Consider the following 576,716-nt stretch of genomic DNA (forward strand, 5'->3'; position numbering starts at 1 on the left):
GCTTGAAGACGCACTCCATAACCAAAGAGGACAGAAGCAGCAACTACAGCAACATATCGCTTATCCAACAGAAGACATGCATTGCGGAGCAATAGTCAAACATAAGCTCATAAGTTACAGTCAATTTCCAGACTAAACTCAGTTTAACAGAGCATGCTGCATGCTTTTTGGTTTTGTAGCGCAGAGTACCTGGCTAACTGCAGGAAGCGGTTAGCTGCACAGCTAATGTAGCCATTGCAAGGCTAACGCACCGATTTTAAAACACGGCAAAACGACTTAACAGTTATACACTTACTTGTTCGGTGTTTGTGGCTGATGCGGCAGGGATGCTTGGTACGGACCCAGGCTTCAGTGACAGTTGATGTGCAAAACCTGCCCTGTACTGTCCCAAGTTGTGGAAACATTCATCAGGAAAATGCTTCTGATAAATATACACCGTCTTAGGTAGACTCGACGGTGTATTATTGGATAAATAAAATTAAGCCACTGCGTCTTCAGGGGCTCTCCCGTCGGCAGTAAAAACAGACTCCTTTCTGTGTTGTCACATCCATGTACAGCGCAATTTCCATGTTTCGCTCGCTTAGGTGGTGCTATGTTGTTGTGTCCTCTATGGTCTCTTCGCTACAAAATTGAAGTGACGTATCTATGGTGGCAACTTTTGAGCTGGGCGGGCAATCCATACAGTGGGTGGGAATCCAGAGGGGGGGGCGTGGGGATCATCTCCCTTGCTGACGTAATAAAGGGAAGAGCCTATCAACACGCCATTCTCAAATGTTGACAAAGGGTGGGCATAGTTTGGTTTACACATTATGACATTTCTAGCCACTGGGGTGACTTAAGAAGGTCAGAGGAACTCATTTTAACGTTAAAAAACCTCAGAAAGTGAAAATTTCATGCCATGAGACCTTTAATAAAAATCATGCACAAATTGAACAAAAAATATTTAGTATATCATATATTAAAGACCATTTGTAATGCACCGTTTCTGTAAAGCCTGTAATTTAGTGTTTTATGAAACATGATCATTTCTGCATATGAAATGTAAGACTTTTATTCTATATTTAACTGATCAAGTTTATATCATTGACTTGGATATTTAAAATTAAAGCAAATTTGAAAAGATTAATAATTCAATATATTTAGTATTATTGCTATCATAAGATTAGATCTAAGTGACATCTGGTTAAACTAATTTTATATATATAAATTATTATTTGTTCAAACATTTTTCTGAAGCACTGCCAAAGATGATGTACATTTTACTACCCTCTGCTGTGGAAAAATACAAGATGTTTTCAGTTTCAGTATGAGTGTCACTGTAACAAATGTTCAGTTCAATGTAGACTTTAATTATAGTGGCAGATGCAACAACAAAAAAGGGGCAACAGAGAAGAAACAGTCTCCAGTTAATTTCAAATTGTGGTCATGAGGGGATGCACATGGTCAGCAACAATACTCACAGACTGGGGCATTCGATCGATCGGCATTAACGAGCCCAAAGTGTGCCAAGAAAATATTCCCCACATCATGACACCACCTCCACCAGCCTGTACTGTTAACTCAGTGCTTTTGGATCTATGGATTGAAACTGTTGGCACCAAATTCTGAGCCTACCATCTGTCTGCCTCATCAGAAATCGAGATTCATCAGACCAGGCTACATTTTTTCCAGTCTTCAGCTGTCCATTTTTGGTGAGCCTGTGCCCATTGCAGCCTCAGCTTTCTGTTCACAGCTGATAGAAGTGGAACCCGATGTGGGCTTCTGATGTTATCACCCATATAATGTAAGATTTGATCGTCCCAAGGCACTGTGGGAGCACCAGATGGCAGTTGGTGCCACAATATGAAGGGCTAAGCTTTATAACTAGATACAAAACATACAGACTTGCAGTATGTGGCAGCAGGGGTGTGGTCGAGTGCCAGTTTGTGAATGGAGGGTGGGGCCAGGGAAGGTGAGTGGCAAAGTGATCACACCTGTGTCTTATTATTGATGGGTGTGTGTGTCTCGCAGTGACAGCTGAGGGTTTATACAGTGGGAGGACACAGAGAGGAAGAGAACTTCATCCTCCTCACAAATTATATATATTTTAATTAATCTGACGCTTTTCCAGGTACTCTGAAAAACAATTCTTTAAGTTGAGTTAGCGCATTCTGCTGCTGCATCATTTTGTTCTGCTCATCTGGCAGTGAAAGCCATACAGTTTGCTGATTTTCTGGCAAAATAACCTTCATAAACCGTCTGTTTTCTTCCAGACCTGCAACATTGTCATACATTTTCTTTATACGTTGCCCAATATCTCTTTTTGACTCGTACTCCTGTTTCAGCTTGAGAATCATCTCTCTATTTTTCAGATCATCTTTGTCTACGGTTTTTAGATAATTTTTGTCTAAGGTTTTTAGATCATTTTCATAACCCTTAATATAACTCTCAAAGGTGCTGAGGCTTTTCTGCATTTCATGTTGCTCTTTTCTGATCGCTGCAACCTTCGCCTCTCTTTCACTCTGCATTTTTCCAATCATCTCACTTGTATTTTTGTTTCCTTCCACAATCTTCTCTATCTTCTCCAGCAGCTCTGAGACCTGAGAACCATTTTCCCTCTCCATAATGTTAAGACAGTGAGACCTTTTCCCACATTTCTCTACAAGTCTGTGAAATGCCCAGTTTCCTGTTTGGATACACTCCTCAATGTTACTCTTCTGAAGTTCATCATGAACAATGAAGAGGATCATGATGTTTCCCCACAATCTGTTCCCAAAAATATCTTTCAGCTCCGATATTGTCTCTTCCTGTTCTTTATGAACTCCTGTGTCTTCCAAATGCTTTGCAGGTATGACCAGGAGAAAGACGAGGGGTCCTGAAGCAGACAGATGGACACAGTGTTCCACGTTCTGTCTCAGCTCCTCCAAAGAGAGTTCAGAAGAGAACCAGTCAGGCATGTCCACCACAATCACCCTCCTCCCAGCCACTTCCCCCTGTGTGCTCTCACTCTGCTGGGTGGATAGAGATGCAGCATCAGCCTGGTTCCTCTCCTCTCTGCCCAGGATGATGTTCAATGCTGCAGTCTTGTCAGATCCAGTCCTCCCCAACAGCACCAGCCTCAGTTCAGTTGCAAGAATTAACTCAGAAAAATCTACAACAAAGCAAGAAATGTCATTTCTATTTTTGTGATGAATTCTGACTTTCAGTCAGAGGGGAATGTTCACTGGAGATAGGAATCAAGAAAAAAAATACCCCTGATATCTGAGTTTAAACAAATGGCAAACAAAGTTCCTTCATTCCATCGTCATATTCTTATCAAAACTGAAAGTGAACGCAAGTGGCTTCAATGGACATTTCCCCAGAGGCTGTGCTGTCCACCGAAAACAGTTTGCTTTAAAATGTATGAACAGTGTTGTATTGCACTGAGATGAATATTTAATATTGTGATTCATTAAAGTATTGAATTTCAGCTTGAGTGATGAATAATATTGACTATAACTGTTTACATGAGGAAACATTTCAATTACCACATTTTAATGAAATTTTAACAGAGGATGAGCTTTCCGTGTAGTCTTAAAAAGATCACCTGTGGATCCCTCATGTGTGTGTGTGTGTGGCAATAAAACACCTTCCAATAAAATTACTAGTCTGACCACTGTACCTGCATTCAGAAGTGACTCCATTTTCTTTTCAACTTCTTCCTTTTCAAATGTTTCCAGTCGTGTAATCTCTGTGTCAAATTTTTCTGTTGGTAAAAAAGCATGCACATTCTGAAAACTTTTAAATCCAGCTCATGCATTGAGATTGAATGAGTTTTCATGAAATGCCTAAACTATACAATATAGAATGCATCTTGTAATGTATAGAATTTAGTGCTCTATAAACATGACTTCTAAGGCTGCATTATTCTGTCCATGTTCATTAATGACCTTCTGCTCATTTTATCGTCCATGCTTTTGCTTTCTGCATTTGGTTGATATCACTAAATTGAACAATTAGGTCACAGAATACACTTGGCTTAAAGAGAATTATTTGATTGGTTATCTCAGCAGCACACCTCACCACATCTCCTGAAAATATATTCATCCAAACCCAACCCCTTTTGACAAACATGTGGTCTAAGCCACATAATCCCCTGTACCAAGTGTCACAAAAATACCAAGAATACACAACATTGTAGACTTGTGCCTTATTTGTGCATGTGTGCTATGGTCATGAAAGCAGATCACCAGTAAAACAACTTACCAAGTTCAAACACTTACCAGAAGCACGTTCATGTTCAGGGATCTTCTGATTGGCCTGACTTTCCCCTGGGTCACATGGCTGTTGACATAGTAGTTATTTTTAATGAATGTTCTATAATAATGCATCATTTTTTATATATATATATATATATATATACACACACACACACACACACTAGAGCCCTGCACTCCCGCGGGACTCGCCGCAAAGCAGTGCAGCGCGGGACAAATTTTGAAAGCTCATTGCGGGCGCGACCGAAAGTGCACATATGCGCATGCAGGCAGGATGTGGCGCGGGCGGGAGCGGTGATAAGCTGCAGTCCCGCTAACTAAAAACGTGCTCGAAAAAATTTTTATAAATTATTAATTTATGTCTATCATACATAATTTGAGCTGGATATTTTATTTAGCATTAATAAAAACATTTTAAAATGTCTAAATTTGCAGAGAGATTTTCATTACCAGAGAAATAACATCTTAAATTTAATATTGATCACCTAAGGGGACATTTTTTGATCACTCGCAGCTCACACCCAGCTAGCAAGATAACCATGAGTGAAATGATTAATGACTTGCGTTAGTCTACAACTTTAGTCAGAGAGACAGGTTACACAGTGACGGTAGGCTTTTGACTCAATGCTATCCCAGAAATCCTTCCTGTAATATGCAAATTTGGCTGTCCAATCAGAGGTGGCCAAATTAGCATATTACAGGAAGGATTTCTGGGATAGCATTGAGTCAAGCCTACCGTCACTGTGTAACATGTCTCTCTGATTAAAGTTGTAGACTAACTCAAATAGTAAATCATTTCGCTTCTCTTATTAGCTCTGCTTTGCAATAAAAAAAAAAAAAAAACATTGATACAATGCAAGTCCATTCACTTTTTTATGCTGATCAGAGAATTACAATGGTTTCTCATATGATAAAAATGTGTGATTTGCGATTAAATATTTTAATCATTTGATAGCACTAATTATTATTATTAGAGACAGTACATGCTGAATTCCGAAACAAGATAAATAATAACGTGAGCTGTAGATATTTATGCTGAAATCCACTCAAAGTAGGGGGCGGGGCACTATCACGCTGTGTCAAGACAAGAATTTTCCTGAGAAATAACGCGAACGTCTGCATCATGCGGGATTTGCGGGCGGGAGCGGGACAAAATATGGCGGGCGGGCGGGCGGGAGTGGGACTGAAAATCATAATTTTTTTGTGGGCGCAGGCGGGAGCGGGACTAAAAATCATAATTCTTTGCAGGCGGGAGTGGGACTGCACAATGCGGGCGCAGGAGGGAGCGGGACTGAAAAATCTGACCCGCGCAGACCTCTAACACACACACACTACAAGTATTTTTAAATAAAAGCACATTCTGTTTCAATAAATATACTACATGGCCAAAAATATGCAGACACCTGACCACACCCATATGTGGTTCTTTGCCAGACTATTGTTGGAAGCACACAATTGCACAGATTATTTGTGCTGTTTGTTCCTTGTCTGTTCCAGCATGACAGTGCCCCTGTGCACAAAGCAATCTCCATGAAGACATGGTTTGCAAAGTTTGGAGTGGAAGACCTCAAGTGGCCTGCACAGCCCTGACCTCAACCTCACTAAACACCTTTGAGATGAACTGGAACACTGACTGCACCCCAGGCCTCCTCACCCAACATCAGTGCCTGACCTCACTAATGCTCTTCTAGCTGAATGAGCACAAATCCCACACTCCAAAACCTAGTGGAAAGCCTTCCTAGAACAGTGGAGGTTACCATAATGGCACAGGGTGACGAAATCTGGAATGGAATGGGGTATCGGAGTACAAAAATCACAGATATACTTAGAAATAAAAACATAAAATCTCACAGAAACAAATGATTTTGCCTCAAAGAAATCTAGTAAATAAGCTGATTGGACCACGTATTTTGATTGCTAATTGACTGAGTTCACTAAAATCTGTTCTACAGTACTTTTCTGAAAGGAAAAAAAAGGAGCAAGAAACAACTGTCAACACAGAGGAGGACAGGAGAAAAAGTAATAAATTGTGATAGTGTTTTGTTATTCTTAGTAACCTGTATGTTTGCATACTCACCTGAGAGGAAGGTCCTTGTTCATTACCCCTGATTTTACGGCCCCATTCTAAAAAGCAAAATCAAGTCTCATAACTGTTTTACATTCATCATAACGTTAATTTTTGAAAAATAATTCCAGTTAATATTATATATACATATAGATATATAAATGTTACCTTTGAAGTTGATGGCTGCTTTTTGCACCTAATAAAACAAAACAAGTTAAAACTGATATATCCATTGAAATATTCAGTGAACAACACAGATACAGGAATTACTAGAATCCTGAAATTCAGATTTGATTTGAACATGTTCATACAATGCGAGCTCATCAGTCAAGCACAGTGGACGTGGTGTCATGGCTTGGGCTTGCATGGCTATTTCTGAAATGGGCTCAGTAATCTATTAATGATGTAACTCATGATGGTGGTCTACAGAAATATTTTGTCTGCCAATTTATTTGATTTAGAAATGCATCCAATCTAATTGGGAGGAACTTCATCATGCAGCAAGTCAGAGACCCAAAACACACTGCCAACACAACAAAGGACTTCATCAGGGGGAAAGTGGAAGGTTGAAAATTCATATCCTGGAACAATTTCGTTTTTTTTTATATATATATGAAAGTATGTCCCTTTACACACTCATCCAGAAGGGTAATTTTACACAAGGCCATCTGTCTACAGCAGAAACAAAATAAAATAACAAAACGCGTCTGGAAAAATCCCAAGGGAGTCTGGAGCCAGATTCGTGACGTCACCTGCGGAACTGCCAGCAGGCTCCGAGAGCTTGCACGGTTTCAGTGCACAGCCTGTGTAAACCAAGTTTAGTAGCTAGCGATTTTGCATTGAAATATGGAATTGTCACCTTCAGCTTCAGCTTCTAAACCCATGGATTCATGTATCAATGATCATCTATCTATTGTTACATAAATCATATTTTTTCTAATTACAATTATGTATTTACATATTTCTTCATTTAGAAGAGTACTGGCTACTGTAGGAGAAAGATTTCATAAGCTACACACATGGAATCGGCTAAGCAGGGTTGTAGATACATTTAATGTGTTTGACAGGTCCCAAGATCTCAAGCCCTGACACGCAGATCCCTTGATACATGTGAAGTAAAATGTAAAGAAAATGTGACCTTGGGTGCTGTGTGAGACGACTGCCTCTCCAGTAGCTCTGTAGTTTTTAGCTCTTTAAACCTCTTTTTTTTCCACCTTTTAACTTTTCTGCTCTTCTTACGAAGACATAGTGTGCTTTTCTTCATATCCCATGGATATTTTTAACTTTAACACGTAACCAGGAGCCAGTTTTCTCGCTTATTCGAGAGAGGAGCTGCTGGCCCTGAAAACAATGGGACGAGCCAGGATACGACACCCCATCCCGGCCAAGTTGAGGAGGAAACTCAGGGGCTGCAAAGCCGGGGCTATGCTAAAGGCTAGGCTAGCGGACAACCGGCAGCGCTACAAACCATCCATTCCCTCTGGTATCATGGGGAATGTGAACTCGCTGCCGAATAAGGTTGATGAGCTATCCGCGCTGAACAACCAGCGGATTTACCGGGAGAGCAGATTATTAATTTTATGGAGACATGGCTAACACACCTTGTACCGGATGCTAGCGTGGACTTGTGGGGATTCACTGCTGTGAGAGCCGACAGGGACACTAAAGCATGTGGGAAAGGCAAAGATGGGGGACTCATCATTAACGTGAACAACCGCTGGTGTAACCCGGGACATTTCTCTGTAAAGACAGTCTTATGTTGCCCAGACTTGTCGCTGCTAGCATCACCATCTGTGTTTACATCCCTCCGAGGGCAGACACAGTCGCTGCATGTGAGGGGATTCACTCTGTCACAGCAAGGCTGCAGACACAGCACCCTGAGGCATTTATCATCATTTCTGGGGACTTTAAACACGCTACTTTATACTCTACTTTGGCTGCTTTTTACCAGGCTGTGGACTGTAGGTTTTTAATTTCCCTGAGGGAACCCTCCCAAAGGGATCACTAAAGTTCTACCTAATCTAATCCAAGTAAGTGTATTATCGCCCAGCGCTTTTGTGTTGTTTACCTTTGTGTGTGTCAATAAATAACATTATCCGTGTACCACACAAACACAGGAATGCCTAATTTAGAGTATAGTCTCTCTTATTTCCTACCCTGGCAACAGTCAACTTGTGAATCGCCGATTTTCTTGTTTTTTTTTCTCGGCTCTGCTTTGGTCCTCGGCTTCCAGGAGCCTCGCACGAAGCGCTCCCATTTCTCTCTCATTGTCCGGTCTTTTGGGAAACGATGAGTGCTAATCCCATCAAGATTGGTGTTGCTACACCCTCCTACAATACATCTGTTAACCATTTTAATAATTACGTGATAACGTTGAAGAAATTTGCAGAAAACCACCAGGTCGTTTTCTCATAAACAAACCAGCGCTGACGTAGGATTCAGAAGGAGGCGTCCCGCACGTGACGTCACGAAAATCAATGTTTGCCGGGAAATCCAAATGCCAAGTTTTTTCAGAGGCGGACCAATTCGCCTCTAATGGATTGATTTCAACTGAATTTTTCTGGTATTGCGCAAGGTAAAAAAATTGCACAAAATGCAAAATGTGACAGATATTTGACCAAAGTTTAATATAAAATAGGAGAATTACATTGATCTTGCTCCTGAATTTACCCGTGATATGCACTTTAAAGAGGCTTAAAGCTCTTCCCCCCTCCCCCCACTGGGCAGGTCAGACCACAACCTGATTTACCTCTCTCTCTGCTATGTGCCTCTGGTGAAGAGACTGCCCACCACATCAAAGATAGTGAGGAGATGGACAGACGAGGCCAGTGAGACACTGCAGGGATGCTTTGAGGTGACAGACTGGCAGACACTGTATGAGCCCCACAGAGACGACATTGATGGGCTCACAGAGTGCATCACGGGATACATCAACTTCTGTGTGGACACCATTGTCCCAGCTAGGACTGTCAGCTGTTACCTCAACAACAAGCCATGGGTAACGAAGGACATCAAAGCCCTCTTAAATGAGAAGAAGAGGGCTTTCAGAGCGGGCAACCAGGAGGAGGTACGAGAAGTACAGCATGAACTGAGAGCAATGATCAGGGAGGCCAAGGAAAAGTACAGGAGGAAATTGGAGTGGAAACTCCAACAGAACAATATGAGAGAGGTGTGGAGTGGAATAAAGACCATCACTGGTTACAAGCCAACCAACAGTGAAGAAGTGGATGGCAATGTGGAAAGGGCGAATGAGCTGAACCTTTACTTCAACAGATTTGATGGCGTGGCCCCAACCCACCACCACCACTCTTCTGCGGGATGGCTACAACCACACACTTCACATTCTCTCCCCTCCCCTGCCTCTTCTTGCCCAACCTCATCCCCATTTCATGACCTCGCTCACACCTCCTCAACAGACCCCCTGGCTGAGCACCCCCCCCAAGAATCACCTTCATCCCTCCCCCACACCGATCATCAGCGAGGAGCAAGTGAGAAGACAGCTGAAGAGACTCCATGCAGGAAAATCAGCAGGCCCGGATGGTGTTAGCCCCAGGGTCCTGAAGACCTGTGCCCTCCAGCTAAGTGGAGTACTTCAGCATGTCTTCAACATGAGCCTGGGTCTTCAGAGGGTCCCCGTGCTGTGGAAGACATAATGCCTCGTCCCTGTACCGAACAAGCCACGTCCCAGTGACCTCAAAGACTACAGGCCCGTGGCATTGATGTCACACATCATGAAGACCCTTGAGAGACTCATCCTGGAGCAGATCCGGTCGGCATTGCTGGGTGAGAAGTTGACAGCGATGCAGGTGGATGTCCCCCTGGTGTCCTGGTTTGTGAATTATTTGACTGGCAGACCACAGTACATGCACTTGCAGTGCTGTGTGTCAGACAGAGTGATCAGCAACACCGGGGCTCCGCAAGGGACTGTCCTTTCTCCTTTTCTTTTCACTCTCTGCACCACTGATTTCAATGACTGCATGGAGACCTGCCACCTCCAGAAATTTTCTGATGACTCTGCAGTGGTTGGACATATTACTGGTGGTGATGACAGCGAGTACAGGACAGTGGTGGACAACTTTGTCATGTGGAGCAGGAAGAACCACCTACAGTTCAACATGACGAAGACGAAAGAACTGGTGGTCGATCTGAAGAGAATCAGGGCTCCAGTGAACCCTGTTAACATCCAAGGGGTCAGTGTGGATGTGGTGAAGGAATATAAGTACCTGGGGGTGTACTTGGATAATAAAGTGGACTGGTCCAAAAACATGGACACGGTATACAAAAAGGGCCAGAGCCGTCTCTATTTTCTGAGACGGCTGAGGTCCTTCAACATCTACCAAATGATGCTGTGGATGTTCTATGAGTCTGTGGTGGCCAGTGCCATCCTGTACGCTGTCGTCTGCTGGGGCAGCGGCTTGAAGGTGAAGGACACTAACAGACTCAGTAAGATCATCAGGAAAGCCGGCCATGTTGTAGGCATGGAACTGGACTCTCTGACAGTGGTGTGGGAGAAGAGGCCACTGTCCAAAATAAAAACGATCTTAGACGGTCCTTCCCACCCTCTACATGAGGAGCTGATCAGCCACAGGAGCACGTTCAGTAAACGGCTGATTCTTTCACGCTGTACAACTGAGAGATGCGGGAAATCATTCCTACCTGCTGCAGTCGAGCTGTACAATGCAACTGTATAACTGTGGTACACTGTCTTACCATGTATACTGTATCCTTAACTCAAGTGCAATATATGTATACAGGAATCATTGTATATACAATCCCGATTCCAAAAAAGTTGGGACAAAGTACAAATTGTAAATAAAAACGGAATGCAATAATTTACAAATCTCAAAAACTGATACTGTACTCACAATAGAACATAAACAACATATCAAATGTCGAAAGTGAGACATTTTGAAATTTCATGACAGCAACACATCTCAAAAAAGTTGGGACAGTGGCAATAAGAGGCTGGAAAAGTTAAAGGTACAAAAAAGGAACAGCTGGAGGACCAAATTGCAACTCATTAGGTCAATTGGCAATAGGTCATTAACATGGCTGGGTATAAAAAGAGCATCTTGGAGTGGCAGCGGCTCTCAGAAGTAAAGATGGGAAGAGGATCACCAATCCCCCTAATTCTGCGCCGACAAATAGTGGAGCAATATCAGAAAGGAGTTCGACAGTGTAAAATTGCAAAGAGTTTGAACATATCATCATCTACAGTGCATAATATCATCAAAAGATTCAGAGAATCTGGAAGAATCTCTGTGTGTAAGGGTCAAGGCCGGAAAACCATACTGGGTGCCCATGATGTTCGGGCCCTTAAACGGCACTGCATCACATACAGGCATGCTTCTGTATTGGAAATCACAAAATGGGCTCAGGAATATTTCCAGAGAACATTATCTGTGAACACAATTCACCGTGCCATCCGCCGTTGCCAGCTAAAACTCTATAGTTCAAAGAAGAAGCCGTATCTAAACATGATCCAGAAGCGCAGACGTCTTCTCTGGGCCAAGGCTCATTTAAAATGGACTGTGGCAAAGTGGAAAACTGTTCTATGGTCAGACGAATCAAAATTTGAAGTTCTCTATGGAAATCAGGGACGCCGTGTCATTCGGACTAAAGAGGAGAAGGACGACCCAAGTTGTTATCAGCGCTCAGTTCAGAAGCCTGCATCTCTGATGGTATGGGGTTGCATTAGTGCATGTGGCATGGGCAGCTTACACATCTGGAAAGACACCATCAATGCTGAAAGGTATATGCAGGTTCTAGAGCAACATATGCTCCCATCCAGACGACGTCTCTTTCAGGGAAGACCTTGCATTTTCCAACATGACAATGCCAAACCACATACTGCATCAATTACAGCATCGTGGCTGCGTAGAAGAAGGGTCCGGGTACTGAACTGGCCAGCCTGCAGTCCAGATCTTTCACCCATAGAAAACATTTGGCGCATCATAAAATGGAAGATACGACAAAAAAGACCTAAGACAGTTGAGCAACTAGAATCCTACATTAGACAAGAATGGTTTAACATTCCTATCCCTAAGCTTGAGCAACTTGTCTCCTCAGTCCCCAGACGTTTACAGACTGTTGTAAAGAGAAAAGGGGATGTCTCACAGTGGTAAACATGGCCTTGTCCCAACTTTTTTGAGATGTGTTGTTGTCATGAAATTTAAAATCACCTAATTTTTCTCTTTAAATGATACATTTTCTCAGTTTAAACATTTGATATGTCATCTATGTTCTATTCTGAATGAAATATGGAATTTTGAAACTTCCACATCATTGCATTCCGTTTTTATTTACAATTTGTACTTTGTCCCAACTTTTTTGGAAACGGGGTTGTAAAATCACTTCATTTTGCTTTTACTTCAGTTATTGAACTTATTTAAACTTATTTTATTTTATTTATTCTTTTTTCAGACGATTTTATATTCTATTTTTAGACATGTTTATTTCTTCTCTGATTCAGGAGCTTGGTAGCAAATTTGAATTTCCCTCTAGGGATTAATAAAGTAATTCTGATTCTTCATGGGAATTCAAAGATATAAAGACAGAGTAAAGATTCATTAAAATGCTTTGATGAAAAGAGAAATTAAATACCAGTGGTACTGTCTGCATTTTAATGAACTCAAAGACACCATCATTTTGACTGCACTGCAGTAATCCCTGATCTTCATGGAACAGACAGTCGAAGGTGATTATATTCTTTGTGTTTACAGCTCTGCTGCTGTCTGGTGCAATATACTCAACCTCACTCAACACCTTTGGGATGAACTGGAACACTGACTGCACCCCAGGCCTCCTCACCCAACATCAGTGCCTGACCTCACTAATGCTCTTCTAGCTGAATGAGCACAAATCCCACACTCCAAAACCTAGTGGAAAGCCTTCCTAGAACAGTGGAGGTTACCATAATGGCACAGGGTGACTAAATCTGGAATGGAATGGGGTATCGGAGTACAAAAATCACAGATATACTTAGAAATAAAAACATAAAATCTCACAGAAACAAATGATTTTGCCTAAAAGGAGTCTAGTAAATAAGCTGATTGGACCACGTATTTTGATTGCTAATTGACTGAGCTCACTAAAATCTGTTCTACAGTACTTTTCTGAAAGGAAAAAAAGGAGCAAGAAACAACTGTCAACACAGAGGAGGCAGGAGAAAAAGTAATAAATTGTGATAGTGTTTTGTTATTCTTAGTAACCTGTATGTTTGCATACTCACCTGAGAGGAAGGTCCTTGTTCATTACCCCTGATTTTAGGTTTCCATTCTAAAAAGCAAAATCAAGTCTCGTAACTGTTTTACATTCATCATAACCTTAATTTTTGAAAAAATAATTCCAGTTAATATTATATATATACATATAGATATATAAATGTTACCTTTCAAGAGCATTAATGGTTTTTGCATCTAATAAAACAAAACAAGTTAAAACAGATATATCCATTGAAATATTCAGTGAACAATACAAATACAGGAATTACTAGAATCCTGAAGTTCAGATTTGATTTGAACATGTAGATACAATGCGAGCTCATCAGTCAAGCACAGTGGACGTGGTGTCATGGCTTGGGCTTGCATGGCTACTTCTGAAATGGGCTCAGATATCTACTAATGATGTAACTCATGATAGAAGTCTACAGAAATATTTTTTCTGCCAATTTATTTGATTTAGAAATGCATCCAATCTAACTGGGAGGAACTTCATCATGCAGCAAGTCAGAGACCCAAAACACACTGCCAACACAACAAAGGACTTCATCAGGGGAAAAATGGAAGGTTTAAGACTGGACTGTTTAAGGCCCTGTCCACACGGCAACGGATTCGGGTGAATCTGATAAAATTGTTTATCGTTTCGGCCTGGTGTCCACACGGCACCGGCGTTTTGGGTGCCCCAAAATGAAATCTTTTGAGAACGGGTTCCAGAGTGGAAAGATCTGGCAACGGCGCCGTTCCGAAGCCGTCTGGATGAGTAGAACGGATTTGTTTACGATGACGTCACAACCACATGACTGTGAGGGCTTCACGCTGGGCATAGACATATAAACATAGACGCCGCCTTCCGCGTAGAATCATACGTCATCCTCGCCGCCATATTGGAGGAGGCAAAGCGGAGAATAAAGATGCCTCATTCATGTGCTGTGTTTAACTGTACCAATAGGTTTACTGTCCAAACAAGATCACATGGGATTACCTTTCACAGGTGAGACTGGAAAAATACTTTTCATTGTATTTGGTCATTATAACGTAATTTTACGAACAGATTTTTCTGACTTTGTGGCTAATATGAAGTCTCGCGCATAATAGCCACTCGGTGAAACCTGTCTCCAAACAATTTATAATTTATAAATAAATTTATAATTTATTTCATAGCCCACCCAACCAATTTCACCACCAGCTGTCAGATGGTGATGGCATACTCAAAAATAGAAGAGATTGGAAGCATGTCAGACTGTGAAGCAATCACATGGAGCAATCCCATTGTAATATGGTTTAATTGAGGTTTTTTTCCATATAGCACTGTATATTGCAAAAATTGTTATTGGAGACATCTTATAGCCTATCTGCACGGCATTTAATGAAAGTAATGCGGAGACAGCACGGCACGGCTTCAGCAGCGTAAGCACAGCACATTATTCTACACGATCCCCGCTGAGCTCCAAAACATGCCTTGATGTGTAGATATCGTTAGTAGCCTACGATAGTAGCAGCAGAATAAAAAAAAAAAAAGTGTTGAGGAAATTTAGGTCACACCTCCCACGGAATATTGACGGGTATTTCGCCCACTATTTATAACCATCACATTAAAAGTTATATATGTTGTTTTGATGCCTGTTTGTTTCCCAAATATATACGTGTGTGTCTTAATGGGTGAATAAAAGGCATTGAGTTAAACATTATTGTAGAAAGGGGCTTTATGAAGTTCAGTCCATTTACTTGCATTGGTTTACGGGGAAGATTTGCCACATCCAATATGGCGGACACTCTGACGTATCCCAGCAACGGGCCACCAGGCTCAATGCGGCGTCTATGTTTATATGTCTATGACGCCGGGTAGAAGAAGGGGTTTATGCGCATGCGCCGTACTTCTTCTATTGTTCTGGTGTCTCCGATGGGATCGTCTTACAGCGCACGTAGAGGTGTGGCATGTGTATTGCATCGTTTTCAGCAAGCATTGCGTTGCCATATGTGCCTGATATTTTACTGATCCGTTGCCCATGTGGACGCGATATTTAAAAAAAAAATCTCGTTGCCGTTGTCGTGTGGATGTAGCCTAAGACAATCACCAGATGGTAACCCTGTTGAGCATGCATGTTACCTCCTGAAGAGCCAAACTAGTCATGGTTAATCACAACACAGGACAAAGGGCTGGCCATTCAGCTGTAGTAGTACTAACAGGAATTTTGGAGTGGGCTATCCCTCCCTTTTCCTTCACAGCATGAGCAAATAGAGTTAACAGATCTGAAGTTATTTCCTCTATCGCCTAAGCCCCTAGCCTTCCCTTTGAATTCCTTCCTTTATCGTCTGCCTCACTGCCTGTGTTTACCCACACCCGTTTTATTCACCCTATTTAAGCTCTGCGTTTTCCGTCCCCAGTTGCTGAGCAGTATGTTGTTGTATGGTTACTGTTACGCTGTTGCATTTGCACTGTAAGCAGTTTTTGGTGATGTTAAGTTACAATTGTACATTATACGATTATGATTATATACAGTATAAATGCTAATAAGATGTCACATTGCTTCATGAATAATTCTAGGTGTAAATATCACTTCACTGTAAATCACTGTAAAAAAAAAATGTTTTTGCATGCATTCATTTTTAGTACTGTGTCTTTTTTAAAGAATAAACATCACCCCTTATTCATGGGAATTCAAGGTATAAAGACAAAGTAAAGATTCATTAAAATGCTTTGATTCAAAGATTAATTAAATACCGGTGGTTTTGTCTGCATTTTAATGGACTCAAAGACATCATCATTTTTCTTGCACTGCAGTAATCCCTGATCTTCATGGAACAGACAGTCGAAGGTGATTATATTCTCTGTGTTTACAGCTCTGCTGCTGTCTGGTGCAGCATACTCTGGATCAAACGTGTGATGGAGCACCACCAGAACAGCAGGTTTTGTAGCTTTGGGGGAGAGAAAAAAAAACATGCAAATATTATTTTATACACACACACACACACACACACACACACACATTACATACACTAAAATGAGTTTGAACAACAAATAATTTTGAAAAGATGGTCGACTACCTGAAGTATCATGAAGCTTTTTCACGGCTGCTTCAATGTCAGTTCCAGCTTGTGAAACGACAGGGCAGAAAGCCAGAATGAAATCACACGCACTCACTGTCTCCACCTTCTCCAGCCAGTTTGCTTCATTTTTGAGCCGAGTTACGAAGTGTTCATCAGACTTCAATGTCTTTCCAGTTAGAAGAATGAAGTACTTCTTCCCTAACGATACTCTTGTGGTCATCTTTCCTGTGAATAAAGACAAATAATCTCTTAGCATGTCCACTTTAAATCATGAAACATGGATTAACTGAAAGCATATGTTGTAAAATACAAAACAAAAAATGTATTTGGCCATTATTTCTGAAGCGTCAACATCATGGATCATGACGTATGATTTAAATAAGTCAGTAATTTATACCAATATTGTCTGCAAATTATATACAATCTCTGAAGAATCAAGCAGCTTTTGTTTTGAACTTCTGCCAGACATCTATTGTTCTTGTAAGTTTTCTTCAACCATACTTTGTTTTATTGTATTTTCAGAAGTTACACTCGACCGTATGTCTTCTGTTGCAGCATGCTTTGACTCGACTGTCACATATAAAATCATGAATCATCAACCATGTCCTTTCATTTTTAACCAATTAACTCCTATAAAATGTATCTACCATAAGGAAAAACACTGGGGGAGATCTCATCTCATCTCATTATCTCTAGCCGCTTTATCCTGTTCTACAGGGTCGCAGGCAAGCTGGAGCCTATCCCAGTTGACTACGGGCGAAAGGCGGGGTACACCCTGGACAAGTCGCCAGGTCATCACAGGGCTGACACATAGACACAGACAACCATTCACACCTACGGTCAATTTAGAGTCACCAGTTAACCTAACCTGCATGTCTTTGGACTGTGGGGGAAACCGGAGCACCCGGAGGAAACCCACGCGGACACGGGGAGAACATGCAAACTCCGCACAGAAAGGCCCTCGCCGGCCACGGGGCTCGAACCCGGACCTTCTTGCTGTGAGGCGACAGTGCTAACCACTACACCACCGTGCCGCCCCACTGGGGGAGATAAAGTCAATTTAACTTGACAGTAATTAAGTAATTTGTGAAGATATGCAGTAGAAGAAGAAACCTTTATTTGTCACATGCACACTTCAAGCACAGCGAAATTCATCCTCTGCATTTAACCCATCTGAAGCAGTGGGCAGCCACAGTACAGTGCCCGGGGAGCAGTCAGGGGTTAGGTACCTTGCTCAAGGGCACTTCAGCCCAAGGCCGCCCCACATTAACCTAACCTAACTGCATGTCTTTGGTCTGTGGGGGAAACCGGAGCACCTGGAGGAAACCCACGCAGACAACATGCAAACTCCACACAGAAAGGCCCTCACCGGCCACTGGGTTTGAACCTGGAACCTTCTTGCTGTGAGGTGACCATGCTAACCACTACACCACCATGCCGCCAAGTCTTAGGCACATGTAAAGAAATGCTGTAGACCAAAAATGCCTTAAAATAATGAAATGAACTGTTTCAAAATAAAAAAAATACTATAAACAGTAAGCAGTAAGACATAACAAATGAAACAGAGTCAATATTTGGTGTGAGATGACACTTTGCTTTAAAAAAAATAGTAGTCTCAGGTCCAGTTAGTACAGTTTTATAAGGAAATGAGCTGTAGGTTTTACTGAGCATCTTGCAGAACCAGCCACAGTTCTTCTGGACACTTTGGCACACACACTGCATGGCTTCTTTGCCATTCAGTAGCAAAAATGGTTTACAATTGTACTGCACATAGCCACTAGAGGGGCTCACACACTCCTCTTTTGTGTCACTTTTGAATACAATGACTGTTTAAAGTGTATGTAATGCCCTATTGTAATGCTTTAAAATGAATACATCATTAGTAATGACCAAAATGAATTAAAAAAGCAGGGAGAAATGATATTAATTATTTGTTATTTTACTGTCAAGCACAAACCTATCAATAAATCGCGGCTTCCGGGTCCCGGAAAAAGGCAGCCTTGCCTCAGGGATAATCTCGCATGACATCGTGCATGCAGATGCGCAGCTTGTGAACAGGCAAGGCAGGCAACTGCTTGGGGCCCCCTGGCCCAGGGGCCCCCCAAGAGTCGGGGCCCGAGGGCTTATTTTGTTTTTTATTGTTCTTTACCATTGTATTTTCACATTTGAAATTTAAAAAACTTTGGTTTCATACATTTTTCGTTGGTGTCAGATTATTTATAGCAGATTGGTGATGAACACTGGTCAGAAGGGCCCCCTGGAAATTTTTGATTGGGGCCACGACAGACTCTAGAATTGCCTCTGTGTGCATGGGTCATTTCCGTTTATCTGACTCCATGCTTGTTTACGCACTGAAATCAGATATTGTTGATGGAATTTTACAAAAATAACAATGGGAAAGTACTGAGTTGTGTTTGGATGTTCAAATCCATATACAACAGGACATTCAGTTCATGAATTTCCGAGAAACGACACTAATCTAAAGCGATAGCAGGTGAGGTTTGTGCAAACAAAGCAGGCAGATTTCATGTCGCCTACTAATAATAAATCTGAGCCATTAAGTGTTCATCACCACCACATGGGAATTATTGGAGCAAAAAAGAAACCCATTGATTTAATAAATGACATTTGATCTGACATTTGGACAGTTCGTTGATTCCTCTATTATCGCCCACTTCATATTTTCTTTCAGTAATTACACTGAATAAGTATACATTTTAAAGATTATATTTCTGCATTTATTGAGGTACATGTAAATATTTTCTCGATATTTTGCAGTGGCCAGCTTAGAATAAAAATCCACAAACCAATCTGTGTTTCCAATTCTCTCTGGCTGGTGGTGCACTATTGGCGGTGAGTGGGACTGTCGTGAACTGGCAGTTTCTCGTCTTGGGAGCTCGAAAAGATAACCATTTACTCCAGAATATCCTTGATAATCTTCTGCCCCTTCATCCGACATATAAGAATCCCCATCACTATCAGAATTGTTTCTAAAACATGACTCTGTATTGGGACTGGTCTAACTACTGCTGTGCATGGGAACGAAATTGATACCTGGATTGTTACACGTGTGACATCACGCACCCCTTCGGGATCTTCTGGTTTCGTCTCAGCAGATTCCGTGAAAATTGGCTGATCTTATTGATTTTCCATCAATTTATGGCCTTTTGGATCAGCTATGGTTCGAAAACACATGGTCAGTCAACATAATGATTGTTGCTTTGTACAAAAGTGGGGTTTAGGGACTTTAAATTCACTATAAAGCCAGTATGGCTCCATGCCCTTCTGTGCTATAGAAGTTGAAACCAAAATTCCTTCACCATGTTGACAGGTTTGGAGGCAGTTCTTGCACAGCAGGGACTTTCCTCAGCTCTCTGGAACCAGTCTGTGCCAGCAGAGGTGCAGGAATCCCTGTTATGTCAACCCATATGACTGACTCGACCACATTCTGTTTTTATATCTGCCTCTGAATGAAAAAGGTTCCTCCCGCTGACATTCAGAACAAGGCGTAATTGTATAAAAGTCAAACACATCCAAAAGCTACTTTAAGCCACCTTTTCCTTTTTAACTTCTCACTGAAAATTTTTAATGAGAATAGGAATGAATTGTGACAACAAAAGAGTACACACGTCTCTTAAAAACACTGAGCCGAATAATAAAGTCATTAATTCATGGTTTTACAACTTTTAGTTATTCTTTTTAATATATAGCCTATTCGGTAGTTATTTGCATAGATAGTTTCTGTCAAGCACTCAGGTTCCAGGATCCAGACGGTGATCTGGATCAACACCAAAATTTAATGGATTGTTACTTGTCCCCAGTCACACCTCTGGAAAAAATTTCAGAGCAATCCGTTCATAACTTTTTCCGTAATGTTGCTAACAGACAAACCAACCAACAAACAAACAAACGCTACCGAAAACATAACCTCCTTGGCAGAGGTAACTAGTAATAACATTAGTAGAATGGTATCCCAAACATTTTAGACAAACTTGTAAAACCTCATGTGCAGATTAGCTAATTCATTGACGTTTTACACACATGCACAAATTTTGAGTATATACAGCTACGTAAGAAGCACCTACCTCAACTGTTCTTCAGAGTGACTGTGTAAAACCACATGAAACTTTCACTTTCACTTTGAATAAATTAATGATTCTTCACTTTTAACTCCCTCACTGCGAGACTTGTGGAACAACCGTCTATTCTAAGGCAGGGGTGTGTCAAAACAGGTGGCACCGCCCCACCCCTCAAAATACAGTGGTGCTTGAAAGTTTGTGAACCCTTTAGAACTGTCTATATTTCTGCATAAATATAAATATAACCTAAAACTTTATCAGATTTTCACACAAGTCCTAAAAGTAGATAAAGAGAACCCAGTTAAACAAATGAGACAAAAATATTGTACTTGGTCATTTATTTATTGAGGAAAATGATCCAATATTACATATCTATGAGTGGCAAAAGTATGTGAACCTTTGCTTTCAGTATCTGGTGTGACCCCCTTGTGCAACAATAACTGCAACTAAAGATTTCCGGTAACTGTTGATCAGTCCTGCACACCGGTTTGGAGGAATTTTAGCCCATTCCTCCGTACAGAACAGCTTCAACTCTGGGATGTTGGTGGGTTTCCTCACATGAACTACTCGCTTCAGGTCCTTCCACAACATTTCGATTGGATTAAGGTCTTTCAAGCACCACTGTATGACTGTCTGCAGGGCTGTATAATATAACATACCGTATATTGCACGTGCTACAAAAAAATTGGTCTGTGTGAGGAGTGAATTTACCTCATGAGCACACGTGCGATACAGTTTTGCATGTGAGTACGCAAGTGACAGAACTCCTTGTTTGGGTGAAGTGAGGATTTGTGTGTTTGTATGCCACAATTCCCATTTCCTCAGTGAGCTGAGCTAGCAGTGTTGGGCAGTAGCTTTGCTACAAGTAACGGCGTCACTAGTGTAACTACATTTTTCAGTAGTGTGGTGGTAACGTCATTGTTTTCTGAATCAAATAGCTTTCAGTACCACTTATTCTGAGCTAACTTATCCAGGTTTATCACTTAACTATGTACTTGGAATACCCAGGTCTGATGTAGTAAACTACTTTTGCTATGTTGGTGTAGCTTAGCTTGCTACATTTCTTGACTTTTTTTTCCCCCTTTCATTACCTCATATATTTGAGGTAACATTGTGACTCTGCATTGAACTCGGAGAGTTTTGAGTTGCAGGGATGTAATTTGTTGTTAACATTCGCAAATAGATCTGTGAAACAAAAGGCAAATAATATCTTTTCTCTGTTATTGTTTTTGTATTCTCGTTTCTTTCCTGTAAAATGAAAACATTAGGGGTATAACTCCAAGCACTAACTAGAATGATTGTTATCTGTCCAGAAAAATGACATGTCATCTAACCTTGCTCTATCTTGCAGTTGCACCCACTAGGCAGGCTTTCCTTTTCCTTCCGTTGGCTTTTAGCTGATGAGCAAGCCAAGTCTGCCATGTTTGCCCATGCCAACTTGTTTTGGTTAAAAGTAATTTGGTTCAAACACCCTACAGTGGTCACGTGATATCGTTGCTCACTTGCTTTGGTAATCTCTGGAATTGTAAAATGCTGGACAAGGTATGTGCAGCAGCGAAACTTCTTGAAACTCCAACAGTAATAGAAATAGAACATTTTGCCCAAATTCAACTTTGCAGTCAGCACCTTTAACCAAGCTCCTTATGGACATCTAGACAATCCATCGATCCATCCATTATCTGTAGCCGCTTATCCTGTTCTACAGGGTCGCAGGCAAGCTGAAGCCTATCCCAGCTGACTATGGGCGAGAGGCGGGGTACACCCTGGACAAGTCACCAGGTCATCGTAGGGCTGACACAGAGACAAACAACCATTCACACCTACGGTCAATTTAGAGCCACCAATTAGCATAACCTGCATGCCTTTGGACTGTGGGGGAAACCCACGTGGACAACATGCAAACTCCACACAGAAAGGCCCTCGCCAGCTGCTGGGCTCAAACCCAGGACCTTCTTGCTGTGAGACAACATTGCTAACCACTACACCACCATGCCGCCCGGCCGAGACAAGCTTTCAAGCTAATTAAATTCGATGTTTGTTTGTTTGTTTGTTTTTTAACAATGAGATTTTGCCTGACCTTGAAGTTTCAAATGATATTGTATTGCAGTTAAATGATATTGTAACACAAACAGGCGGCACGGTGGTGTAGTGGTTAGCGCTGTCGCCTCACAGCAAGAAGGTCCTGGGTTCGAGCCCCGGGGCCGGCGAGGGCCTTTCTGTGCGGAGTTTGCATGTTCTCCCCGTGTCCGCGTGGGTTTCCTCTGGGTGCTCCGGTTTCCCCCACAGTCCAAAGACATGCAGGTTAGGTTAACTGGTGACTCTAAATTGACCGTAGGTGTGAATGTGAGTGTGAATGGTTGTCTGTGTCTATGTGTCAGCCCTGTGATGACCTGGCGACTTGTCCAGGGTGTACCCCGCCTTTCGCCTGTAGCCAGCTGGGATAGGCTCCAGCTTGCCTGCAACCCTGTAGAAGGATAAAGCGGCTAGAGATAATGAGATGAATGAGATGAGTAACACAAACAGGAAGTGTATAATCCTGAAAAATGTACCTTCCTGTACCACCTGTACAGGAAGGTACAGAGCAGGCTGTACTTCCTGAGGAGGCTGCTGTCCTGCAGGAAACTCCTGTGGATGTTCTATCAGTCCGTGGTTGCCAGTGTCCTGTTTTACACCGTGGTGTGCTGGGGGGGGCAGCACATCCAAGAAGGACATATCCAGGCTGGACAAACTGATCAGGCGGGCCGGCTCTGTGGTTGGCATGAAGCTGGACTCTCTGGTGATGGTGGCAGAGAAGAGGACTATGGATAAACTACTGAACATCATGGACAATGCCAATCACCCTCTGCACACCGTCATCAGCAACCAGAGGAGCCTGTTCAGTGACAGAATGCTCCTTCCCAAGTGCAGGACTAACAGACTTAAAAACTTCTTTGTCCCTCACGCCATCAGACTGTACAACTCCTCTCTGGGGGGGAGGAAGGGTAACGGGAGGACAGAGGATGGGAAGGAGCAGTAGCCTAGCCTGACAAAAGGCAATACTGGACAATGTGCAATACCTCTCCTGCTGGACTTTTTTCATATCTTTTTTCAATATATTTGTATATGTAAATATTTAATTTATCTAGAAGTTTTCTAAATACTTAATTTATCTAGAAGTTCTCTCTAGGCTTTACCTACCAGTTACACCCGACAGTGCTTGTTCATTGAACTATCTTTCTAACTGTCTAGACGATGTCAGATGCTGGATGGCAAGGAACTTCCTACAACTAAATGAGAACAAAACTAATGTCATTATATTTGGCCCTCCTAGCTCTGTCTCTAGCCTAACCAATGTGCTTGGTCCTCTGTCTGCAAATTTTCACAATGAAGTTAGAAATCTTGGTGGGTTCTTGGACACCTCTTTGAATTTTAACAAACAAGTCAGTAGTGTTGTGAAAGGTAGCTTTTATCAGCTTAGAACCATAGCCAAATTAAAGCCATTTTTATCTCATAAGGACCTGGAAACTGTTATTCATGCTTTTATCACTTCCTGGCTGGACTACTGCAACTCTCTATACATGGGGTTGACCCATTCCACCCTGGCTAGACTACAAATGGTTCAGAATGCAGCTGTCAGACTTTTAACTGGTACAAAAAAAAGACATCACATCGCTCCTGTCTTAGCTGAGCTGCATGGCTACCTGTGAAATACAGAACTGATTTTAAAATTTTACTATTTGTTTTTAAAGCCCTCAATGGATTAGCTCCACAATACATTACGGACTTGCTAATTCCATATTCTGCTCCCAGGTCACTGAGGTCATCATCACAACATCTTCTCACAGTCCCCAATACACGCATTAAAACCAAAGGCAACCAGCGCCACGGCGGTATAGTGGTTAGCACGGTCACCTCACAGCAAGACGGTTCTGGGTTTGAACCCAGCAGCCGGCGAGGGCCTTTCTGTGTGGAGTTTGCATGTTCTCCCCGTGTCTTGCGTGGGTTTCCTCCAGGTGCTCTGGTTTCCCCCATGCAGTTAGGTTAACGTGGGGCGGCCTTGGGCTGAAGTGCCCTTGAGCAAGGTACCTAACCCCTGACTGCTCCCTGGGCGCTGTGTGTGGCTGCCCACTGCTCTGGGTGTGTGTGTGTTCACTGCTTCAGATGGGTTAAATGCAGAGGATGAATTTCACTGTGCTTGAAGTGTGCATGTGGCAAATAAAGGTTTCTTCTTCTTTTCTGTTGCTGCCCCCAAGCTCTGGAATAATCTCCTGTCCCATATTAAGTCCTTGACAATTTTAAATCAAATTTAAAGACCCATCTTTTTTCTCTTGCTTTTAGTTCAGGTTGAGGTTTTTGTCAAGTCTACTCTTAATTTATTTTTTTTAATAGTCATGATTGTACTACTGCCCTGTGATGACCTGGCGACTTGTCCAGGGTGTACCCCGCCTTTTGCCCGTAGTCAGCTGGGATAGGCTCCAGATTGCCTGCGACCCTGTAGAAGGATAAAGCGGCTAGAGATAATGAGATGAGAGATTGTACTACTTTGATTTTATTTTTATCATCTTATACTTAATTTGTTTTCCTTTATCCATGTATACCTCTAAGGTAATTTTTCATCTGCCTCATTATGGAAAGCACTTTGGGTCAATTTCTCATCTCATTATCTCACTTTATCCTGTTCTACAGGGTCGCAGGCAATCTGGAGCCTATCCCAGCTGACTACGGGCGAAAGGCGGGGTACACCCTGGACAAGTCGCCAGGTCATCACAGGGCTGACACATACGTAGACACTAGGGCTGCAAAATTAATCGAACTTAATCGAAAATCGTGATTTTGGCTGCCACGATTAAATTAAATGAAAATCGCAATTTAATTCCATTTAAAATGCGAGCTCTGCTGTATATCTGATCAAGCACTTTTTGACCAATACTCCGCCAAACCATTAGGGGGCGAACCGACGCATGTAAGGTTTCATTACTCCGCCTAAATAAGCAAGCAAGCCAAGTGCAGTGTTGCCAGATTGTTCGGTTTTAAGTGCATTTTGGCGGGTTTTGAACATATTTTGGGCTGGAAAACATCAGCAGCATCTGGCAACACTGGCCCAGATATCCACAAGGGTACGCGTTTCTTCCTCGGCCAACGTTTAACCCTACTCATTTTTTGTACTCTGTAGTCTAGCCTACCACTGGTCTGAATGACTGAATGACTGTTGTAAGGTTCCCTTGACAACCGAAACAGTGTTTGCACTTTGCAGTGGAGTGTCAAGACTCTGTTTCCCATAATGCTCGACAAACGACGGAAGCTCCTGAGGTACAAAAAAGCAAAACTGTCGCATTAGGTCCGGTCTGCTTTCACACCTCCAAAAGGTCCGCACCAGGGTTCCTTTGGTCCGGACCGAGTCCGACCTTGCAGCTCGGTCTCGGTCCGCTTGTTTGGTCCGGACCAGAGTTCGGTGGTTTGTATTCAGACCAACCCAAAAGGTCCGGACCAAGGGAAATTTGGTTCGTTTGGTCCGGACCAAACAACGTAGGTGTGAATACGCCCTAAATTGACCGTAGGTGTGAATGTGAGTGTGAATGGTTGTCTGTGTCTACTAGGGCTGCACGATTATGGAAAAAATGATAATCACGATTATCTTGATCAAAATTGTAATCACGATTATTTATCACGATTGTTCTTGATGATAGGGAAATCACTTAAATTTTATTCACTATATTCAAACAAACAATATGAACAGCTTTCAGTGAAGAATGAAATTTAAAAGAGAAATTCTGATTTCCAAATGACAAATAAATGAAATTTTATCCAAGAAATTACCAAAGGATGAAGGAACTGAAAACTCAATTGCAACAATTACATAGCATTATACTGAGGCCTACAAGTTTTTAGCTAGAAAGACCAGCCTATCAACATGCTCTGGCTTTAAACATGAGCGAAGGCAGGTCACAACATTGCCTCCAGTGCTAAATAGTCTGTTGTTCCGACATAGTTAGCTTTTCTCTCTCACCTCAATCTGCTACTCTCTTTCTACTATCACCCCTTGAAGAAGATACCGCCGCACTGAAGATACTGCGCACTTGTTTCTCACCAAAGGAGCCTTCCTAGACATTTCAACTAAAGAGAAAGCACGTCTAAACTGTGTCCATATCTTGAGTGAGTGTCTCACAATGGGGTTAGTGCAGAATGTTGATATAGGCTCTGTGATAGGTATCTTGGATCAGGCTAATGCATGCAGGGAAACTTGTTTGCAAGACGCTCTCTCAAGCTGCAACCACTTAGGGCCATTTTCATGTTCGGGGCAGTGAAGCCAAAATAGTATATTTTTAATGTTAGCAGACCAGTAATAATACTGAAAGTTGGGCAGGGAAAGCCCACCATGTAGTTTGTGTCGTTGCATAACTTCTTTACGTATACGCGGGTTTTTCCCATTCCAAATGAAACTACATAAAAGTTTGTCTACATTTATGAAGAAAGACTTAGTTAAGAAGACAGGGATACACTGAAAACCAAACAGGAACCTGGGCATGATATGCATTTTGATGACATTTATTCTCCCCCCAATGGACAGAGGGATAAGATTCCAGCGATCCAAGTCATTCTTCAAGCATTTTAGAAGTGGAGGGAAATTGGCTTCATATACCGTAGATCTTTAAATCTACGGGTTATCCAAATACCCAAATACTTAATTTTTTGTGTGCATATTTTAAAAGGTAGAGGTTGGCTTGTAGTCAGCTGACAAGAGGGGTCAACAGGCATAAGCTCACTTTTCTGCACATTAACCTTATATCCTATCTTACCAAAGCTACTTAACAGCTCCAGCAATTTTGGTAGACTTGCCTCAGGATCAGCCATATATATATTTGCATGTCGTCGGCATATAGTGAGACTTTATGTTCAGCCCCCCCTCATTATACCTTTAATTTCAATACTATTGCCAATGGCTCTATAGTTAAGGCGAATAGAAGGGGGGACAGGGGGCATCCCTGTCTCATGCCGCGTTGTAAATTGAAAAAAGGGCAATTCCATGTAAATGTCAACCTCACCATGCAAAAATAAAGCAACATGTAATACATCAAAACCACTCCCAGAGATATCACCTAGGCCTGTATTTTACAGATGTGAATAAGTTGAACCAATTTGTAACCAACCTAATATGTCACTGTCAGTCTTTCTTTCTTATAATGTAAAACCCAAGCTAAAATCAACTTTGATCATGTACAATTCTATATTATTGCCACAAGCCACAGAAATGTATGCTAAAATCCACAAAACAGCAAAACAATAGCCATCCTAAATATTATTTAAGAACTTTGATAGTTTTAGCTGATATTTAGAGAGTTTTTCAAAGGGTTATGGTGGTTAAATTGCTGATTTTCTAAACATATGCCATGTCTATTTCAGACGCGTCACATCCATAACGGAATTTCGTCACATCCATAACGCTGACTTTTCCTTCCGAAACTCTGCATGAAATACAAAATATTCTAAACAAAGATTTTTTAATATTCACCTTGGACCCCTCTATCAAATGGATATCTCCATTTCGACATTAGGTTTACAATTTCACAGAGTTTGATAAAAATGTACAGTCACCCAAGAAAAGTGATACTTTTTCTGTCACATCCATAACGCATCTTTTATTGGCATTTTCTGGCATGCCCTAGATGTACTATGGGAATTGTTCTTGTTCTATCACTTCTCCAGTATGGTACAGCCTTAAAATATGCAACACCTGTTTAAATACTGGGAGACAATAAAACATGCACTGGGTCATTTGTTGCCATTTTGAGTTCAAGTGTCACGTCCATAACGCTGGAATTGCTCAAAAGCCAAAAGATTATTATTAGTTTGAACAGCTGCCATAGGCAAAGAGTACAAGGTCTCTATCCAGTGTATAAATTTGTCCAAAACCGAAGCGTTTCAAAGTGTAGAAAAGGTAATCCCACTCCACCCGATCAAAGGCTTTTTCGGCATCCAGAGAGATCAATACCTCAGTGCCTTTGGGTGGAGTGGGATCATAAAGGACACTGAGCAATCTACGTATGTTAGAACATAACTGCCTATTTTTAATTAACCCTGTTTGGTCCTCTGATATCAATAATGGAAGTACTTTTTCCAACCATAAAGCTAACATCTTAGCAAGTATTTTACTATCAACTTTTAGTAGAGAAATTGGCCGATATGAGCCACATTCTAAAGGATCTTTTTCCTTTTTGAGGATAAGAGATATAACAGCCTGATGCATGGTTGGGAGTAATGATCCAGCCATGAAAGACTCTTGAAATACAGGAAGTAGAAGGGGGCTAGTTCTTTGGCAAACTTTTTAAAGAATTCGCTGGGGAACCCATCAGGTCCCGGGCATTTGCTATTTTGCATGGATGTCACTGCAGAAAAGAATTCTTCTTCTGTAAATGCCTGTTCAAGTTCAGATGCCATTTGTTTCTTGACTAAAGGGATATTTAATGAACTAAAAAAAAAAGACCTGAACAAGTTGTCATCTCTTTGTGATTCTGAAGTGTATAACAGAGTAAAATCTATGAAATGTTTGGTTAATTTGTGAGTGGTTGATATGTTTAGTGCCTGAGTCATCATTTATTTCGGCTATGCACTGGGCTGCGTAGTGTATGGCAGAGTAATTATAAATGGAATATAATATTCATATGCTGTTTTTCTTAGCATATAACTGCATGAAAATAAGCATCATCAACTTGCCTTGACGAGCGTCTCTGGAATTAGAATGAGAAGTATCAGTGAATTTATATACAAGTAGTATGTATATAAGTACATGGAACTTAACATAAATGTTGATTCATTCCAACTTGGATGTATTGCTAGGTATTCATTAAGTGAATAAATATCCATTAATCAAGCAGTTACATTTTGGCTGGTAAAACAAGATGTGAAATAGGTCCTCTAAAGCTCATAAGGGTGGGATAGGCAAGGGACATGCACACAAAAGTTTCCAGTGTTGTTTTAATGTCCAGTAAAATGTACATATAATTAATTTAATTTACATTTACAGTCAGCATATTGAGAAACTCACCCACGAATTAATGTTAACTTACTGCTACTAAAGTAATGTAAGGCAGACATCGGTTCAAGGCAGACACGTCACCTTGGTCTTTGGGAAACAGTGATCAACATTCTTCCCCATTTTCTGACAGATACACTGTAAAAAAAAAATCTGTTGTTTTTACAAAAAAAATCTGGCAGCTGGTTGCCAGAATCATTCAGTATAAAATACAGTGAACATGTAAACAGTTTTACTGACCAAACAGTAATTACAACAGTGTTAAATAAACAGATTGTCCCATAACTTTGTACAATTTTTGGGGGGGCTTTTTCCACCTTCATTGGATAGGACAGTGTAGAGATAGGAAATGAGCAGGAGAGAGATCAGGAAATTACCTCGGGTCAGAATCAAACCCAGCTCCCCGGATTTATGGTATGGCGTCTTATCCAACTGAGCCATGCCCAAATATATGCATGCTTGTTAAATATAGCTAGCTATTCATTTGTCTGGATCTAATAAATTACAGACATTAAATGTTATTTTTACACTGCTAAAATGTAAAAAATAAAAATGTATGTTGTTGTGAAGGATACAACTTTTCTCTGTACAAAATAAAAAATGTGTGTTTTCCACAACAAAATACAATATTTTTGAAATTTTTTATTTAAAAATTTACAATAATTTTCGGTTCGACATTATACAACATCATACTGGTAAATAAATACAATATCACTGTATTTGCTTTACAGAATTTTTATGTCGTGATTTCACAGAATTTTACTGTTGGTTTTACTGACTAACAGTGTACGACAGACAGTTATGATGGAACGTACCATGTGCTCTGCTGCTTACTTCATGTTCACGTATTAGACATTTACACCTTGTTTTCCTGGCTGAGTTGTGCCACTGCTTTAATTCTTTTACCATGTAAACACACACCCTTTTAAAAAAACAAATTGAATCTGCACGAATCACACAAATGACTTATGGTAAATTCAAAACGGCGATTTTCGCCGAAAGGTGACAAGTTTGCATCCCTGACACACACACAGGGAGAGAGAACCAACTGTAAGGTTACTAACATAACTATGATAAAGACTGCAAACAGAGCATACAAAACCTCTCGTTTAATCCACATTTAATATTAACACCACGAATCAGGCCAACAAGCTAACTAACACTGTCACCTGTGACTTTACTTAAAATGTTAGCTAGTTAACCCTTTGATGCAAAACATATGCACACCCCTTCTTATGCACAACATGGGTCAAAAATGACCCGCATTCATTTTCCAGGTTTTTCTTTGCTCTACCTTTTGAAATCAATTTATTTTATGATTGAATATTCCAAGTATTCTTTAAATACCTTGTTTTTAATTACCACAAATCATTAATTTCCCCTCCTAGAACTGCCACCTTATTGTGGTGGAGGGGTTTGTGTGCTTGAATGATCCTAGGAGCTATGTTGTCGGGGGCATTACGCCCCTGTCAGGGTCTCCCAAGGCAGACAGGTCCTAGGTGACAGGCCAGACCAAGAGCAGTTCACCAAAACCCTTATGGAGAATCAACCGAGGACCGTGACATCACCCGGTATGGCGCAGCCAGGGCCCCACCCTGGAGCCAGGCCCGGGGTTGGGGCTCGTATGAGAGCACTTGGTGGCCAGGCCTTTGCCCATGGGGCCCGGCCGGGCTCAGCCTGAAGAGGTGACGTGGGCCCGACCTCCTGTGGGTTCACCACCCACAGAGGTAGCCGTAGGGGGCTGGTGCAGTGTGGATTGGGCAGCAGTCAAAGGCAGGGGCCTCGATGACCTGATCCCTGGACACAGCAGCTAGCTGTTGGGACATGGAATGTCACTTCGCTGGGGGGGGAAAGAGAGGTTGAGAAGTACCGGCTAGAGATAGTCGGGCTCACCTCTACACACAGCTTGGGCTCCGGAACCCAGCTCCTCGAGAGGGGCTGGACTCTCCACTTCTCTGGAGTTGCCCATGGTGAGCAGCGGCAGGCTGGTGTGGGTTTGCTTATAGCTCCCCAGCTCAGCCGCCATGTGTTGGAGTTTACCCCAGTGAACGAGAGGGTCGCCTCTCTGCGCCTTCGGATTGGGGAGAGGGCTCTTGCTGTTGTTGCTTGTGCCTATGGGCTGAATAGCAGTATAGAGTATCTGGCCTTCTTGGAGTCCCTGCGAGAGGTACTGAGGGGTGCTCAGACTGGGGACTCCACTGTGCTACTGGGGGACTTCAATGCTCACGTGGGCGACGACAGTGACACCTGGAGGGGCATGGTTGGGAGGAACGGCATCCCCGATCTGAACCCAAGTGGTGTTTTGTTATTGGACTTCTGTGCTAATCACGGTTTGTCCATAACGAACACCATGTTCGAGCATAGGGGTGTCTATAAGTGCACGTGGCACCAGGACACCTTAGGTCAGAGGTCGATGATCGACTTTGTTGTCATTTCATCTGATCTCTGGCCCCATGTCTTGGACACTCGGGTGAAGAGAGGGGCTGAGCTGTCAACTGATCACCACCTGGTAGTAAGTTGGATCCGCTGGCGGAGGAGGAAGCCAGACAGACCTGGCAGGCCCAAACGTATGGTGAGGGTCTGCTGGGAACGTCTGGCCGAGCACTCTGTCGGGAGGGGGGGTCTTTAACTCCCACATCCCGGAAAGCTTTTCCCAGCTTCTGAGGGAGGCAGGGGACATTGAGTCTGAGTGGACCATGTTCTCTACTTCCATTGTGGATGCAGCTGTTCGGAGCTGTGGCCGCAAGGTCTCCGGTGCCTGTCGTGGCGGCAATCCCCGAACCCGGTGGTGGACACCAGAAGTAAGGGATGCCGTCAAGCTGAAGAAGGAGTCCTATCGGGCCATGTTGACCTCCTGGACTCCTGAGGCAGCTGACGGGTATTGGCAGGCCAGGCGTGCTGCTGCTCGGGCAGATGTGGAGGCAAAAACTCGGAACTGGGAGGAGTTCGGGGAGGCCATGGACTATCGGTCAGCCTCGAAGAAATTCTGGCAAACCATCTGGCGCCTCAGGAGGGGGAAGCAGTACTCTGCCAACACTGTTTACAGTGCGGGTGGGGAGCTGTTGACCTTGACTGGGGACACTGTCGAGCGGTGGAAGGAATACTTTGAGGATCTCCTCAATCCCACCGTCATGTCTTCCAATGAGGAGACTGAGGCTGATGACTCAGAGGTGGACTCGTCCATCACCCAAGCCAAAGTCACTGAGGTGGTTTGCAAGCTCCTCAGTGGCAAGGCACCGGGGATGGATGAGATCCGCCCTGAGTATCTCAAGTCTCTGGATGTTGTGGGGCTGTCTTGGCTGACACGCCTCTGCAGCATCGTGTGGCGGTTGGGGACAGTGCCTCTGGAGTGGCAGACTGGGGTGGTGGTCCCTCTTTTTAAGAAAGGGGACCGGACAGTGTGCTCCAATTATAGGGGAATCACACTTCTCAGCCTCCCAGGGAAGGTTTACTCCAGGGTACTGGAGAGGAGAATTCGACCAATAGTCGAACTTCGGATCCAGGAGGAACAATGCGGTTTTCGTCCTGGTCGCGGAACACTGGACCAGCTCTATACCCTTCATAGGGTGCTCAAGGGTTCATGGGAGTTTGCCCAACCAGTCCACATGTGCTTTGTGGATCTGGAGAAGGCATTCGACCGTGTCCCTCGTGGTATTCTGTGGGGGGTGCTTCGGGAGTATGGGGTTTGGGGCTCTTTGCTAACGGCTGTCCAGTCCCTGTACGAACGGAGCAGGAGTCTGGTTTGCATTGCCGGCAGTAAGTCAGACCTGTTCCCAGTGCATGTTGGACTCCGGCAGGGCTGCCCTTTGTCATTGGTTCTGTTCATAATTTTTATGGACAGAATTTCTAGGCGCAGCCAGGGGCCGGAAGGAATCCTGTTAGGGAACCACAAGATTTCATCTCTGCTTTTTGTGGATGATGTTGTCCTGTTGGCGTCTTCAAACCAGGACCTTCAGCATGCAGTGGGGCGGTTTGCAGTCGAGTGTGAAGCAGCTGGGATGAGAATCAGCACCTCCAAGTCCGAGGCCATGGTTCTCGACCGGAAAAGGGTGGCTTGCCCTCTCCAGGTTGGTGGAGAAGTCCTGCCTCAGGTGGAGGAGTTTAAGTATCTCGGGATCTTGTTCACGAGTGAAGGAAGGAGGGAGTGTGAGATCGACAGGCGGATCGGTGCAGCCTCCGCAGTAATGCGGTCGCTTTACTGGTCCGTCATGGTGAAGGAGCTGAGCCAAAAGGCGAAGCTCTCAATTTACCGGTCAATTTATGTTCCGACTCTCACCTATGGTCATGAGCTTTGGGTAATGACCGAAAGAACAAGATCGCGGATACAAGCGGCCGAAATGAGTTTCCTTCGCAGGGCGCTGCCTTAGAGATAGGGTGAGAAGCACAGTCGCACAACAGAGTGCTGTTGGAGAGGATGAAGGAGGTAGTGGATACCAAGCTCCGGGACAAACAGGCAGGATTTCGCAGCAACAGATCCTGTATGGACCAGATTGCCAGCCTGCGCATCATCGTGGAGCAGTCCCTGGAGTGGAATTCCCCCCTCTACATCAACTTCATAGACTTTGAGAAGGCATTTGACAGCGTGGACAGAGAGATGCTGTGGAAGCTACTGCAGCATTATGGAGTCCCCAGGAAGCTGATCTCACTCATCCAGTGCACGTACCAAGGCATGACCTGCAGAATGGCACATGCAGGTCAACTGTCAGCAAGTTTTGAGGTTCGAACCGGAGTACAACAGGGGTGCCTACTTTCTCCGCTCCTTTTCCTCCTGGTCATTGACTGGATCATGAGGACCACAACAACAGGCAGGAACAACGGAATACAGTGGACACTCTGGTCGCAGCTGGATGACCTGGACTTTGCTGACGACCTGGTGCTCCTGTCGCACAACCACAGACAGATGCAGGACAAGACCATGCGCCTAGCAGAAACATCAGCAGGGACAGGGCTCAAGATCAACAGCAGGAAAACCGAGTTGATGAAGATCAACACGACAGCCAATACACCAGTCACTGTTGATGGGGAGCCAGTCAAGGAGACAGAGTCGTTTGTCTACCTGGGGAGCGTGGTGGACAGGCAGGGAGGCACGGACCGTGACGTGACTGCCAGGACTGGAAAGGCAAAAGCAGCCTTCATTATGTTGAAGAACATCTGGGCATCAAAGGTGATCAGCAAGGCCACAAAGATGCGCATCTTCAACTCCAACGTCAAGTCAGTACTACTCTATGGCTCTGAGATGTGGAGGATGACCAAGGCGACACAACAGAAGATCCAGACCTTCATCAACACATGTCTGAGGCGCATCTTCAACATCAGGTGGCCAGAGAAAATCACGAATGAGGAGCTGTGGCAGAGAGCGGGTCAGGAGGCAGTTTCCAGACAGATGCTGAGGAGGAAGTGGGGCTGGATTGGACACACCCTCAGGAAGCCAGCATCCAGCATCACACGCCAAGCCTTAACCTGGAACCCGCAAGAGAAGAGGAAGAGGGGCCGGCCCAGGAACAGCTGGAGGCACGACACTGATGCAGAACTGCAGAGGATGGGAACCAACTAGACAGGCACGGGAAGGACAGCCCAGAGTCAAGTCAGATGGCGAAGCATCGTTGATGGCCTATGCTCCCCAGCGGGCAATGGGCTTAAGTAGTAAGTACAGTAAGAAATAATTTGTCCCCTAAGATAGGCCTTCATAGATTCCCATATACGGTAGGTGAGGATGGCATACCTGGTGTTGTATTACGTTCCACAAATGCTGATATATCAGATGAAATAAAATGAACAAAACATTCATCACCAAGCCATAGATTATTTAAGCGCCATGGACGGTAAGTGGCTTGTGATGTCGGCATGTCTAATCTCATCAATAATGGGGCGTGATCAGATATTACAATTGTATGATATTCACACTTACGAACAATAGGAAGAAGACGGTTATCAACAAAAAGGTAGTCTATTCATGAATATGTCTTATGGACATGGGGGGGGGGAAAGGAATAACATCTAGAAGTGGGGTTCTGAAACCGCCGAGACACCATACATTTGGAGAAATAGCTCAGTGGTTTGGACTGCTTTAGTCTGAGGTACAGTATCACTCTAGGTGAGCTACGGTCTAGAGTGGAAAAAGTACAGTTCAGATTCCCTGCCAAAATTAAATAATGAGAGTTTATATCTGGTAAGCGGGCAAAAAATTTTGAAAAGAAAGTCTCATCATCCCACTTGGGCGCATGTATGTTAGCTAGGATGACTGGAGTTTCATACAATCTACCTGTAACTATAATATACCTCCCAGAGCTGTCTGCTTCTACCTTTGACATTACAAATGGGACATTTTTGTTGATTAGAATGGCTGTGCCCCTTGATTTATTATTAAAGCGGGAGTGATATAGTTGGTCTATCCAGTTCCCCCTCAATCTGGATTAGTCACATGTGTTTCTTGATGAAAAGCTATTCCTACATTAAGTTGGCTGAGGCGTGAAAGCACTTTCTTGCGTTTAACAGAGTGATTCAAAGATTTGATGTTCCAGCTAACAAAATTAACTGGGCAACCTGTATCTCCTCTCAACTGTGTATTAACCATGTTCCATCATGTGCATGATCATTGATGAATCCATACTAAAAAAAGTAAAGCAAAAATGTGTCCTCCAAAAAACAAACAAAGACGAACGTATGGTACGATTATATCCCTCCCCCTGTCACCTGGAACAAGGTGAACACTAAACCCCTTACAGCTGTATCCGCACGTGGGCTTGTTATGGGAACTCCTTTTCTAGCAGGGTGCTCTGCCAAACAATGTAACAAAAATAAAAAGCACTTCTTTCAATGAGCAATCAAACAAACATAAAAAAGGGCCATTGTCCATACAAGTAACTTTAAATTGTAACCCAGATCTATCTAAAAAAAAAAGGGAAAGAAAGGTGGCGTAATATAACTTAAATATCGAGAAGGTCAACAAAAGTTGAAGGCCATTAGCCTACCTATTAGTCTAAAGATTTGTTAGTGGCTATGCTACTTTCATTTGCACTCATCATTAACTCAGCAATGAGACGAGAACAGGTATAATGTCAGTCATTAGACGTGGGTCTCTCACCTTCGACGATGTTCGATTTCACGTAGGCCATCGCTTGACTTGGATCCACAAAGTCTCTCTCAGTTCCATTGTAGGTGATGCGAAGCTTGGCAGGGTGTATTACTCCATAACAAACATCCGCACGACCCTTCGGCAAGTATTTAACATCGTTAAATGCAGATCTTGCTCACTCCACGAAGAGAGAATCTGGAAAAAACTGTACCTTTGCTAATTGACAGTTCACTGACTTCTGTTCCACAATCAGACCCTCTAGGATTTCACGATGTTGCAATTTGCAACTTCAACGCAAATTCAACCAATCCCCGCAAATTCAGGGAGGTGTTGCAATTATATCCAATCACCGCAACTTTCCCGCAAATTTGACCAATCGTTGGCGTCATCTTGAGGTGATGTCGACAAACTACCTTCCGCCTTACTTCCGTGTATACGTTCAAGAGGAGCAGCATGTGCTCAGTGTTGCCAGATTGGGTGGTTTTAAATGCATTTTGGCGGGTTTTGAACATATTTTGGGCTGGAAAATGTCAGCAGTATCTGGCAACACTGCATGTGCGAGTCAGTGTTTATATAGGCTTAAATTCTGTTACTGAAAGTGTGTTATGTTTACAGTGAAGGACTGTGTGCACTTTACATAATTTTTTACTTAATACAAGAAATTAATGGATGCCAACATTTTTGCCAAAATGGTATTTTATTTTCCATTGTTTAGGCAGCTTCAGCATCATACTGTGAGATTCTGTTCAAATTGTTTTTTTCTTCTATGAAGCCTGAGTCATTTATTTTATTAGTTTATAATTATTGTTTAATTTAGTCTTCAGGAGAGACTGCCTGTACACAGTACTAGTATTAATAGTTTTTTTTTCTTACATGAAAGCTGAGGCATTTATCTCATCTCATTATCTCTAGCCGCTTTATCCTTCTACAGCTGACTACGGGCGAAAGGCGGGGTACACCCTGGACAAGTCGCCAGGTCATCACAGGGCTGACACAGACAACCATTCACACTCACATTCACGGTCAATTTAGAGTCACCAGTTAACCTAACCTGCATGTCTTTGGACTGTGGGGGAAACCGGAGCACCTGGAGGAAACCCACGCGGACACGGGGAGAACATGCAAACTTCACACAGAAAGGCCCACGCCGGCCCCGGGGCTCGAACCCAGGACCTTCTTGCTGTGAGGTGACAGCGCTAACCACTACACCACCATGCCGCCTGAGGCATTTATATTATATTTTAAGGTAACTTCATGTTGTGCTGTAGTCTGGTTAACACCAGACCATATCACAAGTGAAATATGGTCTGGAATCCGCCTATTGAATTTCTCGTAGGGGAGGTGTGGTTTACGATTGTTAATGGCCGTTTATTGGACATTGCGAATGTCTATCATGGCAGTTGTACCCGGTGACGTAGTTAGAGCGACGAAGAAGACGAAGAGGCGAAAGACTGTAACGCCAAATGCTGTTCTTTTTTTAAAACAAACTTTCGCTCTAAACTATTCAGAACAGTGTCTAAAGCTTGATCGAAAGTTTGGTTCGTATCGCTCACCGCCATGTTAAATGTGATCCGTAAACAGTCCCAAATACACTACAAGCTTCCGTTTGTCGAGTAGTACGCGTCACCGTCTTTCCACCCCTCCCCACTCTCTGATTGGCTCCCTAACTCAGGAGAGCCTTTAGACCATAGTTTCCATGCTGTCTTTTCAGATCGGAACGATTGTGCAAAGCAGCATGGCATTTCCCAGGCTAGTTGTGCTGTGAGGTTCTATGCACTTTAACTTTTGAACCAACAGGTGCATTTGGATAAGTAAAGCCTATTTTTCTGCATTTTTGTAGTCCTGGTAATCTTTTATATTGGTAAAGTTGTTTATAGGACCATTTCTCAGTGTCTTTGTTTTTTTAATCAATAGTTTTTCAGTAATAACTTAATATTTAACATATCACTCAAATTTAATCACCAAAAGAGAAAATCGCAACAATTTCTCGCAACTTTCACTTCCTCCCGCAAAGTAATCGCAACAAAAACCTCTCATTTCATTATCTGTAGCCGCTTTATCCTGTTCTACAGGGTCGCAGGCAAGCTGGAGCCTATCCCAGCTGACTACAGGTGAAAGGCGGGGTACACCCTGGACAAGTCGCCAGGTCATCACAAGGCTGACACATAGACACAGACAACCATTCACACTCACATTCACACCTACGGTCAATTTAGAGTCACCAGTTAACCTAACCTGCATGTCTTTGGACTGTGGGGGAAACCGGAGCACCCGGAGGAAACCCACGCGGACACGGGGAGAACATGCAAACTCCGCACAGAAAGGCCCTCGCCAGCCACGGGGCTCGAACCCGGACCTTCTTGAGGTTAGCGCTGTCACCTCACAGCTACACCACCGTGCCAGTGCACAACAAAAACCTAAAAAACACTGCAACTGTCATCGCAATTTTTTGGAAAAAGCCCCGCAACATCGGACATTTTAGCCCGCAACAATCATAAAAAAGGCCCGTGGAATCCTGGGGGGACTGTTCAATACTTTTCTGGGGGGGAAAAAAAAGACCAACAAACTGTCAACACAGATTCAGAGAGAGGAGGACAGGAGACAAAGTAATGAATTGTGACAATGTTTTGTTATTCTAAGTAACCTGTGTGTTTTCATCCTGAAGTTCAGATTTGATTTGAACATGTACATACAATGCGAGCTCATCAGTCAAGCACAGTGGACATGGTGTCATGGCTTGGGCTTGCATGGCTACTTTTGAAATGGGCTCAGTTTTCTACTAATGATGTAACTCATGATGGTGGTCTACAGAAGTCTACAGAAACATTCTGGCTGCCCATTTATTTGATTTAGAAATGCATCCAATCTAATTGGGAGGAACTTCATCATGCAGCAAGTCAGAGACCCAAAACACACTGCCAACACAACAAAGGACTTCATCAGGGGAAAAGTGGAAGGTTTAAGACTGGATAAAAAATACTCAGACACTGGCTTTACTGATCCTCAGACTGATATTGAGACTGGTCAACACTTAACCCATCCTGCCATGGATGTATGCTTATGCAGCCAGAGAACCAACATCATCTGCAATATGTACCCAGTGAACACTGTTTAAATCACTTATGGGACACGTCCCTCTGTTCGGAACTCCTACTTCCTGTTTGGATTTGGACTATTGGACTTAAATCTCAATTCTGAGGCATCCCACCCCCATTCTGGCCAGGCCACAAATTGCAAACACCCAGGCTCGTCTGTAACTGTTAAACAGAGGAAAATCCCTAAGGCATACCTTGAAACTATACGAGAATATAAAGAAGCTGACTGCATGACACAACTCTGATCAAATTCTGGAACTGAAGCCATGCACAACAGTTCTGAAAGCACCACAATGTGACCGAGGCCTGAGCCCACATCTCCACATGCACGTTGTTGAATTCCTTCCTTTATCGTCTGCCTCACTTCCTGTGTTTACCCACACCCATTTTATTCACCCTATTTAAGCTCTGCGTTTTCCCTCCTTAGTTGCTGAGCAGTATGTTGTTGTATGGTTACTGTTATGCTGTTGCATTTGCACTGGGAGTAGTTTTTTGGTGATATTAAGGCACGATCATACATTATATACTATTATGATTATATATAAATGCTAATAGGGATTTAATAGGAATAATAGGAACATGCTGGAGGGACTATGTCTCTCGGCTGGCCTGGGAACGCCTCGGTGTTCTTCCCGAGGAGCTGGCCAAGGTGTCTGGGGAAAGGGAAGTTTGGGCTTCCATGCTTAGACTGCTGCCTCCGCGACCCGGTCCTGGATAAGCGGAAGAAGACGAGACGAGACGATAAATGCTAATAAGATGTCACATTGCTTCATGAATAGTTCTAGGTGTAAATATCACTTCACTGTAAATCACTGTTTTTACATGCATTCATTTTTAGTACTGTGTCTTTTATTAAAGAATAAACATCACCCCTTATTCATGGGAATTCAAGGTATAAAGACACAGTAAAGATTCATTAAAATGCTTTGATTAAAAGATTAATTAAATACCAGTGGTTCTGTCTGCATTTCAATGTGTTTAAAGACGTCATCATTTTTCTTGCACTGCAGTAATCCCTGATCTTCATGGAACAGACAGTCGAAGGTGATTATATTCTTTGTGTTTACAGCTCTGCTGCTGTTTGGTGCAACATACTCTGGATCAAACGTCTGATGAAGCACCACCAGAACAGCAGGCTTTGTGGCTTTGGGGGAAAAAAACCATGCATTTTATATACACACACACACACACACACACTTGCACATTGCATGTAATGAAATGAGTTTAAACAACAAATAATTTTGAAAAGATGGTCGACTACCTGAAGTATCATGAAGCTTTTTCACGGCTGCTTCAATGTCAGTTCCAGCTCGTGAAACGACAGGGCAGAAAGCCAGAATGAAATCACACGCACTCACTGTTTCCACCTTCTCCAGCCAGTTTGCTTCATTTTTGAGCCGAGTTACAAAGTGTTCATCAGACTTTAATGTTTCTCCAGTTAAAAGAATGAAGTACTTCTTCCCTAACTGTACATTTGTGTTCATCTTTCCTTTGAATAAAGACAAAAAGTCTCTTAGCATTTCCACTTTAAATAATAAAGTGGGTTTTTAAAAATAGTTTTTTTTAAAAAGGGTTTTTAAAAATAGTTAATTTAGCCTAAGAAGTAGGATAATTTCTCTAACCATAAAGGAACATTTAATCCTTCAGTTTATCGCAAACATTCAAATTCAAAATTACCAAATTTGGAGATACATGGTTTCCCTGGAAAGGACGCATATGAAAAATTATAATCTTAAAAGGAAATAGTAACTACAGCTATCAGACAAATGTAATGGGATAAAAAGTACAATATTTGCCCCTTTAACAGAGTGGAACAGAAGTACAAAGCAGCATAAAATGTAAACACTCAAGTAAGTGCAAGCACCATGAATTTGTACTTAAACACATCATGTACTTGGTTACATTCCACCACTGTCCAAGAGAACAGCGTTGGGATGGGGTAGAACAGGAGATTCAAAAGAGTCACAGCATGAAAGTCTACCTGCAAATCTGCAGTAATTGCATGATGCAATCGTGTCAACACGGACCAGAATCTCAAAGGAATGTTTCCAACATTTTGTGGAATCCATATCATGAAGAATTGAGCCTGTTTGGGGAGCAAAGGGAGGCTCTACCCAGTATTATTATCATCATGTTCGTACTGAAGTGCTAGGTGCACACTCCTAAGGGTGTGGCAAAAGATTCCAAATGGCACAACATGCTCCAAGCTCGATTGAGTTGCCTACTCTGGAGTAGCCTAGATGTTAAACTTGAGATATATATATAAAATTTGGAAAAAAATATTTAAATGAAGTTCATGCAAAATAAATAAATTCAAATGTGTGCTTTTTACCCTGGCCTAGTGGTTAGCGTGTCTGCCTCTCAATTGGGAGATTGCGAGTTCTACTCATGGTCGGGTCATGCCAAAGACCATCATAAAAATGGTACCTATTGCTGTCTGGCAAGGCACACTGCAATACAGATGTGAGTGGGGAAGTCAAACTCTTGTGGTTATCAGAGGACTATAACCCTAGCTGTATAGGCAAGAGGCCAAGGGCTATCGAAACGGAGATTGGCACTGCACCCATACACCTTAAATATTCAGTGAGTTTTAAAATTCAGATTTGTTTAAATTCAAATCTGTGTCACTTTGGTTCACTGAGGTTAGTTAATTAATATTAAAGTTATAAACTCCCCGCTGAAGGTATGTCATACGGTAGCATTTTACAGCAGAATAACACATGACTTTTGTACAGAACTGTCAAAAGCTTTGGGTGAGTGTTGAAAAGCATGTGTGCATTCATGAGTTTCGAATATCATGTCCTAAACTGCTAATCACATCTTCATCCACACCCCTTTATTTATCATTAAATAACTCCTACAAAACACATCATAAGTAAAAAAAGAAAAAAAATTGTGGGGCCATATCAAAATAAACTGAGGTTACAACAATATTCCTGAATATAATGTGTGGAGATGAGGCTTAAAATGGAAGTTTGGGTTCTTTGCCATTCAGTAACAAAAATAGTTAGTTCAGAATTGTACTCCAGCCAGCCACTATAGGGCCTCAGAGACTCTTTTGTTTCACGAATAAACGAGTTTAAAGGGGGGAAAAGGAAAATTATTTTTAAACCACCTGCTGGAGGTGAAAAAGCCTTCAATCTTGAATATGATAGAAAGAATATAAAGATTGGTTTAAAAAGATATATAAAAGAAATATCTAATTGAACATCGGAAATCTGATAAAAGTCGAATTATCTACATAGGAGTGAATTTTTGCTAAATTCAGGTTCATGTTATGATTACAGCTTATACTTACGAAATACACTCTCCTTTTCAACCACAGTGTGTTCAGTTGTAACAGTGATTGCATCACTTTCGACTGCGTAGTCAAGTTTCCCGACTGCTCCACATTTTATTTCATAAGCAGTGCCTTGCTGAAGATCTGTCAGTGTAACTTCATCATCTTGATGGACAGTGCAAGATTTCCAGTTTGTTTCTTCTTTCGTTTTGTACAATACTTTCCTCTCCAGTGTAGCAGAACATGAGGGGCTCAACTTTACTGTTATGCTGTTATCTGTGACACCTTTGGTGTTTGGACATGTTGGCTTTGATGGAGGAACAAAACAGATCGGTTCATTACATTCATTTTCATACACGGGAATGCAGGAACCTGGATACTCTGACATCAGAGGCACACTTTGAACAATAAATTTGGTGGATTGGCTCTTATTTGAGGTGATCAAGTTCTTAAAAGTTCTCAAATTATTCTTCATGCACCTGCACTCATCAGAAGTCCACATTTTTTCCTGAAAATCTACATGAAGTGGATTTTCACTTATCCTTTTCATCTTTGAGGGGTTCAGGTAGATGTCTTGTTTGGTCATGAGGCAATCTGGGTGCTGAAGACAGGTAAAAGCATAAGAAACCAAATTCTCCACATTCAGGTCCAGTAGATATTTGTCTCCGTCTTCATCCACTTTTGTTCCAAGTTCATGGAGCTGTGTTAGCAGTGCTTTTACTTGGTTGGATTTTTTTTCCTTCACTGTTATCCACTGCTGAAGATCCCTGCTATTAAAAGGAGATTTCTCATGGGCTTCTAGAAGTTCATGCATGGCACTTATATCTGATTGACCACCACGGATTTCTGGCAGGAGGAACCCTAGTTTTGTCATGAAATCTCGCTTGTACTCAACGCAAAAATGATGAAAATCTTGAAATTGATTGTGAAATGTGCTGAATGATTTTGCCACTATGTCTTGCAGCAAGTCACCACATTTCATCTCTGTGACATTCAAATCCTCGATTACTGACTCCATAGCTCGAATAAGATCTCTAGTGATCATTTTTTGAAGTTTGGCTGCCCTTTAGTCCAGCTTGACCAGAGGATAAAGCCACACCTTCACTGGAACTGCATGTTCTCCATTCTGTCCAAGCATATTTGGAAGATCAGTGTAAACCTTTACAGCTTCTTCAAAAGTTGTTGGATTAGAGGGCAACATGAAATCGCCATAAAATGTACAATTCAGTTTTTTCACTGCATCTTTCTCTTTGTCATTCAGGTTTAGTGCTACCTGTGAACCTGCATAAGAAAGCATCTTCAGTTTATCAACAGCAATATTTACTTCTCCCTCGATGCTGTTTTTGTGCTCAGATAAATTCACCTCTCTATCAAAGACAAAGTAGGCATCCGCTCCGTATAGCACTGCTGTAACCACATGTGTTGCAACATCATGATTAAATACATAATGGTGATCCATTCTTCCTTGTGCTAGGTGGTTCATAGTCAGATGCTCAAACTTGGTGTTTGTTCTGTAGTGCAGCGTCAACCTCTCTTGTATAAATGACCTTTTATTGTCATTGAAATATCGGGCTGCACCATTTACTGTGACAAGATCTCCCAAAAGACTCAGTTTCAGTTCACCATCAACTTTTAGGTGTTTTGCCTTTTCTTGAATTGTGTCTGAAGTTGTAACTGTGAACTCTGTATTAATATGAGGACGAGCAACTGTATTGTCCTGCAGCTGCTCTCGATCCCAAAGCGTGATTCCTGCCAATGATGACAAAGAATAATAATAATAGTTTAGTTCATTGAAACAAATATCTTTCTGGGGCAGAAAAATCCAAAACAAAAAAAGTATGTAATTAAAATGGAAAAAGTTAGTGGTTAAATAGAATATCTAGAGTTAGAAGTGTTGCTCGCTTGTTACTACTAGCTATTACAACAGTAGTCTGTTAACTTTAAAGCTAATCACAGCTCAGGTGCTCAAATCATCAATTACTTACAGTTATTTTTGGATATCCTGTTACACAGATCATACGGTGTCATACAGTGGCATTATATTAAACAGACCAGTATTCAGTAAAAGAGCTGAATCACAATGAGTTACAAATTGTTTTACCTGGTACGATTGCATCTTTTCTGCAGTCATACAGCATTCCCAGTTGAAATGGTCTCCCCAGAGCTGCTATTTCTATTGTACCTTCTCCCACAGTAGTCATGTTGTAAGGGGCTGTTGTAAGCAGTCAGCCTTAAAAATGACACATTTGTAAGAAATGCAGGTGTGGAACAAGATAATGCAAAAAACACTGTGTGTGTGTTCAGACAGGTGATTCTCATTTGTCTTATTACTGCCAGTCTATTTATGTGTCTTTCTTAGGAAGAGAGAGAGAGGGAGAGAGAAAGAGAGAAATTGTTTGTACATTTATTATTAATATGTGGGGACATGCAGGGATTGGGTTGTATGTTTGTGTCAAGTAATTATCTCATCTCATCTCATTATCTCTAGCCGCTTTATCCTTCTACAGGGTCGCAGGCAAGCTGGAGCCTATCCCAGCTGACTACGGGCGAAAGGCGGGGTACACCCTGGACAAGTCGCCAGGTCATCACAGGGCTGACACATAGACACAGACAACCATTCACACTCACATTCACACCTACGGTCAATTTAGAGTCACCAGTTAACCTAACCTGCATGTCTTTGGACTGTGGGGGAAACCGGAGCACCCGGAGGAAACCCACGCGGACACGGGGAGAACATGCAAACTCCACACAGAAAGGCCCTCGCCGGCCCCGGGGCTCGAACCCAGGACCTTCTTGCTGTGAGGCGACAGCGCTATCAAGTAATTATGAGATTGTAAAAAATACATAGAATACAAAGGGCTTTTTGGTGGACACTTAAACGCCAGAACAGAAGTGTTGTTTCTAAGACTGACCAATTGACATAAATAGTCCAAGTTTGAGTTTGATAGTAAGTGATTACTATCAAACTCAAACTTGGACTATTTATGTTTGTCTGAGACATGGTTACAACAATCAACCCCTGTCAATGTTTCCTCTGTACCCGGATATCAGTGTTTCAGATGAGACCGAGGAGGGGGGGTTATGATTTATGTCAAAGACGGCATTAAATGTGAACGTATTACGTTCGATGCAGCAGATACATTAGAGCACGTTGCCATAAAAGTTGTATTATGTCAACAAATGTCATTCATTTTAATTGCATTTTATAGACCACCATCAGCAAGTGATTCTTTTTATAATGACCTTGCTAATATGTTTAAAACAATGTAATCAAAACAAAGAGATTATTCTCATGGGTGATTTTAATCTAAACTGGGAAGACAAAGGGAAAAGGAAAAACTAAAAGCTATTACAGATAAATACAACCTGCAGCAATTGATTAAAGGACCAACAAGGATAACAAAAACCTCAAGCACAATGTTGGATCTTGTCTTCTCCAATAAACCAGAGAGGATAACAAAAAGTTACAATCTCCTCACTGGGCTGTCTGATCACAATCTAACATTAGTAGCAAGAAAATTAACTAAAAATAGATTTCAGAACACACCACATCACACAGAAATCATGGCGCACATACCTAAAACTAAACAACTTGCATATGAGAGTGAGATAAACAGCCTGGACTGGGAGAATGTTCTGTCCACAGAGGACTTGGATCTTGGCTGTGACTTGTTTACAGCAAAATTGAAATTTGTTAGAGAGAAGTTTACTGTGGAGTCCAAGAGAAAACGGAGAAAGAGAGTAACCCTCCCCTGGTTTAGTGATACCCTGTGGCAAATGATGAAACATAGAGATCTAGCCTTAAAAAAGCCATTAAATCTAAAACAGATACAGATATTTTAATTTATAAAGGTTTGAGGAATAAAGTGGTTAATGAAATGAGATTAGCAAAGTCACATTTTTATGTAATAAATGAGGCTAAAGGAAATAGTAAAGAAATTTGGAAAAATATCAATAACCTCGGGGCGGCACAGTGATGTAGTGGTTAGCACTGTCGCCTCACAGCAAGAAGGTCCGGGTTCGAGCCCCGTGGCTGGCGAGGGCCTTTCTGTGTGGAGTTTGCATGTTGTGTCCGTGTGGGTTTCCTCCGGGTGCTCCGGTTTCCCCCAAAGTCCAAAGACATGCAGGTTAGGTTAACTGGTGACTCTAAATTGACTGTAGGTGTGAATGGTTGTCTGTGTCTATGTGTCAGCCCTGTGATGACCTGGTGACTTGTCCAGGGTGTACCCCGCCTTTTGCCCGTAGTCAGCTGGGATAGGCTCCAGCTTGCCTGCGACCCTGTAGAACAGGATAAAGCGGCTAGAGATAATGAGATGAGATGAGATGAGATCAATAACCTCATAGGGCAAGAAGGACATCACACAGAAGACATACAGCTCAACTCTCAGGGCAAGATAATAAAAGATAATGTTTCCATTGCAAACATGTTTAATTCATTTTTTGTTGAGTCTGTCTATGAGTTAGGCAATCGTTTTAAGATAAATGACATTAAGCCTATAGTAGGCCTACACACTGAAAATGACCAGGGCTTTAGTTTGAACGTCATTGATGAAGCACATATTAAAAAGATTATTGGTTCCTTAAAAAGTTCTAAAAGTAAAGATGCTTTTCATACAGATAGCATGCTCATTAAGAAACATCTGAACACTCTAACGCTCCCAATCACACATTTAATCAATCTCTCTATAACACAAAGTCGCTTTCCTGATAGCTGGAAGCATGCAGTAATTACACCCATTTTCAAGTCTGGAGATTGCTATGAACCAAATAATTATAGGCCGATAAGTTTACTACCAGTACTCTCAAAGGTTGCAGAGAAGGTAGTTTTAGAGCAGCTAACAACACACCTAAATACCTGCAACCCTGGTCTAAACAATATGCAATTTGGTTTCAGAGAGAACTACTCTACCGAAACAGCTGTTTTACATTTTACTGAAAAAATCAGAGCACAGCTCAAAAAAGGTGGAATTGTTGGTGCTGTATTCTTAGACTTACGTAAAGCCTTTGATACTGTTAATCATAATGTTCTCATTTCCAAGCTTTCTTATTTTAATTTTTCAACACAAACATTGATATGGCTTTCCTCATATGTTTCAAACAGGGTGCAGCATACTCTAGTTACGTAAGAAATACAATGGGTGTGCCCCAAGGATCTGTGTTGGGACCTCTTCTTTTTAGTTTATACATCAATGACCTTCCACAACACTGTAAAGGAGTTGATGTACAACTGTATGCAGATGACACAGTCTTGTATGTACATGGTAAAAATGCTTTGGTAGCAGCGGAGAAATTAACCAATGCTATACAAGGTGTGGCTGAGTGGCTTGAGCAGTCCTGTTTTACTCTGTACATCAGTAAGACAAAGGGCATGCTCTTCTGTAAAACTAAGGGGCAGACTCCAACTGCCAACATTAAAATTAGACATGAATCCATTGACATAGTTACCGAATTCAAATATCTTGGTGTTACACTGGACTCTAATCTCAACTTCAAAAAGCATATTAAAAAATGACAAAAACAATTAAATATAATTTGGCAAATTTTAGACATATAAGATCGTCGCTTCCTATGGATGTAGCCAAAACATTTATGCATGCTCTAATTTTTTCACATATTTCATACTGTATCACCTGTTGGGGCAGGCCAATGAATCTACTATTAGACCGCTACAATCACTATATAAACAAGCTATAAAAATTCTTGATAAAAAACCACTTCAGCACCACCATTGCAATAGTCTAGAGAAACATCATTTATTAAGTTTTGAAAATTTTAGACTTTTTTCAAGCTTGTGTCTAGTGTATAAGATCCTACATGGTCTGGCCCCAGCTTGTCTATTGAAGTTTGTCTGTTATCGTCCTGCTAGTTCCATACGATCCTCCAGAATAGCCTCTGTCCATGATTGTAACATACCTTTCTATCGCACAACTTTTGGACAGTCTTCTTTTTCTTTTAAAGCCACTACACAGTGGAATGCACTATCAGGGGATTTAAAAAACTGTCTCTCCATCAGGAGTTTCAAATCACAACTGAAATGTTTCCTAAAAAACAGTCAAAACTGTAATCACTGATTCATGGTGTAGGGGGTTTGGACACTCATGTGAGTGATTTGTTTACTGTATGAGTGGAATTTGCTATTTGGGTGAGGTAGGGGGTCTGGATATTTATTTTGTATGTTTTTATGTATTGTTGTTTTTATGTCTTGCCTGGGACTGCAGATGTAAATTAGCCTGAGGCTAACTCTGGTACGATGCATTAAATGGCAACATTTATGTTTTAATTGTACATGGTCCCTTATAAAATAAACTGAAACTGAACATCTTTCCAGAAGTGTCTGATTGGTATACACTCCCAAAACATGTGCACTGTTGTTCCAATTGCCTGATCTAGGCAGTGTGTGCAGTCAGGCTGTGAGACTAGTTTCAATTTTAAATGTTTTCAAGGGGTATTTATTTGATGTTTATGGGTTGATGTGCAAGCTTTTTTTGGAGACACTACTTCTTTTTCCTATACAGTTTTCCCTAATGGTTTGAGACCATTTCTGTTCAGGATCCTTCCCCACATCCTTTCTACTGCACATTCCTTAGAGTTCTGGTGAAACAGAGCATTATAAATGTGTGTCACCTTCCCTCTAGAACCCTGTATTGGTCTGACCCATTTCTCCAAGGGGTGCTTTGGCATCGATTGACTCCAGGGTACCCTACAGTGGTGCTTGAAAGTTTGTGAACCCTTTAGAATTTTCTATATTTCTGCATAAATATGACCTAAAACATCATCAGATTTTCACACAAGTCCTAAAAGTAGATAAAGAGAACCCAGTTAAACAAATGAGACAAAAATATTATACTTGGTCATTTATTTATTGAGGAAAATGATTCAATATTGTATATTTGTGAGTGACAAAAGTATGTGAACCTTTGCTTTCGGTATCTGGTGTGACCCCCTTGTGCAGAAATAACTGCAACTAAACGTTTTCGGTAACTGTTGATCAGTCCTGCACACCGGCTTGGAGGAATTTTAGCCCGTTCCTCCGTACAGAACAGCTTCAACTCTGGGATGCTGGTGGGTTTCCTCACATGAACTGCTCGCTTCAGGTCCTTCCACAACATTTCGATTGGATTAAAGTCAGGACTTTGACTTGGCCATTCCAAAACATTAACTTTATTCTTCTTTAACCATTCTTTGGTAGAACGACTTGTGTGCTTAGGGTCGTTGTCTTGCTGCATGACCCACCTTCTCTTGAGATTCAGTTCATGGACAGATGTCCTGACAGTTTCCTTTATAATTCGCTGATGTAATTCAGAATTCATTGTTCCATCAATGATGGCAAGCTGTCCTGGCAAAACAGGCCCTAACCATGATACTACCACCACCATGTTTCACAGATGGGATAAGGTTCTTATGCTGGAATGCAGTGTTTTCCTTCCTCCAAACATAACGTTTCTCATTTAAACCAAAAAGTTCTATTTTGGTCTCATCTGTCTACAAAACATTTTTCCAATAGCCTTCTAGCTTCTCCATGTGATCTTTAGCAAACTGCAGACGAGCAGCAATGTTCTTTTTGGAGAGCAGTGGCTTTCTCCTTGCAACTCTGCCATGCACACTATTGTTGTTCAGTGTTCTCCTGATGGTGAACTCATAAACATTAACTTTAGCCAATGTGAGAGAGGCCTTCAGTTGCTTAGAAGTTAGCCTGGGGTCCTTTATGACTTCGCCGACTATTACACGCCTTGCTCTTGGAGTGATCTTTGTTGGTCGACCACTCCTGGGGAGGGTAACAATGGTCTTGAATTTCCTCCATTTGTACACAGTCTGTCTGACTGTGGATTAGTGGAGTCCAAACTCTTTAGAGATGGTTTTGTAACCTTTTCCAGCCTGATGAGCATCAGCAACGCTTTTTCTGAGGTCCTCAGAAATCTCCTTTGTTCGTGCCATGATGCACTTCCACAAACATGTGTTGTGAAGATCAGACTTTGATAGATCCCTGTTCTTTAAATAAAACAGGGTGCCCACTCACACCCGATTGTCATCCCATTGATTGAAAACACCTGACTCTAATTTCACCTTCAAATTAACTGCTAATCCTAGAGGTTCACATACTTTTGCCACTCACAGATATGTAATATTGGATCATTTTCCTCAATAAATAAATGACCAAGTACAATATTTTTGTCTCATTTGTTTAACTAGGTTCTCTTTATCTACTTATAGGACTTGTGTGAAAATCTGATGTTTTAGGTCATATTTATGCAGAAATGGTTAGGGTTCTGCTGGGATTCAAACCTGGTTCGCTGGTGTGATAATCCAGCAAACCCCCACTAGGCCACCAGGGGGATGACTCAAATGCAGAGGCGTGAGGCATAAGTAGAAAAGGTATCAAAAAGTTTATTTACAATATATACAGTCCAAAAAGAAATAATCCAAAACGCTCAGAAGATGAAGGGAAAAATAAGAAATATCCAAAAGTACAAAAGTCAAAACAAAAGCCAAAAAAACAGAAGAGAAAAGGCAAAAATACCAACGCTCAGAAGATCCAAAAACAGTAAATACTAGGTCCAAAAAGTCCAGAAAGAAAAGTGCAAAACCAAAAAGACAAAGGCAAGGAACACGGTACAGAGGAAACTGGAGCTAAACATAACAGCACAAAGACTCCGTGACAAGACGACTGAACTCAGGGGTATAAATACACAAACTAATTAAGGACAGGGTGGGGCAGGAAACAGGCAATAAGACAAAAACAAAACACAGAACACAGTGGTGACCTCTAGAGGCCAAAACAAACATGATCAGAAAAGGAAATAACAGCGGCTTCTAGAGGCCAAAACAGTCCCAGTCCTAACAGGACCCCCCCCCAGGAGCGTCTCCTGACGTTCCCAGGACGATCAGGATGGGCCAAATGGAAGTCCCGACAAAGTTCTTTGTCTAGTATGTCCCGAGCTGGGACCCAGCAGCGCTCCTCAGGGCCATAGCCCTCCCAGTCCACAAGATATTGGAGACCCCCGCGCAGCGCTCGAAACTAACAGTGTCCCGATGTCCCGGGGACTATAAAAAATGTCATCGGGACACAAAATTATCATATCTGGGACAATCCCGGGGCAATGGAAAAAAATAGATCTAGAAAAAAAGTTCTACATTAATATTATTTACAAAGCTGTAACACATACGTAGACATTGACCTAATTTGTCAATTTTAAAATGTTAACAGCGAAAAATACATAGTAGCTACACTTTCGATGCACCTGTCCTGCATCCGTAGGCTACAGAGCAGCGCATTCTGTTCTAGAATCTTCGGCCGGTGTCCGCATTATATGGACTTGGAATGGAATTGCTACCGCACACGCTGCGCCGACTCTTGCCAGAACAAAAATGCTGAAGTGGTTGAAGCGGACCGACCGCGGGGAAGAAACTGAAAGCCCAGACATAACGTCTCCGGGACCTTCAGGATCCAAAGTGTCATCGCCTGGTCTGCAGGCAACGCTAGCAACTGAATGAACTTAATGAACACTGTTAGACACGTTATAAAATACAACAGGAATGATGTGGATGATATTGACGGAAGATACCGTTCAACAGAATAAGTGAGTTTTCTTGGTGTCTTTCTAGTTCAGAAAGTTTAGTCAGTCAGCAGCACAACTAGGCTCGGATCTGGCACTATGCTGATGTTCCACCCACGTTTCGGCAGCGAAAGTTCATAAAATGGATAACGGAAAGTTCATAAAATGGATAACGGAAAGTTCATAAAAATGGGAAAGTTCATAAAAATGGATAACGGTAATGGATAGTGGAAAGTTCATAAAAATGGATAACGGTAATGGATAACGGAAAGTTCATAAAAATGGATAACGGTCTCATCTCATCTCATTATCTGTCGCTGCTTTATCCTGTTCTACAGGGTCGCAGGCAAGCTGGAGCCTATCCCAGCTGACTACAGGCAAAAGGCGGGGTACACCCTGGACAAGTCGCCAGGTCATCACAGGGCTATGGATAACGGTAATGGTGAAAATTATAAGTTGGCCTTATAAGTGCCAACAGATATTCAACGTATAAGTAGATGAAATGAACATAAAAGGGGTCTTATTTTCAACTAAAGTGTACTGCAGATGTAGGGAGTTGAAACATTTTATGAATGAGCTAGTTGGCCCCTTTAAATAAACGGGTATCTATTCATACAGTGAGATCGCCAAAGTTTAATAAACTGAAAATGCAATAACTGTAATTTTGAAGTAGATGATGTATAGGACATGTGTCACTTGTGTCTTGTGACTTATTGTAAAAATGATATAAAGGGTTCAAAATCGCATAGTTACAAATATAATAGTAACTTCATATGATAATATTAACCACTGGTTATTTCAGAGAGGAAAAAAATGGGGACACTATTGCTTCCATTCGGGACAATACAACACAGAATTCGGGACCACTGGGGGACACAAAGAAAAAAAGTTAATTTCGAGCCCTGCCCCCGCGAACCCGCAGGCGGCGCACGGTGAAAACAGTCTGACTCTGGAAGATGCGGGGGGGGGGGGGGGGGGGGGGTTCCTGGGGCAGGGGCATATGTGGACGTCAGTACGGGCCGCAACAGGGAAACATGGAATGTGGGGTTAATCCTTAGCGTACGTGGTAACTGGAGCCGGTAGGAGACAGGGTTAACTCTGCGTACAACCTTGAAGGGGCCAATGTAGCGAGGAGCAAGCTTGCGATTCTCCACCTGCAGTGGAAGGTCCTTGGTGGACAGCCAAACCCGCTGCCCAGGGCGGAAAGCGTGGGCAGGTCTCCTATGGTGGTTGGCCTGAGTCTGGTTGGTACTGGAGGTCTGGATGAGTGTCCTCCTGACCTTGCTCCAGGTCTTGCGACACCGTCTCATGTATTGGTTGACCGAGGGCACCCCAGCGTCCTCCTCCTGGTCCGGGAACAGAGGTGGCTGGAACCCGAATTGGCACTGGAACAGCGACAGCTTGGTGGCCGATGACTGCAGGGTGTTGTGGGCATACTCAGCCCATGGCAGCCAGGTGCTCCACGATGTTGGGTTATCCATAGCCAAGCCTCGCAGGGTGGTTTCCAGGTCTTGGTTGAGCCTCTCCGTCTGGCCATTGGACTGGGGGTGGAACCCAGAGGAGAGGCTGGCAGTGGCCCTGATGAGCTTGCAGAAGCCGTACCACACTCGGGAGGAGAACTGGGGCCCCCGGTCAGAGACGATGTCCTGTGGAAGACCAAAGACTCAGAAGACGTGATTAAATAGCAATTTAGCAGTGTCAAGGGCAGAAGGGAGTTTGCACAGTGGGACTTCAAGAGGCGCAGTCGGGACATGGATGCTTTGGGCGAAGTGGATATCCATAAAGTTTCCAGCTGCCCCTGAGTCTAACAAGGCTTGACAAGAGTGGACGGACTCACCCCAGGAAATGGAGACCGGGATGTAGATTCCTTGGCCAGGGAGGCCGGGAGAGAGGGTAGGCCCCGTCACAACCCTCCCTCGGCTGGATGGGGCGGTCCTTTTCCCGAGAGCTCGAGACATGATGCTCGGAAGTGACCAGGCTTGCCACAGTAGATGCAGCACTTGTCCCTCCTTCTGCGCTCCTTCTTGGCTGCGGAGAGACGAGTACGGCCAACCTGCATGGTCTCTGGACAGACACTGGAGGAGGTGGATGGACTCCAGGTTGAGGCAGGGAGGCCGGGGAGGCTCAGGACTTGGCAGCGCTCTCTAATCCTATTGTCCAGATGAATGGCATGAGAAATCAGTGTTTTGAGGTCACTTGGGCATCCAATAGAGGCCAGACCATCTTTGATGAGGTCAGACAAACCATGGTGAAAGGCCGAAACCAGGGCAGTCTCGTTCCATCCACTTACTGCTGCGAGGGTCCGGAACGAGATGGCGTAGTCTGCAATGCTTCCCTCCTGTCGGACAGACATGAGCTTCCTGGCTGCATCTTTACTGATGTCTGCCTGATCGAAGACCCGAAGCATCTCCTCCGTAAATAGCTTGAAGTCAGAACACTCGGGTCCCTGTCTTTGCCAGATGGCCGTTGCCCAAGCCTTACCAGCTAACAAGGTTATCACAAAGGCAATCATGCTGCGATCCGTAGTGTAGGTGGTAGGGAAAGGTGAGCTCAAAGGTGAGTTGGCACTGGGTAAGGAACTCCCGGCACTCACCGTGCTTGCCGTCATACCTCTGTGGTGCAGGAAGGCTGAGTTCGCAAGGTGAAGGAGACAGTGTGGCAGGAGGCACTGGAGCAGGATCAGGAGATGCAGGCAGAGGTGTCAGCTGTGCCAGGGTTTTCCCAATTTGCTGAAGCAGTACCTCGTGGCGAGCAAGGGCCTCACGTTGGCTGGTCCATGAGCGTCCATGGTCGCTCCGAAGCATGTCAAAGCTGCCATAATTCCCTGAAGGTTGGCCGGGAAGACAGTTGAACCAGTCATGACGGAGTCTTTCTGTTAGGGTTTTGCTGGGATTCGAACCTGGTTCGCTGGTGTGATAATCCAGCAAACCCCCACTAGGCCACCAGGGGGATGACTCAAATGCAGAGGCGTGAGGCAGAAGTATAAAAGGTATCAAAAAGTTTATTTACAATATATACAGTCCAAAAAGAAATAATCCAAAACGCTCAGAAGATGAAGGGAAAAATAAGAAATATCCAAAAGTACAAAAGTCAAAACAAAAGCCAAAAAACCAGAAAAGAAAAGCCAAAAATACCAACGCTCAGAAGATCCAAAAAACAGTAAATACTAGGTCCAAAAAGTCCAAAAAGCAAAGCAAAGTGCAAAACCAAAAAGACAAAGGCAAGGAACACAGTCCAGAGGAAACTGGAGCTAAACATAACAGCACAAAGACTCCATGACAAGAGGACTGAACTCAGGGGTATAAATACACAAACTAATTAAGGACAGGGAAGGGCAGGAAACAGGCAATAAGACAAAAACAAAACACAGAACACAGTGATGACCTCTAGAGGCCAAAACAAACATGACCAGAAAAGGAAATAACAGCGGCCTCTAGAGGCCAAAACAGTCCCAGTCCTAACAGAAATATAGAAAATTCTAAAGGGTTCACAAACTTTCAAGCACCACTGTATATGCTTTCATTGCAGATCTCAGCCACAGATAGAGGATGTAGGAGGTACCTGACAGATCATATTCTTGAAACACACACAGTACAGTATCATCAATCAAATCACTGAAAATAGAGATTATTTTATGAGCCCACAGGGGAAATACAAAACTGAAAGTGATAACTATTCCATAATGGAGCGTTTTTGTGAAATACACTCGTTACACATAGTATTTTTTCAGTTTTTTCCACAAACATCAACAGAGTTAACTATGATATTTCCATAATGAAGCTGGATATTTCTTTGTCCTATGCCTGTATAGGGTGAGTGACAATTTTTTGATTTGTCTGTACTGAACAAAGTTGAACTGACAAAGTATGAGTGATCTAGAAATGTAAGTCCTCTGCCTCACGGATTGGGGAGTGACAGTCAGTCACTGACACAGAGAGAGCTGTTCAGAGATGTTTCTCAGTTTCCTGAAAGACAACCATGAGTACATATCCACTTTCAAGAGTGTCTTGTAAGGATATGATTGGAAAATGTAATTTCAGGAAGCTGAGTTTTCTGGATGTGATAGGGTAACTTCAAGGGGTGATGGAAAATTACTGATCAGGATTGCCTTATGAAAAACAGAGAGCAGATGAATGAGCAAAGAGAAGTGTGGCAATGGGGGCGTGGCTGAGCGCCAGTTTGTAAATGGAGAATGAGGCTGGGGAAGGTGAGTGGCAAAACAATCACATCTGTGTCAAATTAATGGTGCATGTGTGTGCATCTTGCAATGACAGACAGCTGGGGGCTTATATGGAGGGAGCTTCCCTGCATGCCATGTTTGTGTGTGTGTGTGTGTGTGTGTGTGTGTGTAAGAAAAGCAGCACTTAAAGCTGAAAAGCATGAATAAAATTTTCCCTGCAAGTAACCCACCTGTCCCAGTGCTTCAGTGTTCCACCACCCACAATGTGACAATAAGTTTCAAGGATTTAACTGAAAGAAGGTTACAAGCATGCCAAACAAATATCTCTGCCAATTAGTCGTCTCATCTGTGTGGTTTTACATGTACCACCTCTCTTAGCCAGCATAGAACGAGGGTTATGTATATAACCGTGGTTCTATGAGTTTCGGATGACCGCCAGAGGCGGTGCTTTCAGCACATGGATATCCATCACACGAACGTGCAGGTCGAGTAATAGTAACAACAAAGTCACGTGTGACCTGGGTGACGTCACCCCGTGACCCCAGCACAAAAGACCGGTGAACCCAGGAAGTGACCTCTTGGCAAATCTTCTCGTGTACACTCCGAGTGACTGCCAAGCTCTGGCGGTCATCCGAAACTCATAGAACCGCGGTTATATACATAACCCTCGTTCTATTTCATTTCTCCTGACCGCCAGAGGCGGTGCTTTCAGCACATGGATGTCTAATACCAACCAGGTCATGAGGAGTGCCTACCCGTACTCAGTGCTGCTGCGACGGGCCTGGAATGATGGCCGTCGGCACAGGATTATGTGGGACGACATTAAGACGGTAAAACCTGGTGAAGGTGCAGCTGGACACCCAGGAAGCTGCGCTGCATAAGTCTGAAAGGGGTACGCCCTTCAGTGATGCCCATGAGGCCGCCACGCCCCGTGCAGAGTGCGCCCTGACAGCCGGAGGAATCAGGGAGCCACTGTGCCTGTAGGCATGTAATATGGCCTCGACTATCCACTTGGATAGCCTCTGTTTAGAGAGCGCCAGACCCATCCTCGGCCCTGTGTGGCACAGAAACAGAGCGTCACTCCTACGGAAGCCCTCCGTATGGGACACGTACACCCTGAGGGCGCGAACTTGGCACAAAAGTTCCAACCTCTCACCATGGCCCGCCTCGAACGCTGCAAGGCTAAGGGGCTGGTTGACGAAGGTAGCAGAGAGGGTCTTCAGGAGGAAAGAGGGGTTAGGCCACAGAGTGACCCCACTGTCGCCGGAGTGCCACTGCAGGCACTCCCCACTGACTGACAGCGCGTGTAATTCCCCGATGCGCCTCGTCGATGTAATGGCCAGAAGAAAAGCAGTCTTCAGGGAGAGCCATGAAATGTCTGCCGTGAGCAGGGGCTCAAACGGTGTGTCAACTTTGGAAACCACACTCGGCCCGGCCACCGAGGGTCGACAAGCAGCAGCCTGTGGTGGTCCATCGCAACCCTGTGTAGGGTTGGCATGATCAGCGGCAGAGGGGGGGAAGGCATACAGCAGTTGCCTCGGCCAAGCATGCGCCAGCGCGTCCTGGCCCAGGGAGCTGGGGCCGTGGAGGCTGAACCACAGAGGGCAGTGTGTCGACTCCTGGCAGGCAAAGAGATCCACCTCTGCCCTGCCAAAACGTTCCCAGATGGCGAGAACCACCGCTGGGTTGAGTCTCCATTCCCTGGGATCGGGGTCCTGGCGGGACAGCAGATCTGCTGCCCTGTTGGCAGTGCCTGGCAAGTACATGGCACGCAGGCTCAAGAGATGTCGATGGGCCCACCGCAGAAGTTGGCCGGCCACTTCCAAGCACTGGAGGGACTTGGTACCTCCCTGGTGGTTGATGTAGTACACTACCGTAGCGTTGTCCGTCCGCACCAGAATGTGTCTGCCGGCCAGGCCTGGGAGGAAGTGCTGTAGGCCGAGGAACACAGCCCGTAGCTCCAGCATGTTGATGTGCTGCTGTCGCTGCCCTGGACTCCAGCAGCCTCTGATGGTCCGGCATTGCCAGACTGCACCCCAACCTCCCAGGGAAGCATCCGTGGTGATGACCTCCCTTCGGGAGGGGATAGCCACCAGCGGAACACCCTGCAGAAGGTAAGCCCTCCTCCTCCATGGACGGAGGAGCCTGCAAAAAGTATCCGTCACCTTCACAAGCCTGTGCCCGTGCAGCGCCGGGTGGAGGTGGAGACCGTTGAGCCACCTCTGAAGCGGACGTAAGTCCAGGAGCCCCAGCAGGACCAGAGAGGAGGCTGCCGTAAGCATGCCCAGCAGGCGCTGAAAGGTCTTCAGGGTGAGTGACCTGCCCCGTCCGAAGTGGTCAAGCAGCAGGCGGATGTTGTGGATCCTGGTCTGGGAGGGGGTTGCCATCAACGACCTCGAATCCAGGTGCATGCCCACGAAAATCGTCTCCTGGCTGGGCACCAGCGAGCTCTTCTTGTAATTCACCCTGAGCCCCAGCTCTGCGACATGTGAGAGCACAGTCACGATGTCGGTGTGGGCCTGAGCTGCTGACCCTGAACAAACGAGCCAGTTGTCCAGGTAAGGCAGGACACGCAAACCCCATGCCTGAAGTGCTGCCAATGCCGCTGCCACACACCTGGTGAACACATGGGGTGCCAGCGATATCCCAAAGGGCAGAACATTGAACTCGAAAGCCTGGCCCTCGAAGGCAAACCGCAGGAACTGCCTGTGGTGTGGCGCAATGGGAACATGGAAGTAGGCGTCTTTCAGGTCGACGGTGGCAAACCAGTCGCCCGCCTGGATGTGGTGTAAGACATCCACTGTACGCAGCATGCGGAATCTCATGGTCTTCAAGTGGGAGTTGAGGGACCTCAGGTCGAGGATCGGGCGGATACCACCGTCCTTCTTCGGAACCAGAAAATACCTGGAGTAGAACCCACCTTGCTGTCTCTGCCTGTTGATGGGAGAGATTGCTCCTTTCTCCAGGAGGGTGGCGATTTCCTGCCGGAGGACGAGGGACTTCCCCGGATGGCTCACGGTGGTGTGTTTGACCCCATGAAAACGCAGCGGTCGGCGGCAGAACTGGATGTGGTAACCCTCGGTGAGGGTCACCAGCACCCAGGGGTCTGGGGTCAATGCTCTCCAGCATTGGAGCTGTTCGCTGGAAAAGCGGCCGACCGCCGGCGCGCTGATGTCAGCGCCGCCCAGACCGCCCCCGTCGGTCACCAGGGGGGCGACGAGGAGCGGACTGGGTGTAGGGGGCAGCACCGCGGGTCCGGGAGGTGGTGGGGCGACGAAAGTCATCAACCCGTCTAGTCTCCTGGCGGGTGCGTGGCCGAGATGGAGTTGGTGTGGGCCCCCTGAAGGACTGGGCAGCATTGCCATGGTGGTAGACCTGGCAGAGGCCAGCGAACTGCTGTCACGCCTGGACGACCTGGGCACTCCGGTCCAGGGCTTGTTGAGCGGCCTCGCCAAACAGCTCCCCGGGGACAACAGGGAGAGAGCGCAGCACACGCCGGTTGGGCTCGGCCAGAGGGGACTGCGCCAGCCATATCTGCCGGCGGGTGAGGGTGAGATACGACATCAGCCGGCCCAGTTCCCGCGACGAGTAGGCAAAGGCCTGGAGAGCCGCGTCGCACAGCTCCCGTGATGCCGCACTCGTCCCCTCCAGCGTCTGGGCGAGGGCCAGCAGCAGGTGGGACATGGAATTGTCGATACGACCCATTCGTGCCGCCGTGTCGTATCCCCGCACGATGAGGTCGTCGGTCACACGGCATTGAGTGCGGGGGCATCGGGCGTCAGGCCGCAGAGCCTCGTTGGGCGAAAGGACGAGGGCAGCCACAGAGGGCTCCATGTTGGGCATCTGCTGGAGGCCGTAGGTGGGGGCATCCTGCATTGCTGCCAGGGCCCTGCAGTCACTAGGGAGGTGGGAAAGGCGTCTGGGGTCCGCCCAACACCTCTGTAACTCCTCGATGTATGGGGCCGAGGGCAGAACAGACAACGAGGAAGGCTGTGTGGAGCCTCTGAAAAAAGCGCTCTGATGCTGGGCCACCGGGGGCGTGTCCAACCCCAGACGGGCCAATGCAGCCCTCAGCGTTGGATGGATGGATGAGCGTCCGCCTTCCGACGCTGCCACGGTGCCATGGCTGGTGGCCTGGGAACCAGCCGGAGAGGTGGAGTCGTGACCATCAGACCCACCGCAGTCAAAGCTCTCCGACGCCTGGATCGACAGCTCATCCAGGCCGCGTGCATCAACGGCCGGTGGCAGAAGCAGTGGTGATGGCGAATGGTCAGGCTGCCAGGCAGATGGGGTGGCTGCGGGAACACTGCTGCCCTGTGGCGGAGGCTGGAGATTCGCCAGCAGGGCTTTCATCTCCTCCAGCTCGGCAGACATCACCTCCACCTTCCGAGCCAAATCGCCTGAGCGCTTCTTTTTTGCCTTGGAAGTGGAGATGCGTGGGGGAGCCCCACGGCGCTTGCTGGGCCCCGCTGCTGCAGCCGGCACCATGTCCTGTCCCCCTGAGGCCCGGGGGATGTCAGACGGAGAATCCATCAGCTGGCAGAAGGGAACTTAAAAAATAGGGTGAGAACACCCCAATAATTAGTAAGTAAAACAATCAGGCAGCAACGAAAAACGACCGGGCGAACACACCCGTGGTCGGAGAAAAAAAATGGTGCGAGGGCCTAAGCGGGAGCACCCGGACCTCGCGAGCTGCGAGCCTACTGCCGCGGGTTTAAAAGACAGCCGCAACTAAACAGTCACTCACTAGCGTGAGAAGAGATCATACACCGCTAAACACACAAGACAGCCAGCCTGTGAACAGGCCGGAGGCAAGGCTACACAAAAATAGGCGCCGTGCGCCACAGAACTGATAACAAAACAGCGGCGAGAAACACCGCTTTAATTCAAATGAAATGAAAACCACTTACCTGAACGAAAACAAGCCGGCCTCCAGCGGTGAGGACACCGCCTCGGAGGGCTAGTCAGCTAACTCCACCGAGTGAGAGCACTCAGCAAACGGAGTAACAAAACAATACGAATACAACGACAAGAGAAAAAAGGAATTGATGGACTTAACGCAGTTTCTTGAGGATGCGTAAGCACAGCCTCAACCCCACGGGTAACGAAACTAACACGGCGCTTTGTCCAAAATCCAAATTCCAATCCAACTCGCAACCTGCAAAACGCGAGAAGATGCAAGCGGTCACTTAATGGGTTCACCGGTCTTTTGTGCCGGGGTCACGGGGTGACGTCACCCAGGTCACACGTGACTTTGTTGTTACTATTACTCGACCTGCACGTTCGTGTGATGGATATCCATGTGCTGAAAGCACCGCCTCTGGCGGTCAGGAGAAACGAAATAGAACTTGTGAATCATAGTGTCTTCATAGCTGCAATAGTCTAATTTGGAAAGCAGTGGTAAAAACTGAGCTTTGGAACCACAAGGCCTCATGTCAGCTTACAGTAACAACAGAAAATATCAAAAGGCAAGATATTCATTTCAATGGTTTAGATTCTGTCTTGCATAGAGACTTGGAGAGAGCCCCATCTCTTGATGATCAGTATCAATGCGCTGTCGAAGCGCACAGAAGTTGTTAGTATGCCTGTCATTATAGTGCGGACTTTCCATAGCATAGAAAATCGCTACGTTTCAATTTGTGTAACTGAACTTGTTTCATGTCACTGGTCATATAAACCTATGTAAACAGGAAAAACACGGAAGAGTTTGGTCGCATCTAACTACAGCCCCAAAAAATACCATTGGCCATGCTGAGCCTAGCTACATTGCTAACAGGAGTGACAGCGCGTCTGACTGACTGGGAGGTCGCGCAAAGCTCGGAGAGGTACGGAGCAGCTCGTCTCAATTCAGATAAGAGCATATTTCATTATGGAAGTACGGTGGACTGTTCCTTTAAGGCAGAGGGAAATAGTTCCTTATTATGACTGCTGAGGGCGGCACAGTGGTGTAGTGGTTAGCGCTGTTGCCTCACAGCAAGAAGGTCTGGGTTCGAGCCCCGTGGCCGACGAGGGCCTTTCTGTGCAGAGTTTGCATATTCTCCCCGTGTCCGCATGGGTTTCCTCCGGGTGCTCCGGTTTCCCCCACAGTCCAAAGACATGCAGGTTAGGTTAACTGGTGACTCTAAATTGACCATAGGTGTGAATGTGAGTGTGAATGGTTGTCTGTGTCTATGTGCCAGCCCTGTGATGACCTGGAGACTTGTCCAGGGTGTACCCCGCCTTTCGCCCATAGTCAGCTGGGATAGGCTCCAGCTTGCCTATGACCTTGTAGAACAAGGATAAAGCAGCTAGAGATAATGAATGAACCCTTTATTATCACTGTTACCATTGAAATTGACCATCAACTTGTCCTTACAGAGGGGGAACAGGACAGGAAGACAGGGATAAAAGAAAAAGAAACACAGTAGTAACATGAGGAAAGATGAGGAAAAAAGAACACCCCCCCACTATGCTCCTATCAGGAGTAGTGTGGGAGCATTTAAAAACCTCCGCACAAGCACACAATAACACAAGTACACTTTAAAACATGGGACTTGAGGGGGGGAAGGAGGGGGCAATCAGGGGTGGGGGGGGGAAGGGAGGAGGTAGAGGTAACCCAGCGCAAGCAAGCAGCCGTCCACTCCTGCAGCCATGCAAGCGGCGCTGGTCACGCACCCGCTTGTCACACTGGGGGTGAAAAACGGCGACCGCGGAAAATTGGGGAAGGAATGCGAGAGTGTCTCCCAGCAGTGACCTTCTGGGGGAAATGCCGCCCCAGCAATGGCCTTGATCAAGGCCGGTGCTGTTCAGGGAGCCGAATGTCGATAAGATAGAGATTGGTCTTTCGAACAGACACAGTCTTTACATGTCCACACCACTCGTCCATATCTGTCCATTTTGCCCATTCTGTTCAATTCAATTCCATTTGGTCTCCGAAATACGTATTCCTTGCAGAGCTGAAAGCTGCTCCGAGATAACAACCATTTTGTGGTTAAAGTTCTGAATGTCCACAGTCCGAGTGCCAACAGCTTTGCCCACCACTCCAATCATATCGGACAGCTTTGTGGGGCTTTGAACAGCTGTCACCGTTGTCTGATTTCCTCGATATACCAGGGCAATGCCTAATCCAATCCGCAAAAGTCCTGTAATCATGGTTCCGAATAGGTAGATATCTTCAATGTCCTCCACAGACGTTCCGGCAGGACAGGTGGGTTCCCCCGAACCCAGAAACTGTCTCAATTTCGTTAGGAGACCAGTTTATCAAATCCATGCTTTTTTAGTTTAGAAATTAAATGCGGAGAGAGTCTCTCTCTCTCAAAAAAAAAGTATAGGCAGACGAGACGAAACAAAGAGCACAAGCAGGAAAAAAAGGAGAGGAGAGCAGAGCAGAGAATGTGACCGCCTTCCGTGAGAGCGGGGGGAATTAATGTCTGAACTTCCTCAACACGGTCAGGGTTGGACATGTTCATTTGGTTGCTACTCACATGGTGTCATTTTTTCCTGATAGTCAAGTTAGAAAATAACAGAAATAAATTTGTCTCCAGGTTGTTTTGGGAAAATATATACATCACATTTGAAGACAGATTTATTCAAGTGTTCTATTATGTGTTCTTCAAACATGCAGAGTCATGCACAGCCTCTTCAGGACCCACCTGCGACAAGGGTGGGATTCAAACCCACACATGCAGAGCACAATGGATTAGCAGTCCATCAGCCCACTATGTGTATATGTGTATGTATGTTTGTGTTTTTAAACAGAAAAAAAATCACACTTACAGCGATTTTTGTCCAAACTGTGCGAGAATACAGGAATTTGTCGCTTTCGTTTTCAGTCTCAACCACGTCACTATTTTTTTAACCCTCTCACTGCCAGACAGGGCCGTCGACAGGGGGGGACAACCGGGTATTTTGTCCCGGGCCCAGGCATGAGGGGGGGCCCTGAACTGGTCCCTCATGAAGATGCCATTAATCATTCTGTTTCATTTCAAAATGTGTTGATTTGGGGGAGAAAAATGTGCTATATTTGCATTCAATGAATGATTTCTGGTTCTTTTGCCTTTATTGTCTTCGAAAATAGATTCAAGAACCCACCTACCACCCCTAATGCAGAAATGGTTTGGTCTTTGATTAAGGCGCCAAATAACACGGTACTATTCCATCATAACGCTTCGACAATAAGCGTGCGAGCCCGTTTGCCAACATGCACAAGTCAGGAGCAAAGAAAAGAAAAGAGAAAAAGAGATGAAGAAGCCAAGAGCCTCAGGGGCTCACTGCATAGCACTGGCGGCTCGTTAATAGGGGCGATTTGGGCGACGCACTCCCAAACAGGGAGGGAGATTTTTTTTTTATCTACTCCTACTACCAACAGTAATGTCATTGTCCAATCAGGCTAAGGTCGCGCCTGGTGTAGCCACGCCCTTTTGGGGCGATTTCTGTCAGGTTCAGATTTGCCCCAAAATCTCCCATTGACACTAATGGTACGTACGTTTTTTTCGAAAATCCTGCTCCCAATGCATTTTCTATTAGGTTTTATGTGCTCACACAAGCAGCGTGCTTACGTCATACGCCTGTTGCGCCGCGCAAGTGTTGCCAGATTGGTTTTTAGTGCATTTTGGCGGGTTTTGAACATAATTTTGGGCTGGAAAACGCAACTTGCGCGGGAAATGTGTGAACATTCTATGAAGATGGCGGCGAGTGTTGAGTGCAACAATACGATAGCGTCTCTGAAAGAAGTTCCCTTTAGTCGTCGTACCAATGAGGAGAAAACGGCAATCAAACAGCGAGGACCTCCTAGACCGAATTTAAACATCAAGCAAGTGTCTACGAAGGGGGAGAAGACCTACTCAAGAGGTTTTAACAAGAACTGGTACCACCGGAAAACTTGGCTAGCTGGCTGTGATGTAGTCAATGCTCTTTTTTGCTACCCTTGCGTTCTCTTCCACCCTGGAAGTAGCACAGCAGACGGTACAGTGATATCTGATATTTGAATTTACTAGGCAAAAGTTGTTTGTGTGTGTGTGTGTTACCAATGGCAGTTTAACATTGCCATGTTTTTGTTTTACCAATGGCAGTTTAACATTGCCATGCTTGGAATATTTCAGTAGCCTCAAGTTCTCTCTGACTTTGTGTAAATTAAGCATATTTTCAGTTTTTATATATTGTACAGTATTGCCGCTTTTCCACTACAAACGCGGCTGAGCCGTGCCGTGCCGAGTCGAGCTGAGTCGAGCTGAGCGGGGCTGTTGGAGTTGCATTTCGACTACAACCGCGCTGAACCGTGCTGGCTGGAAGTGGGTGGACACATTGGGTGGAGTTAGCGAAAGTGGGTGGACGTCACGTGATGTCGTTAAGCAGCGCAAACAGTGACATCAGTGACAGTGGCGGAACAAGTCAGAGCCGGGCCGGGGGCAGGGCAAATGACCGGGCCCTTTATTAAAGCTTATCATAACATCATTTTAGGCTACAAAATGTCCGCAACTGCGGTGTTTACCAATTTCCACACTACCGGGTGCAACTATGTTATTTAGTACATCAAGTCCTTCAAACGAACATGTAACTCAGAAACAAAAAACATTAGGATACTGTACATGGCTCATAATAAAACATCAATAGCCTATACTGCGCACATTATTTGAAGGGCATACGAATGAGCGCTCAGAGGTTGCAACGGTGACAGGAAGAGTCAGAAATAAAAGGAGGGCGGTGCAAACCTCACTGAATGCACTGTGTTTACCAATTTCAACACTACGGGGTGCAACTATGTTATTTTGTACATTAAGTCCTTCAAACGAACATGTAACTCAGAAACAAAAAAACATTAGGCGACATACTGTACATGGCTCATAATAAAACATCAATAGCCTACTGCGCGCATTATTTGAAGGGCATACGACGAGCCTTGCGCTCCGCGAACTCGTCCACGATGCTCTGTATGTCACTGATTCAGTGATCTTTTAAGCGGTAGTCTCACGACCCGAATAGTAAACAATAAACATGGAGGACATGGAGTCGTTAGTGTTGCTGGTCTTGGTGCTGTGGCTTGTTGTCACCGACAACGCGGACAGATACTGGCAAGAGCGTATAGATGAGGCGAGGCGCATAAGGCTTCAGAAATTCTCGTAATTCGTAATTCTCCTTCTTCCGGGTTTGCGGTGTTTACAGATCCCAGCGCGCTCGCGGGGCGTGTGGGCATGTGAGGACACTCCTCCTCACCAATCAGTGCACAGGGGAGTGTCTGCTCACGCCCCCAACCTCACTCGGCACGGTTTGGCTCGCTTCAGCCCTACTCCAAAACGGTGCGAGTTTTAGGGGCTAAGCAGGGCTGAAACGAGCTGAGTCGTGCTGGTTTTTGGTAGTCGAAACGCGAGCCGTGTCGGGCTGAAGTGAGCTGAAGCGAGCTGAAGTGAGCTGAAAAAGGGTAGTGGAAAAGGGCCATTAGTTACAACCAGATGGTAAATGCGAGACTAAACTGTAGTGATGTGTGAGTCAGGGTTTCTTCTATCTGCATAATACATTTATTAGCCTATTGTCTCCCAGCCTAATAAACCAGCGTCTGGTTCGAGGCTACTGAACAAAATGACGAATTGTTCCAAAGGGTGTTCTTTTCTGTTAAATAAAGACATGCATGCATTCATCATTTCTTAAAGGTGAACTTTAACAAAATAGGATCAGGTTGAGGTCCATAGTGTATTTTTTAGTCTGGTGGTTGGCTGCCCTGTGTAGAAAAAGGATGGAGTCCACAGTAGTGTTGTAGTACTCAAGACCGATCTTAAGACCACTTTTTGAAGGTCTCAGTCTCATCTCAGAATCGACTGCATTTTTGGTCTTGTCTCGGTCTCCGATATAGAGGACTGGGGATTTTATTTCAAGACCACAACTGTTGGGATTTCACTAAATTGCCTGTGTATTGTCTGATTTCTTAGTTAACATTGTTACTATGATGGGATGTAAATTGTCCTGCTTCAAATGACACCAATAATGTGACTCATTATCATTGCTAATATGACATTTTTCTTCCTTTTAACAGCTGTCACCCCACCCCACTTTCACACTCACTGGTTTGGTCCTGGTCTTGACTCGGTCTCAATATACTTTGGCCTTGCCCATAACTTGGTCTCGGTTTAGATAGTCTTGAATACAACACGGTTCCAGGATTTAGCCCATTTTGATGCGCTTTGAGCACATGAAAACTTGTAAGCAGAGGTGGAAAGTAACGAGTTACATTACTCGTGTTACTGTACTTGAGTAGCTTTTTTGTGTACTTATACTTTTTCAAGTAATTTTTAAAGAGTGTACTTTTACTTTTACTTAAGTATGTTTTCTTTTAAGTAGTGTACTTCGGTACATTTTACATCACAACCGTTACTGAGTAAAAAATAAATAAATAAATAAATAAATAAAGGCTAAAACGGAGAAGGGGAAATGCATGGGCGTCGCCACCATTGAATGTGAAGGGGACATGTCCCCCTCACATTTCATAATTCTTCGTTTGGACCCCCCCCCCCCCCCCACACACACACACACATTTGACATAAAATATTAGTTCACCCAGCGCCGTTTCTATTGCTTCGTGAAAGAATCCATTCCACTTGATCGATAAGAGAAAACACAGACCACTGATAATCCACTCCGGGGTTTCCGGGCGCTTCCTACAACAACTCACCGCACGCAAGTGAAGTGAATCTCAGCGTGAGCACAGAAATGTTGGTGCAGCTGCTGGAAAGTGGAGGAGGTGACGTCAGCCCCATTGCAACCTCACAATGTCTAGCTTTTGCTAAAACCTTATTCTTTTGTTATCTGCCCTCAAAATTAACCCTAGGACACGTTAAATTAATATTCAACTAAACAGTGAAATAAGCTTAGCCTAATGGGGTATTCTTGATTGATGATGAATTGTTTGCAGTATTTGCTCCCAGACACAATGGACATAAGGACATTCTTTACAAAGAAGCGGAAAGTCAGTCAAAATTTCCCCACAGGACAGGGTTTTTTTGTCCCAATGGAAATGTTAGTGCAGTTAGCTGGCTAGTCAATGTTAGGAGATGTATCAGCTAGCTTAACGTTAGCTATCATTTCATTCAAACCCAGTAGGCTTACTGCCTTACTGTAATGCCAAGAATGAGGTCAAGTCTGCTCTGATGATATTTATTGATTCCTTGTTTTGTCTGGTCTTTGGCAGTTTTCTGGAAAGTAAGATGGGAAATCAGTGTATGGGGAAGGAATAGTAGAGAGGAAAGCAATGGAGAGAGATGGATGTTATTCCAGGTGGATTGTGAAGGAAAGGGGGATAAAAGTTATGAAGTGGTAGAAATTGTGGTGGCACCAATATAAGAAGGAGTTTTATCTATAAATCTATTTGTTATACTAATCTGTAAATGCTACTGTAGTACCACCATTGCATGTAGGTTGACAAAACTGCACTTGTTCATTGTGTGAAGTTCTCTTTTATGTGTCGTTGCTTGACACAGTGTGATTTTGCGTTATGAAGACTGCATGATGCCATGCCATTTTTGTTATGAGTATTGCTAAATCGGAAAAAAGTAAAACGCACCCACTAAAGTCACTGTTGGTGGTGAACAAAATTGCACCTGTTCATTGTGTGAAGTTATTTTTTATGTGTCACCATTGCTTGACACAGTGTGATTTTGTGTTATGAAGTTTGCATGATGCCATGTCATGCCTGTTCATTGTGTGAGATTATGAATATTCTTATTTTTAAACATACAGTTGAGTGTCACTATTGCTTGGCCCAGTGGCATGTTGTGTTACATCTAAAACTAAATAGAAAACACAAAATAAAAAGTAAAATGCACCCATTAAGTCATTGTTGGTGATAAATTGTGTCACATTCATCTCATTATCTTAGGCGTAGCGGTGGGTTTAAAAACAGGCTGATGAATATATGGACTAGTTGAATGAGGACTTATTGTTGAAAATTAATTAAAATTTTTCTGGCGGAGGACCCCCCGCCAGTGTGTCCCCCCCACATTAAAAATGCTTCTGACGCCCCTGGGGAAATGCATTCTAGAAATGAATCACGGGAAGGACAGTTGTCGCGCGCGCGAGTCTCACACAGACGATGGCGGACATGCACCGGCGCTTTAAGGGGGGGGCTTCGGGGGGCTCAAACCCCTGGGCCACAGCCAATCAGGGGCCTTGTAATATTAATAAAATAATAAACTGTCGGAATCGTGGGCCTACATTAATGTACGGATAGAAATAAGGTTAGAAATAAATGAGCGCACAGTAGCCTGCTGTAAGAGACATGGTGGATGTGGTTCGCGAAACGAACACCCACAACTATACCAGAATAAAATGTAACAAAATGTAACGTCACGCACGAAAGCGCGCCAAAGACTGCAGACTACTGAGACACAAATTTCGAGACTTTGAAAGATGAAGCGTTCACATGTTAGCGGGGCGCATAAAAGGAAAAAAAGAGAGAGATGCAGGTAATGATAGAATCGTTGCCTAAAGTCACAGACTTTTTTAAGGTAAGGATCACCAATCTGTTCAGAATATCAGCTACTTATCAGTTATCAGCCTACCAGCAGCTAGGCTATGTGCAGCTAGGCTAGATATGCTATGATCTGTCCAACAGTAAAATAAATCAGTTGTGATTTGAATACGTGTCGTGTGATTTGAGTTATAATCCTGTTAGTATAATAGCATATTTCGATGGGGATAATAAAATGTCTAAAACGGCATCTACTGAAGAAATTGATGAAAAGATTGTAGCCTATAATTTTCACAGTTCGGGCAGCAGACAGTGTAAGCATACTGAGGGGAATAGCAATACAAAGCCAGCGCATATCCACATTTCTCGCTAGCTGTGTTGGGTGTGTTGTTAACCCGTGTGGATTTAAGTGAAATACTTGAGAAGTTCTGTGGTCAAGACAACGTTTTAAGGTAAGGACGCTTGATTATTAATGTTTGCCTGCCGTGGCTTGTTGTTGACGAAAGGCCCACACGATTTTGCCTTATGCAGCTACTGCTAGCGTCATGCTTTGAACTAGGTTAAGCTCATTTGCGCTAAAGGATGGGTTTATTGAAGGACTTTGATGTAGCTAATTTCTTTTTAAAAAATCGTATGCTCAAAACAGTATGCCCGCGTTCATCATGTTTAACTTTTTTCTTGATGGAGTGCGTGAAATATTGTTGCAAGTGGTATTTCGATGCAGTCATGTCAAAAAGGCAGTTGAATGCACGGTCTTATTCAAGGAGAAGGAAGACTTGCATGATGCTTGAACATAGATCGGTAAAATAGACCCTAGTAGGACTTGGTTTCATGTATTTCGGTCTGTAGAGTTGAGTTTGGCCGCTGTCCATGGTGTTTACGTTTCATGTGGCCGCCGAGCCAAGTACCTTCATCATCATCATCATGTTCCCCTGTCAAAAGTTAAACTCTCTAGGGGTGCTTCTGCTGTAGCAGTTGCAGCAGTTGCTCAAAGTTTGATTTGTCCATCATCATATGTCTTATCTGTTGGGTATCTATGCCCAGCAGATTTTCCCATTTCGTCCATTTGTAACCATTTTTGTCAAACAGGAGCTGCTTTTGCACTTGGTTATTGCCCATCCGGCAAACGTGAGCAATATATTTTAGTTGTTGTACGTAGCAGGATAGTTTTATATCCTGGGTTCCTGTCAGTTTCCGGAGGTCAGCATTGGACATCTTGTAGCTCCAGTCTACTGTATATCTTCATTTGTAGTGTTCTTTTGGTCAGGGGCATTCTTTCGTTTATATCCACCTTTAATCATTTTCCTTAGGAAGCCGTGCCACACTACCTCAATTTTGTGAATTTCACTGGATGATAGTTGCCATGCCTGTGTGCTGTACAGGAGACGAGATCGAACGCATGCCACTAGGAACTTTATACGGGTTTTTAGTAGTATTCGGTGGTCGGTTGGAACGTGTTTCAGTTCATTCCATTTCATGAATGCAGCACTTATCCTAGCATGCAGGAAGTGTGAGGATTCATCACAGTTGCTGACATTATAACCAAGATATTTAAAGGTGCAGACGTTTTTAATATTAGTGCCGCCAAGGGAAATGATACTTGGTTTACATTTGATATCCTCATTGACGTTAAAAGCCATTGTTTCTGTTTTGACATATGATATTTGTAAACCAAAGCGGGTGTAGGTCTTATCATACAACTGAAGAATATTCTGAAGCTCCTCGATGGATCCAGCGAGTATGGCCTGATCATCTGCGTATAGAATCTCTGTTATGCAACCCTCTCCTGATGCTCGTGCTTTCGTACGCATTTCTCTTGTGGATACCTCATTTGGAATGCAATATCTGAACTTGAAGCCTGTATCTGGGTACAGTTTTGATATCTCATGCTGTGCAATCCTGACAACAAAGTCCATATAGATATTAAAAACTGATGGTGATTCTAGGGCACCTTGTCTTGCAGTGAATGTTTGTTTTCATGCCGCCGAGCTATTTTTATGTATTTTATTTTTTAAAAGGACTTGTCTGTAGGTGTGTGTGTTTTATGTTTACAACACATAGGTCTACATTAGCGCACGCGCGCTTGTGTGGTTATCTCTGGCCATGCCCCTGCGTGAAAGTTACGCAGTATCACTGTCCTGTCCGTGGTAATAATCAGAACTGGCTCTGTAATAATAATGCGTGCGTTCTTCTCTCTCTCTGTGGTCGGATGTGTTGAGCGATGTGAGCGTGGGCCTTGCGCAGCTACGCTGAGCCAAACGTAACCTATCGTAGGCTTCTAGGCTAATTACGCGCTTACACTGTAAATGCTTGACACGTATTGCAAATAAAATAAGAGTGTTTTCCTGGCCAACGGTAAGGGTAGGGTTGACAGGTAGCCTATGAGGGGCCTAGCCCCTGGGCCACGGGTGTTGATAAAGCGCCCCTGCGGACATGGAGGAGACCGAGGAACCTGTGGTGGACGACCCTGCAGAAAACGCAATTTCTTCCAGTAATGAAGTGCACCCCTGGCCCTACATATGTGATCACTTCAGCTTCGTAGAGAAAAGGGGTGACAGTTTCATTATGCAATGCAGATTGTGTGCCCAAGAAGACAACCATTGCGGCATACAAAAAGTCGACGTCTAATCTGCGCAAGCATGTTGAGGTAAGTATTGTCATTGGCATCATAATCACGGGCGCAGATAGAGGGTGGGACGGGTGGGATTCGTCCCACCCAGATTTAAATTCACCACGTTCGGTCCCCCCCACTTATAGGGAGGAAAAAACGTCTATGCTGTCTTTCTTTGCATAAGGCAAACCTCACGGAAAAATCAAAAGACTAATTACCATTCGGTTTATTGAGGTGCACAGCAGTGTATACATAGTTGCAACAACTCACATAAAACAAAACAAAGACTGATATTCGGTTGGTTGAGCTGCGCAGACTGCACAGGTTTCGAGCTCGAGCTTGGTTGCTATGGTTACCCACAACAAGTTTGACAGGCATATCGGGGTTGGGGTTGGTTTGCTGGCAGCTTTGTCCCCCCCAGTTTGTCCCCCCCAGTTCAAAAAACGTATCTGCGCCCCGATCATAATGTTTCCTTTCCATAGTAAAACCAACAATAGGCTGGTTATATTCCAAAAATAGTGGATGGCATTGCTAATGTTGAAGTAGCAACCTGTTGGTACTGTAACATAACGGTAACTAGTCTGTTATTTGGTTGGCTAATCATGCAAGCAAGTTAGCTCGCCAACCTGACGTGATCAGTCCTCCTACCATTCTACATCCAACAGGCCAGAAAGGAATACTAAGCAAAACAAATAATGTTTGAATTTAATTGTTCAATAACACAGTGCACACAGGCAAGCTACGAGATTTCGGTGCAACATTTCACTTTCATATTTCGTGTACAATGCTTTGTGTGTGGTCAGGGCGATGTAAACGATATGACTGTGTGTATTGACCTTTTTTGTCTCAGTTTTAATGCAGCATTATCCTAAGCATTCAATTTGATACACTTCCTTTAAATAAAACATCTGGGTTGAGATGTACATATATCCTTGTTTCCTCTTCTTTTTCATTTTTGCACAACACAATGGAGGCAGAAAACATCCATTGTTAAAAGTAACGTTTTACTTTTACTCAAAGTACATTTTAAATGATCTACTTTTTACTTTTACTTGAGTAGATTTTTTGTCTGGTAACTTTACTTGTACTTAAGTAAAATTTCATCAGAGTAACAGTACTTGAGTATAATATTTTAGTACTCTTTCCACCTCTGCTTGTAAGTAAGCTCTTTATTCTGATATTTAACACATTTAATAACATCTGTACATGTAGGCACAGTGAAATGTTCATACAGAGTATAAGAAAGAGTAGTAGAATACCAGCAAGATATTCCAAATCCTAACAACATAATCTGCACAGTTGGGAACATGTAGAAATCAGACGAACTCCATGGAAGGAGTAAGATCAGGGTTGACAGAGTTAATAGTTTTTTTTCATGTGAGAAATGGGGACAATTGCGATGTTTTAACATATTGATCAACCACAGTACACCATTCTAAGTTAAATCATTACTTGACCTGGGACAAAATGGTCAGATTTTTTTCTAACCCTTTTTACTCATCTTTACAAGGGGTGCCAATAATTGTGGAGGACACTGTATATGATGAAGAAAGTTGAGACTAGGAAACTAAAAAAACAATCAGAAGCTGTGTATACACACAACCGAACAATTTGTCAAGACACTAATCATAAAGAAATAGTAACTGGTTAAAGAGTTCCGGACTGAGTGGTTAATGTTCTGTATTACGTCAATGCACCCAAGGGCAAAAAAAAAAAAAAAAATTGGGCCGAGGTTCTGTTTGCCACAAAAGTGTTAAAGATAATTCAGAGTTAGGACCCAATTCATGCCAATAAATCACACAACTGTGAAAGGTCTTTGAATGTGACTGGAACAACACTGTAAGAAAAATCACTTTATTTTAGAGTTTGCTTGTCAGTTAGTTGTTAACTAATCCAGATGGTGGGAAAATAACAGTGAAGCTGATTCACTGATTCAGGAAGTAGCTGAATGTATTGCTGGTAAATGAGTAACTGTTACAGTATGGTGAATACTTCCATCTTTCATTTAAAGTCTTTATATATTGATAAAATAAAGCTACTTTCATGCACTATCCAACAGAAATCTTTTTGCACCAGAGTGTGTTGAGCAAAAATGTGCATAAAATTAACCAACACTATTCTAAGGCAAATTAACAAGATTTGATGTGAGATTATGTGTGATATCTAAAGGTGGTCCAGCAAAATATTGTGTGACCTTTTTTTTTGGGGGGGGGGCAGTCTGGGTAAATATATACATTTCCATATTACACTTCTAAACCTTCAGGGGCTCCTAAACTTATTACAATGGACGCAGAGGGGAAAAAAAAAAAAACTTGCTGAGAAGGGAAAGTACAGCACACATACAGTTAGGTCCATAAATATTTGGACAGAGACATTTTTCTAATTTTGGTTCTGTACATCACCACAATGAATTGTGAACAAAACAATTCAGATGCAGTTGAAGTTCAGACTTTCAGCTTTAATTCAGTGGGTTGAACAAAATGATTGCATAAAAAAAATGTGAGGAACTAAAGCATTTTTTTAAAACACAATCCCTTCATTTCAGGGGCTCAAAAGTAATTGGACAAATTAAATAATCGTAAATAAAATGTTCATTTCTAATACTTGGTTGAAAACCCTTTGTTGGCAATGACTGCCTGAAGTCTTGAACTCATGGACATCACCAGACGCTGTGTTTCCTCCTTTTTAATGCTCTGCCAGGCCTTTACTGCAGCGGTTTTCAGTTGCTGTTTGTTTGTGGGCCTTTCTGTCTGAAGTTTAGTCTTTAACAAGTGAAATGCATGCTCAATTGGGTTGAGATCAGGTGACTGACTTGGCCATTCAAGAATATTCCACTTCTTTGCTTTAATAAACTCCTGGGTTGCTTTGGCTTTATGTTTTGGGTCATTGTCCATCTGTATTATGAAACGCCGACCAATCAGTTTGGCTGGATTTGAGCACACAGTATGTCTCTGAATACCTCAGAATTCATCCGGCTGCTTCTGTCCTGTGTCACATCAATAAACACTAGTGACCCAGTGCCACTGGCAGCCATGCATGTCCAAGCCATCACACTGCCTCCGCTGTGTTTTACAGATGATGTGGTATGCTTTCCATGCCTTCACCATACTTTTTTCTTGCCATCATTCTGGTAGAGGCTGATCTTGGTTTCATCTGTCCAAAGAATGTTCTTCCAGAACTGTGCTGGCTTTTTTAGCAAAGTCCAATCTAGCCTTTTTATTCTTGAGGCTTATGAGTGGCTTGCACCGTGCAGTGAAACCTCTGTATTTACTTTCATGCAGTCTTCTCTTTATGGTAGATTTGGATATTGATACGCCTACCTCCTGAAGAGCGTTGTTCACTTAGTTGGCTGTTGTGAAGGGGTTTCTCTTCACCATGGAAATTATTCTGTGATCATCCACCACTGTTGTCTTCTGTGGGCGTCCAGGTCTTTTTGCATTGATGAGTTCACCAGTGCTTTCTTTCTTTCTCAGGATGTACCAAACTGTAGATTTTGCCACTCCTAATATTGTAGCAATTTCTCGGATAGGTTTTTTCTGTTTTTGCAGCTTAAGGATGGCTTGTTTCACCTGCATGGGGAGCTCCTTTGACCGCATGTTTTCTTCACAGCAAAATCTTCCAAATGCAAGCACCACACCTCAAATCAACTCCAGGCCTTTTATCTGCTTAATTGATAATGACATAACGAAGGAATTGCCCACACCTGCCCATGAAATAGCCTTTGAGTCAATTGTCCAATTACTTTTGGTCCCTTTAAAAACAGGGTGGCACAGGTTAAGGAGCTAAAACTCCTAAACCCTTCATCCAATTTTAATGTGGATACCCTCAAATGAAAGTTGAAAGTCTGGTCTTTATGTCCATGTCCATTATATAACTAACTTGAATATGTTTCAGTAAACAGGTAAAAATACAAAATTTGTGTCAGTGCCCAAATATATATGGACCTAACTGTACACGCATACACAGTGCTGATACAAACACCTTTTCGCAGTCTTGACTGTGAAGACTCTCAGTTATCCAGGTCATGGTAAACCATAGGTGCTAAAAGAAGGCAACTGGACTTGCTTGAAATTCTTGAAGACGTTTCACCTCTCACCCGAAAGGCTTCTTCAGTTCTGTCTGACTAGTGGGGAGTTCCAGGTATTTATCCTCTAGTGGATCAAAAATCAACCCTACGAAGAGTCGTTAAGGTCACCTGGGTTGCTGAGTCATCCTGTAGGTGTAGGTCACTGGGGGCTAGGTGTGAACAGTGTTAGCAGCCCAGAGAGTCATTAGGGTGATCTGTGGGTCGTCGGTTCTCTCCGTCATCCTGTGAGGATGATACAAGAGGATAAATACCTGGAACTCCCCTCTAGTCAGACAGAACTGAAGAAGCCTTTCGGATGAGAGGCGAAACATGTTCAAGAATTTCAAGCAAGTCCAGTTGCCTTCTTTTAGCACTGACAGTTTTCACAGTCTTAAAAAAAATGTGCTAACCAGAAAATGTTGTACTCTTTCCTTTTGAACTTCTGCAATGACTTGTTTTTGTAAAACACACCATGTGTCTTAAATTTAGTTCAGTTCCAGAATTAAAATAATTTTACAGCTTTATGGAAGTACATTTAAACAGATCACACCGCACTCACGATGAAAAGGTGCAAAACAAAACCAAAAGACTGTTAAAACAAGAAAAAATGTCTGCACACTTAGATCCTTTTATTCATTTAATTGCCAAGCTTTCGGTCAGAGACCTTCCTCAGGGCACAAACAGATGGAGCATACAACAAACTAATCAATTAAGATTCATTAAGGTGCTCAGTCACACCTGCACAGATGAGTTGTAGTCCAAGTGTGGGAGTTGTAGTTTTTCTGTTCTTCCTGGTTTCATATTTCCTCTACCCAAGGTAACTGGCATTAAATTGACCCCAAATGCACCAATAAAATTACCCACCACAAAAACATACATCTTTTTACATACAAACTTGAGTACACACACACACATATAAGCAAGTGTAAGTTCAAGATAACTGCATAAACATCAGCAAGAACTTCATAAACTGCAGTTTCAAGACTTAACAAATGGTATACCTCCAATTAGGGCTGCTCGATATTGGAAAAAATCAATATCACGATTTTTTCAGTAAATATCGATATCGCGATTTTTAAAACGATATTTATACACCTTTTTTTTAAAGCCCCGATCATCAACACCCGAGGCACCGGGCCACATTTTTATAGTACAGGCCTCATAGGCTACCTGTCAACCCTTCCCGTTGTACCCTGAAACGCCTTTTACTTAAACTATTTACTGTGCAAGCGCGTACTTTGCATAGGTCCTATAGCCTGCACAAGGCTCACGTTCTCCTCACTCAACATTTCCGATCACAGAGGATGGAGCCAGCGCTGGTATTACCAGTGATTACTGCGTAACGTCCACACTGGCTCGTAGCCAGCCAAGGATAAAATCTCTCTCTCACACACACTACAACGTAAGCTTGTGTGTTGTTAAGACACCAACATTAAACATGCACACACACGGACTGGCCATTGGGAGTAGCGGGAGTTTTCCCGGTGGTTCAGCGTGGGCCGGCGGAGAAAAAAAAAAAAAAAAAACAGTTGCGCGCTGGCCTTTAATATGATAAGCAATGTTAACAGTTTCTTATTATCTTATATATCATATTAAAGGCCAGCGCGCAACTGTAATAAGCAATGTTAACTGTTTCTTTAAGAAACTGTTAACATTGCTTATCATATTAAAGGCCAGCGCGCAACTGTTTTGTTTTTTTCTCCGCCGGCCCACACTGAACCACCGGGAAAACTCCCGCTACTCCCGATGGCCAGTCCGTGTGTGAACACGCACAATATAGAGACAAGTCCTTAAGAATTAACATACATGAAAATAGCTCAGCGGCATGTAAACATTCCCTGAAAGTGTAGGTGGAACTGCGGCTAGATGCTATGTGAAATGGCACAAGGCAAACACCATGCTTCGCTCAGTCAACAGACAAAATCCACGAACCCAGTAGTCCTCCTACTACTGTGGGTTAGTGTTCTGTAGCCAAAAACACCCTACGCACAGTCATTCCAAAACATCCCCACTAGTTGCAGGTTATGTCTCAAATACAGATATGCGTTGTGGATTAAGCGATCTATTTTCAAGCATCAGGCTTCTCTTCCTTCATCTTCCAAATGTGGACTCCACTATCTTTTTGGCATGTCAGCATTGAAATACCATTTGCAGAGATATTTCACTCGCCATTAGGAAAAGTAAAAGCAACACATGATTAGGGCTACATGATTAGCAGGGGGACACCGTTTTAAGCGCACGGAATTTTAAAAACAATGTAATTACATCTGAGTCCGTCTACATCGCGCAATAAACCCGTCCTTAGCAGAACCTACTTCAAAGCATGATGCTAGCTGCAGATGCACAAGTCAAAATCAAATGAACCCAAGTAAACATGCCGCGGCGGGCAACATTAATAACCAAATTGCCTTACCTTAAAACGCTGCCTTGACCACAGGACGACTCGCAATTATTCCACTTAAATCCACACGGTTTAACACATCTAACACAGCTAGCAAGCTGGATATGTGCTAATATTGTTGTGCTTGTTTTCTTCCGTAGATGCCATTTTTACATTACCCAGTCCCACATCCAAAAATATGACGTAAATATATGTTAATTGTATTATTATAACTATTAGCAAGCAAATCAAACAACATATTAAGAAATCAATATATCAAATCACCCGACACGTATGAAAACAGAAGAACTGATTTTTTACTGTTGCGGAGATATCGCGGGAGTAGAATGGATGACGTATACAAGGCTACGGTGTGCCTTAGGGGACAGAAGGGTTGTTTTACCTTACAAATGACAAAAAATCGTTTCATATCGATATTATGAATTTTGATATCGTTTGACACCAATATCGATATCGTGATAAAAATACGATATATTGCACAGCTCTACCTCCAATCATAACATAACACTCATGTCAAAGTCTACATTTAACCCTTTGGGTTGTAGGGCATCTAATGTATGGATCCAAAACAATTCCCTTTGACATAGCACTTTATCAATGTTCCCACCCCTTAACAATTTAACTTGCTCAATTCCCTGAAACCGTAGGGAAGAAACAGGGTGGGCACACTCTACAAAGTGACAAGCCACAGGGTAATTAAGATCAGCCCATCTAATCGAACTCTTATGTTCGCTGATCCTTTGTTTTAAGCTACGTGTAGTTTTTCCCACATAGACCTTATCACAGGGACATCTTAACAAATAAACAACATTCTTTATATTGCATGTAATAAAACCCTTCACATTGTAACTTTTACCAGACCTGGGGTGTTTAAAAGTATGAGTCTTATATGTACTGTTACATTGGGAACAGTTGACACAGGGGTAGTTACCATCCCTCAGGGGTGCTAAGAGTGTTTGAGCAGGAGCAGATCTTATACATGCTTTGACAAGCTTATTCCTGAGGTTGGGACCCCGTCTGGAGACAAACAACGGGGGGTCCTTAAATTTACCCTGGAGTGAAGGATCGTCACATATTAAATGCCAATATTTCATGACTGTGTTTTTAATTATGTAGGATTTAGGAGTAAAAGTAGTAATGCAAGAAACTGAAAACTTTTTATCTTTTTTAACACTTTTTTTCAGAAGATATGGCCTTGGCGTGGACAGGGCAATGCTGTATGCCTCCTCAACAGTCTTCATGGAATAACCCCTAGCCAAAAATCTTTGTTTTATTTCTAATGCATTCTCCTTATATTCTTCAGTGGAGTGACAGATCCGTCGGAGTCTGTAGAACTGACTCTTGGGCAGTCCGTTTTTTAGGGCACTAGGATGTGAGCTGCTTGCCAACAGGAAAGAGTTGCGGTCCGTTTCCTTTCGGTAGAGGGTTGTGGTCAGTTTCCCATCTTCTAGTCTGATCCACATATCTAAAAAATGCACCCGTTTAGAGTCAGACTCCACAGTGAATTTCAGGTCAGGGCTCATTTTGTTCAAGTGTGTGGTAAATTCATTCAGCTCATTTTGAGACCCTTTAAAAACACAAAGAACATCATCTAAATATCTAATGTTACTGTAAAACGGATTTCTGTCCTCATTGAAAAACTGTTGTTCAAAAAATCCCACATACAAATTAGCATAGCTGGGGGCAAAATTACTCCCCATACTTGTGCCTTTAACTTGGAGGTAATACTCTCCCTGGTGGAAGGAAAAGAAATTTAGTCTGAGGATAGATGATGCCAGATCACAGATGAAGGTATTTGGGGGGTTCTCATCCTCCGAGCGGGTCTGCAGATAATATTCAAGTGCTATAATACCTCGTTCGTGAGAAATGTTCGTGTAGAGACTTCCTACATCAAAGGTGGCAAGGATGGTAGCAGTAGGGAGATCTTGAAGTTCAGATATTTTATTTATGACATCAGTAGAATCTTGTACATAAGCAGGTAGCTTTTGTACAAAGGGTTTGATAAAATAATCCACAAAGTTCGATAATGGCTCAAGTAGGGACTCAATACTGGCAACTATGGGTCTGCCCTTAGGTTTAATTAGGCTTTTATGAATTTTAGGAAGCATATAAAATGCTGGGGTGACCGGATATTGTTTATTTAGATAATTAAATTCATCTTTGGTTATCCAGTGTTGTTCCAATGCTTGAGTAATCAGCTCAACAATTATGTTTTTAAAGTCCATAGTGGGGTCAGTCTCAAGCTTCCTATAGAATGTTTCATCATTCAGTTGACGGTATGCCTCAGTTATATAGTCAGTGCTGTTCTGGATGACTATAGCCCCACCTTTATCGGCTGGTTTTATTATAATTTCAGGGTCTTTTGCAAGCTCCTGAATGGCATGTCGTTCATCTTGACTCAGATTTTGCTGATGTGAGTAAGGTGCATTCTGTAACTTCTCAAGAATCTCCTGTTCAACAACCCTACAGAATGCATCAATCGAGGGATGGTTTACATGGGGCACAAAGGTACTTTTAGGCTTAAACTTAGCTTTGTTTACATTTTGATTTTCATTTCCAGTCCCAAACATATATCTTAATTTAATTCTCCTGAAAAAATAAAACATGTCAGTCTTAATTTCAAAAGAGTTTGTATGGTTGGTGGGAACAAAGCTCAACCCCTTACTCAGGGCTGACAGATGTTGTGGGGTGAGTACCTTGTCAGACAGGTTCACAACCGGACTCTGGCCTGTTGGCGTGTCACTGTCCCCATTGCTCCTCTGTTTCCTCTGTCCCCTCCTCGTCCCCTTCTGTTTCCTTGCGGCTTCTTTCCGTTGTCCCTTTGATTGTTTTTTGGAGGCTGACATGTTTGGGAGTGATGGGAACTATGGTAGGAGTCGGAGTCACTCGGGAAGTCACTTTCAGAAGTATCTTCACACTTACTTAGATCACACTTAGATCTTAGGTAGACTCGACAGCGTATTATTGGAGTAAATAAAATTAAGCCACTGCGTCTTCAGGGGCTCTCCCGTCGGCAGTAAAAACAGACTTCTTTCTGTGTTGTCACATCCATGTACAGCGCAATTTCCATGTTTCGCTCGCTTAGGTGGTGCTATGTTGTTGTGTCCTCTATGGTCTCCTCACTACAAAATTGAAGTGACGTATCTATGGTGGCAACTTTTGAGCTGGGTGGGCAATCCATACAGTGGGTGGGAATCCAGAGGGGGGGCGTGGGGATCATCTCCCTTGCTGACGTAGTAAAGGGAAGAGCCTATCAACGCGCCATTTTGACGCGCCATTCTCAAATGTTGACAAATGTTGGGCATAGTTTGGTTTACACATTATGACATTTCTAGCCACTGGGGTGACTTAAGAAGGTCAGAGGAACTCATTTTCACGTTACAAAACCTCAGAAAGTGAAAATTTCATGCCATGGGACCTTTAATAAAAATCATGCACAAATTGAACAAAAAATATTTAGTATATCATATATTAAAGACCATTTGTAATGCACCGTTTCTGTAAAGCCTGTAATTTAGTGTTTTATGAAACATGATCATTTCTGCATATGAAATGTAAGACTTTTATTCTATATTTAACCGATCAAGTTTATATCATTGACTTGGATATTTAAAATTAAAGCAAATTTGAAAAGATTAATAATTCAATATATTTAGTATTATTGCTATCATAAGATTAGATCTAAGTGCCATCTGGTTAAACTAATTTTATATATATAAATTATTATTTGTTCAAACATTTTTCTGAAGCACTGCCAAAGATGATGTACATTTTACTACCCTCTGCTGTGGAAAAATACAAGATGTTTTCAGTTTCAGTATGAGTGTCACTGTAACAAATGTTCAGTTCAATGTAGACTTTAATTATAGTGGCAGATGCAACAACAAAAAAGGGGCAACAGAGAAGAAACAGCCTCCAGTTAATTTCAAATTGTGGTCATGAGGGGATGCACATGGTCAGCAACAATACTCACAGACTGGGGCATTCGATCGATCGGCATTAACGAGCCCAAAGTGTGCCAAGAAAATATTCCCCACATCATGACACCACCTCCACCAGCCTGTACTGTTAACTCAGTGATTTGGATCTATGGATTGAAACTGTTGGCACCAAATTCTGAGCCTACCATCTGTCTGCCTCAAGGCAAGGCAAGGCAAGTTTATTTATATAGCACATTTCATACACAATGGCAGTTCAATGTGCTTTACAGAAGTAAAAACAAAAACAGTAAACAATAGAGAAATAAAATTACATAAAATAATTTTATCTTTATTCTAAAATAATTAATTAAAAGAATTAAAAGAAAATAAGAATTAAACAATAGTAGAAATAAAATATTAAAATGCCAAAAAGAAAAAGAAAAAGGAGAAAAAGAAAGAAAGGAAAAAAAAAGAAACTAGCAGAATAAAATAGAATAAAGTTAAAGTAAATTTAAAACATGCAGAGAAAGTAAAGATTATAAAAAATGTAAAAATATTAATTATTTAACAGAAAGCATCTGAAAACAGCTTGGTCTTTAACCTAGATTTAAAGCTAGAAATCGAGATTCATCAGACCAGGCTACATTTTTTCCAGTCTTCAGCTGTCCATTTTTGGTGAGCCTGTGCCCATTGCAGCCTCAGCTTTCTGTTCACAGCTGATAGAAGTGGAACTCGATGTGGGCTTCTGATGTTATCACCCACATAGTGTAAGATTTGATCGTCCCAAGGCACTATGGGAGCGCCAGATGGCAGTTGGTGCCACAAGATGAAGGGCTAAGCTTTATAACTAGATACAAAACCTACAGACTTACAGTATGTGGCAGCAGGGGTGTGGTCGAGTGCCAGTTTGTGAATGGAGGGTGAGGCCAGGGAAGGTGAGTGGCAAAGTTATCACACCTGTGTCTTATTATTGATGGGTGTGTGTGTGTCTCGCAGTGACAGCTGAGGGTTAATACAGTGGGAGGACACAGAAAGGAAGAGAACTTCATCCTCCTCACAAATTATATATATTTTAATTAATCCTACGCTTTTCTAGGTACTTTGAAAACCAATTCTTTAAGTTGAGTTAGCTCATTCTGCACTTGAATCATTTTGTTCTGCTCATCTGGCAGTGAAAGCCATACAGTTTGCTGGTTTTCTGGCAAAATAACCTTCATAAATCGTCTGTTTTCTTCCAGATCTGCAACATTGCCATACATTTTCTTTATACGTTGCCCAATATCTATTCTTAACTCGTGCTCCTGTTTCAGCTTGCGAACCACATCTCTATTTTTCAGATCGCTTTTGTCTAAGGTTTTTAGATCATTTTCATAATCCTTAATATAACTCTCAAAGGTGTTCAGGCTTTTTTGCATTTCATGTTGCTCTTTTCTGATCGCTGCAACCTTCGCCTCTCTTTCACTCTGCATTTTTCCAATCATCTGACAAATCTCACTTGTATTTTTGTTTCCTTCCACAATCTTCTCTATCTTCTCCAGCAGCTCTGAGATCTGAGAACCATTTTCCCTCTCCATAATGTTAAGACAGTGAGACCTTTTCCCACATTTCTCTACAAGTCTGTGAAATCCCCAGTTTCCTGTTTGGATACACTCCTCAATGTTGTTCTTCTGAAGTTCATCACGAACAGTGAAGAGGATCATGACGTTTCCCCACAATCTGTTCCCAAAAATATATTTCAGCTTCGATATTGTCTCTTCCTGTTCATGAACTTCTGTGTCTTCCAAATGCTTTACAGGTATGACCAGAAGAAAGACAAGGGGTCCTGAAACAGACAGATGGACACAGTGTTCCACATTCTGTCTCAGCTCCTCCAAAGAGAGTTCAGAAGAGAACCAGTCAGGCGTGTCCACCACAATCACCCTCCTCCCAGCCACTTCCCCCTGTGTGCTCTCACTCTGCTGGGTGGATAGAGATGCAGCAGCCTGGTTCCTCTCCTCTCTGCCCAGGATGATGTTCAATGCTGCAGTCTTGTCAGATCCAGTCCTCCCCAACAACACCAGCCTCAGTTCAGTTGCAAGAATTAACTCAGAAAAACCTACAACAAAGCAAGAAATGTCATTTCTATTTTTGTGATGAATTCTGACTTTCAGTCAGAGGGGAATGTTCACTGGAGATAGGAATCAAGAAAAAAAAAATACCCCTGATATCGGAGTTTAAACAAATGGCAAACAAAGTTCTTTCATTCCATCGTCATATTCTTATCAAAACTGAAAGTGAACGCAAGTGGCTTCAATGGACATTTCCCCAGAGGCTGTGCTGTCCACCGAAAACAGTTTGCTTTAAAATGTATGAACAGTGTTGTATTGCACCGAGATGAATATTTGATATTGTGATTCATTAAAGTATTGAATTTCAGCTTGAGTGATGAATAATATTGACTATAACTGTTTACATGAGGAAACATTTCAATTACCAAATTTTAATGAAATTTTAGCAGAGGATGAGCTTTCCATGTAGTCTAAAAATATCACCTGTGGATCCCTCATGTGTGTGTGTTAGCAATAAAACACCTTCCAATAAAATTACTAGTCTGACTACTTACCTGCCTTCAGAAGTGACTCCATTTTCTTTTCAAGTTCTTCCTTTGCAAATGTTTCCAATTGTGTAATTGCTGTGTCAAGTTTTTCTGTTGGTAAAAAAGCATGCATATTCTGAAAACTTTTAAATCCAGCTCATGCACTGAGACTGAATGAATCAGTTTTCATGAAATGCCTAAACTGTACAATATAGAATGCATCTTGTAATGTATAGAATTTAGTGCTCTATAAACATGACTTCTAAGGCTGTATTATTCTGTCTATGTTCATTAATGACCTTCTGCTCATTTTATAGTCCATGCTTTTGCTCTCTGCATTTGGTTGATATCACTACATTGAACCACTTGTATGTTTTTGAGTGATTTGGTATTTTGGACTGCTGGTGTTGAAAATAAAAATGCACCACTTGTATTCACATCTGTGCATTTAAATTATATTATCATATGATATCAACATAAAATCTATGAAAATACATTCCCTATAAGTTGTATCGGCAAGCTGGCTATCATTACAAGGCACAACCTATTTCAGTACAATTAGGTCACAGAATACACTTGGCTTAAAGAGAATTATTTGATTGGTTATCTCAGCAGCACACCTCACCACACCTCCTGAAAATATATTCATCCAAACCCAACCCCTTTTGACAAACATGTGGTCTAAGCCACATAATCCCCTGTACCAAGTGTCACAAAAATACCAAGAATGCACAACATTGTAGACTTGTGCCTTATTTGTGCATGTGTGCTATGGTCATGAAAGCAGATCACCAGTAAAACAACTTACCAAGTTCAAACACTTACCAGAAGCAGGTTCGTATTCAGGTATCTTCTGATTGGCCTGACTTTCCCCTGGGTCACATGGCTGTTGACATCGTAATCATTTTTAATCAATGTTCCATAATAATGCATCATTTTATATATAAAAACACATTCTATTTCAATCAATATACTACATGGTCAAAAATATGCAGACACCTGACCACCCATACGCTATGTGGTTCTTCACCAAACTGTTGTGGAAAGCACACAATTGCACAGATTATTTGTTCTGTTTGTTCTTTGTCTATTTTAGCATGACAGTGCCCCTGTGCACAAAGCAATCTCCATGAAGACACGGTTTGCAAAGATTGGAGTGGAAGACGTCAAGTGGCCTGCACAGCCCTGACCTCAACCTCACGAAACACCTTTGGGATGAACTGGAACACTGACTGCACCCCAGGCCTCCTCACCCAACATCAGTGCCTGACCTCACTAATGCTCTTCTAGCTGAATCCCACAAATCCCACACTCCAAAACCTAGTGGAAAACCTTCCTAGAACAGTGGAGGTTACCATAATGGCAAATGGTGACTAAATTGGGAACGGAATGGGGTGTTGGAGTAAAAAAATAAACAAATAAAACCCACAGCTATACTTTGAAATAAAAACATAAAATCTCACAGAAACAAATAATTTTGCCTTAAACAAATCTATGGACATAAGTATACTGGACCACGTATTTTGATTGCTAATTGACTGAGTTCACTGACTTCTGTTCTACAGTACTTTTCTGGGGAAAAAAAAAAAGACCAACAAACAACTGTCAACACAGATTCAGAGAGAGGAGGACAGGAGACAAAGTAAGGAATTGTGACAATGTTTTGTTATTCTAAGTAACCTGTGTGTTTTCATACTCACCTGGGAGGAAGGTCCTTGCTCATTACTACTGTCACTTCTGGATAATCCTAAAAAGCAAAATCAAGTCTATTAACTCTTTTCCATTCATCATAACCTTAATTTTTGAAAAAAAAATTATATTTGTTATTATATATACACATATTGATATATAAATGTTACCTTTCAAGAACATTAATTCTTTTTGCACCTAATAAAACAAAACAAGTTAAAACAGATATATCCACTGAAATATTCAGTGAACAACATAGATACAGGAATTACTGGAATCCTGAAGTTCAGATTTGATTTGAACATGTTCATACAATGCGAGCTCATCAGTCAAGCACAGTGGACGTGGTGTCATGGCTTGGGCTTGCATGGCTACTTCTGAAATGGGCTCAGTTTTCTACTAATGATGTAACTCATGATGGTGGTCTACAGAAGTCTACAGAAACATTCTGGCTGCCCATTTATTTGATTTAGAAATGCATCCAATCTAATTGGGAGGAACTTCATCATGCAGCAAGTCAGAGACCCAAAACACACTGCCAACACAACAAAGGACTTCATCAGGGGAAAAGTGGAAGGTTTAAGACTGGATAAAAAATACTCAGACACTGGCTTTACTGATCCTCAGACTGATATTGAGACTGGTCAGCACTTAACCCATCCTGCCATGGATGTATGCTTATGCAGCCAGAGAACCAACATCATCTGCAATATGTACCCAGTGAACACTGTTTAAATCACTTATGGGACACATCCCTCTACTCGGAACTCCTACTTCCTGTTTGGATTTGGACTATTGGACTTAAATCTCAATTCTGAGGCATCCCACCCCCATTCTGGCCAGGCCACAAATTGCAAACACCCAGGCTCGTCTGTAACTGTTAAACAGAGGAAAATCCCTAAGGCATACCTTGAAACTATACGAGAATATAAAGAAGCTGACTGCATGACAAAACTCTGATCAAATTCTGGAACTGACGCCATGCACAACAATTCTGAAAGCACCACAATGTGACTGAGGCCTGAGCCCACATCTCCACACGCACGTTGTTGAATTCCTTCCTTTATTGTCTGCCTCACTTCCTGTGTTTACCCACACCCGTTTTATTCACCCTATTTAAGCTCTGCGTTTTCCCTCCTTAGTTGCTGAGCAGTATGTTGTTGTATGGTTACTGTTACGCTGTTGCATTTGCACTGTGGGTAGTTTTTGGTGATGTTAAGGTACGATCGGACATTATATACTATTATGATTATATATAAATGCTAATAAGATGTCACATTGCTTCATGAATAGTTCTAGGTGTAAATATCACTTCACTGTAAATCACTGTTTTTACATGCATTCATTTTTAGTACTGTGTCTTTTTTTAAAGAATAAACATCACCCCTTATTCATGGGAATTCAAGGTATAAAGACACAGTAAAGATTCATTAAAATGCTTTGATTCAAAGATTAATTAAATACCGGTGGTTTTGTCTGCATTTTAATGTACTCAAAGACATCATCATTTTTCTTGCACTGCAGTAATCCCTGAGCTTCATGGAACAGACAGTCGAAGGTGATTATATTCTTTGTGTTTACAGCTCTGCTGCTGTCTGGTGCAACATACTCTGGATCAAACATCTGATGGAGCACCACCAGAACAGCAGGTTTTGTGGCTTTGGGGGAGAGAAAAAAAAACATGCAAATATTATTTTACACACACACACACACACACACACACACACACACACACACACTAAAATGAGTTTAAACAGCAAATAATTTTGAAAAGATGGTCGACTACCTGAAGTATCATGAAGCTTTTTCACGGCTGCTTCAATGTCAGTTCCAGCTTGTGAAACGACAGGGCAGAAAGCCAGAATGAAATCACACGCACTCACTGTCTCCACCTTCTCCAGCCAGTTTGCTTCATTTTTGAGCCGAGTTACGAAGTGTTCATCAGACTTCAATGTCTTTTCAGTTAGAAGAATGAAGTACTTCTTCCCTAACGATACTGTTGTGGTCATCTTTCCTTTGAATAAAGACAAATAATCTCTTAGCATTTCCACTTTAAATAATAAAGTGCGTTTTTAAAAGTAGTTTTTTTTTTAAAGAGGGTTTTAAAAATAGTTAATTTAGCCCAAGTAGTAGGATGATTTCTCTAACCATAAAGGAACATTTAATCCTTCAGTTTATCGCAAACATTCAAATTCAAAATCACCAATCACACATGGCTTCCCTGGAAAGGAAGCGTATAAAAATTGTAATCTTAAAAGGAAATAGTAACTACAGCTGTCAGACAAACGTAATGGGGTTTTTAAAAAGTACAATATTTGCCCCTTTGACAGAGTGGAGCAGAAGTACAAAGTGGCATAAAATGTAAACACTCAAGTAAAGTGCAAGCAGATCCAGTCCTCCAGCAACATCAGCCTCAGTTTAGTTGCAAGAATTAACTCAAAAATCTACAACAAAGCAAGAAATGTCATTTCTATTTTTGTGATGAATTCTGACTTTCAGTCAGAGGAGAATTTTCACTGGAGATAGGAATCAAGAAAAAAAATATCCCTGATATCTGAGTTTAAACAAATGGCAAACAAATTTCTTTCATTCCATCATCATATTCTTATCAAAACCGAAAGTGAACACAAGTGGCTTCAATGGACATTTCCCCAGAGGCTGTGCTGTCCACCGAAAACAGTTTGCTTTAAAATGTATGAACAGTGTTATATTGCACCAAGATGAATATTTGATATTGTGATTCATTAAAGTATTGTATTTCAGCTTGCGTGATCTATAATATAGACTATAACTGTTTACATGAGGAAATATTTCAATTACCACATTTTAATCAAATTTTAGCAGAGGATGAGCTTTCCATGTAGTTTTAAAAATATCACCTGTGGATCCCTCATGTGTCAATAAAACACCTTCCAATAAAATTACTAGTCTGACCACTTACCTGCATTCAGAAGTGACTCCATTTTATTTTCAACTTCTTCCTTTTCAAATGTTTCCAATTGTGTAATCGCTGTGTCAAGTTTTTCTGTTGGTAAAAAAGCATGCACATTCAGAAAACTTTTAAATCCAGCTCATGCACTGAGATTGAATGAATCAGTTTTCATGAAATGCCTAAACTGTACAATATAGAATGCATCTTGTAATGTATAGAATTTAGTGCTCTATAAACATGACTTCTAAGGCTGTATTATTCTGTCCATGTTCATTAATGACCTTCTGCTCATTTTATCGTCCATGCTTTTGCTCTCTGCATTTGGTTGATATCACTACATTGAACCACTTGTATGTTTTTAAGTGATTTGGTATTTTGGACTGCTGGTGTTGAAAATAAAAACGCACCACTTGTATTCACATCTGTGCGTTTAATTTATATTATCATATGATATCAACATAAAATCTATGAAAAGACATTTCCTATAAGTTGTATCAGCAAGCTGGCTATCATTACAAGGCACAACCTATTTCAGTACAATTAGGTCACAGAATACACTTGGCTTAAAGAGAATTATTTGACTGGTTATCTCAGCAGCACACCTCACCACACCTCCTGAAAATATATTCATCCAAACCCAACCCTTTTTGACAAACATGCGGTCTAAGCCACATAATCCCCTGTACCAAGTGTCACAAAAATACCAAGAATACACAACATTGTAGACTTGTGCCTTATTTGTGCATGTGTGCTATGGTCATGAACAGGGCCGTCGACAGGGGGGGACAACCGGGTATTTTGTCCCGGGCCCAGGCATGAGGGGGGGCCCAGAACTGGTCCCTCATGAAGATGCCATTAATCATTCTGTTTCATTTCAAAATGTGTTGATTTGGGGGAGAAAAGTGTGCTATATTTGCATTCAATGAATGATTTCTGGTTCTTTTGCCTTTATTGTCTTCGAAAATAGATTCAAGAACCCACCTACCACCCCTAATGCAGAAATGGTTTGGTCTTTGATTAAGGCGCCAAATAACACGGCACTATTCCATCATAACGCTTCGACAATAAACGTGCGAGCCCGTTTGCCAACATGCACAAGTCAGGAGAAAAGAAAAGAAAAGAGAAAAAGAGATGAAGAAGCCAAGAGCCTCAGGGGCTCACTGCATAGATATTTTAGAAAAGATTCAGATGATGCAGCTGAGCCAGGTAAGACACAGATAACTTTTTTCCAGCCCCGTAATGTAACCCCAGCACGCGCGACGCGCCATTCATAATTATAAAGTAGGGGATAGCAGGGTACACTGAGTGAACACTGAAATGCACAGGGCATTGAATTATTTCATAAACATATCGGTTTAATAACACTGTGTTGCATATATCTCAATGAAGCAAAGAATAGCACATTGGCCCGCAATCATATCCAAATGTTTTAGGCACGCTTGCTGAGCTGGACTCCGGTTAGCTGAAAGCCCGTGGAACGCTGCCTCTTGTTAATTAAACCTTATTTTGTTGGAAATCATCCCGTGTAGATACGACGGCATGTGAAATTGCCAGCTAGATAGAGTTTAATGGAACGAATGGGCTATAAATGGGGTGTTTTGAGGTTAGTCTGCTGCAAAACATTAAACTTTCGCTTAGACTGGATACTCTTCAAACAATTCCCTTGCTCAAGTGAAAAATGATAGGCCTGTATGAAAAGCGCAATTAATGAAAGTAGCCTAATAAGCCCTAAATGAATAAAACAACCTCTGTTTTATTGTTGTTGCTTACACGTTAAGATTTTGAAATCTTCTCGGTCCAGTTCTATATCCAGGGAACGTTGTAATCCTTTTGGTTTATCCGTAATAAACGTGTCAGCCCCCAGGTCAGATAGGCTAATGTTACGTGGTTGGGAGGGTGTCAATTTTTTTTGTAACATTCTAAATCGAGTACGGAAAGGACGTTTATGAAAAACAAGACAAAAAAATACACTGAAAAACTCACTGTACACATCACTAGTGGTGATGCTTCTATGTTCAGATGTTGGGAAAGCCATAACTCCGTTCTCATTGAGGCCCAGTTCCATCCCGTAAACAATCATTTTGGTTTATCAAATACCTGCGCTCAAACATGTCACAGGAGAGGCTCAATGGGCTGGCTATGCTCTCTATAGAGCGCGAACTTGCAAAGAAGCTGGACTTCAATGACCTTATTGACGACTTTGCCACAGCAAAAGTCCGGCGCATTGCATTTCGCACCTGAATAGTTGCAGACTAAGGAAATGTTCAAACTGTAAATATGTTGAAATGTTGAAATAAAATGGTTGACTGTTATAATGGGCTTGGAATACCTGTTATTTAAGGGTTGGAGTGAATGGAGACTGTGAAAAGAGGGGTTGGGTGTGGGTGGTTGCTGTGTGGCGATGTGCGTGCGCGCATATGTGTGTATGTGTGTGTGTGGGGGGGCACTCAGATTATTTTGTCCCGGGCCCAGCCAAAGCTGTCAACGGCCCTGGTCATGAAAGCAGATCACCAGTAAAACAACTTACCAAGTTCAAACACTTACCAGAAGCATGTCCATGTTCAGGTATCTTCTGATTGGCCTGACTTTCCCCTGGGTCACATGGCTGTTGACATAGTAGTTATTTTTAATGAATGTTCTATAATAATGCATCATTTTATATATATATAAACACACACACACACACACACTACAAGTATTTTTAAATAAAAGCACATTCTGTTTCAATAAATATAATACATGGCCAAAAATATGCAGACACCTGAACACACCCATATGTGGTTCTTTGCCAGACTATTGTTGGAAGCACACAATTGCACAGATTATTTGTGCTGTTTCTTCCTTGTCTGTTCCAACATGACAGTGCCCCTGTGCACAAAGCAATCTCCATGAAGACATGGTTTGCAAAGTTTGGAGTGGAAGACCTCAAGTGGCCTGCACAGCCCTGACCTCAACCTAACTAAACACCTTGGGGATGAACTGGAACACTGACTGCACCCCAGGCCTCCTCACCCAACATCAGTGCCTGACCTCACTAATGCTCTTCTAGCTGAATGAGCACAAATCCCACACTCCAAAACCTAGTGGAAAGCCTTCCTAGAACAGTGGAGGTTACCATAATGGCACAGGGTGACGAAATCTGGAATGGATTGGGGTATCGGAGTACAAAAATCACAGATATACTTAGAAATAAAAACATAAAATCTCACAGAAACAAATGATTTTGCCTAAAAGAAATCTAGTAAATAATATGATTGGACCACGTATTTTGATTGCTAATTGACTGAGTTCACTAAAATCTGTTCTACAGTACTTTTCTGAAAGGAAAAAAAAGGAGCAAGAAACAACTGTCAACACAGAGGAGGACAGGAGAAAAAGTAATAAATTGTGATAGTGTTTTGTTATTCTTAGTAACCTGTATGTTTGCATACTCACCTGAGAGGAAGGTCCTTGTTCATTACCCCTGATTTTACGGCACCATTCTAAAAAGCAAAATCAAGTCTCGTAACTGTTTTACATTCATCATAACCTTAATTTTTGAAAAATAATTCCAGTTAATATTATATATACATATAGATATATAAATGTTACCTTTGAAGTTGATGGCTGCTTGTTGCATCTAATAAAACAAAACAAGTTAAAACTGATATATCCATTGAAATATTCAGTGAACAACACAGATACAGGAATTACTAGAATCCTGAAGTTCAGATTTGATTTGAACATGTACATACAATGCGAGCTCATCAGTCAAGCACAGTGGACGTGGTGTCATGGCTTGGGCTTGCATGGCTATTTCTGAAATGGGCTCAGTTATCTATTAATGATGTAACTCATGATAGAAGTCTACAGAAATATTTTGTCTGCCAATTTATTTGATTTAGAAATGCATCCAATCTAATTGGGAGGAACTTCATCATGCAGCAAGTCAGAGACCCAAAACACACTGCCAACACAACAAAGGACTTCATCAGGGGGAAAGTGGAAGGTTGAAAATGCATATCCTGGACCAATTTCATTTTTTTTTTTATATGAAAGTATGTCCCTTTACACACTCATCCAGAAGGGTAATTTTACACAAGGCCATCTGTCTACAGCAGAAACAAAATAAAATAACAAAATGCGTCTGGAAAAATCCCAAGGGAGTCTGGAGCCAGATTCGTGACGTCACCTGCGGAACTGCCAGCAGGCTCCGAGAGCTTGCACGGTTTCAGTGCACAGCCTGTGTAAACCAAGTTTAGCAGCTAGTGATTTTGCATTGAAATATGGAATTGTCACCTTCAGCTTCAGCTTCTAAACCCATGGATTCATGTATCAATGATCATCTATCTATTGTTACATAATCATATTTTTTCTAATTACTATTATGTATTGATATATTTCTTCATTTAGAAGAGTACTGGCTACTGTAGGAGAAAGATTTCATAAACTACACACATGGAATCGGCTAAGCAGGGTTGTAGATACATTTAATGTGTTTGACAGGTCCCAAGATCTCAAGCCCTGACACGCAGATCCCTTGATACATGTGAAGTAAAATGTAAAGAAAATGTGACCTTGGGTGCTGTGTGAGACGACTGCCTCTCCAGTAGCTCTGTAGTTTTTAGCTCTTTAAACCTCTTTTTTTCCACCTTTTTACTTTTCTGCTCTTCTTACGAAGACATAGTGTGCTTTTCTTCATATCCCATGGATATTTTTAACTTTAACACGTAACCAGGAGCCAGTTTTCTTGCTTATTCGAGAGAGGAGCTGCTGGCCCTGAAAACAATGGGATGAGCCAGGATACGACACCCCATCCCGGCCAAGCTGAGGAGGAAACTCAGGGGCTGGAAAGCCGGGGCTAAGCTAAAGGCTAGGCTAGCGGACAACCGGCAGCACTACAAACCATCCATTCCCTCCGGTACCATGGGGAATGTGAACTCGCTGCCGAATAAGGTTGATGAGCTATCCACGCTGAACAACCAGCAGATTTACCGGGAGAGCAGATTATTAATTTTACGGAGACATGGCTAACACACCTTGTACCGGATGCTAGCATGGACCTGCGGGGATTCACTGCTGTGAGAGCTGACAGAGACACTAAAGCATGCGGGAAAGGCAAAGATGGGGGACTCATCATTAACGTGAACAACCGCTGGTGTAACCCGGGACATTTCTCTGTAAAGACAGTCTTATGTTGCCCAGACTTGGAGCTGCTAGCATCACCATCTGTGTTTACATCACTCCGAGGGCAGACACAGTCGCTGCATGTGAGGGGATTCACTCTGTCACAGCAAGGCTGCAGACAAAGCACCCTGAAGCATTTATCATCATTTCTGGGGACTTTAAACACGCTACTTTAGACTTTACTTTGGCTGCTTTTTACCAGGCTGTGGACTGTAGGTTTTTAATTTCCCTGAGGGAACCCCTGAGGGAACCCTCCCAAAGGGATCACTAAAGTTCTACCTAATCTAATCCAAGTAAGTGTATTATCACCCAGCGCTTTCGTGTTGTTTACCTTTGTGTGTGTCAATAAATAACATTATCCGTGTACCACACAAACACAGGAATGCCTAATTTAGAGTATAGTCTCTCTTATTTCCTACCCTGGCAACAGTCAACTTGTGAATCGCCGATTTTCTTGTTTTTTTTCTCGCCTCTGCTTTGGTCCTCGGCTTCCAGGAGCCTCGCACGAAGCGCTCCCATTTCTCTCTCATTGTCCGGTCTTTTGGGAAACGATGAGTGCTAATCCCATCAAGATTGGTGTTGCTACACCCTCCAACGATACATCTGTTAACCATTTTAATAATTATGTGATAACGTTGAAGAAATTTGCAGAAAACCACCAGGTCGTTTTCTCATAAACAAACCAGCGCTGACGTAGGATTCAGAAGGAGGCATCCCGCACGTGACGTCACGAAAATCAATGTTTGCCGGGAAATCCAAATGCCAAGTTTTTTCAGAGGCGGACCAATTCGCCTCAAATGGATTGATTTCAACTGAATTTTTCTGGTATTGCGCAAGGTAAAAAAATTGCACAAAATGCAAAATGTGACAGATATTTGACCAAAGTTTAATATAAAATAGGAGAATTACATTGATCTTGCTCCTGAATTTACCCGTGATATGCACTTTAAAGATGCTTAAAGCTCTTCCCCCCCTCCCCCCACTGGGCAGGTCAGACCATAACCTGATTTACCTCTCCCTCTGCTATGTGCCTCTGGTGAAGAGACTGCCCACCACATCAAAGATAGTGAGGAGATGGACAGACGAGGCCAGTGAGACACTGCAGGGATGCTTTGAGGTGACAGACTGGCAGACACTGTATGAGCCCCACGGAGACGACATTGATGGGCTCACAGAGTGCATCACGGGATACATCAACTTCTGTGTGGACACCATTGTCCCAGCTAGGACTGTCAGCTGTTACCCCAACAACAAGCCATGGGTAACGAAGGACATCAAAGCCCTCTTAAATGAGAAGAAGAGGGCTTTCAGAGCGGGCAACAAGGAGGAGGTACGAGAAGTACAGCATGAACTGAGAGCAATGATCAGGGAGGCCAAGGAAAAGTACATGAGGAAATTGGAGTGGAAACTCCAACAGAACAACATGAGAGAGGTGTGGAGTGGAATAAAGACCATCACTGGTTACAAGCCAACCAACAGTGAAGAAGTGGATGGCAATGTGGAAAGGGCGAATGAGCTGAACCTTTACTTCAACAGATTTGATGGCGTGGCCCCAACCCACCACCACCACTCTTCTGTGGGATGGCTACAACCACACACTTCACATTCTCTCCCCTCCCCTGCCTCTTCTTGCCCAACCTCATCCCCATTTCATGACCTCGCTCACACCTCCTCAACAGACCCCCTGGCTGAGCACCCCCCCCAAGAATCACCTTCATCCCTCCCCCACACCGAACATCAGCAAGGAGCAAGTGAGAAGACAGCTGAAGAGACTCCATGCAGGAAAATCAGCAGGCCCGGATGGTGTTAGCCCCAGGGTCCTGAAGACCTGTGCCCTCCAGCTAAGTGGAGTACTTCAGCATGTCTTCAACATGAGCCTGGGTCTTCAGAGGGTCCCCGTGCTGTGGAAGATATCATGCCTCGTCCCTGTACTGAACAAGCCACGTCCCAGTGACCTCAGACTACAGGCCCGTGGCATTGATGTCACACATCATGAAGACCCTTGAGAGACTCATCCTGGAGCAGATCCGGCCAGCTTTGCTGGGTGAGAAGTTGACAGCGATGCAGGTGGATGTCCCCCTGGTGTCCTGGTTTGTGAATTATTTGACTGGCAGACCACAGTACATGCGCTTGCAGTGCTGTGTGTCAGACAGAGTGATCAGCAACACCGGGGCGCCGCAAGGGACTGTCCTTTCTCCTTTTCTTTTCACTTTCTACACCACTGATTTCAATGACTGCATGGAGACCTGCCACCTCCAGAAATTTTCTGATGACTCTGCAGTGGTTGGACATATTACTGGTGGTGATGACAGCGAGTACAGGACGGTGGTGGACAACTTTGTCATGTGGAGCAGGAAGAACCACCTACAGCTCAACATGACGAAGACGAAAGAACTGGTGGTCGATCTGAAGAGAATCAGGGCTCCAGTGAACCCTGTTAACATCCAAGGGGTCAGTGTGGATGTGGTGAAGGAATATAAGTACCTGGGGGTGTACTTGGATAATAAAGTGGACTGGTCCAAAAACATGGACACGGTATACAAAAAGGGCCAGAGCCGTCTCTATTTTCTGAGACGGCTGAGGTCCTTCAACATCTACCAAACGATGCTGTGGATGTTCTATGAGTCTGTGGTGGCCAGTGCCATCCTGTACGCTGTCGTCTGCTGGGGCAGCGGCTTGAAGGTGAAGGACACTAACAGACTCAATAAGATCATCAGGAAAGCCGGCCATGTTGTAGGCATGGAACTGGACTCTCTGACAGTGGTGTTGGAGAAAAGGCCACTGTCCAAAATAAAAACGATCTTAGACTGTCCTTCCCACCCTCTACATGAGGAGCTGATCAGCCACAGGAGCACATTCAGTAAACGGCTGATTCTTTCACGCTGTACAACTGAGAGATGCGGGAAATCATTCCTACCTACTGCAGTCGAGCTGTACAATGCCACTGTATAACTGTGGTACACTGTCTTACCATGTATACTGTATCCTTAACTCAGGTGCAATACATGTATACAGGAATCATTGTATATACAACCCCGATTCCAAAAAAGTTGGGACAAAGTACAAATTGTAAATAAAAACGGAATGCAATAATTTACAAATCTCAAAAACTGATATTGTATTCACAATAGAACATAGACAACATATCAAATGTCGAAAGTGAGACATTTTGAAATTTCATGCCAAATATTGGCTCATTTGAAATTTCATGACAGCAACACATCTCAAAAAAGTTGGGACAGGGGCAATAAGCGGCTGGAAAAGTTAAAGGTACAAAAAAGGAACAGCTGGAGGACCAAATTGCAACTCATTAGGTCAATTGGCAATAGGTCATTAACATGACTGGGTATAAAAAGAGCATCTTGGATTGGCAGCAGCGCTCAGAAGTAAAGATGGGAAGACGATCACCAATCCCCCTAATTCTGCGCTGACAAATAGTGGAGCAATATCAGAAAGGAGTTCGACAGTGTAAAATTGCAGAGAGTTTGAACATATCATCTACAGTGCATAATATCATCAAAAGATTCAGAGAATCTGGAAGAATCTCTGTGTGTAAGGGTCAAGGCTGGAAAACCATACTGGGTGCCCGTGATCTTCGGGCCCTTAGACGGCACTGCATCACATACAGGCATGCTTCTGTATTGGAAATCACAAAATGGGCTCAGGAATATTTCCGGAGAACATTATCTGTGAACACAATTCACCGTGCCATCCGCCGTTGCCAGCTAAAACTCTATAGTTCAAAGAAGAAGCCGTATCTAAACATGATCCAGAAGCGCAGACGTCTTCTCTGGGCCAAGGCTCATTTAAAATGGACTGTGGCAAAGTGGAAAACTGTTCTGTGGTCAGACGAATCAAAATTTGAAGTTCTCTATGGAAATCAGGGACGCCGTGTCATTCGGACTAAAGAGGAGAAGGACGACCCGAGTTGTTATCAGCGCTCAGTTCAGAAGCCTGCATCTCTGATGGTATGGGGTTGCATTAGTGCGTGTGGCATGGGCAGCTTACACATCTGGAAAGACACCATCAATGCTGAAAGGTATATCCAGGTTCTAGAGCAACATATGCTCCCATCCAGACGACGTCTCTTTCAGGGAAGACCTTGCATTTTCCAACATGACAATGCCAAACCACATACTGCATCAATTACAGCATCGTGGCTGCGTAGAAGAAGGGTCCGGGTACTGAACTGGCCAGCCTGCAGTCCAGATCTTTCACCCATAGAAAACATTTGGCGCATCATGAAACGGAAGATATGACAAAAAAGACCTAAGACAGTTGAGCAACTAGAATCCTACATTAGACAAGAATGGGTTAACATTCCTATCCCTAAACTTGAGCAACTTGTCTCCTCAGTCCCCAGATGTTTACAGACTGTTGTAAAGAGAAAAGGGGGTGTCTCACAGTGGTAAAAATGGCCTTGTCCCAACTTTTTTGAGATGTGTTGTTGTTATGAAATTTAAAATCACCTAATTTTTCTCTTTAAATGATACATTTTCTCAGTTTAAACATTTGATATGTCATCTATGTTCTATTCTGAATAAAATATGGAATTTTGAAACTTCCACATCATTGCATTCCGTTTTTATTTACAATTTGTACTTTGTCCCAACTTTTTTGGAAACAGGGTTGTAAAATCACTTCATTTTGCTTTTACTTCAGTTATTGAACTTATTTAAACTTATTTTATTTTATTTATTCTTTTTTCAGATGATTTTATCTTCTATGTTTAGACATGTTTATTTCTTCTCTGATTCAAGAGCTTGGTAGCAAATTTGAATTTCCCTCTAGGGATTAATAAAGTAATGCTCATTCTTCATGGGAATTCAAAGTTATAAAGACAGAGTAAAGATTCATTAAAATGCTTTGATGAAAAGAGAAATTAAATACCAGTGGTACTGTCTGCATTTTAATGAACTCAAAGACACCATCATTTTGACTGCACTGCAGTAATCCCTGGTCTTCATGGAACAGACAGTCGAAGGTGATTATATTCTTTGTGTTTACAGCTCTGCTGCTGTCTGGTGCAACATACTCAACCTCACTCAACACCTTTGGGATGAACTGGAACACTGACTGCACCCCAGGCCTCCTCACCCAACATCAGTGCCTGACCTCACTAATGCTCTTCTAGCTGAATGAGCACAAATCCCACACTCCAAAACCTAGTGGAAAGCCTTCCTAGAACAGTGGAGGTTACCATAATGGCACAGGGTGACTACATCCGGAATGGAATGGGGTATCGGAGTACAAAAATCACAGATATACTTAGAAATAAAAACATAAAATCTCACAGAAACAAATGATTTTGCCTAAAAGGAATCTAGTAAATAAGCTGATTGGACCACGTATTTTGATTGCTAATTGACTGAGTTCACTAAAATCTGTTCTACAGTACTTTTCTGAAAGGAAAAAAAAAGGAGCAAGAAACAACTGTCAACACAGAGGAGGACAGGAGAAAAAGTAATAAATTGTGATAGTGTTTTGTTATTCTTAGTAACCTGTATGTTTGCATACTCACCTGAGAGGAAGGTCCTTGTTCATTATCCCTGATTTTACCGCCCCATTCTAAAAAGCAAAATCAAGTCTCGTAACTGTTTTACATTCATCATAACCTTAATTTTTGAAAAAATAATTCCAGTTAATATTATATATACATATAGATATATAAATGTTACCTTTCAAGAGCATTAATGGTTTTTGCATCTAATAAAACAAAAGTTAAAACAGATATATCCATTGAAATATTCAGTGAACAACACAGATACAGGAATTACTAGAATCCTGAAGTTCAGATTTGATTTGAACATGTACATACAATGCGAGCTCATCAGTCAAGCACAGTGGACGTGGTGTCATGGCTTGGGCTTGCATGGCTACTTCTGAAATGGGCTCAGATATCTACTAATGATGTAACTCATGATAGAAGTCTACAGAAATATTTTGTCTGCCAATTTATTTGATTTAGAAATGCATCCAATCTAACTGGGAGGAACTTCATCATGCAGCAAGTCAGAGACCCAAAACACACTGCCAACACAACAAAGGACTTCATCAGGGGGAAAGTGGAAGGTTTAAGACTGGACTGTTTAAGGCCCTGTCCACACGGCAACGGATTCGGGTGAATCTGATAAAATTGTTTATCGTTTCGGCCTGGCGTCCACAGAGCACCGGCGTTTTGGTGCCCCAAAATGAAATCTTTTGAGAACAGGTTCCAGAGTGGAAAGATCTGGCAACGGCGCCGTTGCGAAGTCGTCTGGATGAGTAGAACGGATTTGTTTACTATGACGTCACAACCACATGACTGTGAGTGCTTCACGCTGGGCATAGACATATAAACATAGACGCTGCATTCCGCGTAGAATCATACGTCATCCTCGCCGTCATATTGGATGAGGCAAAGCGGAGAATAAAGATGCCTCATTCATGTGCTGTGTTTAACTGTACCAACAGGTTTACAGTCCAAACAAGATCACATGGGATTACCTTTCACAGGTGAGACTGGAAAAATACTTTTCATTGTATTTGGTCATTATAACGTAATTTTACGAACAGATTTTTCTGAATTTGTGGCTAATATGAAGTCTCGCGCATAATAGCTGCTCGGTGAAACCTGTCTCCAAACAATTTATAATTTATAAATAAATTTATAATTTATTTCATAGCCCACCCAACCAATTTCACCACCAGCTGTCAGATGGTGATGGCACACTCAAAAATAGAAGAGATTGGAAGCATGTCAGACTGTGAAGCAATCACATGGAGCAATCCCATTGTAATATGGTTTAATTTAGTTTTTTTCCATATAGCACTGTATATTGCAAAAATTGTTATTGGAGACATCTTGTAGCCTATCAGCATGGCATTTAATGAAAGTAATGCGGAGACAGCACGGCACGGCTTCAGCAGCGTAAGCACAGCACATTATTCTACACGATCCCCGCTGAGCTCCAAAACATGCCTTGATGTGTAGATATCGTTAGTAGCCTACGATAGTAGCAGCAGAATAAAAAAAAAAACAAGTGTTGAGGAAATTTAGGTCACACCTCCCACGGAATATTGACGGGTATTTCGCCCACTATTTATAACCATCACATTAAAAGTTATATATGTTGTTTTGATGCCTGTTTGTTTCCCAAATATATACGTGTGTGTCTTAATGGGTGAATAAAAGGCATTGAGTTAAACATTATTGTAGAAAGGGGCTTTATGAAGTTCAGTCCATTTACTTGCATTGGTTTACGGGGAAGATTTGCCACATCCAATATGGCGGACACTCTGACGTATCCCAGCAACGGGCCACCAGGCTCAATGCGGCGTCTATGTTTATATGTCTATGATGCCGGGTAGAAGAAGGGGTTTATGCGCATGCGCCGTACTTCTATTGTTCTGGTGTCTCCGATGGGACCGTCTTACAGCGCACGTAGAGGTGTGGCATGTGTATTGCATCGTTTTCAGCAAGCGTTGCCATATGTACCTGATATTTTACTGATCCGTTGCCCATGTGGACGTGATATTTAAAAAAAAAAATCTCGTTGCCGTTGTCGTGTGGATGTAGCCTAAGACAATCACCAGATGGTAACCCTGTTGAGCATGCATGTTACCTCCTGAAGAGCCAAACTAGTCATGGTTAATCACAACACAGGACAAAGGGCTGGCCATTCAGCTGTACTAGTACTAACAGGAATTTTGGAGTGGGCTATCCCTCCCTTTTCCTTCACAGCATGAGCAAATAGAGTTAACAGATCTGAAGTTATTTCCTCTATCGCCTAAGCCCCTAGCCTTGCCTTTGAATTCCTTCCTTTATCGTCTGCCTCACTTCCTGTGTTTACCCACACCCGTTTTATTCACCCTATTTAAGCTTTGCGTTTTCCCTCCCCAGTTGCTGAGCAGTATGTTGTTGTATGGTTACTGTTACGCTGTTGCATTTGCACTGTAAGTAGTTTTTGGTGATGTTAAGTTACAATTGTACATTATACGATTATGATTATATACAGTATAAATGCTAATAAGATGTCACATTGCTTCATGAATAGTTCTAGGTGTAAATATCACTTCACTGTAAATCACTGTTTTTACATGCATTCATTTTTAGTACTGTCTTTTATTAAAGAATAAACATCACCCCTTATTCATGGGAATTCAAGGTATAAAGACACAGTAAAGATTCATTAAAATGCTTTGATTAAAAGATTAATTAAATACCTGTGGTTTTGTCTGCATTTTAATGGACTCAAAGACATCATAATTTTTCTTGCACTGCAGTAATCCCTGATCTTCATGGAACAGACAGTCGAAGGTGATTATATTCTTTGTGTTTACAGCTCTGCTGCTGTCTGGTGCAACATACTCTGGATCAAACGTGTGATGGAGCACCACCAGAACAGCAGGTTTTGTAGCTTTGGGGGAGAGAAAAAAAAAACATGCAAATATTATTTTATACACACACACACACACACACACACACACACACACACACACACACATTACATACACTAAAATGAGTTTGAACAAATAATAATTTTGAAAAGATGGTCGACTACCTGAAGTATCATGAAGCTTTTTCACGGCTGCTTCAATGTCAGTTCCAGCTTGTGAAACGACAGGGCAGAAAGCCAGAATGAAATCACACGCACTCACTGTCTCCACCTTCTCCAGCCAGTTTGCTTCATTTTTGAGCCGAGTTACGAAGTGTTCATCAGACTTCAATGTCTTTCCAGTTAGAAGAATGAAGTACTTCTTCCCTAACGATACTCTTGTGGTCATCTTTCCTGTGAATAAAGACAAATAATCTCTTAGCATGTCCACTTTAAATCATGAAACATGGATTAACTGAAAGCATATGCTGTAAAATACAAAACAAAAAATGTATTTGGCCATTATTTCTGAAGCGTCAACATCATGGATCATGACGTATGATTTAAATAAGTCAGTAATTTTTACCGATATTGTCTGCAAATTATATACAATCTCTGAAGAATCAAGCAGCTTTTGTTTTGAACTTCTGCCAGACATCTATTGTTCTTGTAAGTTTTCTTCAACCATACTTTGTTTTATTGTATTTTCAGAAGTTACACTCGACCGTATGTCTTCTGTTGCAGCATGCTTTGACTCGACTGTCAACCATGTCCTTTCATTTTTAACCAATTAACTCCTATAAAATGTATCTACCATAAGGAAAAACACTGGGGGAGATCTCATCTCATCTCATCTCATTATCTCTAGCCGCTTTATCCTGTTCTACAGGGTCGCAGGCAAGCTGGAGCCTATCCCAGCTGACTACAGGGGAGAGGCGGGGTACACCCTGGACAAGTCGCCAGGTCATCACAGGGCTGACACATAGACACAGACAACCATTCACACCTATGGTCAATTTAGAGTCACCAGTTAACCTAACCTGCATGTCTTTGGACTGTGGGGGAAACCGGAGCACCTAGAGGAAACCCACGTGGACACGGGGAGAACATGCAAACTCCGCACAGAAAGGCCCTCGCCGGCCACGGGGCATGAACCCGGACCTTCTTGCTGTGAGGCAACAGTGCTAACCACTACACCACCGTGCCGCCCCACTGGGGGAGATAAAGTCAATTTAACTTGACAGTAATGAAGTAATTTGTGAAGATATGCAGTAGAAGAAGAAACCTTTATTTGTCACATGCACACTTCAAGCACAGTGAAATTCATCCTCTGCATTTAACCAATCTGAAGCAGTGGGCAGCCACAGTACAGCGCCCGGGGAGCAGTCAGGGGTTAGGTACCTTGCTCAAGGGCACTTCAGCCCAAGGCCGCCCCACATTAACCTAACCTAACTGCATGTCTTTGGACTGTGGGGGAAACCGGAGCACCTGGAGGAAACCCACACAGACAACATGCAAACTCCACACAGAAAGGCCCTCGCCGGCCACTGGGTTTGAACCTGCAACCTTCTTGCTGTGAGGTGACCATGCTAATCACTACACCACCATGCCGCCAAGTCTTAGGCACATGTAAAGAAATGCTGTAGACCAAAAATGCCTTAAAATAATGAAATTAACTGTTTCAAAATAAAAAAAATACTATAAACAGTAAGCAGTAAGACATAACAAATGAAACAGAGTCAATATTTGGTGTGAGATGACACTTTGCTTTAAAAAAAAATAGTAGTCTCAGGTCCAGTTAGTGCAGTTTTATAAGGAAATGAGCTGTAGGTTTTACTGAGCATCTTGCAGAACCAGCCACAGTTCTTCTGGACACTTTGTCACACACACTGCATGGCTTCTTTGCCATTCAGTAGCAAAAATGGTTTACAATTGTACTGCACACAGCCACTAGAGGGGCTCACACACTCCTCTTTTGTGTCACTTTTGAATACAATGACTGTTTAAAGTGTATGTAATGCCCTATTGTAATGCTTTAAAATGAATACATCATTAGTAATGACCAAAATGAATTAAAAAAGCAGGGAGAAATGATATTAATTATTTGTTATTTTACTGTCAAGCACAAACCTATCAATAAATCGCGGCTTCCGGGTCCCGGAAAAAGGCAGCCTTGCCTCAGGGATAATCTCACATGACATCGTGCATGCAGATGCGCAGCTTGTGAACAGGCAAGGCAGGCAACTGCTTGGGGCCCCCTGGCCCAGGGGCCCCCCGAGAGTCGGGGCCCGAGGGCTTATTTTGTTTTTTATTGTTCTTTACCATTGTATTTTCACATTTGGAATTTAAAAAACTTTGGTTTCATACATTTTTCGTTGGTGTCAGATTATTTATAGCAGATTGGTGATGAACACTGGTCAGAAGGGCCCCCTGGAAATTTTTGCTTGGGGCCACGACAGACTCTAGAATCGCCTCTGTGTGCATGGGTCATTTCCGTTTATCTGACTCCATGCTTGTTTACGCACTGAAATCGGATATTGTTGATGGAATTTTACAAAAATAACAATGGGAAAGTACTGAGTTGTGTTTGGATGTTCAAATCCATATACAACAGGACATTCAGTTCATGAATTTCCGAGAAACGACACTAATCTAAAGCGATAGCAGGTGAGGTTTGTGCAAACAAAGCAGGCAGATTTTATGTCGCCTACTAATAATAAATCTGAGCCATTAAGTGTTCATCACCACCACATGGGAATTATTGGAGCAAAAAAGAAACCCATTGATTTAATAAATGACATTTGATCTGAAATTTGGACAGTTCGGGGCAGCACGGTGGTGTAGTGGTTAGCGCTGTCGCCTCACAGCAAGAAGGTCCTGGGTTCTAGCCCCGTGGCCGGCGAGGGCCTTTCTGTGTGGAGTTTGCATGTTCTCCCCGTGTCCGTGTGGGTTTCGTCCGGGTGCTCCAGTTTCCCCCACAGTCCAAAGACATGCAGGTTAGGTTAACTGGTGACTCTAAATTGACCGTAGGTGTGAATGTGAGTGTGAATGGTTGTCTGTGTCTATGTGTCAGCCCTGTGATGACCTGGCGACTTGTCCAGGGTGTACCCCGCCTTTCGCCCGTAGTCAGCTGGGATAGGCTCCAGCTTGCCTGCGACCCTGTAGAAGGATAAAGCGGCTAGAGATAATGAGATGAGATGAGATATATATATATATATATATATATATATAAAATACTAGAAAAGCACTCGGAGAGAGCGCAGACCTCCGCCAAGAATCCTTTAAAAATTCCGGGATCCAGACGGTGATCTGGATCACCACCAAAATTTAATGGATTGTTACTTGTGCCCAGTCACACCTCTGGAAAAAATTTCAGAGCAATCCATTCATAACTTTTTCCATAATGTTGCTAACAGACAAACCAACAAACAAACAAACCAACGCTACCGAAAACATAACCTCCTTGGCGGAAGTAACTAGTTAGTAGGATGGTATCCCAAACATTTTAGACAAACTTGTAAAACCTCATGTGCAGATTAGCTAATTCATTGACGTTTTACACACACGCACAAATTTTGAGTATATACAGCTACGCAAGAAGCACCTACCTCAACTGTTCTTCAGAGTGACTGTGTAAAACCACATGAAACTTTCACTTTCGCTTTGAATAAATTAATGATTCTTCACTTTTAACTCCCTCACTGCGAGACTTGTGGAACAACCGTTTATTCTAAGGCAGGGGTGTGTCAAAACGGGTGGCACTGCCCCACCCCTCAAAATACAGTGGTGCTTGAAAGTTTGTGAACCCTTTAGAATTGTCTATATTTCTGCATAAATATAACCTAAAACTTTATCAGATTTTCACACAAGTCCTAAAAGTAGATAAAGAGAACCCAGTTAAACAAATGAGACAAAAATATTATACTTGGTCATTTATTTATTGAGGAAAATGATCCAATATTACATATCTATGAGTGGCAAAAGTATGTGAACCTTTGCTTTCAGTATCTGGTGTGACCCCCTTGTGCAGCAATAACTGCAACTAAACATTTCCGGTAACTGTTGATCAGTCCTGCACACCGGCTTGGAGGAATTTTAGCCCATTCCTCCGTACAGAACAGCTTCAACTCTGGGATGTTGGTGGGTTTCCTCACATGAACTGCTCGCTTCAGGTCCTTCCACAACATTTTGATTGGATTAAGGTCTTTCAAGCACCACTGTATGACTGTCTACAGGGCTGTATAATATAACATACCGTATATTGCACGTGCTACAAAAAAATTGGTCTGTGTGAGGAGTGAATTTACCTCATGAGCACACGTGCGATACAGTTTTGCACGTGAGTACGCAAGTGACAGAACTGCTTGTTTGGGTGAAGTGAGGATGTGTGTGTTTGTATGCCACAATTCCCATTTCCTCAGTGAGCTGAGCTAGCAGTGTTGGGCAGTAGCTTTAGTAACGGCGTCACTAGTGTAACTACATTTTTCAGTAGTGTGGTGGTAACGTCATTGTTTTCTGAATCAAATAGCTTTCAGTACCACTTATTCTGAGCTAACTTATCCAGGTTTATCACTTAACTATGTACTTGGAATACCCAGGTCTGATGTAGTAAACTACTTTTGCTATGTTGGTGTAGCTTAGCTTGCTACATTTCTTGACTTTTTTTTCCCCCTTTCATTACCTCATATATATGAGGTAACATTGTGACTCTGCATTGAACTCGGAGAGTTTTGAGTTGCAGGGATGTAATTTGTTGTTAACATTCGCAAATAGATCCGTGAAACAAAAGGCAAATAATATCTTTTCTCTGTTACTGTTTTTGTGTTCTCGTTTCTTTCCTGTAAAATGAAAACATTAGGGGTATAACTCCAAGCACTAACTAGAATGATTGTTATCTGTCCAGAAAAATGACATGTCATCTAACCTTGCTCTATCTTGCAGTTGCACCCACTAGGCAGGCTTTCCTTTTCCTTCCGTTGGCTTTTAGCTGATGAGAGAGCCAAGTCTGCCATGTTTGCCCATGCCAACTTGTTTTGGTTAAAAGTAATTTGGTTCAAACACCCTACAGTGGTCACATGATATCGTTGCTCACTTGCTTTGGTAATCTCTGGAATTGTAAAATGCTGGACAAGGTATGTGCAGCAGCGAATCTTCTTGAAACTCCAACAGTAATAGAAATAGAACATTTTGCCCAAAATTCAACTTTGCAGTCAGCACCTTTAACCAAGCTCCTTATGGATGTCTAGACAATCCATCTATCCATCCATTATCTGTAGCCGCTTATCCTGTTCTACAGGGTCGCAGGCAAGCTGAAGCCTATCCCAGCTGACTACAGGCGAGAGGCAGGGTACACCCTGGACAAGTCGCTAGGTCATCGCAGGGCTGACACAGAGACAAACAACCATTCACACCTACGGTCAATTTAGAGCCACCAATTAGCATAACCTGCATGCCTTTGGACTGTGGGGAAAACCCACGTGGACAACATGCAAACTCCACACAGAAAGGCCCTCGCCAGCTGCTGGGCTCAAACCCAGGACCTTCTTGCTGTGAGGCAACATTGCTAACCACTACACCACCATGCCGCCCGGTCGAGACAAGCTTTCAAGCTAATTATATTAGTTGTTTGTTTGTTTTTTTTAACAATGAGATTTTGCCTGACCTCGAAGTTTCAAATGATATTGTACTGCAGTTAAATGATATTGTAACACAAACAGGAAGTGTATAATCCTGAAAAATGTAACTTCCTGTACCACCTGTACAGGAAGGTACAGAGCAGGCTGTACTTCCTGAGGAGGCTGCTGTCCTGCAGGAAACTCCTGTGGATGTTCTATCAGTCCATGGTTGCCAGTGTCCTGTTTTACACCGTGGTGTGCTGGGGGGACAGCACATCCAAGAAGGACCCATCCAGGCTGGACAAACTGATCAGGTGGGCCGGCTCTGTGGTTGGCATGAAGCTGGACTCTCTGGTGATGGTGGCAGAGAAGGGGATGTTCTCCCCGTGTCTTGCGTGGGTTTCCTCCAGGTGCTCTGGTTTCCCCCATGCAGTTAGGTTAACGTGGGGCAGCCTTGGGCTGAAGTGCCCTTGAGCAAGGTACCTAACCCCTGACTGCTCCCTGGGCGCTGTGTGTGGCTGCCCACTGCTCTGGGTGTGTGTGTGTTCACTGCTTTAGATGGGTTAAATGCAGAGGATGAATTTCACTGTGCTTGAAGTGTGTATGTGGCAAATAAAGGTTTCTTCTTTTCTGTTGCTGCCCCCAAGCTCTGGAATAATCTCCTGTCCCATATTAAGTCCTTGACAATTTTAAATCAAATTTAAAGACCCATCTTTTTTCTCTTGCTTTTAGTTCAGGTTGAGGTTTTTGTCAAGTCTACTCTTAATTTATTTTTTTAATAGTCATGATTGTACTACTGGCGGCACGGTGGTGTAGTGGTTAGCGCTGTCGCCTCACAGCAAGAAGGTCCTGGGTTCGAACCCTGGGTCCGACGAGGGCCTTTCTGTGTGGAGTTTGCATGTTCTCCCCGTGTCCGCGTGGGTTTCCTCCGGGTGCTCCGGTTTCCCCCACAGTCCAAAGACATGCAGGTTAGGTTAACTGGTGACTCTAAATTGACCGTGAGTGTGAATGGTTGTCTGTGTCTATGTGTCAGCCCTGTGATGACCTGGCGACTTGTCCAGGGTGTACCCCGCCTTTCGCCCGTAGTCAGCTGGGATAGGCTCCAGCTTGCCTGCGACCCTGTAGAAGGATAAAGCGGCTAGAGATAATGAGATGAGATGAGATTGTACTACTTTGATTTTATTTTTATCATCTTATACTTAATTTGTTTTCCTTTATCCATGTATACCTCTAAGGTAATTTTTCATCTGCCTCATTATGGAAAGCACTTTGGGTCAACTTCTCATCTCATTATCTCACTTTATCCTGTTCTACAGGGTCGCAGGCAAGCTGGAGCCTATCCCAGCTGACTATGGGCGAAAGGCGGGGTACACCCTGGACAAGTCGCCAGGTCATCACAGGGCTGACACATACGTAGACACTAGGGCTGCACAATTAATCAAATTTAATCGAAAATCGCGATTTTGGCTGCCACGATTAAATTAAATGAAAATCGCGATTTATTTCCATTTAAAATGCGAGCTCTGCTGTATATCTGATCAAGCACTTTTTGACCAATACTCCGCCAAACCATTAGGGGGCGAACCGACGCATGTAAGGTTTCATTACTCCGCCTAAATAAGCAAGCAAGCCAAGTGCAGTGTTGCCAGATTGTTCGGTTTTAAGTGCATTTTGGCGGGTTTTGAACATATTTTGGGCTGGAAAACGTCAGCAGCATCTGGCAACACTGACTGTTTCTCACCAAACGAGCCTTCCTAGACATTTCAACTGAAGAGAAAGCACGTCTAAACTGTGTCCATATCTTGAGTGAGTGTCTCACAATGGGGTTAGTGCAGAATGTTGATATAGGCTCTGTGATAGGTATCTTGGAACAGGCTAATGCATGCAGGGAAACTTGTTTGCAAGACGCTCTCTCAAGCTGCAACCACTTAGGGCCGTTTTCATGTTCGGGGCAGTGAAGCCAAAATAGTATATTTTTAATGTTAGCAGACCAGTAATAATACTGAAAGTTGGGCAGGGAAAGCCCACCATGTAGTTTGTGTCGTTGCATAACTTCTTTACGTATACGCGGGTTTTTCCCATTCCAAATGAAACTACATAAAAGTTTGTCTACATTTATGAAGAAAGACTTAGTTAAGAAGACAGGGATACACTGAAAACCAAACAGGAACCTGGGCATGATATGCATTTTGATGACATTTATTCTCCCCCCAGAGGGATAAGATTCCAGCGATCCAAGTCATTCTTCAAGCATTTTAGAAGTGGAGGGAAATTGGCTTCATATACCGTAGATCTTTAAATCTACGGGTTATCCAAATACCCAAATACTTAATTTTTTGTGTGCATATTTTAAAAGGTAGAGGTTGGCTTGTAGTCAGCTGACAAGAGGGGTCAACAGGCATAAGCTCACTTTTCTGCACATTAAGCTTATATCCTATCTTACCAAAGCTACTTAACAGCTCCAGCAATTTTGGTAGACTTGCCTCAGGATCAGCCATATATATATTAGCATGTCGTCGGCATATAGTGAGACTTTATGTTCAGCCCCCCCTCATTATACCTTTAATTTCAATACTATTGCCAATGGCTCTATAGTTAAGGCGAATAGATGGAGGGACAGGGGGCATCCCTGTCTCGTGCCGCGTTGTAAATTGAAAAAAGCCAAAAGATTATTATTAGTTCGAACAGCTGCCATAGGCAAAGAGTACAAGGTCTCTATCCAGTGTATAAATTTGTCCAAAACCGAAGCGTTTCAAAGTGTAGAAAAGGTAATCCCACTCCACCCGATCAAAGGCTTTTTCGGCATCCAGAGAGATCAATACCTCAGTGCCTTTGGGTGGAGTGGGATCATAAAGGACACTGAGCAATCTACGTATGTTAGAACATAACTGCCTATTTTTAATTAACCCTGTTTGGTCCTCTGATATCAATAATGGAAGTACTTTTTCCACCCGTAAAGCTAACATCTTAGCAAGTATTTTACTATCAACATTTAGTAGAGAAATTGGCTGATATGAGCCACATTCTAAAGGATCTTTTTCCTTTTAGAGGATAAGAGATATAACAGCCTGATGCATGGTTGGGAGTAATGATCCAGCCATGAAAGACTCTTGAAATACAGGAAGTAGAAGGGGGGCTAGTTCTTTGGCAAACTTTTTAAAGAATTCGCTGGGGAACCCATCAGGTCCCGGGCATTTGCTATTTTGCATGGATGTCACTGCAGAAAAGAATTCTTCTTCTGTAAATGCCTGTTCAAGTTCAGATGCCATTTGTTTCTTGACTAAAGGGATATTTAATGAACTAAAAAAAAAAAGACCTGAACAAGTTGTCATCTCTTTGTGATTCTGAAGTGTATAACAGAGTAAAATCTATGAAATGTTTGGTTAATTTGTGAGTGGTTGATATGTTTAGTGTCTGAGTCATCATTTATTTTGGCTATGCACTGGGCTGCGTAGTGTATGGCAGAGTAATTATAAATGGGATATAATATTCATATGCTGTTTTTCTTAGCATATAACTGCATGAAAATAAGCATCATCAACTTGCCTTGACGAACGTCTCTGGAATTAGAATGAGAAGTATCAGTGAATTTATATACAAGTAGTATGTATATAAGTACATGGAACTTAACATAAATGTTGATTCATTCCAACTTGGATGTATTGCTAGGTATTCATTAAGTGAATAAATATCCATTAATCAAGCAGTTACATTTTGGCTGGTAAAACAAGATGTGAAATAGGTCCTCTAAAGCTCATAAGGGTGGGATAGGCAGGGGACATGCACACAAAAGTTTCCAGTGTTGTTTTAATGTCCAGTAAAATGTACATTTAATTAATTTAATTTACATTTACAGTCAGCATATTGAGAAACTCACCCACGAATTAATGTTAACTTACTGCTACTAAAGTAATGTAAGGCAGACATCGGTTCAAGGCAGACACGTCACCTTGGTCTTTGGGAAACAGTGATCAACATTCTTCCCCATTTTCTGACAGATACACTGTAAAAAAAAAAAATCTGTTGTTTTTACAAAAAAAACCTGGCAGCTGGTTGCCAGAATCATTCAGTATAAAATACAGTGAACATGTAAACAGTTTTACTGACCAAACAGTAATTACAACAGTGTTAAATAAACAGATTGTCCCATAACTTTGTACAATTTTTGGGGGGCTTTTTCCACCTTCATTGGATAGGACAGTGTAGAGATAGGAAATGAGCGGGAGAGAGATCGGGAAATTACCTCGGGTCAGAATCAAACCCGGCTCCCCGGATTTATGGTATGGCGCCTTATCCAACTGAGCCACGCCCAAATATATGTATGCTTATTAAATATAGCTAGCTATTCATTTGTCTGGATCTAATAAATTACAGACATTAAATGTTATTTTTACACTGCTAAAATGTAAAAAATAAAAATGTATGTTGTTGTGAAGGATACAACTTTTCTCTGTACAAAATAAAAAATGTGTTTTCCACAACAAAATACAATATTTTTGAAATTTTTTATTTTAAAATTTACAATAATTTTCGGTTCGACATTATACAACATCATACTGGTAAATAAATACAATATCACTGTATTTTGCTTTACAGAATTTTTATGTCGTGATTTCACAGAATTTTACTGTTGGTTTTACTGACTAACAGTGTACGACAGACAGTTATGATGGAACGTACCATGTGCTCTGCTGCTTACTTCATGTTCACGTATTAGACATTTACACCTTGTTTTCCTGGCTGAGTTGTGCCACTGCTTTAATTCTTTTACCATGTAAACACACACCCTTTTCAAAAAACTAATTGAATCTGCACGAATCACACAAATGACTTATGGTAAATTCAAAACGGCGATTTTCGCCGAAAGGTGACAAGTTTGCATCCCTGACACACACACGGAGAGAGAGAACCAACTGTAAGGTTACTAACATAACTATGATAAAGACTGCAAACAGAGCATACAAAACCTCTCGTTTAATCCACATTTAATATTAACACCACGAATCAGGCCAACAAGCTAACTAACACTGTCACCTGTGACTTTACTTAAAACGTTAGCTAGTTAACCCTTTGATGCAAAACATATGCACACCCCTTCTTATGCACAACATGGGTCAAAAATGACCCGCATTCATTTTCCAGGTTTTTCTTTGCTCTACCTTTTGAAATCAATTTATTTTATGATTGAATATTCCAAGTATTCTTTAAATACCTTGTTTTTAATTACCACAAATCATTAATTTCCCCTCCTAGAACTGCCACCTTATTGTGGTGGAGGGATTTGTGTGCTTGAATGATCCTAGGAGCTATGTTGTCGGGGGCATTACGCCCCTGTCAGGGTCTCCCAAGGCAGACAGGTCCTAGGTGACAGGCCAGACCAAGAGCAGTTCACCAAAACCCTTATGGAGAATCAACCGAGGACCGTGACGTCACCCGGTATGGTGCAGCCGGGGCCCCACCCTGGAGCCAGGCCCGGGGTTGGGGCTCGTATGAGAGCACTTGGTGGCCAGGCCTTTGCCCATGGGGCCCGGCCGGGCTCAGCCTGAAGAGGTGATGTGAGCCCGACCTCCTGTGGGTTCACCACCCACAGAGGTAGCCGTAGGGGGCTGGTGCAGTGTGGATTGGGCAGCAGTCAAAGGCAGGGGCCTCGATGACCTGATCCCTGGACACAGCGGCTAGCTGTTGGGACATGGAATGTCACTTCACTGGGGGGGGAAGAGAGGTTGAGAAGTACCGGCTAGAGATAGTCGGGCTCACTTCTACACACAGCTTGGGCTCCGGAACCCAGCTCCTCGAGAGGGGCTGGACTCTCCACTTCTCTGGAGTCGCCCATGGTGAGCAGCGGCAGGCTGGTGTGGGTTTGCTTATAGCTCCCCAGCTCAGCCGCCATGTGTTGGAGTTTACCCCAGTGAACGAGTGTCGCCTCTCTGCGCCTTCGGATTGGGGAAAGGGCTCTTGCTGTTGTTGCTTGTGCCTATGGGCTGAATAGCAGTATAGAGTATCCAGCCTTCTTGGAGTCCCTGCGAGAGGTACTGAGGGGTGCTCAGACTGGGGACTCCACTGTGCTACTGGGGGACTTCAATGCTCACGTGGGCGACGACAGTGACACCTGGAGGGGCATGGTTGGGAGGAACAGCATCCCCGATCTGAACCCAAGTGGTGTTTTGTTATTGGACTTCTGTGCTAATCACGGTTTGTCCATAACGAACACCATGTTCGAGCATAGGGGTGTCCATAAGTGCACGTGGCACCAGGACACCTTAGGTCGGAGGTCGATGATAGACTTTGTTGTCATTTCATCTGATCTCTGGCCCCATGTCTTGGACACTCGGGTGAAGAGAGGGGCTGAGCTGTCAACTGATCACCACCTGGTAGTGAGTTGGATCCGCTGGCGGAGGAGGAAGCCAGACAGACCTGGCAGGCCCAAACGTATGGTGAGGGTCTGCTGGGAACGTCTGGCCGAGCACTCTGTCGGGAGGGGGGGTCTTTAACTCCCACATCCCGGAAAGCTTTTCCCAGCTTCCGAGGGAGGCAGGGGACATTGAGTCTGAGTGGACCATGTTCTCTATTTCCATTGTGGACGCAGCTGTTCGGAGCTGTGGCCGCAAGGTCTCCGGTGCCTGTCGTGGCGGCAATCCCCGAACCCGGTGGTGGACACCAGAAGTAAGGGATGCCGTCAAGCTGAAGAAGGAGTCCTATCGGGCCATGTTGACCTCCTGGACTCCTGAGGCAGCTGACGGGTATTGGCAGGCCAGGCGTGCTGCAGCTCGGGCAGTTGTGGAGGCAAAAACTCGGAACTGGGAGGAGTTCGGGGAGGCCATGGAGAAGGACTATCGGTCAGCCTCGAAGAAATTCTGGCAAACCGTCTGGCGCCTCAGGAGGGGGAAGCAGTACTCTGCAAACACTGTTTACAGTGCGGGTGGGGAGCTGTTGACCTTGACTGGGGACATTGTCGGGCGGTGGAAGGAATACTTTGAGGATCTCCTCAATCCCACCGTCATGTCTTCCAATGAGGAGACTGAGGCTGATGACTCAGAGGTGGACTCGTCCATCACCCAAGCCAAAGTCACTGAGGTGGTTTGCAAGCTCCTCGGTGGCAAGGCACCGGGGATGGATGAGACCCACCCTGAGTATCTCAAGTCTCTGGATGTTGTGGGGCTGTCTTGGCTGACAAGCCTCTGCAGCATCGTGTGGCGGTTGGGGACAGTGCCTCTGGAGTGGCAGACTGGGGTGGTGGTCCCTCTTTTTAAGAAAGGGGACCGGAGAGTGTGCTCCAATTATAGGGGAATCACACTTAGCCTCCCAGGGAAGGTTTACTCTAGGGTACTGGAGAGGAGAATTTGACCAAAAGTCGAACTTCGGATCCAGGAGGAACAATGTGGTTTTCATCCTGGTCGCGGAACACTGGACCAGCTCTATACCCTTCATAGGGTGCTCAAGGGTTCATGGGAGTTTGCCCAACCAGTCCACATGTGCTTTGTGGATCTGGAGAAGGCATTCGACCGTGTCCCTCGTGGTATTCTGTGGGGGGTGCTTCGGGGGTATGGGGTTTGGGGCTCTTTGCTAAGGGCTGTCCAGTCCCTGTATGAACGGAGCAGGAGTCTGGTTTGCATTGCCGGCAGTAAGTCAGACCTGTTCCCAGTGCATATTGGACTCCGGCAGGGCTGCCCTTTGTCATTGGTTCTGTTCATAATTTTTATGGACAGAATTTCTAGGTGCAGCCAGGGGCTGGAAGGAATCCTGTTAGGGAACCACAGGATTTCATCTCTGCTTTTTGCTGAGGATGTTGTCTTGTTGGCTTCTTCAAACCAGGACCTTCAGCATGCAGTGGGGCGGTTTGCAGTCGAGTGTGAAGCAGCTGGGATGAGAATCAGCACCTCCAAGTCCGAGGCCATGGTTCTCGACCGGAAAAGGGTGGCTTGCCCTCTCCAGGTTGGTGGAGAAGTCCTGCCTCAGGTGGAGGAGTTTAAGTATCTCGGGATCTTGTTCATGAGTGAAGGAAGGAGGGAGCGTGAGATCGACAGGCGGATCGGTGCAGCCTCCACAGTGATGCGGTCGCTTTACCGGTCCATCATGGTGAAGGAGCTGAGCCAAAAGGCGAAGCTCTCAATTTACCGGTCAATCTATGTTCCGACTCTCACCTATGGTCATGAGCTTTGGGTAATGACCGAAAGAACAAGATCGCGGATACAAGCGGCCGAAATGAGTTTCCTTCGCAGGGCGCTCCCTTAGAGATAGGGTGAGAAGCACAGTCGCACCACAGAGTGCTGTTGGAGAGGATGAAGGAGGTACTGGATACCAAGCTCCGGGACGAACAGGCAGGATTTCGCAGCAACAGATCCTGTATGGACCAGATCGCCAGCCTGCGCATCATCGTGGAGCAGTCCCTGGAGTGGAATTCCCCCCTCTACATCAACTTCATAGACTTTGAGAAGGCATTCGACAGTGTGGACAGAGAGATGCTGTGGAAGCTACTGCAGCATTATGGAGTCCCCAGGAAGCTGATCTCACTCATCCAGTGCACGTACCAAGGCATGACCTGCAGAGTGGCACATGCAGGTCAACTGTCAGCAAGTTTTGAGGTTCGAACCGGAGTACAACAGGGGTGCCTACTTTCTCCACTCCCTTTCCTCCTGGTCATTGACTGGATCATGAGGACCACAACAGCAGGCAGGAACAACGGAATACAGTGGACACTCTGGTCGCAGCTGGATGACCTGGACTTTGCTGATGACCTGGCGCTCCTGTCGCACAACCACAGACAGATGCAGGACAAGACCATGCGCCTAGCAGAAACATCAGCAGGGACAGGGCTCAAGATCAACAGCAGGAAAACCGAGTTGATGAAGATCAACACGACAGCCAATACACCAGTCACTGTTGATGGGGAACCAGTCAAGGAGACAGAGTCGTTTGTCTACCTGGGGAGCGTGGTGGACAGGCAGGGAGGCACGGACTGTGACATGACTGCCAGGACTGGAAAGGCAAAAGCAGCCTTCATTATGTTGAAGAACATCTGGGCATCAAAGGTGATCAGCAAGGCCACAAAGATGCGCATCTTCAACTCCAACGTCAAGTCAGTACTACTCTATGGCTCTGAGACGTGGAGGATGACCAAGGCGACACAACAGAAGATCCAGACCTTCATCAACACATGTCTGAGGCGCATCTTCAACATCAGGTGGCCAGAGAAAATCACGAATGAGGAGCTGTGGCAGAGAGCGGGTCAGGAGGCAGTTTCCAGCCAGATGCTGAGGAGGAAGTGGGGCTGGATTGGACACACCCTCAGGAAGCCAGCATCCAGCATCACACGCCAAGCCTTAACCTGGAACCCGCAAGAGAAGAGGAAGAGGGGCCGGCCCAGGAACAGCTGGAGGCACGACACTGATGCAGAACTGCAGAGGATGGGAACCAACTGGACAGGCGCGGGAAGGACAGCCCAGAGTCGAGTCAGATGGCGAAGCATCGTTGATGGCCTATGCTCCCCAGCGGGCAATGGGCTTAAGTAGTAAGTACAGTAAGAAATAATTTGTCCCCTAAGATATGCCTTCATAGATTCCCATATACGGTAGGTGAGGATGGCATGCCTGGTGTTGTATTACGTTCCACAAATGCTGATATATCAGATGAAATAAAATGAACAAAACATTCATCACCAAGCCATAGATTATTTAAGCGCCATGGGCGGTAAGTGGCTTGTGATGTCGGCATGTCTAATCTCATCAATAATGGGGCGTGATCAGATATTACAATTGTATGACATTCACACTTACTAACAATAGGAAGAAGACGGTTATCAACAAAAAGGTAGTCTATTCGTGAATATGTCTTATGGACATGGGGGGAAAAAAGGAATAACATCTAGAAGTGGGGTTCTGAAACCGCCGAGACACCGTACATTTGGAGAAATAGCTCAGTGGTTTGGACTGCTTTAGTCTGAGGTACTGTATCACTCTAGGTGAGCTACGGTCTAGAGTGGAAAAAGTACAGTTCAGATTCCCTGCCAAAATTAAATAATGAGAGTTTATATCTGGTAAGCGGGCAAAAAATTTTGAAAAGAAAGTCTCATCATCCCAGTTGGGTGCATGTATGTTAGCTAGGATGACTGGAGTTTCATACAATCTACCTGTAACTATAATATACCTCCCAGAGCTGTCTGCTTCTACCTTTGACATTACAAATGGGACATTTTTGTTGATTAGAATGGCTGTGCCCCTTGATTTATTATTAAAGCGGGAGTGATATAGTTGGTCTATCCAGTTCCCCCTCAATCTGGATTGGTCACATGTGTTTCTTGATGAAAAGCTATTCCTACATTAAGTTGGCTGAGGCGTGAAAGCACTTTCTTGCATTTAACAGAGTGATTCAAAGATTTGACGTTCCAGCTAACAAAATTAACTGGGCAACCTGTATCTCCTCTCAACTGTGTATTAACCATGTTCCATCATGTGCATGATCATTGATGAATCCATACTAAAATAAGTAAAGCAAAAATGTGTCCTCCAAAAAACAAAGAAAGACGAACGTATGGTACGATTATATCCCTCCCCCTGTCACCTGGAACAAGGTGAACACTAAACCCCTTACAGCTGTATCCGCACGTGGGCTTGTTATGGGAACTCCTTTTCTAGCAGGGTGCTCTGCCAAATAATGTAACAAAAATAAAAAGTGCTTCTTTCAATGAGCAATCAAACAAACATAAAAAAGGGCCATTGTCCATACAAGTAACTTTAAATTGTAACCCAGATCTATCTAAAAAAAAAAAAGGGAAAGAAAGGTGGCGTAATATAACTTAAATATCGAGAAGGTCAACAAAAGTTGAAGGCCATTAGCCTACCTATTAGTCTAAAGATTTGTTAGTGGCTATGCTACTTTCATTTGCACTCATCATTAACTCAGCAATGAGACGAGAACAGGTATAATGTCAGTCATTAGACGTGGGTCTCTCACCTTCGACGATGTTCGATTTCACGTAGGCCATCGCTTGACTTGGATCCACAAAGTCTCTCTCAGTTCCATTTTAGGTGATGCGAAGCTTAGCGGGGTGTATTACTCCATAACAAACATCCGCACGACCCTTCGGCAAGTATTTAACATCATTAAATGCAGATCTTGCTCACTCCACGAAGAGAGAATCCGGAAAAAACTGTACCTTTGCTAATTGACAGTTCACTGACTTCTGTTCCACAATCAGACCCTCCAGGATTTCACGATGTTGCAATTTGCAACTTCAACGCAAATTCAACCAATCCCCGCAAATTCAGGGAGGTGTTGCAATTATATCCAATCACCCCAACTTTCCCGCAAATTTGACCAATCGTTGGCGTCGTCTTGAGGTGATGTCGACAAACTACCTTCCGCCTTACTTCCGTGTATACGTTCAAGAGGAGCAGCATGTGCTCAGTGTTGCCAGATTGGGCAGTTTTAAATGCATTTTGGCGGGTTTTGAACATATTTTGGGCTGGAAAACGTCAGCAGTATCTGGCAACACTGCATGTGCGAGTCAGTGTTTATATAGGCTTAAATTCTGTTACTGAAAGTGTGTTATGTTTACAGTGAAGGACTGTGTGCACTTTACATAATTTTTTACTTAATACAAGAAATTAATGGATGCCAACATTTTTGCCAAAATGGTATTTTATTTTCCATTGTTTAGGCAGCTTCAGCATCATACTGTGAGATTCTGTTCAAATTGTTTTTTTCTTCTATGAAGCCTGAGTCATTTATTTTATTAGTTTATAATTATTGTTTAATTTAGTCTTCAGGAGAGACTGCCTGTACACAGTACTAGTATTAATAGTTTTTTTTCTTACATGAAAGCTGAGGCATTTATATTATATTTTAAGGTAACTTCATGTTATGCTGTAGTCTGGTTAACACCAGACCATATCACAAGTGAAATATGGTCTGGAATCCGCCTACTGAATTTCTCGTAGGGGAGGTGTGGTTTACGATTGTTAATGGCCGTTTATTGGACATTGCGAATGTCTATCATTTGGCGTATACGTAGCCCATGGCCAATCATGGCAGTTGTACCCGGTGACGTAGTTAGAGCGACGAAGAAGACGAAGAGGCAAAAGACTGTAACGCCAAATGCTGTTCTTTTTTTTAAAACAAACTTTCGCTCTAAACTATTCAGAACAGTGTCTAAAGCTTGATCGAAAGTTTGGTTCGTATCGCTCGCCGCCATGTTAAATGTGATCCGTAAACAGTCCCAAATAAACTACAAGCTTCCATTTGTCGAGTAGTACGCGTCACCGTCTTTCCACCCCTCCCCACTCTCTGATTGGCTCCCTAACTCAGGAGAGCCTTTAGACCATAGTTTCCATGCTGTCTTTTCAGATTGGAACAATTGTGCAAAGCAGCATGGCATTTCCCAGGCTAGTTGTGCTGTGAGGTTCTATGCACTTTAACTTTTGAACCAACAGGTGCATTTGGATAAGTAAAGCCTATTTTTCTGCATTTTTGTAGTCCTGGTAATCTTTTATATTGGTAAAGTTGTTTATAGGACCATTTTTCAGTGTCTTTGTTTTTTTAATCAATAGTTTTTCAGTAATAACTTAATATTTAACATATCACTCAATTTTAATCACGAAAAGAGAAAATCGCAACAATTTCTCGCAACTTTCACTTCCTCCCGCAAAGTAATCGCAACAAAAACCTCTCATTTCATTATCTGTAGCCGCTTTATCCTGTTCTACAGGGTCGCAGGCAAGCTGGAGCCTATCCCAGCTGACTACAGGTGAAAGGCGGGGTACACCCTGGACAAGTCGCCAGGTCATCACAAGGCTGACACATAGACACAGACAACCATTCACACTCACATTCACACCTACGGTCAATTTAGAGTCACCAGTTAACCTAACCTGCATGTCTTTGGACTGTGGGGGAAACCGGAGCACCCGGAGGAAACCCACGCAGACACGGGGAGAACATGCAAACTCCGCACACAAAGGCCCTCGCCGGCCACGGGGCTCGAACCCGGACCTTCTTGAGGTTAGCGCTGTCACCTCACAGCTACACCACCGTGCTAGCGCACAACAAAAACCTAAAAAACACTGCAACTGTCATCGCAATTTTTTGGAAAAACCCCCGCAACATCGGACATTTTAGCCTGCAACAATCATAAAAAAGGCCCGTGGAATCCTGGGGGGACTGTTCAATACTTTTCTGGGGGGGGAAAAAAAGACCAACAAACAACTGTCAACACAGATTCAGAGAGAGGAGGACAGGAGACAAAGTAATGAATTGTGACAATGTTTTGTTATTCTAAGTAACCTGTGTGTTTTCATCCTGAAGTTCAGATTTGATTTGAACATGTACATACAATGTGAGCTCATCAGTCAAGCACAGTGGACGTGGTGTCATGGCTTGGGCTTGCATGGCTACTTTTGAAATGGGCTCAGTTTTCTACTAATGATGTAACTCATGATGGTGGTCTACAGAAGTCTACAGAAACATTCTGGCTGCCCATTTATTTGATTTAGAAATGCATCCAATCTAATTGGGAGGAACTTCATCATGCAGCAAGTCAGAGACCCAAAACACACTGCCAACACAACAAAGGACTTCATCAGGGGAAAAGTGGAAGGTTTAAGACTGGATAAAAAATACTCAGACACTGGCTTTACTGATCCTCAGACTGATATTGAGACTGGTCAACACTTAACCCATCCTGCCATGGATGTATGCTTATGCAGCCAGAGAACCAACATCATCTGCAATATGTACCCAGTGAACACTGTTTAAATCACTTATGGGACACGTCCCTCTGCTCGGAACTCCTACTTCCTGTTTGGATTTGGACTATTGGACTTAATTCTGAGGCATCCCACCCCCATTCTGGCCAGGCCACAAATTGCAAACACCCAGGCTCGTCTGTAACTGTTAAACAGAGGAAAATCCCTAAGGCATACCTTGAAACTATACGAGAATATAAAGAAGCTGACTGCATGACAAAACTCTGATCAAATTCTGGAACTGAAGCCATGCACAACAGTTCTGAAAGCACCACAATGTGACCGAGGCCTGAGCCCACATCTCCACACGCACGTTGTTGAATTCTTTCTTTTATCGTCTGCCTCACTTCCTGTGTTTACCCACACCCATTTTATTCACCCTATTTAAGCTCTGCGTTTTCCCTCCTTAGTTGCTGAGCAGTATGTTGTTGTATGGTTACTGTTATGCTGTTGGATTTGCACTGTGAGTAGTTTTTTGGTGATATTAAGGCACGATCATACATTATATACTATTATGATTATATATAAATGCTAATAGGGATTTAATAGGAATAATAGGAACATGCTGGAGGGACTATGTCTCTCGGCTGGCCTGGGAACGCCTCGGTGTTCTTCCCGAGGAGCTGGCCGAGGTGTCTGGGGAAAGGGAAGTTTGGGCTTCCATGCTTAGACTGCTGCCTCCGCGACCCGGTCCCGGATAAGCGGAAGAAGACGAGACGAGACGATAAATGCTAATAAGATGTCACATTGCTTCATGAATAGTTCTAGGTGTAAATATCACTTCACTGTAAATCACTGTTTTTACATGCATTCATTTTTAGTACTGTGTCTTTTATTAAAGAATAAACATCACCCCTTATTCATGGGAATTCAAGGTATAAAGACACAGTAAAGATTCATTAAAATGCTTTGATTAAAAGATTAATTAAATACCTGTGGTTTTGTCTGCATTTCAATGTGTTTAAAGACGTCATCATTTTTCTTGCACTGCAGTAATCCCTGATCTTCATGGAACAGACAGTCGAAGGTGATTATATTCTTTGTGTTTACAGCTCTGCTGCTGTCTGGTGCAACATACTCTGGATCAAATGTCTGATGGAGCACCACCAGAACAGCAGGTTTTGTGGCTTTGGGGAAAAAAAAAAACCATGCATTTTATATACACACACACACACACACACACTTGCACATTGCATGTAATGAAATGAGTTTAAACAACAAATAATTTTGAAAAAATGGTTGACTACCTGAAGTATCATGAAGCTTTTTCACGGCTGCTTCAATGTCAGTTCCAGCTCGTGAAACGACAGGGCAGAAAGCCAGAATGAAATCACACGCACTCACTGTTTCCACCTTCTCCAGCCAGTTTGCTTCATTTTTGAGCTGAGTTACGAAGTGTTCATCAGACTTCAATGTTTCTCCAGTTAAAAGAATGAAGTACTTCTTCCCTAACTGTACATTTGTGTTCATCTTTCCTTTGAATAAAGACAAAAAGTCTCTTAGCATTTCCACTGTAAATAATAAAGTGGGTTTTTAAAAATAGTTTTTTTTAAAAAAGGGTTTTTAAAAATAGTTAATTTAGCCTAAGAAGTAGGATAATTTCTCTAACCGTAAAGGAACATTTAATCCTTCAGTTTATCGCAAACATTCAAATTCAAAATCACCAAATTTGGAGATACATGGTTTCCCTGGAAAGGACGCATATGAAAAATTATAATCTTAAAAGGAAATAGTAACTACAGCTATCAGACAAATGTAATGGGATAAAAAGTACAGTATTTGCCCCTTTAACAGAGTGGAACAGAAGTACAAAGCAGCATAAAATGTAAACACTCAAGTAAGTGCAAGCACCATGAATTTGTACTTAAACACATCATGTACTTGGTTACATTCCACCACTGTCCAAGAGAACAGCGTTGGGATACGGTAGAACAGGAGATTCAAAAGAGTCACAGCATGAAAGTCTACCTGCAAATCTGCAGTAATTGCATGATGCAATCGTGTCAACACGGACCAGAATCTCAAAGGAATGTTTCCAACATTTTGTGGAATCCACACCATGAAGAATTGAGCCTGTTTGGGGAGCAAAGGGAGGCTCTACCCAGTATTATTATCATGTTCGTACTGAAGTGCTAGGTGCACACTCCTAAGGGTGTGGCAAAAGATTCCAAATGGCACAACATGCTCCAGGCTCGATTGAGTTGCCTACTCTGGAGTAGCCTAGATGTTAAACTTGAGATATATATATATATATAAAATTTGGAAAAAAAATATTTAAACGAAGTTCATGCAAAATAAATAAATACAGATGTGTGCTTTTTACCCTGGCCTAGTGGTTAGCGTGTCTGCCTCTCAATTGGGAGATTGCGAGTTCTACTCATGGTCGGGTCATGCCAAAGACCATCATAAAAATGGTATCTATTGCTGTCTGGCAAGGCACACTGCAATACAGATTTGAGTGGGGAAGTCAAACTCTTGTGGTTATCAGAGGACTATAACCCTAGCTGTATAGGCAAGAGGCCAAGGGCTATCGAAACGGAGATTGGCACTGCACCCATACACCTTAAATATTCAGTGAGTTTTAAAATTCAGATTTGTTTAAATTCAAATCTGTGTCACTTTGAGTGTTCACTGAGGTTACTTAATTAATATTAAAGTTATAAACTCCCCGCTGAAGGTATGTCATATGGTAGCATTTCACAGCAGAATAACACATGACTTTTGTACAGAACTGTCAAAAGCTTTGGTTGAGTGTTGAAAAGCATGTGTGCATTCATGAGTTTCGAATATCATGTCCTAAACTGCTAATCACATCTTCATCCACACCCCTTTATTTATCATTAAATAACTCCTACAAAACACATCATAAGTAAAAAAAGAAAAAAAATTGTGGGGCCATATCAAAATAAACTGAGGTTACAACAATATTCCTGAATATAATGTGTGGAGATGAGGCTTAAAATGGAAGTTTGGGTTCTTTGCCATTCAGTAACAAAAATAGTTAGTTCAGAATTGTACTCCAGCCAGCCACTATAGGGCCTCAGAGACTCTTTTGTTTCACGAGTAAACGAGTTTAAAGGGGGGAAAAGGAAAATTATTTTTAAACCACCTGCTGGAGGTGAAAAAGCCTTCAATCTTGAATATGATAGAAAGAATATAAAGATTGGTTTAAAAAGATATATAAAAGAAATATCTAATTGAACATCAGAAATCTGATAAAAGTCGAATTATCTACATAGGAGTGAATTTTTGCTAAATTCAGGTTCATGTTATGATTACAGCTTATACTTACGAAATACACTCTCCTTTTCAACCACAGTGTGTTCAGTTGTAACAGTGATTGCATTACTTTCGACTGCGTAGTCAAGTTTTCCGACTGCTCCACATTTTATTTCATAAGCAGTGCCTTGCTGAAGATCTGTCAGTGTAACTTCATCATCTTGATGGACAGTGCAAGTTTTCCAGTTTGTTTCTTCTTTCGTTTTGTACAATACTTTCCTCTCCAGTGTAGCAGAACATGAGGGGCTCAACTTTACTGTTATGCTGTTATCTGTGACACCTTTGGTGTTTGGACATGTTGGCTTTGATGGAGGAACAAAACAGATCGGTTCATTACATTCATTTTCATACACGAGAATGCAGGAACCTGGATACTCTGACATCGGAGGCACACTTTGAACAATAAATTTGGTGGATTGGCTCTTATTTGAGGTGATCAAGTTCTTAAAAGTTCTCAAATTATTCTTCATGCACCTGCACTCATCAGAGGTTGACATTTTTTCCTGAAAATCTACATGAAGTGGATTTTCACCGATCCTTTTCATCTTTGAGGGGTTCAGGTAGAGGTCTTGTTTGGTCATGAGGCAATCTGGGTGCTGAAGACAGGTAAAAGCATAAGAAACTATATTGTCCACCTTCAGGTCCAGCAAATATTTGTCTGTGTCATCATTCACTTCTGCTCCAAGGTCAAGGAGCTGCGTTAGCAGGAATTTTACTCGGTTGGATTGTTTTTCCTTCACTGTAATCCACTGCTGAAGATCCCTGCTATTAAAAGGAGATTTCTCATGGGCTTCTAGAAGTTCATGCATGGCACTTATATCTGATTGACCACCACGGATTTCTGGCAGGAGGAACCCTAGTTTTGTCATGAAATCTCGCTTGTACTCAATGCAAAAATGATGAAAATCTTGAAATTGATTGTGAAATGTGCTGAATGATTTTGCCACTATGTCTTGCAACAAGTCACCACATTTCATCTCTGTGACATTCAAATCCTCTATTACTGACTCCATAGCTCGAATAAGATCTCTAGTGATCATTTTTTGAAGTTTGGCTGCCCTTGAGTCCAGCTTGACCAGAGGATAAAGCCACACCTTTACTGGAACTGCATGTTCTCCATTCTGTCCAAGCATATTTGGAAGATCAGTGTAAACCTTTACAGCTTCTTCAAAAGTTGTTGGATTAGAGGGCAACATGAAATCACCATAAAATGTACAATTCAGTTTTTTCACTGCATCTTTCTCTTTGTCATTCAGGTTTAGTGCTACCTGTGAACCTGCAGAACAAAGCATCTTCAGTTTATCAACAGCAATATTTACTTCTCCCTTGATGCTGTTTTTGTGCTCAGATAAATTCACCTCTCTATCAAAGACAAAGTAGGCATCTGCTCCGTATAGCACTGCTGTAACCACGTGTGTTGCGACATCATGATCAAATACATAATGGTGATCCATTCTTCCTTGTGCTAGGTGGTTCATAGTCAGATGCTCAAACCTGGTGTTTGTTCTGTAGTGCAGCGTCAACCTCTCTTGTATAAATGACTTTTTATTGTCATTGAAATATCGGGCTGCACCACTTACTGAGACAAGGCCTCCCATAAGACTCAGTTTCAGTTCACCATCAACTTTTAGGTGCTCTGCCTTTTCTTGAATTGTGTCTGAAGTTGTAACTGTGAACTCTGTATTAATATGAGGACGAGCAACTGTATTGTTCTGCAGCTGCTCTCGATCCCAAAGCGTGATTCCTGCCAGTGATGACAAATAATAATAATAATAATAATAATAATAATAATAATAGTTTAGTTCATTGAAACAAATATGTTTCTGGGGCAGAAAAATCCAAAACAAAAAAAGTATGTAATTAAAATGGAAAAAGTTAGTGTTTAAGTAGCTATAGTTACTTAAACACTCACTTTTTCCATTTTAATTACATTCCATTTTAATTACATACTTTACATATACTACATACTAGTAGTAACAAGCGAGCAACACTTCTAACCATAGATGTTAGTTAACTATAGTTAACTAACATCTAGGGTTAGAAGTGTTAACTAACATCTAGGGTTAGAAGTGTTGCTCGCTTGTTACTACTAGCTATTACAACAGTAGCCTGTTAACTTTAAAGCTAATCACAGCTCAGGTGCTCAAATCATCAGTTACTTACAGTTATTTTTGGATATCCTGTTACACAGATCATACGGTGTCATACAGTGACATTATATTAAACAGACCAGTATTCAGTAAAAGAGCTGAATCACGAGTTACAAATTGTTATACCTGGTACAATTGCATCTTTTCTGCAGTCATACAGCATTCCCAGTTGAAATGGTCTCCCCAGAGCTGCTATTTCTATTGTATCTTCTCCCACAGTAGTCATGTTGTAAGGGGCTGTTGTAAGCAGTCAGCCTTAAAAATGACACATTTGTAAGAAATGCAGGTGTGGAACAAGATAATGCAAAAAACACAGGTGTTCAGACAGGTGATTCTCACTTGTCTTATTACTGCCAGTCTATTTATGTATTTATGTGTCTTTCTTAGGAAGAGAGAGAGAAATTGTTTGTACATTTATTATTAATATGTGGGGACATGCAGGGATTGGGTTGTATGTTTGTGTCAAGTAATTATGAGATTGTAAAAAATACATAGAATACAAAAGGCTTTTTGGTGGACACTTAAACACCAGAAGTGTTGTTTGTAAGACTGACCAATTGACTCACTTACTATCAAACTCAAACTTGGACTATTTATGTTTGTCTGAGACATGGTTACAACAATCAACCCCTGTCAATGTTTTCTCTGTACCCAGATATCAGTGTTTCCGACAAGACTGAGTTGGGGGGAGGGGGGGTTATGATTTATGTCAAAGACGGCATTAAATGTGAACGTATTACGTTCGATGCAGCAGATACATTAGCGCACGTTACCATAAAAGTTGCATTATGTCAACAAATGTCATTCATTTTAATTGCATTTTATAGACCACCATCAGCAAGTGATTCTTTTTATAATGACCTTGCTAATATGTTAAAACAATGTAATCAAAACAAAGAGATTATTCTCATGGGTGATTTTAATCTAAACTGGGAAGACAAAGGGAAAAGGAAAAATACTAAAAGCTATTACAGATAAATACAACCTGCAGCAATTGATTAAAGGACCAACAAGGATAACAAAAAGCTCAAGCACAATGTTGGATCTTGTCTTCTCCAATAAACCAGAGAGGATAACAAAAAGTTACAATCTCCTCACTGGGCTGTCTGATCACAATCTAACATTAGTAGCAAGAAAATTAACTAAAAATAGATTTCAGAACACACCACATCACACAGAAATCATGGCGCACATACCTAAAACTAAACAACTTGCATATGAGAGTGAGATAAACAGCCTGGACTGGGAGAATGTTCTGTCCACAGAGGACTTGGATCTTGGCTGTGACTTGTTTACAGCAAAATTGAAATCTGTTAGAGCAGGGGTTTTCAAATTCATTGAATGCGAGCTTCCCCTTGGAGTAGGTCAAGACAACCGAGCCCCCCTAACCCCCCCCCCCAACCCAAACCTAAATATTCCCCACACAGGTGTGTTTCAATAATAACTGATAGGCCAATACATGTTTTTTCTTCTTTTGTTTAATGTATCAAATTGTTTTTCTTGTAACAAAGTAGGCCTACATCCATTTAAAAAAAACATTCCTAAAATTAATTCATAAAATATGATAATAAAATAATGTGATATAATAAAATATATTAATACATGAATTAAACAGATGCCAATGTAAAATTGAACTCACGTCAACAACAGGAAAAAAACATGAAAACCTGAATTTAACAGACGTCAACTTAATAATGTCATCGGAAAGAACATATTCCGAGATTTAGGCTACTTGTGCACATTGAAAACCTCTTATTATTTTAACAACTAGGCATAGCTTATGTGTTGTTGATAGCCTATTTCTGTTTCTCGCCTATGCGTGTAAGAACATTGTCAATGCGAGCAATGAGGGCGCGCCTTCGATGCGCACAGATGTTCGATGCGGGGTTGTGCAGAAGACAGAAAAAGTCGCAAGTCATCCTGCACTTGTAGCCTTGAGCGGTATTTGTTTTTGATCAGGGTGAGCGCGGAAAACCCACATTCACATAGGTAAGTGGAGGTGAAGGGGATCAGGACTCTCGTGGCTTTGGCGGACACATGGGGAAACTCACTCTCGACACTCAACCAGAAACGCGTAATCGGCATTTCCACCAGTCTCTGCTTTAAGTACAAGTTTGAGCTCAGCTCGACAAGAGCCTCCTCCTCTTGAAGGCTCAGTGCATCGCGGGCTGTGGCTGGGAAAGAAAAAGGATTTCTGATCCACTGGTTTCCCAGTGGCTCCTCTCCAAAGTACTCGGCAAACTGATCACGCAGCCCGTTCAGATGTGCGGTGATGACCAGTTGGACAGAGCTAGGCGGCAGCGCTGTCTTCTCCAGCACATCCTCCAAGGTTGGGAACATTTCCATTGAGCCCCTTGCAACACGAGCACACCACGCATCCAGCTTCCTCCTGAATCCAGTCACTTGATCGTGTGCAGTGAAGACATGACCCTCTTTGCCCTGGAGAGAGGTATTGAGGGAGTTGATCTTATCGAAAATGTCGGCCAGATAGGCCAACATAGCGAGCCAGTTCATATCTGCCAGGTGTTTAGCGAGAGGAGAGTTTATCTCAGTGAGAAAGAGGAGGACTTCATCTTGCAACTCACAGAGCCTGGTGAGGACTTTGCCCCGAGAGAGCCACCTCACCTCGGAATGCAGGAGCAGCTGCTTGAAGCGAGTGCCCATTTCGTCGCACAAGATGGAAAACAGGCGTGCGTTTAAGGCACGCGATTTAATTGTGTTTACAACTTTCACTGCCTCATCCAGAACGACACACAATTCTTTAGGCATCGTTTTTGCTGCTAATGCCTGGCGATGGATGATGCAGTGATTCCAGACAGCGGCAGGGGCAACGGTCTGCACTTGTTTCACAAGACCGCTGTGACGGCCGGTCATGGCTCTTGCCCCATCCGTGCATATGCCATAACATCGGCTCCACTCAAGTCCCTCGTTCTGGTAAAACTCATTCAAGGCCTTGAAAATTTCATCTGCTGTTGTGCGGGCAGGGAGGGGAATGCAAAACAAAAAATCCTCATGCACCCTTTGCTCATTGATAAACCGGACATAAACCATCAATTGAGCGCAGTGTGCGACGTCAGTGGACTCGTCCAGTTGAATGGCGTGGATGGGGCTTTGACGAACACAGTTTACGACTTGCTCTTTGACATCGTAAGCCATGTCGGATATTCGTCGCTGAATGGTGTTGTCAGACATGGGTATGGTGTCGAGTTTAGCGGCAGCTGCTTCTCCCAGCATCACTGAACACATTTCTCTTGCTGCAGGGAGCAAAAATGTCTCTCCATCACTATGAGGCTTGCCTGCCTTCGCTATTCGGAGAGCTGCACGATAAGATGCTTCCGTTGCCTTGATGTTCATGGTGCCAAACGAGCGCATAACTGCTTTTTGCGACCGCAATTCATCAAGTTTCCTCTCAAAAAACTCGAGTGGCTTGTTGACTAAATTTGTGTGTTTTGTTTCCATATGACGCCGCAGTTTGCATGGGCGCATACTGTCATTTGCTAGCATCTCGTTGCACACCACACATTGTGGCAGAGGTGTGCTCTCAGAACCTGCCCATCTAAAACCTAATTTTAAATAATCAGGATCATATTTCCTACGTTTTTTAGCTCCGGACTCCTCCGCCTCTGCTGATTTCTGTTGTGGTGGAAGAAGAAAACGATGCATTTTTCATACACACACGAAGAACTAGCCCACTGGAGATGCTTACAGAATGTGATCGTTATACCGTAAGTCCTCCAATAGTAGTCACGGCGACTATTAACAAAAATCGTTTGGACCAGGCTACAAATAGGGGCAGACTATAATATGAAGGAGTATAAGTTTAAATACAATAACAAATACAATAGGTTTTTATTTGCTGAAAATTGTTTTAGACCAGGCTACTAAAAGAGGCAGGCTACTATTAGGGGCCAGGCTATAAATTTGAGGGATTGCGGTATTTCTGCTAGTGTTTCTCCGCGCCTCCCCAGTGACTCTTTGGCGCCCCCCAGGGGAGGCGCGCCTCACCTTTTGAAAACCACTGTGTTAGAGAGAAGTTTACTGTGGAGTCCAAGAGAAAACGGAGAAAGAGAGTAACCCTCCCCTGGTTTAGTGATACCCTGTGGCAAATGATGAAACATAGAGATCTAGCCTTAAAAAAGCCATTAAATCTAAAAGAGATACAGATATTTTAATTTATAAAGGTTTGAGGAATAAAGTGGTTAATGAAATGAGATTAGCAAAGTCACATTTTTATGTAATAAATGAGGCTAAAGGAAATAGTAAAGAAATTTGGAAAAATATCAATAACCTCGGGGTGGCACAGTGGTGTAGTGGTTAGCACTGTCGCCTCACAGCAAGAAGGTCCGGGTTTGAGCCCCGTGGCTGGCGAGGGCCTTTCTGTGTGGAGTTTGCATGTTGTGTCCGTGTGGGTTTCCTCCGGGTGCTCCGGTTTCCCCCACAGTCCAAAGATATGCAGGTTAGGTTAACTGGTGACTCTAAATTGACCGTAGGTGTGAATGTGAGTGTGAATGGTTGTCTGTGTCTCTGTGTCAGCCCTGTGATGACCTGCCGACTTGTCCAGGGTGTACCCCGCCTTTCGCCCGTAGTCAGCTGGGATAGGCTCCAGCTTGCCTGCAACCCTGTAGAACAGGATAAAGTGGCTAGAGATAATGAGATGAGATGAGATCAATAACCTCATAGGGCAAGAAGGACATCACACAGAAGACATACAGCTCAAATCTCAGGGTAAGATAATAAAAGATAATGTTTCCATTGCAAACATGTTTAATTCATTTTTTGTTGAGTCTGTCTATGAGTTAGGCAATCGTTTTAAGAAAAATGACATTAAGCCTATAGTAGGCCTACGCACTGAAAATGACCAGGGCTTTAGTTTGAACGTCATTGATGAAGCACATATTAAAAAGATTATTGGTTCCTTAAAAAGTTCTAAAAGTAAAGATGCTTTTCATATGGATAGCATGCTCATTAAGAAACATCTGAACACTCTAATGCTCCCAATCACACATTTAATCAATCTCTCTATAACACAAAGTCGCTTTCCTGATAGCTGGAAGCACGCAGTAATTACACCCATTTTCAAGTCTGGAGATTGCTATGAACCAAATAATTATAGGCCGATAAGTTTACTACCAGTACTCTCAAAGGTTGCAGAGAAGGTAGTTTTAGAGCAGCTAACAACACACCTAAATACCTGCAACCCTGGTCTAAACAATATGCAATTTGGTTTCAGAGAGAACTACTCTACCAAAACAGCTGTTTTACATTTTACTGAAAAAATCAGAGCACAGCTCGAAAAAGGTGGAATTGTTGGTGCTGTATTCTTAGACTTACGTAAAGCCTTTGATACTGTTAATCATAATGTTCTCATTTCCAAGCTTTCTTATTTTAAGTTTTCAACACAAACATTGATATGGCTTTCCTCATATGTTTCAAATAGGGTGCAGCATACTCTAGTTATGTAAGAAATACAATGGGTGTGCCCCAAGGATCTGTGTTGGGACCTCTTCTTTTTAGTTTATACATCAATGACCTTCCACAACACTGTAAAGGAGTTGATGTACAACTGTATGCAGATGACACAGTCTTGTATGTACATGGTAAAAATGCTTTGGTAGCAGCGGAGAAATTAACCAATGCTATGCAAGGTGTGGCTGAGTGGCTTGAGCAGTCCTGTCTTACTCTGAACATCAGTAAGACAAAGGGCATGCTCTTCTGTAAAACTAAGGGGCAGACTCCAACTGCCAACATTAAAATTAGACATGAATCCATTGACATAGTTACCGAATTCAAATATCTTGGTGTTACACTGGACTCTAATCTCAACTTCAAAAAGCATATTAAAAAATGACAAAAACAATTAAATATAATTTGGCAAATTTTAGACATCTAAGATCGTCGCTTCCTATGGATGTAGCCAAAACATTTATGCATGCTCTAATTTTTTCACATATTTCATACTGTATCACCTATTGGGGGCAGGCCAATGAATCTACTATTAGACTGCTACAATCACTATATAAACAAGCTATAAAAATTCTTGATAAAAAACCACTTCAGCACCACCATTGCAATATTCTAGAGAAACATCATTTATTAAGTTTTGAAAATTTTAGACTTTTTTCAAGCTTGTGTCTAGTGTATAAGATCCTACATGGTCTGGCCCCAGCTTGTCTATTGGAGTTTGTCTGTTATCGTCCTGCTAGTTCCATACGATCCTCCAGAATAGCCTCTGTCCATGATTGTAACATACCTTTCTATCGCACAACTTTTGGACAGTCTTCTTTTCCTTTTAAAGCCACTACACAGTGGAATGCACTATCAGGGGATTTAAAAAACTGTCTCTCCATCAGGAGTTTCAAATCACAACTGAAATGTTTCCTAAAAAACAGTCAAAACTGTAATCACTGATTCATGGTGTAGGGGGTTTGGACACTCATGTGAGTGATTTGTTTACTGTATGAGTGGAATTTGCTATTTGGGTGAGGTAGGGGGTCTGGATATTTATTTTGTATGTTTTTATGTATTGTTGCTTTTATGTCTTGCCTGGGACTGCAGATGTAAATTAGCCTGAGGCTAACTCTGGTACGATGCATTAAATGGCAACATTTATGTTTTAATTGTACATGGTCCCTTATAAAATAAACTGAAACTGAAGATCTTTCCAGAAGTGTCTGATTGGTATACACTCCCAAAACATGTGCACTGTTGTTCCAATTGCCTGATCTAGGCAGCGTGTGCAGTCAGGCTGTGAGACTAGTTTCAATTTTAAATGTTTTCAAGGGGTATTTATTTGATGTTTATGGGTTGATGTGCAAGATTTTTTTGGAGACACTACTTCATTTTCCTATACAGTTTTCCCAAATGGTTTGAGACCATTTCTGTTCAGGATCCTTCCCCACATCCTTTCTACTGCACATTCCTTAGAGTTCTGGTGAAACAGAGCATTATAAATGTGTGTCACCTTCCCTCTAGAACCCTGTATTGGTCTGACCCATTTCTCCAAGGGGTGCTTTGGCATCGATTGACTCCAGGGTACCCTACAGTGGTGCTTGAAAGTTTGTGAACCCTTTAGAATTTTCTATATTTCTGCATAAATATGACCTAAAACATCATCAGATTTTCACACAAGTCCTAAAAGTAGATAAAGAGAACCCAGTTAAACAAATGAGACAAAAATATTATACTTGGTCTTTTATTTATTGAGGAAAATGATTCAATATTGTATATTTGTGAGTGGCAAAAGTATGTGAACCTTTGCTTTCGGTATATGGTGTGACCCCCTTGTGCAGAAATAACTGCAACTAAACGTTTTCGGTAACTGTTGATCAGTCCTGCACACCGGCTTGGAGGAATTTTAGCCCGTTCCTCCGTACAGAACAGCTTCAACTCTGGGATGTTGGTGGGTTTCCTCACATGAACTGCTCGCTTCAGGTCCTTCAACAACATTTCGATTGGATTAAAGTCAGGACTTTGACTTGGCCATTCCAAAACATTAACTTTATTCTTCTTTAACCATTCTTTGGTAGAACGACTTGTGTGCTTAGGGTCATTGTCTTGCTGCATGACCCACCTTCTCTTGAGATTCAGTTCATGGACAGATGTCCTGACATTTTCCTTTATAATTCACTGATGTAATTCAGAATTCATTGTTCCATCAATGATGGCAAGCTGTCCTGGCAAAACAGGCCCTAACCATGATACTACCACCACCATGTTTCACAGATGGGATAAGGTTCTTATGCTGGAATGCAGTGTTTTCCTTTCTCCAAACATAACGTTTCTCATTTAAACCAAAAAGTTCTATTTTGGTCTCATCTGTCTACAAAACATTTTTCCAATAGCCTCCTGGCTTCTCCATGTGATCATTAGCAAACTGCAGACGAGCAGCAATGTTCTTTTTGGAGAGCAGTAGCTTTCTCCTTGCAACTCTGCCATACACACTATTGTTGTTCAGTGTTCTCCTGATGGTGAACTCATAAACATTAGCCAATGTGAGAGAGGCCTTCAGTTGCTTAGAAGTTACCCTGGGGTCCTTTATGACCCCGCCGACTATTACACGCCTTGATCTTGGAGTGATCTTTGTTGGTCGACCACTCCTGGGGAGGGTAACAATGGTCTTGAATTTCCTCCATTTGTACACAATCTGTCTGACTGTGGATTAGTGGAGTCCAAACTCTTTAGAGATGGTTTTGTAACCTTTTCCAGCCTGATGAGCATCAACAACACTTTTTCTGAGGTCCTCAGAAATCTCCTTTGTTCGTGCCATGATGCACTTCCACAAACATGTGTTGTGAAGATCAGACTTTGATAGATCCCTGTTCTTTAAATAAAACAGGGTGCCCACTCACACCCGATTGTCATCCCATTGATTGAAAACACCTGACTCTAATTTCACCTTCAAATTAACTGCTAATCCTAGTGGTTCACATACTTTTGCCACTCACAGATATGTAATATTGGATCATTTTCCTCAATAAATAAATGACCAAGTATAATATTTTTGTCTCATTTGTTTAACTAGGTTCTTTTTATCTACTTATAGGACTTGTGTGAAAATCTGATGTTTTAGGTCATATTTATGCAGAAATTGTTAGGGTTCTGCTGGGATTCAAACCTAGTTCGCTGGTGTGATAATCCAGCAAACCCCCACTAGGCCGATGACGCAAATGCAGAGGCGTGAGTAGAAAAGGTATCAAAAAAGTTTATTTACAATATATACAGTCCAAAAAGAAATAATCCAAAACCCTCCCATGCGGAGAGGCCAACCTGCATGGGCTCTGGACAGTCACTGGAGGAGGTGGATGGACTCCAGGTTGAGGCAGGGAGGCCGGGGAGGCTCAGGACTTGGCGGTGCTCTCTAATCCTGTTGTCCAGAAGAATGGCATGAGAAATCAGTGTTTCGAGGTCACTTGGGCATCTGATAGAGGCCAGACCATCTTTGATGAGGTCAGACAAGCCATGGTGAAAGGTCGAAACCAGGGCAGTCTCGTTCCATCCACTTACTGCTGCGAGGGTCCGGAACAAGATGGCGTAGTCTGCACCGCTTCCCTCCTGTCGGACAGACATGAGCTTCCTGGCTGCATCTTTACTAATGTCTGCCTGATCGAAGACCCGAAGCATCTCCTCCGTAAATAGCTTGAAGTCAGAACACTCGGGTCCCTGCCTTTGCCAGATGGCCGTTGCCCAAGCCTTACCAGCTAACAAGGTTATCACAAAGGCAATCTTGCGGCGAGCCGTAATGTAGGTGGTAGGCTGGAGCTCAAAGGTGAGTTGGCACTGGGTAAGGAACTCCCGGCACTCACTGTGCTTGCCGTCATACCGCTGTGGTGCAGGAAGGCTGGGTTCTCGAGGTGAAGGAGACAGCGTGGCGGGAGGCACTGGAGCGGGAGCAGGATCAGGAGATGCAGGCAGAGGTGTCAGCTGTGCCAGGGTTTTCCCAATTTGCTGAAGCAGTACCTCGTGGCGAGCAAGGGCCTCACGTTGGCTGGTGAGCGTTCGTCCATGAGCGTCCATGGTCGCTCCAAAGCATGTCAAAGCTGCCATAATTCCCTGAAGGTTGGCCAGGTAGACAGTTGAAGCAGCCTCTGCTGAGTCAGTCATGACAGAGTCTTTCTATTAGGGTTTTGCTGGGATTCGAACCTGGTTTGCTGGTGTGATAATCCAGCAAACCCCCACTAGGCCACCAGGGGGATGACTCAAATGCAGAGGCGTGAGGCGGAAGTAGAAAAGGTATCAAAGTTTATTTACAATATATTAGAGCTGTGCAATATATCGTATTTTTATCACGATATCGATATTGGTGTCAAACGATATCAAAATTCATAATATCGATATGAAACGATTTTTTGTCATTTGTAAGGTAAAACAACCCTTCTGTCCCCTAAGGCACACCGTAGCCTTGTATACGTCATCCATTCTACTCCCGCGATATCTCCACAACAGTAAAAAATCAGTTCTTCTGTTTTCATACGTGTCGGGTGATTTGATATATTGATTTCTTATGTTGTTTGATTTGCTTGCTAATAGTTATAATAATACAATTAACATATATTTACGTCATATTTTTGGATGTGGGACTGGGTAATGTAAAAATGGCATCTATGGAAGAAAACAAGCACAACAATATTAGCACATATCCAGCTTGCTAGCTGTGTTAGATGTGTTAAACCGTGTGGATTTAAGTGGAATAATTGCGAGTCATCCTGTGGTCAAGGCAGCGTTTTAAGGTAAGGCAATTTGGTTATTAATGTTGCCCGCCGCGGCATGTTTACTTGGGTTCATTTGATTTTGACTTGTGCATCTGCAGCTAGCATCATGCTTTGAAGTAGGTTCTGCTAAGGACGGGTTTATTGCGCGATGTAGACGGACTCAGATGTAATTACATTGTTTTTAAAATTCCGTGCACTTAATACGGTGTCCCCCTGCTAATCATGTAGCTCTAATCATGTGTTGCTTTTACTTTTCCTAATGGCGAGTGAAATATCTCTGCAAATGGTATTTCAATGCTGACATGCCAAAAAGATAGCGGAGTCCACATTTGGAAGATGAAGGAAGAGAAGCCTGATGCTTGAAAATAGATCGCTTAATCCACAACGCATATCTATATTTGAGACATGACCTGCAACCAGTGGGGATGTTTTGGAATGACTGTGCATAGGGTGTTTTTGGCCACAGAACACTAACCCACAGTAGTAGGAGGACTACTGGGTTCGTGGATTTTGTCTGTTGACTGAGCGAAGCATGGTGTTTGCCTTGTGCCATTTCACGTAGCATCTAGCCGCAGTGCCACCTACACTTTCAGGGAATGTTTACATGCCGCTGAGCTATTTTCATGTATGTTAATTCTTAAGGACTTGTCTCTATATTGTGCGTGTTCACACACGGACTGGCCATCGGGAGTAGCGGGAGTTTTCCCGGTGGTTCAGTGTGGGCCGGCGGAGAAAAAAACAAAACAGTTGCGCGCTGGCCTTTAATATGATAAGGAATGTTAACAGTTTCTTAAAGAAACAGTTAACATTGCTTATTACAGTTGCGCGCTGGCCTTTAATATGATAAGCAATGTTAACAGTTTCTTAAAGAAACTGTTAACATTGCTTATCATATTAAAGGCCAGCGCGCAACTGTTTTTTTTTTTTTTTCTCCGCCGGCCCACGCTGAACCACCGGGAAAACTCCCACTACTCCCGATGGCCAGTCCGTGTGTGTGCGTGTTTAATGTTGGTGTCTTAACAACACACAAGCTTACGTTGTAGTGTGTGTGTGTGTGAGAGAGAGATTTTATCCTTGGCTGGCTACGAGCCAGTGTGGACGTTACGCAGTAATCACTGGTAATACCAGCGCTGGCTCCATCCTCTGTGATCGGAAATGTTGAGTGAGGAGAACGTGAGCCTTGTGCAGGCTATAGGACCTATGCAAAGTACGCGCTTGCACAGTAAATAGTTTAAGTAAAAGGCGTTTCAGGGTACAACGGGAAGGGTTGACAGGTAGCCTATGAGGCCTGTACTATAAAAATGTGGCCCGGTGCCTCGGGTGTTGATGATCGGGACTTTAAAAAAAAAGGTGTATAAATATCGTTTTAAAAATCGCGATATCGATATTTACTGAAAAAATCGTGATATTGATTTTTTCCAATATCGAGCAGCCCTACAATATATACAGTCCAAAAAGAAATAATCCAAAACGCTCAGAAGATGAAGGGAAAAATAAGAAATATCCAAAAGTACAAAAGTCAAAACAAAAGCCAAAAAAACAGAAAAGAAAAGGCAAAAATACCAATGCTCAGAAGATCCAAAAAACAGTAAATACTAGGTCCAAAAAGTCCAAAAAGAAAAGCAAAGTGCAAAACCAAAAAGACAAAGGCAAGGAACATGGTACAGCGGAAACTGGAGCTAAACATAACAGCAGAAAGACTCCATGACAAGAGGACTGAACTCAGGGGTATAAATACACAAACTAATTAAGGACAGGGCGGGGCAGGAAACAGGCAATAAGACAAAAACAAAACACAGAACGCAGTGGTGACCTCTAGAGGCCAAAACAAACATGACCAGAAAAGGAAATAACAGCGGCCTCTAGAGGCCAAAACAGTCCCAGTCCTAACAGAAATATAGAAAATTCTAAAGGGTTCACAAACTTTCAAGCACCACTGTATATGCTTTCATTGCAGATCTCAGCCACAGATAGAGGATGTAGGAGGTACCTGACAGATCATATTCTTGAAACACCCACAGTACAGTATCATCAATCAAATCACTGAAAATAGAGATTATTTTATGAGCCCACAGGGGAAGTACAAAACTGAAAGTGATAACTATTCCATAATGGAGTGTTTTTGTGAAATACACTCGTTACACATAGTATTTTTTCAGTTTTTTCCCCAAACATCAACAGAGTTAACTATGATATTTCCATAATGAAGCTGGATATTTCTTTGTCCTATGCCTGTATAGGGTGAGTGACAATTTTTTGATTTGTCTGTACTGAACAAAGTTGAACTGACAAAGTATGAGTGATCTAGAAATGTAAATCCTCTGCCTCACGGATTGGGGAGTGACAGTCACTGACTCAGAGAGAGCTGTTCAGAGATGTTTCTCAGTTTCCTGAAAGACAACCATGAGTACATATCCACTTTCAAGAGTGTCTTGTAAGGATATGATTGGAAAATGTAATTTCAGGAAGCTGAGTTTTCTGGATGTGATAGGGTAGCTTCAAGGGGTGATGGAAAATTACTGATCAGGATTGCCTTATGAAAAACAGAGAGCAGATGAATGAGCAAAGAGAAGTGTGGCAATGGGGGCGTGGCTGAGCGCCAGTTTGTAAATGGAGAATGAGGCTGGGGAAGGTGAGTGGCAAAACAATCGCATCTGTGTCAAATTAATGGTGCATGTGTGTGCATCTTGCAGTGACAGACAGCTGGGGGCTTATATTGAGGGAGCTTCCCTGTATGCCATGTGTGTGTGTGTGTGTGTGTGTGTAAGAAAAGCAGCACTTAAAGCTGAAAAGCATGAATAAAATTTTCCCTGCAAGTAACCCACCTGTCCCAGTGCTTCAGTGTTCCACCACCCACAATGTGACAATAAGTTTCAAGGATTTAACTGAAACAAGGTTACAAGCATGCCAAACAAATATCTCTGCCAATTAGTCGTCTCATCTGTGTGGTTTTACATGTACCACCTCTCTTAGCCAGCATAGAACGAGGGTTATGTATATAACCGTGGTTCTATGAGTTTCGGATGACCGCCAGAGGCGGTGCTTTCAGCACATGGATATCCATCACACGAACGTGCAGGTCGAGTAATAGTAACAACAAAGTCACGTGTGACCTGGGTGACGTCACCCCGTGACCCCAGCACAAAAGACCGGTGAACCCAGGAAGTGACCTCTTGGCAAATCTTCTCGTGTACACTCCGAGTGACTGCCAAGCTCTGGCGGTCATCCGAAACTCATAGAACCGCGGTTATATACATAACCCTCATTCTATTTCGTTTCTCCTGACCGCCAGAGGCGGTGCTTTCAGCACATGGATGACTAATACCAACCAGGTCATGAGGAGTGCCTACCCGTACTCAGTGCTGCTGCGACGGGCCTGGAATGACGGCCGTCGGCACAGGATTATGTGGGACGACATTAAGACGGTAAAACCTGGTGAAGGTGCAGCTGGACGCCCAGGAGGCTGCGCTGCATAAGTCGGAAAGGGGTACGCCCTTCAGTGATGCCCATGAGGCCGCCATGCCCCGTGCAGAGTGCGCCCTGACAGCCGGAGGAATCGGGGGGCCACTGTGCCTGTAGGCATGTAATATGGCCTCGACTATCCACTTGGATAGCCTCTGTTTAGAGAGCGCCAGACCCCTCCTCGGCCCTGTGTGGCACAGAAACAGGGCGTCACTCCTACGGAAGCCCTCCGTACGGGACACATACACCCTGAGGGCGCGAACTTGGCACAAAAGTTCCGACCTCTCACCATGGCCCTCCTCGAACGCCGCAAGGCTAAGGGGCTGGTTGACGAAGGTAGCAGAGAGGGTCTTCGGGAGGAAAGAGGGGTTAGGCCACAGAGTGACCCCACTGTCGCCGGAGTGCCACTGCAGGCACTCCCCACTGACTGACAGCGCGTGTAATTCCACGACGCGCCTCGTCGATGTAATGGCCAGAAGAAAAGCAGTCTTCAGGAAGAGCCATGAAATGTCTGCCGTGAGCAGGGGCTCAAATGGTGCATCACAGAGAACCTGCAGCACCAAGTGAAGATCCCATGTGGGTACCCGGCTCCATCGGGGGGGTCTCAACTGGAGAGCACCCTTCAAGAAACGTGCCACCAAGGGGTGGGACCCCACGGTCCTTCCCCCAACTCTGGCATGCTGAGCAGAGATGGCAGCTGCATAGACCTTGATGGTGGAAGGAGTAAGACCCTTGTCAAACAGAGACTGGAGAACCAGTAGAATGGTCGGCAGGGGGCAGCATGTAGGCTCCTCCCCCCGAGTCAAGCACCAGTTGGAGAAAAGCCTCCATCTGTTGGCGTAGAGGGCATTGGTGGAGGGTGCCCGAGAGCTTGCAATGGTGTTGACCACTGCCGGCTCACAAAGACCTAGCAGGGGTCCGTCCCTTCAGTGGCCACACCCAGAGCTGCAGACGGGCTGGATCCGGGTGCCAGATCTGCCCTCCCAGCTGTGATAGCAGGTCCATCCTCACTGGCAGGCACCAGGGGTCACCGTTCAGAAGTTGCAGCAACTTTGGAAACCACACTCGGCCCGGCCACCGAGGGGCGACAAGCAGCAGCCCGTGGTGGTCCATCACAACCCTGTGTAGGGTTGGCACGATCAGCGGCAGAGGGGGGGAAGGCATACAGCAGTTGCCTCGGCCAAGCATGCGCCAGCGCGTCCTGGCCCAGGGAGCTGGGGCCGTGGAGGCTGAACCACAGAGGGCAGTGTGTCGACTCCTGGCAGGCAAAGAGATCCACCTCTGCCCTGCCAAAACGTTCCCAGATGGCGAGAACCACCGCAGGGTTGAGTCTCCATTCCCCGGGATCGGGGTCCTGGCAGGACAGCAGATCTGCTGCCCTGTTGGCAGTGCCTGGCAAGTACATGGCACGCAGGCTCAAGAGATGTCGATGGGCCCACCGCAGAAGTTGGCCGGCCACTTCCAAGCACTGGAGGGACTTGGTGCCTCCCTGGTGGTTGATGTAGTACACTACCGTAGTGTTGTCCGTCCGCACCAGAACGTGTCTGCCGGCCAGGCCTGGGAGGAAGTGCTGTAGGCCGAGGAACACAGCCCGTAGCTCCAGCACGTTGATGTGCTGCTGTCGCTGCCCTGGACTCCAGCAGCCTCTGATGGTCTGGCATTGCCAGACTGCACCCCAACCTCCCAGGGAAGCATCCGTGGTGATGACCTCCCTTCGGGAGGGGATAGCCGCCAGCGGAACACCCTGCAGAAGGTAAGCCCTCCTCCTACATGGACGGAGGAGCCTGCAAAAAGTATCCGTCACCTTCACAAGCCTGTGCCCGTGCAGCGCCGGGTGGAGGTGGAGACCGTTGAGCCACCTCTGAAGCGGACGTAAGTCCAGGAGCCCCAGCGGGACCAGAGAGGAGGCTGCCGTAAGCATGCCCAGCAGGCGCTGAAAGGTCTTCAGGGCGAGTGACCTGCCCCGTCCGAAGCGGTCAAGCAGCAGGCGGATGTTGTGGATCCTGGTCTGGGAGGGGGTTGCCATCAATGACCTCGAATCCAGGTGCATGCCCACGGAAATCGTCTCCTGGCTGGGCACCAGCGAGCTTTTCTTGTAATTCACCCTGAGCCCCAGCTCTGCGACATGTGAGATCACAGTCGCGATGTCGGTGTGGGCCTGAGCTGCTGACCCTGAACAGACGAGCCAGTCGTCCAGGTAAGGCAGGACACGCAAACCCCGTGCCTGAAGTGGTGCCAATGCCGCTGCCACACACCTGGTGAACACACGGGGTGCCAGCGATATCCCAAAGGGCAGAACATTGAACTCGAAAGCCTGGCCCTCGAAGGCAAACCGCAGGAACTGCCTGTGGTGTGGCGCAATGGGAACATGGAAGTAGGCGTCTTTCAGGTCGATGGTGGCAAACCAGTCGTCCGACTGGATGTGGTGTAAGACATCCACTGTACGCAGCATGCGGAATCTCATGGTCTTCAAGTGGGAGTTGAGGGACCTCAGGTCGAGGATCAGGCGGATACCACCGTCCTTCTTCGGAACCAGAAAATACCTGGAGTAGAACCCACCTTGTTGTCTCTGCCTGTCAACGGGAGAGATTGCTCCTTTCTCCAGGAGGGTGGCGATTTCCTGCCGGAGGACGAGGGACTTCCCCGGATGGCTCACAGTGGTGTGTTTGACCCCATGAAAATGCAGCAGTCGGCGGCAGAACTGGATGCGGTAACCCTCGGTGAGGGTCACCAGCACCCAGGGGTCTGGGGTCAACGCTCTCCAGCGTTGGAGCTGTTCGCTGGAAAAGTGGCCGACCGCCGGCGCGCTGATGTCAGCGCCGCCCAGACCGCCCCCGTCGGTCACCAGGGGGGCGACGAGGAGCGGACTGGATGTAGGGGGCAGCGCCGCGGGTCCGGGAGGTGGTGGGGCGATGAAAGTCATCAACCCGTCTGGTCTCCTGGCGGGTGCGTGGCCGAGACGGAGTCGGTGTGGGCCCCCTGAAGGACTGGGCAGCATTGCCGTGGTGGTAGACCTGGCAGAGGCCAGCGAACTGCTGTCGCGCCTGGACGACCTGGGCACTCCGGTCCAGGGCTTGTTGAGCAGCCTCGCCAAACAGCTCCCCGGGGACAACAGGGAGAGAGCGCAGCACATGCCGGTCGGGCTCGGCCAGAGGGGACTGCGCCAGCCATATCTGCCGGCGGGCGAGGGTGAGATATGACATCAGCCGGCCCAGTTCCCGCGACGAGTAGGCAAAGGCCTGGAGAGCCGCGTCGCACAGCTCCCATGATGCCGCACTCGTCCCCTCCAGCATCTGGGCGAGGGCCAGCAGCAGGTGGGACATGGAATTGTCGATATGACCCATTCGTGCCGCCGTGTCGTATCCCCACACGATGAGGTCGTCGGTCACACAGCATTGAGTGCGGGGGCATCGGGCGTCAGGCCGCAGAGCCTCGTCGGGCGAAAGGACGAGGGCAGCCACGGAGGGCTCCATGTTGGGCATCTGCTGGAGGCCGTAGGTGGGGGCGTCCTGCATTGCTGCCAGGGCCCTGCAGTCACTAGGGAGGTGGGAAAGGCGTCTGGGGTCCGCCCAACACCTCTGTAACTCCTCGATGTATGGGGCCAAGGGCAGAACAGACAACGAGGAAGGCTGTGTGGAGCCTCTGAAAAAAGCGCTCTGATGCTGGGCCACCGGGGGCGTGTCCAACCCCAGACGGGCCAATGCAGCCCTCAGTGTTGGCTGGATGGATGAGCGTCCGCCTTCCGACGCTGCCACGGTGCCATGGCTGGTGGCCTGGGAACCGTCAGACCCACCGCAGTCAAAGCTCTCCGACGCCTGGATCGACAGCTCATCCAGGCCGCGTGCATCAACGCGTGGTGGCAGAAGCGGTGGTGATGGCAAACGGTCGGGCTGCCAGGCAGATGGGGTGGCTGCGGGCACACTGCTGCCCTGTGGCGGAGGCTGGAGATTCGCCAGCAGGGCCTTCATCTCCTCCAGCTCGGCGGACATCACCTCCACCTTCTGAGCCAAATCGCCCGAGCGCTTCTTTTTCGCCTTGGAAGTGGAGATGCGTGGGGGATCCCCACGGCGCTTGCTGGGCCCCGCTGCTGCAGCCGGCACCATGTCCTGTCCCCCTGAGGCCCGGGGGATGTCAGACGGAGAATCCATCGGCTGGCAGAAGGGAACTTAAAAAACCACACGAGCCGCGAGCCTACTGCCGCGGGTTTAAAAGACAGCCGCAACTAAACAGTCACTCACTAGCGTGAGAAGAGATCATACACCGCTAAACACACAAGACAGCCAGCCCGTGAACAGGCCGGAGGCAAGGCTACACAAAAATAGGCGCCGTGCGCCACAGAACTGATAACAAAACAGCGGCGAGAAACACCGCTTTAATTCAAATGAAATGAAAACCACTTACCTGAACGAAAACAAGCCAGCCTCCAGCGGCGAGGACACCACCTCGGAGGGCTAGTCAGCTAACTCCACCGAGTGAGAGCACTCAGCTAACGGAGTAACAAAACAATACGAATACAATGACAAGAGAAAAAAGGAATTGATGGACTTAACGTAGTTTCTTGGAGGATGCGTAAGCACAGCCCCAACCCCACGGGTAACGAAACTAACACAGCGCTTTGTCCAAAATCCAAATTCCAATCCAACTCGCAACCTGCAAAACACGAGAAGATGCAAGAGGTCACTTCCTGGGTTCACCGGTCTTTTGTGCCGGGGTCACGGGGTGACGTCACCCAGGTCACACGTGACTTTGTTGTTACTATTACTCGACCTGCACGTTTGTGTGATGGATATCCATGTGCTGAAAGCACCGCCTCTGGCGGTCAGGAGAAACGAAATAGAACTTGTGAATCATAGTGTCTTCATAGCTGCAATAGTCTAATTTGGAAAGCAGTGGTAAAAATTGAGCTTTGGAACCACAAGGCCTCATGTCAGCTTACAGTAACAACAGAAAATATCAAAAGGCAAGAGATTCATTTCAATGGTTTAGATTCTGTCTTGCATAGAGACTTGGAGAGAGCCCCATCTCTTCAGATCATTAACTATTTCCTTTTGACACCATAAAAAGTTTTCATGAACTATTTTATAAGCCTATAGATTGGGGAATATCTGTGTGTTTGTGTGAAACTGACATTTTTGAGGAACTGGAAAATGAACAAACCACTTGAATCATTTAACTGCTGACATCCATCCATCCATTATCTGTAGCCACTTATCCTATTCTACAGGGTCGCAAGCAAGCTGGAGCCTATCCCAGCTGACTATGGTCGAGAGGCGGGGTACACCCATGGACAAGTCACCAGGGTATCGCAGGGCCAACACAGAGACAAACAACCATTCACACTCACACCTACGGTCAATTTAGAGCCACCATTTATCCTAACCTGCATGTCTTTGGACTGTGGGGGAAACCGGAGCACCCGGAGGAAACCCACACAGACACGGGGAGAACATACAAACTCCACACAGAAGGCCCTTGCCGGCCGCTGGGCTCAAACCCAGGACTTTCTTGCTGTGAAGTGACAGTGCTAACCACTACACCACCGTGCCACCTAACTGCTGATATTTTCTTTTCAAATGTGTCTCCACCCTGTTTTACCCAGGCCCATGCGCTGTTCAATTTCTGGCCTTGCTACTAGCACCCACCAAGATCAAGATACTTGTATCTTGGAGGATAAAACCAGAAAACCATGTGTGTGTGTGTGTGTGTGTGTGTGTGTGTTGCAAGTTTGAGGCATCTGTTTTTGTTTTTTTTCTTCGTTCCTGTATTTATAGTGCATTGTTGGCCACCATTGGAAACAGCCAATATACAGGATTGTTGAACAGGTTGTGAAAGGAACAGTCCACCATACTTCCATAATGAAATATGCTCTTATCTGAATTGAGACGAGCTGCTCCGTACCTCTCCGAGCTTTGCGCGACCTCCCAGTCAGTCAGACGCGCTGTCACTCCTGTTTACTCCTGTTAGCAATGTAGCTAGGCTCAGCATGGCCAATGGTATTTTTTGGGGCTGTAGTTAGATGCGACCAAACTCTTCCGCGTTTTTCCTGTTTACATAGGTTTATATGACCAGTGACATGAAACAAGTTCAGTTACACAAATTGAAACTTAGCGATTTTCTATGCTATGGAAAGTCCGCACTATAATGACAGGCATACTAACAACTTCTGCGTGCTTCGACAGCGCATATGCTGTCGAAGCGTGCAGAAGTTGTTAGTATGCCTGTCATTATAGTGCGGACTTTCCATAGCATAGAAAATCGCTAAGTTTCAATTTGTGTAACTGAACTTGTTTCATGTCACTGGTCATATAAACCTATGTAAACAGGAAAAACGCGGAAGAGTTTGGTCGCATCTAACTACAGCCCCAAAAAATACCATTGGCCATGCTGAGCCTAGCTACATTGCTAATAGGAGTGACAGCGCGTCTGACTGACTGGGAGGTCGTGCAAAGCTCGGAGAGGTACGGAGCAGCTCGTCTCAATTCAGATAAGAGCATATTTCATTATGGAAGTACGGTGGACTGTTCCTTTAAGGCAGAGGGAAATAGTTCCTTATTATGACTGCTGAGGGCGGCACAGTGGTGTAGTGGTTAGCGCTGTTGCCTCACAGCAAGAAGGTCTGGGTTCGAGCCCCGTGGCCGACGAGGGCCTTTCTGTGCAGAGTTTGCATATTCTCCCCGTGTCCGCATGGGTTTCCTCCGGGTGCTCCGGTTTCCCCCACAGTCCAAAGACATGCAGGTTAGGTTAACTGGTGACTCTAAATTGACCGTAGGTGTGAATGTGAGTGTGAATGGTTGTCTGTGTCTATGTGCCAGCCCTGTGATGACCTGGAGACTTGTCCAGGGTGTACCCCGCCTTTCGCCCATAGTCAGCTGGGATAGGCTCCAGCTTGCCTATGACCCTGTAGAACAAGGATAAAGCGGCTAGAGATAATGAATAAACCCTTTATTATCACTGTTACGATTGAAATTGACCATCAACCTGTCCTTACAGAGGGGGAACAGGACAGGAAGACAGGGATAAAAGAAAAAGAAACACAGTAGTAACATGAGGAAAGATGAGGAAAAAAGAACACCCCCCACTATGCTCCTATCAGGAGTAGTGTGGGAGCATTTAAAAACCTCTGCACAAGCACACAATAACACAAGTACACTTTAAAACATGGGACTTGAGGGGGGGAAGGAGGGGGCAATCAGGGGTGGGGGGGGAAGGGAGGAGGTAGAGGTAACCCAGCGCAAGCAAGCAGCCGTCCACTCCTGCAGCCATGCAAGCGGCGCTGGTCACGCACCCGCTTGTCACACTGGGGGTGAAAAACGGCGACCGCGGAAAATTGGGGAAGGAATGCGAGAGTGTCTCCCAGCAGTGACCTTCTGGGGGAAATGCCGCCCCAGAAATGGCCTTGATCAAGGCCGGTGCTGTTCAGGGAGCCGAATGTTGATAAGATAGAGATTGGTCTTTCGAACAGACACAGTCTTTACACGTCCACACCACTCGTCCATATCTGTCCATTTTGTCCATTCTGTTCAATTCAATTCCATTTGGTCTCCGAAATACGTATTCCTTGCAAAGCTGAAAGCTGCTCCGAGACAACAACCATTTTGTGGTTAAAGTTCTGAATGTCCACAGTCCGAGTGCCAACAGCTTTGCCCACTACTCCAATCATATCAGACAGCTTTGTGGGGCTTTGAACAGCTGTCACCATTGTCTGATTTCCTCAATATACCAGGGCAATGCCTAATCCAATCCGCAAAAGTCCTGTAATCATGGTTCCGAATAGGTAGATATCTTCAATGTCCTCCACAGACGTTCCGGCAGGACAGATGGGTTCCCCCAAACCCAGAAACTGTCTCAATTTCGTTAGGAGACCAGTTTATCAAATCCATGCTTTTTTAGTTTAGAAATTAAATGCGGAGAGAGTCTCTCTCTCTCAAAAAAAAAAGTATAGGCAGACGAGACGAAACAAAGAGCACAAGCAGGAAAAAAAGGAGAGGAGAGCAGAGCAGAGAATGTGACCGCCTTCCATGAGAGCGGGGGGAAGTAATCTCTGAACTTCCTCAACACGGTCAGGGTTGGACATGTTCATTTGGTTGCTACTCACATGGTGTCATTTTTTCCTGATAGTCAAGTTAGAAAATAACAGAAATAAATTTGTCTCCAGGTTGTTTTGGGAAAATATATACATCAAATTTGAAGACAGATTTATTCAAGTGTTCTATTATGTGTTCTTCAAACATGCAGAGTCATGCACAGCCTCTTCAGGACCCACCTGCGACAAGTGTGGGATTCAAACCCACACATGCAGAGCACAATGGATTAGCAGTCCATCGGCCCACTATGTGTATATATGTATGTATGTTTGTGTTTTTAAGCAGAAAAAAAAAATCACACTTACAGCGATTTTTGTCCAAACTGTGCGAGAATACAGGAATTTGTCGCTTTTGTTTTCAGTCTCAACCACGTCACTATTTTTTTAACCCTCTCACTGCCAGACAGGGCCGTCGACGGGGGGGACAACCGGGTATTTTGTCCCGGGCCCAGGCATGAGGGGGGGCCCTGAACTGGTCCCTCATGAAGATGCCATTAATCATTCTGTTTCATTTCAAAATGTGTTGATTTGGGGGAGAAAAATGTGCTATATTTGCATTCAATGAATGATTTCTGGTTCTTTTGCCTTTATTGACTTCGAAAATAGATTCAAGAACCCACCTACCACCCCTAATGCAGAAATGGTTTGGTCTTTGATTAAGGCGCCAAATAACACGGTAGTATTCCATCATAACACTTCGACAATAAGCGTGCGAGCCCGTTTGCCAACATGCACAAGTCAGGAGCAAAGAAAAGAAAAGAGAAAAAGAGATGAAGAAGCCAAGAGCCTCAGGGGCTCACTGCATAGCACTGGCGGCTCGTTAATAGGGGCGATTTGGGTGACGCACTCCCAAACAGGGAGGGAGATTTTTTTTTATCTAATCCTACTACCAACAGTAATGTCATTGTCCAATCAGGCTAAGGTCGCGCCTGGTGTAGCCACGCCCTTTTGGGGTGATTTCTGTCAGGTTCAGATTTGCCCCAAAATCTCCCATTGACACTAATGGTACGTACGTTTTTTTTTTTCGAAAATCCTGCTCCCAATGCATTTTCTATTAGGTTTTATGTGCTCACACAAGCAGCGTGCTTACGTCATACGCCTGTTGCGCCGCGCAAGTGTTGCCAGATTGGTTTTTAGTGCATTTTGGCGGGTTTTGAACATAATTTTGGGCTGGAAAACGCAACTTGCGCGGGAAATGTGTGAACATTCTATGAAGATGGCGGCGAGTGTTGAGTGCAACAATACGATAGCGTGTCTGAAAGAAGTTCCCTTTAGTCGTCGTACCAATGAGGAGAAAACGGCAATCAAACAGCAAGGACCTCCTAGACCGAATTTAAACATCAAGCAAGTGTCTACGAAGGGGGAGAAGACCTACTCAAGAGGTTTTAACAAGAACTGGTACCACCGGAAAACTTGGCTAGCTGGCTGTGATGTAGTCAATGCTCTTTTTTGCTACCCTTGCGTTCTCTTCCACCCTGGAAGTAGCACAGCAGACGGTACAGTGATATCTGATATTTGAATTTACTAGGCAAAAGTTGTTTTTTTTTGTGTGTGTGTGTGTGTGTGTGTGTGTTACCAATGGCAGTTTAACATTGCCATGTTTTTGTTTTACCAATGGCAGTTTAACATTGCCATGCTTGGAATATTTCAGTAGCCTCAAGTTCTCTCTGACTTGGTGTAAATTAAGCATATTTTCAGTTTTTATATATTGTACAGTATGTGTTCATTGGAGCCAGCAGCACCTTACCTTTTTTTCCAACTTGTTAAGCCAAGTTGCACTGACTACAAAACCTTGTGTAACCTTGTGTGTGTATATAGCTAAATAACTAAAGCCTTTTGTGTTCATCGGCATGCTTGTAATACTTTAAATTTCCTCTTAAGGCATGGCTTTCTGGAGGAATTCTTGGGGAAAAAAACTGCAGAATTTATTTAGAATTATTTGTTGTTAAAATGGTGCAATTCCATATAAAAAAAAACCACATAATTAAGCTGCACATGTTTGATGATTATGCTTTTCTTCATCTTTTTCAAAACTTAAATAAACACTTGTTTTGGATTTATATCCTGCCACTTTAATTGCATTCTTTAGAATTGAAGAAATTAGAATATGTTTATAATTAAGAATTTGTGTCTACTTATTATAGAATACTGGAATAATATGAGAAAATAAATGAGTAATGTAATATTAATTGATTGTGATGCCAGATGTTTTGCTTTGAAGGCTTCACAATGAATCTTCCTTAGTTTTAGCTTGGCAAGCTAGACTAAGGCCCAATCCCAATTCTAATTTCTACCCCTACCCCTCCCCCTTCCCCTCCCCCTTCCCCTCCGCCTTCCCCTTGGCCCTTCCCCTTGAAACTGAGCTACAAGGGATAGGGCTTGAAATTCAACCCTTACGTATTGGGATAGCCCTTCAACGATCGCATACGTCATCACGTACCTCCGTCAGCGTTTACGTTAGCAAAACGCGACCAAATGCGTCATTGGCTGCGACCAGCCGCTACAGTCAGAGCCAGAACAGAAATCTCTGCTGGCAGGGTGTGATTTGTTAACTAACACCACTGAATGGGATATCTTTGGCGCTTCGTGCACCACATCCGACAGAATGAGGTGTCAGAACACTCATGTAAACAATAAAAGCGAGAATAACAGAACAAAACGTACGCAGTCAAGCAACCGAAAACAATACTCACTCCCAAAGCTTTTTAGCAGCAGCTTGGATTTCAGAAATCGCTGCTCATTCTCAGCTCGAAAGCGAATCAAGCGGCGTGTTTCCTCTGGATAACAACTTAAAACACGTAAATAATGGAGAAAATACATTTATGACAATCTTTCGCCGCGGGAACCGCCATCTTTCTGAAATCCGCATGAAATCTCGCTGAAATCCGCATGGCATTGTGGGAAATCACTCAAACCCCTTCGTTCGGAGTCAGCTCCAGGAAAATCTCCGTTTGGAGGGGTACAGAAGCCCTACCCCTTCCCCTCCCCCTCCGCGTTAACTGGGATTGGGATACCCCTACCCCTTCACGTGAACGCGCAAAATGGAGGGGAAGGGCCAAGGGGTTGGTCCAAGGGGTGAAATGGGATTCGGCCTAAATGTGAATATTTGCCACTCGTAGGCAAAAATATTTTTGGCCACTAGGCGAGTGGGTCTAGTTTACTAGGCTACCTTAGTTTGCCACCTTTAACTTTAACCTTTAACGGGGCCGAGAGGTTGCGCGGGAGCGAAGCTTCGCGAGAGCGGGCAGAGAGGTTGCGCGGGAGCGAAGCTGCGCGGGAGCAGGCCGAGAGGTAGCGCGGGAACGGGCCGCGTAATAATAACAAACGCAATGCCCCCGAAGAAAGCTCCTACGGTCGAGGAGATAGATGATATTAAAAAATCCCTCGACTTTCTGGGTGAAGAAATCTCTGCTGTCAGGATGCAGCAGAAGACCATCCTGGACCTGGTAGAAGAGGTCAAAGCGCTGAGGCTGCAGAACACGGAGAAGGCAAAGAGGATCGCCATTCTCGAGAACCGAGTGGAGGAGCTGGAGCAGTACACCCGGATGAATGACATCATTGTGACCGGACTGCAGATTCAGCCCCACTCATATGCTGGAGCAGTGGCGAGAAGAGATGGAGAGGAACTGAACGAGGAGGATGCTAACTCTGTGGAGAAACAGTTGTTAGCATTCCTGCACTCCAAGGGAATTGAGGTAAAAAGCAATAACATTGAAGCATGTCACCCTCTCCCACGGAGAAGCAACACTGGCAAACCAGCTGTAATAATGCGATTTGCCAACAGAAAGCATAAGATGCAATTGTTAAAACAAGGGAAGAAACTGAAAGGCTCAGATGTTTTTTTAAATGAGCACTTAACAAAAAAAAAAATGCAGACATTGCAAAAAAGGCGAGACTACTAAGGAAACAGGGGAAAATCCAAAACACTTGGACACAAAACTGCAAGATTTTCATAAAGCTGAAGGGATCTCCAGAAGAGGCCAAGATCTTGGTCATCTGAGATATTGGGGAACTGGACAAATTCTGAGGGAGCCAAATAAAGCAATTTACAATCATGACACAAGGACTGGACACTGGACACAAGAACTGGACACTTTCCATTATACTGAGCACAAAATACAAGATATGGAAAATAATATTGATCCGGAAAATAATCTTTTCAGCAACATCAATATCAGCTGCCGGTATTACACTGAATATCAATACAATGCAAAGATTAGAGACGGAAATAAGATATCAATTATTCATTTCAATATCAGAAGTATGTATGCCAATTTCCATAAAATGAAGGAATATCTCAGTCAGTTCAAGACTCCATTCAGTATAATAGCCATATCAGAAACTTGGATCAACGATGAGATGGGAGTAGATTTTGAGCTGAACGGGTATGAATTAAATTATATCAATAGAAAGAACAAAAGAGGAGGGGGAGTGGCAATATATGTTGATAATAGTTTGGAATATAAAATTAATAATAAAATGACGGTAGCTGTTGATGATTGGATGGAGTGTATTACAATAGAAATATGCTGTGAAAAAATGAAAAATATAATAGTGAGCTATATATACAGATGTCCTGGATCAAGCATAGAAGTTTTTTATAGATTGGATGGAAAGTATGTTTATAAAATCAACTCAGAAGGTCATGTACATCTGTGGTGATTTTAACATCGACCTCTTAAATCATAAGAAACACAAAATGACAGAAGAGTTCATTAATTCAATGTTCAGTATGGGACTGTATCCATCTATTACCAGACCAAGCAGGATCACTTCTCACAGCACCACTTTAATAGATAATATATTTACTAATATCCTGGAAAATAATATAGAGAGTGGACTACTATTAACAGACATCAGTGACCACCTACCTATTTTTAATGTATATTACTGTAATTATAGCAAGAAAAAGGATACTAAAAATGATAAATATATAAGAGTGAAAACTGAAGAAACCATGATTGCACTAAAAAATGACTTAATAATACAGGACTGGAATGTAGTTTATAAAGAAAAAGATGCTGATAAAGCATATGAGGAATTTTTAATAATATTCAGTGAACTATATAATAAAAATTGTCCTATAAAGAAATACAGTAATATACATAAATATACAAATAGTCCGTGGGTCACCAAGGGGCTACAAAATGCCTGCAAAAAGAAAAATATATTATACAGACAATTCTTAAAGCATCGAACTATAGAGGCAGAGGAAAAATATAAAAAATATAAAAATAAATTAACTAATATTATGAGGATATGTAAGAAAGACTATTATAATAAATTAGTGGAGAAAAATAAAAACAATATTAAAGGTATATGGACTGTATTAAATGGTATTGTGAGAAATGGATCCAAAACTACAAATTACCCGGAGTACTACACTGAAAATGACAAGACCATAAATAATATGAAGGATGTGGTGAATGGTTTTAACCAATTCTTTGTAAATGTGGGACCAGATTTAGCGGCAAAAATAAAGGAACCTGAGACAACACAATGTGGGAACATAGAAGATATGGGGGACAGAAATCCAAGTACAATTTTTCTAACTGCAACTGATGAGGAAGAAATTATCCAAATTGTAAGAAAATGTAAAAACAAAACTTCTGCAGACTGGAATGATATAGACATGTTAACAGTAAAGACCGTTATTGAGGGAATTGTGAAACCACTCACCCACATCTGCAATTTATCTTTTCAATCAGGTACATTTCCAGACAAAATGAAAATTGCAAAAGTGATACCATTGTTTAAAACTGGAGATAGACACCATTTCACAAACTACAGGCCTGTTTCTTTACTCCCCCAATTTTCCAAAATACTCGAAAAACTTTTTTCAGATAGATTGGACAAATTCATTGAAAAACACAACCTCCTTACACAGTCAATATGGATTCAGAACGGACAGATCAACATCGATGGCACTAATGGAACTAATAGAGGAAATCACAAAATGTATAGATAATAAAAAAATAGCAATTGGAGTATTTGTGGACCTAAAAAAAGCATTCGATACTATTGATCATAATATATTATTAAGTAAACTAGAAAAGTGTGGTGTTAGGGGAGTTGGGTGGAGTTGGCTGTCGAGCTATCTAAGAAACAGGCAACAGTTTGTGCAGATAGGTGACCATAAATCTGATTTCATGAATATTAAATGCGGGGTACCACAGGGGTCAATATTAGGTCCGAAATTATTCATAATATACATCAATGACATTTGTACAATTTCGAAAGAACTGAAATTTGTTTTGTTTGCAGATGACACCAATATTTTTTGTTCCGGTGAGAATTTGCAGCAGACTTTAGAGATAATCACAACTGAAATAAATAAACTAAAACTATGGTTTGACAAAAATAAATTATCATTAAATCTAAGCAAAACAAATATTATGTTGTTTGGGAGACATAAAATAGGTTGTAATGTAGAATTGATAATAGACAATATTAAGATAGAAATGGTACAGGAAATTAAATTTCTTGGTGTGAATTTGGATCCTAAAGTCTGCTGGAAACCTCATGTAGGATATGTACGAGCAAAACTGGCAAAGTGCTTGGCAATTCTGTGGAAAACAAAATATATTCTTGATTGTAAATCTTTGCATACTCTATATTACTCATTATTTTTGCCATATCTGACTTATTGTGTCGAAGTCTGGGGAAACACCTACAAAACCACTCTGCAGCCGATATGTACAATACAGAAAAGAGCAATAAGGACAATAAACAAAACAGGATACAGAGATCACACAAACCCACTATTCATAAAATCACACATGTTGAAATTTATGGATCTGGTCAAATTCAGAACAGCACAAATAATGTACAAAGCAAGAAATAATCTATTGCCGAAAAATATACAAGGAATGTTTAGTGAGAGAGAGGGGGGATATAATCTAAGGGGAGACCTAAATTTTAAAAAACCAAAAGTTCGAACAAATATGAAAAGCATGTGCGTATCGAGCTGTGGGGTGACTTTATGGAACAGACTGGAGACAGAAACAAAACAAAGTGCAAATATAAATCTGTTTAAAAAAAGGTACAAAAAAATATTTTTAAACAAGTATATTACAGAGGAAGTATGTTAATGGAGGATGATGAGGGATAAATAGAATAGGGTTGATTGTTATATTAGAACTAGCTTAGTATATGGTATATAATTATTTATGGGGATAGATATCTTCATATTTACTGGGATAAGTATCTCATCTCATTATCTCTAGCCGCTTTATCCTGTTCTACAGGGCCGCAGGCAAGCTGGAGCCTATCCCAGCTGACTACGGGTGAAAGGCGGGGTACACCCTGGACAAGTCGCCAGGTCATCACAGGGCTGACACATAGACACAGACAACCATTCACACTCCCATTCACACCTACGGTCAATTTAGAGTCACCAGTTAACCTAACCTGCATGTCTTTGGACTGTGGGGGAAACCGGAGCACCCGGAGGAAACCCACGCGGACACGGGGAGAACATGCAAACTCCGCACAGAAAGGCCCTCGCCGACCCCGGGGCTCGAACCCAGGACCTTCTTGCTGTGAGGCGACAGCGCTAACCACTACACCACCGTGCCGCCTTGGGATAAGTATGTAGTAGATATTTTTTTTGTAATTATATATTTATATAGATATTTATGAAGTGTATGTGTTTGTATGTATATGTGTGTATATATATATATATATATATATATATATATATATATATGTATGTGTGTATGTATGTAAATGTGTATATGTGTGTATGTGTATGTATATATATATGTATGTATATATATGTATATATGTGTGTATATATATATATATATATATATATATATATATATATATATATATATGTATATATGTATATATATATGTATGTATATGTGTATTTATGTATATGGATATGGTATGTAGTATATATTTATTTTTGTAATTATAAATTTATATGGATAATCATGAAGTGTATATATGGTATATATTTTTATAGGTGTATTAATGTAGTTTGGATTTCGGGGTAGTTAAAAAGGGGTGGGAAATTAAAAAAAAAGTATTGTACTTCTTCCCACTCCTTTTTCGAACAATGTGCGGGGTATTGTAATGTATTAGCTCTTTATGTTATTTTATTTATTCTTTTTTTGTCACTTTTTTCATTTTCTTTCTTTTGTATGTACAAATAGTTACATACATTTTTATACATGTTCGAAATAAATAAATTCATTCATTCATTCAACTTGTTCAGTGTTGCCACCTAGTGGAGAGAAGAGATATTGTCTATATTGATATCTGAATTTACCAGGCAAAAACAAGTTCGGCCAATTGATTTGCTACCTAGGTCAATTTACTTCAGTCCTGTGGACATTTACGGTCCGTGTAGACATAACGGGGGAAAATTGCCCCCCCCCCCCCCCGAAAAAAAATTCAGGAGCCGCCACTGCAGGAGAGGCTCAATGGGCTGGCTATGCTCTCTATAGAGCGCGAACTTGCAAAGAGGCTGGACTTCAATGACCTTATTGACGACTTTGCCACAGCAAAAGTCTGGCGCATTGCATTTCGCACCTGAATAGTTGCAGACTAAGGAAATGTTCAAACTGTAAATATGTTGAAATGTTGAAATAAAATGGTTGACTGTTATAATGGGCTTGGAATACCTGTTATTTAAGGGTTGGAGTGAATGGAGACTGTGAAAAGAGGGGTTGGGTGTGGGTGGTTGCTGTGTGGCGATGTGCGTGCGCGCGTATGTGTGTGTGTGTGTGGGGGGGGCACTCAGATTATTTTGGGGGGGCCCACTCAGATTATTTTGTCCCGGGCCCAGCCAAAGCTGTCAACGGCCCTGCTGCCAGACATCAAGATGTCTTTAAAGGTTCTGCCCTGTACGTGAGTATACCGCCACCTACTGTCTACAGTGGGTACTGCAGCTTCAGTGAGTTCTTCAGTTCAGTTCAGTTCAGTTCAGTTCAGTTCCATTTCTGTGGAGTGAAGACGCAGAAGACGGAAGCTCTTTTTTATTTTGTTGTACCTCAGAAATACACCGCTGTAGGTTGTAAAGCAATGTTTTACTGACATTTTACACTGTAATCACGAAAATGACAAGTTTTGTTCGTGTAAACACTTTATTGTTTATTTGGAGTTAGCTAAACTGAGATTAGCCTGTGTCTGAGCTCAGCTGCTGGAAAACCAATAGAAACAAACCACAACACACTGATGTGTTTGTAGTAAGCTTTATTTTTGTATCGCATTTCAGTTTTACTGTAAAAAACGAGGAAAACAATTTGTTGTCAGTAAGCTATATTTTTACAATGCATATTGGTTGAATAATGAAACCCAACATTATGAAGGAGTAATAGGAGGTGTGTAAGTACCAACATGTAGACCACAGTGATGTCTATAGCTAGTTTTTAGTCACGTGACTTCTACTGTTCTTGGACACCATTTTGGAGGCAGAGTTTGCATAATCTCATAGACTATTATAATAATCATAATCACATCATACTTGTTTCCAAACATGTTCCTGCAATGTATTTATATGCAGAATGGTAGAGACTTGTTGTGACACCTCAGAAAGTGTTTCAAAACAGAGATACGATGATGGAAATATGAGTTATACGAGTTCGTATATCAGTTGAAGACAGTATTAGTTACAACCAGATGGTAAATGCGAGACTAAACTGTAGTGATGTGTGAGTCAGGGTTTCTTCTATCTGCATAATACATTTATTAGCTTATTGTCTCCCAGCCTAATAAACCAGCGTCTGGTTCGAGGCTACTGAACAAAATGACGAATTGTTCCAAAGGGTGTTCTTTTCTGTTAAATAAAGACATGCATGTATTCATCATTTCTTAAAGGTGAACTTTAACAAAATAGGATCCTACAGGTTGAGGTCCATAGTTTATTTTTTAGTCTGGTGGTTGGCTGCCCTGTGTAGAAAAAGGATGGAGTCCACAGTAGTGTTGTAGTACTCAAGACCGATCTTAAGACCACTTTTTGAAGGTCTCAGTCTCATCTCAGAATCGACTGCATTTTTGATCTTGTCTCGGTCTCCGATATAGAGGACTGGGGATTTTATTTCAAGACCACAACTGTTGGGATTTCACTAAATTGCCTGTGTATTGTCTGATTTCTTAGTTAACATTGTTACTATGATGGGATGTAAATTGTCCTGCTTCAAATGACACCAATAATGTGACTCATTATCATTGCTAATATGAAATTTTTCTTCCTTTTAACAGCTGTCACCCCACCCCACTTTCACACTCACTGGTTTGATCCTGGTCTTGACTCGGTCTCAATATACTTTGGCCTTGCCCATAACTTGGTCTCGGTTTAGATAGTCTTGAATACAACACGGTTCCAGGATTTGGCCCATTTTGATGCACTTTGACCACATGAAAACTTGTAAGCAGAGGTGGAAAGTAACGAATTACATTACTCGCGTTACTGTACTTGAGTAGCTTTTTTGTGTACTTATACTTTTTCAAGTAATTTTTAAAGAGTGTACTTTTACTTTTACTTAAGTATGTTTTCTTTTAGGGGCGCCACGGTGGTGTAGTGGTTAGCACTGTCGCCTCACAGCAAGAAGGTCCTGGGTTCGAGCCCCGGGGCCGGCGAGGGCCTTTCTGTGTGGAGTTTGCATGTTCTCCCCGTGTCCGCGTGGGTTTCCTCCGGGTGCTCCGGTTTCCCCCACAGTCCAAAGACATGCAGGTTAGGTTAACTGGTGACTCTAAATTGACCGTAGGTGTGAATGGGAGTGTGAATGGTTGTCTGTGTCTATGTGTCAGCCCTGTGATGACCTGGCGACTTGTCCAGAGTGTACCCCGCCTTTCGCCCGTAGTCAGTTGGGATAGGCTCCAGCTTGCCTGCGACCCTGTAGAAGGATAAAGCGGCTAGAGATAATGAGATGAGATGTTTTCTTTTAAGTAGTGTACTTCGGTACATTTTACATCACAACCGTTACTGAGTAAAAAATAAATAAATAAAAAAAAAAAAAAGGCTAAAACGGAGAAGGGGAAATGCATGGGCGTCGCCACCATTGAATGTGAAGGGGACATGTCCCCCTCACATTTCATAATTCTTCGTTTGGACCCCCCCACATTTAACATAAAATATTAGTTCACCCAGCGCCGTTTCTATTGCTTCGTGAAAGAATCCATTCCACTTGATCGATAAGAGAAAACACAGAGCACTGAAAATCCACTCCGGGTTTTCCGGGCGTTCCCGACAACAGCTCACCGCGCGCGAGTGAAGTGAATCTCAGCGCGAGCACAGAAATGTTGGTGCAGCTGCTGGAAAGTGGAGGAGGTGACGTCAGCCATATTGCCACCTCACAATGTCTAGCTTTTGCTAAAACCTTATTCTTTTGTTATCTGCCCTCAAAATTAACCCTAGGACACGTTAAATTAATATTCAACTAAACAGTGAAATAAGCTTAGCCTAATGGGGTATTCTTGATTGATGATGAATTGTTTGCAGTATTTGCTCCCAGACACAATGGACACAAGGACATTCTTTACAAAGAAGCAGAAAGTCAGTCAAAATTTCCCCACAGGACAGGGTTTTTTGTCCCAATGGAAATGTTAGTGCAGTTAGCTGGCTAGTCAATGTTAGGAGATGTATCAGCTAGCTTAACGTTAGCTATCATTTCATTCAAACCCAGTAGGCCTGCCTTACTGTAATGCCAAGAATGAGATCAAGTCTGCTCTGATGATATTTATTGATTCCTTGTTTTGTCTGGTCTTTGGCAGTTTTCTGGAAAGTAAGATGGGAAATCAGTGTATGGGGAAGGAATAGTAGAGAGGAAAGCAATGGAGAGAGATGGATGTTATTCCAGGTGGATTGTGAAGGAAAGGGGGATAAAAGTTATGAAGTGGTAGAAATTGTGGTGGCACCAATATAAGAAGGAGTTTTATCTATAAATCTATTTGTTATACTAATCTGTAAATGCTACTGTAGTACCACCATTGCATGTAGGTTGACAAAACTGCACTTGTTCATTGTGTGAAGTTCTCTTTTATGTGTCGTTGCTTGACACAGTGTGATTTTGCGTTATGAAGACTGCATGATGCCATGCCATTTTTGTTATGAGTATCGCTAAATCGGAAAAAAGTAAAATGCACCCACTAAAGTCACTGTTGGTGGTGAACAAAATTGCACCTGTTCATTGTGTGAAGTTATTTTTTATGTGTCACCGTTGCTTGACACAGTGTGATTTTGTGTTATGAAGTTTGCATGATGCCATGTCATGCCTGTTCATTGTGTGAGATTATGAATATTCTTATTTTTAAACATACAGTTGAGTGTCACTATTGCTTGGCCCAGTGGCATGTTGTGTTACATCTAAAACTAAATAGAAAACACAAAATAAAAAGTAAAATGCACCCATTAAGTCATTGTTGGTGATAAATTGTGTCACATTCATCTCATTATCTTAGGCGTAGCGGTGGGTTTAAAAACAGGCTGATGAATATATGGACTAGTTGAATGAGGACTTATTGTTGAAAATTAATTAAAATTTTTCTGGCGGAGGACCCCCCGCCAGTGTGTCCCCCCCACATTAAAAATGCTTCTGACGCCCCTGGGGAAATGCATTCTAGAAATGAATCACGGGAAGGACAGTTGTCGCGCGCGCGAGTCTCACACAGACGATGGCGGACATGCACCGGCGCTTTAAGGGGGGGGGCTTCGGGGGGCTCAAACCCCTGGGCCACAGCCAATCAGGGGCCTTGTAATATTAATAAAATAATAAACTGTCGGAATCGTGGGCCTACATTAATGTACGGATAGAAATAAGGTTAGAAATAAATGAGCGCACAGTAGCCTGCTGTAAGAGACATGGTGGATGTGGTTCGCGAAACAAACACCCACAACTATACCAGAATAAAATGTAACAAAATGTAACGTCACGCACGAAAGCGCGCCAAAGACTGCAGACTACTGAGACACAAATTTAGAGACTTTGAAAGATGAAGCGTTCACATGTTAGCGGGGCGCATAAAAGGAAAAAAAGAGAGAGATGCAGGTAATGATAGAATCGTTGCCTAAAGTCACAGACTTTTTTAAGGTAAGGATCACCAATCTGTTCAGAATATCAGCTACTTATCAGTTATCAGCCTACCAGCAGCTAGGCTATGTGCAGCTAGGCTAGATATGCTATGATCTGTCCAACAGTAAAATAAATCAGTTGTGATTTGAATACGTGTCGTGTGATTTGAGTTATAATCCTGTTAGTATAATAGCATATTTCGATGGGGATAATAAAATGTCTAAAACGGCATCTACTGAAGAAATTGATGAAAAGATTGTAGCCTATAATTTTCACAGTTCGGGCAGCAGACAGTGTAAGCATACTGAGGGGAATAGCAATACAAAGCCAGCGCATATCCACATTTCTCGCTAGCTGTGTTGGGTGTGTTGTTAACCCGTGTGGATTTAAGTGAAATATTTGAGAAGTTCTGTGGTCAAGACAACGTTTTAAGGTAAGGACGCTTGATTATTAATGTTTGCCTGCCGTGGCTTGTTGTTGACGAAAGGCCCACACGATTTTGCCTTATGCAGCTACTGCTAGCGTCATGCTTTGAACTAGGTTAAGCTCATTTGCGCTAAAGGATGGGTTTATTGAAGGACTTTGATGTAGCTAGTTTCTTTTTAAAAAATCGTATGCTCAAAACAGTATGCCCGCGTTCATCATGTTTAACTTTTTTCTTGATGGAGTGCGTGAAATATTGTTGCAAGTGGTATTTCGATGCAGTCATGTCAAAAAGGCAGTTGAATGCACGGTCTTATTCAAGGAGAAGGAAGACTTGCATGATGCTTGAACATAGATCGGTAAAATAGACCCTAGTAGGACTTGGTTTCATGTATTTCGGTCTGTAGAGTTGAGTTTGGCCGCTGTCCATGGTGTTTACGTTTCATGTGGCCGCCGAGCCAAGTACCTTCATCATCATCATCATGTTCCCCTGTCAAAAGTTAAACTCTCTAGGGGTGCTTCTGCTGTAGCAGTTGCAGCAGTTGCTCAAAGTTTGATTTGTCCATCATCATATGTCTTATCTGTTGGGTATCTATGCCCAGCAGATTTTCCCATTTCGTCCATTTGTAACCATTTTTGTCAAACAGGAGCTGCTTTTGCACTTGGTTATTGCCCATCCGGCAAACGTGAGCAATATATTTTAGTTGTTGTACGTAGCAGGATAGTTTTATATCCTGGGTTCCTGTCAGTTTCCGGAGGTCAGCATTGGACATCTTGTAGCTCCAGTCTACTGTATATCTTCATTTGTAGTGTTCTTTTGGTCAGGGGCATTCTTTCGTTTATATCCACCTTTAATCATTTTCCTTAGGAAGCCGTGCCACACTACCTCAATTTTGTGAATTTCACTGGATGATAGTTGCCATGCCTGTGTGCTGTACAGGAGACGAGATCGAACGCATGCCACTAGGAACTTTATACGGGTTTTTAGTAGTATTCGGTGGTCGGTTAGAACGTGTTTCAGTTCATTCCATTTCATGAATGCAGCACTTATCCTAGCATGCAGGAAGTGTGAGGATTCATCACAGTTGCTGACATTATAACCAAGATATTTAAAGGTGCGGACGTTTTTAATATTAGTGCCGCCAAGGGAAATGATACTTGGTTTACATTTGATATCCTCATTGACGTTAAAAGCCATTGTTTCTGTTTTGACATATGATATTTGTAAACCAAAGCGGGTGTAGGTCTTATCATACAACTGAAGAATATTCTGAAGCTCCTCGATGGATCCAGCGAGTATGGCCTGATCATCTGCGTATAGAATCTCTGTTATGCAACCCTCTCCTGATGCTCGTGCTTTCGTACGCATTTCTCTTGTGGATACCTCATTTGGAATGCAATATCTGAACTTGAAGCCTGTATCTGGGTACAGTTTTGATATCTCATGCTGTGCAATCCTGACAACAAAGTCCATATAGATATTAAAAACTGATGGTGATTCTAGGGCACCTTGTCTTGCAGTGAATGTTTGTTTTCATGCCGCCGAGCTATTTTTATGTATTTTATTTTTTAAAAGGACTTGTCTGTAGGTGTGTGTGTTTTATGTTTACAACACATAGGTCTACATTAGCGCACGCGCGCTTGTGTGGTTATCTCTGGCCATGCCCCTGCGTGAAAGTTACGCAGTATCACTGTCCTGTCCGTGGTAATAATCAGAACTGGCTCTGTAATAATAATGCGTGCGTTCTTCTCTCTCTCTGTGGTCGGATGTGTTGAGCGATGTGAGCGTGGGCCTTGCGCAGCTACGCTGAGCCAAACGTAACCTATCGTAGGCTTCTAGGCTAATTACGCGCTTACACTGTAAATGCTTGACACGTATTGCAAATAAAATAAGAGTGTTTTCCTGGCCAACGGTAAGGGTAGGGTTGACAGGTAGCCTATGAGGGGCCTAGCCCCTGGGCCACGGGTGTTGATAAAGCGCCCCTGCGGACATGGAGGAGACCGAGGAACCTGTGGTGGACGACCCTGCAGAAAACGCAATTTCTTCCAGTAATGAAGTGCACCCCTGGCCCTACATATGTGATCACTTCAGCTTCGTAGAGAAAAGGGGTGACAGTTTCATTATGCAATGCAGATTGTGTGCCCAAGAAGACAACCATTGCGGCATACAAAAAGTCGACGTCTAATCTGCGCAAGCATGTTGAGGTAAGTATTGTCATTGGCATCATAATCACGGGCGCAGATAGAGGGTGGGACGGGTGGGATTCGTCCCACCCAGATTTAAATTCACCACGTTCGGTCCCCCCCACTTATAGGGAGGAAAAAACGTCTATGCTGTCTTTCTTTGCATAAGGCAAACCTCACGGAAAAATCAAAAGACTAATTACCATTCGGTTTATTGAGGTGCACAGCAGTGTATACATAGTTGCAACAACTCACATAAAACAAAACAAAGACTGATATTCGGTTGGTTGAGCTGCGCAGACTGCACAGGTTTCGAGCTCGAGCTTGGTTGCTATGGTTACCCACAACAAGTTTGACAGGCATATCGGGGTTGGGGTTGGTTTGCTGGCAGCTTTGTCCCCCCCAGTTTGTCCCCCCCAGTTCAAAAAACATATCTGCGCCCCGATCATAATGTTTCCTTTCCATAGTAAAACCAACAATAGGCTGGTTATATTCCAAAAATAGTGGATGGCATTGCTAATGTTGAAGTAGCAACCTGTTGGTACTGTAACATAAAGGTAACTAGTCTGTTATTTGGTTGGCTAATCATGCAAGCAAGTTAGCTCGCCAACCTGACGTGATCAGTCCTCCTACCATTCTACATCCAACAGGCCAGAAAGGAATACTAAGCAAAACAAATAATGTTTGAATTGAATTGTTCAATAACACACAGTGCACACAGGCAAGCTACGAGATTTCGGTGCAACATTTCACTTTCATATTTCGTGTACAATGCTTTGTGTGTGGTCAGGGCGATGTAAACGACACGACTGTGTGTATTGACCTTTTTTGTCTCAATTTTAATGCAGCATTATCCTAAGCATTCAATTTGATACACTTCCTTTAAATAAAACATCTGGGTTGAGATGTACATATATCCTTGTTTCCTCTTCTTTTTCATTTTTGCACAACACAATGGAGGCAGAAAACATCCATTGTTAAAAGTAACGTTTTACTTTTACTCAAAGTACATTTTAAATGATCTACTTTTTACTTTTACTTGAGTAGATTTTTTGTCTGGTAACTTTACTTGTACTTAAGTAAAATTTCATCAGAGTAACAGTACTTGAGTATAATATTTTAGTACTCTTTCCACCTCTGCTTGTAAGTAAGCTCTTTATTCTGATATTTAACACATTTAATAACATCTGTACATGTAGGTACAGTGAAATGTTCATACAGAGTATAAGAAAGAGTAGTAGAATACCAGCAAGATATTCCAAATCCTAACAACATAATCTGCACAGTTGGGAACATGTAGAAATCAGACGAACTCCATGGAAGGAGTAAGATCAGGGTTGACAGAGTTAATAGTTTTTTTTCATGTGAGAAATGGGGACAATTGCGATGTTTTAACATATTGATCAACCACAGTACACCATTCTAAGTTAAATCATTACTTGACCTGGGACAAAATGGTCAGATTTTTTTCTAACCCTTTTTACTCATCTTTACAAGGGGTGCCAATAATTGTGGAGGACACTGTATATGATGAAGAAAGTTGAGACTAGGAAACTAAAAAAACAATCAGAGGCTGTGTATACACACAACCGAACAATTTGTCAAGACACTAATCATAAAGAAATAGTAACTGGTTAAAGAGTTCCAGACTGAGCGGTTAATGTTCTGTATTACGTCAATGCACCCAAGGGCAAAAAAAAAATAAAAATTGGGCCGAGGTTCTGTTTGCCACAAAAGTGTTAAAGATAATTCAGAGTTAGGACCCAATTCATGCCAATAAATCACACAACTGTGAAAGGTCTTTGAATGTGACTGGAACAACACTGTAAGAAAAATCACTTTATTTTAGAGTTTGCTTGTCAGTTAGTTGTTAACTAATCCAGATGGTGGGAAAATAACAGTGAAGCTGATTCACTGATTCAGGAAGTAGCTGAATGTATTGCTGGTAAATGAGTAACTGTTACAGTATGGTGAATACTTCCATCTTTCATTTAAAGTCTTTATATATTGATAAAATAAAGCTACTTTCATGCACTATCCAACAGAAATCTTTTTGCACCAGAGTGTGTTGAGCAAAAATGTGCATAAAATTAACCAACACTATTCTAAGGCAAATTAACAAGATTTGATATGAGATTATGTGTGATATCTAAAGGTGGTCCAGCAAAATATTGTGTGACCTTTTTTTTTTGGGGGGGGGGGGGCAGTCTGGGTAAATATATACATTTCCATATTACACTTCTAAACCTTCAGGGGCTCCTAAACTTATTACAATGGACGCAGAGGGGAAAAAAAAAAAACTTGCTGAGAAGGGAAAGTACAGCACACATACAGTTAGGTCCATAAATATTTGGACAGAGACATTTTTCTAATTTTGGTTCTGTACATCACCACAATGAATTGTGAACAAAACAATTCAGATGCAGTTGAAGTTCAGACTTTCAGCTTTAATTCAGTGGGTTGAACAAAATGATTGCATAAAAAAATGTGAGGAACTAAAGCATTTTTTTAAAACACAATCCCTTCATTTCAGGGGCTCAAAAGTAATTGGACAAATTAAATAATTGTAAATAAAATGTTCATTTCTAATACTTGGTTGAAAACCCTTTGTTGGCAATGACTGCCTGAAGTCTTGAACTCATGGACATCACCAGACGCTGTGTTTCCTCCTTTTTAATGCTCTGCCAGGCCTTTACTGCAGCGGTTTTCAGTTGCTGTTTGTTTGTGGGCCTTTCTGTCTGAAGTTTAGTCTTTAACAAGTGAAATGCATGCTCAATTGGGTTGAGATCAGGTGACTGACTTTGCCATTCAAGAATATTCCACTTCTTTGCTTTAATAAACTCCTGGGTTGCTTTGGCTTTATGTTTTGGGTCATTGTCCATCTGTATTATGAAACGCCGACCAATCAGTTTGGCTGCATTTGGCTGGATTTGAGCACACAGTATGTCTCTGAATACCTCAGAATTCATCCGGCTGCTTCTGTCCTGTGTCACATCAATAAACACTAGTGACCCAGTGCCACTGGCAGCCATGCATGTCCAAGCCATCACACTGCCTCCGCTGTGTTTTACAGATGATGTGGTATGCTTTCCATGCCTTCACCATACTTTTTTCTTGCCATCATTCTGGTAGAGGCTGATCTTGGTTTCATCTGTCCAAAGAATGTTCTTCCAGAACTGTGCTGGCTTTTTTAGCAAAGTCCAATCTAGCCTTTTTATTCTTGAGGCTTATGAGTGGCTTGCACCGTGCAGTGAAACCTCTGTATTTACTTTCATGCAGTCTTCTCTTTATGGTAGATTTGGATATTGATACGCCTACCTCCTGAAGAGCGTTGTTCACTTGGTTAGCTGTTGTGAAGGGGTTTCTCTTCACCATGGAAATTATTCTGTGATCATCCACCACTGTTGTCTTCTGTGGGCGTCCAGGTCTTTTTGCATTGATGAGTTCACCAGTGCTTTCTTTCTTTCTCAGGATGTACCAAACTGTAGATTTTGCCACTCCTAATATTGTAGCAATTTCTCGGATAGGTTTTTTCTGTTTTTGCAGCTTAAGGATGGCTTGTTTCACCTGCATGGAGAGCTCCTTTGACCGCATGTTTTCTTCACAGCAAAATCTTCCAAATGCAAGCACCACACCTCAAATCAACTCCAGGCCTTTTATCTGCTTAATTGAGAATGACATAACGAAGGAATTGCCCACACCTGCCCATGAAATAGCCTTTGAGTCAATTGTCCAATTACTTTTGGTCCCTTTAAAAACAGGGTGGCACAGGTTAAGGAGCTAAAACTCCTAAACCCTTCATCCAATTTTAATGTGGATACCCTCAAATGAAAGTTGAAAGTCTGGTCTTTATGTCCATGTCCATTATATAACTAACTTGAATATGTTTCAGTAAACAGGTAAAAATACAAAATTTGTGTCAGTGTCCAAATATATATGGACCTAACTGTACACGCATACACAGTGCTGATACAAACACCTTTTCGCAGTCTTGACTGTGAAGACTCTCAGTTATCCAGGTCATGGTAAACCATAGGTGCTAAAAGAAGGCAACTGGACTTGCTTGAAATTCTTGAAGACGTTTCACCTCTCACCCGAAAGGCTTCTTCAGTTCTGTCTGACTAGTGGGGAGTTCCAGGTATTTATCCTCTAGTGGATCAAAAATCAACCCTACGAAGAGTCGTTAAGGTCACCTGGGTTGCTGAGTCATCCTGTAGGTGTAGGTCACTGGGGGCTAGGTGTGAACAGTGTTAGCAGCCCAGAGAGTCATTAGGGTGATCTGTGGGTCGTCGGTTCTCTCCGTCATCCTGTGAGGATGATACAAGAGGATAAATACCTGGAACTCCCCTCTAGTCAGACAGAACTGAAGAAGCCTTTCGGATGAGAGGCGAAACATGTTCAAGAATTTCAAGCAAGTCCAGTTGCCTTCTTTTAGCACTGACAGTTTTCACAGTCTTAAAAAAAATGTGCTAACCAGAAAATGTTGTACTCTTTCCTTTTGAACTTCTGCAATGACTTGTTTTTGTAAAACACACCATGTGTCTTAAATTTAGTTCAGTTCCAGAATTAAAATAATTTTACAGCTTTATGGAAGTACATTTAAACAGATCACACCGCACTCACGATGAAAAGGTGCAAAACAAAACCAAAAGACTGTTAAAACAAGAAAAAATGTCTGCACACTTAGATCCTTTTATTCATTTAATTGCCAAGCTTTCGGTCAGAGACCTTCCTCAGGGCACAAACCGATGGAGCATACAACAAACTAATCAATTAAGATTCATTAAGGTGCTCAGTCACACCTGCACAGATGAGTTGTAGTCCAAGTGTGGGAGTTGTAGTTTTTCTGTTCTTCCTGGTTTCATATTTCCTCTACCCAAGGTAGCTGGCATTAAATTGACCCCAAATGCACCAATAAAATTACCCACCACAAAAACATACATCTTTTTACATACAAACTTGAGTACACACACACACATATAAGCAAGTGTAAGTTCAAGATAACTGCATAAACATCAGCAAGAACTTCATAAACTGCAGTTTCAAGACTTAACAAATGGTATACCTCCAATTAGGGCTGCTCGATACTGGAAAAAATCAATATCACGATTTTTTCAGTAAATATCGATATCGCGATTTTTAAAACGATATTTATACACCTTTTTTTTAAAGCCCCGATCATCAACACCCAAGGCACCGGGCCACATTTTTATAGTACAGGCCTCATAGGCTACCTGTCAGCCCTTACCGTTGTACCCTGAAACGCCTTTTACTTAAACTATTTACTGTGCAAGCGCGTACTTTGCATAGGTCCTATAGCCTGCACAAGGCTCACGTTCTCCTCACTCAACATTTCCGATCACAGAGGATGGAGCCAGCGCTGGTATTACCAGTGATTACTGCGTAACGTCCACACTGGCTCGTAGCCAGTCAAGGATAAAATCTCTCTCTCACACACACTACAACGTAAGCTTGTGTGTTGTTAAGACACCAACATTAAACACGCACACACACGGACTGGCCATTGGGAGTAGCGGGAGTTTTCCCGGTGGTTCAGCGTGGGCCGGCGGAGAAAAAAAAAAAAAAAAACAGTTGCGCGCTGGCCTTTAATATGATAAGCAATGTTAACAGTTTCTTATTATCTTATATATCATATTAAAGGCCAGCGCGCAACTGTAATAAGCAATGTTAACTGTTTCTTTAAGAAACTGTTAACATTGCTTATCATATTAAAGGCCAGCGCGCAACTGTTTTGTTTTTTTCTCCGCCGGCCCACACTGAACCACCGGGAAAACTCCCGCTACTCCCGATGGCCAGTCCGTGTGTGAACATGCACAATATAGAGACAAGTCCTTAAGAATTAACATACATGAAAATAGCTCAGCGGCATGTAAACATTCCCTGAAAGTGTAGGTGGCACTGCGGTAAGATGCTACGTGAAATGGCACAAGGCAAACACCATGCTTCGCTCAGTCAACAGACAAAATCCACGAACCCAGTAGTCCTCCTACTACTGTGGGTTAGTGTTCTGTGGCCAAAAACACCCTATGCACAGTCATTCCAAAACATCCCCACTAGTTGCAGGTTATGTCTCAAATACAGATATGTGTTGTGGATTAAGCGATCTATTTTCAAGCATCAGGCTTCTCTTCCTTCATCTTCCAAATGTGGACTCCGCTATCTTTTTGGCATGTCAGCATTGAAATACCATTTGCAGAGATATTTCACTCGCCATTAGGAAAAGTAAAAGCAACACATGATTAGGGCTACATGATTAGCAGGGGGACACCGTTTTAAGCGCACGGAATTTTAAAAACAATGTAATTACATCTGAGTCCGTCTACATCGCGCAATAAACCCGTCCTTAGCAGAACCTACTTCAAAGCATGATGCTAGCTGCAGATGCACAAGTCAAAATCAAATGAACCCAAGTAAACATGCCGCGGCGGGCAACATTAATAACCAAATTGCCTTACCTTAAAACGCTGCCTTGACCACAGGACGACTCGCAATTATTCCACTTAAATCCACACGGTTTAACACATCTAACACAGCTAGCAAGCTGGATATGTGCTAATATTGTTGTGCTTGTTTTCTTCCGTAGATGCCATTTTTACATTACCCAGTCCCACATCCAAAAATATGACGTAAATATATGTTAATTGTATTATTATAACTATTAGCAAGCAAATCAAACAACATATTAAGAAATCAATATATCAAATCACCCGACACGTATGAAAACAGAAGAACTGATTTTTTACTGTTGCGGAGATATCGCGGGAGTAGAATGGATGACGTATACAAGGCTACGGTGTGCCTTAGGGGACAGAAGGGTTGTTTTACCTTACAAATGACAAAAAATCGTTTCATATCGATATTATGAATTTTGATATCGTTTGACACTAATATCGATATCGTGATAAAAATACGATATATTGCACAGCTCTACCTCCAATCATAACATAACACTCATGTCAAAGTCTACATTTAACCCTTTGGGTTGTAGGGCATCTAATGTATGGATCCAAAACAATTCCCTTTGACATAGCACTTTATCAATGTTCCCACCCCTTAACAATTTAACTTGCTCAATTCCCTGAAACCGTAGGGAAGAAACAGGGTGGGCACACTCTACAAAGTGACAAGCCACAGGGTAATTAAGATTAGCCCATCTAATCGAACTCTTATGTTCGCTGATCCTTTGTTTTAAGCTACGTGTAGTTTTTCCCACATAGACCTTATCACAGGGACATCTTAACAAATAAACAACATTCTTTATATTGCATGTAATAAAACCCTTCACATTGTAACTTTTACCAGACCTGGGGTGTTTAAAAGTATGAGTCTTATATGTACTGTTACATTGGGAACAGTTGCCACAGGGGTAGTTACCATCCCTCAGGGGTGCTAAGAGTGTTTGAGCAGGAGCAGATCTTATACAAGCTTTGACAAGCTTATTCCTGAGGTTGGGACCCTGTCTGGAGACAAACAACGGGGGGTCCTTAAATTTACCCTGGAGTGAAGGATCGTCACATATTAAATGCCAATATTTCATGACTGTGTTTTTAATTATGTAGGATTTAGGAGTAAAAGTAGTAATGCAAGAAACTGAAAACTTTTTATCTTTTTTAACACTTTTTTTCAGAAGATACGGCCTTGGTGTGGACAGGGCAATGCTGTATGCCTCCTCAACAGTCTTCATGGAATAACCCCTAGCCAAAAATCTTTGTTTTATTTCTAATGCATTCTCCTCATATTCTTCAGTGGAGTGACAGATCCGTCTGAGTCTGTAGAACTGACTCTTGGGCAGTCCGTTTTTTAGGGCACTAGGATGTGAGCTGCTTGCCAACAGGAAAGAGTTGCGGTCCGTTTCCTTTCGGTAGAGGGTTGTGGTCAGTTTCCCATCTTCTAGTCTGATCCACATATCTAAAAAATGCACCCGTTTAGAGTCAGACTCCACAGTGAATTTCAGGTCAGGGCTCATTTTGTTCAAGTGTGTGGTAAATTCATTCAGCTCATTTTGAGACCCTTTAAAAACACAAAGAACATCATCTAAATATTTAAAATATCTGATGTTACTGTAAAACGGATTTCTGTCCTCACTGAAAAACTGTTGTTCAAAAAATCCCACATACAAATTAGCATAGCTGGGGGCAAAATTACTCCCCATACTTGTGCCTTTAACTTGGAGGTAATACTCTCCCTGGTGGAAGGAAAAGAAATTTAGTCTGAGGATAGATGATGCCAGATCACAGATGAAGGTATTTGGGGGGTTCTCATCCTCCGAGCGGGTCTGCAGATAATATTCAAGTGCTATAATACCTCGTTCGTGAGAAATGTTCGTGTAGAGACTTTCTACATCAAAGGTGGCAAGGATGGTAGCAGTAGGGAGATCTTGAAGTTCAGATATTTTATTTATGACATCAGTAGAATCTTGTACATAAGCAGGTACGGTAGCTTTTGTACAAAGGGTTTGATAAAATAATCCACAAAGTTCGATAATGGCTCAAGTAGGGACTCAATACTGGCAACAATGGGTATGCCCTTAGGTTTAATTAGGCTTTTATGAATTTTAGGAAGCATATAAAATGCTGGGGTGACCGGATATTGTTTATTTAGATAATTAAATTCATCTTTGGTTATCCAGTGTTGTTCCAATGCTTGAGTAATCAGCTCAACAATTATGTTTTTAAAGTCCATAGTGGGGTCAGTCTCAAGCTTCCTATAGAATGTTTCATCATTCAGTTGACAGTATGCCTCAGTTATATAGTCAGTGCTGTTCTGGATGACTATAGCCCCACCTTTATCGGCTGGTTTTATTATAATTTCAGGGTCTTTTGCAAGCTCCTGAATGGCATGTCGTTCATCTTGACTCAGATTTTGCTGATGTGAGTAAGGTGCATTCTGTAACTTCTCAAGAATCTCCTGTTCAACAACCCTACAGAATGTATCAATCGAGGGATGGTTTACATGGGGCACAAAGGTACTTTTAGGCTTAAACTTAGCTTTGTTTACATTTTGATTTTCATTTCCAGTCCCAAACATATATCTTAATTTAATTCTCCTGAAAAAATAAAACGTCAGTCTTAATTTCAAAAGAGTTTGTATGGTTGGTGGGAACAAAGCTCAACCCCTTACTCAGGGCTGACAGATGTTGTGGGGTGAGTACCTTGTCAGACAGGTTCACAACCGGACTCTGGCCTGTTGGCGTGTCACTGTCCCCATTGCTCCTCTGTTTCCTCTGTCCCCTCCTCGTCCCCTTCTGTTTCCTTGCGGCTTCTTTCCATTGTCCCTTTGATCGTTTTTTGGAGGCTGACATGTTTGGGAGTGATGGGAACTATGGTAGGAGTCGGAGTCACTCGGGAAGTCACTTTCAGAAGTATCTTCACACTTACTTAGATCACACTTAGATATTAGGTAGACTCGACAGCGTATTATTGGAGTAAATAAAATTAAGCCACTGCGTCTTCAGGGGCTCTCCCGTCGGCAGTAAAAACAGACTCCTTTCTGTGTTGTCACATCCATGTACAGCGCAATTTCCATGTTTCGCTCGCTTAGGTGGTGCTATATTGTGTCCTCTATGGTCTCCTCACTACAAAATTGAAGTGACGTATCTATGGTGGCAACTTTTGAGCTGGGCGGGCAATCCATACAGTGGGTGGGAATCCAGAGGGGGGGCGTGGGGATCATCTCCCTTGCTGACGTAGTAAAGGGAAGAGCCTATCAACGCGCCATTTTGACGCGCCATTCTCAAATGTTGACAAATGTTGGGCATAGTTTGGTTTACACATTATGACATTTCTAGCCACTGGGGTGACTTAAGAAGGTCAGAGGAACTCATTTTAATGTTAAAAAACCTCAGAAAGTGAAAATTTCATGCCATGGGACCTTTAATAAAAATCATGCACAAATTGAACAAAAAATATTTAGTATATCATATATTAAAGACCATTTGTAATGCACCGTTTCTGTAAAGCCTGTAATTTAGTGTTTTATGAAACATGATCATTTCTGCATATGAAATGTAAGACTTTTATTCTATATTTAACCGATCAAGTTTATATCATTGACTTGGATATTTAAAATTAAAGCAAATTTGAAAAGATTAATAATTCAATATATTTAGTATTATTGCTATCATAAGATTAGATCTAAGTGACATCTGGTTAAACTAATTATATATATATATATATATATATATATATAAATTATTATTTGTTCAAACATTTTTCTGAAGCACTGCCAAAGATGATGTACATTTTACTACCCATTGCTGTGGAAAAATACAAGATGTTTTCAGTTTCAGTATGAGTGTCACTGTAACAAATGTTCAGTTCAATGTAGACTTTAATTATAGTGGCAGATGCAACAACAAAAAAGGGGCAACAGAGAAGAAACAGCCTCCAGTTAATTTCAAATTGTGGTCATGAGGGGATGCACATGGTCAGCAACAATACTCACACGATCGGCATTAACGAGCCCAAAGTGTGCCAAGAAAATATTCCCCACATCATGACACCACCGCCACCAGCCTGTACTGTTAACTCAGTGCTTTTGGATCTATGGATTGAAACTGTTGGCACCAAATTCTGAGCCTACCATCTGTCTGCCTCAAGGCAAGGCAAGGCAAGTTTATTTATATAGCACATTTCATACACAATGGCAGTTCAATGTGCTTTACAGAAGTAAAAACAAAAACAGTAAACAATAGAGAAATAAAATTACATAAAATAATTTTATCTTTATTCTAAAATTATTAATTAAAAGAATTAAAAGAAAATAATAAGAATTAAACAATAGTAGAAAAAAAAATATTAAAATGCCAAAAAGAAAAAGGAGAAAAAGAAAGAAAGAAAGAAAGAAAGAAAGAAAGAAAGAAAGGGAAAAAAAAGAAACTAGCAGAATAAAATAGAATAAAGTTAAAGTAAATTTAAAACATGCAGAGAAAGTAAAGATTATAAAAAATGTAAAAATATTAATTATTTAACAGAAAGCATCTGAAAACAGCTTGGTCTTTAACCTAGATTTAAAGCTAGAAATCGAGATTCATCAGACCAGGCTACATTTTTTCCAGTCTTCAGCTGTCCATTTTTGGTGAGCCTATGCCCATTGCAGCCTCAGCTTTCTGTTCACAGCTGATAGAAGTGGAACCCGATGTGGGCTTCTGATGTTATCACCCACATAGTGTAAGATTTGATCGTCCCAAGGCACTATGGGAGCGCCAGATGGCAGTTGGTGCCACAAGATGAAGGGCTAAGCTTTATAACTAGATACAAAACCTACAGACTTACAGTATGTGGCAGCAGGGGTGTGGTCGAGTGCCAGTTTGTGAATGGAGGGTGAGGCCAGGGAAGGTGAGTGGCAAAGTTATCAAACCTGTGTTTTATTACTGATGGGTGTGTGTGTGTCTCGCAGTGACAGCTGAGGGTTAATACAGTGGGAGGACACAGAAAGGAAGAGAACTTCATCCTCCTCACAAATTATATATATATTAATCCGACGCTTTTCTAGGTACTCTGAAAACCAATTCTTTAAGTTGAGTTAGCTCATTCTGCAGTTGAATCATTTTGTTCTGCTCATCTGGCAGTGAAAGCCATACAGTTTGCTGGTTTTCTGGCAAAATAACCTTCATAAACCGTCTGTTTTCTTCCAGATCTGCAACATTGCCATACATTTTCTTTATACGTTGCCCAATATCTCTTCTTAACTCGTGCTCCTGTTTCAGCTTGAGAACCACATCTCTATTTTTCAGATCGCTTTTGTCTAAGGTTTTTAGATCATTTTCATAACCCTTAATATAATGCTCAAAGGTGTTCAGGCTTTTTTGCATTTCATGTTGCTCTTTTCTGATCGCTGCAACCTTCGCCTCTCTTTCACTCTGCATTTTTCCAATCCTCTGACAAATCTCACTTGTATTTTTGTTTCCTTCCACAATCTTCTCTATCTTCTCCAGCAGCTCTGAGATCTGAGAACCATTTTCCCTCTCCATAATGTTAAGACAGTGAGACCTTTTCCCACATTTCTCTACAAGTCTGTGAAATGCCCAGTTTCCTGTTTGGATACACTCCTCAATGTTGTTCTTCTGAAGTTCATCACGAACAGTGAAGAGGATCATGATGTTTCCCCACAATCTGTTCCCAAAAATATCTTTCAGCTTCGATATTGTCTCTTCCTGTTCATGAACTTCTGTGTCTTCCAAATGCTTTACAGGTATGACCAGGAGAAAGACAAGGGGTCCTGAAACAGACAGACGGACACAGTGTTCCACATTCTGTCTCAGCTCCTCCAAAGAGAGTTCAGAAGAGAACCAGTCAGGCGTGTCCACCACAATCACCCTCCTCCCAGCCACCTCCCCCTGTGTGCTCTCACTCTGCTGGGTGGATAGAGATGCAGCAGCCTGGTTCTTCTCCTCTCTGCCCAGGATGATGTTCAATGCTGCAGTCTTGTCAGATCCAGTCCTCCCCAACAACACCAGCCTCAGTTCAGTTGCAAGAATTAACTCAGAAAAACCTACAACAAAGCAAGAAATGTCATTTCTATTTTTGTGATGAATTCTGACTTTCAGTCAGAGGGGAATGTTCACTGGAGATAGGAATCAAGAAAACAAAAATACCCCTGATATCGGACTTTAAACAAATGGCAAACAAAGTTCTTTCATTCCATCGTCATATTCTTATCAAAACTGAAAGTGAACGCAAGTGGCTTCAATGGACATTTCCCCAGAGGCTGTGCTGTCCACCGAAAACAGTTTGCTTTAAAATGTATGAACAGTGTTGTATTGCACTGAGATGAATATTTGATATTGTGATTCATTAAAGTATTGAATTTCAGCTTGAGTGATGAATAATATTGACTATAACTGTTTACATGAGGAAACATTTCAATTACCACATTTTAATGAAATTTTAGCAGAGGATGAGCTTTCCATGTAGTCTTAAAAATATCACCTGTGGATCCCTCATGTGTGTGTGTTAGCAATAAAACACCTTCCAATAAAATTACTAGTCTGACCACTTACCTGCCTTCAGAAGTGACTCCATTTTCTTTTCAACTTCTTCCTTTGCAAATGTTTCCAATTGTATAATCGCTGTGTCAAGTTTTTCTGTTGCTAAAAAAGCATGCACATTCTGAAAACTTTTAAATCCAGCTCATGCATTGAGATTGAATGAGTTTTCATGAAATGCCTAAACTGTACAATATAGAATGCATCTTGTAATGTATAGAATTTAGTGCTCTATAAACATGACTTCTAAGGCTGTATTATTCTGTCTATGTTCATTAATGACCTTCTGCTCATTTTCTAGTCCATGCTTTTGCTCTCTGCATTTGGTTGATATCACTACATTGAACCACTTGTATGTTTTTGAGTGATTTGGTATTTTGGACTGCTGGTGTTGAAAATAAAAATGCACCACTTGTATTCACATCTGTGCATTTAAATTATATTATCATATGATGACATAAAATCTATGAAAAGACATTTCCTATAAGTTGTATCGGCAAGCTGGCTATCATTACAAGGCACAACCTATTTCAGTACAATTAGGTCACAGAATACACTTGGCTTAAAGAGAATTATTTGATTGGTTATCTCAGCAGCACACCTCACCACACCTCCTGAAAATATATTCATCCAAACCCAACCCCTTTTGACAAACATGTGGTCTAAGCCACATAATCCCCTGTACCAAGTGTCACAAAAATACCAAGAATACACAACATTGTAGACTTGTGCCTTATTTGTGCATGTGTGCTATGGTCATAAAAGCAGATCACCAGTAAAACAACTTACCAAGTTCAAACACTTACCAGAAGCACGTTCATATTCAGGTATCTTCTGATTGGCCTGACTTTCCCCTGGGTCACATGGCTGTTGACATCGTAATCATTTTTAATGAATGTTCCATAATAATGCATCATTTTATATATAAAAACACATTCTATTTCAATCAATATACTACATGGCCAAAAATATGCAGACACCTGACCACCCATACGCTATGTGGTTCTTCACCAAACTGTTGTGGAAAGCACACAATTGCACAGATTATTTGTTCTGTTTGTTCTTTGTCTATTTCAGCATGACAGTGCCCCTGTGCACAAAGCAATCTCCATGAAGACATGGTTTGCAAAGATTGGAGTGGAAGACCTCAAGTGGCCTGCACAGCCCTGACCTCAACCTCACGAAACACCTTTGGGATGAACTGGAACACTGATTGCACCCCAGGCCTCTTCACCCAACATCAGTGCCTGACCTCACTAATGCTCTTCTAGCTGAATGAGCACAAATCCCACACTCCAAAACCTAGTGGAAAACCTTCCTAGAACAGTGGAGGTTACCATAATGGCAAATGGTGACTAAATTGGGAATGGAATGGGCTGTTGGAGTAAAAAAATAAACAAATAAAACCCACAGCTATACTTTGAAATAAAAACATAAAATCTCACAGAAACAAATAATTTTGCCTTAAACAAATCTATGGACATAAGTATACTGGAGCACGTATTTTGATTGCTAATTGACTGAGTTCACTGACTTCTGTTCTACAGTACTTTTCTGGGGGAAAAAAAAGACCAACAAACAACTGTCAACACAGATTCAGAGAGAGGAGGACAGGAGACAAAGTAAGGAATTGTGACAATGTTTTGTTATTCTAAGTAACCTGTGTGTTTTCATACTCACCTGGGAGGAAGGTCCTTGCTCATTCCTACTGTCACTTCTGGATAATCCTAAAAAGCAAAATCAAGTCTATTAACTCTTTTCCATTCATCATAACCTTAATTTTTGAAAAAAAAATTATATTTGATATTATATATACATATTGATATATAAATGTTACCTTTCAAGAACATTAATGCTTTTTGCACCTAATAAAACAAAAGTTAAAACAGATATATCTATTGAAATATTCAGTGAACAACATAGATACAGGAATTACTAGAATCCTGAAGTTCAGATTTGATTTGAACATGTTCATACAATGCGAGCTCATCAGTCAAGCACAGTGGACGTGGTGTCATGGCTTGGGCTTGCATGGCTACTTCTGAAATGGGCTCAGTTTTCTACTAATGATGTAACTCATGATGGTGGTCTACAGAAGTCTACAGAAACATTCTAGCTGCCCATTTATTTGATTTAGAAATCCATCCAATCTAACTGGGAGGAACTTCATCATGCAGCAAGTCAGAGACCCAAAACACACTGCCAACACAACAAAGGACTTCATCAGGGGAAAAGTGGAAGGTTTAAGACTGGATAAAAAAATACTCAGACACTGGCTTTACTGATCCTCAGACTGATATTGAGACTGGTCAACACTTAACCCATCCTGCCATGGATGTATGCTTATGCAGCCAGAGAATCAACATCATCTGCAATATGTACCCAGTGAACACTGTTTAAATCACTTATGGGACACGTCCCTCTGCTCGGAACTCCTACTTCCTGTTTGGATTTGGACTATTGGACTTAAATCTCAATTCTGAGGCATCCCACCCCCATTCTGGCCAGGCCACAAATTGCAAACACCCAGGCTCGTCTGTAACTGTTAAACAGAGGAAAATCCCTAAGGCATACCTTGAAACTATACGAGAATATAAAGAAGCTGACTGCATGACAAAACTCTGATCAAATTCTGGAACTGACGCCATGCACAACAGTTCTGAAAGCACCATAATGTGACTGAGGCCTGAGCCCACACCTCCACACACACGTTGTTGAATTCCTTCCTTTATCGTCTGCCTCACTTCCTGTGTTTACCCACACCCGTTTTATTCACCCTATTTAAGCTCTGCGTTTTCCCTGCTTAGTTGCTGAGCAGTATGTTGTTGTATGCTTATTGTTACGCTGTTGCATTTGCACTGTGAGTAGTTTTTTGGTGATGTTAAGGTACGATCGTACATTATATACTATTATGATTATATATAAATGCTAATAAGATGTCACATTGCTTCATGAATAGTTCTAGGTGTAAATATCACTTCTGTTTTTACATGCATTCATTTTTAGTACTGTGTCTTTTTTTAAAGAATAAACATCACCCCTTATTCATGGGAATTCAAGGTATAAAGACACAGTAAAGATTCATTAAATACTTTGATTCAAAGATTAATTAAATACCGGTGGTTTTGTCTGCATTTTAATGTACTCAAAGACATCATCATTTTTCTTGCACTGCAGTAATCCCTGATCTTCATGGAACAGACAGTCGAAGGTGATTATATTCTTTGTGTTTACAGCTCTGCTGCTGTCTGGTGCAACATACTCTGGATCAAACGCGTGATGGAGCACCACCAGAACAGCAGGTTTTGTGGCTTTGGGGGAGAGAAAAAAAAACATGCAAATATTATTTTACACACACACACACACACACACACACACACACACACACACACACACATTACATACACTAAAATGAATTTAAACAGCAAATAATTTTGAAAAGATGGTCGACTACCTGAAGTATCACGAAGCTTTTTCACGGCTGCTTCAATGTCAGTTCCAGCTTGTGAAACGACAGGGCAGAAAGCCAGAATGAAGTCACACGCACTCACTGTCTCCACCTTCTCCAGCCAGTTTGCTTCATTTTTGAGCTGAGTTACGAAGTGTTCATCAGACTTCAATGTCTTTCCAGTTAGAAGAATGAAGTACTTCTTCCCTAACGATACTGTTGTGGTCATCTTTCCTTTGAATAAAGACAAATAATCTCTTAGCATTTCCACTTTAAATAATAAAGTGGGTTTTTAAAAGTAGGTTTTTTTAAAGAGAGTTTTTAAAAATAGTTAATTTAGCTCAAGAAGCAGGATAATTTCTCTAACCATAAAGGAACATTTAATCCTTCAGTTTATCGCAAACATTCAAATTCAAAATCACCAATCACACATGGCTTCCCTGGAAAGGAAGCGTATAAAAATTGTAATCTTAAAAGGAAATAGTAACTACATCTGTCAGACAAACGTAATGGGGTTTTTAAAAAGTACAATATTTGCCCCTTTGACAGAGTGGAGCAGAAGTACAAAGCGGCATAAAATGTACTCAAGTAAAGTGCAAGCAGATCCAGTCCTCCAGCAACATCAGCCTCAGTTTAGTTGCAAGAATTAACTCAAAAATCTACAACAAAGCAAGTAATGTCATTTCTATTTTTGTGATGAATTCTGACTTTCAGTCAGAGGAGAATTTTCACTGGAGACAGGACTTAAGAAAAAAATATCCCTGATATCTGAGTTTAAACAAATGGCAAACAAATTTCTTTCATTCCATCATCATATTCTTATCAAAACCGAAAGTGAACGTAAGTGTCTTTGATGGACATTTCCCCAGAGGCTGTGCTGTCCACCGAAAACAGTTTGCTTTAAAATTTATGAACAGTGTTATATTGCACCGAGATGAATATTTGATATTGTGATTCATTAAAAGTATTGTATTTCAGCTCTATAATATAGACTATAACTGTTTACATGAGGAAACATTTCAATTACCACATTTTAATGAAATTTTAGCAGAGGATGAGCTTTCCATGTAGTCTAAAAATATCACCTGTGGATCCCTCATGTGTGTGTGTTAGCGATAAAACACCTTCCAATAAAATTACTAGTCTGACCACTTACCTGCATTCAGAAGTGACTCCATTTTATTTTCAACTTCTTCCTTTTCAAATGTTTCCAATTGTGTAATCTCTGTGTCAAGTTTTTCTGTTGGTAAAAAAGCATGCACATTCTGAAAACTTTTAAATCCAGCTCATGCACTGAGATTGAATGAATCAGTTTTCATGAAATGCCTAAACTGTACAATATAGAATGCATCTTGTAATGTATAGAATTTAGTGCTCTATAAACATGACTTCTAAGGCTGTATTATTCTGTCCATGTTCATTAATGACCTTCTGCTCATTTTATAGTCCATGCTTTTGCTCTCTGCATTTGGTTGACATCACTACATTGAACCCCTTGTATGTTTTTAAGTGATTTGGTATTTTGGACTGCTGGTGTTGAAAATAAAAATGCACCACTTGTATTCACATCTGTGCATTTAAATTATATTATCATATGATATCAACATAAAATCTATGAAAAGACATTTCCTATAAGTTGTATCAGCAAGCTGGCTATCATTACAAGGCACAACCTATTTCAGTACAATTAGGTCACAGAATACACTTGGCTTAAAGAGAATTATTTGACTGGTTATCTCAGCAGCACACCTCACCACACCTCCTGAAAATATATTCATCCAAACCCAACCCCTTTTGACAAACATGCGGTCTAAGCCACATAATCCCCTGTACCAAGTGTCACAAAAAAACCAAGAATACACAACATTGTAGACTCGTGCCTTATTTGTGCATGTGTGCTATGGTCATGAAAGCAGATCACCAGTAAAACAACTTATCAAGTTCAAACACTTACCAGAAGCATGTTCATATTCAGGTATCTTCTGATTGGCCTGACTGTCCCCTGGGTCACATGGCTGTTGACATAGAAGTTATTTTTAATGAATGTTCTATAATAATGCATCATTTTATATATATATATATATATATATATATATATATATATATATAAATAAACACACACACACACACACACACACACTACAAGTATTTTTAAATAAAAGCACATTCTGTTTCAATAAATATACTACATGGCCAAAAATATGCAGACACCTGACCACACCCATATGTGGTTCTTTGCCAGACTATTGTTGGAAGCACACAATTGCACAGATTATTTGTGCTGTTTCTTCCTTGTCTGTTCCAGCATGACAGTGCCCCTGTGCACAAAGCAATCTCCATGAAGACATGGTTTGCAAAGTTTGGAGTGGAAGACCTCAAGTGGCCTCCACAGCCCTGTCCTCAACCTAACTAAACACCTTTGGGATGAACTGGAACACTGACCGCACCCCAGGCCTCCTCACCCAACATCAGTGCCTGACCTCACTAATGCTCTTCTAGCTGAATGAGCACAAATCCCACACTCCAAAACCTAGTGGAAAGCCTTCCTAGAACAGTGGAGGTTACCATAATGGCACAGGGTGACAAAATCTGGAATGGAATGGGGTATCGGAGTACAAAAATCACAGATATACTTAGAAATAAAAACATAAAATCTCACAGAAACAAATGATTTTGCCTCAAAGAAATCTAGTAAATAAGCTGATTGGACCACGTATTTTGATTGCTAATTGACTGAGTTCACTAAAATCTGTTCTACAGTACTTTTCTGAAAGGAAAAAAAAAGGAGCAAGAAATAACTGTCAACACAGAGGAGGACAGGAGAAAAAGTAATAAATTGTGATAGTGTTTTGTTATTCTTAGTAACCTGTATGTTTGCATACTCACCTGAGAGGAAGGTCCTTGTTCATTACCCCTGATTTTACGGCCCCATTCTAAAAAGCAAAATCAAGTCTCGTAACTGTTTTACATTCATCATAACCTTAATTTTTGAAAAATAATTCCAGTTAATATTATATATACAGATATATAAATGTTACCTTTGAAGTTGATGGCTGATTTTTGCATCTAATAAAACAAGTTAAAACTGATATATCCATTGAAATATTCAGTGAACAACAAAGATACAGGAATTACTAGAATCCTGAAGTTCAGATTTGATTTGAACATGTACATACAATGCGAGCTCATCAGTCAAGCACAGTGGACGTGGTGTCATGGCTTGGGCTTGCATGGCTATTTCTGAAATGGGCTCAGTTATCTATTAATGATGTAACTCATGATGGTGGTCTACAGAAATATTTTGTCTGCTAATTTATTTGATTTAGAAATGCATCCAATCTAATTGGAAGGAACTTCATCATGCAGCAAGTCAGAGACCCAAAACACACTGCCAACACAACAAAGGACTTCATCAGGGGGAAAGTGGAAGGTTGAAAATGCATATCCTGGACCAATTTCGTTTTTTTTTTTTATATGAAAGTATGTCCCTTTACACACTCATCCAGAAGGGTAATTTTACACAAGGCCATCTGTCTACAGCAGAAACAAAATAAAATAACAAAATGCGTCTGGAAAAATCCCAAGGGAGTCTGGAGCCAGATTCGTGATGTCACCTGCGGAACTGCCAGCAGGCTCCGAGAGCTTGCACGGTTTCAGTGCACAGCCTGTGTAAACCAATTTAGTAGCTAGCAATTTTGCATTGAAATATGGAATTGTCACCTTCAGCTTCAGCTTCTAAACCCATGGATTCATGTATCAATGATCATCTATCTATTGTTACATAAATCATATTTTTTCTAATTACTATTATGTATTTATATATTTCTTCATTTAGAAGAGTACTGGCTACTGTAGGAGAAAGATTTCATAAGCTACACACATGGAATCGGCCAAGCAGGGTTGTAGATACATTTAATGTGTTTGACAGGTCCCAAGATCTCAAGCCCTGACACGCAGATCCCTTGATACATGTGAAGTAAAATGTAAAGAAAATATGACCTTGGGTGCTGTGTGAGACGACTGCCTCTCCAGTACCTCTGTAGTTTTTAGCTCTTTAAACCTCTTTTTTTCCACCATTTTACTTTTCTGCTCTTCTTACGAAGACATAGTGTGCTTTTCTTCATATCCCATGGATATTTTTAACTTTAACACGTAACCAGGAGCCAGTTTTCTCGCTTATTCGAGAGAGGAGCTGCTGGCCCTGAAAACAATGGGACGAGCCAGGATACGACACCCCATCCCGGCCAAGCTGAGGAGGAAACTCAGGGGCTGCAAAGCCGGGGCTAAGCTAAAGGCTAGGCTAGCGGACAACCGGCAGCGCTACAAACCATCCATTCCCTCTGGTATCATGGGGAATGTGAACTCGCTGCCGAATAAGGTTGATGAGCTATCCGCGCTGAACAACCAGCGGATTTACCGGGAGAGCAGATTATAAATTTTACAGAGACATGGCTAACACACCTTGTACCGGATGCTAGCGTGGACCTGCGGGGATTCACTGCTGTGAGAGCCGACAGAGACACTAAAGCATGCGGGAAAGGCAAAGATGGGGGACTCATCATTAACGTGAACAACCGCTGGTGTAACCCGGGACATTTCTCTGTAAAGACAGTCTTATGTTGCCCAGACTTGGAGCTGCTAGCATCACCATCTGTGTTTACATCCCTCCGAGGGCAGACACAGTCGCTGCATGTGAGGGGATTCACTCTGTCACAGCAAGGCTGCAGACAAAGCACCCTGAGGCATTTATCATCATTTCTGGGGACTTTAAACACGCTACTTTAGACTCTACTTTGGCTGCTTTTTACCAGGCTGTGGACTGTAGGTTTTTAATTTCCCTGAGGGAACCCTCCCAAAGGGATCACTAAAGTTCTACCTAATCTAATCCAAGTAAGTGTATTATCGCCCAGCGCTTTCGTGTTGTTTACCTTTGTGTGTGTCAATAAATAACATTATCCATGTACCACACAAACACAGGAATGCCTAATTTAGAGTACATTCTCTCTTATTTCCTACCCTGGCAACAGTCAACTTGTGAATCGCCGATTTTCTTGTTTTTTTTCTTGGCTCTGCTTTGGTCCTCAGCTTCCAGGAGCCTCGCACGAAGCGCTCCCATTTCTCTCTCATTGTCCGGTCTTTTGGGAAACGATGAGTGCTAATCCCATCAAGATTGGTGTTGCTACACCCTCCTACGATACATCTGTTAACCATTTTAATAATTACGTGATAACATTGAAGAAATTTGCAGAAAACCACCAGGTCGTTTTCTCATAAACAAACCAGCGCTGATGTAGGATTCAGAAGGAGGCGTCCCGCACGTGACGTCACGAAAATCAATGTTTGCCGGGAAATCCAAATGCCAAGTTTTTTCAGAGGCGGACCAATTCGCCTCAAATGGATTGATTTCAACTGAATTTTTCTGGTATTGCGCAAGGTAAAAAAATTGCACAAAATGCAAAATGTGACAGATATTTGACAAAGTTTAATATAAAATAGGAGAATTACATTGATCTTGCTCCTGAATTTACCCGTGATATGCACTTTAAAGAGGCTTAAAGCTCTTCCCCCTCCCCCCACTGGGCAGGTCAGACCACAACCTGATTTACCTCTCCCTCTGCTATGTGCCTCTGGTGAAGAGACTGCCCACCACATCAAAGATAGTGAGGAGATGGACAGACGAGGCCAGTGAGACACTGCAGGGATGCTTCGAGGTGACAGACTGGCAGACACTGTATGAGCCCCACGGAGACGACATTGATGGGCTCACAGAGTGCATCACGGGATACATCAACTTCTGTGTGGACACCATTGTCCCAGCTAGGACTGTCAGCTGTTACCCCAACAACAAGCCATGGGTAACGAAGGACATCAAAGCCCTCTTAAATGAGAAGAAGAGGGCTTTCAGAGCGGGCAACAAGGAGGAGGTACAAGAAGTACAGCATGAACTGAGAGCAATGATCAGGGAGGCCAAGGAAAAGTACAGGAGGAAATTGGAGTGGAAACTCCAACAGAACAACATGAGAGAGGTGTGGAGTGGAATAAAGACCATCACTGGTTACAAGCCAACCAACAGTGAAGAAGTGGATGGCAATGTGGAAAGGGCGAATGAGCTGAACCTTTACTTCAACAGATTTGATGGCGTGGCCCCAACCCACCACCACCACTCTTCTGCGGGATGGCTACAACCACACACTTCACATTCTCTCCCCTCCCCTGCCTCTTCTTGCCCAACCTCATCCCCATTTCATGACCTCTCTCACACCTCCTCAACAGACCCCCTGGCTGAGCACCCCCCCCCAAGAATCACCTTCATCCCTCCCCCACACCGATCATCAGCGAGGAGCAAGTGAGAAGACAGCTGAAGAGACTCCATGCAGGAAAATCAGCAGGCCCGGATGGTGTTAGCCCCAGGGTCCTGAAGACCTGTGCCCTCCAGCTAAGTGGAGTACTTCAGCATGTCTTCAACATGAGCCTGGGTCTTCAGAGGGTCCCCGTGCTGTGGAAGACATAATGCCTCGTCCCTGTACCGAACAAGCCACGTCCCAGTGACCTCAAAGACTACAGGCCCGTGGCATTGATGTCACACATCATGAAGACCCTTGAGAGACTCATCCTGGAGCAGATTTGGCTGGCTTTGCTGGGTGAGAAGTTGACAGCGATGCAGGTGGATGTCCCCCTGGTGTCCTGGTTTGTGAATTATTTGACTGGCAGACCACAGTACATGCGCTTGCAGTGCTGTGTGTCAGACAGAGTGATCAGCAACACTGGGGCTCCGCAAGAGACTGTCCTTTCTCCTTTTCTTTTCACTCTCTACACCACTGATTTCAATGACTGCATGGAGACCTGCCACCTCCAGAAATTTTCTGATGACTCTGCAGTGGTTGGACATATTACTGGTGGTGATGACAGCGAGTACAGGACAGTGGTGGACAACTTTGTCATGTGGAGCAGGAAGAACCACCTACAGCTCAACATGACGAAGACGAAAGAACTGGTGGTCGATCTGAAGAGAATCAGGGCTCCAGTGAACCCTGTTAACATCCAAGGGGTCAGTGTGGATGTGGTGAAGGAATATAAGTACCTGGGGGTGTACTTGGATAATAAAGTGGACTGGTCCAAAAACATGGACACGGTATACAAAAAGGGCCAGAGCCGTCTCTATTTTCTGAGACGGCTGAGGTCCTTCAACATCTACCAAACGATGCTGTGGATGTTCTATGAGTCTGTGGTGGCCAGTGCCATCCTGTACGCTGTCGTCTGCTGGGGCAGCGGCTTGAAGGTGAAGGACACTAACAGACTCAATAAGATCATCAGGAAAGCCGGCCATGTTGAAGGCATGGAACTGGACTCTCTGACAGTGGTGTTGGAGAAAAGGCCACTGTCCAAAATAAAAACGATCTTAGACTGTCCTTCCCACCCTCTACATGAGGAGCTGATCAGCCACAGGAGCACGTTCAGTAAACGGCTGATTCTTTCACGCTGTACAACTGAGAGATGCGGGAAATCATTCCTACCTGCTGCAGTCGAGCTGTACAATGCCACTGTATAACTGTGGTACACTGTCTTACCATGTATACTGTATCCTTAATTCAGGTGCAATATATGTATACAGGAATCATTGTATATACAACCCCGATTCCAAAAAAGTTGGGACAAAGTACAAATTGTAAATAAAAACAGAATGCAATAATTTACAAATCTCAAAAACTGATATTGTATTCACAATAGAACATAGACAACATATCAAATGTCGAAAGGGAGACATTTTGAAATTTCATGCCAAATATTGGCTCATTTGAAATTTCATGACAGCAACACATCTCAAAAAAGTTGGGACAGGGGCAATAAGTGGCTGGAAAAGTTAAAGGTACAAAAAAGAAACAGCTGGAGGACCAAATTGCAACTCATTAGGTCAATTGGCAATAGGTCATTAACATGACTGGGTATAAAAAGAGCATCTTGGATTGGCAGCAGCTCTCAGAAGTAAAGATGGGAAGATGATCACCAATCCCCTTAATTCTGCGCTGACAAATAGTGGAGCAATATCAGAAAGGAGTTCGACAGTGTAAAATTGCAAAGAGTTTGAACATATCATCATCTACAGTGCATAATATCATCAAAAGATTCAGAGAATCTGGAAGAATCTCTGTGTGTAAGGGTCAAGGCCGGAAAACCATAATGGGTGCCTGTGATCTTCGGGCCCTTAGACGGCACTGCATCACATACAGGCATGCTTCTGTATTGGAAATCACAAAATGGGCTCAGGAATATTTCCAGAGAACATTATCTGTGAACACAATTCACCGTGCCATCCGCCATTGCCAGCTAAAACTCTATAGTTCAAAGAAGAAGCCGTATCTAAACATGATCCAGAAGCGCAGACGTCTTCTCTGGGCCAAGGCAAATTTAAAATGGACTGTGGCAAAGTGGAAAACTGTTCTATGGTCAGACGAATCAAAATTTGAAGTTCTCTATGGAAATCAGGGACGCCATGTCATTCGGACTAAAGAGGAGAAGGACGACCCGAGTTGTTATCAGCGCTCAGTTCAGACGCCTGCATCTCTGATGGTATGGGGTTGCATTAGTGCGTGTGGCATGGGCAGCTTACACATCTGGAAAGACACCATCAATGCTGAAAGGTATATCCAGGTTCTAGAGCAACATATGCTCCCATCCAGATGACGTCTCTTTCAGGGAAGACCTTGCATTTTCCAACATGACAATGCCAAACCACATACTGCATCAATTACAGCATCGTGGCTGCGTAGAAGAAGGGTCCGGGCACTGAACTGGCCAGCCTGCAGTCCAGATCTTTCACCCATAGAAAACATTTGGCGCATCATGAAATGGAAGATACGACAAAAAAGACCTAAGACAGTTGAGCAACTAGAATCCTACATTAGACAAGAATGGGTTAACATTCCTATCCCTAAACTTGAGCAACTTGTCTCCTCAGTCCCCAGACGTTTACAGACTGTTGTAAAGAGAAAAGGGGATGTCTCACAGTGGTAAACATGGCCTTGTCCCAACTTTTTTGAGATGTGGTGTTGTCATGAAATTTAAAATCACCTAATTTTTCTCTTTAAATGATACATTTTCTCAGTTTAAACATTTGATATGTCATCTATGTTCTATTCTGAATAAAATATGGAATTTTGAAACTTCCACATCATTGCATTCCGTTTTTATTTACAATTTGTACTTTGTCCCAACTTTTTTTGGAAACGGGGTTGTAAAATCACTTCATTTTGCTTTTACTTAAGTTATTGAACTTATTTAAACTTATTTTATTTTATTTATTCTTTTTTCAGATGATTTTATCTTCTATTTTTAGACATGTTTATTTCTTCTCTGATTCAGGAGCTTGGTAGCAAATTTGAATTTCCCTCAAGGGATTAATAAAGTAATGCTGATTCTTCATGGGAATTCAAAGATATAAAGACAGAGTAAAGATTCATTAAAATGCTTTGATGAAAAGAGAAATTAAATACCAGTGGTACTGTCTGCATTTTAATGAACTCAAAGACACCATCATTTTGACTGCACTGCAGTAATCCCTGGTCTTCATGGAACAGACAGTCGAAGGTGATTATATTCTTTGTGTTTACAGCTCTGCTGCTGTCTGGTTCAACATACTCAACCTCACTCAACACCTTTGGGATGAACTGGAACACTGACTGCACTCCAGGCCTCCTCACCCAACATCAGTGCCTGACCTCACTAATGCTCTTCTAGCTGAATGAGCACAAATCCCACACTCCAAAACCTAGTGGAAAGCCTTCCTAGAACAGTGGAGGTTACCATAATGGCACAGGGTGACTAAATCTGGAATGGAATATCGGAGTACAAAAATCACAGATATACTTAGAAATAAAAACATAAAATCTCACAGAAACAAATGATTTTGCCTAAAAGGAATCTAGTAAATAAGCTGATTGGACCACGTATTTTGATTGCTAATTGACTGAGTTCACTAAAATCTGTTCTACAGTACTTTTCTGAAAGGAAAAAAAAGGAGCAAGAAACAACTGTCAACACAGAGGAGGACAGGAGAAAAAGTAATAAATTGTGATAGTGTTTTGTTATTCTTAGTAACCTGTATGTTTGCATACTCACCTGAGAGGAAGGTCCTTGTTCATTATCCCTGATTTTACGGCCCCATTCTAAAAAGCAAAATCAAGTCTCGTAACTGTTTTACATTCATCATAACCTTAATTTTTGAAAAATAATTGCAGTTAATATTATATATACATATAGATATATAAATGTTACCTTTGAAGTTGATGGCTGCTTTTTGCATCTAATAAAACAAAACAAGTTAAAACTGATATACCCATTGAAATATTCAGTGAACAACACAGATACAGGAATTACTAGAATCCTGAAGTTCAGATTTGATTTGAACATGTACATACAATGCGAGCTCATCAGTCAAGCACAGTGGACGTGGTGTCATGGCTTGGGCTTGCATGGCTATTTCTGAAATGGGCTCAGATATCTTCTAATGATGTAACTCATGATAGAAGTCTACAGAAATATTTTTTCTGCCAATTTATTTGATTTAGAAATGCATCCAATCTAACTGGGAGGAACTTCATCATGCAGCAAGTCAGAGACCCAAAACACACTGCCAACACAACAAAGGACTTCATCAGGGGAAAAGTGGAAGGTTTAAGACTGGATAAAAAAATACTCAGACACTGGCTTTACTGATCCTCAGACTGATATTGAGACTGGTCAACACTTAACCCATCCTGCCATGGATGTATGCTTATGCAGCCAGAGAACCAACATCATCTGCAATATGTACCCAGTGAACACTGTTTAAATCACTTATGGGACACGTCCCTCTGCTCGGAACTCCTACTTCCTGTTTGGATTTGGACTATTGGACTTAAATCTCAATTCTGAGGCATCCCACCCCCATTCTGGCCAGGCCACAAATTGCAAACACCCAGGCTCGTCTGTAACTGTTAAACAGAGGAAAATCCCTAAGGCATACCTTGAAACTATACGAGAATATAAAGAAGCTGACTGCATGACAAAACTCTGATCAAATTCTGGAACTGACGCCATGCACAACAGTTCTGAAAGCACCATAATGTGACTGAGGCCTGAGCCCACACCTCCACACACACGTTGTTGAATTCCTTCCTTTATCGTCTGCCTCACTTCCTGTGTTTACCCACATCCGTTTTATTCACCCTATTTAAGCTCTGCGTTTTCCCTGCTTAGTTGCTGAGCAGTATGTTGTATGCTTATTGTTACGCTGTTGCATTTGCACTGTGAGTAGTTTTTTGGTGATGTTAAGGTACGATCGGACATTATATACTATTATGATTATATATAAATGCTAATAAGATGTCACATTGCTTCATGAATAGTTCTAGGTGTAAATATCACTTCTGTTTTTACATGCATTCATTTTTAGTACTGTGTCTTTTTTTAAAGAATAAACATCACCCCTTATTCATGGGAATTCAAGGTATAAAGACACAGTAAAGATTCATTAAATACTTTGATTCAAAGATTAATTAAATACCGGTGGTTTTGTCTGCATTTTAATGTACTCAAAGACATCATCATTTTTCTTGCACTGCAGTAATCCCTGATCTTCATGGAACAGACAGTCGAAGGTGATTATATTCTTTGTGTTTACAGCTCTGCTGCTGTCTGGTGCAACATACTCTGGATCAAACGCGTGATGGAGCACCACCAGAACAGCAGGTTTTGTGGCTTTGGGGGAGAGAAAAAAAAACATGCAAATATTATTTTACACACACACACACACACACACACACACAACATACACTAAAATGAATTTAAACAGCAAATAATTTTGAAAAGATGGTCGACTACCTGAAGTATCACGAAGCTTTTTCACGGCTGCTTCAATGTCAGTTCCAGCTTGTGAAACGACAGGGCAGAAAGCCAGAATGAAGTCACACGCACTCACTGTCTCCACCTTCTCCAGCCAGTTTGCTTCATTTTTGAGCCGAGTTACGAAGTGTTCATCAGACTTCAATGTCTGTCCAGTTAGAAGAATGAAGTACTTCTTCCCTAACGATACTGTTGTGGTCATCTTTCCTTTGAATAAAGACAAATAATCTCTTAGCATTTCCACTTTAAATAATAAAGTGGGTTTTTAAAAGTAGGTTTTTTTAAAGAGAGTTTTTAAAAATAGTTAATTTAGCTCAAGAAGTAGGATAATTTCTCTAACCATAAAGGAACATTTAATCCTTCAGTTTATCGCAAACATTCAAATTCAAAATCACCAATCACACATGGCTTCCCTGGAAAGGAAGCGTATAAAAATTGTAATCTTAAAAGGAAATAGTAACTACATCTGTCAGACAAACGTAATGGGGTTTTTAAAAAGTACAATATTTGCCCCTTTGACAGAGTGGAGCAGAAGTACAAAGCGGCATAAAATGTACTCAAGTAAAGTGCAAGCAGATCCAGTCCTCCAGCAACATCAGCCTCAGTTTAGTTGCAAGAATTAACTCAAAAATCTACAACAAAGCAAGTAATGTCATTTCTATTTTTGTGATGAATTCTGACTTTCAGTCAGAGGAGAATTTTCACTGGAGACAGGACTTAAGAAAAAAAAATATCCCTGATATCTGAGTTTAAACAAATGGCAAACAAATTTCTTTCATTCCATCATCATATTCTTATCAAAACCGAAAGTGAACGTAAGTGTCTTTGATGGACATTTCCCCAGAGGCTGTGCTGTCCACCGAAAACAGTTTGCTTTAAAATTTATGAACAGTGTTATATTGCACCGAGATGAATATTTGATATTGTGATTCATTAAAGTATTGTATTTCAGCTCTATAATATAGACTATAACTGTTTACATGAGGAAACATTTCAATTACCACATTTTAATGAAATTTTAGCAGAGGATGAGCTTTCCATGTAGTCTAAAAATATCACCTGTGGATCCCTCATGTGTGTGTGTTAGCGATAAAACACCTTCCATTAAAATTACTAGTCTGACCACTTACCTGCATTCAGAAGTGACTCCATTTTATTTTCAACTTCTTCCTTTTCAAATGTTTCCAATTGTGTAATTGCTGTGTCAAGTTTTTCTGTTGGTAAAAAAGCATGCACATTCTGAAAACTTTTAAATCCAGCTCATGCACTGAGATTGAATGAATCAGTTTTCATGAAATGCCTAAACTGTACAATATAGAATGCATCTTGTAATGTATAGAATTTAGTGCTCTATAAACATGACTTCTAAGGCTGTATTATTCTGTCCATGTTCATTAATGACCTTCTGCTCATTTTATAGTCCATGCTTTTGCTCTCTGCATTTGGTTGACATCACTACATTGAACCCCTTGTATGTTTTTAAGTGATTTGGTATTTTGGACTGCTGGTGTTGAAAATAAAAATGCACCACTTGTATTCACATCTGTGCATTTAAATTATATTATCATATGATATCAACATAAAATCTATGAAAAGACATTTCCTATAAGTTGTATCAGCAAGCTGGCTATCATTACAAGGCACAACCTATTTCAGTACAATTAGGTCACAGAATACACTTGGCTTAAAGAGAATTATTTGACTGGTTATCTCAGCAGCACACCTCACCACACCTCCTGAAAATATATTCATCCAAACCCAACCCCTTTTGACAAACATGTGGTCTAAGCCACATAATCCCCTGTACCAAGTGTCACAAAAAAACCAAGAATACACAACATTGTAGACTTGTGCCTTATTTGTGCATGTGTGCTATGGTCATGAAAGCAGATCACCAGTAAAACAACTTACCAAGTTCAAACACTTACCAGAAGCATGTTCATATTCAGGTATCTTCTGATTGGCCTGACTGTCCCCTGGGTCACATGGCTGTTGACATAGAAGTTATTTTTAATGAATGTTCTATAATAATGCATAATTTATATATATATATATATATATATATATATATATATATATATATATATATATATATATATATAAATAAACACACACACACACACACACACACACACACACACACACTACAAGTATTTTTAAATAAAAGCACATTCTGTTTCAATAAATATACTACATGGCCAAAAATATGCAGACACCTGACCACACCCATATGTGGTTCTTTGCCAGACTATTGTTGGAAGCACACAATTGCACAGATTATTTGTGCTGTTTCTTCCTTGTCTCTTCCAGCATGACAGTGCCCCTGTGCACAAAGCAATCTCCATGAAGACATGGTTTGCAAAGTTTGGAGTGGAAGACCTCAAGTGGCCTCCACAGCCCTGTCCTCAACCTCACTCAACACCTTTGGGATGAACTGGAACACTGACCGCACCCCAGGCCTCCTCACCCAACATCAGTGCCTGACCTCACTAATGCTCTTCTAGCTGAATGAGCACAAATCCCACACTCCAAAACCTAGTGGAAAGCCTTCCTAGAACAGTGGAGGTTACCATAATGGCACAGGGTGACAAAATCTGGAATGGAATGGGGTATCGGAGTACAAAAATCACAGATATACTTAGAAATAAAAACATAAAATCTCACAGAAACAAATGATTTTGCCTCAAAGAAATCTAGTAAATAAGCTGATTGGACCACGTATTTTGATTGCTAATTGACTGAGTTCACTAAAATCTGTTCTACAGTACTTTTCTGAAAGGAAAAAAAAAGGAGCAAGAAACAACTGTCAACACAGAGGAGGACAGGAGAAAAAGTAATAAATTGTGATAGGTGTTTTGTTATTCTTAGTAACCTGTATGTTTGCATACTCACCTGAGAGGAAGGTCCTTGTTCATTACCCCTGATTTTACGGCCCCTTTCTAAAAAGCAAAATCAAGTCTCGTAACTGTTTTACATTCATCATAACCTTAATTTTTGAAAAATAATTCCAGTTAATATTATATATACAGATATATAAATGTTACCTTTGAAGTTGATGGCTGATTTTTGCATCTAATAAAACAAAACAAGTTAAAACTGATATATCCATTGAAATATTCAGTGAACAACAAAGATACAGGAATTACTAGAATCCTGAAGTTCAGATTTGATTTGAACATGTACATACAATGCGAGCTCATCAGTCAAGCACAGTGGACGTGGTGTCATGGCTTGGGCTTGCATGGCTATTTCTGAAATGGGCTCAGTTATCTATTAATGATGTAACTCATGATGGTGGTCTACAGAAATATTTTGTCTGCTAATTCATTTGATTTAGAAATGCATCCAATCTAATTGGAAGGAACTTCATCATGCAGCAAGTCAGAGACCCAAAACACACTGCCAACACAACAAAGGACTTCATCAGGGGGAAAGTGGAAGGTTGAAAATGCATATCCTGGACCAATTTCGTTTTTTTTTTTTTATATGAAAGTATGTCCCTTTACACACTCATCCAGAAGGGTAATTTTACACAAGGCCATCTGTCTACAGCAGAAACAAAATAAAATAACAAAATGCGTCTGGAAAAATCCCAAGGGAGTCTGGAGCCAGATTCGTGATGTCACCTGCGGAACTGCCAGCAGGCTCCGAGAGCTTGCACGGTTTCAGTGCACAGCCTGTGTAAACCAATTTAGTAGCTAGCAATTTTGCATTGAAATATGGAATTGTCACCTTCAGCTTCAGCTTCTAAACCCATGGATTCATGTATCAATGATCATCTATCTATTGTTACATAAATCATATTTTTTCTAATTACTATTATGTATTTATATATTTCTTCATTTAGAAGAGTACTGGCTACTGTAGGAGAAAGATTTCATAAGCTACACACATGGAATCGGCCAAGCAGGGTTGTAGATGCATTTAATGTGTTTGACAGGTCCCAAGATCTCAAGCCCTGACACGCAGATCCCTTGATACATGTGAAGTAAAATGTAAAGAAAATGTGACCTTGGGTGCTATGTGAGACGACTGCCTCTCCAGTAGCTCTGTAGTTTTTAGCTCTTTAAACCTCTTTTTTTCCACCATTTTACTTTTCTGCTCTTCTTACGAAGACATACTGTGCTTTTCTTCATATCCCATGGATATTTTTAACTTTAACACGTAACCAGGAGCCAGTTTTCTCGCTTATTCGAGAGAGGAGCTGCTGGCCCTGAAAACAATGGGACGAGCCAGGATACGACACCCCATCCCGGCCAAGCTGAGGAGGAAACTCAGGGGCTGCAAAGCCGGGGCTAAGCTAAAGGCTAGGCTAGCGGACAACCGGCAGCGCTACAAACCATCCATTCCCTCTGGTATCATGGGGAATGTGAACTCGCTGCCGAATAAGGTTGATGAGCTATCCGCGCTGAACAACCAGCGGATTTACCGGGAGAGCAGATTATAAATTTTACGGAGACATGGCTAACACACCTTGTACCGGATGCTAGCGTGGACCTGCGGGGATTCACTGCTGTGAGAGCCGACAGAGACACTAAAGCATGCGGGAAAGGCAAAGATGGGGGACTCATCATTAACGTGAACAACCGCTGGTGTAACCCGGGACATTTCTCTGTAAAGACAGTCTTATGTTGCCCAGACTTGGAGCTGCTAGCATCACCATCTGTGTTTACATCCCTCCGAGGGCAGACACAGTCGCTGCATGTGAGGGGATTCACTCTGTCACAGCAAGGCTGCAGACAAAGCACCCTGAGGCATTTATCATCATTTCTGGGGACTTTAAACACGCTACTTTAGACTCTACTTTGGCTGCTTTTTACCAGGCTGTGGACTGTAGGTTTTTAATTTCCCTGAGGGAACCCTCCCAAAGGGATCACTAAAGTTCTACCTAATCTAATCCAAGTAAGTGTATTATCGCCCAGCGCTTTCGTGTTGTTTACCTTTGTGTGTGTCAATAAATAACATTATCCATGTACCACACAAACACAGGAATGCCTAATTTAGAGTACATTCTCTCTTATTTCCTATCCTGGCAACAGTCAACTTGTGAATCGCCGATTTTCTTGTTTTTTTTCTTGGCTCTGCTTTGGTCCTCAGCTTCCAGGAGCCTCGCACGAAGCGCTCCCATTTCTCTCTCATTGTCCGGTCTTTTGGGAAACGATGAGTGCTAATCCCATCAAGATTGGTGTTGCTACACCCTCCTACGATACATCTGTTAACCATTTTAATAATTACGTGATAACGTTGAAGAAATTTGCAGAAAACCACCAGGTCGTTTTCTCATAAACAAACCAGCGCTGACGTAGGATTCAGAAGGAGGCGTCCCGCACGTGACGTCACGAAAATCAATGTTTGCCGGGAAATCCAAATGCCAAGCTTTTTCAGAGGCGGACCAATTCGCCTCAAATGGATTGATTTCAACTGAATTTTTCTGGTATTGCGCAAGGTAAAAAAATTGCACAAAATGCAAAATGTGACAGATATTTGACCAAAGTTTAATATAAAATAGGAGAATTACATTGATCTTGCTCCTGAATTTACCCGTGATATGCACTTTAAAGAGACTTAAAGCTCTTCCCCCTCCCCCCACTGGGCAGGTCAGACCACAACCTGATTTACCTCTCCCTCTGCTATGTGCCTCTGGTGAAGAGACTGCCCACCACATCAAAGATAGTGAGGAGATGGACAGACGAGGCCAGTGAGACACTGCAGGGATGCTTCGAGGTGACAGACTGGCAGACACTGTATGAGCCCCACGGAGACGACATTGATGGGCTCACAGAGTGCATCACGGGATACATCAACTTCTGTGTGGACACCATTGTCCCAGCTAGGACTGTCAGCTGTTACCCCAACAACAAGCCATGGGTAACGAAGGACATCAAAGCCCTCTTAAATGAGAAGAAGAGGGCTTGCAGAGCGGGCAACAAGGAGGAGGTACGAGAAGTACAGCATGAACTGAGAGCAATGATCAGGGAGGCCAAGGAAAAGTACAGGAGGAAATTGGAGTGGAAACTCCAACAGAACAACATGAGAGAGGTGTGGAGTGGAATAAAGACCATCACTGGTTACAAGCCAACCAACAGTGAAGTGGATGGCAATGTGGAAAGGGCGAATGAGCTGAACCTTTACTTCAACAGATTTGATGGCGTGGCCCCAACCCACCACCACCACTCTTCTGCGGGATGGCTACAACCACACACTTCACATTCTCTCCCCTTCCCTGCCTCGTCTTGCCCAACCTCATCCCCATTTCATGACCTCGCTCACACCTCCTCAACAGACCCCCTGGCTGAGCACCCCCCCCCCCAAGAATCACCTTCATCCCTCCCCCACACCGATCATCAGCGAGGAGCAAGTGAGAAGACAGCTGAAGAGACTCCATGCAGGAAAATCAGCAGGCCCGGATGGTGTTAGCCCCAGGGTCCTGAAGACCTGTGCCCTCCAGCTAAGTGAAGTACTTCAGCATGTCTTCAACATGAGCCTGGGTCTTCAGAGGGTCCCCGTGCTGTGGAAGACATAATGCCTTGTCCCTGTACCGAACAAGCCACGTCCCAGTGACCTCAAAGACTACAGGCCCGTGGCATTGATGTCACACATCATGAAGACCCTTGAGAGACTCATCCTGGAGCAGATCTGGCTGGCTTTGCTGGGTGAGAAGTTGACAGCGATGCAGGTGGATGTCCCCCTGGTGTCCTGGTTTGTGAATTATTTGACTGGCAGACCACAGTACATGCGCTTGCAGTGCTGTGTGTCAGACAGAGTGATCAGCAACACTGGGGCTCCGCAAGAGACTGTCCTTTCTCCTTTTCTTTTCACTCTCTACACCACTGATTTCAATGACTGCATGGAGACCTGCCACCTCCAGAAATTTTCTGATGACTCTGCAGTGGTTGGACATATTACTGGTGGTGATGACAGCGAGTACAGGACAGTGGTGGACAACTTTGTCATGTGGAGCAGGAAGAACCACCTACAGCTCAACATGACGAAGACGAAAGAACTGGTGGTCGATCTGAAGAGAATCAGGGCTCCAGTGAACCCTGTTAACATCCAAGGGGTCAGTGTGGATGTGGTGAAGGAATATAAGTACCTGGGGGTGTACTTGGATAATAAAGTGGACTGGTCCAAAAACATGGACACGGTATACAAAAAGGGCCAGAGCCGTCTCTATTTTCTGAGACGGCTGAGGTCCTTCAACATCTACCAAACGATGCTGTGGATGTTCTATGAGTCTGTGGTGGCCAGTGCCATCCTGTACGCTGTCGTCTGCTGGGGCAGCGGCTTGAAGGTGAAGGACACTAACAGACTCAATAAGATCATCAGGAAAGCCGGCCATGTTGAAGGCATGGAACTGGACTCTCTGACAGTGGTGTTGGAGAAAAGGCCACTGTCCAAAATAAAAACGATCTTAGACTGTCCTTCCCACCCTCTACATGAGGAGCTGATCAGCCACAGGAGCACGTTCAGTAAACGGCTGATTCTTTCACGCTGTACAACTGAGAGATGCGGGAAATCATTCCTACCTGCTGCAGTCGAGCTGTACAATGCCACTGTATAACTGTGGTACACTGTCTTACCATGTATACTGTATCCTTAATTCAGGTGCAATATATGTATACAGGAATCATTGTATATACAACCCCGATTCCAAAAAAGTTGGGACAAAGTACAAATTGTAAATAAAAACAGAATGCAATAATTTACAAATCTCAAAAACTGATATTGTATTCACAATAGAACATAGACAACATATCAAATGTCGAAAGGGAGACATTTTGAAATTTCATGCCAAATATTGGCTCATTTGAAATTTCATGACAGCAACACATCTCAAAAAAGTTGGGACAGGGGCAATAAGTGGCTGGAAAAGTTAAAGGTACAAAAAAGAAACAGCTGGAGGACCAAATTGCAACTCATTAGGTCAATTGGCAATAGGTCATTAACATGACTGGGTATAAAAAGAGCATCTTGGATTGGCAGCAGCTCTCAGAAGTAAAGATGGGAAGATGATCACCAATCCCCTTAATTCTGCGTTGACAAATAGTGGAGCAATATCAGAAAGGAGTTCGACAGTGTAAAATTGCAAAGAGTTTGAACATATCATCATCTACAGTGCATAATATCATCAAAAGATTCAGAGAATCTGGAAGAATCTCTGTGTGTAAGGGTCAAGGCCGGAAAACCATAATGGGTGCCTGTGATCTTCGGGCCCTTAGACGGCACTGCATCACATACAGGCATGCTTCTGTATTGGAAATCACAAAATGGGCTCAGGAATATTTCCAGAGAACATTATCTGTGAACACAATTCACCGTGCCATCCGCCATTGCCAGCTAAAACTCTATAGTTCAAAGAAGAAGCCGTATCTAAACATGATCCAGAAGCGCAGACGTCTTCTCTGGGCCAAGGCAAATTTAAAATGGACTGTGGCAAAGTGGAAAACTGTTCTATGGTCAGACGAATCAAAATTTGAAGTTCTCTATGGAAATCAGGGACGCCATGTCATTCGGACTAAAGAGGAGAAGGACGACCCGAGTTGTTATCAGCGCTCAGTTCAGACGCCTGCATCTCTGATGGTATGGGGTTGCATTAGTGCGTGTGGCATGGGCAGCTTACACATCTGGAAAGACACCATCAATGCTGAAAGGTATATCCAGGTTCTAGAGCAACATATGCTCCCATCCAGATGACGTCTCTTTCAGGGAAGACCTTGCATTTTCCAACATGACAATGCCAAACCACATACTGCATCAATTACAGCATCGTGGCTGCGTAGAAGAAGGGTCCGGGCACTGAACTGGCCAGCCTGCAGTCCAGATCTTTCACCCATAGAAAACATTTGGCGCATCATGAAATGGAAGATACGACAAAAAAGACCTAAGACAGTTGAGCAACTAGAATCCTACATTAGACAAGAATGGGTTAACATTCCTATCCCTAAACTTGAGCAACTTGTCTCCTCAGTCCCCAGACGTTTACAGACTGTTGTAAAGAGAAAAGGGGATGTCTCACAGTGGTAAACATGGCCTTGTCCCAACTTTTTTGAGATGTGTTGTTGTCATGAAATTTAAAATCACCTAATTTTTCTCTTTAAATGATACATTTTCTCAGTTTAAACATTTGATATGTCATCTATGTTCTATTCTGAATAAAATATGGAATTTTGAAACTTCCACATCATTGCATTCCGTTTTTATTTACAATTTGTACTTTGTCCCAACTTTTTTTGGAAACGGGGTTGTAAAATCACTTCATTTTGCTTTTACTTAAGTTATTGAACTTATTTAAACTTATTTTATTTTATTTATTCTTTTTTCAGATGATTTTATCTTCTATTTTTAGACATGTTTATTTCTTCTCTGATTCAGGAGCTTGGTAGCAAATTTGAATTTCCCTCAAGGGATTAATAAAGTAATGCTGATTCTTCATGGGAATTCAAAGATATAAAGACAGAGTAAAGATTCATTAAAATGCTTTGATGAAAAGAGAAATTAAATACCAGTGGTACTGTCTGCATTTTAATGAACTCAAAGACACCATCATTTTGACTGCACTGCAGTAATCCCTGGTCTTCATGGAACAGACAGTCGAAGGTGATTATATTCTTTGTGTTTACAGCTCTGCTGCTGTCTGGTTCAACATACTCAACCTCACTCAACACCTTTGGGATGAACTGGAACACTGACTGCACTCCAGGCCTCCTCACCCAACATCAGTGCCTGACCTCACTAATGCTCTTCTAGCTGAATGAGCACAAATCCCACACTCCAAAACCTAGTGGAAAGCCTTCCTAGAACAGTGGAGGTTACCATAATGGCACAGGGTGACTAAATCTGGAATGGAATATCGGAGTACAAAAATCACAGATATACTTAGAAATAAAAACATAAAATCTCACAGAAACAAATGATTTTGCCTAAAAGGAATCTAGTAAATAAGCTGATTGGACCACGTATTTTGATTGCTAATTGACTGAGTTCACTAAAATCTGTTCTACAGTACTTTTCTGAAAGGAAAAAAAAGGAGCAAGAAACAACTGTCAACAAAGAGGAGGACAGGAGAAAAAGTAATAAATTGTGATAGTGTTTTGTTATTCTTAGTAACCTGTATGTTTGCATACTCACCTGAGAGGAAGGTCCTTGTTCATTATCCCTGATTTTACGGCCCCATTCTAAAAAGCAAAATCAAGTCTCGTAACTGTTTTACATTCATCATAACCTTAATTTTTGAAAAATAATTGCAGTTAATATTATATATACATATAGATATATAAATGTTACCTTTGAAGTTGATGGCTGCTTTTTGCATCTAATGAAACAAAACAAGTTAAAACTGATATATCCATTGAAATATTCAGTGAACAACACAGATACAGGAATTACTAGAATCCTGAAGTTCAGATTTGATTTGAACATGTACATACAATGCGAGCTCATCAGTCAAGCACAGTGGACGTGGTGTCATGGCTTGGGCTTGCATGGCTATTTCTGAAATGGGCTCAGATATCTTCTAATGATGTAACTCATGATAGAAGTCTACAGAAATATTTTTTCTGCCAATTTATTTGATTTAGAAATGCATCCAATCTAACTGGGAGGAACTTCATCATGCAGCAAGTCAGAGATCCAAAACACACTGCCAACACAACAAAGGACTTCATCAGGGGAAAAGTGGAAGGTTTAAGACTGGATAAAAAAATACTCAGACACTGGCTTTACTGATCCTCAGACTGATATTGAGACTGGTCAACACTTAACCCATCCTGCCATGGATGTATGCTTATGCAGCCAGAGAACCAACATCATCTGCAATATGTACCCAGTGAACACTGTTTAAATCACTTATGGGACACGTCCCTCTGCTCGGAACTCCTACTTCCTGTTTGGATTTGGACTATTGGACTTAAATCTCAATTCTGAGGCATCCCACCCCCATTCTGGCCAGGCCACAAATTGCAAACACCCAGGCTCGTCTGTAACTGTTAAACAGAGGAAAATCCCTAAGGCATACCTTGAAACTATACGAGAATATAAAGAAGCTGACTGCATGACAAAACTCTGATCAAATTCTGGAACTGACGCCATGCACAACAGTTCTGAAAGCACCACAATGTGACCAAGGCCTGAGGCCACACCTCCACACGCACGTTGTTGAATTCCTTCCTTTATCGTCTGCCTCACTTTCTCTGTTTACCCACACCCGTTTTATTCACCCTATTTAAGCTCTGCGTTTTCCCTCCTTAGTTGCTGAGCAGTATGTTGTTGTATGGTTACTGTTATACCATTGCATTTGCACTGTGAGTAGTTTTTTGGTGATGTTAAGGTACGATCGTACATTATATACTATTATGATTATATATAAATGCTAATAAGATGTCACATTGCTTCATGAATAGTTCTAGGTGTAAATATCACTTCACTGTAAATCACTGTTTTTATATGCATTCATTTTTAGTACTGTGTCTTTTATTAAAGAATAAACATCATCCCTTATTCATGGGAATTCAAGGTATAAAGACACAGTAAAGATTCATTAAAATGCTTTGATTAAAAGATTAATTAAATACCGGTGGTTTTGTCTGCATTTTAATGTGTTTAAAGATGTCATCATTTTTCTTGCACTGCAGTAATCCCTGATCTTCATGGAAGAGACAGTCGAAGGTGATTATATTCTTTGTGTTTACAGCTCTGCTGCTGTCTGGTATAACATACTCTGGATCAAACGTACGATGGAGCACCACCAGAACAGCAGGTTTTGTGGCTTTGGGGAAAAACAAAAACATGCATTTTATACACACACACACACACACACACTTGCACATTGCATCCAATAAAATGAGTTTAAACAACAAATAATTTTGAAAAGATGGTCGACTACCTGAAGTATCATGAAGCTTTTTCACGGCTGCTTCAATGTCAGTTCCAGCTCGTGAAACGACAGGGCAGAAAGCCAGAATGAAATCACACGCATTCACTGTCTCCACCTTCTCCAGCCAGTTTGCTTCATTTTTGAGCCGAGTTACAAAGTGTTCATCAGACTTCAATGTCTTTCCAGTTAAAAGAATGAAGTACTTCTTCCCTAACTGTACATTTGTGTTCATCTTTCCTTTGAATAAAGACAAATAATCTCTTAGCATTTCCACTTTAAATAATAAAGTGGGTTTTTAAAAATAGGGTTTTTAAAGAGGGTTTTTAAAAATAGTTAATTTAGCCTAAGAAGTAGGATACCTCGTGTGTGTGTGTGTGTGTGTGTGTGTGTGTGTGTGTGTGTGTTAGCAATAAAACACCTTCCAATAAAATTACTAGTCTGACCACTTACCTGCCTTCCGAAGTGACTCCATTTTATTTTCAACTTCTTCCTTTGCAAATGTTTCCAATTGTGTAATTGCTGTGTCAAGTTTTTCTGTTGGTAAAAAAGCATGCACATTCTGAAAACTTTTAAATCCAGCTCATGCATTGAGATTGAATGAATGAGTTTTCATGAAATGCCTAAACTGTACAATATAGAATGCATCTTGTAATGTATAGAATTTAGTGCTCTATAAACATGACTTCTAAGGCTGTATTATTCTGTCCATGTTCATTAATGACCTTCTGCTCATTTTATCGTCCATGCTTTTGCTCTCTGCATTTGGTTGATATCACTACATTGAACCACTTGAATGTTTTTGAGTGATTTGGTATTTTGGACTGCTGGTGTTGAAAATAAAAACGCACCACTTGTATTCACATCTGTGCATTTAAATTATATTATCATATGATATCAACATAAAATCTATGAAAAGACATTTCCTATAAGTTGTATCAGCAAGCTGGCTATCATTACAAGGCACAACCTATTTCAGTACAATTAGGTCACAGAATACACTTGGCTTAAAGAGAATTATTTGATTGGTTATCTCAGCAGCACACCTCACCACACCTCCTGAAAATATATTCATCCAAACCCAACCCCTTTTGACAAACATGTGGTCTAAGCCACATAATCCCCTGTACCAAGTGTCACAAAAATACCAAGAATACACAACATTGTAGACTTGTGCCTTATTTGTGCATGTATGCTATGGTCATGAAAGCAGATCACCAGTAAAACAACTTACCAAGTTCAAACACTTACCAGAAGCACGTTCGTATTCAGGGATCTTCTGACTGGCCTGACTTTCCCCTGGGTCATGTGGCTGTTGACATAGTAGTTATTTTTAATGAATGTTCTATAATAATCTCTGATCAAATTCTGGAACTGATGCCATGCACAACATCTCCACACGCACATTGTTGAATTCCTTCCTTTATCGTCTGCCTCACTTCCTCTGTTTACCCACACCCGTTTTATTCACCCTATTTAAGCTCTGCGTTTTCCCTCCTTAGTTGCTGAGCAGTATGTTGTTGTATGGTTACTGTTATACCATTGCATTTGCACTGTGAGTAGTTTTTTGGTGATGTTAAGGTACGATCGTACATTATATACTATTATGATTATATATAAATGCTAATAAGATGTCACATTGCTTCATGAATAGTTCTAGGTGTAAATATCACTTCACTGTAAATCACTGTTTTTACATGCATTCATTGATTAAAAATTAAATACCCGTGGTTTTGTCTGCATTTCAATGCGTTTAAAGACGTCATCATTTTTCTTGCACTGCAGTAATCCCTGAGCTTCATGGAACAGACAGTCGAAGGTGATTATATTCTTTGTGTTTACAGCTCTGCTGCTGTCTGGTGCAACATACTCTGGATCAAACGTACGATGGAGCACCACCAGAACAGCAGGTTTTGTGGCTTTGGGGAAAAAAAAAACATGCATTTTATACACACACACACTTGCACATTGCATCCAATAAAATGAGTTTAAACTACAAATAATTTTGAAAAGATGGTCGACTACCTGAAGTATCATGAAGCTTTTTCACGGCTGCTTCAATGTCAGTTCCAGCTTGTGAAACGACAGGGCAGAAAGCCAGAATGAAATCACACGCACTCACTGTTTCCACCTTCTCCAGCCAGTTTGCTTCATTTTTGAGCCGAGTTACGAAGTGTTCATCAGACTTCAATGTCTTTCCAGTTAAAAGAATGAAGTATTTCTTCCCTAACTGTACATTTGTGTTCATCTTTCCTTTGAATAAAGACAAAAAGTCTCTTAGCATTTCCACTTTAAATAATAAAGTGGGTTTTTAAAAATAGGTTTTTTTTAAAGAGGGTTTTTAAAAATAGTTAATTTAGCCTAAGTAGTAGGATAATTTCTCTAACCATAAAGGAACATTTAATCCTTCAGTTTTTCGCAAACATTCAAATTCAAAATCACCAAATTTGGAGATACATGGATTCCCTGGAAAGGACGCATATGAAAAATTATAATCTTAAAAGGAAATAGTAACTACAGCTGTCAGACAAACGTAATGGGATAAAAAGTACAATATTTGCCCCTTTGACATGGAGCAGAAGTACAAAGCGGCGTAAAATGTAAACACTCAAGTAAGTGCAAGCACCATGAATTTGTACTTAAACACATCATGTACTTGGTTACATTCCACCACTGTCCGAGAGAACAGTGTTGGGATGGGGTAGAACAGGAGATTCAAAAGAGTCACAGCATGAAAGTCCACCTGCAAATCTGCAGTAATTGCATGATGCAATCGTGTCAACACGGACCAGAATCTCAAAGCAATGTTTCCAACATTTTGTGGAATCCATACCATGAAGAATTGAGCCTGTTTGGGGAGCAAAGGGAGGCTCTACCCAGTATTATTATCATGTTCGTACTGAAGTGCTAGGTGCACACTCCTAAGGGTGTGGCAAAAGATTCCAAATGGCACAACATGCTCCAGGCTCGATTGAGTTGCCTATTCTGGAGTAGCCTAGATGTTAAACTTATATATATATATATATATATATATATATATATATATATATATATATATATATATATATATATATATGTGGAAAAAAATATTTAAATGAAGTTCATGCAAAATAAATAAATACAGATGTGTGCTTTTTACCCTGGCCTAGTGGTTAGCGTGTCTGCCTCTCAATTGGGAGATTGCGAGTTCTACTCATGGTCGGGTCATGCCAAAGACCATCATAAAAATGGTACCTATTGCTGTCTGGCAAGGCACACTGCAATACAGATGTGAGTGGGGAAGTCAAACTCTTGTGGTTATCAGAGGACTATAACCCTAGCTGTATAGGCAAGAGGCCAAGGGCTATCGAAACGGAGATTGGCACTGCACCCATACACCTTAAATATTCAGTGAGTTTTAAAATTCAGATTTGTTTAAATTCAAATCTGTGTCACTTTGAGTGTTCACTGAGGTTACTTAATTAATATTAAAGTTATAAACTCCCCGCTGAAGGTATGTCACAGCATTTCACAGCAGAATAACACATGACTTTTGTACAGAACTGTCAAAAGCTTTGGGTGAGTGTTGAAAAGCATGTGCATTCATGAGTTTCGAATATCATGTCCTAAACTGCTAATCACGTCTTCATCCACACCCCTTTATTTATCATTAAATAACTCCTACAAAACACATTTATCATAAGTAAAAAAATAAAAATAAAAATAAAAATTGGGGGGCCATATCAAAATAAACTGAGGTTACAACAATATTCCTGAATATAATGTGTGGAGATGAGGCTTAAAATGGAAGTTTGGGTTCTTTGCCATTCAGTAACAAAAATAGTTAGTTCAGAATTGTACTCCAGCCAGCCACTATAGGGCCTCAGAGACTCTTTTGTTTCACGAGTAAACGAGTTTAAAGGGGGAAAAGGAAAATTATTTTTAAACCACCTGCTGGAGGTGAAAAAGCCTTCAATCTTGAATATGATAGAAAGAATATAAAGATTGGTTTAAAAAGATATATAAAAGAAATATCTAATTGAACATCAGAAATCTGATGAAAGTCGAATTATCTACATAGGAGTGAATTTTTGCTAAATTCAGGTTCATGTTATGATTACAGCTTATACTTACGAAATACACTCTCCTTTTCAACCACAGTGTGCTCAGTTGTAACAGTGATTGCATCACTTTCGACTGTGTAGTCAAGTTTCCCGACTGCTCCACATTTTATTTCATAAGCAGTGCCTTGTTGAAGATCTGTCAGTGTAACTTCATCATCTTGATTGACAGTGCAAATTTTCCAGTTTGTTTCTTCTTTCGTTTTGTACAATACTTTCCTCTCCAGTGTAGCAGAACATGAGGGGCTCAACTTTACTGTTATGCTGTTATCTGTGACACCTTTGGTGTTTGGACATGTTGGCTTTGATGGAGGAACAAAACAGATCGGTTCATTACATTCATTTTCATACACAAGAATGCAGGAACCTGGATACTCTGACATCGGAGGCACACTTTGAACAATAAATTTGGTGGATTGGCTCTTATTTGAGGTGATCAAGTTCTTAAAAGTTCTCAAATTATTCTTCATGCACCTGCACTCATCAGAGGTTGACATTTTTTCCTGAAAATCTACATGAAGTGGATTTTCACCGATCCTTTTCATCTTTGAGGGGTTCAGGTAGAGGTCTTGTTTGGTCATGAGGCAATCTGGGTGCTGAAGACAGGTAAAAGCATAAGAAACTATATTGTCCACCTTCAGGTCCAGCAAATATTTGTCTGTGTCATCATTCACTTCTGCTCCAAGGTCAAGGAGCTGCGTTAGCAGGAATTTTACTCGGTTGGATTGTTTTTCCTTCACTGTAATCCACTGCTGAAGATCCCTGCTATTAAAAGGAGATTTCTCATGGGCTTCTAGAAGTTCATGCACGGCACTTATATCTGATTGACCACCACGGATTTCTGGCAGGAGGAACCCTAGTTTTGTCATGAAATCTCGCTTGTACTCAATGCAAAAATGATGAAAATCTTGAAATTGATTGTGAAATGTGCTGAATGATTTTGCCACTATGTCTTGCAACAAGTCACCACATTTCATCGCTGTGACATTCAAATCCTCTATTACTGACTCCATAGCTCGAATAAGATCTCTAGTGACCATTTTTTGAAGTTTGGCTGCTCTTGAGTCCAGCTTGACCAGAGGATAAAGCCATACCTTCACTGGAACTGCACGTTCTCCATTCTGTCCAAGCATATTTGGAAGATCAGTGTAAACCTTTACAGCTTCTTCAAAAGTTGTTGGATTAGAGGGCAACATGAAATCGCCATAAAATGTACAATTCAGTTTTTTCACTGCAGCTTTCTCTTTGTCATTCAGGTTTAGTGCTACCTGTAACCCTGCAGAACAAAGCATCTTCAGTTTATCAACAGCAATATTTACTTCTCCCTCGATGCTGTTTTTGTGCTCAGATAAATTCACCTCTCTATCAAAGACAAAGTAGGCATCCGCTCCGTATAGCACTGCTGTAACCACGTGTGTTGCAACATCATGATCAAATACATAATGGTGATCCATTCTTCCTTGTGCTAGGTGGTTCATAGTCAGATGCTCAAACCTGGTGTTTGTTCTGGAGTGCAGCGTCAACCTCTCTTGTATAAATGACTTTTTATTGTCATTGAAATATCGGGCTGCACCACTTACTGAGACAAGGCCTCCCATAAGACTCAGTTTCAGTTCACCATCAACTTTTAGGTGCTCTGCCTTTTCTTGAATTGTGTCTGAAGTTGTAACTGTGAACTCTGTATTAATATGAGGACGAGCAACTGTATTGTTCTGCAGCTGCTCTCGATCCCAAAGCGTGATTCCTGCCAGTGATGACAAAGAATAATAATAATAGTTTAGTTCATTGAAACAAATATCTTTCTGGGGCAGAAAAATCCAAAACATAAAAAGTATGTAATTAAAATGGAAAAAGTTAGTGTTTAAGTAGTTAACTAACATCTAGAGTTAGAAGTGTTGCTCGCTTGTTACTACTACCGTAGCTATTACAACAGTAGCCTGTTAACTTTAAAGCTAATCACAGCTCAGGTGCTCAAATCATCAATTACTTACAGTTATTTTTGGATATCCTGTTACACAGATCATACGGTGTCATACAGTGGCATTATATTAAACAGACCAGTATTCAGTAAAAGAGCTGAATCACAATGAGTTACAAATTGTTTTACCTGGTACGATTGCATCTTTTCTGCAGTCATACAGCATTCCCAGTTGAAATGGTCTCCCCAGAGCTGCTATTTCTATTGTACCTTCTCCCACAGTAGTCATGTTGTAAGGGGCTGTTGTAAGCAGTCAGCCTTAAAAATGACACATTTGTAAGAAATGCAGGTGTGGAACAAGATAATACAAAAAACACTGCGTGTGTGTTCAGACAGGTGATTCTCATTTGTCTTATTACTGCCAGTCTATTTATGTATTTATGTGTCTTTCTTAGGAAGAGAGAGAGAGAAAGAGAGAGAGAAATTGTTTGTACATTTATTATCAATATGTGGGGACATGCAGGGATTGGGTTGTATGTTGGTGTCAAGTAATTATGAGATTGTAAAAAATACATCTTTCCAGAAGAGTCTGATTGGTATACTCTCCCAAAACATGTGCACTGTTGTTCCAATTGCCTGATCTAGGCAGCGTGTGCAGTCAGGCTGTGAGACTAGTTTCAATTTAAAATGTTTTAAAGGGGTATTTATTTGATATTTATGGGTTGATGTGCAAGATTTTCTGGAGACACTACTTCATTTTCCTATACAGTTTTCCCTAATGGTTCGAGACCATTTCTGTTCAGGATCGTTCCCCACATCCTTTCTACTGCACATTCCTTAGAGTTCTGGTGAAATAGAGCATTATAAATGTGTGTCACCTTCCCTCTAGAACCCTGTATTGGTCTGACCCATTTCTGCAAGGGGTGCTTTGACTCCAAGGGGTGGATTGACTCCAGGGTACCCTACAGTGGTGCTTGAAAGTTTGTGAACCCTTTAGAATTTTCTGTATTTCTGCATAAATATGACCTAAAACATCATCAGATTTTCACACAAGTCCTAAAAGTAGATAAAGAGAACCCAGTTAAACAAATGAGACAAAAATATTATACTTGGTCATTTATTTATTGAGGAAAATGATTTAATATTGCATATTTGTGAGTGGCAAAAGTATGTGAACATTTGCTTTCGGTATCTGGTGTGACCCCCTTGTGCAGAAATAACTGCAACTAAAGATTTTCGGTAACTGTTGATCAGTCCTGCACACCGGCTTGGAGGAATTTTAGCCCATTCCTCTGTAGAGAACAACTTCAACTCTGGGATGCTGGTGGGTTTCCTCACATGAACTGCTCGCTTCAGGTCCTTCCACAACATTTCGATTGGATTAAGGTCAGGACTTTGACTTGGCCATTCCAAAACATTAACTTTATTTTTCTTTAACCATTCTTTGGTAGAACGACTTGTGTGCTTAGGGTTGTTGTCTTGCTGCATGACCCACCTTCTCTTGAGATTCAGTTCATGGACAGATGTCCTGACATTTCCCTTTATAATTCGCTGATGTAATTCAGAATTCATTGTTCCCTCAATGATGGCAAGCTGTCCTGGCAAAACAGGCCCTAACCATGATACTACCACCAGCACGTTTCACAGATGGGATAAGGTTCTTATGCTGGAATGCAGTGTTTTCCTTTCTCCAAACATAACGTTTCTCATTTAAACCAAAAAGTTCTATTTTGGTCTCATCTGTCCACAAAACATTTTTCCAATAGCCTTCTGGCTTCTCTATGTGATCTTTAGCAAACTGCAGATGAGCAGCAATGTTCTTTTTGGAGAGCAGTGGCTTTCTCCTTGCAACCCTGCTATACACACTATTGTTGTTCAGTGTTCTCCCGATGGTGAACTCATGAACATTAACATTAACCAATGTGAGAGAGGCCTTCAGTTGCTTAGAAGTTACCCTGAGGTCCTTTGTGACCTCACCGACTATTACACACCTTGCTCTTGGAATGATCTTTGTTGGTCGACCACTCCTGGGGAGGGTAACAATGGTCTTGAATTTCCTCCATTTGTACACAGTCTGTCTGACTGTGGATTAGTGGAGTCCAAACTCTTTAGAGATGGTTTTGTAACCTTTTCCAGCCTGATGAGCATCAACAACGCTTTTTCTGAGGTCCTCAGAAATCTCCTTTGTTCGTGCTATGATACACTTCCTCAAACATGTGTTGTGAAGATCAGACTTTGATAGATCCCTGTTCTTTAAATAAAACAGGGTGCCTACTCACACCCGATTGTCATCCCATTACGTAGTGGATGTTCATTATGTCTAACTATTGCAAATATTTTAAGTTCGTTTCTTAGACAAGTATATTTTTTAAGTTTGTTACCTTGTTAACAGTTTCGGCGAGAATCTCCCGCCTTCTTCAGAAACAGTCACCAGATGTCGAGTGGTGACGTGCCTTATCAGCTGATGTTGCGTGCAGGAGGCGTGAACGTCCCGCCCAATTTGACAGGTAGTCCACGCCTCCTGCTGTCAGGTCGCTCCTCCAGGATGGCAACATCAGCTGATAAGGCACGTCACCACTCGACATCTGGTGACTGTTTCTGAAGAAGGCGGGAGATTCTCGCCGAAACTGTTAACAAGGTAACAAACTTAAAAAAATATACTTGTCTAAGAAACGAACTTAAAATATATGTCATCCCATTGATTGAAAACACCTGACTCTAATTTCACCTTCAAATTAACTGCTAATCCTAGAGGTTCACATACTTTTGCCACTCACAGATATGTAATATTGGATCATTTTCCTCAATAAATAAATGACCAAGTACAATATTTTTGTCTCATTTGTTTAACTGGGTTCTCTTTATCTACTTTTAGGACTTGTGTGAAAATCTGATGATGTTTTAGGTCATATTTATGCAGAAATATAGGAAATTCTAAAGGGTTCACAAACTTTCAAGCACCACTGTATATGCTTTCATTGCAGATCTCAGCCACAGATAGAGGATGTAGGAGGTACCTGACAGATCATATTCTTGAAACACACACAGTACAGTATCATCAATCAAATCACCGAAAATAGAGATTATTTTATGAGCCCACAGGGGAAATACAATTGGTTTCCCACCTAACTGAAAGTGATAACTATTCCATAATGGAGCGCTTTTGTGAAATACACTTGTTACACATAGTATTTTTTCAGTTTTTTTCCCCAAACATCAACAGAGTTAACTATGATATTTCCATAATGAAGCTGGATATTTCTTTGTCCTATGCCTGTATAGGGTGAGTGACAATTTTTTTATTTGTCTGTACTGAACAAAGTTGAACTGACAAAGTATGAGTGATCTAGAAATGTAAGTCCTCTGCCTCACGGATCGGGGAGTGACAGTCACTGACTCAGAGAGAGCTGTTCAGAGATGTTTCTCGGTTTCCTGAAAGACAACCATGAGTACATATCCACTTTCAAGAGCGTTTTGTAAGGATATGATTGGAAAATGTAATTTCAGGAAGCTGAGTTTTCTGGATGTGATAGGGTAGCTTCAAGGGGTGATGGAAAATTACTGATCAGGATTGCCTTATGAAAAACAGAGAGCGGATAAATGAGCAAAGATAAGTGTGGCAATGGGGGCGTGGCTGAGCGCCAGTTTGTAAATGGAGAATGAGGCTGGGGAAGGTGAGTGGCAAAACAATCACATCTGTGTCAAATTAATGGTGCATGTGTGTGTATCTTGCAGTGACAGACAGCTGGGGGCTTACATGGAGGGAGCTTCCCTGCATGCCATGTTTGTGTGTGTGTAAGAAAAACAGCACTTAAAGCTGAAAAGCATGAATAAAATTTTCCCTGCAAGTAACACACCTGTCCCAGTGCTTCAGTGTTCCACCACCCACAAAGATAGTGTGACAATAAGTTTCAAGGATTTAACTGAAAGAAGGTTACAAGCATGCCAAACAAATATCTCTGTCAATTAGTCGTCTCATCTGTGTGGTTTTACATGTACCACCTCTCTTAGCCACCATAGAACTTGTGAATCATAGTGTCTTCATAGCTGCAATCAGGCCCACCGACAGGGGGGGACAAACGGGTATGTTGTCCCGGGCCCAGGAATGGGGGGGGGGCAGAACTGGGCTCTCATGAAGTTGCGATTAAATTATTTTATTTCATTTCAAAATGTGTTGATTTGCAATTTATTATTTGCATTCAATAAATGATTTCTAGGTCTTTTGCCTTTATTGTCTTTGAAAAAGGCGTCAAGAACCCCCTACCACCCCTAATGCAAAAATGGTTTGGTCTGACTCTTTGATTAAGGGGAAAAAAACGACATCGTTCGATCATAGCGCTTCGACAATCAGCGTGCGTGCCATTTGCCAACATGCACAAGTCAGGAGCACAGAAAAGAAAAGAAGAGAGAAAAATAGAGGAAGAAACCAAGAGACTCAGGGGCTCACTGCATAAATATTTAAAAAAAGATTCGGATGATGCAGCAGGTACTAGCAAAGGCAGTGGGGCAGCTGAGCCAGCATACATGTCAACCTATACAGAATGTCCGTATTTTATACGGATTTGATTCAATAAATGTAGTATATGGGCGTACAAATAAAGTTATACGCTGGGTGCGATTTGCTGGGGGGGATGGTGGGGATCATCCCCCCCTCTGGTTTTTATCTCTGCTGAAAAAAAATCCTCGGGGACAACCCCATCAATAAAACAAACAAACCAAAAAAAAAGTTGACATGACAGGCATGTTGTGACACAGTTTTCTATGGTCTACATTGCACTCACTTTCAAAATGACCTGAAGTGGCAGCTTTGATGTTCACGAACGTCCCCAGCAAATAGATACATTGTAGATAATAACAATATCCAGAGTGTGAACGTGGATTTAGCGCCATGAATCACATCCTTATTGATGAGCGCAACAGAATGAATGTATCCACACTGACAGCCTTCTTTTCCTCGCGGTCAATGGGTCAGACGTGCGTTCCTTCCCTGCTGAGAAATTCGCAGAAATGTGGATTAAAGAAGGGCGAAACGCGGCGGATAGCGCACCGACGGGAAAGCAGAAAAGGCCACATGAACTGCGCCATCAGAGCAAACTGTTCATTTAGTATTCATGTATTTTAGTGATTTTCGAGTCACTGTCCATTTAATCCGGAGGGAGAGAAACATCACAGCAACGCGACAAGCAATGCGAACTTTGTTGTGTGTTAGTGTTCGTGTATTTAGTCAGAGAGATAGGAAGATGAATTTACTATCTCTGGTTTAGTGTTTGTTTTCATTTAGTGTTATTCATTTGATATCATCGGATGTTATTGAGCTGTTAGCCTATTGTTACCTTAATTTTGTGACGTTTCATGATTAAAAAAAAAAACCATCCCCCTTCTGGTTTTTTGACAAATCGCACCCTGGTTATACGGATTCTTTAAAAAAAACTTCAATATTTATTTAGAGCTATAATCAATTCCCATGATGATAAAAGAGCGCATAACATTTACAAACGTACTGTACACCACAGACAGCCAGTAAAGAGTCTTATGAAATCGCGCGTTATCTTGTGGTAGCGAGACTTCGTTCCACTTTTGATCATGCGCACACCGCATTGCGAGAATCCCGCCAACCGTGAAGTCATAGACATACTGTACAAACATAGATGCCGCCTTCTGCGTAGAATCATACGTCATCCTCGCCACCATATTGGATGTGGCAAAGTGGAGATTCTTCAACCGTGTCTGGTATAGCGTCTAGACAGTAGCCGAGAATAAAGATGCCTCATTCATGTGCTGCGTTTAACTGTACCAACAGGTTTACCGTCCAAACGAGATCACATGGGATTACCTTTCACAGGTGAGACTGGAAAAATACTTTTCATTGTATTTGGTCATTATAATGTAATTTTACGAACAGATTTTCCTGACTTTGTGGCTAATATGAAGTCTCGCGCATAATAGCCGCTCGGTGAAACCTGTCTCCAAACAACGAAGTATTTCCTTCGTAACTACGCTGATAACACTGTGTTTTTGTCAAACATTGGAGCTTTGTATTCATTCTGAAGGTTTATTGTTATTAATATTGAATAAAAAGTAACTGGGACATATTGTTAATTATCATTCAAATTTTAGGTAAATTATGTTAATTTGCATCTTATACGGATTTTATAAGGGAAATATGGATTTTGGAGGTTGGTTATACAGGTTTGATTGACCAAAGGTTGACATGTATGAGCCAGGTAAGACACAGCCAACTTTTTCCAGCCCCATAAAGTAACCCCAACCAAGGCATGCGCGGCACGCAATTCATGTTACAAACGAGGGGAGAGTGAACACTGAACACCATATCAAACGCACAGGGCATTGAATCATTTCATAACCACAACGGCTTAATAACATTGTGTTTCATATATCTGACTGAAGCTAAGAATATTCACATTAGCCCGCAATCATATCCCGCCGCTTCTCGAGCAGTGTGTTCTTCTCTGCTTTTCACACTGGACAGTATGCACGCACAGTATACTATGTTCGCCCCCAGCCCTGCCCGAAATCCCCCGTCCATCACTGCTCCTTCAAGAGCACCCCAATCGCGTGATTATAGTAGACTATCCACGAGTTTAGGAAGGCATTGTGGGGGCTGTCGCATGCAGGCTTGGGGCGTAACGGAATACATTTAATGGCGTTCGGTTAAAGGATACAAAATAACAGTAACCGCTTATTCCGTTACAGTACAGGGGGGAAAGATTCAGTGAACCAGTTGAATGGCTTTTGAATACCTGTCATTTAAGGGTTGGAGTGAGTAGAGACTGGGATAAGAGAGGTGTGTGTGTGTGTGTGGGTTGGCCAGGGGGGCCCATTCAGAGCATTTTGTCCCGGGCCCAGCCAAAGCTGTTAGCGGCCCTGGCTGCAATAGTCTAATTTGGAAAGCAGTGGTAAAAATTGAGCTTTGGAACCACAAGGCCTCATGTCAGCTTACAGTAACAACAGAAAATATCAAAAGGCAAGATATTCATTTCAATGGTTTAGATTCTGTCTTGCATAGAGACTTGGAGAGAGCCCCATCTCTTCAGATCATTAACCATTTTCCTTTTGACACTATAAAAAGTTTTCATGAACTATTTTATAAGCCTATAGATTGGGAAATATCTGTGTGCCTGTGTGTGAAACTGACATTTTTGAGGAACTGGAAAATGAACAAACCACTTGAATCATTTAACTGCTGACATCCATCCATCCATCCATTATCTGTAGCCGCTTATCCTGTTCTACAGGGTTGCAAGCAAGCTGGAGCCTATCCCAGCTGACTATGGTCGAGAGGCAGGGTACACCCTGGACAAGTCACCAGGGTATCGCAGGGCCGACACAGAGACAAACAACCATTCACACTCATTCACACCTACGGTCAATTTAGAGCCACCAATTATCCTAACCTGCATGTCTTTGGACTGTGGGGGAAACCAGAGCACCCAGAGGAAACCCACACAGACATGGGGAGAACATGCAAACTCCACACAGATAGGCCCTTGCCGGCCACTGGGCTCGAACCCAGGACTTTCTTGCTGTGAAGTGACAGTGCTAACCACTACACCACCATGCCACCTAACTGCTGATATTTTCTTTTCAAATGTGTCTCCACCCTGTTTTACCCAGGCCCACGCGCTGTTCAATTTCTGGCCTTGCTACTAGAACCCACCAAGATCAAGATACTCGTATCTTGTAGGATAAAACCAGAAAACCATGTGTATGTGTTGCATGTTTGAGGCATCTGGTTTTTTTTTCTTCCTTCCTGTATTTATAGCACATTGTTGGCCACCATTGGAAACAGCCAATATACAGGATTGTTGAACAGGTTGTTAAGGCAGAGGGAAATACAGTAGTCCCTTATTATGACTGCTGAGGGTGGCACGGTGGTGTAGTGGTTAGCGCTGTCACTTCACAGCAAGAAGGTTCGGGTTCGAGCCCCGTGGCCAACGAGGGCCTTTCTGTGCAGAGTTTGCATGTTCTCCCCGTGTCCGCGTGGGTTTCCTCCGGGTGCTCCGGTTTCTCCCACAGTCCAAAGACATGCAGGTTAGGTTAACTGGTGACTAAATTGACCGTAGGTGTGAATGTGAGTGTGAATGGTTGTCTGTGTCTATGTGTCAGCCCTGTGATGACCTGGAGACTTGTCCAGGGTGTACCCCGCCTTTCGCCCATAGTCAGCTGGGATAGGCTCCAGCTTGCCTGCGACCCTGTAGGACAGGATAAAGCGGCTAGAGATAATGAATGAACCCTTTATCATCACTGTTACCAGTGAAATTGACCATCAACCTGTCCTTACAGAGGGGGAACAGGACAGGAAGACAGGGATAAAAGAGAAACACAGTAGTAACATGAGGAAAGATGAGGAAAAAAGAACACCCCCCCACACACACTATGCTCCTATCAGGAGTACAGTGTGGGAGCATTTAAAAACCTCCGCACAAGCACACAATAACACAAGTACACTTTAAAACATGGGACTTGAGGAGGGGAGGAGGTAGAGGTAACCCAGCACAAGCAAGCAGCCATCCATTCCTGCAGCCATGCAAGCGGCGCTGGTCACGCACCCACTTGTCACACTGGGGGTGAAAAACAGCGACCGTGGAAAATTGAGGAAGGAATGCGAGAGTGTCTCCCAGCAGTGACCTTCTGGGGGAAATGTTGCCCCAGCAACGGCCTTGATCGAGGCCGGTGCTGTTCAGGGAGCCGAATGTCGATAAGATAGAGATTGTTTGGTCTTTCGAACAGACGCAGTCTTTACACGTCCATATCGTCCATTCTGTTCAATTCAATTCCATTTGGTCTCCGAAATTATGGAATCAATTTTGTGCCAAAATGTTCATACAATACTTTTGAAATATCAAACAAAAATGACAAATCAAAATACAAAAAAAAAGTCAATTTTTTCAGACTGGCAAACAAATTATTCGTGTAATTGTGCAAAATCAGTCTATTACTCTTCAGAAACCTTTTATTTTTGTTCCATGTCAAGGCCTAGGGGACACCTTGGCAATAAAAGAACAATCAAAGAGAAAAAAAGAGCAGCCGCCTGGATGTTAGAAGCCGAGCCAAAAAGAAAACAAAGGAGCCTCTCCTCTGGAACGTCAGCAGGGCACTACTTATAGAAAGGCAACACTCCGCGCCGGTGTTGCCAATTAGATGTTAAGACGACACGCCCACAGCTGCAATACCTGTAGTAAAAACTGAGAACAATTGCAAATAGCCCGCTAGGGCCGTCACCCCCCCCCCCCCCCATAAAAGGGATCCTCCAGGATCACAAACAATGTGGGGACCAAAGAGGATTAACGAACAACGTCAGCAACTGCTCAAATCATTAAAAACATCAACTTGAATACTTAAATCAGTATTCAATAAATTCAATTACACTATTCAATATAACAATTCCAAATCTCATACACACAATTTACCAATACAATTTTTCTAATAATTTATCCCATCCAAATTACCAACCAAAAATGTTGAGTTTACCCAACCTATAAACTGCTGTCCAGAATTCCGGGCCCTGAAAAATAGACAACAGAATAACACATTACTCACACAAACACTAGGGGGCAGGAACACGCAACAGCGCGTCCGCTGTCACGTTAGCCTTGCCCTTGATATGAATAATCTGAAGGTTATAGGGCTGGAGAAATAAACTCCAACGCATTAAACGTGCGTTCGGGTTTTGGAGGGAATTAAGAAAAACAAGTGGGTTATGATCACAAAATACAACAATGGGTGTCGTACTACCTCCAAGGTATACTTCAAATGTTTGCAAAGCCCAAATCAAAGCTAGGGCTTCCTTTTCTATAATCGAGTAATTTAGTTGGTAAGAATTGAACTTCCTCGAAAAATAGCAAACCGGGCGTTCAACGGCATCATCATCTTGCAGTAAGACGGCGCCAGCACCGACCTTACTCGCGTCTACTTGCAGCTTAAACGATCTATTCATTTGAGGAGCTGCAAGAAGAGGCGCAGAAGTGAGGAGAGACTTTGCTTTCTCAAGCGCAGACTGACAGGCAGACGTCCAAACGAATGAGCGACCCTTTTTCAGCAAGGCCGTCAACGGTACCACCACGGAGGAAAAGTTGGAACAAAAACTCGGTAATAACCGATCATGCCAAGGAACCTCATAAGTTCACGCCTATTAGATGGAGGAGGAAAGGCATCTATGGCGAGGACCTTAGCGCGCACCGGACAAACAAAACCCTGACCAACAGCCTTGCCCAAATAAGTCACTGTTGCCCTGGCGAACTCACACTTCGCCAGATTGACAGTGAGATTGGCCTGGGCAAGGTGGGTAAACAACTGACGGAGACGGTCAAGATGTGACTCCCAAGTATCACTAAATATTACCACGTCATCCAAGTAAACTGTACAACCCTCCAAATTCACTACAACTTGATGCATTAATCTTTGAAACGTGGCGGCTGCGTTTCTTAAGCCAAATGGCATCACTTTGTATGAATACAAGCCGCTAGGTGTAATAAACGAGGACACCTCACCGGCGCGCTTAGTCAACGGTATCTGCCAGTACCCTTTCAACAAGTCTATTTTTGTAACAAACTCTGCTGAACCAATTTCATCCACACAATCCTCCATACGAGGAAGTGGGAATGAATCAGGCTTTGTTACAGTATTTAATTTCCGATAATCCGTGCAAAAGCGGTTACCCCCATTCGCTTTCTTAACCAAAATACAAGGACTGGTCCAGCTAGACCACGACTTTTCAGCCAACCCATTGTCCAACAAATACCGCACCTCATTTTCTAAGAGTTGTCGCCTCTCACCCGACACTCTATAGAAATGTTGCCTAACTGGGGCAGCATCCCCAACATCAATATCATGACTGATCCAATTTGTCTGCGACGGTGTATCCTCAAACAACGATGGAAATTCTCTAATTAACGCACTTAACTCCAAAGCCTGATCTGGTGACAAATGACTCAATAACAGAGGTAAATTAGCCAGTGACTCTGAGTTATTGAGTTTACCCAGCAGCACCGCATCGTCAGGTTCACAGACCGCAACCTCCTCCAATGCTGCCACTACCGGAGCAGGTGCGACGGAAGATGTAGGACAAGCGGCGCTGGCCCCATCCAGTGCCGCCACCACTGGACTAAGGGCAGAACTGGAAATGTTTGGGACTTTTAAAACACAATCACGATCATAGTAAGGCTTAAGTAAGTTGACATGACAATTGCGTACGCCTTTTCCGGTCTGGCGTGGATACTATGTAATTGTCATTCCTCTCACATCGCAGAATTTCATAAGGACCAGTGAACCTGGCTTGGAAGGGAGAATGAACTACTGGCAAAAGGACCATCATCTTATCCCCAGTTGTAAACGAACGAACTTTGGTTTTCCGGTCATAGATCCGTTTCATTTTTAACTGTGCCTTTTTTTAACTGCTTCATAGCCAGTGCGCCAGCCTGATACAAACGCCTTCGAAACCCATTGACAACCAGTCAATGACTCGGGTGGCTCACTAGTTACACAGTCATCGAACAGTGTTGACACCTGCCCTCTCACCGCATGTCTGAAAACCAATTCATTAGGGCTAAACCCAGTACTAACCTGTGTCACTTCCCTGACCGCTAAAAGCAGCCAGGGGAGACCATCCTCCCAGTCCCTGCCTAACTCAACGCAGTATGCTCGAAGCATAGACTTGTACGTCTGATTAAATCTTTCAAGCACACCTTGGCTCTGCGGATGTCTAGCAGAGGACTTATTATGCTTTACCTTCAGTACCTGCAATACCTGAGCAAACGTTTTAGACATGAAGTTGGTACCACGGTCTGACTTATTTTGGGCAGTCCAAAAATTGATATAAATTGAGATAAAGCTTTAACTACGGGCTTGACTGTAATAGAACGCAATGGATAGGCGGCAGGGTACCGTGTTACTTGGCACATGACAGTAAGCAAATATATGCAACCAGACTTAGAACGGGGTAACGGACCAACACAGTCTATCACTAAATGTTCAAAAGGTTTAAGCGCAGGTGTAATCGGCCTAAGTGGCACAGGCTTAGGCATTTGGTTTGGTTTTCCAGTTAACTGGCATACGTGACAGGTCTTAACATAAGATACCACATCACGTTTTATACAAGGCCAATAACAATGACGAACAATTCGGTCATACGTCTTTTTGACACCCATATGACCAGCATCATCGTGAGCAGTTGTCAAAACAATTTTACGCAGTGAGCATGGTACCACTACTTGCCACACAGAATCAAGACCGCTACAAGATAGACGTTTTCGCAAAAGTACTCCCTCTTTAATTACGTAGCCGGGGGTAATATCCCCGCTCTCACTGTTGGTTTTATCAAATAAAGGTTGTAATGAAGTATCTGCTGTCTGTGCGTCCATTAACCGCTTACGCGAGATGGAATTGGGCAAGCCAGTTAATAGTGACAACACAGAACTGTCACTAGCTGCCTGAACCGCAGCATGCTCAGCAGCCCGCGTTACAACCAAAACTGGTGACTCACAGGGAATCTGCTCCTCATCGCAAAAAGGCAGTAGATTAGGTTCCCAAGCAACCTCACCTTCTAGAGGCAAACTCTCCGCCCACACCAAAGATTTGGCCAAACCATTGAAACCCCATATAGACCCTTTTCAGTCACGTGACCTTCGTAAACGCGACCGCCATTTTGGACATGTAGTGGACTTCGGCTCGAATCAGTTTGAATGCGAGGAAGCCGACAAACGAAAAACATAAAAGAAAAAGGAGCGAGATGCAGAAAACACCTTCACCATCCAGCGACGTAGGGCATTTACAGGGCGAGCAGAGGGAGAGGTATTTGCAAAAATTGAGCAGGCTTAGAGAACGACGTTTACCTGCTTCCACCAGGATTGTTCACTGACGTACGGAAGTACACGAAGCCCTCGTCTTTACCTGACTTCGGCCCACATGATCTGTATACCTATGTCGTTAAAAACCCATCGCCATACACATACATGCCAACGTCCGAGGTTCCGGAGCGCGCTCCGGCTTGCTCCAGGAGTGCTCCGTCCGAGGTTCCGGAGCGCGCTCCGGCTTGCTCCAGGAGTGCTCCGGCCGAGGTTCCGGAGCGCGCTCCAGCTTGCTCCCCCTCAAATTAAGCAGCGCGGTCTGGCTTGCTCGCCCTCAAATTAAGCAGCGCGCTCCGGCTTGCTCCGGAGCAAGCCGGAGCGCGCTGCTTAATTTGAGGGCGAGCAAGCCAGAGCGAGCTCCGGAACCTCGGCCGGAGCACTCTGGGAGCAAGCCGGAGCGCGCTGTTTAATTTGAGGGCGAGCAAGCCAGAGCGCGCTGCTTAATTCTCGGACGTTGGCTCCGGCAGCTATTTACACTGGATCCGGTGTAAATAGCTGCCGGATCATAATTACAGTAAACTAGTACATGCAGTAAAGGAAAAACTTGAGACTGAAAGGTTTTAACAGTCATCCAAATGACTGAACGTAAACATTGCTACAGTAACATACCAGCTACTATGTTGTTGACATTAGCTAGTCAACAATAGCTACTACAGAAGAACAAAGAGGTTACAATGGGTTATTTTAACCTATTTGGTTACACACTCGCCGCCACAGAATGTTAACAGCAATGTAATGCCTTTTCTGGCTAATTTTATTCGTCTTACCTCCAACAAAGTGGTCACTACACAAGCGTTGGTATGCCGAGGGCTGCCAATCTGTTAATGGCCGCTATCCATCTTCTCCGTCGGGATCTGATAAAATGATAAACCTTGCCTTGTTTGTTGATGGTTACTACATCCAGGTGCACAACAATATAGTGGCATGATGGAAGTCTTGCTGAAAATAAACACTTTCTTTGCTGCCGTTCCTCATTGTTGGCTGTGGTAAACTACTGGTAGTACACGTCCAAAATGGCGGCCGCGTTTGTTGTGACGTCACGTGAAAAGGGTCCATAATGGAAGCGCAGGCCGCACTCCCACCAACACTTCTCTGTTGATTAAACCTGAGGATATATACACTTTATGTAACGGTACAGACACCACATTCATATCAATACCACGTGCATAGACAAATTGGCCAGAATCAGATTTGGACGAAAACGGTAATACCGATTGTAAAATAAAAGACTCAACGGAACCAGTATCCCTTAATATTTTAATCGGCATCTTTTTACCATTAGAAGTTAGTGACACAGAGCCAGATGAAATAAAAGGAGTAAAACTAGATTCGAAATTATTTCCAAGTTTATAACCAAGTGGACCAGACGTAGATACCGCCAGCACAGAAGGATGAACTACATCCCTAGCTGGTTTGCGGCATCTAAATCTGTTTCCATTTTTCCGTTTCAACTTCTCACACTCAAATTTCCAATGCCCCACCCCAAGACAATAGTTACAGGTTCTAGTGGGGTCCACGGTGGTCGAAGGACACCCAGAGCGAGGGTTAACGGGCGAAGTGGCAACTGTATACGGAACTGGGCGACCCCTGTATGTGCGATCACTACGGATTGTTGGCGCGTGCAGAAACTTAGTTTTGTGGATCAGCGCATAATCGTCGGCCAAAACGGCGGCTTCGGACACAGTTGCAACCTGATGTTCGCTTACATAAGTTGCAATGTCTTCGGGAAGACAATTTTTAAATTGTTCAACCAGGATCAGATTGGACAAATCTTCCTGGGATTCAACCTCCGTGGCTGTACACCAACGCTTGAAGTGAATGGACAACTCATCTGCGAATTCCACACAACTTTGACTGGACTGTTTATGCATACCCCGGAATTTTTGGCGATATGCCTCCGGCACCAACTCATACGCTTTCAATACGGCTTTTTTAACACACGAGTAGGTACAGTTATCAGGAGCGCCAAGCGCTAAATAAACCTGCGCTGCTCGACCGCTTAAAGTACATTGCAACAGTAAACAGCGCGTCGCATCCTTCCAATTATACAGATCAGCCACTCGCTCAAAGAGATTGAAAAACGTATCAACGTCGGACTCATCGAATTTAGGCAAAAGCCGAATGTTTTTCGTAATGTCGTAATTACTCACGACAGACTCGATTTTACCCTCTTCAATTAAGCCTAGACGCATACGTTCAAGCGCCAATCTCTCTCGTTCAAGCTCTTGTTTCCCCAGCTCGATATCGTGTTCCAACCTGCCTTTTTCAGCGAGAAACTCTTGCTTCTTCAGATGTTGCTTGCTATTATCAAGCTGGAGCAACAAGAGTTCTTTCTGCTGTTCGAATGTTAGGGCACTGGAAACTAATTCATCAAAGGGAACTGGAGACAAAATTTCTCTTTTCACCAGTTCCTCGTGAACAAGTGTTTTCACCACCGGCTTCCTCCTTTTATCATAACTGCTCAAGGGTACTTCATAGTGCTCAGCTAGGAGGATCAACTGGTCCTTAGTGAAGGCATCAAACGCCTCCCGAGTGGGAGTGGCAACAAAAATGTCCATTTCTGACATGGTCACTAATAACGCCCCAAACAAATTCTACCCAATAATAAAATAAAAAAACTGAGAATCCCCCGGACACCCAAATTACGCCCACCGTTCAAAATTAGACCCATGAGGATACAACCCCATCTATTATAGCTACAAAAGAAGAAAAAAAAATTAACTAACCTACGTAGACCCTAGTCTTCGACAGGTACCGATAGGGGGTTGTTACGCACCTGAAACCAGGAGAACGAGACACTCCAAAACTGCAGCCTCTCGAATCTCCGGACGTGCTCCCGAGACAAATCGCTCTACCTACCTTCCCCGTTCGACCATCACAGGTCAAAACAATAAATGAGACCCCCAGAGGCGTCTCCTATACCTACCAGGGAAGATACTCATAAGCCAAACATGAACAGAAAAAGGGCCTAAATTAACCGATGGTATTACACGAGTGTACAAAAATTAATATACAAAACAAACAAAAAAACAAACCATAACCAAACTAAGTGCAACGCACGCCCTATGCCCCCACAAAAAGCAGACTGTGCGAGCAGTCAGCCACACAAATAAAATAGAATACTCAGTGGCAATTCAGGCATACTGCAAAAAAAAAAACCAATAAAAAAAACCGAAATCAACGAAATTACGGCTGTTTAGGACAAGCCCCCATATTGTCAAGGCCTAGGGGACACCTTGGCAATAAAAGAGGACGGAGACGTGCGCACAATTAATTACATTTATTTAAACAACAATCACAAAGAGAGAAAAAAGAGCAGCCGCCTGGATGTTAGAAGCCGAGCCAAAAAGAAAACAAAGGAGCCTCTCCTCTGGAACGTCAGCAGGGCGCTACTTATGAACCCTTTTCACGTGACGTCACGACAAACGCGGCCGCCATTTTGGACGTGTACTACCAGTAGTTTACCACAGCCAGCACTGAGGAACGGCAGCAAAGAAAGTGTTTATTTTCAGCAAGACTTCCATCATGCCACTATATTGTTGTGCACCTGGATGTAGTAACCATCAACAAACAAGGCAAGGTTTATCATTTTATCGGATCCCGGTAGATGCTGACCGACGGAGAAGATGGATAGCGGCATACCAACGCTTGTGTAGTGACCACTTTGTTGGAGGTAAGACGAAATTAGCCAGAAAAGGCATTACATTGCTGTTAACATTCTGTGGCAGCGAGTGTGTAACCAAATAGGCTAAAATAACCCATTGTAACCTCTTTGTTCTTCTGTAGTAGCTATTAGTTAGCGTTGTGTTCCTTTGCTGTTGGTAGACTGTAGGACAGATCAGAGGCAGTGTCCTACAAACAGCGCTTAATTTGAGGGGGAGCAAGCCGGAGCGCGCTCCGGAACCTCGGGCGTTGGCCCCGGCGGCTATTTACACTGGATCCGGTGATCCGACACCTCTTTTGACTATGTAACAAAAAAATAATAATAATTAAATAAAAAAATGCAAGTTTATTTAGTGTTAATGTCTGATTTTGATATCTGTCTTGTTGGTGATTTCTCTCATGAAACGACATCCACAAAATATCTGCAGATGAACTTAATTTGCAGTGTTATTACAAAACATGCCCAGAAGCGCAGCGCCGCGCCCCCCTCCCCCCCTCTTTTTTTCCGCACCGGAGCCGCTCATCCTCTGCGCTCCGGGACCTCCCACTTTACAAATTAAGCACTGCCTACAAATAAGTGTTCAAAATAAGAGGAACATGTATTTGTCTCTTAAATCCAGGCCGTTCCCTGTAATCTGTCACAACGGTTGGAGAAAGTTGGCAAATAGTGAGTGCACAAACCGTAGAAGGTAAACTGTACACAGCGCCAGGGCAGTGTGATGGTATGTCTACTTTTAGATTGTGTTAGCTTATCAATGAACACACGTCACTCGACGAGTTTCACGTCTTTACGACGGATACTTAAATGTGTGTTAGGTATTATTGTTGCAGTCTAAGCAGTCATTGTAGCAGCTAGATGAGCGAGAACCGAAAGGGTCTGTGCCATAAACCGTTATTTCTGTACGGCGTTGCTAATGTGTCGTTACTGTTGTTATTTCTCCCTCTGCTCGCCCTGTAAATGCCCTACGTCGCTGGATAGCGAAGGTGTTTTCTGCATCTCGCTCCTTTTTCTTGTATGTTCTCCGTTTGTCGCCTTCCTTGCATTCAAACCAATTCGAGCCGAAGTCCGCTACATGTCCAAAATGGTGGTCGCGTTTACGAAGGTCACGTGACTGAAAAGGGTCTATAGAAAGGCAACACTGCGCGCCGGTGCTGCCAATTAGATGTTAAGACGACACGCCCACAGCTGCAATACCTGTAGTAAAAACTGAGAACAATTACAAATAGCCTGCTAGGGCCGTCACACACGTGTCTTCCTCAGTTTTGTTTGATGTAATTTATTTTGGTTGCGATTCCAGTTTTCTCGTTTGCGCTCCCTGACTTTTTGCTTGCAGTTTTGGCACAAACTTCACGTATGGGTGGGCTGTCCAGGAATGCATTCCCATTGACTAACTTGTGTTTGACTGACAGCTACGCTCAGCCATTCCCTACTCGGATTCTGGCGGACTGTTTGACGAGTGACCGATCCATTGACGGTAAACAAGATCGAGTGGACTTCAGTGGCGACTATGATATTGAATTAATTCAACAAAGTGTAAGTGCGGGACAAATGTGTTGTATGTGTTGCAGTAGTACACATTATGCAGGTGCGTTTAATGTTAGCAAGGCAGCTATTATATTGGGTAGTGGAGCTAAATCTAACATTTGACTTGCCACGAAACACCTGCATAATGTGCACTACTGCAACACATACAACACATTTGTCCCGCACTTACACTTTGTTGAATTAATTCAATATCATAGTCACCACTGAAGTCCACTCGATCCTTGTTTACCGTCAATGGATCAGTCACTTGTCAAACAGTCCGCCAGAATCCGAGTAGGGAATGGCTGAGCGTAGCTGTCAGTCAAACACAAGTTACCCAATGGGAATGCATTCCTGGACAGCCCACCCACACATGAAGTTTGTGCCAAAACTGCAAGCAAAAAGTCAGGGAGCGCAAACGAGAAAGCTGGAATCGCAACCAAAATAAATTATGTCAAACAAAACTGAGAAAGACGCGGAACAAAAATAAAAGGTTTCTGAAGAGTAATAGACTGATATTTTGCACGATTACACGAATAATTTTTTTGCCAGTCTAAAAAAATTGACTTTTTTTTTTTTTGTATTTTGATTTGTCGTTTTTGTTTGATATTTCAAAAGTATTGTATGAACATTTTGGCACAAAATTGATTCCATACAAAATATATATTCTTTGCAAAGCTGAAAGCTGCTCTGAACCATTTTGTGGTTAAAGTTCTGAATGTCCACAGTCCGAGTGCCAACAGCTTTGCCCACCACTCCAATCATATCGGGCAGCTTTGTGGGGCTTTGAACAGCTGTTACCATTGTCTGATTTCCTCGATATACCAGGGCAATGCCTAATCCAATCAGCAAAAGTCCTGTAATCATGGTTCCGAATAGGTAGATATGTTCAATGTCCTCCACAGACATTCCGGCAGGACAGGTGGGTTCCCCCGAACCCAGAAACTGTGTCAATTTCGTTAGGAGACCAGTTTATCAAATCCATGCTTTTTTCTCATCTCATTATCTCTAGCCGCTTTATCCTTCTACAGGGTCGCAGGAGCATATCCCAGCTGACTACGGGCGAAAGGCGGGGTACACCCTGGACAAGTCGCCAGGTCATCACAGGGCTGACACATATGCCGCTTTTCCACTACAAATGCGGCTGAGCCGTGCCGTGCCGTGCCGAGTCGAGCTGAGTCGGGCTGAGCGGGGCTGTTGGAGTTGCATTTCGACTACAACCGCGCTGAACCGTGCTGGCTGGAAGTGGGTGGACACATTGGGTGGAGTTAGCGAAAGTGGGTGGACGTCATGTGATGTCGTTAAGCAGCGCAAACAGTGACATCAGTGACAGTGGCGGAACAAGTCAGAGCCGGGCCGGGGGCGGGGCAAATGACCGGACCCTTTATTAAAGCTTATCATAACATCATTTTAGGCTACAAAATGTCCGCAACTGCGGTGTTTACCAATTTCAACACTACCGGGTGCAACTATGTTATTTAGTACATCAAGTCCTTCAAACGAACATGTAACTCAGAAACAAAAAACATTAGGATACTGTACATGGCTCATAATAAAACATCAATAGCCTATACTGCGCACATTATTTGAAGGGCATACGAATGAGCGCTCAGAGGTTGCAACGGTGACAGGAAGAGTCAGAAATAAAAGGAGGGCGGTGCAAACCTCACTGAATGCACTGTGTTTACCAATTTCAACACTCCGGGGTGCAACTATGTTATTTTGTACATTAAGTCCTTCAAACAAACATGTAACTCAGAAACAAAAAAAACATTAGGCGACATACTGTACATAGCTCATAATAAAACATCAATAGCCTACTGCGCGCATTATTTGAAGGGCATACGACGAGCCTTGCGCTCCGCGAACTCGTCCACGATGCTCTGTATGTCACTGATTCAGTGAGCTTTTAAGCGGTAGTCTCACGACCCGAATAGTAAACAATAAACATGGAGGACATGGAGTCGTTAGTGTTGCTGGTCTTGGTGCTGTGGCCTGTTGTCACCGACAACGCCAACAGATACTGGCAAGAGCGTATAGATGAGGCGAGGCGCATAAGGCTTCAGAAATTCTCGTAATTCGTAATTATTCTTCTTCCGGGTTTGCGGTGTTTACAGATCCCAGCGCGCTCGCGGGGCGTGTGAGGACACTCCTCCTCACCAATCAGTGCACAGGGGAGTGTCTGCTCACGCCCCCAACCTCACTCGGCACGGCTTGGCTCGCTTCAGCCCCACTCCAAAACGGTGCGAGTTTTAGGGGCTAAGCAGGGCTGAAGCAAGCTGAGCCGTGCTGGTTTTTGGTAGTCGAAACGCGAGCCGTGTCGGGCTGAAGTGAGCTGAAGTGAGCTGAAAAAGGGTAGTGGAAAAGGGCCAATAGACACAGACAACCATTCACACTCACATTCACACCTACGGTCAATTTAGAGTCACCAGTTAACCTAACCTGCATGTCTTTGGACTGTGGGGGAAACCGGAGCACCCGGAGGAAACCCACGCGGACACGGGGAGAACATGCAAACTCCACACAGAAAGGCCCTCGCCGGCCCCGGGGCTCGAACCCAGGACCTTCTTGCTGTGAGGTGACAGCGCTAACCACTACACCACCGTGCCGCCCCTCCATGCTTTTTTAGTTTAGAAATTCAATGCGGAGAGAGTCTCTCAAAAAAAAAAAAGTATAGGCAGACGAGACGAAACAAAGAGCACAAGCAGGAAGGAGAGGAGAGGAGAGCAGAGAATGCGACCGCCTTCCGTGAGAGCATGGAGGGGAAAAAAAAAAGTAATGTCTGAACTTCCTCAACATGGTCAGGGTTGGACATGTTCATTTGGTTGCTACTCACATGGTGTCATTTTTTTTTCCTGATAGTCAAGTTAGAAAATAACAGAAATAAAATTGTCTCCATGTTGTTTTGGGAAAATATATACATCAAATTTGAAGACAAATTTATTCAAGTGTTCTATTATGTGTTCTTCAAACATGCAGAGTCATGCACAGCCTCTTCAGGACCCACCTGCGACAAGGGTGGGATACAAACCCACACATGCAGAGCACAATGGATTAGCAGTCCATCGGCCCACTATGTGTATATATATGTATGTATGTTTGTGTCTTTAAGCAGAAAAAAAAAAAAAAAATCACACTTACAGCGATTTTTGTCCAAACTGTGCGAGAATACAGGAATTTGTCGCTTTCGTTTTCAGTCTCAACCACGTCACTATTTTTTTTTAACCCTCTCACTGCCAGACATCAAGATGTCTTTAAAGGAACAGTCCACCGTATTTCCATAATGAAATATGCTCTTATCTGAATTGAGACGAGCTGCTCCGTACCTATCCGAGCTTTGCGCGACCTCCCAGTCAGTCAGATGCAGTCAGACGCGCTGTCACTCCTGTTAGCAATGTAGCTAGGCTCAGTATGGCCAACGGTATTTTTGGGAGCTGTAGTTAGATGCGACCAAACTCTTCCGCGTTTTTCCTGTTTACATAGGTTTATATGACCAGTGATATGAAACAAGTTCAGTTACACAAATTGAAACGTAGCGATTTTCTATGCTATGGAAAGTCCGCACTATAATGACAGGTGTACTAACACCTTCTGCGCGCTTCGGCAGCGCATTGATACGGAGCTCAGATATCAATGCACTGTCGAAGCGTGCAGAAGGTGTTAGTATGCCTGTCATTATAGTGCGGACTTTCCGTAGCATAGAAAATCACTACGTTTCAATTTGTGTAAGTGAACTTGTTTCATATCACTGGTCATATAAACCTATGTAAACAGGAAAAACGCGGAAGAGTTTGGTCACATCTAACTACAGCCCCAAAAAATACCGTTGGCCATGCTGAGCCTAGCTACATTGCTAACAGGAGTGACAGCGCGTCTGACTGACTGGGAGGTCGCGCAAAGCTCGGAGAGGTACGGAGCAGCTCGTCTCAATTCAGATAAGAGCATATTTCATTGTGGAAATACGGTGGACTGTTCCTTTAAAGGTTCTGCCCTGTACGTGAGTATACCGCCACCTACTGTCTACAGTGGGTACTGCAGCTTCAGTGAGTTCTTCAGTTCAGTTCAGTTCATTTCCATTTCTGTGGAGTGGAGACGCAGAAGACGGAAGCTCTTTTTTATTTTGTTGTACCTCAGAAATACACCGCTGTAGGTTGTAAAGCAATGTTTTACTGACATTTTACACTGTAATCATGAAAATGACAAGTTTTGTTTGTGTAAACACTTTGTTGTTTATTTGTAGTTAGCTAAACTGAGATTAGCCTGTGTCTGAGCTCAGCTGCTGGAAAACCAATAGAAACAAACCACATCCAAATTGAGCTGCTGTCGGTAATCGAGCTAAGGGTCCCAGCAGGGGTGCCAGAGAAATCCAATCCTACGTGCACACAAGGGAATCGAGCTATTGTGTGAGGTACATTGTGCACCCGAGCCACAGGTGGCGCTACACGCCCCATCGTGTTGGTACGCTTCCAGTTGTTGTCATGAAGAAGAGCTATTCAAGAGTATAAACAAAGTTATCAGTTCCGTGTTCACAAGAAGAGTGTTTGTAGTTTGTGTGTACGAACAGAAGTGTTCCTAATAAAATGGCCACTAAATTGAAGTTGATCTGTAATGGTGAACATATTAACTGTTAACCTGCTAACATGCTAATAACTTACCAACTAATTGGAAATGGGTGCGTACATGCCCAGACACAAGTGTTCCTAATAAAGTGGCGGCTAAGGTGAAGTGTCATGCCGACCAAGGCTGTTGTGTTTCCCGCTTGTGGTCTCGTCACTTCCGGAAGGGGCAGTGCTGAAGTAAGTAGCTCGACTACGTAGCTCGATAGGGTTTACATGCACTAAGTAGCTTGGCTACAATCGCATAATCTAGGTCGTGTAGCTCGATTACGAGAAATCCAGTTCGGTTCAATTTCAGCCTAGCTAAGGTGTTTCCATGCCATTTAGAACTTCGATTTCAGTCGAGCAACGGCAGAAATTCGATTTTCTCTATGTGCATGTAAACGCACTCAGTGATGTGTTTGTAATAAGCTTTATTTTTGTATCACATTTCAGTTTTACTGTAAAAAAAAAAGAGGAAAACAATTTGTTGTCAGCAAGCTATATTTTTACAATGCATATTGGTTGAATAATGAAACCCAACATTATGAAGAAGTAATAGGAGGTGTAAGTACCAACATGTAGATTGATGTCTATAGCTTGTTTTCAGTCACGTGACTTCTACTGTTCTTGGACACCATTTTGGAGGCAGAGTTTGCATAATCTCATAGACTATTATAATAATCATAATCACATCATATTTGTTTCCAAACATGGTCCTGCAATGTATTTATATGCAGAATGGTAGAGACTTGTTGTGACACCTCAGAAAGTGTTTCAAAACAGAGATACGATGATGGAAATATATCAGTTGAAGACAGTATTAGTTACAACCAGATGGTAAATGCGAGACTAAACTGTAGTGATGTGTGAGTCAGGGTTTCTTCTATCTGCATAATACATTTATTAGCCTATTGTCTCCCAGCCTAATAAACCAGCGTCTGGGTCGAGGCTACTGAACAAAATGACGAATTGTTCCAAAGGGTGTTCTTTTCTGTTAAATAAAGACATGCATGCATTCATCATTTCTTAAAGGTGAATTTTAACAAAATAGGATCCTACAGGTTGAGGTCCATAGTGTATTTTTTAGTCTGGTGGTTGGCTGCCCTGTGTAGAAAAAGGATGGAGTCCACAGTAGTGTTGTAGTACTCAAGACCGATCTCAAGACCACTTTTTGAAGGTCTCAGTCTCATCTCAGAATCGACTGCATTTTTGGTCTTGTCTCGGTCTCCAATATAGAGGACTGGGGATTTTATTTCAAGACCAGCCACGACCACAACTGTTGGGATTTCACTAAATTGCCTGTGTACTGTCTGATTTCTTAGTTAACATTGTTACTATGATGAGATGTAAATTGTCCTGCTTCACATGACACCAATAATGTGACTCATTGCTAATATGAAATTTTTCTTCCTGTTAACAGCTGTCACCCCACCCCACTTTCACACTCACTGGTTTGGTCCTGGTCTTGACTCGGTCTCATCTTGCCTTGGTCTTGACTTGATCTCAATATACTTTGGCCTTGCCCATAACATGGTCTCGGTTTAGGTAGTCTTGACTACAACACGGTTCCAGGATTTAGCCCATTTTTATGTACTTTGAGCACATGAAAACTTGTAAGTAAACTCTTTATTCTGATATTTAACACATTTAATAACATCTGTACATGTAGGCACAGTGAAATGTACATACAGAGTATAAGAGAGTAGTAGAATACCAGCAAGATATTCCAAATCCTAACAACATAATCTGCACAGTTGGGAACATGTAGAAATCAGATGAACTCCATGGAAGGAGTAAGATCAGGGTTGACAGAGTTAAGTTTTTTTTCATGTGAGAAATGGGGACAATTGCGATGTTTTAACATATTGATTAACCACAGTACACCATTCTAAGTTAAATCATTACTTGACCTGGGACAAAATGGTCAGATTTTTTTCTAACCCTTTTTACTCATCTTTACAAGGGGTGCCAATAATTGTGGAGGACACTGTACATGATGAAGAAAGTTGAGACTAGGAAACTAAAAAAACAATCAGAGGCTGTGTATACACACAACCGAACAATTTGTCAAGACACTAATCATAAAGAAATAGTAACTGGTTAAAGAGTTCCGGACTGAGCGGTTAATGTTCTGTATTACCTCAATGCACCCAAGGGCAAAAAAAAAAAAATTGGGCCGAGGTTCCGTTTGCCACAAAAGTGTTAAAGATAATTCAGAGTGAGGACCCAATTCATGCCAATAAATCACACAACTGTGAAAGGTCTTTGAATGTGACTGGAACAACACTGTGTAAGAAAAATCACTTTATTTTAGAGTTTGCTTGTCAGTTAGTTGTTAACTAATCCAGATGGTGGGAAAATAACAGTTTAGCTGATTCACTGATTCAGGAAGTAGCTGAATGTATTGCTGGTAAATGAGTCACTGTTACAGTATGGTGAATACTTCCATCTTTCATTTAAAGTCTTTATATATTGATAAAATAAAGCTACTTTCATGCACTATCCAACAGAAATCTTTTTGCACCAGAGTGTGTTGAGCAAAAATGTGCATAAAATTAACCAACACTATTCTAAGGCAAATTAACAAGATTTGATGTGAGATTATGTGTGATATCTAAAGGTGGTCCAGCAAAATATTGTGTGACCTTTTGTTTGGGGGGGGGGGGGGCAGTCTGGGTAAATATATACATTTCCATATTACACTTCTAAACCTTCAGGGGCTCCTAAACTTATTACAATGGACGCAGAGGGGAAAAAAAAAATTGCTGAGAAGGGAAAGTACAGCACACATACAGTTAGGTCCATAAATATTTGGACAGAGACATTTTTCTAATTTTGGTTCTGTACATTACCACAATGAATTGTGAACAAAACAATTCAGATGCAGTTGAAGTTCAGACTTTCAGCTTTAATTCAGTGGGTTGAACAAAATGATTGCATAAAAAAAAAAAAAATGTGAGGAACTAAAGCATTTTTTTAAAACACAATCCCTTCATTCCAGGGGCTCAAAAGTAATTGGACAAATTAAATAATCGTAAATAAAATGTTCATTTCTAATACTTGGTTGAAAACCCTTTGTTGGCAATGACTGCCTGAAGTCTTGAACTCATGGACATCACCAGACGCTGTGTTTCCTCCTTTTTAATGCTCTGCCAGGCCTTTACTGCAGCGGTTTTCAGTTGCTGTTTGTTTGTGGGCCTTTCTGTCTGAAGTTTAGTCTTTAACAAGTGAAATGCATGCTCAATTGGGTTGAGATCAGGTGACTGACTTGGCCATTCAAGAATATTCCACTTCTTTGCTTTAATAAACTCCTGGGTTGCTTTGGCTTTATGTTTTGGGTCATTGTCCATCTGTATTATGAAACGCCGACCAATCAGTTTGGCTGGATTTGAGCACACAGTATGTCTCTGAATACCTCAGAATTCATCCGGCTGCTTCTGTCCTGTGTCACATCATCAATAAACACTAGTGACCCAGTGCCACTGGCAGCCATGCATGCCCAAGCCATCACACTGCCTCCGCCGTGTTTTACAGATGATGTGGTATGCTTTCCATGCCTTCGCCATACTTTTTTCTTGCCATCATTCTGGTAGAGGCTGATCTTGGTTTCATCTGTCCAAAGAATGTTCTTCCAGAACTGTGCTGGCTTTTTTAGCAAAGTCCAATCTAGCCTTTTTATTCTTGAGGCTTATGAGTGGCTTGCACCATGCAGTGAAACCTCTGTATTTACTTTCATGCAGTCTTCTCTTTATGGTAGATTTGGATATTGATACGCCTACCTCCTGAAGAGTGTTGTTCACTTGGTTGGCTGTTGTGAAGGGGTTTCTCTTCACCATGGAAATTATTCTGCGATCATCCACCACTGTTGTCTTCTGTGGGCGTCCAGGTCTTTTTGCATTGATGAGTTCACCAGTGCTTTCTTTCTTTCTCAGGATGTACCAAACTGTAGATTTTGCCACTCCTAATATTGTAGCAATTTCTCGGATAGGTTTTTTCTGTTTTTGCAGCTTAAGGACGGCTTGTTTCACCTGCATGGGGAGCTCCTTTGACCGCATGTTTTCTTCACAGCAAAATCTTCCAAATGCAAGCACCACACCTCAAATCAACTCCAGGCCTTTTATCTGCTTAATTGAGAATGACATAACGAAGGAATTGCCCACACCTGCCCATGAAATAGCCTTTGAGTCAATTGTCCAATTACTTTTAGTCCCTTTAAAAACAGGGTGGCACAGGTTAAGGAGCTAAAACTCCTAAACCCTTCATCCAATTTTAATGTGGATACCCTCAAATGAAAGTTGAAAGTCTGGACTTTATGTCCATGTGCATTATATAACTAACTTGAATACGTTTCAGTAAACAGGTAAAAATACAAAATGTGTGTCAGTGTCCAAATATATATGGACCTAACTGTACACGCATACACACAGTGCTGATACAAACACCTTTTCGCAGTCTTGACTGTGAAGACTCTCAGTTATCCAGGTCATGGTAAACCATAGGTGCTAAAAGAAGGCAACTGGACTTGCTTGAAATTCTTGAAGACGTTTCACCTCTCACCCGAAAGGCTTCTTCAGTTCTGTCTGACTAGTGGGGAGTTCCAGGTATTTATCCTCTAGTGGATCAAAAATCAACCCTACGAAGAGTCGTTAAGGTCACCTGGGTTGCTGAGTCATCCTGTAGGTGTAGGTCACTGGGGGCTAGGTGTGAACAGTGTTAGCAGCCCAGAGAGTCATTAGGGTGATCTGTGGGTCGTCGGTTCTCTCTGTCATCCTGTGAGGATGACACAAGAGGATAAATATCTGGAACTCCCCTCTAGTCAGACAGAACTGAAGAAGCCTTTCGGATGAGAGGCGAAACATGTTCAAGAATTTCAAGCAAGTCCAGTTGCCTTCTTTTAGCACTGACAGTTTTCACAGTCTTAAAAAAAAAATGTGCTAACCAGAAAATGTACTCTTTCCTTTTGAACTTCTGCAATGACTTTTTGTAAAACACACCATGTGTCTTAAATTTAGTTCAGTTTCAGAATTAAAATAATTTTACAGCTTTATGGAAGTACATTTAAACAGATCACACCGCACTCACGATGAAAAGGTGCAAAACAAAACCAAAAGACTGTTAAAACAAGAAAAAATGTCTGCACACTTAGATCCTTTTATTCATTTAATTGCCAAGCTTTCGGTCAGAGACCTTCCTCAGGGCACAAACAGATGGAGCATACAACAAACTAATCAATTAAGATTCATTAAGGTGCTCAGTCACACCTGCACAGATGAGTTGTAGTCCAAGTGTGGGAGTTGTAGTTTTTCTGTTCTTCCTGGTTTCATATTTCCTCTACCCAAGGTAGCTGGCATTAAATTGACCCCAAATGCACCAATAAAATTACCCACCACAAAAGCATACATCTTTTTACATACAAACTTGAGTACACACACACACATATAAGCAAGTGTAAGTTCAAGATAACTGCATAAACATCAGCAAGAACTTCATAAACTGCAGTTTCAAGACTTAACAAATGGTATACCTCCAATCATAACATAACACTCATGTCAAAGTCTACATTTAACCCTTTGGGTTGTAGGGCATCTAATGTATGGATCCAAAACAATTCCCTTTGACATAGCACTTTATCAATGTTCCCACCCCTTAACAATTTAACTTGCTCAATTCCCTGAAACCGTAGGGAAGAAACAGGGTGGGCACACTCTACAAAGTGACAAGCCACAGGGTAATTAAGATCAGCCCATCTAATCGAACTCTTATGTTCGCTGATCCTTTGTTTTAAGCTACGTGTAGTTTTTCCCACATAGACCTTATCACAGGGACATCTTAACAAATAAACAACATTCTTTATATTGCATGTAATAAAACCCTTCACATTGTAACTTTTACCAGACCTGGGGTGTTTAAAAGTATGAGTCTTATATGTACTGTTACATTGGGAACAGTTGCCACAGGGGTAGTTACCATCCCTCAGGGGTGCTAAGAGTGTTTGAGCAGGAGCAGATCTTATACATGCTTTGACAAGCTTATTCCTGAGGTTGGGACCCCGTCTGGAGACAAACAACGGGGGGTCCTTAAATTTACCCTGGAGTGAAGGATCGTCACATATTAAATGCCAATATTTCATGACTGTGTTTTTAATTATGTAGGATTTAGGAGTAAAAGTAGTAATGCAAGAAACTGAAAACTTTTTATCTTTTTTAACACTTTTTTTCAGAAGATATGGCCTTGGCGTGGTCACAGGGCAATGTTGTATGCCTCCTCAACAGTCTTCATGGAATAACCCCTAGCCAAAAATCTTTGTTTCATTTCTAATGCATTCTCCTCATATTCTTCAGTGGAGTGACAGATCCGTCTGAGTCTGTAGAACTGACTCTTGGGCAGTCCATTTTTTAGGGCACTAGGATGTGAGCTGCTTGCCAACAGGAAAGAGTTGCGGTCCATTTCCTTTCGGTAGAGGGTTGTGGTCAGTTTCCCATCTTCAAGTCTGATCCACATATCTAAAAAATGCACCCGTTTAGGGTCAGACTCCACAGTGAATTTCAGGTCAGGGCTCATTTTGTTCAAGTGTGTGGTAAATTCATTCAGCTCATTTTGAGACCCTTTAAAAACACAAAGAACATCATCTAAATATCTAAAATATCTGATGATGTTACTGTAAAACGGATTTCTGTCCTCATTGAAAATAAACTGTTGTTCAAAAAATCCCACATACAAATTAGCATAGCTGGGGGCACAATTACTCCCCATACTTGTGCCTTTAACTTGGAGGTAATACTCTCCCTGGTGTAAGGAAAAGAAATTTAGTCTGAGGATAGATGATGCCAGATCACAGATGAAGGTATTTGGGGGGTTCTCATCCTCTGAGCGGTTCTGCAGATAATATTCAAGTGCTATAATACCTCGTTCGTGAGAAATGTTCGTGTAGAGACGTTCTACATCAAAGGTGGCAAGGATGGTATCAGTAGGGAGATCTTGAAGTTCAGATATTTTATTTATGACATCAGTAGAATCTTGTACATAAGCAGGTACGGTAGCTTTTGTACAAAGGGTTTGATAAAATAATCCACAAAGTTCGATAATGGCTCAAGTAGGGACTCAATACTGGCAACTATGGGTCTGCCCCTCCAGTTAATTTCAAATTGTGGTCATGAGGGGATGCACATGGTCAGCAACAATACTCACAGACTGGGGCATTCGATCGATCGGCATTAACAAGCCCAAAGTGTGCCAAGAAAATATTCCCCACATCATGACACCACCTCCACCAGCCTGTACTGTTAACTCAGTGCTTTTGGATCTATGGATTGAAACTGTTGGCACCAAATTCTGAGCCTACCATCTGTCTGCCTCATCAGAAATCGAGATTCATCAGACCAGGCTACATTTTTTCCAGTCTTCAGCTGTCCATTTTTGGTGAGCCTGTGCCCATTGCAGCCTCAGCTTTCTGTTCACAGCTGATAGAAGTGGAACCCGATGTGGGCTTCTGATGTTATCACCCACATAGTGTAAGATTTGATCGTCCCAAAGCACTATGGGAGCGCCAGATGGCAGTTGGTGCCACAATATGAAGGGCTAAGCTTTATAACTAGATACAAAACCTACAGACTTACAGTATGTAGCAGCAGGGGTGTGGTCGAGCGCCAGTTTGTGAATGGAGGGTGAGGCCAGGGAAGGTGAGTGGCAAAGTTATCACACCTGTGTCTTATTATTGATGGGTGTGTGTGTGTCTCGCAGTGACAGCTGAGGGTTTATACAGTGGGAGGACACAGAAAGGAAGAGAACTTCATCCTCCTCACAAATTATATATATTTTAATTAATCCGACGCTTTTGTAGGTACTCTGAAAACCAGTTCTTTAAGTTGAGTTAGCTCATTCTGCAGTTGAATCATTTTGTTCTGCTCATCTGGCAGTGAAAGCCATACAGTTTGCTGGTTTTCTGGCAAAATAACCTTCATAAACCGTCTGTTTTCTTCCAGAACTGCAACATTCTCATACATTTTCTTTATACGTTGCCCAATATCTCTTCTTAACTCGTACTCCTGTTTCAGCTTGAGAACCACATATCTATTTTTCAGATCGCTTTTGTGTAAGGTTTTTAGATCATCTTCATAATCCGTAATATAATGCTCAAAGGTGTTCAGGCTTTTTTGCATTTCATGTTGCTCTTTTCTGATCGCTGCAACCTTCGCCTCTCTTTCGCTCTGCATTTTTCTAATCATCTGACAAATCTCACTTGTATTTTTGTTTCCTTCCACAATCTTCTCTATCTTCTCCAGCAGCTCTGAGATCTGAGAACCATTTTCCCTCTCCATAATGTTAAGACAGTGAGACCTTTTCCCACATTTCTCTACAAGTCTGTGAAATCCCCAGTTTCCTGTTTGGATACACTCCTCAATGTTGTTCTTCTGAAGTTCATCACGAACAGTGAAGAGGATCATGATGTTTCCCCACAATCTGTTCCCAAAAATATATTTCAGCTTCGATATTGTTTCTTCTTCCTGTTCATGAACTTCTGTGTCTTCCAAATGCTTTACAGGTATGACCAGGAGAAAGACGAGGGGTCCTGAAGCAGACAGATGGACACAGTGTTCCACATTCTGTTTCAGCTCCTCCAAAGAGAGTTCAGAAGAGAACCAGTCAGGCGTGTCCACCACATTCACCCTCCTCCCAGCCACCTCCCCCTGTGTGCTCTCACTCTGCTGGGTGGATAGAGATGCAGCAGCCTGGTTCTTCTCCTCTCTGCCCAGGATGATGTTCAATGCTGCAGTCTTGTCAGATCCAGTCCTCCCCAACAACACCAGCCTCAGTTCAGTTGCAAGAATTAACTCAGAAAAACCTACAACAAAGCAAGAAATGTCATTTCTATTTTTGTGATGAATTCTGACTTTCAGTCAGAGGGGAATGTTCACTGGAGATAGGAATCTCATCTCATCTCATTATCTCTAGCCGCTTTATCCTTCTACAGGGTCGCAGGCAAGCTGGAGCCTATCCCAGCTGACTACGGGCGAAAGGCGGGGTACACCCTGGACAAGTCGCCAGGTCATCACAGGGCTGACACATAGACACAGACAACCATTCACACTCACATTCACACCTACGGTCAATTTAGAGTCACCAGTTAACCTAACCTGCATGTCTTTGGACTGTGGGGGAAACCGGAGCACCCGGAGGAAACCCACGCGGACACGGGGAGAACATGCAAACTCCACACAGAAAGGCCCTTGCCGGCCACGGGGCTCGAACCTGGACCTTCTTGCTGTGAGGCGACAGTGCTAACCACTACACCACCATGCTGCCCGGAGATAGGAATCAAGAAAAAAAATACCCCTGATATCTGAGTTTAAACAAATGGCAAACAAAGTTCTTTCATTCCATCATCATATTCTTATCAAAACTGAAAGTGAACGTAAGTGGCTTCAATGGACATTTCCCCAGAGGCTGTGCTGTCCACCGAAAACAGTTTGCTTTAAAATGTATGAACAGTGTTGTATTGCACTGAGATGAATATTTGATATTGTGATTCATTAAAGTATTGAATTTCAGCTTGAGTGATGAATAATATTGACTATAACTGTTTACATGAGGAAACATTTCAATTACCACATTTTAATGAAATTTTAGCAGAGGATGAGCTTTCCATGTAGTCTTAAAAATATCACCTGTGGATCCCTCATGTGTGTGTGTTAGCAATAAAACACCTTCCGATAAAATTACTAGTCTGACCACTTACCTGCCTTCAGAAGTGACTCCATTTTCTTTTCAACTTCTTCCTTTGCAAATGTTTCCAATTGTGTAATTGCTGTGTCAAGTTTTTCTGTTGGTAAAAAAGCATGCACATTCTGAAAACTTTTAAATCCAGCTCATGCATTGAGATTGAATGAATGAGTTTTCATGAAATGCCTAAACTGTACAATATAGAATGCATCTTGTAATGTATAGAATTTAGTGCTCTATAAACATGACTTCTAAGGCTGTATTATTCTGACTATGTTCATTAATGACCTTCTGCTCATTTTATAGTCCATGCTTTTGCTCTCTGCATTTGGTTGATATCACTACATTGAACCCCTTGTATGTTTTTAAGTGATTTGGTATTTTGGACTGCTGGTGTTGAAAATAAAAACGCACCACTTGTATTCACATCTGTGCATTTAAATTATATTATCATATGATATCAACATAAAATCTATGAAAATACATTCCCTACAAGTTGTATCGGCAAGCTGGCTATCATTACAAGGCACAACCTATTTCAGTACAATTAGGACACAGAATACACTTGGCTAAAAGAGAATTATTTGATTGGTTATCTCAGCAGCACACCTCACCACACCTCCTGAAAATATATTCATCCAAACCCAACCCCTTTTGACAAACATGCGGTCTAAGCCACATAATCCCCTGTACCAAGTGTCACAAAAATACCAAGAATACACAACATTGTAGACTTGTGCCTTATTTGTGCATGTGTGCTATGATCATGAAAGCAGATCACCAGTAAAACAACTTACCAAGTTCAAACACTTACCAGAAGCAAGTTCGTATTCAGGTATCTTCTGATTGGCCTGACTTTCCCCTAGGTCACATGGCTGTTGACATCGTAATCATTTTTAATGAATGTTCCATAATAATGCATCATTTTATATATAAAAACACATTCTATTTCAATCAATATACTACATGGCCAAAAATATGCAGACACCTGACCACCCATACGCTATGTGGTTCTTCACCAAACTGTTGTGGAAAGCACACAATTGCACAGATTATTTGTTCTGTTTGTTCTTTGTCTATTTCAGCATGACAGTGCCCCTGTGCACAAAGCAATCTCCATGAAGACATGGTTTGCAAAGATTGGAGTGGAAGACCTCAAGTGGCCTGCACAGCCCTGACCTCAACCTCACTCAACACCTTTGGGATGAACTGGAACACTGACTGCACCCCAGGCCTCCTCACCCAACATCAGTGCCTGACCTCACTAATGCTCTTCTAGCTGAATCCCACAAATCCCACACTCCCAAACCTAGTGGAAAACCTTCCTAGAACAGTGGAGGTTACCATAATGGCAAATGGTGACTAAATTGGGAACGGAATGGGGTGTTGGAGTAAAAAAATAAACAAATAAAACCCACAGCTATACTTTGAAATAAAAACATAAAATCTCACAGAAACAAATAATTTTGCCTTAAACAAATCTATGGACATAAGTATACTGGACCACGTATTTTGATTGCTAATTGACTGAGTTCACTGACTTCTGTTCTACAGTACTTTTCTGGGGAAAAAAAAAAAGACCAACAAACAACTGTCAACACAGATTCAGAGAGAGGAGGACAGGAGACAAAGTAAGGAATTGTGACAATGTTTTGTTATTCTAAGTAACCTGTGTGTTTTCATACTCACCTGGGAGGAAGGTCCTTGCTCATTACTACTGTCACTTCTGGATAATCCTAAAAAGCAAAATCAAGTCTATTAACTCTTTTCCATTCATCATAACCTTAATTTTTGAAAAAAAAATTATATTTGTTATTATATATACACATATTGATATATAAATGTTACCTTTCAAGAACATTAATTCTTTTTGCACCTAATAAAACAAAACAAGTTAAAACAGATATATCCACTGAAATATTCAGTGAACAACATAGATACAGGAATTACTGGAATCCTGAAGTTCAGATTTGATTTGAACATGTTCATACAATGCGAGCTCATCAGTCAAGCACAGTGGACGTGGTGTCATGGCTTGGGCTTGCATGGCTACTTCTGAAATGGGCTCAGTTTTCTACTAATGATGTAACTCATGATGGTGGTCTACAGAAGTCTACAGAAACATTCTGGCTGCCCATTTATTTGATTTAGAAATGCATCCAATCTAATTGGGAGGAACTTCATCATGCAGCAAGTCAGAGACCCAAAACACACTGCCAACACAACAAAGGACTTCATCAGGGGAAAAGTGGAAGGTTTAAGACTGGATAAAAAATACTCAGACACTGGCTTTACTGATCCTCAGACTGATATTGAGACTGGTCAACACTTAACCCATCCTGCCATGGATGTATGCTTATGCAGCCAGAGAACCAACATCATCTGCAATATGTACCCAGTGAACACTGTTTAAATCACTTATGGGACACATCCCTCTACTCGGAACTCCTACTTCCTGTTTGGATTTGGACTATTGGACTTAAATCTCAATTCTGAGGCATCCCACCCCCATTCTGGCCAGGCCACAAATTGCAAACACCCAGGCTCGTCTGTAACTGTTAAACAGAGGAAAATCCCTAAGGCATACCTTGAAACTATACGAGAATATAAAGAAGCTGACTGCATGACAAAACTCTGATCAAATTCTGGAACTGACGCCATGCACAACAATTCTGAAAGCACCACAATGTGACTGAGGCCTGAGCCCACATCTCCACACGCACGTTGTTGAATTCCTTCCTTTATTGTCTGCCTCACTTCCTGTGTTTACCCACACCCGTTTTATTCACCCTATTTAAGCTCTGCGTTTTCCCTCCTTAGTTGCTGAGCAGTATGTTGTTGTATGGTTACTGTTACGCTGTTGCATTTGCACTGTGGGTAGTTTTTGGTGATGTTAAGGTACGATCGGACATTATATACTATTATGATTATATATAAATGCTAATAAGATGTCACATTGCTTCATGAATAGTTCTAGGTGTAAATATCACTTCACTGTAAATCACTGTTTTTACATGCATTCATTTTTAGTACTGTGTCTTTTTTTAAAGAATAAACATCACCCCTTATTCATGGGAATTCAAGGTATAAAGACACAGTAAAGATTCATTAAAATGCTTTGATTCAAAGATTAATTAAATACCGGTGGTTTTGTCTGCATTTTAATGTACTCAAAGACATCATCATTTTTCTTGCACTGCAGTAATCCCTGAGCTTCATGGAACAGACAGTCGAAGGTGATTATATTCTTTGTGTTTACAGCTCTGCTGCTGTCTGGTGCAACATCGTCTGGATCAAACGTGCGATGGAGCACCACCAGAACAGCAGGTTTTGTGGCTTTGGGGGAGAGAAAAAAAAAACATGCAAATATTATTTTACACACACACACACACACACACACAAATGAGTTTAAACAGCAAATAATTTTGAAAAGATAGTCGACTACCTGAAGTATCATGAAGCTTTTTCACGGCTGCTTCAATGTCAGTTCCAGCTTGTGAAACGGCAGGGCAGAAAGCCAGAATGAAATCACACGCACTCACTGTCTCCACCTTCTCCAGCCAGTTTGCTTCATTTTTGAGCCGAGTTACGAAGTGTTCATCAGACTTCAATGTCTTTTCAGTTAGAAGAATGAAGTACTTCTTCCCTAACGATACTGTTGTGGTCATCTTTCCTTTGAATAAAGACAAATAATCTCTTAGCATTTCCACTTTAAATAATAAAGTGGGTTTTTAAAAGTAGTTTTTTTTTAAAGAGGGTTTTAAAAATAGTTAATTTAGCCCAAGTAGTAGGATAATTTCTCTAACCATAAAGGAACATTTAATCCTTCAGTTTATCGCAAACATTCAAATTCAAAATCACCAATCACACATGGCTTCCCTGGAAAGGAAGCGTATAAAAATTGTAATCTTAAAAGGAAATAGTAACTACAGCTGTCAGACAAACGTAATGGGGTTTTTAAAAAGTACAATATTTGCCCCTTTGACAGAGTGGAGCAGAAGTACAAAGCGGCATAAAATGTAAACACTCAAGTAAAGTGCAAGCCGATCCAGTCCTCCAGCAACATCAGCCTCAGTTTAGTTGCAAGAATTAACTCAAAAATCTACAACAAAGCAAGAAATGTCATTTCTATTTTTGTGATGAATTCTGACTTTCAGTCAGAGGAGAATTTTCACTGGAGATAGGAATCAAGAAAAAAAAATATCCCTGATATCTGAGTCTAAACAAATGGCAAACAAATTTCTTTCATTCCATCATCATATTCTTATCAAAACCGAAAGTGAACACAAGTGGCTTCAATGGACATTTCCCCAGAGGCTGTGCTGTCCACCGAAAACAGTTTGCTTTAAAATGTATGAACAGTGTTATATTGCACCAAGATGAATATTTGATATTGTGATTCATTAAAGTATTGTATTTCAGCTTGCGTGATCTATAATATAGACTATAACTGTTTACATGAGAAAATATTTCAATTACCACATTTTAATCAAATTTTAGCAGAGGATGAGCTTTCCATGTAGTCTTAAAAATATCACCTGTGGATCCCTCATGTGTGTGTGTTAGCAATAAAACACCTTCCAATAAAATTACTAGTCTGACCACTTACCTGCATTCAGAAGTGACTCCATTTTATTTTCAACTTCTTCCTTTTCAAATGTTTCCAATTGTGTAATCTCTGTGTCAAGTTTTTCTGTTGGTAAAAAAGCATGCACATTCTGAAAACGTTTAAATCCAGCTCATGCACTGAGATTGAATGAATCAGTTTTCATGAAATGCCTAAACTGTACAATATAGAATGCATCTTGTAATGTATAGAATTTAGTGCTCTATAAACATGACTTCTAAGGCTGTATTATTCTGTCCATGTTCATTAATGACCTTCTGCTCATTTTATAGTCCATGCTTTTGCTCTCTGCATTTGGTTGACATCACTACATTGAACCACTTGTATGTTTTTAAGTGATTTGGTATTTTGGACTGCTGGTGTTGAAAATAAAAACGCACCACTTGTATTCACATCTGTGCATTTAAATTATATTATCATATGATATCAACATAAAATCTATGAAAAGACATTTCCTATAAGTTGTATCAGCAAGCTGGCTATCATTACAAGGCACAACCTATTTCAGTACAATTAGGTCACAGAATACACTTGGCTTAAAGAGAATTATTTGACTGGTTATCTCAGCAGCACACCTCACCACACCTCCTGAAAATATATTCATCCAAACCCAACCCCTTTTGACAAACATGCGGTCTAAGCCACATAATCCCCTGTACCAAGTGTCACAAAAAAACCAAGAATACACAACATTGTAGACTTGTGCCTTATTTGTGCATGTGTGCTATGGTCATGAAAGCAGATCACCAGTAAAACAACTTACCAAGTTCAAACACTTACCAGAAGCATGTTCATATTCAGGTATCTTCTGATTGGCCTGACTGTCCCCTGGGTCACATGGCTGTTGACATAGAAGTTATTTTTAATGAATGTTCTATAATAATGCATCATTATATATATATATATATATATATATATATATATATATATATATATATATATAAAAACACACACACACTACAAGTATTTTTAAATAAAAGCACATTCTGTTTCAATAAATATACTACATGGCCAAAAATATGCAGACACCTGACCACACCCATATGTGGTTCTTTGCCAGGCTATTGTTGGAAGCACACAATTGCACAGATTATTTGTGTTGTTTCTTCCTTGTCTGTTCCAGCATGACAGTGCCCCTGTGCACAAAGCAATCTCCATGAAGACATGGTTTGCAAAGTTTGGAGTGGAAGACCTCAAGTGGCCTCCACAGCCCTGACCTCAACCTAACTAAACACCTTTGGGATGAACTGGAACACTGACCGCACCCCAGGCCTCCTCACCCAACATCAGTGCCTGACCTCACTAATGCTCTTCTAGCTGAATGAGCACAAATCCCACACTCCAAAACCTAGTGGAAAGCCTTCCTAGAACAGTGGAGGTTACCATAATGGCACAGGGTAACAAAATCTGGAATGGAATGGGGTATCGGAGTACAAAAATCACAGATATACTTAGAAATAAAAACATAAAATCTCACAGAAACAAATGATTTTGCCTCAAAGAAATCTAGTAAATAAGCTGATTGGACCACGTATTTTGATTGCTAATTGACTGAGTTCACTAAAATCTGTTCTACAGTACTTTTCTGAAAGGAAAAAAAAAGGAGCAAGAAATAACTGTCAACACAGAGGAGGACAGGAGAAAAAGTAATAAATTGTGATAGTGTTTTGTTATTCTTAGTAACCTGTATGTTTGCATACTCACCTGAGAGGAAGGTCCTTGTTCATTACCCCTGATTTTACGGCCCCATTCTAAAAAGCAAAATCAAGTCTCGTAACTGTTTTACATTCATCATAACCTTAATTTTTGAAAAATAATTCCAGTTAATATTATATATACAGATATATAAATGTTACCTTTGAAGTTGATGGCTGATTTTTGCATCTAATAAAACAAAACAAGTTAAAACTGATATATCCATTGAAATATTCAGTGAAAAACAAAGATACAGGAATTACTAGAATCCTGAAGTTCAGATTTGATTTGAACATGTTCATACAATGCGAGCTCATCAGTCAAGCACAGTGGACGTGGTGTCATGGCTTGGGCTTGCATGGCTATTTCTGAAATGGGCTCAGTTATCTATTAATGATGTAACTCATGATGGTGGTCTACAGAAATATTTTGTCTGCCAATTTATTTGATTTAGAAATGCATCCAATCTAATTGGAAGGAACTTCATCATGCAGCAAGTCAGAGACCCAAAACACACTGCCAACACAACAAAGGACTTCATCAGGGGGAAAGTGGAAGGTTGAAAATGCATATCCTGGACCAATTTCGTTTTTTTTTTATATGAAAGTATGTCCCTTTACACACTCATCCAGAAGGGTAATTTTACACAAGGCCATCTGTCTACAGCAGAAACAAAATAAAATAACAAAATGCGTCTGGAAAAATCCCAAGGGAGTCTGGAGCCAGATTCGTGATGTCACCTGCGGAACTGCCAGCAGGCTCCGAGAGCTTGCACGGTTTCAGTGCACAGCCTGTGTAAACCAAGTTTAGTAGCTAGCAATTTTGCATTGAAATATGGAATTGTCACCTTCAGCTTCTAAACCCATGGATTCATGTATCAATGATCATCTATCTATTGTTACATAAATCATATTTTTTCTAATTACTATTATGTATTTATATATTTCATTTAGAAGAGTACTGACTACTGTAGGAGAAAGATTTCATAAGCTACACACATGGAATCGGCTAAGCAGGGTTGTAGATACATTTAATGTGTTTGACAGGTCCCAAGATCTCAAGCCCTGACACGCAGATCCCTTGATACATGTGAAGTAAAATGTAAAGAAAATGTGACCTTGGGTGCTGTGTGAGACGACTGCCTCTCCAGTAGCTCTGTAGTTTTTAGCTCTTTAAACCTCTTTTTTTTCCACCTTTTTACTTTTCTGCTCTTCTTACGAAGACATAGTGTGCTTTTCTTCATATCCCATGCATATTTTTAACTTTAACACGTAACCAGGAGCCAGTTTTCTCGCTTATTCGAGAGAGGAGCTGCTGGCCCTGAAAACAATGGGACGAGCCAGGATACGACACCCCATCCCGGCCAAGTTGAGGAGGAAACTCAGGGGCTGCAAAGCCGGGGCTAAGCTAAAGGCTAGGCTAGCGGACAACCGGCAGCGCTACAAACCATCCATTCCCTCCGGTACCATGGGGAATGTGAACTCGCTGCCGAATAAGGTTGATGAGCTATCCACGCTGAACAACCAGCAGATTTACTGGGAGAGCAGATTATTAATTTTACGGAGACATGGCTAACACACCTTGTACCGGATGCTAGCGTGGACCTGCGGGGATTCACTGCTGTGAGAGCTGACAGAGACACTAAAGCATGCGGGAAAGGCAAAGATGGGGGACTCATCATTAACGTGACAAACCGCTGGTGTAACCCGGGACATTTCTCTGTAAAGACAGTCTTATGTTGCCCAGACTTGGAGCTGCTAGCATCACCATCTGTGTTTACATCCCTCCGAGGGCAGACACAGTCGCTGCATGTGAGGGGATTCACTCTGTCACAGCAAGGCTGCAGACAAAGCACCCTGAGGCATTTATCATCATTTCTGGGGACTTTAAACACGTTACTTTATACTCTACTCTGGCTGCTTTTTACCAGGCTGTGGACTGTAGGTTTTTAATTTCCCTGAGGGAACCCCTGAGGGAACCCTCCCAAAGGGATCACTAAAGTTCTACCTAATCTAATCCAAGTAAGTGTATTATCACCCAGCGCTTTCGTGTTGTTTACCTTTGTGTGTGTCAATAAATAACATTATCCGTGTACCATACAAACACAGGAATGCCTAATTTAGAGTATAGTCTCTCTTATTTCCTACCCTGGCAACAGTCAACTTGTGAATCGCCGATTTTCTTGTTTTTTTTCTCGGCTCTGCTGTGGTCCTCGGCTTCCAGGAGCCTCGCACGAAGCGCTCCCATTTCTCTCTCATTGTCCGGTCTTTTGGGAAACGATGAGTGCTAATCCCATCAAGACTGGTGTTGCTACACCCTCCTACGATACATCTGTTAACCATTTTAATAATTACGTGATAACGTTGAAGAAATTTGCAGAAAACCACCAGGTCGTTTTCTCATAAACAAACCAGCGCTGACGTAGGATTCAGAAGGAGGCGTCCCGCACGTGACGTCACGAAAATCAATGTTTGCCGGGAAATCCAAATGCCAAGTTTTTTCAGAGGCGGACCAATTCGCCTCAAATGGATTGATTTCAACTGAATTTTTCTGGTATTGTGCAAGGTAAAAAAATTGCACAAAATGCAAAATGTGACAGATATTTGACCAAAGTTTAATATAAAATAGGAGAATTACATTGATCTTGCTCCTGAATTTACCCGTGATATGCACTTTAAAGAGGCTTAAAGCTCTTCCCCCCTCCCCCCACTGGGCAGGTCAGACCACAACCTGATTTACCTCTCCCTCTGCTATGTGCCTCTGGTGAAGAGACTGCCCACCACATCAAAGATAGTGAGGAGATGGACAGACGAGGCCAGTGAGACACTGCAGGGATGCTTTGAGGTGACAGACTGGCAGACACTGTATGAGCCCCACGGAGACGACATTGATGGGCTCACAGAGTGCATCACGGGATACATCAACTTCTGTGTGGACACCATTGTCCCAGCTAGGACTGTCAGCTGTTACCCCAACAACAAGCCATGGGTAACGAAGGACATCAAAGCCCTCTTAAATGAGAAGAAGAGGGCTTTCAGAGCGGGCAACAAGGAGGAGGTACGAGAAGTACAGCATGAACTGAGAGCAATGATCAGGGAGGCCAAGGAAAAGTACAGGAGGAAATTGGAGTGGAAACTCCAACAGAACAACATGAGAGAGGTGTGGAGTGGAATAAAGACCATCACTGGTTACAAGCCAACCAACAGTGAAGAAGTGGATGGCAATGTGGAAAGGGCGAATGAGCTGAACCTTTACTTCAACAGATTTGATGGCGTGGCCCCAACCCACCACCACCACTCTTCTGCGGGATGGCTACAACCACACACTTCACATTCTCTCCCCTCCCCTGCCTCTTCTTGCCCAACCTCATCCCCATTTCATGACCTCGCTCACACCTCCTCAACAGACCCCCTGGCTGAGCACCCCCCCCCCAAGAATCACCTTCATCCCTCCCCCACACCGATCATCAGCGAGGAGCAAGTGAGAAGACAGCTGAAGAGACTCCATGCAGGAAAATCAGCAGGCCCAGATGGTGTTAGCCCCAGGGTCCTGAAGACCTGTGCCCTCCAGCTAAGTGGAGTACTTCAGCATGTCTTCAACATGAGCCTGGGTCTTCAGAGGGTCCCCGTGCTGTGGAAGACATCATGCCTCGTCCCTGTACCGAACAAGCCACGTCCCAGTGACCTCAAAGACTACAGGCCCGTGGCATTGATGTCACACATCATGAAGACCCTTGAGAGACTCATGCTGGAGCAGATCCGGCCGGCTTTGCTGGGTGAGAAGTTGACAGCGATGCAGGTGGATGTCCCCCTGGTGTCCTGGTTTGAGAATTATTTGACTGGCAGACCACAGTACATGCGCTTGCAGTGCTGTGTGTCAGACAAAGTGATCAGCAACACCGGGGCTCTGCAAGGGACTGTCCTTTCTCCTTTTCTTTTCACTTTCTACACCACTGATTTCAATGACTGCATGGAGACCTGCCACCTCCAGAAATTTTCTGATGACTCTGCAGTGGTTGGACATATTACTGGTGGTGATGACAGCGAGTACAGGACGGTGGTGGACAACTTTGTCATGTGGAGCAGGAAGAACCACCTACAGCTCAACATGACGAAGACGAAAGAACTGGTGGTCGATCTGAAGAGAATCAGGGCTCCAGTGAACCCTGTTAACATCCAAGGGGTCAGTGTGGATGTGGTGAAGGAATATAAGTACCTGGGGGTGTACTTGGATAATAAAGTGGACTGGTCCAAAAACATGGACACGGTATACAAAAAGGGCCAGAGCCGTCTCTATTTTCTGAGACGGCTGAGGTCCTTCAACATCTACCAAACGATGCTGTGGATGTTCTACGAGTCTGTGGTGGCCAGTGCCATCCTGTACGCTGTCATCTGCTGGGGCAGCGGCTTGAAGGTGAAGGACACTAACAGACTCAATAAGATCATCAGGAAAGCCGGCCATGTTGAAGGCATGGAACTGGACTCTCTGACAGTGGTGTTGGAGAAAAGGCCACTGTCCAAAATAAAAATGATCTTAGACTGTCCTTCCCACCCGCTACATGAGGAGCTGATCAGCCACAGGAGCACGTTCTGTAAACGGCTGATTCTTTCACGCTGTACAACTGAGAGATGCGGGAAATCATTCCTACCTGCTGCAGTCGAGCTGTACAATGCCACTGTATAACTGTGGTACACTGTCTTACCATGTATACTGTATCCTTAACTCAGGTGCAATATATGTATACAGGAATCATTGTATATACAACCCCGATTCCAAAAAAGTTGGGACAAAGTACAAATTGTAAATAAAAACAGAATGCAATAATTTACAAATCTCAAAAACTGATATTGTATTCACAATAGAACATAGACAACATATCAAATGTCGAAAGTGAGACATTTTGAAATTTCATGCCAAATATTGGCTCATTTGAAATTTCATGACAGCAACACATCTCAAAAAAGTTGGGACAGGGGCAATAAGCGGCTGGAAAAGTTAAAGGTACAAAAAAGGAACAGCTGGAGGACCAAATTGCAACTCATTAGGTCAATTGGCAATAGGTCATTAACATGACTGGGTATAAAAAGAGCATCTTGGAGTGGCAGCAGCTCTCAGAAGTAAAGATGGGAAGATGATCACCAATCCCCGTAATTCTGCACTGACAAATAGTGGAGCAATATCAGAAAGGAGTTCGACAGTGTAAAATTGCAAAGAGTTTGAACATATCATCATCTACAGTGCATAATATCATCTAAAGATTCAGAGAATCTGGAAGAATCTCTGTGTGTAAGGGTCAAGGCCGGAAAACCATACTGGGTGCCTGTGATCTTCGGGCCCTTAGACGGCACTGCATCACATACAGGCATGCTTCTGTATTGGAAATCACAAAATGGGCTCAGGAATATTTCCAGAGAACATTATATGTGAACACAATTCACCGTGCCATCCGCCGTTGCCAGCTAAAACTCTATAGTTCAAAGAAGAAGCCGTATCTAAACATGATCCAGAAGTGCAGACGTCTTCTCTGGGCCAAGGCTCATTTAAAATGGACTGTGGCAAAGTGGAAAACTGTTCTATGGTCAGACGAATCAAAATTTGAAGTTCTCTATGGAAATCAGGGACGCCATGTCATTCGGACTAAAGAGGAGAAGGACGACTCAAGTTGCTATCAGCGCTCAGTTCAGAAGCCCGCATCTCTGATGGTATGGGGTTGCATTAGTGCGTGTGGCATGGGCAGCTTACACATCTGGAAAGACACCATCAATGCTGAAAGGTATATCCAGGTTCTAGAGCAACATATGCTCCCATCCAGATGACGTCTCTTTCAGGGAAGACCTTGCATTTTCCAACATGACAATGCCAAACCACATACTGCATCAATTACAGCATCGTGGCTGCGTAGAAGAAGGGTCCGGGCACTGAACTGGCCAGCCTGCAGTCCAGATCTTTCACCCATAGAAAACATTTGGCGCATCATGAAACGGAAGACACGACAAAAAAGACCTAAGACAGTTGAGCAACTAGAATCCTACATTAGACAAGAATGGGTTAACATTCCTATCCCTAAACTTGAGCAACTTGTCTCCTCAGTCCCCAGACGTTTACAGACTGTTGTAAAGAGAAAAGGGGATGTCTCACAGTGGTAAACATGGCCTTGTCCCAACTTTTTTGAGATGTGTTGTTGTCATGAAATTTAAAATCACCTAATTTTTCTCTTTAAATGATACATTTTCTCAGTTTAAACATTTGATATGTCATCTATGTTCTATTCTGAATAAAATGTGGAATTTTGAAACTTCCACATCATTGCATTCCGTTTTTATTTACAATTTGTACTTTGTCCCAACTTTTTTGGAAACGGGGTTGTAAAATCACTTCATTTTGCTTTTACTTAAGTTATTGAACTTATTTAAACTTATTTTATTTTATTTATTCTTTTTTCAGATGATTTTATCTTCTATTTTTAGACATGTTTATTTCTTCTCTGATTCAGGAGCTTGGTAGCAAATTTGAATTTCCCTCTAGGGATTAATAAAGTAATGCTGATTCTTCATGGGAATTCAAAGATATAAAGACAGAGTAAAGATTCATTAAAATGCTTTGATGAAAAGAGAAATTAAATACCAGTGGTACTGTCTGCATTTTAATGAACTCAAAGACACCATCATTTTGACTGCACTGCAGTAATCCCTGGTCTTCATGGAACAGACAGTCGAAGGTGATTATATTCTTTGTGTTTACAGCTCTGCTGCTGTCTCGTGCAACATACTCAACCTCACTCAACACCTTTGGGATGAACTGGAACACTGACTGCACCCCAGGCCTCCTCACCCAACATCAGTGCCTGACCTCACTTATGCTCATCTAGCTGAATGAGCACAAATCCCACACTCCAAAACCTAGTGGAAAGCCTTCCTAGAACAGTGGAGGTTACCATAATGGCACAGGGTGACTAAATCTGGAATGGAATGGGGTATCGGAGTACAAAAATCACAGATATACTTAGAAATAAAAACATAAAATCTCACAGAAACAAATGATTTTGCCTAAAAGGAATCTAGTAAATAAGCTGATTGGACCACGTATTTTGATTGCTAATTGACTGAGTTGACGAAAATCTGTTCTACAGTACTTTTCTGAAAGGAAAAAAAAGGAGCAAGAAACAACTGTCAACACAGAGGAGGCAGGAGAAAAAATAATAAATTGTGATAGTGTTTTGTTATTCTTAGTAACCTGTATGTTTGCATACTCACCTGAGAGGAAGGTCCTTGTTCATTACCCCTGATTTTAGGTTTCCATTCTAAAAAGCAAAATCAAGTCTCGTAACTGTTTTACATTCATCATAACCTTAATTTTTGAAAAAATAATTCCAGTTAATATTATATATACATATAGATATATAAATGTTACCTTTCATGAGAATTAATGCTTTTTGCATCTAATAAAACAAAACAAGTTAAAACAGATATATCCATTGAAATATTCAGTGAACAACACAGATACAGGAATTACTAGAATCCTGAAGTTCAGATTTGATTTGAACATGTACATACAATGCGAGCTCATCAGTCAAGCACAGTGGACGTGGTGTCATGGCTTGGGCTTGCATGACTACTTCGGAAATGGGCTCAGATATCTACTAATGATGTAACTCATGATAGAAGTCTACAGAAATATTTTGTCTGCCAATTTATTTGATTTAGAAATGCATCCAATCTAATTGGGAGGAACTTCATCATGCAGCAAGTCAGAGACCCAAAACACACTGCCAACGCAACAAAGGACTTCATCAGGGGAAAAATGGAAGGTTTAAGACTGGACTGTTTAAGGCCCTGTCCACACGGCAATGGATTCGGGTGAATCTGATAAAATTGTTTATCGTTTCAGCCTGGCATCTACACGGCACCGGCGTTTTGGGTGCCCCAAAATGAAATCTTTTGAGAATGGGTTCCGAAGTGGAAAGATCTGGCAACGGCGCCGTTGCGAAGTCGTCTGGATGAGTAGAACGGATTTGTTTACGATGGCGTCACAACCACATGACTGAGAGTGCTTCACGCTGGGCACAGACATATAAACATAGACGCCGCCGTCCGCATAGAATCATACGTCATCCTCGCCGCCATATTGGATGAGGCAAAGCGGAGAATAAAGATGCCTCATTCATGTGCTGTGTTTAACTGTACCAACAGGTTTACCGTCCAAACAAGATCACCTTTCACAGGTGAGACTGGAAAAATACTTTTCATTGTATTTGGTCATTATAACGTAATTTTACGAACAAATTTTTCTGACTTTGTGGCTAATATGAAGTCTCGCGCATAATAGCCACTCGGTGAAACCTGTCTCCAAACAATTTATAATTTATAAATAAATTTATAATTTATTTCATAGCCCACCCAACCAATTTCACCACCAGCTGTCAGATGGTGATGGCACACTCAAAAATAGAAGAGATTGGAAGCATGTCAGACTGTGAAGCAATCACATGGAGCAATCCCATTGTAATATGGTTTAATTGAGTTTTTTTCCATATAGCACTGTATATTGCAAAAATTGTTATTGGAGACATCTTATAGCCTATCTGCACGGCATTTAATGAAAGTAATGCGGAGACAGCACGGCACGGCTTCAGCAGCGTAAGCACAGCACATTATTCTACACGATCCCCGCTGAGCTCCAAAACATGCCTTGATGTGTAGATATCGTTAGTAGCCTACGATAGTAGCAGCAGAATAAAAAAAAAAAAAAGTGTTGAGGAAATTTAGGTCACACCTCCCACGGAATATTGACGGGTATTTCGCACACTATTTATAACCATCACATTAAAAGTTATATATGTTGTTTTGATGCCTGTTTGTTTCCCATATATATACGTGTGTGTCTTAATGGGTGAATAAAAGGCATTGAGTTAAACATTATTGTAGAAAGGGGCGTTATGAAGTTCAGTCCATTTACTTGCATTGGTTTACGGGGAAGATTTGCCACATCCAATATGGCGGACACTCTGACGTATCCCAGCAACGGGCCACCAGGCTCAATGCGGCGTCTATGTTTATATGTCTATGACGCCGGGTAGAAGAAGGGGTTTATGCGCATGCGCCGTACTTCTTCTATTGTTCTGGTGTCTCCGATGGGACCGTCTTACAGCGCACGTAGAGGTGTGGCATGTGTATTGCATCGTTTTCAGCAAGCGTTGCGTTGCCATATGTGCCTGATATTTTACTGATCCGTTGCCCATGTGGACGCGATATTTAAAAAAAAAAATCTCGTTGCCGTTGTCGTGTGGATGTAGCCTAAGACAATCACCAGATGGTAACCCTGTTGAGCATGCATGTTACCTCCTGAAGAGCCAAACTAGTCATGGTTAATCACAACACAGGACAAAGGGCTGGCCATTCAGCTGTAGTAGTACTAACAGGAATTTTGGAGTGGGCTATCCCTCCCATTTCCTTCACAGCATGAGCAAATAGAGTTAACAGATCTGAAGTTATTTCCTCTATCGCCTAAGCCCCTAGCCTTGCCTTTGAATTCCTTCCTTTATCGTCTGCCTCACTGCCTGTGTTTACCCACACCCGTTTTATTCACCCTATTTAAGCTCTGCGTTTTCCCTCCCCAGTTGCTGAGCAGTATGTTGTTGTATGGTTACTGTTACGCTGTTGCATTTGCACTGTAAGCAGTTTTTGGTGATGTTAAGTTACAATTGTACATTATACGATTATGATTATATACAGTATAAATGCTAATAAGATGTCACATTGCTTCATGAATAATTCTAGGTGTAAATATCACTTCACTGTAAATCACTGTTTTTGCATGCATTCATTTTTAGTACTGTCTTTTTTAAAGAATAAACATCACCCCTTATTCATGGGAATTCAAGGTATAAAGACAAAGTAAAGATTCATTAAAATGCTTTGATTCAAAGATTAATTAAATACCGGTGGTTTTGTCTGCATTTTAATGGACTCAAAGACATCATCATTTTTCTTGCACTGCAGTAATCCCTGATCTTCATGGAACAGACAGTCGAAGGTGATTATATTCTCTGTGTTTACAGCTCTGCTGCTGTCTGGTGCAGCATACTCTGGATCAAACGTGTGATGGAGCACCACCAGAACAGCAGGTTTTGTAGCTTTGCGGGAGAGAAAAAAAAAAACATGCAAATATTATTTTATACACACACACACATTACATACACTAAAATGAGTTTGAACAACAAATAATTTTGAAAAGATGGTCGACTACCTGAAGTATCATGAAGCTTTTTCACGGCTGCTTCAATGTCAGTTCCAGCTTGTGAAACGACAGGGCAGAAAGCCAGAATGAAATCACACGCACTCACTGTCTCCACCTTCTCCAGCCAGTTTGCTTCATTTTTGAGCCGAGTTATGAAGTGTTCATCAGACTTCAATGTCTTTCCAGTTAGAAGAATGAAGTACTTCTTCCCTAACGATACTCTTGTGGTCATCTTTCCTGTGAATAAAGACAAATAATCTCTTAGCATGTCCACTTTAAATCATGAAACATGGATTAACTGAAAGCATATGCTGTAAAATACAAAACAAAAAATGTATTTGGCCATTATTTCTGAAGCGTCGACATCATGGATCATGACGTATGATTTAAATAAGTCAGTAATTTATACCGATATTGTCTGCAAATTATATACAATCTCTGAAGAATCAAGCAGCTTTTGTTTTGAACTTCTGCCAGACATCTATTGTTCTTGTAAGTTTTCTTCAACCATACTTTGTTTTACTGTATTTTCAGAAGTTACACTCGACCATATGTCTTCTGTTGCAGCATGCTTTGACTCGACTGTCACATATAAAATCATCAATCGTCAACCATGTCCTTTCATTTTTAACCAATTAACTCCTATAAAATGTATCTACCATAAGGAAAGACACTGGGGGAGATCTCATCTCATCTCATCTCATCTCATCTCATTATCTCTAGCCACTTTATCCTGTTCTACAGGGTCGCAGGCAAGCTGGAGCCTATCCCAGCTGACTACAGGCGGGAGGTGGGGTACACCCTGGACAAGTCGCCAGGTCATCACAGGGCTGACACATAGACACAGACAACCATTCACACCTACGGTCAATTTAGAGTCACCAGTTAACCTAACCTGCATGTCTTTGGACTGTGGGGGAAACCGGAGCACCCAGAGGAAACCCACGCAGACACGGGGAGAACATGCAAACTCCGCACAGAAAGGCCCTCGCCGGCCACGGGGCTCGAACCCGGACCTTCTTGCTGTGAGGCGACAGTGCTAACCACTACACCACCGTGCCGCCCCACTGGGGGAGATAAAGTCAATTTAACTTGACAGTAATGAAGTAATTTGTGAAGATATGCAATAGAAGAAGAAACCTTTCTTTGTCACATGCACACTTCAAGCACAGTGAAATTCATCCTCTGCATTTAACCCATCTGAAGCAGTGGGCAGCCACAGTACAGTGCCCGGGGAGCAGTCAGGGGTTAGGTACCTTGCTCAAGGGCACTTCAGCCCAAGGCCGCCCCACATTAACCTAACCTAACCTAACCTAACCTAACTGCATGTCTTTGGGGGAAACCCACGCAGACAACATGCAAACTCCACACAGAAAGGCCCTCGCCGGCCACTGGGTTTGAACCTGGAACCTTCTTGCTGTGAGGTGGCCATGCTAATCACTACACCACCATGCCGCCAAGTCTTAGGCACATGTAAAGAAATGCTGTAGACCAAAAATGCCTTAAAATAATGAAATGAACTGTTTCAAAATAAAAAAAAAAATACTGTACACAGTAAGCAGTAAGACATAAATGAAACAGAGTCAATATTTGGTGTGAGATGACACTTTGCTTTAAAAAAAATTGTAGTCTCAGGTCCAGTTAGTGCAGTTTTATAAGGAAATGAGCTGTAGGTTTTACTGGGCATCTTGCAGAACCAGCCACAGTTCTTCTGGACACTTTGTCACACACACTGCATGGCTTCTTTGCCATTCAGTAGCAAAAATGGTTTACAATTGTACTGCACACAGCCACTAGAGGGGCTCACACACTCCTCTTTTGTGTCACTTTTGAATACAATGACTGTTTAAAGTGTATGTAATGCCCTGTTGTAATGCTTTAAAATGAATACATCATTAGTAATGACCAAAATGAATTAAAAAAGCAGGGAGAAATGATATTAATTATTTGTTATTTTACTGTCAAGCACAAACCTATCAATAAATCGCGGCTTCCGGGTCCCGGAAAAAGGCAGCCTTGCCTCAGGGATAATCTCACATGACATCGTGCATGCAGATGCGCAGCTTGTGAACAGGCAAGGCAGGCAACTGCTTGGGGCCCCCTGGCCCAGGGGCCCCCTGAGAGTCGGGGCCTGAGGGCTTATTTTGTTTTTTATTGTTCTTTACCATTGTATTTTCACATTTGGAATTTAAAAAACTTTGGTTTCATACATTTTTCTTTGGTGTTAGATTATTTATAGCAGATTGGTGATGAACACTGGTCAGAAGGGTCCCCTGGAAATTTTTGCTTGGGGCCACAACAGACTCTAGAATCGCCTCTGTGTGCATGGGTCATTTCCGTTTATCTGACTCCATGCTTGTTTACGCACTGAAATCGGATATTGTTGATGGAATTTTACAAAAATAACAATGGGAAAGTACTGAGTTGTGTTTGGATGTTCAAATCCATATACAACAGGACATTCAGTTCATGAATTTCCAAGAAACGACACTAATCTAAAGCGATAGCAGGTGAGGTTTGTGCAAACAAAGCAGGCAGATTTCATGTCGCCTACTAATAATAAATCTGAGCCATTAAGTGTTCATCACCACCACATGGGAATTATTGGAGCAAAAAAGAAACCCATTGATTTAATAAATGACATTTGATCTGACATTTGGACAGTTCGTTGATTCCTCTATTATCGCCCACTTCATATTTTCTTTCAGTAATTACACTGAATAAGTATACGTTTTAAAGATTATATTTCTGCATTTATTGAGGTACATGTAAATATTTTCTCGATATTTTGCAGTGGTCAGCTTAGAATAAAAATCCACAAACCAATCTGTGTTTCCAATTCTCTCTGGCTGGTGGTGCACTATCGGCGGTGAGTGGGACTGTCGTGAACTGGCAGTTTCTCGTCTTGGGAGCGCGAAAAGATAACCATTTACTCCAGAATATCCTTGATAATCTTCTGCCCCTTCATCCGACATATAAGAATCCCAATCACTATCAGAATTGTTTCTAAAACATGACTCCGTATTGGGACTGGTCTAACTACTGCTGTGCATGGGAACGAAATTGATACCTGGATTGTTACACGTGTGACATCACGCACCCCTTTGGGATCTTCTGGTTTAGTCTCAGCAGATTCCGTGAAAATTGGCTGATCTTATTGATTTTCCATCAATTTATGGCCTTTTGGATCAGCTATGGTTCGAAAACACATGGTCAATCAACATAACGATTGTTGCTTTGTACAAAAGTGGGGTTTAGGGACTTTAAATTCACTATAAAGCCAGTATGGCTCCATGCCCTTCTGTGCTATAGAAGTTGAAACCAAAATTCCTTCACCATGTTGACAGGTTTGGAGGCAGTTCTTGCACAGCAGGGACTTTCCTCAGCTCTCTGGAACCAGTCTGTGCCAGCAGAGGTGCAGGAATCCCTGTTATGTCAACCCATATGACTGACTCGACCACATTCTGTTTTTATATCTGCCTCTGAATGAAAAAGGTTCCTCCCGCTGACATTCAGAACAAGGCGTAACTGTATAAAAGTCAAACACATCCAAAAGCTACTTTAAGCCACCTTTTCCTTTTTAACTTCTCACTGAAAAATTTTAATGAGAATAGGAATGAATTGTGACAACAAAAGAGTACACACGTCTCTTAAAAACACTGATCCGAGTAATAAAGTCATTAATTCATGGTTTTACAACTTTTAGTTATTCTTTTTAATATATAGCCTATTCGGTAGTTATTTGCATAGATAGTTTCTGTCAAGCACTCAGGTTCCAGGATCCAGACGGTGATCTGGATCACCACCAAAATTTAATGAATTGTTATTTGTCCCCAGTCACACCTCTGGAAAACATTTCAGAGCAATCCGTTCATAACTTTTTCTGTAATGTTGCTAACCGACAAACCAACCAACAAACAAACAAACAAACGCTACCGAAAACATAACCTCCTTGGCAGAGGTAACTAGTAATAACATTAGTAGGATGGTATCCCAAACATTTTAGACAAACTTGTAAAACCTCATGTGCAGATTAGCTAATTCATTGACATTTTACACACACGCACAAATTTTGAGTATATACAGCTACGTAAGAAGCACCTACCTCAACTGTTCTTCAGAGTGAGGCCCACTTTACACGGGGACGGTATAAAACAAAAACGCAAAAGTCCGTTTTTGTTCTCGCTTTTTTCCGCGTCTACACGACCGTTTTCAAGGAGGAAATCTGCGTCTATACGGTGACGCATAAATGTCTCCGCTATGTCTGCACGCATGCGCAACGTCTTCTGTCTTGTCTGATCTGCACCGCTGTTCTGTCAAGTTATCCTACCAAGCCTACTACGCATGCGCGAAATCCAGGAGGGTAGGAAAATTTAACAGTAGTTTTGTCCCACCGATCAGCTGGGCTGATAGAAAATCGGTGAGAATTTCACGCATTTGCCGATTTTTATGTTTTGTGCGTATTGGTCGAGTCTTTGGCCGAGTCAAATAATTTGTAATGACTTATTTTGAATAATAAAACGGTCTGTATGAGAACTTGCTAGGATAACTTTACAGAACACCGGTCCGGCTGAGGTACTGTAGTGCTCGAGGGAGGAGCAGGAGCAAACCGAAACTCTTTTAATCTGCCTTTATTAAGTAACACTCACTCTTGTTTCGGTGAAGAGAAAAGGCAGTGTCCATCTCAGCAAAATAAACCCGTTCGGCTGCTAGTTTTGTTTTCAGTCTCGGGTTTATGGTTTCACGAGCGGCTTGAATAGGCGGCGCGCGCGTGCATGCACACGCGTGTGCGCGTGTAACTTGGTGACACCAAACTGAGGAGCTCCAGCTGGGCGGGTGAGCAGGAAAACACATCTACTGCATTAAAACACAGAGCAGCTTGAAGGTCTGTTGGATCGGGTGTAATCAGACATGCACTTACTTTTTTTTTTGGATAGGACAGTGTAGAGAGACAGGAAATGAGTGGGAGAAAGAGACGGGGAGGGATCGGGAAATGACCTCGGGTCGGAACCGAACCTGGGTCCCCGGATTTTATGGTATGATGCCTTAGCCATCTGAGCCACGACACCCCCACTTACTTTCTTACTTCCCGGGCTGGCATGTACAGTATATGACACATGTATGATGTAAACGCGTACCCGACGTGAGCAGATCCGAGCAGAGTTTCGCGTATTGGGTAGTTTAGACGGATACGCAATGGGGGCCGTTTTTAAACTTATCCACTTTGGAAGGCGTTTTCAATTTTATCCGTTTTTCAGCCTCGGAAACGCCGTCCTCGTGTAAACGAAAGGCACTTCTGATAAAATATTTAGTCGTTTTTACCCGACAGCGTCCTCGTGTAAACGGGCCCTGACTGTGTAAAACCACATGAAACTTTCACTTTCGCTTTGAATAAATTAATGATTCTTCACTTTTAACTCCCTCACTGCGAGACTTGTGGAACAACCATTTATTCTAAGGCAGGGGTGTGTCAAAACGGGTGGCACCGCCCCACCCCTCAAAATACAGTGGTGCTTGAAAGTTTGTGAACCCTTTAGAACTGTCTATATTTCTGCATAAATATAAATATAACCTAAAACTTTATCAGATTTTCATACAAGTCCTAAAAGTAGATTAAGAGAACCCAGTTAAACAAATGAGACAAAAATATTGTACTTGGTCATTTATTTATTGAGGAAAATGATCCAATATTACATATCTATGAGTGGCAAAAGTATGTGAACCTTTGCTTTCAGTATCTGGTGTGACCCCCTTGTGCAACAATAACTGCAACTAAACATTTCCGGTAACTGTTGATCAGTCCTGCACACCGGCTTGGAGGAATTTTAGCCCATTCCTCCGTACAGAACAGCTTCAACTCTGGGATGTTGGTGGGTTTCCTCACATGAACTACTCGCTTCAGGTCCTTCCACAACATTTCGATTGGATTAAGGTCTTTCAAGCACCACTGTATGACTGTCTACAGGGCTGTATAATATAACATACCGTATATTGCACGTGCAACAAAAAAATTGGTCTGTGTGAGGAGTGAATTTACCTTATGAGCACACGTGCGATACAGTTTTGCATGTGAGTATGCAAGTGACAGAACTCCTTGTTTGGGTGAAGTGAGGATTTGTGTGTTTGTATGCCACAATTCCCATTTCCTCAGTGAGCTGAGCTAGCAGTGTTGGGCAGTAGCTTTGCTACAAGTAACGGCGTCACTAGTGTAACTACATTTTTCAGTAGTGTGGTGGTAATGTCATTGTTTTCTGAATCAAATAGCTTTCAGTACCACTTATTCTGAGCTAACTTATCCAGGTTTATCACTTAACTATGTACTTGGAATACCCAGGTCTGATGTAGTAAACTACTTTTGCTATGTTGGTGTAGCTTAGCTTGCTACATTTCTTGACTTTTTTTTCCCCTTTCATTACCTCATATATTTGAGGTAACATTGTGACTCTGCATTGAACTCGGAGAGTTTTGAGTTGCAGGGATGTAATTTGTTGTTAACATTCGTAAATAGATCCGTGAAACAAAAGGCAAATAATATCTTTTCTCTGTTACTGTTTTTGTGTTCTCGTTTCTTTCCTGTAAAATGAAAACATTAGGGGTATAACTCCAAGCACTAACTAGAATGATTGTTATCTGTCCAGAAAAATGACATGTCATCTAACCTTGCTCTATCTTGCAGTTGCACCCACTAGGCAGGCTTTCCTTTTCCTTCCGTTGGCTTTTAGCTGATGAGAGAGCTGAGTCTGCCATGTTTGCCCATGCCAACTTGTTTTGGTTAAAAGTAATTTGGTTCAAACACCCTACAGTGGTCACGTGATATCGTTGCTCACTTGCTTTGGTAATCTCTGGAATTGTAAAATGCTGGACAAGGTATGTGCAGCAGCGAAACTTCTTGAAACTCCAACAGTAATAGAAATAGAACATTTTGCCCAAATTCAACTTTGCAGTCAGCACCTTTAACCAAGCTCCTTATGGACATCTAGACAATCCATCGATCCATCCATTATCTGTAGCCGCTTATCCTGTTCTACAGGGTCGCAGGCAAGCTGAAGCCTATCCCAGCTGACTATGGGCGAGAGGCGGGGTACACCCTGGACAAGTCGCCAGGTCATCGTAGGGCTGACACAGAGACAAACAACCATTCACACCTACGGTCAATTTAGAGCCACCAATTAGCATAACCTGCATGCCTTTGGACTGTGGGGGAAACCCACGTGGACAACATGCAAACTCCACACAGAAAGGCCCTCGCCAGCTGCTGGGCTCAAAACCAGGACCTTCTTGCTGTGAGGCAACATTGCTAACCACTACACCACCATGCCGCCCAGTCGAGACAAGCTTTCAAGCTAATTAAATCCATTGTTTGTTTGTTTGTTTGTTTGTTTTTTAACAATGAGATTTTGCCTGACCTCGAAGTTTCAAATGATATTGTATTGCAGTTAAATGATATTGTAACACAAACAGGAAGTGTATAATCCTGAAAAATGTACCTTCCTGTACCACCTGTACAGGAAGGTACAGAGCAGGCTGTACTTCCTGAGGAGGCTGCTGTCCTGCAGGAAACTCCTGTGAATGTTCTATCAGTCCGTGGTTGCCAGTGTCCTGTTTTACACCGTGGTGTGCTGGGGGGGCAGCACATCCAAGAAGGACACATCCAGGCTGGACAAACTGATCAGGCGGGCCGGCTCTGTGGTTGGCATGAAGCTGGACTCTCTGGTGATGGTGGCAGAGAAGAGGACTATGGATAAACTACTGAACATCATGGACGATGCCAGTCACCCTCTGCACACCATCATCAGCAAACAGAGGAGCCTGTTCAGTGACAGAATGCTCCTTCCCAAGTGCAGGACTAACAGACTTAAAAACTTCTTTGTCCCTCACGCCATCAGACTGTACAACTCCTCTCTGGGGGGGAGGAAGGGTAATGGGAGGACAGAGGATGGGAAGGAGCAGTAGCCTAGCCTGACAAAAGGCAATACTGGACCATGTGCAATACCTCTCCTGCTGGACTTTTTTCATATCTTTTTTCAATATATTTGTATATGTAAATATTTAATTTATCTAGAAGTTTTCTAAATACTTAATTTATCTAGAAGTTCTCTCTAGGATTTACCGACCAGTTACACCCAACAGTGCTTGTTCATTGAACTACCTTTCTAACTGTCTAGACGATGTCAGATGCTGGATGGCGAGGAACTTCCTACAACTAAATGAGAACAAAACTAATGTCATTATATTTGGCCCTCCTAGCTCTGTCTCAAGCCTAACCAATGTGCTTGGTCCTCTGTCTGCAAATTTTCACAATGAAGTTAGAAATCTTGGTGGGTTCTTGGACACCTCTTTGAATTTTAACAAACAAGTCAGTAGTGTTGTGAAAGGTAGCTTTTATCAGCTTAGAACCATAGCCAAATTAAAGCCATTTTTATCTCATAAGGACCCGGAAACTGTTATTCATGCTTTTATCACTTCCTGGCTGGACTACTGCAACTCTCTATACATGGGGTTGACCCATTCCACCCTGGCTAGACTACAAATGGTTCAGAATGCAGCTGTCAGACTTTTAACTGGTACAAAAAAAAGACATCACATCGCTCCTGTCTTAGATGAGCTGCATGGCTACCTGTGAAATACAGAACTGATTTTAAAATTTTACTATTTGTTTTTAAAGCCCTCAATGGATTAGCTCCACAATACATTACTGACTTGCTAATTCCATATTCTGCTCCCAGGTCACTGAGGTCATCATCACAACATCTTCTCACAGTCCCCAATACATGCATTAAAACCAAAGGCAACCAGCGGCACGGCGGTATAGTGGTTAGCACGGTCACCTCACAGCAAGACGGTTCTGGGTTTGAACCCAGCAGCCGGCGAGGGCCTTTCTGTGTGGAGTTTGCATGTTCTCCCCGTGTCTTGCGTGGGTTTCCTCCAGGTGCTCTGGTTTCCCCCATGCAGTTAGGTTAACGTGGGGCGGCCTTGGGCTGAAGTGCCCTTGAGCAAGGTACCTAACCCCTGACTGCTCCCTGGGCGCTGTGTGTGGCTGCCCACTGCTCTGGGTGTGTGTGTGTGTTCACTGCTTCAGATGGGTTAAATGCAGAGGATGAATTTCACTGTGCTTGAAGTGTGCATGTGGCAAATAAAGGTTTCTTCTTCTTTTCTGTTGCTGCCCCCAAGCTCTGGAATAATCTCCTGTCCCATATTAAGTCCTTGACAATTTTAAATCAAATTTAAAGACCCATCTTTTTTCTCTTGCTTTTAGTTCAGGTTGAGGTTTTTGTCAAGTCCACTCTTAATTTATTTTATTTTTTTTAATAATGATGATTGTACTACTTTGATTTTATTTTTATCATCTTATGTTATACTTAATTTGTTTTCCTTTATCCATGTATACCTCTAAGGTAATTTTTCATCTGCCTCATTATGGAAAGCACTTTGGGTCAATTTCTCATCTCATTATCTCACTTTATCCTGTTCTACAGGGTCGCAGGCAAGCTGGAGCCTATCCCAGCTGACTACGGGCGAAAGGCGGGGTACACCCTGGACAAGTCGCCAGGTCATCACAGGGCTGACACATACGTAGACACTAGGGCTGCACAATTAATCGAATTTAATCGAAAATCGCGATTTTGGCTGCCACGATTAAATTAAATGAAAATCACGATTTATTTCCATTTAAAATGCGAGCTCTGCTGTATATCTGATCAAGCACTTTTTGACCAATACTCCGCCAAACCATTAGGGGGCGAACCGACGCATGTAAGGTTTCATTACTCCGCCTAAATAAGCAAGCAAGCCAAGTGCAGTGTTGCCAGATTGTTCGGTTTTAAGTGCATTTTGGCGGGTTTTGAACATAACGTCAGCATGTTGGAAAACGTCAGCAGCATCTGGCAACACTGGCCAAGTGCGCAGTATCTTCAGTGCGGCGGTATCTTCTTCAAGGGGTGATAGCAGAAAGAGAGTAGCAGATTGAGGTGAGAGAGAAAAGCTAACTATGTCGGAACAACAGACTATTTAGCACTGGAGGCAATGTTGTGACCTGCCTTCGCTCATGTTTAAAGCCAGAGCATGTTGATAGGCTGGTCTTTCTAGCTAAAATCTTGTAGGCCTCAGTATAATGCTATGTAATTGTTGCAATTGAGTTTTCAGTTCCTTCATCCTTTGGTAATTTCTTGGATAAAATTTCATTTATTTGTCATTTGGAAATCAGAATTTCTCTTTTAAATTTCATTCTTCACTGAAAGCTGTTCATATTGTTTGTTTGAATATAGTGAATAAAATTTAAGTGATTTCCCTAACATCAAGAACAATCGTGATTAATAATCGTGATTACAATTTTGATCAAGATAATCGTGATTATCATTTTTTCCATAATCGTGCAGCCCTAGTAGACACAGACAACCATTCACACTCACATTCACACCTACGGTCAATTTAGGGCGTATTCACACCTACGTTGTTTGGTCCAGACCAAACGAACCAAATTTCCCTTGGTCCGGACCTTTTGGGTTGGTCTGAATACAAACCACCGAACTCTGGTCCGGACCAAACAAGCAGACCGAGACCGAGCTGCAAGGTCGGACTCGGTCCGGACCAAAGGAACCCTGGTGCGGATCTTTTGGAGGTGTGAAAGCAGACCAGACCTAATGCGACAGTTTTGCTTTTTTGTACCTCAGGAGCTTCCGTCGTTTGTCGAGCATTATGGGAAACAGAGTCTTGACACTCCAACGCAAGGTGCAAACACTGTTTCGGTTGTCAAGGGAACCTTACAACAGTCGTTCAGTCATTCAGACCAGTGGTAGGCTAGACTACAGAGTACAAAAAATGAGTAGGGTCAAACCTGGGCCGAGGAAGAAACGCGTACCCTTGTGGATATCTGGGCAGATGTCCACATATCTGAGCTTTTGGAGAGAACACACAAAAATGCCGACGTGTTTGCTGTATTCAGTGAGAAAATGAAGGAGAAGGGGTTCACGCGCTCCCCAGAACAGCGCTTTGTGCGCGTGTCGTCTCTGACCAATAGCTGAACGACCTCAGGGTGCGTGGCTTTGTTGACAGATTTTGGTCCGCTTACTAAAATGTACAGTGTGAAAGCGAACCGCACCAAAATGAAAAAATAAAAAAAACATTTGGTTCAGACCAAAGCAAGTGAACTATCGAACTGTCCTGGTCTGAATACACCCTTAGAGTCACCAGTTAACCTAACCTGCATGTCTTTGGACTGTGGGGGAAACTGGAGCACCCGGAGGAAACCCACGCGGACATGGGGAGAACATGCAAACTCCGCACAGAAAGGCCCTTGCCGGCCACGGGGCTCGAACCTAGGGGTGGGCGTATCGATCTGAGTATCGATACCAAGGTGAGTATCGGAATCGAATCGATATTAGCGTGATGAGATCGATATTTTCGTCGCAGTTTCTCTTCAATACGTCCAGTAAATTACTCGAATTTACTCACAGAGTTCATGCGAGCATAGTTTCTCTCTAAATCTGTCTGTGTAAACAGCGCACCTCTCTCTCTCTCTCTGCCGCTCACACCTCGCCCCTCCGTGCTTTGTCGGAGAGCGGAGAGTCAGAGCGCTGACTGAGTTTGACACTCAAATCCTGGAATCGCAGCAGCATCGCACAGCTGGCACTGATGCGACTATTGAAATGTGCCGGTACGCGGAAGAGAAGCCAATTCCACGGGATGGAGACCCACTTCGTTGGTGGAAAATGAATGAACCTACATTTCCCTCTCTGAGCAAGATTGCAAAAAAACATCTGGGAGTAATTGCAACATCCGTACCTGCAGAAAGGATTTTCTCTAAGGCTACATCCACATGACAACGGCAACGAGATGTTATTAAAAAAAATATCGCGTCCACATGGGCAACGGATCATTAAAATATCAGGTACATATGGAAACGCAACGCTTGCTGAAAACGATGCAATACACATGCCACACCTCTAGGTGTGCTGTAAGACAGTCCCATCGGAGACACCAGGACAATAGAAGTAAGGACGCATGTGCATAAACTATTATGCATGAGACTTCATATTAGCCACAAAGTCAGGAAAATCTGTTCGTAAAGTTACGTTATAATGACCAAATACAATGAAAAGTATTTTTCCAGTCTCACCTGTGAAAGGTAATCCCATGTGATCTCATTTGGACGGTAAACCTGTTGGTACAGTTAAACGCAGCACATGAATGAGGCATCTTTATTCTCCGCTTTGCCCCATCCAATATGGCGGCAAGGATGACGCATGATTCTACGTGGAAGGCGACGTCTTTAACACTACAAAGACCACAATTTTTCTGCCTACCTAGAAGGACCAGAGAGGGGTCATTTGACCCACACAGCTTGCCTACCTAGAAGGACCAGAGAGGGGTCATTTGACCCACACAGCTTTTGCCGAATACACTAATCACTCATTTTGTTATGGTAATGAGGCTGTTAGGGGCAGTGTGTGAGGTGAGGGGTGAGGGGGTCACACCTTACAATGTGTGTGTAATTGTATGTAAATGTCCGAGCACAAAACTATCAAACGTATTGTTGTGCATGTGGGAGCAAATGATGTTTTCAGAGAACAGCTGTTTGTCCAAGATGATTTCAGAAAACTTTTTTCTGATCTCTATAAGACTGGAATACAATCTTTTATTAGTGGCCCACTCCCAGCGAGAGGAATTTTTGCATTTTCTCGACTCTTCAGTCTTAACACCTGGCTTGGAAAAACTTGTTTTTCATTTGGTATGAGCTTAGAATTACACATAAATCGTCTGCAAATAAATCGTCTGGTGTTCTGAACAAAGTCTTAGTAGACCATTACAGACTTGCAATCTTTTCTCAGCCAGCATTGAAGAAAACAGTTGTTTCTGTGTTGGTAACAGCCAAGACAAACAGGGGCAGACAGCTTCTTCCGAAGGGCTGTCAGCCTCTGAAATCACCACAGGTAAATAGTAACTAATACAGTATACTGTATATAATACATATAATATTATGAATTAAACGTTTTGCTTGGACATGAAACATGATCACTGATTTTCTGAAGCGTTAGGTTCAGTGGAGAGCACAGAGGAGAGGAGAGGAGAGGAGAGGAGCACAGAGGAGAGAGGAGAGAGGAGAGGAGAGGAGCATGGAGGAGAGAGGAGAGGAGAGGAGAGAGAAGAGAAGAGAAGAGAAGAGAAGAGAAGAGAAGAGAAGAAATGAGAGGAGCACAGAGGAGAGAAGAAAATAGAAGAGAAGAGAGACGAAGAGAGGAGAGGAAAGGAAAGGAAAGGATAGGAAAGGAAAGGAAAGGAAAGGAAAGGAAAGGAAAGGAAAGGAAAGGAAAGATGAGGAGAGAAGAGACGAGGAGAGTAGAGGAAAGGAAAAAAGAGGAGAGAAGAGGAGAAGAGAGGAGAGATGAGGAGAGGAGAGCAGAGCAGAGGAAAGGGATGGAGAGGAAAGGAAATGAGAGGACCACAGAGGAGAGGAGAAGAGAGGAGAGGAAAGGAGAGGAGCACAGAGGAGGGTGGTGGAGAGGAGAAGAGAGGAGAGGGGGTATGAGGAGAGGCAAAGAGAGGAGTGGAGCACAGAGCAGGGTGGTGGAGAACTGAGGAGTGGAGAGGACACGGAAGAGAGTCTGGAAGAGAGAAAGGAGTGGTGTGGAGTGGAGTGGAGAGAGAAAGGGGTCCAGGAGTAGAGAAAGAGAAGAGAGAAGAAGAGCAGAGGATAGAGGTGAGAAGTGGAGGGAAACTGAGTAAGTTTGGATTTGAGGAGGGCAGATAAGAGAGGGAGGAGGGCACAGAGGAGAAAGTGAAAGGCAGGAGAGAGTAAAGGAGGGGAGAGGATGCATCACCTGCGCTTTGATGACAGAGACACCCGCAGCGAGCGAGTACAGACTGATAGGTTTGCTGCAATTTCAAACATATGGGGATTGTTTGTCACCAACTGCATCACATCCTACATCCCTGGTCAACACATCACCATTGACGAACAACTTTTCCCGTGCAAGACTCGCTGCTGTTTCCTACAGTACATTGCAACTAAACCAGACAAGTTTGGTATCAAGTTTTGGGTGGCGTGTGACTTGAAAACCAAATACGTCTGCAACATCCTCCCATATCTTGGCAAGGACCCCACTCGGCCTCGTGGGGAGAGAGTGTCTGAGAGTGTAGTCATGAGGCTGATGGAACCATTCTTGGACAAGGGCAGAAATGTTACCACAGACAATTTCTTTACATCACTGTCACTTGCAAAACGACTACTTAGCCGGAATTCAACCATCCTCGGCACAGTCAACAGGATTCGCCAAGAAATTCCACCATCAACTCGACAGATGCACCGCGATGAATTTACCACCCAGGTATTTTCATCCACTGGTGCCACACTGACTGTGTATGCGCCCAAGCGGAAGAAGACAGTATATGTTCTCAGCAGCATGCACAGCACGATTCAGACACAGGAAACCGCCAAAAAGAAGCCAAACACCATCACACTCTACAACACAACAAAGTGCGGCGTCGATATCATGGACCAGATGGTGCGGGAATACACTGTCCGCGCAGGAACAAGGCGCTGGCCAATATCAGTGTTCTACAACATGATAGACATTGCAGCACTGAATGCCCACGTGCTCTATCAATTATGCACTGGGAGAAAGGAAAGACGGGTGGATTTCCTGTTTGAACTGGCAAGAGAGTTGGCTCACTCCCACGTGGGTATGAAAAAGGTCCAAAAGGAGCAATTGCTTCGGCAACAACCCTCCACACCACAATTCGGACAAAGAGCCAAGTGTCAGGCTAAAATCAAATGCAAGGACAATCGTGCAACTGTGCGCTGTGTTGGCTGTTATAAATATACATGTGGGAAATGCAGAAAGGAGCAATGGCTGTGCCAGAATTGTGAGTGACTGCTCAAATGTATTTCACTCATTTGCATTCTTTGTAAATATGCTTTTTTCTTTGTAAATATATTTTTTCTATTTTTGGCACACAAAAATAACAGTTACTTCTGCAAAAACTTTCCACACGAAAACTGGGAAAACAGTTTGTTATGGTAATGAGGCTGTTAGGGGCAGTGTGTGAGGTGAGGGGTGAGGGGGTCACACCTTACAATGTGTGTGTAATTGTATGTAAATGTCCAAGCACAAAACTATCAAACGTATTGTTGTGCATGTGGGAGCAAATGATGTTTTCAGAGAACAGCTGTTTGTCCAAGATGATTTCAGAAAACTTTTTTCTGATCTCTATAAGACTGGAATACAATCTTTTATTAGTGGCCCACTCCCAGCGAGAGGAATTTTTGCATTTTCTCGACTCTTCAGTCTTAACACCTGGCTTGGAAAAACTTCCACACGAAAACTTTCCACACGAAAACTGGGAAAACAGTTGCTTTTTCATTCATTGTAAATATGTTTTGTTTTGATTTTTTTTAACAATAAATGTCAAGAGTTTTGATCCCAAATTCTCGTTCATCCTGATGATTCACTGCATAAAAATCCACCATATGTTTATAAATCCACCATATGGGCACACACACACACACATGCAAAAACACGGCTCAAGCGACTCTGTGACTCAAGTGACTTCTGTGAGCCGCTAACAGCCACATTTCCACAACAAAAGGAGTGTCCACAGGGGGTCCAAAGGGTCAAATGACCCTCTTGTGGGCCTTTTAGGTAAAAAGGGTCAAATGACCCTCTTGTGGGCCTTTTAGGTAAAAAGGGTCAAATGACCCTCTTGTGGGCCTTTTAGGTAAAAAGGTCAATTGACCCCTCCGTGGTCATTCTGGTGTTAATGGTCCGGAATAAATTGAATGCTACACATTGATGGATTTGTTTTTCTACGCCCTTTTTGAGGAATGTATTGTAGGACTTAAACCAACATCTGAAGAGGTGAGATCGCTCCTTTTTTTCCTTATTTTTGCTGGCGGGATTGACTCTGCCCTAAGGGCAGAGTCTCTCACTCTCTCACTTTGCACCATTACACAATAAATATTCACAGTGAAAATATTTTGTAAGCGCGTTTCATGAACCAAGTTATAGGATTTGTTGACAACTCGCATCGAGTTCGTTACACTTCTACCCGGCATGAAGCACTGACAGTCATGTGGTTGTGACGTCATCGTAAACAAATCCGTTCTACTCATCCAGACGACTTCGCAACGGCGCCGTTGCCAGATCTTTCCACTCTGGAACCCGTTCTCAAAAGATTTCGTTTTGGGGCACCCAAAACGCCGGTGCCGTGTGGACGCCAGGCCGAAAAAATAAACAATTTTATCAGATTCACCTGAATCCGTTGCCGTGTGGACAGGGCCTAAGGCGGGACAGTTAATAACTCAGAGAAGAAGTGCAATAAAAGGGAAGAATGTAAACGTTACTGTTCCTGAACAGAGCCAAAAGGGCACCTCAAGGGATTCTTGGAGGGCTTTGTGAGCAAAGAGCCAAAGGTTACGAGCCACTTGTAGTTTACACCTGATTTGCACTACTGACTTTATTTTTCACACATATTTGCGTGCAATGGAAGGTATTTTTTTGTTGTGTTGTTTATATTGTTATATTTATACACTACCGTTCAAAAGTTTGGGGTCACCCAGACAATTTTGTCTTTTCCATGAAAAGTCACACTTTTATTTACCACCAAAAGTTCTAAAATGAATAGAAAATATAGTCAAGACATTTTTCTGGCCATTTTGAGCATTTAATCGACCCCACAAATGTGATGCTCCAGAAACTCAATCTGCTCAAAGGAAGGTCAGTTTTATAGCTTCTCTAAAGAGCTAAACTGTTTTCAGCTGTGCTAACATGATTGTACAAGGGTTTTCTAATCATCCATTAGCCTTCTGAGGCAATGAGCAAACACATTGTACCATTAGAACACTGGAGTGAGAGTTGCTGGAAATGGGCCTCTATACACCTATGGAGATATTGCACCAAAAACCAGACATTTGCAGCTAGAATAGTCATTTACCACATTAGCAATGTATAGAGTGGATTTCTGATTAGTTTAAAGTGATCTTCACTGAAAAGAACAGTGCTTTTTTTTCAAAAATAAGGACATTTCAAAGTGACCCCAAACTTTTGAACGGTAGTGTATATTTATTATTACATTGTTGCTTTTGTTTACTTATTTTGCACTACTGACTTTGTTACTTTATTACTGACTTTATTTTTCACAAATATTTGCGTGCAATGAAAGGTATTTTTTGTGGTGTTGTTGACATTGTTATATTTATATTTTTGTTACATTGTTGCTTTTTTGTTATTTTGCACTAGTAACTTTTTTCTTAAACAATTTTGTGTAGCAGAAGGTGATAAGGGAATTATTTTGTTATTAATATACTGTTACATTGTTTTATATTGTTGTAGTTAGTTAATAAAAAAAAACATTTTTATTTGCCTAAAATCTTTGTCCTGTGTTTTATCATAATCAACTAAAGGCAAAATCACAAAATTATTCAATGATCATAACATTTCAAGTAAAAAGTATCGGCGATACTAGCCCTGTATGGGTATCGATCCGATACCAAGTAAATACCCAAATTCCCAGTATCGCCCACCCGGACCCTCTTGCTGTGAGGCGACAGCGCTAACCACTACACCACCGTGCCGCCCTGGGGCAACTACTGTTGTTTTAAATGTGCTATACAAATAAATGACTTGACTCTTTTTTTCTATTCTCTGTTTATCCTGTAATGATGCTCCTGGAATTTTAATTTCCCTGAGGGAGCCCTCCCAAAGGGATCAATAAAGTTCTATCTAATCTAAATATAATACTGAACAGAAGAGAACAGAAACACTGCATGCCACTGAGCTTGCATCACTGTTTGTTTTCATTGCTGCTCTCCTCCATTTTGTTTTGTGACTTCACGCGTCAGGAACATTTTGTTGGATTGTGTTTGACTCTGTTCGAGTTTGGAAAGTCAGCCTTGTTGGTGGTTTTTATTATATATTATGTTAATTAATATCTTTTACAAAATGGCTTCTTACAACTTAATTGCATAATTTAACTTAATATGTTGTACTGGCGTTATATTTTATTTAAATGAACCGGATCAGAAGTAGTATCTCTGAAATTTCTGTGAATCAGAAAAACACTTACCGGAAGTGGCTGCGCTCGGGACGGGGGAAACACGTCAGAGTCAGAAAGTGAGCCAAAATGATTTTTGAGGCGCAACGAACAGAGCAGTGCTGTGTTTCTGCTTTCTCATGGTGTTTATTCTGTTACTTTACGCCATCAAAGTGCCTCAAGCTGCACAAACGGTCAGCGAGAGGCTCAGCAGGACGGAGCCCATTTCCGGTTTCACTTTGTTTCCTGCACTGAGCCCTATGGAGCACTTGCATGTGACGTCACAGCCGATACAGATTGTGACAGACGCCATCTTGTCGGTCAAACGCCATATTTCCGCCTTCTACTTCTACTTCTGGTTCTACTTCTGCTTTTACTTCTACCTTTTCTTCTGGAAAACCCTACTATATACAATTCTACTACAACGGCTGCGGTTACAAGCTCTCCCTACCTGTGTATGTTTTTTATGTGTATTTTTGCGTGTTGTTCGTCTGTACCGGACTTCAATATCCACTACAACCGTATGGACTTACTGGACATTGGTTTCCAGCAGAAAATGACGGTTTGTAGCGATTTCCATCGCATGCACAACATTCCGGACGAGATAGCGAGACCAGCGGGGTCTCTGTGGATTGTTATCGGAAGCAAAGCGAAGGAGGCGGCGCCAGGAGCGGAAGCAAAAGCGAGGCTGCAGAGCCGGCCTGTTGACTAAGCTCAGAAAACAGCCACTCAAATCTCCACTGCTAAGCCTCTATCTCTCCAACGCCAGATCCATGGTAAACAAGACAGACGATTTGGAATTACAGCTGGAATTACCTTATTCTATTCTATAATCGGCTGGTCAGTGCTATACTCAATACTTAAGTGACTTACCCGTCCAATGAGGATTGTTTTTTTCTTGTTTACAAGATGCCACATCTGAGTCGCTGACAAATCCTGAATTTCTGTAAAGATAACTGTCCATAGATTTATAAGCATGCAGTGCTTCACCACTGAACAGCGAGGGAAAGTTAATGAGGTAATTATACACGTCTGGGTATTCCGCCTCTGGCAGTTCAAAATCCACTGACGCGGTCGTGAAAACTCCATCCGGTAAGCCATAAGGGTCACTAATCTGTAGGTCGTTTATTTTAGACATATATCTAGTTATCTGTTCATTAGAAAAATGAGCCGTGTAGTCCGTCGGTTGAAATTTATCCATTCTGTACACGAGTGCAGCAATATTCAGCTGTTTTTTTTACCGACAAGATGGCGGCTGTGTACTTTCCGGTCACGTGACTGCAAGATCTCTATGGAAGAACCTGGAGAGCTCAGAGCCTGTTCCCCGCTGGAGAGACAAGTGAAGCCATCTGGCCTCCATCTTACCACTCACATCGCGTGGATTCGGTTTATATGTTAAAGCGTCGTATCCGATCAAATTTGCCCTAAGAAAAGTGTTTCTTGACTTTTTTCCCCTTTCATCACTATATATATATGTGTGTGTGTGTGTGTGCGTGCCTCACAGCAAGAAGGTCCTGGGTTCGAGCCCAGCCTTTCTGTGTGGAGTTTGCATGTTCTCCCCGTGTCCACGTGGGTTTCCTCCGGGTGCTCCGGTTTCCCCCACAGTCCAAAAACATGCAGGTTAGGTTAACTGGGGACTCTAAATTGACCGTAGGTGTGAATGTGAGTGTGAATGGTTGTGTGTCTATGTGTCAGCCCTGTGATGACCTGGCGACTTGTCCAGGGTGTACCCCGCCTCTCGCCCGTAGTCAGCTGGGATAAGCCTTGGTCACAACCGGCCATACGTGGTCCTACGGCCGGTCTACGTGCAAAAAACGCAAGAAACGCACGGAGGGCATGCGTGTGACGTGCTGATTTTCGAGCTGTAGACTGGCAGCAGACCAGCCGCAGACCGGCCGCAGAGGTTCTTTGTCATGTCAAACAAATTCTACGGGCGCTTATGTTTTTTCAGGTTGCAAGACAAACTTACGGCCAACGTGTGTCTTTCTCCACGAACAAAAAAAACCGCAGTGATTTGGGAAACACCAAAAATCGCACGGCCAAAAAAATCGTACGTCCGGTTGTGACCTAGGCTATAGGCTCCAGCTTGCCTGCAACCCTGTAGAACAGGATAAGCGGCTACAGATAATGTATGTGTGTGTGTGTATATATATATATATATATATATATATATATATATATATATATATATATATATATATATATATATTAGGGTGCATCAGTTGCCCTCACTTTCATAAAATCTGATGCATTTTTGTTTGGGTGTTCCTTTTCACCAATAAAGACATCCTGTAAAATTTTTTGACCATATTCAAAAGTCTAATGGTGGCACCATGAGGTTAATTTTTTGCCAAAAAACACTTATTTTATGTTTTCGCGTAAGGTTTGAATCACAATGTTGGACTCCATTTATTGATTTCTTGTGACCCAGAGATCATGTTAAGAACCTTTGCAAGGGATTGAGAAGCATTAATGTGATTCATAATACATTTGTATTGTTTAAAAGTAGTTGAACAATGATTCAATGAACAGCTAAAACTCAAACTGTGCTTGATAATATATTTAGAATATATACTACAAATGTGTATCTAAGATATTTGGTATACTCTATAAGGTGCCATAATGTTTCATGAAAAGTGATCAAAATTTTGTCATCAAAGTCATAAAATAGAAGCTTTTTCCATAACTTTGAGCTCCTCGTGCCACCATTACACTTTTGAATTTTGTCAAAATATTTCACCCAGTGTGTTTTCTTACCAAAAGGAACATAAAAACAAAAATGCATCATGATCGGAGGAACTTTTCATTTTAAGGGGGCAACTGATGCACACGCCTGCTGTTTGATGCAGTTCTCTAATCCGCCAATCCCTTGACAGCAGCACATTGCATCAAACCATGCAGATAGAAATCAAGAGCTTCAGTTAATGTTCACAATGTTCAAACATCAGAATGGGAAAAATTGTGATCTCAAAGTGTGACTTTCACTGTGGCATGGGTGTTGGTTTGAGACAGATGGACTGGTTTGAATATTTCAGAAACTGCTGATCTCCTGGGGTTTTCACACACAACAGTTTCTAAAGTTTACGCAAAATGGTACAAAAAACACTGAGTGAGCGACAGTTCTGTGGGTGGAAACAAGCACCTTGTTGATAAGAGAGGGCAGAGGAAATGGAATGGCCAGATTGGTTTGAGCTGCTAGGAAGGATATACTAACTCATATAATCACTCTTTACAACCACGGTAAGCAGAAAAGTATCTCAGCATGGAACAGCAGAAGACCACATTGGGTTCCACTCCTGCAGCCAAGAACAGGAATCTGAGAGTCAAGAACAAGTTCCTATTAAAGTGGCCAGTTGGTGTACATCGTTCAAGTCTGTGAAATACTGTAGTTGTTACGACAGAAATGACAATTATAGAAAAAATATAATCAACAATCATCCAAGCTGCCCAGTCAGAACTGAAGAATCATCAGTGCTGTAGTATAACGTGCATTAGCCACTTATTGTTGTAAGTTTGTGTGGTTTCCAGAATGAGAAGTTAAATTGTTGGCTTTCTCTCCCATAGTGTTTGCTTGGTCATTAAACTGATGAAGTGACATTAAAGAAAGATGAAGTTATACATTTGGAGCATGAGGCTTTCACCATAATTCAGGTCATAACTGCAAATTTACTGGAACATACCAGAGTAAATATTTACAAACAGCTTTCCACAACTTCTGTTTATTTCAACTTATGCAAGAGCCAATCAATATCATACTGTATCACTTGGGTTAGAGCGAGGAAAGTAGGAGATAAATTAGTACACCACTGGACTGGGAGACAGTTTGGAAAAATGGAACTTGTGTGTATATAGATATGCAAGATTTTACAACACAATAGACAAATGAAGGTGCGTGTGTGTGTTCATTCATGCAATCTAACAAGTAGGACAGTGACTCATCTTCATCTTTTATCTTCTGTTTGTACTTTGAGGTGTCACAGGGAGTTGGAGACACCGGTCAAGGGCATGGTGGGCAGCTTCTGTAGCAGACAGGTCATAGGTTCTGAGGGTTTCCCTCACGCCATCAATTCAGCATTTGCAAGGCCGCCCTCAAGCTCAGGTCTCTGAGCTCCTTTTGTTGTAGGCTCTAAAAGCATGATGATGGATTCACATCCTACTGAGACGGCCAAACCATTTGATACGTTGTTGTTGAACGTGATCATGGATTGATCTTGTGCCCACTATTCTCCTTATTTCTTCATTCCTTATTCTATCATGTCTGGTCTTATTGGCTGCTTTGTTTAGACATCTCTGAAAGTGTGTGAGAGTGTGTGACTAATCACAATTGGAAAATCAGGTAGGGCATTCAGGGCTGAGCTGGTAGCATTCTCTACTTTAATAGTCTAATACTTTGATTAGTCATTCTCTACTACATATAACACTGCATTCTATTTGTAGATTATTTAGCATTACACAGGACAAATATTTAACTGGGAAAGGGAAAAGTGTACTGAAATCTTGGGCTACTGTAAAGAGGATTTAGAAGCTTATTTATGCATCAGAAAGGATATAAAATGCCTCCTACTTGAATTCCTCAAGCTGTCTGTCCTCCTCCTCAAGCTGTCTGTCCTTCCCCTCAAGCTGTCTTTGCATTTCCTCAAGCTTTCTGTCCTTCTCCTCAAGCTGTCTTTGCATTTCCTCAAGCTTTCTGTCCTTCTCCTCAAGCTGTCTTTGCATTTCCTCAAGCTTTCTGTCCTTCTCCTCAAGCTGTCTTTGCATTTCCTCAAGCTTTCTGTCCTTCTCCTCAAGCTGACTGTCCTTCTCCTCAAGCTTTCTGTCCTTCTCAAGCTGACTGTCCTTCTCCTCAAGCTTTCTGTCCTTCTCCTTAGGGTATTAGGCAGAAAAAGAAATTTACCAGTCAAAAATAATATTTTATATAATCCTGATAAGCGCCGCAGGTGCGAAGACGAGCGCCGCAGGCGCGAAGTCCCTCTAGGGGGGCATGCCCCCCCAGAAAATTTTTGAAATTTAGACTTCATTTCCTGCATTCTAGGACATTTTCAGGGTGAAATGGCGTGTAATTTTTGATCAGAAATATTGCATATTTTTACTTTGTATTTTTTTCAGTTTCACTCCTGAATGTATCAGATGTATGTATGGTGTTTGATTTGGTAACAAAAGTGAAAAGAAAATAAACAACAATGAATTGTATATAATCTTTTGATCTAGTTACAGTATTTAATAAAAAAAAAAACCCAACAGTATTCTATTTTACCATACCCCAATGAATCCCCCTTGTTAATCAATGTATCACACATACCTTTTCTGTCTTTTTGTGGAAAAACGAATCAGTTTTTGTCACATTCAATTTGGGGCGTTTGTTGGGATTCATCTTGATCCAGAAGAGTGAGTCAGCAAAAAAAAAAATGCGGTTCTCCCCAGGGGCGTCACTAGACCCAAGACCATACTGGGGCACAAAAGGGGCACAGGAAATGTATGCGAGCGCGCGAGCTAAAAATTTTGCACTATATTTATATTTATATTTTTTATATAATATATATTACATTTTATGTAATATATATTATATTTTATGTAATATTTATATATTGATATTTATATTTAGAAACGGCCTGCTTAAAACTAGTCACTAGAGCTGTAAAACTCAAAATGATTACGAGGACACTGAATCCAGGCTACATAGGCTAGTGTACTAGTTGAACAGTGATCAGCTTGTGGTTCATCACCCACATGTTGCCTAGTTACCTTGTTCATTCTTCCTTTCTGCTTTATTCCTGCTCCTAGCAAATAGCTTTCTGATATCCATCTAGAAGAGGAAGTTTGCAAAATTGAAACCATACTAATAAACACCTGCCAGTAGCCTACACAAGTAGGGTGGAGGCTTGCTCAGAATGGCAGTCCAAAACGCCTCTCCAAGCGCTAGGCCTACTGTGTGTGTGTGTGTGCGCGCGCGCGCGTGTGTGTGTGCGCAGAGCGCGTGCATGTGCAATTGAAATTCGGTTCAATAATTCAATTACAATACTCAACTGGACGTAGCCTCCAAAACAACAGTTGTGTGTCATTACGTTAGGTGGCTATCTTCACACAGTCCATCACAAAACTATCAACGCGATCTGGCAACACGCAAACTGAGGGCTCGCGGCTTGCCACGTTGCAGACGACGGAATGAATGCAAACTTTTCAATATCCCTTCGTTTCAAACAAAAAATCAAGACAACACGAAAACAATGTCCCAACACATATTAATTCTACAGCGTTACAAAAATGACAGTGGAATTACTGTCTACTAACCTGTAAACAGTTGAAAAACACGGAGAGATGGTTTCCCCTGCTCTGAATTTCATTGCATCTGAGGGCTGCTGGAGTCTGCGGTCCCCATAGCAACCAAGATGTTACTCATGTCACGCGCACACTTTTTTCACATTGCTTAGTGTGCGCGAGGCCAGCCAAAACTACCAATGTAAAAGCATTGTAGATGGTCTTCTTCGCGCATCGGTTAGCCTACCCCACGTTATGAATTAATTAAATTGCAGCTATTCCCAAGTTTAAAATTCAGAGCGTTTCGTCACTGGATTTTTTTTACTGGGGCACTACAGATCTATACTGGGGCACGTGCCCCAGTAAAATACCCCTGGCGACGCCGATGGTTCTCCCGCCAAGAAAGAGGAAACTACAACGCAGGGTGTTTGGCAATTTTCGACCAATCAGAATTCGCGATTTATTCAGTCCGCATGTTACAAGATTCAGTGCGGGCCAAAATGGCGGAAACGATGAAATATTCTGATTTTTCATTTCAAGTTTTCAGTATTTTTCGTATTAAACTGTGTTTCTTACGATTTGTAAATGATGGCGGAACCACACACGGACTGGCCATCGGGAGTAGCGGGAGTTTTCCCAGTGGGCCGGTGGTTCAGTGTGGGCCAGCGGAGAAAAAAAAAAAAAAAAAAACAGTTGCGCGCTGGCCTTTAATATGATAAGCAATGTTAACAGTTTCTTTAACAAACTGTTAACATTGCTTATCATATTAAAGGCCAGCGCGCAACTGTAATAAGCAATGTTAACAGTTTGTTAAAGAAACTGTTAACATTGCTTATCATATTAAAGGCCAGCGCGCAACTGTTTTTTTTTTTTTTCTCCGCCGGCCCACGCTGAACCACCAGCCCACCGGGAAAACTCCCGCTACTCCCGATGGCCAGTCCGTGTGTGGGCGGAACATAACTGGATTTATCGGATGACATGTGGGAGTATTCATGTGCGAAAATTTTCGGCATTATCGTCCGTTTCAGTATCCGTCTGTGTGTATACTTGCCCGTTGAAATCGGCAATCGCCCGTCAAATTTACGGGTGGACGGGTCTCTGCCTAATACCTTACTTCTCCTCAAGCTGACTGTCCTTCTCCTCAAGCTGACTGTCCTTCTCCTCAAGGTGACTGTCCTTTTCCTCAAGCTGTCTTTTCATTTTCCTCTGTCTGTCCTTTTGTTCAATCTCTTCTTGCATACGAGAACTCAAAACACTTCTCCAGAGTTCATGCAAGGAAGTCTTCATGTTGTTTCTCTCTGCCTCCATATTTAACTTCTCTTCTTTCATGTTTGTCATCACTTCAGTTGCTGGATCATCAAGGTTCTCTAGCATCTCACTCATCTTAATCTTTCTCATCCAAACTAGAGTCTTCAGATAAATCTCATTGCTGTAGAATTTCTCGCTACTTCCATCCACCATTTTCTTTATCTTCTCAAGCAGCTCGAAGACCTGAGAACCATCTCCACTATCCTGAATGTTAAGAAAGTGAAACCTTTTCCCATATTTCTCTACAAATCTCTGGTCTCCTGATTGGATTGATTTCTCACTCTTCTGACTTTCATCAGTAATAGTGAAAAGTATCATGGTGTGTCTGAAACAGGGCTCTCCAAAAATCTCTTCCATCACATTCAATTCCTCTTTGATATCAACTACTTTTTCTTCTGAATGTTTTACAGGTATGACCAGGAGGAAGGCATGAGGTCCTGGCTGAGACAGTTGGACACAGTGTTCCACATCTTCTCTTAGTTTCTTCCAAGACAGTCGAGAAAAGAACCAGTCAGGAGTGTCGACTACAGTCACCTTCCTCCCAGCCACCTCCCCCTGTGCGCTCTCACTGTGCTGGGTGGATTGAGATGCAGCTGTAGATGCAGCAGCCTGGCTGCTCTCCTGTTTGCCCAGGATGGTGTTTTTTGCTGAATTTTTCCCAGAGTCCTTTTTCCCCAACACCACCAACCTGACTTCAGAAACTGGAAAATACAGAATTTTTTTATGTATAATTTGAAATGAAAAGGCGTGTTTGGGGGGGGGAGTAAATACATGTTATCTGTGGTGCTAGCAGTAGGATTATGAAATCACATCGTGATCAGTTTTTCTGCTGTGTGTTCTATTTTCTCAGTGTTCTATCTTTTCTTGTGGAAAAACATTAAAATAGTGACCAGACAACCAACTGTGCTGATGTCTCACATTAACACTAATCTGTATTCAAATACAGTATTAATCCTATAATACTAATAACACAAACTTATTTATTAATTTATTTATTCCTTTTTTTAAGCATATTACACTGCCCTGCATCATTTTTGCTGACTCAAAGGTGAAGGGCGTTTTACACTAATTTTTGGGTGCTGATTTCAGGAAAAATGTCAGTTTCTAGCACGTCACATTTAGTGACAAAATGTGTTATCTGTGTGACTGATTTAAAGGCATTTTTAGTGAGCGAGGTGAGAGTTACAATAAAGAAAGATCTATGAGAAAGTCTTAACCTGTCATAGTTTAGCCAAGCCTTGTGGATATAAGGGTAAGGTTAGGGTTAACCCTAACCCTGATTATAACCATCTACTGAAGCTCAAGACCTGCAGAGACACTGTCCCAGTGCAACCCACTCACGGAAGTCTAAGAAGAGGAAATTCACCCCATATTTGTTTAAAGATTAGTTTAGATTGGATTAGAGAAAAACTTATAGATAAATTAAATTAGGTATTTACATATACAAATATAAAAAAGAATAAGATGTGGGGAAGAGGGGAAAAAAAGTCCAGCAGAAGAGGTATTGCACTGTTAGTCATTGTTGTGAGGGTGCTGTAATATTTAATGAAATATATGTATAGGACTTGTATCAGATTTCTGTTTCATATTGCATATATTTTTTAGGTAATATCCCTTTTAACTATTTACTATGCTATTATACCTAAGTTCTGCCTTATGTTAATCAATATTTAATTTTCTATATGAACATTTAAAAATATATTATTTTATAAGGGAATATCTGTAATTTTCTGTATATTATAGAAAGTTGACATTTAAAAATACAGCAGATATATTAAATATGCCTTTATCTTAAAAACTTGAGGTCCAGGAAATTTTTGGACAGTATTTTTGAAATCAGCACCTTCACATTTGGTTATAGAGCTAGTTTTAAATCAAACAGCATCTCTAAAAATAAAATTAATTTCACCGACATTAATAATTACTCGAATTACAACCCTGATTCCAAAAAAGTTGGGACAAAGTACAAATTGTAAATAAAAATGGAATGCAATAATTTACAAATCTCAAAAACTGATATTGTATTTACAATAGAACATAGACAACATATCAAATGTTGAAAGTGAGACATTTTGAAATTTCATGCCAGATGTTGGCTCATTTGAAATTTCATGACAGCAACATATCTCAAAAAAGTTGGGACAGGGGCAATAAGAGGCTGGAAAAGTTAAAGGTACAAAAAAGGAACAGCTGGAGGACCAAATTGCAACTCATTAGGTCAATTGGCAATAGGTCATTAACATGACTGGGTATAAAAAGAGCATCTTGGAGTGGCAGCGGCTCTCAGAAGTAAAGATGGGAAGAGGATCACCAATCCCCCTAATTCTGCGCCGACAAATAGTGGAGCAATATCAGAAAGGGGTTTGACAGTGTAAAATTGCAAAGAGTTTGAACATATCATCTATAGTGCATAATATCATCTAAAGATTCAGAGAATCTGGAAGAATCTCTGTGCATAAGAGTCAAGGCAGGAAAACCATACTGGGTGCCAGTTATCTTTGGGCCCTTAGACGGCACTGCATCACATACAGGCATGCTTCTGTATTGGAAATCACAAAACAGGCTCAGGAATATTTCCAGAGAACATTATCTGTGAACACAATTCACCGTGCCATACGCTGTTGCCAGCTAAAACTCTATAGTTCAAAGAAGAAGCCGTATCTAAACACAATCCAGAAGCGCAGACATCTTCTCTGGGCCAAGGCTCATTTAAAATGGACTGTGGCAAAGTGGAAAACTGTTCTGTGGTCAGACGAATCAAAATTTGAAGTTCTTTATGGAAATCAGGGACGCCATGTCATTCGGACTAAAGAGGAGAAGGATGACCCAAGTTGTTATCGGCGCTCAGTTCAGAAGCCTGCATCTCTGATGGTATGGGGTTGCATTAGTGCGTGTGGCATGGGCAGCTTACACATCTGGAAAGACACCATCAATGCTGAAAGGTATATCCAGGTTCTAGAGCAACATATGCTCCCATCCAGACGACGTCTCTTTCAGGCAAGACCTTGCATTTTCCAACATGACAATGCCAAACCACATACTGCATCAATTACAGCATCATGGCTGCATAGAAGAAGGGTCCGGGTACTGAACTGGCCAGCCTGCAGTCCAGATCTTTCACCCATAGAAAACATTTGGCGCATCATAAAACAGAAGATACGACAAAAAAGGCCTAAGATAGTTGAGCATCTAGAATCCTACATTAGACAAGAATGGGTTAACATTCCTATCCCTAAACTTGAGCAACTTGTCTCCTCAGTCCCCAGACGTTTACATACTGTTGTAAATAGAAAAGCGGATGTCTCACAGTGGTAAACATGGCCTTGTCCCAACTTTTTTGAGATGTGTTGTTGTAATGAAATTTAAAATCACCTAATTTTTCTATTTAAATTATGCATTTTCTCAGTTTAAACATTTGATATGTCATCCATGTTCTATTCTGAATAAAATATGGAATTTTGAAACTTCCACATCATTGCATTCCATTTTTATTTACAATTTGTACTTTGTCCCAACTTTTTTGGAATCGGGGTTGTAAATCAGCACAGATTTAACAGATTTATGGCCTAATTTATGATCATTATTTATGAATATGATCTGACAATTAACACTTAAGACCAAAGTTGACAGCATTCAAAGGCCAAACTTTTGTTACGTTATTAAGTTTTGGATTAAATCGGTTTCATTCACCTGACCACTTAAACAGTCTGTGTGTAATAATCATAATAATAATGACACGTCAAAACCATCAGAACACACTTTTTAAATCACTGTTAACCAACTGCTGACTTAAAGTTCAGACATACTGAATACATACAGTCATTCTCATTCGTCTTCAGAGCCTGCATCTTTTCTGTCTTGTCTTCTTGCTGATTTGTGACCTACAAAAAAATACAAGACACATTTTTTAATCAAAAGTATAAAGTAAAATGTAATGCACACGTCTCTGGAACAAATCAGATTCTTAAGCTTGTACTGTGATTATCATTAACAATATCTATCAACTGCAAAATTTTACACTGTTGCTAAAATGACTGGGTCATGCTTATCCATCACTCATAAGTGTGCATGCTTTCAGAATGATCGTTAGTATCATTAGTTTTCTGCCCTTTAGCTCCAACACTGCGTCAAGAATGATGACCAACAAAACAGAGCTTTTAAGTTTTTATTTTCCTTTGGTATTAAAATGATTATATTACTAAACTACATATGATAACTATTAATTCAGAAAGTGTGGCTTCACATGGAAAATAATGAACAGTAAAAAGAAGTACTAAAATCATGTTTTGCGGCTTTTATGAATTCATTCTTATTTAAAAGAGAATAATGCAATAATTTGCTCCCCACATGCTACAAATCCATAAAACAGATTCTTAGACAGATTATTTTAGTTGTTTTGTAGATAGTTTTTCCAATATATTTTATTATTACAATATTAAAGTCAGAGTGTTACCGTAGTGCATCCAGCAGGAAAAGGCGAAGTCGGCAACCAACTTGAAACCATTGGAATAGTTAAATAATAACAAATTAATAGCAATAACAGCACATTTTTAGGGCGGCACGGTGGTGTAGTGGTTAGCGCTGTCGCCTCACAGCAAGAAGGTCCGGGTTCGAGCCCCGTGGCCGGCGAGGGCCTTTCTGTGCGGAGCTTGCATGTTCTCCCCGTGTCTGCGTGGGTTTCCTCCGGGTGCTCCGGTTTCCCCCCACAGTCCAAAGACATGCAGGTTAGGTTAACTGGTGACTCTAAATTGACCGTAGGTGTGAATGGTTGTCTGTGTCTATGTGTCAGCCCTGTGATGACCTGGCGACTTGTCCAGGGTGTACCCCGCCTTTCGCCCGTAGTCAGCTGGGATAGGCTCCAGCTTGCCTGCGACCCTGTAGAACAGGATAAAGCGGCTAGAGATAATGAGATGAGATGAGCACATTTTTATTGTGATCCCTTATAAATGTGCAGAAACTATAATCATTTAAAATAGATACATTAAATGGCAACCAAGAAATCCTTGACTCCTAAAAGAAGTAAACATATCAATAACAAGCATTTTCACTTTTTCAGAACACTCAATTCTTTTATCATACTGTCATTTTAATACATTTGAAGCTGAACAGAATATACTGTACAGGTGTTCAGCGTACAGGATTTAAACTGCCTGTACTTGTTTCTCGCTCACACTCGACCACTCGCAAAACTGGATATTTTTGCATCCCAATTTGTAAATGATTGCATACTTTCTTAAAACTGATTACACTCAGGTTCAAAACCAGATGGACAGCTATACTGAACTACAACCAAATGCCTAATAGTTAAAATAGTTGTGAAAACAAAGAGAAATTTTTATTTTATTAACATAATCTAGGTGGTGCTGTGATTAGCGCTGTCGCCTCACAGCAAGAAGGTTCTGGGTTCGAACCTGACGGCTGACTATGGCCTCCTGTCCCTGCATGGGTTCCTCCGGTTTCCTCCCACAGTCCAAAAACATGTGGATTCAGTCTACTGGCTACTCTAAATTGCCCATATGTGTGAATGTGAGTTTGAATGGTTGTTTGTCTCTGTGATAGACTGGAGACCTGCTCAAGGTGAACCCTGCCTCTTGGATAAGTGGTATAGATGATGGATGTCAACATAACCTACCTAGTCAGAGATTAGGCACTTAAATGTGTCCAATAATATATTAGCTATTATTCTATCTACAGTCACTGGATATGAGCAATGGCATGTTCTGATTGGCTACTCTACTACTAGGCTATCAGCTCATATACCGTGAGTAGAGAAAAACAAAATGGCAGCAAATGTTGCTGAACCAACTGAGGATGAAATAAAAGCTCTACTCAAAAACAAAACCCAAAAAAATACAAAAAGCAACAAAATATGGAATGAAAGTATTTGATGATGGTAAGAACAAATCTTTTTTAATTTTTCAAGAATTATTATTATAATCACGGTTTTCACAAATTGCTACTGTCATTTCACCAGTTTGTTTACATTCTTCATCTTGAAGCATTAAAATTTCTTTAAATTTTTTTAGACTGGTTCAAAAGCTCAAAGAAGTTTGAAAATTACAGAACTGAAATGTCCAAGGAAGAATTAAATAATAGGGGATTAAATAATCCCCTGTACCAAGTGTCACAAAAATACCAAGAATACACAACATTGTAGACTTGTGCCTTATTTGTGCATGTGTGCTATGGTCATGGAAGCAGATCACCAGTAAAACAACCTACCAAGTTCAAACACTTACCAGAAGCACGTTCATATTCAGGTATCTTCTGATTGGCCTGACTTTCCCCGGGGTCACGTGGGTGTTGACATCATAATCATTTTTAATGAATGTTCTATAATAATGCATCATTATATATATATATGTGTTTTTAAATTAAAACACATTCTGCTTCAATCAATATACTACATGGCCAAAAATATGCAGATACCTGACCACACCCATATGTGGTTCCTCGCCAAACTGTTGTGGAAAGCACACAATTGCACAGATTATTTGTTCTGTTTGTTCTTTGTCTATTTCAGCATGACAGTGTCCCTGTGCACAAAGCAATCTCCATGAAGACATGGTTTGCAAAGTTTGGAGTAGAAGACCTCAAGTGGCCTGCACAGCCCTGACCTCAACCTCACTAAACACCTTTGGGATGAACTGGAACACTGACTGCACCCCAGGCCTCCTCACCCAACATCAGTGCCTGACCTCACTAATGCTCTTCTAGCTGAATCCCACAAATCCCACACTCCAAAACCTAGTGGAAAGCCTTCCTAGAACAGTGGAGGTTACCATAATGGCAAATGGTGACTAAATTGGGAACGGAATGGGGTATTGGAGTAAAAAAATAAACAAATAAAACCCACAGCTATACTTTGAAATAAAAAACATAAAATCTCACAGAAACAAATAATTTTGCCTTAAACAAATCTATGACATAAGTATACTGGAGCACGTATTTTGATTGCTAATTGACTGAGTTCACTGACTTCTGTTCTACAGTACTTTTCTGGGAAAAAAAAAAGACCAACAAACAACTGTCAACACAGATTCAGAGAGAGGAGGACAGGAGACAAAGTAATGAATTGTAACAATGTTTTGTTATTCTAAGTAACCTGTGTGTTTTCATACTCACCTGGGAGGAAGGTCCTTGCTCATTCCTACTGTCACTTCTGGATAATCCTAAAAAGCAAAATCAAGTCTATTAACTGTTTTCCAGTCATCATAACCTTAATTTTTGAAAAAAAAATTATAGTTAATATTATATATACATATTGATATATAAATGTTACCTTTCAAGAACATTAATCCTTTTTGCTTCTAATAAAACAAAACAAGTTAAAACTGATATATCCATTGAAATATTCAGTGAACAACACAGATACAGGAATTACTAGAATCCTGAAGTTCAGATTTGATTTGAACATGTTCATACAATGCGAGCTCATCAGTCAAGCACAGTGGACGTGGTGTCATGGCTTGGGCTTGCATGGCTATTTCTGAAATGGGCTCAGTTATCTATTAATGATGTAACTCATGATGGTGGTCTACAGAAATATTTTGTCTGCCAATTTATTTGATTTAGAAATGCATCCAATCTAATTGGGAGGAACTTCATCATGCAGCAAGTCAGAGACCCAAAACACACTGCCAACACAACAAAGGACTTCATCAGGGGGAAAGTGGAAGGTTGAAAATGCATATCCTGGACCAATTTCATTTTTTTTTTTTTTATATGAAAGTATGTCCCTTTACACACTCATCCAGAAGGGTAATTTTACACAAGGCCATCTGTCTACAGCAGAAACAAAATAAAATAACAAAACGCGTCTGGAAAAATCCCAAGGGAGTCTGGAGCCAGATTCGTGACGGCACCTGCGGAACTGCCAGCAGGCTCCGAGAGCTTGCACGGTTTCAGTGCACAGCCTGTGTAAACCAAGTTTAGCAGCTAGCGATTTTGCATTGAAATATGGAATTGTCACCTTCAGCTTCAGCTTCTAAACCCATGGATTCATGTATCAATGATCATCTATCTATTGTTACATAAATCATATTTTTTCTAATTACTATTATGTATTTATATATTTCTTCATTTAGAAGAGTACTGACTACTGTAGGAGAAAGATTTCATAAGCTACACACATGGAATCGGCTAAGCAGGGTTGTAGATACATTTAATGTGTTTGACAGGTCCCATGATCTCAAGCCCTGACACGCAGATTCCTTGATACATGTGAAGTAAAATGTAAAGAAAATGTGACCTTGGGTGCTGTGTGAGACGACTGCCTCTCCAGTAGCTCTGTAGTTTTTAGCTCTTTAAACCTCTTTTTTTCCACCTTTTTACTTTTCTGCTCTTCTTACGAAGACATAGTGTGCTTTTCTTCATATCCCATGCATATTTTTAACTTTAACACGTAACCAGGAGCCAGTTTTCTCGCTTATTCGAGAGAGGAGCTGCTGGCCCTGAAAACAATGGGACGAGCCAGGATACGACACCCCATCCCGGCCAAGCTGAGGAGGAAACTCAGGGGCTGCAATGCCGGGGCTAAGCTAAAGGCTAGGCTAGCGGACAACCGGCAGCGCTACAAACCATCCATTCCCTCCGGTACCATGGGGAATGTGAACTCGCTGCCGAATGAGGTTGATGAGCTATCCGCGCTGAACAACCAGCGGATTTACCGGGAGAGCAGATTATAAATTTTACGGAGACATGGCTAACACACCTTGTACCGGATGCTAGCGTGGACCTGCGGGGATTCACTGCTGTGAGAGCTGACAGAGACACTAAAGCATGCGGGAAAGGCAAAGATGGGGGACTCATCATTAACGTGAACAACCGCTGGTGTAACCCGGGACATTTCTCTGTAAAGACAGTCTTATGTTGCCCAGACTTGGAGCTGCTAGCATCACCATCTGTGTTTACGTCACTTCGAGGGCAGACACAGTCGCTGCATGTGAGGGGATTCACTCTGTCACAGCAAGGCTGCAGACAAAGCACCCTGAGGCATTTATCATCATTTCTGGGGACTTTAAACACGCTACTTTATACTCTACTTTGGCTGCTTTTTACCAGGCTGTGGACTGTAGGTTTTTAATTTCCCTGAGGGAACCCTCCCAAAGGGATCACTAAAGTTCTACCTAATCTAATCCAAGTAAGTGTATTATCGCCCAGCGCTTTCATGTTGTTTACCTTTGTGTGTGTCAATAAATAACATTATCCATGTACCACACAAACACAGGAATGCCTAATTTAGAGTACAGTCTCTCTTATTTCCTACCCTGGGAACAGTCAACTTGTGAATCGCCGATCTTGTTTTTTTTCTTGGCTCTGCTTTGGTCCTCAGCTTCCAGGAGCCTCGCACGAAGCGCTCCCATTTCTCTCTCATTGTCCGGTCTTTTGGGAAACGATGAGTGCTAATCCCATCAAGATTGGTGTTGCTACACCCTCCTACGATACATCTGTTAACCATTTTAATAATTACGTGATAACGTTGAAGAAATTTGCAGAAAACCACCAGGTCGTTTTCTCATAAACAAACCAGCGCTGACGTAGGATTCAGAAGGAGGCGTCCCGCACGTGACGTCACGAAAATCAATGTTTGCCGGGAAATCCAAATGCCAAGTTTTTTCAGAGGCGGACGAATTCGCCTCAAATGGATTGATTTCAACTGAATTTTTCTGGTATTGCGCAAGGTAAAAAAATTGCACAAAATGCAAAATGTGACAGATATTTGACCAAAGTTTAATATAAAATAGGAGAATTACATTGATCTTGCTCCTGAATTTACCCGTGATATGCACTTTAAAGAGGCTTAAAGCTCTTCCCGCTCCCCCCACTGGGCAGGTCAGACCACAACCTGATTTACCTCTCCCTCTGCTATGTGCCTCTGGTGAAGAGACTGCCCACCACATCAAAGATAGTGAGGAGATGGACAGATGAGGCCAGTGAGACACTGCAGGGATGCTTCGAGGTGACAGACTGGCAGACACTGTATGAGCCCCACGGAGACGACATTGATGGGCTCACAGAGTGCATCACGGGATACATCAACTTCTGTGTGGACACCATTGTCCCAGCTAGGACTGTCAGCTGTTACCCCAACAACAAGCCATGGGTAACGAAGGACATCAAAGCCCTCTTAAATGAGAAGAAGAGGGCTTTCAGAGCGGGCAACAAGGAGGAGGTACGAGAAGTACAGCATGAACTGAGAGCAATGATCAGGGAGGCCAAGGAAAAGTACAGGAGGAAATTGGAGTGGAAACTCCAACAGAACAACATGAGAGAGGTGTGGAGTGGAATAAAGACCATCACTGGTTACAAGCCAACCAACAGTGAAGAAGTGGATGGCAATGTGGAAAGGGCGAATGAGCTGAACCTTTACTTCAACAGATTTGATGGCGTGGCCCCAACCCACCACCACCACTCTTCTGCGGGATGGCTACAACCACACACTTCACATTCTCTCCCCTCCCCTGCCTCTTCTTGCCCAACCTCATCCCCATTTCATGACCTCGCTCACACCTCCTCAACAGACCCCCTGGCTGAGCACCCCCCCCCCAAGAATCACCTTCATCCCTCCCCCACACCGATCATCAGCGAGGAGCAAGTGAGAAGACAGCTGAAGAGACTCCATGCAGGAAAATCAGCAGGCCCGGATGGTGTTAGCCCCAGGGTCCTGAAGACCTGTGCCCTCCAGCTAAGTGGAGTACTTCAGCATGTCTTCAACATGAGCCTGGGTCTTCAGAGGGTCCCCGTGCTGTGGAAGACATAATGCCTCGTCCCTGTACCGAACAAGCCACGTCCCAGTGACCTCAAAGACTACAGGCCCATGGCATTGATGTCACACATCATGAAGACCCTTGAGAGACTCATCCTGGAGCAGATCTGGCTGGCTTTGCTGGGTGAGAAGTTGACAGCGATGCAGGTGGATGTCCCCCTGGTGTCCTGGTTTGTGAATTGTTTGACTGGCAGACCACAGTACATGCGCTTGCAGTGCTGTGTGTCAGACAGATGATCAGCAACACTGGGGCTCCGCAAGAGACTGTCCTTTCTCCTTTTCTTTTCACTCTCTACACCACTGATTTCAATGACTGCATGGAGACCTGCCACCTCCAGAAATTTTCTGATGACTCTGCAGTGGTTGGACATATTACTGGTGGTGATGACAGCGAGTACAGGACAGTGGTGGACAACTTTGTCATGTGGAGCAGGAAGAACCACCTACAGCTCAACATGACGAAGACGAAAGAACTGGTGGTCGATCTGAAGAGAATCAGGGCTCCAGTGAACCCTGTTAACATCCAAGGGGTCAGTGTGGATGTGGTGAAGGAATATAAGTACCTGGGGGTGTACTTGGATAATAAAGTGGACTGGTCCAAAAACATGGACACGGTATACAAAAAGGGCCAGAGCCGTCTCTATTTTCTGAGACGGCTGAGGTCCTTCAACATCTACCAAACGATGCTGTGGATGTTCTATGAGTCTGTGGTGGCCAGTGCCATCCTGTACGCTGTCGTCTGCTGGGGCAGCGGCTTGAAGGTGAAGGACACTAACAGACTCAATAAGATCATCAGGAAAGCTGGCCATGTTGAAGGCATGGAACTGGACTCTCTGACAGTGGTGTTGGAGAAAAGGCCACTGTCCAAAATAAAAATGATCTTAGACTGTCCTTCCCACCCTCTACATGAGGAGCTGATCGGCCACAGGAGCACGTTCAGTAAACGGCTGATTCTTTCACGCTGTACAACTGAGAGATGCGGGAAATCATTCCTACCTGCTGCAGTCGAGCTGTACAATGCCACTGTATAACTGTGGTACACTGTCTTACCATGTATACTGTATCCTTAATTCAGGTGCAATATATGTATACAGGAATCATTGTATATACAACCCCGATTCCAAAAAAGTTGGGACAAAGTACAAATTGTAAATAAAAACAGAATGCAATAATTTACAAATCTCAAAAACTGATATTGTATTCACAATAGAACATAGACAACATATCAAATGTCGAAAGGGAGACATTTTGAAATTTCATGCCAAATATTGGCTCATTTGAAATTTCATGACAGCAACACATCTCAAAAAAGTTGGGACAGGGGCAATAAGTGGCTGGAAAAGTTAAAGGTACAAAAAAGAAACAGCTGGAGGACCAAATTGCAACTCATTAGGTCAATTGGCAATAGGTCATTAACATGACTGGGTATAAAAAGAGCATCTTGGATTGGCAGCAGCTCTCAGAAGTAAAGATGGGAAGATGATCACCAATCCCCTTAATTCTGCGCTGACAAATAGTGGAGCAATATCAGAAAGGAGTTCGACAGTGTAAAATTGCAAAGAGTTTGAACATATCATCATCTACAGTGCATAATATCATCAAAAGATTCAGAGAATCTGGAAGAATCTCTGTGTGTAAGGGTCAAGGCCGGAAAACCATAATGGGTGCCTGTGATCTTCGGGCCCTTAGACGGCACTGCATCACATACAGGCATGCTTCTGTATTGGAAATCACAAAATGGGCTCAGGAATATTTCCAGAGAACATTATCTGTGAACACAATTCACCGTGCCATCCGCCATTGCCAGCTAAAACTCTATAGTTCAAAGAAGAAGCCGTATCTAAACATGATCCAGAAGCGCAGACGTCTTCTCTGGGCCAAGGCTCATTTAAAATGGACTGTGGCAAAGTGGAAAACTGTTCTATGGTCAGACGAATCAAAATTTGAAGTTCTCTATGGAAATCAGGGACGCCGTGTCATTCGGACTAAAGAGGAGAAGGACGACCCGAGTTGTTATCAGCGCTTAGTTCAGACGCCTGCATCTCTGATGGTATGGGGTTGCATTAGTGCGTGTGGCATGGGCAGCTTACACATCTGGAAAGACACCATCAATGCTGAAAGGTATATCCAGGTTCTAGAGCAACATATGCTCCCATCCAGATGACGTCTCTTTCAGGGAAGACCTTGCATTTTCCAACATGACAATGCCAAACCACATACTGCATCAATTACAGCATCGTGGCTGCGTAGAAGAAGGGTCCGGGCACTGAACTGGCCAGCCTGCAGTCCAGATCTTTCACCCATAGAAAACATTTGGCGTATCATGAAACGGAAGATACGACAAAAAAGACCTAAGACAGTTGAGCAACTAGAATCCTACATTAGACAAGAATGGGTTAACATTCCTATCCCTAAACTTGAGCAACTTGTCTCCTCAGTCCCCAGACGTTTACAGACTGTTGTAAAGAGAAAAGGGGATGTCTCACAGTGGTAAACATGGCCTTGTCCCAACTTTTTTGAGATGTGTTGTTGTCATGAAATTTAAAATCACCTAATTTTTCTCTTTAAATGATACATTTTCTCAGTTTAAACATTTGATATGTCATCTATGTTCTATTCTGAATAAAATATGGAATTTTGAAACTTCCACATCATTGCATTCCGTTTTTATTTACAATTTGTACTTTGTCCCAACTTTTTTTGGAAACGGGGTTGTAAAATCACTTCATTTTGCTTTTACTTAAGTTATTGAACTTATTTAAACTTATTTTATTTTATTTATTCTTTTTTCAGATGATTTTATCTTCTATTTTTAGACATGTTTATTTCTTCTCTGATTCAGGAGCTTGGTAGCAAATTTGAATTTCCCTCTAGGGATTAATAAAGTAATGCTGATTCTTCATGGGAATTCAAAGATATAAAGACAGAGTAAAGATTCATTAAAATGCTTTGATGAAAAGAGAAATTAAATACCAGGGGTACTGTCTGCATTTTAATGAACTCAAAGACACCATCATTTTGACTGCACTGCAGTAATCCCTGGTCTTCATGGAACAGACAGTCGAAGGTGATTATATTCTTTGTGTTTACAGCTCTGCTGCTGTCTGGTGCAACATACTCAACCTCACTCAACACCTTTGGGATGAACTGGAACACTGACTGCACCCCAGGCCTCCTCACCCAACATCAGTGCCTGACCTCACTAATGCTCTTCTAGCTGAATGAGCACAAATCCCACACTCCAAAACCTAGTGGAAAGCCTTCCTAGAACAGTGGTGGTTACCATAATGGCACAGGGTGACTAAATCTGGAATGGAATGGGGTATCGGAGTACAAAAATCACAGATATACTTAGAAATAAAAACATAAAATCTCACAGAAACAAATGATTTTGCCTAAAAGGAATCTAGTAAATAAGCTGATTGGACCACGTATTTTGATTGCTAATTGACTGAGTTCACTAAAATCTGTTCTACAGTACTTTTCTGAAAGGAAAAAAAAGGAGCAAGAAACAACTGTCAACACAGAGGAGGACAGGAGAAAAAGTAATAAATTGTGATAGTGTTTTGTTATTCTTAGTAACCTGTATGTTTGCATACTCACCTGAGAGGAAGGTCCTTGTTCATTACCCCTGATTTTACGGCCCCATTCTAAAAAGCAAAATCAAGTCTCGTAACTGTTTTACATTCATCATAACCTTAATTTTTGAAAAATAATTCCAGTTAATATTATATATACATATAGATATATAAATGTTACCTTTGAAGTTGATGGCTGCTTTTTGCATCTAATAAAACAAAACAAGTTAAAACAGATATATCCATTGAAATATTCAGTGAACAACACAGATACAGGAATTACTAGAATCCTGAAGTTCAGATTTGATTTGAACATGTACATACAATGCGAGCTCATCAGTCAAGCACAGTGGACGTGGTGTCATGGCTTGGGCTTGCATGGCTATTTCTGAAATGGGCTCAGATATCTACTAATGATGTAACTCATGATAGAAGTCTACAGAAATATTTTTTCTGCCAATTTATTTGATTTAGAAATGCATCCAATCTAACTGGGAGGAACTTCATCATGCAGCAAGTCAGAGACCCAAAACACACTGCCAACACAACAAAGGACTTCATCAGGGGAAAAGTGGAAGGTTTAAGACTGGATAAAAAAATACTCAGACACTGGCTTTACTGATCCTCAGACTGATATTGAGACTGGTCAACACTTAACCCATCCTGCCATGGATGTATGCTTATGCAGCCAGAGAACCAACATCATCTGCAATATGTACCCAGTGAACACTGTTTAAATCACTTATGGGACACGTCCCTCTGCTCGGAACTCCTACTTCCTGTTTGGATTTGGACTATTGGACTTAAATCTCAATTCTGAGGCATCCCACCCCCATTCTGGCCAGGCCACAAATTGCAAACACCCAGGCTCGTCTGTAACTGTTAAACAGAGGAAAATCCCTAAGGCATACCTTGAAACTATACAAGAATATAAAGAAGCTGACTGCATGACAAAACTCTGATCAAATTCTGGAACTGACGCCATGCACAACAGTTCTGAAAGCACCACAATGTGACCGAGGCCTGAGCCCACATCTCCACACGCACGTTGTTGAATTCCTTCCTTTATCGTCTGCCTCACTTCCTGTGTTTACCCACACCCGTTTTATTCACCCTTTTTAAGCTCTGCGTTTTCCCTCCTTAGTTGCTGAGCAGTATGTTGTTGTATGGTTACTGTTATACCATTGCATTTGCACTGTGAGTAGTTTTTTGGTGATGTTAAGGTACGATCGTACATTATATACTATTATGATTATATATAAATGCTAATAAGATGTCACATTGCTTCATGAATAGTTCTAGGTGTAAATATCACTTCACTGTAAATCACTGTTTTTATATGCATTCATTTTTAGTACTGTGTCTTTTATTAAAGAATAAACATCACCCCTTATTCATGGGAATTCAAGGTATAAAGACACAGTAAAGATTCATTAAAATGCTTTGATTAAAAGATTAATTAAATACCGGTGGTTTTGTCTGCATTTTAATGTGTTTAAAGATGTCATCATTTTTCTTGCACTGCAGTAATCCCTGATCTTCATGGAAGAGACAGTCGAAGGTGATTATATTCTTTGTGTTTACAGCTCTGCTGCTGTCTGGTATGACATACTCTGGATCAAACGTACGATGGAGCACCACCAGAACAGCAGGTTTTGTGGCTTTGGGGAAAAACAAAAACATGCATTTTATACACACACACACACACTTGCACATTGCATCCAATAAAATGAGTTTAAACAACAAATAATTTTGAAAAGATGGTCGACTACCTGAAGTATCATGAAGCTTTTTCACGGCTGCTTCAATGTCAGTTCCAGCTTGTGAAACGGCAGGGCAGAAAGCCAGAATGAAATCACACGCACTCACTGTTTCCACCTTCTCCAGCCAGTTTGCTTCATTTTTGAGCCGAGTTACGAAGTGTACATCAGACTTCAATGTCTTTCCAGTTAAAAGAATGAAGTACTTCTTCCCTAACTGTACATTTGTGTTCATCTTTCCTTTGAATAAAGACAAATAATCTCTTAGCATTTCCACTTTAAATAATAAAGTGGGTTTTTAAAAATAGGGTTTTTAAAGAGGGTTTTTAAAAATAGTTAATTTAGCCTAAGAAGTAGGATACCTCATGTGTGTGTGTGTGTGTGTTAGCAATAAAACACCTTCCAATAAAATTACTAGTCTGACCACTTACCTGCCTTCCGAAGTGACTCCATTTTATTTTCAACTTCTTCCTTTGCAAATGTTTCCAATTGTGTAATTGCTGTGTCAAGTTTTTCTGTTGGTAAAAAAGCATACACATTCTGAAAACTTTTAAATCCAGCTCATGCATTGAGATTGAATGAATGAGTTTTCATTAAATGCCTAAACTGTACAATATAGAATGCATCTTGTAATGTATAGAATTTAGTGCTCTATAAACATGACTTCTAAGGCTGTATTATTCTGTCCATGTTCATTAATGACCTTCTGCTCATTTTATCGTCCATGCTTTTGCTCTCTGCATTTGGTTGATATCACTACATTGAACCACTTGAATGTTTTTAAGTGATTTGGTATTTTGGACTGCTGGTGTTGAAAATAAAAACGCATCACTTGTATTCACATCTGTGCATTTAAATTATATTATCATATGATATCAACATAAAATCTATGAAAAGACATGTCCTATAAGTTGTATCAGCAAGCTGGCTATCATTACAAGGCACAACCTATTTCAGTACAATTAGGTCACAGAATACACTTGGCTTAAAGAGAATTATTTGATTGGTCATCTCAGCAGCACACCTCACCACACCTCCTGAAAATATATTCATCCAAACCCAACCCCTTTTGACAAACATGTGGTCTAAGCCACATAATCCCCTGTACCAAGTGTCACAAAAAAACCAAGAATACACAACATTGTAGACTTGTGCCTTATTTGTGCATGTGTGCTATGGTCATGAAAGCAGATCACCAGTAAAACAACTTACCAAGTTCAAACACTTACCAGAAGCACGTTCGTATTCAGGGATCTTCTGATTGGCCTGACTTTCCCCTGGGTCACGTGGCTGTTGACATAGTAGTTATTTTTAATGAATGTTCTATAATAATCTCTGATCAAATTCTGGAACTGATGCCATGCACAACATCTCCACACGCACATTGTTGAATTCCTTCCTTTATCGTCTGCCTCACTTCCTGTGTTTACCCACACCTGTTTTATTCACCCTATTTAAGCTCTGCGTTTTCCCTCCTTAGTTGCTGAGCAGTATGTTGTTGTATGGTTACTGTTATGCTGTTGCATTTGCACTGTGAGTAGTTTTTTGGTGATGTTAAGGTACGATCGTACATTATATACTATTATGATTATGTATAAATGCTAATAAGATGTCACATTGCTTCATGAATAGTTTTAGGTGTAAATTTCACTTCACTGTAAATCACTGTTTTTACATGCATTCATTTTTAGTACTGTGTCTTTTATTAAAGAATAAACATCACCCCTTATTCATGGGAATTCAAGGTATAAAGACACAGTAAAGATTAATTAAAATGCTTTGATTAAAAATTAATTAAATACCCATGGTTTTGTCTGCATTTCAATGCATTTAAAGACGTCATCATTTTTCTTGCACTGCAGTAATCCATGATCTTCATGGAACAGACAGTCGAAGGTGATTATATTCTTTGTGTTTACAGCTCTGCTGCTGTCTGGTGCAACATCGTCTGGATCAAACGTGTGATGGAGCACCACCAGAACAGCAGGTTTTGTGGCTTTGGGGTGAAAAAAAACATGCATTTTATATATACACACACACACACACACACACACACACACACACACACTTGCACATTGCATCCAATAAAATGAGTTTAAACAACAAATAATTTTGAAAAGATGGTCGACTACCTGAAGTATCATGAAGCTTTTTCACGGCTGCTTCAATGTCAGTTCCAGCTTGTGAAACGACAGGGCAGAAAGCCAGAATGAAATCACACGCATTCACTGTTTCCACCTTCTCCAGCCAGTTTGCTTCATTTTTGAGCCGAGTTACGAAGTGTTCATCAGACTTCAATGTTTCTCCGGTTAAAAGAATGAAGTACTTCTTCCCTAACTGTACATTTGTGTTCATCTTTCCTTTGAATAAAGACAAATAGTCTCTTAGCATTTCCACTTTAAATAATAAAGTCGGTTTTTAAAAATAGGTTTTTTAAAAGAGGGTTTTTAAAAATAGTTAATTTAGCCTAAGAAGTAGGATAATTTCTCTAACCATAAAGGAACATTTAATCCTTCAGTTTATCGCAAACATTCAAATTCAAAATCACCAAATTTGGAGATACATGGTTTCCCTGGAAAGGACGCATATGAAAAATTATAATCTTAAAAGGAAATAGTAACTACAGCTGTCAGACAAACGCAATGGGATAAAAAGTACAATATTTGCCCCTTTGACAGAGTGAAGCAGAAGTACAAACCGGCGTAAAATGTAAACACTCAAGTAAGTGCAAGCACCATGAATTTGTACTTAAACACATCATGTACTTGGTTACATTCCACCACTGTCCAAGAGAACAGCGTTGGGATGGGGTAGAACAGGAGATTCAAAAGAGTCACAGCATGAAAGTCCACCTGCAAATCTGCAGTAATTGCATGATGCAATCGTGTCAACACGGACCAGAATCTCAAAGGAATGTTTCCAACATTTTGTGGAATCCATACCAGGAAGAATTGAGCCTGTTTGGGGAGCAAAGGGAGGCTCTACCCAGTATTATTATCATGTTCGTACTGAAGTGCTAGGTGCACACTCCTAAGGGTGTGGCAAAAGATTCCAAATGGCACAACATGCTCCAGGCTCGATTGAGTTGAAGTTCATGCAAAATAAATAAATTCAGATGTGTGCTTTTTACCCTGGCCTAGTGGTTAGCGTATCTGCCTCTCAATTGGGAGATTGAGAGTTCTACTCATGGTCAGGTCATGCCAAAGACCATCATAAAAATGGTACCTATTGCTGTCTGGCAAGGCACACTGCAATACAGATGTGAGTGGGGAAGTCAAACTCTTGTGGTTATCAGAGGACTATAACCCTAGCTGTATAGGCAAGAGGCCAAGGGCTATCGAAACGGAGATTGGCACTGCACCCATACACCTTAAATATTCAGTGAGTTTTAAAATTCAGATTTGTTTAAATTCAAATCTGTGTCACTTTGAGTGTTCACTGAGGTTACTTAATTAATATTAAAGTTATAAACTCCCCGCTGAAGGTATGTCACAGCATTTCACAGCAGAATCACACATGACTTTTGTACAGAACTGTCAAAAGCTTTGGGTGAGTGTTGAAAAGCATGTGCATTCATGAGTTTCGAATATCATGTCCTAAACTGCTAATCACGTCTTCATCCACACCCCTTTATTTATCATTAAATAACTCCTACAAAACACATTTATCATAAGTAAAAAAAAAAAAATAAAAAAAAAATTGGGGGGCCATATCAAAATAAACTGAGGTTACAACAATATTCCTGAATATAATGTGTGGAGATGAGGCTTAAAATGGAAGTTTGGGTTCTTTGCCATTCAGTAACAAAAATAGTTAGTTCAGAATTGTACTCCAGCCAGCCACTATAGGGCCTCAGAGACTCTTTTGTTTCACGAGTAAACGAGTTTAAAGGGGGAAAAGGAAAATTATTTTTAAACCACCTGCTGGAGGTGAAAAAGCCTTCAATCTTGAATATGATAGAAAGAATATAAAGATTGGTTTAAAAATATATATAAAAGAAATCTCTAATTGAACATCAGAAATCTGATAAAAGTCGAATTATCTACATAGGAGTGAATTTTTGCTAAATTCAGGTTCATGTTATGATTACAGCTTATACTTACGAAATACACTCTCCTTTTCAACCACAGTGTGCTCAGTTGTAACAGTGATTGCATCACTTTCGACTGTGTAGTCAAGTTTCCCGACTGCTCCGCATTTTATTTCATAAGCAGTGCCTTGCTGAAGATCTGTCAGTGTAACTTCATCATCTTGATGGACAGTGCAAATTTTCCAGTTTGTTTCTTCTTTCGTTTTGTACAATACTTTCCTCTCCAGTGTAGCAGAACATGAGGGGCTCAACTTTACTGTTATGCTGTTATCTGTGACACCTTTGGTGTTTGGACATGTTGGCTTTGATGGAGGAACAAAACAGATCGGTTCATTACATTCATTTTCATACACGAGAATGCAGGAACCTGGATACTCTGACATCGGAGGCACACTTTGAACAATAAATTTGGTGGATTGGCTCTTATTTGAGGTGATCAAGTTCTTAAAAGTTCTCAAATTATTCTTCATGCACCTGCACTCATCAGAGGTTGACATTTTTTCCTGAAAATCTACATGAAGTGGATTTTCACCGATCCTTTTCATCTTTGAGGGGTTCAGGTAGAGGTCTTGTTTGGTCATGAGGCAATCTGGGTGCTGAAGACAGGTAAAAGCATAAGAAACTATATTGTCCACCTTCAGGTCCAGCAAATATTTGTCTGTGTCATCATTCACTTCTGCTCCAAGGTCAAGGAGCTGCGTTAGCAGGAATTTTACTCGGTTGGATTGTTTTTCCTTCACTGTAATCCACTGCTGAAGATCCCTGCTATTAAAAGGAGATTTCTCATGGGCTTCTAGAAGTTCATGCACGGCACTTATATCTGATTGACCACCACGGATTTCTGGCAGGAGGAACCCTAGTTTTGTCATGAAATCTCGCTTGTACTCAATGCAAAAATGATGAAAATCTTGAAATTGATTGTGAAATGTGCTGAATGATTTTGCCACTATGTCTTGCAACAAGTCACCACATTTCATCGCTGTGACATTCAAATCCTCGATTACTGATTCCATAGCTCGAATAAGATCTCTAGTGACCATTTTTTGAAGTTTGGCTGCTCTTGAGTCCAGCTTGACCAGAGGATAAAGCCACACCTTCACTGGAACTGCACATTCTCCATTCTGTCCAAGCATATTTGGAAGATCAGTGTAAACCTTTACAGCTTCTTCAAAAGTTGTTGGATTAGAGGGCAACATGAAATCGCCGTAAAATGTACAATTCAGTTTTTTCACTGCAGCTTTCTCTTTGTCATTCAGGTTTAGTGCTACCTGTGAACCTGCAGAACAAAGCATCTTCAGTTTATCAACAGCAATATTTACTTCTCCCTCGATGCTGTTTTTGTGCTCAGATAAATTCACCTCTCTATCAAAGACAAAGTAGGCATCCGCTCCGTATAGCACTGCTGTAACCACGTGTGTTGCAACATCATGATCAAATACATAATGGTGATCCATTCTTCCTTGTGCTAGGTGGTTCATAGTCAGATGCTCAAACCTGGTGTTTGTTCTGTAGTGCAGCGTCAACCTCTCTTGTATAAATGACTTTTTATTGTCATTGAAATATCGGGCTGCACCACTTACTGAGACAAGGCCTCCCATAAGACTCAGTTTCAGTTCACCATCAACTTTTAGGTGCTCTGCCTTTTCTTGAATTGTGTCTGAAGTTGTAACTGTGAACTCTGTATTAATATGAGGACGAGCAACTGTATTGTTCTGCAGCTGCTCTCGATCCCAAAGCGTGATTCCTGCCAGTGATGATAAAGAATAATAATAATAGTTTAGTTCATTGAAACAAATATCTTTCTGGGGCAGAAAAATCCAAAACATAAAAAGTATGTAATTAAAATGGAAAAAGTTAGTGTTTAAGTAGTTAACTAACATCTAGAGTTAGAAGTGTTGCTCGCTTGTTACTACTACCGTAGCTATTACAACAGTAGCCTGTTAACTTTAAAGCTAATCACAGCTCAGGTGCTCAAATCATCAATTACTTACAGTTATTTTTGGATATCCTGTTACACAGATCATACGGTGTCATACAGTGGCATTATATTAAACAGACCAGTATTCAGTAAAAGAGTTGAATCACAATGAGTTACAAATTGTTTTACCTGGTACGATTGCATCTTTTCTGCAGTCATACAGCATTCCCAGTTGAAATGGTCTCCCCAGAGCTGCTATTTCTATTGTATCTTCTCCCACAGTAGTCATGTTGTAAGGGGCTGTTGTAAGTAGTCAGCCTTAAAAATGACACATTTGTAAGAAATGCAGGTGTGGAACAAGATAATACAAAAAACACTGTGTGTGTGTTCAGACAGGTGATTCTCATTTGTCTTATTACTGCCAGTCTATTTATGTATTTATGTGCCTTTCTTAGGAAGAGAGAGAGAAAGAGAGAGAGAAATTGTTTGTACATTTATTATCAATATGTGGGGACATGCAGGGATTGGGTTGTATGTTGGTGTCAAGTAATTATGAGATTGTAAAAAATACATCTTTCCAGAAGAGTCTGATTGGTATACACTCCCAAAACATGTGCACTATTGTTCCAATTGCCTGATCTAGGCAGCGTGTGCAGTCAGGCTGTGAGACTAGTTTCAATTTAAAATGTTTTAAAGGGGTATTTATTTGATGTTTATGGGTTGATGTGCAAGATTTTCTGGAGACACTACTTCATTTTCCTATACAGTTTTCCCTAATGGTTCGAGACCATTTCTGTTCAGGATCGTTCCCCACATCCTTTCTACTGCACATTCCTTAGAGTTCTGGTGAAAAAGAGCATTATAAATGTGTGTCACCTTCCCTCTAGAACCCTGTATTGGTCTGACCCATTTCTGCAAGGGGTGCTTTGACTCCAAGGGGTGGATTGACTCCAGGGTACCCTACAGTGGTGCTTGAAAGTTTGTGAACCCTTTAGAATTTTCTGTATTTCTGCATAAATATGACCTAAAACATCATCAGATTTTCACACAAGTCCTAAAAGTAGATAAAGAGAACCCAGTTAAACAAATGAGACAAAAAAATTATACTTGGTCATTTATTTATTGAGGAAAATGATTTAATATTGCATATTTGTGAGTGGCAAAAGTATGTGAACATTTGCTTTCGGTATCTGGTGTGACCCCCTTGTGCAGAAATAACTGCAACTAAAGATTTTCGGTAACTGTTGATCAGTCCTGCACACCGGCTTGGAGGAATTTTAGCCCATTCCTCTGTAGAGAACAACTTCAACTCTGGGATGCTGGTGGGTTTCCTCACATGAACTGCTCGCTTCAGGTCCTTCCACAACATTTCGATTGGATTAAGGTCAGGACTTTGACTTGGCCATTCCAAAACATTAACTTTATTTTTCTTTAACCATTCTTTGGTAGAACGACTTGTGTGCTTAGGGTCGTTGTCTTGCTGCATGACCCACCTTCTCTTGAGATTCAGTTCATGGACAGATGTCCTGACATTTCCCTTTATAATTCGCTGATGTAATTCAGAATTCATTGTTCCATCAATGATGGCAAGCTGTCCTGGCAAAACAGGCCCTAACCATGATACTACCACCAGCACGTTTCACAGATGGGATAAGGTTCTTATGCTGGAATGCAGTGTTTTCCTTTCTCCAAACATAACGTTTCTCATTTAAACCAAAAAGTTCTATTTTGGTCTCAACTGTCCACAAAACATTTTTCCAATAGCCTTCTGGCTTCTCTATGTGATCTTTAGCAAACTGCAGATGAGCAGCAATGTTCTTTTTGGAGAGCAGTGGCTTTCTCCTTGCAACCCTGCTATACACACTATTGTTGTTCAGTGTTCTCCTGATGGTGAACTCATGAACATTAACATTAGCCAATGTGAGAGAGGCCTTCAGTTGCTTAGAAGTTACCCTGAGGTCCTTTGTGACCTCACCGACTATTACACACCTTGCTCTTGGAATTATCTTTGTTGGTCGACCACTCCTGGGGAGGGTAACAATGGTCTTGAATTTCCTCCATTTGTACACAGTCTGTCTGACTGTGGATTAGTGGAGTCCAAACTCTTTAGAGATGGTTTTGTAACCTTTTCCAGCCTGATGAGCATCAACAACGCTTTTTCTGAGGTCCTCAGAAATCTCCTTTGTTCGTGCTATGATACACTTCCTCAAACATGTGTTGTGAAGATCAGACTTTGATAGATCCCTGTTCTTTAAATAAAACAGGGTGCCCACTCACACCCGATTGTCATCCCATTGATTGAAAACACCTGACTCTAATTTCACCTTCAAATTAACTGCTAATCCTAGAGGTTCACATACTTTTGCCACTCACAGATATGTAATATTGGATCATTTTCCTCAATAAATAAATGACCAAGTACAATATTTTTGTCTCATTTGTTTAACTGGGTTCTCTTTATCTACTTTTAGGACTTGTGTGAAAATCTGATGATGTTTTAGATCATATTTATGCAGAAATATAGAAAATTCTAAAGGGTTCACAAACTTTCAAGCACCACTGTATATGCTTTCATTGCAGATCTCAGCCACAGATAGAGGATGTAGGAGGTACCTGACAGATCATATTCTTGAAACACACACAGTACAGTATCATCAATCAAATCACCGAAAATAGAGATTATTTGATGAGCCCACAGGGGAAATACAATTGGTTTCCCACCTAACTGAAAGTGATAACTATTCCATAATGGAGCGCTTTTGTGAAATACACTTGTTACACATAGTATTTTTTCAGTTTTTTTCCCCAAACATCAACAGAGTTAACTATGATATTTCCATAATGAAGCTGGATATTTCTTTGTCCTATGCCTGTATAGGGTGAGTGACAATTTTTTTATTTGTCTGTACTGAACAAAGTTGAACTGACAAAGTATGAGTGATCTAGAAATGTAAGTCCTCTGCCTCACGGATCGGGGAGTGACAGTCACTGACTCAGAGAGAGCTGTTCAGAGATGTTTCTTGGTTTCCTGAAAGACAACCATGAGTACATATCCACTTTCAAGAGTGTTTTGTAAGGATATGATTGGAAAATGTAATTTCAGGAAGCTGAGTTTTCTGGATGTGATAGGGTAGCTTCAAGGGGTGATGGAAAATTACTGATCAGGATTGCCTTATGAAAAACAGAGAGCGGATGAATGAGCAAAGATAAGTGTGGCAATGGGGGCGTGGCTGAGCGCCAGTTTGTAAATGGAGAATGAGGCTGGGGAAGGTGAGTGGCAAAACAATCACATCTGTGTCAAATTAATGGTGCATGTGTGTGTATCTTGCAGTGACAGACAGCTGGGGGCTTACATGGAGGGAGCTTCCCTGCATGCCATGTTTGTGTGTGTGTGTGTGTGTGTGTGTAAGAAAAACAGCACTTAAAGCTGAAAAGCATGAATAAAATTTTCCCTGCAAGTAACACCCCTGTCCCAGTGCTTCAGTGTTCCACCACCCACAAAGATAGTGTGACAATAAGTTTCAAGGATTTAACTGAAAGAAGGTTACAACCATGCCAAACAAATATCTCTGTCAATTAGTCGTCTCATCTGTGTGGTTTTACATGTACCACCTCTCTTAGCCACCATAGAACTTGTGAATCATAGTGTCTTCATAGCTGCAATCAGGCCCGCTGACATGGGGGGACAAACGGGTATGTTGTCCCGGGCCCAGGAATGGGGGGGGGGCAGAACTGGGCTCTCATGAAGTTGCGATTAAATTATTTTATTTCATTTCAAAATGTGTTGATTTGCAATTTATTATTTGCATTCAATAAATGATTTCTAGGTCTTTTGCCTTTATTGTCTTTGAAAAAGGCGTCAAGAACCCCCTACCACCCCTAATGCAAAAATGGTTTGGTCTGACTCTTTGATTAAGGGGAAAAAAATGACATCGTTCGATCATAGCGCTTCGACAATCAGCGTGCGTGCCATTTGCCAACATGCACAAGTCAGGAGCACAGAAAAGAAAAGAAGAGAGAAAAATAGAGGAAGAAACCAAGAGACTCAGGGGCTCACTGCATAAATATTTAAAAAAAGATTCGGATGATGCAGCAGGTACTAGCAAAGGCAGTGGGGCAGCTGAGCCAGCATACATGTCAACCTATACGGAATGTCCGTATTTTATACGGATTTGATTCAATAAATGTAGTATATGGGCGTACAAATAAAGTTATATGCTGGGTGCGATTTGCTGGGGGGGATGGTGGGGATCATCCCCCCCTCTGGTTTTTATCTCTGCTGAAAAAAAATCCTCGGGGACAACCCCGTCAATAAAACAAACAAACCAAAAAAAAAGTTGACATGACAGGCATGTTGTGACACAGTTTTCTATGGTCTACATTGCACTCACTTTCAAAATGACCTGAAGTGGCAGCTTTGATGTTCACGAACGTCCCCAGCAATTAGATACATTGTAGATAATAACAATATCCAGAGTGTGAACGTGGATTTAGCGCCATGAATCACATCCTTATTGATGAGCGCAACAGAATGAATGTATCCACACTGACAGCCTTCTTTTCCTCGCTGTCAATGGGTCAGACATGCGTTCCTTCCCTGCTGAGAAATTCGCAGAAATGTGGATTAAAGAAGGGCGAAACGCGGCGGATAGCGCACCGACGGGAAAGCAGAAAAGGCCACATGAACTGCGCCATCAGAGCAAACTGTTCATTTAGTATTCATGTATTTTAGTGATTTTCGAGTCACTGTCCATTTAATCCGGAGGGAGAGAAACATCACAGCAACGCGACAAGCAATGCGAACTTTGTTGGGTGTTAGTGTTCGTGTATTTAGTCAGAGAGATAGGAAGATGAATTTACTATCTCTGGTTTAGTGTTCGTTTTCATTTAGTGTTATTCATTTGATATCATCGGATGTTATTGAGCTGTTAGCCTATTGTTACCTTAATTTTGTGACGTTTCATGATTAAAAAAAAAAAAAACATCCCCCCTTCTGGTTTTTTGACAAATCGCACCCTGGTTATACGGATTCTTTAAAAAAAACTTCAATATTTATTTAGAGCTATAATCAATTCCCATGATGATAAAGGAGCGCATAACATTTACAAACGTACTGTACACCACAGACAGCCAGTAAAGAGTCTTATGAAATCGCGCGTTATCTTGTGGTAGCGAGACTTTGTTCCACTTTTGATCATGCGCACACCGCATTGCGAGAATCCTGCCAACCGTGAAGTCATAGACATACAAACATAGACGCCGCCTTCTGCGTAGAATCATACGTCATCCTCGCCGCCATATTGGATGTGGCAAAGTGGAGATTTTTCAACCGTGTCTGGTATAGCGTCTAGACAGTAGCCGAGAATAAAGATGCCTCATTCATGTGCTGCGTTTAACTGTACCAACAGGTTTACCGTCCAAACGAGATCACATGGGATTACCTTTCACAGGTGAGACTGGAAAAATACTTTTCATTGTATTTGGTCATTATAACGTAATTTTACGAACAGATTTTCCTGACTTTGTGGCTAATATGAAGTCTCGCGCATAATAGCCGCTCGGTGAAACCTGTCTCCAAACAACGAAGTATTTCCTTCATAACTACGCTGATAACACTGTGTTTTTGTCAAACATTGGAGCTTTGTATTCATTCTGAAGGTTTATTGTTATTATTATTGAATAAAAAGTAACTGGGATATATCATTGTTAATTATCATTCAAATTTTAGGTAAATTATTTTAATTTGCATCTTATACGGATTTTATAAGGGAAATACGGATTTTGGAGACTGGTTATACAGGTTTGATTGACCAAAGGTTGACATGTATGAGCCAGGTAAGACACAGCCAACTTTTTCCAGCCCCGTAAAGTAACCCCAACCAAGGCACGTGCGGCACGCAATTCATGTTACAAACGAGGGGAGAGTGAACACTGAACACCATATCAAACGCACAGGGCATTGAATCATTTCATAACCATAATGGCTTAATAACATTGTGTTTCATATATCTGATTGAAGCTAAGAATATTCACATTAGCCCGCAATCATATCCCGCCGCTTCTCGAGCGGTGTGTTCTTCTCTGCTTTTCACACTGGACAGTACACACGCACAGTATACTATGTTCGCCCCCAGCCCTGCCCGAAATCCCCCGTCCATCGCTGCTCCTTCAAGAGCACCCCAATCGCGTGATTATAGTAGACTATCCACGAGTTTAGGAAGGCATTGCAGGGGCTGTCGCATGCAGGCTTGGGGCGTAACGGAATACATTTAATGGCATTCGGTTAAAGGATACAAAATAACAGTAACCGCTTATTCCGTCATAGGACAGGGGGGAAAGATTCAGTGAACCGGTTGAATGGTTTTTGAATACCTGTCATTTAAGGGTTGGAGTGAGTAGAGACTGGGATAAGAGAGGTGTGTGTGTGTGTGTTGGCCGGGGGGGGGGGGCATTCAGAGCATTTTGTCCCGGGCCCAGCCAAAGCTGTTAGCAGCCCTGGCTGCAATAGTCTAATTTGGAAAGCAGTGGTAAAAATTGAGCTTTGGAACCACAAGGCCTCATGTCAGCTTACAGTAACAACAGAAAATATCAAAAGGCAAGATATTCATTTCAATGGTTTAGATTCTGTCTTGCATAGAGAATTGGAGAGAGCCCCAACTCTTCAGATCATTAACCATTTTCCTTTTGACACCATAAAAAGTTTTCATGAACTATTTTATAAGCCCATAGATTGGGAAATATCTGTGTGTCTGTGTGTGAAACTGACATTTTTGAGGAACTGGAAAATGAACAAACCACTTGAATCATTTAACTGCTGACATCCATCCATCCATCCATCCATTATCTGTAGCCACTTATCCTGTTCTACAGGGTTGCAAGCAAGCTGGAGCCTATCCCAGCTGACTATGGTCGAGAGGCGGGGTACACCCTGGACAAGTCACCAGGGTATCACAGGGCCGACACAGAGACAAACAACCATTCACACTCATATTCACACCTACGGTCAATTTAGAGCCACCAATTATCCTAACCTGCATGTCTTTGGACTGTGGGGGAAACCGGAGCACCCAGAGGAAACCCACACAGACATGGGGAGAACATGCAAACTCCACACAGAAAGGCCCTTGCCGGCCGCTGGGCTCGAACCCAGGACTTTCTTGCACAGTACACAGTAGTAACATGAGGAAAGATGAGGAAAAAAGAACACCCCCCCACTATGCTCCTATCAGGAGTACAGTGTGGGAGCATTTAAAAACCTCTGCACAAGCACACAATAACACAAGTACACTTTAAAACATGGGACTTGAGGGGGGGAAAGGGGGGAAGGAGGGGGCATTCAGGGGTGGGGGTAAGGGGTAAGGGGGTAGGAGGGGAGGGGAGGAGGTAGAGGTAACCCAGCGCAAGCAAGCAGCCGTCCGCTCCTGCAGCCATGCAAGCGGCGCTGGTCACGCACCCGCTTGTCACACTGGGGGTGAAAAACGGCGACCGTGGAAAATTGAGGAAGGAATGGAGAGTGTCTCCCAGCAGTGACCTTCTGGGGGAAATGTTGTCCCAGCAACGGCCTTGATCAAGGCTGGTGCTGTTCAGGGAGCCGAATGTCGATAAGATAGAGATTGTTTGGTCTTTCGAACAGACGCAGTCTTTACACGTCCATATCTGTCCATTTCATCCATTCTGTTCAATTCAATTCCATCTGGTCTCCGAAATTATGGAATCAATTTTGTGCCAAAATGTTCATACTTTTGAAATATCAAACAAAAATGACAAATCAAAATACAAAAAAAAAAAAGTCAATTTTTTCAGACTGGCAAACAAATTATTCGTGTAATCGTGCAAAATATCAGTCTATTACTCTTCAGAAACCTTTTATTTTTGTTCCGCTTCTTTCTCAGTTTTGTTTGACGTAATTTATTTTGGTTGCGATTCCAGCTTTCTCGTTTGCGCTCCCTGACTTTTTGCTTGCAGTTTTGGCACAAACTTCATGTGTGGGTGGGCTGTCCAGGAATGCATTCCCATTGGGTAACTTGTGTTTGACTGACAGCTACGCTCAGCCATTCCCTACTCGGATTCTGGCAGACTGTTTGACGAGTGACCGATCCATTGATGGTAAACAAGGATAGAGTGGACTTCAGTGGTGACTATGATATTGAATTAATTCAACAAAGTGTAAGTACAGGACAAATGTGTTGTATGTGTTGCAGTAGTACACATTATGCAGGTGCGTTTAATGTTAGCAAGACAGCTATTATATTGGGTAGTGGAGCTAAGTCTAACATTTGACTTGCCACGAAACACCTGCATAATGTGTACTACTGCAACACATACAACACATGTGTCCCGCACTTACACTTTGTTGAATTAATTCAATATCATAGTCACCACTGAAGTCCACTCTATCCTTGTTTACCATCAATGGATTGGTCACTCGTCAAACAGTCCGCCAGAATCCGAGTAGGGAATGGCTGAGCGTAGCTGTCAGTCAAACACAAGTTACCCAATGGGAATGCATTCCTGGACAGCCCACCCACACGTGAAGTTTGTGCCAAAACTGCAAGCAAAAAGTCAGGGAGTGCAAACGAGAAAGCTGGAATCGCAACCAAAATAAATTACATCAAACAAAACTGAGAAAGACGCGGAACAAAAATAAAAGGTTTCTGAAGAGTAATAGACTGATATTTTGCACGATTACATGAATAATTTGTTTGCCAGTCTAAAAAAATTGACTTTTTTTTGTATTTTGATTTGTCATTTTTGTTTGATATTTCAAAAGTATTGTATGAACATTTTGGCACAAAATTGATTCCATACAAAATACGTATTCCTTGCAAAGCTGAAAGCTGCTCTGAGATAACAACCATTTTGTGGTTAAAGCTCTGAATGTCCACAGTCCGAGTGCCAACAGCTTTGCCCACCACTCCAATCATATCGGGCAGCTTTGTGGGGCTTTGAACAGCTGTCACCGTTGTCTGATTTCCTCGATATACCAGGGCAATGCCTAATCCAATCAGCAAAAGTCCTGTAATCATGGTTCTGAATAGGTAGATATCGTCAGTGTCCTCCACAGACATTCCGGCAGGACAGGTGGGTTCCCCCAAACCCAGAAACTGTGTCAATTTCGTTAGGAGACCAGTTTATCAAATCCATGCTTTTTAGTTTAGAAATTCAATGCGGAGAGAGTCTCTCAAAAAAAAAGTATAGGCAGACGAGACGAAACAAAGAGCACAAGCAGGAAGGAGAGGAGAGCAGAGAATGCGACCGCCTTCCGTGAGAGCACGGAGGGGAAAAAAAAAGTAATGTCTGAACTTCCTCAACATGGTCAGGGTTGGACATGTTCATTTGGTTGCTACTCACATGGTGTCATTTTTTTTTCCTGATAGTCAAGTTAGAAAATAACAGAAATAAAATTGTCTCCATGTTGTTTTGGGAAAATATATACATCAAATTTGAAGACAGATTTATTCAAGTGTTCTATTATGTGTTCTTCAAACATGCAGTCATGCACAGCCTCTTCAGGACCCACCTGCGACAAGGGTGGGATTCAAACCCACACATGCAGAGCACAATGGATTAGCAGTCCATCGGCCCACTATGTGTATATATGTATGTATGTTTGTGTTTTTAAGCAGAAAAAAAAAATCACACTTACAGCGATTTTTGTCCAAACTGTGCGAGAATACAGGAATTTTTCGCTTTCGTTTTCAGTCTCAACCACGTCACTATTTTTTTAACCCTCTCACTGCCAGATATCAAGATGTCTTTAAAGTTTCTGCCCTGTACGTGAGTATACCGCCACCTACTGTCTACAGTGGGTACTGCAGCTTCAGTTCAGTTCATTTCCATTTCTGTGGAGTGGAGACGCAGAAGACGGAAGCTCTTTTTTATTTTGTTGTACCTCAGAAATACACCGCTGTAGGTTGTAAAGCAATGTTTTACTGACATTTTACACTGTAATCACGAAAATGACAAGTTTTGTTCGTGTAAACACTTTATTGTTTATTTGGAGTTAGCTAAACTGAGATTAGCCTGTGTCTGAGCTCAGCTGCTGGAAAACCAATAGAACCTGTCATGACTCCCGGACGAGCCCCCATATGTCACGACCACTTAGCTCAAAGCAGGCACAACATAAAAGGAGACCACATCGTTTGTTCAGGTTAACCCGTACTTTATTAATATATAAATTCTAGGGATAAATAAAAAAGAATAAAAGAAAGAAACCTGCTCCCGTCGGCCCGTGCAGGGCCTCCACGTAGCAGGACAACAAACACAACCAAACCCCAAAGCCAGCAGCCAACTCTCGAATGCCAATTTTGGGCCCGTATTTGAACTTCCTGGCCTTGTCTAGCACAGGTGTTGCAGTACTAGACAGCTCCCCCTTCAGAATGGAGGGAGAGAAACGGCCAAGTTCAAGTTTACTATTCAAAAGGGGCAGTGCGCACCCCCAGCATGGCCACGCTGGGCGTGACAAAACAAACCACAACACACTGATGTGTTTGTCTCATCTCATCTCATTATCTCTAGCCACTTTATCCTTCTACAGGGTCGCAGGCAAGCTGGAGCCTATCCCAGCTGACTACGGGCGAAAGGCGGGGTACACCCTGGACAAGTCGCCAGGTCATCACAGGGCTGACACATAGACACAGACAACCATTCACACTCACATTCACACCTACGCTCAATTTAGAGTCACCAGTTAGCCTAACCTGCATGTCTTTGGACTGTGGGGGAAACCGGAGCACCCGGAGGAAACCCACGCGGACACGGGGAGAACATGCAAACTCCACACAGAAAGGCCCTCGCCGGCCCCGGGGCTCGAACCCAGGACCTTCTTGCTGTGAAGCGACAGCGCTAACCACTACACCACCGTGCCGCCCTGATGTGTTTGTAATAAGCTTTATTTTTGTATCACATTTCAGTTTTACTGTAAAAAACAAGGAAAACAATTTGTTGTCAGCAAGCTATATTTTTACAATGCATATTGGTTGAATAATGAAACCCAACATTATGAAGGAGTAATAGGAGGTGTGTAAGTACCAACATGTAGACCACAGTGATGTCTATAGCTAGTTTTCAGTCACGTGACTTCTACTGTTCTTGACACCATTTTGGAGGCAGAGTTTGCATAATCTCATAGACTATTATAATAATCATAATCACATCATATTTGTTTCCAAACATGGTCCTGCAATGTATTTATATGCAGAATGGTAGATACTTGTTGTGACACCTCAGAAAGTGTTTCAAAACAGAGATACGATGATGGAAATACGAGTTATACGAGTTCATATATCAGTTGAAGACAGTATTAGTTACAACCAGATGGTAAATGCGAGACTAAACTGTAGTGATGTGTGAGTCAGGGTTTTTTCTATCTGCATAATACATTTATTAGCCTATTGTCTCCCAGCCTAATAAACCAGCGTCTGGGTTGAGGCTACTGAACAAAATGACAAATTGTTCCAAAGGGTGTTCTTTTCTGTTAAATAAAGACATGCATGTATTCATCATTTCTTAAAGGTGAACTTTAACAAAATAGGATCCTACAGGTTGAGGTCCATAGTGTATTTTTTAGTCTGGTGGTTGGCTGCCCTGTGTAGAAAAAGGATGGAGTCCACAGTAGTGTTGTAGTACTCAAGACCGATCTTAAGACCACTTTTTCAAGGTCTCAGTCTCATCTCAGAATCGACTGCATTTTTGGTCTTGTCTCGGTCTCCGATATAGAGGACTGGGGATTTTATTTCAAGACCACAACTGTTGGGATTTCACTAAATTGCCTGTGTATTGTCTGATTTCTTAGTTAACATTGTTACTATGATGGGATGTAAATTGTCCTGCTTCAAATGACACCAATAATGTGACTCATTATCATTGCTAATATGAAATTTTTCTTCCTTTTAACAGCTGTCACCCCACCCCACTTTCACACTCACTGGTTTGGTCCTGGTCTTGACTCGGTCTCAATATACTTTGGCCTTGCCCATAACTTGGTCTCGGTTTAGATAGTCTTGAATACAACACGGTTCCAGGATTTAGCCCATTTTGATGCGCTTTGAGCACATGAAAACTTGTAAGTAAGCTCTTTATTCTGATATTTAACATATTTAATAACATCTGTACATGTAGGCACAGTGAAATGTTCATACAGAGTATAAGAAAGAGTAGTAGAATACCAGCAAGATATTCCAAATCCTAACAACATAATCTGCACAGTTGGGAACATGTAGAAATCAGACGAACTCCATGGAAGGAGTAAGATCAGGGTTGACAGAGTTAATGGTTTTTTTTCATGTGAGAAATGGGGACAATTGCGATGTTTTAACATATTGATCAACCACAGTACACCATTCTAAGTTAAATCATTACTTGACCTGGGACAAAATGGTCAGATTTTTTCTAACCCTTTTTACTCATCTTTACAAGGGGTGCCAATAATTGTGGAGGACACTGTATATGATGAAGAAAGTTGAGACTAGGAAACTAAAAAAACAATCAGAGGCTGTGTATACACACAACCGAACAATTTGTCAAGACACTAATCATAAAGAAATAGTAACTGGTTAAAGAGTTCTGGACTGAGTGGTTAATGTTCTGTATTACCTCAATGCACCCAAGGGCAAAAAAAAAAAAAAAAATTGGGCCGAGGTTCCGTTTGCCACAAAAGTGTTAAAGATAATTCAGAGTTAGGACCCAATTCATGCCAGTAAATCACACAACTGTGAAAGGTCTTTGAATGTGACTGGAACAACACTGTGTAAGAAAAATCACTTTATTTTAGAGTTTGCTTGTCAGTTAGTTGTTAACTAATCCAGATGGTGGGAAAATAACAGTGAAGCTGATTCACTGATTCAGGAAGTAGCTGAATGTATTGCTGGTAAATGAGTAACTGTTACAGTATGGTGAATACTTCCATCTTTCATTTAAAGTCTTTATATATTGATAAATTAAAGCTACTTTCATGCACTATCCAACAGAAATCTTTTTGCACCAGAGTGTGTTGAGCAAAAATGTGCATAAAATTAACCAACACTATTCTAAGGCAAATTAACAAGATTTGATGTGAGATTATGTGTGATATCTAAAGGTGGTCCAGCAAAATATTGTGTGACCTTTTGTTTGGGGGGGGGGCAGTCTGGGTAAATATATACATTTCCATATTACACTTCTAAACCTTCAGGGGCTCCTAAACTTATTACAATGGACGCAGAGGGGAAAAAAACTTGCTGAGAAGGGAAAGTACAGCACACATACAGTTAGGTCCATAAATATTTGGACAGAGACATTTTTCTAATTTTGGTTCTGTACATTACCACAATGAATTGTGAACAAAACAATTCAGATGCAGTTGAAGTTCAGACTTTCAGCTTTAATTCAGTGGGTTGAACAAAATGATTGCATAAAAAAAAAATGTGAGGAACTAAAGCATTTTTTAAAAACACAATCCCTTCATTCCAGGGGCTCAAAAGTAATTGGACAGATTAAATAATCGTAAATAAAATGTTCATTTCTAATACTTGGTTGAAAACCCTTTGTTGGCAATGACTGCCTGAAGTCTTGAACTCATGGACATCACCAGACGCTGTGTTTCCTCCTTTTTAATGCTCTGCCAGGCCTTTACTGCAGCGGTTTTCAGTTGCTGTTTGTTTGTGGGCCTTTCTGTCTGAAGTTTAGTCTTTAACAAGTGAAATGCATGCTCAATTGGGTTGAGATCAGGTGACTGACTTGGCCATTCAAGAATATTCCACTTCTTTGCTTTGATAAACTCCTGGGTTGCTTTGGCTTTATGTTTTGGGTCATTGTCCATCTGTATTATGAAACGCCAACCAATCAGTTTGGCTGGATTTGAGCACACAGTATGTCTCTGAATACCTCAGAATTCATCCGGCTGCTTCTGTCCTGTGTCACATCAATAAACACTAGTGACCCAGTGCCACTGGCAGCCATGCATGTCCAAGCCATCACACTGCCTCTGCCATGTTTTACAGATGATGTGGTATGCTTTCCATGCCTTCGCCATACTTTTTTCTTGCCATCATTCTGGTAGAGGCTGATCTTGGTTTCATCTGTCCAAAGAATGTTCTTCCAGAACTGTGCTGGCTTTTTTAGCAAAGTCCAATCTAGCCTTTTTATTCTTGAGGCTTATGAGTGGCTTGCACCATGCAGTGAAACCTCTGTATTTACTTTCATGCAGTCTTCTCTTTATGGTAGATTTGGATATTGATACGCCTACCTCCTGAAGAGTGTTGTTCATTTGGTTGGCTGTTGTGAAGGGGTTTCTCTTCACCATGGAAATTATTCTGCGATCATCCACCACTGTTGTCTTCTGTGGGCATCCAGGTCTTTTTGCATTGATGAGTTCACCAGTGCTTTTTCTTTCTTTCTCAGGATGTACCAAACTGTAGATTTTGCCACTCCTAATATTGTAGCAATTTCTCGGATAGGTTTTTTCTGTTTTTGCAGCTTAAGGATGGCTTGTTTCACCTGCATGGGGAGCTCCTTTGACTGCATGTTTTCTTCACAGCAAAATCTTCCAAATGCAAGCACCACACCTCAAATCAACTCCAGGCCTTTTATCTGCTTAATTGAGAATGACATAACGAAGGAATTGCCCACACCTGCCCATGAAATAGCCTTTGAGTCAATTGTCCAATTACTTTTGGTCCCTTTAAAAACAGGGTGGCACAGGTTAAGGAGCTAAAACTCCTAAACCCTTCATCCAATTTTAATGTGGATACCCTCAAATGAAAGTTGAAAGTCTGGACTTTATGTCCATGTGCATTATATAACTAACTTGAATACGTTTCAGTAAACAGGTAAAAATACAAAATTTGTGTCAGTGTCCAAATATATATGGACCTAACTGTACACGCATACACACAGTGCTGATACAAATACCTTTTCGCAGTCTTGACTGTGAAGACTCTCAGTTATCCAGGTCATGGTAAACCATAGGTGCTAAAAGAAGGCAACTGGACTTGCTTGAAATTCTTGAAGACGTTTCACCTCTCACCCGAAAGGCTTCTTCAGTTCTGTCTGACTAGTGGGGAGTTCCAGGTATTTATCCTCTAGTGGATCAAAAATCAACCCTACGAAGAGTCGTTAAGGTCACCTGGGTTGCTGAGTCATCCTGTAGGTGTAGGTCACTGGGGGCTAGGTGTGAACAGTGTTAGCAGCCCAGAGAGTCATTAGGGTGATCTGTGGGTCATCGATTCTCTCTGTCATCCTGTGAGGATGACACAAGAGGATAAATACCTGGAACTCCCCTCTAGTCAGACAGAACTGAAGAACCCTTTCGGATAGAGGTGAAACATGTTCAAGAATTTCAAGCAAGTCCAGTTGCCTTCTTTTAGCACTGACAGTTTTCACAGTCTTAAAAAAAAAAGTGCTAACCAGAAAATGTTGTACTCTTTCCTTTTGAAGTTCTGCAATGACTTATTTTTGTAAAACACACCATGTGTCTTAAATTTAGTTCAGTTTCAGAATTAAAATAATTTTACAGCTTTATGGAAGAAAAATTCACAGCAATTTGTAGTTCATCCTTGTGTTTTGTTGAACTTAAAGGACCCATGGCATGGTGGTTTGTTGATGCTTTAAACGGGCTCGTGGAGGTTTCTGGATGTTATATCCGCAGGCTTTCTCAAAATGAACCCTCGGCACATAGATATAGCCTACTGGGAGAAAGCCCCATTTCAGCCCTTTTCCCAGTGCGTCGTTTTGCTAATGAGAAGCATGGAGGCGGGGAAGGGTAGAGGGTGGGGGCGGGCCATGGGGGGAGGGGGAGGGGCTTGACCAAGCTGCGGGCATGCTACCTGTGTGTGAACAGTAGCAATGGCAGGTCAAGCAACAGTCCAAGCTTTCACATACTCGCTGCTATCAGCGCCTGTAGCCACGCTGCTAAGACAAAACCCCGTTCTCCCTCGGACTTCTTTCGTAAACTCAACGTGACACAGAGAACAGAGAGTGAGAGTGTTCGGAGTGGTAGTTTACGAACATATAATACCCTAGGCTTGAAGACGCACTCCATAACCAAAGAGGACAGAAGCAGCAACTACAGCAACATATCGCTTATCCAACAGAAGACATGCATTGCGGAGCAATAGTCAAACATAAGCTCATAAGTTACAGTCAATTTCCAGACTAAACTCAGTTTAACAGAGCATGCTGCATGCTTTTTGGTTTTGTAGCGCAGAGTACCTGGCTAACTGCAGGAAGCGGTTAGCTGCACAGCTAATGTAGCCATTGCAAGGCTAACGCACCGATTTTAAAACACGGCAAAACGACTTAACAGTTATACACTTACTTGTTCGGTGTTTGTGGCTGATGCGGCAGGGATGCTTGGTACGGACCCAGGCTTCAGTGACAGTTGATGTGCAAAACCTGCCCTGTACTGTCCCAAGTTGTGGAAACATTCATCAGGAAAATGCTTCTGATAAATATACACCGTCTTAGGTAGACTCGACGGTGTATTATTGGATAAATAAAATTAAGCCACTGCGTCTTCAGGGGCTCTCCCGTCGGCAGTAAAAACAGACTCCTTTCTGTGTTGTCACATCCATGTACAGCGCAATTTCCATGTTTCGCTCGCTTAGGTGGTGCTATGTTGTTGTGTCCTCTATGGTCTCTTCGCTACAAAATTGAAGTGACGTATCTATGGTGGCAACTTTTGAGCTGGGCGGGCAATCCATACAGTGGGTGGGAATCCAGAGGGGGGGGCGTGGGGATCATCTCCCTTGCTGACGTAATAAAGGGAAGAGCCTATCAACACGCCATTCTCAAATGTTGACAAAGGGTGGGCATAGTTTGGTTTACACATTATGACATTTCTAGCCACTGGGGTGACTTAAGAAGGTCAGAGGAACTCATTTTAACGTTAAAAAACCTCAGAAAGTGAAAATTTCATGCCATGAGACCTTTAATAAAAATCATGCACAAATTGAACAAAAAATATTTAGTATATCATATATTAAAGACCATTTGTAATGCACCGTTTCTGTAAAGCCTGTAATTTAGTGTTTTATGAAACATGATCATTTCTGCATATGAAATGTAAGACTTTTATTCTATATTTAACTGATCAAGTTTATATAATTGACTTGGATATTTAAAATTAAAGCAAATTTGAAAAGATTAATAATTCAATATATTTAGTATTATTGCTATCATAAGATTAGATCTAAGTGACATCTGGTTAAACTAATTTTATATATATAAATTATTATTTGTTCAAACATTTTTCTGAAGCACTGCCAAAGATGATGTACATTTTACTACCCTCTGCTGTGGAAAAATACAAGATGTTTCCAGTTTCAGTATGAGTGTCACTGTAACAAATGTTCAGTTCAATGTAGACTTTAATTATAGTGGCAGATGCAACAACAAAAAAGGGGCAACAGAGAAGAAACAGTCTCCAGTTAATTTCAAATTGTGGTCATGAGGGGATGCACATGGTCAGCAACAATACTCACAGACTGGGGCATTCGATCGATCGGCATTAACGAGCCCAAAGTGTGCCAAGAAAATATTCCCCACATCATGACACCACCTCCACCAGCCTGTACTGTTAACTCAGTGCTTTTGGATCTATGGATTGAAACTGTTGGCACCAAATTCTGAGCCTACCATCTGTCTGCCTCATCAGAAATCGAGATTCATCAGACCAGGCTACATTTTTTCCAGTCTTCAGCTGTCCATTTTTGGTGAGCCTGTGCCCATTGCAGCCTCAGCTTTCTGTTCACAGCTGATAGAAGTGGAACCCGATGTGGGCTTCTGATGTTATCACCCATATAATGTAAGATTTGATCGTCCCAAGGCACTGTGGGAGCACCAGATGGCAGTTGGTGCCACAATATGAAGGGCTAAGCTTTATAACTAGATACAAAACATACAGACTTGCAGTATGTGGCAGCAGGGGTGTGGTCGAGTGCCAGTTTGTGAATGGAGGGTGAGGCCAGGGAAGGTGAGTGGCAAAGTGATCACACCTGTGTCTTATTATTGATGGGTGTGTGTGTCTCGCAGTGACAGCTGAGGGTTTATACAGTGGGAGGACACAGAGAGGAAGAGAACTTCATCCTCCTCACAAATTATATATATTTTAATTAATCTGACGCTTTTCCAGGTACTCTGAAAAACAATTCTTTAAGTTGAGTTAGCGCATTCTGCTGCTGAATCATTTTGTTCTGCTCATCTGGCAGTGAAAGCCATACAGTTTGCTGATTTTCTGGCAAAATAACCTTCATAAACCGTCTGTTTTCTTCCAGACCTGCAACATTGTCATACATTTTCTTTATACGTTGCCCAATATCTCTTTTTGACTCGTACTCCTGTTTCAGCTTGAGAATCATCTCTCTATTTTTCAGATCATCTTTGTCTACGGTTTTTAGATAATTTTTGTCTAAGGTTTTTAGATCATTTTCATAACCCTTAATATAACTCTCAAAGGTGCTGAGGCTTTTCTGCATTTCATGTTGCTCTTTTCTGATCGCTGCAACCTTCGCCTCTCTTTCACTCTGCATTTTTCCAATCATCTCACTTGTATTTTTGTTTCCTTCCACAATCTTCTCTATCTTCTCCAGCAGCTCTGAGACCTGAGAACCATTTTCCCTCTCCATAATGTTAAGACAGTGAGACCTTTTCCCACATTTCTCTACAAGTCTGTGAAATGCCCAGTTTCCTGTTTGGATACACTCCTCAATGTTACTCTTCTGAAGTTCATCATGAACAATGAAGAGGATCATGATGTTTCCCCACAATCTGTTCCCAAAAATATCTTTCAGCTCCGATATTGTCTCTTCCTGTTCTTTATGAACTCCTGTGTCTTCCAAATGCTTTGCAGGTATGACCAGGAGAAAGACGAGGGGTCCTGAAGCAGACAGATGGACACAGTGTTCCACGTTCTGTCTCAGCTCCTCCAAAGAGAGTTCAGAAGAGAACCAGTCAGGCATGTCCACCACAATCACCCTCCTCCCAGCCACTTCCCCCTGTGTGCTCTCACTCTGCTGGGTGGATAGAGATGCAGCATCAGCCTGGTTCCTCTCCTCTCTGCCCAGGATGATGTTCAATGCTGCAGTCTTGTCAGATCCAGTCCTCCCCAACAGCACCAGCCTCAGTTCAGTTGCAAGAATTAACTCAGAAAAATCTACAACAAAGCAAGAAATGTCATTTCTATTTTTGTGATGAATTCTGACTTTCAGTCAGAGGGGAATGTTCACTGGAGATAGGAATCAAGAAAAAAAATACCCCTGATATCTGAGTTTAAACAAATGGCAAACAAAGTTCCTTCATTCCATCGTCATATTCTTATCAAAACTGAAAGTGAACGCAAGTGGCTTCAATGGACATTTCCCCAGAGGCTGTGCTGTCCACCGAAAACAGTTTGCTTTAAAATGTATGAACAGTGTTGTATTGCACTGAGATGAATATTTGATATTGTGATTCATTAAAGTATTGAATTTCAGCTTGAGTGATGAATAATATTGACTATAACTGTTTACATGAGGAAACATTTCAATTACCACATTTTAATGAAATTTTAACAGAGGATGAGCTTTCCGTGTAGTCTTAAAAAGATCACCTGTGGATCCCTCGTGTGTGTGTGTGTGGCAATAAAACACCTTCCAATAAAATTACTAGTCTGACCACTGTACCTGCATTCAGAAGTGACTCCATTTTCTTTTCAACTTCTTCCTTTTCAAATGTTTCCAGTCGTGTAATCTCTGTGTCAAACTTTTCTGTTGGTAAAAAAGCATGCACATTCTGAAAACTTTTAAATCCAGCTCATGCATTGAGATTGAATGAGTTTTCATGAAATGCCTAAACTGTACAATATAGAATGCATCTTGTAATGTATAGAATTTAGTGCTCTATAAACATGACTTCTAAGGCTGCATTATTCTGTCCATGTTCATTAATGACCTTCTGCTCATTTTATCGTCTATGCTTTTGCTTTCTGCATTTGGTTGATATCACTAAATTGAACAATTAGGTCACAGAATACACTTGACTTAAAGAGAATTATTTGATTGGTCATCTCAGCAGCACACCTCACCACACCTCCTGAAAATATATTCATCCAAACCCAACCCCTTTTGACAAACATGTGGTCTAAGCCACATAATCCCCTGTACCAAGTGTCACAAAAATACCAAGAATACACAACATTGTAGACTTGTGCCTTATTTGTGCATGTGTGCTATGGTCATGAAAGCAGATCACCAGTAAAACAACTTACCAAGTTCAAACACTTACCAGAAGCATGTCCATGTTCAGGTATCTTCCGATTGGCCTGACTTTCCCCTGGGTCACATGGCTGTTGACATAGTAGTTATTTTTAATGAATGTTCTATAATAATGCATCATTATATATATAAACAGACACACACACACTAGAACCCTGCACTCCCGCGGGAGTCCTGCGGGACCCGCCGCAAAGCAGTGCGGGACAAATTTTGAAAGCTCATTGCAGGCGTGGGCGGGACCGAAAGTGCACATATGTGGCACGGGCGGTGATAAGCTGCAGTCCCGCTAACTAAAAACGTGTTCGAAATAAAATTTATAAATTTTTAATTTATGTCTATGATATATAATATGAGCTGGATATTTTATTTGGCATTAATAAGACCATTTTAAGACGTCTAAATTTGCAGAAATTTACATTGCGAGAGAAATAGCATCTTAAATTTGCTATTGATCACTCTAATGACTCGCAGCTCACACCCAGCTAACAAGAGAACCATGAGTGAAATGATTTACGGCTTGCGTTAGTCTACAACTTTAGTCAGAGAGACAGGTTACACAGTGACGGTAGGCTTGAATCAATGCTATCCCAGAAATCCTTCCTGTAATATGCAAATTTGGCTGTCCAATCAGAGGCGGCCAAATTTGCATATTACAGGAAGGATTTCTGGGATAGCATTGAGTCAAGCCTACCGTCACTGTGTAACATGTCTCTCTGATTAAAGTTGTAGACTAACTCAAACAGTAAATCACTTCGCTTCTCTTATTAGCTCTGCTTTGCAATAAAAAAAATAGCCCATTGATGCAAAGCAAACCCATTCAATTTTTTTATGCTGATCAGAGAATTACAATGGTTTCTCATATGATAAAAATGTGTGATTTGCGATTAAATATTTTAATCATTTGACAGCACTAATTATTATTATTAGAGACAGTACATGCTGAATTCCGAAACAAGATAAATAATAACGTGAGCTGTAGATATTTATGCTGAAATCCACTCAAAGTAAGGGGCGGGGCACCATCACGCTGTGTCAAGACAAGAATTTTCCTGCGAAATAACGCGAACGTCTGCATCATGCGGGATTTGTGGGCGGGATTTGTGGGCGGGAGTGGGGCAAAATATGCCAGGCGCGGGCGGGAGCGGGACTGAAAATCATAATTTTTTTGTGGGCGCAGGCGGGAGCGGGACTGAAAATCAATTCTTTGCGGGCGCGAGCAGGAGTGGGACTGCACAATGCGGGCACAGGCGGGGGCGGGAGCGGGACTGAAAAATCTGACCCGCGTAGACCTCTAACACACACACACTACAAGTATTTTTAAATAAAAGCACATTCTGTTTCAATAAATATACTACATGGCCAAAAATATGCAGACACCTGACCACACCCATATGTGGTTCTTTGCCAGACTATTGTTGGAAGCACACAATTGCACAGATTATTTGTGCTGTTTCTTCCTTGTCTGTTCCAGCATGACAGTGCCCCTGTGCACAAAGCAATCTCCATGAAGACATGGTTTGCAAAGTTTGGAGTGGAAGACCTCAAGTGGCCTGCACAGCCCTGACCTCAACCTCACTAAACACCTTTGAGATGAACTGGAACACTGACTGCACCCCAGGCCTCCTCACCCAACATCAGTGCCTGACCTCACTAATGCTCTTCTAGCTGAATGAGCACAAATCCCACACTCCAAAACCTAGTGGAAAGCCTTCCTAGAACAGTGGAGGTTACCATAATGGCACAGGGTGACGAAATCTGGAATGGAATGGGGTATTGGAGTACAAAAATCACAGATACACTTAGAAATAAAAACATAAAATCTCACAGAAACAAATGATTTTGCCTCAAAGAACTCTAGTAAATAAGCTGATTGGACCACGTATTTTGATTGCTAATTGACTGAGTTCACTAAAATCTGTTCTACAGTACTTTTCTGAAAGGAAAAAAAGGAGCAAGAAACAGCTGTCAACACAGAGGAGGCAGGAGAAAAAGTAATAAATTGTGATAGTGTTTTGTTATTCTTAGTAACCTGTATGTTTGCATACTCACCTGAGAGGAAGGTCCTTGTTCATTACCCCTGATTTTACGGCCCCATTCTAAAAAGCAAAATCAAGTCTCGTAACTGTTTTACATTCATCATAACCTTAATTTTTGAAAAATAATTCCAGTTAATATTATATATACACATATAGATATATAAATGTTACCTTTGAAGTTGATGGCTGCTTTTTGCATCTAATAAAACAAAACAAGTTAAAACTGATATATCCATTGAAATATTCAGTGAACAACACAGATACAGGAATTACTAGAATCCTGAAGTTCAGATTTGATTTGAACATGTACATACAATGCGAGCTCATCAGTCAAGCACAGTGGACGTGGTGTCATGGCTTGGGCTTGCATGGCTATTTCTGAAATGGGCTCAGTTATCTATTAATGATGCAACTCATGATGGTGGTATACAGAAATATTTTGTCTGCAAATTTATTTGATTTAGAAATGCATCCAATCTAATTGGGAGGAACTTCATCATGCAGCAAGTCAGAGACCCAAAACACACTGCCAACACAACAAAGGACTTCATCAGGGGGAAAGTGGAAGGTTGAAAATTCATATCCTGGAACAATTTCGTTTTTTTTTTTATATATATGAAAGTATGTCCCTTTACACACTCATCCAGAAGGGTAATTTTACACAAGGCCATCTGTCTACAGCAGAAACAAAATAAAATAACAAAACGCGTCTGGAAAAATCCCAAGGGAGTCTGGAGCCAGATTCGTGACGTCACCTGCGGAACTGCCAGCAGGCTCCGAGAGCTTGCACGGTTTCAGTGCACAGCCTGTGTAAACCAAGTTTAGTAGCTAGCGATTTTGCATTGAAATATGGAATTGTCACCTTCAGCTTCAGCTTCTAAACCCATGGATTCATGTATCAATGATCATCTATCTATTGTTACATAAATCATATTTTTTCTAATTACTATTATGTATTTATATATTCCTTTATTTAGAAGAGTACTGGCTACTGTAGGAGAAAGATTTCATAAGCTACACACATGGAATCGGCTAAGCAGGGTTGTAGATACATTTAATGTGTTTGACAGGTCCCAAGATCTCAAGCCCTGACACGCAGATCCCTTGATACATGTGAAGTAAAATGTAAAGAAAATGTGACCTTGGGTGCTGTGTGAGACGACTGCCTCTCCAGTAGCTCTGTAGTTTTTAGCTCTTTAAACCTCTTTTTTTTCCACCTTTTTACTTTTCTGCTCTTCTTACGAAGACATAGTGTGCTTTTCTTCATATCCCATGGATATTTTTAACTTTAACACGTAACCAGGAGCCAGTTTTCTCGCTTATTCGAGAGAGGAGCTGCTGGCCCTGAAAACAATGGGACGAGCCAGGATACGACACCCCATCCCGGCCAAGCTGAGGAGGAAACTCAGGGGCTGCAAAGCCGGGGCTAAGCTAAAGGCTAGGCTAGTGGACAACCGGCAGCGCTACAAACCATCCATTCCCTCTGGTATCATGGGGAATGTGAACTCGCTGCCGAATAAGGTTGATGAGCTATCCGCGCTGAACAACCAGCGGATTTACCGGGAGAGCAGATTATTAATTTTACGGAGACATGGCTAACACACCTTGTACCGGATGCTAGCGTGGACCTGCGGGGATTCACTGCTGTGAGAGCCGACAGATACACTAAAGCATGCGGGAAAGGCAAAGATGGGGGACTCATCATTAACGTGAACAACCGCTGGTGTAACCCGGGACATTTCTCTGTAAAGACAGTCTTATGTTGCCCAGACTTGGCGCTGCTAGCATCACCATCTGTGTTTACATCCCTCCGAGGGCAGACACAGTCGCTGCATGTGAGGGGATTCACTCTGTCACAGCAAGGCTGCAGACAAAGCACCCTGAGGCATTTATCATCATTTCTGGGGACTTTAAACACGCTACTTTAGACTCTACTTTGGCTGCTTTTTACCAGGCTGTGGACTGTAGGTTTTTAATTTCCCTGAGGGAACCCTCCCAAAGGGATCACTAAAGTTCTACCTAATCTAATCCAAGTAAGTGTATTATCGCCCAGCGCTTTCGTGTTGTTTACCTTTGTGTGTGTCAATAAATAACATTATCCGTGTACCACACAAACACAGGAATGCCTAATTTAGAGTATAGTCTCTCTTATTTCCTACCCTGGCAACAGTCAACTTGTGAATCGCCGATTTTCTTGTTTTTTTTCTCGGCTCTGCTTTGGTCCTCGGCTTCCAGGAGCCTCACACGAAGCGCTCCCATTTCTCTCTTATTGTCCGGTCTTTTGGGAAACGATGAGTGCTAATCCCATCAAGATTGGTGTTGCTACACCCTCCTACGATACATCTGTTAACCATTTTAATAATTACGTGATAACGTTGAAGAAATTTGCAGAAAACCACCAGGTCATTTTCTCATAAACAAACCAGCGCTGACATAGGAGTCAGAAGGAGGCGTCCCGCACGTGACATCACGAAAATCAATGTTTGCCGGGAAATCCAAATGCCAAGTTTTTTCAGAGGCGGACCAATTCGCCTCTAATGGATTGATTTCAACTGAATTTTTCTGGTATTGCGCAAGGTAAAAAAAATTGCACAAAATGCAAAATGTGACAGATATTTGACCAAAGTTTAATATAAAATAGGAGAATTACATTGATCTTGCTCCTGAATTTACCCGTGATATGCACTTTAAAGAGGCTTAAAGCTCTTCCCCCCTCCCCCCACTGGGCAGGTCAGACCACAACCTGATTTACCTCTCCCTCTGCTATGTGCCTCTGGTGAAGAGACTGCCCACCACATCAAAGATAGTGAGGAGATGGACAGACGAGGCCAGTGAGACACTGCAGGGATGCTTCGAGGTGACAGACTGGCAGACACTGTATGAGCCCCACGGAGACGACATTGATGGGCTCACAGAGTGCATCACGGGATACATCAACTTCTGTGTGGACACCATTGTCCCAGCTAGGACTGTCAGCTGTTACCCCAACAACAAGCCATGGGTAACGAAGGACATCAAAGCCCTCTTAAATGAGAAGAAGAGGGCTTTCAGAGCGGGCAACAAGGAGGAGGTACGAGAAGTACAGCATGAACTGAGACCAATGATCAGGGAAGCCAAGGAAAAGTACAGGAGGAAATTGGAGTGGAAACTCCAACAGAACAACATGAGAGAGGTGTGGAGTGGAATAAATACCATCACTGGTTACAAGCCAACCAACAGTGAAGAAGTGGATGGCAATGTGGAAAGGGCGAATGAGCTGAACCTTTACTTCAACAGATTTGATGGAGTGGCCCCAACCCACCACCACCACTCTTCTGCGGGATGGCTACAACCACACACTTCACATTCTCTCCCCTCCCCTGCCTCTTCTTGCCCAACCTCATCCCCATTTCATGACCTCGCTCACACCTCCTCAACAGACCCCCTGGCTGAGCACCCCCCCAAGAATCACCTTCATCCCTCCCCCACACCGATCATCAGCGAGGAGCAAGTGAGAAGACAGCTGAAGAGACTCCATGCAGGAAAATCAGCAGGCCCGGATGGTGTTAGCCCCAGGGTCCTGAAGATCTGTGCCCTCCAGCTAAGTGGAGTACTTCAGCATGTCTTCAACATGAGCCTGGGTCTTCAGAGGGTCCCCGTGCTGTGGAAGACATCATGCCTCGTCCCTGTACCGAACAAGCCACGTCCCAGTGACCTCAAAGACTACAGGCCCGTGGCATTGATGTCACACATCATGAAGACCCTTGAGAGACTCATCCTGGAGCAGATCCGGCCGGCTTTGCTGGGTGAGAAGTTGACAGCGATGCAGGTGGATGTCCCCCTGGTGTCCTGGTTTGTGAATTATTTGACTGGCAGACCACAGTACATGCGCTTGCAGTGCTGTGTGCCAGACAGAGTGATCAGCAACACCGGGGCTCCGCAAGGGACTGTCCTTTCTCCTTTTCTTTTCACTCTCTACACCACTGATTTCAATGACTGCATGGAGACCTGCCACCTCCAGAAATTTTCTGATGACTCTGCAGTGGTTGGACATATTACTGGTGGTGATGACAGCGAGTACAGGACGGTGGTGGACAACTTTGTCATGTGGAGCAGGAAGAACCACCTACAGCTCAACATGACGAAGACGAAAGAACTGGTGGTCGATCTGAAGAGAATCAGGGCCCCAGTGAACCCTGTTAACATCCAAGGGGTCAGTGTGGATGTGGTGAAGGAATACAAGTACCTGGGGGTGTACTTGGATAATAAAGTGGACTGGTCCAAAAACATGGACACGGTATACAAAAAGGGCCAGAGCCGTCTCTATTTTCTGAGACGGCTGAGGTCCTTCAACATCTACCAAACGATGCTGTGGATGTTCTATGAGTCTGTGGTGGCCAGTGCCATCCTGTACGCTGTCATCTGCTGGGGCAGCGGCTTGAAGGTGAAGGACACTAACAGACTCAATAAGATCATCAGGAAAGCCGGCCATGTTGTAGGCATGGAACTGGACTCTCTGACAGTGGTGTTGGAGAAGAGGCCACTGTCCAAAATAAAAACGATCTTAGACTGTCCTTCCCACCCTCTACATGAGGAGCTGATCAGCCACAGGAGCACGTTCAGTAAATGGCTGATTCTTTCACGCTGTACAACTGAGAGATGCGGGAAATCATTCCTACCTGCTGCAGTCGAGCTGTACAATGCCACTGTATAACTGTGGTACACTGTCTTACCATGTATACTGTATCCTTAACTCAGGTGCAATATATGTATACAGGAATCATTGTATATACAACCCCGATTCCAAAAAAGTTGGGACAAAGTACAAATTGTAAATAAAAACAGAATGCAATAATTTACAAATCTCAAAAACTGATATTGTATTCACAATAGAACATAGACAACATATCAAATGTCGAAAGTGAGACATTTTGAAATTTCATGCCAAATATTGGCTCATTTGAAATTTCATGACAGCAACACATCTCAAAAAAGTTGGGACAGGGGCAATAAGAGGCTGGAAAAGTTAAAGGTACAAAAAAGGAACAGCTGGAGGACCAAATTGCAACTCATTAGGTCAATTGGCAATAGGTCATTAACATGGCTGGGTATAAAAAGAGCATCTTGGAGGGGCAGCGGCTCTCAGAAGTAAAGATGGGAAGAGGATCACCAATCCCCCTAATTCTGCGCCGACAAATAGTGGAGCAATATCAGAAAGGAGTTCGACAGTGTAAAATTGCAAAGAGTTTGAACATATCATCATCTACAGTGCATAATATCATCAAAAGATTTAGAGAATCTGGAAGAATCTCTGTGTGTAAGGGTCAAGGCCGGAAAACCATACTGGGTGCCCATGATCTTCGGGCCCTTAGACGGCACTGCATCACATACAGGCATGCTTCTGTATTGGAAATCACAAAATGGGCTCAGGAATATTTCCAGAGAACATTATCTGTGAACACAATTCACCGTGCCATCCGCCATTGCCAGCTAAAACTCTATAGTTCAAAGAAGAAGCCGTATCTAAACATGATCCAGAAGCGCAGACGTCTTCTCTGGGCCAAGGCTCATTTAAAATGGACTGTGGCAAAGTGGAAAACTGTTCTATGGTCAGACGAATCAAAATTTGAAGTTCTCTATGGAAATCAGGGACGCCGTGTCATTCGGACTAAAGAGGAGAAGGACGACCCGAGTTGTTATCAGCGCTCAGTTCAGAAGCTTGCACCTCTGATGGTATGGGGTTGCATTAGTGCATGTGGCATGGGCAGCTTACACATCTGGAAAGACACCATCAATGCTGAAAGCTATATGCAGGTTCTAGAGCAACATATGCTCCCATCCAGACGACATCTCTTTCAGGGAAGACCTTGCATTTTCCAACATGACAATGCCAAACCACATACTGCATCAATTACAGCATCGTGGCTGCGTAGAAGAAGGGTCCGGGTACTGAACAGCCTGCAGTCCAGATCTTTCACCCATAGAAAACATTTGGCGCATCATAAAACGGAAGATACGACAAAAAAGACCTAAGACAGTTGAGCAACTAGAATCCTACATTAGACAAGAATGGTTTAACATTCCTATCCCTAAGCTTGAGCAACTTGTCTCCTCAGTCCCCAGACGTTTACAGACTGTTGTAAAGAGAAAAGGGGATGTCTCACAGTGGTAAACATGGCCTTGTCACAACTTTTTTGAGATGTGTTGTTGTCATGAAATTTAAAATCACCTCATTTTCTCTTTAAATGATACATTTCTCAGTTTAAACATTTGATATGTCATCTATGTTCTATTCTGAATGAAATATGGAATTTTGAAACTTCCACATCATTGCATTCCGTTTTTATTTACAATTTGTACTTTGTCCCAACTTTTTTGGAAACGGGGTTGTAAAATCACTTCATTTTGCTTTTACTTCAGTTATTGAACTTATTTAAACTTATTTTATTTTATTTATTCTTTTTTCAGATGATTTTATCTTCTATTTTTAGACATGTTTATTTCTTCTCTGATTCAGGAGCTTGGTAGCAAATTTGAATTTCCCTCTAGGGATTAATAAAGTAATTCTGATTCTTCATGGGAATTCAAAGATATAAAGACAGAGTAAAGATTCATTAAAATGCTTTGATGAAAAGAGAAATTAAATACCAGTGGTACTGTCTGCATTTTAATGAACTCAAAGACACCATCATTTTGACTGCACTGCAGTAATCCCTGATCTTCATGGAACAGACAGTCGAAGGTGATTATATTCTTTGTGTTTACAGCTCTGCTGCTGTCTGGTGCAACATACTCAACCTCACTCAACACCTTTGGGATGAACTGGAACACTGACTGCACCCCAGGCCTCCTCACCCAACATCAGTGCCTGACCTCACTAATGCTCTTCTAGCTGAATGAGCACAAATCCCACACTCCAAAACCTAGTGGAAAGCCTTCCTAGAACAGTGGAGGTTACCATAATGGCACAGGGTGACTAAATCTGGAATGGAATGGGGTATCGGAGTACAAAAATCACAGATACACTTAGAAATAAAAACATAAAATCTCACAGAAACAAATGATTTTGCCTAAAAGGAGTCTAGTAAATAAGCTGATTGGACCACGTATTTTGATTGCTAATTGACTGAGCTCACTAAAATCTGTTCTACAGTACTTTTCTGAAAGGAAAAAAAAGGAGCAAGAAACAACTGTCAACACAGAGGAGGCAGGAGAAAAAGTAATAAATTGTGATAGTGTTTTGTTATTCTTAGTAACCTGTATGTTTGCATACTCACCTGAGAGGAAGGTCCTTGTTCATTACCCCTGATTTTAGGTTTCCATTCTAAAAAGCAAAATCAAGTCTCGTAACTGTTTTACATTCATCATAACCTTAATTTTTGAAAAAATAATTCCAGTTAATATTATATATACATATAGATATATAAATGTTACCTTTCAAGAGCATTAATGGTTTTTGCATCTAATAAAACAAAACAAGTTAAAACAGATATATCCATTGAAATATTCAGTGAACAATACAGATACAGGAATTACTAGAATCCTGAAGTTCAGATTTGATTTGAACATGTACATACAATGCGAGCTCATCAGTCAAGCACAGTGGACGTGGTGTCATGGCTTGGGCTTGCATGGCTACTTCTGAAATGGGCTCAGATATCTACTAATGATGTAACTCATGATAGAAGTCTATAGAAATATTTTGTCTGCCAATTTATTTGATTTAGAAATGCATCCAATCTAACTGGGAGGAACTTCATCATGCAGCAAGTCAGAGACCCAAAACACACTGCCAACACAACAAAGGACTTCATCAGGGGAAAAATGGAAGGTTTAAGACTGGACTGTTTAAGGCCCTGTCCACACGGCAACGGATTCGGGTGAATCTGATAAAATTGTTTATCATTTCGGCCTGGCGTCCACACGGCACCGGCGTTTTGGGTGCCCCAAAATGAAATCTTTTGAGAACGGGTTCCAGAGTGGAAAGATCTGGCAACGGCGCCGTTGCGAAGCCGTCTGGATGAGTAGAACGGATTTGTTTACGATGACGTCACAACCACATGACTGTGAGTGCTTCACGCTGGGCATAGACATATAAACATAGACGCCGCCTTCCGCGTAGAATCATACGTCATCCTCGCCGCCATATTGGATGAGGCAAAGCGGAGAATAAAGATGCCTCATTCATGTCCTGTGTTTAACTGTACCAACAGGTTTACCGTCCAAACAAGATCACATGGGATTACCTTTCACAGGTGAGACTGGAAAAATACTTTTCATGGTATTTGGTCATTATAACGTAATTTTACGAACAGATTTTTCTGACTTTGTGGCTAATATGAAGTCTCGCGCATAATAGCCGCTCGGTGAAACCTGTCTCCAAACAATTTATAATTTATAAATAAATTTATAATTTATTTCATAGCCCACCCAACCAATTTCACCACCAGCTGTCAGATGGTGATGGCACACTCAAAAATAGAAGAGATTGGAAGCATGTCAGACTGTGAAGCAATCACATGGAGCAATCCCATTGTAATATGGTTTAATTGAGGTTTTTTCCATATAGCACTGTATATTGCAAAAATTGTTATTGGAGACATCTTATAGCCTATCTGCACGGCATTTAATGAAAGTAATGCGGAGACAGCACGGCACGGCTTCAGCAGCGTTAGCACAGCACATTATTCTACACGATCCCCGCTGAGCTCCAAAACATGCCTTGATGTGTAGATATCGTTAGTAGCCTACGATAGTAGCAGCAGAATAAAAAAAAAAAAAAAGTGTTGAGGAAATTTAGGTCACACCTCCCACGGAATATTGACGGGTATTTCGCACACTATTTATAACCATCACATTAAAAGTTATATATGTTGTTTTGATGCCTGTTTGTTTCCCAAATATATACGTATGTGTCTTAATGGGTGAATAAAAGGCATTGAGTGAAACATTATTGTAGAAAGGGGCTTTATGAAGTTCAGTCCATTTACTTGCATTGGTTTACGGGGAAGATTTGCCACATCCAATATGGCGGACACTCTGACGTATCCCAGCAACGGGCCACCAGGCTCAATGCGGCGTCTATGTTTATATGTCTATGACGCCGGGTAGAAGAAGGGGTTTATGCGCATGCGCCATACTTCTTCTATTGTTCTGGTGTCTCCGATGGGACCGTCTTACAGCGCACGTAGAGGTGTGGCATGTGTATTGCATCGTTTTCAGCAAACGTTGCGTTGCCATATGTGCCTGATATTTTACTGATCCGTTGCCCATGTGGACGCGATATTTAAAAAAAAAATCTCGTTGCCGTTGTCGTGTGGATGTAGCCTAAGACAATCACCAGATGATAACCCTGTTGAGCATGCATGTTACCTCCTGAAGAGCCAAACTAGTCATGGTTAATCACAACACTGGACAAAGGGCTGGCCATTCAGCTGTAGTAGTACTAACAGGAATTTTGGAGTGGGCTATCCCTCCCTTTTCCTTCACAGCATGAGCAAATAGAGTTAACAGATCTGAAGTTATTTCCTCTATCGCCTAAGCCCCTAGCCTTGCCTTTGAATTCCTTCCTTTATCGTCTGCCTCACTGCCTGTGTTTACCCACACCCGTTTTATTCACCCTATTTAAGCTCTGCGTTTTCCGTCCCCAGTTGCTGAGCAGTATGTTGGTGTATGGTTACTGTTACGCTGTTGCATTTGCACTGTAAGCAGTTTTTGGTGATGTTAAGTTACAATTGTACATTATACGATTATGATTATATACAGTATAAATGCTAATAAGATGTCACATTGCTTCATGAATAATTCTAGGTGTAAATATCACTTCACTGTAAATCACTGTAAAAAAAAATGTTTTTGCATGCATTCATTTTTAGTACTGTGTCTTTTTTAAAGAATAAACATCACCCCTTATTCATGGGAATTCAAGGTATAAAGACAAAGTAAAGATTCATTAAAATGCTTTGATTCAAAGATTAATTAAATACCGGTGGTTTTGTCTGCATTTTAATGGACTCAAAGACATCATCATTTTTCTTGCACTGCAGTAATCCCTGATCTTCATGGAACAGACAGTCGAAGGTGATTATATTCTCTGTGTTTACAGCTCTGCTGCTGTCTGGTGCAGCATACTCTGGATCAAACGTGTGATGGAGCACCACCAGAACAGCAGGTTTTGTAGCTTTGGGGGAGAGAAAAAAAAACATGCAAATATTATTTTATACACACACACACACACACATTACATACACTAAAATGAGTTTGAACAACAAATAATTTTGAAAAGATGGTCGACTACCTGAAGTATCATGAAGCTTTTTCACGGCTGCTTCAATGTCAGTTCCAGCTTGTGAAACGACAGGGCAGAAAGCCAGAATGAAATCACACGCACTCACTGTCTCCACCTTCTCCAGCCAGTTTGCTTCATTTTTGAGCCGAGTTACGAAGTGTTCATCAGACTTCAATGTCTTTCCAGTTAGAAGAATGAAGTACTTCTTCCCTAACGATACTCTTGTGGTCATCTTTCCTGTGAATAAAGACAAATAATCTCTTAGCATGTCCACTTTAAATCATGAAACATGGATTAACTGAAAGCATATGCTGTAAAATACAAAACAAAAAATGTATTTGGCCATTATTTCTGAAGCGTCAACATCATGGATCATGACGTATGATTTAAATAAGTCAGTAATTTATACCAATATTGTCTGCAAATTATATACAATCTCTGAAGAATCAAGCAGCTTTTGTTTTGAACTTCTGCCAGACATCTATTGTTCTTGTAAGTTTTCTTCAACCATACTTTGTTTTATTGTATTTTCAGAAGTTACACTCGACCGTATGTCTTCTGTTGCAGCATGCTTTGACTCGACTGTCACATATAAAATCATGAATCGTCAACCATGTCCTTTCATTTTTAACCAATTAACTCCTATAAAATGTATCTACCATAAGGAAAAACACTGGGGGAGATCTCATCTCATCTCATTATCTCTAGCCGCTTTATCCTGTTCTACAGGGTCGCAGGCAAGCTGGAGCCTATCCCAGTTGACTACAGGCGAAAGGCGGGGTACACCCTGGACAAGTCGCCAGGTCATCACAGGGCTGACACATAGACACAGACAACCATTCACACCTACGGTCAATTTAGAGTCACCAGTTAACCTAACCTGCATGTCTTTGGACTGTGGGGGAAACCGGAGCACCCGGAGGAAACCCACGCGGACACGGGGAGAACATGCAAACTCCGCACAGAAAGGCCCTCGCCGGCCACGGGGCTCGAACCCGGACCTTCTTGCTGTGAGGCGACAGTGCTTACCACTACACCACCGTGCCGCCCCACTGGGGGAGATAAAGTCAATTTAACTTGACAGTAATTAAGTAATTTGTGAAGATATGCAGTAGAAGAAGAAACCTTTATTTGTCACATGCACACTTCAAGCACAGCGAAATTCATCCTCTGCATTTAACCCATCTGAAGCAGTGGGCAGCCACAGTACAGTGCCCGGGGAGCAGTCAGGGGTTAGGTACCTTGCTCAAGGGCACTTCAGCCCAAGGCCGCCCCACATTAACCTAACCTAACTGCATGTCTTTGGTCTGTGGGGGAAACCGGAGCACGTGGAGGAAACCCACGCAGACAACATGCAAACTCCACACAGAAAGGCCCTCACCGGCCACTGGGTTTGAACCTGGAACCTTCTTGCTGTGAGGTGACCATGCTAACCACTACACCACCATGCCGCCAAGTCTTAGGCACATGTAAAGAAATGCTGTAGACCAAAAATGCCTTAAAATAATGAAATGAACTGTTTCAAAATAAAAAAAATACTATAAACAGTAAGCAGTAAGACATAACAAATGAAACAGAGTCAATATTTGGTGTGAGATGACACTTTGCTTTAAAAAAAATAGTAGTCTCAGGTCCAGTTAGTACAGTTTTATAAGGAAATGAGCTGTAGGTTTTACTGAGCATCTTGCAGAACCAGCCACAGTTCTTCTGGACACTTTGGCACACACACTGCATGGCTTCTTTGCCATTCAGTAGCAAAAATGGTTTACAATTGTACTGCACATAGCCACTAGAGGGGCTCACACACTCCTCTTTTGTGTCACTTTTGAATACAATGACTGTTTAAAGTGTATGTAATGCCCTATTGTAATGCTTTAAAATGAATACATCATTAGTAATGACCAAAATGAATTAAAAAAGCAGGGAGAAATGATATTAATTATTTGTTATTTTACTGTCAAGCACAAACCTATCAATAAATTGCGGCTTCCGGGTCCCGGAAAAAGGCAGCCTTGCCTCAGGGATAATCTCGCATGACATCGTGCATGCAGATGCGCAGCTTGTGAACAGGCAAGGCAGGCAACTGCTTGGGGCCCCCTGGCCCAGGGGCCCCCCAAGAGTCGGGGCCCGAGGGCTTATTTTGTTTTTTATTGTTCTTTACCATTGTATTTTCACATTTGAAATTTAAAAAACTTTGGTTTCATACATTTTTCGTTGGTGTCAGATTATTTATAGCAGATTGGTGATGAACACTGGTCAGAAGGGCCCCCTGGAAATTTTTGATTGGGGCCACGACAGACTCTAGAATTGCCTCTGTGTGCATGGGTCATTTCCGTTTATCTGACTCCATGCTTGTTTACGCACTGAAATCAGATATTGTTGATGGAATTTTACAAAAATAACAATGGGAAAGTACTGAGTTGTGTTTGGATGTTCAAATCCATATACAACAGGACATTCAGTTCATGAATTTCCGAGAAACGACACTAATCTAAAGCGATAGCAGGTGAGGTTTGTGCAAACAAAGCAGGCAGATTTCATGTCGCCTACTAATAATAAATCTGAGCCATTAAGTGTTCATCACCACCACATGGGAATTATTGGAGCAAAAAAGAAACCCATTGATTTAATAAATGACATTTGATCTGACATTTGGACAGTTCGTTGATTCCTCTATTATCGCCCACTTCATATTTTCTTTCAGTAATTACACTGAATAAGTATACGTTTTAAAGATTATATTTCTGCATTTATTGAGGTACATGTAAATATTTTCTCGATATTTTGCAGTGGCCAGCTTAGAATAAAAATCCACAAACCAATCTGTGTTTCCAATTCTCTCTGGCTGGTGGTGCACTATTGGCGGTGAGTGGGACTGTCGTGAACTGGCAGTTTCTCGTCTTGGGAGCTCGAAAAGATAACCATTTACTCCAGAATATCCTTGATAATCTTCTGCCCCTTCATCCGACATATAAGAATCCCCATCACTATCAGAATTGTTTCTAAAACATGACTCTGTATTGGGACTGGTCTAACTACTGCTGTGCATGGGAACGAAATTGATACCTGGATTGTTACACGTGTGACATCACGCACCCCTTCGGGATCTTCTGGTTTAGTCTCAGCAGATTCCGTGAAAATTGGCTGATCTTATTGATTTTCCATCAATTTATGGCCTTTTGGATCAGCTATGGTTCGAAAACACATGGTCAGTCAACATAACGATTGTTGCTTTGTACAAAAGTGGGGTTTAGGGACTTTAAATTCACTATAAAGCCAGTATGGCTCCATGCCCTTCTGTGCTATAGAAGTTGAAACCAAAATTCCTTCACCATGTTGACAGGTTTGGAGGCAGTTCTTGCACAGCAGGGACTTTCCTCAGCTCTCTGGAACCAGTCTGTGCCAGCAGAGGTGCAGGAATCCCTGTTATGTCAACCCATATGACTGACTCGACCACATTCTGTTTTTATATCTGCCTCTGAATGAAAAAGGTTCCTCCCGCTGACATTCAGAACAAGGCGTAATTGTATAAAAGTCAAACACATCCAAAAGCTACTTTAAGCCACCTTTTCCTTTTTAACTTCTCACTGAAAATTTTTAATGAGAATAGGAATGAATTGTGACAACAAAAGAGTACACACGTCTCTTAAAAACACTGAGCTGAATAATAAAGTCATTAATTCATGGTTTTACAACTTTTAGTTATTCTTTTTAATATATAGCCTATTCGGTAGTTATTTGCATAGATAGTTTCTGTCAAGCACTCAGGTTCCAGGATCCAGACGGTGATCTGGATCACCACCAAAATTTAATGGATTGTTACTTGTCCCCAGTCACACCTCTGGAAAAAATTTCAGAGCAATCCGTTCATAACTTTTTCCGTAATGTTGCTAACAGACAAACCAACCAACAAACAAACAAACGCTACCGAAAACATAACCTCCTTGGTAGAGGTAACTAGTAATAACATTAGTAGAATGGTATCCCAAACATTTTAGACAAACTTGTAAAACCTCATGTGCAGATTAGCTAATTCATTGACGTTTTACACACATGCACAAATTTTGAGTATATACAGCTACGTAAGAAGCACCTACCTCAACTGTTCTTCAGAGTGACTGTGTAAAACCACATGAAACTTTCACTTTCACTTTGAATAAATTAATGATTCTTCACTTTTAACTCCCTCACTGCGAGACTTGTGGAACAACCGTCTATTCTAAGGCAGGGGTGTGTCAAAACAGGTGGCACCGCCCCACCCCTCAAAATACAGTGGTGCTTGAAAGTTTGTGAACCCTTTAGAACTGTCTATATTTCTGCATAAATATAAATATAACCTAAAACTTTATCAGATTTTCACACAAGTCCTAAAAGTAGATAAAGAGAACCCAGTTAAACAAATGAGACAAAAATATTGTACTTGGTCATTTATTTATTGAGGAAAATGATCCAATATTACATATCTATGAGTGGCAAAAGTATGTGAACCTTTGCTTTCAGTATCTGGTGTGACCCCCTTGTGCAACAATAACTGCAACTAAACATTTCCGGTAACTGTTGATCAGTCCTGCACACCGGTTTGGAGGAATTTTAGCCCATTCCTCCGTACAGAACAGCTTCAACTCTGGGATGTTGGTGGGTTTCCTCACATGAACTACTCGCTTCAGGTCCTTCCACAACATTTCGATTGGATTAAGGTCTTTCAAGCACCACTGTATGACTGTCTGCAGGGCTGTATAATATAACATACCGTATATTGCACGTGCTACAAAAAAATTGGTCTGTGTGAGGAGTGAATTTACCTCATGAGCACACGTGCGATACAATTTTGCATGTGAGTACGCAAGTGACAGAACTCCTTGTTTGGGTGAAGTGAGGATTTGTGTGTTTGTATGCCACAATTCCCATTTCCTCAGTGAGCTGAGCTAGCAGTGTTGGGCAGTAGCTTTGCTACAAGTAACGGCGTCACTAGTGTAACTACATTTTTCAGTAGTGTGGTGGTAACGTCATTGTTTTCTGAATCAAATAGCTTTCAGTACCACTTATTCTGAGCTAACTTATCCAGGTTTATCACTTAACTATGTACTTGGAATACCCAGGTCTGATGTAGTAAACTACTTTTGCTATGTTGGTGTAGCTTAGCTTGCTACATTTCTTGACTTTTTTTTTCCCCTTTCATTACCTCATATATTTGAGGTAACATTGTGACTCTGCATTGAACTCGGAGAGTTTTGAGTTGCAGGGATGTAATTTGTTGTTAACATTCGCAAATAGATCTGTGAAACAAAAGGCAAATAATATCTTTTCTCTGTTATTGTTTTTGTGTTCTCGTTTCTTTCCTGTAAAATGAAAACATTAGGGGTATAACTCCAAGCACTAACTAGAATGATTGTTATCTGTCCAGAAAAATGACATGTCATCTAACCTTGCTCTATCTTGCAGTTGCACCCACTAGGCAGGCTTTCCTTTTCCTTCCGTTGGCTTTTAGCTGATGAGCAAGCCAAGTCTGCCATGTTTGCCCATGCCAACTTGTTTTGGTTAAAAGTAATTTGGTTCAAACACCCTACAGTGGTCACGTGATATCGTTGCTCACTTGCTTTGGTAATCTCTGGAATTGTAAAATGCTGGACAAGGTATGTGCAGCAGCGAAACTTCTTGAAACTCCAACAGTAATAGAAATAGAACATTTTGCCCAAATTCAACTTTGCAGTCAGCACCTTTAACCAAGCTCCTTATGGACATCTAGACAATCCATCGATCCATCCATTATCTGTAGCCGCTTATCCTGTTCTACAGGGTCGCAGGCAAGCTGAAGCCTATCCCAGCTGACTATGGGCGAGAGGCGGGGTACACCCTGGACAAGTCACCAGGTCATCGTAGGGCTGACACAGAGACAAACAACCATTCACACCTACGGTCAATTTAGAGCCACCAATTAGCATGACCTGCATGCCTTTGGACTGTGGGGGAAACCCACGTGGACAACATGCAAACTCCACACAGAAAGGCCCTCGCCAGCTGCTGGGCTCAAACCCAGGACCTTCTTGCTGTGAGACAACATTGCTAACCACTACACCACCATGCCGCCCGGCCGAGACAAGCTTTCAAGCTAATTAAATTCGATGTTTGTTTGTTTGTTTGTTTGTTTTTTAACAATGAGATTTTGCCTGACCTTGAAGTTTCAAATGATATTGTATTGCAGTTAAATGATATTGTAACACAAACAGGCGGCACGGTGGTGTAGTGGTTAGCGCTGTCGCCTCACAGCAAGAAGGTCCTGGGTTCGAGCCCCGGGGCCGGCGAGGGCCTTTCTGTGCGGAGTTTGCATGTTCTCCCCGTGTCCGCGTGGGTTTCCTCCGGGTGCTCCGGTTTCCCCCACAGTCCAAAGACATGCAGGTTAGGTTAACTGGTGACTCTAAATTGACCGTAGGTGTGAATGTGAGTGTGAATGGTTGTCTGTGTCTATGTGTCAGCCCTGTGATGACCTGGCGACTTGTCCAGGGTGTACCCCGCCTTTCGCCCGTAGCCAGCTGGGATAGGCTCCAGCTTGCCTGCAACCCTGTAGAAGGATAAAGCGGCTAGAGATAATGAGATGAATGAGATGAGTAACACAAACAGGAAGTGTATAATCCTGAAAAATGTACCTTCCTGTACCACCTGTACAGGAAGGTACAGAGCAGGCTGTACTTCCTGAGGAGGCTGCTGTCCTGCAGGAAACTCCTGTGGATGTTCTATCAGTCCGTGGTTGCCAGTGTCCTGTTTTACACCGTGGTGTGCTGGGGGGGCAGCACATCCAAGAAGGACACATCCAGGCTGGACAAACTGATCAGGCGGGCCGGCTCTGTGGTTGGCATGAAGCTGGACTCTCTGGTGATGGTGGCAGAGAAGAGGACTATGGATAAACTACTGAACATCATGGACAATGCCAGTCACCCTCTGCACACCGTCATCAGCAACCAGAGGAGCCTGTTCAGTGACAGAATGCTCCTTCCCAAGTGCAGGACTAACAGACTTAAAAACTTCTTTGTCCCTCACGCCATCAGACTGTACAACTCCTCTCTGGGGGGGAGGAAGGGTAACGGGAGGACAGAGGATGGGAAGGAGCAGTAGCCTAGCCTGACAAAAGGCAATACTGGACAATGTGCAATACCTCTCCTGCTGGACTTTTTTCATATCTTTTTTCAATATATTTGTATATGTAAATATTTAATTTATCTAGAAGTTTTCTAAATACTTAATTTATCTAGAAGTTCTCTCTAGGATTTACCGACCAGTTACACCCAACAGTGCTTGTTCATTGAACTACCTTTCTAACTGTCTAGACGATGTCAGATGCTGGATAGCAAGGAACTTCCTACAACTAAATGAGAACAAAACTAATGTCATTATATTTGGCCCTCCTAGCTCTGTCTCAAGCCTAACCAATGTGCTTGGTCCCCTGTCTGCAAATTTTCACAATGAAGTTAGAAATCTTGATGGGTTCTTGGACACCTCTTTGAATTTTAACAAACAAGTCAGTAGTGTTGTGAAAGGTAGCTTTTATCAGCTTAGAACCATAGCCAAATTAAAGCCATTTTTATCTCATAAGGACCCGGAAACTGTTATTCATGCTTTTATCACTTCCTGGCTGGACTACTGCAACTCCCTATACATGGGATTGACCCATTCCACCCTGGCTAGACTACAAATGGTTCAGAATGCAGCTGTCAGACTTTTAACTGGTACAAAAAAAAAGACATCACATCGCTCCTGTCTAAGATGAGCTGCATGGCTACCTGTGAAATACAGAACTGATTTTAAAATTTTACTATTTGTTTTTAAAGCCCTCAATGGATTAGCTCCACAATACATTACTGACTTGCTAATTCCATATTCTGCTCCCAGGTCACTGAGGTCATCATCACAACATCTTCTCACAGTCCCCAATACACGCATTAAAACCAAAGGCAACCAGCGGCACGGCGGTATAGTGGTTAGCACGGTCACCTCACAGCAAGACGGTTCTGGGTTTGAACCCAGCAGCCGGCGAGGGCCTTTCTGTGTGGAGTTTGCATGTTCTCCCCGTGTCTTGCGTGGGTTTCCTCCAGGTGCTCTGGTTTCCCCCATGCAGTTAGGTTAACGTGGGGCGGCCTTGGGCTGAAGTGCCCTTGAGCAAGGTACCTAACCCCTGACTGCTCCCTGGGCGCTGTGTGTGGCTGCCCACTGCTCTGGGTGTGTGTGTGTGTTCACTGCTTCAGATGGGTTAAATGCAGAGGATGAATTTCACTGTGCTTGAAGTGTGCATGTGGCAAATAAAGGTTTCTTCTTCTTTTCTGTTGCTGCCCCCAAGCTCTGGAATAATCTCCTGTCCCATATTAAGTCCTTGACAATTTTAAATCAAATTTAAAGACCCATCTTTTTTCTCTTGCTTTTAGTTCAGGTTGAGGTTTTTGTCAAGTCCACTCTTAATTTATTTTATTTTTTTTAATAATGATAATTGTACTACTTTGATTTTATTTTTATCATCTTATGTTATACTTAATTTGTTTTCCTTTATCCATGTATACCTCTAAGGTAATTTTTCATCTGCCTCATTATGGAAAGCACTTTGGGTCAATTTCTCATCTCATTATCTCACTTTATCCTGTTCTACAGGGTCGCAGGCAAGCTGGAGCCTATCCCAGCTGACTACGTGCGAAAGGCGGGGTACACCCTGGACAAGTCGCCAGGTCATCACAGGGTTGACACATACGTAGACACTAGGGCTGCACAATTAATCGAATTTAATCGAAAATCGCGATTTTGGCTGCCACGATTAAATTAAATGAAAATCGCGATTTATTTCCATTTAAAATGCGAGCTCTGCTGTATATCTGATCAAGCACTTTTTGACCAATACTCCGTCAAACCATTAGGGGGCGAACCGACGCATGTAAGGTTTCATTACTCCGCCTAAATAAGCAAGCAAGCCAAGTGCAGTGTTGCCAGATTGTTCGGTTTTAAGTGCATTTTGGCGGGTTTTGAACATATTTTGGGCTGGAAAACGTTAGCAGCATCTGGCAACACTGGCCAAGTGCGCAGTATCTTCAGTGCGGCGGTATCTTCTTCAAGGGGTGATAGCAGAAAGAGAGTAGCAGATTGAGGTGAGAGAGAAAAGCTAACTATGTCGGAACAACAGACTATTTAGCACTGGAGGCAATGTTGTGACCTGCCTTCGCTCATGTTTAAAGCCAGAGCATGTTGATAGGCTGGTCTTTCTAGCTAAAAACTTGTAGGCCTCAGTATAATGCTATGTAATTGTTGCAATTGAGTTTTCAGTTCCTTCATCCTTTGGTAATTTCTTGGATAAAATTTCATTTATTTGTCATTTGGAAATCAGAATTTCTCTTTTAAATTTCATTCTTCACTGAAAGCTGTTTATATTGTTTGTTTGAATATAGTGAATAAAATTTAAGTGATTTCCCTAACATCAAGAACAATCGTGATTAATAATCGTGATTACAATTTTGATCAAGATAATCGTGATTATCATTTTTTCCATAATCGTGCAGCCCTAGTAGACACAGACAACCATTCACACTCACATTCACACCTACGGTCAATTTAGGGCATATTCACACCTACGTTGTTTGGTCCGGACCAAACGAACCAAATTTCCCTTGGTCCGGACCTTTTGGGTTGGTCTGAATACAAACCACCGAACTCTGGTCCGGACCAAACAAGCAGACCGAGACCGAGCTGCAAGGTCGGACTCGGTCCGGACCAAAGGAACCCTGGTGCGGATCTTTTGGAGGTGTGAAAGCAGACCGGACCTAATGCGACAGTTTTGCTTTTTTGTACCTCAGGAGCTTCCGTCGTTTGTCGAGCATTATGGGAAACAGAGTCTTGACACTCCACCGCAAGGTGCAAACACTGTTTCGGTTGTCAAGGGAACCTTACAACAGTCGTTCAGTCATTCAGACCAGTGGTAGGCTAGACTACAGAGTACAAAAAATGAGTAGGGTCAAACCTGGGCCGAGGAAGAAACGCGTACCCTTGTGGATATCTGGGCAGATGTCCACATATCTGAGCTTTTGGAGAGAACACACAAAAATGCCGACGTGTTTGCTGTATTCAGTGAGAAAATGAAAGAGAAGGGGTTCACGCGCTCCCCAGAACAGCGCTTTGTGCGCGTGTCGTCTCTGACCAATAGCTGAACGACCTCAGGGTGCGTGGCTTTGTTGACAGATTTTGGTCCGCTTACTAAAATGTACAGTGTGAAAGCGAACCGCACCAAAATGAAAAAATAAAAAAAACATTTGGTTCAGACCAAAGCAAGTGAACTATCGAACTGTCCTGGTCTGAATACACCCTTAGAGTCACCAGTTAACCTAACCTGCATGTCTTTGGACTGTGGGGGAAACTGGAGCACCCGGAGGAAACCCACGCGGACATGGGGAGAACATGCAAACTCCGCACAGAAAGGCCCTTGCCGGCCACGGGGCTCGAACCTAGGGGTGGGCGTATCGATCTGAGTATCGACACCAAGGTGAGTATCGGAATTGAATCGATATTAGCGTGATGAGATCGATATTTTCGTCGCAGTTTCTCTTCAATACGTCCAGTAAATTACTCGAATTTACTCACAGAGTTCATGCGAGCATAGTTTCTCTCTAAATCTGTCTGTGTAAACAGCGCACCTCTCTCTCTCTCTCTCTCTCTCTCTCTGCCGCTCACACCTCGCCCCTCCGTGCTTTGTCGGAGAGCGGAGAGTCAGAGCGCTGACTGAGTTTGACACTCAAATCCTGGAATCGCAGCAGCATCGCACAGCTGGCACTGATGCGACTATTGAAATGTGCCGGTACGCGGAAGAGAAGCCAATTCCACGGGATGGAGACTCACTTCGTTGGTGGAAAATGAATGAACCTACATTTCCCTCTCTGAGCAAGATTGCAAAAAAACATCTGGGAGTAATTGCAACATCCGTACCTGCAGAAAGGATTTTCTCTAAGGCTACATCCACACGACAACGGCAACGAGATGTTATTAAAAAAAATATCGCGTCCACATGGGCAACGGATCATTAAAATATCAGGTACATATGGAAACGCAACGCTTGCTGAAAACGATGCAATACACATGCCACACCTCTAGGTGTGCTGTAAGACAGTCCCATCGGAGACACCAGGACAATAGAAGTAAGGACGCATGTGCATAAACTATTATGCGTGAGACTTCATATTAGCCACAAAGTCAGGAAAATCTGTTCGTAAAGTTACGTTATAATGACCAAATACAATGAAAAGTATTTTTCCAGTCTCACCTGTGAAAGGTAATCCCATGTGATCTCGTTTGGACGGTAAACCTGTTGGTACAGTTAAACGCAGCACGTGAATGAGGCATCTTTATTCTCCGCTTTGCCCCATCCAATATGGCGGCAAGGATGACGCATGATTCTACGTGGAAGGCGACGTCTTTAATGGTCCGGAATAAATTGAATGCTACACATTGATGGATTAATTTGTTCTTCTACGCCCTTTTTGAGGAATGTATTGTAGGACTTAAACCAACATCTGAAGAGGTGAGATCGCTCCTTTTTTTCCTTATTTTTGCTGGCGGGATTGACTCTGCCCTAAGGGCAGAGTCTCTCACTCTCTCACTTTGCACCATTACACAATAAATATTCACAGTGAAAATATTTTGTAAGCGCGTTTCATGAACCAAGTTATAGGATTTGTTGACAACTCGCATCGAGTTCGTTACACTTCTACCCGACATGAAGCACTGACAGTCATGTGGTTGTGACGTCATCGTAAACAAATCCGTTCTACTCATCCAGACGACTTCGCAACAGCGCCGTTGCCAGATCTTTCCACTCTGGAACCCGTTCTCAAAAGATTTCGTTTTGGGGCACCCAAAACGCCGGTGCCGTGTGGACGCCAGGCCGAAAAAATAAACAATTTTATCAGATTCACCTGAATCCGTTGCCGTGTGGACAGGGCCTAAGGCGGGACAGTTAATAACTCAGAGAAGAAGTGCAATAAAAGGGAAGAATGTAAACATGTTACTGTTCCTGAACAGAGCCAAAAGGGCACCTCAAGGGATTCTTGGAGGGCTTTGTGAGCAAAGAGCCAAAGGTTACGAGCCACTTGTAGTTTACACCTGATTTGCACTACTGACTTTATTTTTCACACATATTTGCGTGCAATGGAAGGTATTTTTTTGTTGTGTTGTTTATATTGTTATATTTATACACTACCGTTCAAAAGTTTGGGGTCACCCAGACAATTTTGTCTTTTCCATGAAAAGTCACACTTTTATTTACCACCAAAAGTTCTAAAATGAATAGAAAATATAGTCAAGACATTTTTCTGGCCATTTTGAGCATTTAATCGACCCCACAAATGTGATGCTCCAGAAACTCAATCTGCTCAAAGGAAGGTCAGTTTTATAGCTTCTCTAAAGAGCTAAACTGTTTTCAGCTGTGCTTACATGATTGTACAAGGGTTTTCTAATCATCCATTAGCCTTCTGAGGCAATGAGCAAACACATTGTACCATTAGAACACTGGAGTGATAGTTGCTGGAAATGGGCCTCTATACACCTATGGAGATATTGCACCAAAAACCAGACATTTGCAGCTAGAATAGTCATTTACCACATTAGCAATGTATAGAGTGGATTTCTGATTAGTTTAAAGTGATCTTCACTGAAAAGAACAGTGCTTTTCTTTCAAAAATAAGGACATTTCAAAGTGACCCCAAACTTTTGAACGGTAGTCTATATTTATTACATTGTTGCTTTTGTTTACTTATTTTGCACTACTGACTTTGTTACTTTATTACTGACTTTATTTTTCACAAATATTTGCGTGCAATGAAAGGTATTTTTTGTGGTGTTGTTGACATTGTTATATTTATATTTTTGTTACATTGTTATATTTATATTTTTGTTACATTGTTGCTTTTTTGTTATTTTGCACTAGTAACTTTTTTCTTAAACAATTTTGTGTAACAGAAGGTGATAAGGGAATTATTTTGTTATTAATATACTGTTACATTGTTTTATATTGTTGTAGTTAGTTAATTAAAAAAAAACATTTTTATTTGCCTAAAATCTTTGTCCTGTGTTTTATCATACTCAATCAACTAAAGGCAAAATCACAAAATTATTCAATGATCATAACATTTCAAGTAAAAAGTATCGGCGATACTAGCCCTGTATGGGTATCGATCCGATACCAAGTAAATACCCAAATTCCCAGTATCGCCCACCCGTACTCGAACCCTCTTGCTGTGAGGCGACAGCGCTAACCACTACACCACCGTGCCGCCCTGGGGCAATTACTGTTGTTTTAAATGTGCTATACAAATAAATGACTTGACTCTTTTTTTCTATTCTCTGTTTATCCTGTAATGATGCTCCTGGAATTTTAATTTCCCTGAGGGAGCCCTCCCAAAGGGATCAATAAAGTTCTATCTAATCTAAATATAATACTGAACTGAAGAGAACAGAAACACTGCATGCCACTGAGCTTGCATCACTGTTTGTTTTCATTGCTGCTCTCCTCCATTTTGTTTTGTGACTTCACGCGTCAGGAACATTTTGTTGGATTGTGTTTGACTCTGTTCGAGTTTGGAAAATCAGCCTTGTTGGTGGTTTTTATTATATATTATGTTAATTAATATCTTTTACAAAATGGCTTCTTACAACTTAATTGCATAATTTAACTTAATATGTTGTACTGGCGTTATATTTTATTTAAATGAACCGGATCAGAAGTAGTATCTCTGAAATTTCTGTGAATCAGAAAAACACTTACCGGAAGTGGCTGCGCTCGGGGCGGGGGAAACACGTCAGAGTCAGAAAGTGAGCCAAAATGATTTTTGAGGCGCAACGAACAGAGCAGTGCTGTGTTTCTGCTTTCTCATGGTGTTTATTCTGTTACTTTACGCCATTAAAGTGCCTCAAGCTGCACAAACGGTCAGCGAGAGGCTCAGCAGGACGGAGCCCATTTCCGGTTTCACTTTGTTTCCTGCACTGAGCCCTATGGAGCACTTGCATGTGACGTCATAGCCGATACAGATTGTGACAGACGCCATCTTGTCGGTCAAACGCCATATTTCCGCCTTCTACTTCTACTTCTACTTCTGGTTCTACTTCTGCTTTTACTTCTACCTTTTCTTCTGGAAAACCCTACTATATACAATTCTACTACAACGGCTGCGGTTACAAGCTCTCCCTACCTGTGTATGTTTTTTATGTGTATTTTTGCGTGTTGTTAGTCTGTACCGGACTTCAATATCCACTACAACCGTATGGACTTACTGGACATTGGTTTCCAGCAGAAAATGACGGTTTGTAGCGATTTCCATCGCATGCACAACATTCCGGACGAGATAGCGAGACCAGCGGGGACTCTGTGGATTGTTATCGGAAGCAAAGCGAAGGAGGCGGCGCCGGGAGCGGAAGCAAAAGCGAGGCTGCAGAGCCGGCCTGTTGACTAAGCTCAGAAAACAGCCACTCAAATCTCCACTGCTAAGCCTCTATCTCTCCAACGCCAGATCCATGGTAAACAAGACAGACGATTTGGAATTACAGCTGGAATTACCTTATTCTATTCTATAATCGGCTGGTCAGTGCTATACTCAATACTTAAGTGACTTACCCGTCCAATGAGGATTGTTTTTTTCTTGTTTACAAGATGCCACATCTGAGTCGCTGACAAATCCTGAATTTCTGTAAAGATAACTGTCCATAGATTTATAAGCACGCAGTGCTTCACCACTGAACAGCGAGGGAAAGTTAATGAGGTAATTATACACGTCTGGGTATTCCGCCTCTGGCAGTTCAAAATCCACTGACGCGGTCGTGAAAACTCCATCCGGTAAGCCATAAGGGTCACTAATCTGTAGATCGTTTATTTTAGAAATATATCTAGTTATCTGTTCATTAGAAAAATGAGCCGTGTAGTCCGTCGGTTGAAATTTATCCATTCTGTACACGAGTGCAGCAATATTCAGCTGTTTTTTTTACCGACAAGATGGCGGCTGTGTACTTTCCGGTCACGTGACTGCAAGATCTCTATGGAAGAACCTGGAGAGCTCAGAGCCTGTTCCCCGCTGGAGAGACAAGTGAAGCCATCTGGCCTCCATCTTACCACTCACATCGCGTGGATTCGGTTTATATGTTAAAGCGTCGTATCCGATCAAATTTGCCCTAAGAAAAGTGTTTCTTGACTTTTTTCCCCTTTCATCACTATATATATATATATATGTGTGTGTGTGTGTGTGCGTGCCTCACAGCAAGAAGGTCCTGGGTTCGAGCCCAGCCTTTCTGTGTGGAGTTTGCATGTTCTCCCCGTGTCCACGTGGGTTTCCTCCGGGTGCTCCGGTTTCCCCCACAGTCCAAAAACATGCAGGTTAGGTTAACTGGGGACTCTAAATTGACCGTAGGTGTGAATGTGAGTGTGAATGGTTGTCTGTGTCTATGTGTCAGCCCTGTGATGACCTGGCGACTTGTCCAGGGTGTACCCCGCCTCTCGCCCGTAGTCAGCTGGGATAAGCCTTGGTCACAACCGGCCGTACGTGCTCCTACGGCCGGTCTACGTGCAAAAAACGCAAGAAACGCACGGAGGGCATGCGTGTGACGTGCTGGTTTTCGAGCTGTAGACTGGCAGCAGACCGGCCGCAGAGGTTCTTTGTCATGTCAAACAAATTCTACGGGCGCTTATGTTTTTTCAGGTTGCAAGACAAACTTACGGCCAACGTGTGTCTTTCTCCACGAACAAAAAAAAACGCAGTGATTTGGGAAACACCAAAAATCGCACGGCCAAAAAAATCGTACGTCCGGTTGTGACCTAGGCTATAGGCTCCAGCTTGCCTGCGACCCTGTAGAACAGGATAAGCGGCTACAGATAATGTGTGTGTATGTATGTATGTGTACATATATATATATATTAGGGTGCATCAGTTGCCCTCACTTTCATAAAATCTGATGCATTTTTGTTTGGGTGTTCCTTTTCACCAATAAAGACATCCTGTAAAATTTTTTGACCATATTCAAAAGTCTAATGGTGGCACCATGAGGTTCATTTTTTGCCAAAAAACACTTATTTTATGTTTTCGCGTAAGGTTTGAATCACAATGTTGGACTCCATTTATTGATTTCTTGTGACCCAGAGATCATGTTAAGAACCTTTGCAAGGGATTGAGAAGCATTAATGTGATTCATAATACATTTGTATTGTTTAAAAGTAGTTGAACAATGATTCAATGAACAGCTAAAACTCAAACTGTGCTTGATAATATATTTAGAATATATACTACAAATGTGTATCTAAGATATTTGGTATACTCTATAAGGTGCCATAATGTTTCATGAAAAGTGATCAAAATTTTGTCATAAAAGTCATAAAATAGAAGCTTTTTCCATAACTTTGAGCTCCTCGTGCCACCATTACACTTTTGAATTTTGTCAAAATATTTCACCCAGTGTGTTTTCTTACCAAAAGGAACATAAAAACAAAAATGCATCATGATCGGAGGAACTTTTCATTTTTAGGGGGCAACTGATGCACACGCCTGCTGTTTGATGCAGTTCTCTAATCCCCCAATCCCTTGACAGCAGCACATTGCATCAAACCATGCAGATAGAAATCAAGAGCTTCAGTTAATGTTCACAATGTTCAAACATCAGAATGGGAAAAATTGTGATCTCAAAGTGTGACTTTCACTGTGGCATGGGTGTTGGTTTGAGACAGATGGACTGGTTTGAATATTTCAGAAACTGCTGATCTGGGGTTTTCACACACAACAGTTTCTAAAGTTTACGCAAAATGGTACAAAAAACACTGAGTGAGCGACAGTTCTGTGGGTGGAAACAAGCACCTTGTTGATAAGAGAGGGCAGAGGAAATGGCCAGATTGGTTTGAGCTGCTAGGAAGGATATACTAACTCATATAATCACTCTTTACAACCACGGTAAGCAGAAAAGTATCTCAGCATGGAACAGCAGAAGACCACATTGGGTTCCACTCCTGCAGCCAAGAACAGGAATCTGAGAGTCAAGAACAAGTTCCTATTAAAGTGGCCAGTTGGTGTACATCGTTCAAGTCTGTGAAATACTGTAGTTGTTACGACAGAAATGACAATTATAGAAAAAATATAATCAAGAATCATCCAATAAGCTGCCCAGTCAGAACTGAAGAATCATCAGTGCTGTAGTATAACGTGCATTAGCCACTTATAGTTGTAAGTTTGTGTGGTTTCCAGAATGAGAAGCTAAATTGTTGGCTTTCTCTCCCATAGTGTTTGCTTGGTCATTAAACTGATGAAGTGACATTAAAGAAAGATGAAGTTATACATTTGGAGCATGAGGCTTTCACCATAATTCAGGTCATAACTGCAAATTTACTGGAACATACCAGAGTAAATATTTACAAACCGCTTTCCACAACTTCTGTTTATTTCAACTTATGCAAGAGCCAATCAATATCATACTGTATCACTTGGGTTAGAGCGAGGAAAGTAGGAGATAAATTAGTACACCACTGGACTGGGAGACAGTTTGGAAAAACGGAACTTGTGTGTATATAGATATGCAGGATTTTACAACACAATAGACAAATGAAGGTGCGTGTGTGTGTTCATTCATGCAATCTAACAAGTAGGACAGTGACTCATCTTCATCTTTTATCTTCTGTTTGTACTTTGAGGTGTCACAGGGAGTTGGAGACACCGGTCAAGGGCATGGTGGGCAGCTTCTGTAGCAGACAGGTCATAGGTTCTGAGGGTTTCCCTCACGCCATCAATTCAGCATTTGCGAGGCCACCCTCAAGCTCAGGTCTCTGAGCTCCTTTTGTTGTAGGCTCTAAAAGCATGATGATGGATTCACATCCTACTGAGACGGCCAAACCATTTGATACGTTGTTGTTGAACGTGATCATGGATTGATCTTGTGCCCACTATTCTCCTTATTTCTTCATTCCTTATTCTATCATGTCTGGTCTTATTGGCTGCTTTGTTTAGACATCTCTGAAAGTGTGTGAGAGAGTGTGACTAATCACAATTGGAAAATCAGGTAGGGCATTCAGGGCTGAGCTGGTAGCATTCTCTACTTTAATAGTCTAATACTTTGATTAGTCATTCTCTACTACATATAACACTGCATTCTATTTGTAGATTATTTAGCATTACACAGGACAAATATTTAACTGGGAAAGGGAAAAGTGTACTGAAATCTTGGGCTACTGTAAAGAGGATTTAGAAGCTTATTTATGCATCAGAAAGGATATAAAATGCCTCCTACTTGAATTCCTCAAGCTGTCTGTCCTCCTCCTCAAGCTGACTGTCCTTCTCCTCATGCTGTCTTTGCATTTCCTCAAGCTTTCTGTCCTTCTCCTCAAGCTGTCTGTCCTTCCCCTCAAGCTGTCTTTGCATTTCCTCAAGCTTTCTGTCCTCCTCAAGCTGTCTGTCCTTCCCCTCAAGCTGTCTTTGCATTTCCTCAAGCTTTCTGTCCTTCTCCTCAAGCTGTCTGTCCTTCCCCTCAAGCTGTCTTTGCATTTCCTCAAGCTTTCTGTCCTTCTCCTCAAGCTGTCTGTCCTTCCCCTCAAGCTGTCTTTGCATTTCCTCAAGCTTTCTGTCCTTCTCCTCAAGCTTTCTGTCCTTCTCAAGCTGACTGTCCTTCTCCTCAAGCTTTCTGTCCTTCTCAAGCTGACTGTCCTTCTCCTCAAGCTTTCTGTCCTTCTCCTCAAGCTGACTGTCCTTCTCCTCAAGCTGACTGTCCTTCTCCTCAAGCTGACTGTCCTTCTCCTCAAGCTTTCTGTCCTTCTCAAGCTGACTGTCCTTCTCAAGCTGACTGTCCTTCTCCTCAAGCTTTCTGTCCTTCTCCTCAAGCTTTCTGTCCTTCTCCAGCTGACTGTCCTTCTCCTCAAGCTTTCTGTCCTTCTCCTCAAGCTTTCTGTCCTTCTCCTCAAGCTTTCTGTCCTTCTCCTCAAGCTGACTGTCCTTCTCCTCAAGCTGACTGTCCTTCTCCTCAAGCTGTCTTTTCATTTTCCTCGGTCTGTCCTTTTGTTCAATCTCTTCTTGCATACGAGAACTCGAAACACTTCTCCAGGGTTCATGCAAGGGAGTCTTCATGTTGTTTCTCTCTGCCTCCATATTTAACTTCTCTTCTTTCATGTTTGTCATCACTTCAGTTGCTGGATCATCAAGGTTCTCTAGCCTCTCACTCATCTTAATCTTTCTCATGCAAGCTAGTCTCTTCAGATAAATCTCATTGCTGTAGAATTTCTCGCTGCTTCCATCCACCATTTTCTTTATCTTCTCAAGCAGCTCGAAGACCTGAGAACCATCTCCACTATCCTGAATGTTAAGAAAGTGAAACCTGTTCCCATATTTCTCTACAAATCTCTGGTCTCCTGATTGGATTGATTTCTCACTCTTCTGACTTTCATCAGTAATAGTGAAAAGTATCATGGTGTGTCTGAAACAGGGCTCTCCAAAAATCTCTTCCATCACATTCAATTCCTCTTTGATATCAACTACTTTTTCTTCTGAATGTTTTACAGGTATGACCAGGAGGAAGGCATGAGGTCCTGGCTGAGACAGTTGGACACAGTGTTCCACATCTTCTCTTAGTTTCTTCCAAGACAGTCGAGAAAAGAACCAGTCAGGAGTGTCGACTACAGTCACCTTCCTCCCAGCCACCTCCCCCTGTGCGCTCTCACTGTGCTGGGTGGATTGAGATGCAGCTGTAGATGCAGCAGCCTGGCCACTCTCCTGTTTGCCCAGGATGGTGTTTTTTGCTGAATTTTTCCCAGAGTCCTTTTTCCCCAACACCACCAACCTGACTTCAGAAACTGGAAAATACAGAATTTTTTTTATGTATAATTTGAAATGAAAAGGTGTATTTGGGGGTGGGGGGGAGTAAATACATGTTATCTGTGGTGCTAGCAGTAGGATTATGAAATCACATCGTGATCAGTTTTTCTGCTGTGTGTTCTGTTTTCTCAGTGTTCTATCTTTTCTTGTGGAAAAACATTAAAATAGTGACCAGACAACCAACTGTGCTGATGTCTCACATTAACACTAATCTATATTCAAATACAGTATTAATCCTATAATACTAATAACACAAACTTATTTATTAATTTATTTATTCCTTTTTTTAAGCATATTACACTGCCCTGCATCATTTTTGCTGACTCAAAGGTGAAGGGCGTTTTACACTAATTTTTGGGTGCTGATTTCAGGAAAAATGTCAGTTTCTAGCACGTCACATTTAGTGACAAAATGTGTTATCTGTGTGACTGATTTAAAGGCATTTTTAGTGAGCGAGGTGAGAGTTACAATAAAGAAAGATCTATGAGAAAGTCTTAACCTGTCATAGTTTAGCCAAGCCTTGTGGATATAAGGGTAAGGTTAGGGTTAACCCTAACCCTGATTATAACCATCTACTGAAGCTCAAGACCTGCAGAGACACTGTCCCAGTGCAACCCACTCACGGAAGTCTAAGAAGAGGAAATTCACCCCATATTTGTTTAAAGATTAGTTTAGATTGGATTAGAGAAAAACTTATAGATAAATTAAATTAGGTATTTACATATACAAATATAAAAAAGAATAAGATGTGGGGAAGAGGGGAAAAAAAGTCCAGCAGAAGAGGTATTGCACTGTTAGTCATTGTTGTGAGGGTGCTGTAATATTTAATGAAATATATGTATAGGACTTGTATCAGATTTCTGTTTCATATTGCATATATTTTTTAGGTAATATCCCTTTTAACTATTTACTATGCTATTATACCTAAGTTCTGCCTTATGTTAATCAATATTTAATTTTCTATATGAACATTTAAAAATATATTATTTTATAAGGGAATATCTGTAATTTTCTGTATATTATAGAAAGTTGACATTTAAAAATACAGCAGATATATTAAATATGCCTTTATCTTAAAAACTTGAGGTCCAGGAAATTTTTGGACAGTATTTTTGAAATCAGCACCTTCACATTTGGTTATAGAGCTAGTTTTAAATCAAACAGCATCTCTAAAAATAAAATTAATTTCACCGACATTAATAATTACTCGAATTACAACCCTGATTCCAAAAAAGTTGGGACAAAGTACAAATTGTAAATAAAAATGGAATGCAATAATTTACAAATCTCAAAAACTGATATTGTATTTACAATAGAACATAGACAACATATCAAATGTTGAAAGTGAGACATTTTGAAATTTCATGCCAGATGTTGGCTCATTTGAAATTTCATGACAGCAACATATCTCAAAAAAGTTGGGACAGGGGCAATAAGAGGCTGGAAAAGTTAAAGGTACAAAAAAGGAACAGCTGGAGGACCAAATTGCAACTCATTAGGTCAATTGGCAATAGGTCATTAACATGACTGGGTATAAAAAGAGCATCTTGGAGTGGCAGCGGCTCTCAGAAGTAAAGATGGGAAGAGGATCACCAATCCCCCTAATTCTGCGCCGACAAATAGTGGAGCAATATCAGAAAGGGGTTTGACAGTGTAAAATTGCAAAGAGTTTGAACATATCATCTATAGTGCATAATATCATCTAAAGATTCAGAGAATCTGGAAGAATCTCTGTGCATAAGAGTCAAGGCAGGAAAACCATACTGGGTGCCAGTTATCTTTGGGCCCTTAGACGGCACTGCATCACATACAGGCATGCTTCTGTATTGGAAATCACAAAACAGGCTCAGGAATATTTCCAGAGAACATTATCTGTGAACACAATTCACCGTGCCATACGCTGTTGCCAGCTAAAACTCTATAGTTCAAAGAAGAAGCCGTATCTAAACACAATCCAGAAGCGCAGACATCTTCTCTGGGCCAAGGCTCATTTAAAATGGACTGTGGCAAAGTGGAAAACTGTTCTGTGGTCAGACGAATCAAAATTTGAAGTTCTTTATGGAAATCAGGGACGCCATGTCATTCGGACTAAAGAGGAGAAGGATGACCCAAGTTGTTATCGGCGCTCAGTTCAGAAGCCTGCATCTCTGATGGTATGGGGTTGCATTAGTGCGTGTGGCATGGGCAGCTTACACATCTGGAAAGACACCATCAATGCTGAAAGGTATATCCAGGTTCTAGAGCAACATATGCTCCCATCCAGACGACGTCTCTTTCAGGCAAGACCTTGCATTTTCCAACATGACAATGCCAAACCACATACTGCATCAATTACAGCATCATGGCTGCGTAGAAGAAGGGTCCGGGTACTGAACTGGCCAGCCTGCAGTCCAGATCTTTCACCCATAGAAAACATTTGGCGCATCATAAAACAGAAGATACGACAAAAAAGGCCTAAGACAGTTGAGCATCTAGAATCCTACATTAGACAAGAATGGGTTAACATTCCTATCCCTAAACTTGAGCAACTTGTCTCCTCAGTCCCCAGACGTTTACAGACTGTTGTAAATAGAAAAGCGGATGTCTCACAGTGGTAAACATGGCCTTGTCCCAACTTTTTTGAGATGTGTTGTTGTAATGAAATTTAAAATCACCTAATTTTTCTATTTAAATTATGCATTTTCTCAGTTTAAACATTTGATATGTCATCCATGTTCTATTCTGAATAAAATATGGAATTTTGAAACTTCCACATCATTGCATTCCATTTTTATTTACAATTTGTACTTTGTCCCAACTTTTTTGGAATCGGGGTTGTAAATCAGCACAGATTTAACAGATTTATGGCCTAATTTATGATCATTATTTATGAATATGATCTGACAATTAACACTTAAGACCAAAGTTGACAGCATTCAAAGGCCAAACTTTTGTTACGTTATTAAGTTTTGGATTAAATCGGTTTCATTCACCTGACCACTTAAACAGTCTGTGTGTAATAATCATAATAATAATGACACGTCAAAACCATCAGAACACACTTTTTAAATCACTGTTAACCAACTGCTGACTTAAAGTTCAGACATACTGAATACATACAGTCATTCTCATTCGTCTTCAGAGCCTGCATCTTTTCTGTCTTGTCTTCTTGCTGATTTGTGACCTACAAAAAAATACAAGACACATTTTTTAATCAAAAGTATAAAGTAAAATGTAATGCACACGTCTCTGGAACAAATCAGATTCTTAAGCTTGTACTGTGATTATCATTAACAATATCTATCAACTGCAAAATTTTACACTGTTGCTAAAATGACTGGGTCATGCTTATCCATCACTCATAAGTGTGCATGCTTTCAGAATGATCGTTAGTATCATTAGTTTTCTGCCCTTTAGCTCCAACACTGCGTCAAGAATGATAACCAACAAAACAGAGCTTTTAAGTTTTTATTTTCCTTTGGTATTAAAATGATTATATTACTAAACTACATATGATAACTATTAATTCAGAAAGTGTGGCTTCACATGGAAAATAATGAACAGTAAAAAGAAGTACTAAAATCATGTTTTGCGGCTTTTATGAATTCATTCTTATTTAAAAGAGAATAATGCAATAATTTGCTCCCCACATGCTACAAATCCATAAAACAGATTCTTAGACAGATTATTTTAGTTGTTTTGTAGATAGTTTTTCCAATATATTTTATTATTACAATATTAAAGTCAGAGTGTTACCGTAGTGCATCCAGCAGGAAAAGGCGAAGTCGGCAACCAACTTGAAACCATTGGAATAGTTAAATAATAACAAATTAATAGCAATAACAGCACATTTTTAGGGCGGCACGGTGGTGTAGTGGTTAGCGCTGTCGCCTCACAGCAAGAAGGTCCGGGTTCGAGCCCCGTGGCCGGCGAGGGCCTTTCTGTGCGGAGCTTGCATGTTCTCCCCGTGTCTGCGTGGGTTTCCTCCGGGTGCTCCGGTTTCCCCCCACAGTCCAAAGACATGCAGGTTAGGTTAACTGGTGACTCTAAATTGACCGTAGGTGTGAATGGTTGTCTGTGTCTATGTGTCAGCCCTGTGATGACCTGGCGACTTGTCCAGGGTGTACCCCGCCTTTCGCCCGTAGTCAGCTGGGATAGGCTCCAGCTTGCCTGCGACCCTGTAGAACAGGATAAAGCGGCTAGAGATAATGAGATGAGATGAGCACATTTTTATTGTGATCCCTTATAAATGTGCAGAAACTATAATCATTTAAAATAGATACATTAAATGGCAACCAAGAAATCCTTGACTCCTAAAAGAAGTAAACATATCAATAACAAGCATTTTCACTTTTTCAGAACACTCAATTCTTTTATCATACTGTCATTTTAATACATTTGAAGCTGAACAGAATATACTGTACAGGTGTTCAGCGTACAGGATTTAAACTGCCTGTACTTGTTTCTCGCTCACACTCGACCACTCGCAAAACTGGATATTTTTGCATCCCAATTTGTAAATGATTGCATACTTTCTTAAAACTGATTACACTCAGGTTCAAAACCAGATGGACAGCTATACTGAACTACAACCAAATGCCTAATAGTTAAAATAGTTGTGAAAACAAAGAGAAATTTTTATTTTATTAACATAATCTAGGTGGTGCTGTGATTAGCGCTGTCGCCTCACAGCAAGAAGGTTCTGGGTTCGAACCTGACGGCTGACTATGGCCTCCTGTCCCTGCATGGGTTCCTCCGGTTTCCTCCCACAGTCCAAAAACATGTGGATTCAGTCTACTGGCTACTCTAAATTGCCCATATGTGTGAATGTGAGTTTGAATGGTTGTTTGTCTCTGTGATAGACTGGAGACCTGCTCAAGGTGAACCCTGCCTCTTGGATAAGTGGTATAGATGATGGATGTCAACATAACCTACCTAGTCAGAGATTAGGCACTTAAATGTGTCCAATAATATATTAGCTATTATTCTATCTACAGTCACTGGATATGAGCAATGGCATGTTCTGATTGGCTACTCTACTACTAGGCTATCAGCTCATATACCGTGAGTAGAGAAAAACAAAATGGCAGCAAATGTTGCTGAACCAACTGAGGATGAAATAAAAGCTCTACTCAAAAACAAAACCCAAAAAAATACAAAAAGCAACAAAATATGGAATGAAAGTATTTGATGATGGTAAGAACAAATCTTTTTTAATTTTTCAAGAATTATTATTATAATCACGCTTTTCACAAATTGCTACTGTCATTTCACCAGTTTGTTTACATTCTTCATCTTGAAGCATTAAAATTTCTTTAAATTTTTTTTAGACTGGTTCAAAAGCTCAAAGAAGTTTGAAAATTACAGAACTGAAATGTCCAAGGAAGAATTAAATAATAGGGGATTAAATAATCCCCTGTACCAAGTGTCACAAAAATACCAAGAATACACAACATTGTAGACTTGTGCCTTATTTGTGCATGTGTGCTATGGTCATGGAAGCAGATCACCAGTAAAACAACCTACCAAGTTCAAACACTTACCAGAAGCATGTTCATATTCAGGTATCTTCTGATTGGCCTGACTTTCCCCTGGGTCACGTGGGTGTTGACATCATAATCATTTTTAATGAATGTTCTATAATAATGCATCATTATATATATGTGTGTGTTTTTAAATTAAAACACATTCTGCTTCAATCAATATACGACATGGCCAAAAATATGCAGACACCTGACCACACCCATATGTGGTTCCTCGCCAAACTGTTGTGGAAAGCACACAATTGCACAGATTATTTGTTCTGTTTGTTCTTTGTCTATTTCAGCATGACAGTGTCCCTGTGCACAAAGCAATCTCCATGAAGACATGGTTTGCAAAGTTTGAAGTGGAAGACCTCAAGTGGCCTGCACAGCCCTGACCTCAACCTCACTCAACACCTTTGGGATGAACTAGAACACTGACTGCACCCCAGGCCTCCTCACCCAACATCAGTGCCTGACCTCATTAATGCTCTTGTAGTTGAATCCCACAAATCCCACACTCCAAAACCTAGTGGAAAGCCTTCCTAGAACAGTGGAGGTTACCATAATGGCAAATGGTGACTAAATTGGGAACGAAATGGGGTGTTGGAGTAAAAAAATAAACAAATAAAACCCACAGCTATACTTTGAAATAAAAACATAAAATCTCACAGAAACAAATAATTTTGCCTCAAACAAATCTATGACATAAGTATCCTGGACCACGTATTTTCATTGCTAATTGACTGAGTTCACTGACTTCTGTTCTACAGTACTTTTCTGGGGAAAAAAAAAAAAAGAAGACCAACAAACAACTGTCAACACAGATTCAGAGAGAGGAGGACAGGAGACAAAGTAAGGAATTGTGACAATGTTTTGTTATTCTAAGTAACCTGTGTGTTTTCATACTCACCTGGGAGGAAGGTCCTTGCTCATTACTACTGTCACTTCTGGGTAATCCTAAAAAGCAAAATCAAGTCTATTAACTGTATTCCATTCATCATAACGAGGGTTATGTATATATCCGCGGTTCTATGAGTTTCGGATGACCGCCAGAGGCGGTGCTTTCAGCACATGGATATCCATCACACGAACGTGCAGGTCGAGTAATAGTAACAACAAAGTCACGTGTGACCTGGGTGACGTCACCCCGTGACCCCGGCATAAAAGACCGGTAAACCCAGGAAGTGACCTCTTGGCAAATCTTCTCGTGTACACTCCGAGTGACTGCCAAGCTCTGGCGGTCATCCGAAACTCATAGAACCGCGGTTATATACATAACCCTCATTCTATTTCGTTTCTCCTGACCGCCAGAGGCGATGCTTTCAGCACATGGATGACTAATGCCAACCAGGTCATGAGGAGTGCCTACCCGTACTCAGTGCTGCTGCGACGGGCCTGGAATGACGGCCGTCGCCACAGGATTATGTGGGACGACATTAAGACGGTAAAACCTGGTGAAGGTGCAGCTGGAAGCCCAGGAGGCTGCGCTGCATATGTCTGAAAGGGGCATGCCCTTCAGTGATGCCCATAAGGCCACCACGCCCCGTGCAGAGTGCGCCCTGACAGCCGGAGGAATCGGGGAGCCACTGTGCCTGTAGGCATGTAATATGGCCTCGACTATCCACTTGGATAGCCTCTGCTTAGAGAGCGCCAGACCCCTCCTCGGCCCTGTGTGGCACAGAAACAGGGCATCACTCCTACGGAAGCCCTCTGTACGGGACACGTACACCCTGAGGGCGCGAACTGGGCACAAAAGTTCTGACCTCTCACCATGGCCCGCCTCGAACGCCACAAGGCTAAGGGGCTGGTTGACGAAGGTAGCAGAGAGGGTCTTCGGGAGGAAAGAGGGGTTAGGCCACAGAGTGACCCCACTGTCGCCGGAGTGCCACTGCAGGCACTCCCCACTGACTGACAGCGCGTGTAATTCCCCGACGCGCCTCGATGTAATGGCCAGAAGAAAAGCAGTCTTCAGGGAGAGCCATGAAATGTCTGCCGTGAGCAGGGGCTCAAACGGTGCGTCGCAGAGAGCCTGCAGCACCAAGTGAAGATCCCATATGGGTACCCGGCTCCGTCGGGGGGGTCTCAACCGGAGAGCACCCTTCAAGAAACGTGCCACCAAGGGGTGGGACCCCACGATCCTTCCCCCAACTCTGGCATGCTGAGCAGAGATGGCAGCTGCATAGACCTTGATGGTGGAAGGAGTAAGACCCTTATCAAACAGAGACTGGAGGAACAGTAGAATGGTCAGCAGGGGGCAGCATGTAGGCTCCTCCCCCCGAGTTAAGCACCAGTTGGAGAAAAGCCTCCATCTGTTGGCGTAGAGGGCATTGGTGGAGGGTGCCCGAGAGCTTGCAATGGTGTTGACCACTGCCGGCTCACAAAGACCTAGCAGGGTGTCCGGCCCTTCAGCGGCCACACCCAGAGCTGCAGACGGGCTGGATCCGGGTGCCAGATCTGCCCTCCCAGCTGTGATAGCAGGTCCGTCCTCACTGGCAGGCACCAGGGGTCGCCGTTCAGAAGTTGCAGCAACTTGGGAAACCACACTCGGCCCGGCCACCGAGGGGCGACAAGCAGCAGCCCGTGGTGGTCCATCGCAACCCTGTGTAGGGTTGGCACGATCAGCGGCAGAGGGGGGAAGGCATACAGCAGTTGCCTCGGCCAAGCATGCGCCAGTGCATCCTGGCCCAGAGAGCTGGGGCCGTGGAGGCTGAACACAGAGGGTAGTGTGTCGACTCCTGGCAGGCAAAGAGGTCCACCTCTGCCCTGCCAAAATGTTCCCAGATGGCGAGAACCACCGCTGGGTTGAGTCCCCATTCCCCAGGATCGGGGTCCTGGCGGGACAGCAGATCCGCTGCCCTGTTGGCAGTGCCTGGCAAGTACATGGCACGCAGGCTCAAGAGATGTCGATGGGCCCACCGCAGAAGTTGGCCGGCCACTTCCAAACAGTGGAGGGACTTGGTGCCTCCCTGGTGGTTGATGTAGTACACTACCGTAGCGTTGTCCGTCCACACCAGAACGTGTCTGCCGGCCAGGCCTGGGAGGAAGTGCTGTAGGCCGAGGAACACAGCCTGTAGCTCCAGCACGTTGATGTGCTGCTGTCGCTGCCCTGGACTCCAGTAGCCTCCGACGGTCCGGCATTGCCAGACTGCACCCCAGCCTCCCAGGGAAGCATCTGTGGTGATGACCTCCCTCCGGGAGGGGATAGCCGCCAGCGGAACACCCAGCAGAAGGTAAGCCCTCCTCCTCCATGGATGGAGGAGCCTGAAAAAAATATCCGTCACCTTCACGAGCCTGTGCCCGTGCAGCACCGGGTGGAGGTGGAGACCGTTGAGCCACCTCTGAAGCGGGCGCAAGTCCAGGAGTCCCAGCGGGACCAGAGAGGAGGCTGCCGTAAGCATGCCCAGCAGGCGCTGAAAGGTCTTCAGGGCGAGTGACCTGCCCCGTCCGAAGCGGCCAAGCAGCAGGCGGATGTTGTGGATCCTGGTCTGGGAGGGGGTTGCCATCAACGACCTCGAATCCAGGTGCATGCCCAAGAAAGTCGTCTCCTGGCTGGGCACCAGCGAGCTCTTCTTGTAATTCACCCTGAGCCCCAGCTCTGCGACATGCGAGAGCACAGTCGCGATGTCGGTGCGGGCCTGAGCTGCTGACCGTGAACAGACGAGCCAGTCGTCCAGGTAAGGCAGGACACGCAAACCCCTTGCCTGAAGTGGTGCCAATGCCGCTGCCACACACCTGGTGAACACACGGGGTGCCAGCGATATCCCAAAGGGCAGAACATTGAACTCGAAAGCCTGGCCCTCGAAGGCAAACCGCAGGAACTGCCTGTGGTGTGGCGCAATGGGAACATGGAAGTAGGCGTCTTTCAGGTCGATGGTGGCAAACCAGTCGCCCGCCTGGGTGTGGTGTAAGACATCCACTGTACGCAGCATGCGGAATCTCATGGTCTTCAAGTGGGAGTTGAGGGACCTCAGGTCGAGGATCGGGCGGATACCGCCGTCCTTCTTCGGAACCAGAAAATACCTGGAGTAGAACCTACCTTGCTGTCTCTGCCTGTCGACGGGAGATTTTGCTCCTTTCTCCAGGAGGGTGGCGATTTCCTGCCGGAGGACGAGGGACTTCCCCGGATGGCTCACGGTGGTGTGTTTGACCCCATGAAAACGCGGCGGTCGGCGGCAGAACTGGATGCGGTAACCCTCGGTGAGGGTCACCAGCACCCAGGGGTCTGGGGTCAACGCTCTCCAGCTTTGGAGCTGTTCGCTGGAAAAGCAGCCGACCGCCGGTGCGCTGATGTCAGCGCCGTCCAGAGCACCCCCGTCGGTCACCATGGGGGCGACAAGGAGCGGACTGGGTGTAGGGGGCGGCACCGCGGGTCCGGGAGGTGGTGGGGCGATGAAAGTCATCAACCCGTCTGGTCTCCTGGCGGGTGCGTGGCCGAGACAGAGTCGGTGCGGGCCCCCTGAAGGACTGGGCAGCATTGCCATGGTGGTGGACCTGGTGGAGGCCAGCGAACTGCTGTCGCGCCTGGACGACCTGGGCACTCCGGTCCAGGGCTTGCTGAGCGGCCTCGCCAAACAGCTCCCCGGGGACAACAGGGAGAGAGCGCAGCACACGCCGGTCGGGCTCGGCCAGAGGGGACTGTGCCAGCCATATCTGCCGGCGGGCGAGGCTGAGATACGACATAACCCAGTTCCCTCGTTGGGCGAAAGGACGAGGGCAGCCATGGAGGGCTCAATGTTGGGCATCTGCTGGAGGCTGTAGGTAGGGGCGTCCTGCATTGCTGCCAGGGCCCTGCAGTCACTAGGGAGGTGGGAAAGGCGTCTAGGGTCCGCCCAACACCTCTGTAACTCCTCGATGTATGGGGCCGAGGGCGGAACAGACAATGAGGAAGGCTGTGTGGAACCTCTGAAGAAAGCGCTCTGATGCTGGGCCACCGGGGGCGTGTCCAACCCCAGACGGGCCAATGCAGCCCTCAGCGTTGGCTGGATGGATGAGCGTCCGCCTTCCGACGCTGCCACGGTGCCATGGCTGGTGGCCTGGGAACCGGCCGGAGAGGTGGAGTCGTGACCGTCAGACCCACAGCAGTCAAAGCTCTCCGACGCCCGGATCGACAGTTCATCCAGGCCGCGTGCATCAACGGCCGGTGACAGAAGCGGTGGTGATGGTGAACGGTCGGGCTGCCAGGCAGAAGGGGTGGCTGCGGGAACACTGCTGCCCTGTGGCGGAGGCTGGAGATTCGCCAGCAGGGCCTTCATCTCCTCCAGCTCGGTGGACATCACCTCCACCTTCCGAGCCAAATCGCCCGAGCGCTTCTTTTTCGCCTTAGAAGTGGAGACGCGTGGGGGAGCCCCACGGCGCTTGCTGGGCCCCGCTGCTGCAGCCGGCACCATGTCCTGTCCCCCCGAGGCCCGGGGGCTGTCAGACGGAGGATCCAACCGAGCCAGCCTGGTGGTCCACGCAGCCACACTCAGGCACATGCAGTCTGCGCAGGCCATGTCCGTCAGCCCGTGCCGCAGGTGATCAATACCCAGGCACGAGGGGCACTCGCGGTGGCCGTCCTCCGGCTCGAGGGGGCCCGGCAGTTGGCGCAGCGAGAGAATAGGTCCATGACACCTGGCTGGCAGAAGGGAACTTAAAAAATAGGGCGAGAACACCCCAAGTAAGTATCCCAATATAAACAATCAGGCGGCAATGAAAAACAACCGGGCGAACACACCCGTGGTCGGGAATATTAACAAGGATAGGCGCCGTGCGCCACAGAACTGATAAACAGCGGCGAGAAACACCGCTTTAATTTAAATGAATGAAAACCGCTTACCTGAGCGACAACAAGCCGGCCTCCAGCGGCGAGAACACCGCCTCAGAGGGCTAGTCAGCTAACTCAACCGAGCGAGAGCGCTCAGCTTAATGGAGTAACAAACAATACGAATACAACACACACAAGACAGCCGGCCCGTGAGCAGGCCGGAGACAAGGCTACACAAAATAAGGCGGTCGATAATATTAACAAGGATAGGCACCGTGCGCCACAGAACTGATAAACAGCGGCGAGAAACACCGCTTTAATTTAAATGAATGAAAACCGCTTACCTGAACGAAAGCAAGCCGGCCTCCAGCGGCGAGTACACGCCTCGGAGGGCTAGTCAGCTAACTCCACCGAGCGAGAGCACTCAGCTTAACGGAGTAACAAACAATACGAATACAACACACAAGACAGCCGGCCCGTGAGCAGGCCGGAGGCAAGGCTACACAAAACAAGGCGGTTGATAATATTAACAAGGATAGGCGCTGTGCGCCACAGAACTGATAACAGCGGCGAGAAACACCGCTTTAATTTAAATGAATGAAAACCGCTTACCTGAACAAAAAACAAGCCAGCCTCCAGCGGTGAGGACACCGCCCCGGAGGGCTAATCAGCTAACTCCACCGAGCGAGAGCACTCAGCTTGACGGAGTAACAAATCAATACGAATATAACGACAAGAGAAAAAGAATTGGTGGACTTAACGCAGTTTCTTGGAGGATGCGTAAGCACAGCCCCAACCCTACGGGTAACGAAACTAACACAGTGCTTTGTCCAAATTCCAATCCAACTCGCAACCTGCAAACGCGAGAAGATGCAAGAGGTCACTTCCTGGGTTTACCGGTCTTTTATGCCGGGGTCACGGGGTGACGTCACCCAGGTCACACGTGACTTTGTTGTTACTATTACTCGACCTGCACGTTCGTGTGATGGATATACATGTGCTGAAAGCACCGCCTCTGGCGGTCAGGAGAAACGAAATAGAACCTTAATTTTTGAAAAAAAAATATAGTTAATATTATATATACATATTGATATATAAATGTTACCTTTCAAGAACATTAATCCTTTTTGCATCTAATAAAACAAAACAAGTTAAAACAGATATATCCATTGAAATATTCAGTGAACAACATAGATACAGGAATTACTAGAATCCTGAAGTTCAGATTTGATTTGAACATGTACATACAATGCGAGCTCATCAGTCAAGCACAGTGGACGTGGTGTCATGGCTTGGGCTTGCATGGCTACTTTTGAAATGGGCTCAGTTTTCTACTAATGATATAACTCATGATGGTGGTCTACAGAAACATTCTGGCTGCCCATTTATTTGATTTAGAAATGCATCCAATCTAATTGGGAGGAACTTCATCATGCAGCAAGTCAGAGACCCAAAACACACTGCCAACACAACAAAGGACTTCATCAGGGGAAAAGTGGAAGGTTTAAGACTGGATAAAAAATACTCAGACACTGGCTTTACTGATCCTCAGACTGATATTGAGACTGGTCAACACTTAACCCATCCTGCCATGGATGTATGCTTATGCAGCCAGAGAACCAACATCATCTGCAATATGTACCCAGTGAACACTGTTTAAATCACTTATGGGACACGTCCCTCTACTCGGAACTCCTACTTCCTGTTTGGATTTGGACTATTGGACTTAAATCTCAATTCTGAGGCATCCCACCCCCATTCTGGCCAGGCCACAAATTGCAAACACCCAGGCTCATCTGTAACTGTTAAACAGAGGAAAATCCCTAAGGCATACCTTGAAACTATACGAGAATATAAAGAAGCTGACTGCATGGCAAAACTCTGATCAAATTCTGGAACTGACGCCATGCACAATGGTTCTGAAAGCACCACAATGTGACCGAGGCCTGAGCCCACATCTCCACACGCACGTTGTTGAATTCCTTCCTTTATCGTCTGCCTCACTTCCTGTGTTTACCCACACCCATTTTATTCACCCTATTTAAGCTCTGCGTTTTCCCTGCTTAGTTGCTGAGCAGTATGTTCTTGTATGGTTACTGTTATGCTGTTGCATTTGCACTGTGAGTAGTTTTTTGGTGATGTTAAGGTACGATCGCACATTATATACTATTATGATTATATATAAATGCTAATGTCACATTGCTTCATGAATAGTTCTAGGTGTAAATATCACTTCACTGTAAATCACTGTTTTTGCATGCATTCATTTTTAGTACTGTGTCCTTTTTTAAAGAATAAACATCACCCCTTATTCATGGGAATTCAAGGTATAAAGACAGTAAAGATTCATTAAATACTTTGATTCAAAGATTAATTAAATACCTGTGGTTTTGTCTGCATTTTAATGTGTTTAAAGATGTCATCATTTTTCTTGCACTGCAGTAATCCCTGATCTTCATGGAACAGACAGTCGAAGGTGATTATATTCTTTGTGTTTACAGCTCTGCTGCTGTCTGGTGCAGCATACTCTGGATCAAACGTGCGATGGAGCACCACCAGAACAGCAGGTTTTGTGGCTTTGGGGGAGAGAAAAAAAAACATGCAAATATTATTTTACACACACACACACACACACACACACACACACATTACATACACTAAAATGAATTTAAACATCAAATAATTTTGAAAAGATGGTCGACTACCTGAAGTATCATTAAGCTTTTTCACGGCTGCTTCAATGTCAGTTCCAGCTCGTGAAACGACAGGGCAGAAAGCCAGAATGAAATCACACGCACTCACTGTCTCCACCTTCTCCAGCCAGTTTGCTTCATTTTTGAGCCGAGTTACGAAGTGTTCATCGGACTTCAATGTCTTTCCAGTTAGAAGAATGAAGTACTTCTTCCCTAACGATACTGTTGTGGTCATCTTTCCTTTGAATAAAGACAAATAATCTCTTAGCATTTCCACTTTAAATAATAAAGTGGGTTTTTAAAAGTAGGGTTTTTTAAAGAGGGTTTTTAAAAATAGTTAATTTAGCTCAAAAAGTAGGATAATTTCTCTAACCATAAAGGAACATTTAATCCTTCAGTTTATCGCAAACATTCAAATTCAAAATCACCAATCACACATGGCTTCCCTGGAAAGGAAGCGTATAAAAATTGTAATCTTAAAAGGAAATAGTAACTACAGCTGTCAGACAAACGTAATGGGGTTTTTAAAAAGTACAATATTTGCCCCTTTGACAGAGTGGAGCAGAAGTACAAAGCGGCATAAAATGTAAACACTCAAGTAAAGTGCAAGCAGATCCAGTCCTCCAGCAACATCAGCCTCAGTTTAGTTGCAAGAATTAACTCAAAAATCTACAACAAAGCAAGAAATGTCATTTCTATTTTTGTGATGAATTCTGACTTTCAGTCAGAGGAGAATTTTCACTGGAGACAGGACTTAAGGAAAAAATATCCCTGATATCTGAGTTTAAACAAATGGCAAACAAATTTCTTTCATTCCATCGTCATATTCTTATCAAAACTGAAAGTGAACACAAGTGGCTTCAATGGACATTTCCCCAGAGGCTGTGCTGTCCACCGAAAACAGTTTGCTTTAAAATGTATGAACAGTGTTATATTGCACCGAGATGAATATTTGATATTGTGATTCATTAAAGTATTGTATTTCAGCTTGTGTGCTCTATAATATAGACTATAACTGTTTACATGAGGAAATATTTCAATTACCACATTTTAATCAAATTTTAGCAGAGGATGAGCTTTCCATGTAGTCTTAAAAATATCACCTGTGGATCCCTCATGTGTGTGTGTTAGCAATAAAACACCTTCCAATAAAATTACTAGTCTGACCACTTACCTGCCTTCAGAAGTGACTCCATTTTATTTTCAACTTCTTCCTTTGCGAATGTTTCCAGTCGTGTAATCTCTGTGTCAAGTTTTTCTGTTGGTAAAAAAGCATGCACATTCTGAAAACTTTTAAATCCAGCTCATGCACTGAGATTGAATGAATCAGTTTTCATGAAATGCCTAAACTGTACAATATAGAATGCATCTTGTAATGTATAGAATTTAGTGCTCTATAAACATGACTTCTAAGGCTGTATTATTCTGTCCATGTTCATTAATGACCTTCTGCTCATTTTATCGTCCATGCTTTTGCTCTCTGCATATGGTTGATATCACTACATTGAACCACTTGTATGTTTTTAAGTGATTTGGTATTTTGGACTGCTGGTGTTGAAAATAAAAACGCACCACTTGTATTCACATCTGTGCATTTAAATTATATTATCATATGATATCAACATAAAATCTATGAAAAGACATTTCCTATAAGTTGTATCAGCAAGCTGGCTATCATTACAAGGCACAACCTATTTCAGTACAATTAGGTCACAGAATACACTTGGCTTAAAGAGAATTATTTGACTGGTTATCTCAGCAGCACACCTCACCACGCCTCCTGAAAATATATTCATCCAAACCCAACCCCTTTTGACAAACATGCGGTCTAAGCCACATAATCCCTTGTACCAAGTGTCACAAAAATACCAAGAATACACAACATTGTAGACTTGTGCCTTATTTGTGCATGTGTGCTATGGTCATGAAAGCAGATCACCAGTAAAACAACTTACCAAGTTCAAACACTTACCAGAAGTATGTTCATATTCAGGTATCTTCTGATTGGCCTGACTTTCCCTTGGGTCACATGGCTGTTGACATAGTAGTTATTTTTAATGAATGTTCTATAATAATGCATCATTTTATATATATATATATATATATATATAAAAACACACACACTACAAGTATTTTTAAATAAAAGCACATTCTGTTTCAATAAATATACTACATGGCCAAAAATATGCAGACACCTGACCACACCTATATGTGGTTCTTTGCCAGACTATTGTTGGAAGCACACAATTGCACAGATTTTTTGTGCTGTTTGTTCCTTGTCTGTTCCAGCATGACAGTGCCCCTGTGCACAAAGCAATCTCCATGAAGACATGGTTTGCAGAGTTTGGAGTGGAAGACTTCAAGTGGCCTGCACAGCCCTGACCTCAACCTCACTAAACACCTTTGGGATGAACTGGAACACTGACTGCACCCCAGGCCTCCTCACCCAACATCAGTGCCTGACCTCACTAATGCTCTTCTAGCCCTCCTCTTGTGTTCGGGTCGTCACCGACCCGTTTTCAACTTTGACTTTGTAAACGAAGCCCTTGGGTTTAGATTCTTGCCTCAAGGCTTTCTGACTTTGTCAGCCACCTGTATTTTTACAAAATAAGAAAAAAAAATTTTTTTTCCAAAATTCTGTTATGCTCTAATTAAAAATATAGCAATTGTGGTGTTCGGGTCGTTTTCGACCCGGTTCTTAATAAGTAGTTTATGGAGCAATAATTACAACCAAAACTGAACAAATAAATGAACTGCTAGCTAAAATTGATATAGCTAGCTCCTCTGCCAACCATTCAAGCTTATGAACTAGCATGACATCATGATATTGTGTATATAAATAGCTCACTAGTTTGAAGTTTTTGGATTATGTTGACATATGTTTTGTGCCATTAGTTCAGCTTAGGGGTCCATTTGGCCCGACCGCTTTTCCCCAAGACACTAATCACTCATTTTGTTATGGTAATGAGGCTGTTAGTGGCAGTGTGTGGGGTGAGGGGGTCACACTTCACACACTTCACACTTCAGTGGTGAAGTCATGTTGGCTACTTCTGTGTGAATGTGAGAATGAGGAATAAAAACACATTCTATTCTCACATTCTCTATTCTATTCTATTCTATTCTATTCTATTCTATTCTATTCTATTCTATTCTATTCTATTCCCATGTGACCATAACGACTCATGTGACTGCAACCAGACAATTGTTTGATGGATAAATACCTCAGTGCACATGGACTATCGCTTCAGTTCCCTCAAGAATTTTGTGGTGAAAGAAGCTCCTCTCCAAGGAACGAAGATGCAGAGATTCAACATTCAACAGGCATTGTAAGATTTCATTTCTAAGCTGTAAGGTAACTAATGCCGCTTTTCCACTACAAACGCGGCTGAGCCGTGCCGTGCCGAGTCGAGCTGAGTCGAGCTGAGCGGGGCTGTTGGAGTTGCATTTCGACTACAACCGCGCTGAACCGTGCTGGCTGGAAGTGGGTGGACACATTGGGTGGAGTTAGCGAAAGTGGGTGGACGTCAGGTGATGTCGTTAAGCAGCGCAAACAGTGACATCAGTGACAGTGGCGGAACAAGTCAGAGCCGGGCCGGGGGCGGGGCAAATGACCGGGCCCTTTATTAAAGCTTATCATAACATCATTTTAGGCTACAAAATGTCCGCAACTGCGGTGTTTACCAATTTCAACACTACCGGGTGCAACTATGTTATTTAGTACATCAAGTCCTTCAAACGAACATGTAACTCAGAAACAAAAAACATTAGGATACTGTACATGGCTCATAATAAAACATCAATAGCCTATACTGCGCACATTATTTGAAGGGCATACGAATGAGCGCTCAGAGGTTGCAGCGGTGACAGGAAGAGTCAGAAATAAAAGGAGGGCGGTGCAAACCTCACTGAATGCACTGTGTTTACCAATTTCAACACTACGGGGTGCAACTATGTTATTTTGTACATTAAGTCCTTCAAACGAACATGTAACTCAGAAACAAAAAAACATTCGGCGACATACTGTACATGGCTCATAATAAAACATCAATAGCCTACTGCGCGCATTATTTGAAGGGCATACGACGAGCCTTGCGCTCCGCGAACTCGTCCACGATGCTCTGTATGTCACTGATTCAGTGAGCTTTTAAGCGGTAGTCTCACGACCCGGATAGTAAACAATAAACATGGAGGACATGGAGTCGTTAGTGTTGCTGGTCTTGGTGCTGTGGCTTGTTGTCACCGACAACGCGGACAGATACTGGCAAGAGCGTATAGATGAGGCGAGGCGCATAAGGCTTCAGAAATTCTCGTAATTCATAATTATTCTCCTTCCGGGTTTACGGTGTTTACAGATCCCAGCGCGCTCGCGGGGCGTGTGTGGGCATGTGAGGACACTCCTCCTCACCAATCAGTGCACAGGGGAGTGTCTGCTCACGCCCCCAACCTCAGTCGGCACGGTTTGGCTCGCTTCAGCCCCACTCCAAAACGGTGCGAGTTTTAGGGGCTAAGCAGGGCTGAAACGAGCTGAGTCGTGCTGGTTTTTGGTAGTCGAAACGCGAGCCGTGTCGGGCTGAAGTGAGCTGAAGCGAGCTGAAGTGAGCTGAAAAAGGGTAGTGGAAAAGGGCCATAACAGCCACATTTCCATAACAAAATGAGTGTCTACAGGGAGGACTTGGGGCCAATTGGCCCTCTTGTGGGTTTTCTAGGTAAAAAGGCCAAATGGCCCCTCTCTGGGACTTCTAGTGCTAGACACACACACACACACACACACACACACACACACACAACACACACACACACACACACACACAGAGAGAGAGAGAGATTTTTAGGCACACAAATGAGTGTAGGCCTTATCGGTTTGATTTGGTGGATTATTAGGGGTTTGTTTGACCTTACAAATCTATATGTTGTGCCATGACTTGTTCATTTTCATTGTTCTTTGTTTCATGTTATGGTCACATTAAAGTTCATTCACTGAAAAAGATTCTGTTTTTCCTGTTTCTCAGTGGTAATTATATATGGGTCGAAAACGACGCGAACACCATAGATGTAACTATTGTAAATAAAATCAAAAATAAAAACACATGAAAAAAATTTGTTTTTCAAGATATGTTCTAATACCCCACAGTAACAGCCAGGTAACAATAAATCTTTTTAATTATTTGTATTACACTTAAGAGGTTACTTTTTAATTTTTTCCTACTGAAATAAAGGGGTGTACACAGAAAACAATAACCTTAAACTCTTGACAAAAAAATAATAAAACTAATATTTCCATCTAAATGGAAGCCTAAAAGAGTAGTCAAGACATCAGGAAAAAAATGGTGACAAATCATTGTTACTTGTGACTTTTTTAGCTGATTTAAAAGACGGGTCGAAACCGACCCAAGAACACCGGGCATGGTGATAGAAAACGAACACAAGACGAGGGCTAGCTGAATCCCACAAATCCCACACTCCAAAACCTAGTGGAAAGCCTTCCTAGAACAGTGGAGATTACCATAATGGCACATGGTGACTAAATCTGGAATGGAATGGGGTATCGGAGTACAAAAATCACAGATATACTTAGAAATAAAAATATAAAATCTCACAGAAACAAATGATTTTGCCTAAAAGGAATCTAGTAAATAAGCTGATTGGACCACGTATTTTGATTGCTAATTGACTGAGTTCACTAAAATCTGTTCTACAGTACTTTTCTGAAAGGAAAAAAAGGAGCAAGAAACAACTGTCAACACAGAGGAGGACAGGAGAAAAAGTAATAAATTGTGATAGTGTTTTGTTATTCTTAGTAACCTGTATGTTTGCATACTCACCTGAGAGGAAGGTCCTTGTTCATTACCCCTGATTTTAGTTTTCCATTCTAAAAAGCAAAATCAAGTCTCGTAACTGTTTTACATTCATCATAACCTTAATTTTTGAAAAAATAATTCCAGTTAATATTATATATACATATAGATATATAAATGTTACCTTTCATGAGCATTAATGCTTTTTGCATCTAATAAAACAAAACAAGTTAAAACAGATATATCCATTGAATTCAGTGAACAACACAGATACAGGAATTACTAGAATCCTGAAGTTCAGATTTGATTTGAACATGTACATACAATGCGAGCTCATCAGTCAAGCACAGTGGACGTGGTGTCATGGCTTGGGCTTGCATGGCTATTTCTGAAATGGGCTCAGTTATCTATTAATGATGTAACTCATGATGGTGGTATACAGAAATATTTTGTCTGCCAATTTATTTGATTTAGAAATGCATCCAATCTAATTGGGAGGAACTTCATCATGCAGCAAGTCAGAGACCCAAAACACACTGCCAACACAACAAAGGACTTCATCAGGGGAAAAGTGGAAGGTTGAAAATGCATATCCTGGACCAATTTCATTTTTTTTTTTATATGAAAGTATGTCCCTTTACACACTCATCCAGAAGGGTAATTTTACACAAGGCCATCTGTCTACAGCAGAAACAAAATAAAATAACAAAAGGTGTCTGGAAAAATCCCAAGGGAGTCTGGAGCCAGATTCGTGACGTCACCTACGGAACTGCCAGCAGGCTCCGAGAGCTTGCACGGTTTCAGTGCACAGCCTGTGTAAACCAAGTTTAGCAGCTAGTGATTTTGCATTGAAATATGGAATTGTCACCTTCAGCTTCTAAACCCATGGATTCATGTATCAATGATCATCTATCTATTGTTACATAAATCATATTTTTTCTAATTACTATTATGTATTTATATATTTCTTCATTTAGAAGAGTACTGGCTACTGTAGGAGAAAGATTTCATAAACTACACACATGGAATCGGCTAAGCAGGGTTGTAGATACATTTAATGTGTTTGACAGGTCCCAAGATCTCAAGCCCTGACACGCAGATCCCTTGATACATGTGAAGTAAAATGTAAAGAAAATGTGACCTTGGGTGCTGTGTGAGACGACTGCCTCTCCAGTAGCTCTGTAGTTTTTAGCTCTTTAACCCTCTTTTTTTCCACCTTTTTACTTTTCTGCTCTTCTTACGAAGACATAGTGTGCTTTTCTTCATATCCCATGCATATTTTTAACTTTAACACGTAACCAGGAGCCAGTTTTCTCACTTATTCGAGAGAGGAGCTGCTGGCCCTGAAAACAATGGGACGAGCCAGGATACGACACCCCATCCCGGCCAAGCTGAGGAGGAAACTCAGGGGCTGCAAAGCCGGGGCTAAGCTAAAGGCTAGGCTAGCGGACAACCGGCAGCGCTACAAACCATCCATTCCCTCCGGTACCATGGGGAATGTGAACTCGCTGCCGAATAAGATTGATGAGCTATCCACGCTGAACAACCAGCAGATTTACTGGGAGAGCAGATTATTAATTTTACGGAGACATGGCTAACACACCTTGTACCGGATGCTAGCGTGGACCTGCGGGGATTCACTGCTGTGAGAGCTGACAGAGACACTAAAGCATGCGGGAAAGGCAAAGATGGGGGACTCATCATTAACGTGAACAACCACTGGTGTAACCCGGGACATTTCTCTGTAAAGACAGTCTTATGTTGCCCAGACTTGGAGCTGCTAGCATCACCATCTGTGTTTACATCACTCCGAGGGCAGACACAGTCGCTGCATGTGAGGGGATTCACTCTGTCACAGCAAGGCTGCAGACACAGCACCCTGAGGCATTTATCATCATTTCTGGGGACTTTAAACATGCTACTTTAGACTCTACTTTGGCTGCTTTTTACCAGGCTGTGGACTGTAGGTTTTTAATTTCCCTGAGGGAACCCCTGAGGGAACCCTCCCAAAGGGATCACTAAAGTTCTACCTAATCTAATCCAACTAAGTGTATTATCACCCAGCGCTTTCGTGTTGTTTACCTTTGTGTGTGTCAATAAATAACATTATCCGTGTACCACACAAACACAGGAATGCCTAATTTAGAGTATAGTCTCTCTTATTTCCTACCCTGGCAACAGTCAACTTGTGAATCGCCAATTTTCTTGTTTTTTTTCTCGGCTCTGCTTTGGTCCTCGGCTTCCAGGAGCCTGGCACGAAGCGCTCCCATTTCTCTCTCATTGTCCGGTCTTTTGGGAAACAATGAGTGCTAATCCCATCAAGATTGGTGTTGCTACACCCTCCTACGATACATCTGTTAACCATTTTAATAATTACGTGATAACGTTGAAGAAATTTGCAGAAAACCACCAGGTCGTTTTCTCATAAACAAACCAGCGCTGACGTAGGATTCAGAAGGAGGCGTCCCGCACGTGACGTCACGAAAATCAATGTTTGCCGGGAAATCCAAATGCCAAGTTTTTTCAGAGGCGGACCAATTCGCCTCTAATGGATTGATTTCAACTGAATTTTTCTGGTATTGTGCAAGGTAAAAAAATTGCACAAAATGCAAAATGTGCCAGATATTTGACCAAAGTTTAATATAAAATAGGAGAATTACATTGATCTTGCTCCTGAATTTACCCGTGATATGCACTTTAAAGAGGCTTAAAGCTCTTCCCCCCTCCCCCCACTGGGCAGGTCAGACCACAACCTGATTTACCTCTCCCTCTGCTATGTGCCTCTGGTGAAGAGACTGCCCACCACATCAAAGATAGTGAGGAGATGGACAGACGAGGCCAGTGAGACACTGCAGGGATGCTTCGAGGTGACAGACTGGCAGACACTGTATGAGCCCCATGGAGACGACATTGATGGGCTCACAGAGTGCATCATGGGATACATCAACTTCTGTGTGGACACCATTGTCCCAGCTAGGACTGTCAGCTGTTACCCCAACAACAAGCCATGGGTAACGAAGGACATCAAAGCCCTCTTAAATGAGAAGAAGAGGACTTTCAGAGCAGGCAACAAGGAGGAGGTACGAGAAGTACAGCATGAACTGAGAGCAATGATCAGGGAGGCCAAGGAAAAGTACAGGAGGAAATTGGACTGGAAACTCCAACAGAACAACATGAGAGAGGTGTGGAGTGGAATAAAGACCATCACTGGTTACAAGCCAACCAACAGTGAAGAAGTGGATGGCAATGTGGAAAGGGCGAATGAGCTGAACCTTTACTTCAACAGATTTGATGGCGTGGCCCCAACCCACCACCACCACTCTTCTGCGGGATGGCTACAACCACACACTTCACATTCTCTCCCCTCCCCTGCCTCTTCTTGCCCAACCTCATCCCCATTTCATGACCTCGCTCACACCTCCTCAACAGACCCCCAACCTCACTCAACACCTTTGGGATGAACTGGAACACTGACTGCACCCCAGGCCTCCTCACCCAACATCAGTGCCTGACCTCACTAATGCTCTTCTAGCTGAATGAGCACAAATCCCACACTCCAAAACCTAGTGGAAAGCCTTCCTAGAACAGTGGAGGTTACCATAATGGCACAGGGTGACTAAATCTGGAATGGAATGGGGTATCGGAGTACAAAAATCACAGATATACTTAGAAATAAAAACAAAAAATCTCACAGAAACAAATGATTTTGCCTAAAAGGAATCTAGTAAATAAGCTGACTGGACCACGTATTTTGATTGCTAATTGACTGAGTTGACTAAAATCTGTTCTACAGTACTTTTCTGAAAGGAAAAAAAAGGAGCAAGAAACAACTGTCAACACAGAGGAGGACAGGAGAAAAAGTAATAAATTGTGATAGTGTTTTGTTATTCTTAGTAACCTGTATGTTTGCATACTCACGTGAGAGGAAGGTCCTTGTTCATTACCCCTGATTTTAGTTTTCCATTCTAAAAAGCAAAATCAAGTCTTGTAACTGTTTTACATTCATCATAACCTTAATTTTTGAAAAAATAATTCCAGTTAATATTATATATACATATAGATATATAAATGTTACCTTTCATGAGAATTAATGCTTTTTGCATCTAATAAAACAAAACAAGTTAAAACAGATATATCCATTGAAATATTCAGTGAACAACACAGATACAGGAATTACTAGAATCCTGAAGTTCAGATTTGATTTGAACATGTACATACAATGCGAGCTCATCAGTCAAGCACAGTGGACGTGGTGTCATGGCTTGGGCTTGCATGGCTACTTCTGAAATGGGCTCAGATATCTACTAATGATGTAACTCATGATAGAAGTCTACAGAAATATTTTTTCTGCCAATTTATTTGATTTAGAAATGCATCCAATCTAACTGGGAGGAACTTCATCATGCAGCAAGTCAGAGACCCAAAACACACTGCCAACACAACAAAGGACTTCATCAGGGGAAAAATGGAAGGTTTAAGACTGGACTGTTTAAGGCCCTGTCCACACGGCAACGGATTCGGGTGAATCTGATAAAATTGTTTATCGTTTCAGCCTGGCATCCACACGGCACCGGCGTTTTGGGTGCCCCAAAATGAAATCTTTTGAGAACGGGTTCCAGAGTGGAAAGATCTGGCAACGGCGCCATTGCGAAGTCGTCTGGATGAGTAGAACGGATTTGTTTACGATGACGTCACAACCACATGACTGTGAGTGCTTCACGCTGGGCATAGACATATAAACATAGACGCCGCCTTCCGCGAAGAATCATACGTCATCCTCGCCGCCATATTGGATGAGGCAAAGCGGAGAATAAAGATGCCTCATTCATGTGCTGTGTTTAACTGTACCAACAGGTTTACCGTCCAAACAAGATCACCTTTCACAGGTGAGACCGGAAAAATACTTTTCATTGTATTTGGTCATTATAACGTAATTTTACGAACAAATTTTTCTGACTTTGTGGCTAATATGAAGTCTTGCGCATAATAGCCGCTCGGTGAAATCTGTCTCCAAACAATTTATAATTTATAAATAAATTTATAATTTATTTCATAGCCCACCCAACCAATTTCACCACCAGCTGTCAGATGGTGATGGCACACTCAAAAATAGAAGAGATTGGAAGCATGTCAGACTGTGAAGCAATCACATGGAGCAATCCCATTGTAATATGGTTTAATTGAGGTTTTTTCCATATAGCACTGTATATTGCAAAAATTGTTATTGGAGACATCTTATAGCCTATCTGCACGGCATTTAATGAAAGTAATGCGGAGACAGCACGGCACGGCTTCAGCAGCGTAAGCACAGCACATTATTCTACACGATCCCCGCTGAGCTCCAAAACATGCCTTGATGTGTAGATATCGTTAGTAGCCTACGATAGTAGCAGCAGAATAAAAAAAAAAAAACAAGTGTTGAGGAAATTTAGGTCACACCTCCCACGGAATATTGACGGGTATTTCGCCCACTATTTATAACCATCACATTAAAAGTTATACATGTTGTTTTGATGCCTGTTTGTTTCCCAAATATATACGTGTGTGTCTTAATGGGTGAATAAAAGGCATTGAGTTAAACATTATTGTAGAAAGGGGTTTTATGAAGTTCAGTCCATTTACTTGCATTGGTTTACGGGGAAGATTTGCCACATCCAATATGGCGGACACTCTGACGTATCCCAGCAACGGGCCACCAGGCTCAATGCGGCGTCTATGTTTATATGTCTATGACGCCGGGTAGAAGAAGGGGTTTATGCGCATGCGCCGTACTTCTTCTATTGTTCTGGTGTCTCCGATGGGACCGTCTTACAGCGCACGTAGAGGTGTGGCATGTGTATTGCATCGTTTTCAGGAAGTGTTGCATTGCCATATGTACCTGATATTTTACTGATCCGTTGCCCATGTGGACGCGATATTTAAAAAAAAAATCTCGTTGCCGTTGTCGTGTGGATGTAGCCTAAGACAATCACCAGATGGTAACCCTGTTGAGCATGCATGTTACCTCCTGAAGAGCCAAACTAGTCATGGTTAATCACAACACAGGACAAAGGGCTGGCCATTCAGCTGTACTAGTACTAACAGGAATTTTGGAGTGGGCTATCCCTCCCTTTTCCTTCACAGCATGAGCAAATAGAGTTAACAGATCTGAAGTTATTTCCTCTATCGCCTAAGCCCCTAGCCTTGCCTTTGAATTCCTTCCTTTATCGTCTGCCTCACTTCCTGTGTTTACCCACACCCGTTTTATTCACCCTATTTAAGCTCTGCGTTTTCCCTCCCCAGTTGCTGAGCAGTATGTTGTTGTATGGTTACTGTTATACCATTGCATTTGCACTGTGAGTAGTTTTTGGTGATGTTAAGTTACAATTGTACATTATACGATTATGATTATATACAGTATAAATGCTAATAAGATGTCACATTGCTTCATGAATAATTCTAGGTGTAAATATCACTTCACTGTAAATCACTGTTTTTGCATGCATTCATTTTTAGTACTGTGTCTTGTTTAAAGAATAAACATCACCCCTTATTCATGGGAATTCAAGGTATGAAGACACAGTAAAGATTCATTAAAATGCTTTGATTCAAAGATTAATTACAGTAAATACCGGTGGTTCTGTCTGCATTTTAATGGACTCAAAGACATCATAATTTTTCTTGCACTGCAGTAATCCCTGATCTTCATGGAACAGACAGTCGAAGGTGATTATATTCTTTGTGTTTACAGCTCTGCTGCTGTCTGGTATAACATGCTCTGGATCAAACGTGTGATGGAGCACCACCAGAACAGCAGGTTTTGTAGCTTTGGGGGAGAGAAAAAAAAAAAAACATGCAAATATTATTTTATACACACACACACACACACACACACATTACATACACTAAAATGAGTTTGAACAACAAATCATTTTGAAAAGATGGTCGACTACCTGAAGTATCATGAAGCTTTTTCACGGCTACTTCAATGTCAGTTCCAGCTCGTGAAACGACAGGGCAGAAAGCCAGAATGAAATCACACGCACTCACTGTCTCCACCTTCTCCAGCCAGTTTGCTTCATTTTTGAGCCGAGTTATGAAGTGTTCATCAGACTTCAATGTCTTTCCAGTTAGAAGAATGAAGTACTTCTTCCCTAACGATACTCTTGTGGTCATCTTTCCTGTGAATAAAGACAAATAATCTCTTAGCATGTCCACTTTAAATCATGAAACATGGATTAACTGAAAGCATATGCTGTAAAATACAAAACAAAAAATGTATTTGGCCATTATTTCTGAAGCGTCAACATGATGGATCATGACGTATGATTTAAATAAGTCAGTAATTTATACCGATATTGTCTGCAAATTATATACAATCTCTGAAGAATCAAGCAGCTTTTGTTCTGAACTTCTACCAGACATCTATTGTTCTTGTAAGTTTTCTTCAACCATACTTTGTTTTATTGTATTTTCAGAAATTACACTCGACCGTATGTCTTCTGTTGCAGCATGCTTTGACTCGACTGTCACATATAAAATCATCAATCGTCAACCATGTCCTTTCATTTTTAACCAATTAACTCCTATAAAATGTATCTATTGAAAGGAAAAACACTGGAGGAGATATCAAAATCAATTTAACTTGATAGTAATGAAGTAATTTGTGAAGATATGCAGTAGAAGAAGAAACCTTTATTTGTCACATGCACACTTCAAGCACAGTGAAATTCATCCTCTGAATTTAACCCATCTGAAGCAGTGGGCAGCCACAGTACAGCGCCCGGGGAGCAGTCAGGGGTTAGGTACCTTGCTCAAGGGCACTTCAGCCCAAGGCCGCCCCACATTAACCTAACCGCATGTCTTTGGGGGAAACCGGAGCACCTGGAGGAAACCCACGCAGACAACATGCAAACTCCACACAGAAAGGCCGCCAGCCACTGGGTTTGAACCTGGAACCTTCTTGCTGTGAGGTGACCGTGCTAACCACTACACCACCATGCCGCCAAGTCTTAGGCACACGTAAAGAAATGCTGTAGACCAAAAATGTCTTAAAATAATGAAATGATCTGTTTCAAAATAAAAAAATGCTATAAACAGTAAGCAGTAAGACATAACAAATGAAACAGAGTCAATATTTGGTGTGAGATGACACTTTGCTTTAAAAAAAAAATAGTAGTCTTAGGTCCAGTTAGTGCAGTTTTATAAGGAAATGAGCTGCAGGTTTTACTGAGCATCTTGCAGAACCAGCCACAGTTCTTCTGGACACTTTGTCACACACACTGCATGGCTTCTTTGCCATTCAGTAGCAAAAATGGTTTACAATTGTACTGCACACAGCCACTAGAGGGCCTCAGACACTCCTCTTTTGTGTCACTTTTGAATACAATGACTGTTTAAAGTGTATGTAATGCCCTATTGTAATGCTTTAAAATGAATACATCATTAGTAACAACCAAAATGAATTAAAGCAGGGAGAAATTATATTAATTATTTGTTATTTTACTGTCAAGCACAAACCTATCAATAAATCGCGGCTTCCGGGTCCCGGAAAAAGGCAGCCTTGCCTCCGGGATAATCTCGCATGACATCGTGCATGCAGATGCGCAGCTTGTGAACAGGCAAGGCAGGCAACTGCTTGGGGCCCCCTGGCCCAGGGGCCCCCCGAGAGTCGGGGCCCGAGGGCTTATTTATTTTGTGTTTTTATTGTTCTTTACAACTGTATTTTCACATTTGGAATTTAAAAAACTTTGGTTTCATACATTTTTCGTTGGTGTCAGATTATTTATAGCAGATTGGTGATGAACACTGGTCAGAAGGGCCCCCTGGAAATTTTTGCTTGGGGCCACAACAGACTCTAGAATCGCCTCTGTGTGCATGGGTCATTTCCGTTTATCTGACTCCATGCTTGTTTACGCACTGAAATCGGATATTGTTGATGGAATTTTACAAAAATAACAATGGGAAAGTACTGAGTTGTGTTTGGATGTTCAAATCCATATACAACAGGACATTCAGTTCATGAATTTCCGAGAAACGACACTAATCTAAAGCGATAGCAGGTGAGGTTTGTGCAAACAAAGCAGGCAGATTTCATGTCGCCTACTAATAATAAATCTGAGCCATTAAGTGTTCATCACCACCACATGGGAATTATTGGAGCAAAAAAGAAACCCATTGATTTAATAAATGACATTTGATCTGACATTTGGACAGTTCGTTGATTCCTCTATTATCGCCCACTTCATATTTTCTTTCAGTAATTACACTGAATAAGTATACGTTTTAAAGATTATATTTCTGCATTTATTGAGGTACATGTAAATATTTTCTCGATATTTTGCAGTGGCCAGCTTAGAATAAAAATCCACAAACCAATCTGTGTTTCCAATTCTCTCTGGCTGGTGGTGCACTATCGGCGGTGAGTGGGACTGTCGTGAACTGGCAGTTTCTCGTCTTGGGGGCTCGAAAAGATAACCATTTACTCCAGAATATCCTTGATAATCTTCTGCCCCTTCATCCGACATATAAGAATCCCAATCACTATCAGAATTGTTTCTAAAACATGACTCCGTATTGGGACTGGTCTAACTACTGCTGTGCATGGGAACGAAATTGATACCTGGATTGTTACACGTGACATCACACACCCCTTCGGGATCTTCTGGTTTAGTCTCAGCAGATTCCGTGAAAATTGGCTGATCTTATTGATTTTCCATCAATTTATGGCCTTTTGGATCAGCTATGGTTCGAAAACACATGGTCAATCAACATAACGATTGTTGCTTTTTACAAAAGTGGGGTTTAGGGACTTTAAATTCACTATAAAGCCAGTATGGCTCCATGCCCTTCTGTGCTATAGAAGTTGAAACCAAAATTCCTTCACCATGTTGACAGGTTTGGAGGCAGTTCTTGCACAGCAGGGACTTTCCTCAGCTCTCTGGAACCAGTCTGTGCCAGCAGAGGTGCAGGAATCCCTGTTATGTCAACCCATATGACTGACTCGACCACATTCTGTTTTTATATCTGCCTCTGAATGAAAAAGGTTCCTCCTGCTGACATTCAGAACAAGGCGTAATTACAGCATATAAAAGTCAAACACATCCAAAAGCTACTTTAAGCCACCTTTTCCTTTTTAACTTCTCACTGAAAATTTTAATGAGAATAGGAATGAATTGTGACAACAAAAGAGTACACACGTCTCTTAAAAACACTGATCCAAATAATAAAGTCATTAATTAATGGTTTTACAACTTTTAGTTATTCTTTTTAATATATAGCCTATTCGGTAGTTATTTGCATAGGTAGTTTCTGTCAAGCACTCAGGTTGAGTGAAAGGAAAGTGAAAATGGTAATTGTTGTATCAGCTCCAGTGATACAGAGGAAGAAAAGTAGTTTTTGCAGCTCGTTTGAAATGATTCAAAATGGTTGATATGTGAGGTTTAGATGTTTTTTTAGTGGTAATATATAACATATATATAAAATACTAGAAAAGCACTTGGAGAGCGCAGACCTCCGCCAAGAATCCTTTAAAAATTCCGGGATCCAGACGGTGATCTGGATCACCACCAAAATTTAATGAATTGTTACTTGTGCCCAGTCACACCTCTGGAAAAAGTTTCAGAGCAATCCATTCATAACTTTTTCCGTAATGTTGCTAACAGACAAACCAACAAACAAACAAACCAACGCTACTGAAAACATAACCTCCTTGGCGGAGGTAACTAGTTAGTAGGATGGTATCCCAAACATTTTAGACAAACTTGTAAAACCTCATGTGCAGATTAGCTAATTCATTGACGTTTTACACACACGCACAAATTTTGAGTATATACAGCTACGTAAGAAGCACCTACCTCAACTGTTCTTCAGAGTGACTGTGTAAAACCACATGAAACTTTCACTTTCGCTTTGAATAAATTAATGATTCTTCACTTTTAACTCCCTCACTGCGAGACTTGTGGAACAACCGTTTATTCTAAGGCAGGGGTGTGTCAAAACGGGTGGCACCGCCCCACCCCTCAAAATACAGTGGTGCTTGAAAGTTTGTGAACCCTTTAGAATTGTCTATATTTCTGCATAAATATAAATATAACCTAAAGCTTTATCAGATTTTCACACAAGTCCTAAAAGTAGATAAAGAGAACCCAGTTAAACAAATGAGACAAAAATATTATACTTGGTCATTTATTTATTGAGGAAAATGATCCAATATTACATATCTATGATTGGCAAAAGTAAGTGAACCTTTGCTTTCAGTATCTGGTGTGACCCCCTTGTGCAGCAATAACTGCAACTAAACATTTCCGGTAACTGTTGATCAGTCCTGCACACCGGCTTGGAGGAATTTTAGCCTGTTCCTCCGTACAGAACAGCTTCAACTCTGGGATGTTGGTGGGTTTCCTCACATGAACTGCTCGCTTCAGGTCCATCCACAACATTTCGATTGGATTAAGGTCTTTCAAGCACCACTGTATGACTGTCTACAGGGCTGTATAATATAACATACTGTATATTGCACGTGCTACAAAAAAATTGGTCTGTGTGAGGAGTGAATTTACCTCATGAGCACACGTGCAATACAGTTTTGCACGCGAGTACACAAGTGACAGAACTCCTTGTTTGGGTGAAGTGAGGATTTGTGTGTTTGTATGCCACAATTCCCATTTCCTCAGTGAGCTGAGCTAGCAGTGTTGGGCAGTAGCTTTGCTACAAGTAACGGCGTCACTAGTATAACTACATTTTTCAGTAGTGTGGTGGTAACGTCATTGTTTTCTGAATCAAATAGCTTTCAGTACCACTTATTCTGAGCTAACTTATCCAGGTTTATCACTTAACTATGTAATTGGAATACTCAGGTCTGATGTAGTAAACTACTTTTGCTATGTTGGTGTAGCTTAGCTTGCTACATTTCTTGACTTTTTTTCCCCCTTTCATTACCTCATATATTTGAGGTAACATTGTGACTCTGCATTGAACTCGGAGAGTTTTGAGTTGCAGGGATGTAATTTGTTGTTAACATTCGCAAATAGATCTGTGAAACAAAAGGCAAATAATATCTTTTCCCTGTTATTGTTTTTGTGTTCTCATTTCTTTCCTGTAAAATGAAAACATTAGGGGTATAACTCCAAGCACTAACTAGAATGATTGTTATCTGTCCAGAAAAATGACATGTCATCTAACCTTGCTCTATCTTGCAGTTGCACCCACTAGGCAGGCTTTCCTTTTCCTTCCGTTGGCTTTTAGCTGATGAGAGAGCCGAGTCTGCCATGTTTGCCCATGCCAACTTGTTTTGGTTAAAAGTAGTTTGGTTCAAACACCCTACAGTGGTCACGTGATATCACTGCTCACTTGGTTCGGTAATCTCTGGAATTGTAAAATGCTGGACAAGGTGTGTGCAGCAGCGAAACATCTTGAAACTCCAACAGTAATAGAAATAGAACATTTTGCCCAAAATTCAACTTTGCAGTCAGCACCTTTAACCAAGTCTAGACAATCCATCGATCCATCCATTATCTGTAGCCGCTTGTCCTGTTCTACAGGGTCACAGGCAAGCTGAAGCCTATCCCTATGGGCGAGAGGCGGGGTACACCCTGGACAAGTCGCCAGGTCATCGCAGGGCTAACACACAGAGACAAACAACCATTCACACCTACGGTCAATTTAGAGCCACCAATTAGCATAACCTGCATGCCTTTGGACTGTGGGGGAAACCCACGTGGACAACATGCAAACTCCACACAGAAAGGCCCTCGCCAGCTGCTGGGCTCAAACCCAGGACCTTCTTGCTGTGAGGCAACATTGCTAACCACTACACCACCATGCCGCCCGGTCTAGACAAGCTTTCAAGCTAATTAAATTAGTTGTTTGTTTTTTTTAACAATGAGATTTTGCCTGACCTCGAAGTTTCAAATGATATTGTATTGCAGTTAAATGATATTGTAACACAAACAGGAAGTGTATAATCCTGAAAAATGTACCTTCCTGTACCTTCCTGTACAGGTGGTACAGAGCAGGCTGTACTTCCTGAGGAGGCTGCTGTCCTGCAGGAAACTCCTGTGGATGTTCTATCAGTCCATGGTTGCCAGTGTCCTGTTTTACACCGTGGTGTGCTGGGGGGGCAGCACATCCAAGAAGGACACGTCCAGGCTGGACAAACTGATCAGGCGGGCCGGCTCTGTGGTTGGCATGAAGCTGGACTCTCTGGTGATGGTGGCAGAGAAGAGGACTATGGATAAACTACTGAACATCATGGATGATGCCAGTCACCCTCTGCACACCGTCATCAGCAACCAGAGGAGCCTGTTCAGTGACAGAATGCTCCTTCCCAAGTGCAGGACTAACAGACTTAAAAACTCCTTTGTCCCTCACGCCATCAGACTGTAGAACAACTCTCTGGGGGGGAGCAAGGGTAACGGGAGGACAGAGGACGGGAAGGAGCAGTAGCCTAGCCTGACAAAAAGCAATACCGGACAATGTGCAATACCTCTCCTGCTGGACTTTTTTCATATCTTTTTTAATATATTTGTATATGTAAATATTTAATTTATCTAGAAGTTTTCTAAATACTTAATTTATCTAGAAGTTCTCTCTAGGCTTTACCTACCAGTTACACCCGACAGTGCTTGTTCATTGAACTATCTTTCTAACTGTCTAGACGATGTCAGATGCTGGATGGCGAGGAACTTCCTACAACTAAATGAGAACAAAACTAATGTCATTATATTTGGCCCTCCTAGCTCTGTCTCTAGCCTAACCAATGTGCTTGGTCCTCTGTCTGCAAATTTTCACAATGAAGTTAGAAATCTTGGTGGGTTCTCGGACACCTCTTTGAATTTTAACAAACAAGTCAGTAGTGTTGTGAAAGGTAGCTTTTATCAGCTTAAAACCATAGCCAAATTAAAGCCATTTTTATCTCATAAGGACCTGGAAACTGTTATTCATGCTTTTATCACTTCCTGGCTGGACTACTGCAACTCCCTATACACGGGGTTGACCCATTCCACCCTGGCTAGACTACAAATGGTTCAGAATGCAGCTGTCAGACTTTTGGTACAAAAAAAAGACATCACATCGCTCCTGTCTTAGCTGAGCTCCACTGGCTACCTGTGAAATACAGAACTGATTTTAAAATTTTACTATTTGTTTTTAAAGCCCTCAATGGATTAGCTCCACAATACATTACTGACCTGCTAATTCCATATTCTGCTCCCAGGTCACTGAGGTCATCATCACAACATCTTCTCACAGTCCCCAATACACGCATTAAAACCAAAGGTGACCGGCGGTATAGTGGTTAGCACGGTCACCTCACAGCAAGAAGGTTCTGGGTTTGAACCCAGCAGCCGGCGAGGGCCTTTCTGTGTGGAGTTTGCATGTTCTCCCCGTGTCTTGCGTGGGTTTCCTCCAGGTGCTCTGGTTTCCCCCATGCAGTTAGGTTAACATGGGGCGGCCTTGGGCTGAAGTGCCCTTGAGCAAGGTACCTAACCCCTGACTGCCCCCTGGGCGCTGTGTGTGGCTGCCCACTGCTCTGGGTGTGTGTGTGTTCACTGCTTCAGATGGGTTAAATGCAGAGGATGAATTTCACTGTGCTTGAAGTGTGCATGTGGCAAATAAAGGTTTCTTCTTCTTTTCTGTTGCTGCCCCCAAGCTCTGGAATAATCTCCTGTCCCATATTAAGTCCTTGACAATTTTAAATCAAATTTAAAGACCCATCTTTTTTCTCTTGCTTTTAGTTCAGGTTGAGGTTTTTGTCAAGTCCACTCTTAATTTATTTTATTTTTTTTAATAATGATGACTGTACTACTTTGATTTTATTTTTATCATCTTATGTTACACTTAATTTGTTTTCCTTTATCCATGTATACCTCTAAGGTAATTTTTCATCTGCCTCATTATGGAAAGCACTTTGGGTCAACTTCTCATCTCATCTCATTATCTCTAGCCGCTTTATCCTGTTCTACAGGGTCGCAGGCAAGCTGGAGCCTATCCCAGCTGACTACGGGCAAAAGGCGGGGTACACCCTGGACAAGTCACCAGGTCATCACAGGGCTGACACATAGACACAGACAGCCATTCACACTCACATTCACACCTACGGTCAATTTAGAGTCACCAGTTAACCTAACCTGCATGTCTTTGGACTGTGGGGGAAACCGGAGCACCAGGAGGAAACCCACGCGGACACGGGGAGAACACGCAAACTCCACACAGAAAGGCCCTCGCCGGCCACGGGGCTCGAACCTAGGGGTGGGCGTATTGATCTGAGTATCGATACCAAGGTGAGTATCGGAATCGAATCGATACTAGCGTGATGAGATCGATACTTTCGTCGCAGTTTCTCTTCAATACGTCCAGTAAATTACTCGAATTTACTCAGAGTTCATGCGAGCGTAGTTTCTCTCTAAGGCAAAGTTTACATTAGACTGTATCTGTCTCGTTTTCTTCGCGGATGCACTGTCCGTTCACATTAAAACGCCGGGAAACGGGAATCCGCCAGGGCCCACGTATTCAACCCAGTTCGTGTCTGGTCCGGTGCTGTGTAAACCTTGAGGATACGCGGATACGCTGTGCTGAGCTCTAGCTGACGTCGTCATTGGACAACGTCACTGTGACATCCACCTTCCTGATTCGCTGGCGTTGGTCATGTGACGCGACTGCTGAAAAACGGCGCGGACTTCCGCCTTGTATCACCTTTCATTAAAGAGTATAAAAGTATGAAAATACTGCAAATACTGATGCAAATACTGCCCATTGTGTAGTTATGGTTGTCTTTAGGCTTGCCATCCTTCCACTTGCAAGTGGTAAGTGACTTGCGCATGCCCAATATGCACTGGGATCACACACAGAGCGGCTCAGTCCCGAATCACTGCTCGTGCGCTTCACTCGCGCGCTCTGTGAGCTGCGCAGGGCCGGAGTGCGCACCCTCCAGAGGGCACTCGCTGTTCAGGGCGGAGTGATTTGGAGCGCAGGATGCCTGCGGAGCCGAGCCGCTGAGGAGAAATTTACACATTACATATTTACACATTTCAACTTACGTGCCGTCTAATTAGTCACGTGATTAGCGTATCCGTGTATTGGCGTTGCTGTGTGCACGCGAATCGTGTATTGGCGTTGCTGTGTGCACGCTAATCGTTTTTAAAAACGTTAATCTGATGATCCGCTGATACGGTCTAATGTAAACCCCACCTAAATCTGTCTGTGTAAACAGCGCACCTCTCTCTCTCTGCCGCTCACACCTCGCCCCTCCCTGCTGTGTCGGAGAGCGGAGAGTCAGAGCGCTGACTGAGTTTGACACTCAAATCCTGGAATCGCAGCAGCATCGCACAGATGGCACTGATGCGACTACTGAAATGCGCCGGTACACGGAAGAGAAGCCAATTCCACGGGATGGAGACCCACATCTTTGGTGGAAAATGAATGAACCTACATTTCCCTCTCTGAGCAAGATTGCAAAAAAACATCTGGGAGTAATTGCAACATCCGTACCTGCAGAAAGGATTTTCTCTAAGGCGGGAAAGTTAATAACTCAGAGAAGAAGTGCAATAAAAGGGAAGAATGTAAACATGTTACTGTTCCTGAACAGAGCCAAAAGGGCACCTCAAGGGATTCTTGGAGGGCTTTGTGAGCAAAGAGCCAAAGGTTACGAGCCACTTGTAGTTTACACCTGATTTGCACTACTGACTTTATTTTTCACACATATTTGCGTGCAATGGAAGGTATTTTTTTGTTGTGTTGTTTATATTGTTATATTTATGCACTACCGTTCAAAAGTTTGGGGTCACCCAGACAATTTTGTGTTTTCCATGAAAAGTCACACTTTTATTTACCACCATAAGTTGTAAAATGAATAGAAAATATAGTCAAGACATTTTTCTGGCCATTTTGAGCATTTAATCGACCCCACAAATGTGATGCTCCAGAAACTCAATCTGCTCAAAGGAAGGTCAGTTTTATAGCTTCTCTAAAGAGCTCAACTGTTTTCAGCTGTGCTAACATGATTGTACAAGGGTTTTCTAATCATCCATTAGCCTTCTGAGGCAATGAGCAAACACATTGTACCATTAGAACACTGGAGTGATGGTTGCTGGAAATGGGCCTCTATACACCTATGGAGATATTGCACCAAAAACCAGACATTTGCAGCTAGAATAGTCATTTACCACATTAGCAATGTATAGAACGGATTTCTGATTAGTTTAAAGTGATCTTCACTGAAAAGAACAGTGCCTTTCTTTCAAAAATAAGGACATTTCAAAGTGACCCCAAACTTTTGAACAGTAGTGTATATTTATTACATTGTTGCTTTTGTTTACTTATTTTGCACTACTGACTTTGTTACTTTATTACTGACTTTATTTTTCACAAATATTTGCGTGCAATGAAAGGTATTTTTTGTGGTGTTGTTGACATTGTTATATTTATATTTTTGTTACATTGTTGCTTTTTTATTTTGCACTAGTGACTTTTTTTTCATAAAAAATTTTGTGTAGCAGAAGGTGATAAGGGAATTATTTTAATATTAATATACTGTTACATTGTTTTATATTGTTGTTAGTTAATAAAAAAAAACATTTTTATTTGCCTAAAATCTTTGTCCTGTGTTTTATCATAATCAACTAAAGGCAAAATCATTCAATGATCATAACATTTCAAGTAAAAAGTATCAGCAATACTAGCCCTCTATGGGTATCGATCCGATACCAAGTAAATACCCAAATTCCCAGTATCGCCCACCCCTACTCGAACCCGGACCTTCTTGCTGTGAGGCGACAGCGCTAACCACTACACCACCGTGCCACCCTGGGTCAACTACTGTTGTTTTAAATGTGCTATACAAATAAATGACTTGACTCTCTTTTTTCTATTCTCTGTTTATCCTGTAATGATGCTCCTGGAATTTTAATTTCCCTGAGGGAGCCCTCCCAAAGGGATCAATAAAGTTCTATCTAATCTAATCTAAATAGACTATAATACTGAACAGAAGAGAACAGAAACACTGCATGCCACTGAGCTTGCATCACTTTGTTTTCATTGCTGCTCTCCTCCATTTTGTTTTGTGACTTCACGCGTCAGGAACATTTTGTTGGATTGTGTTTGACTCTGTTCGAGTTTGGAAAGTCAGCCTTGTTGGTGGTTTTTATTATATATTATGTTAATTAATATATTTTACAAAATGGCTTCTTACAACTTAATTGCATAATTTAACTTAATATGTTGTACTGGCGTTATATTTTATTTAAATGAACCGGATCAGAAGTAGTATCTCTGAAATTTCTGTGAATCAGAAAAACACTTACCGGAAGTGGCTGCGCTCGGGGCGGGGGAAACACGTCAGAGTCAGAAAGTGAGCCAAAATGATTTTTGAGGCGCAACGAACAGAGCAGTGCCGTGTTTCTGCTTTCTCGTGGTGTTTATTCTGTTACTTTACGCCATCAAAGCGCCTCAAGCTGCGCAAACGGTCAGCGAGAGGCTCAGCAGGACGGAGCCCATTTCCGGTTTCACTTTGTTTCCTGGAGAGCTCAGAGCCTGTTCCCCGCTGGAGAGACGAGTGAAGCCATCTGGCCGCAATCTTACCACTCACACCGTGTGGATTTGGTTTATATGTTAAAGCGTCGTATCCGATCAAATTTGCCCTAAGAAAAGTGTTTCTTGACTTTTTTCCCCCCTTTCATCACTATATATATATATATATATATATATATATATATATATATATATATATAAAATGTGTGTGTGCCTCACAGCAAGAAGGTCCTGGGTTCGAGCCCAGCCTTTCTGTGTGGAGTTTGCATGTTCTCCCCGTGTCCACGTGGGTTTCCTCCGGGTGCTCCGGTTTCCTCCACAGTCCAAAGACATGCAGGTTAGGTTAACTGGGGACTCTAAATTGACCGTAGGTGTGAATGGTTGTGTCTCTATGTGTTAGCCCTGCGATGACCTGGCGACTTGTCCAGGGTGTACCCTGCCTCTCGCCCATAGTCAGCTGGGATAAGCCTCGGTCACAACCGGCCGTACGTGCTCCTACGGCCGATCTACGTGCAAGAAACGCACGGAGGGCGCGCGTGTGACATGCTGATTTTCGAGCCATAGATTGGCCGCAGAGGTTCTTTGTCATGTCAAACAAAATCTACGGGCGCTTACTTTTTTTCAGGTTGCAAGACAAACTTACGGCCAACGTGCGTCTTTCTCCACGAACAAAAAAAAAACCACAGCGATTTGGGAAACGCCAAAAATCGCACAGCCAAAAAATCGTACGTCCAGTTGTGACCTAGCTATAGGCTCCAGCTTGCCTGCGACCCTGTAGAACAGGATAAGCGGCTACAGATAATGGAGATATATAATATTAGGCTGCATCAGTTGCCTTCACTTTCATAAAATCTGATGCATTTTTGTTTGGGTGTTCCTTTTCACCAATAAAGACATCCTATAAAATTTTTTGACCATATTCAAAAGTCTAATGGTGGCACCATGAGGTTCATTTTTTGCCAAAAAACGCTTATTTTATGTTTTCGCGTAAGGTTTGAATCACAATGCTGGACTCCATTTATTGATTTCTTGTGACCCAGAGATCATGTTAAGAACCTTTGCAAGGGATTGAGAAGCATTAATGTGATTCATAATACATTTGTATTGTTTAAAAGTAGTTGAACAATGATTCAATGAACAGCTAAAACTCAAACTGTGCTTGATAATATATTTAGAATATATACTACAAATGTGTATCTAAGATATTTGGTCTACTCTATAAGGTGCCATAATGTTTCATGAAAAGTGATCGAAATTTTGTCATAAAAGTCATAAAATAGCAGCTTTTTCCATAACTTTGAGCTCCTAGTGCCACCATTACACTTTTGAATTTTGTCAAAATATTTCACCCAGTGTGTTTTCTTACCAAAAGGAACATAAAAACAAAAATGCATCATGATCGGAGGAACTTTTCATTTTTAGGGGGCAACTGATGCACACGCCTGCTGTTTGATGTAGTTCTCTAATCCGCCAATCCCTTGACAGCAGCACATTGCATCAAATCATGCAGATAGAAATCAAGAGCTTCAGTTAATGTTCACAATGTTCAAACATCAGAATGGGAAAAATTGTGATCTCAAAGTGTGACTTTCACTGTGGCATGGGTGTTGATTTGAGACAGATGGACTGGTTTGAATATTTCAGAAACTGCTGATCTCCTGGGGGTTTCACACACAACAGTTTCTAAAGTTTACGCAAAATGTTACAAAAAACACTGAGTGAGCGACAGTTCTGTGGGTGGAAACAAGCACCTTGTTGATAAGAGAGGGCAGAGGAAATGGCCAGATTGGTTTGAGCTGCCAGGAAGGATATACTAACTCATATAATCACTCTTTACAACCACGGTAAGCAGAAAAGCATCTCAGCATGGAACAGCAGAAGACCACATTGGGTTCCACTCCTGCAGCCAAGAACAGGAATCTGAGAGTCAAGAACAAGTTCCTATTAAAGTGGCCAGTTGGTGTACATCGTTCAAGTCTGTGAAATACTGTAGTTATGACAGAAATGACAGTTATAGAAAAAATATAATCAAGAATCATCCAATAAGCTGCCCAGTCAGAACTGAAGAATCATCAGTGCTGTAGTATAACATGCATTAACCACTTATAGTTGTAAGTTTGTGTGGTTTCCAGAATGAGAAGTTAAATTGTTGGCTTTCTCTCCCATAGTGTTTGCTTGGTCATTAAACTGATGAAGTGACATTAAAGAAAGATGAAGTTATACATTTGGAGCATGATGCTTTCACCATAATTCAGGTCATAACTGCAAATTTACTGGAACATACCAAAGTAAATATTTACAAACAGCTTTCCACAACTTCTGTTTATTTCAACTTATGCAAGAGCCAATCAATATCATACTGTATCACTTGGGTTAGAGCGAGGAAAGTAGGAGATAAATTAGTACACCACTGGACTGGGAGACAGTTTTGAAAAATGGAACTTGTGTGTATATAGATATGCAAGATTTTACAACACAATAGACAAATGAAGGTGCGCGTGTGTGTTCATTCATGCAATCTAACAAGTAGGACAGTGACTAATCATCATCTTTTATCTTCTGCTTGTACTTTGAGGTGTCACAGGGAGTTGGAGACACCGGTCAAGGGCATGGTGGGCAGCTTCTGTAGTAGACAGGTCATAGGTTCTGAGGGTTTCCCTCACGCCATCAATTCAGCATTTGCGAGGCCACCCTCAAGCTCAGGTCTCTGAGCTCCTTTTGTTGTAGGCTCTAAAAGCATGATGATGGATTCACATCCTACTGAGACGGCCAAACCATTTGATACGTTGTTGTTGAACGTGATCATGGATTGATCTTGTGCCCACTATTCTCCTTATTTCTTCATTCCTTATTCTATCATGTCTGGTCTTATTGGCTGCTTTGTTTAGACATCTCTGAAAGTGTGTGCGAGAGTGTGACTAATCACAATTGGAAAATCAGGTAGGGCATTCAGGGCTGAGCTGGTAGCATTCTCTACTTTAATAGTCTAATACTTTGATTACTCATTCTCTACTACATATAACACTGCATTCTATTTTAGATTATTTAGCATTACACAGGACAAATATTTAACTGGGAAAGGGAAAAGTGTACTGAAATCTTGGGCTACTGTAAAGAGGATTTAGAAGCTAATTTATGCATCCTAAAGGATATAAAATGCATCCTTCTTGAATTCCTCAAGCTGTCTGTCCTTCTCCTCAAGCTGTCTTTTCATTTCCTCAAGCTTTCTGTCCTTCTCCTCAAGCTGTCTTTTCATTTCCTCAAGCTTTCCGTCCTTTTGTTCAATCTCTTCTTGCATACGAGAACTCAAAACACTTCTCCAGAGTTCATGTAAGGAAGTCTTCATGTTGCTTCTCTCTGCCTCCATATTTAACTTCTCTTGTTTCATGTTTGTCATCACTTCAGTTGCTGGGTCATCAAGGTTCTCTAGCATCTCACTCATCTTAATCTTTCTCATCCAAGCTAGAGTCTTCAGATAAATCTCATTGCTGTAGAATTTCTCGCTGCTTCCATCCACCATTTTCTTTATCTTCTCAAGCAGCTCAAAGACCTGAGAACCATCTCCACTATCCTGAATGTTAAGAAAGTGAAACCTGTTCCCATATTTCTCTACAAATCTCTGGTCTCCTGATTGGATTGATTTCTCACTCTTCTGACTTTCATCAGTAATAGTGAAAAGTATCATGGTGTGTCTGAAACAGTGCTCTCCAAAAATCTTTTCCATCACATTCAATTCCTCTTTGATATCAACTACTTTTTCTTCTGAATGTTTTACAGGTATGACCAGGAGGAAGGCATGAGGTCCTGGCTGAGACAGTTGGACACAGTGTTCCATGTCTTCTCTTAGTTTCTCCCAAGACAGTCGAGAAAAGAACCAGTCAGGAGTGTCGACTACAGTCACCTTCCTCCCAGCCACCTCCCCCTGTGCGCTGTCACTGTGCTGGGTGGATTGAGATGCAGCTGTAGATGCAGCAGCCTGGCCGCTCTCCTGTTTGCCCAGGATGGTGTTTTTTGCTGAATTTTTCCCAGAGTCCTTTTTCCCCAACACCACCAACCTGACTTCAGAAACTGGAAAATACAGAATTTTTTTATGCATAATTTGAAATGAAAAGGCGTATTGGGGGGGGGGGGGGGGAGTAAATACATGTTATCTGTGGTGCTAGCAGTAGGATTATGAAATCACATCGTGATTAGTTTTTCTGCTGTGTGTTCTATTTTCTCAGTGTTCTATCTTTTTCTTGTGGAAAAACATTAAAATAGTGACCAGACAACCTGCTGATGTCTCACATTAACACTAATCTATATTCAAATACAGTATTAATCCTATAATACTAATAACACTTAAACTTATTTAATTTATTTATTCTTTTTTTTAAGCATATTACACCGCCCTGCATCATTTTTGCTAACTCAAAGGTGAAGGACGTTTTACACTAATTTTTGGGTGCTGATTTCAGGAAAAATGTCAGTTTCTAGCACGTCACATTTAGTGACAAAATGTGTTATCTGTGTGACTGATTTAAAGGCATTTTTAGTGAGCGAGGTGAGAGTTACAATAAAGACAGATCTATGAGAAAGTCTTAACTTGTCACAGTTTAGCCAAGCCCTGTGGATATAAGGGTAGGGTTAGGGTTAACCCTAACCCTGATTATAATCATCTACTGAAGCTCCAGACCTGCAGAGACACTGTCCCAGTGCAACCCACTCACGGAAGTCTAAGAAGAGGAAATTCACCCCATATTTGTTTAAAGATTAGATTAGATTAGAGAAAAACTTATAGATAAATTAAATTATTTAGTCAGTCACCAATTGTGCAAGTTCTCCCACTTAAAAAGATGAGAGAGGCCTGTAATTTTCATCATAGGTATACCTCAACTATGAGAGACAAAATGAGAAAAAAAAATCCAGAAAATCACAGTCTGATTTTTAAACAATTTATTTGCAAATTATGGTGGAAAATAAGTATTTGGTCAATAACAAAAGTTCATCTCAATACTTTATTATATACCCTTTGTCGGCAATAACAGAGGTCAAACGTTTTCTGTAAGTCTTCACAAGGTTTTCACACACTGTTGCTGGTATTTTGGCCCATTCCTCCATGCAGATCTCCTCTAGAGCAGTGATGTTTTGGGGCTGTTGCTGGGCAACACGGACTTTCAACTCCCTCCAAAGATTTTCTATGGGGTTGAGATCTGGAGACTGGCTAGGCCACTCCAGGACCTTGAAATGCTTCTTATGAAGCCACTCCTTCGTTGCCCGGGCGGTGTGTTTGGGATCACTGTCATGCTGAAAGACCCAACCACGTTTCATCTTCAATGCCCTTGCTGATGGAAAGAGGTTTTCACTCAAAATATCACGATACATGGCCCCATTCATTTTTTCCTTTACACGGATCAGTCGGGTCCCTTTGCAGAAAAACAGCCCCAAAGCATGATGTTTCCACCCCATGGTTCACAGTAGGTATGGTGTTCTTTGGATGCAACTCAGCATTCTTTCTCCTCCAAACACGACAAGTTGAGTTTTTACCAAAAAGTTCTATTTTGGTTTCATCTGACCATATGACATTCTCCCAGTCCTCTTATGGATCATCCAAATGCTCTCTAGCAAACTTCAGACAGGCCTGGACATGTACTGGCTTAAGCAGGAGGACACGTCTGGCACTGCAGGATTTGAGTCCCTGGCGGCGTAGTGTGTTACTGATGGTAGCCTTTGTTACTTTGGTCCCAGCTCTCTGCAGGTCATTCACTAGGTCCCCCCATGTGGTTCTGGGATTTTTGCTCACCGTTCTTGTGATCATTTTGACCCCACGGGGTGAGATCTTGTGTGGAGCCCCAGATCAAGGGAGATTATCAATGGTCTTGTATGTCTTCCATTTTCTAATAATTGCTCCCACAGTTAATTTCTTCACACCAAGCTGCTTACCTATTACAGATTCAGTCTTCCCAGCCTGGTGCAGGTCTACAATTTTGTTTCTGGTGTCCTTTGACAGCTCTTTGGTCTTGGCCATAGTGGAGTTTGGAGTGTGACTGTTTGAGGTTGTGGACAGGTGTCTTTTATACTGATAACGAGTTCAAACAGGTGCCATTAATACAGGTAAAGAGTGGAGGACAGAGGAGCCTCTTAAAGAAGAAGTTACAGGTCTGTGAGAGCCAGAAATCTTGCTTGTTTGTAGGTGACCAAATACTTATTTTACTGAGGAATTTACCAATTAATTCATTAAAAATCCTACAATGTGATTTCCTGGATTCTTTCCCCCCATTCTGTGTCTCATAGTTGAAGTGTACCTATGATGAAAATTACAGGCCTCTCTCATCTTTTTATGTGGGAGAACTTGCACAATTGGTGGCTGACTAAATACTTTTTAGCCCCACTGTACATATACAAATATAAAAAAGAATAAGATGTGGGGAAGAGGGGAAAAAAAGTCCAGCAGAAGAGGTAGCACTGTTAGAGTCATTGTTGTGAGGGTGCTGTAATATTTAATGAAATATATGTATAGGACTTGTATCAGATTTCTGTTTCATATTGCATATATTTTTTAGGTAATATCCCTTTTAACTATTTACTATGCTATTATACCTAAGTTCTGCCTTATTTTAATCAATATTTAATATTCTATATGAACATTTAAAAATATTTTATAAGGGAATATCTGTAATTTTCTGTATTTTGTAGAAAGCTGACATTTAGAAATACAGCAGATATATTAAATATGCCTCTATCTTAAAAACTTGAGGTCCAGGAAATTTTTGGACAGTATTTTTGAAATCAGCACCTTCACATTTGGTTATATAGCTAGTTTAAAATTAAACAGCATCTCTAAAAATAAAATTAATTTCACTGACATTAATAATTACTCGAATTACAACCCTGATTCCAAAAAAGTTGGGACAAAGTACAAATTGTAAATAAAAACGGAATGCAATAATTTACAAATCTCAAAAACTGATATTGTATTCACAATAGAACATAAACAACATATCAAATGTTGAAAGTGAGACATTTTGAAATTTCATGCCAAATATTGGCTCATTTGAAATTTCATGACAGCAACACATCTCAAAAAAGTTGGGACAGGGGCAATTAGAGGCTGGAAAAGTTAAAGGTACAAAAAAGGAACAGCTGGAGGACCAAATTGCAACTCATTAGGTCAATTGGCAATAGGTCATTAACATGAGTGGGTATAAAAAGAGCATCTTGGAGTGGCAGCGGCTCTCAGAAGTAAAGATGGGAAGAGGATCACCAATCCCCCTAATTCTGCGTCGACAAATAGTGGAGCAATATCAGAAAGGAGTTCGACAGTGTAAAATTGCAAAGAGTTTGAACATATCATCTACAGTGCATAATATCATCTAAAGATTCAGAGAATCTGGAAGAATCTCTGTGCATAAGAGTCAAGGCCAGAAAACCAAACTGGGTGCCCGTGATCTTCGGGCCCTTAGACAGCACTGCATAACATACAGGCATGCTTCTGTATTGGAAATCACAAAACGGGCTCAGGAATATTTCCAGAGAACATTATCTGTGAACACAATTTACCGTGCCATCCGCCGTTGCCAGCTAAAACTCTATAGTTCAAAGAAGAAGCCGTATCTAAACATGATCCAGAAGCGCAGACGTCTTCTCTGGGCCAAGGCTCATTTAAAATGGACTGTGGCAAAGTGGAAAACTGTTCTGTGGTCAGACGAATCAAAATGTGAAGTTCTTTATGGAAATCAGGGACGCCGTGTCATTTGGACTAAAGAGGAGAAGGACGACCCAAGTTGTTATCAGCGCTCAGTTCAGAAGCCTGCATCTCTGATGGTATGGAGTTGCATTAGTGCGTGTGGCATGGGCAGCTTACACATCTGGAAAGACACCATCAATGCTGAAAGGTATATCCAGGTTCTAGAGCAACATATGCTCCCATCCAGACGACATCTCTTTCAGGCAAGACCTTGCATTTTCCAACATGACAATGCCAAACCACATACTGCATCAATTACAGCATCATGGCTGCGTAGAAGAAGGGTCCCGGTGCTGAACTGGCCAGCCTGCAGTCCAGATCTTTCACCCATAGAAAACATTTGGCGCATCATAAAACGGAAGATACGACAAAAAAGGCCTAAGACAGTTGAGCAACTAGAACCCTTCATTAGACAAGAATGGGTTAACATTCCTATCCCTAAACTTGAGCAACTTGTCTCCTCAGTCCCAGACGTTTACAGACTGTTGTAAAGAGAAAAGGGGATGTCTCACAGTGGTAAACATGGCCTTGTCCCAACTTTTTTGAGATGTGTTGTTGTAATGAAATTTAAAATCACCTAATTTTTCTCTTTAAATTATGCATTTTCTCAGTTTAAGCAATTGATATGTCATCTATGTTCTATTCTGAATAAAATATGGAATTTTGAAACTTCCACATCATTGCATTCCGTTTTTATTTACAATTTGCACTTTGTCCCAACTTTTTTGGAATCAGGGTTGTAAATCAGCACAGATTTAACAGATTTATGGCCTAATTTATGATCATTATTTATGAATATGATCTGACAATTAACACTTAAGACCAAAGTTGACAGCATTCAAAGGCCAAGCTTTTGTTACGTTATTAAGTTTTGGATTAAATCTGTTTCATTCACCTGACCACTTAAACAGTCTGTGTGTAATAATAATAATAATAATAATAATAATAATAATGACCCACCAAAACCCTCAGAACACACTTTTTAAATCACTGTTTACCAACTGCTGACTTAAAGTTCAGACATACTGAATACATACAGTCATTCTCATTCGTCTTCAGCGCCTGCATCTTTTCTGTCTTGTCTTCTTGCTGATTTGTGACCTACAAAAAAGTACAAGACACATTTTTTAATCAAAAGTATAAAGTAAAATGTAATGCACACGTCTCTTGAACAAATCAGATTCCTAAGATTGTACTGTGATTATCATTAATAATATCATTCAACTGCAAAATTTTACACTGTTGCTAAAATGACTGGGTCATGCTTATCCATCACTCATAAGTGTGCATGCTTTCAGAATGATCGTTAGTATCATTAGTTTTCTGCCCTTTAGCTCCAACACTGCGTCAAGAATGATGACCAACAAAACAGAGCTTTTAAGCTTTTATTTTCCTTTGGTATTAAAATGATTATATTACTAAACGACATATGATAACTATAAATTCAGAAAGAGTGGCTTCACATGGAAAATAATGAACAGTAAAAAGAAGTACTAAAATCATGTTTTGCGGCTTTTATGAATTCATTCTCAAAGAGAATAATGCAATAATTTGCTCCCCACATGCTACAAATCCATAAAACAGATTCTTAGACAGATTATTTTAGTTGTTTTGTAGATAGTTTTTCCAATATATTTTATTATTACAATATTAAAGTCAGAGTGTTACCGTAGTGCATCCAGCAGGAAAAGGCCAAGACGGCAACCAACCTGAAACTATTGGAATAGTTAAATAATAACAAATTAATAGCAACAACAGCACATTTTTATTGTGATCCCTTCTAAATGTGCAGAAACTATAATCATTTAAAATAGATACATTACATGGATTACCTGACCAAGGAAACCATGGCTCCTAAAAGAAGAAAGTAAACATATCAATAACAAGCATTTTCACTTTTTCAGAACACTCAATGCTTTTAATTATCATACTGCCATTTTAATACATTTGAAGCTGAGCAGAATATACTGTACAGGTGTTCAGTGTACAGGATTCAAACTGTCTGTACTTGTTTCTCGCTCACACTCGACCACTCGCAAAACTGGATATTTTTGCATCCCAATTTGTAAATGATTGCATACTTTCTTAAAACTGATTACACTCAGGTTCAAAACCAGATGGACAGCTATACTGAACTACAACCAAATGTATAATAGTTAAAATAGTTGTGAAAACAAAGAGAAATTTTTATTTTATTAACATAATCTAGGTGGTGCTGTGATTAGCGCTGTCGCCTCACAGCAAGAAGGTTCTGGGTTCGAACCTGACGGCTGACTATGGTCTCCTGTCCCTGCATGGGTTCCTCCGGTTTCCTCCCACAGTCCAAAAACATGTGGATTCAGTCTACTGGCTACTCTAAATTGCCCATATGTGTGAATGTGAGTTTGAATGGTTGTTTGTCTCTGTGATAGACTGAAGACCTGCCCAAGGTGAACCCTGCCTCTTGGATAAGTGGTACAGATGATGGATGTCAACATAACCTACCTAGTCAGAGATTAGGCACTTAAATGTGTCCAATAATATATTAGCTATTATTCTATCTACAGTCACTGGATATGAGCAATGGCATGTTCTGATTGGCTACGCTACTACTAGGCTATCAGCTCAAATGGACCCTTTTCACGTGACGTCACGACAAACGCAGCCGCCATTTTGGACATGTACTACCAGTAGTTTACCACAGCCAGCATTGAGGAACGGCAGCAAAGAAAGTGTTTATTTTCAGCAAGACTTCCATCATGCCACTATATTGTTGTGCACCTGGATGTAGTAACCATCAACACACAAGGCAAGGGTTATCATTTTATCGGATCCCGACGGAGAAGATGGATAGCGGCCATTAAAAAAAATTAACAGATTGGCAGCCCTCGGCATACCAGCGCTTGTGCAGTGACCACTTTGTTGGAGGTAAGACGAATAAAATTAGCCAGAAAAGGCATTACATTGCTGTTAACATTCTGTGGCGGCGAGTGTGTAACCAAATAGGCTAAAATAACCCATTGTAACCTCTTTGTTCTTCTGTAGTAGCTATTAGCTAACGACATTAGCTAGCGTTGTGTTCCTTTGCTGTTGGTAGACTGTAGGACAGATCAGAGGCAGTGTCCTACAAACAGCGCTTAATTTGAGGGGGAGCAAGCCGGAGCGCGCGCCGGAACCTCGGGCGTTGGCTCCGGCAGCTATTTACACTGGATCCAGTGATCCGACACCTCTTTTGACTATGTAACAAAAAAAAAAAAAACAACCCAAATAATTAAATAAAAAATGCAAGTTTATTTAGTGTTAATGTCTGATTTTGATATCTGCCTTGTTGGTGATTTCTCTCATGAAACGACATCCACAAAATATCTGCAGATGAACTTAATTTGCAGTGTTATTACAAAACATGCCCAGAAGCGCAGCGCCCCGCCCCCTTTTTTCCGCACCGGAGCCGCTCATCCTCTGCGCTCCGGGACCTCCCACTTTACAAATTAAAGCACTGCCTACAAATAAGTGTTCAAAACAAGAGGAACATGTATTTGTCTCTTAAATCCAGGCTGTTCCCTGTAATCTGTAACAACGGTTGGAGAAAGTAATGGCAAATAGTGAGTGCACAAACCATAGAAGGTAAACTGTACACAGCGCCAGGGCAGTGTGATGGTATGTCTACTTTTAGATTGTGTTAGCTTATCAATGAACACACTCATCATTCGACGAGTTTCACGTCTTTACGACGGATACTTAAATGTGTGTTAGGTATTATTGTTGCAGTCTAAGCAGTCATTGTAGCAGCTAGATGAGCGAGAACCGAAAGGGTCTGTGCCATAAACCGTTATTTCTGTACGGCGTTGCTAATGTGTCGTTACTGTTGTTATTTCTCCCTCTGCTCACCCTGTAAATGCCCTACGTCGCTGGATAGCGAAGGTGTTTTCTGCATCTCGCTCCTTTTTCTTGTATGTTCTCCGTTTGTCGCCTTCCTCGCATTCAAACCAATTCGAGCCGAAGTCCGCTACATGTCCAAAATGGTGGTCGCGTTTACGAAGGTCACGTGACTGAAAAGGGTCTATACCGTGAGTAGAGAAAAACAAAATGGCAGCAAATGTTGCTGAACCAACTGAGGATGAAATAAAAGCTCTACTCAAAAACAAAACCCCAAAAAATACAAAAAAAGCAACAAAATATGGAATGAAAGTATTTGATGATGGTAAGAACAAATCTTTTTTAATTTTTCAAGAATTATTATTATAATCACGCTTTTCACAAATTGCTACTGTCATTTCACCAGTTTGTTTACATTCTTCATCTTGAAGCATTAAAATTTCTTTAGACTGGTTCAAAAGCTCAAAGAAGTTTGAAAATTACAGAACTGAAATGTCCAAGGAAGAATTAAATAATAGGGGATTAAATAATCTCCTGTACCAAGTGTCACAAAAATACCAAGAATACACAACATTGTAGACTTGTGCCTTATTTGTGCATGTGTGCTATGGTCATGGAAGCAGATCACCAGTAAAACAACCTACCAAGTTCAAACACTTACCAGAAGCAAGTTCATATTCAGGTATCTTCTGATTGGCCTGACTTTCCCCTGGGTCACGTGGGTGTTGACATCGTAATCATTTTTAATGAATGTTCTATAATAATGCATCATTATATATATATATATATATATATATATATATATATATATATATATAGTGTGTGTGTGTGTGTGTTTTTAAATTAAAACACATTCTACTTCAATCAATATACTACATGGCCAAAAATATGCAGACACCTGACCACACCCATATGTGGTTCCTCGCCAAACTGTTGTGGAAAGCACACAATTGCACAGATTATTTGTTCTGTTTGTTCTTTGTCTATTTCAGCATGACAGTGTCCCTGTGCACAAAGCAATCTCCATGAAGACATGGTTTGCAAAGTTTGGAGTGGAAGACCTCAAGTGGCCTGCACAGCCCTGACCTCAACCTCACTAAACACCTTTGGGATGAACTGGAACACTGACTGCACCCCAGGCCTCCTCACCCAACATCAGTGCCTGACCTCACTAATGCTCTTCTAGCTGAATCCCACACTCCAAAACCTAGTGGAAAGCCTTCCTAGAACAGTGGAGGTTACCATAATGGCAAATGGTAACTAAACTGGGAATGGAATGGGCTGTTGGAGTAAAAAAATAAACAAATAAAACCCACAGCTATACTTTGAAATAAAAACATAAAATCTCACAGAAACAAATAATTTTGCCTTAAACAAATCTATGACATAAGTATACTGGACCACGTATTTTCATTGCTAATTGACTGAGTTCACTGACTTCTGTTCTACAGTACTTTTCTGGGAAAAAAAAAAGACCAACAAACAACTGTCAACACAGATTCAGAGAGAGGAGGACAGGAGACAAAGTAATGAATTGTGACAATGTTTTGTTATTCTAAGTAACCTGTGTGTTTTCATACTCACCTGGGAGGAAGGTCCTTGCTCATTACTACTGTCACTTCTGGATAATCCTAAAAAGCAAAATCAAGTCTATTAACTCTTTTCCATTCATCATAACCTTAATTTTTGAAAAAAAAATTATAGTTAATATTATATATACATATTGATATATAAATGTTACCTTTCAAGAACATTAATTCTTTTTGCATCTAATAAAATAAAACAAGTTAAAACAGATATATCCATTGAAATATTCAGTGAACAACATAGATACAGGAATTACTAGAATCCTGAAGTTCAGATTTGATTTGAACATATTCATACAATGCGAGCTCATCAGTCAAGCACAGTGGACGTGGTGTCATGGCTTGGGCTTGCATGGCTACTGTTGAAATGGGCTCAGTTTTCTACTAATGATGTAACTCATGATGGTGGTCTACAGAAGTCTACAGAAACATTCTGGCTGCCCATTTATTTGATTTAGAAATGCATCCAATCTAATTGGGAGGAACTTCATCATGCAGCAAGTCAGAGACCCAAAACACACTGCCAACACAACAAAGGACTTCATCAGGGGAAAAGTGGAAGGTTTAAGACTGGATAAAAAATACTCAGACACTGGCTTTACTGATCCTCAGACTGATATTGAGACTGGTCAACACTTAACCCATCCTGCCATGGATGTATGCTTATGCAGCCAGAGAACCAACATCATCTGCAATATGTACCCAGTGAACACTGTTTAAATCACTTAGGGACACGTCCCTCTACTCGGAACTCCTACTTCCTGTTTGGATTTGGACTATTGGACTTAAATCTCAATTCTGAGGCATCCCACCCCCATTCTGGCCAGGCCACAAATTGCAAACACCCAGGCTCGTCTGTAACTGTTAAACAGAGGAAAATCCCTAAGGCATACCTTGAAGCTATACGAAAATATAAAGAAGCTGACTGCAGACAAAACTCTGATCAAATTCTGGAACTGACGCCATGCACAACAGTTCTGAAAGCACCACAATGTGACCGAGGCCTGAGCCCACATCCCCACACGCACGTTGTTGAATTCCTTCCTTTATCGTCTGCCTCACTTCCTGTGTTTACCCACACCCGTTTTATTCACCCTATTTAAGCTCTGCGTTTTCCCTCCTTAGTTGCTGAGCAGTATGTTGTTGTATGGTTACTGTTATGCTGTTGCATTTGCACTGTGAGTAGTTTATTGGTGATGTTAAGGTACGATCGTACATTATATACTATTATGATTATATATAAATGCTAATAAGATGTCACATTGCTTCATGAATAGTTCTAGGTGTAAATATCACTTCACTGTAAATCACTGTTTTTACATGCATTCATTTTTAGTTCTGTGTCTTTTTTAAAGAATAAACATCACCCCTTATTCATGGGAATTCAAAGTATAAAGACACAGTAAAGATTCATTAAAATGCTTTGATTCAAAGATTAATTAAATACCGGTGGTTCTGTCTGCATTTTAATGTGTTTAAAGATGTCATCATTTTTCTTGCACTGCAGTAATCCCTGATCTTCATGGAACAGACAGTCGAAGGTGATTATATTCGTTGTGTTTACAGCTCTGCTGCTGTCTGGTGCAACATACTCTGGATCAAACGTGTGATGGAGCACCACCAGAACAGCAGGTTTTGTGGCTTTGGGGGAGAGAAAAAAAAACATGCAAATATTATTTAACACACACACACACACTAAAATGAGTTTAAACAGCAAATAATTTTGAAAAGATGGTCAACTACCTGAAGTATCATGAAGCTTTTTCACGGCTGCTTCAATGTCAGTTCCAGCTTGTGAAACGACAGGGCAGAAAGCCAGAATGAAATCACACGCACTCACTGTCTCCACCTTCTCCAGCCAGTTTGCTTCATTTTTGAGCCGAGTTACGAAGTGTTCATCAGACTTCAATGTCTTTCCAGTTAGAAGAATGAAGTACTTCTTCCCTAACGATACTGTTGTGGTCATCTTTCCTTTGAATAAAGACAAATAATCTCTTAGCATTTCCACTTTAAATAATAAAGTGGGGCGGCACGGTGGTGTATTGGTTAGCGCTGTCGCCTCACAGCAAGAAGGTCCTGGGTTCGAGCCCCGGGGCCGGCGAGGGCCTTTCTGTGTGGAGTTTGCATGTTCTCCCCATGTCCGCGTGGGTTTCCTCCGGGTGCTCCGGTTTCCCCCACAGTCCAAAGACATGCAGGTTAGGTTAACTGGTGACTCTAAATTGACCGTAGGTGTGAATGTGAGTGTAAATGGTTGTCTGTGTCTATGTGTCAGCCCTGTGATGACCTGGCGACTTGTCCAGGGTGTACCCCGCCTTTCGCCCGTAGTCAGCTGGGATAGGCTCCAGCTTGCCTGCGACCCTGTAGAAGGATAAAGCGGCTAGAGATAATGAGATGAGATGAGATAATAAAGTGGGTTTTTAAAAGTAGGTTTTTTTTAAAGAGGGTTTTTAAAAATAGTTAATTTAGCCCAAGAAGTAGGATAATTTCTCTAACCATAAAGGAACATTTAATCCTTCAGTTTATCGCAAACATTCAAATTCAAAATCACCAATCACACATGGCTTCCCTGGAAAGGAAGCGTATAAAAATTGTAATCTTAAAAGGAAATAGTAACTACAGCTGTCAGACAAACGTAATGGGGTTTTTAAAAAGTACAATATTTGCCCCTTTGACAGAGTGGAGCAGAAGTACAAAGCGGCATAAAATGTAAACACTCAAGTAAAGTGCAAGCAGATCCAGTCCTCCAGCAACATCAGCCTCAGTTTAGTTGCAAGAATTAACTCAAAAATCTACAACAAAGCAAGAAATGTCATTTCTATTTTTGTGATGAATTCTGACTTTCAGTCAGAGGAGAATTTTCACTGGAGACAGGACTTAAGAAAAAAATACCCCTGATATCGGAGTCTAAACAAATGGCAAACAAATTTCTTTCATTCCATCATCATATTCTTATCAAAACCGAAAGTGAACGTAAGTGTCTTTGATGGACATTTCCCCAGAGGCTGTGCTGTCCACCGAAAACAGTTTGCTTTAAAATGTATGAACAGTGTTATATTGCACCGAGATGAATATTTGATATTGTGATTCATTAAAGTATTGTATTTCAGCTTGCGTGATCTATAATATAGACTATAACTGTTTACATGAGGAAACATTTTAATTACCACATTTTAATCAAATTTTAGCAGAGGATGAGCTTTCCATGTAGTCTTAAAAATATCACCTGTGGATCCCTCATGTGTGTGTGTTAGCAATAAAACACCTTCCAATAAAATTACTAGTCTGACCACTTACCTGCATTCAGAAGTGACTCCATTTTCTTTTCAACTTCTTCCTTTTCAAATGTTTCCAATTGTGTAATCGCTATGTCAAGTTTTTCTGTTGGTAAAAAAGCATGCACATTCTGAAAACTTTTAAATCCAGCTCATGCACTGAGATTGAATGAATGAGTTTTCATGAAATGCCTAAACTGTACAATATAGAATGCATCTTGTAATGTATAGAATTTAGTGCTCTATAAACATGACTTCTAAGGCTGTATTATTCTGTCCATGTTCATTAATGACCTTCTGCTCATTTTATCGTCCATGCTTTTGCTCTCTGCATTTGGTTGACATCACTACATTGGACCCCTTGTATGTTTTTAAGTGATTTGGTATTTTGGACTGCTGGTGTTGAAAATAAAAACGCACCACTTGTATTCACATCTGTGCATTTAAATTATATTATCATATGATATCAACATAAAATCTATGAAAAGACATTTCCTATAAGTTGCATCAGCAAGCTGGCTATCATTACAAGGCACAACCTATTTCAGTACAATTAGGTCACAGAATACACTTGGCTGAAAGAGAATTATTTGATTGGTTATCTCAGCAGCACACCTCACCACGCCTCCTGAAAATATATTCATCCAAACCCAACCCCTTTTTGACAAACATGCAATCTAAGCCACATAATCCCCTGTACCAAGTGTCACAAAAATACCAAGAATACACAACATTGTAGACTTGTGCCTTATTTGTGCATGTGTGCTATGGTCATGAAAGCAGATCACCAGTAAAACAACTTACCAAGTTCAAACACTTACCAGAAGCATGTTCATATTCAGGTATCTTCTGATTGGCCTGACTGTCCCCTGGGTCACATGGCTGTTGACATAGAAGTTATTTTTAATGAATGTTCTATAATAATGCATCATTATATATATATATATATATATATATATATATATATATATATATATATATATATATATATAACACACACACACACACTACAAGTATTTTTAAATAAAAGCACATTCTGTTTCAATAAATATACTACATGGCCAAAAATATGCAGACACCTGACCAGACCCATATGTGGTTCTTTGCCAGACTATTGTTGGAAGCACACAATTGCACAGATTATTTGTGCTGTTTCTTCCTTGTCTGTTCCAGCATGACAGTGCCCCTGTGCACAAAGCAATCTCCATGAAGACATGGTTTGCAAAGTTTGGAGTGGAAGACCTCAAGTGGCCTCCACAGCCCTGACCTCAACCTAACTAAACACCTTTGGGATGAACTGGAACACTGACCGCACCCCAGGCCTCCTCACCCAACATCAGTGCCTGACCTCACTAATGCTCTTCTAGCTGAATGAGCACAAATCCCACACTCCCAAACCTAGTGGAAAGCCTTCCTAGAACAGTGGAGGTTACCATAATGGCACAGGGTGACAAAATCTGGAATGGAATGGGGTATCGGAGTACAAAAATCACAGATATACTTAGAAATAAAAACATAAAATCTCACAGAAACAAATGATTTTGCCTCAAAGAAATCTAGTAAATAAGCTGATTGGACCACGTATTTTGATTGCTAATTGACTGAGTTCACTAAAATCTGTTCTACAGTACTTTTCTGAAAGGAAAAAAAAAGGAGCAAGAAATAACTGTCAACACAGAGGAGGACAGGAGAAAAAGTAATAAATTGTGATAGTGTTTTGTTATTCTTAGTAACCTGTATGTTTGCATACTCACCTGAGAGGAAGGTCCTTGTTCATTACCCCTGATTTTACGGCCCCATTCTAAAAAGCAAAATCAAGTCTCGTAACTGTTTTACATTCATCATAACCTTAATTTTTGAAAAATAATTCCAGCTAATATTATATATACAGATATATAAATGTTACCTTTGAAGTTGATGGCTGATTTTTGCATCTAATAAAACAAAACAAGTTAAAACTGATATATCCATTAAAATATTCAGTGAACAACAAAGATACAGGAATTACTAGAATCCTGAAGTTCAGATTTGATTTGAACATGTTCATACAATGCGAGCTCATCAGTCAAGCACAGTGGACGTGGTGTCATGGCTTGGGCTTGCATGGCTATTTCTGAAATGGGCTCAGTTATCTATTAATGATGTAACTCATGATGGTGGTCTACAGAAATATTTTGTCTGCTAATTTATTTGATTTAGAAATGCATCCAATCTAATTGGAAGGAACTTCATCATGCAGCAAGTCAGAGACCCAAAACACACTGCCAACACAACAAAGGACTTCATCAGGGGGAAAGTGGAAGGTTGAAAATGCATATCCTGGACCAATTTCGTTTTTTTTTTTATATGAAAGTATGTCCCTTTACACACTCATCCAGAAGGGTAATTTTACACAAGGCCATCTGTCTACAGCAGAAACAAAATAAAATAACAAAACGCGTCTGGAAAAATCCCAAGGGAGTCTGGAGCCAGATTCGTGACGTCACCTGCGGAACTGCCAGCAGGCTCCGAGAGCTTGCACGGTTTCAGTGCACAGCCTGTGTAAACCAAGTTTAGTAGCTAGCGATTTTGCATTGAAATATGGAATTGTCACCTTCAGCTTCAAAACCCATGGATTCATGTATCAATGATCATCTATCTATTGTTACATAAATCATATTTTTTCTAATTACTATTATGTATTTATATATTTCATTTAGAAGAGTACTGACTACTGTAGGAGAAAGATTTCATAAGCTACACACATGGAATCGGCTAAGCAGGGTTGTAGATACATTTAATGTGTTTGACAGGTCCCAAGATCTCAAGCCCTGACACGCAGATCCCTTGATACATGTGAAGTAAAATGTAAAGAAAATGTGACCTTGGGTGCTGTGTGAGACGACTGCCTCTCCAGTAGCTCTGTAGTTTTTAGCTCTTTAAACCTCTTTTTTTTCCACCTTTTTACTTTTCTGCTCTTCTTACGAAGACATAGTGTGCTTTTCTTCATATCCCATGCATATTTTTAACTTTAACACGTAACCAGGAGCCAGTTTTCTCGCTTATTCGAGAGAGGAGCTGCTGGCCCTGAAAACAATGGGACGAGCCAGGATACGACACCCCATCCCGGCCAAGCTGAGGAGGAAACTCAGGGGCTGCAAAGCCGGGGCTAAGCTAAAGGCTAGGCTAGCGGACAACCGGCAGCGCTACAAACCATCCATTCCCTCCGGTATCATGGGGAATGTGAACTCGCTGTCGAATAAGGTTGATGAGCTATCCGCGCTGAACAACCAGCGGATTTACCGGGAGAGCAGATTATTAATTTTACGGAGACATGGCTAACACACCTTGTACCGGATGCTAGCGTGGACCTGCGGGGATTCACTGCTGTGAGAGCCGACAGGGACACTAAAGCATGCGGGAAAGGCAAAGATGGGGGACTCATCATTAACGTGACAAACCGCTGGTGTAACCCGGGACATTTCTCTGTAAAGACAGTCTTATGTTGCCCAGACTTGGAGCTGCTAGCATCACCATCTGTGTTTACATCCCTCCGAGGGCAGACACAGTCGCTGCATGTGAGGGGATTCACTCTGTCACAGCAAGGCTGCAGACAAAGCACCCTGAGGCATTTATCATCATTTCTGGGGACTTTAAACACGCTACTTTAGACTCTACTTTGGCTGCTTTTTACCAGGCTGTGGACTGTAGGTTTTTAATTTCCCTGAGGGAACCCTCCAAAAGGGATCACTAAAGTTCTACCTAATCTAATCCAAGTAAGTGTATTATCACCCAGCGCTTTCGTGTTGTTTACCTTTGTGTGTGTCAATAAATAACATTATCCGTGTACCACACAAACACAGGAATGCCTAATTTAGAGTATAGTCTCTCTTATTTCCTACCCTGGCAACAGTCAACTTGTGAATCGCCGATTTTCTTGTTTTTTTTCTCAGCTCTGCTTTGGTCCTTGGCTTCCAGGAGCCTCGCACGAAGCGCTCCCATTTCTCTCTCATTGTCCGGTCTTTTGGGAAACGATGAGTGCTAATCCCATCAAGATTGGTGTTGCTACACCCTCCTATGATACATCTGTTAACCATTTTAATAATTACGTGATAACGTTGAAGAAATTTGCAGAAAACCACCAGGTCGTTTTCTCATAAACAAACCAGCGCTGACGTAGGATTCAGAAGGAGGCGTCCTGCACGTGACGTCACGAAAATCAATGTTTGCCGGGAAATCCAAATGCCAAGTTTTTTCAGAGGCGGACCAATTCGCCTCAGATGGATTGATTTCAACTGAATTTTTCTGGTATTGTGCAAGGTAAAAAAATTGCACAAAATGCAAAATGTGACAGATATTTGACCAAAGTTTAATATAAAATAGGAGAATTACATTGATCTTGCTCCTGAATTTACCCGTGATATGCACTTTAAAGAGGCTTAAAGCTCTTCCCCCCTCCCCCCACTGGGCAGGTCAGACCACAACCTGATTTACCTCTCCCTCTGCTATGTGCCTCTGGTGAAGAGACTGCCCACCACATCAAAGATAGTGAGGAGATGGACAGACGAGGCCAGTGAGACACTGCAGGGATGCTTTGAGGTGACAGACTGGCAGACACTGTATGAGCCCCATGGAGACGACATTGATGGGCTCACAGAGTGCATCACGGGATACATCAACTTCTGTGTGGACACCATTGTCCCAGCTAGGACTGTCAGCTGTTACCCCAACAACAAGCCATGGGTAACGAAGGACATCAAAGCCCTCTTAAATGAGAAGAAGAGGGCTTTCAGAGCGGGCAACAAGGAGGAGGTACGAGAAGTACAGCATGAACTGAGAGCAATGATCAGGGAGGCCAAGGAAAAGTACAAGAGGAAATTGGAGTGGAAACTCCAACAGAACAACATGAGAGAGGTGTGGAGTGGAATAAAGACCATCACTGGTTACAAGCCAACCAACAGTGAAGAAGTGGATGGCAATGTGGAAAGGGCGAATGAGCTGAACCTTTACTTCAACAGATTTGATGGCGTGGCCCCAACCCACCACCACCACTCTTCTGCGGGATGGCTACAACCACACACTTCACATTCTCTCCCCTCCCCTGCCTCTTCTTGCCCAACCTCATCCCCATTTCATGACCTCGCTCACACCTCCTCAACAGACCCCCTGGCTGAGCACCCCCCCCCAAGAATCACCTTCATCCCTCCCCCACACCGATCATCAGCGAGGAGCAAGTGAGAAGACAGCTGAAGAGACTCCATGCAGGAAAATCAGCAGGCCCGGATGGTGTTAGCCCCAGGGTCCTGAAGACCTGTGCCCTCCAGCTAAGTGGAGTACTTCAGCATGTCTTCAACATGAGCCTGGGTCTTCAGAGGGTCCCCGTGCTGTGGAAGACATCATGCCTCGTCCCTGTACCGAACAAGCCACGTCCCAGTGACCTCAAAGACTACAGGCCCGTGGCATTGATGTCACACATCATGAAGACCCTTGAGAGACTCATCCTGGAGCAGATCCGGCCGGCTTTGCTGGGTGAGAAGTTGACAGCGATGCAGGTGGGTGTCCCCCTGGTGTCCTGGTTTGTGAATTATTTGACTGGCAGACCACAGTACATGCGCTTGCAGTGCTGTGTGTCAGACAGAGTGATCAGCAACACCGGGGCTCTGCAAGGGACTGTCCTTTCTCCTTTTCTTTTCACTTTCTACACCACTGATTTCAATGACTGCATGGAGACCTGCCACCTCCAGAAATTTTCTGATGACTCTGCAGTGGTTGGACATATTACTGGTGGTGATGACAGCGAGTACAGGACGGTGGTGGACAACTTTGTCATATGGAGCAGGAAGAACCACCTACAGCTCAACATGACGAAGACGAAAGAACTGGTGGTCGATCTGAAGAGAATCAGGGCTCCAGTGAACCCTGTTAACATCCAAGGGGTCAGTGTGGATGTGGTGAAGGAATATAAGTACCTGGGGGTGTACTTGGATAATAAAGTGGACTGGTCCAAAAACATGGACACGGTATACAAAAAGGGCCAGAGCCGTCTCTATTTTCTGAGACGGCTGAGGTCCTTCAACATCTACCAAACGATGCTGTGGATGTTCTATGAGTCTGTGGTGGCCAGTGCCATCCTGTACGCTGTCGTCTGCTGGGGCAGCGGCTTGAAGGTGAAGGACACTAACAGACTCAATAAGATCATCAGGAAAGCCGGCCATGTTGAAGGCATGGAACTGGACTCTCTGACAGTGGTGTTGGAGAAAAGGCCACTGTCCAAAATAAAAACGATCTTAGACTGTCCTTCCCACCCTCTACATGAGGAGCTGATCAGCCACAGGAGCACGTTCAGTAAACGGCTGATTCTTTCACGCTGTACAACTGAGAGATGCGGGAAATCATTCCTACCTGCTGCAGTCGAGCTGTACAATGCCACTGTATAACTGTGGTACACTGTCTTACCATGTATACTGTATCCTTAACTCAGGTGCAATATATGTATACAGGAATCATTGTATATACAACCCCGATTCCAAAAAAGTTGGGACAAAGTACAAATTGTAAATAAAAACAGAATGCAATAATTTACAAATCTCAAAAACTGATATTGTATTCACAATAGAACATAGACAACATATCAAATGTCGAAAGGGAGACATTTTGAAATTTCATGCCAAATATTGGCTCATTTGAAATTTCATGACAGCAACACATCTCAAAAAAGTTGGGACAGGGGCAATAAGTGGCTGGAAAAGTTAAAGGTACAAAAAAGGAACAGCTGGAGGACCAAATTGCAACTCATTAGGTCAATTGGCAATAGGTCATTAACATGACTGGGTATAAAAAGAGCATCTTGGATTGGCAGCAGCTCTCAGAAGTAAAGATGGGAAGATGATCACCAATCCCCGTAATTCTGCGCTGACAAATAGTGGAGCAATATCAGAAAGGAGTTCGACAGTGTAAAATTGCAAAGAGTTTGAACATATCATCATCTACAGTGCATAATATCATCTAAAGATTCAGAGAATCTGGAAGAATCTCTGAGCGTAAGGGTCAAGGCCGGAAAACCATACTGGGTGCCTGTGATCTTCGGGCCCTTAGACGGCACTGCATCACATACAGGCATGCTTCTGTATTGGAAATCACAAAATGGGCTCAGGAATATTTCCAGAGAACATTATCTGTGAACACAATTCACCGTGCCATCCGCCGTTGCCAGCTAAAACTCTATAGTTCAAAGAAGAAGCCGTATCTAAACATGATCCAGAAGTGCAGACGTCTTCTCTGGGCCAAGGCTCATTTAAAATGGACTGTGGCAAAGTGGAAAACTGTTCTGTGGTCAGACGAATCAAAATTTGAAGTTCTCTATGGAAATCAGGGACCCCATGTCATTCGGGCTAAAGAGGAGAAGGACGACTCAAGTTGTTATCAGCGCTCAGTTCAGAAGCCCGCATCTCTGATGGTATGGGGTTGCATTAGTGCGTGTGGCATGGGCAGCTTACACATCTGGAAAGACACCATCAATGCTGAAAGGTATATCCAGGTTCTAGAGCAACATATGCTCCCATCCAGATGACGTCTCTTTCAGGGAAGACCTTGCATTTTCCAACATGACAATGCCAAACCACATACTGCATCAATTACAGCATCGTGGCTGCGTAGAAGAAGGGTCCAGATCTTGCCAGCCTGCAGTCCAGATCTTTCACCCATAGAAAACATTTGGCGCATCATGAAATGGAAGATACGACAAAAAAGACCTAAGACAGTTGAGCAACTAGAATCCTACATTAGACAAGAATGGGTTAACATTCCTATCCCTAAACTTGAGCAACTTGTCTCCTCAGTCCCCAGACGTTTACAGGCTGTTGTAAAGAGAAAAGGGGATGTCTCACAGTGGTAAACATGGCCTTGTCCCAACTTTTTTGAGATGTGCTGTTGTCATGAAATTTAAAATCACCTAATTTTTCTCTTTAAATGATACATTTTCTCAGTTTAAACATTTGATATGTCATCTATGTTCTATTCTGAATAAAATGTGGAATTTAGAAACTTCCACATCATTGCATTCCGTTTTTATTTACAATTTGTACTTTGTCCCAACTTTTTTGGAAACGGGGTTGTAAAATCACTTCATTTTGCTTTTACTTAAGTTATTGAACTTATTTAAACTTATTTTATTTATTCTTTTTTCAGATGATTTTATCTTCTATTTTTAGACATGTTTATTTCTTCTCTGATTCAGGAGCTTGGTAGCAAATTTGAATTTCCCTCTAGGGATTAATAAAGTAATGCTGATTCTTCATGGGAATTCAAAGATATAAAGACAGAGTAAAGATTCATTAAAATGCTCTGATGAAAAGAGAAATTAAATACCAGTGGTACTGTCTGCATTTTAATGAACTCAAAGACACCATCATTTTGACTGCACTGCAGTAATCCCTGGTCTTCATGGAACAGACAGTCGAAGGTGATTATATTCTTTGTGTTTACAGCTCTGCTGCTGTCTGGTGCAACATACTCAACCTCACTCAACACCTTTGGGATGAACTGGAACACTGACTGCACCCCAGGCCTCCTCACCCAACATCAGTGCCTGACCTCACTAATGCTCTTCTAGCTGAATGAGCACAAATCCCACACTCCAAAACCTAGTGGAAAGCCTTCCTAGAACAGTGGAGGTTACCATAATGGCACAGGGCGACTAAATCTGGAATGGAATGGGGTATCGGAGTACAAAAATCACAGATATACTTAGAAATAAAAACATAAAATCTCACAGAAACAAATGATTTTGCCTAAAAGGAATCTAGTAAATAAGCTGATTGGACCACGTATTTTGATTGCTAATTGACTGAGTTCACTAAAATCTGTTCTACAGTACTTTTCTGAAAGGAAAAAAAAGGAGCAAGAAACAACTGTCAACACAGAGGAGGACAGGAGAAAAAGTAATAAATTGTGATAGTGTTTTGTTATTCTTAGTAACCTGTATGTTTGCATACTCACCTGAGAGGAAGGTCCTTGTTCATTACCCCTGATTTTAGTTTTCCATTCTAAAAAGCAAAATCAAGTCTCGTAACTGTTTTACATTCATCATAACCTTAATTTTTGAAAAAATAATTCCAGTTAATATTATATATACATATAGATATATAGATGTTACCTTTCAAGCGCATTAATGCTTTTTGCATCTAATAAAACAAAACAAGTTAAAACAGATATATCCATTGAAATATTCAGTGAACAACACAGATACAGGAATTACTAGAATCCTGAAGTTCAGATTTGATTTGAACATGTACATACAATGCGAGCTCATCAGTCAAGCACAGTGGACGTGGTGTCATGGCTTGGGCTTGCATGACTACTTCGGAAATGGGCTCAGATATCTACTAATGATGTAACTCATGATAGAAGTCTACAGAAATATTTTTTCTGCCAATTTATTTGATTTAGAAATGCATCCAATCTAACTGGGAGGAACTTCATCATGCAGCAAGTCAGAGACCCAAAACACACTGCCAACACAACAAAGGACTTCATCAGGGGAAAAATGGAAGGTTTAAGACTGGACTGTTTAAGGCCCTGTCCACACGGCAACGGATTCGGGTGAATCTGATAAAATTGTTTATCGTTTCAGCCTGGCATCCACACGGCACCGGCGTTTTGGGTGCCCCAAAATAAAATCTTTTGAGAACGGGTTCCAGAGTGGAAAGATCTGGCAACGGCGCCGTTGCGAAGTCGTCTGGATGAGTAGAACGAATTTGTTTACGATGGCGTCACAACCACATGACTGAGAGTGCTTCACGCTGGGCACAGACATATAAACATAGACGCCGCCTTCCGCGAAGAATCATACGTCATCCTCGCCGCCATATTGGATGAGGCAAAGCGGAGAATAAAGATGCCTCATTCATGTGCTGTGTTTAACTGTACCAACAGGTTTACCGTCCAAACGAGATCACATGGGATTACCTTTCACAGGTGAGACTGGAAAAATACTTTTCATTGTATTTGGTCATTATAACGTAATTTTACGAACAAATTTTTCTGACTTTGTGGCTAATATGAAGTCTCGCGCATAATAGCCGCTCGGTGAAACCTGTCTCCAAACAATTTATAATTTATAAATAAATTTATAATTTATTTCATAGCCCACCCAACCAATTTCACCACCAGCTGTCAGATGGTGATGGCACACTCAAAAATAGAAGAGATTGGAAGCATGTCAGACTGTGAAGCAATCACATGGAGCAATCCCATTGTAATATGGTTTAATTGAGGTTTTTTCCATATAGCACTGTATATTGCAAAAATTGTTATTGGAGACATCTTATAGCCTATCTGCACGGCATTTAATGAAAGTAATGCGGAGACAGCACGGCACGGCTTCAGCAGCGTTAGCACAGCACATTATTCTACACGATCCCCGCTGAGCTCCAAAACATGCCTTGATGTGTAGATATCGTTAGTAGCCTACGATAGTAGCAGCAGAATAAAAAAAAAAAACACAAGTATTGAGGAAATTTAGGTCACACCTCCCACGGAATATTGACGGGTATTTCGCACACTATTTATAACCATCACATTAAAAGTTATATATGTTGTTTTGATGCCTGTTTGTTTCCCAAATATATACGTGTGTGTCTTAATGGGTGAATAAAAGGCATTGAGTTAAACATTATTGTAGAAAGGGGTTTTATGAAGTTCAGTCCATTAACTTGCATTGGTTTACGGGGAAGATTTGCCACATCCAATATGGCGGACACTCTGACGTATCCCAGCAACGGGCCACCAGGCTCAATGCGGCGTCTATGTTTATATGTCTATGACGCCGGGTAGAAGAAGGGGTTTATGCGCATGCGCCATACTTCTATTGTTCTGGTGTCTCCGATGGGACCGTCTTACAGCGCACGTAGAGGTGTGGCATGTGTATTGCATCGTTTTCAGCAAGCGTTGCGTTGCCATATGTACCTGATATTTTACTGATCCGTTGCCCATGTGGACGCGATATTTAAAAAAAAAAATCTCGTTGCCATTGTCGTGTGGATGTAGCCTAAGACAATCACCAGATGGTAACCCTGTTGAGCATGCATGTTACCTCCTGAAGAGCCAAACTAGTCATGGTTAATCACAACACAGGACAAAGGGCTGGCCATTCAGCTGTACTAGTACTAACAGGAATTTTGGAGTGGGCTATCCCTCCCTTTTCCTTCACAGCATGAGCAAATAGAGTTAACAGATCTGAAGTTATTTCCTCTATCGCCTAAGCCATATGTACCTGATATTTTACTGATCCGTTGCCCATGTGGACGCGATATTTAAAAAAAAAAATCTCGTTGCCGTTGTCGTGTGGATGTAGCCTAAGACAATCACCAGATGGTAACCCTGTTGAGCATGCATGTTACCTCCTGAAGAGCCAAACTAGTCATGGTTAATCACAACACAGGACAAAGGGCTGGCCATTCAGCTGTACTAGTACTAACAGGAATTTTGGAGTGGGCTATCCCTCCCTTTTCCTTCACAGCATGAGCAAATAGAGTTAACAGATCTGAAGTTATTTCCTCTATCGCCTAAGCCCCTAGCCTTGCCTTTGAATTCCTTCCTTTATCGTCTGCCTCACTTCCTGTGTTTACCCACACCCGTTTTATTCACCCTATTTAAGCTCTGCGTTTTCCCTCCCCAGTTGCTGAGCAGTATGTTGTTGTATGGTTACTGTTACGCTGTTGCATTTGCACTGTGAGTAGTTTTTGGTGATGTTAAGTTACAATTGTACATTATACGATTATGATTATATACAGTATAAATGCTAATAAGATGTCACATTGCTTCATGAATAATTCTAGGTGTAAATATCACTTCACTGTAAATCACTGTTTTTGCATGCATTCATTTTTAGTACTGTGTCTTTTTTAAAGAATAAACATCACCCCTTATTCATGGGAATTCAAGGTATAAAGACACAGTAAAGATTCATTAAAATACTTTGATTCAAAGATTAATTAAATACCGGTGGTTCTGTCTGCATTTTAATGGACTCAAAGACATCATCATTTTTCTTGCACTGCAGTAATCCCTGATCTTCATGGAACAGACAGTCGAAGGTGATTATATTCTTTGTGTTTACAGCTCTGCTGCTGTCTGGTGCAACATACTCTGGATCAAATGTGTGATGGAGCACCACCAGAACAGCAGGTTTTGTAGCTTTGGGGGAGAGAAAAAAAAAACATGCAAATATTATTTTATACACACACACACACACATTACATACACTAAAATGAGTTTGAACAAATAATAATTTTGAAAAGATAGTCGACTACCTGAAGTATCATGAAGCTTTTTCACGGCTGCTTCAATGTCAGTTCCAGCTTGTGAAACGACAGGGCAGAAAGCCAGAATGAAATCACACGCACTCACTGTCTCCACCTTCTCCAGCCAGTTTGCTTCATTTTTGAGCCGAGTTATGAAGTGTTCATCAGACTTCAATGTCTTTCCAGTTAGAAGAATGAAGTACTTCTTCCCTAACGATACTCTTGTGGTCATCTTTCCTGTGAATAAAGACAAATAATCTCTTAGCATGTCCACTTTAAATCATGAAACATGGATTAACTGAAAGCATATGCTGTTAAATACAAAACAAAAAATGTATTTGGCCATTATTTCTGAAGCGTCAACATCATAGATCATGACGTATGATTTAAATAAGTCAGTAATTTATACCGATATTGTCTGCAAATTATATACAATCTCTGAAGAATCAAGCAGCTTTTGTTTTGAACTTCTGCCAGACATCTATTGTTCTTGTAAGTTTTCTTCAACCATACTTTGTTTTATTGTATTTTCAGAAGTTACACTCGACCGTATGTCTTCTGTTGCAGCATGCTTTGACTCGACCGTCACATATAAAATCATCAATCGTCAACCATGTCCTTTCATTTTTAACCAATTAACTCCTATAAAATGTATCTACCATAAAGAAAAACACTGGGGGAGATCTCATCTCATCTCATTATCTCTAGCCACTTTATCCTGTTCTACAGGGTCGCAGGCAAGCTGGAGCCTATCCCAGCTGACTACAGGCGAGAGGCGGGGTACACCCTGGACAAGTCGCCAGGTCATCACAGGGCTGACACATAGACATAGACAACCATTCACACCTACGGTCAATTTAGAGTCACCAGTTAACCTAACCTTCATGTCTTTGGACTGTGGGGGAAACCGGAGTACCCGGAGGAAACCCACGCGGACATGGGGAGAACATGCAAACTCCGCACAGAAAGGCCCTCGCCGGCCACGGGGCTCGAACCCGGACCTTCTTGCTGTGAGGCGACAGCGCTAACCACTACACCACCGTGCCGCCCCACTGGGGGAGATAAAGTCAATTTAACTTGACAGTAATGAAGTAATTTGTGAAGATATGCAGTAGAAGAAGAAACCTTTATTTGTCACTGTGGCAGCGGGGGCGTGGTCAAGCGCCGGTCTGTGACAGGAGGGTGGAGCCAGGGAGGGTGGAGCCAGGGAAGGTGAGTGGCAGAATCGCTACACCTGACGGTAATTAACCTGTGTTTTGTGTGTGTTTTCCCCAGTAAACCGCTCCCTATTTAAGGAGGCTGAGAGAGAGCAGAGGGAGCGCGACCCGGGATTGGAGGAAGAGTGTGTGTGTCTGAGAGTGTGTGCTTACGTTGCCTAGACTGAAAAGTTGGGGAAAATAAATAAGCCTTCTCTACCTCCAAACGTTGTCCTGCCGTCCTCTGTGCTCCACCCACACGTTATTCGCGCTACAGTGGTGCCGAAACCCGGGAAAGGTGGAGCACCAGTCCTGCAGCTCCATGGAATCTTCCCCGTTCGCGGACTTGGTCCACGCCCTCGCCACGGCTCAGCAGAGCCAGCACCAGGCACTCATCACGCTCCGAAAGGAGCAGGAGTGCCGCTTCGAAGCCCTGGTGCTGGCCCAGCAGGAAGATCGAGAGGCGTTCCAGCGTCTCCTCGCGTCGGCGGGGTCCACCAGCGCCCCGGCCGCGGGCCCGTCTCCCCTCACTTTGACCAAGATGGGCCCGCAGGATGACCCCGAGGCTTTCATCACCTTGTTCGAGCAGGTCGCCGAAGCCTCGGGGTGGCCGATGGAGCAGTGCGCGGCGCGGCTCCTTCCCCCTCCTGACGGGAGAGGCGCAGCTGGCCGCACTACAGCTCCCCGCTGACCGCCAGCTGGCCTACACCGACCTTCGCCGGGCCGTCCTCCAGCGCGTGGGGCGCATGCCGGAGCAGCAGCGTCAGCGCTTCCGCGCGCTGCGGATGGAGGAAGTTGGCAGCCCGTTCGCATTTGGCCAGCAGCTCCGGGACGCCTGCTGGCGGTGGCTGAGGGCCGAAGATCGCGACGCCGAGGGAATCATCGACCAGGTGGCGCTGGAACAGTTCATCGCCCGCTTACGAGCCGGAACCGCAGAGTGGGTCCAGTGCCACCGCCCGGCGTCGCTGGATCAGGCCGCAGGACTGGCGGAGGATCATCTGGCGGCTGTTCCAGCGGCAGGACAACGGACGACATCGTCTTCTCTCTCCTCTTCTCTCTCTCTTTCTCCCCCCCCCCCCCCCCCCGTGTCCCGTCCTCGCCCCATTCCCCCACCACGGAGGCGGGGGCCGGCTCCACCCCAGCCGGCCCGCCGCACCCGTGGTGCCCTCCCGTTTCTCCCTTCTGTGTCTGTCTCTCCCCCCCCCCTCAGGTGAGTGAGCCCCCAAACACAGCTGCAGAGGGAAGGCCCGGGCCAGTTTGCTGGCGCTGCGGGGAACCAGGCCACCTGCAGCAACAGTGTGCAGCGATGGAGGTGGGGGCGGTGGTGCGGATCCCCGACACGCCAGAAGCTGCCCTCAATCGGGCCAGAGCATATCGCATACCGCTAAGTGTACAAGGGGCTACATATCAGGCGTTGGTGGATTCAGGTTGCAATCAGACCTCGATCCGCCAAAGCCTGGTGCAAGACGAGGCATTGGGGGGAGCACAAGGGGTGAAGGTGTTGTGTGTGCACGGGGATATTCACAGCTACCCGTTGGTGTCGGTCCACATACATTTCAGAGGGGAGAAATCGATAGTGAAGGCGGCGGTTAATCCTCGCCTTACCCACTCTTTGATCTTGGGGACTGATTGGCCAGGATTTCGGGGTTTAATGGCACGCCTAGTAAAGAGTGGGTCCTGCCGGTTGACAGGGGAAGGTCCCGGTGTCGCTTTGGCTGGAGCTGCGGTCACAGAGCCATCTACGTCATCTCCACGACAGAGTGAGGAGCCGCCGGCTCCTCCTCTTTCTATTGGGGAGTCCCTCGCGGATTTCCCACTGGAACAATCGCGAGATGAGACTCTGCGACACGCGTTTGACCAAGTGAGAGTAATCAATGGTCAAACGCTCCAGCCGAACGCCACCCCATCCTTCCCCTATTTTTCCCATTTTGAAGGATGGGTTATACCGAGTGACGCAGGACACTCGGACGAAAGAGCGAGTCACCCAGTTGTTAATTCCAAAGAGCCGCCGGGAATTGGTATTCCAGGCAGCTCACTTTAATCCCATGGCTGGACACCTTGGGCAGGATAAGACACTCGCCCGGATAATGGCCCGATTCTATTGGTCGGGGATTTGCGGCGACATCCGGAAGTGGTGTACGGCGTGCCGCGAATGCCAGTTAGTAAATCCAGCGGCCATTCCAAAAGCGCCCTTGCGCCCCCTACCATTAATCGAGACCCCGTTCGAAAGAATTGGGATGGATCTCGTCGGGCCATTAGATCGGTCAACAAGAGGGTAACGCTTTATATTAGTTCTGGTGGACTATGCAACGCGATACCCAGAAGCGGTGCCTCTTCGCAATATCTCAGCACGCAGTATTGCAGAGGCCCTCTTCCACTTCATCTCCCAGGTTGGAATCCCGAAAGAGATTCTGACTGACCAAAGCACCTCGTTTATGTCACGAACACTGAGCGAACTGTATGGGCTACTGGGTATTAAGCCGATCCGCACCAGCGTTTATCACCCACAGACGGACGGTTTAGTTGAACGGTTCAATCGCACCCTCAAGAATATTATCAAAAAATTCCTAAGTGAGGACGCACGTAACTGGGATAAGTGGCTCGAATCCTTGCTGTTTGCAGTGCGAGAGGTCCCCCAAGCCTCCACGGGGTTCTCCCCGTTTGAATTATTATATGGGCATAAGCCGCGCGGCATCTTAGATGTACTGCAGGAAAATTGGGAGGAGGGACCTTCACAGAGCAAAAACGAAATTCAGTACGTTATGAATCTGCGCGCAAAACTCCACACGCTCACCCACCTAACTCAGGAGAATTTGCGGCAGGCCCAGGAACGGCAAACCCGCCTGTACAACAAGGGCACGCGCCTTAGAGAGTTCACTCCGGGAGATAAGGTACTCGTCCTGTTGCCCACGTCGAGCTCCAAATTAATCGCCAAGTGGCAAGGACCCTTTGAGGTCACACGGCGAGTCGGGGACGTCGACTATGAGGTTAGGCGAACAGACAGGGAGGGGGCACTACAGATCTACCACCTCAATCTGCTGAAACTCTGGAATGAGGAGGTCCCCGTGGCGTTGGTGTCGGTAGTTCCGGAGAAGGCAGAGCTGGGGCCGGAGGTCCAAAAAGGGACATTGGCATCACGTACCTCTCCGGTCCCCTGTGGAGACCACCTCTCCCTGACCCAACTCACGGAGGTCGCCCAGTTGCAGGCCGAGTTTTCGGATGTGTTCTCGCCCCTGCCCGGTCGCACTAACCTCATAGAACACCACATAGAGACGCCCCCGGGGGTGGTAGTGCGTAGCCGTCCTTATAGATTACTCGAACACAAAAAAAAGGTGGTTCGGGAAGAACTTCAGGCCATGCTCGAAATGGGCATCGTCGAGGAGTCCCACAGTGACTGGAGCAGCCCGGTGGTCTTGGTTCCCAAGGCCGACAGCTCGGTCTGGTTCTATGTGGACTATAGAAAAGTCAACGCGGTGTCTAAATTCGACGCGTACCCAATGCCTCGTATTGATGAGCTGCTCGATCGACTAGGCACGGCTCGCTTTTACTCGACACTGGATTTGAAGAAGGGATATTGGCAGATCCCCTTGACTCCATTATCCCGGGAAAAAACGGCCTTTTCCACACCGTTCGGCTTACACCAGTTTGTCACACTTCCGTTTGGGCTGTTTGGGGCGCCCGCTACGTTTCAGCGGCTGATGGACCGGGTCCTCCGGCCCCACGCCACCTATGCGGCCGCTTACCTAGACGACATCATCATTTATAGTAATGACTGGCAGCGGCACCTGCAACACCTGAGGGCCATCCTTAGGTCGCTGAGGCGGGCGGGGCTCACTACCAACCCAAAGAAGTGTGCGATTGGGTGGGTGGAAGTACGGTATCTGGGCTTCCACTTGGGTAATGGGCAGGTGCGTCCCCAAATTAATAAGACAGCACGAGACGAGACGAGACGATTGCGGCCTGCCCGAGGCCCAAGACCAAAAAGGGGGTGAGACAGTTCCTGGGGCTGGCTGGCTACTATCGTAGGTTTATACCTAATTATTCGGACGTCACCAGCCCGCTGACTGACCTCACTAAAAAGGGGGTGCCAGATCCGGTCCAGTGGACGGAGCAGTGCCAGCGGGCTTTCTCTGAGGTAAAGGCTGCACTGTGTGGGGGGCCACTTTTACATTCCCCTGACTTCTCTCTCCCTTTTTTGTTGCAGACGGATGCGTCGGACAGAGGGCTGGGGGCCGTTTTGTCCCAGCAGGTGGAGGGGGAGGATCGCCCAGTCCTATACATCAGCCGGAAGCTGTCAGTGCGTGAGGGGCGCTACAGCACAATTGAGAAAGAGTGCCTGGCGATCAAGTGGGCGGTCCTCGCCCTCCGTTACTACCTGCTGGGGCGCTCTTTCACCCTCTGTTCGGACCACGCACCCCTCCAGTGGCTCCACCGCATGAAGGATGCCAACGCGCGGATCACCCGTTGGTAACTGGCACTCCAACCCTTCAACTTCAAGGTGGTCCACAGGCCGGGGGCGCAGATGGTCGTGGCAGACTTCCTCTCCCGTCAAGGGGGGGGGAGTCGGCTGCGGGCCGGACGGACGCCCGGCCTGAGTCGGGCAGTGGGGATATGTGGCAGCGGGGGCGTGGTCAAGCGCCGGTCTGTGACAGGAGGGTGGAGCCAGGGAAAGTGAGTGGCAGAATCGCTACACCTGACGGTAATTAACCTGTGTTTTGTGTGTGTTTTCCCCAGTAAACCGCTCCCTATTTAAGGAGGCTGAGAGAGAGCAGAGGGAGCGCGACCCGGGATTGGAGGAAGAGTGTGTGTGTCTGAGAGTGCGTGTGCTTACGTTGCCTAGACTGAAAAGTTGGGGAAAATAAATAAGCCTTCTCTACCTCCAAACGTTGTCCTGCCGTCCTCTGTGCTCCACCCACACATTATTCGCGCTACAGTCACATGCACACTTCAAGCACAGTGAAATTCATCCTCTGCATTTAACCCATCTGAAGCAGTGGGCAGCCACAGTACAGCGCCCGGGGAGCACTCAGGGGTTAGGTACCTTGCTCAAGGGCACTTCAGCCCAAGGCCGCCCCGCATTAACCTAACCTAACTGCATGTCTTTGGACTGTGGGGGAAACCGGAGCACCTGGAGGAAACCCACGCAGACAACATGCAAACTCCACACAGAAAGGCCCTCGCCGGCCACTGGGTTTGAACCTGGAACCTTCTTGCTGTGAGGTGACCATACTAACCACTACACCACCATGCCGCCAAGTCTTAGGCACATGTAAAGAAATGCTGTAGACCAAAAATGCCTTAAAATAATGAAATGAACTGTTTCAAAATAAAAAAAAAATACTATAAACAGTAAGCAGTAAGATATAACAAATGAAACAGAGTCAATATTTGGTGTGAGATGACACTTTGCTTTAAAAAAAATAGTAGTCTCAGGTCCAGTTAGTGCAGTTTTATAAGGAAATGAGCTGTAGGTTTTACTGAGCATCTTGCAGAACCAGCCACAGTTCTTCTGGACACTTTGTCACACACACTGCATGGCTTCTTTGCCATTCAGTAGCAAAAATGGTTTACAATTGTACTACACACAGCCACTAGAGGGGCTCACGCACTCCTCTTTTGTGTCACTTTTGAATACAATGACTGTTTAAAGTGTATGTAAAGCCCTATTGTAATGCTTTAAAATGAATACATGATTAGTAATGACCAAAATGAATTAAAAAAGCAGGGAGAAATGATATTAATTATTTGTTTTTTACTGTCAAGCACAAACCCATCAATAAATCGCGGCTTCCGGGTCCCGGAAAAAGGCAGCCTTGCCTCAGGGATAATCTCGCATGACATCGTGCATGCAGATGCGCAGCTTGTGAACAGGCAAGGCAGGCAACTGCTTGGGGCCCCCCGAGAGTCGGGGCCCGAGGGCTTATTTTGTTTTTTGTTATTTTGAAAGTGAAAATGGTAATTGTTGTATCAGCTCCAGTGATACAGAGGAAGAAAAGTAGTTTTTGCAGCTCGTTTGAAATGATTCAAAATGGTTGATATATGAGGTTTAGATGTTTTTTTAGTGGTAATATATAACACACACACACACACACACACACACACACACACACACATAGATACACACACACATACACACATATAAAAAAAAAATCTCCTTCTCACCCCCGGCGGGGGGTGGGGGGGGGGGGGGGTGGTATCCATGTCATCCTCAAGCTCGGGTCCTCTACCAGAGGCCTGGGAGTTTGAGGGTTCTGCGCAGTATCTTCGATGTTCCTAGGACTGCCCTCTTCTGGACTGAGGCTTCAGATGTTGTTCCTGGGATTTGCTGGAGCCACTCTCCCAGTTTGGGGGTTACTGCCCCAAGTGCCCCCACTACCACAGGGACCACGCAACCCTTGACCTTCCACATCCGTTCCAGCTGCTCTTTCAACCCTTGATACTTCTCAAGTTTCTCATGTTCCTTCTTCCTGATGTTGGTGTCAGCTGGGATCGCCACATCTATCACCACCACCCTCTTCTGCTCTTTGTCCACCACCACTATGTCCAGTTGGTTAGCCAGGATCTGTTTGTCAGTCTGGAAGCTGAAGTCCCACAGAACCTTGGCCCTGTTGTTCTCAGCCACCTTCTGTGGTATGGCCCATTGGGACTTGGGTACTTCTATTCCATACTGGTTGCAGATGTTCCTGTATACTATCCCAGCCACTTGGTTGTGCCTCTCCATGTACGCTGATCCAGCTAGCATCTTACACCCTGCTACTATGTGCTGGACTGTTTCAGGGGCTTCTTTGCACAGTCTGCATCTTGGGTCTGATCTACTCTGGTAGATCCTGGCCTCTATGGCTCTTGTGCTTATGGCCTGTTCTTGTGCTGCCATGATTAGTGCCTCTGTGCTGTCTGTCAGTCCTGCATTATCCAGCCACTGGTAGGATTTCTTGATATCAGCCACTTCCTCTATCTAACGGTGGTACATGTCATGTAGGGGTTTGTCTCTCCAGGTTGTCTGTTCCTCCTCCTCCTCCTCTGCACTCTCATCAGGGTTCTGCTGCCTGAGACATTCACTTAGCAGTTCATCCTTTGGGGCCATCTTTCTGATGTATTCTCGGATTTTCGATGTTTCATCCTGGACCGTGGTCTTGATGCTCACTAGCCCTCGGCCTCCCTCTTTCCGCTTAGTCTCACGGTGCTGGACTTGGGGTGGAACCCTCCATGCATGGTGAGGAGCTTTCTAGTCTTGATATCTGTGGCTTCTATCTCCTCCTTTGGCCAGTTTATGATACCAGCGGGGTATCTGATGACTGGTAGTGCGTACATGTTGATGGCTCGGACCTTGTTCTTACCATTCAGCTGACTTTTCAGGACCTGCCTTACTCTCTGGAGGTATTTGGCTGTGGCTGTGTATTTGAATTCCTTGTGGCTTCTTCATGGTTTCCATTAGCCTGTGGGATGCCAAGGTACTTGTAGCTGTCTTGGATATCACCTATGTTGCCCTCTGGTAGGTCAATCCCCTCAGTCCGGATCATCTTGCCTCTCTTTGAGACCATCCGGCCACACTTGTCCAATCCGAATGACATCCCTATGTCATCGCTGTAGATCCAGGTGGTGTGGATCAGCGAGTCTATTTCTCGCTCGTTCCTGGCATACAGCTTGATGTCATCCATGTAGAGCAGGTGGCTGATTGTTGCCCCACTACGGAATCGGTATCCGTAGCCGCTCTTCGTGATGATCCGACTGAGGGGGTTCAGGCCTATGCAGAACAGCAGTGGTGATAGCGCATCTCCTTGGTATATGCCGCACTTGATGTTGACTTGGGCAATGGGTTTTGAGTTGGCCTCTAGGGTTGTCTTCCACATTTCCATTGAGTTCTGGATGAAGGTCCTTAGGTTCCTGTTGATCTTATACAGTTCCAGACATTCCAGTATCCATGTGTGTGGCATTGAGTCGTAGGCTTTCTTATAGTCAATCCAGGCAGTGCACAGGTTGGTCTGGCTCTTCTTACAGTCTTGGGCAACTGTTCTATCGACCAGTAGCTGGTGCTTGGCTCCTCTGGTGTTACTGCCAATTCCTTTCTGTGCCTCGCTCATGTATTGAGCCACATGCTTACTCATTTTTGCCGCAATGATGCCTGACAGGGCCTTCCATGTTGTGCAGAGACAGGTAATTGGCCGGTAGTTGGATGGGATGGGTCCCTTCTGGGGGTCCTTCATGATTAGGACTGTCCTGCCTTGGGTTAGCCATTCTGGGTGGGTTCCATCCCTCAGCAGCTGGTTCATCTGTGCTGCTAGGCATTCATGGAGTGCAGTTAGCGTCTTCAGCCAGTACGTATGGATCATATCGGGGCCTGGTGCTGTCCAGCTCTTCATCTTTGACACTCTTTCTTGGACATCTGTCTGGTTACTGGTTCTTGTTCTGGGAGGTTGCTGTGGTCATCAGTGGGCATCAGTGTTGTTTGATGCCTTTCTTTCCCATATGTCTTTCCAGTATTTTTCCACCTCAGCTCTTGGTGGGTCTGACCGGTTGTTGTTCCCCTGCCACTGAGAGTACACCTTGGCTGGTTCAGTGGAGAACAGCTTGTTTATTCTCCTGGCCTCTCCCTCCTTGGTGTATCTCTTCAACCGGGTGGCCAGAGCTGTTAGTCGCTGTTTGGCAGTTTCGAGTGCCTCTGGTATGGAGAGTGAGTTGTACTTCCTGGGTACAATGATTAATCTCCATGATTACTGCTTGTTGGTCTCAGTGATGGTTCCTGTGGAGATTGTCTTCAGAGCAGCATTCACATCTACTAGTAGATCTTCTGAAGGCAACTCAGCTTCGGTATTCGGTACTTGGCAACTCAGCTTCGGTATTCGTCAGGGGTCACAATCTTCCTTCTCAGGTCAGCAGCTCTTGTGTTGAGGCTGTTAGCTGTTGGGGCTTGGTACCCAATCTCTGATGATGACATCTCCCCGCTGACCTGTCTTCCTGGCTCCCCCTTGCCGTAGCATCGTTGTTGTATTTCATTAATCTCTAGTTGTGATTATGGATGTTGGAACACTGGGCTAATAGCTGTTTCTTTGTTAGCCTTGATTGTGGGTTTCGAAGTATCCCCTCTCTCTGGGATTGCTTGTATAGTAGCATTCCAGCAAATTCGCATTTTCTGTCCTCGTCCACGGATGTCTTGTTCCAGTAGCCCATTTCTCATCAGTTTGCCCTGGTACCCAGGCAACATCTGAGCCAGTATGACTCTATCAGTTATGTCTTCACTCATTCCTGAGGCTGATATATCATGAGGGGTTTTTGCCTAAGGACCCTTACTGGATGATGTTTTGCCCCGACCGGGATTCGAACCCCGATCTCCTGCATCGTAGTCAGTGAGCGTTACCACTGTACTATCCAGCTGATAATCTGATTTTATATATATATATATATATATATATATATATAAATAATACTAGAAAAGCACTCGGAGAGCGCAGACCTCCGCCAAGAATCCTTTAAAAATTCCGGGATCCAGACGGTGATCTGGATCACCACCAAAAATTAATGGATTGTTACTTGTGCCCAGTCACACCTCTGGAAAAAATTTCAGAGCAATCCATTCATAAATTTTTCCGTAATGTTGCTAACAGTCAAAACAACAAACAAACAAACAAACAAACAAACAAACGCTACCGAAAACATAACCTCCTTGGCGGAGGTAACTAGTTAGTAGGATGGTATCCCAAACATTTTAGACAAACTTGTAAAACCTCCTGTGCAGATTAGCTAATTCATTGACGTTTTACACACACGCACAAATTTTGAGTATATACAGCTACGTAAGAAGCACCTACCTCAACTGTTCTTCAGAGTGACTGTGTAAAACCACATGAAACTTTCACTTTCGCTTTGAATAAATTAATGATTCTTCACTTTTAACTCCCTCACTGCGAGACTTGTGGAACAACCGTTTATTCTAAGGCAGGGGTGTGTCAAAACGGGTGGCACCGCCCCACCCCTCAAAATACAGTGGTGCTTGAAAGTCTGTGAACCCTTTAGAACTGTCTATATTTCTGCATAAATATAAATATAACCTAAAACTTTATCAGATTTTCATACAAGTCCTAAAAGTAGATAAAGAGAACCCAGTTAAACAAATGAGACAAAAATATTGTACTTGGTCATTTATTTATTGAGGAAAATGATCCAATATTACATATCTATGAGTGGCAAAAGTATGTGAACCTTTGCTTTCAGTATCTGGTGTGACCCCCTTGTGCAGCAATAACTGCAACTAAACATTTCCGGTAACTGTTGATCAGTCCTGCACACCGGCTTGGAGGAATTTTAGCCCATTCCTCTGTACAGAACAGCTTCAACTCTGGGATGTTGGTGGGTTTCCTCACATGAACTGCTCGCTTCAGGTCCTTCCACAACATTTCGATTGGATTAAGGTCTTTCAAGCACCACTGTATGACTGTCTACAGGGCTGTATAATATAACATACCGTATATTGCACGTGCTACAAAAAAATTGGTCTGTGTGAGGAGTGAATTTACCTCATGAGCACACGTGCGATACAGTTTTGCACGTGAGTACGCAAGTGACAGAACTGCTTGTTTGGGTGAAGTGAGGATTTGTGTGTTTGTATGCCACAATTCCCATTTCCTCAGTGAGCTGAGCTAGTAGTGTTGGGCAGTAGCTTTGCTACAAGTAACGGCATCACTAGTGTAACTACATTTTTCAGTAGTGTGGTGGTAACGTCATTGTTTTCTGAATCAAATAGCTTTCAGTACCACTTATTCTGAGCTAACTTATCCAGGTTTATCACTTAACTATGTACTTGGAATACCCAGGTCTGATGTAGAAAACTACTTTTGCTATGTTGGTGTAGCTTAGCTTGCGACATTTCTTGACTTTTTTTTCCCCCTTTCATTACCTCATATATTTGAGGTAACATTGTGACTCTGCATTGAACTCAGAGAGTTTTGAGTTGCAGGGATGTAATTTGTTGTTAACATTCGCAAATAGATCCATGAAACAAAAAGCAAATAATATCTTTTCTCTGTTATTGTTTTTGTGTTCTCATTTCTTTCCTGTAAAATGAAAACATTAGGGGTATAACTCCAAGCACTAACTAGAATGATTGTTATCTGTCCAGAAAAATGACGTCATCTAACCTTGCTCTATCTTGCAGTTGCACCCACTAGGCAGGCTTTCCTTTTCCTTCCGTTGGCTTTTAGCTGATGAGAGAGCCGAGTCTGCCATGTTTGCCCATGCCAACTTGTTTTGGTTAAAAGTAGTTTGGTTCAAACACCCTACAGTGGTCACGTGATATCATTGCTCACTTGGTTCGGTAATCTCTGGAATTGTAAAATGCTGGACAAGGTGTGTGCAGCAGCGAAACATCTTGAAACTCCAACAGTAATAGAAATAGAACATTTTGCCCAAAATTCAACTTTGCAGTCAGCACCTTTAACCAAGTCTAGACAATCCATCGATCCATCCATTATCTGTAGCCGCTTGTCCTGTTCTACAGGGTCACAGGCAAGCTGAAGCCTATCCCAGCTGACTATGGGCGAGAGGCGGGGTACACCCTGGACAAGTCGCCAGGTCAGCGCAGGGCTAACACACAGAGACAAACAACCATTCACACCTACGGTCAACTGAGAGCCACCAATTAGCATAACCTGCATGCCTTTGGACTGTGGGGGAAACCCACGTGGACAACATGCAAACTCCACACAGAAAGGCCCTCGCCAGCTGCTGGGCTCAAACCCAGGACCTTCTTGCTGTGAGGCAACATTGCTAACCACTACACCACCATGCCGCCCGGTCGAGACAAGCTTTCAAGCTAATTAAATTAGTTGTTTGTTTGTTTTTTTTAACAATGAGATTTTGCCTGACCTCGAAGTTTCAAATGATATTGTATTGCAGTTAAATGATATTGTAACACAAACAGGAAGTGTATAATCCTGAAAAATGTACCTTCCTGTACCACCTGTACAGGAAGGTACAGAGCAGGCTGTACTTCCTGAAGAGGGTGCTGTCCTGCAGGAAACTCCTGTGGATGTTCTATCAGTCCGTGGTTGCCAGTGTCCTGTTTTACACCGTGGTGTGCTGGGGGGGCAGCACATCCAAGAAGGACACGTCCAGGCTGGACAAACTGATCAGGCGGGCCGGCTCTGTGGTTGGCATGAAGCTGGACTCTCTGGTGATGGTGGCAGAGAAGAGGACTATGGATAAACTACTGAACATCATGGACGATGCCAGTCACCCTCTGCACACCGTCATCAGCAACCAGAGGAGCCTGTTCAGTGACAGAATGCTCCTTCCCAAGTGCAGGACTAACAGACTTAAAAACTCCTTTGTCCCTCACGCCATCAGACTGTCCAACAACTCTCTGGGGGGGAGGAAGGGTAACAGGAGGACAGAGGACGGGAAGGAGCAGTAGCCTAGCCTGACAAAAAGCAATACCGGACAATGTGCAATACCTCTCCTGCTGGACTTTTTTCATATCTTTTTTAATATATTTGTATATGTAAATATTTAATTTATCTAGAAGTTTTCTAAATAATTAATTTATCTAGAAGTTCTCTCTAGGCTTTACCTATCAGTTACACCCGACAGTGCTTGTTCATTGAACTATCTTTCTAACTGTCTAGACGATGTCAGATGGTGGATGGCGAGGAACTTCCTACAACTAAATGAGAACAAAACTAATGTCATTATATTTGGCCCTCCTAGCTCTGTCTCTAGCCTAACCAATGTGCTTGGTCCTCTGTCTGCAAATTTTCACAATGAAGTTAGAAATCTTGGTGGGTTCTCGGACACCTCTTTGAATTTTAACAAACAAGTCAGTAGTGTTGTGAAAGGTAGCTTTTATCAGCTTAAAACCATAGCCAAATTAAAGCCATTTTTATCTCATAAGGACCTGGAAACTGTTATTCATGCTTTTATCACTTCCTGGCTGGACTACTGCAACTCCCTATACACGGGGTTGACCCATTCCACCCTGGCTAGACTACAAATGGTTCAGAATGCAGCTGTCAGACTTTTGGAACAAAAAAAAAGACATCACATTGCTCCTGTCTTAGCTGAGCTGCACTGGCTACCTGTGAAATACAGAACTGATTTTAAAATTTTACTATTTGTTTTTAAAGCCCTCAATGGATTAGCTCCACAATACATTACTGACCTGCTAATTCCATATTCTGCTCCCAGGTCACTGAGGTCATCATCACAACATCTTCTCACAGTCCCCAATACACGCATTAAAACCAAAGGTGACCGGCGGCACGGCGGTATAGTGGTTAGCACGGTCACCTCACAGCAAGAAGGTTCTGGGTTTGAACCCAGCAGCCGGCGAGGGCCTTTCTGTGTGGAGTTTGCATGTTCTCCCCGTGTCTTGCGTGGGTTTCCTCCAGGTGCTCTGGTTTCCCCCATGCAGTTAGGTTAACATGGGGCGGCCTTGGGCTGAAGTGCCCTTGAGCAAGGTACCTAACCCCTGACTGCCCCCTGGGCGCTGTGTGTGGCTGCCCACTGCTCTGGGTGTGTGTGTGTGTTCACTGCTTCAGATGGGTTAAATGCAGAGGATGAATTTCACTGTGCTTGAAGTGTGCATGTGGCAAATAAAGGTTTCTTCTTCTTTTCTGTTGCTGCCCCCAAGCTCTGGAATAATCTCCTGTCCCATATTAAGTCCTTGACAATTTTAAATCAAATTTAAAGACCCATCTTTTTTCTCTTGCTTTTAGTTCAGGTTGAGGTTTTTGTCAAGTCCACTCTTAATTTATTTTATTTTTTTTAATAATGATGATTGTACTACTTTGATTTTATTTTTATCATCTTATGTTATACTTAATTTGTTTTCCTTTATCCATGTATACCTCTAAGGTAATTTTTCATCTGCCTCATTATGGAAAACACTTTGGGTCAACTTCTCATCTCATCTCATTATCTCTAGCCGCTTTATCCTGTTCTACAGGGTCGCAGGCAAGCTGGAGCCTATCCCAGCTGACTACGGGTGAAAGGCGGGGTACACCCTGGACAAGTCGCCAGGTCATCACAGGGCTGACACATAGACACAGACAACCATTCACACTCACATTCACACCTACAGTCAATTTAGAGTCACCAGTTAGCCTAACCTGCATGTCTTTGGACTGTGGGGGAAACCGGAGCACCCGGAGGAAACCCACGCGGACACGGGGAGAACATGCAAACTTCACACAGAAAGGCCCTCGCCGGCCACGGGGCTCGAACCTAGGGGTGGGTGTATCGATCTGAGTATCGATACCAAGGTGAGTATCGGAATCGAATCGATACTAGTGTGATGAGATCGATACTTTCGTCGCAGTTTCTCTTCAATACGTCCAGTAAATTACTCAAATTTACTCAGAGTTCATGCGAGCGTAGTTTCTCTCTAAGGCCAAGTTTACATTAGACTGTATCTGTCTCGGTTTCTTCGTGGATGCACTGTCCGTTCACATTAAAACACCGGGAAACGGGAATCCGCCAGGGCCCACGTATTCAACCCAGTTCATGTCTGGTCCGGTGCTGTGTAAACATTGAGGATACGCGGATACGCTGTGCTGAGCTCTAGCTGACGTCGTCATTGGACAACGTCACTGTGACATCCACCTTCCTGATTCGCTGGCGTTGGTCATGTGACGCGACTGCTGAAAAACGGCGCGGACTTCCGCCTTGTATCACCTTTCATTAAAGAGTATAAAAGTATGAAAATACTGCAAATACTGATGCAAATGCTGCCCATTGTGTAGTTATGATTGTCTTTAGGCTTGCCATCCTTCCACTTGCAAGTGGTAAGTGACTTGCGCATGCCCGATATGCACTGGGATCACACACACAGCGGCTCAGTCCCGAATCACTGCTCGTGCGCTTCACTCGCGCGCTCTGTGAGCTGCGCATGGCCGGAGTGCGCACCCTCCAGAGGGCACTCGCTGTTCAGGGCGGAGTGATTTGGAGCGCAGGATGCCTGCGGAGCCGAGCCGCTGAGGAGAAATTTACACATTACATATTTACACATTTCAACTTACGTGCCGTCTAATTAGTCATGTGATTAGCGTATCCGTGTACTGGCGTTGCTGTGTGCACGCTAATCGTTTTTAAAAACGTTAATCTGATGATCCGCTGATACGGTCTAATGTAAACCCCACCTAAATCTGTCTGTGTAAACACCGCACCTCTCTCTCTCTGCCGCTCACACCTCGCCCCTCCCTGTTGTGTCGGAGAGCGGAGAGTCAGAGCGCTGACTGAGTTTGACACTCAAATCCTGGAATCGCAGCAGCATCGCACAGATGGCACTGATGCGACTACTGAAATGCGCCGGTACACGGAAGAGAAGCCAATTCCACGGGATGGAGACCCACATCTTTGGTGGAAAATGAATGAACCTACATTTCCCTCTCTGAGCAAGATTGCAAAAAAACATCTGGGAGTAATTGCAACATCCGTACCTGCAGAAAGGATTTTCTCTAAGGCGGGACAGTTAATAACTCAGAGAAGAAGTGCAATAAAAGGGAAGAATGTAAACCAGGGGCGTCACTAGACCCAAGACCATACTGGGGCACAAAAGGGGCACAGGAAATGTACACGAGCGCGCGAAGCGCGCGAGCTAAAAATTTTGCACTATATTTATATTTATATTTATATTTTTTATATAATATATATTACATTTTATGTAATATATATTATATTTTATGTAATATATATTTATATATTGATATTTATATTTAGAAACGGCCTGCTTAAAACTAGTCACTAGAGCTGTAAAACTCAAAATGATTACGAGGACACTGAATCCAGGTCAATCATTTAATAATAACAGTATGAATATTTGCAACATTTGTGATAATAGCAATGTAATACTTATACTGTTGGTAATATTGTAAAAGAACATATTAACATACAATACAACACCGCCGAGTTTTTAAACTCAACCAAGAGTACTTAATGGCCAACAGTATTCACACTTGATACCTTTTAAATCACCAAACATATCTTTGTAAGCACACGCATTTTCAGCATTGAACATCTCTAAACACAATCCAAAAGCCTCTAAAAGCACCACTGTGTGTGTGTGTGTGTGTGTGTTACAAAAATGACAGTGGAATTACTGTCTACTAACCTGTAAACAGTTGAAAAACACGGAGAGATGGTTTCCCCTGCTCTGAATTTCATTGCATCTGAGGGCTGCTGGAGTCTGCGGTCCCCATAGCAACCAAGATGTTACTCATGTCACGCGCACACTTTTTTCACATTGCTTAGTGTGCGCGAGGCCAGCCAAAACTACCAATGTAAAAGCATTGTAGATGGTCTTCTTCGCGCATCGGTTAGCCTACCCCACGTTATGAATTAATTAAATTGCAGCTATTCCCAAGTTTAAAATTCAGAGCGTTTCGTCACTGGATTTTTTTTACTGGGGCACTACAGATCTATACTGGGGCACGTGCCCCAGTAAAATACCCCTGGCGACGCCGATGATGTAAACATGTTACTGTTCCTGAACAGAGCCAAAAGGGCACCTCAAGGGATTCTTGGAGGGCTTTGTGAGCAAAGAGCCAAAGGTTACGAGCCACTTGTAGTTTACACCTGATTTGCACTACTGACTATTTTTCACACATATTTGCGTGCAATGGAAGGTATTTTTTTGTTGTGTTGTTTATATTGTTATATTTATACACTACCGTTCAAAAGTTTGGGGTCACCCAGACAATTTTGTCTTTTCCATGAAAAGTCACACTTTTATTTACCACCATAAGTTGTAAAATGAATAGAAAATATAGTCAAGACATTTTTCTGGCCATTTTGAGCATTTAATCGACCCCACAAATGTGATGCTCCAGAAACTCAATCTGCTCAAAGGAAGGTCAGTTTTATAGCTTCTCTAAAGAGCTCAACTGTTTTCAGCTGTGCTAACATGATTGTACAAGGGTTTTCTAATCTTCCATTAGCCTTCTGAGGCAATGAGCAAACACATTGTACCATTAGAACACTGGAGTGAGAGTTGCTGGAAATGGGCCTCTATACACCTATGGAGATATTGCACCAAAAACCAGACATTTGCAGCTAGAATAGTCATTTACCACATTAGCAATGTATAGAGTGGATTTCTGATTAGTTTAAAGTGATCTTCACTGAAAAGAACAGTGCTTTTCTTTCAAAAATAAGGACATTTCAAAGTGACACCAAACTTTTGAACGGTAGTGTATATTTATTACATTGTTGCTTTTGTTTACTTATTTTGCACTACTGACTTTGTTACTTTATTACTGACTTTATTTTTCACAAATATTTGCGTGCAATGAAAGGTATTTTTTTGTGGTGTTGTTGACATTGTTATATTTATATTTTTGTTACATTGTTGCTTTTTTATTTTGCACTGGTGACTTTTTTTCTTAAACAATTTTGTGTAGCAGAAGGTGATAAGGGAATTATTTTATTATTAATATACTGTTACATTGTTTTATATTGTTGTTAGTTAATAAAAAAAAAAATTATTTGCCTAAAATCTTTGTCCTGTGTTTTATCATACTCAATCAACTAAAGGCAAAATCATTCAATGATCATAACATTTCAAGTAAAAAGTATCAGTATCGGCAATACTAGCCCTCTATGGGTATCGATCCGATACCAAGTAAATACCCAAATTCCCAGTATCGCCCACCCCTACTCGAACCCGGACCTTCTTGCTGTGAGGCGACAGCGCTAACCACTACACCACCCTGCCACCCTGGGTCAACTACTGTTGTTTTAAATGTGCTATACAAATAAATGACTTGACTCTCTTTTTTCTATTCTCTGTTTATCCTGTAATGATGCTCCTGGAATTTTAATTTCCCTGAGGGAGCCCTCCCAAAGGGATCAATAAAGTTTAATCTAATCTAATCTAAATAGACTATAATACTGAACAGAAGAGAACAGAAATGCATGCCACTGATGCATGCCACTGCATGCCACTGAGCTTGCATCACTGTTTGTTTTCATTGCTGCTCTCCTCCATTTTGTTTTGTGACTTCACGCGTCAGGAACATTTTGTTGGATTGTGTTTGACTCTGTTCGAGTTTGGAAAGTCAGCCTTGTTGGTGGTTTTTATTATATATTATGTTAATTAATATATTTTACAAAATGGCTTCTTACAACTTAATTGCATAATTTAACTTAATATGTTGTACTGGCGTTATATTTTATTTAAATGAACCGGATCAGAAGTAGTATCTCTGAAATTTCTGTGAATCAGAAAAACACTTACCGGAAGTGGCTGCGCTCGGGGCGGGGGAAACACGTCAGAGTCAGAAAGTGAGCCAAAATGATTTTTGAGGCGCAACGAACAGAGCAGTGCCGTGTTTCTGCTTTCTCGTGGTGTTTATTCTGTTATTTTACGCCATCAAAGCGCCTCAAGCTGCGCAAACAGTCAGCGAGAGGCTCAGCAGGACGGAGCCCATTTCCGGTTTCACTTTGTTTCCTGGAGAGCTCAGAGCCTGTTCCAAGCTGGAGAGTCGAGTGAAGCCATCTGGCCGCCATCTTACCACTCACATCGCGTGGATTCGGTTTACATGTTAAAGCGTTGTATCCGATCAAATTTGCCCTAAGAAAAGTGTTTCTTGACTTTTCCCCCCTTTCATCACTATATATATATAAATATATGTGTGTGTGTGTGTGTGTGTGTGTGCGCCTCACAGCAAGAAGGTCCTGGGTTCGAGCCCAGCCTTTCTGTGCGGAGTTTGCATGTTCTCCCCGTGTCCACGTGGGTTTCCTCCGGGTGCTCCGGTTTCCCCCACAGTCCAAAGACATGCAGGTTAGGTTAACTGGGGACTCTAAATTGACCGTAGGTGTGAATGGTTGTGTCTCTGTGTTAGCCCTGCGATGACCTGGCGACTTGTCCAGGGTGTACCCTGCCTCTCGCCCATAGTCAGCTGGGATAAGCCTCGGTCACAACCGGCCGTACGTGCTCCTACGGCCGATCTACGTGCAAGAAACGCACGGAGGGCGCGCGTGTGACATGCTGATTTTCGAGCAGTAGATTGGCCGCAGAGGTTCTTTGTCATGTCAAACAAAATCTACGGGCACTTACTTTTTTTCAGGTTGCAAGACAAACTTACGGCCAACGTGCGTCTTTCTCCACGAACAAAAAAAAAAACACAGCGATTTGGGAAACGCCAAAAATCGCACGGCCAAAAAATCGTACGTCCAGTTGTGACCTAGCTATAGGCTCCAGCTTGCCTGCGACCCTGTAGAACAGGATAAGCGGCTACAGATAATGGAGATATATAATATTAGGGTGCATCAGTTGCCCTCACTTTCATAAAATCTGATGCATTTTTGTTTGGGTGTTCCTTTTCACCAATAAAGACATCCTGTAAAATTTTTTGACCATATTCAAAAGTCTAATGGTGGCACCATGAGGTTCATTTTTTGCCAAAAAACGCTTATTTTATGTTTTCGCATAAGGTTTGAATCACAATGTTGGACTCCATTTATTGATTTCTTGTGACCCAGAGATCATGTTAAGAACCTTTGCAAGGGATTGAGAAGCATTAATGTGATTCATAATACATTTGGATTGTTTAAAAGTAGTTGAACAATGATTCAATGAACAGCTAAAACTCAAACTGTGCTTGATAATATATTTAGAATATATACTACAAATGTGTATCTAAGATATTTGGTCTACTCTATAAGGTGCCATAATGTTTCATGAAAAGTGATCGAAATTTTGTCATAAAAGTCATAAAATAGCAGCTTTTTCCATAACTTTGAGCTCCTAGTGCCACCATTACACTTTTGAATTTTGTCAAAATATTTCACCCAGTGTGTTTTCTTACCAAAAGGAACATAAAAACAAAAATGCATCATGATCGGAGGAACTTTTCATTTTTAGGGGGCAACTGATGCACACGCCTGCTGTTTGATGCAGTTCTCTAATCCGCCAATCCCTTGACAGCAGCACATTGCATCAAATCATGCAGATAGAAATCAAGAGCTTCAGTTAATGTTCACAATGTTCAAACATCAGAATGGGAAAAATTGTGATCTCAAAGTGTGACTTTCACTGTGGCATGGGTGTTGGTTTGAGACAGATGGACTGGTTTGAATATTTCAGAAACTGCTGATCTGGGGTTTTCACACAACAGTTTCTAAAGTTTACGCAAAATGGTACAAAAAACACTGAGTGAGCGACAGTTCTGTGGGTGGAAACAAGCACCTTGTTGATAAGAGAGGGCAGAGGAAATGGCCAGATTGGTTTGAGCTGCCAGGAAGGATATACTAACTCATATAATCACTCTTTACAACCACGGTAAGCAGAAAAGCATCTCAGCATGGAACAGCAGAAGACCACATTGGGTTCCACTCCTGCAGCCAAGAACAGGAATCTGAGAGTCAAGAACAAGTTCCTATTAAAGTGGCCAGTTGGTGTATATCGTTCAAGTCTGTGAAATACTGTAGTTATGACAGAAATGACAGTTATAGAAAAAATATAATCAAGAATCATCCAATAAGCTGCCCAGTCAGAACTGAAGAATCATCAGTGCTGTAGTATAACATGCATTAACCACTTATAGTTGTAAGTTTGTGTGGTTTTCAGAATGAGAAGTTAAATTGTTGGCTTTCTCTCCCATAGTGTTTGCTTGGTCATTAAACTGATGAAGTGACATTAAAGAAAGATGAAGTTATACATTTGGAGCATGATGCTTTCACCATAATTCAGGTCATAACTGCAAATTTACTGGAACAGTAAATATTTACAAACAGCTTTCCACAACTTCTGTTTATTTCAACTTATGCAAGAGCCAATCAATATCATACTGTATCACTTGGGTTAGAGCGAGGAAAGTAGGAGATAAATTAGTACACCACTAGACTGGGAGACAGTTTTGAAAAACGGAACTTGTGTGTATATAGATATGCAAGATTTTACAACACAATAGACAAATGAAGGTGCGTGTGTGTGTTCATTCATGCAATCTAACAAGTAGGACAGTGACTCATCTTCATCTTTTATCTTCTGCTTGTACTTTGAGGTGTCACAGGGAGTTGGAGACACCGGTCAAGGGCGTGGTGGGCAGCTTCTGTAGCAGACAGGTCATAGGTTCTGAGGGTTTCCCTCACGCCATCAAGCCAGTATTTGCGAGGCCCCCCTCAAGCTCAGGTCTCTGAGCTCCTTTTGTTGTAGGCTCTAAAAGCATGATGATGGATTCACATCCTACTGAGACGGCCAAACCATTTGATACGTTGTTGTTGAACGTGGTCATGGATTGATCTTGTGCCCACTATTATCCTTATTTCTTCATTCCTTATTCTATCATGTCTGGTCTTATTGGCTGCTTTGTTTAGACATCTCTGAAAGTGTGTGAGAGAGTGTGACTAATCACAATTGGAAAATCAGGTAGGGCATTCAGGGCTGAGCTGGTAGCATTCTCTACTTTAATAGTCTAATACTTTGATTAGTCATTCTCTACTACATATAACACTGCATTCTATTTGTAGATTATTTAGCACTACACAGGACAAATATTTAACTGGGAAAGGGAAAAGTGTACTGAAATCTTGGGCTACTGTAAAGAGGATTTAGAAGCTAATTTATGCATCAGAAAGGATATGAAATGCCTCCTTCCTAAATTCCTCAAGCTGTCTGTCCTTCTCCTCAAGCTGACTGTCCTTCTCCTCAAGCTGTCTGTCCTTCTCCTCAAGCTGACTGTCCTTCTCCTCAAGCTGTCTTTTCATTTCCTCAAGCTGTCTTTTCATTTCCCTCTGTCTGTCCTTTTGTTCAATCTCTTCTTGCATACGAGAACTCAAAACACTTCTCCAGAGTTCATGCAAGGAAGTCTTCATGTTGCTTCTCTCTGCCTCCATATTTAACTTCTCTTGTTTCATGTTTGTCATCACTTCAGTTGCTGGGTCATCAAGGTTCTCTAGCATCTCACTCATCTTAATCTTTCTCATCCAAGCTAGAGTCTTCAGATAAATCTCATTGCTGTAGAATTTCTCGCTGCTTCCATCCACCATTTTCTTTATCTTCTCAAGCAGCTCGAAGACCTGAGAACCATCTCCACTATCCTGAATGTTAAGAAAGTGAAACCCGTTCCCATATTTCTCTACAAATCTCTGGTCTCCTGATTGGATTGATTTCTCACTCTTCTGACTTTCATCAGTAATAGTGAAAAGTATCATGGTGTGTCTGAAACAGGGCTCTCCAAAAATCTCTTCCATCACATTCAATTCCTCTTTGATATCAACTACTTTTTCTTCTGAATGTTTTACAGGTATGACCAGGAGGAAGGCATGAGGTCCTGGCTGAGACAGTTGGACACAGTGTTCCACGTCTTTTCTTAGTTTCTTCCAAGACAGCCGAGAAAAGAACCAGTCAGGAGTGTCGACTACAGTCACCTTCCTCCCAGCCACCTCCCCCTGTGTGCTCTCACTGTGCTGGGTGGATTGAGATGCAGCTGTAGATGCAGCAGCCTGGTCGCTCTCCTGTTTGCCCAGGATGGTGTTTTTTGCTGAATTTTTCCCAGAGTCCTTTTTCCCCAACACCACCAACCTGACTTCAGAAACTGGAAAATACAGAATTTTTTTTTATGTATAATTTGAAATGAAAAGGCGTTTTTTTTTTTTTTTTTGGGGGGGGGGGAGTAAATACATGTTATCTGTGGTGCTAGCAGTAGGATTATGAAATCACATCGTGATTAGTTTTTCTGCTGTGTGTTCTATTTTCTCAGTGTTCTATCTTTTCTTGTGGAAAAACATTAAAATAGTGACCAGACAACCAACTGTGCTGATGTCTCACATTAACACTAATCTATATTCAAATACAGTATTAATCCTATAATACTAATAACACTTAAACTTATTTATTTATTTATTTATTTATTTATTTATTTCTTTTTTTTTAAGCATATTACACTGCCCTGCATCATTTTTGCTGACTCAAAGGTGAAGGGTGTTTTACACTAATTTTTGGGTGCTGATTTCAGGAAAAATGTCAGTTTCTAGCACGTCACATTTAGTGACAAAATGTGTTATCTGTGTGACTGATTTAAAGGCATTTTTAGTGAGCGAGGTGACAGTTACAATAAAGAAAAATCTATGAGAAAGTCTTAACCTGTCATAGTTTAGCCAAGCCTTGCGGATATAAGGGTAGGGTTAGGGTTAACCCTAACCCTGATTATAATCATCTACTGAAGCTCAAGACCTGCAGAGACACTGTCCCAGTGCAACCCACTCACGGAAGTCTAAGAAGAGGAAATTCACCCCATATTTGTTTAAAGATTAGATTAGATTGAATCAGAGAAAAACTTATAGATAAATTAAATTAGGTATTTACATATACAAATATAAAAAAGAATAAGATGTGGGGAAGAGGGGAAAAAAAGTCCAGCAGAAGAGGTATGGCACTGTTAGAGTCATTGTTGTGAAGGTGCTGTAATATTTAATGAAATATATGGATAGGACTTGTATCAGATTTCTGTTTCATATTGCATATATTTTTAGGTAATATCCCTTTTAACTATTTACTATGCTATTATACCTAAGTTCTGCCTTATGTTAATCAATATTTAATTTTCTACATGAATATTTAAAAATATATTATTTTATAAGGGAATATCTGTAATTTTCTGTATATTATAGAAAGTTGACATTTAGAAATACAGCAGATATATTAAATATGCCTTTATCTTAAAAACATGAGGTCCAGGAAATTTTTGGACAGTATTTTTGAAATCAGCACCTTCACATTTGGTTATATAGCTAATTTTAAATCAAACAGCATCTCTAAAAATAAAATTAATTTCACTGACATTAATAATTACTCGAATTACAACCCTGATTCCAAAAAAGTTGGGACAAAGTACAAATTGTAAATAAAAATGGAATGAAATAATTTACAAATCTCAAAAACTGATATTGTATTCACAATAGAACATAGACAACATATCAAATGTTGAAAGTGAGACATTTTGAAATTTCATGCCAAATATTGGCTCATTTGAAATTTCATGACAGCAACACATCTCAAAAAAGTTGGGACGGGGCAATAAGAGGCTGGAAAAGTTAAAGGTACAAAAAAGGAACAGCTGGAGGACCAAATTGCAACTCATTAGGTCAATTCGCAATAGGTCGTTAACATGACTGGGTATAAAAAGAGGATCTTGGAGTGGCAGTGGCTCTCACCTCACGACATGGCCCTGTCCACACGGCAATTGATTCAGGTGACTCCAATACAATTGCTTATCGTTTAGGCCTGGCGTCCACACAGCACCGGCGTTTTGGGTGCCCAAAACGCAATCTTTTTGAGAATGGGTTCCAGAGTGGAAAGATCTGGCAACGTTGCCGTTGTGAAGTCGTCTGGATGAGTAGAACGGATTTGTTTACGATGACGTCACAACCACATGACTGTGAGTGCTTCACACCGGGTAGAAGTGTAACGAATATCACCAGGAAAAAGCCTTACAGAGCACTAGTGAGAGTGAAACACGAGCTTGGATATTATTATTATTATTATTATGTTCAGTGTTAGTTCACAGTAGTAATGCAAGAAGCAGAATAGTGACAGTAATAGTGAAGCAAAAAACATGCAATTGTACAAACACTGCAGCTCTACAGCAAAATATTCATTTATGAAATGGTCTGATTCTTAACACCAGTAGTGCCAATGATCTTCTCACTGCGATGCGAATTGTCAACAAATCCTACGTATAACTTGGTTCATGAAACGCGCTTACAAAATATTTTCACTGTGAATATTTATTGTGTAATGGTGCAATCCCGCCAGCAAAAATAGGGGAAAAAAGGAGCGATCTCACCTCTTCAGATGTTGATTTAAGTCCGACAATACATTCCTTAAAAAGGGCGTAGAACAACAAATTAATCCAATTTATTCCAGACCATTAAAGACGCCGCCTTCCGCATAGAATCATACGTCATCCTCGCCGCCATATTGGAGAGGTCAAAGCGGAGAATAAAGATTAGCTGCGTTTAACTGTACCAACAGGTTTACCGTCCAAACGAGATCATATGGGATTACCTTTCACAGGTGAGAAACAACAAATTAATCCATCAACGTGTATCATTCAATTTATTCCGGACCATTGAAGACGCCGCCTTCCGCGTAGAATCATACGTCATCCTCGCCGCCATTTTGGATAGGTCAAAGCGGAGAATAAAGATTAGCTGCGTTAAACTGTACCAACAGGTTTTCTGTCCAAACGAGATCACATGGGATTACCTTTCACAGGTGAGACTGGAAAAATACTTTTCATTGTATTTGGTCATTGTAATGTAATTTTACAAAAAGATTTTCCTGACTTTGTGGCTAATATGAAGTCTCGCGCATAATAGTTTATGCGCATGCGTCCTTACTACTTCTATTGTTCTGGTGTCTCCGAAGGGACCGTCTTACAGCGCCCCTAGAGGTGTGGCATGTGTATTGCATTGTTTTCAGCAAGTGTTGCGTTGCCATATGGACCTGATATTTTACTGATTGTTGCCCATTTGGACACGATATATTTTTAAATAACATCTCATTGCCGTTGTCGTGTGGATCAGAAGTAAAGATGGGAAGAGGATCACCAATCCCCCTAATTCTGCGCCGACAAATAGTGGAGCAATATCAGAAAGGAGTTTGACAGTGTAAAATTGCAAAGAGTTTGAACATATCATCATCTACAGTGCATAATATCATCAAAAGATTCAGAGAATCTGGAAGAGTCTCTGTGCGTAAGGGTCAAGGCGGGAAAACCATACTGGGTGCCCGTGATCTTCGGGCCCTTAGACGGCACTGCATCACATAGAGGCATGCTTCTGTATTGGAAATCACAAAATGGGCTCAGGAATATTTCCAGAGAACATTATCTGTGAACACAATTCACCGTGCCATCCGCCATTGCCAGCTAAAACTCTATAGTTCAAAGAAGAAGCCGTATCTAAACATGATCCAGAAGCGCAGACGTCTTCTCTGAGCCAAGGCTCATTTAAAATGGACTGTGGCAAAGTGGAAAACTGTTCTGTGGTCAGACGAATCAAAATTTGAAGTTCTTTATGGAAATCGGGGATGCCGTGTCATTCGGACTAAAGAGGAGAAGGACGACCCAAGTTATCAGCGCTCAGTTCAGAAGCCTGCATCTCTGATGGTATGGGGTTGCATTAGTGTGTGTGGCATGGGCAGCTTACACATCTGGAAAGACACCATCAATGCTGAAAGGTATATCCAGGTTTTAGAGCAACATATGCTCCTATCCAGATGACGTCTCTTTCAGGGAAGACCTTGCATTTTCCAACATGACAATGCCAAACCACATACTGCATCAATTACAGCATCATGGCTGCGTAGAAGAAGGGTCCGGGTGCTGAACTGGCCAGCCTGCAGTCCAGATCTTTGACCCATAGAAAACATTTGGTGCATCATAAAACGGAAGATATGACAAAGACCTAAGACAGTTGAGCAACTAGAATCCTGCATTAGACAAGAATGGGTTAACCCTAAACTTGAGCGACTTGTCTCCTCAGTCCCCAGACGTTTACAGACTGTTGTAAAGAGAAAAGGGGATGTCTCACAGTGGTAAACATGGCCTTGTCCCAACTTTTTTGAGATGTGTTGTTGTAATGAAATTTAAAATCACCTAATTTTTCTCTTTAAATTATGCATTTTCTCAGTTTAAACATTTGATATGTCATCTATGTTCTATTCTGAATAAAATATGGAATTTTGAAACTTCCACATCATTGCATTCCGTTTTTATTTACAATTTGTACTTTGTCCCAACTTTTTTGGAATCGGGGTTGTAAATCAGCACAGATTTAACAAATTCATGGCCTAATTTATGATCATTATTTATGAATATGATCTGACAGTTAACACTTAAGACCAAAGTTGACAGCATTCAAAGGCCAAACTTTTGTTACGTTATTAAGTTTTGGATTAAATCTGTTTCATTCACCTGACCACTTAAACAGTCTGTGTAGTAGTAGTAATAATAATAATAATAATAATAATAATAATAATAATAATAATAATAATAATGACCCACCAAAACCCTCAGAACACACTTTTTAAATCACTGTTTACCAACTGCTGACTTAAAGTTCAGACATACTGAATACATACAGTCATTCTCATTCGTCTTCAGAGCCTGTATCTTTTCTGTCTTGTCTTCTTGCTGATTTGTGACCTACAAAAAAGTACAAGACACATTTTTTAATCAAAAGTATAAAGTAAAATGTAATGCACACGTCTCTTGAACAAATCAGATTCCTAAGATTGTACTGTGATTATCATGAACAATATCATTCAACTGCAAAATTTTACACTGTTGCTAAAATGACTGGGTCATGCTTATCCATCACTCATAAGTGTGCATGCTTTCAGAATGATCGTTAGTATCATTAGTTTTCTGCCCTTTAGCGCCAACACTGCGTCAAGAATGATGACCAACAAAACAGAGCTTTTAAGCTTTTATTTTCCTTTGGTATTAAAATGATTATATTACTAAACGACATATGATAACTATAAATTCAGAAAGTGTGGCTTCACATGGAAAATAATGAACAGTAAAAAGAAGTACTAAAATCATGTTTTGCGGCTTTTATGAATTCATTCTTATTTAAAAAGAGAATAATGCAATAATTTGCTCCCCACATGCTACAAATCCATAAAACAGATTCTTAGACAGATTATTTTAGTTGTTTTGTAGATAGTTTTTCCAATATATTTTATTATGACAATATTAAAGTCAGAGTGTTACCGTAGTGCATCCAGCAGAAGAAAGCCAAGACGGCAACCAACCTGAAACTATTGGAATAGTTAAATAATAACAAATTAATAGCAACAACAGCATATTTTTATTGTGATCCCTTCTAAATGTGCAGAAACTATAATCATTTAAAATAGATACATTACATGGATTACCCAACCAAGGAAGCCATGAATCCTAAAAGAAGAAAGTAAACATATCAATAACAAGCATTTTCACTTTTTCAGAACACTCAATGCTTTTAATTATCATACTGCCATTTTAATACATTTGAAGCTGAGCAGAATATACTGTACAGGTGTTCAGCGTACAGGATTCAAACTGTCTGTACTTGTTTCTCGCTCACACTCGACCACTCGCAAAACTGGATATTTTTGCATCCCAACTTGTAAATGATTGCATACTTTCTTAAAACTGATTACACTCAGGTTCAAAACCAGATGGACAGCTATACTGAACTACAACCAAATGCCTAATAGTTAAAATAGTTGTGATAACAAAGAGATATTTTTATTTTATTAACATAATCTAGGTGGTGCTGTGATTAGCGCTGTCGCCTCACAGCAAGAAGGTTCTGGGTTCGAACCTGACGGCTGACTATGGCCTCCTGTCCCTGCATGGGTTCCTCCGGTTTCCTCCCACAGTCCAAAAACATGTGGATTCAGTCTACTGGCTACTCTAAATTGCCCATACAGTGGTGCTTGAAAGTTTGTGAACCCTTTAGAATTTTCTCTATTTCTGCATAAATATGACCTAAAACATCATCAGATTTTCACACAAGTCCTAAAAGTAGATAAAGAGAACCCAGTTAAACAAATGAGACAAAAATATTATACTTGGTCATTACATATCTGTGAGTGGCAAAAGTATATGAACCTCTAGAATTAGCAGTTAATTTGAAGGTGAAATTAGAGTCAGGTGTTTTCAATCAATGGGATGACAATCAGGTGTGAGTGGGCACCCTGTTTTATTTAAAGAACAGGGATCTATCAAAGTCTGAGCTTCATAACACACGTTTGTGGAAGTGTATCATGGCACAAACAAAGGAGATTTCTGAGGACCTCAGAAAAAGCGTTGTTGATGCTCATCAGGCTGGAAAAGGTTACAAAACCATCTCTAAAGAGTTTGGACTCCACCAATCCACAGTTAGACAGATTGTGTACAAATGGAGGAAATTCAAGACCATTGTTACCCTCCCCAGGAGTGGTTGACCAACAAAGATCACTCCAAGAGCAAGGCGTGTAATAGTCGGTGAGGTCACAATGGACCCCAGGGTAACTTCTAAGCAACTGAAGGCCTCTCTCACATTAGCTAATGTTAATGTTCCTGAGTCCACCATCAGGAGAACACTGAACAACAATGGTGTGCATGGCAGGGTTGCAAGGAGAAAGCCACTGCTCTCCAAAAAGAACATTGCTGCTAATTTGCAGTTTGCTAAAGATCACGTGGACAAGCCAGAAGACTATTGGAAAAATGTTTTGTGGATGGATGAGACCAAAATAGAACCTTTTGATTTAAATGAGAAGCGTTATGTTTGGAGAAAGGAAAACACTGCATTCCAGCATAAGAACCTTATCCCATCTGTGAAACATGGTGGTGGTAGTATCATGGTTTGGGCCTGCTTTGCTGCATCTGGGCCAGGATGGCTTGCCATCATTGATGGAACAATGAATTCTGAATTATACCAGCAAATTCTAAAGGAAGATGTCAGAACATCTGTCCATGAACTGAATCTCAAGAGAAGGTGGGTCATGCAGCAAGACAATGACCCTAAGCACACAAGTCATTCTACCAAAGAATGGTTAAAGAAGAATAAAGTTAATGTTTTGGAATGCCCAAGTCAAAGTCCTGACCTTAATCCAATGGAAATGTTGTGGAAGGACCTGAAGCAAGCAGTTCATGTGAGGAAACCCACCAACATCCCAGAGTTGAAGCTGTTCTGTATGGAGGAATGGGCTAAAATTCCTCCAAGTCGGTGTGCAGGACTGATCAACAGTGACCGGAAACATTTAGTTGCAGTTATTGCTGCACAAGGGGGTCACACCAGATACTGAAGTCAAAGTTTCACATACTTTTGCCACTCACAGATATGTAATATTGGATCATTTTCCTCAATAAATAAATGACCAAGTATAATATTTTTGTCTCATTTGTTTAACTGGGTTCTCTTTATCTACTTTTAGGACTTGTGTGAAAATCTAATGATGTTTTAGGTCATATTTATGCAGAAATACAGAAAATTCTAAAGGGTTCACAAACTTTCAAGCACCACTGTATGTGTGAATGTGAGTTTGAATGGTTGTTTGTCTCTGTGATAGACTGGAGACCTGCCCAAGGTGAACCCTGCCTCTTGGATAAGTGGTATAGATGATGGATGTCAACATAACCTACCTAGTCAGAGATTAGGCACTTAAATGTGTCCAATAATATCTCATCTCATCTCATCTCATTATCTCTAGCCGCTTTATCCTTCTACAGGGTCGCAGGCGAGCTGGAGCCTATCCCAGCTGACTACGGGCGAAAGGCGGGGTTCACCCTGGACAAGTTGCCAGGTCATCACAGGGCTGACACATAGACACAGACAACCATTCACACTCACATTCACACCTACGGTCAATTTAGAGTCACCAGTTAACCTAACCTGCATGTCTTTGGACTGTGGGGGAAACCGGAGCACCCGGAGGAAACCCACGCGGACACGGGGAGAACATGCAAACTCCGCACAGAAAGGCCCTCGCCGGCCCCGGGGCTCGAACCCAGGACCTTCTTGCTGTGAGGCGACAGTGCTAACCACTACACCACCGTGCCGCTGTCCAATAATATATTAGCTATTATTCTATCTACAGTCACTGGATATGCGCAATGGCATGTTCTGATTGACTACTCTACTACTAGGCTATCAGCTCATATACCGTGAGTAGAGAAAAACAAAATGGCAGCACATGTTGCTGAACCAACTGAGGATGAAATAAAAACTCTACTCAAAAACAAAACCCAAAAAAATACAAAAAGCAACAAAATATGGAATGAAAGTATTTGATGATGGTAAGAACGTATCTTTTTTAATTTTTCAAGAATTATTATTATAATCGCACTTTTCACAAATTGCTACTGTCATTTCACCAGTTTGTTTACATTCTTCATCTTGAAGCATTAAATTTTTTTAGACTGGTTCAAAAGCTCAAAGAAGTTTGAAAATTACAGAACTGAAATGTCCAAGGAAGAATTAAATAAGTGTCTAAAGCTATTCTATACTTCGGCAAGACAGCAAGATGGCACTTTCTACAAAAAAAAACCACTAAAGTCAATTCGTGAATCCATCTATAGGTTTTTAAGAAGTCCGCCTAAGCAAAAATCATTTTGTCGGACGTTTTGTATCAAGTTTTTATTTACTGAATTTGCAAAAAATAAAAATGCTCTGTTTTTCAAAATCCAGTGAATGTTGATAGAATAAAACAGTTATTCCACTCAATCTCGTCGTACACGGCTTATAGCCGACTCAGTGCTACACGCCTCATCGGCTATCAGCTCATGTACGCCTCAATTTCGTTGAATAACTGTTAATTGGTGCCAGTGATTTTTTTTATTCCAGAACTTCCCACCCTCATCTTTTAAGTAAAACTGTAATTAGGCCATGTAGTAAAATAATATATGGCATTTTTTATATGTCTAAGAGTTAGATGAAACATTCACTTTAAGCAACCAGTCAAACAGATGAAAGAAAATGAAATAATATATTCACAATACAGCTTTCATAAACCCCCTAACTATGCTTCATGGACCCCACTTGAAAACCTCTGTACTAACAGAAGGAAACAGGTAAAACGAACACATATTTCCATGGGACAAGAAGTCATTTCATGATCTTACCCTTTATAATATGTTCATCTTTTTTTTTTAGTATGATAGAGGCTTAAAATAAATAATGGTCAAATTAGTAAATTAATAGCTACCTGATATTTTATGATGTTTGTAATTCTGGCCAGTGATTCATTGTTTCTTTGACACTGCAGTAATCCCTGATCTTCATGAAACAGACAGTCGACTGTGATCGAATTCTTCCTCTTTACAGCTCTGCTGCTGTCTGGTACAACACACTCTCGGTCAAACGTGTGATGGAGCACCACCAGGACAGCAGGTTTGGTGTCTGGAGAAAACATCAAATTCTTATTAGCATCAAGAGAGAAGAAGAGAGGCTGGTGAGGGAACAACTTTTTACAATAAATTGCTGTGCGAGAAAGAATAAGACACTTCAGGACATCCTGTCATAGTAAAATAATCAACTTTATGGTGTGGTGGTAACAGTAATTCTGCTTTGTGTCAGGCCGCATCACACCACCACGTCACTGATTATTTTTCTGTAACTTATTATCTATTTCTTATATATTTTCATACCGGATTCCTTCTGAAGTTTTTTCACTGCTTCTTCAATGTCAGGTCCAGCTCGCGAAACAACAGGGCAGAAAACCAGAATGAAATCACACTCATCCACATTTTTCACCTCCTGCAGACCTGGTCTTTGGGCTTTAAGATGGTCTATGACTTTCTGATGAGCATTCAATGTGTTTCCAACAAGAAGAACAAAAAACTTATTTCCTGAAATTTCATCTGTTATCTTTCCTGTAAATAAAAAATAGGAATCAATCAATCAATCAATCAATATTATTAAGATATTACCCATGATGGATATGTTTGTGGATCATCATCAAATAGCCTGTGCTCCCCAAAGAAAATAGGGGAGACTGGGGATGATTGTATCAAGTTTTCCTTTTAAAGGTCATAGGCAACGGTCAGAGGTGAAGCATAGAATATCAACTTTATTGTCTAGAAGAACGACCCAAAAAGCGAATTCAATCTTCCTAATGTCTAATTTGCACCCTAAAATTGAAGAAAACGGTTAAAATATACTGTTTCGCCCAAGTTCCGAACGTTTGTTTACATCTCACTTATGCGCACTTTCACTGCCAGGGGACCGTCGTCGTGATGTCATTCAAGCCAAACAGACTGGAAGCAGCTCTGTGTTTACTTGTGAACCGAGCACACGTGTATGGACTTTGGTCGTGAGAGGTTGTGTAAAATGTCTGAAAGCGATAGCGATTTTGAAGTAGGAACTCTCCAAATTGAATATCGAGAGGTGAAACCATATATGTATGAACCAATGGCCGTTGCAGAGCAATCGGTGAATGTGGCTCACTGGTTTGACCTTGCGGCTTCAGAATCGGACAGCGACTCGGCCGACTCTGATTGCGGTGACCCCGGACCTCAACAAGACTCGCGCCCAAACGATTTATCCTGGGAGTTATGATAAATTCCTACTTTCGTCGTAATACTAAATAAGAGCCCTTTTGAAGAATAATTACACCACCCTCCCGAGTGGATATTGGTAATGATTACTTGACACATTAGCCTGCCATCCACGGCATTATACTATTTATAGCCGACTCTAAGCGAGGAAATATCTCTTTGTCTCATTTCCACAATGATTGTACAGGATCCCTCAGGATTCTTGACTTGTCAATTGCGAGCAAAGGTAAAAATGTTTCCCTCCAATCTTCTCCTTTTTGCTTGAGCTTTGCTGGTCCGTTTCTTCTTTGCTTGAATTTGTTTCACACGCACAATCCACTCTCTCCGCTTCTTCTCCTCTTTCGGAAAACGCCAACCCTCTGGCTTCACGCACACAATCCACTCTCTCCACCTTGTCTACTCTTCCGGAAAAAGCCAACCCACTCGCTCTGCCTCTTCTCTTTTTTCGGAAAAAGCCAACCCTCTCGCTCCGCCTCTTCTCCTTTTTCAGAAAAAAACAACCCACTCGCTCCACCTCTTCTCCTTTTTCAGAAAAAGCCAATCCACTCTCTCCGCCTCTTCTCCTCTTTCGGAAAAAGGTAAAAACTTCTTCCTGAACCAGTCCCGTTGTTACAGTTCACTGCACAACAATAAGGCATGGTTTTTCTTTGGAAATTCCCAAACGCATGTCTGCACTCAAGCCAAACGGCAATGTAAGTAAATGGAAGTGGACTCAACTCAAGCAGTTTGTTTGTCTTGAATGACGTCACGTGCCGAGTGGTCACGAAAATCGCCGAACAGAAGTTTGCCGTGATCTGCACTAACTTATTTCAATTATTACTTATTAACAATACTTCTTGGGACCAGAAGAAAATTACAGAGGGTTTTTTAACATATAAAGTTTCAAATGTGCATGAATTGAAAACCGTTGCCTATGACCTTTAATTTTGTTTTTTGTAAAAAATAAAATTAAATTTAAAAAAAACCTAGCCAAAATTTAATGCAAAAATCAGTTTGTCTGCTCACAATGACAATTACTCGAGGATAACTCATTCCATTGTTCATTTGTGTTTACACTTTTGATTACCATCTACAACCCCGATTCCAAAAAAGTTGGGACAAAGTACAAATTGTAAATAAAAACAGAATGCAATTATGTGGAAGTTTCAAAATTCCATATTTTATTCAGAATAGAACATAGATGACATATCAAATGTTTAAACTGAGAAAATGTATCATTTAAAGAGAAAAATTAGGTGATTTTAAATTTCATGACAACAACACATCTCAGAAAAATTGGGACAAGGCCATGTTTACCACTGTGAGACATCCCCTTTTCTCTTTACAACAGTCTGTAAATGTCTGTGGACTGAGGAGGCAAGTTGCTCAAGTTTAGGGATAGGAATGTTAACCCATTCTTGTCTAATGTAGGCTTCTAGTTGCTCAACTGTCTTAAAGGTCTTTTTTGTCGTATCTTCTGTTTTATGATGCGCCAAATGTTATCTATGGGTGAAAGATCTGGACTGTAGGCTGGCCAGTTCAGTACCCGGACCCTTCTTCTACGCAGCCATGATGCTGTAATTGATGTAGTATGTGGTTTGGCATTGTCATGTTGGAAAATGCAAGGCCTTCCCTGAAAGAGACGTCGTCTGGATGGGAGCATATGTTGCTCTAGAACCTGGATATACCTTTCAGCATTGATGGTGTCTTTCCAGATGTGTAAGCTGCCCATGCCACACGCACTAATGCAACCCCATACCATCAGAGATGCAGGCTTCTGAACTGAGCGCTGATAACAACTTGGGTTGTCCTTCTCCTCTTTAGTCCAAATGACACGGCGTCCCTGATTTCCATAAAGAACTTCAAATTTTGATTCGTCTGACCACAGAACAGTTTTCCACTTTGCCACAGTCCATTTTAAATGAGCCTTGGCCCAGAGAAGACGTCTGCGCTTCTGGATCATGTTTAGATACGGCTTCTTCTTTGAACTATAGAGTTTTAGCTGGCAACGGAGGATGGCACGGTGAATTGTGTTCACAGATAATGTTCTCTGGAAATATTCCTGAGCCCATTTTGTGATTTCCAATACAGAAGCATGCCTGTATGTGATGCAGTGCCGTCTAAGGGCCCGAAGATCACGGGCGCCCAGTATGGTTTTCCGGCCTTGACCCTTACACACAGAGATTCTTCCACATTCTCTGAATCTTTTGATGATATTATGCACTGTAGATGATGATATGTTCAAACTCTTTGCAATTTTACACTGTCGAACTCCTTTCTGATATTGCTCCACTATTTGTCAGCGCAGAATTAGGGGGATTGGTGATCCTCTTCCCATCTTTACTTCTGAGAGCCGCTGCCACTCCAAGATGCTCTTTTTATACCCACTCATGTTAATGACCTATTGCCAATTGACCTAATGAGTTGCAATTTGGTCCTCCAGCTGTTCCTTTTTTGTACCTTTAACTTTTCCAGCCTCTTATTGCCCCTGTCCCAACTTTTTTGAGATGTGTTGCTGTCATGAAATTTCAAATGAGCCAATATTTGGCATGAAATTTCAAAATGTCTCACTTTCGACATTTGATATGTTGTCTATGTTCTATTATGAATACAATATCAGTTTTTGAGATTTGTAAATTATTGCATTCCATTTTTATTTACAATTTGTACTTTGTCCCAACTTTTTTGGAATCGGGGTTGTACATTTTTCAATATATTCCATCATTTCAGTGACAAATAATCATTAAAAGCTGTAATACTGTAATATTGTGATACCATCGTACATTTGATTTACTCTAGTAATGACCATTATTGTAATTAATGACCATTTAGTTGATGAGAAATTTTGTTAAGCTACTTTATACAATAAATTTATACTCATCCCATTTCCAGAAGAGTTGGGATATTTTCCAAAATGCAATAAAAACAAAAACCTGTGATTTTTTTTATTCATGTGAATCTTTATTTAACTGACAAAAGTAAAAAGAAAAGATTTTCAATAATTTTACGAACCAACTTAATTGTATTTTGTAAATATAAGTGAAGTTAGAATTTGATGCCTGTAACATATACAAAAATATTGGAACAGAGACATTATTACATGTATTACATCACCTTTACTTTTATAACACTTTTTAATCATATGGGATCTGAGGATATGAATTGTTGCAGTTTTGCAATTGGAATTTTTGTCCACTCTTGCTTGATACAAGAATTCAGCTGCTCAACAGTCCATGGTTGCCGTTGTCCAATTCTCCTCTTCATGATACGCCATATATTCTCAATAGGAGACAGATCTGGACTGGCAGCAGGTCAGTCAAGCACACACACTCTGTCTACAAAGCCACGCTGTTATAGCCCATGCAGAATGAGGCCTGGCATTGTCCTGCTGAAATAAGCATGGACTTCCTGGGGAGAGACATCGTCTTGATGAATATGTCTCTCTAAAATCCCAATATATGCCCCAGTATATCAATGGTACCTTCACACAAATGCAACTCACCCATGCTGTGGGCACTGATGCCCCCCATACCATTACAAATGCTGGGTTTTGCACCTGTCTCTGAAAACAAACTGGATGATCGTATTCACCTTTGGCACGGAGAACTCAACGTCTGGTTTTCCCGAAAAGAAGCTGAAATGTGGACTCATCTTACCACAGCACATGTTTACACTGTCTTTTGCTCAATCTGAGATGAGTTCAGACCCAGAGAAATCTGCATCGTTTCTGCATAGAATTGTTGAACGGCTTCCTCCTTGTGTAATACAGTTTCAGGTTGCAAGTCTGGATGCCGCAGCAGAGTCTATTAAGTGACAACAGTTTTCCAAAGTATTCCTGAGCCCATGTGGCTATATTTGTCACATTAGCATGATGGTTTCTCAGGCAGTGCCACCTGAGGACTCAAAGGTCACGCACATTCAACAGTGGATTCCAACCTTGCCCTTTATACACTGAAATGTCTCCAAATTCCTTGAATCTTTTCACAATATTATTATGTACTGTAGATTTTGAAAGACCTAAAATCTTTGTATTGAAAAATGTTCTTTTTCAGTTGACTAACAATCCTCTCATGAATTTTGGCACAAAGCAGTAAGCCACACCCCAACCTTCCTTGCAAAGACTGAGCTTTGGTGCTGCTCCTTTTATACCCAATCATGATACCAATTAACCTGTTTATTGTGGAATCTTCCAGAATGGAATTATGTGAATATTCTATAAACTTTTCAGTCTTATTTTGCCTCTCTTCCAAATATTTGAGTGTGTTGCAGGCATCAAAATCTTACTTTGTTTATATTCACAAAATACAATTAAGTTGGGGGCATCATGGTTCAGGTGGATAAGGCGCCATACCATAAATCCGGGGACCCGGGTTTGATTCCGACCCAAGGTCATTTCCCTGATCCCTCCCTGTCTCTCTCTCTCTCCTGCTCATTTCCTGTCTCTACACTGTCCTATCCAATAAAGGTGGGAAAAGCCCTAAAAATATCTTTAAAAAAATACAATTAAGTTGATCAGTAAAACTATTGAAGAATTTTCTTTGTACTTTTGCCAGTTAAATAAAGATCATATGAATGAACAAATCACAGATTGTTTTTTATTGCATTTTGGAAAATATCCCAACATTTCTGGAAATGGGGTTAGTATTATAATGAATGCAATAAAGGCTCATAATTTGGTGCATATTTTTTCAAAATAAACCAAAAAAAAAAACTTTTGGCATGGATAGTACTTAAAATATTTCACAAAAATTCCATTTCTAAGAACATACAGTATACAGTATTGTTTCAGTACAGTTTATGTCTTTTTCTCTGTAATACCGCGTGTGTGTGTGTGTGTGTGTGTGTGTGTGTGTGTGTGTGTGTGTGTGTGTGTTTACTCTTCATATACCTGCATTCTACATTGTTTCTCTTTAAATGTATAAGTGTGCTGGCCTGGGAAAACCAATCCCAAAGAATGTGGACCCAAAGCCCTGCCCAGCTTTTTTTGGGAAGGCTTTCCATTATATTTTCAAGTATATCTGTGGTAAATTCTGTACATTTGGCCACAAGAGGATTAGTGAGCTTGGTCACTGATGTTGGACGAGAAGACTTGGCGCTTATTCAGAATTCCAAATCATCCCAAAGGTGTGGGAAATGACCATGTAAGGGTGTGACAGTGTATGGGTGGCACGGTGTCCATGTATGGGCGGCACGGTGGTGTAGTGGTTAGCACTGTTGCCTCACAGCAAGAAGGTTCTGGGTTTGAGGCCAGCGGGGGCCTTTCTGTGTGACATTCGCGTGTTCTCCCTGTGTCTGCGTGGGTTTCCTCCAGGTGCTCCGGTTTCCCCCACAGTTCAAAGACATGCAGTTAGGTTAACATGGGGCGGCCTTGGGCTGAAGCACTCTTGAACAAGGTACTTAACCCCTGACTGCTCCCGGGGCACTGTAGTGTGGCTGCCCACTGCTCTGGTGTGTGTGTGTGTGTGTGTGTGTGTGTGTGTGTGTGTGTGTGTGTGTGTGTGTGTGCACGCGCACGTGTGTTCATTGCTTCAGATGGGTTAAATGCAGAGGATGAATCTCACTGTGCTTGAAGTGTGCATGTGACAAATAAAGGTTTCTTCTTCTTCTGATGGACAGGTGTTCACATACTTTTGGCCATATAGCGTATATAAACCACTACCTTAATGTAGCTATCTGGATGAGAGTAAAATGATCAGATTATGAAATGACAGTGGAGTAACTGCAACAGATGAAAGTACTCCAGGTCCACTTGTAAATTTAATATAAATGTCCTTTATCATTATAGCTTATTTTATTTTCTAATTAGCCACATGCTTACAAAATGTACATAGTTTAACATTTCAACCAGAAAACAGTTAATCCTGTTAACAGGAGTTCTGATTTTCTGTCTGTTGTACTATTTTCCTGCAACTGATGTTTGCAAATTACATCAAATTATATTTGATCTCTGTCATACTTCCTGTTATAATTGCGTGCAGGTTTTTCAGAAGCAAGCAGAAAACTGAGAAACACACAGGAATCAGTGAATCAAGCGCAGGTTTACATGTAAATAAAAACAGCAATCTGGTAAACCTTGGGAACAATATCTGGACTTGTCTTCACATAGCAATGCATAGAGTTCTGTTATATGTGTCACGTCTGTACCTGCTTTCATCTCAAGACTTCACTTCCCAGAATTCACAGCGGCCTTCAAATATGGTGACCACAGACGACAACAACCATCCTGCACTTCACCACTCACAGTCTCCAGAGCTCGAATCACACACACCTGAGCTCAATCACTTCACAGTCACAGTATAAAAGGACTTTCAGTTCACTTTGTGAAGTGTACACTCAGTTCCATGTGTCTGACTTGGCTAGGCCTTTTAGTATTTTTATTATTCATGTCATATTATTATTATGGTTTGACATTGTTTTGTATTTTGGACTTTGCCTTTTTGATATTGCCTCTGACATCCTGTTTGTGCCTTGCCTGACCTTTGCCTGTTTTTTTTTTTGTTTGTTTGTTTTTAATTCTGATTTTGGCATCACGATTTGGATTTGTCTGTCAGTTTGCCTGAATAAGCTCTCTTTCATCTTTTACATCTGTTTGTCACCTGTATTCATGACATATGGTTATGGCTGGACTTATTAATCTCTAATGTCTGCCATGACATACAATGAAAGAAGAAAAGGTAAAAAAGAAGATACACATCAGTGTAATGTAATATAATACATTAGGTATATTTGTAAAATAAATCAATACTTAAAGTTCATCTCATCTGTTGGAGAATATGTATAAATCATTTGTTAAATATTTTAGAATGGCAAGAAATAGTTTCTTTGGGGGGTTGGAGTTGGGGGACTTAGCTGCCCTCTGGCAGATCTGTTCCCTCCACCAGTACGTTGACTCCATGGCTACAACCTGGACATAAATATTTGTACAGTACAGAACCTATTATCATGGTTCAACCTAATATTTTTATTTATTTTTTTTAAATCAAGCATTTACATGCTTGCTTAAGCTCATTTCCTTACAGAAGCAGATAAAAGTGGCATAAAATCTCTAAAATGCATGGAAAAGAAACTACTTTTGAACTCCTACCAGAGGTTTTTGGTTCGTTTTGGTTGTCACATTCGCTCTTCGCCTCAGCATCTCGAACAGGTTCACTTTCAGCAGTCGCGTTCAGCTGTGACTCACGTACTATCTTCTTGGACTGGTTTTCTTTTAATTTATGTTCATTGGAGTTCTCCATGCTATCTGCTTCCTAGAATATTAAAGTATAGGATATTAATAAATAAGAAGCAAAAAGGCACATAGTGTTGTCAGACACTGAATCCTGCACATCTTAAAATAAAAAAAAATTATAGCTGGAGCCTATCCCAGCTGACTACGGGCAAAAGGCGGGGTACACCCTGGACAAGTCGCCAGGTCATCACAGGGCTGACACATAGACACAGACAACCATTCACACTCACATTCACACCTACGGTCAATTTAGAGTCACCAGTTAACCTAACCTGCATGTCTTTGGACTGTGGGGGAAACCGGAGCACCCGGAGGAAACCCACGCGGACACGGGGAGAACATGGAAACTCCACACAGAAAGGCCCTCGCCAGCCATGGGGCTCGAACCCGGACCTTCTTGCTGTGAGGCGACAGCGCTAACCACTACACTACCGTGCTGCCCGGCAGCACTTTCGATAAAACAAAAACACTAAAGTCAATTCGTGCAGCCATCGATAGGTTTTTAAGAAGTCTGCCTAAGCAGAAATCATTTTGTTGGACGTTTTGTATAAAGTTATTTATTGAATTTGTAAAAAATAAAAATGCTCTGTTTTTCCACTCAATTTCGTCGTACATGGTTTATAGCCGATTCAGTGCTATGCGCCTCGTCAGCTATCAGCTCATGTACGACTCGATTTCGTTGAATAACTGTTAACTGGTGCCAGTGAACTTTTTATTCCAGATCTTCCCACCCTCATCTTTTAAGTAAAACTGCAATTAGATCATGTAGTAAGATAATATATGGCATCTTTTATATGTCTAAGAGTTAGATGAAACATTCACTTTTAGCAACCAGTCAAACAGACAAAAGAAGATTAAATAGTATATACACAATACAGCTTTCATAAACCCCCTAACTATGCTTCATGGACCCCACTTGAAAACCTCTGTACTAACAGAAGGAAACAGGCAAAACGAACACATATTTCCATGGGACAAGAAGTCATTTCATGATCTTACCCTTTATAATATGTTCATCTTTTTTTTTAGTATGATAGAGGCTTAAAATAAATAATGGTCAAATTAGTAAATTAACAGCTACCTGATATGTTATGATGTTTGTAATTCTGGCCAGTGATTCATTGTTTCTTTGACACTGCAGTAATCCCTGATCTTCATGAAACAGACAGTCGACTGTGATCGAATTCTTCCTCTTTACAGCTCTGCTGCTGTCTGGTACAACACACTCTCGGTTAAACGTGTGATGGAGCACCACCAGGACAGCAGGTTTGGTGTCTGGAGAAAACATCAAATTCTTATTAACATCAAGAGAGAAGAAGAGAGGCTGGTGAGGGAACAACTTTTTACAATAAATTGCTGTGCGAGAAAGAATAAGACACTTCAGGACATCCTGTCATAGTAAAATAATCAACTTTATGGTGTGGTGGTAACAGTAATTCTGCTTTGTGTCAGGCCGCATCACACCACCACGTCACTGATTATTTTTCTGTAACTTATTATCTATTTCTTATATATTTTCATACCGGATTCCTTCTGAAGTTTTTTCACTGCTTCTTCAATGTCAGTTCCAGCTCGCGAAACAATAGGGCAGAAAACCAGAATGAAATCACACTCATCCACATTTTTCACCTCCTGCAGACCTGGTCTTTGGGCTTTAAGATGGTCTATGACTTTCTGATGAGCATTTAATGTCTTTCCAACAAGAAGAACAAAAAACTTATCTCCCGAAATTTCATCTGTTATCTTTCCTGTAAATAAAAATAGGAATCAATCAATCAATCAATCAATCAATCAATCAATCAATCAATCAATATTATTAAGATATTACCCACGATGGATATGTTTGTGGATCATCATCAAATGGCCTGTGCTCCCCAAATAAAATAGGGCAGACTGGGGATGACTGTATCAATTTTTCCTTTTAATGTTGCTTTTTGTAAAAAATAAATAAATAAATAAATAAATAAATAAACTAATAATAATGACAAATAATCATTAAAAGCTGTAATACTGTAATATTGTGATACCATCGTACACTTGATTTACTCTAGTAATGACCATTATTGGAATTAATGACCATTTAGTTGATGAGAAATTTTGTTAAGCTACTTTATACAATAAATTTATACTCATCCCATTTCCAGAAAAGTTGGGATATTTTCCAAAATGCAATAAAAACAAAAACCTGTGATTTTTTTTTAATTCACGTGAATATTTAACTGACAAAAGTAAACAGAAAAGATTTTCAGTAGCTTTACTAACCAACTTAATTGTATTTTGTAAATATAAGTGAAGTTAGAATTTGATGCCTGTAACATACACAAAAACATTGGGACAGACATTATTACCATTCTATTACATCACCTTTACTTTTATAACACTTTTTAATCATATGGGATCTGAAGATATGAATTGTTGCAGTTTTGCAATTGGAATTTTTGTCCACTCTTGCTTGATACAAGAATTCAGCTGCTCAACAGTCCATGGTTGCCGTTGTCCAATTCTCCTCTTCATGATACGCCATATATTCTCAATAGGAGACAGATCTGGACTGGCAGCAGGTCAGTCAAGCGCACACACACTGTCTACAAAGCCACGCTGTTGTAACCCATGCAGAATGAGGCCTGGCATTGTCCTGCTGAAATAAGCATGGACTTCTTGGGGAGAGACATTGCCTTAATGAATATGTCTCTCTAGAATCCCAATATATGCCCCAGTATATCAATGGTACCTTCACACACATGCAACCTACCCATGCTGTGGGCACTGATGTACCCTGTGGCAGCGGGGGCATGGCTGAGCGTCAGTCTGTGAATGGAGGGCGGAGTCAGGGAAGGTGAGTGGTCATATTGCTACACTTGTTGTCAATTAACGTGTTTGTGTGTCTCTTACAGTGACGGTGCCCTATAAAAGGAGTGAGAGGAGGAGAGCTCAGCCCCAGAACACGATAGTAGTCTGTGTGTATGAGTGTGTGTTTGAGTGTGTCCCCAATGGACAGAGCTGTGCTGAAAACTAAAAATAACTCAGAAGCAAATAACAGCCTGACGTACTTCTGTGCTCCACCCACATCAGGAACATTTCTACAGTGGTGCCGAAACTCGGGAGTGCAGAAGGGAACAGCCCCATGGAGTCCTTGCTATTTAAAGATCTTATCCATGTCTGATGGGCGAGGCGCAGCTTGCCGCACTGCAGCTCCCCGCCAACAGCCAGCTCGTGTATGCAGACCTCCGAAGAGCCATCCTCCAGCGTGTTGGCCATTCCCCAGAGCAACAGCGCTTGGAGGAGGTCAGCCGACCGTTCGCATTCAGGCAACAACTCCGGGACGCCTGCCAGCAGTGGCTGAGGGCAGATGACCGCGACGCCGAAGGAATTATCAACCTGGTGACACTGGAACAATTAATCGCGCAACTTCCGGAAGAATGGCAGAGTGGGTCCAGTGTCATCACCCAGCATCACCCGGCAGTGTCATTTTGGACATCTCCAAAATCAGTGCTCCGCGATGGAGGTGGGTGTGGTGGACTGGGTCCCCGACGCACCAGAAACCACCTTTGATCAGGCCGGAGTGTATCATATACCGGTAAGTGTCCATGGGGATATGTACCAGGCTTTGGTAGATTCCGGCCGTAACCAGACCTCAATCCACCAAAGCCTGGTGCAAGGTGAGGCATTGGGGAGAGCACGAGTGGTGAAGGTGTTGTGTGTGCACGGGGATGTTCACAACTACCCTTTAGTGTCCGTCCACATTCTATTTCAGGGTGAAAAGCATAGTGTAAAGGCAGCAGTTAACCCTTGTCTCACCCACTCACTGATTTTGGGGACTGATTGGCTGGGTTTTAAGGAGTTAATGACACACATAGTAAGGAGTGGGTCCTGCAGTAATCTGTCTGGGGAAGACCCCAGACTAGCATTGGTGGGAGAAGCTGTCACGGAGCCGTCTACATCAGCACCGCGTCAGGGCGATACGCAGAGTGAGGAGCACCCCATCCCTCCTCCCTCTTTCGGGGATTCCCTTGGGGCTTTCCCGTTAGGCAGTCATGAGACAGGACTCTGCGGCAAGCATTTGACCAAGTGAGAGTAATCAATGGTCAAATTCTCCAGCCAAATGCGACACCGGCCTTCCCCTACTTTTCTATTATTAAGGATAGGTTATACTGAGTGACACAGGCCACTCAAACTGGCAAAAAGATAACACAGTTATTAATCCCAAAGAGCTGTCAAGAACTCATATTCCAGGCGGCTCACTTTAATCCCATGGCCAGACACTTAAGGCAGGATAAAACACTAGCCCAAATAATGCCCCGGTTCTACTGGCCAGGGATTTGTGGGGATGTCCGTTGGTGGTGTGCCGCGTGCCGCGAATGCCAATTAGTAAATCCCACGGCCACTCCAAAAGTGCCTTTGCGCCCTCTCCCTTTAATCAAGACCTCTTTTGAAAGATTTGGGATGGATCTTGTCGGGCCATTAGATCAGTCAGCACAGCGATATCACTTTATTTTAGTTCTGGTGGACTATGCAACGTGATATCCAGAAGCAGTGCCTCTCCGCAATATCTCAGCACACAATATTGCAGAAGTGCTCTTCCGCTTTATCTCCCGGGTCGGGATTCTGAAAGAAATCCTGACAGACCAAGGCACTACATTTATGTCACACACACTGCATGAACTGTATGGGTAACTGGGGATTAAGCCTATCCGCACCAGTGTCTATCACTCACAAACTGATGGCTTAGTGAAACGTTTTAATCAAACTCTCAAAAACATAATTCAGAAGTTCGTAAGCGAAGATGCACATAATTAGGATAAGTGGCTTGAGCCCCTGTTATTTGCAGTACGAGAGGTCCTGCAAGCCTCCACAGATTTTTCACCATTTGAATTATGATATGGGCGTAAGCCGTGTGGCATTTTGGACATGCTATGTGAAAATTGGGAGGAGGGACTTTCATCTAGTAAGAATGAAATTCAATACGTTCTCGACCTGCGTGCCAAACTCCACACACTCATACACTTAACCCAGGAGAATTTGCAGCAGGCGCAAGAACGTCAAATCCAACTGTATGACAGGGGCACGTGCCTTAGAGAGTTCACATCGGGAGACAAAGTACTCGTATGATTGCCCACATCGAGCTCCAAATTGATCACCAAGTGGCAAGGGCCCATCGAGGTCACATGGCAAGTCGGGGACGTTAACTATGAGGTGAGGCGAATGGACAGGGGTGGGGCATTGCAAATTTACCACCTCAATCTGTTAAAACTTTGGAATGAGGAGGTTCCTGTGGCACTGGCGTCAGTAATCCCAAAGAAGGCGGAGCTGGAGCAAGAAGTTCAAAAAAGAAAATTGACATCGCCAACCACTCCGGTCCCTTGTGGAGACCACTTCTCCCCGGCCCAACTCACGGAGGTAGCCCAGTTGCAGAAGGAATTTTCCGATGTGTTTTCACCCCTGCCCGGCTGCATCCACCTCATAGAACACCACATTGAGACGCCCCTGGGGGTGGTAGTGCGCAGCCGCCCTTACCGTCTGCCTGAACACAAAAAAAGGTGGTCTGGGATGAACTTGAGGCCATGCTCGAAATGGGCATAATCGAGGAGTCCCACAGAGCAGCCCAGTGGTCCTGGTCCCCAAGACCGATGGGTCGGTCCGGTTCTGTGTGGACTATAGAAAAGTCAACACGGTGTCTAAATTTGACGCTTACCCAATGCCTCGCATTGATGAGCTGCTCGATCGATTAGGCACTGCTCATTTTTATTCGACACTGGATTTAACAAAGGGATATTGACAGATCCCCTTGACTCCTCTATGCCGAGAGAAAACGACCTTTTCCACACCGTTTGGCTTAACCAATTTGTCACACTTCCTTTTGGGTTATTTGGGGCTCCCGCGACATTCCAGCAGCTCATGGACAGGGTTCTCCGCCCCCACACCACCTACGCAGCTGCGTATCTCGATGATATTATCATCTATAGCAATGACTGGCTGTGGCACCTCGAACACCTTAGGGCCATCCTAAAGTTGCTGAGGCATGCGGGTCTCACAGCTAACCCAAAGAAGTGTGCAATTGGGCGGGTGGAAGTACGGTATCTTGGTTTCCACTTAGGCCATGGGCAGGTGTGTCCCCAAATTAATAAGACAGCAGCGATTGCAGCCTGCCCAAGGCCCAAGACCAAAAAGGGGGTGAGACTGTTCCTGGGGCTGGCTGGCTACTATCGTAGGTTCATACCTAATTATTCGGACATCACCAGCCCACTGACTGATCTCACTAAAAAGGGAACACCAGATCCGGTCCAGTGGACGGAGCAATGCCAACAGGCTTTCTCTAGGGTAAAGGCTGCACTGTGTGGCTGGCCACTGTTACACTCCCCTGACTTTTCTCTCCACTTTATTTTAAAGACGGACGTATCAGACCAGTGGCGGCTGCTGGTTTTTTAAAACAGGGGAAGCCCATTTTACGCATTCATCGTAAAACCTGTAGGCCGGATATCAAAGCATAGAAAGGTGTGCCCCATTAGCACAGTGAACTAGACAACCCTACCTAGTGGCAGAAAGTATTTTTGCTTGTACATTTCATCTTATAGTCTGGCTTGCCAGGCTAGTGCCTCATATCCTTAATCAAAAATATCAAACATCCAAAAATCACTGGCTATTCAACGAAGAGCCTTGAACAATCATACCCTGATATGCAACACAGAGTCTTTAACACAACACCCAGCTGTGCAACACATACTTGAACATCTTCTGCAACACAGTCTGGAAATTCATAGCCAGGTAGGCTACGCAACACACAGAACCTTGAATATTATACCCAGGTATAACCTATAACACAGAGCCCACCATTCTCTTAACATTACTGAACAATATACACACTTCAGATTCATGAACATTATATGATGCACACTATTGATACACAAATTCTGCCCTCCGCTCCTTTTCCAGAAAATGGTCTGTGACCCTGTCATACTAGCTGGTTGTGCTTTCCAGAGACTTCACCAATTTCTGTTAGCAGCTAGCACTGCAGATCCCAATAAGGCTCAAGCTAGCCTACAACCAGATTGAACTACAAATGAAATAAACGAGTGAATTCACGAATGATCAAACTGATAGAATGGATGAAAGTTAACGGAGCACAACGAGTAATATTTACATTTATTTACAGAGTAATGTACAGAGACATCAATGAGAAGAAACGTTTATATGAAAAGAAATTCGGACAGCACTTTGGCACACGACTACACTTTCTCGACATCTGCTAGGGACTGATCATGCTTACCGTGTTCCTCGCCGAAGCTGAAGTACAGAGCCCGCCCTCCTCATGTCTTTCAAACACTACCTCCAATAATCCTTCATCAGCCCGGCTTCTTGCCCCTCCCACTGTCTCATTTAGTCCCAGAGAAGCCCGGCTTCCATGGAAGTGACGATTTTGTGGATTTTAACCAATAACAACTAGCCGAAATTGGCTGTTCAGAGCCCTCTCATAGACTGCAACGGAAACCCAGCTGCCAGCGCATAGAGCCCATTGAAATAAGAAAGGTTACAGTCAATGTTGCCAGATTGGGCGGTTTTAAGTGCATTTTGGCGGGTTTTGAACATATTTTGGCTGGAAAACGTCAGCAGTATCTGGCAATGCTGGTTACAACCTGGCAGCAAAGGTGATTCTCGTAGCGAACTGCAAGTTTGTCAGACATCACTCAAATAAGTTACAGGATAGTTATGAACGTAAATACAATCTTGGGCATATATTATGTTATGCAAGTTATTGTTTTAATGAGAATTCAACGTCATAGATGCCGCAGTTTGGGGAGAGAATTTTAGGGGAAGCTCGGCTTCCCTTGTTGTCTCTGAGAAATCGCCCCTGCATCAGACAGAGGGCTGGGGGCCGTTCTGTCCCAGAAGGTGGAGGGGGAGGAACGTCCTGTGCTATACATTAGCCAGAAACTGTCAATGCGGGAAGGCAGGTACAGCACAATAGAGAAAGAGTGCCTTGCCATCAAGTGGGTGGTCCTCACCCTCCGGTACTACCTACTGAGATGCACTTTCACCCTCTGTTCAGACCACGTGCTCCTCCAGTGGCTCCACCGCATGAAGGATGCCAACGCGTGGATCACCCATTGGTATCTTGCCCTCCAGCTATTCAAATTTGAGGTGGTCCACAGGCTGAGGGCGCAGACGGTGGTTGCGGACTTCCTGTCCCATCAAGGGGGGGGGGGTGTCCGCTGCAGGCGGGACGACTCCCCAGCCTGGGTCGGGCAGTAAGGGTATGTGGCAGTTTCAGGTTGCAAGTTAATACAGTTTCAGGTTGCAAGTCTGGATGCCATGGCGAACTCTATTAAGTGACAGTTTTCCAAAGTACTCCTGAGCCCATGTGGCTATATTTGTCACATTAGCATGATGGTTTCTCAGGCAGTGCCACCTGAGGACTCAAAGGTCACGCACATTCAACAGTGGATTCCAACCTTGCCCTTTACACACTGAGATGTCTCCAAATTCCTTGAATCTTTTCACAATATGATGTACTGTAGATTTTGAAAGACCTAAAATCTTTGAGATTTTAGTCTTGAGAAATATTCTTTTTCAGTTGACTAACATTCTCTCATGAATTTTGGCACAAAGCAGTGAGCCACACCCCATCCTTGCTTGCAAAGACTGAGCCTTTGGTGCTGCCCCTTTTATACACTCTCTTCCAAATTTTTTTGAGTGTGTTGCAGGCATCAAAATCTTACTTCGTTTACAGTATATTTATTAAATACAATTAAGTTGATCAGTAAAACTAGTGAAAATTTTTCTTTGAACTTTTGTCAGTTAAATAAAGATCACACGAATGAACAAATCACAGATTTTTGTTTTAATTGTATTTTGTAAAATATCCCAACATTTCTGGAAATGGGGTTAGTATTATAATGAATGCAATAAAGGCTCATAATTTGGTGCATATTTTTTCAAGGTCAACCAAAAAAAACAAAATACTTTTGGCATGGATGCTACTTAAAATATTTCACAAAAATTCCACTCCTAAGAGCATACAGTATACAGTATTGTTTCAGTACAGTTTATGTCTTTATCTCTGTTATACCATGTGTGTGTGTGTGTGTGTGTGTGTGTTACTCTTCTTACTGTATATTACCTGCATCCTACATTGGTTCTCTTTAAATGTATAAGTGTGCTGGCCTGGGAAAACTAATCCCAAAGAATGTGGACCCAAAGTCCTCCCCTATTCTGCCCACCTTTTTTGGGAAGGCTTTCCACTATATTTTCAAGCATATCTGTGGTAAATTCTGTCCATTTGGCCACAAGAGGATTAGTGAGGTTGGTCACTGACGTTGGGCGAGAAGACTTGGCACTAATTCAGAATTCCAAATCATCCCAAAGGCGTAGGAAATGGCCATGTATGGGTGTGATGGTCAGGTGTTCACATACTTTTGGCCATATAGCGTATATAAACTACTACTTTAACGTTACCATGTACCTATCTGGATGAGAGTAAAATGATCAGATTATGAAATGACAGTGGAGCAACTGCAATTGATGAAAGTCCTCCAGGTCCACTTGTAAATTTAATATAAATGTCCTCTATCATTATAGCTTATTTTATTTTCTAATTATCCACATGCTTACAAAATGTACATAGTTTAACATTTCAACCAGAAAACAGTTAATCCTGTTAACAGGAGTTCTGATTTTCTGTCTGTTGTACTATTTTCCTGCAACTGATGTTTGCAAATTATATCAAATTATATTTTATCTCTGTCATACTTCCTGTTATAATTGCATGCAGGTTTTTCAGAAGCAAGCAGAAAACTGAGAAACACACAGGAATCAGTGAATCAAGCGCAGGTTTACTTGTAAATAAAAACAGCAATCTGGTAAACCTTGGGAACAATATTTGGACTTGTCTTCACATAGCAATGCATAGAGTTCTGTTATATGTGTCACGTCCATACCTGCTTTCATCTCAAGACTTCACTTCCCAGAATTCATAGTGGCCTTCAAATATGGTGACCACAGACGACAACAACCATCCTGCACTTCACCACTCACAGTCTCCAGAGCTCGAATCACACACACCTGAGCTCATTCACTTCACAGTCACAGTATAAAAGGACTTTCAGTTCACTCTTTGTGAAGTGTACACTCAGTTCCATGTGTCTGACTTGGCTAGGCCTTTTAGTATTTTTATTATTCATGTCATATTATTATTATTATTATTATTACGGTTTGACATTGTTTTGTATTTTGGACTTTGCCTTTTTGATATTGCCTCTGACATCCTGTTTGTGCCTTGCCTGACCTTTGCCTGTTTTTGTTTGTTTGTTTGTTTGTTTGTTTGTTTGTTTTTAATTCTGATTTTGGCCTCACGATTTGGATTTGTCTGTCAGTTTGCCTGAATAAGCTCTCTTTCATCTTTTATATCTGTCTGTCACCTGTATTCATGACATACGGTTATGGCTGGACTTATTAATCTCTAATGTCTGCCATGACATACAATGAAAGAAGAAAAGGTAAAAAAGAAGATACACATCAGTGTAATGTAATATAATACATTATTAGGTATAATTGTAAAATAAATCAATACTTAAAGTTCATCTCATGTGTTGGAGAATATGTATAAATCATTTTTTAAATATTTTTAGAATGGCAAGAAATAGGTTTTTGGGGGGGTTAGAGTTGGGGGACTTAGCTGCCCTCTGGCAGATTTGTTCCCCCCGCCAGTATGTCGACTCCATGGCTACAACCTGGACATAAATATTTGTACAGTACAGAACCTATTATCATGGTTCAACCTAATATTTTTATTTATTTTTTTTAATCAAGCATTTACATGCTTGCTGAAGCTCATTTCCTTACAGAAGCAGATAAAATTGGCATAAAATCTCTAAAATGCATGAAAAAGAAACTACTTTTGAACTCCTACCAGAGGTTTTTGGTTCGTTTTGGTTGTCACATTCGCTCTTCGCCTCAGCATCTCGAACAGGTTCACTTTCAGCAGTCGCGTTCAGCCGTGACTCATGTAGTGTCTTCTTGGACTGGTTTTCTTTTAATTTATGTTCATTGGGGTTCTCCATGCTATCTGCTTCCTAGAATATTAAAATATAGGATATTAATAAATAAGAAGCAAAAAGGCACATAGTGTTGTCAGACACTGAATCCTGCACATCTTAAAATGAAAAAAAAAAATCATAGCATAGTGGTGTTAGTTATCAAGAGGAAGGCCTGTTGTTTTGATAATGCATCTGACACTGAATAACTGTCATCCAACTGGATATGACTCATTTACAGCTGCATCTGTTTTCATAATGCCTTAGCATTTTGGTAGCTGCTTCTGTCTGTCTGGGAGCAGATCAGAATAAATCAGGCTTCTGGGTGTCAAGTTGAGCTTTGAGGAAAACAAAACAAAAATACCAAGATTAAAATGAAAAGTCGACACACACATCTAAGCACACGCGGTGTCTGATCACAAAAACACATTTTTACGATTAAAAGAAAAGTTAAAACCTCATTATTATGTACACGGTTCTTCCGGAGGGTTTACTAACCTCGAATGTTCTCTTCAGATTCTGCAGAGTTAAATTCCAGCGCATCAAAAACACCGTCGCTTTACACTTTCACTTTCACTTTGAATCGCTTATGCACGTGACGCAACTTTCATCTTCAGCACAGTCGCATTGCGCCCACATCTTGTATCTGCTCGGGGTTCACTCACTGAGCTCGATATAAAATCTGGAGAGCTCATAGCCTATTCCCAGCTGTAGAGACGAGTGAAGCCATCTGGCCACCATCTTACCACTCACATCGCGTGTGTTTGGCTTCTGTGTTAAACGCCATCGTATCCGATCAAACTTGCCCCAAGAAAAGTATCTCCTGACTTTTTTCCCCTTTCTTTACCTCCTCTTATTTTCTCCACTTTACCACCATTCCATACATATCGTTATAGCACTCCCTTTCACTATTGTTTTTTTTTCCTTTTCCAGTCCAGTCTCTGATCATTTGTTTTGAACAGCTCTTTTACTACTAACTATGTCAGCAGAGATTATTTCAGTTTTTCTCTTCTACAGTGTATCTTTCTGTTTCGTATATTTCTTCTTCCTATCAATCTATCAATTATACCAACACAAAGGTTATGCAACACTTCCTTTCTGTTTAGGACAGTTGTTGAAACAGGATTATTTTCTCATGTTATTTACCATTTTCACTTCATTCCCGCAGTCATGTCTTAACAGGATTTATTGGTCATATTGGTCACAAGCTGCATGAATATTGTGACCGTGAATTGTGTGACCAATAAATACTGTGAAGATGTGACTGTGAGAATGAAGTGAAAATGGCAAATAACATGAGAAAATAATCCTGTCTCAACAACTGTCCTTAACAGAAAGGAAGTACTGCAAAGCATTGAAGTTTGAAAATTACAAAACTGAAATGTCCAAGGAAGAATTAAATAAATGTCTAAAGCTATTCTATACCTCGGCACGACAGCAAGGCAGCACTTTCGCATCTCATCTCATTATCTCTAGCCGCTTTATCCTGTTCTACAGGGTCGCAGGCAAGCTGGAGCCTATCCCAGCTGACTACGGGCGAAAGGCGGGGTACACCCTGGACAAGTCGCCAGGTCATCACAGGGCTGACACATAGACACAGACAACCATTCACACTCACATTCACACCTACGCTCAATTTAGAGTCACCAGTTAACCTAACCTGCATGTCTTTGGACTGTGGGGGAAACCGGAGCACCCGGAGGAAACCCACGCGGACACGGGGAGAACATGTAAACTCCACACAGAAAGGCCCTCGCCAGCCACGGGGCTCGAACCCGGTCCTTCTTGCTGTGAGGCGACAGTGCTAACCACTACACTACCGTGCTGCCCGGCAGCACTTTCGATAAAACAAAAACACTAAAGTCAATTAGTGCAGCCATTGTTAGGTTTTTAAGAAGTCTGCCTAAGCAGAAATCATTTTGTTGGACGTTTTGTATAAAGTTATTTATTGAATTTGTAAAAAATAAAAAAGCTCTGTTTTTCCACTCAATCTCGTCGTACATGGTTTATAGCCGATTCAGTGCTACGCGCCTCGTCAGCTATCAGCTCATGTACGACTCGATTTCATTGAATAACTGTTAATTGGTGCCAGTGAACTTTTTATTCCAGATCTTCCCACCCTCATCTTTTAAGTAAAACTGCAATTAGATCATGTAGTAAGATAACATATGGCATCTTTTATATGTCTAAGAGTTAGATGAAACATTCACTTTTAGCAACCAGTCAAACAGACGAAAGAAGATTAAATAGTATATACACAATACAGCTTTCATAAACCCCCTAACTATGCTTCATGGACCCCACTTGAAAACCTCTGTACTAACAGAAGGAAACAGGCAAAACGAACACATATTTCCATGGGACAAGAAGTCATTTCATGATCTTACCCTTTATAATATGTTCATCTTTTTTTTTTTTAGCATGATAGAGGCTTAAAATAAATAATGGTCAAATTAGTAAATTAACAGCTACCTGATATTTTATGATGTTTGTAATTCTGGCCAGTGATTCACTGTTTCTTTGACACTGCAGTAATCCCTGATCCTCATAAAACAGACAGTCGACTGTGATCAAATTCTTCCTCTTTACAGCTCTGCTGCTGTCTGGTACAACACACTCTCGGTCAAACGTGTGATGGAGCACCACCAGGACAGCAGGTTTGGTGTCTGGAGAAAACATCAAATTCTTATTAACATCAAGAGAGAAGAAGAGAGGCTGGTGAGGGAACAACTTTTTACAATAAATTGCTGTGCGAGAAAGAATAAGACACTTCAGGACATCCTGTCATAGTAAAATAATCAACTTTATGGTGTGGTGGTAACAGTAATTCTGCTTTGTGTCAGGCCACATCACACCACCACGTCACTGATTATTTTTCTGTAACTTATTATCTATTTCTTATATATTTTCATACCGGATTCCTTCTGAAGTTTTTTCACTGCATCTTCAATGTCAGTTCCAGCTCGCGAAACAACAGGGCAGAAAACCAGAATGAAATCACACTCATCTACATTTTTCACCTCCTGCAGACCTGGTCTTTGGGCTTTAAGATGGTCTATGACTTTCTGATGAGCATTTAATGTCTTTCCAACAAGAAGAACAAAAAACTTCTTTCCTGAGATTTCATCTGTTATCTTTCCTGTAAATAAAAAATAGGAATCAATCAATCAATCAATCAATCAATCAATCAATCAATCAATCAATCAATCAATCAATATTATTAAGATATTACCCACGATGGATATGTTTGTGGATCATCATCAAATGGCCTGTGCTCCCCAAATAAAATAGGGCAGACTGGGGATGACTGTATCAATTTTTCCTTTTAATGTTGCTTTTGGTAAAAAATAAATAAATAAATAAATAAATAAACTAATAATAATGACAAATAATCATTAAAAGCTGTAATACTGTAATATTGTGATACCATCGTACACTTGATTTACTCTAATAATGACCATTATTGTAATTAATGACCATTTAGTTGATGAGAAATTTTGTTAAGCTACTTTGTATAATAAATTTATACTCATCCTATTTCCAGAAGAGTTGGGATATTTTCCAAAATGCAATAAAAACAAAAACCTGTGATTTTTTTTAATTCACGTGAATATTTAACTGACAAAAGTAAACAGAAAAGATTTTCAATAGCTTTACTAACCAGCTTAATTGTATTTTGTAAATATAAGCGAAGTTAGAATTTGATGCCTGTAACATACACAAAAATGTTGGGACAGACATTATTACCATTCTATTACATCACCTTTACTTTTATAACACTTTTTAATCATATGGGATCTGAAGATATGAATTGTTGCAGTTTTGCAATTGGAATTTTTGTCCACTCTTGCTTGATACAAGAATTCAGCTGCTCAACAGTCCATGGTTGCCGTTGTCCAATTCTCCTCTTCATGATACACCATATATTCTCAATAGGAGACAGATCTGGACTGGCAGCAGGTCAGTCAAGCGCACACACACTGTCTACAAAGCCACGTTGTTGTAGCCCATGCAGAATGAGGCCTGGCATTGTCCTGCTGAAATAAGCATGGACTTCTTGGGGAGAGACATTGCCTTAATGAATATGTCTCTCTAGAATCCCAATATATGTCCCAGTATATCAATGGTAGCTTCACACACATGCAACTCACCCATGCTGTGGGCACTGATGTCCCCTGTGGCAGCGGGGGCATGGCTGAGCGTCAGTCTGTGAATGGAGGGCGGAGTCAGGGAAGGTGAGTGGTCATATTGCTACACCTGTTGTCAATTAACGTGTGTTTGTGTGTCTTACAGTGACAGTGCCCTATAAAAGGAGTGAGAGGAGGAGAGCTCAGCCCCAGAACACGATAGTAGTCTGTGTGTATGAGTGTGTGTTTGTGTGTGTCCCCAACGGACAGAGCTGTGCTGAAAAATAAAAATAAAAATAACTCAGAAGCAAATAACAGCCTGACGTACTTCTGTGCTCCACCCACATCTATAACATTTCTACAGTGGTGCCGAAACCCGGGAGTGCAGAAGGGAACAGCCCCATGGAGTCCTCGCTATTTAAAGACCTTATCCATGCCTGATCACGGTGGTGTAGTGGTTAGCGCTGTCGCCTCACAGCAAGAAGGTCCGGGTTCGAGCCCCGTGGCTGGCGAGGGCCTGTCTGTGTGGAGTTTGCATGTTCTCCCCGTGTCCGCGTGGGTTTCCTCCGGGTGCTCCGGTTTCCCCCACAGTCCAAAGACATGCAGGTTAGGTTAACTGGTGACTCTAAATTGACTGTAGGTGTGAATGTGAGTGTGAATGGTTGTCTGTGTCTATGTGTCAGCCCTGTGATGACCTGGCGACTTGTCCAGGGTGTACCCCGCCTTTCGCCTGTAGTCAGCTGGGATAGGCTCCAGCTTGCCTGCGACCCTGTAGAACAGGATAAAGCGGCTAGAGATGAGATCCATGCCTGATGGGCTTGCCGCACTGCAGCTCCCCGCCAACAGCCGGCTCGTGTACACAGACCTCTGAAGAGCCATCCTCCAGCGTGTTGGCTGTTCCCCAGAGCAACAGCGGCAGCGCTTGGAGGAGGTCGGCCGACCATTCGCATTCAGGCAACAACTCCGGGACGCCTGCCGGCGGTGGCTGAGGGCAGATGCCCGCGACGCCGAAGGAATTATCGACCTGATGACACTGGAACAATTAATCGCGCAACTTCCGGAGGAATGGCAGAGTGGGTCCAGTGTCATCGCCCAGCATCACCCGACAGTGCCATTTTGGACATCTCCAAAATCAGTGCTCCGCAATGGAGGTGGGCGTGGTGGTCTGGGTCCCCGACGCACCAGAAACCACCTTTGATCAGGCCGGAGTGTATCATATACCGGTAAGTCTCCATGGGGATATGTACCAGGCTTTGGTGGATTCCGGCCATAACCAGACCTCAATCCACCAAAGCCTGGTGCAAGGTGAGGCATTGGGGAGAGCACGAGTGGTGAAGGTGTTGTGTGTGCACGGGGATGTTCACAATTACCCTTTAGTGTCCATCTACATTCTATTTCAGGGTGAAAAGCATAGTGTAAAGGCAGCAGTTAACCCTCGTCTCACCCACTCACTGATTTTGGGGACTGATTGGCTGGGTTTTAAGGAGTTAATGACACACATAGTAAGGAGTGGGTCCTGCAGTAATCTGTCTGGGGAAGACCCCAGACTAGCATTGGTGGGAGAAGCTGTCACGGAGCCATCTACATCAGCACCACGTCAGGGCGATACGCAGAGTGAGGAGCACCCCGTCCCTCCTCCCTCTTTCGGGGATTCCCTTGGGGCTTTCCCGTTAGGCAGTCATGAGACGGGACTCTGCGGCAAGCATTTGACCAAGTAAGAGTAATCAATGGTCAAATTCTCCAGCCAAATGCGACGCCGGCCTTCCCCTACTTTTCTATTATTAAGGATAGGTTATACTGAGTGACACAGGCCACTCAAACTGGCAAAAAGATAACACAGTTATTAATCCCAAAGAGCTGTCGAGAACTCATATTCCAGGCGGCTCACTTTAATCCCATGGCCAGACACTTAAGGCAGGATAAAACACTAGCCCAAATAATGTCCCGGTTCTACAGGCCAGGGATTTGTGGGGATGTCCGTTGGTGGTGTGTGGCGTGCCGCGTGCCACGAATGCCAATTAGTAAATCTCGCGGCCACTCCAAAAGTGCCTTTGCGCCCTCTCCCTTTAATCAAGACCTCTTTTGAAAGAATTGGGATGGATCTCGTCGGGCCATTAGTTCAGTCAGCACAGCGATATCACTTTATTTTAGTTCTGGTGGACTATGCAACGTGATATCCAGAAGCAGTCCCTCTCCGCAATATCTCAGCACACAATATTGCAGAAGTGCTCTTCCGCTTTATCTCCCGGGTCGGGATTCCGAAAGAAATCCTGACAGACCAAGGCACTACATTTATGTCACACACACTGCGCGAACTGTATGGGTTACTGGGGATTAAGCCTATCCGCACCAGTGTCTATCACTCACAAACTGATGGCTTAGTGGAACGTTTTAATCAAACTCTCAAAAACATAATTCAGAAGTTCGTAAGCAAAGATGCACATAATTAGGATAAGTGGCTTGAGCCCCTGTTATCTGCAGTACGAGAGGTCCCGCAAGCCTCCACAGATTTTTCACCATTTGAATTATGATATGGGCGTAAGCCATGTGGCATTTTGGACATGCTATGTGAAAATTGGGAGGAGGGACTTTCATCTAGTAAGAATGAAATTCAATACGTTCTCGACCTGCGTGCCAAACTCCACACACTCATGCACTTAACCCAGGAGAATTTGCAGCAGGCGCAAGAACGTCAAATCCAACTCTATGACAGGGGCACGTGCCTTAGAGGGTTCACATCGGGAGACAAAGTACTCGTATGATTGCCTACTTCGAGCTCCAAATTGATCACCAAGTAGCAAGGGCCCGTCGAGGTCACATGGCAAGTCGGGGACGTTAACTATGAGGTGAAGCGAATGGACAGGGGTGGGGCATTGCAAATTTACCACCTCAATCTGTTAAAACTTTGGAATGAGGAGGTTCCTGTGGCATTGGTGTCAGTAATCCCAGAGAAGGCGGAGCTGGAGCTGGAGGTTCAAAAAAGAAAATTGACATCGCCAACCACTCCGGTCCCTTGTGGAGACCACCTCTCCCCGGCCCAACTCACGGAGGTAGTCCAGTTGCAGAAGGAATTTTCCGACATGTTTTCGCCCCTGCCCAGCTATATCCACCTCATAGAACACCACATTGAGACGCCCCTGGGGGTGGTAGTGCGCAGCCGCCCTTACTGTCTGCCCAAACACAAAAAAAAGGTGGTCTGGGATGAACTTGAGGCCATGCTCGAAATGGGCATAATCGAGGAGTCCCACAGTGACTGGAGCAGCCAGGTGGTCCTGGTCCCCAAGACCGATGGGTCGGTCCGGTTCTGTGTGGACTATAGAAAAGTCAACACGGTGTCTAAATTTGACGCTTACCCAATGCCTCGCATTGATGAGCTGCTCGATCGATTAGGCACTGCTCATTTTTATTCGACACTGGATTTAACAAAGGGATATTGGCAGATCCCCTTGACTCCTCTATGTCGAGAGAAAACAGCCTTTTCCACACCGTTTGGCTTACACCAATTTGTCACACTTCCTTTTGGGTTATTTGGGGCTCCCGCGACATTCCAGCAGCTCATGGACAGGGTTCTCCGCCCCCACACCACCTACACAGCTGCGTATCTCGATGATATTATCATCTATAGCAATGACTGGCTGTGGCACCTCAAACACCTTAGGGCCATCCTAAAGTTGCTGAGGCATGCGGGTCTCACAGCTAACCCAAAGAAGTGTGCAATTGGGCGGGTGGAAGTATGGTATCTTGGTTTCCACTTAGGCCATGGGCAGGTGTGTCCCCAAATTAATAAGACAGCAGCGATTGCAGCCTGCCCAAGGCCCAAGACCAAAAAGGGGGTGAGACTGTTCCTGGGGCTGGCTGGCTACTATCATAGGTTCATACCTAATTATTCGGATGTCACCAGCCCACTGACTGATCTCACTAAAAAGGGAACACCAGATCCGGTCCAGTGGACGGAGTAATGCCAACAGGCTTTCTCTAGGGTAAAGGCTGCACTGTGTGGCAGGCCACTGTTACACTCCCCTGACTTTTCTCTCCACTTTATTTTAAAGACGGACGCATCAGACAGAGGGCTGGGGGCTGTTCTGTCCCAGAAGGTGGAGGGGGAGGAACGTCCTGTGCTATACATTAGCCAGAAACTGTCAATGTGGGAAGGCAGGTATAGCACAATAGAGAAAGAGTGCATAGCCATCAAGTGGGCGGTCCTCGCCCTCTGGTACTACCTACTGAGACGCACTTTCACCCTCTGTTGAGACCACGTGCTCCTCCAGTGGCTCCACCGCATGAAGGATGCCAACGCGTGGATCACCCATTGGTATTTTTTCCTCCAGCTATTCAAATTCGAGGTGGTCCATAGGCTGAGGGCACAGACGGTGGTTGCGGACTTCCTGTCCCATGGGGGGGGGGGAGGTCCGCTGCAGGCCAGAGGGTATGTGGCAGTTTCAGGTTAATACAGTTTCAGGTTGCAAGTCTGGATGCCACGGCGAACTCTATTAAGTGCCAACAGTTTTCCAAAGTACTCCTGAGCCCATGTGGCTATATTTGTCACATTAGCATGATGGTTTCTCAGGCAGTGCCACCTGAGGACTCAAAGGTCACACACATTCAACAGTGGATTCCAACCTTGCCCTTTACATACTGAGATGTCTCCAAATTCCTTGAATCTTTTCACAATATGATGTACTGTAGATTTTGAAAGACCTAAAATCTTTGAGATTTTAGTCTTGAGAAATATTCTTTTTCAGTTGACTCACATTCTCTCATGAATTTTGGCACAAAGCAGTGAGCCACACCCCATCCTTGCTTGCAAAGACTGAGCCTTTGGTGTTGCCCCTTTTATACACTCTCTTCCAAATTTTTTTTGAGTGTGTTGCAGGCATCAAAATCTTACTTCGTTTACAGTATATTTATTAAATACAATTAAGTTGATCAGTAAAACTACTGAAAAATTTTCTTTGAACTTTCAGTTAAATAAAGATTACACGAATGAACAAATCAGATTTTTGTTTTTATTGCATTTTGTAAAATATCCCAACATTTCTGGAAATGGGGTTAGTATTATAATGAATGCAATAAAGGCTCATAATTTGGTGCATATATTTTCAAGGTCCACCAAAAAAAACAAAAAACTTTTGGCATGGATACTACTTAAAATATTTCACAAAAATTCCACTTCTAAAAGCATACAGTATTGTTTCAGTACAGCTTATGTCTTTTTCTCTGTTATACCATGTGTGTGTGTGTGTGTGTGTGTGTGTGTGTTACTCTTCTTACTGTATATTACCTGCATCCTACATTGCTTCACTTTAAATGTAGGAGTATGCTGGCCTGGGAAAACCAATCTCAAAGAATGTGGACCCAAAGTCCTCCCCTATTCTGCACACCTTTTTTTGGGAAGGCTTTCCATTATATTTTTAAGCATATCTGTGGTAAATTCTGTCCATTTGGCCACAAGAGGATTAGTGAGGTTGGTCACTGATGTTGGGCGAGAAGACTTGGCGCTAATTCAGAATTCCAAATCATCCCAAAGGTGTAGGAAATGGCCATGTATGGGTGTGATGGTCAGGTGTTCACATACTTTTGGCCATATAGCGTATATAAACTACTACTTTAACGTTACTATGTACCTATCTGGATGAGAGTAAAATGATCAGATTATGAAATGACAGTGGAGCAACTGCAATTGATGAAAGTCCTCCAGGTCCACTTGTAAATTTAATATAAATGTCCTCTATCATTATAGCTTATTTTATTTTCTAATTATCCACATGCTTACAAAATGTACATAGTTTAACATTTCAACCAGAAAACAGTTAATCCTGTTAACAGGAGTTCTGATTTTCTGTCTGTTGTACTATTTTCCTGCAACTGATGTTTGCAAATTATATCAAATTATATTTGATCTCTGTCATACTTCCTGTTATAATTGCATGCAGGTTTTTCAGAAGCAAGCAGAAAACTGAGAAACACACAGGAATCAGTGAATCAAGCGCAGGTTTACATGTAAATAAAAACAGCAATCTGGTAAACCTTGGGAACAATATCTGGACTTGTCTTCACATAGCAATGCATAGAGTTCTGTTATATGTGTCACATCTGTACCTGCTTTCATCTCAAGACTTCACTTCCCAGAATTCACAGTGGCCTTCAAATATGGTGAATACAGACAACAATAACCATCCTGCACTTCACCACTCACAGTCTCCAGAGCTCGAATCACACACACCTGAGCTCAATCACTTCACAGTCACAGTATAAAAGGACTTTCAGTTCACTCACTCTTTGTAAAGTGTACACTCAGTTCCATGTGTCTGACTTGGCTAGGCCTTTTAGTATTTTTATTATGCTGATTCTGGTTTGACATTGTTTTGTATTTTGGACTTTGCCTTTTTGATATTGCCTCTGACATCCTGTTTGTACCTTGCCTGACCTTTGCCTGTTTTGTTTTGTTTTTATTCTGATTTTGGCCTCACAATTTGGATTTGTCTGTCAGTTTGCCTAAATAAGCTCTCTTTCATCTTTTACATCTGTCTGTCACCTGTATTCATGACATATGGTACGGTTATGGCTGGACTTATTAATCTCTAATGTCTGCCATGACATACACTGTAAAAAAAAATCTTATCAAATTTACAGTGAAAAACTGGCAGCTGTGGTTGCCATTTTTTCACTGTAAAAAATACAGTGTATATGGCTTTACGGTAAGGTATATCAACACTTGTAAAAACAACAGTTTGAAAATGTTCAATTTTACAGGTATTCAATGTACAATAATCAATACATAACTGTTAATTTTACGGATATTCATTGTACAATAAACAATGATGGTTACAAGCAATGATCTACTAGACAGATATATATTTTTTTAGAATTTATTTTGGGCTTTTTTCACCTTTATTGGATAGGACAGTGCAGAGACAGGAAATGAGCTGGAGAGAGAGAGAGAGAGACAGGGAGGGATCGGGAAATGACCTTAGGTCGGAATCGAACCCGGGTCCCCGGATTCATGGTATGCCGCCTTAGTCGACTGAGCCACGACGGTGGGCATTTTTTTAAACAGGGCAATGATGTAATTTTAACTATCACATTCTGTTTTAGTATTACAGTTTGTCTGTGTTTAAACTACAACAATTTGTAAATTCTACAAAAAAATATGATCAATTCAACATATTCTTACTGTTAAATTAACAGTGGTATTTGGTTAGGAGTTTTACAGTATATTGATGTAAATTACATGCTGCTTCATTGTTTTTGTATTTACAGTTTTTTATGTCATGATTTTACATAAATTCACTGTTAATTCTACGGACATTTTTTACAGTGTACAATGAAAGAAGAAAAGGTAAAAAAGAAGATACACAGCAGTGTAATGTAATATAATACATTATTAGGTATGATTGTAAAATAAATCAGTACTTAGTTTATTTCATGTGTTGGAGAATATGTATAAATCATTTTTAAAATATTTTAGAATGGCAGGAAATAGATTTTCTTGGGGGTGGGGTATTTAGCTGCCCTCTGGTAGATTTGTTACCCCCTCCATTACATTGATTCCATGGCTACAACCTGGACATAAATATTTGTACAGTACAGAACCTAGTATCATGTCTCAACCTAATATTTATGGTGTTTTTTTTTTTTTTAATCAAGCATTTACATGCTTGGTTCAGCTCATTTCCTTACAGCAGCAGATAAAGATGTCATAAAATCTCTAAAAAGCATGAAAAAGAAACTAGTTTTGAACTCCTACCACAGGTTTTTGGTTCGTTTTCGTTGTCACATTCACCGTTCATCTCAGTGTCTTGAACATTTTCACTTTCAGCAGTCGCGTTCCGCTGTGACTCACATACTGGCATCCCAGATGGGTTTTCTTTTAATTTATGTTCTTTGGAGTTCTCCATGTTATCTGCTTCCTAGAATATTAAAGTATAGGATGTTAATAAATAAGAAGCAAAAAGGCACATAGTGTTGTCAGAAACTTAATCCTGCACATCTTAAAAGAAAAAAAATCATAGCATAGTGGTGTTAGTTATCAAGAGGAAGGCCTGTTGTTTTGATAATGCATCTGACACTGAATAACTCTTATCCAACTGGATATGACTCATTTACAGCTGCATTTGTTTTCATAATGCCTTAGCATTTTGGTAGCTGCTTGTCTGTCTGTCTGGGAGCAGATCAGAACAAATCAGGCTTCTGGGTGTCAAGTTGAGCTTTGAGCAAAACAAAACAAAAATACCAAGATTAAAATGAAAAGTCGACACACACATCTAAGCACACGCGGTGTCTGATCACAAAAACACATTTTTATGATTAAAAGAAAAGTTAAAACCTCATTATTATGTACACGGTTCTTCCGGAGGGTTTACTCACCTCGAATGTTCTCTTCAGATTCTGCAGAGTTAAATTCCAGCGCATCAAAAACACCGTCGCTTTACACTTTCACTTTCACTTTGAATCGCTTATGCACATGACGCAACTTTCATCTTCAGCACAGTCGCATTGCGCCCACATCTTGTATCTGCTCGGGGTTCACTCACTGAGCTCGATATAAAATCTGGAGAGCTCATAGCCTATTCCCAGCTGTAGAGACGAGTGAAGCCATCTGGCCACCATCTTACCACTCACATCGCGTGTGTTTGGCTTCTGTGTTAAACGCCATCGTATCCGATCAAACTTGCCCCAAGAAAAGTATCTCCTGACTTTTTTCCCCTTTCTTTACCTCCTCTTATTTTCTCCACTTTACCACCACTCCTTACATATCGTTATAGCACTCCCTTTCACTGTGAGACCGACCCAAATGACTAGAATTTAGCCCCTAACTGAAGCTACTTCAGTCCAAGTGAATCACCTTTAAATTAATCTGTAGTATTCCTCCACAAAGCAGGCCATTCAACTAATGAAGGTAGCAGACGCATGATTCCTCAAATGCAACGCTTTATTAAGAAATCATTTCAATATAAAAATATATTTAAAAGGGGTGGCGGCATGGTGGTGTAGTGGTTAGCGCTGTCGCCTCACAGCAAGAAGGTCCGGGTTCGAGCCCCATGGCCAGCAACGGCCTTTCTGTGCAGAGTTTGCATGTTCTCCCCATGTCCACGTGGGTTTCCTCCGGGTGCTCCGGTTTCCCCCACAGTCCAAAGACATGCAGGTTAGGTTAACTGGTGACTCTAAATTGACCGTAGGTGTGAATGTGAGTGTGAATGGTTGTCTGTGTCTATGTGTCAGCCCTGTGATGACCTGGCGACTTGTCCAGGGTGTACCCCGCCTTTCGCCCGTAGTCAGCTGGGATAGGCTCCAGCTTGCCTGCGACCCTGTAGAACAGGATAAAGCGGCTAGAGATAATGAGATGAGATGAGAATATATTTAAAACATGCAACTGTAGCTCCAGTATAACTTGTATGAATTGGGCCTCAAGAAGCAGCAGTGTAGCAATGCGACATAGGCTCAGTCCCCCTAACCCCACAAACCAAACAAATAATCACAGCACTCTACAACAAAAGCCAAATAAAAAAATACAAACCCAAATAATAAATGCACACTCAATAAGACCTGTTACAAGAGACACCCAAATGAAAATAACCCACAGCCAACAAAAAAAAACAAGATATGCACGTTAGCCAGTACACTTAGATGTAATTACCCAAGCCAGTACTGAGAAGTTACAATGCAATATAAAAAAAATAAATTAAAAAAAACACAAATTATCCAAAATCAAAAATGGACTTATTGGACAACACAATACAAACAAACAGACACACAAACCAACACTCAAGCACAACACAGTTAATGCAAGACACAGACGACATCATTCACCCTCACACTCACACAAGTAGGAGACACGTCACCACACACGCACAACGTAGACACCAAACATACCACAAGCACACCAAGCCACCATACAATGGCCCACAGGAAAAGTGGAGAGCATCGGCCTTAGATTAAGACCCGTGAAGGTAGTTTAAAAACGTTAAGCCGAGTAGCAGAAGATGGCAGTAGAAAGCAGCAACCGCAGGCAGCATATGTACCAAGCCGACTCAAAACAGCAAAGCGGCAACAGCGAAGCAGCAAAGCAGCAGCCAACAAGTTTCTGTGGCGGTGCGTTTTGAGCTTACGACCAGGAAGCACTATAGTCGTCCCACACAACACAGCCTCGAACTCGAAAATATTAACCCCGAATCTCAAGGTCCACTTTCAAGCGTAGGAGCCCTTGACAAACATCCAGCATACCCAGACAAACACAGCCAGTCTACCCGTCTCCACACAAACATGAGCTGCAATCACAACACCTGTGCCTTAAAAAGGCCAACTGCACTGATGACTAAATTAATGCCATGCCCCCGTTCTCACCTCCATTGCGCTTCGTCCTACCACAACTGTTATTGTTTTTTTCCTTTTCCAGTCCAGTCTCTGATCATTTGTTTTGAATGGCTCTTTTACTACTAACTATGTCAGCATCTATCTATCTATCTATCTATCTATCTATCTATCTATCTATCTATCTATCTATCTATCTATCTATCTATCTATCTATCTATCGACAGTTGTTGAAACAGGTTTACTTTCTCATGTTATTTGCCATTCTCACTTCATTCTTCAACTTTGTTGGAGGAGGTTATGTTTTTGCCCCTGTTTGTTTGTCTTTTCCCAACATAACTCAAAAAGCAGTGAATGGATTTTAATGAAATTTGGAGGAAAGGTGGGCCATGGGCCAAGAAACAACTGATTAGATTTTCATGCAAATCCAAATATGTGGCTTGGTGGAAGTATGCACTCTATCGAGTGCCCTCTACTAGTTCACTTTTGATATCATTCAATATTCAAAACTATGGATTCATATTCACTCCAATTATATAATACTTCATCTAGTCCTGGGTATGACTTGGAACTGCAACCGGTGGTGAGTCTCAGGTCCAGGAGGACTTGAGCATTGGGGAAAGTGGAGTTAAAGTATATATAGTATAGTAAACTTTATTATCCACATGTGGGGCAATTTGTTGTACAGCCAGCAGAGAATAAAACACAATACAACAAAACATACAGCATACAATCATAATGAAAACAAGGTGCACAGATATTACAGGGAGACCGATCATGACAGACTGTTGTTTATGAGGCCAATAGTTACAATAACAAATAAACTTTTAAATTAAATTAAATTAAATTAAATTAAATTAAATTAAATTAAATTAAATTAAATTAAATTAAATTAAATTAAAGTTACCCCTTTAATCACCATTGCTCCCAGGTCCACTCTGACCTGGAGTGGTAGCACTTGCCTGGGTTCCAGCTATGGGTTAAATAGTACATCACCAATAAGGTGCTGGCAGCAGGGTGCTTTTCGGTGCAGTGTGGCAGATGAGCCCAACAGGGTCAATGGCATACCACCAGATGACATGCAGAAGAGCTACTCAAATGGCCAATGGATGGTGTAGGTATCATGCCACCATTCTGTGTCTAAGAACTACAACTCCCAGTCCTCTTCCGCGTGACCTACGTCACGCGTGGGCAGGATCATCTACGTCAGTCCGCCATGCGCGCATAAGTCCAGGCGGAAGCTCCGCTCTTTGTCTCTCGTGTCCGGATTCCAAGGAATCTAGACGCACAAAAGAGATGCTCTCAAACCCGAAAACACTTCTTTCTTGCAAGATTCACCATCCAGCGCGTTCTGTGCTTAACCACTGGCCAAGGTAAAAGTCCAGAATAGCACGATCTTTAAACTCAACCTGAGTTACAACCGGTTTATTCGTATTAGAAGTGACGTCACGACTGCAGCTCAAACACAGTTTTAATTTGTAATTAGGAGCGACCAGAATTCCTCCTGATTGAAGTTCTGTGCACATTAATCAGAGACTTTCCTTTCATCACGAATGACGCATCGGATCAAGAGAAGTTTTCTGTCCACGGAATCGACTCACGGAATCGACTCACGTGCTTCATGAACAGCGAAGCTCTGCAACGGCGAACATCTTCTCAGAACTTTGCTAGAGGCAAGATATTGAGTAAAATATATTTGGGCATAATAATTAAGCTAGTTTTAGGAAGTTGCTTTATTGAAAGTGTGAATTTAAACCCAGGTTTATTCATTACACTATTAGACATGCAGTGTGTCAAATTGAATTGTTCTGTTTGTTTAATCTCATTTGTTTTAATAGGCTGTGCATGTCTCTCTCTTTCTCTTATTCTCTTACTAACATAATTCTCTTAACACACATTTTGATCTTATTAAGAGTTCAGGGGTTGGGTAATGTTATGAGTGTGGAATCCTTTTGTTACTGAGAAAACACGTGCTCAACAGGCTTGACCAGGCCTGATACACTTTAGATAGCTTCCCTTTTGTCTTAGCTTAGCAACACGAAGCTAATCTGGGCCTACCTCATGCTCAAACACATTTTGGTTAGCTATACAGAACTAGCCTTTTGTCTAAACACAGGGTCAAGCCCCTCCTCCACACTCAACATACCAAAACATCAGATAAGAACATTCCAAATTTTATAGCTCCCTCATACACACACACCTTGGCTCAGGCCTATATATATATATATATATATATATATATATATATATATATATATATATATATATATATATATATATATATACACACACCTCACTGCTTGTATATATTGATTATTATTTTTATCTTTGTATAATAAATTCATTTATTATCAAAGCTGTGTGTATTCATCTTGTTGGTGTGAACAATATCTGAAGTCCCCAATCGCAAAGAATTCAAAAAGGTGCAGATTTATGTAATATAGTAAGTGATCAATAATAATTTGGAAATATACCATAATCTAGCTGTTTGGTAATTTATCCAGGATTAATGGTATGATTCACTAAATGATTCATTGTATGATTCACTAAATGATTCATTGAACGATTCACTGAATGATTCACTTCAAATGAGACTGATTCTATGGTATGATTCAATTCAAATGAGTCAAAGTAAACGATTCATTGGGATTGATTCATTTTAATTATTAACCTTCAAATTTAATGAGACTGATTTAATGAGATTGATCACTTAATTTCAATAATTAACTGATTGCACCCACAGTAAATTGGTGCCTCGTGTGAGGAGATTGGTTTGTTGACTTCTGGAATATTGTTCAACGACAAAAACTATCAGTTGATTCAGCAACTGCTAAGATATTCTCAGGTGTGTTAAAACGGTTAACAGTAGCGTGATAACCATATCACAAATACTCCTAACCTATTCTTAATTTAGGATAAGAGATAGCATTTCCAAACAAACCTTTTTAATTAATCACATAGTTAATGTTAATTAATAACAATTAGTTAATAATTAGCTCATTGATTAATTATCTAGTATCCAGCCTAAGTAAAATGGCATCCCCTCGTGTCTCAAAAATGGAAGACAACGCTCAAGATGTGTCTCTCCTTGAGGTCATCGCAGATCTCATTCACTGCTCTGCCTCCGGGAAGGCAAACATTAAGAGCACGAGTGAGAGTGAATGCCAAAACAACATAGACAATTCAACCAAACATGAGACAGATCCAAAAAGAACAACTTTTAATGTCCAAGCGGCACTAGGTAAGCTATTCCTATCATACTTCCAAGATGCTGATTCAGAAATCAGACGCCTCCGCGGAGAGGTTGAAAGGCTGACTACCAGCAATGCCGAGCTGACAGCCGATAATAATGATTTACATAGGGAGCGTGAGCTCTTGAAGACCTCCCTTGATGATTGCACCGAACGGCTAGAGAAAGCCGAAATGGTTGCTAAGAGGGCTGCCCAGGAGCAGACCCCCCAAGAGCAGCGCGAGGGGCGTGAAAGACCCCAAACAATGCGCCAAAGCTCAGAGCGGGAAGAGGCGTCCAAACCGGACACCGTAAATGATCTGGTCGAGGACCAGACACCCCGCCAAACTCCATCAACTCGCTACTCGACTCCGTCGTTTAGCCAAGATGGAGCCATCCTGTGCTCATCCGGAGCCCAGGACCCTAGTACACCCAGGTCAGTGTGCTACAGTACTCCTGATCAATCTTCAGATGAATCAGACTATGAATCTAGTGCGAAACGGAAGCAACACCAGAGTAGCTTAGATAGTGAGTGCTCAGAAGAGCCAAGAAGGTCGCACAAGGATGTGCACCAAACCCTTCGCTTATGGCAAATTGACCTACTTGCCAAAGATGTCGAACAATTCGATCCCGACAATCAAAGAACAAATGTAAATGACTATTTACGAGAAATTGATCGATGCCTAATGGACCTGCCGAACGCCACAACACACGAAAAACTTAAACTAATCTGGAAGACCTCCAGTAGTAGCGTTCGTGCCTTTTTAGAGACACTACCCCCAAACATTCACGATAGTTACTCGAAACTTCGCAATTACATGAGGGAAGAATATGCGCCATACATGGACGAAACCTCCGCGACATTGTGTGCATTACAAATCAAACAAAAACGGTCTGAGGCGCCTCGTGAATATTATAGACGGCTACGTACTGCCTATTTCCAAGGTAGTAACGTACCAGGCTTGGAAGAAGATAGAGGTTTCAAATCTCTTTTCTTACATAATCTCCACCCAAGCGTGCGGACTCAAGTCGCACTGACGTGTCGACGAGCTCACTATTCGATGAGGGAAACTAGGCGACTAGCCCAAATGACCTGGGAGACCATTGTCAAAACCGCAAACGGAAATGATGATGAACCCAGAGTCCTTAGGCTCCAGGATGCAAATGGGCCCCCGCTAACCTTAGAAGGAGGCGAAGCTCCAAAACGGGGACCCCCCTGGAGAAATCCCGGTCCGAACCGCCTCTTGCCGAACCATCACAAGGGTGAGTGGAAAAATCGACAAGGTAAGGCCAGGAGGGACCGAGGGCGAGTCCACAGTGACTATGGCAATCGCCCATCACATGAAAAGGGTCATAGGGAACAAAATGGTTGGCAGCAAAACCGTCATCCCCGCTCTGACCAGAAACGGCAGAAGCGTTCCAACCGTAGCTCTAAACGTAAGGGTAGAGACGACCAACACAGTGACTCAGACCAACCTGGTGAGTTCCCCTCAGAGCTGGACTCTTTAAAAGCCCAGTTGGCTGAGATTAAAGAACTGTTACAGGAGAGGTCAGACCCCTCAACAGATAAAACAAAAGAGCCCAAGAAAAATGACAAAAAGCTATTCGCTGGCATGACTAGGCCAGGAACCACGGGTATATCTCGTGAAAGGGGGAGGAGATCCCTCTGAAACAGCAGGCGAGGGTCAGGATGTAGAGCCCCCCCTGGTGGCGAAGGCAAACACACAAAACGCACCTCTCATGTGCGCTAAAGTCTTCACCACCATCTCTCAGACACACGGCTCTCACAAGGCAACCCAATCCCAACCAAGCCCTGCGACATAAACTTAGTCAACTTCACACAAAACAAAACCGTTCCCCGTCGCGTATCGCATTAGGACATCTAGGCCTAATCAAACGCTTTCATATCGATTTCCATGATAATCAAATCAAACCTTGTTGAACAATCCTCACTCCAAAAGGGGGTGGACGACAGCTAGGCCCATCCTGTCCACCTAGCTTGTACGCATCACTCAACCATAAGCGTACACTAACATTCCCGGTCAGACTTCACCAACCCAATGAAGTAATAACCCTTCAGTATAACATGGTAGATAAAAGACTAAAATCCGCTATTATTACTAGTGTGTATTCATCGCAAATACACCTGGCATATAGTCTTGGCAGTGCTATCCTCATTTTTGTGAATCCACAAGACTTAGAGATATGCACCCCCACTAAAGACATCCACTGGGTCTGCCCAGGCAACCCATACATAACACTATGCCAAGTTAGATAAGATGGTCTGTGTCCCTGACAGCTTTAGCCGCAGTAGCGCACGCTCTCTGGCCAGACCACCCACTGCTATTACCAAACACAGAAGATGTCTAGAAGATTAGGTTTGCCAACCCAAACACTAATACTTCTTTCCTTCCTTCAAGTCTTCTCTTTTCTTGTTTTTTTATGCATAAGAAATTGAACACTACATGTTTCATGTTCAATGTTTAATATATTTTTTTTTATGTGATTTTGATCTAGTTAGTTAGATAGTGATTATATGCCCAAAATGCCCATAGTGAGTATATGCCCAAAATGCCTCTGTCTCCAACTGTCTTACTGGAACTCACAAGTTTACACAGTCTTCACAGGACACCATGAACTGTGCAGAACAAGTCTACCTCAAGGACTATGGACACAGCGATGATACATTACGGTGCTCTCAGTGCTACGACTCCGTCATACCCCTGAGACCAAAAGGGGGAATGTAGGTATCATGACGCCATTCTGTGTCTAAGAACTACAACTCCCAGTCCTCTTCCGCGTGACCTACGTCACGCGTGGGCCGGATCATCTACGTCAGTCCGCCATGCGCGCATAAGTCCAGGCGGAAGCTCCGCTCTTTGTCTCTCGTGTCCGGATTCCAAGGAATCTAGACGCACAAAAGAGATGCTCTCAAACCCGAAAACACTTCTTTCTTGCAAGATTCACCATCCAGCGTGTTCTGTGCTTAACCACTGGCCAAGGTAAAAGTCCAGAATAGCACGATCTTTAAACTCAACCTGAGTTACAACCGGTTTATTCGTATTAGAAGTGACGTCACGACTGCAGCTCAAACGCAGTTTTAATTTGTAATTAGGAGCGACCAGAATTCCTCCTGATTGAAGTTCTGTGCACATTAATCAGAGACTTTCCTTTCATCACGAACGACGCATCGGATCAAGAGAAGTTTTCTGTCCACGGAATCGACTCACGGAATCGACTCACGTGCTTCATGAACAGCGAAGCTCTGCAACGGCGAACATCTTCTCAGAACTTTGCTAGAGGCAAGATATTGAGTAAAATATATTTGGGCATAATAATTAAGCTAGTTTTAGGAAGTTGCTTTATTGAAAGTGTGAATTTAAACCCAGGTTTATTCATTACACTATTAGACATGCAGCGTGTCAAATTGAATTGTTCTGTTTGTTTAATCTCATTTGTTTTAATAGGCTGTGCATGTCTCTCTCTTTCTCTTATTCTCTTACTAACATAATTCTCTTAACACACATTTTGATCTTATTAAGAGTTCAGGGGTTGGGTAATGTTATGAGTGTGGAATCCTTTTGTTACTGAGAAAACACGTGCTCAACAGGCTTGACCAGGCCTGATACACTTTAGATAGCTTCCCTTTTGTCTTAGCTTAGCAACACGAAGCTAATCTGGGCCTACCTCGTGCTCAAACACATTTTGGTTAGCTATACAGAACTAGCCTTTTGTCTAAACACATGGTCAAGCCCCTCCTCCACACTCAACATACCAAAACATCAGATAAGAACATTCCAAATTTTATAGCTCCCTCATACACACACACCTTGGCTCAGGCCTAGGGGCCTAACACACACACCACACATAAACACACAGACATATATATATATATATATATATATATATATATATATATATATATATATATATATATATATATATATATATATATATATATACAGTGGTGCATGAAAGTTTGTGAACCCTTTAGAGTTTTCTATATTTCTGCATAAATATGACCCAAAACATCATCAGATTTTCACACAAGTCTTAAAAATAGATAAAGAGAACCCAGTTAAACAAATGAGACTAAAATATTATACTTGGTCATTTATTTATTGAGGAAAATGATCCAATATTACATATCTGTGAGTGGCAAAAGTATGTGAACCTCTAGGATTAGCAGTTCATTTGAAGGTGAAATTAGAGTCAGATGTTTTCAATCAGTGGGCTGACAATCAGGTGTGAGTGGGCACCCTGTTTTATTTAAAGAACAGAGATCTATCAAAGTCTGATCTTCACAACACATGTTTGTGGAAGTGTATCATGGCACGAACAAAGGAGATTTCTGAGGACCTCAGAAAAAGCGTTGTTGATGCTCTTCAGGCTGGAAAAGGTTACAAAACCATCTCTAAAGTGTTTGGACTCCAGCAATCCACAGTCAGACAGATTGTGTACAAATGGAGGAAATTCAAGACCATTGTTCCCTCCCCAGGAGTGGTCGACCAACAAAGATCACTCCAAGAGCAAGGCGTGTAATAGTCAGTGAGGCCACAAAGGACCCCAGGGTAACTTCTAAGCAACTGAAGGCCTCTCTCACATTGGCTAATGTTAATGTTCATGAGTCCACCATCAGGAGAACACTGAACAACAATGGTGTGCATGGCAGGGTTGCAAGGAGAAAGCCACTGCTCTCCAAAAAGAACATTGCTGCTCGTCTGCAGTTTGCTAAAGATCTCGTGGACAAGCCAGAAGGCTATTGGAAAAATGTTTTGTGGATGGATGAGACCAAAATAGAACTTTTTGGTTTAAATGAGAAGCGTTATGTTTGGAGAAAGGAAAACACTGCATTCCAGCACAAGAACCTTATCCCATCTGTGAAACATGGTGGTGGTAGTATCATGGTTTGGGCCTGTTTTGCTGCATCTGGGCCAGGATGGCTTGCCATCATTGATGGAACAATGAATTCTGAATTATACCAGTGAATTCTAAAGAAAAATGTCAGGACATCTGTCCATGAACTGAATCTCAAGAGAAGGTGGGTCATGCAGCAAGACAACGACTCTAAGCACACAAGTTGTTCTACCAAAGAATGGTTAAAGAAGAATAAAGTTAATGTTTTGGAATGGCCAAGTCAAAGTCCTGACCTTAATCCAATGGAAATGTTGGGGAAGGACCTGAAGCGAGCAGTTCATGTGAGGAAACCCACCAACATCCTAGAGTTGAAGCTGTTCTGTACGGAGGAATGGGCTAAAATTCCTCCAAGCCGGTGTGCAGGACTGAGCAACAGTTACCGCAAATGTTTAGTTGCAGTTATTGCTGCACAAGGAGGTCACACCAGATACTGAAAGCAAAGGTTCACATACTTTTACCACTCACAGATATGGAATATAAATAAATGACCAAGTATAATATTTTTATCTCATTTGTTTAACTGGGTTCTCTTTATCTGCTTTTAGGACTTGTGTGAAACTCTGATGACGTTTTAGGTCATATTTATGTAGAAATATAGAAAATTCTAAAGGGTTCACAAACTTTCAAGCACCACTGTATATACACACCTCACTGCTTGTATATATTGATTATTATTTTTATCTTTGTATAATAAATTCATTTATTATCAAAGCTGTGTGTGGCGGCACGGTGGTGTAGTGGTTAGCGCTGTCACCTCACAGCAAGAAAGTCCTGGGTTCGAGCCCCGGGGCCGGCGAGGGCCTTTCTGTGTGGAGTTTGCATGTTCTCCGCGTGGGTTTCCCCCAAAGACATGCAGGTTAGGTTAACTGGTGACTCTAAATTGACCGTGAGTGTGAATGGTGGTCTGTGTCTATGTGTCAGCCCTGTGATGACCTGGCGACTTGTTCAGGGTGTACCCCGCCTTTCGCCCGTAGTCAGCTGGGATAGGCTCCAGCTTGCCTGCGACCCTGTAGAAGGATAAAGCGGCTAGAGATAATGAGATGAGGTGAGCTGTGTATATTCATCTTGTTGGTGTGAACAATATCTGAAGTCCCCAATCGCAAAGAATTCAAAAAGGTGCAGATTTATGTAATATAGTAAGTGATCAATAATAATTTGGAAATATACCATAATCTAGCTGTTTGGTAATTTATCCAGGATTAATGGTATGATTCACTAAATGATTCATTGTATGATTCACTAAATGATTCATTGAACGATTCACTGAATGATTAACTTCAAATGAGACTGATTCTATGGTATGATTCAATTCAAATGAGTCAAAGTAAATGATTCAATGGGATTGATTCATTTTAATTATTAACCTTCAAATTTAATGAGACTGATTTAATGAGATTGATCACTTAATTTCAATAATTAACTGATTGCACCCACAGATGGCATCACTCAGCAAGTTAGTTGTCACTGCAGGGAAACTTCCATACCCGACAGGTCTGTGGCACTTTTGTGCACCACTTGGCATCAGATCTGGAGGTCCAGAGAGACAACACAATGGGGGCACGACATCGTTTGTCTTACCTTACTGTGCAATGTGCTTCATTCGGAAAGGAGAATAAGTCTGGTGCACTCTGGTGTGGGCCTTGCAGCCCATCCACGTTTCTGCACATCCTCATGAAGCAGTCATCATCACTAGCAATGGACAGCCGCCGCTGACGATAATACTTCATTGCTTACTTATGTTCCACATGACACTACTTGCTCCAAAGTTCAGTCTATAATTATGTAACACTTGTACAAATATTCACTGTCCTTTCACCTCAAGAGAATTGAGGTGAATTCATTCTGTGTAAACTCTAGAGACTGTTGCGTGTGAAAACCCCAGGGGATCAGCAGTTTCTGAAATACTCAAACCAGTCCATCTGGCTCAAACCAACACCCATGCCACAGTGAAAGTCACACTTTGAGATCACAATTTTTCCCATTCTGATGTTTGAACATTGTGAACATTAACTGAAGCGCTTAATTTCTATCTGCATGATTTGATGCATTGTGCTGCTGTCAAGGGATTGACTGATGAGATAACTGCATAAAAGAGCAGGTGGTTGTTGTGGGTGTTCCTAATAAAGTGACCAGTCTCACCTACTGTACATCTCACACAGCTCACGTTAATACCTGCACATATGCAGACATCCCAACCTGACCAAATTCATTTCAGGGAGGTCGCCCCCCCCCTTTCATTTATTTATTTATTAATTTATTGAGGCTAAATACATTGCCGGGGGGGTTACTCCCTCAGAAAAATTTGGATTTGGTTTATGTGGTTTCCTGCATTCTGGTGGATTTCGGGGTGGCCTTTTGGAGATGAACAATACCTGAATTCACTCAGTTCACTCAGATCCATAGCTGACACCCTGACTTGGGAACTTAGCTGCCCCCAACCCGTAAACTATGATAACTACAATGTGGCATATATTAAGCTCCTTACTGATTGAATCTGGACACCCTGCTCCCCATAAATAAGGAAGGATGACCAGGATAGATAGATATTTCACCACAGAATATTGCTTTACTTAGATACCGAAACACAGATGAATATAACAGAACAATGAATGAATTGCATGAGTGACAATGAATGCAATTGCACATGTAAGCCTAGGCCTAAAGGGCTCTTTCCTTTCCTATGCTCTATGCCTGTTCCTTTTGCAAGCTTTCATTGTATTTAGAGGCTGCTTGCTTTGCAAATTTGAGCAATTTTCCAGATCCCTCCACCTCATACCGTAGCACTCTGTGTCAATAAACTTGTTAAACTTGCAAGACATCAGATTCACAAGTGTTTGGTGAGACATCTGACTCCTAAATTCTGTCTTGATGTGACGCACCATGCTGAATGCCGTTTCCACATCACAGTTAGAATTGAGCTCCCTGAATCTCAACTGCCCTGGGCTCACAGATGTGACTTTGGACAGCTTCCCCCAGAACTCATCAACTGGTAAATTCTTATAATTTGGCACCAGTGCTTCCAGGTTAGATGAGACATAATCCAGGACTTCTAAATGGAGTTGTTCTCTGGCATCTGCCTTCATTACATTTGGAAATCTCTCTGCCAAAGTCAAAATCTGCTCTGGTTTCACATCATTGTGGTTCTCAGGATTGACCACTGACAGATTCGTCAAGATTTGATCTCTCACTGGGAATTTTTCCTTTATTTTTTGAACGCTTCTGACATAGAATGCTCTCGCATCTCTGTAGAATTGCTTTGTCTTGTGACTGGAGAGTGCTGATTTTCACATATGAAAATCACATATTTGACAGAAGATGGATATGATGTGTTAATAGTACCTGAAGATACAGTATTAATTGAACAGCAGAAATTTTACTCATGTTGTGAGAGAATCTCTTTCAGATCCTATAAACACAGAAAAAAAACGATGAGTTGAGAGAGACAACAAGATGGCGTGTCCATTCATTTGATATTGAAATCATGTTTTTAGATGTAATATAACATCACATGTGTTTCAGTGGGCAAAAATGCAATGACAAGATTCAGAAATACACAGGGAAGTTTATCACAGAGTGATAAATTATAAGTTATAAATTAATCCGGCGGGCGGCACGGTGGTGTGGTGGTTAGCGCTGTCACTTCGCAGCAAGAAGGTCCGGGTTCGAGCCCCCTGGCCGGCGAGGGCCTTTCTGTGTGGAGTTTGCATGTTGTCCGCGTGGGCAGGGCCGGATTAACATGGCCAGGGGCCCCTAGGCTACAAGTTGCTGTAGGCCCCCCAGCCACCACCATCTTATCCCATCTACCTGTAAAGAACTGTCTATTTTCTACATTTTAAAGTTTTTTTGTTTGTTTGTTTGTTTGTTTGTTTGTTTGTTTGTTTTTTCATGATTAAACTTTGTACAGCTGGCCCAGCAAAAACAGAACACCAAAAACTATAAGGTTTAGATTGACAACAACTTATCACAACTTATGGTTTAAGGTAAACCATCATCGCGTCTCTGTGGCACTTTGATCCTTCGTGCTCAGACAAGCGCAAGTATGCATTTTTCCAATCACTGTACCCACACGTCAACGGACAGTTTGTACCGACTAATTTGCATGCAAAACAGAAGATTGTACCCTTTGAAGGAGAGTAGAGGAGCCACTCTTTCTGCACAAGTTCGCCATTGCCAAGTTTCCTCATGAATAAAGACTTTGAAAAATACCTCTTCTGCTGCTTGTGGATCCTTTCGGATGCTGCATTATCAGCGTCTTTGTTACGGCACTTTTCAGGTCCCATTTTTATCCAGTATTTCCTAGTAGGTTCATCTATTTCGCCCCAAAACCCTGGATCCAAATTTAAATTAGCATCGACATGGCTAGAATATCCCAGAGACATGTCACAAGGAGCCGCCTGGTCAGAGAAGCTAACATTGCATGAGCTTGCGGTCCCAGAAACAGAGGGGGGATCTAGATGTGAAATGTTTGATGTTGATGCTTGAAGGAAACTATCATGCATGTCAATGTCATCGGAGTGAGTGTGTGTGTGTGCGCGTTTGTGAAACTAGTGGCAGTGGCACATTCATCCACAAATGGGACGGGGTCTGAAAGGGATGGTCCTTCACCCTCACCAGAGCTAGTAGTACTACTGGCTGCAGCTGCAGTTAACATAACGTTTGCTATGCTAGTGTCATGATGACTTGCACTTGCCAGTTGGGTTTCATTAGGTTTAAAAAACCCTGTTAGTTTTGGTATATTGCTCAAGAGAGCTTTGTCATGTTGGGCTTTTTGCCGTTGCGCCTTGAGCTTTTGAGCACCGCTCTCATATTTTCTGTCACACATGTTCACTGGTCAACTGTGGAGTGACGTCGTGCGTGACGTCTAACGTTGATATATGGAAGGCGGATTTGCCTCACCCAATCAGCGTCCATTTATTTAAATATTCATTTTGAGCCAATGAATATGAAGGTTTTTTTTTTTCTTTTGACCAATTGGGGGGCCCCCTGCGAGGCGGGGGGCATGGGGGCCCCTAGGCTGAAGCCATATGAAGCCTGTGCGGTGATCCGGGCGTGCGCGTGGGTTTCCTCCGGGTGCTCCGGTTTCCCCCACAGTCCAAAGACATGCAGGTTAGGTTAACTGGTGACTCTAAATTGACTGTAGGTGTGAATGTGAGTTGGTGAATGGTTGTCTGTGTCTATGTGTCAGCCCTGTGATGACCTGGCGACTTGTCCAGGGTGTACCCCACCTTTCGCCCGTAATCAGCTGGGATAGGCTCCAGCTTGCCTGCAACCCTGTAGAACAGGATAAAGTGGCTACAGATAATGAGATGAGATTAAAAATCTTTTATTGCAGAGATACAATGATTTTAGAAAAATAAAATAAATAATGGTAATTGCACGCTGACCCCCAACACACACACACACACACACACAAACACACCTCTACTTAACATTGTAGCACAAAATAGAAAGGGTGTACATGGTCCTAACTGGTTTTGTTTGAACCAGAAAAGGTTGTAGTTTTATGAGCGACTTAGTTTTGTAGGTGAATCCTCACAAATTCCTGCCTGTTGTGCGACACCTGCTCCTGCAGCTCCAGCACTGTAAAGTGAAAGTAATTTATTGCCATTATTTAGCCTTGTGCCTAGCAAGTGAGCTTACAAAGATGACAATTACAAAGAGACACTGCTTTATCATAAGTGTGAAAGTTGAACACCAAATCAGTTTAAAAAAAAAAGATGATTTGTACCATGTATTAATTTCCTGTGTTCCAGAAAATGGCTGGAGCAGCTGCTGCTCTTCTTCATGCTCTATGCACTGACTGACTGGTCCATAGGTTTGGGATGAAGCTTGCTCAATTGCTCAAGATTCCATGAGATTGTATGTAATTTGTGGACATCGGGGAGCCGCTATCAATATGCGAGAGACTCCCAGAACTTCCAGGAGACTTGGGATGTCTGCATATGTGGTAGATATTATTTTTATCCTTATACATTAAATGTATGCCTTTTGCATAAGTATGCAGTATACCGTAGCAGTATGCTGTTTGGCTCAACTTGATCACGTGAGAAACCTTCTAGCAGAAAAAACAGAAGTGTTTTCTTTGTGTGAGGTTATGTCACTTGAAAGTTAAAAAGATCTCAAGCCTTGCTTGTAGTGTACGTGTCTTGTAGTCTCTTGGGCTGGGACGTTTTTTGGACAATGGCACTGCAGCAGAAGCATTTTGTGCCACAAAATGTGTATGGTAAAGAAGAACAAACAAAGACTGAGGACACATATGAGACTCTGCAGATCCCACCAACAGTAGTTTCAAGAAAAGCTTCAGGTAAGGAAATGCACAAATGGATAGACAAACTGACCGATGCTTTAATGCCAGTGTGTATAAAACTGGACGGGTAAATAACTGTTCGTTTAGTGTGACTTTATAGAGGTAGACAGAACCAGGAACTAATTCTGATTATTTTGAAGGTCCTGATTAATTATGAAGATTTCTATATTCAGGTCTTCTCAAGTCAAATAAACACTTAACTCCTCTCCAGTTGTGGTGTGTTTCATGTTTTTATGTTATATTGATAGTCTTTTCTTTAAACATGTAGGGAAGAAGATAATGGTTCCACTTCTCATCATAAATATCCTCTTACTCACCAGCATCCTTTTGATTACGGGGATACACTGTGAGTTTTATCCACTTTATTTTGCAAATGATTTTATTGTCCAGAAAGACCACAAGCTGCATACACACACACACACACACACACACACACACACACACACACACACATATATATATACATATAAAGACTTTTACTCAGGATAATTGCAAAATGTCACTTCGTGTGTGTGTGTATATATATATAGCATGCTATCTCACACTTTCGACTGCAAGATGGCCTAGTGGTTAGTGTGGTTAGATCACGAGTTCTACTCAAGGACGCATTATCCTAATGGGCTTCATGGGCAGCTGCCCAGGGCCTCGGCCACTAGGGGGCCTCAGAGGTAGCGAGATCGGAAAATATGAAATGATATTTTCAGAAGTTTTGATCATATTGATAAAATTTTTTGATGCATTTCGCCACCCGTAAGGAAGCCCACCTTGTCCCGTCGCATAAATCACCTGTCATTGTCAATATGATCACTATCCACCATGTCTTCACACGCTATGCCAGCTTGAGTTCAATGATTTAATTAATGACTTCGCTTTCCAGAAAAGTAGGAAAGTGCCCTTGTAAATTGACCCATGGCTGTCAAACTGAATGCGCAAAGCTGTGTGCCACTGCTGTTTGGGACATTATGTGTGTGAAAGGATGAAATGTTTCACATAGCCTAACATTTTGAGATTTATTTCTGAGAAGCAAGATATTTTTCTTTCTTTGTTATCGCTCTTTGTTTTCACAAGTTAAAAGTCGCCTGGATTCCAAAATGAAAACGAACGGTTATATACCAAATGAATGTTCTTGTTCTAAATACTAAAGAAACTGTTGTAGGCCGAGGTTATGTTCTTGACATGTTGTTCATTGACTCACTCATTCAAAGGCTTCTTGAGGCTAAACTTCAGTTAACCAGACTTGTTAACCGTGATGTCTGATGGATTTTTTCACCATGCAATTGCCTATTTCACCATTGCTTTTTCTCGATTAAATAGGTGTTGATGGATATAAAGTTTTATCGTTCAATAGTATTTCTAATTGTGCCACTGTCATTATTTAAGTTTCTGTGTCTAGTTAGACAGGCATGTCTGAGGGGGTGAATTTGCCGAGTGCAGTTGACAACAGGCGGGGGTGGGGCCTTGGGGGTGTCTCTGCCCAGGGCCTCGGCAAGGGTTAACACAGCCCTGGTTCTACTTGCAGTTGAGTCATACCAAAGACCATCATCACAATGGTACCTACTGCCATCTGGCAAGGCATGCTGCAATACAGAGGCAAGTAGGGAAGTCAAACTCTTGTGGTTACCAGAGGACTAGCCCCCCACTGTAACCCTAGCTGCATAGGCGAGAAGCTGAGGGCTACGGAAATCAGCACCACACCCATGCATCTCAAAAGAGCTGGTTAGTACTGGGATAGGAGACTGCCTGGGAAGACCATCCTGGTGTGGAAGGAATCTTTGACTTGATCTCACACTTTTGAGTGCGTAGTGGCTCGAGAACACACAACACAAGCTGAATATTCCTGAATTATTCAAAATGATCAGGAAAATGGGTACAAATATAGATATGAATAGAAGGCCTGTGTTTTCTTTTTCCTGCAGATCCAAATTTGGTTAGATTTGGTTAGGTTTCCCTGACCTTCATCTTCCAGACATGATGTGTGTTTGCATGTCCATACATTGATTGCAACACTATTGATTTTGGGGAAAAAGTTTGCTCTGCGCTGTTACTTTATTGTTTGTGCTGTTCATTTTTTGTTGCTGTCATTCTGAGCGTCCTGAGGGCAGCTATGATACACCAGAGTTTGGGAACACTTACAGATACAGATATTGGTGTTGCTTTGCATTTAGAAAAAAAAAAACATTTTTCTCTTGCATACTTAGACTACCACTTTAGACAAAGTGGGGAAGAAGTGTTGAATGACCATAAGACTAACCAAGGTAAATTTCCAATCAAATCAATAAACATATTGCTTGTTTATATTGGCTGATACATGAAAAATAAAATATTCTAAAACATTCCAAATATATCAGTAAACATGACATGTACGTTTTTGTGATCTTCCAGAAATGTGGTATCTCCATGATGATGTATTTTATTTGTTCTGGAGTAACCACAGTGACTGCAGAACTGCTTATAGATTTTGTAATGAGAGATCGGCCGACCTCGCCACTGTAACAGGAAGGAACAAGGTACACACACGCATATGCACACACGCACGCACACACACACACAATCTCGACATTGGAATGAACAACGTTCACTTTAATTTATAGGCTTTTTTCCAACATTGTATTTAGCATAGATTATTGACTGTGTTTGTCTTCTGGTGAATCCATATTGCCATTTTTATTACTTCCAGCAAAGTTTGTGAGATTAGCTCAACTTCCTAAGAACAAATTAACTATTAATTATTCCATTTTTTTGTAATTGACTTCAAAACAAACAGCAAAGTAATGGTTGACATATCGCATTGTAAAAGCGCAAACCTCTGGCTCATGAGGCAAAGATTATAAAAATAACCTCAGTTACTGTAGGCTGTAGCTCATAGTGGTCACTGTTGTTGTGTGCAAATTTGAAATTTCAGATGCCCATAAAATGTTAAATATGGCACGTGGCACCACCATCTTGACAACTTTTATGCACACCCACCTGGAGAACATTGTATGGGAGTTTGATTGAAATCTGATCAATCCTGTAGGAGGAGTATCGATTTTTGTAAATTGTAGATGGACGACGGATGGATGATGGACAGTACATGATCGCATAAGCTCATGCGACCTGGCTTGTGGCCGGATGAGCTAAAAACCATATTTTGGGCAATTATTTATTTATTTATTTATTTATTTTGTATGAGATTTGAGTCAAATTGGAAAGTGCTATAGCACAAGCATTATAGAAAAAACTGAATGAATAATTCTTGCACATAACTTGAAACTGACATTGGAGCAACCCAAAGAATTCTCACTAATATATGAAACAAGCAAACACGTCTGTATTTTTCATTTTGCATCAAAGCCATGCAAAAATGTTGTCACGGCTCAGTACAGCTCCTCAAAAACCAAGCCATAAGATCTACTTTTTGGTTCTATGAGATACAGTATGTTCCTCCTGTGTGTGGTTAAAAATGTGAAAACATGCTTTGTGGTGAGAATTACTGTCAACACATTGTGGCTTTTTCTCTCTCATACAGTATCCTTTTTATCTTATCTTTTTTCTTTCTTTCTTTTTTTTTTTTTACTAAATGTCGTAAAGCAGGGGTTCTCAACCTTTTCTACTGTGAGGCCCACCTATTCATACTTGTAACAAGTCAGGGTCCATTAAAAAAGATCACCAATTCACCAATTATTTTGGCTCATCTATTCTATTAGAATCTAATAATCTACTGTAAAGTGAATTGATAGGATGCAACATCAATCCCTGTTACAGATGGGAGCACAGGAATTAAATAAATGCAATTAAAAAAAATGTAATTGTAGATGTTGTATTTAAAACTCAATGGATGTGCCAGAAGCCAAACTATGCATCCAGGGTATTCTCAGTCAAAAGGGATTAATGATCCAAAAGTGGAGTCTGATCCATTAACACAAGAACTTATTGCCATGTTTGTGTTCAGCTAATGAGCAAGTTATTAAAACCAAGAGGTACACTCAAAAGAAGTGGAAATAGAAATCACTCAATGGGATAGATCCTTATACATGAACAAATGCTGTGTTCACACTTATACCGGTACAAAAGTGGTATAACTGTATCGATACAAAGTATACCGGTACAGTTTAGTGCATCTGTCCACACTAGCGAGAAATGTTTGCGGTTTTCTTTCACGGAAGTTGAAATGTGCATGCGCGAAATGTTTACGTGGTTACTGAGTAACTTCCTTCCGAGAATATGGCGGATGAAACAACGTGCGTGTGCTTTTTGTTGTCAATGTACAGTCTGTATTTCTGGTGGTCATTTATTCAGTCGAATTGTATAAAACGCGCGAGGCAGTTGAGAAAGAAACAAAGAAAACGAATCTCCCTTTCTCCCCCCTCACTTTCTCCCTCTTCCCTTCTCTTTCCCTCCCTTTCTCCCTCTTTCCTTCTCTTCCCCTCCCTTTCTCTCCCTTTTCCCCTCTTCCTCCTTTCTTCCTCCCTCTTTCCCCCTCCCTCCCTCCCTCCACCTCTCCCTTTCTCCCCCCTTTCTTTGCTCCATGTAGCTCCACGGTCGTTTTGAGCCATTTTGACATTTTATTTACAGCTGGAAAGTACGTGCGTATTGTATTGTATGAATAACCCGGAAGACGTAGGAATGGTTCATTGCGCTTGCGCATTATGTTTGTATCGATACAGAACCGCTTCATCTGTCCACACTACAGCGAAGCGCTACAGTACCGATACTGTACCGGAACGAAACCCATACATTTGTGGGTTTCGTACCGATACAGTTCTACCGCTACAGTACCGGTATAGTTGCTAGTGTGGACAGGTGTTGCGGTACGAAAGTAGTTTCGTATCGGTACAAAATCCCTAGTGTGGACAGGGTACAAGAAGGACTTTTCCTAGGAAAGAAAAATTTACTTGCTAAATTTGACATCTCATCTCATCTCATTATCTCTAGCCGCTTTATCCTGTTCTACAGGGTCGCAGGCAAGCTGGAGCCTATCCCAGCTGACTACGGGCGAAAGGCGGGGTACACCCTGGACAAGTCGCCAGGTCATCACAGGGCTGACACATAGACACAGACAACCATTCACACTCACATTCACACCTATGGTCAATTTAGAGTCACCAGTTAACCTAACCTGCATGTCTTTGGACTGTGGGGGAAACCGGAGCACCCGGAGGAAACCCACGCGGGCACGGGGAGAACATGCAAACTCCGCACAGAAAGGCCCTCGCCGGCCATGGGGCTCGAACCTGGACCTTCTTGCTGTGAGGCGACAGCGCTAACCACTACACCACCGTGCCGCCCATTAAATTTGACACTAGTAGAATAAATTTTGATCGTACTGTAGCCGTAACTAAATACAAAGACAGTAGTTATGCATACTATTAATTAATGTGAAGATAATTAACAGATAATCAACAGATTTTAAGGTTGTTGTTTTTTTAAGATTGTGTTTATTTTTAGTCTTTTGTATTTGTGATTATTTGTATTCATACATGCATGACCCCACCAGCTCTGCTGATCAACTTATCGTGTTTAAATAAAGTTATTCCTTCATTCATTATGAGTTGGAAAATTATCCATCCATTGAGTTCCCCAACATCTTAAACTACCTGGTGATCAGGGCCATAGCCAGCATTTTAAAATCACCGAGGTCTGTGATGCGCGCACAAAGCGGGCGCCCAAAAATTTGCGACATATTTAAATGAGAGGGGTGAATTACACATCGCATGAGATCTATTCCTGAAATTGCTTTTAATGGTGTTTGAACTGAATATCATCAGTTTTGAAAAAAAATAATGTATGTGGCAAGAGTAAGAAGAATTTAAGCTTGTTTAATGGTTTGATCTGGCCCAAGCAATGAGGACAAACCTGCACTGCTTTGAAAATGTAAATTTAACAGCTTCATGAAAGTGCGCTGATTGTTACCATGAAAAAAACATGTCTACTGCACTGCGTTCCTCCCCCGAGTCGCGCACTCATTCGTTTTTGTGTTCTTGGTCTCAGAGCTGCATGCACGAAACAGACACAGAAGACAGAATCAACATTTAACATAATTAACAATACTCTTTTTACGGAGACGTTTTAATGTTATTCTTTATTTTTTTATTCAGTTGAATATTTAGCGTACAAATTTATTTTCAGCTCTTAAAGGACCCATGGCATGGTGGTTTGTTGATGCTTTAAACGGGCTCGTGGAGGTTTCCGGATGTTATATCCGCAGCCTTTCTCGAAATGAACCCTCGGCACGTAGATATAGCTTCCTGGGAGAAAGCCCCATTTCAGCCCTTTTCCCAGTGCGTCGTTTTGCTAATGAGAAGCATGGAGGCAGGGAAGGGTAGAGGGTGGGGGCGGGCCATGGGGGGAGGGGGAGGGGCTTGACCAAGCTGCGGGCATGAGTGAGAGTGTTCGGAGTGGTTGTTTACGAACGTATAATACCCTAGGCTTGAACATGCACTCCATAACCAAAGAGAATAGAAGCAGCAACTACAGCAACATATCACTTATCCAACAGAAGACATGCATTGTGGAGCAATAGTCAAACATAAGCTCATAAGTTACAGTCAATTTCCAGACTAAACTCAGTTTAACAGAGCATGCTGCATGCTTTTTGGTTTTGTAGCGCAGAGTACCTGGCTAACTGCAGGAAGCGGTTAGCTGCACAGCTAATGTAGCAATTGCAAGGCTAACGCACCGATTTTAAAACACGGCAAAATGACTTAACAGTTATACACTTACTTGTTCGGTGTTTGTGGCTGATGCGGCAGGGATGCTTGGTATGGACCCAGGCTTCAGTGACAGTTGATGTGCAAAACCTGCCCTGTACTCTCCCAAGTTGTGGAAACATTCATCAGGAAAATGCTTCCGACAAACATACACCGTCTTAGGTAGACTCGACGGCATATTATTGGAGTAAATAAAATTAAGCCACTGCGTCTTCAGGGGCTCTCCCGTCTGCAGTAAAAACAGACTCCTTTCTGTGTTGTCACATCCATGTACAGCGCAATTTCCATGTTTTGCTCGCTTAGGTGGTGCCATGTTGTTGTGTCCTCTATGGTCTCCTCACTACAAAATTGAAGTGACATATCTATGGTGGGGCGGCACGGTGGTGTAGTGGTTAGCGCTGTCGCCTCACAGCAAGAAGGTCCTGGGTTCGAGCCCCATGGCCGGTGAGGGCCTTTCTGTGCGGAGTTTGCATGTTCTCCCCGTGTCTGCGTGGGTTTCCTCCGGGTGCTCCGGTTTCCCCCACAGTCCAAAGACATGCAGGTTAGGTTAACTGGTGACTCTAAATTGACCGTAGGTGTGAATGTGAGTGTGAATGGTTGTCTGTGTCTATGTGTCAGCCCTGTGATGACCTGGCGACTTGTCCAGGGTGTACCCCGCCTTTCGCCCGTAGTCAGCTGGGATAGGCTCCAGCTTGCCTGCGACCCTGTAGAAGGATAAAGCGGCTTGAGATAATGAGATGAGATGAGATATCTATGGTGGCAACTTTTGAGCTGGGCAGGCAATCCATACAGTGGGTGGGAATCCAGAGGGGGGGCGTGGGGATCATCTCCCTTGCTGACGTAGTAAAGGGAAGAGCCTATCAACGTGCCATTTTGACGCGCCATTCTCAAATGTTGACAAAGGGTGGGCATAGTTTGGTTTACACATTATGACATTTCTAGCCACTGGGGTGACTTAAGAAGGTCAGAGGAACTCATTTTAATGTTAAAAAACCTCAGAAAGTGAAAATTTCATGCCATGGGACCTTTAAAAATGACCGAGGTCCAGACCTCGGTGGCCTCATAGCTGGCTATGGCCATGCTGGTGATGCAGACATTGTTCTACACGGACACACAAAAGAAAACCTGGACGAGCATGGAGGAGTACAACTTTTTATATGTGGCTGGGTTAAAAATCTGGGGATCGGGACACTACAAGATAAATCCTGTATCGTTTTTGCCCAGGTAAGGAGGAATTTCTGGGCTTTTTGTACGTGCCTTTGAGACGGTTGCTAGGACACTACAAGTTTTAGTATAGGGTTTAAATTCTCAATCCTCCCTGCTTTTCTCTTCAACCAGGCATCATAGAGCCATATAATTTACCCACAAACATATTTATTTATTCTGCTCTGTGTGTGTGTGTGTGTGTGTGTGTGTGTGTGAGAGAGAGAGTTAAATGTAGAGAAGGAATGTGACAAAAATAAAGGCTTGTTCTTAATTTACCCACAAATGTATTTATTCCACTTGAAAAATGTTCGGGTAAACCAGCTAACGGATTTGGGACGCTACGACATCCTGAACTATTTAGTATTTGGCATTAAACTTGAAAAAAATTTGTGGCCCACTAGATGGCACTTCACACTGTCATAAAGAATTCAGATATACTGAGATGGCACTTTTTACCTACACTAACTTATTTCATCAGGCAAAGCTACATACATATACGGTAGGTGCAGTTTATAGACTTACTGTACATTTACTGATCGTAAGATATTTAAATAATATTGGCTGGCATTGAGTGCTATATCAAATATAATCCATTCAGCTAGCAAGATATTGAATGAGTTGAAGATGAGTAGTTGAATGGAATATATCTGAAATACCAAGAAAAAAGCCATTATTATTATTATTATTATTATTATTATTATTATTATTATTATTATTATTATTCATACACATTCCTTTCAGGTGCTCAACGCATCTTTTCTCTTTCAAAATTCTCTCAAAATCTTCCGTATTTAATGAAGCAAACCTGGTGGCCATGTTCGTTTACAAATTGTCACAGTCGCTCGCTAGCATGGAAGTTTTATGTCTCAGATGTGTGACGTCACGTTGTCTTGACAATCTTGCAATATCATAAACCATATTCAATGCTCATTCTCCGTTGGGTAGAGTGACGTAATACATGTAGGATAAGCAATATGCTAACAATACTGCATGCTATCAAACCAAATGAATGAAACCTGCTAGAAGGGAAAAGAACAATGTTTTTATTCCATCGAAAAAGTGTCCTATAGTAATTCTTCTTATCTCATTTTTTACCACAGTCATCAGTAGACATGGACCAACAAAAGACCACTAATTAATCAATATGTTGGTGAAGCACCATTCTGTTCTAAATATGTCCTAATCTTATGACTGCATACCTCTCTGTGTGTGTGTGTGTGTGTGTGTGTGTGTGTGTGTGTGTGTGTGTGTGTGTGTGTGTGTAGGAATGGCTGGAGTCACAAATCAATGGAAAGCGCCTCCTGGTTAACAAGATGGTATGCATCATGATTATTACTCTGCAATATCATATGCTATATATACAGAACTAGACAAAAGCTTGTTCACCCCAACTCATTCATAGTTTTTTTTTCTGTACTTTGTCTATTTTCCACACTGTAGAACAATACTGAAAACATCAAAACTATGAAATAACATATGGAACATGGATAGAATTACGTGGTAAACAAAAAAGTGCTAAAAAAATAAGTTTCATATTTTAGATTCTTCAAAGTAGCCAGCATTTACCTTGATGACGCTTTGCATGATATTTGCATTATCTTAACCAGCTTCATGAGGTAGTCACCTGGAATGGTTTTCAATTAACAGGTGTGCCTCATCAAAAGTTAATTAGAGGGGTTTCTTGCCTTCTTAATGCATTTGAGATCAAACAGTAAACTAGTTAGATACTGTGACTGAAGTCACAGTGATTTGCACTAGCTGACCCAAACAAAATAAAATAAAATAAAAAAACGATTGAAAAAAATCATAAAAATTGACAGAGTTATAAGTGATTGAAAAAAAAGCCCATTTTTCATGGATCATTCTGGTTCGGTGATCCAGATCAGCACCAAAAGCCATAGCAAAATAATTCAGCCCAGAGGTATTCTTCATGTGAAATTTGGTGATTGGTTGAAAACTGAGGGAGAAATAGTGTCCTAAAATGTGAGGAGATTAGATTAGATAGATTCATCTCATCTCATTATCTCTAGCCGCTTTATCCTTCTACAAGGTCGCAGGCAAGCTGGAGCCCATCCTAGCTGACTACGGGCGAAAGGCGGGGTACACCCTGGACAAGTCGCCAGGTCATCACAGGGCTGACACATAGACACAGACAACCATTCACACTCACATTCACACCTACGGTCAATTTAGAGTCACCAGTTAACCTAACCTGCATGTCTTTGGACTGTGGGGGAAACCGGAGCATTAGATAGATTAGATTAGATAAAACTTTATTGATCCCTTTGGGCAGGTTCCCTCAGGGAAAGTAAGAATAATAAGAATAATAAAGTAGAAAGATCGTGAGTGAGAGTAACAATTTGCGCGAACACTGCTAGTGCAAATCAATAATAAAAATACAGTAAATAGCCCTGTTCCATCCACAACTGTAGTAATCCATATTATGCCAAGAACCAAACAACTAAGTAAAGAGAAATGACATCCATCATTACTTTAAGACATGAAGTGACTTTTAATAAATAAAAATAAATAAAGACCTTTGAATGACAAGGTGTGTTCAAACTTTTCACTTTTACTGTACCTTGTAGAAGAGATTGTGGCATTGTAAATAAGCAATGTAAGAGCTGATAATGCTGTTATTTAATGTTCTGGGATATTAGTTTCTGTTATCACTTGCATTATAGCAGCTTTAAACAGTCATTCCTTCACTAGTGTGTCTTTACTGTATTTCTCTCATAAACAAAATATATTAGTGTTTTTATATAAACACACACGAGTCATACATGAGCTGCTAACTGACGAGGCGTGTAGCACTGACTTATCTATAAGCCATGCATGACGAGATTGAGTGGAATAACTGCTTTATTCTATCCACATTCACTGGATTTTGAGAAACAGAGCATTTTTATTTTTTGCAAATTCGATAAATAAAATCTGTGCAAAACTTCCGACAAAATCATTCCTGCTTAGAATGTAAACAAACCGGCGAAATGACAGTAGCAATTTGTGAAAAATGCTATAATAATAATTCTTGGGGGAAAAAAGATACGTTCTTACCATCAAACACTTTCATTCCATATTTTGTTGCTTTTTTGGATTTTTCAGGGATGCAAACGGCGCGCCTTTTGGCAGATGCCGCCTTTTTCACGGCTGAATCGCGCAGATCCGATTTTTTTTTTAGGGGGGGCGTTGGAGTGTCTGATTACAATTTCATCAAAGTAAATTCTGTATATAAGCAAATGCCGTTACAGTCCATGAAACATAGGAAGTATAAGTATGAGAAGGAAACAGTAAATCAGAAAGCTGCGCACTTTTGCGCAGCTTTCGCGCAAACGTGCGCAGCTTTCTGATTTACTGTTTTCTTCTCATACTTATACTTCCTGTGTTTCATGGACTGTAACGGTATTTGCTTATTTAGTAATTTTAATACAGAATTTACTTTGAAATTATAATCAGACACTCCAACCCCCCCCCCCCCCCCCAAAAAAAATCGGATCTGCGCGATTCAGCCGTGAAAAAGGCGGCATCCGCCAAAAGGCGCGCCGTTTGCGTCCCTGGGGTTTTGTTTTCAAGTAGAGTTTTTATTTCGTCCTCGGGTGGTTTAGTAACACACGCTGCCATTTTCATCTTCTTTCAGGTTTAGTCCGGGAGCCAAAGGCCCAAATTTGGCTGAATCTGGCTTCGTCGGTTAAAGTTTTTTTTTTTTGCTGTTTGTTGTTGTCCAAGGTCTACTCATTAAGATAAGAGAGGGTGCCCGGTGATATCCCTTGGGCAATTCCGGATATTGGCCCTTTATTGTTGGATGTGCTGCAGTCATAGCCTAAATTCTGACATTTTGACATTCTTCACTTTATGTTCACCAAAGTCTATATATCATACTTATTTTTGTGTTTGTTAACATAATAGGATGAGTTTAAGGCCTGGGGGTGGGGTTCCAGCCATGGTTGGGGGTGTGGCCATGCAATTGAGGGCGGGGCTTATACCAAAAAGCCCTTTACTCTATTACTTTGGTTGTTAATGCAAGCCTTAAATTATTAGGCATACACTCCATTGTCATCCTTGTGTTTACTTCTGCAGGGGCATATGAGGGACACAATTAGCTAATTCAAGCCAACTTGTGTAGCTATCTTGCTAACTCTGTCAATCACACTGCCCCCAAAAGATAACAGCACGCATAAGCTAAGCAGAGAAACTATTTGATTGTAATCATGAAAGAGCAGTGGCATGTACTCACTGCTCACCAGTGAACTAGACCCATAGTTTCACAACACTGGCTAGCACACCCAACTCTCACCTAGTAAATGCTAGTCACTGATTTTTTTAAGCTAATACATTAAGCTAATAGATTGCTTATTTTAACGATATTGACTGTTGAAATAGTAATGTCCCTGGTTCCCTAGTAAAATTCAGGGCATTGTCCCCGATTATCATCTCAAAAGTCTGTTAACCTTACCCTCACCCCCACTCCAAACCACACTGCTTGTGGACTGAGAGTCATGTGCACTAGCCAGTCCACTGACTAGCATGACTTTTAAAACGTTGGGCAGTAAGGTTTCCTTAAGCTAATACATTAAGCTAATAGATTGCTTATTTTTACGATATTGACTGTTGAAATAGTAATGTTCCTGGTTCCCTAGTAAAATTCAGGGCATTGTCCCCGATTCACCCCCACTCCAAACCACACTGCTCTTCCACTGACTAGCACGACTTTTAAAACATTGGGGAGTAAGGTTTACTTAACATTCTCCTCTGTACTAGCTGGCATCCAGTACATAAGCATATTTTTACAGACACTAAGCAATGGCAAAGGGTTTAGAGGGTTTTTTTTTCATCTGAACTCTTAGTTCTTTCCTTAAATAGTTTTTGTGTTTTGTGTGTGTGTTTGCATACTGTATGTAATTATTTTACATAATTATTGCTCATTAGTGTGTGTGCATGTGTATGTGTGTGCGTGTGCATGCATGCATGCACGTACATGCTTTATGTACTGTAGTTCTTGTATCAAAATTGTTAATTTTGCAAATTTATGAAAGGGTCAATTACACGTTTGACTAATTTGAATGACAGTAAAGCGTGAATACTGTACAGACAATTTGGTTAATTGAAAATCAGTATCTTTTGCTATTCTTGTGTGTGTGCGCGCATGCTGTATATGCCATTTTGCATGCTTGATATATTGCATACTGTAGTTTTACATAGTGGATCACTGGTGTGAGTGTATATGCATGCTGTATATAGTTCTATTGCATGCTGTATATAGTTCTTTTACATAGTGGATCACTGGTGTGAATGTATATGCATGCTGTATATATTTCTATTTCATGCTGTATATACAGTAGTTCTTTTACATAGTGGATCACTGGTGTGAGTGTATGCATGCTGTATATAGTTCTTTTGCATGCTGTAGTTCTTTTACATAGTGGATCACCGGTGTGAGTGTATACATGCTGTATATAGTTCGTTTACATAGTGGATCATTGGTGTGAGTGTATGCATGCTGTATATAGTTCTATTGCATGCTGTATATAGTTCTTTTACATAGTTATTGGTCATTAGTGTGTGTGTGTGTGCATGCTGTATATAGTTCTTTTGCATGCTGTATAGTTCTTACATAGATATTGATCATTATTTTGTATTAACTGTAGAGTTTATGTAATACTTGTATAAAAATCGCTAATTTGGAAAAGTTATGAAAGGGTTAATTAATCTACATTTGATGTATTTGAATGACAAATATAGAGAAAAATGTGAATACCTATCAGATACAGCCAACTTGGTGCATTTAATATCAGTATTTACACTGATATTATTTTTTTTGTATTTTCTTCCATTATTTGGGTATATAGGGCATTAAAGGGTTAATATATTAAATTGCCCAAGGGATATCACCGGGCACCCTCTTAAATCTTGAAGAGCTACCTCAAATCTATAAGATAAAGCAAAAAAAAAAAAACTTTAACCAAAAATTCCGGGTCCGACCCCATGGCTCCCGGACTAGTTTTTGGGGGTTTGCAAACCAACTTAAAGGTGCATTACCACCAGTGACTGGTTTGGAGTGTGAAACAATACTGTTGGGGGCAGGGGGAGACGATATTCTTCTAGCTATTTCTGTTTCTTTTAAATACTTGATAACAAGGTAATATGTCTGACTTGATGCACTCCGCCATTTTATTTTTATCTACTCACAGTATATGAGCTGATATCCTAGTAGTAGAGTAGCCAATCAGAGCACATGATTGCTCATATCCACTGAGTGAAATATATATATATATATATATATATATATATATATATATATATATATATATATATATACATACACACACACACACACACACACACACAGTGGTGCTTGAAAAAGTTTGTGAACCCTTTAGAATTTTCTATATTTCTGCATAAATATGACCTAAAACATCATCAGATTTTCACACAGGTCCTAAAAGTAGATAAAGAGAACCCAGTTAAACAAATGAGACAAAAATATTATACTTGGTCATTTATTTGTTGAAGAAAATGATCCAATATTACATATCTGTGAGTGGCAAAAGTATATGAACCTTTGCTTTCAGTATCTGGTGTGACCCCCTTGTGCAGCAATAACTGCAACTAAACATTTCCAGTAACTGTTGATCAGTCCTGCATACCAGCTTGGAGGAATTTTAGCCCATTCCTCCATACAGAACAGCTTCAAATCTGGGATGTTGGTGGGTTTCCTCACATGAACTGCTCGCTTCAGGTCCTTCCACAACATTTCGATTGGATTAAGGTCAGGACTTTGACTTGGCCATGCCAGAACATTAACTTTATTCTTCTTTAACCATTCTTTGGTAGAACGACTTGTGTGCTTAGGGTCGTTGTCTTGCTGCATGACCCACCTTCTTTTGAGCTTCAGTTCATGGACAGATGTCCTGACATTTTCCTTTAGAATTTGCAGGGATAATTCAGAATTCATTGTTCCATCAATGATGGCAAGACGTCCTGGCCCAGATGCAGCAAAACAGGCCCAAACCATAATACTACCACCACCATGTTTCACAGATGGGATAAGGTTCTTATGCTGGAATGCAGTGTTTTCCTTTCTCCAAAAATAACGCTTCTCATTTAAACCAAAAAGTTCTATTTTGGTCTCATCTGTCCACAAAACATTTTTCCAATAGCCTTCTGGTTTGTCCACGTGATCTTTAGCAAACTGCATATGAGCAGCAATGTTCTTTTTGGAGAGCAGTGTGTTATGACACGGAGCATGACACAGTGGCTTTCTCCTTGCAACCCTGTCATGTACACCATTATAGTTCAGTGTTCTCCTGATGGTGGACTCATGAACATTAGCCAACATGAGAGAGGCCTTCAGTTGCTTAGAAGTTACCCTGGGGTCCTTTGTGACCTCGCCAACTATTACACGCCTTGCTCTTGGAGTGATCTTTGTTGGTTGACCACTTCTGGGGAGGGTAACAATGGTCTTGAATTTCCTCCATTTGTACACAATCTGTCTGACTGTGGATTGGTGGAGTCCAAACTCTTTAGAGATGGTTTTGTAACCTTTTCCAGCCTGATGAGCATCAACAACGCTTTTTCTGAGGTCCTCAGAAATCTCCTTTGTTCGTGCCATGACACACTTCCACAAACATGTGTTGTGAAGATCAGACTTTGATAGATCCCTGGGGCCTCATGTACAAAGACCTGCGTGGATTTCCCACTAAATATGTGCGCACGTCAAAATCGGGAAATTTGCGTACGACCAAAAAAATCCGGATGTATCAATCAGTGCGTACGAAGGTTTCCACGCACTCTCCTGTTGTACATCCCAATCAACGTGGAATTCGGCGCACATGGACGAGCCCCGTTCCCCACCCCGTCTCCTCCCTCAATTATTCTACACTGAATATGTTAATTAGTATAAATAGACCTGCAGTAAGGCCCGCATTAGGTAAAAGACATGGCAACTTTTACTAACGCGTTAAATGTTGATTAAATGTTCGAAATCTCACGTTAATCAAATTAACATTTAACATTTATTATTAACATTTAACATTTATTCGCGTTAATCCCTACCTTTAGCACAGTGTAATAGAATTCACATACATCACTTAATTGTTCTGTCACCTCCAATTAAAGTGATGTTCAAAGTGTATGCTATGAGACATGCAACGGTCACTGATTGTATGCCACTGAATGTGAATGTAGCCTATACCAAGATAACGGTATGATTCGCATCGTCCGCAGTGCCTGCGCCACAATGAGTGTCTATTTGAGTTACATGGGTTTTGAAAACAAAAAAACACCTTTAGTGCTCTAATGTGTACATTTTTTCGGGGACACCCGGTATTTGAGGAAATGTCTTCCTCTCTTAGTAGGCCCAATATTCCTAGCCACATGTAACCAGAAATAAAACATGTGCACATATTTTTCACAGTAGGATTTTAATGACAAATGTATTCTAGCAGGGTGCCAGGGAACAACAGGAGGCCCCCAGTCCATCCCACCCGAGCAGGAAGAGGACCCCCAGCCGAGCGGATCCAGCGTCACTGTCACCTGCCCCCCTTCTCCACCGCCTGCCCCTGTCGCCGGGTCCACAGGCCGGGTGCTGACGCGTGCGGTCCTTGAGTCGCAGGGGGAAATTTTAAAGGGGATAGAGGCGATTAACGACAACCTCGAGGGAATCCGCGAGGAATTGAAGGAACTTAATAACACATTAAAAGAATATCTTAAAAAATGAATGGTGTCCCGTCTGTCCTTACCTTTTCACATTGTGGCTATTAAGCGCTGCCGGGTTTGTATGCCATGTCGCTGTGGCACCTCGTTGTGAGGCCCAGGGTCTGGGTCTTCCGGCAGGTCTCGCTCCATTATTGGCACGCCGTGCCGCTGCGCCACATTGTGTAACACGCCACACACCGCGGTTGTGTCTGATTTGTACGCACTTGGAAATCGTTTCATATATTGATCTTGGTAATTATGTGATAAGGCTACCCCACGCAACATCAACTAATAATATTTCAGTCTGACACCTCGCGGCAAATGCGCGAGGAAGATCTATTGAGCTAGCTGCAATGCATGGTCCTGCATGTGCATTCTTTAATTTAATTAATTAATCAACAGTCAATGGGAATAATATCGAAATGATATTGCTGGGGTTTCTCATTTCCCGTAATTACAATATGGAAGGGATGGTTGATGGATCTGTTGGCATTTACCCAACAGTCTCGCATTATGTGTCTCGACAATGTCGTATGACTGACATACATTTCAATTCACGCATCCTGATGTTCCGATGCATTTTTGGATGCCTCTTATCGCCATGTCATGACTCTTGACCGAATAGGCCTAAATGTAGTTGCGTTGCTCTGCCTCTAAGTGTCGCCAAGTACCAAGATGCACCAGAAATGTGCGTACGCCAGCCATGAGGTTTGCGTAGAGTACCGCACTTTTCCACGCCAAGTCAATCTTTGTACATACGAATGTTTGCGCAGAAAGTGACGTACGTAGCTTTTTTGTGCATACGCAAGCTTTGTACATGAGGCCCCTGTTCATTAAATACAACCCCGATTCCAAAAAAGTTGGGACAAAGTACAAATTGTAAATAAAAACGGAATGCAATAATTTGCAAATATCAAAAACTGATATTGTATTCACAATAGAACATAGACAACATATTTGACAACAAGTTTGAACATATCATCATCTACAGTGCATAATATCATCTAAAGATTCAGAGAATCTGGAAGAATCTCTGTGCGTAAGGGTCAAGGCCGGAAAACCATACTGGGTGCCCGTGATCTTCGGGCCCTTAGACGGCACTGCATCACATACAGGCATGCTTCTGTATTGGAAATCACAAAATGGGCTCAGGAATATTTCCAGAGAACATTATCTGTGAACACAATTCACCGTGCCATCCGCCGTTGCCAGCTAAATCTCTATAGTTCAAAGAAGAAGCCGTATCTAAACATGATCCAGAAGCGCAGACGTCTTCTCTGGGCCAAGGCTCATTTAAAATGGACTTTGGCAAAGTGGAAAACTGTTCTGTGGTCAGACAAATCAAAATTTGAAGTTCTTTATGGAAATCGGGGACGCTGTGTCATTCGGACTAAAGAGGAGAAGGACGACCCAAGTTGTTATCAGCACTCAGTTCAGAAGCCTGCATCTCTGATGGTATGGGGTTGCATTAGTGTGTGTGGCATGGGCAGCTTACGCATCTGGAAAGACACCATCAATACTGAAAGGTATATCCAGGTTCTAGAGCAACATATGCTCCCATCCAGATGATGTCTCTTTCAGGGAAGACCTTGCATGACAACATGACAATGCCAAGCCACATACTGCATCAATTACAGCATCATGGCTGCGTAGAAGAAGGGTCCGGGTACTGAACTGGCCAGCCTGCAGTCCAGATCTTTCACCCATAGGAAACATTTGGCGCATCATAAAACAGAAGATACGACAAAAAAGACCTAAGACAGTTGAGCAACTAGAATCCTACATTAGACAAGAATGGGTTAACATTCCTATCCCTAAACTTGAGCAACTTGTCTCCTCAGTCCCCAGACATTTACAGACTGTTGTAAAGAGAAAAGGGGATGTCTCACAGTGGGAAACATGGCCTTGTCCCAACTTTTTTGAGATGTGTTGTTGTCCTGAAATTTAAAATTACCTAATTTTTCTCTTTAAATGATACATTTTCTCAGTTTAAACATTTGATATGTCATCTATGTTCTATTCTGAATAAAATATGGAATTTTGAAACTTCCACATCATTGCATTCCATTTTTATTCACAGTTTGTACTTTGTCCCAACTTTTTTGGAATCGGGGTTGTAAAACAGGGTGCCCACTCACACCTGATTGTCATCCCATTGATTGAAAACACCTGACTCTAATTTCACCTTCAAATTAACTGCTAATCCTAGAGGCTCACATTCTTTTGTCACTCACAGATATGTAATATTGGATCATTTTCCTCAATAAATAAATGACTAAGTATAATATTTTTGTCTCATTTATTTAACTGGGTTCTCTTTATCTACTTTTAGGACTTGTGTGAAAATCTGATGATGTTTTAGATCATATTTATGCAGAAATATAGACAATTCTCAAGGGTTCACAAACAAACTTTCAAGCACCACTGTGTGTGTGTATGTATATATATATATATACACACACACACACACACAGTCCCCTCCAAAAGTATTGGAACGGCAAGGTCAACTCCTTTGTTTTTGTTTTTTTGTACACTGAAGACATTTGGGTTTCAGATCAAAAGATGAATATGAGACAAAACAACTCAGGACAGAGCACCTTTTCTTTGAACCCACCCACTTTTTAAGTGAGCAAAAGTATTGGAACATGTGACTGATGGGTGTTTCTAGTTGCTCAGGTGTTGCCTTTTAGATTGATTGCTGAAACTTTAAATAGTTCTTGTTTTTGGCTTTGGGTTTCACCTGTGAAAACTGTATTTGCTGCTAAGCAAACATGAAGACCAGAGAGCTGTCAATGGGAGAAAAGCAAACCATTTTGAAGCTGAGAGAAGAGGGAAAATCGATCAGAGCTATTGCACAAACATTGGGCATAGCTAGTACAACAATTTGGACTGTACTGAAAAAGAAAGAAACTACTGGTGTACTGAGCAACAAACATCGAACAGGTCGGCCAAGGGTAACAACAGCAGTTGATGACAGAAACATTGTGAGAGCTGTGAAGAAACACCCAAAGACAACAGTCAGTGACATCACTGCCAAACTCCACAGGGCAGGGGTGAAGGTATCACAATCCACTGTTCGAAGAAGACTTCGAGAGAAGAAATATAGAGGCCATACCACAAGATGCAAACCACTCATCAGCAAAAAGAATCAGAAGGCTAGATTGGATTTTGCAAAGAAGTACAGAGATCAGCCACAAAAGTTTTGGGACAAAGTTTTATGGACTGATGAGACCAAGATTAACCTCGACCAAAGTGATGGAAAGGCTAAAGTATGGAGAAAGAAAGGATCTGCTTATGATCCAAAACATACAAGCTAATCTGTGAAGCATGGTGGAGGTAATGTCATGGCTTGGGCTTGCATGGCTGCTTCTGGAACGGGCTCACTAGTCTTTACTGATGATGTAACTCATGATGGTAGCAGCAGAATGAATTCTGAAGTCTACAAAACCATTTTGTCTGGCAATTTACAGAAAAATGCATCCAAACTAATTGAGAGAAGCTTCATCATGCAACAAGACAATGACCCAAAACACACTGCCAACACAACAAAGGACTTCATCAGGGGGAAAAATTGGAAGGTCTTGGACTGGCCAAGTCAATCACTGGACCTTAACCCAATAGAGCATGCATTTTACCTCCTGAAGAGGAGACTGAAGGGAGAAACCCCCAGAAACAAACAACAACTGAAAGAGGCTGCAGTAAAGGCCTGGAACAGCATTTCAAATGAAGAATGCAACAGCCTGGTGAAGTCAATGGGTCGCAAGCTCAATGCAGTTATTGCAAGTAAGGGTTATGCCACCAAATATTAAATGTTATTCACTTTAAGTTAATTTAATAATGTCTGTTCCAATACTTTTGCTCACTTGAAAAGTGGGTGGGTTTAAAGAAAAGGTGCTCTGTCCTGAGTTGTTTAACACATCTAGATGTAAATACCATGAAATAAAAGCTGGAATTCTGATTTGTCTCATATTCATCTTTTGATCTGAAACCCAAATGTCTTCAGTGTACAAAAAAAACAAAGGAATTGACCTTGCCGTTCCAATACTTTTGGAGGGGACTGTGTGTGTGTGTATATATACACATACGGAGCGGCATGGTGATGTAGTGGTTAGCGCTGTCGCCTCACAGCAAGAAGGTCCGGGTTCGAGCCCCGTAGCCGGCGAGGGCCTTTCTGTGCGGAGTTTGCAGGTTCTCCCCGTGTCCGCATGGGTTTCCTCCGGGTGCTCCGGTTTCCCCCACAGTCCAAAGACATGCAGGTTAGGTTAACTGGTGACTCTAAATTGACTGATGTGAGTGTGAGTGGTTGTCTGTGTCTATGTGTCAGCCCTGTGATGACCTGGTGACTTGTCCAGGGTGTACCCCGCCTTTCGCCCGTAGTCAGCTGGGATAGGCTCCAGCTTGCCTGCGACCCTGTGTGTGTGTGTGTGTGTGTATTGGTGTGGGAAATAAGACCAGACTGGCAGACATTGACCGGTAATTTTCGCATATATATATATATATATATATATATATAATATATGCACCTCCGGGTGCTCCGATTTCCCCCACAGTCCAAAGACATGCAGGTTAGGTTAACTGGTGACTCTAAATTGACCGTAGGTGTGAATGTGAGTGTGAATGGTTGTCTGTGTCTGTGTCAGCCCTGTGATGACCTGGCAACTTGCCCAGGGTGTACCCCGCCTTTCGCCCATAGTCAGCTGTGATGGGCTCCAGCTTGCCTGTGACCCTGTAGGACAGGATAAAGTGGCTACAGATAATGAGATGAGATATATATTTCCCCCCAGGTTAAAAAAAAATAGGAATGATGCAGCCTTTTCACTCAAGGAACTTTTTAACTGTGTGTGCATTTCTTTTCAGAATGGGCAGCCTAACTGTATGATCTTCGGTGAGACATCTAGTTACAGTGAGCAGGTGGAGGGATGGGTGTGCTCAACACAACTTTGGCTATTGGGAATGGCATAAAATGCCAGCTCCAAACACCCTGAAGCTTTGATGGGGGGGGGGGGGGGGGGCTTAGCTTTATGTAGCAATGGATGTCTCATAAACCTTGTCAACAAAAGGTACTTGGCAATATCCAGTTTATCTTATCTCAGTTATTACCAATATAAATAGCTTTTTCAATGAAAATAGACAAAATGCATTTAATTGCTTCATGGTTTTCCGAATGGCAGAAATTGGTATTGTTTGCAATTGTTTCTAATTTAAAGAACGAGTAACAGAGCAACACCGTGCTCTACAATATCACCATTGCATTTTTATTTTACTTTAAAAACTTTTAGGTTTTTTGTTCAAAAAGTCACAGAATTTAATTGTGTTTTCTTCATTGTATTTCTTAATAGCCTTGCACTCCCACTGATCTACTGTTACGAAGCATGACAGAAATGCATGATGTAATTAGAGCAAATTAGAGTTCATACGAATAAACAAGAACTCAGGAACTATTACACACAGTTAAGGCTATAGCAATGGTCAGGCAGCAATTGTCGTACAGATTAATATTTTAATTTACGAGTCTACAGTTTCAGTAGAATAACATCCACAGCGCAATTGGAACAATTAATGGCTAGATACTGCATATAGAGTATGTAGTGTATGGAAACATTACAGAAACTTTACACAGGGATTTGAAAGTTCACATGCTAGAAGAAAACTGGAGAATGTCTGAGAAAACATGCTTTTGGGGAGAAACAGTGTGTTTAGAACTTTAAGCATTTTAATCATTTATGATCAACAAGGTTTCAGAAAAATTTAGACCTATGCTTTTGGCAGACAGGAATATTTGAACAACAAATAAATGCAGGAAAAAAATTAGTTAATAATTAAATTATACTGATTCCATTGTTTAAAATATATTGTTTATACCTATTGTCATATTTCAGTTTGTTTTTATTTTATAACAAAAGGCTGTATTTTAGAAGAACTCTTAAAAGAGCTTTATTTCACAATGCCATTTTTTTTTTCATTTTGTAATGAGACTTACAGTACTGTGTAAAGGTCTTAGGCCCCCTACTGTATTTTTTTCTATACAAACTTTGTTATAGATTTCTATTTGATGACTTCTACATTGTCAAGTCAGTACAAAAACATTTTAGAGTTCCAAATGTTAATTCATTTTCCAGCACAAAATTAAATATTACAGGGGGAAAAATGTTTTTAATATGTCTGAGCAGCATATTACAAAAGAGAGCACTTTTCAGATTAAAAAAGAAAGCATAATGAAGGCTACTGGGTTTTGGTGCAAAATGAAGTAGCAAGTGTGACAGTCAAAGTGTCCAGAAGAACTGTGGCTGGTTTTGTAAGATGCTCAGTAAAACCTACAGATCATTTCCGCATAAAACTGCACTCATTGTACCTCAGACTACAATTTTTTTTTTTTTAAACAAAGGGTCATCTCACACCAAATATTGACTTTATTTGATTTATTTTGGCTTACTGTTTACTGTTGATAGTATTTCTTTTTTTATGTTGAAACATTTCATTTCATTATTTTTAAGCCATTTGGGTCTATAGCATTTCTTTACATGTACCTAAGACTTTTGCACAGGACTGTATATTTGATAAACATGTTTTTATTTCATTCTTGTAATCTGTCAGTGAATTCAAATGGAGTGATTCAGTGAGTGATATTCATTATTTTTGCTTGGCGCAGGCAATAAATAGTGTGAAATGATGTAGTGTATGTGTATGACAAAGTTATGCTCACTTTCAGCAAATGGACCCACAAGGAAGACCTCAATATGTTCCGAAATGCAATGCTAAAATGAACTGAAATGTGAAATGAGTAAGATGAAATAACGTTACAAAACCTGCAGCACAATAAGACAACACAATACCATTATAATACTGAATTCAGTATTATTTATTTGTACGTTTATATATTTTTTATTGCATTAAAATATTTAAGACATATTAGACATGTTCAGGGCAGCATGGTGGTGTAGTGGTTAGCACTGTTGCCTCACAGCAAGAAGGTCCTGGGTTCGAGCTGAGCGGCTGGCGAGGGCTTTTCTGTGTGGAGTTTGCATGCTGTCCGCGTGGGTTTCCTCCGGGTGCTCCAGTTTCCCCCAAAGGCATGCAGGTGAGGCTAACTGGTGGCTCTAAATTGACCATAGGTGTCTGTGTCTATGTGTCAGCCCCAGTGGCGGCTGGTAGTCTTTCAAACCGGGGAGGCTGGTCGGTTACGATATTTCCAGATTTTAAAAGAAAAAACACATCAATTTTGCCCATACTCTTGCCTCTGATCTGGCTGATTGTTGGCAGCGTCACAAACTGTGAAATAACAGGTTCTTTTGGCCCATTAGCCGACTGTCCAATATACATGATGGTGGTGTTGGGGGGGGGGGGGGGGGGGGGGGTATATTTTATATTTTAAAATTGTGGCATGTTGTTTAAAAATTGACCTCGGCTGCATTTTTGTTTAAAAATGTTTTCCAAATTGTAGCGGTGTTTTAATTCATATCCAGAAAAACATATATTCCAATATAATATACTCAGCATAAACATTTTAAATAGATTCTATATTTTTGGTCCATCCATGACATATTACTAAAGTAGCCTATTTACTGTTGTTGATGTGGGTCACTTGCTGTTAGCCAATTCACTTTCTTGTACCAGGAGAGCTGAAAGGAACGAGTATTATTCCCTACCTTTTTCACCAAGTCAATTTGAGGCGTTGGTCTACCCTGCTCTTTAATTTTAATTTTTTCCTCGAAAGGAAGACTGGCAAATGGCTTCGCCAAAATTAAATCAGCAATGCTCGGCATCCGTGCGCAGCTTTCTTGCTAGCTGACTAGCCCCCTCAAGTTCAAGTTCAGTCACTCAAATAAACGAAATTTCTGGAACTAAGATAGCAAACTTGACAACACTATATTTACACTTTATTTACAATGAAAATATATACAAACTAAAAAAGCTGGTAGAAACCGTATGTAATGAATGAAATCGAAATGTAAGCTGATCTCTTACAATACACCACAGCACTTGCGAATCCGCATGGGACTGAACTGATGTTGCCAGATACTGCTGACGTTATCCAGCCCAAAATATGTTCAAAACCCACCAAAATGCACTTAAAACCGCCCAATTGGGCGGGAAACCCCCCAATCTGGCAACACTGTCGCTGCTTGTCTATAGTTCAAACGAGCTGTCAATCAAAGAAAATATCCGGCCGCTTTCACCAATCACCAGTCTCCTCGCGGAAACTGCCATGTCCCTCCCATGTGAGGCTCGGAGTCCGTGGGCGGGCGTTTTCGCAGTACTTGTCCAATAATCGTCTTGCATTTTGAGATTGAAAAGCACATCGCTCCCAAATGCCGCTGAAGTCCATTGAGGCTGGGAGTCCGTGAGACTCCGTGGGCGGGCGTTTTCGCAGTATTTGTCCAATAATCGTCTTGCATTTTGAGATTGACAAGCACATAGCTCCCAATCCACTGAGGCTGCGCTGCATCGCGCTGTCACGAGGGGGAAAAACTCACGCACACATTAGGCGAACTGGGGAAAGTTATAACGGAATGATTTCGCACTGTAGTGGGTTGAGCACATATATTGCTATGATTCTGGATCTGAAATAGCAATGTTATAAGGTCGGCTATAACATAAGCCTAGCGCAATTCATCCTACACGATGTTCGTCATTTTTAGAGGAGGCTGAGCCTCCCTCGTTGTCTTAGAGCAATCGCCCGTGGTCAGCCCTGTGATGACCTGGCGACTTGTCCAGGGTGTACCCCGCCTTTCGCCCGTAGTCAGCTGGGATAGGCTCCAGCTTGCCTGTGACCAGGGGTTAAATTGGGCTGGGGCTGTCCGGGGCTGAGCCCCGGCACATAAGCTCGGAGCGGATGGCATATGATCACGCACACATCAAAAGCAACAAACCCTTTTCACGATTTTCAGTTCTGAATAATTAAATATTGTTTTATTAATCAATAAACCCATGACTTTTATGAGATAGATCATAGTTTTCCTGATAACAAGACGACCTGTCAAAGCTATTTAGAACAGAACTTGCGATCAGAGATTCTGGTTTCTGGAACACTGCGTGGGTTGCCAATTCCGCTTTTTATAAGCGACTTTGGGGTTTCTTTTTTGTGAGCTCGCTTTAAAAAAAAATCAGAAGTCGTGGTTTGCGGGTTTTGGGGCTTGTGTTTCAGCGTTGTGACTTGTTTATAATTTTCTCCGTACACCGTCTCCCCTTTTAAAATAGAAGCACAATCATTTGAATGCAGCAAAACTTTTGCTGCATTCAAATGATTGTGCTTCTATTTTGCTGCTATAATATGCTCATCTTATGTATGTTCTAGACCAGGGGTTTTCAAATTCATTGAATGCGAGCCTCCCCTTGGAGTAGGTCAAGACAACCGAGCCCCCCTAACACCCCCCCCAAACCCAAACCTAAATATTCCCCACACAGGTGTGTTTCAATAATAACTGATAGGCCAATACATGTTTTTTCTTCTTTTGTTTAATGTATCAAATTGTTTTTCTTGTAACAAAGTAGGCCTACATCCATTTAAAAAAAACATTCCTAAAATTTATTTATAAAATATGATAATAAAATAATGTGATATAATAAAATATATTAATACATGAATTAAACAGACACCAATGTAAAATTGAACTCACGTCAACAACAGGAAAAAAACATGAAAACCTGAATTTAACAGACGTCAACTTAATAATGTCATCGGAAAGAACATATTCCGAGATTTAGGCTACTTGTGCACATTGAAAACCTCTTATTATTTTAACAACTAGGCATAAAGTGTTTCTCCGCGCCTCCCCAGTGACTCTTTGCCCCCCCCCCCCCCCCCCCCCCCCCCAGGGGAGGCGCGCCTCACCTTTTGAAAACCACTGTTCTAGACAATACAAAAAGCACCACATGCCAAATAAATAATTGAATACATAATAATAACAATAATAATAAATGCTTCCAATGTTATAGTGTTGTTTGTATTTGGTTGCATTCACTGCATGAATATATTTGATTGACAATTTGACTGACAGTGTTTTGGCATATTTAACATTTATCCTCCAAAATAAATCAACTGTTTTGGTTTAAGATTGTGCAAGCCTTCAAATTTTCTCACTGAACATTTCTCCTTCACATTTTTCACCTGTAGGCATGTGACAAGATTTAACATGATATTGCTCAACCTACCTCTGTAAAGTCAACTAACAACTTATTAAAATGCACCAGAATTCAGCAAATAACATGTATGATAATAAAAAACTTCTGGGGGAGGACCCCCAGACCCCCCACTAATCATTTCCTTCAAACCAATGTATAACAACCTGTACAATCTGTTACATTGGCCAACCAATCTACATTCAAACTGCCATAATGTGTAGGGGGGCACTACAAGACACACATAGGCCTACAACACACAGATAAGGTGTATATCTCTGTGCAATATGATATGGTTATCAAATTAGAGGGTTATTTTCCAAAAAGTATATTGGGGCAGGGCGGCAGGGGCAGGGGTGGGTACGAGGCAGAGCCCCCCCACATAACCAATCCCAATTTAACCCCTGCCTGTGACCCTGTAGGACAGGATAAAGCGGCTACAGATAATGGATGGATGGATGGATGGATGGATGGATGGATGGATGGATGGATACACATGTTCACTTTTGATGACAATAATATTCTAGAGCCACTGTCTCAGCAGTTCTTCTAAAATAATCTGTTTTATGACATTTGTTAACCACAATTATTCTGACTAAAATGAAACCTTATACTGATGTTTTATATTCTCTGAATGACAGGAGGAACTTAGAACAAGCTGCTAGCCAATTGGGACCAGCTGACAATCAATGAATCTCAAATGTTTTGGGCTTGTTTTGCAATTGCAGGTTACAGCCTATATAAAGCTCATTACATCACATAAAAAAGAACACTTGAAGATCCTAGTTGTTGTGTTCTTCTCATGTGTCTAACAGAATCCACTCTGAACTCCGCTTCCCAGAACATACCACGCCCTACAAACATGGCTGGCATGGACTATAGTTCCACAGCAACCACACTTTCATGTTCACAGTGACTCGATTATTGATTACACACATCATCACCCCTGCATTTATGGACGCTAGTATTCACTCACAAACTGTGAGGTCAGCACTCACGGTGCCTGTTTATGATTTTATCAAGCCTTTTATTCTCATTTGCTATCCTGGTATTTTGATCCTGTTTTGGTTTTTGGTTTCTTCTAGTTTTGGATTTTGCCTACAGTAAGCATTCTTTGCTGATTGCCTGACACTTGCCTGTTTTTGGATCTTGAATTTGCCTCATCCTGCAGTCTAGTTTCATGACAGTTCTCAACTGGCTTGCTGAAATATGACTTCATTTTCCACTGCAGCTATAGTACCCCCTTGTTTGTAAGTGGTCATCATAGCAACGCTGAACTCTGAGGCATCCTGATCACGTGCGCCATGCTGTTGGTCTTCATCCTGTGCTAGTTGAGTCTGGTGCTGCAGAATCTGCACAGCCACCAAGTCAACCGCACTGTGCTGAGCATGCACTTTGACTGCATGTTCACGTGAGACGCAGATTGTCATGGCATGTCACTGTACCCCTGACTGCAGATCTGCAGTGAAGTATAATAACTAAATATAATGCTAAAACTGTATCTACATGATTTAAATGTTCTCCTTATACTTTCAGTGAATGGTTTTAGTTGTAGCTGTGTGGTGTGAAACTCACAAGGGGAAATTGAGAGGAAAAAAAAACCCTGAAATGTTCATGTGGTTTTCCTGGAACAGAAACTACCAGTATGGTTTGTATATGTGCTGTGTTGGTGTCTGTGGGCTCTTAGAAATGCTGTGCATGAGGTTGTACTTCATCACAAAGGAAAACATTTTGAGCCTTGCTTTTTTGGATGATGGAGATGCAGCAGAGACATTCCGTATCGCTAAATGTGTACAATATTCCAGGGGAACAAACTAAAACTGAGGATGTATATCAGTCTCTGCAGACCCAACCAACTTTACCTGCAAGAAAACCTTCAGGTAAGGAAGGGAAGGATGGCTGAATACATAGATCGGTGGACAAACCGAGGGATTCTTGAATGGCAGATTGATCGAAACTGTGTACAGGTGCATAATATGCATGATGCTTTAGTATCACCGTATAGACATAGGTCTGTACCTGGAAAATTTCTGATTATTCTTGTTGGTGATGACTAATCATATATTTAGTGTCATGTAAAATGAAGACTCAAATCATCTACTGTTGGTGTTTTCATTTGTATGATATATTGTCTTTAAAATGTAGGGAAGAAGATAATGGTCCTACTTCTCATCTTAAACATCCTCTTACTGACCTCCATCCTTTTGATCACAGGGATACACTGTGAGTTTTGTCCACACTATCTGAAAGCAAGCATGTTTATCTGTGCTTACTTTTATTTACATTACGTTAATGTAATGGCATTTAGCAGATCCAGAGCAACATACAACATACCCAGAGCAGCCTGGGCAGATGCGCAGCTTGTGAACAGGCAAGGCAGGCAACTGCTTGGGGCCCCCTGGCCCAGGGGCCCCCTGAGAGTCAGGGCCCATGGGCTTATTTATTTTGTTTTTTATTGTTTTTATTGTTCTTTGCCATTGTATTTTCACATTTGGAATTTAAAAAACTTTGGTTTCATACATTTTTCGTTGGTGTCAGATTATTTATAACAGATTGGTGATGAACACTGGTCAGAAGGGCCCCCTGGAAATTTTTGCTTGGGGCCACAACAGACTCTAGAATCGCCTCTGTGTGCATGGGTCATTTCTGTTTATCTGACTCCATGCTTGTTTACGCACTGAAATCGGATATTGTTGATGGAATTTTACAAAAATAACAATGGGAAAGTACTGAGTTGTGTTTGGATGTTCAAATCCATATACAACAGGACATTCAGTTCACAAATTTCCGAGGAACAACACTAATCTAAAGCGATAGCGAATAGAAATCTATAACAAAGTTTGTATGAAAAAAATAGGGTGCCTAAGGGCCTCTGCATGCTCTTGCGACAAGGCTTTCGCAGATAGCTTTTCGCAGACAGTTGTAATTTATCGTTGAGCGGGGAGTAATAGGCGTGCGCGATGTTATTCACCGCCACAACGCAAGGGGGCGCGAAGTCGCGAAATCGCTAGGAGTAGTTGGTGGGTGTGGTTAGTGGAGAGTTTATCCTCCGGTTACTTATAATGACTAGAACTGGAGTCGTATAGATGTACGTACTTCCTCACTTCCTCGATCAACCGCTCTTCGTGCTGCTCCATCTTCGCTCATGTTTTTAAAAATGGCGGTAGTGAAAACAAAACAAACCGGGAAAGTAGGGAAGCGGAAGTGCGTGTACAGTGGATGTAGAGTGGACCAATCAGAGCCCTCTTGTCTGTGACACTGTCTGCGAGGCTGTCTGCGGTGGTCACAATTTTTGGGAGGTGCGCGCAGAGCGTCTGCGAAGGGGGGGGCTACGCAGAAGCCATCTGCGACGCCATCTGCGAGGACTGGGTTGTCAACATAAATTGGCCTTAAGACTTTTGCACAGTACTATAGATAGATAGATAGATAGATAGATAGATAGATAGATAGATAGATAGATAGATAGATAGATAGATAGATAGATAGAGAAGAGAGAGAGAGAGGCAGGCAGACACAGCAGGATATTGTACACAGCACAACTTCCTAAACAAGGTTTTCTATGTGATGTTTGTGGTCAGTTTTCTATATGATGGCTGTAGTAGGCTAACTTATTATGAGTAGGTTACTCAGACTTAACACGTTCTACAATGTAAATGAATCCACTGATATAAATATGAGTTGCCCTTGTAGTGTATTTCCTGCCCCAAACTTAGTTTAATTATCCCTAGCCTTGATCTTCCATGCGTAATACATGTCCATGTGTCCTCTGGCCTTCATTTGAGTGTAACGTCATGTCTGTTGCTGTCATTATTGGCAGGGAAGTTTACACATTTTCTTGCCTTTTTTGCCCTGTTTGCTGCCCTCGTTCTGAGCAGTTTCTGGGCTACTCGTGTCATGATGAGCCTGTAGTTGCTTTGTGTAACACTTGTGCAAATATCAGATTAGAGACAACCTCTTGGTACTTTTTTTTTTTTAGCAAAGCTGCTGCTCTCTACAGTCCACACAGACTACAGGATAGGACCCATATACAGTGGTGCTTGAAAGTTTGTGAACCCTTTAGAATTTTCTATATTTCTGCATAAATATGACCTAAAACATCATCGGATTTTCACACAAGTCCTAAAAGTAGATAAAGAGAACCCAGTTAAACAAATGAGATAAAAATATTATACTTGGTCATTTATTTATTGAGGAAAATGATCCAATATTACATATCTGTGAGTGGCAAAAGTATGTGAACCTTTGCGTTCAGTATCTGGTGTGACCCCCTTGTGCAGCAATAACTGCAACTAAACGTTTGTGGTAACTGTTGATCAGTCCTGCACACCGGCTTGGAGGAATTTTAGCCCATTCCTCCATACAGAACAGCTTCAACTCTGGGATGTTGGTGGGTTTCCTCACATGAACTGCTCACTTCAGGTCCTTCCACAACATTTCGATTGGATTAAGGTCAGGACTTTGACTTGGCCATTCCAAAACATTAACTTCATTCTTCTTTAATCATTCTTTGGTAGAACGATTTGTATGCTTAGGGTTGCTGTCTTGCTGCATGACTCACCTTCTCTTGAGATTTAGTTCATGGACAGATGTCCTGATATTTTCCATTAGAATTCACTGGTATAATTCAGAATTCCTTGTTCCAACAATGATAGCAAACCATCATGGCCCAGACGCAACAAAACAGGCCCAAACCGTGATACTGCCACCACCATGTTTCACAGAAGGGATAAGGTTCTTATGTTGGAATGCAGTGCTTTCCTTTCTCCAAACATAACGCTTCTCATTGAAACCAAAAAGTTCTATTTTGATCTCATTTGTCCACAAAACATTTTCCAATAGCCTTCTGGCTTGTCCACATGATCTTTAGCAAACTACAGATGAGCAGCAATGTTCTTTTTGGAGAGCAGTGGCTTTCTCCTTGCAACCCTACCATGCACACCATTGTTGTTCAGTGTTCTCCTGATGGTGGACTCATGAACATTGGCAAATGTTAATGTGAGAGAGGTCTTCAGTTGCTTAGAAGTTACCTTGGGATCCTTTGTGACCTCGCCGACTATTACACACCTTGCTCATGGAGTGATCTTTGTTGGTCGACCACTCCTGGGGAGGGTAACAATGGTCTTGAATTTCCTCCATTTGTACACAATCTGTCTGACTGTGGATTGGTGGAGTCCAAACTCTTTAGAGATGGTTTTGTAACCTTTTCCAGCCTGATGAGCATCAACAACGCGTTTTCTGAGGTCCTCAGAAATCTCCTTTGTTCGTGTCATGATACACTTCCACAAACATGTGTTGTGAAGATCAGACTTTGATAGATCCCTGTTCTTTAAATAAAACAGGGTGCCCATTCACACCTGATTGTCATCCCATTGAATGAAAACACCTGACTTTAATTTCACCTTCAAATTAACTGCTAATCCTAGAGGTTCACATACTTTTGCCACTCACAGATATGTAATATTGGATCATTTTCCTCAATAAATAAGTGACCAAGTATAATATTTTTGTCTCATTTGTTTAACTGGGTTCTCTTTATCTACTTTTAGGACTTGTGTGAAAATATGATGATGTTTTAGGTCATATTTATGCAGAAATATAGGAAATTCTAAAGGATTCACAAACTTTCAAGCACCACTGTAGGCTGGTATCTTAACAGATAACCTTTGCCCTCATTTCACATTTTTTTTCATGCTTCATTGTTAATAAATGAAAATCTTTACACCCCTACTTTGTAATTTAAAAAAAAAATCTAACTTGTTCTTTTGTAGACCACCACTTTAGACAAAGTGGGGCAGAAGTGTTGAAAAACCAGAAGCCTAACCAAGGTAAATTTCCAGTTATCTTAATTAACATAATGTTAATTTTGTGGCTGATAGATGATAAGCTTAAATATCTTAAAAGATTCCTAATACACTGTATGGCTAAATGTATGTGAACACCTGGCAATGTGGGGCTTCAATGAACTGTTTCCACAAAGTTGGAAGCACAGAATTGTATCAAATGTCTTTGTATGCTGTAGCATTTAGATTTCCCTTCAGTGGAACTAAAGCCCCTTTCATGTGGATCATTCTCCTCAGAACGTGCAATCTCTTTTACTGAAGCTTCAGTTCAGTTAGTAGAAATATTTTGCCCTAGTGTATATGTCTCATTATTCACAGGACATGTGAACATCTAAACATGTCATTAGCAGTGCTCAATAATTTATGTATGTCTTCCCACAGATGTTTCAAAAGTGACCGTAGGTGACTTTGGGTCATTCCTGTTACTGGACATGAGCAGGATACAACATAGCAAAAAGCACACCAATATTCTAAAACAGATATCATAAATAAATTTGTTTTTGGTCCCCTTCAACAGATTTAAAGACAAAACTCAAGTGATTTTAACACTATACTGCAAATTGCTGAGTTAACTACGCCCCAATACCAGTTTTGCACAAAAATGAAAGTGAAGTATTAGCCCTGTATGGTTGGACTATGGCCAATCTGAAAAAAACATTACAGGATAAAAGACCTTAGCCTGATGGCTGATTCTGTTCAGGTGATGATAGTTGACAATTACGACAGACTTGGTGAGAGGGTTAAAACCAAGCGGTAACAGGGATGACAACTTGGTAACAGGAATGACTGTTAGTAACAGGAATGACATAATTACATTATTTAGCAATGCTTCTCAGTGAATGACAGACAAGTCATAATTTGGGATAATACTTACAAATCTAAAATAACATTTTTATTACTAGCCAGACCACATGGATCATGACAGGCAGACCTAGGCCCAACTTGGCTTTAAAAAAAAACACATGAAAATAAAATTTTATTTCATTTTATTTTATTTTTGGCCTTTACCTGTCTAGCATGTCTGGTGGCAAGTCCAAGAAACATTAACTCATAAAAAGTATGGCCTTACAGATGATACAATCGATAAACACTCATTTATGTCATTCCTGTTACCTTAGTGTCATTCCTGTTACCCAGAGCAGGGTAACAGGAATGACAATTTTGCACATATCCCCTGCTACACTGCACTACAAGACATGCATGCATCCTTGGTCACTTGCTTCCTTGAGCGGGCACTTCCATAATGTACTTTATTTATTTACCACCACATTTTCTATTGTCTCTGTGAAGTTCTGGGCATAACAGTAATGACTGCTAATTGATATAACCATCAAAAAAAAAAAACATGAAAACTTACCTTTCTCCAGCTTTATCCTTCAAATGCTCCCTCCATTGAACTTTCAAGGTCAACTATGAATGTGGACCTCCTATTGGTGAGTTATAGAACCAACCTAACCATAGAGTATAGCGAGCTGGTAACAGGAATAAAAGGAGTAACAGGAATGACACTGGAATTGAGGGACAGGGCAAAATTTACCCCCCAAAGTAAGAAATTCATTCTAATTAACACTTAACTGACTACATATCTGAAATGAAGTATATTAGATAAATGATAGTGTTTGGATTAACTTTATGCACTTTTCAATTTAAAAATCGTAAGATTTTTGACAGGAGCCAAGACTGGGGACAGCCAAAATAGTCTGGTGAAACTACTCTGATGAGGGGATTTAAAAAAAAATTTCAATCTGGGTCTGAGAACTAACACTTATCAAGGGAGAATTTCATAATTGTCTTTATTTTCACACACATATTTATTAGGAAATCTCTTCATTTAATAAAAAAAAAAAACAGCTGGGACACAAACTGCACGTTCTGAGGGAGAATGACCCATGTATGAAATCTGTTAATTTGTGAGCTAAAAACAACATGGAATAGAGAACATTTTCATTCCCACTCAGTCTTCTATAATGGAAAAGTAATAGATGTCGTTTCTTCCAATCTGACTGTATTTAATGGAATGCTACAGAGCACGACCCATGCGAGACCGGATATGATGTGTAATTCACTCAGCAATCAGTCCATTGCTGTGAAAATCCCACAGTGACACATTAGCTACTTAATAACATGGCACAAGTCAAGCTGTATCATGTCTCTGTTGAAAGACTTGTCTTCCTGTTTCTAAACATTTGTTTTGTTCAAGCAAACTATAACATTTTTGGTTATACAGAAGGACTGCCTTATCTACTGACTCTGTAACCACCTACAATTATGACCCCTCAAACTACAATTCCCACACACCCTGCTTATTAACTCTTAAACATGCACACCTGCTTTCACTTTTACTGATTACTCGCCTTATTTACACCCCAGCTTCTCTTGCAGTTGTTTTTATTTTGCGTGCCGATGCTTGTTGTGTTCCTCACTACGACTCTCGTATTTTCATGAATGTGTTTGTTTTTTGCTGCTTTGACTATCCTGTCTAAATAAAATGTTTCTGCATTTGCATCCGTTTCCGCGCCTCAATCATGATAAAAATACTAAGTGGCAATGTAAGAATCCTGTTCATTCATTCAAGAGAGAGAGCACATTTACATCACTTTTATTACAGTATATTGTCTTATTTTATTATTAGTGACTATTCGTGTTAGACCTTGGTACATATCCCCGCGTATACATTGCTCCCACTGTAACTGCCAATGTTTTCTTTGTTTGTTGTTTTGAGTTTGCCACCAGTTGCATTACATTAAGGCAGTATAAATAGTGCATATTATTGTAATATTACTACATCATTATTTTGTTAGCAGTGTCATGACCGGTCACAACACATAAATTTGATGGTTCTAATTCCCACTGAAGCTGTAACAAAAGATTTCCAGAAATGTTACAAGGTTGACAGGGGATAGATTAAAGTTTCAACTTTTTGGTTTGCATATATTGCTACAAGACACCATTACAGCATAATAACAGAAATTATTCTATCCACATTCACTGGATATGAGAAATCCCACTCTCTGATTGGCTACTCTACTACTAGGATATCAGCTCATATACTGTGAGTAGAGAAAAATAAAATGGCGCAGCATTTTGCTGAACCAACCGAGGACAAAATAGAAACTCTACTCTAAAACAACCCCCCACCCAAAATACAAAAAAAGCAACAAAATATGGAATGAAAGTATTTCATGGTAAGAGTGTATCTTTTTTTCAAGAATTATTATTATTATTATTATTATTATTATTATTATTATAGCATTTTTCAGAAATTTCTGCTGTCATTTAGTCAGTTTGTTTACATTCTAAGCGGAAATGATCTTGTTGGATGTTTTGTATAAAGTTTTTATTTATCAAATTTGCAAAAAATAAAAACAAAAATGCTCTGTTTCTCAAAATTATTAGAATTAGAGTTATTCCACTCAATCTCGTCATACATGGCTTATAGCCAACTTGGCCTTATGCTATCAGCTCATATACTACTCGATTTCATGGAATAACTGTTAAATATAGGGTTTTCACTGTGAGTGGGAATGGGGTATAAGAGGCTCAAACCTGGTCCTGCATGACAATGTCCCTGTACACAGTGTGAGGTCCATAAACACATAGTTTGCCACAGTTGGTGTGGAATAACTTGAGTGGCCTACGCATAGCCCTGAACACCAACTATGTGCCAAGCTTCGTTGCCCAACACCAATGCCTGCACTCACTAATGCTCTTGTAGCTGAATATCCCCACAGTCGCATTCCAAAATCTACTGGAAAGCCTTCCAGAAGAGTGGAGCTTATTATAACAACAAATGGGGACTAAATGTGGAATGGGATGTTCAACGAGTATGTATGGGTGTGATTATTCAGGTGTCCACATATTTTTGGCCATTCAGTGTATATTAGAAAACATCATGTGCACTTTTTTTTGTGATCTTCCAGAGATGTGGTATCTCCATGCTGAAACGTTCTACTTGTTCTGGAGTAATAAAGGTGACTGTTACACAGCTGAAAGGTTTTGTGCCAAGAGGATGGCTAACCTCGCAACTGTAACAATATCTAACAGGGTATAAACACACATATACACACGCACACACAAATATATACAAAATAAGATGAATTTAACTTACAGGCTTCTTTGCAATTCTGTTTTAGAATGAAGAAGTGTAGTTTGTGGTATATGTGTGTAATGGTGATGATCAGTGCAGCTTCTAGCACGCTAAGCCACATCTGCTTTTTGGTTCCATGACACACATTGAGTATGGAGATATGATTGTGAAAAAAAAAATGCATACAAGTTGCGTATATGTGGAAAAAATGTCTAATGGTCAGAGGTGCTGTGAGCACATTGCAGTTTTCTCACTGTGTCATCTTTTTGAAATAACATTGCAAATGATTGTAATTTACACTAATATTGTAAAGTCTTCAAGTTAGAGGTGTAAAGAAATGCCTTTATATGTATCTGTATCTGTTTTGTGCATCAAATATTCAGATCTCTAACTATTTAGAGTTAAACTGTATTTTAGACAGAAAGTGGTTTTTTTTTTTTATGTTTACTCTACTGGAAACACTGAAAATCACTGGGGGATAAAACAGGGCTGCAGGAAAAAAGTGTTCCCAAATTATAGAACTTTATTCAGCTCCGAAATAATTCCTCAGCACCTTCCCTCAACTTCATAATTGGACTCAAGTAGTCATACTGTGAGCCTGGCTGGCAAGCTTTCTCTCAAATGAGACTCACCTTGTAGTTGACAATCTTCATCTTCCTGCTGCTCCCATTAGGGGTCACCACAGTGGATCTGTTCCACATATTTGATTTGATATCGATTTTACACCAGATGCTCTTCCTGACGCAACCCTCCCCAGTCTATCTGGGCTTAGGACTGGCACTAAGTATGCACTGGCTTGTGCAACTTGTGGCTGGATATTTTACCTACAGTAATCTGCATGTCTTTAGACCATGGGGGAAACCGGAGCACTGATACCCCTTTTCCACCAAATCAGTTCCAGGGCTGGTTCGGGGCCAGTGCTGGTGCTGGTTCACAACTCGTTCAACTTGCGAGCCAGCTGAGAACCAGTTTGCTTTTCCATAGCTCAAGGTGTTAAGGGGAGCCACGTCATTACGTCGCTGTATACGTCAGTTACGTCGCTGTGTTTGCATAAACCTTGGCGCGAACATCGAAGCAACAACAACACGGAGAAGAAGCAGCAGCAGCAGCAACAACAACAATAATAATGGATGACTTCGCGTTTGTACAGCTGCTGCTTCTCGTCGCTTAAAAATGGTGACCTTTCACGGTCTTGCAATTGTTGTTGGTCTTAACAACTCCGCCCCCCCACTGACGTAAGCGGTTCTTTCCTCTGGCCCAGCAAAGAGTTGGTGCTAGCCTGGAACTGTTTTTTCTGGCCCAGAGCCAGTTCTTTGTTCAGTGGAAACAGAAAACCCGGTTCCAAACTAAGCACTGGCCCCGAACCAGCCCCGGAACTGCTTTGGTGGAAAAGGGGCATGATAGGAAACCCATGCAGACACAGGGAGAACATGCAAACTCCACACAGAAAGGCCCCTGTCAGCCATGAGGTTTGAACCCAGAACCTTCTTGCTGTGAGGCGACAATGCTAACCACTGCATCACCGTGCTGCCTTTGTAGTTGACAATAATATCTATCTAATAATATTTGATTGGTTTCTTTTAATGTTGGGTTTGTTACACTCCTGAAATATTGTTACACAGTGCTGCTATTAAAGTAGATGGCAGTATCTTTTTATTATCATTACTGTATGATTTTCTGGAGGGATTTTCTTTTAAAGTGAGATGGCCTTTCGATTTCATAAAATCGGTGAAATCTAGTTCCCTCTGAAATTTGGTCATTGTGATATTTGTTTATTTCTGTAATATCTCACAAAATATCAGGCCATTCTGTGGCTGGGAAGTTATTTAATCTGAGGGTATTCCCTAGCAAATAATGTGAATGAAATCACTTGCTTTGTGCAGTCAAGCAGACAGAGGAAGTCCGTGTGTGCATCCGCACACTTACCTTTGACCGTGCACTGACCGTTCCATCATTCTGTCACTAAACAAACAGCTGATCACGCCGAGGTGCTCGCTGACCGCCAATATTTATTAGTTTGTTCCTGCATTCCTTTCCTTCGCAACCTAACATCTTTTCTTCTCGCTTTCTGTTACTGTAGTCAGTCTTTCACGTCCTCCATTTTTCTCTCCTGTTTCAAATTTGTATCTCACAATGCCTTCTGCAAACAGAGAAAGCCCACCACATGATGCATGACATAGTATCTTGAATTGGGTCATGGTGAAGCAGGCAACAGTAGCGGAGAATGTAGGGCCATGTGGCCCTAAATTCATTAATTGCTCTATCTTTAAAAAAAAAAACTAATAAAATTGGAAGTCTCTGATTTGAATTCAGTAGCTTTCAGTCACTAAACAAAAATACAGTGGGGCAAAAAAGTATTTAGTCAGCCACCAATTGTGCAAGTTCTCTCACTTAAAAAGATGAGAGAGGCCTGTAATTTTCATCATAGGTACACTTCAACTATGAGAGACAGAATGGGGGGAAAGAATCCAGGAAATCACCTTGTAGGATTTTTAATGAATTAATTGGTAAATTCCTCAGTAAAATAAGTATTTGGTCACCTACAAACAAGCAAGATTTTTGGCTCTCACAGACCTGTCACAACTTCTTTAAGAGGCTCCTCTGTCCTTCACTCGTTACCTGTATTAATGGCACCTGTTTGAACTCGTTATCAGTATAAAAGACACCTGTCCACAACCTCAAACAGTCACACTCCAAACTCCACTATGGCCAAGACCAAAGAGCTGTCAAAGGACACCAGAAACAAAATTGTAAACCTGCACCAGGCTGGGAAGACTGAATCTGCAATAGGTAAGCAGCTTGGTGTGAAGAAATCAACTGTGGGAGCACTTATTAGAAAATGGAAGACATACAAGACCACTGATAATCTCCCTCGATCTGGGGCTCCACGCAAGATCTCACCCCGTGGGGTCAAAATGATCACAAGAACAGTGAGCGAAAATCCCAGAACCACACGGGGGGACCTAGTGAATGACCTGCAGAGAGCTGAGACCAAAGTAACAAAGGCTACCATCAGTAACACACTACGCCACCAGGGACTCAAATCCTGCAGTGCCAGATGTGTCCCCCTGCTTAAGCCAGTATGTCCAGGCCCATCTGAAGTTTGCTAGAGAGCATTTGGATGATCCAGAAGAGGATTGGGAGAATGTCATATGATCAGATGAAACCAAAATAGAACTTTTTGGTAAAAACTCAACTTGTCATGTTTGGAGGAGAAAGAATGCTGAGTTGCATCCAAAGAACACCATACCTACTGTGAAGCATGGGGGTGGAAACATCATGCTTTGGGGCTGTTTTTCTGCAAAGGGACCAGGATGACTGATCCGTGTAAAGGAAAGAATGAATGGGGCCATGTATCGTGAGATTTTGACTGAAAACCTCCTTCCATCAGCAATGGCATTGAAGATGAAATGGGGCTGGGTCTTTCAGCATGACAATGATCCCAAACACACCGCCCAGGCAACGAAGGAGTGGCTTCGTAAGAAGCATTTCAAGGTCCTTGAGTGGCCTAGCCAGTCTCCAGATCTCAACCCCATAGAAAATCTTTGGAGGGAGTTGAAAGTCCGTGTTGCCCAGCGACAGCCCCAAAACATCACTGCTCTAGAGGAGATCTGCATGGAGGAATGGGCCAAAATACCAGCAACAGTGTGTGAAAACCTTGTGAAGACTTACAGAAAACGTTTGACCTCTGTCATTGCCAACAAAGGGTATATAACAAAGTATTGAGATGAACTTTTGTTATTGACCAAATACTTATTTTCCACCATAATTTGCAAATGAATTCTTTAAAAATCAGACAATGTGATTTTCTGGATTTTTTTTCTCATTTTGTCTCTCATAGTTGAAGTGTACCTATGATGAAAATTACAGGCCTCTCTCATCTTTTTAAGTGGGAGAACTTGCACAATTGGTGACTGACTAAATACTTTTTTGCCCCACTGTAATTAGGTGTCAGGGAAAATTCTTTTTATGACCTACACTTGAAAAATCTGAAAGGCAGTCGACCTTTAATAACAACAGACAATGTTAATTTAAGAATGATGAGAAACATAGATAATGAAGATACAAGTTAATGGTTGGTTGGTTGGTTGGTTGGTTGGTTGGTTGGTTGGTTGATTTTGGTGGCCCAAACATGATTTATATGGAATGGCAGTTTTCTAAATGAAAGAATATTTCTTCTGTGATTTTTCCATTTGTCAGAATAGTGTCTCTTTTTTTTCTTCCTTTCAAAAAAAGTCAGTGTTTTGATATTTGGTTATATCCTTAAGAGGTATAAATAGCAGCACTGTAAGCTACATACCTGTCAATTACATCCCTACTTCAAATACACTGAGTGAAAGACCGCCACCTTTTACATACAGGTACACTATTTTATAAAAGCTGAACATGTACAATTATCTGTAAGCCATCTGTTGTTGCTCCCTTTTACTGAGTCTATCAGGGGTTGTATTACAGTACAGAAACTTTCTATCTTAAGTCTTAAATTAAGAAAGGAAGAGTATAAGATAGGATTTTTCCCAATTTGGTATTACAAAAGCAAATCCTAACTTAAGCTAGGATAGGAACATTGACTGAGGAACCATTTATCTGTAAGGTGTTTTTTTTTTTTTTCCTAAATCAGGTCCTAATCCTAATTACAATGTGTAGCAGCAGGGGCGTGTAAAAATCAACATCAAAATAAAACATACCTTGAGTTGTCAAGCCTGTCTCCCAGTTCCTCATTCCCTAACCTGTGAGAGTGTTACACCATGGTTACCTTAAAGTGCATATCCTGGACCAATTTCGGGGTTTTTTTTAATATGAAAGTATGTCCCTTTACACACTCATCCAGAAGGGTAATTTTGCACAAGGCCATCTGTCTACAGCAGAAAAAAAAATAAAATAACAAAACGCGTCTGGAAAATCCCAAGGGAGTCTGGAGTCAGATTCGTGGCGTTACCTGCGGAAGCGCCAGCAGGCTGCAAGAGCTTGCATGGTTTCAGTGCACAGCCTGTGTAGACCAAGCACTCCCATTTCTCTCTCATTGTCCGGTCTTTTGGGAAAATATGAGTACTAATCCCATCATGATTGGTGTTGCTACACCCTCCTACGATACATCTGTTAACCATTTTAATAATTACGTGATAACGTTGAAGAAATTTGCAGAAAACCACCAGGTCATTTTCTCATAAACAAACCAGCTGCTGATGTAGGATTCAGAAGGAGGCGTCCTGCATGCGATGTCATAAAAATCAATGTTTGCTGGGAAATCCAAATGGCAAGTTTTTTCAGAGGCAGACCAATTCGCCTCAAACGGCTTGATTTCAACTGAATTTTTCTGGTATTGCGCAAGGTAAAAAAATTGCACAAAATGCAAAATGTGACAGATATTTGACCAAAGTTTAATATAAAATAGGAGAATTACATTGATCTTGCTCCTGAATTTACCCATGATATGCACTTTAAGATAAGCAGTTTCTGTAATACAGTCTAAGGTGTATTTTCTCAAATGACAGACACTGTAATGTTCTAATTCTGTTTCTTACCTGTGTGCATGTGTGTAGGACTGGCTGCAGTCACAGATCAATGGAAAGCGCATGCTGGTGAAAATGAGCCAGTCGTATGGTTCTGGAGATTATGCATACTCCCTGTTTATGGTATTTATTGCAATTACTACTATACTGTATCATCTGCTATATATTCACACCATGATGCCCAATCTGTCATCTGATAACAATCTGACATTTCAGCAAAATGTATCAATAAACACTATCAACTAGATTGCTGCATTGTAAATCAGCTATGTAAAGAATGAAACATTACTTGTTGAAATTCTGTTAAAGAAGTTAATTCCTGCCATCACTTACTCCATTGCAGCTATAAACAGTTGTTCCCTCACCAGTATTTCTTTCAACTCTTACTAGAAGTTAATAAGACACTAAAATACAGTTCGTCATGTTACTCAACACTGTAAAACATAAAGCGCTCAGTCCTGAAGACTCTCCTGTGTCTGAAAATTTACAGTTACAGCAGACACTCACAGCTCCTTCCAAAAATACTACACACCTCCATTTTTGTTCCCTAATAAGCAATTTGTTACACAAAATTAAGAACACTCCAGCAGCCCCATGCATATATTGTATGTTTTGGTTTCGGATAAAAGATAAAATATGAAATGATCTTCTTTATATGTCTGGAGCATCTTTATAACTGTAAGCATGTCTTTTCAGGATGATGCTGATGTTCAGCCTGACTGTGAGCTCTTCGGCATGACCTCTGACCTCAGTGAACAGGTGGAGGGATGGGTGTGTGAAAAAGCAGCACAGAGGTTATAAGACACATCAACAATGGGATAAAAACAACAGCTCGGTACACCCTGAAGCTTTGTTAAAGCCTTACAAATGAAAGACAGGATACTTGTGCTACTTAGTAATGGGGGTCCCATCCCATTGCATGAGCATTCTCCTGTATACACAGATGAGATAATAAATTCTAAATGGCATAAATTGAACTGGATAAAATTTGTTGTTTTTCATATTTATAACATTTTGATGAGTTTGAAATCAATAAGTAGTTTAAATAGGTTACATTGTAAATGCCTTGTCCAAACCAGAAGGAATAACAGTTACATATACACAGTATCACTACTGTGATTTAAATCATGTCATTCTACTTCCATTGTGTTTTTATTTTCCATTAAATCTGGTCAGTCTTTTTGTTCAGAAATTGGTAGCAGAATTTACTTTAAGTTTACATACATATTTGTAAATGTTATATCAGTGTGACACAAATGGCAATTATGATATCTCATCTCATTCATCTCATTATCTCTAGCCGCTTTATCCTGTTCTACAGGGTCGCAGGCAAGCTGGAGCCTATCCCAGCTGACTATGGGCAAAAGGCAGGGTGCACCCTGGACAAGTCATCACAGGGCTGACACATAGACAACCATTCACACTCACTTTAGAGTCACCAATTAACCTAACCTGCATGTCTTTGGACTGTGGGGTAAACCAGAGCACCCACGCAGACAACATGCAAACTCCGCACAGGAAGGCCCTTGCCGGCCGCGGGGCTCGAACCCTTCTTGCTGTGAGGCGACAGCACTAACCACTACACCACCATGCCGCCACAATTATGATATCACTGGAGAAAAATAAATCCATCAAAATTGTGCAGCTACAGGCATATTGTTACAAAGTTTGTTAATTCATGTACAACCCCAATTCCAAAAAAGTTGGGACAAAGTACAAATTGTAAATAAAAATGGAATGCAATAATTTACAAATCTCAAATACTGATATTGTATTCACAGTAGAACATAGACAACATATCAAATGTTGAAAGTGAGACATTTTGAAATTTCATGCCAAATATTGGCTCATTTGACATTTCATGACAGCAACACATCTCAAAAAAGTTGGGACAGGGGCAATAAGAGGCTGGAAAAGTTAAAGGTACAAAAAAGGAACAGCTGGAGGACCAAATTGCAACTCATTAGGTCAATTGGCAATAGGTCATTAACATGACTGGGTATAAAAAGAGCATCTTGGAGTGGCAGCGGCTCTCAGAAGTAAAGATGGGAAGAGGATCACCAATCCCCCTAATTCTGCGCCGACAAATAGTGGAGCAATATCAGAAAGGAGTTCGACAGTGTAAAATTGCAAAGAGTTTGAACATATCATCTACAGTGCATATCATCAAAAGATTCAGAGAATCTGGAAGAATCTCTGTGCGTAAGGGTCAAGGCCGGAAAACCATACTGGGTGCCCGTGATCTTCGGGCCCTTAGACAGCACAGCATCACATACAGGCATGCTTCTGTATTGGAAATCACAAAATGGGCTCAGGAATATTTCCAGAGAACATTATCTGTGAACACAATTCACCGTGCCATCCGCCTTTGCCAGCTAAAACTCTGTAGTTCAAAGAAGCAGCCGTATCGAAACATGATCCAGAAGCGCAGACGTCTTCTCTGGGCCAAGGCTCATTTAAAATGGACTGTGGCAAAGTGGAAAACTGTTCTGTGGTCAGACGAATCAAAATTTGAAGTTCTTTATGGAAATCAGGGACGCCGTGTCATTCGGACTAAAGAGGAGAAGGACGACCCAAGTTGTTATCAGCGCTCAGTTCAGAAGCCTGCATCTCTGATGGTATGGGGTTGCATTAGTGCGTGTGGCATGGGCAGCTTACACATCTGGAAAAAGACACCATCAATGCTGAAAGGTATATCCAGGTTCTAGAGCAACATATGCTCCCATCCAGACGACGTCTCTTTCAGGGAAGACCTTGCATTTTCCAAAATGACAATGCCAAACCACATACTGCATCAATTACAGCATCATGGCTGCGTAGAAGAAGGGTCCGGGTACTGAACTGGCCAGCCTGCAGTCCAGATCTTTCACCTATAGAAAACATTTGGCGCGTCATAAAACGGAAGATACGACAAAAAAGACCTAAGACAGTTGAGCAACTAGAATCCTACATTAGACAAGAATGGGTTAACATTCCTATCCCTAAACTTGAGCAACTTGTCTCCTCAGTCCCCAGACGTTTACAGACTGTTATAAAGAGAAAAGGGGATGTCTCACAGTGGTAAACATGGCCTTGTCCCAACTTTTTTGAGATTTGTTGTCATGAAATTTAAAATCACCTAATTTTTCTCTTTAAATGATACATTTTCTCAGTTTAAACATTTGATATGTCATCTATGTTCTATTCTGAATAAAATATGGAATTTTGAAACTTCCACATCATTGCATTCCATTTTTATTTACAATTTGTACTTTGTCCCAACTTTTTTGGACTCGGGGTTGTATTTAATATATATTTATATGAACTGTGGTGGGAAAAAGAATCACCATGCTGAAGCCTGAAACCACAGAGAAAATAGGGTTGTTGTTTTTTTTTCAATCTTCCAAGATAGGGCTCTCTCCTTCAGTGAAGAGCATATCTCATCTCTTTCATGTTCCCTTTATAACCTAAATATGTGAAAACCTTGAAACTAAGTACGTTCAAGTCTTATCTATCAACAGTCACATACACACACTCCTGAAGACAAAAATCTTTCTGCTTAGATGGTAGAAATTAAACATTTAAACTTAGACATTTAAAATCTTAAACACTTAAGATTTTCCATATATATATATATATATATATATATATATATATATATGGGTGTGTATGCACAGAGAGAGAGGATATTACATAGTGGCACAATGATATGAAGTTTATCTTCGAGTGGTGAATGTATATATCACGAATGAGTGAAGGAAATGAGTAAAATATTTTTCAACACAACAAGACCAACTTCATACTGTATCTTTGCACCACCATGTAAATATTCTTTATATTACATAGACACAGCCACAAAAAATATGCAAGTTAATCAAAAGAATTTTAATTTTGAACCAGTTCAACCATTCTGACAATGCGTATCTAGTCAGCGGGAAAACACTGGGAGTGACGTCATCGGAGTCAAATATCAGGAATTATTATACATGCAGGAGACTTTTTCGATGGAATAACAACATGCATTCTATCCCCTTCTAACAGGTTTCATTCATTTGGTTTGATAGCATGCAATGTTGTTAGCATATCACTTATCCTATGTGTATTATGTCACTCTACTCAATGGAGAATAAGCATTGAATATGGTTTACGATATTGCATGATTGTCAAGGCAACATGGTGTCACACATCAGAGAAGTAAAACTTCCGCACTAGCGAGCGACTGTGACAATTTGTAAAACATGGCCACCAGGTTTGCTTCATTAAATACAGAAGATTTTAAGAGAATTTTGAATGTGCATGTATAATAATGATAATATTGGCTGGCTTTTTTTTCCGTGGTATATCAGATATATTCCATTCAGGTACTCGTCTTCGACTCGTTAAATATCCTGCTCGCTGGCTGAAATATATCTGATATACCATGGAAAAAAAAGCCAGCCAATATTATTTATATATGTCACTCAGATCCGTGATGTACAGTATTTTGCATGAAAAATGTGAGTTTTTCAACACGAGAAGATAAACTTCATATCTTCAAGCCAACGTGTGATTTTCTTTTTATTATAGACACATTCACAAAAAAAGTACCCAAATTTATCAAAACAATTCATCAATTTCCTCATGAGTGACATAGAGATTGATGTCAAGGTTTTGGTTCTCCATGTCCCAGATGAAGCTTGTATGAAAAATATGAGTGGCATATTTCCCAGTAAAACACTTGTATCCATATAATATAAATTCATGTAAACTGTTTTCATTCGTATGAGTTCACAACAATGCACCAATTGTCCATGCTATTTTCATTTGCTTTGAACTTAAAGCTCATATCCCTCTGATATGAATGTAATGAAAATAGAGTAAAAGAACACTATAACAGTAATGTAAAGGTAATGAGACAGTAAAAATAAGGCAGATAATAAAATGCAGTTAAATGTTAAAATGAAAAAAAATTGCTGTTTGTTTTTTTAAGCATTTTATTTAATCAGTGGAGCCTGACGAATGTATAAAAACAAAGCGAACTTCTCAGTAATCATATACTCCCACTCCGTTTCTGACACTTGTTTTGGGAAACAATTTCTCCAGAATCTTCTTGAGCCTCTTTTCCCAACATGGATTCTTTCATCTCTTCTCTAAGCTGTGTCAGGGTCTGTTTCAGCAAATCAAGCTCTCCATCCTTCTCTGCTATCTGTCCTCTGAAATCTTCCTCCTGCTTGGATTTTGAGGTCAAAATATTTCTCTGGATCTCAGGAAGTATCATCTTCAGAAAGTTTCTCTCTGCCTCCATTCCAGCCTCTCCTTCATAGGTCTTCCTTATCTCATCCACCTTTTGTCTGAGTCTCTCCTCCATCTCTTTCTTCTCCCACTCTGTCTTTTCATTCAGTATCATAATTATATTTTCAATCTTTGTCTTCTTATGCATTTCTCCTTCCAGTTCTCTTTTCAGCTTCTCTTTTTTCACTTCATCTATTTCATCATTAATTTTTCCTTCCAGATCAGCTATTTGACTGTTCAGCTGTGTGATATCTTTTTCATGCTCCTGGATCATTCCTTCTATCTTTTTCAGAGAATTCTGGACCTCCTGCTCTAGTTTCACTTCCAGTTCGCTTTCTTCTTTTGCCATCTTCTTTTCTATAGCCCACATAATCATTTTTTCAATCTCAGCCTCTGTCTCCAGGTAGATCTCACTGCTGTAGAATTTCTCCCCGCTTCCTTCTACCATCTGCTCTATCTTCTCCAGCAGCTCTAAGACCTGAGACCTATCTCCAATCTCCTTAATGTTGAGACAGTGAAACCTGTTCCCACATTTCTCTACAAGTCTCTGGACTTCCTGGTCTCCTGATTGGATAAACCCCTCTATGTTCTTCTTCTGAGGTTCATCAGTAACAGTGAAAATAACCATGGTGTTTCTCCAACATCTCTCTTCAAAAATCTCCTCCATTTTCTCCATTATCCCTCTCTCCTCTCCTGTAGGCTGCTTTACAGGTATGACCAGGAGGAAGGCATGGGGTCCAGGAGCAGACAGATGGACACAGAGTTCCACATCCTGCCTCACCTTCTCCGGAGGGAGTCCAGGAGAGAACCAGTCAGGAGTGTCCACCACAGTCACCTTCCTCCCAGCCACCTCCCCCTGTATGCTCTTACTCTGCTGTGTGAATGGAGATGTAGCTGTAGCAGCCTGGTTTCTCTCCTCTGTGCCCAGGATGGTGTTTCCTGCTGCACTCTTTCCAGACCCCGTCCTCCCCAGCAACACCATCCTCAACTGTGAAGAATTTGAACTTGATGATGCTCCATCCACTGATAATGAACAAAAATAAGACACCCAGTTTACTGTCAGTCAACTTAATTATGAGATTTGGGAGTTTGGTGAATTATTAGAGGTATACCTTTGATTCAGTGATCATGAAAACACGTTTTATATTAAAAATTAAATTAATATTATATTATGTAGGCTTTTCATTTAAGAATGACCAAAAGCCACTCACTGACTGGAGGCTCCAATTTGGGTACAGAACCGGATGAGTCTGGATCTGTACCATCCTCATGTTCTCCTCTTGCTCTGTTTAGGTCTATCTGGGTGTTTTTCAATTGTTGCTCAGCTTTTTCTAGCGCACTGTGCTTCTTTAGAAGTTCCTTCATGATGCTTTTAACATCTGTATTATATTCTGGAATTATTCATATTAACAGTGAAGTGTAGTTAATGTATTGATAATAGAATATACAAGATTCCGACAATCTTGATAGAACTGTTAAAAGATTGCTGTTGTTTCAGACTTACCAGTCAGCAAAGAAGACTCTTCCATTTTCATTTTCTCCTCTTCTGTCCATTTTTTCCCCCACTGCAGATGTCAAGAAAAAGTAAAGGATGCCATAGTGTGTTTTATTGGCATTTGAGTACTAATATTATTATACGATAAAAATTAAAAAATTATATTCTTCTTACTGATACTAATAGTAGTGAGACTGCTGAATGTAGACTGATTTTTAAAGGTGCCATATGTAAGAATTAGTAATAATTTTACTTTAAAACTTTGAAAGAAATTATCAACAGAATATGAAAAAATAAGTGTCGATGTGTTGCAGAGATATCTACTGAAGTTAGTATGCTAACCAGCTAGCCCCGAGACAAGACTGATCATACGTCTTGTAATACCACTTCACCTTGTACCTCAAGAGGTGGTAATGAGTCACTGTAGCATCCAGTCTGCCCTCAATCCAGAATGAGAGGAGATGAAGAGAATATGTACATGATGTCACCATAGGTGGAAGTCACTGCAGTTACACCCACTTATGCCGCTTTTCCACTACAAACGTGGCTGAGTCGGGCTGAGCCGTGCCGTGCTGAGTTGGGCTGAGTCGAGCTGAGCGGGGCTATTGGAGTTGCATTTCGACTACAACCGCGCTGAACCGTGCTGGCTGGAAGTGGGTGGACACATTGGGTGGAGTTAGCGAAAGTGGGTGGACGTCACGTGATGTCGTTAAGCGGCGCAAACAGTGACATCAGTGATCTTTTAAGCGGTAGTCTCACGACCCGGATAGTAAACAATAAACATGGAGGACATGGAGTCATTAGTGTTGCTGGTGTTGGTGCTGTGGCTTGTTGTCACCGACAACGCCAACAGATACTGGCAAGAGCGTATAGATGAGGCGAGGCGCATAAGGCTTCAGAAATTCTCGTAATTCGTAATTATTATTCTTCCGGGTTTACGGTGTTTACAGATCCCAGCGTGCTCGCGGGGCGTGTGTGGGCATGTGAGGACATTCCTCCTCACCAATCAGTGCACAGGGGTGTGTCTGCTCATGCCCCCAGCCTCACTCAGCTTGGTTTGGCTCGCTTCAGCCCTACTCCAAAACCGTGCGAGTTTTGGGTGCTAAGCAGGGCTGAAGCGAGCTGAGTCATGCTGTTCTGAGGTAGTCGAAACGCAAGCCGTGTCGGGCTGAAGTGAGCTGAAGTGAGCTGAAAAAGGGTAGTGGAAAAGGGCCATTAGTGGCAGAAAGACTAAACTGACTGAGTAGCAGTGTTAGCATTCGGCTTGAATGATGCAAACACACACACACACAAAAAAAAAAACATTTAAAATATGTTAAAGCTGTTGTGTGATTGATTGTATGAATAGACTCAACAAGAAATCAGAGCTCTCTCTTTACAGAGTGCCAAACGCTAAAGAAAAGCAAAGCAAATGAATTGCTGCAATTCACAGAAACACCTGGAATCCAGGTGAATTTGGATTTTTGGAGAAGGGAAAAGAGAAAGAAAACAGACCCTACCAGGAGGAATTAAATCGCAATGCCAAGCAATGGTTTTTGGACAAACTAAGCACGATAAACAACAGCCAAAGACTGGATTACGGACGCCGATGTACAACCTTCACTCAGATACCCAGGGCCGGATTAACATGGCCAGGGGCCCCTAGGCTACAAGTTGCTGTAGCCCCCCCGGCCACCACCATCTTATCCCATCTACCTGTAAAGAACTGTCTATTTTCTACATTTTAAAGTTTTTTTTTTTTCATTATTAAACTTTGTACAGCTGGGCCAGCAAAAACAGAACACCAAAAACTATAAGGTTTAGATTGACAACAACTTATCACAACTTATGCAACTGTCAATTGAATGTGCCTGTAGGCCTTTTAGGCAACTGAACCTCTCAAGTACACGATGAAGAGGCTATAATGAAAGGCAATAAAGACAAAGTAAACAAACTAATGATCAACAACCAGTATCATTCTTAAAAGTTTGTCCTCCTAGCTTTTCTTGTAGAAAAGTCATCAAACTTGAAAAATTCAGACGGGGTCTGAAAGGGATGGTCCTTCACCCTCACCAGAGCTAGTAGTACTACTGCCTGCAGCTGCAGCTAACATAACGTATGCTACGCTAGTGTCATGATGACTTGCACTTGCCAGTTGGGTTTCATTAGGTTTAAAAAACCCTGTTAGTTTTGGTATATTGCTCAATAGAGCTTTATCACATTGGGCTTTTTGCCGTTGCGCCTTGCGCTTTTGAGCACCGCTCTCGTATTTTCTGTCACACATGTTCACTGTTCAACTGCGGAGTGACGTCGTGCGTGACGTCTAATGTTTATATATGGAAGGTGGATTTGCCTCACCCAATCAGCGTCCGTTTATTTAAATATTCATTTTGAGCCAATGAATATGAAGGGATTTTTCTTTTGACCAATTGGGAGTCCCCCTGCGAGGCGTGGGGGCCCCTAGGCTGAAGCCATATGAAGCCTGTGCAGTGATCCGGGCGTGCACATACCCAGACACTGTAAACTATTTCATTTTTAGACGGAGTGCATGCACTGTGCACGAGTTTAAAAGTTACAGATCCCGAGAAGCTCATGAACAGTTTTGCAGTGGCCGGGTACAAGATCCGTTAAATCACAAGCCAGCAAACTGCAAAAACACAATCATGCTCGCAAAGATAAGGTAGCACTCCTCTTTTTGGCCCAATTATTAAACCAAACAAATTATAAGATAGCAGTGTTCTCTTGATCGGCTCTCAGAGTTTCAGCAGTTTAGTTGAATTTTGCATATTCTTGCCTTGCTGTTAGTTAGTAGTTGCCTTTTTTTTTTTTTTAAATAACTGATCCATATCCATATGGATCCATAGTGGATCGATTAAAAATAGCTTTGCACTATATTCAGCCAGTAATAATTCTATGAGACCTGTGGTGGTGTACTATGTGTGTGTGTGTGGGGGGGGGGTCCGGGAAGGAGGCACTGTGCGTTTCCTTGCTTCTTACAGTAGCCAACTTCCTGGTAATTTACCAACCCCTATTTGTTTGCAGTGTGGAGTATGAAGTCAACAGCTGGCCAATTCTTACATATAGCACCTTTAAAGGTAATCATTTTAAAAATACAATATTTTAAATGCTTTTATGGCAAACTTCAGTTTTAAATATAAGTATGTGCCTACCTGCTGGATGTTAACATACGGAATGACACCACACTAGAGGAAAGAAACTGATTAGCTACAGAATATAATGCTAGTAAGATATGATTTTGATTGAAATATTATATACCATAAGAAAAAAATAACCATGAGCAGTAGGAGAAATTATTACTGAATTCGAGACATAAAATTACCTGAAAGAGTCTGCTTAAGCTTTGAAGAGGATCTGTGTGAGATAATTAAGAGAATCCTAAGTTACAGTCCAACAACAACTCAACAAACAAAAACAAAACACTGTTTAAACATATATTTTATCAGTCAACTTCTATTAATATATTATTATATTACACAGACAGGAGTGTTTGACTGGGAAATACACTACTCGTATTTTTCATATGAACTGCAACCATGACATTTTTCAATATCCTCACTCATGAGGATATCGATGAATTGTTTTGATAAATTTGGGTACTTTTTATTTGTGAATGTGTCTATATAATAAAAAGAACATCACACATTGGTTTGAAGATATCAAGTTTATCTTCTCATGTTGAAAAACTCGCATTTATCATACAAAATACATCATGGATCTGAGTGACATATTTACAGTGGGTATGGAAAGTATTCAGACCCCTTTAAATTTTTCACTCTTTTTTTCATTGCAGCCATTTGCTAAAATCAAAAAAGTTCATTTTACTTCTCATTAATGTACACTCAGCACCCCATCTTGACATAAAAAAACAGAAATGTAGAAATTTTTGCAAATTTATTAAAAAAGAAAAACTGAAATATCACATGGTCATAAGTATTCAGACCCTTTGCTGTGACACTCATATTTAACTCACATGCTGTCCATTTCTTCTGATCCTCCTTGAGATGGTTCTACTCCTTCATTGGAGTCCAGCTGTGTTTAATTAAACTGATTGGACTTGATTAGGAAAGGCACACACCTGTCTATATAAGACCTTACAGCTCACAGTGCATGTCAGAGCAAATGAGAATCATGAGGTCGAAGGAACTGCCCAAGGAGCTCAGAGACAGAATTGTGGCAAGGCATAGATCTGGCCAAGGTTACAAAAGAATTTCTGCAGCACTCAAGGTTCCTACGAGTACAGTGGCCTCCATAATCCTTAAATGGAAGAAGTTTGGGACAACCAGAACTCTTCCTAGACCTGGCCGTCCAGCCAAACTGAGCAATCGTGGGAGAAGAGCCTTGGTGAGAGAGGTAAAGAAGAACCCAAAGATCACTGTGGCTGAGCTCCAGAAATGCAGTAGGGAGATGGGAGAAAATTCCACATAGTCAACTATCACTGCAGCCCTCCACCAGTCGGGGCTTTATGGCAGAGTGGCCCGACGGAAGCCTCTCCTCAGTGCAAGACATGAAAGCCCGCATAGAGTTTGCCAAAAAACACATGAAGGACTCCCAGACTATGAGAAATAAGATTCTCTGGACTGATGAGACGAAGATTGAACTTTTTGGCGTTAATTCTAAGCGGTATTTGTGGAGAAAACCAGGCACTGCTCATCACCTGCCCAATACAATCCCAACAGTGAAACATGGTGGTGGCAGCATCATGCTATGGGGGGTGTTTTTCAGCTGCAGGGACAGGACAACTGGTTGCAATTGAAGGAAAGATGAATGCGGCCAAGTACAGAGATATCCTGGAAGAAAACCTCTTCCAGAGTGCTCAGGACCTCAGACTGGGCTGAAGGTTCACCTTCCAACAAGACAATGACCCTAAGCACACAGCTAAAATAACAAAGGAGTGGCTTCGGAACAACTCTGTGACCATTCTTGACTGGCCCAGCCAGACCCCTGACCTAAACCCAATTGAGTATCTCTGGAGAGACCTGAAAATGGCTGTCCACCAACGTTCACCATCCAACCTGACGGAACTGGAGAGGATCTGCAAGGAAGAATGGCAGAGGATCCCCAAATCCAGGTGTGAAAAACTTGTTGCATCATTCCCAAGAAGACTCATGGCTGTACTAGCTCAAAAGGGTGCTTCTACTCAATACTGAGCAAAAGGTCTGAATACTTATGACCATGTGATATTTCAGTTTTTCTTTTTTAATAAATTTGCAAAAATTTCTACATTTGTTTTTTTCTGTCAAGATGGGGTGCTGAGTGTACATTAATGAGAAATAAAATGAACTTTTTTGATTTTAGCAAATGGCTGCAATGAAACAAAGAGTGAAAAATTTAAAGGGGTCTGAATACTTTCCGTACCCACTGTAAATAATATTGGCTGGCATTTTTCGTGGTATATCAGATATATTCTATCCAACTAGCATGATATTGAACAAGTCAAAGACGAGTTCAGTATCATGCTAGCTGAATAGAATATATCTGATATACCATGAAAAAAGCCATTATTATTATTATTATTATTATTATTATTTATACATTCCTTTCGGGTGTTCAACACATCTTTCTCTTTCAAAATCCTCTCAAAATCTTCCGTATTTAACAAAGCAAACTTGGCGGCCACATTTGTTTACAAATTGTCACAGTCGCTCCCTAGCGTGAAAGTTTTACGTCTCCAACATGTGATGTCATGTTGTCTTGACGACGTGCAATATTGTAACAATATTGCATGCTCAGGCGGCACGGTGGTGTAGTGGTTAGCGCTGTCGCCTCACAGCAAGAAGGTCCGGGTTCGAGCCCCATGGCCGGCGAGGGCCTTTCTGTGCGGAGTTTGCATGTTCTCCCCGTGTCCGCGTGGGTTTCCTCTGGGTGCTCCGGTTTCCCCCACAGTCCAAAGACATGCAGGTTAGGTTAACTGGTGACTCTAAATTGACCGTAGGTGTGAATGTGAGTGTGAATGGTTGTCTGTGTCTATGTGTGGGCCCTGTGATGACCTGGCGACTTGTCCAGGGTGTACCCCGCCTTTCGCCCGTAGTCAGCTGGGATAGGCTCCAGCTTGCCTGCGACCCTGTAGAACAGGATAAAGCGGCTAGAGATAATGAGATGAGATTGCACGCTTATTCTCCATTGGGTAGCATGACATAATACACATAGGATAAGCGATATGCTAAAACTATTGCATGCTATCAAACCAAATGAATGAAGCCTGCTAGAAGGGAATAGAACACATGTTTTTATTCCTTCAAAAAAGTGTCCTGTATGTATAATAATTCTCGATATTGCACTCCGATGATGTCACTCCTAGTGTTTCCTGCTGATTAGGCGCGCATTGTCAAAATGGCAAATTGGTTCAAAATTAAAATTCTTTTGATTAGCTTGCATATTTTTTGTGAATGTGTCTATATAATATAAATAACATTACACAGTCATGTGAAGATCTGACGTTTATCTTCTGGTGCTGAAAAATATTTCAATTGTTTGCTTCACACACTCGTGAAATATCCATTCACCACTCGAAGATAAACTTCAGATCTTTGCATGACCGTGTAATATCCTCTCTATGCTTATCTAAAAACACTATTTTTTGAATCCAAGGCTGATGGAAAACAAAACCCAAAATCAAAACTTCACAAAATTATACTCTGGTTTTTTCCCCCCTCTAAACCACTTCTAATTTTTGACTCGGTCACTACCAAACGTCGAGGGGTCCTCTGTTCCCAGTTGCACCTACAGTCTTAAATAATTATAGCATACCTCCAGGATCTAACATTTTTCATTCTCTTCCTCAATCTTTCCATCCATCCATTATCCGTAGCCGCTTATCCAGTCCTACAGGGTTGCAGGCAAGCTGGAGCCTATCCCAGCTGACTATGGGCAAAAGGCGGGGTACACCCTGGACAAGTCTCCAGGTCATCACAGGGCTGACACACAGACACAGACAACCATTCACACTCACATTCAAATTTAGAGTCACCAGTTAACCTAACCTGCATGTCTTTGGACTGTGGGGGAAACCGGAGCACCCGGAGGAAACCCACGCAGACACGGGGAGAACATGCAAACTCCACACAGAAAGGCCCTCGCCGGCCACGGGGCTCGAACCCAGAACCTTCTTGCTGTGAGGCGACAGCGCTAACCACTACATCACCGTGCCGCCCCCAGTTAGTAACTGTTTATTAATTTCATAATGGTACATTTTAAAATGTCAATGTTTTAAACATGTATCTACTAGTACAAATTGATGTTTTAAATTTAAAAATGTTGTGTTCTGTTGTATTCTGAGGTAATAATCAGCATTTTTTCACTCAGGGTACACATTTGAAGAAATAAGATGTTATGCAGGTGTATTTTTAAAAAATGTCAAGTTTCTTGTATTAAACTTATGTTTACATTAGTGTCATCGGATCGCCACAGAGAACGCTTTTTAAATTTTGTTTCCATGTTGATTCTTTCATTTTTTTATGCCTTTTTGGTCCGTTTTATGGCTGTTTGGCATGTTATACTGTTCCACTGTACATTGAACGATATAATATCATACAAAATCCCACATTTCTAGTGCATTTTGTGCTATAAGATTGATATGAAATGATAATGTAGTATCTCTGCTTAATTTAATATATGCATATAAAGGAGTCATTTATCACCTGGCAAAAATTTTGCAGTTCTTTAATAATGTGTCCGTTGTTATGCCAAATGATGTCTTTGATCAGTGTTTTCAAAAAGGAACCCAAAAATTCAATCACTGATTCTTTTAAATGGTATCCATTTTGGTAGTTTCAATCTCTATATATGTAGGAATAATGCACAGAAAAAAAATTGTTGACTGTAAGGCACCGACACCTTTCAGCGTTCATTGAAAATGTTCACTGGGATAATGGAAAAAGCAATGTAGTCTCCGTAGCCCTCTCTAAACTCGGGGTTTAATCAGGGTTAAAGAATTTCCCATAATGTTTTTATAATTACCATGAGAAGTAAAGGTATAAAAATGCCTTTAGTCATGACAGACTTGAGGTAATTGCACTGAGTAGTGGTTTAATTGAGAAACGAAGTCCCCGTAGACCCCAATTCTTCGTTAGGCATTTCTTCATTAGAAAAGATATTTGATTCTGTGCTCATTGCCATACAAATTGTATTTCCTAATATTTCCAGTAAAATATATCGAGTTATACCTTTAAATCTTTCTTTTTTTATTCTATGGAAAAAAAATATACACTGGTGTAGTCTCCATAGCCCCCACCAATTCACTGAAATGGTGGTCTTGATCAACAGGCCATACGGTATCTTCTGAATCAGATGAGGATACCTCATGAAATTTTCACACTGTAATATTAAGATATGTGGAAACAAAATGCACTGACTAAAAATCTGAAAACTAAACTTTCAAAAAATTACCATTTTGGAACAGAAATGTGTACCCTGAGTGAAAAAATGCCGAATGTAAGAGATGGACAATTTCCCAGAGTCTATGTGTAGTGTACAGAGAGGAAGCAATCTGTGAACAGCAGTACGGGTTTATGCCAAGGAAGAGCACGTCGGATACAATTTTTGCTTTCAGAATGTTAATGGAGAAGTACAGAGAAGGCCAGAGAAAGCTACATTATGTGTATGTAGACCTGGAGAAGGCATACAATAGAGTGCCAAGAGATGAGTTATGGTACTGTATGAGAAAGAGTGGCGTGAATGAGAAGTATATTAGAGTGGTGCAAGACATGTATGAGAACAGTGAAACAGCAGTGAGGTGTGCAGTTGGAACGACTGAATGGTTCAAGGTGAAGGTGAGACTTCATCAAGGATCTGCTTTGAGTCCTTTCTTGTTTGCCATAGTGATGGATAGCTTGATGGACGAAGTGAGGCAAGAGTCACCATGTAACATGATGTTTGCGGATGATACTGTGATATGTGGTGAAAGGAGGTTGAGTTGGGTTTGGAGAGATGGAGGTATGCATTGGAACGAAGAGGAATGAAGGTGAGCAGGAGCAAAACAGAATACATGTGCATCAGTGAGAATGAGGATAAGAGTGTAGCGAAGATGCAAGGAGTAGACGTAAAGAAAATTGGTGAATTCAAGTACCTGGGGTCAACTGTGCAGGAAAATGGGGGCTGCGATAGTGAGTTGAGAAAGAGAGTGCAGGCAGGGTGGAGCAGTTGGAGAAGGATTTCGGGAGTCATTTGTGATAAGAAAGTCCCAGCAAAAGTGAAAGGTAAGATGTATAAGACAGTAGTGAGACCAGCTGTGATGTATGGATTGGAGACCGTCCCCTTAACGAAGAGACAGGAGGCAAAGTTGGAGGTGGCGGAGTTGAGGATGTTAAGGCTTGCGATGGGAGGTTGGACAGGATAAGGAACGAGCACATCAGAGGGAGCACATGTGGAGAGCTTGGGAATTAAGCTAAGAGAGATGAGACTGAGATGGTCTGGGCACATCCTGAGAAGAGATGTTGAGCATGCTGGAAGGAGAATGTTGAGGATGGAGCTGCCAGGCACATGAAAATGAGGAAGGCCAAAGAGGAGATACATGGATGTGGTGAGAGAGGACATGAAAGTGGGGTAGAGAAGGATGCGGAAGACAGGGAGCAACAGAGACGAAAGATCCACTGTGGTGACCCCTAATTGGGAGCAGCCAAAAGAAGAAGAAGATGATGTGTAGTGTATAGAGACATGCTAATATAATAATATTTTATATTAGCTCCATGCATGTTGACTATCTAATTCACATGTAATAAATATAACCCTTTTATTTGTAGCTGGAGCCAACTCTTCTCACATGGTGCAGTCTTGTGTATGCTCAGCCTGAAGCCAAGAAGAATATGCATATTTATGTCCTTCACTTGAAAATGTAGTAGGCTGTGTATAGTTCTCAGTGGGAAGGAATAAGCAGTCACAGTGTTTTTAAAGATTATGTAATTAACTACTTGTAGTTATCCATAAGATAATGATTTGAGATTAGAGATTTTTATTTAGGGGTGGCACGATGGTGTAGTGGTTAGCGCTGTCGCCTCATAGCAAGAAGGTCCGCGTTCGAGCCCCGTGGCCGGTGAGGGCCTTTCTGTGTGGAGTTTGCATGTTCTCCCTGTGTCCGTGTGGGTTTCCTCCGGGTGCTCTGGTTTCCCCCACAGTCCAAAGTGCAGCATGTAGGTTAGGTTAACTGGTGACTCTAAATTGACTGAGTGTGAATGGTTGTCTGTGTGTCAGCCCTGTGATGACCTGGCGACTTGTCCAGGGTGTACCCTGCCTTTTGCCCGTAGTCAGCTGGGATAGACTCCAGCTTGCCTGCGACCCTGTAGAACAGGATAAAGCGGCTAGAGATAAATGAGATGAGATTTTTATTTAGCATCTATGTGTTCTTTCAGAGGCTTAAGCTAAGGTCATACGTCACCGGTTGATCCGTGAGAACCGTGGCTGGGGCTACTGTGGCCATTCAGGTAGATTTTGGAGGTGATCTGTTGCATAAATTTGGGTGGAGTAAATATGCAAATGAAGCCATGGTAACCATGATGGAAGACGCCAGTAAAACCAATGGTGGCAGCGACGTATGGCCTTACAGTGGTAACGGTAGTGTGTACGGTTTTCACAACTGCAGTACGGCATAGGCACGGCAAGACAAAATAAGCCACGCCCCTCAGGCAAGCTGTTCACTTTCTGCAGAATGTTGTTCTGTGAACATTTTGAGCTCGATGGTTGCGACGGAATGCTACGGTAACCCCTGGTAGCCCAGATAAGCCTCATGTATGCCTCAAGGATCCTCACAGATGCCTTCATGGTTGCAGCGGATGAATTCATCCGGTGCTTGACCCACAGCAATTGTCAACATGACAAAACTTTCTGAGGATGGAAGCCACGCCCTTCCAGTTGTCGAGGTAGCTCCTAGCTCTCATGTATTCCGACGGAAAGGCCCGGAACTTGCCAGTTGACCCCCAGAAGGCTTAAAATCGTCCTCCGGGGTCTACCGTGAAGTGATTCCGGCTATGTGAGACCTTAGCTTTAGTTCATGATTAGAGTTTGTGTTCATTTCTTTCTTGTGTTCACATTACCAGACTGAAGTAACTCAAATTAGATTTTTTTTTTTTGCCATAGGTTACGTTCAGACTTTCAGTTCAAATCTGATTCACAGTACCAGTCAAAAGTTTGGACAGACATACTCCTTCATAATAATGAAGTCTGTCTCAATTTTTGACTGGTACTGTATGTACATATCCAATCAGAATCCGATCATACGTAGCAAGTCTGAACAGCTGAAAATCACATGAGATCTAAGTTTTGCAAATCCGTTTCAAACCACATTCGTATATGGTTTGAAAGTAAAGTTCATGTTTAGTTCACACATACAAGAAACATGCTAGTTTAATAGGGCACAGAATAAAGCAGAGCAGGCAAGCCTCCTCCATCTCTAACACTGTCTTATTTAATTAAGATAAATTTAATTTAGTACTCGGTTTCGTCTGTTTCTGGACCACGGCCTGTCAGTTAACAACCCCTGCTGTATACTTCATAACACTGACATCTAGTGGAAAAGCCATAATAAAGCAACACACTCTTGCATCTATTTGCAAGGTTACACATATACAAAACATGTCCAATTATGCTGCTAAATACATACATGTCAACCTATACGGAATGTCCGTATTTTATACGGATTTGATTCAATAAACGTAGTATATGGGCGTACAAATAAAGTTATACGGATTCTTTAAAAAAACTTCAATATTTATTTAGAGCTATAATCAATTCCCAAGATGATAAAAGAGCGCATAACATTTACAAACGTACTGTACACCACAGAAAGCACAGACAGCCAGTAAAGAGTCTTATGAAATCGCGTGTTATCTTGTGGTAGCGAGACTTCGTTCCACTTTTGATCATGCGCACACCGCATTGCGAGAATCCCGCCAACCGGGAAGTAACATTTTGTTTGAAAAGCGTATTTCCACCTGAGCGACTTTCAATAGCGACTGAAAAGATTCTGAATGGGCACTCCGGCAAGATCAACACAGACACTTGCTGTGACATGCAGCCTAGTAAGATATTGGTGCAGACTGCTAAAAAAGCTGTCATGGAGTACAATTCAGAACATTAGAGTGACACTTTGTGTTTTTGTCAAACATTGGAGCTTTGTATTCATTCTGAAGGTTTATTGTTATTAATATTGAATAAAAAGTAACTTGGATATATCACTGTTAATTATTCAAATTTTAGGTAAATTATTTTAATTTGCATCTTATAAGGATTTTATAAAGGAAATACGGATTTTGGAGGTTGGTTATACAGGTTTGATTGACCAAAGGTTGACATATATGTAAATATTTTCCCAAAAAAGAAAGCACACTGCACAGCTCTTTTGTCAAAGTCCCTCTCACGCCAGAATCTGGTCTTCCCAGGCAGTCTCCTGTCCCAGTACTAACCAGCTCTTTAAGGCGTATGGGTGCAGCGCTGATCTCCATTTCGATAGCCCTCGGCCTCTTGCCTATACTCACATCTGTATTGCAGTGTGCCTTGCCAGACGGTAGTAGGTACCATTTTTATGATGGTCTTTGGTATGACCCGACCGCGAGTAGAACTCGCAATCTCCCGGTTGAGCGGCGGACAAGCTAATCACTAGGCTAACTTGCAAAGCTCTTTTGTACTATGAATAAAATACAGCATGTCCCAAGCTGTCTCGAAGTTGCTTTCTTGCACTTCAGTCAAAATACTGTGCTAAACATATCAGAGAGGCAAGCTAAACAATGACTGAAATAAGAAAAAACAGGAAGGTGCTGCACACAGAAACTCTGTACTACAGCAGAGGAAAGGAAGGTACAACAGGAAGTTAGAGTGGCAAACAGTAATAGTCTTACAAATCACACAGCAGCACAGAGCACCCATCAAATAGAACAGAATATAGACTAGCACCTTTGTCTAGATTCCAGACAAATCTAGACAAAGGTCCTTCTAGACTCTAGAAGGACTAATCTTTTGTGTGTGACAGAAATGGACACACATATATACTGTATATATTATAAAGGTAGGTGTCAGTTGTAAATATAAATCAATAAAATGTGTGAAATTTATTACGGATTTTTATTTCGCATGTTTGAAAGGAGTCTCCAGTTCCAGAGCTTTCTAGCTGTCAGAGGTGAAGCTGTAAGTTTACCAAAACAGACTGGATGACTTTGTGGCTTCTCAATAATGTGGCAATTTGCACTTTTTGTCAAGCGAGGGAGGAGGGAAAGAGGATGGTGTAAGAATAACTGACTTGTTTTTGTATATATTCCAGAAATTAAATGTAACTAAAAATGGATAAACATTATGGTTTTTTAATTTATTTTTTTAATAAATAAAAAAATGATCAGTGTCATCATCAGAAAAGTGATCTTTGGTACAAGAGGAAATATAACACTTAAGAACCAGCTGTTATTTGTAATGAACTTCAACCTTATTCTTGATATTTTACTATAACAGCACACCGCAAGTGTTTTATCTGTTATATACATGACATGGCCAAAAGTATATGGACATGTGACTATCACACCCATATATGGTTCTTCTATATTAACCCCTTCAATGCCCTTGGACGAGTCACGTACGTCATGAAATCTTTTACCGGTGTACTTTATGACGTATGCTACTCATCATGAACACCTCCTTTTATGTACCTTACGAGTACATGGCACATTACTTTTACTTCACAGTGGCACATATGAATTCAATGCCTAAAACATTCTTCCGTCATAAGGCACAGTGATAAAAGATTTCATGACGTACATGACTCGTCCAAGGGCATTGAAGGGGTTAATGCCAATGCCCATGGTTTTCAGAAAGGGATGTTTAAGAAACATGTCTAGTTGTGGTGATGTGTCCACATCCATTACAATTTCTGAGTTTGCACTTTACAACCACGAGGTGTTGTGCAGTTATTCTTTGTTTAATCAAATGAAATTTTGGCACATTATCATCATTTGAACTCTGTACATTGTTTCTCTTTATATTTAGAAGGGATACTGATAATGAATTTAGACTGATGGAAGGTGAAGTTCTGGGATACTTACGCCACCACAGTCTTATTGTAAGCTTCCCCGTTCTTTCTCCATCCGTCACCTGACACAGGTAATGTCCTATATCTGATTCACGGCTCTCTCTCAACTGTAAGGAGATGTTTCCTTTGTCCAGCTCCTCGGTGAACAGAGTCACTCTGCCCTTGTAGCCTCTCCCCTCTGTCATCTGTCTGTTCTTATAGAGACAAACACAATCTGTCCCCTTAAACCACCGGATCACCATGTCAACAGCGCTGATTTCAGGAAACAGGCAACATGAGAATGTGACAGCAGAGCCGAGTTGAACACGTTTATCTTGGTGGGAAAGGAGTTTAAACTCGTCTGTGTGGAAAAAGACAAAAGAAAGACGCACTCAATTCGATTTATCATATCTTATTCTAAGGTAGTGCAATGGTTAGCACTGTCACCTCACAGCAATAAGGTTCAGGGTTCAAACCTTGCGGGTGACCAGGACCTTTCAGGGTGGAGTTTGTTTGTTCTCGCCAGGCCTGCATGAGTTTCCTCCAACATGTGGATTAGGTCAGCTGGTAACTAAATTGCTCATAGGTGTGAATGGCTGTCTGTCTGTGTTACCCCCATGATAGATTGGCAACCTGCCCAAGGTATACCCTGCTTCTCGCCTAAAGTCAGCTGGGACTGGCTACAGCTCAACCACAATCCTGATTGGTGAGCGGTATAGATAGATGGATGTATGGACATCTTCCTTTGGACAAAACAAAACCTTCCTTATTTGTATTCACATTACACCAGTGCTGAACCATTACTATTAGAGTTAGGACTTCAACTCAGCCAAACCTTAGCCAGACACACCAAAACAAAAACAAGGCAATGGATTAGTGGCAGGCTGCCAGTTCACCCTGTTGTGTGTAGTTGTCGATGTTGATTTTAAAAGTAACTAAGTAAATTACATGGGGAAATGAATACTTAAGTATGAGTGAAAAATATTGTAGCAAGCATGCGTGGAAGAAGAGTCTGGAGACAGAAATCCTAGTTTCTCGGCCGTTAGTCTGTTCTACTTGCTCTTGATAGCACTGGCTTAACTGCTTTATTAGCCTTCATTAACACTACTGATGAACGCTACACCAGCTGGAAGGTGACTTCACTGCTGCGCTGACGGCTCCGACTCACGTTGGCCTTCGAGTAGGCTGAGGATGATAAATTTTTGGTCCCTCCCACTATAAAGCAAAATCTGATTGGTTAATTCATGTCACTTCCTACGTAAACATACACTGCCATGGCCTTCTGTCCCAGCAATGAAGTCCTAAACAATGAGCGAGCAGCTCTAAACTCTTTTCAGCCTAGAGACAACAAACAAAAAAATCTCATTGGATAACTTTATTTTAATATTTTCAGGACAGTGACCCTTTCATTTCTTAAGCAAATTTGATAGAAAATGAGGCTGAATTAGAATAGAATAATTATAATGAAATTATGAAAGAAATTAAATATAACATTTGAAGTGCTGATAGGTTTGGGCCTTCTCTGGAGGCCTAGAAAGCCCTGACTGTTCCCTTCTGCATTACATATATAATATTCTCACATGATTACATGATTAAATCTGACATTAAATTAATTGCGCCTTTCGCCCGTAGTCAGCTGGGATAGGCTCCAGCTTGCCTGCGACCCTGTAGAAGGATAAAGCGGCTAGAGATAATGAGATGAGATTAAATTAATTGCCTCACACACTGTCCATATAAAGATTGCTCCAAAATTGCATATTTTCTCAGTTCCTGTTTCTCATGAAGTTTCAAGACAGTTTTTCAAGCGCCATGAGTTTTTTTTTTTTGAATTCGCACATTAATACCCTGTACCGGTTATCTTGGCATGTTAAAACTATCTACCAGAGTTGTTTAGGCCTGGGTTAGTTAGCTAGAAAATACCATCAGGGCTCTGTTATTGTAGAGGTTCCACAGTCTTTAGCAAATCAAATGTAGAACTGATATATACAAATACAAAAACACTAGCACTTGTTGCTGAAGAACAAAATTTTGCTCTTTTATTACCTCGCCCGGGACGGAGTCCACCAGGGGGTGAGGTATTGTTTTCGATGGGGTTTGTTTTTGTTTCTTTCTTTCTTTCTTTCTTTCTTTGGGCTTTTTTTTTTTTTGTTAATGTTATTACGGGAAAACAGCTGGACCAATCTTCATGAAACTTTCAGGATAGATGGGCATCGGTCTCAAATAAAACCTCCAACATTTTGAGGGTCATCCGGTCAAGGTCACCAAAAAGGTCAAAATCGTTTTTTTGCGATATCTTCATTCATATTCATTCAGATGTGTTCTGATTGGCTGAGAGCAGTATGGTGTGCGAATGAGAATCAGAACCATGTTTATTGGCCAAATATGTTCACACCAAGGTCACCAAAAAGGTCAGAATTGTTTGTTTGTGATATCTTCCTTCATATTCATCATAAGTGCTACCGGGTGAGGTTTGTTTTGTCTGGCAACACTTGTTTTCTTTGATCCATTTATTTATCTTCAGTAAACATTTTGTCTTCCTCTGGGTCGTGATGGATCTTGAACAGTGGGTGCAGTGCAGGAGCATTCATCATCGATGGCACACCAGTCCCTCACAGGGCATCATGCAGGCTTTCGTCTAAACGGGGTAACAGGGGCGCTGCGCCCTCTTACTCTCGGCGTGCGCCCCCTTACCGACTCCGTGAAAACATCCCAGCAACACTACGTGACAATGTGTCTGATCATCAAATACGTTATAATTGCTCCAAAAATATTCCAATCATAGCAGGTACACCGCCAGACGGTGCAAAAACAATCCGAATTGGCGTTTTCCAGACTGAGGCGCCATGTTGTTTAGTTGTTTACTTGTCGCGGCTGCTCTCACGAGATTTGACATGGGTTACATACAAGGTCAGCTGACTTGTAGAGCGAGATTTCTCGAGACTGAATGACCTTTCACCCACCGGCGCGGGAGTTTTTGACAGAAGTAGTTCGCGAGTTGTTTTTGTTGACACTTGGGCATTTAAAGATGTCATCCCGCGGCACGAAACAGAAGAAAGCCAAAGACTGTCCGGGGCAGAAGAAGATTACTTCTTTCTTTTTCAATGTTGACAGACAATTTGTTACAATTTCCCTCTCAGATAGCCTCAGAATGTCCCATTGGAGCATTTTTCAAAGGCTTTGCACGGCGGGGGGGGGGACAACTGGCACCATCCCCCCCCCCGCCATGGTGAGAGCCCTCATACTAAATTTTTCTAGAAAAAACCCTGGGGCATCATGCGTTCACACATTCTTCACTTGCACCTTTTAGCATAGCCATTCCAGCCTCTCAAATATGAGATGGATAGAAGTTGCAAAACTCCACACAGACAGGAACCGGAGCTCAGACTGTGAATCTGTATCTGTGAGGCGTCACTGTATCCTGCTGCATCACTGTACTACCTTCTCATTATTTTCGCCCTCTTAAACGGCCAAAATACCAGATTCAGACTTCTGCTCTGACTCGCTTCTGTTATTTTTTTAAATTTTATTTTACATAATGGTGTTTAATTTGCTAACAATCGAGATTTGGTGAGGCACATTTGAAATCTTAATAAACCTTGCGGTTTTGCTCTAAAATCTACAGAGGTGATATGGACCAATGTTGCTTAGCAGTCACCAGGACATACTAATAAATTCAATTCACTAATACAGTTAAAAGCTATATTGACATATTTACCATATACAGTAATTTGTCCATCAGTCAAATGCAGGCATTATGTTTCCTTAAATGTTGGTTCAGAGATGAGAGGAAATACACAGGAAATAACATTTGAAGTGGTAAAGCCCGTTTCCATAAACTGCTAAAAGAGTAAGATGTTTTCATCATCTAATAATGTAACTTATCAGGCAGTTCATTGTCATTATTCTGTGACCGTCACTTTAAAATTCGTTATAAAGAGAAATTAAATTCTATCAGTAGTTAATTCAGAGTATAATAGCATAACTTTAATGTTTAACTTACTGTTGGTTGAAGCAGCCATCGCTAGTTTCAATTCAATAAAGTCCTTCAGAGAAATGGAGAGAATCGTGTGATTTGAGTCTGTTGACTATATTTTAATGTGATTTTTTTTTAATATAACGTTCCCCTCGTACCGTTCTGGTTGTTGTTC

At 42.0% G+C, this 576,716-nt stretch overlaps 11 protein-coding genes and 2 long non-coding RNA genes across 51 annotated transcripts in view; 2 read left to right on the top strand and 11 right to left on the bottom strand.

Annotated features, from left to right (window-relative positions):
* Window positions 1-1,155: 1,155 nt before the first annotated feature.
* LOC132875725 (uncharacterized) lies at window positions 1,156-20,743 on the bottom strand. Of its 5 annotated transcripts, none has more exons than XM_060912731.1 (11): window positions 20,654-20,743; window positions 19,623-19,744; window positions 16,566-16,793; window positions 16,243-16,436; window positions 13,691-13,718; window positions 13,532-13,578; window positions 6,469-6,496; window positions 6,313-6,359; window positions 4,242-4,302; window positions 3,641-3,724; window positions 1,156-3,130 (listed from the first exon to the last, which is right to left on the bottom strand). In XM_060912731.1, exons 3-11 carry the CDS (start codon window positions 16,786-16,788, stop codon window positions 2,091-2,093), a joined length of 1,752 nt encoding a protein of 583 aa, XP_060768714.1. In that variant the 5' UTR covers window positions 16,789-16,793; window positions 19,623-19,744; window positions 20,654-20,743; the 3' UTR covers window positions 1,156-2,090. The 5 variants fall into 5 exon arrangements, with proteins under 5 accessions (XP_060768714.1, XP_060768716.1, XP_060768715.1 ...); XM_060912733.1 differs by lacking the exon at window positions 20,654-20,743 and adding an exon at window positions 19,889-20,623; XM_060912732.1 differs by lacking the exon at window positions 19,623-19,744.
* Window positions 20,744-44,173: 23,430 nt separating this feature from the next.
* LOC132876176 (cytolytic toxin-beta-like) lies at window positions 44,174-64,671 on the bottom strand. 2 transcript variants are annotated; one of them, XM_060913488.1, is made up of 4 exons: window positions 64,600-64,671; window positions 45,209-45,337; window positions 44,471-44,856; window positions 44,283-44,388 (listed from the first exon to the last, which is right to left on the bottom strand). In XM_060913488.1, exons 2-4 carry the CDS (start codon window positions 45,306-45,308, stop codon window positions 44,377-44,379), a joined length of 498 nt encoding a protein of 165 aa, XP_060769471.1. In that variant the 5' UTR covers window positions 45,309-45,337; window positions 64,600-64,671; the 3' UTR covers window positions 44,283-44,376. The 2 variants fall into 2 exon arrangements, with proteins under 2 accessions (XP_060769470.1, XP_060769471.1); XM_060913487.1 differs by having other exon boundaries at window positions 44,174-44,856.
* A 19,086-nt stretch (window positions 64,672-83,757) lies between these two features.
* Window positions 83,758-233,718, bottom strand: LOC132875716 (uncharacterized). 9 transcript variants are annotated; one of them, XM_060912697.1, is made up of 39 exons: window positions 233,578-233,718; window positions 217,164-217,369; window positions 212,572-212,700; window positions 210,478-212,208; window positions 208,390-208,617; window positions 208,090-208,283; window positions 207,616-207,676; window positions 206,818-206,901; window positions 206,377-206,604; window positions 206,066-206,259; window positions 204,780-204,807; window positions 204,624-204,670; window positions 197,540-197,567; window positions 197,388-197,434; window positions 196,424-196,484; window positions 195,626-195,709; window positions 194,475-194,702; window positions 194,158-194,351; window positions 192,888-192,915; window positions 192,732-192,778; window positions 185,654-185,681; window positions 185,502-185,548; window positions 184,570-184,630; window positions 183,772-183,855; window positions 104,183-104,410; window positions 103,845-104,038; window positions 101,318-101,345; window positions 101,161-101,207; window positions 94,065-94,092; window positions 93,909-93,955; window positions 93,018-93,078; window positions 90,483-90,566; window positions 89,328-89,555; window positions 89,006-89,199; window positions 87,712-87,739; window positions 87,553-87,599; window positions 86,678-86,738; window positions 85,880-85,963; window positions 83,758-85,372 (listed from the first exon to the last, which is right to left on the bottom strand). In XM_060912697.1, the coding sequence occupies exons 3-39, from the start codon at window positions 212,669-212,671 to the stop codon at window positions 84,360-84,362; spliced, it is 6,204 nt and encodes a 2,067-aa protein (XP_060768680.1). In that variant the 5' UTR covers window positions 212,672-212,700; window positions 217,164-217,369; window positions 233,578-233,718; the 3' UTR covers window positions 83,758-84,359. The 9 variants fall into 9 exon arrangements, with proteins under 9 accessions (XP_060768680.1, XP_060768679.1, XP_060768678.1 ...); XM_060912696.1 differs by lacking the exon at window positions 217,164-217,369 and adding an exon at window positions 226,016-226,353; XM_060912695.1 differs by lacking the exon at window positions 217,164-217,369.
* Window positions 126,714-150,892, bottom strand: LOC132875396 (verrucotoxin subunit beta-like). Its single transcript, XM_060912169.1, has 4 exons — window positions 150,839-150,892; window positions 128,906-129,034; window positions 126,762-128,373; window positions 126,714-126,726 (listed from the first exon to the last, which is right to left on the bottom strand). Exons 2-4 carry the CDS (start codon window positions 129,003-129,005, stop codon window positions 126,714-126,716), a joined length of 1,725 nt encoding a protein of 574 aa, XP_060768152.1. The 5' UTR covers window positions 129,006-129,034; window positions 150,839-150,892.
* Window positions 181,849-184,181, top strand: LOC132875730 (uncharacterized). The gene is made up of 2 exons (XR_009651871.1): window positions 181,849-182,053; window positions 182,404-184,181. It is a non-coding gene; the product is annotated as an uncharacterized LOC132875730 (long non-coding RNA).
* LOC132875729 (uncharacterized) lies at window positions 193,860-196,035 on the top strand. The gene is made up of 2 exons (XR_009651870.1): window positions 193,860-193,926; window positions 194,277-196,035. It is a non-coding gene; the product is annotated as an uncharacterized LOC132875729 (long non-coding RNA).
* A 6,472-nt stretch (window positions 233,719-240,190) lies between the features above and the next one.
* LOC132875727 (uncharacterized) lies at window positions 240,191-286,156 on the bottom strand. Of its 5 annotated transcripts, none has more exons than XM_060912737.1 (10): window positions 285,628-286,156; window positions 261,322-261,549; window positions 261,015-261,208; window positions 258,487-258,514; window positions 258,330-258,376; window positions 251,238-251,265; window positions 251,086-251,132; window positions 250,162-250,222; window positions 249,364-249,447; window positions 240,191-243,876 (listed from the first exon to the last, which is right to left on the bottom strand). In XM_060912737.1, the coding sequence occupies exons 2-10, from the start codon at window positions 261,542-261,544 to the stop codon at window positions 242,855-242,857; spliced, it is 1,734 nt and encodes a 577-aa protein (XP_060768720.1). In that variant the 5' UTR covers window positions 261,545-261,549; window positions 285,628-286,156; the 3' UTR covers window positions 240,191-242,854. The 5 variants fall into 5 exon arrangements, with proteins under 5 accessions (XP_060768720.1, XP_060768722.1, XP_060768721.1 ...); XM_060912739.1 differs by lacking the exon at window positions 285,628-286,156 and adding an exon at window positions 279,373-279,557; XM_060912738.1 differs by lacking the exon at window positions 285,628-286,156 and adding an exon at window positions 265,418-265,436.
* A 365-nt stretch (window positions 286,157-286,521) lies between these two features.
* Window positions 286,522-318,731, bottom strand: LOC132875717 (uncharacterized). Of its 6 annotated transcripts, XM_060912704.1 has the most exons (16): window positions 316,470-316,735; window positions 313,408-313,613; window positions 309,206-309,334; window positions 307,112-308,842; window positions 305,141-305,368; window positions 304,811-305,004; window positions 304,238-304,298; window positions 303,440-303,523; window positions 303,021-303,248; window positions 302,716-302,909; window positions 301,430-301,457; window positions 301,274-301,320; window positions 294,185-294,212; window positions 294,028-294,074; window positions 290,720-290,783; window positions 286,522-287,603 (listed from the first exon to the last, which is right to left on the bottom strand). In XM_060912704.1, the coding sequence occupies exons 3-16, from the start codon at window positions 309,303-309,305 to the stop codon at window positions 286,705-286,707; spliced, it is 3,933 nt and encodes a 1,310-aa protein (XP_060768687.1). In that variant the 5' UTR covers window positions 309,306-309,334; window positions 313,408-313,613; window positions 316,470-316,735; the 3' UTR covers window positions 286,522-286,704. The 6 variants fall into 6 exon arrangements, with proteins under 6 accessions (XP_060768687.1, XP_060768688.1, XP_060768689.1 ...); XM_060912705.1 differs by lacking the exons at window positions 313,408-313,613; window positions 316,470-316,735 and adding an exon at window positions 318,663-318,731; XM_060912706.1 differs by lacking the exon at window positions 313,408-313,613.
* Window positions 318,732-324,363: 5,632 nt separating this feature from the next.
* On the bottom strand, window positions 324,364-355,411 carry LOC132875724 (uncharacterized). Of its 5 annotated transcripts, XM_060912727.1 has the most exons (11): window positions 344,880-345,170; window positions 344,614-344,735; window positions 341,557-341,784; window positions 341,246-341,439; window positions 338,694-338,721; window positions 338,537-338,583; window positions 331,452-331,479; window positions 331,294-331,340; window positions 329,255-329,315; window positions 328,654-328,737; window positions 324,364-328,145 (listed from the first exon to the last, which is right to left on the bottom strand). In XM_060912727.1, exons 3-11 carry the CDS (start codon window positions 341,777-341,779, stop codon window positions 327,106-327,108), a joined length of 1,752 nt encoding a protein of 583 aa, XP_060768710.1. In that variant the 5' UTR covers window positions 341,780-341,784; window positions 344,614-344,735; window positions 344,880-345,170; the 3' UTR covers window positions 324,364-327,105. The 5 variants fall into 5 exon arrangements, with proteins under 5 accessions (XP_060768710.1, XP_060768709.1, XP_060768711.1 ...); XM_060912726.1 differs by lacking the exons at window positions 344,614-344,735; window positions 344,880-345,170 and adding an exon at window positions 355,328-355,411; XM_060912728.1 differs by lacking the exons at window positions 344,614-344,735; window positions 344,880-345,170 and adding an exon at window positions 345,645-345,734.
* Window positions 355,412-358,953: 3,542 nt separating this feature from the next.
* Window positions 358,954-399,626, bottom strand: LOC132875720 (interaptin-like). Of its 3 annotated transcripts, none has more exons than XM_060912718.1 (15): window positions 399,402-399,626; window positions 388,056-388,283; window positions 387,735-387,928; window positions 385,199-385,226; window positions 385,042-385,088; window positions 381,308-381,335; window positions 381,151-381,197; window positions 377,301-377,361; window positions 376,503-376,586; window positions 375,341-375,568; window positions 375,018-375,211; window positions 373,741-373,768; window positions 367,803-367,849; window positions 364,488-364,551; window positions 358,954-361,366 (listed from the first exon to the last, which is right to left on the bottom strand). In XM_060912718.1, the coding sequence occupies exons 2-15, from the start codon at window positions 388,276-388,278 to the stop codon at window positions 359,811-359,813; spliced, it is 2,829 nt and encodes a 942-aa protein (XP_060768701.1). In that variant the 5' UTR covers window positions 388,279-388,283; window positions 399,402-399,626; the 3' UTR covers window positions 358,954-359,810. The 3 variants fall into 3 exon arrangements, with proteins under 3 accessions (XP_060768701.1, XP_060768702.1, XP_060768703.1); XM_060912719.1 differs by lacking the exon at window positions 399,402-399,626 and adding an exon at window positions 391,959-392,040; XM_060912720.1 differs by lacking the exon at window positions 399,402-399,626 and adding an exon at window positions 390,989-391,157.
* Window positions 399,627-401,934: 2,308 nt separating this feature from the next.
* On the bottom strand, window positions 401,935-447,976 carry LOC132875721 (uncharacterized). Of its 4 annotated transcripts, none has more exons than XM_060912724.1 (17): window positions 447,767-447,976; window positions 428,357-428,584; window positions 428,047-428,240; window positions 425,200-425,227; window positions 425,043-425,089; window positions 417,973-418,000; window positions 417,821-417,867; window positions 416,888-416,948; window positions 416,089-416,172; window positions 414,538-414,765; window positions 414,242-414,435; window positions 412,950-412,977; window positions 412,793-412,839; window positions 409,186-409,207; window positions 409,022-409,068; window positions 408,391-408,454; window positions 401,935-403,695 (listed from the first exon to the last, which is right to left on the bottom strand). In XM_060912724.1, exons 2-17 carry the CDS (start codon window positions 428,577-428,579, stop codon window positions 402,770-402,772), a joined length of 2,268 nt encoding a protein of 755 aa, XP_060768707.1. In that variant the 5' UTR covers window positions 428,580-428,584; window positions 447,767-447,976; the 3' UTR covers window positions 401,935-402,769. The 4 variants fall into 4 exon arrangements, with proteins under 4 accessions (XP_060768707.1, XP_060768706.1, XP_060768704.1 ...); XM_060912723.1 differs by having other exon boundaries at window positions 409,177-409,207; XM_060912721.1 differs by having other exon boundaries at window positions 409,022-409,207.
* Window positions 447,977-450,268: 2,292 nt separating this feature from the next.
* On the bottom strand, window positions 450,269-493,463 carry LOC132875719 (uncharacterized). Of its 8 annotated transcripts, none has more exons than XM_060912712.1 (14): window positions 493,298-493,462; window positions 492,678-492,840; window positions 483,718-483,942; window positions 483,276-483,469; window positions 480,680-480,842; window positions 471,300-471,524; window positions 470,858-471,051; window positions 469,633-469,795; window positions 461,661-461,885; window positions 461,219-461,412; window positions 457,421-457,442; window positions 457,257-457,303; window positions 456,620-456,683; window positions 450,269-452,069 (listed from the first exon to the last, which is right to left on the bottom strand). In XM_060912712.1, exons 1-14 carry the CDS (start codon window positions 493,340-493,342, stop codon window positions 451,096-451,098), a joined length of 2,898 nt encoding a protein of 965 aa, XP_060768695.1. In that variant the 5' UTR covers window positions 493,343-493,462; the 3' UTR covers window positions 450,269-451,095. The 8 variants fall into 8 exon arrangements, with proteins under 8 accessions (XP_060768695.1, XP_060768694.1, XP_060768693.1 ...); XM_060912711.1 differs by having other exon boundaries at window positions 457,412-457,442; XM_060912710.1 differs by having other exon boundaries at window positions 457,257-457,442.
* Window positions 493,464-556,776: 63,313 nt separating this feature from the next.
* Window positions 556,777-576,716, bottom strand: part of LOC132875723 (uncharacterized) — a 19,978-nt gene continuing 38 nt past the window's right edge. The window contains exons 1-7 of the mRNA XM_060912725.1: window positions 576,569-576,716; window positions 572,603-572,929; window positions 561,907-561,938; window positions 561,737-561,769; window positions 558,597-558,657; window positions 558,304-558,483; window positions 556,777-558,115 (exon numbers count right to left, since the gene is read on the bottom strand). The exon at window positions 576,569-576,716 is cut by the window's right edge and continues 38 nt beyond it. Coding sequence (XP_060768708.1) covers window positions 556,851-558,115; window positions 558,304-558,483; window positions 558,597-558,657; window positions 561,737-561,769; window positions 561,907-561,938; window positions 572,603-572,929; window positions 576,569-576,587 — 1,917 coding nt within the window. The 5' untranslated portion in view covers window positions 576,588-576,716 and the 3' untranslated portion in view covers window positions 556,777-556,850. The remainder of the gene's footprint in view (window positions 558,116-558,303; window positions 558,484-558,596; window positions 558,658-561,736; window positions 561,770-561,906; window positions 561,939-572,602; window positions 572,930-576,568) is intronic.

Source organism: Neoarius graeffei, chromosome 28, assembly GCF_027579695.1.
Source record: "Neoarius graeffei isolate fNeoGra1 chromosome 28, fNeoGra1.pri, whole genome shotgun sequence".
Taxonomy (NCBI): Eukaryota; Metazoa; Chordata; class Actinopteri; order Siluriformes; family Ariidae; genus Neoarius; species Neoarius graeffei.

What these genes read in the sequence shown, in the direction of transcription:
- LOC132875725 (XM_060912732.1), bottom strand. Translation starts at nt 16,788, where the DNA reads ATGACCACAAGAGTATCGTTAGGGAAGAAGTACTTCATTCTTCTAACT. An exon ending in ACCATTAATGCTCTTGAAAG is followed by an intron (nt 13,579 to 13,690) that starts GTAACATTTATA and finishes TTTGCTTTTTAG; the next exon opens with AATGGAAACCTAAAATCAGG. An exon ending in GGAGTCACTTCTGAATGCAG is followed by an intron (nt 3,131 to 3,640) that starts GTACAGTGGTCA and finishes GCTTTGTTGTAG; the next exon opens with ATTTTTCTGAGTTAATTCTT.
- LOC132876176 (XM_060913487.1), bottom strand. Translation starts at nt 45,308, where the DNA reads ATGACTACTGTGGGAGAAGGTACAATAGAAATAGCAGCTCTGGGGAGA. An exon ending in AAAAGATGCAATCGTACCAG is followed by an intron (nt 44,857 to 45,208) that starts GTAAAACAATTT and finishes CATCATTGGCAG; the next exon opens with GAATCACGCTTTGGGATCGA.
- LOC132875396 (XM_060912169.1), bottom strand. Translation starts at nt 129,005, where the DNA reads ATGACTACTGTGGGAGAAGATACAATAGAAATAGCAGCTCTGGGGAGA. An exon ending in AAAAGATGCAATTGTACCAG is followed by an intron (nt 128,374 to 128,905) that starts GTATAACAATTT and finishes CATCACTGGCAG; the next exon opens with GAATCACGCTTTGGGATCGA.
- LOC132875716 (XM_060912695.1), bottom strand. Translation starts at nt 212,671, where the DNA reads ATGACTACTGTGGGAGAAGGTACAATAGAAATAGCAGCTCTGGGGAGA. An exon ending in GGAGTCACTTCTGAATGCAG is followed by an intron (nt 104,411 to 183,771) that starts GTAAGTGGTCAG and finishes CTTTATTCACAG; the next exon opens with GAAAGATGACCACAAGAGTA. An exon ending in AACAAGGACCTTCCTCTCAG is followed by an intron (nt 93,079 to 93,908) that starts GTGAGTATGCAA and finishes CTATGTCAACAG; the next exon opens with CCATGTGACCCAGGGGAAAG.
- LOC132875727 (XM_060912737.1), bottom strand. Translation starts at nt 261,544, where the DNA reads ATGACCACAAGAGTATCGTTAGGGAAGAAGTACTTCATTCTTCTAACT. An exon ending in TGAATATGAACATGCTTCTG is followed by an intron (nt 249,448 to 250,161) that starts GTAAGTGTTTGA and finishes TTTTACCAACAG; the next exon opens with AAAAACTTGACACAGAGATT. An exon ending in GGAGTCACTTCTGAATGCAG is followed by an intron (nt 243,877 to 249,363) that starts GTAAGTGGTCAG and finishes GCTTTGTTGTAG; the next exon opens with GTTTTTCTGAGTTAATTCTT.
- LOC132875717 (XM_060912705.1), bottom strand. Translation starts at nt 309,305, where the DNA reads ATGACTACTGTGGGAGAAGATACAATAGAAATAGCAGCTCTGGGGAGA. An exon ending in AAATGCAGACAAAACCACCG is followed by an intron (nt 301,458 to 302,715) that starts GTATTTAATTAA and finishes TTGTTTTATTAG; the next exon opens with ATGCAAAAAGCAGCCATCAA. An exon ending in AGCAAGGACCTTCCTCCCAG is followed by an intron (nt 290,784 to 294,027) that starts GTGAGTATGAAA and finishes ATTTTTTTGTAG; the next exon opens with GTCACAAATCAGCAAGAAGA.
- LOC132875724 (XM_060912726.1), bottom strand. Translation starts at nt 341,779, where the DNA reads ATGACCACAAGAGTATCGTTAGGGAAGAAGTACTTCATTCTTCTAACT. An exon ending in AAATGCAGACAAAACCACCG is followed by an intron (nt 338,722 to 341,245) that starts GTATTTAATTAA and finishes TTGTTTTATTAG; the next exon opens with ATGCAAAAACCATTAATGCT. An exon ending in GGAGTCACTTCTGAATGCAG is followed by an intron (nt 328,146 to 328,653) that starts GTACAGTGGTCA and finishes GCTTTGTTGTAG; the next exon opens with ATTTTTCTGAGTTAATTCTT.
- LOC132875720 (XM_060912718.1), bottom strand. Translation starts at nt 388,278, where the DNA reads ATGACCACAAGAGTATCGTTAGGGAAGAAGTACTTCATTCTTCTAACT. An exon ending in AGCATTAATGCTCATGAAAG is followed by an intron (nt 381,198 to 381,307) that starts GTAACATTTATA and finishes TTTGCTTTTTAG; the next exon opens with AATGGAAAACTAAAATCAGG. An exon ending in AAATGCAGACAAAACCACAG is followed by an intron (nt 373,769 to 375,017) that starts GTATTTAATTAA and finishes TTGTTTTATTAG; the next exon opens with ATGCAAAAAGGATTAATGTT.
- LOC132875721 (XM_060912721.1), bottom strand. Translation starts at nt 428,579, where the DNA reads ATGACCACAAGAGTATCGTTAGGGAAGAAGTACTTCATTCTTCTAACT. An exon ending in TGAATATGAACATGCTTCTG is followed by an intron (nt 416,173 to 416,887) that starts GTAAGTGTTTGA and finishes TTTTACCAACAG; the next exon opens with AAAAACTTGACATAGCGATT. An exon ending in GGAGTCACTTCTGAATGCAG is followed by an intron (nt 414,766 to 416,088) that starts GTAAGTGGTCAG and finishes CTTTATTCAAAG; the next exon opens with GAAAGATGACCACAACAGTA.
- LOC132875719 (XM_060912710.1), bottom strand. Translation starts at nt 493,342, where the DNA reads ATGCGCTGGAATTTAACTCTGCAGAATCTGAAGAGAACATTCGAG. An exon ending in AAAACTTCAGAAGGAATCCG is followed by an intron (nt 471,052 to 471,299) that starts GTATGAAAATAT and finishes TGTTTTCTCCAG; the next exon opens with ACACCAAACCTGCTGTCCTG. An exon ending in AAACGAACCAAAAACCTCTG is followed by an intron (nt 461,886 to 469,632) that starts GTAGGAGTTCAA and finishes TTTTATTTACAG; the next exon opens with GAAAGATAACAGATGAAATT.